The sequence below is a fragment of the Hemiscyllium ocellatum genome, chromosome 5, assembly GCF_020745735.1.
Source record: "Hemiscyllium ocellatum isolate sHemOce1 chromosome 5, sHemOce1.pat.X.cur, whole genome shotgun sequence".
Taxonomy (NCBI): Eukaryota; Metazoa; Chordata; class Chondrichthyes; order Orectolobiformes; family Hemiscylliidae; genus Hemiscyllium; species Hemiscyllium ocellatum.
This window is the reverse complement of record NC_083405.1, coordinates 87,002,551-87,549,531: the sequence shown is the minus strand read 5'-3', so window position 1 is coordinate 87,549,531 and position 546,981 is coordinate 87,002,551. Positions and strand designations below refer to the sequence as shown.

The 546,981-nt window shown below is 41.4% G+C and overlaps 6 protein-coding genes across 20 annotated transcripts; 3 read left to right on the top strand and 3 right to left on the bottom strand.

The window, feature by feature from the left end:
- Nucleotides 1-8,803: 8,803 nt before the first annotated feature.
- Nucleotides 8,804-126,085, bottom strand: rundc3b (RUN domain containing 3b). Of its 2 annotated transcripts, XM_060825551.1 has the most exons (11): nucleotides 125,324-126,085; nucleotides 92,438-92,553; nucleotides 54,923-55,056; nucleotides 45,871-45,956; nucleotides 45,404-45,493; nucleotides 39,029-39,109; nucleotides 36,903-37,071; nucleotides 27,911-28,068; nucleotides 18,498-18,644; nucleotides 16,186-16,304; nucleotides 8,804-10,528 (listed from the first exon to the last, which is right to left on the bottom strand). In XM_060825551.1, exons 1-11 carry the CDS (start codon nucleotides 125,416-125,418, stop codon nucleotides 10,383-10,385), a joined length of 1,341 nt encoding a protein of 446 aa, XP_060681534.1. In that variant the 5' UTR covers nucleotides 125,419-126,085; the 3' UTR covers nucleotides 8,804-10,382. The 2 variants fall into 2 exon arrangements, with proteins under 2 accessions (XP_060681534.1, XP_060681535.1); XM_060825552.1 differs by lacking the exon at nucleotides 18,498-18,644 and having other exon boundaries at nucleotides 125,324-126,084.
- Nucleotides 126,086-190,484: 64,399 nt separating this feature from the next.
- abcb4 (ATP-binding cassette, sub-family B (MDR/TAP), member 4) lies at nucleotides 190,485-314,071 on the top strand. 3 transcript variants are annotated; one of them, XM_060824959.1, is made up of 28 exons: nucleotides 190,485-190,566; nucleotides 194,975-195,071; nucleotides 195,977-196,028; nucleotides 206,867-207,017; nucleotides 218,459-218,519; nucleotides 221,226-221,417; nucleotides 236,182-236,353; nucleotides 243,821-243,945; nucleotides 247,643-247,814; nucleotides 250,437-250,550; nucleotides 253,258-253,368; nucleotides 256,018-256,143; nucleotides 262,433-262,636; nucleotides 263,269-263,439; nucleotides 270,842-270,922; nucleotides 271,205-271,360; nucleotides 273,105-273,251; nucleotides 285,513-285,617; nucleotides 286,572-286,649; nucleotides 291,576-291,659; nucleotides 292,812-293,015; nucleotides 297,800-297,900; nucleotides 298,380-298,520; nucleotides 300,662-300,818; nucleotides 301,697-301,894; nucleotides 305,072-305,278; nucleotides 308,749-308,895; nucleotides 313,762-314,071. In XM_060824959.1, the coding sequence occupies exons 2-28, from the start codon at nucleotides 194,983-194,985 to the stop codon at nucleotides 313,960-313,962; spliced, it is 3,747 nt and encodes a 1,248-aa protein (XP_060680942.1). In that variant the 5' UTR covers nucleotides 190,485-190,566; nucleotides 194,975-194,982; the 3' UTR covers nucleotides 313,963-314,071. The 3 variants fall into 3 exon arrangements, with proteins under 3 accessions (XP_060680942.1, XP_060680940.1, XP_060680943.1); XM_060824957.1 differs by having other exon boundaries at nucleotides 270,761-270,922; XM_060824960.1 differs by lacking the exons at nucleotides 190,485-190,566; nucleotides 194,975-195,071; nucleotides 195,977-196,028; ... (7 more) ...; nucleotides 253,258-253,368; nucleotides 256,018-256,143 and adding an exon at nucleotides 261,919-261,988 and having other exon boundaries at nucleotides 270,761-270,922.
- A 9,500-nt stretch (nucleotides 314,072-323,571) lies between these two features.
- crot (carnitine O-octanoyltransferase) lies at nucleotides 323,572-407,778 on the bottom strand. 5 transcript variants are annotated; one of them, XM_060824953.1, is made up of 17 exons: nucleotides 407,643-407,778; nucleotides 375,252-375,386; nucleotides 373,168-373,292; nucleotides 371,966-372,147; nucleotides 368,490-368,614; nucleotides 364,887-364,995; nucleotides 359,689-359,782; nucleotides 353,829-353,954; nucleotides 353,128-353,229; nucleotides 352,380-352,463; nucleotides 341,507-341,614; nucleotides 338,605-338,735; nucleotides 331,021-331,144; nucleotides 328,935-329,013; nucleotides 328,747-328,840; nucleotides 328,496-328,615; nucleotides 323,572-327,326 (listed from the first exon to the last, which is right to left on the bottom strand). In XM_060824953.1, the coding sequence occupies exons 2-17, from the start codon at nucleotides 375,364-375,366 to the stop codon at nucleotides 327,206-327,208; spliced, it is 1,839 nt and encodes a 612-aa protein (XP_060680936.1). In that variant the 5' UTR covers nucleotides 375,367-375,386; nucleotides 407,643-407,778; the 3' UTR covers nucleotides 323,572-327,205. The 5 variants fall into 5 exon arrangements, with proteins under 5 accessions (XP_060680936.1, XP_060680935.1, XP_060680937.1 ...); XM_060824952.1 differs by lacking the exon at nucleotides 407,643-407,778 and adding an exon at nucleotides 407,541-407,612; XM_060824954.1 differs by lacking the exon at nucleotides 407,643-407,778 and adding an exon at nucleotides 407,263-407,382.
- Nucleotides 407,779-408,624: 846 nt separating this feature from the next.
- On the top strand, nucleotides 408,625-436,686 carry olah (oleoyl-ACP hydrolase). 4 transcript variants are annotated; one of them, XM_060825547.1, is made up of 7 exons: nucleotides 408,625-408,834; nucleotides 411,233-411,364; nucleotides 412,194-412,332; nucleotides 421,992-422,091; nucleotides 425,774-425,946; nucleotides 427,373-427,455; nucleotides 435,093-436,685. In XM_060825547.1, exons 2-7 carry the CDS (start codon nucleotides 411,235-411,237, stop codon nucleotides 435,233-435,235), a joined length of 768 nt encoding a protein of 255 aa, XP_060681530.1. In that variant the 5' UTR covers nucleotides 408,625-408,834; nucleotides 411,233-411,234; the 3' UTR covers nucleotides 435,236-436,685. The 4 variants fall into 4 exon arrangements, with proteins under 4 accessions (XP_060681530.1, XP_060681529.1, XP_060681532.1 ...); XM_060825546.1 differs by having other exon boundaries at nucleotides 408,626-408,828; nucleotides 435,093-436,683; XM_060825549.1 differs by having other exon boundaries at nucleotides 408,627-408,828; nucleotides 425,777-425,946; nucleotides 435,093-436,661.
- A 16,146-nt stretch (nucleotides 436,687-452,832) lies between these two features.
- On the top strand, nucleotides 452,833-475,288 carry rpp38 (ribonuclease P/MRP 38 subunit). 5 transcript variants are annotated; one of them, XM_060824947.1, is made up of 3 exons: nucleotides 457,348-457,450; nucleotides 467,992-468,046; nucleotides 473,971-475,288. In XM_060824947.1, exons 2-3 carry the CDS (start codon nucleotides 468,044-468,046, stop codon nucleotides 474,937-474,939), a joined length of 972 nt encoding a protein of 323 aa, XP_060680930.1. In that variant the 5' UTR covers nucleotides 457,348-457,450; nucleotides 467,992-468,043; the 3' UTR covers nucleotides 474,940-475,288. The 5 variants fall into 5 exon arrangements, with proteins under 5 accessions (XP_060680929.1, XP_060680930.1, XP_060680933.1 ...); XM_060824949.1 differs by having other exon boundaries at nucleotides 457,433-457,454; XM_060824946.1 differs by lacking the exons at nucleotides 457,348-457,450; nucleotides 467,992-468,046 and adding an exon at nucleotides 452,833-452,897.
- A 15,478-nt stretch (nucleotides 475,289-490,766) lies between these two features.
- nmt2 (N-myristoyltransferase 2) lies at nucleotides 490,767-542,856 on the bottom strand. The gene is made up of 12 exons (XM_060824945.1): nucleotides 542,733-542,856; nucleotides 533,524-533,662; nucleotides 522,760-522,904; nucleotides 513,122-513,240; nucleotides 508,739-508,830; nucleotides 508,525-508,641; nucleotides 505,385-505,555; nucleotides 504,675-504,783; nucleotides 504,048-504,218; nucleotides 499,936-500,103; nucleotides 497,512-497,649; nucleotides 490,767-492,327 (listed from the first exon to the last, which is right to left on the bottom strand). Exons 1-12 carry the CDS (start codon nucleotides 542,840-542,842, stop codon nucleotides 492,307-492,309), a joined length of 1,500 nt encoding a protein of 499 aa, XP_060680928.1. The 5' UTR covers nucleotides 542,843-542,856; the 3' UTR covers nucleotides 490,767-492,306.
- Between the last annotated feature and the right edge of the window lie 4,125 nt (nucleotides 542,857-546,981).

Sequence of the window (546,981 nt, the reverse complement as noted above, 5' to 3'; positions counted from 1 at the left end):
AGTGGCAGGGGAAAGCTATAAGACAGACCTAAGGGGTAACGTTTTCACACAGAGGATGGCACGTGTATGAAATGAGTTGCCAGAGGAAGTGGTGGAGGCTGGTACAATTGCAATATTTAAGAGGCAGCTTTAATAGGAAGGGTTTGGAGGGATATGGGCTGGGTGCTGGCAGGTGAGACTAGATTAGGTTGGAATATCTGGTCAGCCTGGACGAGTTGAACTGAAGTGTCTATTTCCATGCTGTACATCTGAGTTATGCCGTTTAAGCTATAATCATTTTAACTCTGGCACAATTTCATTAGCTTTGGGCATCTAGAATCTACCAATACATTCCCTCCTGATTTTTTTACTAAAATATCCAGTACCTTGCTCTGTACTAAATGACTTTAATGTCCACGTCTCAGCAGTCAGTATGGCACATTGTTAAGTGCATGGAGTTAAGGTCATTAGCATTACAGATACAAACCTGCAATGAATTAAATTCACTCCATATCACAACATTATTTTTATTAGGACCTAGATTTAGCAAAGGCTATGGGCCCTGACAACATCCCCACTGTAGGAGTGAAGCCTGGGTGTTCTAGAATTAGCTGCACCTTAAATTAAGCTATTCCAGTGGAGCTCCAACACCAGCCTCTGCTGGATTACGTATGTATTACATTCGAGCAGCGAAGTGATGGAAGGTTTCACTGATAGTACTGGGATCCATCATGGCCATTCTGCTTCAAACATCCTTGCAACCTTAGTCCAAATATGTATAAAAGTTGAATTCTGAAAGGGATTGTTTCTAACATCAAGGAACGCTTGGGAAAACTGAAGTCATAGCACCAAGATAGACAGTTGCTGGCGGTCAGTCAATCATTTTAATCCTAGGACATCACTGAGGAACTTCTGCAGCAGTGTCTTAGGCTAAACCATATTCAGCTTCTTTATCAATTGCCATTCTGGTGTTGTAATAGCATTTGTAGAATATTGCAATACAAATTCCATTATCTTCAGTGATGTTTGCACAATGTTCACATTCACAATTCCTTACTAAAGTAGACCAGGTCTGCATATAGCAGTGAAGTGGGAGTTGACATGGGGCATACTGACACAGGACACACAGACACAAGATGGCTGCTGAGCCACAAGTTGGTCACTTAGCACACAAGATGGCCACTGAGCTATTACATAGAAAAATACAGCAAAGTACATACAGATACTGCCTGAGGCCAACAGGATACCAGCACAATAGGCACAGAACACAATTAGTTTAAGGCGGTTGGGGGAAGAGAATGCTCATTAGTAATGTATATTGTCTGCCAAAGTGTCTTGAGTCCAGCCACCACCTTCAATAGACATGTTAACTATCTAAGACTGCCTGTATACAAGTGTTCATAATTCAGATTTGCAGTAATGGAAAGTGACCTTTCTTCTCAGGAAGAACGATCACAACCAATTACTGCAGCAATGGACTTCTGTGTAGCTGCTGAAACTGACAAGGACTCTGTAACGTTTTCTATAAACAAACCATGCTGCACAAATACAGACTAAATATCTGGACCATTATACCATGAAATGTATAAAATATCGTGACATGTGCTCAGAGGGTGAGAGAAGGCTCACAGCCGACAGCCATGTTGGCGAATGTCTCTTCCCCACACCCCCAAAACCTCCAGTTTGTTTGTACAATAAACTCTGCCGTTGAATCCCGATTCTGACTCAGAGACTGGTGATTTTCCCCACAACAGCAACAGATAAGGAACATTAACAAGAGTGACACTTAGCAATCTCCTCTTGACGTTAAACGGCATTACTGTCAGTGAATTTCCCCATCCTGGGAGCTCCGTTTGGTTAGAAACATAACAAGATTAACCATATGAACGCAAAAGCAGGTCAAAAGCTGAGGATTTTTAAAAAGGTGAGAAATTCATTCTGTATTGAAGTCATAAGTCAGGAGTGTGACAGAACAGTCCCCACTTGCCTGGATTAGTGCAGTTCCAACAACCCTTAAAAAAAACTTGACACCATCCAGGGAAAAGCAGCTAGCTGGATTGGCATCCCATCCATCACGTTAAACATTTAGTCCCTCCACTACTGGTGCAAAGTGACAGCAGTCTATTTCTGTTAAAGAAAACATATCATCGGAACTTATCAGGCTCGTTTGATATAGCTTTGACAACTAAAACTTGGAAGAGGGCAATGGATGCACAGGAATATCATAATTTGAGAGTTCCCTTTCAACAGGCATATCCTCCTGAATTAAAATTTATCACCATTCTTTGACTGTTACTGGATAAAATCCTAGGACTCATGTACACAGCAGCAGTTCAAAAAACATGCCTCTTCATCAGGAGTTCAATTAAGGATGACCTTCCCAGCAATGCTCCGAGTCATAAACGTTTACAGCTTGGAAACAAGCCCTTCAGCCCAACATGTCCATGTGCCCAGTTTCCATAATTAATCCAACCCCATTTGTCTAGGTGTTTGGTCTATTTTCACCGAGCAGCGTCACCACATCCCCCACACCAAGCAACATCACCACGTCTAACTCCGCCCCTACATCGATCTCTGTCCCCGCCCCCTAACCCCGCCCCCACTCCCAGCTCCAGTCCCACACCAGGTCCTAGCTCCCAGCCCTGCCGTGTTTTCACCATCCCTCCAGACCTCCCCCTCTCTGAGGATGAAAGATCAGTCCTCAGCAGAGGCCTCACCTTCATTCCCCTACCCCCTCGAATCAATGAGTTCAACACGCGGCGAGATATTGAACAATTCTTCCGCCGCAACTACACTGGCACCACCCCCCACCTTTTCCTCCGCTACATCGATGACTGTATTGGCGTTGCCTCGTGCTCCCACGAGGAGGTTGAACAGTTCATCAACTTTACTAACACCTTCCATCCCGACCTCAAATTCACCTGGACTGTCTCAGACTCCTCCCTCCCCTTCCTACACCTTTCCATTTCTATCTCAGGCGACCGACTCAACACAGACATCTACTATAAACCGACTGACTCCCAGAGCTATCTGGACTACACCTCCTCCCACCCTGCCCCCTGTAAAAACTCCATCCTATATTCCCAATTCCTTCGTCTCCGCTGCATCTGCTCCCAGGAGGACCAGTTCCAACACCGCACAGCCCAGATGGCCTCCTTCTTCAAGGATCGCAGATTCCCCCCAAACGTGATCGACGATGCCCTCCACCGCATCTCCTCCACTTCCCGCTCCTCCGCCCTTGAGCCCCGCTCCTCCAACTGCCACCAAGACAGAACCCCACTGGTTCTCACCTACCACCCCACCAACCTCCGTATACAAAGTATCATCCGCCGTCATTTCCGCCACCTCCAAACGGACCCCACCACCAGGGATATATTTCCCTCCCCTATCAGCGTTCTGCAAAGACCACTCCCTTCGTGACTCCCTCGTCAGGTCCACACCCCCCACCAACCCAACCTCCACTCCCGGCACCTTCCCCTGCAACCGCAGGAAATGTAAAACTTGCACCCACACCTCCTCCCTCACTTCCCTCCAAGGCCCCAAGGGATCCTTCCATATCCGCCACAAGTTCACTTGTACCTCCACACACATCATCTATTGCATCTGCTGCACCCGATGTGGCCTCCTCTACATTGGGGAGACGGGCCGCTTACTTGCGGAACGCTTCAGAGAACACCTCAGGGACGCCCGGACCAACCAACCCAACCACCCCGTGGCTCAACACTTTAACTCTCCCTCCCATCCACCGAGGACATGCAGGTCCTTGGACTCCTCCACCGGCAAAACATAACAACACGACGGTTGGAGGAAGAACGTCTCATCTCCCGCCTGGGAACCCTCCAACCACAAGGGATGAACTCAGATTTCTCCAGTTTCCTCATTTCCCCTCCCCCCACCTTGTCTCAGTCAGTTCCCTCAACTCAGCACCGCCCTCCTAACCTGCAATCTTCTTCCTAACCTCTCCGCCCCCACCCCACTCCGGCCTATCACTCTCACCTTGACCTCCTTCCACCTATCACATCTCCATCGCCCCTCCCCCAAGTCCCTCCTCCCTACCTTTTATCTTAGCCTGCCTGGCACCCTCTCCTCATTCCTGATGAAGGGCTTATGCCCGAAATGTTGAATTTCCTATTCCTTGGATGCTGCCTAACCTGCTGTGCTTTAACCAGCAACACATTTTCAACTATTTTCTTCTATACCTATCCCATCCATCTATGTATCCAAATGTTTCTTAAATAACAAACTGTACTTACCTACACAACTACCTCTGGTAGCCAAAGCCAGACACTCACCATCCTGTGTGGAAAAGAAATTGTCCCTCTAGCTCCTTTTATATCTCTCTCCTCTCACCTTAAATCTGTGCCCTCAAGTTTCAGAGTCACCTACCACAGGAAAATGGCACTGACTATCTATCTTATTTATGCCTCTCATGGTTTGATAGAACTCTTTAAAAAGTCACCCCTTATTAGTCTACACACCGGGGGTGGGGGAGTCCTAGCCTATCCAACCTCTCCTTCTAACTCAAACCCTCTGGTCCAGCTAGCACCTATTATGGACCAGGCCAGAGCCCCCAAAAACATTTCAAGGAGGTAGCCCAGCCTCTAACTTTTCTTGCTGTTTTAAGCAAATGTAGACTGGATATTCTAGGAGGGATGCAGCTGGCCCAACCACTCCGTTTTAAACAAAACAGAAGAATTTATTCATACACAAACAAAAGAAAACAATTTAGAGTATCTTATCTGAAAGCTCAAATCTACTCTATCACAAGTTAATGAAGCTGTTCCAAATACCTTCAACATCCCCAAAAATACCCCCTTGGCAAAAAAAAGATAAAATGAAACACAGGTTCATACAGGAGAGATGTCAGAGAGATACAGGATCAGCATGGAGTTGTTTCTTTGGGTCCAGCAGCTTCTCTGGGTTCCCAGCGAAAACCTGAGCAGCAGCTACTACAAACAAAAACAAACCAACCAGAAAAGCTGAGCTGGGAGAACTGGTTACTCCCCATATTTTACAATTTTTTTTAAAAGAAACTTTAAAGCTTTTTGCCTGAGGCAATGTCTGTTAGCTATAATCAAATTGGCCCTAAAACCCTTACAAACCAGACACATCAGAACCCCTGCTTTATAACTCAAAAGGAAAACTAAGGATAAAATAACCTGGTCAAAGGAGCAACATCGTCACACACCCGAGTAAATTTTTTCTGCGGTCTTTGTAGTTCAATACCCCTTTCTATAGTAGGGCGACCAAAACTGCATGCAGTTCTCCAAAATGTGGCTTCACTAACATCTTGTGTAGCTCCTATACTGATTGTTCTGACTGGTGAAAGCAAGCATACCAAAAGCCTTCACCACCCTGTATACCCGTGACTCCTCTTTCAAAAGGAATTATGAATCTGTACCCGTAGATCACTTTGTTCTTTAACACTCCCCAGGACCCTACCATTGACTGTGCAAGTTCAGCTCTGGTTTGACTTACCAAAATGCAACACTTTGCATTTATCTAAATTAAACTCCCATCTATTGTTCCTCAACCCACTGGCCCAGCTGATGAAGATCTTGGTGTATTCCTAGATAACCACCTTCACTGTCCAACTTACCAGCAATCTTGGGGTCATCCACAAACTTACTTAAGCATACCTCCTAAATTCTCAACCAAATCATTTACATAAATGATGAATAATAGGAGACCTAGCACAGATCCCTGGAGCACACTGCTGGCCACAGGTTGCCAAGTTGAAAAATATCCCTCCACCACCATCCTGTTTTCTACATTCTAGCCAATCTGTATCCAATTGGACATCTCACCCTGGATCCCGTGAGATTTAACCTTACTCAACTATGAACCATGCAGTACCTTGTCAAAGGCAAGATTTTTTTTAAAAAAGGCTATTTTTCTAATCAACCTGTTCAGAGATGCTATTACATACCTCTGGAACAGGTAGACATGAACCAGGGCCTCCTGGTTCAGAAGAAGGGATAATACCACTCTGCTGCAGAATCCTCATACGCCACAAATAAATAGAAAAGACATACTAATTTCTGATTGGTAAATTAAGGACTGGGGTTTATCGTCTCCCAGGTCACCAACCAGCAGAATCCTAAAATAACTCCATTACCAGATCAAACACTACTGAACATCCCTGAGTTAAGGAAGTCCAACTTATGAACACTCATACTTACAAACACAATCCCACATTTGATTTCTAAAGATACATATTAATTTTTCCTGTACTTAGTACAGCTGTTTTCCATCACCTTGTATCATTCGGACTTGCAGAATGGAACCCATTTGCAATCCAGGGACTGCATTTATTGAATAATTGGTTTCTCAGTCCATCCTGTTGACACTGGCACAATTTCTATGTGGAGAAGCTTGGTCTGTAAAAAATGCTGAAAAAATGTAACAAAATAAATAGACGTATATACAAAATTGAATCATAATTTGGTTGGCAGTGCAGTCCATGTAATGCAGTTGAAATTATAATATTTATTTCTCACTAGAACTAAGTCCCCTTTTTAATATATACATCCTATATACATATAAGTGTCAGATGTACAGCATGGAAACAGACCCTTCCGTCCAACTCTTCCATGTCAGCCAGATATCCTAACCTAATCTTGTCCCATTTTCCAACATTTGGCGCATATCCCTTGAAACCCTTCTTATTCACATACCTATCCAGATGTCTTTTAAAATGTTATATTTATACCAGCCTCCCACCACTTCCTCTGGAAGCTCATTCCATACACGCACCACCCTCTGCGTGAAGAAGTTGCCCCTTAGGTCCCTTTTAAATATTTCCTCCCCTCATCCTAACCCTATGCCCTCTTGTTCTGGGCTCCTTCAACCCAGGGAAAAGACTTGTCTATTTCCCCCGATCCATTCCCCTCATGATTTTATAAACCTCTATAAAAGGTTACCCCTCAGCCATGTGCAAAATAACCTTTGCTGTCTAAGCAACCAGCTGAAAATTTGAAGTTTAAACATTCAGAATTATCTAAAATCGTAGCCATTTTCACTAAATTGCATCCACGGTATTATGAAAATGTGCTTGCTACTAGAGTAATGAATAAGTACGGCTATACCATGGCTAAATTTATCAGAATGCAGCAAAACAAAAGGCACACAGTTAAGGTCAAGAAACATCTTCCCCCTTCTTTCCCATGGTTTTACTACCCATCGGAAGGCAGTGAAGTTCTGCTTTATATTTACAAGTAAATCTGGATACCATGAGTACAATATTCACTACACAAATTGTGGGTTGTTTGATTTGATCTTTTTGTATGGATTAACATGGCTGACACTTCATGCTTTTCAACTAAAAAGAGCTGCACCACAAAACTTTAAAAGCCTAATAGCAAAATCGTTAGTCAATTGTGTTAACCTCCTCTTCGAGAGTACTTCAGGATCAAGGATGACTTACCTTGACTCTTAGAACATGGAACAGTACAGCACAGGAATAGGCTCTTTGGCCCATGATATTGTGATAAACATCACACTAAATTAAACTAATCCCTTCCGCCTCCCCTTGGTCCATTTCCCTCCATACTTTGCATATTTATGCACTTATCTAAAAGTTTCTTAAATGCCCCTATCATATCTGCTTCCACCACCACATTCCAGACTCCTAACATTCTAAAAACTTTCCTCTCACATCTCCTTTGAACTTCTCTTATCTTAAATGTATGCCCCCTTGTATTCAACATTTCAACCCTGGGAAAAACAATTCTGACAGTCAATCTACGCATCTCAATTTTATACATTTTTATCAAGTCTCCTCCCAGCCTCCTCCACTCCAGAGAAAATAACGCAAGTTTTTCAAGCCTCTCCTAATAGTGCAGACCTTCTAATCCAAGCTGCATTAGGAGGTAAACTCCTTCTGCACCCCTTCCAAAGCCACCATATCCTACCTGTAATGTGTCAACCAGAACTGAACACAATCTTAACCATGGCCTAACCAAAATCTTATAACCCACTGAACAAGCAGCTTTGAGATAGATGGGTGTTGAGACCAATTTGGATCTGCAGACTCTGCCGTATGCTGCTTGCAAGGTTAGAGATAAGTAAGTTGTTTAGAAAATTGTGTACTCTCTTTAAAACTTCATCTTTATATTTCTTTGAAACGTTTCTTGATGTTTGATGGCTTTGCAAATGAACCTTTGCCATTTTGGATGGGCCAGGTACGCCCAATAGTCTGCAGCTTTATTTGACCTCTTCAGAGATGCTTTGATTGTTGTTGGTGAATCTTAAAAATTAAAAAAAAAGCACCTTGCCCCCCTCAATCCTGTTTTCTGTACATGAATTTATATTAAATTACTAATTTATACTCTGGGTTTAACAGCTGTATGTTTGTGAGGATTCCGCAGTCTGAATGGTTGACGAGACAGGCTGTTGCTTGCCTTGTATATTGCAATTTGTCTGTAAAGAAATCACACAAAGTAATCTCTAATTACAGTACATTGGCACATTTTTAAAAATAACTTGAATTTGTATAGTGTTTTTCATGACTACTGGACATCTCAAAGCATTTGACAGAAAATAAGGTGAAATGTGATCAATGTTATAAAGTAGGAGAGTCTATGAACAGTCTGTTCACAATGCTTGCATCTGCCCAGAGTGTGTTGTTACTTTGCTGCCAACTGCAAAATCCAGCCTGTTCAGTCCATTGTTCAAAACTCAATGATATTAAAATCAGGGCAGATATTTAGGTTACAACTGTAACATGACCTGTCAAACTACAGAAGTTATTCATTTCATTTTATTATACATGCAGCTTAAGACACAAATTATCAAGACAAAATTTAAAGCATATGCAAGTAAAATTTGACTTTGCCCTTAATTAGATAAAATAAAGACCCTGTAAACACCCATTGGTACAGAAAGTAAACAGATTCATCATGCATTATGTACATTGTACCAACAACTCAATGTTAGTTCAATATAGAACAAAAAAGGTTTACAAATACAATGGGATTGTATTCAAAAGTAAACACTAAAAATCAGTGAGAGAGGATTATATTTCAACATTCTTTTAAATAAAAGACCCTGTATACTATGACCCATTGTGAATACTTATTCTTGCATATATACAATTCAAAGTAACAAGTGAGGGACTGCTGAGACTTTAGGCCAATTAGATTTAAACATCACACAAATCGACAGTTACAAACATACATGTAATGCAAGATCAAAGACTTCAATTTAAAATTGTAAAGTATTAGAAAATTTCCTACCTGTTAGTTACAATTAACAACTATTCAATAGTTTTCACAATCTATACTTTCAAGAATGTATCTGTATTTGTGGCAAGGTTCTATTTTTAACTCTTTAAATCACTTAACAAAATTTGCACCCATCATCTGTTAACGTATTCAAATTTGCTGTTGTTTGTTGCACGACACTGTCACAATATTTCTTAAGGACAGGAAAAAGGTCATAATTTTGTCAATACAATGACATTGGAATTGAACAATTACAATATTGGGTGCAGTACTTGAACCAGTGCATTAGGTTATAATGTTTGTTCCTGACTTTATGTTAATAGTACATATTCCCAAATAATGAACACAAAATGTCCTGGCAACTGCACTTAAACATCAAATGTGCTCATCATTTACACTCTCATGTAAGAGAGATACTTAAAAATTTCACATATTATTTCATAAATCCAACTTACACCTTCACACATCTAAGCCCGGTCAGAATGTTAAAGGCATCATCTTGGATCAAGTTAGTTAAAAACATTGCCAAAAAAAAGACTAGGGAATCACCTTCACTTGCAGATCTGTGGAAAATGGCTTTGATCCAAAGACACTCAATGTAAAGCTGGATGAAGACATTCCAAAAAAAGAATAAATACAACATCTAAATGAAATACATCTGGAAGTCTGCAATCTTAATTAGGACAAGGAACAGAGAATACTTACACTTTAAATTCTCTAGGAAAAGTAGCAGCTTTTCTTTTTAAGCAATGAAATGAATTACACATTTGACAACCTCTTTGCTCCATAAATTCACGAGTATCTCAGGTTTCTATAAAGTAACTCCAGCACAAACAACAAGAATTGTGTTTTCTTTCACAAGGAGGAGGATATCTTAGAGCAGACATTTTATGGGAAAGAAATTTCAACACAAGCTGGCATGGATTACATTTGCATATCTAGAATAAGTTCCAAAGCAAATGCCCAAGTAAAGCACTCTGCACAAATGGACAAAGCCTTCTGCAGATGCTAAAGATACCACTGAGTAGCAAGTGTCCTTTCAATTGGTTTTCTGGTTAAATAAAATCAGCTTGGACTTATCAAGTCAAGTTTCCATGCTTTTCAGGATTTGAATGTTTGGGAAGTCACTTAATTGCACAAGGTGCTGGCTTTGTCCTTGCTTTGCTGATAACATAATCCCTAAGATGGGGTGAGTCCTGGGCTTGTAATCTCAGCATTGGGACTTGCAAGGCATTCACTTGACTTGAGGCTTGTAAGAGACTTGTAACTTGTCATGGAAGTCAAGGATCCACACAAACCAAGTAATGAGGGAGTGTCCTCCTTCCCTAGAAATAAAACAAATGCCTTTACTTTTACAGTTTTCACTTTATTATAAAACTCAAGCACATAACTCTAGCTGTGGAGTGAAAATTTGTGGGAAAAATAAACCATCAGAGCTAGTCATTGTATTGCAAAATTATTAAAAAACATTGAAAAGGTTTGTTGGCATTAAATTCTGCACGCACACATCCCTTTTCTGCTGACCCATCCTCACTATCTCTAAGGTCATTTAAATTACAGCAGTTGTCTTCAAATCTGGGTCTAGCTTTTAAAACACAAGTTGCCCCTACTCCTCCCAAAAAAATCTAAAACTTCGTCCAGTATTATATCCTCCGCACTTTATTTAGCAGTCTAATACAAAAGTACAGAATTAGGAATACCAGAGATATGACATCTTACACAATGCTTTCTCTAATTTTTAAAAAATTATATTTTTGTTTTCCAAACATTGATTGGGACTGCGATTATGTTAAAGGCTTGGATGGGGAGTTATTTGTTAGATGTGTTCAAGAAAACTTTCTTTACCATATGTAAATATACCTACTAGAGGAGCAGCAAAACTTTACTTTCTCTTGGGAAATAAGGTAGGGCAAGTGGCTGAGGTGTTAGTAGGGGAACACTTTGGAACTAGTGCTCATAATTCTATTAGTTTTAATATATTTATGAAAAAGGATAAGCCTTCCATAAAACTGAAATTTCTTAATTAGACTAAGTCAAATTTTAATGGTATGGGACAAGAACTTTCAAAAGTTGATTTGACTAGACTGTTTGCAGGTAAGGGGACGACTGACAAGTAGGAGGCTTTCAAAGTGTGATAACAAGAATTCAGAGGCACTATGTCCCTATTGAGAGTGAAGGATAAGGCTTAACATAGAAAAATACAGCGCAGTACAGGCCCTTTGGCCCTCATTGTTGTGCCGATCCAAGCCCACCTAACCTACACTCGCCCACTATCCTCCATATGCCTATCCAATGCCTGTTTAAATGCCCATAAAGAGGGAGAGTCCACCACTGCTACTGGCTGGGCATTCCATGAACTCACGACTTGCTGAGTAAAGAGTCTACCCCTAACATCTGTCCTATACCTACCTCCCCTTAATTTAAAGCTATGCCCCCTCGTAATAGCTGACTCCATACATGAAAAAAGGTTCTCATGGTCAACCATATTCTTCACTCTTAATAGAGTAGGGAACAATGGCTGAATAAAGATATTGAGGTTCTAGTCAAGAATAGGAATCATATACAGATAGCCCTCGCTATCCAAAAGTAGAGTGTTCCCAGGAAACTTTTCACAAGCAAAAACGTAATAAAGCAAAGGTGTATGATTTATATGGGGAAAAAAGCATCACCATGTTTTGTAAAAGTAAAAATCCTCTTCGCATTCACGAATACATATAATGTAGGTTTTTCATTCAAAGCAAATTGCATAAAGCAAACATTCAAAAAACAGGGGATACCAGTATTAGATATAGACAACTTGGAGCAAATAAGTCTCTTAAAGTGTGTAGTAGCATTCTTAAGAGGGAAATCAGGGCAAGGATGCAATGAGATAGCCTTGGCAGATAAGGTTAAGTATAATCTACAAGTACGTTAAGAGCAAAAGAGCAACAATAGAGTATAGGGACCCTTAAATCAACAAGATCATATGTTGAACAACAGGAGATGGGAGATATATTTTTCATCAGGTTTTATTGTGGAGAAAGAAATGGAGGCTAGAAAAATCAGGAAATAAATATTGATGTTTTGAAAACAGTTCACATTAAAGAGCAAGTGCTGGATGTCGTGGAAGACAAAAAAGGTTGATAAATCTCTGGGACCTGATCAAACACATTCCAGGATGTTGTGGGAAGGAAGGAATTGCAGGGCCTCTAACAGAAATATCTGTATCAACTATAGCTATGGGGTGAGATGTTAGAGAATTGGAAGGTGGCTAATGTGCCTTTAAGAAAGGCCATAAGAAGCAGCCTGTAAATTATGCACTGATGCGCCTGACGTTGGTAGTAGGTAAGTGGTTGGAGGTGATTCTGAAGGATAGTAATTACATCATTTGAAGAGGTAAGCATTATTAGCAACAGTTAGTATGGCTTTGCGCAAGTGAAATTGTGTCTCACAGAACTTGGAGTTTTTTTTGAGCAAGTAACCAAAAAAATTGAGCGCGCAGAGTGGTAGACATTGTTTACATGGACTTTAGTAAAGCTTTTGATAAGGTTCCACATCGTAGACAAATAAAGAAAGTTATATCACGTGGGATTTAGGGTGAACTTGCCAATTGAATACTAAGTTGGCTCGATGGCAGAAGATGGAGGCTGGTGGTAGAGATGGCTTTTTGGACTGGAAGCCTGTGACCAGTGGTGTTTCAGAGATCAGTATTAGGTCCACTTTTGCTGGTTATTTATATAAATTATTTGGATGAGAATATTGGAGGTATGGATGTAAGCTTGCGGATGACAAAATTTGATGGTATAGTGGACAGTGGAGGTGGTTATCTTAAGACCTCTTGGTTTATTGGGTCAATGGGTTGAGCAGTAGATGGAGTTTATTTTGGATAAATGTGCAGTATTGGATTTGGTAAAAAAAAAGCAAGGGAAGGACTTACATAGTTAATGGTAGGGTCCTGGTAACGCTTTAGAACAGAGATACCTAGGGGTTCAGGTACCTACTTCTTTGAAATTTGTGTCACATGTAGACAGGGTGGCTAAGATGGTGTTTAGCACGCTTGCACTCATGGTTCAGATCTTTGCGTATCAGAGTTGACACAGTACAGGACATTTAGGCCTCTTCTGGAGTACTGTGTGCAGTTCTGGTTGTCCTGCTATAGGAAGGATGTCATTAAGTTGGAAATTACTTGGAAAAGATTGACCAGGATGTTACCAGGAATGGAGAGTTTGAGTTATAAAAAATAGGCAGGGACCTTTTTTCACTGGAGGTTGAGTGCTGACCTTATAGAAGTTCATAAAATCACAAGGGGCATAGATAAGATGAACAGCAAGAATCTTTTCCTTAGTTGGGGAAGTTCAAAACTAAGGCAGCATACTTTTAAGGTGAGAGGCAAGATTAAAAAAAAGAAAATAAGTTTGTATAAAAAAAAGGTCAATTTTTAAAAAGAGTGGTTCATATGTGGAACGAACTACTAGAGGAAACAGTGGATGCGGGTGCAGTTACAACATTTAGAAGACTTTTGGCGAAGAACATGAATAGGAAAAGTTTGGACAGATGTGGGCCAAACACAGGCAAGTTGTGTGGACTAGTTGGACTGAACGATCTCTTTCCATGCTGTATATGACTCTAAATTGCTTGGAATACTCAGGTCACTCAACTCTGCTTCTCTTTCCACAGATGCTAAGTTTCATTTCAATGTTTGAGCTAGGAAAAATTCAGTGATAGGACAGGTTTTAAGCAATGATAGAGGAAGGGAAAGGGTTGGTATGTCAGGATGAAGAATTTTCAGAATAGGTCAAATAAAAAAAAAGATGCAAGGCAAAAATGTAGAAATAAAAAGATGAGCCGAGAGAACTTGGGGGAATTTAGTTAGCTCAATTGGCTGGATGACTGGTTTGTGAAGCAGAGTCACGCCAACACTTGGGTTCAATTTCCGCACCATCTGAGATTGCCATAAGGACTCCTCAGCCTCACCCACACCCAAGGTATGGCAACCCTTAGGTCAAATCATCACCCATCAATCATCATTCTCCAATGAGAGCGCAGCCTCATGATCCGGAAAGGCAACAACGACTTTAGGAGATGCAATGACCTACTAGTATTAATCACGAGACAATTAATCCAGTGACCCAAAGGATTCTGGTTCAAATCCTGCCATGGAAGGTGGTGGAATTTGATTTCATTCATTAGGAGTCAAATGGGGAGCATGAAACCATTGTCAAAAGAAAACCCACCTGGTTCATCGATGTCCTTGAGAGAAGAAAACTGCCGCTGTTGTGTGGTCTGACTTACATGCAACTTTAGATTCACAGCAGTGTAGTTGACACTTTAATCGCCTTCTGGGCAATTAGAGATGGGGTAATAAGTGCTGGCCCACATCCCATAAGTGAGTTAAAGAAAAAGCGTACCTGGGAATAGCAGGGGCATTATCAATGCTCCAGTCAAAAACAAAAGGGGGCTGAGGTTGTGGTCTAAATTTGTTATACTCAAGAATTTGGAGTCCAAAAGACTGGAAAGTACCCAAGAGATATGGCGTTCTACAAGTTGACATTGAGCTTCATGGAATCAGTGTAGAAGACCAAGGACAGAATTGGTGCAAGGCAGAGAATTAAAACAGACAGCCACAGAGGCTCAGACCAAGATTTGAGGAGGTATTCTACAAAGTGCCCATCGAAGTTTAATCTCAGTGTGGAGGTGACTGCATCATGAGCAGTATATTACATTGAACGCAGAATCATAAATAGTTGTCTTACTTTCAAGAAATATGTGGGTCCCTGAATACTGGGAAAGGAGAAGGTAAAAATGAACTGCTCCATCTTCGATGCTTTCAGGGAAGTGCTCTGGGAGTGGGGAGGTGGAGTGGGGAGGTGGGGGGGAGAGGAGGAAGACGAGGAGAGATATTGGAAATGATCCAAGAGAAGATGATTGCAGATGTACTGGTTCCTGTCTAATCAAAAGTGTGATGCTAGAGATGTACAGCAGGTCAGGCAGCATTCCAAGGCGCAGGAGAATCAAATGTTGTTTTGGCCAAAAGCACTTCATCAGGAATGCCCGAAACAGCAATTCTCCTGCTCCTCGGATGCTGCTTGACCTGCTGTGCCTTTCCAGCATCACACATGCGACTTTGATCTCCAGCATCTGCAGTCCTCACTTTCACCTGGTCCCTTCAGAATATTGACCAGGAAAGGTGGGGGAAGTGCTTGATGGTGACATCATGCTGAAGGTGGCAAAACAAATCCTCATAATCAAAATGGTAGTCACCTTCTACCCCATCTCTCACACACAAAGAATTTACAACACGATTGCTACTATTTTCAGGGGTCAAACAGGTCTTCCCCAGCCCACTCCCTTTCAGGAAAGGTGAAGTGTATGTGCAAATATGTTGGGATTGTCAGATATTGGTCCGAATAAAAAAAAACGACCTGCCTTTCATGATGTCAGGATATGCCACAGCACATTGCAGGTTATTAGTACTAGTATTAGTGAAGTGTAGTCACTGCAGGAAACACAACAGACAGATTGCACCCAACGAGCTCCCCATAAATAGCAGCGAAGTGATAATGTTCAGATATCTGCTTTGTTTAAAAATTAGTATCTTCCAGCATGAATATTAGCTAATATATCCAACCCTTTTTTAAGGAGAGTGGGTATATAAAAATCAGAAACAAAACACAGCACCCCCCCCCCCCCTCTGCTTGACTGAAATATCAGCCTAGATTTGTCCTTCTGACTCAGTAGAAGTACAAACCCCAGTTAAAACTAGTTGAGCTGTAGGTATTTACAAACAGATAAGCTTCAGTTGTGTTTGGCTAACTGGGACAATAAATGCAATAACTTTGTACTATACACCCTAAATTCTGTATAGTTGACATCTTGTTTCCACTGAATACAAATAGATTTCAGTCCATAAAGTAAGCACTTGTAAGTATTTAATGCTGAGTTGATCCTGGGTCAGGAGGTCAATGCCACTTCCTACCCCCCCCTCCCCCACCTTAAATCTTACCTTCACTTTTTGAGTTTCCATGCCTTCCCACCCCCTCTTTTTGTGGATGTAACGGATCTAGTGAAGTTGAAGAAAGACTAATCTCTGCAGAGAGCTGCTCCAAACTTTGAAAACTGTGGCTGCAAAAACAATCACAACATCACTTTAGAAGCTTGCCAATAACATGTGAAACTAATCTTAATCCACCATGTCTTTAAGTCACAAGCATGCACATCGTATATTGTGTTGTGACATATAAGGGGTGGTGGTGTGGGGGGGGGGCATATTGTTAACTGCTCTCTATTACTTATGCCTAAATGATTATATACCTCAACGGGATGCGATACATTAAGTCCATGACCCGTTAGGCATTCTGAAGCAAAATGATCGGAGTATGCTGTATTATACTTAGCTCCCAATGCAAATTATCTGTTTATTTCTTGAGATTGCATACAAACATTGTTTCACCAATTCTTGTGTGAGGAGATTAGTAAATTTCTCGAACAGAACACTTATTTCCTAACATCCAACAAGATATTTCATTTGTAGATTTCAATACTACATAATTGATGACCGTGCAAGAATTTACTGAGCAACAGTAACACTTACTTTATAAGTAGACATTTCCTTCAAAACTGGTTACATTAGTTTGGACTTACTTTTAGCTGTTGGCTATACCTCAAATGCTGCGATACCACACTTTATACAATGATTAGAAAAATCGACTGAGACTTTTGTTATTGTAACTGACTAGTTGACTGAACAATGCGATGTAGAGGACAGTTTAATCATTGTGTAATCATGCTTATGCTCGAAACGTCGAATTCTCTATTCCTGAGATGCTGCCTAACCTGCTGTGCTTTGACCAGCAACACATTTGCAGCTGTGATCTCCAGCATCTGCAGACCTCATTTTTTAATCATTAAGATTGGAGAATTAACAGCTGTCAACAAATTCTGAAAAACAGGTTGTGACAGAAAGTTGGTTTTTGCAATTATTATACATTAACAACATGCAATGCAGAGTCAAAGAACTGTACAACACGGCAACAGACCCTTCGGTCCAACTCATCTAGGTCGACCAGATATCCCAACCTAATCTAGGCCCATTTGCCAACAATTGGCTTATATTCCTCTAAATCCTTCCTATTCATATACCAATCAGATGTCTGTTAGATGTTGCAATGGTACCAGCCGCCTCTACCACCTCTTGCAGCTCATTCCATACATGTACCACCATACACTGCATGAAAAAGTTAACCCTGGGTACCCCATTCACTTGAAACCTATGCCCTCTAGCTCTGGACTCCCCCACCCCAGGGTAAAGACTTTGTCCATTTAGTCTATCCATGCCCATGATTTCAAACTGCTACAACAGCCTCCTATGCTCCCTAAACCAACTCACCACATTTTCTAAAATTAAAATTTCCTCATTTTCACATACACTAAATACTTAGAATACACATGACAAAATATCAACTAAACATTTTGTCAACCGAAGAATACATACCTCATATCAAAAGGGCAATTTTAAAAAATAAAAAGAGTTAAATATATTACTGCCTGTTATCGTGTCGGGTGATGACGTATGAAAACAAACAAGCAACAAGAGTAGGCAACTTAACACCTTGACCCTACTCAGCCAGTCAATTCAATCATGGCTGATCTTATTTTAATCTCAATTCCCACATATCCCCAATAATCTTCCATTACCTTGGTTACCAATAACCTTTCTACCTCTTCTGTGAAGATTCTACATCCATTAACTTTTGGAGAAAGGGAATTCAAAAGATAAATCTTGTGGGGGACAAAATATGTTCCCATCTCTACTTTAAATGGGTGCTTCCTTAATTTTAAACAATGACTCCTAGTTTTAGTTTCTCCTACAAGTTGCAGTGATAGGTAAATCAGTATCTGATCTGAAAATTTTTGTTTACTCTTCCAAAGTGGAAGTGAAGAAATACACTTAAAATAGATTGGTATGAATTTTGTATGAAAACAAAAAAAAAGTGTCCAGTATGCAAGTCTTAAGTTGAATCATTTACAAAAAGGACAATTAAATGTCAAAAAAGCAAAATACTGCAAATGCTGAGAAACACAAAACAAAATGAAATTGCTAAAAATCCCCAGGTCAGGCAACAGTAGTGGAGACAGTAATATTAATATTACAAATCCAAATCTTTCAGACAGAAAAGAAAACATCCTTTTATGATCAAATAAAAACCTCAGGTGAACCAGAGCAAGACAGGATGATAAGACAAGTGATTTTGAAGTTAGAATAATCACAACCAGAACAAGTCAAACTTGGAGTGTTAAAATAAAATGTAAACATACTCATCCCATTGTCCACACTGTTTTCTATACAGAAGTGTATCCAAAGCAACAGCATCTGCGTCTAGTGCTCCTGGGGAGGGCCACTGATTAGTGAGGTGTGCAGTTAATTCTTGTCTTGATCTCAAATCATTATGTTTTAACACTGCCCTGAAAGTCAAGGTGTGGAATGAGATTGCAGCAAGAAAACAAACTTCTCAGATTAACCAAATTTACTCAGTAATAGCTAGCAGCTACTCCTACAACTATGAGAGATACTTGGTTCTGCTACTTTTCAATAGTAAATATTTATTTACCTTCCAAAGCGTGACTGTGATCTCACTGTTACAAGCCAATATGGAAAACACTAACATCTATAATTACCAGTCACGTTGCTACATTAACTCATTTCTAGTAATGCAATTGTTTTACTTCTAGATTTTAATAATTTTTGATTTATGGTTCAGATCTCTGACAACAGCTTTAAGAAATGAACATTTCAAACAATCGTAAGTTATTAAAGATAAACAGCAGCAAATACTACACTTACATTGTTGGAGGCTTTGAAGTATTTATAACTAAACTCCAGTAGCCCATGTAAATTCCACCAGTCACTGGTAGCCACCTCAACCCTAATAACATTGTAAAGAGAAAATAGGACTGCCTCCAGGGAAAAGAATGAACAGCTTTCTTGAACTATTTCGAACATATGAAATAGAAGTAGGAAATACTCTTTACTACTCCGAGTCTGCTCTACCATTCAATAAAATGGCAACTGATCAGTTTGTTTCAAATTCCACATTCCCAAAAACCCTCAATTCCCCTGCCTAAGGATCTATCCACCTCAGTTTTGAAAATGTTCAATGAACACTGCCTTACTACATTCTGTGACAGTGTCCTAAAGTCACGCAATCCTCAGTGAAAAAAGATTTGTGCCCTGAAACGATGGCCCTTAATTTCAAAATAGGGTTCCTAGTTGTCAACTCACACTCAAGAGGAAACAACCTTTCCACATCCACCTTATCAAGAATATTTAGGATCTTAAACACACAAGTCATCCCTCATTCTTCTAATCCTCAGGGAAAGCAAGCCTGGTCTGTCCAATCAATCCTCATAAGCTGGTTTCAGGTATTAACCTGGTAAACCGCTTCTGAATCATCTCCTACACACTGACATCTTTCCTTAAGTAATGTGCCCCAAGTTTCAGTATTCAGGAGGTGGACTCACCAACACCTTGTATAATTGATAAAGGAACAGAACTGGTACAAAAGCTCACCCCCAACCCAGGAAAAGACGGCATAATTTGTAAATGTTACGTATCACTATTTTTGTCACTTGATGAACCAGACTGCCTCTGCAGGTCAGTGATGCAGGTTTTACTTCCTGGCTTCCACCAACTCCCCTCCAACATGGAGAGAACCATGCCCAGAGTGACTTTGCACTTGGATGACTTATGTAAAATCTGTACAGCATTTTAAGGTATCGCATACAACTGGGCATCCTAGTACATTACAAAATTGATGCCGGGACCACAATTATTCATAATATACATAGATGATTTGGAGTTGGGGACCACGTGTATGGCGTCAAAATTTGCCAATGACACGAAGAGGAGTGGCAGAGCAGAGTGTGCAGAGGAACATAGATACAGCGAGTGAGTGGGCAAAAGTCTGGCAAATGGAATATAATGCGAGTAAATGTAGCAGGAGTAACAGCAAAATAGATGACTACTTGAATGGTAAAAAATTGCAGTATGCTAATTTGCAGAGGGACCTGGGTGCCTTTGTGCATGAATCGCGGAAGGTTGGTCTGCAGGTACAAGTAATTAGGAAGGCAAATAGAATTTTGTCCTTCCTAAATTACTTGCTAAATGGGTTGGGTTTAAGAACAGAGAGGTACTATCACAACTGTAAAAGGTGCTGGTGAAGCCACACCTGAAGTAGTGTGTGCAGATTTGGTCTCCTTACTTAAGGATGGAGTACTGGCACTGAAGGTGGGGATCTTATAGAAACAAAATTAGGAATGGAAAGTCGATAAAATAGAAACGGATAGGATGCTTCCATTTGTAAGTCAAACCAGAACAAAAAACGATATGACCTCAAGATTAGAGGAAGCAGGTTAAGAACTGAACTGAGAAGGAGCTTCTTCACCCAGAGGGTTGTTAATCTAAGAATTTCCTTGCCCAGGAAAGTAATTGACGCTACTTCAATAATTTTTAAAAGCTAAGGTAGATACTTTTTTGAAAAATTAAAGGAATTAAGAGATATGGTGAAAATGCAGGTAAGTGGAGCGAGTCCACGAAAAGACTAGCCATGATCTTACTGAGTGGTGGAGCAGGCTTGAAGGGCCACATGGCCTAGTCCTACTTCTTATGTTCTATGTTCCTACTTACAAAATACAAAACAGTGAAAGGAACTAGTAGACCAGAGAATTGGGATATTTTATAAAAAGAAAAGATTAAAAATCCAATAAAAAAAGGAGAAAATTACTTATGAAAATAAATTGGCTAAAATACACAAGCAAACAGCAAGCACTCCATGCGTATGTAAAAAGAGTGTACTTAAAATGAATGGAACTCTTCGAGAATGCAACTGGGGAGCTAATAAAGGGAACAGGGAAACGCAAAATAATTTAATTTGACTTGTTTTGTTTGTTTAGTTATCTGGAAAAACAATTACATATCTCTAACATCCATACTGCACTAACATAGCAGTGCCTGCCAAAACAAAGCTGAAAATGTGTTGCTGGAAAAGAGCAGGTCAGGCAGCATCCAAGGAACAGGAAATTCGAAGTTTCGGGCATAAGTCCTTCATCAGGAATCCTGATCCTGATGAAGGGCTTATGCCCGAAACGTCGAATTTCCTGTTCCTTGGATGCTGCCCGACCTGCTGCACTTTTCCAGCAACACATTTTCAGCTCTGATCTCCAGCATCTGCAGTCCTCACTTTCTCCTGCCAAAACAAAGTAAAACCTAAGCACTGACCAGTGAACCCAATCAAATAGAGAGCTGAAAGCCTTTAGTTCAAAGGTAACAGGCCTCCCTACAGTGATACTTCTGTACTCCACTCTTGCATATAGAGTGGGAATTGCAATGTATGTGTTTTCAATAAAGCAACTATTTCATTATTGGAAGTATGAGGGGCAATAGAATTTTACAAATAGGTGCATTAAAAGTTTGGAATTAAGCATGTTGCAGAAACAAAATCTGCTAAGACTGCAGCTACTACAAAGAAACGAAAGATGAACAGTTTTCAACCAAGTATACGACAGGAACTTTCAAAACTTGATTTGGAGAGGCTATTCATTGGTAGAGGGACATTTGGAAAGTGGAGGACTTTAAAAATGAGATATTGAGAATCCAGGGATAATATGTTAGGGTGAAGGGCAAAGCACCAGGCATAGGGAATGCTGGATGACGAGAGAAATTGAGGCTCTGTCAAGGGAAAAGGAGGCACATGGTAGATGTAGACAGCTGGGATCGAGTGAATCCCTAGAGGAGTATTATGGCAGTGGGAGTATACTGAAGACGGAAATCAGGACAGTATAAAAAGGGAGAGAGATAAGTTTGGTAAATAGGGTTAAGGAAAATCCAAAGAGATTCTACAAATACATCAAAGGAAAGAGTGTAGCTCTGAGGACAGCAGGCCCCCTTAAAGATCAACAAAGCTATCTACGTCTGGAACCACAGGAAATGGTGAGATATTAAATAGGCTTTTTGCATCACTATTTACTGTAGAGAAAGATAAGGAAGTTAACAAACTTGAAGAAATAAATAGTGATATCTTGAGAAGTGTCCATTTTCAGAACAGGTGGTGCTGGATGTCTTTAAACACAAAGGTGCATAAATCCCCAGGATCTGATCAGATGTATCCTAGAACTTCAACGGAAACAAGGGAAGGGATTGCTGGACTCCTGCTGAGATATTTGTATCATCGATAGGCACAGGCAAGGTGCCAGAAGACTGGAGGTTGGCTCATGTGGTGCCATTATTTAAGAAAGGCTGTAAGGAAAGAAAAGAGAATTATAGACCAGTGAGCCTGACGTCAGCAATGAGTAAAATGTTGGATTTGAGGGACAGATTTGGATGCATTTGTAAAGCAAAGACTGATTAGGGATAGTCAACATGGCTTTGTGTATAGGAAATCATGTCTCACGAACCTGAGTGTTTTGAAGAAGTGACAAAGAAGATTGGTAAAGGCACAGCAGTACAAGTTGTATAGACAAACCTCAGCAAGGCATTCGACAAGGTTCCTCAGAGATCTGGTTAGCAAGGTTAGACCACATGGAATCCAGAGTGAGTAAGACAATTGGACGTAAAATCAGCTTGAAGTTGGGAGACAGAGGGTAGTAGTATAGGGGTGATTTTTAAATTTGAAACAATGGTGTATTGGTCCATTGCTTTTGATCATTTATATCAATGATTTGGATGTGACCATAGGTGGTTTGGTTAGTAAGTTTGCTGATAACAAAATTGGTGTTGTAGTGGATAATGGAGGTGGTCATCTCAGAGTACAATGAGGCCTTGATCAGATGAGTCAAATGGGCCAAGGAGTGGCAGAAGGAGTTTAAATGTGTGCTGCTGCATATTGGTAAGGCAAATCAGGGCAGGACGTAAGCACTTCATATTGGAACTTGGAGCGTCAGTGAATAAAGGAACCTAAGGGTGCAGGTGCATAGTTCCTTGAAAATGAAGGTGGCAGGTAGACAGGGTGAAGGAGGCGTTTGGCAAACTTGCCTTCATTGGTCAGTACATGGTGTCTAGGAGTTGGGATACCATATTGTGGTGTTACAGGACATTGGTTAGGCCACTTTTAGAATACCACATTCAATCTGGTTTCCCTGTTTTGGAAAGGATATTGTCAAACTTGAAAGGGTACAGAAAAAAAACATCAGGATGTTGCCAGATTGGTGAGTTTGAGCTAATAGGGACAGGCCGAGGCATTTTCACCACCATTCCTCCTCCTCCCCCCGCCCCGCCCAGAGTGTGTAGGAGGTTGAAGGTTGACCTTACACAGATTTATAAAATTATGAGATGCATGGATAGCCAAGGTCTTTTTTTCCCCCAGGGTGGGAGAGTCCAAAAACTAGGAGGCATGGGTTTGAGGTGAGAGGGGAAAGATTTAAAAAGGGACCAGAGGGAAGAAATTTTCACATAGATGGTGGTGAGTGTATGGAACAAGCTACCAGAGAAAGTAGTGGAGGTGGACAAAATTGCAAAATTTAATGGCATCTGGAAGGGTACATGAATAGGAAGGGTTAGAGGGATATGACCCACCTATCAGCAAATGGGACTAAATCAATTTAGGATACTTAATCAGTGCAGATGAGTTGGACCAAAGAATCTGTGTCCATGACATATAGCTCTATGACTCTATAAAGGGATCAGTGACCTGGACAGACTGGAATCTAGTGATGTACCTGTGCAAAGACCCTGTAGGCACAGATTAAAATCAGTCACATCAAAAAACATCTTCTACAGCACTCATTCACAAATCACACTTGGACAGGATTTAAAAATCTAGGTTATTAAAAGATGTTACAGAATTTAAAAATAATTAGCCTCTGCAATGGATGTCGTACTGCAATTTCTAGTGTTGGTTTTCCATGAGTCAGTGCACAGAGTATGCTATTGTATTGTTAATTATGTGATTATGCAGTACACTCAGCCCAGTAGTTACCATGAAAAATGAAACTTGTGCCTCCTCCACATGCCCATAAGTTTCATTTCTATGCAGAAACCTAGCTGTCACATCACCATAGAAATGTGCATGATAAACAGCTCTACACACTTCATTTCAATCCTTTATTTCCACTATATATCAGTGTTATACTCATCTTCACAAAATTCAGCAATGGAAAAAAAAAATCAATTTTATAGCAGCAGAAAGTTAATATTTTTAATAAAGAGGCAGCTAGGTCACTTCAGAGAACTATAAATAAACTTATGTCTCTTGTTACCCAGGACTCCGATGTTGTGGCCATTACAGAGACATGGATAGAGCAGGGACAGGAATGGTTGTTGCAGGTTCCAGGATTCAGATGCTTCAGTAAGAACAGAGAAGATGGTAAAAGAAGGGGAGGTGTGGCATTATCGATCAGGGACAATACTACAGTTGTAGAAAGGACGTTTGGTAGTATGGGCTGAGGTTAGAAACAGAAAAGGAGAAGTCACCATTCTGGGAGTTTTCTATAGGCCTCCGAATAGTCCCAGAGATGTTGAGGAAAGGACAGCAAAGATGATTCTTGATAGGAGTGAGAGGGGCAGGGTAGTTGTCATGGGGGACTTAACTATCCAAACATTGACTGGGAACACTACAGTACGAGTACTATAGATGGATCAGTTTTTGTCCAGTGTGTGCAGCAGGGCTTCCTGACAGTATGTAGACAGGCCTACAAGGGGTGAAGCCACATTAGATTTAATACTGGGTAACGAGCAAGGTGAGGTGGAAGTAGGTGAGCACTTTGGAGACAGCGATCACAATTCTGTCAAGTTTACTTTAGTGATGGAAAGGGATAGGTGTGCTCCACCGAGCAGGAGTTACAGCTGGGGAAAGGGAAACTATGATGCAATTAGGAAAGATTTAGGAAGCTTAGATTGGGGGAGGAAACTGCAGGGGATGAGCACATTAAAAATGTGGAACTTATTCATGGAAAAGCTCCAGTGTGTCCCAGATAAGTACATACCTGTTAGACAGGGTGGACGTTATAGAACGCGTAAGCCGTGGTTTACTAAGAAAGTGGAATCCCTGGTCAAGGCGGCGGCGGCTTATGGTCGGGCAAAATGTGATAACTCAGATAGGGCGCTTGAGGGTTACAAGGAAGCCAGGAAAGACCTAAAAAGAGATCTCAGAAGAGCCAGGGGGAGACATGAGAAGTTGTTAGCGGATAGGATCAAAGTTAAGCCTAAGGCCTTCCATAGGTATGTCAGGAATAAAAGAATAACGAGAGTTAAATTAGGGCCAATCAAGGATAATAGTGGGAAATTGTGTGTGGAGTCAGAGGAGATGGGGGAACACTAAATAAATATTTTTCAAGTGTTCAACATAGAAAATGACAATATTGGCGAGAAGATACAGAGATACTTTCATCTAGACTAGAAGAAATTGACGTTCACAAGGAAGTGGTATTGGAATTATTACAGAATGTGAATATAGATAAGTCCCCTGGGCCAGATGTGATCTATCCTAAGATCCTCTGGGAAGCAAGGAAAGAGACTGTCGAGCCTATGGCATTGATTTTCAAATCATCATTGTCTGCAGGAATAGTACCCGAAGACTGGAGACTAGCAAATGTGGTTCCCCTGTTCAAAAGGGGTAGTAGAGACAAGGCTGGTAATTACAGACCAGTGAGTCTCACTTCAGTTGTTGGTAAAGTGTTGGAAAAGGTTAAAGGAGATCGCATTTATAACCATCTAGAAAAGAATAATCAGATCAGGGACAGTCAGCATGGTTTTGTGAAGGGTAGGTCGTGCCTAACGAATCTTATTGAGTTTTTTGACAAAGTGACCAAACAGGTAGAAGACAGTAAACCAGTTGATGTGGTGTATATGGATTTCAGCAAGGCATTTGATAAGGTTCCCCACAGTAGGCTATTATACAAAATGCGGAGGAATGGGATTGTGGGAGACACAGCAGTTTGGATAAGTAATTGCCTTACTGAAAGAAAGAGGGTTGTAGTTGATGGAATATGTTCATCTTGGTGTCCAGTTACTAACGGCATACCACAAGGGTCAGTGTTAGGTCCACTGCTGTTCGTCATTTTTATAAATGACTTGGATGAGGGCATAGAAGGGTGGGTTAGCAAATTTGCTGACGACACTAAGGTAGGTGGAGTTGTGGATAGTGATAAAGGATGTAGTAGGTTGCAGAGAGACATAGATAGGATGCAGAGTTGGGCTGAGAGGTGGCAAATAGAATTTAACGTGGACAGGTGTGAGGTGATACACTTTGGATGGAGTAATCAGAATGCAGAGTACTGGGCTAATTGTAGGATTCTGGGGAGTGCGGATGAGCAGAGGGATCTCGGTGTCCATGTACACAGATCCCTGAAAGTTGCCACCCAGATTGACAGGGTTGTTAAGAAGGCATACAATGTTTTGGCCTTTATTAATAGAGGGATTGAGTTCCGGAACCAGGAGGTTATGGTACAGCCACACTTGGAGTATTGTATACAGTTCTGGTCACCACATTATGAGGAGGATGTGGAAGCTTTGGAAAGGGTGCAGAGGAGAATGTTGCCTGGTATGGAGGAAATGTCTTACGAGGAAAGGCTGAGGGCCTTGAGGCTGTTCTCGCTAGAGAGAAGGAGGTTGAGAGGAGACTTAATAGAGACGTACAAGATAATCAGAGGGTTAGATAGGGTGGACAGGGAGAGCCTTTTTCCAAGTATGGAGAAGGCAAACACGAGCGGACACAGCTTTAAAGTGAGGGGAGATAGGTATAAGGCAGATGTCAGAGGTAGTTTCTTTACTCAGAGTAGTAAGGATATGGAATGCATTGCCTGCAATGGTAATCAATTCACCAAGTTTAAGTTCATTTATGTCTTCATTGGACAGGCATATGGATGTAAATGGAATAGTGTAGATGCATGGGCTTCAGATTAGTAAGACAGGACTGCGCAACATCGAGGGCCGAAGGGCCTGTACTGCGCTGTAATGTTCTATGTAACCCATCATTGGAATGATTTGTTTTTGCTGGCTAGGACAGCAGTCATTGCCCGTCCTTATTTGCCCAGTGGACAATTGAGAGCCAACCAGATTGCTGTGTCTGAAGTCACGTGTCGGCCAGACCAGGTAAGGACAGCAGTTTCCTTCCCTAAGGACATTACTGAAACAAATGGGTTTTTCTCTTGTGGTCATCATATTCTGGGTGGAGGACTTCAATATGTAATACCATGAATGGCTCAGCAGCATTAACACTGACCAAGTGAGCATTCAAAAGAGTGATATATGGAAATTTTTTTGAAAGGTTAACTTGAAAATCATCCATTTAAGATGTCCCATTTTGTCCAGAAAGAACCTATAGCTAATATTCTATCCAATTTTATGTTACAGGAAGTTGTTCTTTAGAATTAGTTGTTTCATTATCTGCAAGTCCATGCTTTGAATAATTCAATTGTAAGTATGCATTTAACCATTTTATAGTAAGGCTTTGCCTCCTTATATCATTTAATTAATAGCAATGTTCTGGATTTGTCTTTTTCTCTTTAAACTATCTTACACAGCTTTACAAATCCACCTTTGAAAAGCTGGTGTTGCAGGTATTGCAATTCTCTTCGGTCTATCTTCATTACTATAAACCCTGACACAAGGAATAAGCCTCTTGCCTCTTCTCCGCACTGTCTCAAGTGCCTCTGATAAATGTTATAATTAAAAAGAGGATATAAAGAGCCACCCAATTTTCTTGAATAGGAATTGTGCTGCTCAATTAGGTTCTTACAGCTGATCCTGCAGCTCCAGGATAATGAACTCCAGTTGTTCTTTCTCAAATTTGTGGTTCAGATCAGTCTCTTCCATCCTTTGTAGAACAAGTTTGTTTTGAGCAACTGACTCTGCAAGTTGAGCTTCTCGCAGGCGTACCAATTCTTCCAAGTAACCCTACAAATCAAATCGATAATGACAATTCAAAATGCAGTGCCCACACACATCACTAAGACAAATTCAGAAATTTCTTTTACTGAAAGTTTTGAAAGTAATGATCCATACTCAAACCAAAATTACATCTATTTATTACAGACTGCCATTTGAGTGGAATCATTCTCAACCCCCACAAAAGCTGGGACACTATTTAATACAGATGTTATACTTACATTCTCCAAACAGTGAGAAATGTGGAAAGCAATTTAAAAAGCAGTTAAACAGATAAAACATTAAAGGTGACTTTGGAAGTTGATCTCCTGAGTGCAAGTTTATTTCTTTCCTCACTAGTGAAATTGTCTTGCACTGAAAGCAAATAGTTCCAAGAACCCACTCTAATCAAGATCATGACTGAAATAGTGTGTTGATAACATTAGAAGCCACAAAAATACAATTTTCCAGTAGAAGATTCTGCTCCAATACTGGTATTTAATGGATTATTGTATAGCTGTGAAAAGGTTTACAAGCCATAGATCCTCAAATTAAAATAAATCTCAATAATTCTGTGCAATTTGATTATTATTATTATGTCACCATAGTTACATATAAGTGCATAAGTGCTGTAAACTTTGCAGATCCTAATGGAAGAAAAAAACATTTTGTGAAGCACTGTACTCTAAATACAAAAGTTACTGATTTACATTATTGGTGAGGAGGTATGTAATTGTAGAATGCAGACCTCAAATCTGGTCAAAATTAAGTTATTCTAATTTCAGTTATTCAACTGCCATTTGCAAATGACAATTATTAGCCATTGTTGAAAAAGCAATTCCTAAATTACTGTTAAATATTACAGTAAATCCTGTTTTTGTTCTGTGACTATAAAACAGTGGCTCTGTGGATCAACTATTTGATTAGATCAGCTTAAGGTACTAGAAATAGCCGATGAAGGGTATGAACGGATTGTTACACACAGCATGAAGTATCAAAGATATCAAGACCCTTCCCCTCAAACTCATTTATGATCTCAGCCCAAGTTATCTTAGCAAGTGAGCAGAGCTTAGATAACTAAAGGAGGAAAAACAAAGACAAAACAAAAAATTCAATCATGTGCTTCGCTCCGTGCAAAACACTGGTGTGATCTAGCAACTATCCATTTTGTTATTCAGAAACTAATTGCTTGGAACAAATAAAAAGAATGAAGAAGCTGAATGTACTGTCAGCTCTCCAATTTTAAGATCGACCAACAGAAATCAGCCTGCTAGGAGCTTCAAACTCAAGATATGGCAAACTTTGAAAGGTCAAAGCTGGGAACTGAAATGCCTCATCCAAGGGTCCAGTCAGGAACTGCATAGACCAGAGGATCAGAACCTGGAGGCTGAAGACAGTTAACAAAAAGCAGCAAAATGGAGGTGGTCCTTCAAGGATACATTGCACTTTATCAAGACAAGGTCCTACTTTCCTGTATCTATTTGTGATTAGACTTTATTTTGCTCTATAAATACTGCAGGCACATAATGTCAGTTCAAGAACGGGAGGCAATGGCCTTGTGGTATTATGACTGGATTGTTAATCCAGAGACCCTCATGGCTCTGGGGACCTGAATTTGAATCCCACCAAGGCAAATAGCAGAATTTAAATTCAATAAAAATCTGGAATCAAGAGCCTACTGATGAATCCATTTTGGATTATTGGGAAAAATGCATTTGGTTCACTAATGTCCTTTAGGGAAGGAAAATGCCAACCTCACCCGGTCTGGCCTACATGTCACTCCAGACCCACAGCAGTGTGGATGACTCTTCATTGCCTTTTGGGCAATTAGGAATGGACAATAAATGCTGGCCCAGTAAAACCCTCATCCTGCAAATGATATACCCATCCAAATGCCTTTTAAATGTTGCAATTGCACCAGCCTCCACCACTTCCTCTGGCAACTCATTCCATACACTTACCACCCTCAGAGAAAAAGTTGCCCCTTAGGTCTCTTTTATATCTTTCCCCTCTCACCCTAAATCCATGCCCTCTAGCTCTGGACTCCCCGTCCCCAGGGAAAAGACTTTGCCTATTTACCCTATCCATGCCCCTCATAAATTTTGTAAATCTTTAGCAACACACTCTCAACTCTGATCTCCAGCATCTGCAGGCTTCACCGTCTCCTAGGATATTGGTCAGGCCACTTTTGGAATACTGTGTTCAATTCTGTTCTCCTTGCTAAAGGAAAGATGTTGTGAAACTTGAAAGGATTCAGACAAGATTTACAAGGCTGTTGCTAGTGTTGGAAGATTTGAGGCAGAGGGAGGGGCTGAATAGACTGAGGCTATTGTCCATGAAACATCAGAGGCTGAAGGGTAAGTTTATAGAGATTCATAAAATCATGAGGGACATAGATATGGTGAATAGTAAAGGCGTTTTTCTCAGGGTTGGGGAGTCCAAAACTAGAGAGCATAGGTTTAAGGCGAGAAGATGATTTAAAAGGGACTTATGGGGCAACACTTTCACACAGGGGTGATGTGTGTATGGATTGAACTGCCAGAGAAGTAGTGGAGGCAGGTACAACTGCAACATTTAAAAAGGCATCTGGATTGGTACATGATTAAGAAGGGTCCAGTTGGGCCAAATCCTGGCAAATGGGAATAGATTAATTTAGGATACCTAGTTGGCATGAAGGTGTTGGACCTAAGGGTCTGTTTCCATGCTGTACATCTCTATGAGTCTAAGGTCATCCCTCAGCCTCCGACACTCCAGGGAAAACAGCCCCAGCCTGTTCAGCCTCTCCCTATAGCTCAAGTTCTCCAAGCCTGGCAACATCCTTGTAAATCTTTGCTGAATCCTTTCAAGTTTCACAACATATAGCCACAAGACTGGAGTTTTCATACATAGATATTTCAGCATGTGTAGAAGAGCATTCTATTTTTAACTTTGGTGGTGAGTAGGATCTGCAGGAGCAAGGAATTTGGTATTTGAGACAAAGGATTAGTAATGTAACTTAATTGCTTTTACAGCAATTGAGAACAACAGGGTGGGGATTCAATTAAAAACAAATCTCTAGAGTCCATGGTTTTATACTGTTCTTGCTGTATCTCAGCAATTTCAACCTGGTTTTGTTTTACGTGCAGCTTGAAAAACATAACCTGCAATACTTTAATCCTTCTTCCTTTTTAAAAACAAAATCTCAACTCTAACTTGTTTCAGTAACAGTGAAATATTTCCAAGTCAGGATGGTGAGTGGCTTAGAGAGGAACTTGGTGCTGGTGTTCCGGATATCCCTGCCCCTTCAGATGGAAGCGGCCATGAGTTTGGAACGTGCCATCTGAGATGCCTTGGTGAATTTCTTATTGATGGTACACAGTGCTGCTACTGAGTGTTGGTGGCGGAGGGACTGAACATCTGTCCATGTGGTGCTAATAAAATAGGTGGCTTGGTCTTGGATGGTGTCAACATTCCGGACTGTTGTTGGAGATGCACACATCCAGGCAAATGTGGAGTACATCATCATACTCCTGTAGTCACAGTATTCATTCGCTGGTCCAGTCCTAACTTCTGATCAAGAAAAGGCTGACATTGTAGATTCGATTTGTCTTGCTATTTTAAGTATAGGACATACATAGGCAATTTTCTTTATTGGTTGGTTACTACCAATGTTGTAGCTATACTGGAACAGCTTGGCTAGGATACAGTACATTCTGGAGCACAAGTACTGTTGCCAGAATATTGTCAGGGCCCAGATTTTTGCCCTATCTAGTACTCTTTGGCCATTTAGAACATAGAAAAAACAGAAAAATACAGCGCAGTACAGGCCCTTCGGCCCTTGATGTTGCGCCGACCGAAGCCTACCAAAGCTACACTAGCCCAATAACCTCCATTTGCTTGTCCAGTGCCCGCTTGAATGACCATAAAGAGGGAGAGTCCACCACTGCTACTGGCAGGGCATTCCAAGAACTCACAACCCGCTGAGTAAAGAATCTACCCCTAACATCTGTCCTATACCTACCACCCCTTAATTTAAAGTTGTGTCCCCTAGTAACAGCTGACTCCATTTGCGGAAAAAGGTTCTCACTGTCAACCCTATCTAAACCCCTAATCAACTTGTACACCTCTATCAAATCTCCCCTAAACCTTCTTTTCTCCAATGAGAAAAGCCCCAGGTGCCTCAGCCTTTCCTCATACAATCTTTCAACCATACCAGGCAACATCCTGGTAAACCTCCTCTGCACTCGTTCCAATGCCTCCACATCCTTCCTATAGTATGGCGACCAAAACTGCACACAATACTCCAGATGAGGCCGCACCAGAGTCTTATATAACTGCAACATCACCTCAGGACTCCGGAACTCAATTCCTCTACCAATAAAGCCCAGTACACCATATGCCTTCTTCACAGCACTATTTACCTGGGTGGCAACTTTCAGAGATCTGTGTACATGGACACCAAGATCCCTCTGCTCATCCACACTACCAAGTAGCCTACCATTAGCCCAGTAATCCATCATCTTCTTACTCCTACCAAAGTGAATGACTTCACACTTAGCTACATTGAACTCCATTTGCCACCTTTCTGCCCAGCTCTGCAACTTCTCTATATCCTGCTGTAACCTGCCACATCCTTCTTCACTGTCCACAACTCCACCGACTTTCGTGTCATCCGCAAACTTGCTCACCCAGCCTTCAAGCCCCTCCTCTAGGTCATTTATAAAAATGACAAACAGCAATGGTCCCAAAACAAATCCTTGTGGAACACCACTAGTAACTGCACTCCAAGATGAACCTATACCATCAACTACTACCCTCTGTCTCCTTCCAGCCAGCCAATTCCTAATCCAAACCTCTAATGCACCCTCAATGCCATACCTCCATAGTTTTTGCATTAGCCTGCCATAGGGTACCTTATCGAACGCCTTGCTAAAATCCATATACACATCTACTGCTTTGCCCTCGTCCACTTCCTTGGTCACCTTCTCAAAGAACTCAATAAGGTTTGTGAGGACGACCTGCCCTTCACAAAACCATGCTGACTATCCTTGATCACATTATTCCTATCCAGATGTTCATAAATCCTATCCCTTACAATTCTCTCTAAGACTTTGCCCACAATAGAAGTGAGACTCACTGGCCTATAGTTACTAGGGCTATCCCTACTTCCCTTCTTGAACAAGGGGACCACATTCGCTATCCTCCAGTCTTCTGGCACTATTCCCGTAGACAACGACGACATAAAAATCAAGGCCAATGGCTCCGCTATCTCCTCCCTAGCTTCCCAGAGGATTCTAGGATAAATGCCATCAGGCCCAGGGGACTTATCTATTTTCATCCTTTCCAGTATTCCCCAGACCTCTTCCCTACATACCTCAAGGCCATCCATTCTAATCACTTGTGACTCAATATTCACATCAACAACAGTGTCCTGTTCCTGAGTGAATACTGACGAAAAGTATTGATTTAGTGTCTCTCCAATCTCCTCCGCCTCCACGCACAACTTCCCACTACTATCATTGACTGGACCGATACCTACCCTAGTCATCCTTTTATTCCTGACATACCTATAGAAAGCCTTTGGGTTTTCCCTAATCCTACCAACTAAGGACTTTTCATGTCCCCTTCTCGCTGCTCTTAGCTCTCTCTTTAGATCCTTCCTGGCTACCTTATAACTCTCTATCGCCCCAACTGAACCTTCACGCCTCATCTTTACATAGGCCGCCCTCTTCCCTTTCACAAGGGATTCCAATACCTTATTAAACCACGGCTCCCTCACAAGACCCTTTACTCCCTGCCTGACTGGTACATGCTTATCAAGGACACCCATTAGCTGTTCCTTGAACAATCTCCACATATCATTTGTGTTCTTCCCTTGAAGCCTATTTTTCCAATCCACGCATCCTAAGTCATGCCTCACTGCATCATAATTTCCCTTCCCCAGCTATAACTCTTGCCCTGCAGTGCATACTTATCACTCTCCATCACTAGAGTAAAAGTCACCGAGTTGTGGTCACTGTCCCCGAAGTGCTCACCTACCTCCAAGTCTAACACCTGGCCTGGTTCATTACCTAGAACCAAATCCAGTATAGCCTCACCTCTTGTTGGCCTGTCTACATATTGTGTCAGGAAACCCTCCTGCACACATTGGACAAACACCGACCCATCTAACGAACTCGAGCTATAGCTTTCCCAGTCAATATCTGGGAAGTTAAAGTCCCCCATAACAACCACCCTGCTACTTTCACTCTTCTCCTGAATCATTCTCACAATACTTTCCTCTACTTCTCTCGGACTATTAGGAGGCCTGTAGAAAACTCCTAACAGGGTGACCTCACCTTTCCTATTTCTAACCTCAGCCCAAACTACCTCAGATGGCAAGTCTTCCTCCATCGTCCTTTCCACCGCTGTAATACTATCCTTGACAAGCAATGCCACACCTCCCCCTCTTTTACCCCCATCTCTGACCCTACTAAATCATTTAAACCCTGGAACCTGCAACAGCCATTCCTGTCCCTGTTCTATCCACGTCTCTAATGGTCACAACATTGAAGTCCCAGGTACCAACCCACGCTGATATTAAGTGGACTAAATAAAATTAGCTGAAGCCTGGTATCTGAAGGACTGGGAACCACTGAAACAGAAGTTAAGTTGCATCATCCAGTCAGCATTTCTGGCTACAGATGGTCATAAATGCTTCAGGCTTATGTTATGCAGTGAGGTGCTGAGCTCCCTGATTATTTAAGGTGGGATAATTGTGGAACATCCTCCTCTCGTGATTGGTTTAATTGTCCAGCACCACACTGGAAGTGGCAGGACTCTAGAGTTTCGATTTGACCTATTGGCTTTGGAACCACTAAACTTGATCTCAGTTCAACTTGTTTTGCTCATCGTTCATTTTAACCCTGAAATAGTTGAAGGCATTTACATCTGTAATTTAGAACACAGAAAAGTACAGCACAGAACAGGCCCTTTGGCCCACGATATTGTGCCGAGATTTAATCCTATTGTAAAATATAGTAACTTAGCCTACACACCCCTCAACTCGCTGCTATCCATGTACATGTCCAGCAGTGGCTTAAATGTCCCCAATGACTCTGCTTCCACCACCACAGCTGGTAACGCACTTCATGCATTCACAACTCTGAGTAAAGAACCTACCTCTGACATCTCCTTTATATCTTCCTCCTAATATCTTCAAACAATGACTTCTTGTACCAGTCAATCCTGCCCTAGGGAAAAGTCTCTCGCTATTGAATCTATCTATTCCTCTCATTATTTTGTACACCTCGATCAGGCTTCCTCTCTCTCTCTCCTTCTCTCAAGAGAGAAAAGTCCAAGCTTATTCAATCTTTCTTCATAAGGCAAGCCCTCCAGTCCAGGCAGCATCCTGTAAACCTTCTTTGCACCCTCTCCAAAGCCTCTATCTTTCCTATAGTAGGGCGACCAGAACTGGACACAATATTCCAAGGGTGGTCTCACCAGGGACTTGTAGAGCTGCAGCAAAACCTCGCGGCTCTTAATCTCGATCCCCCTGTTAATGAAAGCCAAAACACCATATGCTTTCTTAACAACCCTATCCATTTGGTGGCAACTTTGAGGGATCTATGTACTTGCACACCCAGATCACTCTGTTCCTCCACACTGCCAAGAATTCCGTCTTTAATCCTATGTTCAGCATTCAAGTTCGACCTTCCAAAATGCATCACTTCGCATTTATCTAGGTTGAACTCCATCTGCCATTTCTCAGCCCAACTCTGCACCCTGTCTATGTCGCGCTGCAGCCTGCAGTAGCTCTTGATACTATCGACAACACCTCCGATCTTTGTCTCCTCTGCAAATCTACTAACCCACCCCTCAACCTCCTCATCCAAGTCATTTAGAAAAACTACAAAGAGCAGAGGTCCAAAAACAGAGCCCTGTGGGACCCCACTCACCACTGTTCTCCGGGCAGCATACTTTCCATCTACAACCACTCTCTGCCTTCTGTCAGCCAGCCAATTCTGAATCCAGATAGTCAAATCTCCCTGTATCCCATACTTCCTGACTTTATGAATGAGCCTACCATGGGGAACCCTATCAAATGCCTTGCTGAAGTCCATATACACCACATTCACTGCTCGACTGTAATGAGCTTTTTTGACACCTCCTCAAAAGAACTCAATAAGATTAGTGAGACATGACCTTACCCTTCAAAAGGCCATGCTGACTGCCTTTAATCACACTATGCTTTGCCAAATAGTCATAAATCCTATCCCTCAGAACTTCCAAAACTTTGCGGACCACAGATGTAAGACTGACTGGTCTGTAATTGCCTGGATTTCCCTATTACCCTTCTTGAAAAGAGGAACAACATTCACCTCCTTCCAATCCTCCGGTTCAACTCCTGTGGTGAGTGAGGAAGCAAAGATCTTCGCCAGTGGCTTAGCAACTTCCTTTCGCCCTTCCCGGAGCAGCCTAGGATAAATCTGGTCTGGCCCTGGGGACTTATCAATCTTAATATTTTCCGAAGGTTCTAGCACATCAACTTCCTCAGATTATTTGTTTCAACTTTTCCTTTTTTGTTACTTCCTCACTCAGCCCACAAGCAAAGTTTTCAGCTTTCCAATGTCAACTCAGACGGAGGTTTGAATCTCATCATTAATCATTTTCTTTATTTAATTTATTTATATCCTGACCATATTCTATTTCACTGAAGCTATTACCCAAATGGAAGGTTACATGTTTGTACTGGGACTGCTGATTCTACCTTTGTGCCATAAGAAATGGAGAAAGCTCCAGCACCCTTAAGAAGGGAAACATTTACATCAGAAACAGATCAAATGGAGAATTAGGGCAGGTACACCTCATTAGTGAAAAGTCACCAGATCAACGATGAGAATTACCTTCTGCTCCAGCGCAAGCCTGAACTTCTGTTCCACTCGCTTGCATTTGTTGTACCAACTGTGTTGGTCAGAAATGAAAGGTGGACCGATGTTCTCAGGGGTGCTGCCTTCACTGCCGCTGCTTCCGAGAGTCCGCAACTCCTCCTCATCACTGCTGATACTCTCAGAGCTTTGCAACAGGACATTTCATGAATTAGATTGAGCTGAAACACCAGTAAACTAATTCTCCAATTACCAGCACAGAGACAGAAAATTATAAGCATTTAACCTCAAAGCATCTTGAAATGATTATTAATTTTATCCTGAATTGTCACTTGGGAAAATGTAGGCTAAAGAAAAGCAATTAAGATAACAGACTGTATTCAGCTAACTGCTTGCATTTTATTTACAAAGAGGGTTGATAGGGTGTTCATAGACTTTCAAAAGGCATTTGGTCAAATGGTATGCAACAGACCTTGGGCAAAAGTTAGTGCTCACAGTAAAACAGAGTGTACTAATTCTAAGAAGAAGAAATTGGACAAGGACAAGCCTAAAAAAGGTTTTTTATGAAGAGCAGGAAGCTTTATAGTTGGAATTCTCTTGAATTGAATGTTGTGCCTCCTGCTGCCCTTAATATGCATTAATTACCTACACTTTGATGTACAAAGCACAATTTCAAAATTATAGATGATATAAAACTGAGATATAGTGAACCATGAGGACAGCAAAGAACCTCAAAGATATTTAATGTTGAACGATTGGACAGGCAAGGAACAGGTGTAATTTAATGCAGAAAATGTGAAATGATTTATTAGTAGGAGACACAAAGTCCACACATATGCAGATTAAGTGAATTGACCAAGGGAAATATAGGGTTGGGGGTGGGTCTGGTGAGATGCTCTGCAGGGCAATGGTGTGAACTCGAAGGACCAAAATGACCTGCTTTCACACTGTAGTGACTCTATGATTCTATGAACACAGATAGACAGAACAAACTAAAAAGGTTTCAATTCTAAAGGGTTGGAGCAAATAGACAAATGTGTGCGCAGAGACATTAGGGAAGTGGCAGGACAGGACAGGACAGGACACAGCACAGAACATTAAACAGTAACTTTATCTATCAGGGTACAGAGAACAAGAGTCAGGAACTTAGATTAAACTTGCATAAAATACTGTTTCAGCCTCAACTGGTGCCCAACATTCAGTTCTGTGCATACACTTCAGAAAAGATATGAAAGTTTTAGAGAGAGTATAGTAAGGCTTTGAGGGAATGGCTGCAGGGGTGAGGAATTTCACATACATAAATAGATTGGAGACTTTGGGCCTATTCTCCTTGGGGGGAAAAAAAGAGAGAAGGTCGATAACAGGTCTGCTGTAATATGGCACAGATTCCAGTCCAGATCAGACAGACCTGTACCTTCAAAGCAGTTGTTTGACAACTGAGTGTGACGCTTTTGGTGAATAGCAAATTATTCAGATTCAAGGTTGATGCTAGAGGTTTTTTAAAACATTCATTCACAGGATGAGGGCATCACTGGCTATGTCAGTGTTTATTGCCCATCCCAAATTGCAGTGGGTCTGGAGTCACATGTAGGCTAGACCAGGTAAGGATGACAGTTTCCCCACCCTAAAAGACACTTGTGAAGCAGATGGGTTTGTTCCTAGCAATCAACAATGGATTCATGGCCATTATTAGACTTCTAATTGATGAGATGACTCAGAAGAGAAAGTTCAAGCAGAATATTTTGACTTCCATTGAAACAGCCTCAGTATCTGCAGACATCAAGCCAAGAACCAACAGATCAGATTTTACAAGATCCCCAGATTGGAGGCACTATAAAATGTAGAAGCAAACAGAGCACTCTGAATTCTGAATATTAATGCCTCAATTCAGTTATTTATTGCCCAAGTAATTAAGATAGTTTAGGTTCACAATTAACTCGTCTGCAAATGTAATCCAGAAAATATCAGTACACAATCTCAGGCAAATCATTATATATTTATGTCCATCAGTTGGGACACTAGTGTAATATGAATAAATGGAAGTTGAACATTTTAGGAAAAATCTTAGCTTTCAGATTTTAATTCTTATTACTTGATCTAATCACATTGAAGAAAAGAAAATACACAAATCAGAATAAATCTACCTTTGTGTGAACTTTAAATATGGAGTGTAGTCTATAACAGCAGGACAATTACCATCCAGACTCTCACCCTTTAAGCAGAAGCTAAAAGAAAAAGGTAGAGTTTATATATTACATCCAGGCCAGTTATTTAACAGATTGCACCTCAAAGATTTTTTTTGAAAGTTCCATTCCTATATTTTGTTCATTATGTAGTGCAACTTTAAGTGTTCACTTTTCCTTCGAAGTTGTAAATACACAAACACATTTTGGGAGTTGGGCATAACAACATGTGAAGTGAGGGGATTGAGATGTAGTAGGAATAAATAGGTAATTGCAGGCAGACACTTTAGGTGATGCTCAATCCCCAAGAGGAGACAGTCTCACAGTGAATGCCTCAGTAAAAAAGACCTTCACATAAATATGTGGATCAACAAAGCCTGCAGCAGATGAATGGAGTACATGCTTTAGTTTGGGGCAACTAAAACATCAACTTCAGTTGCTCAATATAAATCCTCCTGCAGCGATCTGACCCCCACTCTGAAGGCCAAAATTAATCAAATTAGCAAATTCTGACACACACATTGAAAGATCTTGGAGATAAGACTTATACGAGGGGACCATATTGATATGCAAATTATGAAGATAAAAAGTAACTAACTGATATAGTGACTTTTATACCTTAAAAATGCTCAATAGTAACTTTTGGCAATGAATTAATTTTGTGTAGAGTAGTGTAGTCACTCTAGCAATTTATCTGTAAATGGCATAGTGGTAGAAGAGAAAATTGAGGATGTTTCTGCTCAAGTCGGTACTATTTGCTTTGATGAGCAATCATAGTAAAACTGCCAGGAAAATACTATCAGGCTGGAGACCAGTTCAATCTGAAGTATAAACTTGGTTATTGCATTCTCCATTTTCTTCCTGCCAAAGACATTAAATGGATTAAAGATGGAAAAAGGAGAAATGGCAAGAAATTGGATAACAAAATACAGTAAAGAACAAATTTCATACATTGCCCAATATTGCAGGAAGAAAAATCGGAAGGGAAAAAAAACAGCTTGTGAGAATATCAGAGGGAATAGCTTAGAGCGAGAGATGATCGAATCAGAGAGAGAGAGACTGGTTCCAAGAGAAATAGATAACCACCTCTACTGGAAAGAGGAAGCTAAACCAACAGTGGCTGACACTCCAGCACAATACTAAAGTGGTGTCAAACTCAGAGGTGCCACTTTTCCATTTAAACATTAAAATAAGGTCTCACCTGTCCTCATGGGTGGACGTACAAGTTTCATTGCACTATACAAAGAGGAGCAAGGAGGTTTCTCTTGGTGTTCAAGCCAAAATCCCAACATTCACACAGCAAACATTCACTCCCTCACCACCACATGCAGCAGTATAGCCCCATTAGTGAACCAGGTGTTTCTTCCCAATAATTCCAACCATGCACAATTTAATGGTCATCATTACACCTTTTGTTTTTATATAGAAGATCTTATATTGATTTCAAATTCCACTACTTGCAATGGCAGGATTTTAATCTGGAACCCCTGAAACTTTCCTTGGTCTGCAGGTTAATGATCCAGCACTAATACTACTCTGCCACTAGCACCTCCGAGCATGGTGTCTACCTACACGATACTGTAGCAGTTCAAGGCAGCAGCTCACTACCACTTTCTCAAGCACACTGCTTCAGCAATTAAGGTGGCAAATAAAATTTTGGCCTTTATTCCCAGGGGGTAGAATTTTAAAAATAAGGAAGTCATGTTACAACTGATTCAGGGGATGGTGAGACTGTACCAGGAATATTATGCAGAGTTTTGGTCTCCAAATTTCAAAAATGAGATTGGCATTGAAGGCAATTCAAGGTGATTCAGTAGGTTGATTCCTAGGAGAAGAAGTTGTCTTATCAGGAACTATTGAACAGATCAAGCCTTTATTCATTAAGGTTTATGAGGGATGATTGAAACACACATAATTCTCGGGCCTTGACACAGGAATGGTTGAGAAGTTTCCATTAGTGAGGATCTCTTGAGCTAAGGAAGCAAAGATCCAGAATAAAGTGACATTCATTTAAAATTGAGATCCAAAATAATCTCTTCTCTCAGATAGTAGAACTCTTTACTTTAAAAGGGTTGTGGGATCTAAATAGCAAAGTATTCAAAGAGCAGCTAGATAGATTTTTGAAATAGAAGTGAAGGGCTATGAGAAGCTGGCATGAAAGAGGGGTTGAGACCTGAGTCAGATCAGCCATAATCCTTCAAAACATCAAAGCAGATGTGAGGCTAAATGGCTTAATTCTATTCCTATTGCCTACGTCCTTATTATCTTAAATGTACATTATAGCAGTTTCAAGGAGTCATATAAAGTTATAGAGATGCACAGCACAGAAACAGATCCTTAGGTCCAACTAGTCCATGCCAACCACATATCCTAACCTAATCTGGTCTCATTTGCCAGCATTTGGCCTATATCTCTCTAAAGGTAAAAACAATGACTGCAGATGCTGGAAACCAGATCCTGGATTAGTGGTGCTGGAAAAGCACAGCAGTTCAGACAGCATCCGACGAGCAGTAAAATCGACGTTTCGGGCTAATCCAGAATCTCTCTCTAAACCCTTCATATTCATATACCCATCCAGATGCCTTTTAAATGTTGTAATTTGTATCAGCCTCCACAACTTCCTCTGGAGCTCATTCCATACACATGCCACCCTCTGCATGAAAAAGTTGCCTCTTAGGTCTCTTATCTTTCCCCTCTCACCCTAAACCTATGCCTTCTAGTTCTGGACTCCCAACCCAGGGAAAGGACCTTGTCTATTTATCCTACCCATGTCCCTCATGATTTTATAAGCCTCTAAGGTTACCCCTCAACCTTCGATGATCCTGGGAAAACAGCCCCAGCCTGTTCAGCCTCTCCTTATAGCACAAACCCTCCAACCCTGACAACTTTCTTGTAAATCTTTTCTGAACCCTTTCAAGTTTCACAACATCTTTCCGATAGGAGGGAGACCAGAAACGCACGCAATATTCCAAAAGTGGTCTAACCAATGTCCCGTACACCCACAACATGACCCCCCAACTCCCATAGTCAATGCTCTGACCAATGAAGGAAAACATATTAAATGACTTCTTCACTATCCTATCTACCTGCGACTCCACTTTCAAGGAATTATGAACCTGCGCTCCAAGGTCTTTTTGTTCAGCAACACACCCCATGACCTTACATTAACTGTATAAGCCCTGCCCTGATTTGCCTTTCCAAAATGCAGCATCTTACATTTATCTAAATTAAACTCCATCTGCCACTCCTCAGCCCATCTGATCAAGATCTCGCTTTCCTTTGGGGTAACTTTCTTCACGGTCCACTACACCTCCAACTTTGGTATCATCTGCAAACTTACTAACTATACCTCTTATGTTCCCATCCAAGTCATTTATATAAATGAAATAGCAGACCCAGCACCAATCCTTATGCACACCACTGGTCCAAGGCCTCCAATCCGAAAAGCAACCCTCCACCATCACACTCTGATATACCTTCAAGCCAGGTCTGCATCCAAATGGCTAGTTCTCCCTGTATTCCATGAGATCTAACCTTGCTAACCAGTCTACCAGGAGGAACCTTACAAACGCCTTACTGAAGTCCATATAGAACACATTCACTGCTCTGTCCTCATCAATCCTCTGTTACTTCTTCAAAAACCTCAATCAAGTTAGTGAGATATGATTTCCCACACAAAGCCATGCAAACTATCCCTAATCAGTCCTTGCCTTTCTAAATACACGTACATCCCATCCCTCAGGATTTCCTCCAACAACTTGCCCACCACTGATATCAAGCGCACCAGTCTATAGCTCCCTGGCTTGTCCTTATCATCTTTCTTTAGCCAGCTTCCAGTCTTCCGGCACCTCATTGCGACTATCGATGATACAAATATCTCATCAAGGAGCCCAGCAAATCACTTCCCTAGCTTCCCACAGAAGTTTAAAAGGTATACCTGATCAGGTCCTGGGGATTTATCCATTTTTATGCATTTTAAGACATCCAGCACTACCTCCTCTGTAATATGGAGATTTTTCAAGATGTCACCATCTACTTCCCCACATTCTATATCTTTCATGTCCAAATCCACAGTAAATACGGATGCAAAATACTCGTTTAGTATCTCCCCCATCTCCTGCCATTCTGTACAAAGGCCGACTTGCTGATCTTTGATTGGCCCTATTCTCCCTAGCTACCCTTCTGTCCTTAAGATATTTTATGAAATCCCTTTGGATTCTCCTCAACCCGATTTGCCAAAGCTATCTTATGGCCCTTTTTTGCCTTCCTGATTTCCCTTTAAAGTGTACTCCTACTGCCTTTATACTCTTCAAAGGGTTCACTCGATTTCTGCTGCCTTTATCTGACAGATGCTTTCTTTTGGTTCTTACCAAAAGCTCAATTTCACTAGTTATCCAGCCTTCCCTATACCTACCAGCCTTTCCTTTCGCCCTCAAAGGAATATACTGTCTCTGGTGTTTCGTTATCTCATTATTGAAGGCTTTCCATTTTCTGGCCGTCCTCTTACCTGCAAACGTCTTCCCCCAGTCAGCTTTTGAAAATTCTTGCCTAATACCATCAAAGTTGGCCTTCCCCCAATTTAGAGCTTCAACTTTAGATCCCGTCCATCCTTTTCCACGGTTTTAAAATTAATAGAATTATGGTTGCTGGCCCCAAAGTGCTCTCCCAATGATTCCTCAGTCACCTGCCCTGCCTTATTTCCCAACAGTAGGTCAACCATAGGACTTGCTCCTGTGCCTGCTTCTTATTTTATGTTCTATGGCCAAAATTATTATTTATACAGGTTTAGTTCATTTCCCAATCAATTTGTAGTTATTACTGCAAAATTAGAGCAGTCTGAATGGCTCCAAACACTAATGAACAAATAAAGGCTAACTGCATCCCCAAATTGGAGCCAACTAGTAGAACCCATGTCTCTCCATCCAGTCGGTTTCCCCTAATCTGAATCAGGTCCTATATATATGGAGTCGTTATATATATGGAGTCAGGCATACCAGCAATCAAACTTTTGTTGCATGCAGCTAGATTAGATTCCCTGTGTGAACAGGCCCTTTGGCCCAACCAGTCCACACCGACCCTCCGAAGTGTAACTTCGGACTCATTCCGATCCGACTAATGCGCTTAACACTATGGGCAATTTTGAATGGCCAATTCACCTGACCTGCATATCTTTGGACTGTGGGAGGAAACTGCAGCACCCAGAGGAAACCCATGCAGACACAGGGAGAATGTGCAAACTCCACACAGAGGCTGGAATTGAACCTGGGACCCTGGTGTTGTGAGGCAGCAGTGCTAACCGCTGAGCTACTGCGCCGGCCCTATTTTTCATGATATGGAGGTGCCAGTGTTGGACTGGGGTGGAAAAAAGTCAGAAGTCACATCACGCCAGGCTATAGACCAAAAAGTATACTTGAAATCTCAAGTTTTTGGTGCATTGTTCCATTGTCGGGTGGATGAAGGAGCAGCATTCCAAAGGCTTGAGATTTTAAATAAATTTGTTGGTCTAAAACCTGGTGTCATGTACCCTCTGATTTAAAAATACCCTGCCATGAAAAAAGATGAAGTTATTTTGCATGGCTATGCATGCAAGATACTTAACCTGAAACAAAAAGTTTGTTTACGTACTACCTTCCAACTGCTGCATGGACATGCACATTTACAACTCAGCAGGTACATTGCTAATTATTGTATACCTTTGGGTACAGTCAGACATCACAATTGCCAAAGATCCTTTCAACTTTCACTGTTAATGTGTACAGTGCTAGCAGAAAATGGATTGACTTACTGGCTGCTTGCCAACATTAATGTTTAATCTGCATTTGAAGAACAGAAGATGAGCTAGGCGTGCACATTTTTCAACCAGAAATTAGTGATAGTTTTGGTTTATCTAACATGGAAATACACTGCTGTGTAAAAGCAAATATTCTTCTCCTTTTTTTTAGAAAAAAATTCATTCATGGCACACGGACATCGTTAGCCAGGCCAGTATTTATTGCTTTCCCCACGTGCTCAGAAACAGCATTGTTATTGGTCTGGAGTCACAGGTGGGTCAGATTAGGTAAGGATGGCAAATTTCCTTCCCTAAACAGCATTAGTGAACTAGATGATTTTTTTTCCCCCAAAAAATTAGCGATAGTTTTGTGGTCATTATTATTCCAAATTTTTATTAAATTCAATTTCCACTATCTGCCACATCAGGATTTAAACCCAGGTTCCTGGATTAAGACTCTAGTGATAATACCACTCGCCCACTGTCGCCCTTGATCCCTCATCTTTTACATATTACCTGAAAGTCTTGAATACAATAAAGTCAATGGAATAAACCAGGTTAGTTACCTGAAATCAATAGCATTGAGCCCAAGCAGCATGCCAGCCAGCATGTTTGCCTCTTCTCCAAGAACAATAGCTCCATCTTCATAATACCTCCTTCAAGAGAAATTTTAACAAAGGTTTTTCAGGCCAGCATTGCTTGTGGGGTACCAACAGTTTAAAGCACAATTTTAATGCTATATGTAAAAATCAGTTTTAAATGCTATATATCAACTTAAAATCAGCTGTGAAACATATAATGTTTTTCTAGCTAAACAATTCAGAGGACAAGCAAACATCTGCCTCTTATTAGAGTTTTCCGGTTCATGAAACAACATGGATAGTATATAATCATGTGTCATCAGGCTACAGACTGCTTTTTTTTTTAAATAAAAATGACAAACAAGAGGAATTATTTTATGTCAACCCAAGTTCAATTTTGTTAGTTTCTCATGCTATAAAGATGTCACATCACAGGGATAATTTGTAAAGACCTGGTCGTTTTGATGTCCCTCAGGGAAGTAGAGATATACTCAGACAGACGCTTCTCCATGAGCGCAACTCGGATCCACGCTCTACCCTGTCGAGTTACAAGAGACAGAACAGAAGCAGAGTAGAATTAAAAATGTATTGGGACAAACAGCTACATCACTTTTTGTTCATTGAACTGACAACTGTGTATGATCACAAGTCACCCAAAGCAGCCATCTGGGAACTAGTGTTTTACATACTATGTGGGATACAACTCCTACAACTCACCGACAGTAAAACATCAGAGCTTTAAGTAAATGCTGCACAACTCTAAGTAGTCGCTCTAATTAGACAGAAAGGGATTCCTTACATTAGTCTAACTGACCTCATGCAGATAGCTGATCAAACCGATACAGAAGATGACGGACAAAAGCTCGTTTGGACAAAACATTGTGTCAGCCAACAGCAAGGAATTTTAAAAATCAAAAGACAAAGTGTTTGCATTGACAACTCGTCAAAACAATTTGTTTTTATGCAGCATTAAAATACAGATTTTTAAGATTTAAACTTTGATTTTATTGTAGGAGAAAGTGAGGATTGCAGAGGCTGGAGATCAGAGTCAAAGAGTACAGCGCTGGAAAAGCACAGCAGATCAGGCAGCATCTGAGGAGGAGAGTCAACGTTTCAGGCATGAGCCGTTCATCAGGGATTTTATTGTCACAAGCACTCAAGAATAGAAGCACTGTGAAAAGTATCTAATGTTGCCATACACAGTGCTATCCCAAAGCAAAGCATAAAGCATCCCAACTTATTTTGCAAGTGCATTCTGAAACTAAATTGAATACCAGGCCACACTGGGAGGCATTAAGACAGGTGAGAGAAAGTTTGGTCAGAGAAAGGATTTTGAGCAGCAGCATAAACAAGAGAGAGGTTGCAAAGCAGAAAGGAAGAAGCTCTATAGCTACGATGAGCAATATGAAAATAAGCATGAACATTTTTAAAATCAGGATTTTTTAAATAACAGAAGCCCATGTGGACCAGTAAAGTATTGGGAGTGGGGGGCTGGTAAGAGATGAGATTTGATGCAATTAGGGGTATCAACAATTGGATTTTGGATGAAGTCTAGGTTGCAGGAGTACAGGCTGGCCTGGAGTACAGAGGACCTGTCAACAAGTAATAAAGGCATCAGTGAGAATTTTAGTAACAGACCAATTGAGGGAAATGGGTAAAAGTGGGGCCAGGAAGCAGAATTTGTTTCAATGTCTAGAACTATGCCTTTGCTTTTCTAGCATTTAACAGGAGGAGATTTTCATGCAGCACCGGATATTGGACAAGCAGCATGGCAGATCTGAAGGAGGGGAGGGACTCAGCAAAATGGTGCATGTATACTAAAACAGACCGTGTGTGTTTGTGAATGCTCTTGTTGAGGGGTAGCTCATGTAGGTGAAAATAAAAATCATGGGGGGGAACATTTCTGATGATGGATACTCAAGAGATAATGGTGAGTACAAGAGAATAGGCATAAGCCCTTCACTGGGAGTTTGGCGGGGGGGGGGGGGGGGGGGGGGGGGGGGGTGGGATGGGGGGGCTGGTTAGCTGGGTGAAGTAAGGTGAGGGTCATGATGATAAGTTGGAGCAGATAGGTGGAAGGAAGATGGACAGGAAGGACAATTCGAGAGGGCAATGCCAAGATGAAGGGTTGGATTTGGAATAAGCTGTTGTGGGGGGGGGGGGGGAGAGAAGGAGAGCACGGGTAGAAGACACACACACACACACACACACGCACACACACACACACACACACACACCTGTGGCCAACCACTTCAGCTCCCCCTCCGTCAAGGGCAAGCAAGTCCTGGGGCGCCACCACCAAATCCTAGCCATCTGACACCTGGGACTCTCCAACCACATGGAATCAATTCACCAGTTTCCTTACTTCTCCTTCCCCCACCTTCTACCTGATCCAACCCAGCACCACCTTCTTCAACTGCCCTACCTGTCCATCTTCCTTCCCACCTATCCACTATCTTATCACCAACCCATCACCCCATCTTCATGCACCTATCACATTCCCAGCTACCTTCCCACCAGCCCCCACTCCCTTCCCATTCATCTCTCAGCTCCCTTGGGCCACCTGCACATTGCTGAAGGGCTCACGGCCAAAATGTCAATCCTCCTGCTCCTCTGATGCTGCTTGATCTGCTGTGCTTTTCCAGCGCCACTTTTTTTTTGGATAAATCATTGCAGTTGAATTATGAATGAATAACTAAGAATCTAACTTACGAGCGAATGGAGTTAGACATGGAAGGATAACAGTAGAGAGACATTGGGGAGGATAGTGGTTAGCTGTGTCAAAGGCTACAAGCAAATCAAAAAAGAATATGAAGGAGCAATTTACTGTTATAAATTCACGAAAATGACCAACTTGTTGGGCTGAAACTATTGGTAAAGCAACAGTATTACAAATGGCATAGCAATGCAGATTCTAAAATGGCTAAATATTTGCATAATTACATCCTACAAATTCCAAATCCTTTGGAATAGAGTCAGGAATACAGGAACAGAAGTGGACAAAATCAGCTTGCTCTGTTATTTAATATGATCATCATTGATCAAACACTTCAATGCTTTACCAACACCAGTCTCTGTACCCATAATCAGAAATCTATTCATTTCTTTAAAATATGCTCAAAGACTGAGCTTCCACAGCCTTCTGGAGTAGAAAATTCAAAGATTCATAAATCCTTTAAAAAAAAAGTTCTCCGAGTGAGTTTTGAGAAGATTTGGAGCTCAGGTTGAGGTTCTGGATATAGGTTTGCTTGCTGAGCTGGAAGGACTGTGCAAGGACTGTAACAACACTACATTGGACAAACCAACAGAAAATTAGCCACCAGAATACTAGCTGCAAAACAACATGACTCTCATTCACTAGTATCCTTACATACAGATGAGGAAGGACACCGCTTCGACTGGGACAACACATTCATCCTAGAACGAGCCAGAGACACACATGAGAATTCCTAAAAGCATGCCATTCCAACTAGAACTCAAATCAACAAACACATCGAATTAGACCCCATCTACCACCCGCTTAAAAAAAATCAAGAAATGATGTCACTAACCCAAAGAAACCCAAACATACAAATAGAAAGCAGGAAGTATCAACAGTGCTTCACCTGGAGGTCCACTGAAAGGTGACGAAACGTCTGGAAATGTATCTTCCAACTCAGCGAGCAAACCTACATCCAGTTCTAACTCTGTCCTAAATGGCACCTTCCTTGATTGAAATCATGCTTTTGTTTCTAGACTCCCCATTCAGGAGTAACATCTTACTTGTACCCACTCGGTCTATCCCTTTATGTATTTTGCAGGTTATCAAAGAGATCATCTTTTGTTCTTTGAAACTCTGGAGGGTGTAAGCCCAGTTTGCCCAATCTCTCTTCATAAGGTAGTCCTGTCATCCCAGAAACAATTCTGTGGGGACCCATGAGTTTAAAAGTCGATCAAAGACAAGCAATTAAATCAGAAAGAAAGGGGGAGGTGATGGTATTATCATTAGACTAATTTAGAAACCAAGTTAAATTCTGGGGGCCTGCATTCAAATCCTATCATAGTAGACTGTGGAATTTGAATTAAATAAAAATCTGGAATCAATAGACAATAGGTGCAGGAGTAGGCCATTCTGCCCTACGAGCCTGCACCACCATTCAATATGATCATGGCTGATCATCCTCAATCAGTATCCTGTTCCTGCCTTATCCCCATAACCCTTGATTCCACTATTCTTGAGAGCTCTATCCAACTCTTTCTTAAAACGAATCCAGAGACTGGGCCTCTACAGCCTTTGGGGGCAGAGCATTCCACACACCCACCACTCTCTGGGTGAAGAGGTTTCCCCTCATCTCTGTCCTAAATGGCCTAGCCCTTATTTTTAAGCTGTGTCCTCTAGTTCGGGACTCACCCATCAGCGGAAATATGTTTCCTGCCTCCAGAGTGCCCAATCCTTTAATAATCTTATATGTCTCAATCAGATCCCCGCTCAGTCTTCTAAACTCAAGGGTAAACAAGCCCAGTCGCTCCAATCTTTCAACATAAGAGTCTAATGATGTCCATTAAACCATCGTTGATTGCCAGAAAAAAAAACACATCTGATTCACTAATGCCTTTTAAAGGAAGGGAATCTGCCATTCTTACATGGTTTGGCCTACATGTGCCTCCACACTCAACTAACTCTTACCTGCCCTCTGTGCAATTAGGGACAGCAATACTACTGGCCTAGCCAGCGATGCTCACATCCTATGAATGAGGAGAAAATTAAAAATCACCTTAGAAGAATCAGAGACCTATTTGCAAAGCATCCTGATGAATTATTTATTCCTTGGGATGGAGCAGCCACAACACAAAAGTCATTTTGGGCAATGGACCCTGGTTGAGAAGGGAATTATTCCAGCATTAATTTTATTAACTTACTATGACCACAGTTGAGTATCTGGTCACATTCCCAATTGCACACAGTCTCTCCCTCTCCATCATTGTTGAAGCTAAAGTCCTGCTTTTGTGTGTGACCCTCTACATGCTGCAGGTAGTGCTGGAAGAACCAAACAGATACTGACTCCAGAACAAAAGCTGACGCACACAATCCAGAAAGACTCAAGAGCCCAGTCAGAAACCATGTGAGGCATCAAACTACCAACCCGGTACCTAGGTGACATTTTTGGAATTCTTTAGAAAAAAAAGTTATCGTTCCACTTCACAGCTTATTTACAAAACGTTTGCTGCACAAGTGATTTAGAAAGAATGATTCAGAGCAGCTTCTTTCGAATGCATCCTGAGCACAACTTTTTGTTTTAAAAAAAAACTTTAAAACAAAATCTTGCACAACACAACTGTATTTTACAGTCACAGCACTCAAAACTGTTAAAACACCCACTGAATTAGCAAATACTTTTAAAAAATAAACCGGTCATAGTCAAATGAGCAGCGGGAAAGAAGAACCGTTCAATCCCTGCTCTAATTGGTGCAATATTACCACAACAGTATGATTCATTAGGGTGTGATTTGTCATCCAAAGGTGCTCAGAAACCCATGCTTTTGTAAAATGTGGTATCTGAATGTCACACAACCTGATTGTAATAGCTGCACAAGTTTGCTTTGTGACACAGTGCCATTCAAAACCACTTGGTTATTTAATAATTTGTTTCATACGGATGCATAAAAGAGTATTCTGACAAATCGAGGTTGAACAAATTAATATACATTTAGTGCAACACATTACAACTCATCCAGTTTGACAATGGAATTGTAATTGGCCCCGTATCTATTTTTCCCATTTCTCTCAAGATGAATGAAACTGTCACTTGCCCAGGTATAGACTTAAGACAAAAAATGTCAATCAGCAGGTTCTTAAAACATGGAGGTATCACAGCCAAGTCCAATGTTATCCTCACCTAAACCTAACCTTCAACCTCATACACTTCATGTGGAGACTGCCAAATAGCATCAGCAGCAGGTCATGCAGGCCAATTCAACCCTCTTATAATGGCTAATAATAACACAAACCTATCACCTTAAGGACTGATGTTCAGCTCAGTGGAAAAAAATCCAGTTAAAGATGAGGTGCTGACCAAGTATTTCAGTGCTCAAAACAGTAATGGAAATGGAATTTGAGAGTGTGAAAGCACAAGCCCTCTGACCATTATATGTTCATCTATTCAAGACAGACATTAACTTGGTTTCATCACAATCTTCTAAATGCTCACATTTAAAGCATCACTTCCAGTGTTCCCTAATTTCCTACTTTTTTTTCTGTCTTCTGCAACAACTTACATTACATAAATGGTGCTCTATAAAGACAGGACGTTCCAACATGCTCTCCCAGGAACATTATGAAACAAAACTTGACAGCCAGCCACATAAGGAAATATTAAACAAAAAGCAAATGAGGCTGTTTCTACAGAGGATATGTAAGGAGGGTATTCCAAAGCTTAAGGGCTAAGAATCTAAATAGACGGCAGTAAACCGTCAAAGGTTAGAATCAGAAATGCTCAAAAGACCAGAAAAGGGATGAAGGAATTCACAGACTTTGGATGGGGAAACGCCATGAGGCAATTTGAAAAGGGATTAAAAAAAGCAACCTTTTAAAATTCAGGCAACCAACAAGCTAATTAAATTGACATGCACAGGAAATCAGCGAGCAGGACTTGGAGTGTTCAATCATTGGCAACAGGGCTCTGAATAATTGCAGGTTTATACACAGTAGAGCATTCAAAGCTGCTTAGATTGCATTAGATTGGTATGGCTAGAGGTACAAGAGGCATGGACGATGATATCATCAGCAAGTCAATCTCAGACAACAACAGTGGTGCAAACTGACAGCCTTTAGTGATGTGGATGTGCAGTCAGAAGCTTATTGTGTGTTCAAAATACAAACAGCCACAAGAGGCCAGCTTGGCCTCAGACAGGGTCTATTAAAGATCAAGTGGGAGAGAGGAAAAGATGGGTATGTTTAGCAAACACTAAACTAATGTCATGGTTTCAGAATCTGAGGGGCTACATGTTGATGAGCAAAAGGATGCAGTTGAGAAATAAATCCATGGGTAGTGCTAAAGGTAAATGGTGTGGGAGTAGGGAAGGAAGCCATTGTTGTTGGTTTTCTGGTTTTCACCAGAATGATAGAAAACAGGCAAGCACAGTTTCACTCTGGTCAGTGAATGACTGGCAGAGTTTAGGGGAGAATTTTGAGACTAACTGCATTAAATTCCACACATAAAACAAAGTGATGAAAGAGGGATTGTTGCCCTTTGTCACAGTCAACCAGGGCATAATTTGCCATGTTAACAAAAGCTCAGTACATGGACCGGCATATGAATATGGAGGGACTTAAACAATAAATTGGGAAAACATTAGGCAGGGATTTGGCAATCTGAGTTCATTCAAATGATTATAGAACGAAAAGGTTTAAAAGGAGACATTTCAGATGGGACAGGAGTTTATAATAGATGGAGGGGTCAAGCTTTTTAAGCGCGAGGGACAATGGAGAAACTGGACTTGATAAAGAGGGGGAATAGAAACAGAAAAGAGGGAACTATGAGTAATGCCAGTTAATATGGTAGCTAAGGAAAAAAAACAGCACTTTTAGGAAGACAGTAAAGTTATATCTTGTCAATAAAAGAAGTTCAGACCATGCAGGAGGGGCGATAAGAGCTAAAATTATTAATTCAAAGTTCGCATAAAAGGGGGCAAGTAGAGAAGGTGGGTCTAGTGAGCAAAGCATACAAGAGCAAAGCAAAATGGAGAGCTGACCTGATCTCGTGGCACTTATTGCCAGAGGGGAAGAGGGAGACCAACAAGGAAAGACGGCTTAAGATGATCGGTATTGATGGAGAGAAGACAAGACTGCAAATACAAAATAACCTCTATCTAATATGATGAGAAATAATTCTGAGATTGTCTGTTAACACCATGACCACATTCTCACTATCAGGCTGCCTAATTAGTAATGGTAGATACAGTGCAACTTTCTCCAAAGGAATTTGGGATGCAAACCATTCACCACACCACCCCCCACCCCGAAACAAACAATATGTTCCTCACAGTAAATTGCCATTTTTAGTCATCATCTGTCTCATCCACAGAAAAATCACTCAGTGGAACCAAACCAGGTAAAATGTCTGTGTCCAACACAAACCAGAACTAAGCTTCATTTCTCATTACTAAGACTGCATCTTTTCACCTTCAAAACACGGACCACAGCCCCTATCCAATCTTTTCCAGATGAGGTGATGTATTTTCTCTTATGCCACCCCCCACTTTCTCTTTTATAAAGTTCAGCTAGCCCTTAATACAGCCAATTGTATGTTGTCAATCATTAAATTTCATTCACTCATCAAATGCCTCCCCCTCAAAAACCCATTGGTCCATTCTGTGTCCCCGACTACATTCATTTTCAAAGACCTCATTTCAACCCAGCCACCCAACACGAACAGGTTGTGTATGTTTAAGAATGCTGTCCTGCATGAATTAGAATCCAGACAGTGTGGAAACAGGCCCTTCAGCACAACAGGTCCATACCGACCCTCCAAAGAGTAACCCACCCAGATGCATTTCCCCTGACTAATACATCACACCTACACATCTCTGAACATGGTGAGCAATTTAGAATGGCCAATTCACCTAACCTGCAAATCTTTGGACTGTGGGAGAAAACTGGAGCACCTGGAGGAAACCCACACAGACACAGGGAGAATGTGCAAACACCAAAGACTGTAGCTTAAGGCTTGAATCAAACCGGGTCCCTGGCGCTGTGAGACAGCAGTGCTAACCACTGAGCCATCTTGCCACCCTGCATCACACTGTTGACGGGCTTGAATATATTATTTTAACTGATGTAATCTGGCAGCATGGTGACCATCTACCACAGGGATAAGGACCAACATGAAAATCACAGACCAAAGAATAGCACAGTTTCACAACACAACTTTAAATTTCAAAATTAGACCTGACCGACACCACATCAATGAGTGCTCTTGCCTGAAACATTGATTTTCCTGCCCCTTGGATGCTGCCTAGCTGCTGTGCTTTTCCAACACCACTCTAATCTGGACTCTAATCTCCAGCATCTGCCGTACCCACTTTCGACGACACCATATCAACGATGATGTCTTTGGATTCCCAAAGCTACTTAAGCTCTCCTTTCATTCCTACTTTCTCCAACCAATCTGTCATTTGCTTTGCATGACACAGATATCAAACATTAAAGTTCAGGTTGCTGACATTCATACCGCTAGTCTTCAAGATTCTGCATTGCTCTCAAACATCCTTTTTAAAAAATAGAAGTGTTAAGATTAGAAATCCATGGAAGACTCACTTATCTTAAAAAAACCTTATCTAGGTTAAAACAAAAGCCAAAACAGTCTTGTCCTCATTTTCACATCCTCATCCTTAGTGTTTACTTTTGGATCGGAACTAGCTGTGTAAACGCAATCAGGCAGTATAACAGGGTCTTGCACAATATAAAAACTGATATTGATACCCTTGTTTGCAGATGACATAACAAAAATACAACAGCTTTCTAACCTTTGCCCTTGATGAGCTCACATTTTCCATGTTTTCAATGCTGCTGATACAGTTATGGGGAACCTTGCTGCATGCCACACGGATGAAGTCCCAGAAGCTTCGAGGGCTTTCGTAACCAAACCAATTAATCTGACCTGTAACAGAAATAGGAGAACCAGACAAAGTAAAATGCAGTCTATATAATTAGCAACTTCACTTTCAAATAAAAACAAGAGCTTGAAAGATTCTTTAAGATAATAAAGTGAATAGTAAATTAATATCCTGTGCTGCCTTCCCTCAGTTCTGATGGAGGAGGATAATTTCCAACCTGCAAGAGTAACACTCTCTTCACTGATGCTGTTTGAACTGGGCGAGTATTTCCAGCACTTTGTTTTTATTTCAGATTCCAGCATCCGCAGTAGTTCACTTTAGTAGAACATACGGCCAACGGAGCCTACTCTGCCATTCAACGCAACCATGGCCGATTACACTCAAAGATAGATTTTTCTTGGAAATTCAGAACTGTGGGTCAGCACACTTCCATTAGTATGCTCAGCCTGCATTACATTTGCAAAGTATCATAGTGAGTTGACAGGCTGACATGAAGAATATAGTCGGCAGCTTGAACACACAAATAATAATGTACTTTTATTCCAAACATGCAGCACAACATAGCAAGAGAAACTGCACCAAACCCCAACATATCAAACTATCCCATAATGGCTCCCAAGAGCAATAAAAATATTAAAATGATCTTTGGCTTAAAAACAAAAAAGTTCTGTACACTTTACATACTATAAAATGCACTCATCATCCAATGGAGTGTCCCCCAATATGCAAACACAATCCAATTTTTACACTTAACACCTAGTACAGATGAGGCTGCCAATATTCACTTGCAGAGCTTAGAGAAAAATAATCACCCAAGAGTTGGGGAAAATAGGCAAGGATTAGTAAATCCAAGGAGATATATATAGAGTTAGTCAGACATGTGGAGGAGAAGGCAAGGGTTTAATAATGGTCTTTAAGCTCAGACATCTTCATAACACTCTTACTGAATAATACAATACATGGTATGCAGAGATAGGAGGGTCTAATTTTACTACTGGAATTTTGAAAGACTGGTAGCATTTATGAAACATTAAATTCTACTCACATAGCTCTCTGCACAGGTTGCTAACATTCATATGGCTAGACTTCAGGATTCTGCATTGCCCTCAAACATCTCTTTTTAAAAATAGCATTGCCTTGGACAGAGTTTATGCACAATGAGATGCAACTGTATGATATTACAAAGTTCTAAAGCCTATATGCAACTGTGGTGAAACTAAGTTTATCCTAAATTTAGAAACAAGAACTCAAACCAATATACATCAAACACATCAACGTACTGATAAATGTTAACAGAGCAGCATTCTCCAGTAGTTATTTTCTTCATGTTCTGCCAGCAGGGCTGCCAAGTGATATACAATACAATTAAATACAAGGCAGATTTCACCATAAATGTGCATACCCTGGCTATTTTATTCCACAGATATTACTGATTGAACAGGCAATAGAATATACAGGCAGGAGTACTCAATTCATCATCCACTTTGAATATACTGCACACAGGCAGATTTGGTGTGTCATGAAAATAATACACTTGTCGGTTTTCTTCAGATTTCATAACCCAATGAGGTTAAGTTGTTTTGGATACTAAAAACAATGTTTTACAGTATTTCCCTAAAGTTTTTTTTAAATGCAGGCAGACGGCTATCATTCTAGTTTAATAAACCAACTCCTGTAAGAAGAGCATTCTCTGAGAAGTGCAAAAGAACATCATAATACTGGCATTATAAAGGGCTGTTAGAGCACTCGAGAAAGAAGCAATTACTGAATGCTTGAGGAGTGCTTAGGACAATCCTCCGAAAATTAATGTTTGCTGTTATGCAAAAAGTGGAAATCTTCAATAAGCTTCAGAGCAGGAATCTTTTGTCAACATCTTAAGTGAAAATTTGGTGAAGAATTCAAGTGCTATAAAATGGTCCATGAAATGGTGAACTGTATTAAAAAGGATCATAAAATGAGTCATTGATCCTAACCATAGCTGGAAGAGAGTATAAAAACACAAACTGTAATTATGAGAACCCTGTTATAGTTGCTCAAAAGGAGCAGAACATTGAAGGAAATCGCAACACAAGCATTAAACCAGCAACACAGCAATCAGTCAGGAAAATGTTCTCCTTTAGTTAGGTTATGACAGTTGATTGCTCATTGTAGCAATATGATTGCTATTGCTTTAGTTCCAACTGACTGATTTCAGTCAGGGAAGGTCAAAATGAAAGGAGTTGAATGATGAAGCTACTGAAATAATGCAATGGGCTGCTGACATACAATTGCCTCAATCGTTTTTATAAAACTTGAGTTTTCTTTCAAAATCGTCATTAAAACCTTTGAGTGAAAATAAATTTGGTGTCTCTGATTACAGGGTGGGGAAGAACTTCAATCAAAATCTTATTCATGCTCATTCATTCACGGATATCATGATATCTTTTAGAGCACTACAAACGGAGCAGACAATGGTGCAGTTCCTGTGTATATCCTGGTTTATTCATCAGGGCTTACATAAAATGGCTCAGATGTTAATTTGCATTGCAGTAAAAGTAATAATATTGGGGAGAAATTTGGGAGAGAAAGTAGAAAGACTTGCAATACAAAAAAGGGAAAGAAAACTGTACAGTTAACCGTGTTAAATGAAGCAGAGCAACAGATTTTGGTCATGACTTAGGGAGACAGCACAAGCTGCTGAAAGCTCAATTCGCCTGCGACAGATTTGACTTATGCCCAAACAATAAATGAGATATTTTGACTGTGCGTCAATTAGATTAAAAAAGAATGTAACAATTGAAATTTCATAATACCAGCTTAGATTTAATTTCCTTTATGCTGAGAGTTTTTTTTAAATAAAAAAGATAATATCATTTTCTCAGACTACAACACAATGCTATTACAACTGAATCAAAGACAACATCAATACAGCCTAATGTTTGAGATGAGATTGGAGAGATCACTGGAATGTTCATTGCAAAAAGTTCCTTTTTTGATCATCTGAGTCGTCATATTGTGTCAGACTCCTTCAGTTTTGACTCCTTGAGCAGAAAAGGTCAAAAACCGTGATGAAAGGGAATATTAAAATACGTTTCCTTTGTGCGAACACAAAACTTGCTGAGATGAACAAAGGCATATTAGGTTTCAATTAAAACAAGACTGCCTAAGAAAATTAGTTTTAAAAAAAAGGGGGTGATATGGTCAGAAAAAAAAAATGCTTCTACATTCTTGTTTTATTTTGCTTTTCTTTACAAATTTACATTACTGTCCCTCACTGTGAAGTGAAATAGCCTTCAAAGAAAATTCAATAATAAATTATTCAAAAAATTATAATTCATGATACATACATTTTAATATACAGCAAATGTCTGTTCAAGGACATATGACAGGCTAGAAGAACGTTCACCCTGATTTTAATTCCAGTGACAGACTGGGAACATGAGGGAAACCTGGATGCAATTGAAATTTGTGCAACAGCAGCTTTTTCACTCAGTCACCTCACCATAACTTAATTGCAGGTTGTGATAAAAAGTGTATAATTCAGGAATTTGAATTTTATTCAAACATTTTTTTTAATTTAAAACGAGCTAGATGGCTTTCAGTTCTGTAAAAGTAATTTGTCTTCAGAAACAAGTGACCTAATCACATTTTGAAAAAAGCATTGACCTCGCAAATGCCTAGCCAGAAACTGCAGTTTATAATTGATTAAAGTGTTTATAAAGCTGGGTTTACAATGTTCAGTCCTGGTGCATGAGGTGATACAGAGGAGGGCCAAACATTATTGTTCCAGGAAAAGTCAAGGCCATAACGCCAGACCATGCCAGCTCAGACAGTGTGAGCCACCATGTCCGTGCAGTCTCAGCCACCTAGAGGAATGCCTGGTAGTGTAGGAACGTGATCACTGACCACCTCCACTCAGTCAGAGTGGAGTGCCATTGTTTTCTCTCTAATACCTCACACAGTCACTGCTATTGTACCCACCTCCCAAGACTTATGATCTACCACTCTTGCTACTGTATATATCTTCCTTCACTCAATCTCACCCACCCCAATACTCAACACCATCAACTCACTCACTTGAAGCAATTGAGCACTGACAGCTGAGCCTCCCATTTTCATTTCATTCAGTCCTTCTTTTTCTATTACAGGAGATAACAGTCCATATTGGATAGAAAGAGCCAAGAAGGGTGGGCTGCCTGACATTTTAATTGCTCACTCCTTACGAGGAGAGAATCCTGACAGTGACCACTCCAAGTGGCCGATTAACCATGTCCTGGTCCCTACACTGGTAACAGAGGCTATCCTTTATTTTGTTTTGGCCAGGACAACATGAATGAAGTGCCCCGCCCTGGACTTGACTGAGGGCTGCTCTGAACCATGACATGCTCCTTGGATTTGTGTCTAAGTCAAACAAAACAAAAGCACTGACAGCCCAATAGCTCCAGCTGGTGGTAGTGGGGTTAGGGGATAAAATACAAAAAAGGTTCAACATGAGCAAACACAGCAAACAAACAGCCCAGAGATGCTTCCTGGTCCAGTGTATGAACAGAGTGCTTGCCTTTGTGCAAAGTGTCCTTGCAACAGAATTGTAACCATCCTAGTTGGCACCAACGATATAGGTAGGAAGAAGGGTGAGGATGTCAGACAGGCTTACAGGGAGCTAGGTTGGAAGCTCAGAGTTAGAACAAACAGAGTTGTAGTCTCTGGTTTGTTACCCGTGCCACGTGATAGAGAGTCGAGGAATAGGGAGAGAGAGCAGTTAAATGCGTGGCTACAGGGATGGTGCAGGAGGGAGGGATTCCGGTTTCTGGACAACTGGGGTCCTTTCTGGGGAAGGTGGGACCTCTATAAAAAGGATGGTCTACACCTGAACCTGAGGGGCACCAGTGTCCTTGGGGGGAGGTTTGCTAGTGCTCTTAGGGAGGGTTTAAACTAACTCCGCGGGGGCATGGGAACCAGGACTGTAGCTTTAGGGTACAGGACCTTGAGTGTAGGGAGGTTAGGAATAATGCAGCGATCTCTGAGGAGGGTGCCTGTAACCAGAAAGGAGGATTGAAGTGTGTATACTTCAATGCCAGAAGTATAAGGAATAAGGTAGGTGAACTTGCAGCGTGGGTTGGTACCTGGGACTTCGATGTTGTGGCCATTACAGAGACGTGGGTAGAACAGGGACAAGAATGGCTGTTGCACGTTCCAGGGTTCAAATGTTTTAGTAAGATCAGACATGGGGGTAAAAAAGGGGGAGGCGTGGCATTACTTGTCAAAGACAGTATCACAGCAGTGGAATGGACGATGGAAGAGGACTTGCCATCTGAGGTAGTTTGGGCTGAGGTTAGAAATAGGAAAGGTGAGGTCACCCTGTTAGGTGTTTTCTACAGGCCTCCTAATAGTCCTAGAGAAGTAGAGGATAATATTGCGAGGATGATTCAGGAAAAGAGTGAAGGTAGCAGGGTGGTTGTTATGGGGGACTTTAACTTCCCAGATATTGACTGGGAGAGCTATAGCTCGAGTTCATTAGATGGGTCGGTGTTTGTACAATGTGTGCAGGAGGGTTTCCTGACACAATATGTCGACAGGCCAACAAGAGGGGAGGCTATATTGGATTTGGTTCTAGGTAATGAACCAGGCCAGGTGTTAGACTTGGAGGTAGGTGAGCACTTCGGGGACAGTGACCACAACTCGGTGACTTTTACTTTAGTGATGGAGAGGGATAATCGTGCGCCGCAGGGCAAGAGCTATAGCTGGGGGCAGGGAAATTATGATGCAGTGAGGCATGACTTAGGTTGTGTGGATTGGAAAAACAGGCTTCAAGAGAAGAACACTAATGAGATGTGGGGATTGTTCAAGGAGCAGCTACTGCGTGTCCTCGATAGGTATGTACCAGTCAGGCATGGTGTAAAGGGCCTTGTGAGGCAGCCGTGGTTTAGTAAGGAATTGGAGTCCCTTGTGAAAGGGAAGAAGGCGGCATATGTAAAGATGAGGCGTGAAGGTTCAGTAGGGGCGATTGAGAGTTATAAGGTAGCCAGGAAGGAGCTAAAGAGGGAGCTAAGAAAAGCGAGAAGGGGACATGAAAAGTCTTTAGCTGGTAGGATTAGGGAAAACCCAAAGGCTTTCTATAGGTATGTCAAGAATAAAAGGATGACTAGGGTAGGCATCGGTCCAGTCAAGGATAGTAGTGGGAAGTTGTGTGTGGAGGCGGAGGAGATTGGAGAGACATTAAATCAGTACTTTTCATCAGTATTCACTCAGGAACAGGACACTGTTGCTGATGTGAATATGGAATCACAAATAATTAGAATGGATGCCCTGGAAATATGCAGGGAAGAGGTTTTGGGAATATTGGAAAGGATGAATATAGATAAGTCTCCTGGGCCTGATGGCATTTACCCCAGGATCCTATGGGAAGCTAGGGAGGAGATAGCAGAGCCATTGGCCTGGATTTTTATGTCGTCATTGTCAACGGGAATAGTACCAGAGGACTGGAGGATAGCGAATGTGGTCCCATTGTTCAAGAAAGGGAGTAGGGATAGCCCTAGTAACTATAGGCCAGTGAGTCTGACTTCAGTGGTGGGCAAAGTCTTAGAGAGAATGGTAAGGGATAAGATTTATGAACATCTGGGTAGGAATAACGTGATCAGGGATAGCCAGCATGGTTTTGTGAAGGGCAGGTCGTGCCTCACAAACCTTATTGAGTTCTTTGAGAAGGTGACTAAGGAAGTGGATGAGGGTAAAGCAGTAGATGTTGTGTATATGGATTTTAGTAAGGCGTTCGATAAGGTTCCCCATGGTAGGCTAATGCTAAAACTTCAGAGGTATGGCATTGAGGATACATTAGAGGTTTGGATTAGGAATTGGCTGGCTGGAAGGAGACAGAGGGTAGTAGTTGATGGATTATGTTCATCTTGGAGCGCAGTTACTAGCGGTGTACCACAAGGATCTGTTTTGGGACCATTGCTTTTTGTTATCTTTATAAATGATCTAGAGGAAGGACTTGAAAGCTGGGTAAGCAAGTTTGCGGATGACACGAAAGTCGGTGGAGTTGTGGATAGTGAGGAAGGAAGTGGTAGGTTACAGCGGGATATAGATAAGTTGCAGAGCTGGGCGGAAATGTGGCAAATGGAATTCAATGTAGCTAAGTGCGAAGTCGTTCACTTTGGTAGGAATAACAAGATGATGGATTACTGGGCTAATGGTAGGCTACTTGGTAGTGTAGATGAGCAGAGGGATCTTGGTGTCTATGTACACAGATCTCTGAAAGTTGCCACCCAGGTAAATAGTGCTGTGAGGAAGGCATATGGTGTACTGGGCTTTATTGGCAGAGGAATTGAGTTCCGGAGTCCTGAGGTCATGTTGCAGTTGTATAAGACTCTGGTGAGGCCTCATCTGGAGTATTGTGTGCAGTTTTGGTCGCCATACTATAGGAAGGATGTGGAAGCTTTAGAACGAGTGCAGAGGAGGTTTACCAGGATGTTGCCTGGAATGGTAGGAAGATCGTATGAGGAAAGGCTGAGGCACTTGGGGCTGTTCTCATTGGAGAAGAGAAGGTTTAGGGGAGATCTGATAGAAGTGTATAAGATGATTAGGGGTTTAGATAGGGTAGATACTAAGAACCTTTTACCGCTAATGGAGTCAGGTGTTACTAGGGGACATAGCTTTAAATTAAGGGGTGGTAGGTATAGGACAGATGTTAGGGGTAGATACTTCACACAGCGGGTTGTGAGTTCATGGAATGCCCTGCCCGTATCAGTGGTGAACTCTCCTTCTTTATGTTCATTTAAGCAGGCATTGGATAGGCATTTGGAAGTTATTGGGCTAGTATAGGTTAGGTAGGACTCGGTCGGCGCAACATCGAGGGCCGAAGGGCCTGTACTGCGCTGTATCCTTCTATGTTCTATGTTCTATGTAGCTAGTGTGCCCAGAGATACAGCAGTGAAGTGCAGAAGTGTCCAGCAAGTGGATCACACATGTGCCACGCGTGTCCTGGGAGGCTGGCAGGTTTTTGATGCCATTGCCCACGGTTGAGGGCTGCACGTGGCTGGTGATGCAGCACACCTTGAGACACTGCCTTCAGACACCAGCAGTAGTTAGGGGAGCAGGCTACCATCTGGTGTCATCAGGTACCTGTTCACACTTCTGGGTCAGGAATTAGCAACGTCTAGTTTCCTCACAGCAGGTGGTAGGTTAGGAAGCTGTAGATAAATGAGCCAAGATTCAGTTTTAGTCAGGCCGATAGCAAGCAATAATACCTTGTTACTAGGCAGCAGCGAAGTGCTTATTCACAGTTTTATCTCAACAGCAGGAACCTAGTTGGAAAATGTAGCATATTGTTCCATATGTCGGGTTTGACTTTGACCTCATTAGACTTCTTACACAATTCACCTGTTGTTCAGGTTCCTACAAGACCCTCAAACTCTTCACTTGCTGGTATCTCAACCCCACTTCCTGAATCAGACTTGTGATAGTCAAAATCACAACACCAGGCTATAGACCAACTGGTTTATTTGGAAGCACTCTGTGCTCTGGAAGCTACTACTTCAAAGAAAAAAATCTGCTGGACTATAACTTGGTGTTGTGTGATTTTTAAACTTTGTCCACTCCAGTCCAACACCAGCCCCTCCACATCACCACAAACATAGTGGCATATTTAACCCAAAGTTCAGCTTTCAACCACAATGCACCATCATTAAGTCAGTTTATTTCCACCTGAATTCCATTACCTGATTCCAGCACTGCTGCTGTAACCCTTATCTAGGTCTTTCTTACCTGTAGACTTGACTATTCTGATACACACTCAGCCTGTCTCTCATGTTCTACTCTCTCTAAGCCAGAGGCAACTCAAAACTTTGCTTCCCACAACCTGAGTCTCACCGAATGGCTTGCACCTTCACAAGTGCTCACTGGCTGACACACTGGCTTCTAGCCATTAAACCGGTTTAAAATTTTTGGTTTTAAATCTCACCATCATAATCGCCCTTTTACATGTCTCTGTGACCTCCTCCAGCCCAACAACCCAGAGATACCTGCCCTCCTCTAGTTCCACAATAACCTCTATTTTAAATCGCTGCACCATGTGTGGTTTTGCCTTCACGAGTCAGGGCCACCAAGCTCTTAAAATTGCTTTTGTATTGTTGTTTAAAACTTAATTACCTCTTTCACAGATATCCCTTAAAACCTACTACTGTACTTTGTTCAAAGTCATTGTCTGCCTGCCCCAATATCTAATGTGGCTGAGTGTTTTATTATAATAACCTGTGATTACATTAAACACACCGCATAAATACATTTTGTTATTATCACTGATATTCATCCACATCAGTGGATGTTTGCTGCACAAACTAAAAGATGATTCCTGGATTCAGTGCAGAAAATACTTTAAATGATTTCAGCAGGGCAGTTGAAAACAACAGCATCCAAGGGTATCAAACGCACCATTACAAGATCCACCAATTCAATCCACATTCGGTACATAATTTCTTCATGTACCAACACAGAACAACCAGGTAGGGGCAGATAATTGAAGGTTATCCTTAATAATATTGCAGCTTATGAGCACAGCACAAGCAGAACAGGAGAGGTAGATTTTCAACATCCCCAACGGTTGGCAGATGGGATTTGGTATTTCTATTGGATGGTACAATTAAATAAAAGCTACCCACATCTCACTCGGTACTTTGATCCTGTTAAATCACCTTGAATGACACTTTAAAAAACAGGTTATACCTCGCAAAGTTTTTGTACCTATGTCTTTTATCTCTCTGTGCCTTCACTGGTGCGTCATGTATCAGTGGGGTTGCTGACAACAGGTCCCCAGAGAAGATCAATGGCTCAGAGAGTGTGCACAAACTCAGCTACTCATGTCTGTGAGAACAGTAAGAATAGTTGCATTTCCAACTGGCTTTCTCACACAAGAACGAACAGTTGGTGAAGAACTGGAGCAGGCAAGTTGTAGTCAGACGGTAATAAAGTCAGAGATGTACAGCACAGAAACAGATCCTTCAGTCCAACTTGTCCATGCCGACCAGATATCCGAACCCAATCTACTCCCACCTGCCAGCACCCGGCCCATATCCCTCTAAACCCTTCCTATTCATATACCCACCCAGATGCCTTTTAAAATGTTGCAATTGTACCAGCCTCCAATCACTTCCTCTGGCAGCTCATTCCATACACGTACCACCCTCTGCATGAAAAAGTTGCCTCTTAGGTCTCTTGCACATCTTTCTCCTCACCCTAAGCCTATGCCCTCTAGTTCTGGACTCCTCCAACCCAGGGAAGAGTCTCTGTCTATTTATCCTATCCATGCCCCTTATGATTTTATAAACCTCTAAAAGGTCACCCCTCAGCCTCCAACACTCCAGGGAATACAGCCCCAGCTTATTTGACCTCTCCCTATAGCTCAAATCCTCCAACCCTGGCAACATCCTTGTAAATCTTCTCTGAACCCTGTCAAGTTTCACAACATCCTTCCGATAGGGTACAACCTGATCTAAACTGTGCTTAAAATGGACAAAGATGAGCTGTTGAGCAGCAGCCAACAAAGGCCTTATTTACTGACTGGCCTTCAAAGTGTCCTTAGCACATTTACTGAAGAATGCAAGTCAAGCATGAGCAGAAAGGGAGATGATGTCAGAGCTCTGAAAATGATGCACTCTGTTTTGGCAGAGGGGCCAGTGCACTCAGCCAAAGTCTGTGAATATAATCTTTAATCACCAATCTGCAAGTGAGAAGACTCACTAAGTGTGAGCACATTTACTGAAGCAAGCTTTGGCCCCATAATTAACACTGTCTTGATTCACTGGCAAATTTCGGGAAGTTAAGAAAACATGGACTGAACATTGAAGTGAAAAATGTGTCTAAATCACTGAAATTTAATGTTATTTGTGTGCATGAAAACTCACATAATCGGGGTTAAATGTGAAGACAGCATATTAAAATGAGCTTCTGAACACAATGCCAATTTCACAAATTTGAGACACTTCCCTGCCCCCAAACCAAGTGGTCTTTGACACCAAAATACAATATTTTAATGTTTAAATGAGGAAACAACATGGTATGTTTGACAAGTTATTCTGAAGCAAAAACATGTAATTTAATCAATGTGGACTTCACCAGTTTCTTCATCTCCTCTCCCCCCACCTTACCCCAGTTCCAAACTTCCAGCTCAGCACAGTCCATGACCCGTCCTACCTGCCTATCTTCCTTTCCACCTACCCACTCCACCCTCCTCTGACCTATTACCTCATCCCCAACCCCCACTCACCTATTGTGCTCTTTGCTACTTTCTCCCCACACCCCCACCTCTCATTCATCTCTCCACTCTGCAGGCTTCCTGCCTCCATTTCTGATAAAGGGTTTTTGCCCGAAACGTCCATTTTCCTGCTTCTTGGATGCTGCCTGACTTGCTGTGCTTTTCCAGCACCACTCTAATCCAGACTCTGGTTTCCAGCATCTGCAGTCCTGGTTTTTACCCAATTTAATCAGTTTTCCTAGACTAATTTGCATGCATTTTCTATTAAGTCTTCAATTTGTATCTTTAATAAAGTTATTAGTTAGTTGATGACTGACTGCAATAGTGGTAGATAACAATTATATTCACACAAGCCTGGAAGCCACTTCTCAACTTTCCCTCATCACTTCCTGCTTCTGCATCTCACCATGTTTCAGCTAAAATGTTACTTCTCACCTGTTTGATAGCAGTAAAGAAATTCAGGCTGAGCTATTCTGCTAATGAGCACACTGCACAGACCTCATCTCCAGCATCACTTTATCCAGTTTGCAGGGTAGGCTTCTTTCCCCTCCAGTCACTCACTCACAGTGAGGATGCTATATGGTGGAGTTAACATCCTTGTATGTCACTACCATACCTGATCTGTCAGCTTATCTCATGCATCTTACATGCAAACCACATTGGCTGAGCATATGCTGACCCTTCATTCAGACCCAAGCTGATACCCATCACAAGAACTGACCAAAAAAACCTCTCAAATTTCCTTTTCCCCATAAAAAGGAAGCTTTCTATCACTGTACTTCTATGCTTCTGAATATGTTTCACGCAAACTCAATCTTTTCCATATATTCTTCAGTCTACTCATACTTCTTTGTTTGCTTAACCCTTTTATTTTGCTCTTTACCCACTTCAACCCCAGATATTTAATTTTGCATTCTCTCTACATTTCTCCAACTACCTTGCTTTTCTTCTCTCTGCCCATTGTACCGACCTTGCAAGTTATATTTAGACATTTGAGACAATGTTCACACAATTCTCCTCAACCTCAGTGGATAACATGGAACTAACACGCCCAACCAGTGGGAGCAAATCTTTTACTCCATCATACATCTCACTACTGCAAAAAGGCACCAGTCTGGATTATTTGCTCAAATTTCAAAGTAGAGATTAAATGCACAGCCTTCTGACTCATACAGTAAAACTAGAGTCAATGCCAGAAATGCTATTAACTCAAGTGTTTGTCCATGCCTATATTCTCCCATCTTTGCTACCATATTAAACATCTAAAGACAACTTCATACATAGTGAGTAAGATGGGGTTTGACAACCAGTTTCAATGATTTTAGACAGTTACATTATAGAATTCAGCACCTGGCCCATATCCCTCCAAACCCTTCCATTCATTTACCCATCCAGATGGCTATTAAATGTTGCACTTGTACTACCCTCCACCACTTCCTCTGGCAGCTCATTCCATACATGCACCACCCTCTGCATGAAAAAAATTGCACCTTAGGTCTCTTGAATATCTTGCCCCTCTCACGTTAAACCTATGCTGTCTAGTTCTGGACTCCCTGACCCCTGGGCTCTGGCCCGAAACGTCAAATTTCCTGTTCCTTGGATGCTGGCTGACCTGCTGTGCTTTAACCAGCAACACATTTTCAACTTTGTATCTTTACCCTATCCATGCCCATGATTTTATAAACCTCTATAAAAGGGTCACCCCTCAGTCTCCAACTCTCCAGGAAATATACCTCCAGCCTATTCAGTCTCTCCCCATCGCTCAAATCCTCCAACCCTGGCCACACCCTTGTAAATCTTTTCTGAACCCTTTCATGTTTTACAACATCTTTGTTGTGGAGAACAGGAATGCATGCAATATCCCAAAAGTGGCCTAATCAATGTCCTGCACAGCCACAACATGACCTCCCAACTCCTGTACTCAATACTCTGACCAAGGAAAGTGTACCGAACACCTTCTTCACTATCCTATCTACCTGCGACTCCACTTTCAAGGAGCTATGAGCCTGCACTCCAAGGTCTCTTTGTTCAGCAACACTCCCTAAGACCTTACCACTAAGTATATAAGTCCTGCTAAGATTTGCTTTCCTAAAATGCAGCACCTCACATTTATCAGAATTAAACTCCATCTGCCACTTTCTGGATCAGTTCAGGCAGCATCCAACGATCAGCGAAATCGACGTTTCGGGCAAAAGCCCTTCATCAGAAATAAAGGCAGTGGGCTGGAAGCATGGAGATATAAGCTAGGGGAAGGTGGGGGTCGGGAGAGGGTAGCATAGAGTACAATGGGTGAATGGGGGAGGAGATGAAGGTGATAGGTCAGGGAGGAGAGGGTGGAGTGGATAGGTGGAAAAGGAGCTAGGCAGGTCGGACAAGTCCAGACAAGTCATGGGGACAGTGCTGAGCTGGAAGTTTGAAACTAGGATGAGGTGGGGGAAGGGGAAATGAGGAAGCTGTTGAAGTGTCCTGGGGTTGAAGTGTTCCGAGGCGGAAGATGAGGCGTTCTTCCTCCAGGCGTCTGGTGGTGAGGGAGTAACGGTGAAGGCGGCCCAGGACCTCCATGTCCTTGGCAGAGTGGGAGGGGGAGTTGAAATGTTGGGCCACGGGGCGGTGTGGTTGATTGATGCGGGTGTCTCGGAGATGTTCCCTAAAGCACTCTGCTAGAAGGCGCCCAGTCTCCCCAATGTAGAGGAGACCGCATCGGGAGCGACGGATGCTACCCTCTCCCGACCCCCACCTTCCCCTAGCTTATATTTAGTGGATGTGCAGGTAAAACTTTGATGGATGTGGAAGACTCCTTTAGGGCCTTGGATAGAGGTGAGGGAGGTGGTGTGGGCACAGGTTTTACAGTTCCTGCGGTGGCAGGGGAAGGTGCCAGGAAGGCAGGGTGGGTCATAGGGGGGCGTGGACTTGACCAGGTAGTCACGGAGGGAACGGTCTTTGCGGAAGGCGGAAAGGGGTGGGGAGGGAAATATATCCCTGGTGGTGGGTCTTTTTGGAGGTGGCGGAAATGTCAGCGTATGATTTGGTTTTTGCGAAGGCTGGTAGGGTAGAAGGTGAGCACCAGGGGCGTTCTGTCCTTATTACGGTTGGAGGGGTGTGGTCTGAGGGCAGAGGTGCGGAATGTGGACAAGATGCATTGGAGGGCATCTTTAACCACGTGGGAAGGGAAACTGTGGTCTCTAAAGAAGGAGGCTATCTGCCACTTCTCAGCCCATTGGCCTACCTGATAAAGACACCGTTTTAACCTTAGTTGTTTTTATTTTAAATTCTCTCTAATCTCAAAAGTTGCTTACAATAATTAGCATATACGAGTCAGATTATTCTGACCCTCAAGAGGCAGAGACAGTTCCTTCTGCCAGAAAGATTCGCAGATTATTACATGAATTTAGCTTGGTTAGTTGAAAATTCAAATCCTCTATAAAGCAATGGGAAATGAATTTGTGCAATCCATCTCCAAGAGGAACTGTCTAGGTTCAAAGCTCTAGAGCAGAATCCAGCTGAGAGCTTGTCTGTATAGTCGGCCAGAATCCAGTCAGTCTCTAAGGATACATGCAAGTTTAAATGAATATATCAATTTCTAAAATCAGACATCTGCCCATTTAGTGGTATTAAGGTTCAATGGTCTTCAGAGGAAAAATAAATAAGAATCAATTTGATTGAATCAGTCCTTGCCAGTTAAAATTACATCTAAGAAAGAAAAAAAAACATAGCGTTCCTACAATGCAGATAATGGGCCGAATGGCCCCTAAGTTTGTATTGATCCTTGAAGAGCATGTAACGCAATTCCCATTCCCTGCCTCCATAACTCTATTTAACAAGGCTAATCCACCTTGTCTGCATGACCCAGGGCACTACAGGATAGTCAGCATTGCCCATCTACTCAACCTGCACATCTCTGGACTGTGGGAGGAAGTTACAGTACCCAGAGGGACCCCATGTAGACACAGGAAGAATGTTCAATCTCCACCCAAATTCAGTTATCAGAGGCTGGAATCAAACCTGAGCAGCAGTGCTAACCACTGGGCCATCCCAATTAGTACAGTGATCATCAATATCTTAGAAAATCCAGCCTTTAGAATGCTGAGGGGAGGGGTGGGGAAGGAAAGTTTGGTTTGCAATAGCGGTTGCTTTATCACCCTTGGCTTCAAGTTCTCTTCCTGAAACAGCCCAGCACAAACGCAAAAACACAGTTTGTCCTTTCTAACATGGTTATCCGGGCCCAAAACAACTTCAATGACCAAGATCATCAAGTCAGGCGAGAGCAGCTTCCAGCACACAAGGGCAACACACAGCCACTTATGATATAGGGGTGTTGGTGAGAGATGTTTAGCATCGAATTGACACTTGGGTGTTTGTGACAGAACAGAGTCTCTGACTATGTTCAAGAAAAACAACTTCTATTACAATTTATACCATATGCAGGAAGTTTAAGACAGACATCTCTGCAACTGTAACCTGTGTGGAAAGTTTCAATGTGATCTGGAATCACTGATGATGCGGTGCAACTATTAGCACACAGCTATTAATCCTATATAACTAGGGCGGCACAGTGGCTCAGTGGTTAGCACTGCCTATACTAGTTTTGGCAATTGTGGTTTAGTCACCAAGACAGACTGTGCAAAAGTGTGCGCTGCCAATGAACTTCTCCATTGTTGACCAGGTTTGATCAGACTGAATCCTGGGGCTTAAGGTAAGCATGTTATTCCCATTTTCTCTGTACTGATCATTAAGCTGAAGTTGTCACATACATTGCAGAACAAATCCACCTTATTTGGCATATCCAACTCTGAACTCTCCACTATTGCAGTCACTGGCAAACAGGAAAACGAAAAGTGTGTCCCTGGACTACTAATACTTGTATGGACAGGACATTGCTCATCTATGACTCTAGACATTATCTGACTTTGATGTCAAGTTCACAAAGTTGAAGATATCAGAAAGTATGATGGGAGAAAAGCATGGAGTGGAGCAAGTCAGAATTAGGAAGGCATTAGCATAGTGATGCTAATGCCATTAGGACCTCTAATTCTGAGCCCCAGACGACAGCTCCAAAAATGTGTTCAAATCCCACAAAGTCAGATGGTGAGATCGGAACTAAAAATCTGGAATTAAGACAAGCTACAGTGGCAGCCATGTAAACATTGTTAATTTTCAAAGCCCATTTGGTTCACTAACATCTTTCAGAAGAAGGACTCAACTGTTCACACCTGGTCTGGTGTGGCTCCAAACCCACAGCAATTTGATTGACTTGTCACCATCATGTGAAGCTGCTGAGGCAGCTTTAGCCTGTTCAAGGGCAATTAGGGATGAACAGAAAATGCCTGCCTAGACAGTGATGCCCACACCCCATTTAAAAGGGGAAAGGGAATGTAGCTCTCGTCAACTCAATTACTGACTGGAAATGGGTCAGAAGGTTCACCAACACCCAGGATGGTCATAATGTCTCAAGGCAGCTAAACTTTACAAATACCTTCCAAAGTCTTCAAAGCAAAATGTGTCAAAATATTAAACATCACATTTCTCCTAGACGTGTGCACTATAATCGCAAACACCAGCTCTGTTCTAAGATCACACAGTCCCTGGCAATAGATCCTGAAGAAGATCAAGATGTGGCACTGAGCAGCTCTGCCGGATTTTGGTGCTGGTTTTACAGGTGATAGAGAGGGGTTATATTCTTCTATGATTGTCAGGTTTGATCAATTTCGTTCCACTTCTACAGGTGGATAATGGAGATATTCGTATTCTTATGCGTTAGCTCCTCACCCTCACGTGAATTTAGTATTTAGTGAACCTCCAGCCTTGTAGACCTTAGTTGGGAATAGAGTCAGCCTTGGCACTTTGTCACCAGACAAGAGTTGGATTGTATTTGTCGTGTTGCTAATTAGAGTGGAAGGTTCATTAAGACAACTGATGGCAACCTGGTCATTTATGGAGGAGGGCTTACCACTGATCTGGTTAAAGAGCTCTGCCCATCATTTTTACAACCTGGTCATTTTCTCAGTCATTGGGTCAACACTACTCAGAAGAATGGTCAGCCACCAGCAAACATACTTCAGAGCATGGTCAAATCTCTCCTCATTTTGTAATCTGCTTTTGACTACAATCGCTTTATGGTTCAGCCAGAATGGGTTGCATCACTGAGCTTTCTTTGGACAATCCTGCAGATGTTTCTGGAGACATTGCATTTGGATAGTGCTGAGGTGGAAGTGGTAACATTTCTCACTTATCTTATTTTTTTGTTGAGCCAATGCCAGTGACTGAAGCCACAAACAGAAGGTATACAGACCAGAGGACCAGTTGTTCAATACCAAGACAAAGTAAGCATCAACAAGGATTCTACAGAAGGAAATCTATTTGGGTAAGACAAGAGCACCCTTCCTCCTTTTCCAAGGAAAACATTGGAGAGCACTTGAAGTTCACTTTTGAACAGGTAGGTTCCTATGCTTGCATTCTTTCTGGCTCCAATCTGATTGGACTTCCAGAAAGAAAATTCACAAGTTCAGCTTTCCTACAGCTCTTGCTGAAATGAACTTCAATACACTTATCTTGTTTTCAACAGGCACAGAAAGCAGCCAGGAAGCAGACACCTGGTAAGCAGGAGATCAAGACCAAGAACAACAGCAAAAGGAATCATGTGGCGTGGTGAAAGGTTAGCATGCTAGGCCTGGGGTATGCCCACTGTCTGCAGTAATGCTGACACTCCCTGATGCTATCCTTGGCCAAATATTGCTTCTATGGCAAGACCCTCACTCAACCAGTGTATGGAGTTCAACTCTTGTCATTATTTGGACCTAGGCTGTAATGAGGTCAGGAGCCATGAACAGATTATGCAGAGCAAATATAATGTGGCAATGTTGTTGATGACCCTTTACGTTGCTTTGCTGAAGAGGTGGAGGGGATGCTCGCATGTCAGTAGTCAGCCACATTAGAATGGCCCTGCTTCACTGCAGGCAACTTTCCAGGAAATGGAGGGGCAACTTTTTCCAGAGGATGGTTCATGTGTGGAATGAGCTACCAGAGGAAGTGCAAGTACAGTTATAACATTTAGAAGACATTTCGATAAGTACAAGAAGAAGAAAAGGTTTAGAGGGATAGAGGCCAAACACAATGATAGGATCAGTTTAGTTTGGGAACCTGGTTGGCATGGATGAGTTGGACTGAGAAGGGCTGAAAATGTGTTGCTGGTCAAAGCACAGCAGGCCAGGCAGCATCTCAGGAATAGAGAATTCGACGTTTCGAGCATAAGCCCTTCATCTCGAAACGTCGAATTCTCTATTCCTGAGATGCTGCCTGGCCTGCTGTGCTTTGACCAGCAACACATTTTCAGCTCTGATCTCCAGCATCTGCAGACCTCATTTTTTACTCTTGGACTGAGAAGGGTCTACTTCCATGCTGTATGACTAAGCCAAGTTCTCTCCAATTGCTAGGCAGTGTAGCTGATATACTGGATCACCTTGACTCAGGATGCAGCAAGTTGTAGAGCACAAATCTTCAGTACAACTACATGAATGTTGTCAGTGTGCATAGCCTTTGCAGTATCTATTGTCATGTACAGTTTCATGATCTCACATCGACTGAATCAAATTAGTTAAAGACTGGGAAATACTCAGCCCTGATGAAGGGGTAGTAGTAGCTGCAGCAGTAGCAACTGTAGCTAACTTGCCAACTTTAAGGGCAGTTAAATGACCATCGGATAGTCATATGGACAAAAATGGAATCGGTAGGTTAAACGGGCTTCAGATTGTCGACCTGTGAAACCAATCATCGAGGGCTGAAGGGCCTGTACTACACTGTAAATGTTCTATGGTCCTGATCCAAAAATGTCGACTTTCCTACTCCTCCAATGCTGCCTGACCTGCTGTGCCTTTCCTATGCCACATTTTAGCAACAGATGACGACCATCTTGTGATGCTCAGGGCCTCAGGAGGTAGGGATGGATTGGCACTTGGAATTTCTGGTTGAAACTGGACAAAAATGCTTTAACCCTGTCTTTTGCACTGCTGCACAGAGGACACTGCTGAGGACAGGGAGCCTCCTCCTGCCAGTTGCTCAATTTCCACCACCATTGGATACGGCAGGACTGATTGGATCAGTCAATTGTGAAATTGCTTAGGCCTATTGCACGCCACTCCCACGTTTGGCATGCAAGTTGGCTTGTACCATAGCTCCACCAGGGTGACCTCATAGGAGAGACATACCCTAGGTCTGATCCTGGCGTATTTCCTGCACTGAGCCAGATTTGATCACCCAGTTCAATGTTACTGAGAGTGAAGTACATGGTGGGCCATGAAGTTATAGTTTGGGGTTGAACACAATTCTGCTGCTGGTGCTTCAAGATGCTCAGTTTTGAGTAACCAGATCTGATCGAAGTCTGCCCCATTTCGCACTGAGTTAGGGCTCCGTCAACAGAATCTTTGAAAGTCGAGAGCAGCAAGTAAATAGGAACATAGTCAGCAATTTGCCACACATCTTCCTCCTTTGGAAATCGCTCACTTTCCCTTCACTGCCACTAAGTACAAACCCTCCCTCACTGCACTATGGAGGTCCCCAAAAAATAATTCCCTGCTGTGATTCAAGGCGGCAGCTCACCAGTCTCACCTCCTCCAGAGTAATAAATACTAGCCTCACCAGCAATGCCCACAAACAAGTAAACTGTGCCACACAACACAATCAAAAGCATCCTTCATGGGGAGATGGGACCTCATCTAAGGATAGAGCAGTGTTCACTGCTACCGTCATGGATCAGGATGTATCTGTGACAAGCAGATTACTGAAAATTCAGTCAAATAGAGTCTTGCCCTCACCTACCACAGACCCAGCAGATCATCAATACTCCGGAGGACTAAGCTGGCTTCGACCGTATTAATACTACGGAAGTCCCCCACCAGAATACATTCTGATATCCCTCCAAGTGGTCAAACAGTCCACATTCATCAACTGAAGGGGTCTGTAGGTGGTGACCAGGAGGTGCTTTTGTCCATCTTTCACCTAATGCCTCAAGACTTCATGTAGTCTGGAATCCATGTTGAGGACTCCAGGGCAACCCCTTCCTAACATAATCAGTCAGTCAGTCACACTACCTCTGCCAGTGGAGAAAGAGAGGTCGGCAGATGCTGGAAATCAGAGTTGAGAGTGTGTTACTGGAAAAACACAGTAAATCAGGCAGCATCTGGCTCGATTCTCCTGCTCCTTTGATGCTGCCTGATCTGCTGTGCTTTTCCAACAACACACTCTTGACTACCTCTGCCCATGGGTCAGGTCATACTCAGAGGTAATGATGTTGGTGTTTGTATAGTATGATTCCATGAGTATGACCATGATTTACATAACAGCCTGAGTCTACTGTACATTTCTTCCACCTTTAGCACTAGCTCCCTGGATATTATACAGGAAGACTTTGTACAGTTGCAAGGGCTGAGATTGCTTTGGTGTTTCTGGCTCCTAGGTTGATATTAGGAAATCCATCCAGTTTAATTCCTTATTACAAACCGTGTAGTTTGTATACTTGGCTGGTCTACGCGGCTAATACAACGGGCACTTAAGAATCAAACACATTATGTGTGACTTCAGATCCACAGCAGAGTCAAAACGTGTGGTGCTGGAAAAGCACAGCAGGTCAGGCAGCATCGGAGCAGACGGATCAACATTTTGGGCATAAGACTTGACCATTCCTGATCAAGGGCTTATGCCCAAAACATTGAATCTCCTGCTCCTTGGATCTGCCTGACCTGCTGTGCTTTTCCAGCACCACACTTAGTCTCTGGCTCTCCAATATCTGCAGTCCTCACTTTCTCTTGGAGTCATATGATGGCCAGATCAGCTAAGGATGGCAGATTCCCTTCCCTTAAAAAAAGGAAATTAGCAAACTCAATGGTTTTTCATAATAATTATCAATGGTTACATGTTTGCCATTTCTCCATCCTGGAATCTCAGGTTGAATTCAATTTAATAAAAAACATAGGTTCAGCACCAGCCATGTAGTTTGAACCCAGAATCTGAGAACAGTAGCTCAAGGCTCTGAATTACACGTTCGGTAACATAATTAACAATGTAGAGGTAATGATCCCAGCTGGTATTAGTACTGGACAAGTCAAATCCTAAAGAGCTGGCTTGATGAACCTCAACTTTATTTTTAACAAAAACAACTGGAGATCAACTACTAAGCACATGCACCAGTCATGTGTCAGTAAACTTTTACCCAAAAGGAAAAAAATTAAACAAACGAACATGATTAATTCTGCATTAGACAAAAATAGATTAGAAATATTTCATTAAATACATCAGAAAAGAATTTGAACTTCACTTTTTTTTTTAAAAAATGAAATTATATCTTTACAAACATCAATAGCCATTGAAGGTCTCCAACCAAGTCCATAGAATATCTTTTTACTCAGCCTGTCAGCTTCAACCGGTTTCCTTCCGGTAAATTTCTGCACGTGCATCAGCTGTATTTTCAGTGGTATCTTTCGGATAAAAGAAACTGCAAACCAAACTCACTATTACTTAAACTTCAAACCAAACAAAGAATCCCCAAACACAGTTCCAACATTCTGCCAGAATTTCCACTGGACGGTCCCCTGTATTCATGGATACATGGGTATTGACCACCCTTCCATTTGGGTTTTTTTTGCCATGTCTCAGTGCATTGCAGTGTGACCATAGTTGCCAAGCAACAGCATAATTTTTGCCTTTAGTTTCTAATACACTAAACCCCATCTCATCACTTCAAGGATGTTTAAACTTTATTAACAATGCACATATTCAAACAGTACTCCAAAACATCAAAACCTCAATCTCAAGAACAATATGTAAAAAAATTAGGATAAATTTACATTTCAATTTATCCATTGTTGCTAGCACACTTGAGAGTAGAGTTGAGTAGCTGTGATGGTTCAGTTGTTGCAGGCAGGATTAATAATAATGTAATATCAGCCAAACGGGAAACATTTGGCTTAGAACATATTTTTCCAATTACCTCTTGTTCGCAATAAACAAGCAGTATAATCTAAAATGTTCTAAGTCACACTTCCCAAAATCAGCACAGGAATTTACTTGAGGCTACACACTGCCAACATCATTTCACAAAGTTTCCATTTCTTAAACCAACTTCACCACCAAGGCATCTCTCGAATTTAGCCTTTGCTTGTAAGCAATCTTAAACAGGTTGGATTGTACTTACGGGGGTTTAGAAGCATGAGGAGCGAAAGAATTCTTAAAGGGCTTGACAGGGTAAATGCTGAGAGAACGTTTCCCCTCCTGGGAGTGTCTAGGACCAGATGGCATAGTGCCTTTTATTCCTATTCTAAGTTAAGAACTGTAATGAGGAGAAATTTCTTCTCTCAAGCGGTTGGAATTCTTTGCCAAAGGGAACTCTGGGAGCAGAGACCTTGTGTATATTCGAGATTAAGATGATTTCTTGACTGATCAAGAATCTAAGCATTATGGTGAAATGGCAGGATGCGAAGTTGGGCAGAGCAGTCATGGTCTACTGAATGGCATAGTAAGCTCGAGGGGTTAAGGCCCCTGTTCCTATTTCCACACACACACACACACACACACACACACACACACACACACACACACACACACACACAGTCTTATAAAAACAAAATACTGGAGAAACTAAAGAGGTCTAGCAGCATTTGTGAAGAGAGGAACATTACATCTGATAGAAGGGTTCTTGAAAACTCCGAAGAGTCATAGTGGACTTAAAACAAGAGCTCAGTTTCTCACTCTACTAATGCTGCCAGATCTGTTGAGTTTCTCCAGCATTTTCAGTTCTTTTGTCAGATTTCCAGAATCTGCATTATTTGGTTTTATTTTAGTCTCTTGAAATGCTCATTTTGGATTCACATAATGCAGCCACCCACCTATACCAATGCAAATCACAGGCACCAGGGGAGAATGGGAGGGGCTGTTAAACAATAAGGTGATGAGAGCATGTATGAGTGAGCAAGTGGGGAGGGAGAAAAAAGACACCGACAGAGACAGAGGCAAAGAAAATGAATGAACCATGCAATTAAAAAGGTCATAAGTTTCACCTATTCCAATCTGAATTATGTCCACCCAGTATGTTCTTGGGGCTTGGTGACAGAAGCTCAAAGAGGAGCATATCTCCACAAATAAAATAGCATTGACATTTTATCGTGTTGATAAATTGATATTGTGTTGAACTATGCAATGATATGGAAAGGTTCACTGCTCATCGAGCCGGAACTGCCTGAGTTGCTCAGCTCCACATTTCCCAGCTTGCACCCCACTGTTCACAGCTAGCTTCAAAAAGATGAGCTCTTTCAATTTAGCTAATACGTATATGACAATCAATCAGATCGTTGAGAGCCAATTCAAAGTTGGGGGCAGGGAAAAATCCTCCTATCTTGGCTGACAGGTTAGCAGTGGATACAGCCCATTTACCTTTCCTTGCATTTGAAAAGCAAAAGACAAAACAAGCATTGAGTTAATGGAATAAAAGACAGTGACAGTTTGGGGGGGGAAAAAAAAAGTAATTTTGCCTGAAGAACAAAAATCAGTGCTCTATAGGAGTGTGTGACAGGTTTTCATTATTGAAATGGAATTAATAATCGCTGATTGTTTCCTCCTACAGTGTGCTCATCCAGATTTAGTGGGTTTTAGCCCATTAATCTTCCTCAGGCATTATTACTGTGAATACTAAACATACAAAAGTCCTATTCTTTATTCTCAGATTTTACAAACAGTCGCAAAGCTGGCCCCATATTTGGATGAAGTGGCACTACCATTGCTCAGTAGCTAACAAAAACACATTTAGCACAGAACCTTGCTACCCCAGAACAACATTAACTTCCTCTCAAAGGGCATGGCTTCACCAGTACTCCCCATGACAATCTCTCCAACACCCCCATACATAATCCCACCCAGCACTATAGTCAATTTCCTCCCTTCATCCCATCCCAGTGCCAAACCTTGCACCAGCCCTAAATACTAGGGCCATGAAGTCAAGAAACAAAAAGTTCAAATACATTTTTATCCTGGTGCGCTGACCTTTAACTGATGAAGGAGCAAAGTCAGCCATGCACTTAGGAGGAAGCAATTCATTGACAAGGATGAACAGAAACCACTTCATATTTTGGGCAGCACAGTGGCTCAGTGGTTAGCACTGCTGCCTCTCAGGCAGGTTTGATTCCAGCCTTGAGCGACAGCGTGCGGAGTTTGCACATTCTTCCCGTGTCTGGGTGGGTTTCCTCCCACAATGCAAAGATGTGCAAGCTGGGTGAATTGGTCAGACTAAATTGCCCATATAGTGTTCAGGGATTTGTAGGTTAGGTGCATTAGCCAGGAGGAAATGTAGAGTAATAGGGTCAGGGAATGAGTATGGATGGGTTACTCTTCAGAGGATCGGTGTGGACTTGTTGGGCCAAAAGGCCTATTTCCACACACTAGCGATTCTATGATATCAGTCAACTGGGTATTTTAAAATCAAGAAAACCAATGGAGTAAGCAGGTTGGTGGCAGCAGCAGAGATGCAGAGAATATTAGATTAGATTACTTACAGTGTGGAAACAGGCCCTTCGGCCCAACAAGTCCACACCAACCCGCCGAAGCGCAATCCACCCATACCCCTACATATACCCCTTACCTAACACTACAGGCAATTTAGCTTGGCCAATTCACCTGACCCTCACATCTTTGGACTGTGGGAGGAAACCGGAGCACCCGGAGGAAACCCACGCAGACACGGGGAGAATGTGCAAACTCCACACAGTCAGTCGCCTGAGGCGGGAATTGAACCCAGGTCCCTGGCGCTGTGAGGCAGCAGTGCTAACCACTGTGCCACCTTGCCACCCTATCCACTTCTAACACAGCAAGTAAATTCAACCATTTCAACTTGCAGACAGGAAATTTAGCTGTCCACCCAACAGAAATTGGACAGCTGAGTAGCTAAAATCACCCAATATATAGTTACCAGTTCAGAGGTAAACTGATAACACCCAATTTTATATCACTCAGCTAAGCAAGTAACAACCACCACCACTTACAAAACCATAATAAAGCAAAATACTGTGGGTGCTGGAAAGCGGAAATAAAAGCAGAAAATGATGGAGAAGCTCAGCAGATCTGATAGCATCCATGATGAGAAAAACATTTCAAGTCTGATAGGACTGCTTCCACATTTATAAAGATTAGCTGGCTCCTTTCTTTTCCACACGCTTATCAAATTCTGGTGACAACATTTGCAGCAAATAAATGACAGGTAATCAGCCAAACAAATTCATTTTTAATGATGGTAATTCTGGATCTACATCTTTAAAGTTGCTGAGATGGAAAGCCCAAACGCATTTCTTACTAATTGAAGTCAGGAGGGAGGAAGAGTTCAAGGTGTGCGTCTTGGAAAACAAACAGTGAATTTCATAGCTGACCCTTGGAGAGCTTGTGTGGGACAGCTTACAGCACAGTAAGTACACAGTTTTTAAGTGTAACTTTACTGTAAGTCTACAGTAGTGAGTAGAGTGGGTTCTTTGTTGATTATATGTTTTATTGAGATCTGTCTCGATTAAGTTTTAATAATATAAACTATAAATACTAAGTTAGCCTGAAGAACTTTTTTAGAGCAAAAAGACAGTGCTGAATTCTGAGTCTGTAGATTGTGAAGGAGCAAAGATGGCCTTTAGTAGAATGATATGCTCTTCCTGTTGGATGGGAGTGTTTAGGGAGAGTTTCCATGTTACAGATTATGATGTTTGCAGGAAGTGTCTTTAGTTGCAAACCCCATCAGATCACATGGATGGGTTGGAGGGGCACTTAGAGGCATTAAGGAATTTACGAGACCTGGGGCTGTGATGGATGGCAGTTATAGGAAGGGAGAAAAGCTGCAGACACACAGTCAGGGAGATGGGTTAACTCCAGGAAAGGTAGAGGGGTAGGCAGGTAGTGCAGGAGTCTTCTGTGGCTATCCCCATTTCAAACAATAATGTTGTTTTGGAAACTGTAAGGGAACGTAGCATGAACAGCCAAGCTTCTGGTATCAGGACTGGCTCTAATGTAACGAGGGGCACATCGGGTTCCAAGCAAAATTGATTGTGATAGTGGACTCTAGTCACAGGTACAGACAGACACTTCAGCAACCAGAAGCGAAAAATCGGAGTGTGTGTTGCTTCCCTGATGCCAGGATCAAGGATGTCTCAGAGAGGGTGCAGAATGTTCTCAAGAGGAGAGGGACCAGAGGTGGTCATTGTACGCATTGTTGAAGGTAGTAATATTTGGATTACTCCTGGTGTTACGAGCTAGTGAGGGCAGGAATAGGAGGACAGAGCAGATGAGTGTGTGGCTGAAGAGCTAGTGCAGGGTTCCTTTACTTGGATCATTGGAATTTCTTCTGGGGTAGAAGTGACCTGTCCAAGGAAGACGGATTGCACCTAAATTGGAAGGGGATTGATACATTGGCAGGGAGGTTTGCTGGAGCTGTTCAGGAGGATTTAAACAAGTAAGGTTGGGGACCGGGGAGGGGTGGTGTGTGTGTGTGTGTGTGTGTGTGTGTGTGTGTGTGTGTGTGTGTGTGTGTGTGTGTTGGGGGGGGCAGCAAGAGGATAGTGAGGAAAGAGATCAATCCGAGACTGGTACAGTTGAGAAAAAAAAAACAGCAAGTCAAACAGTCAGGGCAGGCAGGGACAAAGCAGAGAATAAGATAGGACTGATTTAACTGCATTTACTTCAATGCAAGAGGCTGAACAGGGAAGGCAGATGAACTCAGGGCATGGTTAGGAACATGGGACGGGGATATCATAGCAATTACAGAAATGTGGCTCAGAGATGGATAGGACTGGCAGCTTAACGTTCCAGGATACAAATGCTATAGAAAGAAAGATGGAAAGGGATGCGAGAGAGAGGAGGGGGAATGGCGTTTTAATAAGGGGTGATATTACTGCTGTACTTAGGGAGGATATTCCTGGGAATACATCCAAGGACATTATTTTGGTTGAACAGAGAAATAAGAAAGGGATGACCCCTGGGATTGTATTATAGACCCCTGTGCCCCCCCCCAATAGTCAGAGGGAAATTGAGAAAAAGATTTCTAAGGAGATCTCAGTTATCTGTAAGAATAATAGGTTGGTTCTGATAGGGGATTTTAAATTTCCAAACATAGACTGGACTGCCATAGTGTTAAGGTTTTAGATGGAGAGGAATTTGTTAAATGTGTACAAGAAAATTTTCTGATTCAGTATGTGGATGTACCTACTAGAGAAGGTGCAAAACTTGACTTACTCTTGGGAAATAAGGCAGGGCAGTGACCATAATTCAAATTAATTTTAAAATTGTGATAGAAAAGGATTGACGGGACCTAAAAGTTGAAGTTCTAAATTGGAGGAAGGCTATGGTATTAGGCAAGAACTTTCAAAAGTTGATTGGGATTGGATGTTCACAGGTAAAGGGATGGCTTGAAAATGGGAAGCCTTCAAAAAGGAGATAACGAGAGTCCAGAGACAGTATATTCCTGGTTGGGTGAAAGGAAAGGCTGGTAGGTGCAGGGAGTACTGGACGAATAGAGAAATTATAGTTTTGGTTAAGACAAAAAAAGGAAGCATATGTCAGATATAGACAGGATAGATTGAATTAATTCTTAGAAGAGTGTAAAGGCAGGAGGAGTAGGAGAGAAATCAGGGGGGCAAAAAGGGGACATGAGATAGCTTTAGCAAATATGGTTAAGGAGAATCCAAAAGGGATTTTATACATTTATTAAGGACAAAAAAAAAGGGTAACTAGGGAGAGAATAGGGCCCCTCAAAACATCAGTAAGGCAGCTTATGTGTGGAACCGCAGGAGATGGGGGAAATACTAAATGAGTATTTTACAGTGTAGGACATGAAAGATGTAGAATGTGGGGAAATAGTTGGTGACATCTTGGAAAGTGTCCATATTACAGAGGAGGAAGTGCTGGATGTCTTGAAATTCATAAAGTGGATACATCCCCAGGACCTGTTCAGATGTACCTGGGAACTCTGTGGGAAGCTAGGGAAGAGATACTGGACGCCTTACTGAAATACTTGCATCATCAATAGTCACAGGTGAGGTGCCGGGAGACTGGAGGTTGGCTAATGTGGTGCCCCTATTTAAGAAAGGTGGTCAGGAAAAGTCAGGGAACTATAGACCGGTGAGCCTGACCTTGGTGGTGGGCAAGTTGTTGGAGGGAATCCTGAGGGACAGGATGTACATGTATTTGGAAAAGCAAGCACTGGGGCTTTGTATGTGGGAAATCCTGTCTCACAAACTTGGAGTTTTTTGAAGTAACAAAGAGCATTAATGAGGGCAGAGTGGTGGACATGATCTATATAAACTTCAGTAAGGAGTTAGACAAGGTTCCTTATGCGAGTCTGGTTAGCAAGGTTAGATCTCACGGAACATAGGGAGAACTAGCCATTTGGATACAGAACTGGGTCAAAAGGTAGAAGACAGGGTGGTGGTGAAGGGTTGCTTTTCAGACTGGAGACCCGTGACCATTGAAGTGCCACAAGGATCGGCGCTGGGTCCGATGTTTTTCATCATTTATATAAATGATTTGGATACGAACAAAAGAGGTATAGATAATGAGTTTGCAGATGGATATTAAAATTGAGGTATAGTGGACAGCTAAGAAAGTTACCTCAGAGTACAATGGGATCTTGATCAGATGGACCACTGGACTGAGCAGCAGCAGATGGAGTTTAATTTAGATACATGTGAGGTGCTGCATTTTGGAAAAGCTATTCTTAGCAGAACTTATACACTTAATGGCAAGGTCCTGGGGAGCATCGCTGAACAAAGAGATCTTGGAGTGCTGGTTCATAGCTCCTTGAAAATCATGTCACAAATAGATAGGATAGTGAATACGGTATTTGGTGTGCTTTCATTTATTAGTCAGAGTATGGAATACAGGAGTTGGGAGGTCATGTTGTGATTGTACAGGACTTTGTTTTGGCCACTGTTGGATATTGCATGACATTCTTTTTTCCTTCCTATCTGAAAGATGTTGTAAACTTGAAGGGGTCCAGGAAAGATTTACAAGGATGCTGCCAGGGTTGGAGGCTTTGAGCTATAGGGATAGGTTGGATAGGCTAGAGCTGTTTTCCCTGGAGGGTCAGAGGCTGAGGGATGACCTTATAGAGGTTTATAAAATCATGAGAGGCATGGATAGAATAAATAGACAAAGTATTTTCCCTGGGATGGGGGAAATCCAGAACATAAGGGCATAGGTTTAGGGCAAGAGGGAAAAGAGATAGAAAGGTACCTAAGGGGAAACACTTTCACAGAGGGGGGTATGTGTATGAAATGAGCTGCTAGAGGAAGAGGAGGAGGCTGGTACAATTACAACATTTAATAAAGGCATCTGGATGGGTATATGAATAGAAAGGGTTTAAGAGGGATACGAGCAGAGTGCTGGCAAATGGGACTAGATTAGGTTAGGATACTCTGGTCGGCATGGATGAATTAGACCAAAGGGTCTGTTTCTGTGCTGTACATCTCTATGACCGAACAGGCCCAAAAAATACACTTTGCTTATTTTAAGCAAAAGGGATTGATTGATTGTCACATGTACTGAGCTACAGTGAAAAGCTTTGCTTATAAACAGTGCAAGCAGATCATAGTAAGCAAGGATGTACAGATCAAAAAGACTTAGAAGCATACAGGTTACATTGCACAGGGTATGTGCTTGGCAAGATCAGCACTAGCAAAATCAGCATTATTTGAGACTAGATTTACTCCTCTGACCTTGTTGTGGATTAATGAGACCAGAAGGCTGTAAGAAATAGCTACAGGAATAGGCTACTTGGCCCCTCAATTCAATAGAATCAAGGCTGATTCAACACTCATTTCCTCTTTCTAGCGTTTTTGCCCATAACCCTTGATTCACCTACTGATCAAGAATCTCTCAGCTTTAAATATATATAAGGACTCTCAACCCTGAGAGAAGACATTTCTTTATTGGTCTCCCTTTGTTGAGACTGTGCTCTCTGGTCCTAGATTCTCCCATGGGGAGAAGCCTGCTCTCAGCATTTACCCAGTCAAGCTCCTTCAGAATCCTCTGTTTCAATGAGATCACCTCCCAATCTAAATTCTAGTGAGGAGAATCCAAACCTGTTTAACCTTTCCTCATTAAGGCAACCCCTCCAGACAAGGGGTCATCACATGAACCTTCTCTGAACTGCCTTCAAAGTAAAATATCTTTCCTTAACTTAGAGGACCAAACTTCAGTACCTTCACATCACCTGGATTAAGCAAGCTGATAAATTGCTATTACATGAAAAGAATAGGAGAAAACTGCCTTTGTGCATGATTATTGAAGATGAACAGCCTCAAGCTTATATTTTAAAATAAGACAAAGTACATTAGCCATGGAAATAAAATTCCATGTAAATTAGCCATGATTCACTCAATACTGTAACTTCAAGTCAGTTATAAAATTTGTTTGAAACTACACTGATATTTAGAGTAAGCTTCATTTTACTGGAAGCTCTATTTCATTAAACATAAATACTGGTCTTCCATCAACAAGTCTATTAGAGAGAAGTCAGAATTGCTGGTCAGCAAATCAACTGTTTCAAGGACAGCATTGCAATATAATTCATCCCAAATTCTTAGGATGTTTTAGGGACTTGCTAACTCGATGGAATAAATGCTGCCCAAAGTCTAGCCAGCCTGTGGAGGTGGGTTCATCTCTCCAACAGTTTTATGGCTCCTACATTTTAAAAAAAAAGCTTTAGGAAAATTTAGTTCAGTTTCTCCTCATTAAGAGAGTTCAATGTCACTAAAAACATTATCCCCTAATTTATCAATTGGTAATTATACCAGTCATAATATCACTGCTGTAACAAATTGAAAAATAAATCATACTGTGCAAAGATGTTTCCTGTGATTTCAATTAAGGCATATTGCAAGGGCATACCTTTGCCCTGTGACTTTGAATAAAAATAAAATATTCATGCTCAGGAAGTGGATGATGTTTGGAAAGGAAGCATTGGCAATTCAACCCAGATTACTAGATTTAATACAATATTACCCAGGAAAGCTTTGCAGATGATTCCCATTACATTGCTTTGATTGGTCTTTGCCTTTATTGGTCACTGCATTGAGTGTTGGAGTTCTGCGGTCATGTTGCAGCTGGACAAGACATTGGTTAGGTTACTTTTAGAATACAGTGTTCAATTCTGGTCTCCCTGCTATAGGAAGGATGTTGTGAAACTTGAAAGGGTTCAGAAAAGATTTACAAGGATGTTGCCAGGGTTGGAGGGTTTGAGCTGTAGCAAGAGGCTGTATAGGCTGGGGCTGTTTTCCCTGGAGCATTGGAGACTCAGGGGTGACCTTACCGAGGTTTATAAAATCATTAGGGGCCTGGATAGGGTGAATAGCCAGGATCTTTTACTTGGGGTGGGGGAGTACAAAACTGGACAGCATGAGTTTGAAGTGAGAGGAGAAAGATTTAAAAAAGGGATTGGAGGAGCGACATTTCACACAGAGGGTGGTGCGTGTCTGCAATGATCAGCCAGAGGAAGTGGTGGAGTCTAGTATAATTACAATACTTAGAAGGCCATCTGTATGGATATAATAATAGGAAGGATTTAGAGGATATATGAGCTAAATGCTGGCAAACGGAACTAGATTTATTTTTGCATATCTGGATGGCATGGATGCGTTGGACCAAAGGGTCTGTTTCCATGCTGTATGACTCAAATTTACTGCTGAACAAAGTAACTGTTGTTGGAAGTGCAAAACAAAAAACGTGAACTTTTGAATATTTGAATTCATATAATCCTCATGTCAATTTAATTTTTAAGAATCTGCATATTACAACAGGATCTGGACCAATGCGCCAATGGGCTGAGCAGTGGCAGATAGATTTAATTCAGATAAATGCAAGGTGCTGCATTTCGGGAAAGCAAATCTTAGCAGGACTTCTACACTTAATGGTAAGGCCCTAGGGAGTTGCTGAACAAAGAGACCTTGGAGTGTAGGTTATAGCTCCTTGAAAGTGGAGTTGCAGGTAGATAGGATAGTGAAGGAGGTGTTTGGTATGCTTTCCTTTACTGGTCAGAGTATTGAGTACAGGAGTTGGGAGGTCATGCTGCAGCTGTACAGGACATTGGTTAGGCCACTGTTGGAATATTGAGTGCAATTCTGGTTTCCTTCCTATCGGAAAGATGTTGTGAAACTTGAAAGGGCTCAAAGGATTTACAAGGATGTTGCCAGGGTTGGAGGATTTGAGCTATAGGGAGAGGCTGAACAGGCTGGGGCTGTTTTCCCTGGAGCGTTGGAGGCTGAGGGGGTGACCTTATAGAGGTTTACAAAATTATGAGGGGCATGGGTAGGATAAATAGACAAAGTCTTTTCCCTGGAGTCGGGGAGTCCAGAACTAGAGGGCATAGGTTTAGGGTGAGAAGGGAAAGATATAAAAGAGATCTAAGGGGCAACTTTTTCATGCAGAGGGTGGTACATGTATGGAATGAGGTGCCAGAGGATGTGGTGGAGACTGGTACAATTCCACCATTTAAAGAGGCAATTGGATGGGTATATGAATAGAAAGGGTTTGGAGGGATATGGGCCGGGTGCTGGCAGGTAGGACGAGATTGAGTTGGGATATCTGGTCGGCATGGGCAGGTTGGACCGAAGGGTCTGTTTCCATGCCGTACATCTCTATGACTCTGTGTGGTGAGCTAAGGGTCGTCACAAAAGAATAGCTCAGATAGAGGCTCAAATCTCACCACTGGAGCTGGTAAAATGTAAATTCAATTAAATCCATTTTTTAAAAATTTCAAATTGAACAGCCAGACTCAGTAGTGATCACAGAATCTCTCAAGTGAGGGAGCAGACCATTCGGCCCATTGGGTCCACACCAGCCCCTCCAAAGAGCCTCCTACCCAGACCCACTCCCCAACCTATCCCTTGAACCCTGTATATCCAATGGCTAATCCACTTAGCCTACACATCCCTGGTTGTGACGGATAATCCACCTGAATCTGTACATCTTTGTACTGTGGAAACCAGAGCAAACTAACGCACACACACGGAGTACATGCAAACTCCACTTAGACATAGTCGTCAGAGGATGGAATCTAACTCGGGTCCCTGGTACCGTGAGGCAGTAGTGCTGACCACTTAACCATTGTCCTGCAGGTTATAATGAAACCAGCACCTGTCATGAAAATCCACCTGGATTTCTTCAAGGGGTATACAGATAGGTGAGAATTAACTGGTCCTCTAGATTTTCTCCAAACCTCATGAAGTATCACAGAATCAGGTTAACTTTGGGCAATGAATGATTCCTAATGAATCAGTACCCCTTCCAATTGATTTTCAAAATGGAGAAATATAGAGGGGGTAAAAAGAACGAACAGAATGTACTCTGCATGGGGATGGGGCCTTCAATGTCTAACATAAAGAGTGGCTTATTAGTATCATTGCTGAACCAGCCCTGAAGGCTATATCTAGCAACTAAAGCTGGACCTCCAGCAGCAGTTGATAGAACAGATGAAGATAAAGCTTACTTAATCTGGGCCTCACCAAAATTGATCACCTCGATCAAGAAAGGATGTAAGGAGAAGCCTGAAAACTAAAGACCAGAGAGTCTGACATCGGTGGGAAGTTGGAGGTGATTCTGAAAGAAAAGGACTTAGTTGCATTTGGAGAAGCAAGGAATGATTAGGGATTGTCAACATGGACTTGTGCAAGGGAAATAGTGGCTCACTAATTTGATTGAGTTTTTTTGGATGAAGTATCCAAAAAGATTGAGGAGGGAAGCGAGGTAGTTGTTGTTTACATGGACTTTAATAAAGCTTTCGATAAATTTCTGCATTGTAAACGAATCAATAAAATCAAATCATATGGGACTCAGGGTGAGCTTGCCAATTGGATAGAAAATTGGCTTGTTGGTAGATGGAGGCTGGTGGCGGAAGGTAGTTTACCAGACAAGAGGCCTGTGACCAGTAATTTTCCAGAGAGATCAGTACTGGGTCCACTTTTGTCTATTATTTACATAAGTGATTTGGATAAGAATGTAGAAGGCATGGTTAAGTTTGTAGATGACACCAAAATTGGTGGCATACTGAACAAAGGAAGCGGCTAATATTATAAAGAGATGGGTACACAATCCTTTTTCTGAAACCCCCAAGGCCAGCTGGTGTTTGGAATGTTTTGAATTTTGGAATAAGTGACAGTTTAACGGTGAAATTAAAAAAATCTTACCAAACAGCAGACGCACCTGTGAGTACTATGAGCCCTGAGACAGAATTGACACCTGCCAATGCTGTGCCATGCCGCCATCTCACATCTGATGGACGGGAGTTGAGTGGATGTGGAGCTGGATTAACTGTTTACACACCAAACAACCCTGTTACAGAGAAAAAAACTTCACAAAAAACACTTCAGATTTCGGATAATGGATTGTGTACCTGTATTGGGTCAATGGGTCAAGGAGTGGCAGATGAAGTTTAATTTGGATAAATGCACTTTTGTAAAACAAACAAGGGCATTATATCATTAATGTAGGGCCCTGGTAATGCTGTAGAACAGAGAGACCGAGGGGTTCAGGTACCTAATTCTTTGCAATTTGCATCACAGGTAGAGAGTGGCAAAGGTGTTAAGACGCATTCCTTCATTGCTCAGACCATTGAGTATAGCAGTTGGGATGTTACATTGAGGTTGTATAGGGCATTGGTGAGGCCTTCTCTGGAGTACTGTGTGTAGTTCTGGTCACTCTGCCAAAGGAAGGATATTAAATTGGAGAGAATGTTCAGAAAAGATTTATCAGGGTGTTGCTGGGAATGAAGGGTTTCAATTATAAAAATAGGCTAGATACACTAGGACTTCTTTTATAGGAGTGCAGATAGTTGGGGGGCAGACCTCAAAATTAGAAGGGGCATACATAAGGCGAATAGCAAAGATCTTTTCCTTAAAAGGTGGGAATGTTCAAAATTACAGGACATATCTTTAAAGATGAGAGGAGAGAGATTTAAAAAGAGAACATAAAGGGACAACTTTTGTTTTGAACAGAATGTGATTAGTATATGAAACGAACTGCTAGAGGAAGCAGCGAATGCAGGTACAGTTACATTGGTTTAAAAATTGTTTGGATAAGTACACGAACAGGAAAGGTTTGGAGGCAAAATGGCCATATACAGGCAGGTGGGACTGGTTTAGTTTGGAAACAGGCTGAATGACTATAATATGGACTAGTTGGTCTTAAGGGTTGGTTTCTATGCTAGATGACCGAGTCTGCTGCTTTTACTGGCAACTTTGTCTTCTTTTTGGATCTAATGTATTCATATTATAAGCTATGGTTGAGCCATTTCTCCTATTATTTTTGCATTAAACAGGAATGGACCCTTCTGAAGAAGGGTAACTGGACGAGAAGCGTTAACTGATTTCTCTTCACAGATGCTGCCAGACCTGCTGAACTTTTATTTTTGTGCCAAGAATGGATACTTGTTGTAAGTCATGCACACCTTTACATATGAACCACTGCTTACCTACAATCAACCAGTTTAGTTATCTTGCTAAGTTATGCCACATACACTCAGTTCCCTATATTTAGATTAAACTCTTTCATTTTCCATCTTAAATGATGAATTCTATCATAATATGGTCACTCTTCCCCAAAGTACCACACAACAAGATTACTTACCCCTTTCTCGATGTACAGTACCCAGCCCTCTGGTCTGGTCCTCAGCGTATTGATGTATTTAAAAAAAAACTGAAATGCTTTTTCTCCATCTCAGTCTAAGATTTTTTTCTTACAATGGAGGTTGAGTAAGTTGAGCTTTTACTCATTAGAGTTTGGAAGAAATGAAAAGCAACCTTATTGCAACATAAACTCTATCAAACCGCCGAAGAATCTTATGTGGAGAGGTTGACTTGCTTTGTGGAACAGTCTAGGACAAGAGGGCAATTTCAGAGTAAGGGGTCGCCCAGAGAGGAAGGGGACAGAGAGGGGAAGTGAGGGGGGGGGGGGGGGGGGGGGGGGAGAAGGTGGAGATAAAGAGGAAGAAAGTTGGGAAGAGGAATTTCTTGTCTCAGTGAGTAGTCACTCAATTTCTTCCTGCAGAAATATGCAGAGTCATGGTCTTTAAAAGTACTTTCACGACTGAGATATAAATTTTAAATCAGTAAAAGGAATCAAGGAGTACAGGGAATAGGAAGGAAAGTTGTATTGAGGATTATCAGATCTGCCATGATCTCATTGTACAATGGAACAATCTCAATGGGCCAGTGGCATACTACTGCTCATTCGTCTTAAAGAGTTTTATTATTTGTGAAATATTTTCATCCTATAGGTGGACTATAGAATTAACCCACTCTCCCACCACACATGAAAACAACAGAATTTAAAATGAAAGGGGTTACTATCAGGCTGGTTTTGTTTTCCCCCAAAAATAAAATGTTGTATAAACAAGTCTGACTAACAAGGTAACAAACACAATGTACTTGCTAACAAAGAGGAACTGGACTTCATTTCTGATAGTTACAAGTTATTACTGCTGACTTGAGAATATCTTCATCCAGGTTCAGGTAACTGCTTTCATTTTGTTGAACCTTTTTCGTCAGGACAGGCACGTTATATTTGCTAATTGTTTCGACATTCCTTTTCCCACTTTGTGTTTTAATTTCTTCCAGAACTTGGGACTATGATAGGTACAGCTATGGCTCCTTTATCTATTCAGCTCCTAGTTTCTTCCTGCCAAAATCAGTAACCTCACAGGCATGAACAGTTACACTCCAGATTTTAGATGATTTACAGAAGTTTGGGTAATGTTTAAACCCAAATCAACAAAAAAAAATAAAATTTATTTTTTCAACATCCTACACCTTAATATGCAATTTAAATGTTCAAAATGCATTGTACAAACTGGGAATGGTACCACTCATTAGTCAGTGTAAGTGTTTGACATGCTATACTTCCTCCAAAACTTGCCATTTCTTGTATGCCAGCAGTAAAATGGATTTTATTTAAGTTCACTCAAATTTAAAAACCTTGAAAATGTCAGCAAGGTTACTAGTTAATGTTTTTTATACTCACAAAGTACAATTTCTGTTCAGTCTGAATTTTTACCTTATACAACTTGAAGATTGTATTAATGTACTTATCTCGACACAAAGTCCTGATCCCACTCTTGATGTTTACACAATAAACCACTGCAACCTATTTGGGCAATTCATATTTGTGCCCATACTGATGCACGGAGCAGATAAAGTTACCTTTGAGGCGGTGACTCAGGACTTGCTCCAGAATTGCTGCAAAGTTTGTAAATTCTGAACACGAGTCATCAATGGTCTCAAAACAGGAGCGATCAATTAGAGTCTTGACAGAAAACCTGCAAAATCAAAACAATACAGGTAAAATACAGATCAGGAGAAAATGAGGACTGCAGATCAGAGCTGAAAATGTGTTGCTGGAAAAGCGCAGCAGGAGAATCGACGTTTCGGGCATGAGCCCTTCTTCAGGAATGAGGAAAGTATGCCAAGCAGGTTAAGATAAAAGGTAGGGAGGAGGGACTTGGGGGAGGGGTGTTGGAAATGCGATAGGTGGAAGGAGGTTAAGGTGAGGGTTATTAAGGGGAGGGTGATAGATCGGAGTGAGGGTGGGGGCAGAGAGGTCAGGAAGTAGATTGCAGGTTAGGAAGGTAGTGCTGAGTTTGAGGGTTGGGACTGAGACAAGGTGGGGGAGGGGGGGTAAATGAGGAAACTGGAGAAATCTGAGTTCATCCCTTGGGGATGGCGAGTTCCTAGACAGGAGATGAGGCTCTTCCTCCAGCCGTCGTGTTGCTATGGTCTGGCGATGGAGGAATGCAAGGACCTGCATGTCCTTGGTGGAGTGGGAGGGGGAGTTGAATTGTTGAGCCACGAGGTGGTTGGGTTGGTTGGTCCAGGTATCCCAGGGGTGTTCTCTGAAAGGTTCTGCAAGTAGGCGGCCTGTCTCCCCAATATAGAGGGGGCCACATTGGATGCAGCGGATGCAGTAAATGACGTGTGTGGAGGTGCGGGTGAATTTGTGGCGGATGTGGAAACACGATGGCAGGAGGAACACGACGGCTGGAGGAAGAGCGCCTCATCTTCCACCTAGGAACCCTCCAACCACAAGGGATGAACTCCGATTTCTCCAGTTTCCTCATTTACCCTCCCCCCACCTTGTCTCAGTCCCAACCCTCGAACTCAGCACCACCTTCCTAACCTGCAATCTTCTTCCTGACATCTCCGCCCCCACCCCCACTCCGACCCATCACCCTCACCTTAACCTCTTTCCACCTATCACATTTCTAACGCCCCTCCCCCAAGTCCCTCCTCCTACCTTTTATCTTAGCCTGCTTGGCACACCCTCCTCATTCCTGAAGAAGGGCTCATGCCCGAAATGTCGATTCTCCTGCTCCTTGGATGCTGCCTGACCTGCTGTTGGGTTTGCCAGCAACACATTTTCAGCAAAATACACATCAGGTCAAGAGTTTGAATACTCGAAAGCAGTAACTGTTATATAGCAGTTAAATGGATACTCAGTTGACGGACAAATTGAGTGGAATTTGATTAATTTGAATGTGGAACTGGCGTTTGTCACAATTATCATCACCACTTACCTGGGTTCTAAATGAAGGTACAGGAAGTTTAAAAAGGTAAACTAATGTTTAGAGAGTCACAATTTCTGTCATTAAGTCATGCAGGAAGAAAACTGAAAAATGACAACAAGCAAAAACAGAGCCCAGAATTTTTTTTTCTCAGGAAAGAAAACATCCAACCACAATAGAAGATATCCCAACCTGCAAGCAAGTGAAGCTTTCTCATTGTTTAACTTGCAGGGTCAGAGTTTTTAATCCTGGATTCCATCAAAGGGAATCAGTCATAACATTTCTGTGAAAGATTAACAGAATTTAAAAGGACTAAAATAAGGATCTCCCACAACCTGTGGACTACACCAATGTGTTCTTGTTTGGGGGAAAAAAGAATAAGCATTTCCTTCGAAATGGTCATCGTTGTGGCCATTGCTTTAGAGAATGGCCGAATGTCCTCTTTCTATTTTTAATAGATGGAATTATTTATTCAATTCGTATATTGGAGGCCACATTCTGGTGATTCCTGTTGCACTACAACCACAAGACTGTCCACACTGAACAATTTATCCAGGAGGTTTTATTTTAGGCAAACAATCCAGCTCAAGAATCAAAACCAATTAAAAAAAAGGTACTGGTAAATTCCTAAATCACTCTAGGATCTTGCAATAGCTAATACTATGGAAAGGAAATTAGAGGTACCGGTGGTTATCAAGATAGGATGAATGGATGAGGACAGAAAAATAAGCAATAAGGTGTGAAAATTAGATAGTTTGAATAATATAACTGCTTTGGCAGAAAGACAACAGTTAAAGACACGACTAAAACAAGGTATAAAATACTGTAGATGCTGAAAGTCTGAAATTAAACTATGAATGTGTGAAATAGTCAGATCAGGCAACACCTGCGGAGATAGAAACTGCTAACATTTGACCTTTGTCAGAAATAGAAAAAAAAAGGTTGGGAATGTAACAAGATATAAGCAATTCTAGAAGCTTTTCTGAATGGAGTGCCGTTTTTCAAGTTCTCACTGAGGTTCAGCAAGGTAGTTCAAAGCCTGAAGGCAGTTAGATCGCCATGGGAGCAGGCAGAGGATTACAATGATCGATGATCAGCTCGCAAACTGAATGGAGCAAAGTCTGCTTTTAGTCTCCTCTAAAGGTAGTCATCTCAGAAACAAAATAATGCCCCATTCACATATTTAGCTTCCATAAAGGCAATTAGAAGTAATTTTTGGTAAATTGACCTTGCTCTTTTATTAAAATCACAAGACTGTCCAATTCCCATCGTGGAATGAGGAAACTTTCATAAGACTATAAAGAAATAGAAATAGAAGTCTGCTTAGCTATTCAATAGGGTTGGGGCTGACCGGATATACCTCACGTTTACTTTCCTACCATTTCCCTATAATCCTCGATTTCTCTACTGTTCAAGAATGTATGTTTCTCAGACTTAAATACATCCAAGGAATCTGCCTCCACATCTGTGGCAAGCAGTTCCAAAGACTCAACCATCAGAAGAAATTCCTCATCGCAATCCTAACTTGGCAACCCTTTCATCGGATGGCAGCATTACTGGCTGAGCCACAATTTGTTTCCCATTCCCAAGTTCCTGTGAACCTGGTGGTTTGCTGGGCCATTTTAGGGGGTAATTAAGGTTCAGGCATATTGCCAGCTGGAATCACATGTAGACCAGACTAGATAAGAGTCAATATTAGAATGGTGTTGGAAAAGCACAGCAGGTCAGACAGCATCCAAGGAGCAGGAACCCTTCTTCAAGGAATCCTGATGGAGGGTTTCTGCCTGAAACATCTATTTTCCTGCTCTTTGAATGCTGTCTGACCTGCTGTGCTTTTCCAGCACCACTCACGTCTTCACTTTTGCCCAGAGCAGATAAGGACAACTGCTTTCCTTCTCTAACAAAGGACTTCAAGATTATAGAACTGGAGCAGAATTCAGCCATTCAGTCCACCATTCAAAATAGTGGCTGATAGGTTTCTCAACCCCATTCTCCTGCCTTCTCCTCCCTTGATCCCCGAGCAAATCAAGAACCTGTGTCTCGATCTTGAATACACTCAATGCTGCAGAGGAACTTCGGAGGTCAAACCAATGAGGTCCACAGATTCACCATCGCCTGGCTGAATAAATTTCTCCTCATCTCAGTTCTAGAGGGTCATCCCTTCACACTGAGATTGTGCCCTCAGGCCCAAGTCTCTCCTACTAGTGGGAACATATTCTCCTTGGCCGCTCTATCCAGGCCTCTCAGTATTCTTTAAGTTTCAATCAGATCCCCTGCCCCCTCCCCTCATCCTACTAAATTCCATCAACTACAAAGCCAGAGTCCTCAATGACTCATGTGGCAGCCCTTCATTCCAGAGTCATTCCTGTACACCTCCTCTGGATCCCCTCCCATACCAGCACATCCTTCCCTTTGACATGGGGCCCAAAATTACTCTCACTGTTCCAAATGCAGTCCGACTGGAGCCTTATGCAGCATCAGCAACAGATCTGAAGACAAAAAATGCTGGAAATTGCAGTGGGCCAGGCAGCGTCCGTGCGGAGAGAACAAGCTAACATTGAGTCTGCACTACTCTTCAGCGCTCTGACAAAGTCATCTAAACTTGGAACGTTAGCTTGATCTCTCTCCACAGATGCTGTCTGACCCACCGATTTCCAGCATTTTTGTTTTCAGTGCAGGTTCCAACACCTGAAGTAATTTACTTCTATCAGCAATACGTCCCTGTTCTTGTATTCTAGCAGTCTTGAAATGAATGCTGAAAATGTGTTGCTGGTTAAAGCACAGCAGGTCAGGCAGCATCCAAGGTACAGGAAACTCGACGTTTCGGGCCAGAGCCCTTCATCATGAAGAAGGGCTCTGGCCCGAAACGTCGAGTTTCCTGTTCTTTGGATGCTGCCTGACCTGCTGTGCTTTAACCAGCAACACATTTTCAGCTCTGATCTCCAGAATCTGCAGACCTCACGTCTTGAAATGAATGCCAACATTGCAGTTCCTAACAGCAAACTAAACCAACATGCTAGCATTCAGAATTTTGAATTAAGACTGCCAAAGTCCCTTTGTGCTGCAGATTTCTCAAGTCTCACCCCATTCAGAAATGAGTCTACCTCATTATATTCCATTTACTATTTCTTTGCCTCGCTTAGTGAACCAGATTTTTTAAAAAAACAACAAATCAATGATTGCTGCCATTGTTAACATTTCTGAAATTGAATTTAATGAGTAAAACAAAAATGCATACAATAAGAAATGCTCAGAGTATGGCTACAAAATATAACAAAGGATGTGTCATATAATATTAGTGACTTCTATGGGCAAAAATTGATTCAGTACTTTGCACTCTATACTGATGCCATTCACTCTATAGGCACCACATCAAATCAGTGATTCCTTACTTTCACACTAACCTAATGCTTTTATTCCTGATGAAGGGCTTTTGCCCACAATGTCAATTTCGCTGCACCTTGGATGCTGCCTGAACTGCTATGCTCTTCCAGCACCACTACTCCAGAATCTGGTTTCCAGCATCTGCAGTCATTTTACCACACTTAACTAATGCAACAGCATGCTAGACCAACCCATATCAAATAAACTATTTGGCTAAACCTGTGGACTAAATACTGTAGAGACCTGAACAACATGGACTGCAGCAAGAAATGGTGTAGAATTGAGAAAAGCTTTGCTGGATCTCTTGTACAAAGTTCAAAATGTAACAACAACTAAGCTCAAATGTCAAGGAATCTTAGGTAGTGAGGAGTTGAATTTTAAAAAGGGATTTTATAATCCTAGCTGATATTTTCAGTAAAATCAGATCCCATACAGCATCCCACCTTGATAGATCACAATTTTAGTTGTTGGTTATTTTAACAAAATGGTCTCTTCCTAAAACAAAAATGCAGTGCTTCAAATTTTGCTTTAACAATAAAATGGAAGTTTAATACAAAAGAAATGATGACAAAACAGGATTATCCAATCAGTCTACCCACAATAAATGGGTATTGGTTTTGCTCAGTGGCTTAGACAGTTGATTTAAAATACAGTGATGCCAACATGGATACAGTGATGCCAACATGGGTTCAATTCCCACACCAGCTGCATTCACCATGAAGTACTCTCCTTCTCAAACTCTTCCCTCACCGGAGGCATGAGCAGCCTCAGCTTAAACCACCACCAGTTGCTTCTAATAAGACTATGGTTGAGAATGTTTATATGGTATAAGCAGACGGGGAAGGAGTTAAGTTCTGAGTTTTGTGAAACAAGAGGTTCAGCTGAGGATGACTCAGATCAGATAAGAACTTAGGTAACAATGGGGTGCTGGAGACAAGAGTAACCATGTTAACAAGGTGGAAAAGCATTCATTATGTAGAGCCATTTAACAATATTGGAAGCATTCAGTATGCAAGATCAGTTTAACTAGGTGAAAATATTCATTATGTGAAGCCAGTTAAGGTTAAGAACATTTATTGCATAACAGATGGCTTAATCTTAACTATTGACACTTGCTGATTGTAATGGTCACCCAATCAATATGTATGCTGCCTTATCTGGATGCTCCTCCCTGTAAAAGGACTACAGAGTTCATCAAGAAACTGGTGTTCCAGAGACAACCGAAAACTCATGTTTCAATGCACATGAGCGACTGTCCTCTCTCCCTCCAGGGCCCGGAATAAAAGATGAAGGAGGTAAACCTACATTGTCTGAGCATTTTGCTTCAGCTGAGGGGGAAAAAAAAACAGAGTAAAAAATGAGGTCTGCAGATGCTGGAGATCACAGCTGCAAATGTGTTGCTGGTCAAAGCACAGCAGGTTAGGCAGCATCTCAGGAATAGAGAATTCAACGTTTCGAGCATAAGCCCTTCATCAGGAATAAGAGAGAGAGAGCCAAGCAGGCTGAGATAAAAGGTAGGGAGGAGGGACTAGGGGGAGGGGCGATGGAGGTGGGATAGGTGGAAGGAGGTCAAGGTGGGGGTGATAGGCCGGAGTGGGGTGGGGGCGGAGAGGTAACGGGTCTGTTTGAGAACGTGGCTGAAGAGCTTCTGTGCAGAGGAGATGACCTGGGGAAAAAAACAGGATGACATGACTCTGGATTACTGGTGCTGGAAGAGCACAGCAGTTCAGGCAGCATCCGAGGAGCAGTAAAATCAACGTTTCTGGCAAAAGCCCTTCATCAGGGATCCCGATGAAGGGCTTTTGCCCAAAACGTCGATTTTACTGCTCCTTGGATGTTGCCTGAACTGCTGTGCTCTTCCAACACCACTAATCCAGAATCTGGTTTCCAGCATCTGCAGTCATTGTTTTTACCTAAGATGACATGACTACCACCTTTTACTCAACATCAATTCAAAAGACTTAAACACAAATATAATCCCATTGATCCCACAACTTTCCTTCATAAATTGAAAAGGAAATAAAACCGACTTTGTAGTATGCCCAAAACGTTTATGATATAGTTCTCAAAACATCACTCCTGGTACAGCACTCAAAACACAATTTATGTAATACTTATGCCAGTATCAGTACCCAATACCTCTGTAGGGTTAAGTCACTGGACTTCAACTTCTAGACTGAAACTGTGACAGTTTCTTCTTGGAGCTAGCACAGTTTAAATAATTTGAATGTACTCAGCTAAATAGCCATTTTCAGGTTTTTAAACCAGACACTTCCGAACTGGGACTTTTTACACCAAGGTAATCTAATTCACTAAATCTACAACTCCCTTCTCAGAATCACTGTTTGAAACAATCACGCTTCCCAAGATCTTCTCAGGAATAAAATACTCAACGTTAAATTTGAAACGAAAAATCAGTTATGAGCCTTCAGTTCTTTTTAAATTACAGATTCCAAAACTAACAAGCCTTTGAGGAAGGCCCCATTATTTACTAAGCTCAGTCACAAATAAAGAAACAAAAGTCCAAAAACACCATTCACTCCCTAGCCAGGCTTCAAAAAGTTTTTATTTTTAAAAATCACCATGGTTACAGACATACTCATGTCACACAGAAGAATCTACCAATTACTAACTCAAAAACCAGACTGAAATTCACCCCAAATATCATTAAAAGTTATACAAATAATAATTTCCTGCGGTATATACTGTGGGATTTGTTTGTAAACAACCCTATTAACTCCAAATCCTACTTCATTAATATTCAGCTTTTTATCCTATCAACTACCTTGGGTTGATTGGACACTGGCAATTCTCAACATGGAAGGCACCTACAGACGCCAGCTCAACACTTGCTCCACAAATGGCAATGTTAGATGCCAGGTATCAACATCTCAGGGCACACACTGTCACTGGCCATGTGCATCTGAAGTCCACAGACATAGTGGCTAGCACCAAATAATCCTCATGCCACATCTCTGTTCCATATATGGTATACTGCTAGACATCAAAATGCTGCACTTTGGGGAATCCCAGCAACTATCATTGTAGTGCTGCAGCAAGGACATTGTGTGGTCAGAGACATGCACCCAGTTCTTGGACAGGACCAGGCTGCAGCTCCTGGCTGTTTGCTTGCTGTCCTAGTACTCACTCATTTGAATGCTCACAGCATCCCCACCTTAGGTTACCCCTAAACTGGAGATGCCAGGCTCAAAGTACTACCATAATGCCATGCTGTTTAGTGCAGACATAATGCCAGGAAGACTGTTGTCATGTTTGTCAGCAGTGCGCGGTCTCACATGTGAGACAGTCAGGGGTCCCATACAGTAAGTCAAGAACAGCCTCTTGTACCTGTCCAGGCAATAGGACATCAGTTGCTCATAGTAGTCAGAGTTAGGAGCCTCTCAAAAGGACAAGGAGCTAAATTTCAGGCAGTCTACCACCCACCTTCACTCTTTCTCCCACAGTTCTTAAAAGGATAATGCTGACAAAGACTGATTAAGGTTCAAGAATCTGCAAGAATTTCACTTTCAATGGACAGCTGAGTGTTAATGGATTTATTTGACCAGAAAGAAGTCTTCCTCATACAGCTGCAAAGCAGACATAGGAAATGGCAAACAGAGTGACTAACTCATATCATTGTCACAAACCGTACATATGCTCGTATTGTCCGTGATCAGCATGGTTTGTACAAACTAGGCATATGGTTTCTTTCTTTCATGGCCATCTCACTGTGAGACACCATTGGGCACAACAAAGGACTCAGGACTATTTTCAGATTCGAGGAAGAGTATCATGGAGAAGCAATTAAGTATTTCCCACTGAAAAGACATCTTTTATTTTCATCAAGCATTCAGACTCTGGATTTTCCCCAATGGGTAACGTAGCTCAGAACTACATTTTCACATCAGCCAGCAAACAGCAAAACCACTTTCACAGAGTCAGTGATTCGGAGAGTTAAACAGCTGGTAATTAAAAATGGGAAAATCACATTTCAATACAAACAGCAAATTAAACAATTTTACACAAAATAGGCAGGATTGTAGCCAGAGGAAAAATGTCAAGAGGGTTTACCTTATAAAATAACAGGGATTTAGTACTGATTCCCATGAACCCACTTTATCATTTCAACCATCCTAAATCTGACAAATGAACAGGAATTAAGTGGGGCAGAAATTCACCCCTAAAGTCACCACTTAAGTCCTAGATGAGGGACACTGCAAAAGCTAATCTACTCAGAAGACCAGAAATAACCAACTTGCAGCTGCATTTTGAGCTATTAACACCAGCATCCAATAAAAAAAAGGGGGAAAAATGAGTCAGTCACTTATATGCAGGGATTGGAGGAGTAATTACACATGACCAGATAAAGATTTTATTTGGAAAAGCCATAATTTTAAGATTTTAAAACATCAGTTTTCAAAAGTTGGTTTTCAGCACTTAATAATGGTAATATACTGCATGTGCATAAAAGTAGGAAGAAAATATGCACAGTATTCATTGTTGTATTGGGGCTGCAGTGAGGTGATGGGTTGAAAAATGGCTGGCTGATATTTTTTACTCATTTTTTGGAAAGACATGCCCAGAATCCAAATCAATGTCAACCACTAGCACGCACAAAGATTGTTCAACAGAGCTTGTTTGTGCTCTCAACTGAACATTTCTATAGCCATACTGCCTGCAATGGATTCAATCAATTTGTCAACTAGGGGTCAAAGAATAAAAAGGTCTTCTTAGCATACATCAACCCCTCTGCTACCAGTTAGGATTGTCAGCAGTCTAAGATCTGCAGTCCTCACTTTCTCCTAGACATCTAGGAATGCCGAATCATCTGCAGAAAGTAAAGATGGATTCCTCAGAAAGACAGGAGGGACATCATAAACATGTGACTAAAATAGTTATAAAAGGTTTTTTTGATTAGACCAAGGCTGTGATGACAACTCACCCCATGGTGAATTCTTCAGAAACGTATGCAAGCAGAGTTAGCAATTGTACAAGCAACTACTATGGTTGGTCTGGTCTGAGCACCCACCTGAATATATTTCTCAAAATCAAACACTGGACATACGTTATTAGACTGAGCTTTTAACCTGTACTTAGAGGGGTTCTATGGCCAAGATTTTTCTATCCAGAGGTAGATAATGTTTGTTGAGTTGCTAAAAAGCATGTCATTTGTATCACGTATTATATGAGTCAACATATTTTGCTGTGACATTAATGTATTATTTGGCTAGTGAACCTTGCCTTTTAGAACTAGGTCAACACGGAGGAACATGTTTACTACATAATAGTGGCTGCATTCACCTCCCCCAGCCCCTCAACAACAAAAAAAGGAATTCAGTTTGAAGTACTCAAGCATATCCGAGATTTTGATAAAGTGCTATGCAGAAACTCAGGATAATTTAATCCCTTTCAAAGTGTGGTCCATGTTCTTTACTTTTAAGTTTCAGAATTAGACATGAAACATTTGTTGCTTCAAACTCATGCTTCACTATTCTTTTTACGACAATCTTGAACTGCTGGTCAACTGCTTTCAAACCTTTCTACAGAGGGACAGAAGAAATGCTTGTGCTCAAATAGCACCATCTCGTTGGAATTCTGACAGCATTAACCACAGAATCCCTACTGTGTAGAGGCAGGTTATTCAGCCCATTGAGTCCACACTGACATTCCAAAAGAGTACCCCATCCAGACCAAGCGCCCTAGCCTATCTCTGTAACCCTGCATTGCCCATGGCCAATCTACCCAACCTGCAGATCGCTGGAGTGTGGAAGGGAACCCATGCAGCCATGGGGAGAATGTGCAAACTTCCCAGTCACCAAGGGATGGAATCGAACACAGGTCCCTAGTGCTGAGAGGCAGCAGTGCTAACCATTGAGCCACCATGCTGCCCTAATAGTCCGGTATCATGTCCAGTTCTGGTTTCAACAACAATACAAGTGAAATGGGAAGGAAGGGTGCAGAAAAGGGATAGTAAAACAGCCAGTGGAGTAATTACAGATTCCAATATCATGCTGGCAATAAATTAGCCCTTCTAAAGAATATGTTCAGTTTCCAAAGAAGTTTTTAAAATTATTCATGCAGACAAATAATGGCTTCAAATTAGTGAGGTAATTAAGCAATATGCAAAAGCACCAGAGAGAAAATCACTCAAATTAGGAATTAATTTAATTTATCTGAAGGTAAGTGCACATCTGGATTTCTGCGAGTTGCTGACAGCAAAACAATCAGGATTACATTTACCTCATTTTCTTTTGAATTGAACCGATTGGTTCAAGTTCAAATGCCATTTTCAGCAGAATTTTCAATCAGAAACTCAATAAATCTACTTTTACGAAACATCCAACAATCCTGTATTGCATGTCAATTAGCTCACAACTGACTCTTTTGTGGGAGAAGCTCAATTCAGTCAAGTCATAGAATCAGATTCGAATATCAAAAAGTTATATCAAGAATGCTCCGAAAGAAAGCTAATAGATGCCAAAGTACTTGACAGCAATAAACACTAATGTGACTGAAAACATGTTACATTTGTTAATAGTAACAGCCATTTTTACACAAAAACTCACTTCACTTGCTTCTGGCCTCAAAGCGGACAATTGGTAACAATGTCTTTATATGGAGGTCCAACTGCAGTCAGTAACTCGCACTGTTTTCACCAATAACTGGTCCAACTAGCAAATCTTAATTTTCAAGATAAAGTTTCCACTTCTACCTTTAATAATTCAATTGTCACTATTTAAAAAGCCACCCCAATAAGTCAAATTTAAACCCAGCCCCAAATCATAACTATGAAGCTTAAAAGCTCATCATCCATGTCCAGTAGGAAGCCAAGCTTAATTTTTTTTTGTATACAGTATTTTTCAATTCACACTCCTTGCCAACTTTGCTACAAATGGGAGTCCATAATTACTGAGCCATCCAACACATTCTCAAATGACCACACTACTGGTATCATAGATGGAATGTTCTGCTAAAATAAGAAAAAAACAAAAAAGTAGTCAACTTGACTCATGCAATTGTGCATTTTGGCATCCAACCTTCAGTAAGGCAATTTTAATTCTTCCTTCTTATGGAAGACATACATGTAGGAATATTATAATTTTAAATACTGAAAAGTAAGCCAGATAATTATATATTTTAGTCTAAAAGCAATATTAGCCCATTTTGGCCGATCATCTCTGCTCTGCCGTTCAGTAATGGTTGATAGGGCGGTATGCAGCCTCACAGCACCAGGGACCCGAGTGACTGTCTGTGAGGAGTCTGCACATTTTCCCAGTGTCTGCATTGGTTTCCTCCAGGTGCTCTAGTTTCCTCCCACAATCCAAAGATGTGCAGGTCAGGTGAATTGGCCATGCTAAATTGCCCGTAGTGTTCGGTGCATTAGTTAGGGGTTAATGTAGGGTAGGGGAATGGGTCTGGGTGTGTTGCTCTTCGGAGGGTCTATGTGGACTGGTTGGGCCAAAGGGCCCGCTTCCATACTGTAGGGAATCTATTCCTATGTTACTTAATTCCATTTTTCGACATTTTTCCCCACAACCCTTAATCCCCCTACTAATCAAGAACATATCTCAATCTTAAATATACTTAAGGATTTAGCCTCCACAGCCTTCTGCAGCATCAAATTCCACACAATTCAACACCCTTTGGCTGAAGAAATTCCTCATGTCAATTCTAAAAGTGTCTTTGCACTCTGAGGCTGTGCCTTCAAGATCCTCATCTCTCCTAATAGTTGAAATATCTTCTCCACATACAGAATACAGAGGGGCTTGGATAGAATGTAAGTTTCAATCAGATCCATCTCCCACCCATCCTTCTAAATTCCATCGAATAAAGACTCAGAGTCCTCAACTGCTCCTCAAACAACAACTTCTTCATCCCAGGGATGATTCTTCTAAACCTCCTCTGGACCACCTTCAACAAGTATATCCTTCCTTAAAACACAAAGCCCAAACTGTTCACAATATTCCAAATGTGGTCTGACTAGAGCATTATACAGCCTCAGCAGTACATCTCTGCTCTTGTATTCTTGAAGTGAATGCTAACATTGCATTTGTCTTCCTAACTGTCAGTTGAACCTGCATGCCAACCTTAAGAGAATCGTGAATTAGGACTCCCAAGTCCTTGAATTCTGATCCCAGCATGATTCAGGTAGAGCCTATCCCATCAGAACAGCTCCCTCCTTCTTTAGTATGGATGTCAATGACCCACAATTCAAATTCATTTGTCTCAGGTCAATCTTTGAGCCATGCATTTGCTGATTTTATCTTGTCAAATCTCTCAATTTGCCCATGACTCAAATAGTAACCCAGAGATCGTTACCTTTTCAGTTCTGCTTTATAATTTAGCACCTAGCTGCTCATATTCCCTTAACAGGGTCTCATTCCAACAATATTATTGGTACATGGACCACAAGAATTGGATCTTTCCCTTCCCACTCTAAGTCCTTCTGCAGTCCAGCTGAGATATCCTGAACCCAGGCACCAGGCGGATAACAAGAGTCTTCAGGACTTTCAATCCTGAAAGTGTCTGTTCCCTTGACCACACTATCTCTGATTACAACTACATTTCCGTTTTCTTTCCACACTCCCTACACCTCCACACCCCCCCACAAATGACTCCCTGTATTATTGTGCTATGATCAGTTTTGCATCCCCCAAGAAAGCAAGAACCTCAATCCTGTTAGACAAGGTCAAGTGAGGCAACACCACCTCCTGGATCCTTTTACTTGCCTCTCTCATTGTCACACCCTCCTGTCCCCTGAATTGGTCAGGTGTCAGGGCCACATCACCTGACTAATGCACTTAACACTGTGGGCAATTTAGCATGGCCAATTCACCTGATTTGCACATCTTCGGACCGTGCGAGGAAACCAGAGCACCCAGAGGAGACCCACGCAGACATGGGGAGTACGTGCAAACTCCACGCACTCAGTCACCAGAGGCTGAAATTGAATCTGGATCGCTGGTGATGTGAGGCAGCAGTGCTAACCACCGTGCTGCCCTTGTTTACTTAGTTCTTAATTTTATTTCTTTTAATTTCCTACTGGTCTCTTACTTTGTAATCTGTAAATATTCACCTTATCTGAAAGGGACCAATAATTAGTCAAATTAGTAGCTGATTAACTATGCACATGAACTTGGTGGAAGATCCTTCTGTGTTGGATTTTTCTCATATCTAATGAAATCCAAGCTTCATAAGTCACTTGGCTTTGAACATTTTAAAATTGTAGACTTTGCTGAATCTCATCTTGATGGTAGTGGACGTTCAGTAACTGGTTCTTCAGTTTGAGAAAAGACCGTTTAAAATCAGTCACATACACAGTCAGACTGTTCTTCAGAGTCGTACCTATTCAGGAACCAGAATCAATGAATGTGGTCACAGTTGACCATTTGATATTGGAAATTTTTTTTTAATGTCTGAATGTCATGCATTTTCATAAATTCTGCAAAATACTCTACGGTCAGATGCACAGCACAAAAACAGACCCTTCGGTCCAAATCGCCCATGCCGACCAGCTATCCTAACCTAATTAGCCAGCATTTGGCCCATATCCTTCTAAATCCTTCGTATTTATACACCTATCCAGATATCTTTTAAGTGTTGCAATTTTATCAGCCTCCAACACGTTCCTTCACAGCTCATTCTTTCATATGCACCACCCTTTTGTGAAAAGGTTGCCCCTTACCTAAAAAGGTATGCCCTCTAGTTTTGGACTCCCCCACTCTAGGGAAAAGATCTTGTCTATTTATCCTATCCATGCCCCTCATGATTTTATAAACCTCCGAGGTCACCACTCTGCCTCCGACGCTCCAGGGAAAACAGCCCCAGCCTATTCCGCCTATCCCTACAGCTCAAAACCTCCAACCCTGGAAACATCCATGTTAATCTTTTCTGAACCCTTTCAAGTTTCATAACAGACCAGAATTGCACACAATATTCCAAAATTTTCCCAACCAATGTCCCATACAGCCGCAACATGACCTCCTAACTCTACTCAATACTTTGACCAATAAAACGGAAAGCATACTAAACTTCACCCTAGAAACAGTTCTTCAATAGTGAGGGGGAGGGAACTTGCTTCAGAACTTGGCAGGTGAGTTGGTTGGCCCAGATGACTTTTCCAGTGACTTGATTTATTGTTCTAAAACCTGGATATCAATTGTACGAAGTGAATCAGCTCTGATGTGGAGTGCCAGTGTTGGACTTGGTTGGACAAGGTCAAAGACCACATGACAGCAGGTTATAGTCCAACAGGTTTATTTGAAAACACAGGCTGTTGGAACCTCACTGGCACCTGGAGGAGGAGAAAGGCTCCAACAGCCTGGGTTTTCAAATAAACCTGTTGGAATATAACCTGGTGTCATGCAACTTTTGACCATGAATCAGAGTGAAAGATAGCAGCCTTCACAAAGCCCATTCTGCTAAGTGAAAAAAAATCACAATTTAAATGCCAACAACTAAGCATTTGTCAAGATCTCCCAGACTTCAGAGCAACAGCTCAAGTCACCATAAGAGGCTCATCATTTAGATGACAAAGGAATGCCATGATATAGTCATGCTCACCACATTAAATTAATCAGCAAAATCCATTTGAAAATAAATTAATGCTGATCGATCTTGACAAGCCAAACTCAATTCTTGTATTATTCAACTGCCTGCTAACATGCCTCACACTTAATTCAAGCTTAAAATAAATGTTCTCTCTCCTATTATAGTTTTTCTCAAGTAAATGTTCCACATTGGTCTGTGCAATAGAGGCATAGTAAATCTCCCGATGGCTCATTTTCAACTACAGCAAGTCGTACGTATTTACAACTATTTGCATAATCAATTTTTAAAAATGAAAAAGCATAGCACAACCAATTTCATAGATTACCTTCATTCAGAACTAATTATACACTGATCATATCATTTCCCAAAACTTAAATCACAAATTTTCAATTAAAAAAAGTTCTTCAGAGTCATTAAATCTTCTTCGTAGGAATTATATATCAGTTGCATCATCCAGACATATATTCATACAGCCAATTTTTTAAAAATCCAAAATTACTTTAAAAAGACATCCCAAAATGATATCAATGCTTTCAGTAAAATTGTTAGTTATAATTTATTAATTACAAACATAACTTACTCCACTGTTGTAAACCACTCATCTTATTTCCATTCTAATTACGTGGGATTTTTATCAACGTTCTGGGAATTACATTGTGATTCAGTTTGTTTATCCTCCAAAAAAAATAGCAAATCTGGCTTATAATTATTCCAACATTACAGTAATTACATGCATTCCAGATCACATTGAATGGTGCGACTAGATTATTAGTACATAGCTTTTTCAACAATCCTAGTGCTCAGTACAAATCTAAATGAATTAACACAGCTGTGTGATACTTACAGGTCATCTCAGCTGTTTTTACTCAATGGGTTCAAAGAAATTACTGAATCTGTTACTTGTATAGACTGGCCTCAGCTATAATAACTTACATTATGTACAAATTATATTTGCTTTAAAAGGGGAACTCCCAAAGAATATATTAATTCTGCACAAGAACATTACCCACAATTGCTGAACAAACAAACTGATACGTTATTTTCAGCAGATTTTTAAAGAATGCAGGAGTAATGGAAAATAAGTTAGGGAGGAGTTACTGGAGAATGGAACTCCAATAGCATACTATAATACAAAGTTATGGAAGATCAGAGTCTGAGGACCAAAAGGTTGGAGACCTGGAGTCGATAAAAATAAAAGTTGAGGGAAAAGCCATGGTGGGATTTGTAAAAGTGCGCAGGGATCTAAAGCATGACAAAACAAACTCCTTGCACCATGCTAACAGGTCTCATCCAGATGGTGTCAACAGGCCGCTCTCCAGACGAAATAATTCAATTTTAGGTCCCCTGCCTGGTTGGAAGTGACTTTTAGGCAAGGTCTCATGGGGGAAATGATAGCAGGAGTACATTCTTTTTAAAATGGAGCAGCTTTTCAATGGTCACCACTGCTAGGACTGTACCTCCAACCTACATCCAACCCTTGCTCCACTCATGGCAAAGAAAATCAATAGAGGGAACCAAGAAAAGGCACTATGCCCTTGATTAGCATTTCCAGTGGGTCTAATGTTGAAGCCAGTAACCACTTCAAGTACTATTTGGCTAATTTCATGTCAGATGCTTTTGAAATACTTCAGGGCCAAGCACCAAAATTGAATCTTGTTGCATTTGCTTTGCATCTATAAGCAGTAACAAGGATTAATTTCTACTTATTGGCTTCGAAGTACGTTGGATGTGGGTACATAATAAAAGCCACTTCAAACCAAACACGGTATGGAAATATAATTATACACAGAAACAGACAGAGGGAAGCAGCCATTCGGCCCTTTGAGCCCACCTTGCCATTCAATACGATCATGGTTTATTCAATAATTTAAACCCATGTTCTGCTTTATCTAACATCTAAACATTTATCTAATCTCTCTCTTTCTTGAACACAGCAGCTTTCGCTGGTAGTAAATTCCACAAACTGACCATCTTCTGGGTGAAGAAATCTTTCTTATCTCAATCCTAAATGCGGCCTACCCACAATCCTGAGTTTGTGATCCCTGGTTCTAGAATCCTCAATCATAGGAAACATCCTGCCTGCATCTGGTCAATGACATATGCTCCAAATAGATCCATTCTCACCTTTCTAAACTCAAGTAAATACAAACCCAGTTGAAATAATCTCTCCTCATATGACTATCCTGTCATTCCTGGAACCAGTTTAGTGAACCCGGCTGCAATCCTGCTGTGGTAAGTATACCTTTGCTTAGGTAGGGAGATCAAAAATACACAATACTCAAGGTGCAGTCTCACCAAGGGCCTGTACAACTGCAATAAGACATCCCTATTTCTGAACTCAAATCCTCTTGCAGTGATAGCCAATGTACCATTTGCCTTCCTAATTGCTTGCTACATATGCCAGTCTACTTTCACTGATTGTTGTACAAGGACTCCCAATCCAATTGTATGTCCCAACATATCACCATTCAAATAATAGATGTCCCTCTTAGTCTGTCATAATCAAATTAATCGTGAAGCACACACACTGCAAGCGAACATCTTAACATCCAAGCTAACTTAAGCTAACATCTGAAAGGTAAAGTCCTCATGATAAATTCAGTGCAGTGCTATACACAAAAAAGTGTCAGACGTCGCACTGAGGTGACGTTGCTGAGCGATAGGAAAGCACAGCCAATAGCGAGGAGACACAGGAACATACAAAGCTGTCAGCTGCTATTAAAATCAAAGCTACAGTTAAAACAAGTTTTAAAAAAGGCAACTTCTTTTCCCCTATCAGTTCCTGTTCAAATGATGAAGGACATGAAGCAAAACCAAAATGCTTTTCCATACACAAAAGCAGAATTGTGAAATAGGAACAGATTTGTCAAGGAAAAGTAAAAAATGTACAAATCACAACACTCTTTTAAAATTCATTGTTGGGAAGAGACTGTTTCAAAGTATGTTCTGATCTAAATCTCTGAAGAGCAGAAAAACACATGCTGGAAGCTTTGAAGGTACTCTGAACTCCAAACAAGCTTACATGCTTAATGATAGGGACCAAGGCAATAGAGAGTCCATTGATTAATACAAAACAGCACTAACAGCTTGCAGAACCTCGAAATTGGGCAATTAGAAAAAGTAGCTAATTAAAAAAGACAACTATTTTAAGCACAAGAAACCCTACCATGACAGTGCTAACAAAACAAAAAAAAGAATCTGACTCTTGAAGCAGGTTATAAATATGTTCAGAAGGTCAGAGCTTGTAGAAGCAACAGCAATAGCATGCACATGGGAGAACAGGTGAGTGTCCCTACAATATGAAGGGATTGGCCACTGGGTTGAAAAGCAGCCTGCATCTTTCAAGTACAACGTACAGAAAAGCAATAACAATCCACAGATGAGCCAACAGGAAGAAAAAAAAAACAAGGGTGACTGTCAAGTTGTAAATATTGTAGAGGTCATCACAAAGGAAAACATATCCAGAATGGAAAAAAGTGGTTTAACTGCATAGAGCTAAATTATTTTGTACACCGTATTTAGCTCGGAAGCAGATATTCAAGCCTATAAAGATGTCAGACAGTGATTCAGACAAAATCAAGTGTGGTTACTGGAGACATGTCAGACAAAGATTTCAATGATTCATAGGTTGGCAGAGTGTAAAGGAGGAAAGTGGTTTTTAAACTATTGCGATGAAGAATGTACAAAATTAATCTGAAGTGCCAGATGGACACTAGGTGCTTCCTGCAACGTTATGAACTTCACAGACCTGTGTGAAGTTAAATCAGATACCAATCCAAAAGTGAAAACCTTGAATACAAAGCTTAAGTTCTGGAACAATGCTCACAGAGACATCAAATAAATTTAAAGAGACCAATGTTATAGCAAATTCATAACATACAAGAACAGAATTAGGCCATTCAGTCCATTGAGTCTGCTCCACCATTCAATCATGGTTTATATGTTTCCCAGTCTCCTGCCTTCTCTTTGTCACCCTTAAATTACCTTACTAATCAAGAATCTCTGTCTTTAATACACTCAATGGCTTGACCTCCACAGCCTTCAGTGACAATGAATTTCACAGATTCATTAACCTGTGAAGAAACTCCTCATTTCAGTTCTAAAAGGGTCATCATTTCACTGAGGCTGTGCCATCATGTCTTAGTCTCTCCTACTAGCGGAGAGCTTGTCCATGTTCATTCTACTCAGGCTTCTCAGTATTCTAACTTTAAATCAGATTCTCCCTCCATTCTTCTAAACTCCACCAAGTACAGACCCAAAGTCCTCAATTACCCCTCATATGTCAAGCCCTCCATCCCCACAATCGTTCTTTTAAAATAGCCTCTGGAACCCCCTCCCTTAACACATCCTTGTTTCGATATGGGGCCCAAATCTACTCAATATTCCAAATTTGGTCTGACCAGAGTCTTATATAACCTCAGCTGTACATCTCTGCTCTAGCATTCTAGCCCTCTTGAAACTTAGGCTAACATTACATGCTTCAACTGCCACCTGAACCTGTACGTTAACCTTAAGAGAATCCTGAACTAGGACTCTGTGCTTTAGATTTCTGAATCCCTTCTCCATTTAGAAAATAGTCTACATCTGTATTCCTCCCACCATAATGGATAAACTTAAGATATTGCATCTGCCACTTCTTTGCCCACTTTACCAGCCTCTTGAGTCCTTCTGCAGCCTCCCTGCTTCCTCAACATTACTTGTCCCTCCACTTATCGGTGTGTCTGCTGTAACAATGTCCTCAGTCTCTTCGTCCAGATCGTTAACATATCACTTGAATGGTTGTAGTCCCAACACTAGCTACATCAGAACTGCAATAGTCATTAGCAGTCAGAATTTCAGGTATTAGACATGAAAGTGTAGCTATTTGGAAGAAAAAATAAGTTAAAATCTCAAAATTGATCATCTTTAATTCTCCAAAATGCGATTCAGTGTTTTGGAGGCCACACCAACTGACTCAAAAAAGAGAGAGAGTGCAAGACAGAGGGGGAAGGACTGTAGAAAAATAAAATTTTGATGCAAAAGTCATACAATGAAAAGACTGCCTTGCCAGACACAGCAAATGCAAGTTAGCAGAGTCAGCTGAAAAGATTTTCAAATCAAGTCAGACAGCACATTATCCCACGAGCAGACAATGGAGAAAAAGCCAACAACCCACATGTTCACAATCACAAGATACAGCCACTTTACCTTTTGTGTGCCATACATGGAAACAAAAAAAAAGGGGACTAGCTGGAATAACAAGCAGTTGCTAATGCACAGGAACAGAGTCATGTCTGCATGTAATGGTAACTTGGAGCTCAAAACGTATATAGTAAAATGAAAGATAATTGCAAGCATAAAGTGAATAAAAAGGGGGATGTTTGGATTGAAATTCAGCAGGAGACACATGCCCATCTGGAGTTAATTCAATACAGTATTATATTCATCACCAGTATTATGTTATCTACACAAAACACAGTGTGGGGCATTTCAATTTGCTTAAGTAGAGATGCCAATCTAAGAACCTCACTGCTTCATTGTGATTCCAAGTCAGTCTAATTTTTCATTTGAAAAAATTAAATACTTTTTGGAGTATAATACATTTCACAAAGAATATAATTATGATAAGGTTACTTCCAGCAGCTAAGATAGATCACCTGCGACTCAGCCTAAAATGAAGTGTACTCAAGGCAAAATTAATACAAGTTCATCGAATAAAATTAGTCCTATTACTACAATGTCAGACCAAAACACCATTTGTCCAAGACATTGAATCCTTCATTATTTTGGCACAGCTTGCTTTTAATAAGCTTTTCCTGAAGTGATTTTCTTTTTAAAGCAGCCAGAAATCATGACAAATATTATACCACTGATACTTCGATATAGAAAAAGGATGAGCTATTCAATACTTATTTATTGGGAGCACAAGAACTGCCATCTTGAAATAATAGGTCACCATATAAACTCAACATTACTTTAGCTGCAGGACATTTATGGCTTTTTGGAGTTGAGCCATATTCAAACTGAACAGTCACATTGCTGGCACTATTACTGGAGTTGATAAAGCTGAAATGTGGGATACCATTATGTTCAAAATGAAAACCATTCCTGAATTTGCATCTAACCTTTATAAATTATTAGTACTTTATTTTAAAACAAAGAAAAATTCTTAACTAGATTGCCACCATTTTAAAGCCTACAGTTTTCTTTGAAACTCAGACTCTCAAAGTTCTCCAAATTCAAAATATAGTTTGTTAACACTGCCTTGCATAACCTTGGTATACTTTCTCTCAGTGGAGATTGAACGCATCTGCTCCATTCCAGTAGGTCAAGCACCAACTGTACAACTTGCAGTCCCATTTCAGATAATATAAATGATTTAGATGTGTACATAGGAGGCATGGTTAATAAGTTTGCAGATGACACCAAAATTGGAGGTGTAGTGGACAGCGAAGAGGGTCACCTCTGATTACAAAAGGACCAGATGGGCCAATGGGCTGAGAAATGGCAGATGGAGTTTAATTCAGATAAATGCGAGATGCTGCATTTTGGGAAAGCAAATCTTAGCAGGACTTCTACACTAATTGGTAAGGTCCTAGGGAGTGTTACTGAACAAAAAGACCTTGGAATGCAGGTTCATAGATCCGTGAAAGTGGAGTCGCACGTAGATAGGATAGTGAAGAAGGCATTTGGTTTGCTTTCCGTTATTGGTCAGAGTATTCAGTACAGGAGTTGGGAAGTCATGTTGCGGCTGCACAGAACATTGGTTAAGTCACTGTTGGAATACTGCGTGCAATTCTGGTCTCCTTCCTATTGGAAAGATGTTGTGAAACTTGAAAGGGCTCAGAAAAGATTTACATGTTGTCAGGGTTGGAGGATCTGAGCTACAGGGACAGGCTGAATAGGCTGGGGCTGTTTTCTCTGGAGCGTCGGAGGCTGAGGGGTGACCTTCTAGAGGTTTACAAATTTATGAGGGGCATGGATAAGATAAATAGGCAAAGTCTTTTCCCTGGGGTCAGGGAGTCCAAAACTGGAGGGAAAAGATATATCAGAGACCTAAGGGGCAACTTTTTCACACAGAGGGTGGTACGTGTATGGAATGAGTTACCAGACGATGTGGTGAGGTTGGTACAATTACAGCATTTAAAAGGCATATGAATAAGAAGGGTTTGGAGGGATATGGGCCGGGTGCTGGCATGTGGGACTAGATAGGGTTGGGATATCTGGTCGGCATGGACGAGTTGGACCGAAGGGTCTGTTTCCATGCTGTACATCTCTATGACTCTATGCTAAACTAAGAAACCTTGGAGTGCACATTCATAGTTCCTTGAAATAAAGTGGAAGGTAGATAAGATAGTGAAGACAGCCTTTGGTATGCTGTCCTTTACTGGTCAGAGTATAGAGGATAGGAGTTGGGATATCATATTGCGGCTGTAGAGGACATTGGTTAGACCACTGCTGGAATATCGCATGCAATTCTGATTTCCTTCCTATTGGAAGGATACTGTGAAACTTGAAAGGGTTCAGAAAAGATTAACATGGATGTTGCCAGAGTTGAAGGATTTGAGCTATAGGGAGAGGCTGAATAGGCTGGGGCTGTTTTCCCTGGAGTGGAGGCAGAAGGGTGACCTTATAGAGGACTATAAAATCATGAGAGGTATGGATAGGATAAATAAACAAGGTCTTTTCCCTAGAGTGGAAGAGTTCAGCACTAGAGGGCATAGGTTTAGGGGGAAAGAGAGAGAAAAAAAAAGATAAAAAGGGACTTCACTTTCACACGAATGGTGGTGCGTGCATGGAATGAGCTGCCAGAGAAAATGGTGGAGGCTGGTGCAATTACAACATTTAAAAAGGCATGTGAATAGGAAGCATTTAGAGGGATATGGGCCAAGTGGAACTAGATTAGGCTAAGATATCTGGTTGGCATGGACAAGTTGGACTGAATGGTCTGTTCCCATGCTGTACATCTCGATGATTAAGTGAGATCGATTGTATTCCATAATTGAAAAGTGTCAGGTAAGTCATAAATATAGCGAAAAGCTAGTTTAAGTTGGAACAAGTGATCTTGAATGTGCAGTTTGCAAAATCATTCAGGAGAAAACAAATCATTTCTGAATAACAAAGGTTTGTTTGAAATTTGAATGAAAGAAGCTGGTTTACGAACCTTATTACATACTAATCTCAAAGACTGAGAATCCTATTGAGCATTTGACAGAAATGATACTTTTGTAAGGGAAACATTGCATTTCTAGTCGAGTCCAGTGAAAGAAATCATACCAGTAAAAAGTGAGGTCTGCAGATGCTGGAGATCAGAGCTGAAAATGTGTTGCTGGTCAAAGCACAGCAGGTCAGGCAGCATCCAAGGAACAGGAAATTCGACGTTTCGGGCCAGAGCCCTTCATCAGGAATCAGGCTCTGGCCCGAAACGTCGAATTTCCTGTTCCTTGGATGCTGCCTGACCTGCTGTGCTTTGACCAGCAACACATTTTCAGCAAAGAAATCATACCAACAATGTTAAATAAGGAGGTGTGTCAATCTACAATTAAAGGTTTTCTCTAGTGAAAGCACTTGCTCATTCAGAGAAAAAAGGCAACTTTTTAAAAATGGAGAATAAGTTTGCATAAGCTTACGATAAAGGGCTGCCAATTTATGCAATGTACCCATATCTGGGAGGATATTCATGCAGGAGAATTCCATTCCCACATTTTTAGCATTCAGATAATTTTCTAAATAATCTATTCCTGAATGTTATTACACACATCTGGAAGTAGGTGGGACTTGAACCCAGGCCTCCTAGGTCAGAGGTAGGGACACTCTCACTATCTCAATAATGCAATGATTATGTAAACAGAAGATGGCTTCAACCTCTGACCTGTCTGCCCAGCATGCCCCCAGTACACCACACATGCTTTTTTCAGCATTACAACCTTGCAGATTTCACCTTGGCCTCTGTCATTGTGCAATAAGAAAATATCCAACATTTCCCAGCTACTTTAATACAATCATTTGTAATAACCTGATAGGCATATATTGGGTTTATTCAAGTGCTACTAAGACTTCTATTTCAACTGTGCAAGTGTGCTTAGAGGGAGTCAAAAATCTCAGCCCAAGTTTCATGAATGGAGCATTAGTCCTTGATAGGATTGGACTTTATTGAGCTGATGGCATCTTTACATCCCAGGCTTATGAAAATTTAATATTAAGGAAGTTAATCTATTCAAACATCCACAGAATAAGGAGCTCTATTAAAGCCCCATGCAGAAAATGCATTTATAAAGATAAATGTAGCATGGCTTGTCAAATATCTTTTGAGTTTTGCCAAGCCAGTCTGCCTCTGTGCCACTTAGTCTTCAGGACTTGCTTTGATTCAACACAGACTCAAGCATAAAGTTATATAGTCACATAATAGACTAGGCAAGCAGAGAAAAACTGGTAGATTTCAACTTGAAGTAGTAGATGGTTAAGCTCAGATCAAGGCTGACAAATGTGACTAGTTTAAAGAGAAGCAAGGAGCTGTGCAGGAACAGAGGGATTTATTCAGATGTACAAAAATGTACATAAGCTCTAAAGGTCAATGGACAGATGAAAGAGAAGGAAGTTTTTTGTGAATTATACAGAGGCTTGGTCAGACTACATCAGTTTTGAATAATCGGCCCAAAACAAATAGACAGATTAGTCAAGGAGGTTGAGGAGGAATGTGAGGAATTTCTTTTTGCCCAGAAGGTGGTGGAACTCACTACATGTAAAAGGTTGTAGAGGCAGAAACCCTGAGAACATTTTTTATAGTATTTAGTTGGGCACTTCTATGATGCCAATGCATGTAAGCTATGGGCCAAGTGCTGGGAAAACTGATTAGATAAGTTTGGTGATGGTTTTTGACTGGTGTAGACTTGATGTGCTTAAAAGCCTTTTTTTAGGCTTGATGACTGGGATTCCAGTGTACAGTCAGAGGGATATCAGGTCATATAAAAGTATCTTACGCATCCTAGTGATTAAAAAGTAGCCATGATGTTACGGAACTAGACAACAAGGGCTAACTTTAACCCCAAATATGGTTGGGTTGGAGTCACAGGAAGTGGATTGTACCAATCTTAAACCTGACCTCAAACTATTAGAACTTAACAGGGACTGTCCCAGAGATGAACAGGTACCCAACCTGCTAACAGGCTTATTATGCCTTAAATATATAGAGATCAGAGGCCTTATACATTTTACACTTGAACTTTGACTTTTCCAGAGAGGCAAGGGCAGCTTCAATTAAAAGGCAAGTGTCTTGACTGCATTGGGTGTGAACCCAAAGGAGCAATGATGTTTTCTTAGTTCCCTGACATAGCAATCATACCCATCCCCAACACTACCAAATCTCCCATGTGCCAGGCCAGGGAACAGCACCCAAGGATCACGCATCCTGTGCCACTCCTCTGTCCAATCACTGCAGGGTTAGGGATCCATCAGTTCTCACTGTCTGAAAGGTTAACCAATGGGTTCCTTAACTGCTCCTGGGTGGCCAGTCTCCTACAGCATTCCTCGTTCAACAGCAAGCTGAGCCCCTCAATCAGACTGGCTTCCAAGCACAGATCTAGTTAGACAAACATGCCATGGAGAGAAGATTCTGGAGTAAAAAAAGTGAGGTCTGCAGATGCTGGAGATCACAGCTGAAAATGTGTTGCTGGTCAAAGCACAGCAGGTTAGGCAGCATTCAGGAATAGGGAATTCGGCGTTTCGAGCATAAGTCCTTCATCAGGAATGAGAGAGAGTAGCCAAGCAGGCTAAGATAAAAGGTAGGGAGGAGGGACCTGGGGGAGGGGCGATGGAGGTGGGATAGGTGAAAGGAGGTCAAGGTGAGGGTGATAGGCCGGAGTGGGGCGCCCCCACCCCACTCCGGCCTATCACCCTCACCTTGACCTCCTTCCACCTATCCCACCTCCATCGCCCCTCCCCCAGGTCCCTCCTCCCTACCTTTTATCTTAGCCTGCTTGGCTGCTCTCTCTCATTCCTGATGAAGGACTTATGCTCGAAACGTCGAATTCCCTATTCCTGAGATGCTGCCAAACCTGCTGTGCTTTAACCAGCAACACATTTTCAGAGAAGATTCTGGAGCCTGCAGGGAAACCCTGATAGCTCAGCTTCAACTCTGCAATCAAACTTGGCAAACCCTCTGCCTGAAAACCCTACTGACAACAGCACAGAATACAATCCCCCATTGCAATTTGAGAATGAGGAGCTGCCAGACCTCAACAAAGCAGTTCTTAACAAATAGGCTTCTGCTGCTAGTGTCCTCGGAAGGTCAAATGTTGGCCACTAAAGTGCCTTTTTTGATTCCACTGAGCCTATCCCACAGAACAAACAGGAAGTTTGCTGACACTTCTCCAGTCAATAGACAAGACATTCACTCAGTTTTCAGGCTTTACTAGGCTTCTCTCTTTTCTCTAAAGAGCCAGGGATGCTCAATCAGTTGAAATAGATAAAACTGTGATAGACAAAGGCCAAATGAATATGCATCAAAACATTCATAAATGGAGTCAAGATATAGGTCAGCCACAATTTAAATGAATAATAGAACAGGTTCAAGGGTCGAATGGCCTATTCCTTGGTGTCCTGTTTTTGTTTGATCTGTCAATGTGAAAAACAAAAAGAAACTATTCCAAAACTTAAGAGGAGAAAGATACCATAAGGGGAAACATGAGGGCAAAAGAATATTTTAATGCCACATTGCATTATTCATACCTCAAATATGGTGCAAAGTAAATATATCATATAGCAATTTCTCCTGCAAATACAATGTATTTTTCCTCATTAGCAGGGTACACAAGCAAACTATTTAGTGAACAGCAGCATATGTGCTTGATAGGACACAACTTGGGCTTCCTCACAGATTAGGTTTAGCCATTATGGCTACAGCTTGCTGGTTTCAAATTACATTTTAACAAGATGCACTGTATCAGGTACACATGACTCATGACTGTTATGTAATGTTTTTCAATGACAATTTATGTTCAAACTCTTCCTCACACTCACTTCTTTCTACATTTTTTTAAAAAAATCTTTCACAACCCAAGAACTCCATGTTCTTTCAGCTCTCATTCTTGTGCATGCCTAAGTCACCCACCTTGGTCCCAAGCGTACAATTGCGCCCCCCCACCACCACTCATCCTTTTCCATCTCTCTTCCGCAAAACCTCTGACATAAGCTTTTGGTCATCTGTCGAATAGGATCATTGACTGTTGTTATATTTTTATGCTCCTTTGAAGCATCCTTGAGACTTTTGATAATATTAAAAGGCATTATATAACTAAAACATGTAAAATATTGTTGTAGCTCTGGAGGTAACATACCTAAAGAACCAGAAAGACACCCAGGGTAAAGTCAAAGTCAATAAGTAATAAGTTCACCACTTCTACATAAAGACCTTCAAGGAGGTTCAAAAAAAGATTGCAATGCCATACAGTATTTGGTGCAGTTTCTCCCATTTTGCAAGCTTGTTAAAGCAAACTAAGGAGGTTCCATGAAGGTCACAGGAATGGAAAAACTGGAACCCAGCTAACAGCTCACAAGGTACATAACTGCAAAACCCAGTCCAACCACAACTATCCAATCAAAACAATACATCGTAACATGCACAAACTAGGTAATATGACATTCAACCATTTAGCAGCATAGTCATTTCAGTTATTCTCATGAGTAAGAGGTAAAAACAAGGGCTGCAGATGCTGGAAACCTGAGTCGAGATTAGAACAGTGCTGGAAAAGCACAGCAGGTCAGGCAGCATCCGAGGAGCAGGAAACTTGATTTTCCTGCTCCTCGGATGCTGCCTGACCTGCTATGCTTTTCCAGCACCACCCTAATCTAGACTCATGGATGATAAGAGCCTACATTACATAATGCCATAGATCACCAGGCTGCAATGAAGTGTGGAGAAGGGAAGAATAAGAATATTTAAGGCAATTTTAATCTATTTTTATACTTTTTAAATAAGTCACAAGAGGAAGATTAGGTAATATTTCCCACCATCGTATGATTAAGATTAGGACATATTACTTTTACTTCCCATTTCTTCTGTCTTAATTGCTGTCACACAAGCAACAGAAGTGAAAGCATTTTTACAGTTCAGAGTCAGAGATGTACAGCATGGAAACAGATCATTCAATCCAACCCCCCTAAGAATTTGTTACCTTCAATGTTAGAATTTCATTTAATTTTTTTTTGTCCAGGTTAAAACAAACAGGTGACAACACTAATAAACAGTGTGGCATTCTAGACACTGTCACCCACTGCTCTTCTTCACAATGTTATCACTTAACACGAGCAAAGGCAGGGTGTGTCATGGAAACAGTTAAGCATGAGGGATGACTTCTTTGCACATGTGCATGGTCCAAAGAAACATAGCAGAACACAATCAACTGGAGGCAAGTTATACAATCTTGGCAACCAACTCCACTGAGATTGACCAGTTCAGCTCAAGCCAAGCCACAAATCTGGGGCCTCCCTGGTCTATATAGATCAACAGATCTTCTGTTCATACACTTTATAAAACTTTATAATTGGAGATAATCCTATTGAAAATTGAACACATTATACAGCATCTTCGATGTAATAAAGCATCTTCAGACACTTCACAAGAGCAATATACAGAAAAAAGGAGACATACAGCTGATATTATGCAATATTTTAAGGTTACAAACTTAAATGTGTCTAAGGCATTGTATGAGGTCAATAGTCAATGTGATTTTGTAATGATAATGCAGAAAAACCTTTTGATATACTGTGTGTCAAATTTTGGCTCAATATCAAATTTTGTTTGATAATGTTCCAAATACATTCCTTGGGCCATCTTACGAGTGTCAGATGTACAGCACAGAAACAGACCTTTCAGTCCAATTTGTCCATACTGACCAGATATCCTAAATTAATCTAATCCCATTTGCCAGCATTTGGCCTGAATCCCTCTAAACCCTTCTTATTGATATACCCATCCAGATGTTTTTTCAAATGTTGTAATTGCACCAGCCTCCACTTCCTGTGGCAGCTCATTCCATACACATGCCACCCTGTGAAAAGGTTGTCCCTCAAGTCCCTTTTAAAGTCTTACCACTCTCACCCTAAACCTGCCCTCTGAACTACCCCACCCCTGGGAAGAGACCTTATCTATTTACCCTATCCATGCCGCTCAATTTTATAAACTTCTACAAGATCACCCCTCAGCCTCCAATGCTCCAGGGAGGATAGCCCCAGCCTATAGCTCAGATCCCCCAAATCTGGTAACATCCTTTCTGAACCCTTTTGAGTTTCACAATATCCTTCCTGAAGTGGCCTAACCAGTGCCCTGTACAGCTGCAACATGACCTCCCAACTTCTATAGTTTAGAAGAGAGTGGAGCTGGAAAAGCACAGCAGGTCAAGCAGCATCCAAAAGCAGGGGAAAAAAAAAATCGACATTTCAGGCAAAAGCCTTTCATCAGGAATAGAAGCAGGAAGCCTCCAGGGTGGAGAAATAAGTGGAGGGGGGAGGAGCACTGGGGAGAAGGTAGCAAAGAGTACAATAGGTGAATGGAGGTGATAGGTCAGAGGGGAGGGTGGAGCAGATAGGTGGGAATGGAGATTGGCAGGTAGGACAGGCCATGAGGATAGTGCTGAGCTGGAAGGTTGGAACAGCGGTAAGGTGAGGAGAGTGGAAATGAGAAAACTGGTCATTGGAAATGGAGTCCACATTGATGTCCTGGGGTTGAACTGTTCCGAGGCAGAAGATGAGGTGTTCTTCCTCTAGGCGTCGGATGGTGAGGGAGTGGCAGTGGAGGCGGCCCAGGACCTGCGTGTCCTCAGAGTGGGAGGGGGAGTTGAAATGTTGGGCCACAGGACGGTGGGGTTGATTGGTGCGGGTGTCCCGGAGATATTCCCTAAAGCGCTCTGCTAGGAGGCGTCCAGTCTCCCCAACGTAGGGAGCAACGGATACAACAAATGATATTGGTGGATGTGCAGGTAAAACTCCTATGCTCAATGCACTGACCAATAAAGTAAAGCATATCAAAAGCCTTCTTCACTATCCTATCCGTGATTCCACTTTCAAGGAGCTATGAACCTGCACTCCAAGGTCTCTTTGTTCAGCAACACTCCCCAGGAACTTTCCATCAAGCGTACAAGTCCTGCCTTTCCAAAATGGAACATGTTAAATGCACAATTTTTTTGTAGTCAAATGTAAAATGACAGTCAGTAGGCAGGTACAATCGACATATTATGGGTCGGGTTAGAGAGTTCCCTTCGATAAGAGCAGCGCAAGCTAATAAATTTTGCACATAAATTATTAAATTGAAAAGCACTGATGAGTTTACTGGCAGTGGTTATTAGATGAAAAAAAACTACTGCCGATTTGGTGATGGGAAAACTGTTCAGTTGTGCATAAGAGCATGGTCTGGATATAAACAAAAAGGGCTGGAGGGCTCGAGATACAATGGTTGTCTCCCTAGCTTTGAGCCAGGAGGCCTGCGTTCAAGACCCACTTCCTCAAGAGATGTGCTAACATCTCTGATCTGGTTGACTAGAAAAAATCTCAGTCAGGGATGGTGGAAGTTTAGACAGGAAATTTTAAATTCCAGATAACTACAGGAAAAGGAACTGATAGTGGCCTGAGTGAAAATGTGTAACGGCCCAGTGTTCCAGGGTCTCCAGACTTTTTCAAAACTTTTAGTAGGAGAATAGATTAGATTACTTACAGTGTGGAAACAGGCCTTTCGGCCCAACAAGTCCACACTGACCCGCCGAAGCGCAACCCACCCATACCCCTACATTTACCCCTTACCTAACACTACGGGCAATTTAGCATGGCCAATTCACCTGACCCGCACATCTTTGGACTGTGGGAGGAAACCAGAGCACCCGGAGGAAACCCACACAGACATAGGGAGAACGTGCAAACTCCACACAGTCAGTCGCCTGAGTCGGGAATTGAACCCGGGTCTCAGGCGCTGTGAGACAGCAGTGCTAACCACTGTGCCACCGTGCCGCCCACAAAGGGGAGAAAGGTCACCAGGGAATTTAAACACAGCCATGGGAAATTCAAATGGAGGTACTGGTAAACCAAAAGTTCACATGGACCAAGGTTGACGGAGTGGATCACATTAGATTCCCTACAGTATGGGAACAGGCCCTTTCAGCCGAACAGGTCCACACAGACCCTACAACAGTAACCCACCCAGACCCATTCCCCTACCCTATAATTACCCCTGACTAATACACTTAACACTATGGGCAATTTAGCATGGCCAATTCACCTGACCTGCACATCTTAGGATTTGGATGGACAAGATTTTGCTTTTGGATGAAATACTTTCTGAAGTCAAACAAAATATTTGAATCCGTAGTAGGATTTTCACTACCAGAGAAGCCCCCTACCCCAGTCCTTTACTTATGAAAGGAAGCGGTTTAAGTATCTGGTAAACCATTCCAATCGCACCATTTACTCACATTAAGCAATATCGATTAGTCACTGTGTGTGCACAGCAGGGAGGGGGAATACAACAGTGTGAATGTTTGTACACCTTGAATGAAACGGGACAGAAATATTTCTAACTTCTAGTTAATTGGGGGAGGGGGAATAAAGTATTCCTTAAAAGGAGAGCGCAAGGTGACAACAAAAACATCCAGCAAACCTACAGGGAGCTGTCCGAACTAGAAATGCAGGCGGGGAAAGAAGAGAGCCCTCCTATTCCCCAGTCGGTCACTTCCACCTCCTGGTGCTCAGTGTAACCCTCGGGTCAGCAGCAAAATGCACTTATACATTTCTATGGCTGGAAGCTGGTAGACAGGGAATAGAAATGGCCCTGCACCGTGTGGACAGTCATTGCAACAAATCAGGGGCTACACATTAATCTACCGCGCCTCAGCCTCGTTGATCCAATCTTAATATTTGAATCGGATTCGATCAGCCAATTGGAAAATTTAACAGCACTTGATTTTTCTTCCCCCTCTTCGCTCCGAGCCGTTCCCTAGCTGCCAGCAAGCGGACTCTTCGCCTGATCTAGTTGGTTTGCAGCGAGAACACACTGCAGCCAGTGCACACCACTGAGACAGGCACCTCCTCTACAGGACTCGACAAACTGGTTTGTCCCATTCGCCTCCTGATTACCCCGTCCTTCTCAAAGACACAGGCACCAGGATTGGTATTCACTGAAAGGGGCTGGGCTGTGGGATGGTCCCGGTCACAATAAAAACTTGGCAAGTGCCCTACACATATGGACATGTATTAAACTCAACAATATTGAGTTTTTTTTTAAAAAGAGTGGGAACAATCAGTGTGTCTGTGAAAGGTTCACTCCATGATTTGACAGTATCCGATGCACTGCTTATAGATCAGACTGGGACAACTGCATGAGGAAGTGCACACAATCCCAAAGTAATTCACCCAGCAAAATGATGCAAAATAGCCCTTGAAATCAAGAGCTTTATTTTATAACAATGCAGATAAGCGGCCAGCAAACCAATGTTAAGGGATAGAAATTGCAAGGAAGTAACGCGTATACACACACACTGTTAGCTTCACTGGGATTCTCTGAAGCCAAGCCCCACCGATCCCACCGGGAGGAATGACAGACAAAGGGCAGGAATGTTGCAGGCAGGTTTACCTGCAAACGGTGATGAGGTTTTTCCGTTCCACTGCAGCGTTCCTCGCCAAGCTCTTCTTTCGCGAGAAATTTAGTCCCAGGCTGATAGAAGCCATTCTCTCTCTTAGAAAAACAGATCCGAATCAGAACCAAAGTGAACTCTGGCAGGAGTTGAGGGGCGGTGTGGGATGCTGAATGATCGGCGGTGCACGGAGCTCCAGGAGCAGATTGTGGGAGCAGGCTGAATGCTCATCCGTGCAGCCGGCTTCAGCCACAACAGAGCCCAGATCCAGCCAAAATAAACCTGCAGCTGCTGCAGCAAAGAAACCCCACACAGCAGCAAACAGGGAAGCAAATGATTTGGAACCGCCAACGAGAATGAACTGTAGTCCAGAGGCACTTGTGCATCAGGATCAATGCATTATGCAACAGCTTTGTACAATAATATTTTCAGTAGACCTACAAGTGTTAGCTTTGCACATGCTTGGTATTCCGCACAGCTAATAACCCGGTTTCCCCTGCCTCCCTCCGGTATTTGGGAGCCCACTATTAGCTGTGTCCATTACTGCCTTTTCCCAGCACAAACAGTCCCACCGAGAAACTGGGAAACAAGCTGCTCTCCATCCAGTTTCCTTCTGTCACACACCACGGGACCGGAAGTTTACAGCTCGAATTGCCTTTAAAGGGACACACCGACAGTCTGACCTCACCCAGGCAAAGCCTAGGGATTGTTCCCCCACCCCTCCCCGCAGGATAGCAACATCGAAACACAAAACCGACTGGTGTTACACTCTATTGCTTCGCTGTGTACGACTTCAAAAGCGTCGTTGTGCTATAAAGGCATATATGCTGGAAATGCTGGAAATCAGAACCCGGAAATGATGGATATGTCCAGCTGCATTTTGCATGATCTGCAGAGAACAATAACCGAACCTGTTCAATACTGCTTTTTTTTTAGCTGTTTGTTGATAAATTCACTGTCGGCCTACATCTTGTGAAAAGGCTGCATCTCACGTCTTCTGACGTGAATTAATTGTCTGGTGGCAAACTGATTAGGTTGCACTTAACACTCAACACCTCGTAAATCGTGTCCTATCGGGACTCCATCTGCTCACTATGAGCATCTGCTCCGGCTTGTCTGGATTTCATATGAAAGTGATGATTGAGTGCTGAATGCTCTTAATGGTCTTTGTTTTGACTTGAATATTATTTCCTTACACCCTAAGTGTAAGGCAAGGAATGAGCCCGAAAGCATCCGTCCTCATTTTCACCTCGAAGTTAGATAATTAACCAAAGCAGAGTTCGAGAAAAGCTCAGATTTGTAGGGCTGAGCGAGTTTGTAGGAATGAACAAAACAAAACCAAAAAAATCAGACACGAAATCAGCTGACACTCAAGCATTTCTTAAGGGTTTGATCAGCTAACTCACAATTTTTCAATGAAAAAAAGAAAACGCACCACATTGTCATTCCTGGTCGTGAAACAGAAACTGCTGGAAATGCTCAGCAGATCTGGCAGCATCCGAGGAGAGAGATAGGATTTCTATCTAGTATGACTTTTCAGACAGGGATAACTGTGCTGCCAGACCTGCTGATCCAGCAGTTCAGATTCACCATAAGAAAAAAATACAGGCATAGATTGTTGGATCCCTTGAGCCTGCTCCACCATTCAATAGGATCATGGCTGATCCGACATTCCTCACGTACACTTTCTTGCCTTTTCCCTGTTAACCCTCAATTCCCCGACCTATAAATAATCTATCTATCTCAGCCTTAAATATACACAAGGACTCTGCGAGGGGCTCAAACCGTTGGAGAAGACATAGGACTCTCATCTCATTCTGAAATTGCACCCCTTTATTCAGAGACTGTGTTCCCTCATGAGGGGAAACATCCTCTCAGCATTTACACTGTCAAGCCCTTTAATAATCCTACATGTTTTAATGAGATCACCTCTCATTCTTGTAAACTCCCGTGAATCTCAACCTATTTAACTCTTACTCATAAGACAATCCCTCCATTCCAGGTATCATCCTTGTAAACCTTCTCTGAACTGCTTCAAATGAAATGATATCTTTGCTTAAGTAAGGGGACCAAAACTGCTCACAGTACTCCAGCTGTGGTCACACCAGCATTTTGTACATTTGCAGTAAGGTTTCCATACTCTTATACTTAGTCATGGAGTCATAGACATGGAAACAAACCCTTCAGTCCAACCCGTCCATGCCGACCAGATATCCCAACCCAATCTAGTCCCACTGGCAGCACTTGGCCGATATCCCTCCAAACCCTTCCAATTCATATACACATCCAAATGCCTCTTAAATGTTGCAATTGTACCAGCCTCCACCACATCGTATGGGAGCTCATTCCAAACACGTACTACCCTCTGCGTGAAAAAGTTGCCCCTTAGGTCTCTTTTATATCTTTCCCCTTTCGTCCTAAACCTATGCCCTCTAGTTCTGGACTCCCCGACCCTAGGGAAAAAGACTTTGTCTATTTATCCTATCCATGCCCCTCATAATTTGTAAACCTCTATAAGCTCACCCCTCAGCCTCCAATGCCCCAGTCTGTTCAGCCTCTCGCTGTAGCTCAGATTGTTGAACTCTGACAACATCCTTGTAGATCTTTTCTGAACCCTTTCAAGTTTCACAACATCTTTCCGATAGGAAGGAGACCAGAATTGCACGCAATATTCCAACAATGACCTAACCAATGTCCTGTACAGCCGCAACATGACCTCCCCACTCCTGTACTCAGTACACTGACCAATAAAGGAAAGCATACCAAATGCCGTCTTCACTATCCTATCTACCTGCGACTCCACTTTCAAGGAGCTATGAACCTGCACTCCAAGGTCTCTTTATTCAGCAACACTCCCTATGACCTTACCATTCATCTGCAAACTTACAACTGTACCTCTTAAGCTCACATCCAAATCATTTATGTAAACAACAAAAAGTAAAGGGCCCAGCACTGATCCTTGTGGTACTCCACTGGTCACAGGCCTCCAGTCTGAAAAACAACCCTCCACCACCACCCTCTGTCTTCTATCTTTGAGCCAGTTCTGTATCCAAATGGCTAGCTCTCCCTGTATTCCATGAGATCTAACCTTGCTAATCAGTCTCCCATGGGGAACCTTGTCGAATGCCTTACTGAAGTCCATTTAGATCACATCTACTGCTCTGCCCTCATCAATTTTCTTTGTTACTTCTTCAAAAAACTCAATCAAGTTTGTGAGACATGATTTCCCATGCACAAAGCCATGTTGACTATCCCGAATCAGTCCTTGCCTTTCCAAATACATGTACATCCTGTCCCTCAGGATTCCCTCCAACAACTTGCCCACCACTGAGGTCAGGCTCACCGGTCTATGGTTCCCTGGCTTGCCTTTACCACCCTTCTTAAACAGTGGCACCACGTTTGCCAACCTCCAGTCTTCGGGCACCTCACCTGTGACAATCGATGATACAAATATCTCAGCAAGAGGCCCAGCAATCACTTCTTTAGCTTCCCACTGAGTTCTCGGGTACACCTGATCAGGTCCTGGAGATTTATCCACTTTTAACCGTTTCAAGACATCCAGCAATTCCTTCTCTGTAATCTGCACATTTTACAAGATGTCACCATCTATTTCCCTACAGTCTATATCTTCCATATCCTTTTCCACAGTAAAAACCGATGCAAAATATTCATTTAGTATCTCCCCCATTTTCTGTGGCTCCACACAAAGGCCACCTTGCTGACCTTTGAGGGGCCCTATTCTCTCCCTAGTTACCCTTTTGTCCTTAATATATTTGTAAAAACTCTTTGGATTCTCCTTAATTCTATCTGCCGAAGCTATCTCATGTCCCCGTTTTGCCCTCCTGATTTCCCTATTAAGTAAACTCCTACTTTCTTTATACTCTTCTAAGGATTCACTGGATCTATCCTGTCTATACCTGACATATGCTTCCTTCTTTTTCTTAACCAAACCCTCAATTTCTTTAGCCATCCAGCACTCCCTATACCTACCAGCCTTCCCTTTCACCCTGACAGGAATATACTTTCTCTGGATTCTTGTTATCTCATTTCTGAAGGCTTCCCATTTTCCAGCTGTCCCTTTACCTGCAAACATCTGCTTCCGAGCGGCTTTTGAAAGTTCTTGCCTAATACCATCAAAATTGGCCTTTCTCCAATTTAGAACTTCAACTTTTCGATCTGGTCTATCCTTTTCCATCACTATTTTAAAATTAATAGAATTATGGTCACTGGCCCCAAAGTGCTCCCTCACTGACACCTCAGTCACCTGCCCTGCCTTATTTCCCAAGATTAGGTCAAGTTTTGCACCTTCTCTAGTAGGTACATCCACATACTGAATCAGAAAATTGTCTTGTACACATTTAAGAAATTCCTCTCCTTCTAAACCTTTAACACTATGGTAGTCCCAGTCAATGTTTGGAAAGTTAAAATCCCCGACCATAACTACCCTATTATTCTTACAGACAGCTGAGATCTCCTTACAAATTTGTTTCTCAATTTCCCTCTGACTATTGGGGGGTCTATAATACAATCCCAATAAGGTGATCATCCCTTTCTTATTTCTCAGTTCTACCCAAATAACTTCCCTGGATGTATTTCTGGGATATCCTCTCTCAGCACAGTTGTAATGCTATCCCTTATCAAAAATACCACTCCCCCTCCTCTCTTGCTTCCCTTTCTATCCTTCCTGTAGCATTTGTATCCTGGAACATTCAGTTGCCAGTCCTGCCCATCCCTGAGCCAGTTTCTGTAATTGCTATGATATTCCAGTCCCATGTTCCTAACCAAGCCCTGAGTTCACCTGCCTTCCCTGTTAGGCCCCTTGCATTGAAATAAATGCAGTTTAATTTGTTAGCCCTACCTTGTCCCTGCCTGCCCTGACTGTTTGACTCATCTCTGTTCTCAGCTGTGCCTGTCTCAGATCGATCTCTTTCCTCACTATTTTCCTGGGTCCCACCCCCCCACCTTACTAGTTTAAATCCTCCCAAACAGTTCTAGCAAATCTCCCTGTCAGTATATTAGTCCCCTTTCAATTTAGGTGCAATCCGTCCTTCTTGTACAGATCACTTCTACCCCAAAAGAGATTCCAATGATCCAAAAATGTGAATCCTTCTCCCATACACCAGCTCCTCAGCCATGCATTCATCTGCCCTATCCTCCTATTCCTGCCCTCACTAGCTCGTAGCACTGGGAGTAATCCAGATATTACTACCTTTGAGGACCTCCTTTTAAATTTCTGCCTAACTCTCTGTAATCTCCCTTCAGAAATTCAACCTTTTCCCTTCCTTCATTCCCTTTAAATAAGGGTCAACATTTCATTAGCTTCCCAGCTTGCCTGATGCACCTGGATGCTAGCTTTCTGTCCTTCATTTACAAGTACCTCTAAATTCCTTTGTGTTGTAGCTTTCTGCATCTATACTTTTAAGCATCTAGAATATTTCACTTTTATAATTTCTGGTGTTGTTTACTCCATCCATTCTCTCTGGAGCCCATGGGCGTTGACAGGGAGGGGTAAGGCCAGAAAGGGAAGATGCTAAATTTGAATGGAGGGGGTTGAGAAGGTTAGCAGAATGTGTGAATGAGCATCGGTAGGATAGAACCCAGGCTGTAGGGTTTTGGATGAGCTTAGGTTTATGATGGATGAAAGCTCAACTTGAAGTTAATGTTCATTGTTCAGTCCCCTCAATCTTATCCTTGATATTGAATTAAGAGCAGAACTGGAGAATTGAAGTATTTGCTTTTGGTGGTTTTTTTCGCATTATTCCCAAAATAGTATTTTTATTTATTCACAGGGCATGGGCATCAGCATCTGTTGTTCATCTGCATTGGCCCTTGAAAAGGAGATGGGCTGCCTCATAAATGACTGCAGTCCACGTGATGTAGGAACTTCCATAATGCTATTAGGAAGGAAGTTCCAAGATTTCCATCCAGTGACACTGAAGGAACAGTAATTTATTGTGAAGTCAGGATGGCGTATGACTTGGAGGCTAACCTATTGCTGTTGTACTCTCATATGGTAGTGGTTGGGGGTTTAGTAGGTGCTGTCTGAGGAATCTTGGTGAGGTGCTACAGTATGTCTTGGAATGGAACACACTGCTATTACTGGGTATCACTGATAAAACCAGTGCATACTGAAGGTGGTGTCAAGCAGGCTGCTCTGTCCTGGATGGGTCAAGCTTCTTGAGTGTTGTTGATGATGGAAGGAAAGTCATTCATGAAACAATTGAAGATGGTTGGACCTAAGACCTTACCTTCATGGAGGTCCTAGGATTGAAATGATTGACCTTCATGACTATAGCCACTTTCCTTCATTAGCTATGACTCCAGGTGGTTGAGTATTGCCCAAGATTTCCATTGACTCCAGTTTTGTTTGTGCTCCTTGATGTGAGGACAGTTACTCTCAACTCACCTCTGGAGTTCAGCTCTTTTCCTGACATTGAAGCTGTATAGTATATACAAAGACTTGATGTGTAATAAACAAAATTGTGTCTTGATATGAGTTTCAGAGTTTTATACTAAAAGGTACACTTTAGTATACTTCAAAGAAAATGTTAAAAATGGATAATCTGCGCCGTAATAGTAAGAAACAGATCACATAAATGTTGCCTTACACAAGAAACTATCATCAGGCATCAATAATTTGGAGAAGCTTTTGTCTGCAACTCCTTTTTCAATACAGCATAATCTTCTCCTAATCAATCAATAATGGTTGGATAGAACATCAAAGGGATTGAAAGAGCAAAGGAATTATCATCATCAGTCACAGTTTCTGTTAGTGAATGTACTTGTATTCATTATAGAAAAGAATTACTTAGCAATTGTTATCAACTTGACAATTTCCCAGAGAACAGCTGCTGGATGACTGCATGTTATGAGAGATTAGGCAAGGTGTAGGACGGACGAATAAGATTGAGAAATAAAGAAGCTAGAGGAAGAAGTGAGTGAAAAAAAGAGTAAGGCAGAGTATTAAAGTGGAAGGAACTAAAATAAGCTGATTTAAATTAAGAAGCCAGAGAAAATGAGAAGAGATAAAGCATGAAAACTGAGCTTTAAAGGTACACTATGAAATAAATATGTCTAAAAACTCACTATAGGAAATAAAGGGAGGCCTGGAAAAAACGCATGACAAGTCATTCAGACTCTATCATCTATTGTACAGATCAGGGTCACTCTCAAGGAAGGAAAATGCAGCCGATTTTTTTTAAACCACCATTTAGATAGGCTGTCAGATCAGATACAATTTATGTTTACTTATCCCATCAATTTAATTGAGAAGACATGTTTTCACTGTATCAGCATTTATCCCATCATCTATTATAGAAGCATAATTTTAAGATGCTGGTAAATGTATATAGAGCAGGAACAGGCCTATAAAAGCCACAAAAGAAAACCCTAAGGCCTTCTATAGCTTTGTCAGGAATAAAAGAATAATGAGAGTAAGATTAGGGCCAGTCAAGGACAGTAATGGGAAGTTGTATGTGGAGTCCAGGAGATAGGAGAGGCGTTAAATGAATATTTTTTTGTTAGTATTCATACTAGAAAATGACAATGTTGTCGAAGACAATACTGAGGTACAGGCTATTAGATTAGACGGGACTGAAGTCCATAAGGAGGAAATGTTAGCAACTCTGGAATGTGTGAAAATAGGTAAGTCCCCTGGGCTAGATGGGATTTACTTAGGATTCTCCTGAAAGCTGGGGAGGAGATTGCAGAGCCTTTGGCTTTGATCTTTATGTCATCATTATCTACAGGAATAGTGCCAGAAGACCAGATGATAGCAAATGTTATACCCTTTTCAAGAATGGGAGTAGAGACAACCCTGGTAATTATAAACCAGTGAGCCTTACTTCAGTATTGAAAAGGATTATAAGAGATAGGATTTGTAATCATCTAGAAAGGAATAATTTGATTAGGGATAGTCAACACGGTTTTGTGAAGGGTAGGTCAAGCCTCACAAACCTTATTGACTTATTTGAGAACGTGACCAAAAAGATCATGGCTATTCTATCATGGGCTTTAACTCCTCGTTAATGCCATCTCAATTCAATTGTTAACTCTCTGATATTTCAAAAATCTTCCTGGCTCCTCTTTAAATACTTGCAGTGATCGTGTCTCCACAATTCTCTGGGATAAAGAAATCCAAACATTCACTACCCTCTAGGAGAAGAAGTTCCTTCATATCCAAGTTTTAAATGAGTGTCCCTTATTATGTAACCATGGCCCCTTGTCTGAGAATTCCCCAGTAATAGAAACACCTTTTCAACATTTACCTTGTCAAGCCCCTTCAGAATCTGGTATGTTTCAACCAGATGTCCCCTTATTCTTCTAGACTCCAATGAAAAAAATCTAAACCTGTTTAGCTATTTATGATCAATAAGTCTGTTCATTATAGGAATCAGTCTAGATAATCTCTTTTGAATTGCTTCAATACCAGCACATCCTTTCTTATATACAGGGACTGTATTTAAAAATTGCATACAGTACTCCAGTGTGGCCTCACCAACACTGTGCACAGTTACAACAAGGCTTCCCTATTTTTAAAACTCCAAATGCCAATCAATAAAGGCCAGATCACAGCTCGATACAGCAACTGTTCTGCCCAGAACTGGAAGAAACTCCAGAAAGTTGTGTGCAGAGCCCAGACCATCACGAACACTTTTCACTGTAACCAGGTACATGTGAAAACAATAAATCAAATCAAATGAAATTTTCTTCTTAATCACTGCTATACCTACATGCTAATGTATTGTGTACATGAAACCCAAAACCACTCAGATTCTTTTGTGCTGTACTTTTTTGGAACCTTTCTCCATTTAAATAATATTCTACCTTTTGAATTCTCCTGCCAAGGTGCATGAACTCTCACTTTTCTATATTAAACTCCATCTGCCAAAGTTTTGCCCATTCACTCAAACTATCCCTTGCAGATTCCTTCTGATCTCATCACAACATGCCCTCCCAACTATTTTTGTACCATCAGCAAATCTGGGTACATTATATTTTGTCCACTGATCCAGAACATCAATAGAGACATTAAATAAGAGAGGCCCTAGACCCATTAATTCTGACTCTTGTTCCTCTGTATTGTGAGACCCTTGAATTTTTTGCTAATATATTAACTGCCAAACTGTAAGCTCCGAAACTATGTAATAACCTTTTATGTGGCACCTTATTGAATACCTTCTAAATCTAAAAACCCCAATCTACTGATTCTCCTTTATCAACTCTACTTATTATATTCTCAAAGATACTAACACATTTGACAAACATGATCTCCCTTTCCCAAATCCACATTCACTGTTTGATTGCATTAATCTTTCCTAAATGTCCTGCTCTTTCTTCATTAATAATGAAGATCAGCATTTTCCCGGCAAGATATTAGGCTAACTGATCTATAGTTTCCTGATTTCTGTCCCCCTTTCTTCTTATTTGCAGTTTACCAATACATTATAACACAGCAAATTCTGCAATATTTTGACCGATGCCTCTATTATAAATGCAACCACTTTGTTTAAGCACCTTCGTCTATCACTGGATGCAGGCCATCACATCCTGGTGATTTCTTAACCTTGAGTCCCATTAGTTTGCCAATTACTTAATCCCTCATGATACAGGCTGTTACAAAATCTTTAGTTTCTTGTTTATCTTTTTATCTTTGGGATGTTTATGGTGTCCTACACCATGAAGATTGATGCAAAATATTAGTTTAAATTATCAGCCATTTCCATGTTCCCAGTTATCAGTTCTAAAGTTGTATCCAAAGGTTCATTGGTACAGGAAAATAGGCAAGAATATATGAGGTGGGGTAGTTTTGTTAATGAAGAGAATGCAGTGGTGAGGTGTGATATAGATGCAATTGATCCTGACATGGGATCGCACAGTAATAGAAATTGCTGGCAAAACAGAGATTACCTGAACCATGGCAGCAGGTACAATGCAGTCTTTTGGGAATTTCTGTCTTTGCTGAGGAGAACAATATCTATTTCCCTAACTAAATTATCCCCTATTACCACTACATTTCTCTTTGCGTGTGCTACTTGAATGGCACTCTGAGTGATGATTTGGAGATGAGTGTTGGACTGGGGTAGACAAAGTTAAAAAATCACACAACACCAGCAATGTCAGTGCCTCACACCTGATGACCAGATTTTTACCCGCGATGGAGAGTGATCAGAGCTTCCATCTGCCCAGTTTCTGCCTCACTTTCTTGATACGCTCCCCCCAAGACTTCACGCACACCCTAGCCCCTTCAAACCAAATACCCAATACCTTCTGGTGGTCAGCCCTGACAGTGAAGGGGATGAAGGATTGGTCGGCCCAGTTCCCGAAGAGCGTGGCCTCGCTCTTGCCTCAGTTTACCTTGGCCCCCGAGGCCCGTTCGAACTGGTCACATCTGCACGAGTCTGTGCACGGACAGCGGATCCAAGCAGAAAACAGCGACATCATCCATGTACAGGGAGGCCATAACCTGCAAGCTCCACATGCCAGGAATAGTCACCCCTCTCAGACTCGCATCCTTCCTGATGGACTCGGCAAATGGCTCTATGCAGCACACAAATAAGGTAGGAGAGAGAGGGCAGCCCTGCCTGACTCCAGATCTGACTGGGAAGCTATCTGATTCTCACCCATTGATTGAGACTGCACTGACAATGTTGGTGTAGATCAGTCTGATCCAATTACAGATTCCCTCCCCAAAGCCCATTTTGGAGAGAACATCGCTCATATATGTATGTGATATTCTGTCAAAGGCTTTCTTCTGGTCCAGGCTGATCAGGCAGGTGTCCAATACTCTGTCCTGCACGTAGGCAACCGTATCCCTGAGGAATGTGAAACTCTCAGTGATCTTCCTGCACAGGTTTGGTCAGGGTGGATCACCGATCCCAAAGCAGACCTGACCTGGTTGTCGATGACCTTTGAGAAGATTTTGTAATCCGCATGCAATAGAGAGATTGGTTTCCAATATCTGATTTCCTCCCTCACCCCCTTCCACTTGTAGATGAGGGTGATGATGCCTTTCCTCATGGATTCACTCATGGTACCTGCCCAAAGCATACTGACATACACCTCCAGCAGGTCCTGGCCAATCAAGTCCCACAGAGCAGAATAGAGCTAAACTGGTAAGCCTTCCCTTCCGGGAGTTTTATTCTTTACAAAGGACTCAAGGGTCTTGGTCAGCTCGTCCAGAGATAGCGGCTGGTCCAGCCTCTCCCGTGTTCCGTCGTCTAAGACCTCCGTGATAGAGGACAGGAACAATTGGGAAGCCGTGCTGTCGGTTGGCTTCACGTCATACAGACTGGCATAGAAGGATTTGCTGATCCTCATGATGTCAGCCTGAGATGACGTTATTGAGCCATCTTCTTCCTTCAGGCTGCTGAGCACGGAGCTCTCTTTGTGCACCTTCTGGAAGAAGAAACGTGAGTACGTCTCGTCCTGCTCCACGGAGCGGACCCTGGACTGGAAGATTATCTTGGAGGCCTCCGAGGCAAAGAGCGAGGCTTGCTGGCCCTTCACCTCCTTGAGGTCCTCCGTGACATCGACTCCCATCGTCTGCAGCAGGAGCAGGTTCTGCATACTTTCCTGGAGCTGGGACAGTTTTCCCCACCTCTCTCTCGCCTCCTGAACACAATAGACAATAGGTGCAGGAGTAGGCCATTCTGCCCTTTGAGCCTGCACCACCATTCAATATGATCATGGCTGGTCATCCTAAATCAGTATCCTGTTCCTGCCTTAACTCTATAACCCTTGATTCCAACTGTCCTTGAGAGCTCTATCCAACTCTTTCTTAAATTAATCCAGAGACTGGGCCTCCACTGCCCTCTGGGCAGAGCATTCCACACAGCCACCACTCTCTGGGTGAAGAAGTTTCTCCTCATCTCTGTCCTAAATGGTCTACCCCGTATTTTTAAGCTGTGTCCTCTGGTTCGGCACTCACCCATCAGCGGAAACATGTTTCCTGCCTCCAGATTGTCCAATCCTTTAATAATCCTATATGTCTCAATCAGTTCCCCTCTCAGTCATCTAAACTCAAGGGTATGCACTCCCTCAATAGCCAGAATGTCTTTCCTCAAATTTCGAGACCAGAACTGTACACAATATTCCAGGTGTGGTCTCACCAGGGCCCTGTACAGCTGCAGAAGAACCTCTTTGCTTCTATACTCAATCCCTCTTGTTATGAAGGCCAGCATGCTATTAGCCTTCTTCACTACCTGCTGTACCTGCATGCTTACCTTCATTGACTGGTATACAAGAACACCCAGATCTCTCTGTACTGCCCCTTTACCTAAATTGATTCCATTTAGGTAGTAATCTGCCTTCATGTTCTTGCCACCAAAGTGGATAACCATACATTTATCCACACTAAACTGCATCTGCCATGCATCTGACCACTCACCTAATTTGTCCAGGTCACCCTGTGATCTCCTAACATCCTCATTACATTTCACCCTGCCACCCAGCTTAGTATCATCGGCAAATTTGCTAATGTTATTGCTGATACCATCTTCTATATCATTAACATAAATTGTAAAAAGCTGCGGTCCCAGTACTGATCCCTGCGGTACTCTACTGGTCACTGCCTGCCATTCCGAAATGGAGCCGTTTATCACTACTCTTTGTTTCCTGTCAGCCAACCAACTTTCAGTCCAAGTTAGTACTTTGCCCCCAATACCATGTGCCCTAATTTTGCTCACTAACCTCCTATGTGGGAGTTTATCAAATGCTTTCTGAAAGTCCAGGTATACTGCATCTACTGGATCTCCCTCATCCATCTTCAGAGTTACATCCTCAAAAAATTCCAGAAGATTAGTCAAGCATGATTTTCCCTTCATAAATCCATGCTGACTCTGACCAATCCTGTTACACCTCTGAGGATGAAGAACGTCTTGATCTCGTGGGCCTGCTCCTGGGCCTGGCCAAACTGGCCATAAACAGGTCCAGACAGCGGGCCGTGGAGGGGGTCGTAAGGGCCGACTGCCTGCCCCTCTTCCGCGATTACGTTAGGGCCCGGGTGTCCTTGGAGAAGGAGCACGCGGTGTCCACCAACACCCTGGAGTTGTTCAGGGAGAGGTGGGCGCCGCAGGGAGTGGAGTGCATTATTTCCCCCTCCAACGCTATTTTAATTTAGTCCTTGCCCTCCCCTTCACTGTTTGTTCACACAGCATTGTCCTTTGATGTGAAGGGCACTGCTTGTCACAGGCCACTCGGGTGTTTTTCCTACTTTTCCTGGTGGTGGAAATTGAATAAAGATTTGTACACCTTGTCTCTCACTGTGTCTCACAGCTGCACACACACACCATGGGTGCTGGGGTTAAAAATAATAAGCACTACCGCAGTTAGGTGGTAGTGTGGGGGTTAATAAAAAAAATAGAAAAAAAGAAAAAAAAAGAACGTCTTGATGTTCCCTTTTACTGTTTCCCACCAGTCCACTGGGGACTCAAAGAGGGGCTTCACGGTTCTCCAACCTGCGTATTCACTCTTGAGCTCCTCAATGTTCCCCGGGGTCAACAGCTTTGTGTTCAGCTCCCATGTTACTTTACCAGCCCGCTGCTCATGACAGTCGGCCAGCAGGAGGCAATGGTCAGAGAACAACACCAGCTTGATGTCGGTGGATCTGACCGAGAGCATTCAGGACACAAACAGTTAATCTATCCTTGAGCGGATAGACCCATCTGCCCATGAACAGGTCTATCTACGCTGCGTTCCGTCTGCAGGGGTGCTGAAGATGTCGTGCAGCTTGACATCTTTGACCGTTTCCATCAGGACTCTGGACATGGTGTCCAGTTTACTGTTTCCCCCCCGCCATCATAGAAACACATCGTGTAGCAGATTTGATGCCATGCACATTGATGCTGGCAATTCTTATCCCCATTTTAACAGTTTATGAGGTTACAAGTGTCCATTTTCTGCTGGTCTTGCCTCTCCGGGGTAGCTGTGTGCATGCCTGTGGTGACGACAAACTTCTGGACCCTCCCAGGGCTGAGGTAGCTGTCTGGCTCCACGCCTGGGCTGGTTCCCTGCTCTGGTGTCTTCGGGTCGGGCCCAGGGTCCACACAGGCCAGTTCTCTGTCTGACAGCGGGGCTGTCATAGGCCCGCTGCTCCCAGTTACCTGGAGTTGTGGTCCGGTGGGTACCTCTTGGTTCTCACTGGATGGGGGGGGTGATCTTTACCTGTCCCCTCAGAGCAATCGTCTTTTCCTGTTTGGGTGGTGCTGCCCTCTCCGTTTTCCCCCGCGGCGCTCTGTCTCTTCCTCTGGTGATGACCCTCCTTATGCCCGTCCTCACCATCCGAAGAGCTGCCTGTGTCCTCCTCGTGCAGGTGTTGTTTCCCCCTTTGCTGGGTGGTTTTGGGGGCCGGCCGAGGTTTCCTCTTCTTGCTTTTGAAGTAATTTATTCCTCTGCCTCCTTTGTTCCCTCCTCTTCCATTTCCTCCATATGTCTTGAAGGAGCTTGGATCGGCTGCTGCACCTCCCCGCTGTCTGCCGTCTGCTCCGTTCCAGCCTGCCCTTCCTTCTAGGTGCCTCCAGGCACCGTTCCCGTGCTGGTTTGTGGTACCTTGCTGGTCTTATGTGGTCCACAGCTCGTGTTGCCACCTCCGGCCATCTATGCGTAGGTGGCGGCCCCTCGTCTTGGGCAGGCCTTGTACATGTGGCCCGCCTCTCCACACAGATTACAGTTCTTGGCCTCTTTACATTCCTTGGTTGGCTGGCCTTCCTGCTTGCAGTTTCGACAGACCTTACAATCCGTTGCCATGTGGCCTGACCTCCCGCAGGTTCGGCACACTTTCAGCTGCCCTGCGTACGTCAGGTAACCTCTGCTTCCTCCGATTGCAAAGCTGGAGGGTGCGTGGAGGATGTTCCCACTGGCATCGACCCTCAGGGTTACCCTGACCTGCTGCTTGCTGGTCCAGATCCCAAAAGGATCGACCACATCAGTGCTTTCTCCCTCGACTTGGATGTATCTTCTCAGGAAGGTCAGGACATCCACTGCTGAGACATGGGGATTGAACATATGGATTGTAACAATCCAACTCCTCTGCGCAGGAAGCACACACAAGATGGAGACCGCCGACAAGATGAAGAACAGAGGCACCCCCCCTTCCTTCTCCTTGAAGACCTTCAGGAGCTGCTCGCAATTCTTCACACTCCTGAAGGTCACGTCAAAATAGCCTGACCCAGGGAAATCCTGCAGGCAGTACACGTCCACTTTTTTTTATTTCAAAAATATACTTTATTCATAAAATATGCATGGAATAATTTGATACACTGTACATTAGGTAATGCCATTCATATTTCCACATTTATATCCACAGCTCCGAATTATCATTATTACATACAGATCAGTGCATTTCTCACTCACATATTGAGCTAAGGCATCAGCAGAGCCCAAATGACTGCATGGGCCCCCTGCTTTTCTTTCGACAGGCAGATGTTAAACGGTGGTCTTTCCCCACCGCGCCTTGGCGGCAGCTGCCCCAAGCTTCAGCGCATCCCTCAACACGTAGTCCTGGACCTTGGAATGTGCCAGTCTGCAACACTCAGTCGGGGTCAACTCCTTCAGCTGGAAGATCAACAGGTTTCGGACCACCCAGAGAGCGTCCTTCACCGAGTTGATGATCCTCCAGGCGCAGTTGATGTTCGTCTCGGTGTGCGTCCCGGGGAACAGGCCGTAGAGCACGGAGTCCCGTGTCACGGCGCTGCTCGGGACGAACCTCGACAAATACCACTGCATTCCTCTCCAGACTTCCTCTGCATAGGCACATTCCAGAAGGAGGTGTGTGACAGTCTCGTCCCCCCTGCAGCCGCTTCGAGGGCAGCGTGCGGTGCGGCTGAGAGTCCGGGCGTGCATAAACGATCTCACAGGTAGAGCCCTTCTCACCACCAGCCAAGCCATGTCTTGGTACACGTCCACTGCTCCGAACCCACAGCACTCCAGCAAAATCATCTTGACAAACACTGTCCAATCAACTGATGTATGTTCCTCCACCTTCTTCACAGTCACCCTGACTGTATTGCAAATGCCCTGGCCTGGGGTGTGAGCGGCTGCTGAGGCCATGGCTCTGAGGTTGGCTGGTACCTGATTTGGCATTAGGCTGAAGCCAGCATAAAGATCCATCAAGAGCAGGTCAGCGCAACCAAACAATCCTCCAACGTCCAATCAAGATTCAGCGATGATCTCCACTAGTTCTGATGACTCAAAGCTCCACTCTTGATCCTGGTATCTCCCCTGCACACACCCAAACAGGCTCTTCCTCAGAGAACCACCTGATAAACTCCTCCCATTCTGTTTCACTGTGATGCTGACTCACTGCACACTCCTCCCAGTCTGATTCACTGCAATGCTGACTTACTGCACACTCCTCCCAGATAGCTTCACAATAATGAAGGTTCCTCCTTACCCATTAAATACTAACCACCTCATTAAATGAAATAAAAAGTCAGTAATAATTTAAAATTCAGGTAAAAATCGTCAGAAAACTGCAATTCTCAGCACAGGGAAACAGTACATCTGGGAATACATTTTCATTTGTAGCTCTGAAAAACAATGAAAACAAAGGCTTTCTGATTTCATACAAGATGAACAAAATATCAACGCCTGATCTCTGCTTCATTTTCACATAAAATACATTTCAAACAGTGGCTGACAACTGAGCATAGGAAACCCTCAATTGGTGAAGGAGAGTGTATATTTTAACTGTGAAACTGAAAGAAGAGTATACCTCTTAACTGCGCCCTGAAGTTTAGTTACATTAAATTCTGGAAAATGAAATGCCAACAAAATGCAAAAGTGGATGCCTATACAACAAACTATCAAGTCCACAATGCAATGATACTATTAGCACAGTACTTTGTCACTCTGTCACTTAGATTTGTCACTTTGCATCTGGATTTGTGTATTTTCTTTCTTTAAGATTTCGACATGATAATCAAAATGTAATTGCTGCATGAAACATCTTTCTTACCTAATCTTAACCTGAAGCTGTCACAATTTTGTACATGACTGTTCAAGATGATTGACAGATTAAAGTTTGGATACCAGTCATGCATACATGACTCATTTGTTAATTAAACAAAAATTGGTTGAATTAGAAGTTAACATTCTCAGGCTGTGTCATATTGTAGGTGATCTCAACATCTTTTAAAGTGTCTGTGTAAAAGTGCTGGGTAATGCATTTCTGCACAGAGAGGTGGGAGAGATTACAGAATTTAAAAAAAAAATTCTTTACAATTTAATATCAACAGAAAACAACTAGGTATGTCACTCAGTTCTGAGACATTTCTCAGAAGTTTAAACCAGCTAGTCTAGATGCGGCTACCTTCATAATGTGCCTTGAAACAGAGATTTGGGAATGTATACCACATGATTAGGTGAGATACATTCATCTGATATCTTGATATCAGCTTTGACAGAGGGTGAGTTAGACTTGAAATGTCAGCTCTTTTCTCTCCTTACAGATGCTGCCAGACTTGCTGGGATTTTCCAGCATTATCTCTTTTGGTTTCAGATTCCAGCATCTGCAGTAATTTGCTTTTATTTAGGAAGGAGAAAAGTAACCCAACTGCAAGACCACTGTACTGAACCAGGCTAATGAGAGTCACATCCTGCTGTTCTGCAAAAACAAATAAAAGATCCTTCACTTCCTCTGAGAAGCTGTCCTGTTCATTCTACCTGTGGAAGAAAATTCCAACTATTCAACCACAGGAACCATCTGCTACAAACAAGTGAGGAGGTGGTGAGATGGCTCCCCTCAGTTCACCCCTCTCAACTGCACACAATGAGGCTTTAGGTTTTCTTGTTCAAGGCTGTACCCCTCCTGTATTAGAAGTGGAATTAGCTATTTGTATTGTGAGCAATTGTTCTGTGTGGTTTTGATACAGTTGGCCCTCACATACACATATAAATTTAAAGGGGATTGTGTCCTGTACTTAGGAGGATAAACAATATAGATTTTGGCACCCTTTGGTTTTAACTTGAGGCTGAAATTGGTTGATTGGTTTCTGAGATGTACTCAGAAGTGTGAGAAACAGAACTCACACATAAATCAATCAGCCTGAGACAAAGCCTTGGAAACAAGAACAATTTATTACAGCCTTGCAAGAACCGGATGCTTCTGCGATCAAGCAGAAATGCACACGGAAACAGAGCATATTAGCTTTCTTATTCAGTTTACAAGTTGTGGAATCACGCCTCCCTTTTCCCATCCTATCATAAACCGAATACCTCACTTGTTAGTTATTTTCTTATCTGGCCATCCTGCTGTCCTTGTCTGCATTCTTTGTTCTTTGTTTGTTACAGCTTGTTCTTTTAACCAGTTTCTCTTATCATACTATAAGCTTTATTGTGAAATGCCCTTGCTGCTTCTTTTTGTGGTCAGCTACAACCCTTCATAGTTATTTCCTAACTTAAAACTGTTTTCTTTAAAAGACCCTCTATATTCATTAAAGCCTTCGTCTTAAGTATGCTACATGCTACAAGAATTCTGCGACCGTTTTTGTTCCCCTTCCCTTCCCCCACTACACCCTCTCACCTATCTGCAAAAGCAACATTTCTAATCACAGAAGTAGTAAATATTGCAGAAAGTTATTGATTCCCTGACGTTTCTTCTGTGGAAACTGGGTGCCAGTTTCTATGAGAGCATGAATTGGAAACAGCAGCTTCCCTTTCAGCAATCTGCCAAAAGATTCACCAGCTTCCTTGAAATACTGGTTTCAACCTTATTTGGAGAAGATTCATTTTTGACACTGTGGTTGTCGCAAACAGACCCAACATCTAGAAAGTCTTCCAGAGATAATGATAGGTTAAAATGGACTATTTTGTAGAGAGTTGCCTTTTGTACAACCCCTCCCCTGATAAGTGAAATGTTGTTCTCTCACCTCCAGTTTGAGGTGGTTTTGCTTTTTAAGCACCCTCAGCACAACTTGCAAAAATTCCATCCCCTTTCAGAATTTTGAAAAGTCATAGTTTCAAAAACGAGGATAAAGCCTTAAGACACATAAAGTTGCTGAACTCTGACTTAGACTTTTCGTCCCTTCACCTTTGAAAAAGAATCATTAAGCAAGTAACTGGTCTGAAATGATAACAGCCTGATCTTACGCTTTTCTTATTATTTTTGTCTATATGCACTTATAATCTTTGTACTATTATTTTAATCAAGAACTATTATTTTCCCTCAGTAAGCTTCTTTGCAATAATTATGTAATGAACTAACGTTGGTCTTGTTTACGATCAAACATTTGCTGCTGATTAATTTTAAATTAGAATCCTCAAATGTAAATGAGCTTTCCAGTTCATAGGCCACTCTCTGGACATGTATCAGGGTATGTGATGCAAGTGAAGCATAGTTCAGAAAATTTAAACTGCTAGCAAAGCAGACCAGCAAGAGTTCAGCAATCCTAAGACCTGAGGTGTATCAAATTTGAACAGCAGCCTGGCCTAATAGCACTGGAATTTTAGAACCAAAATACAAAGTAACTCACAAAAGTGTCAAATGTTTAAAGAAATTAATCAATTTGGAAAAGACTTGTAACAATAGCTGAGAGGCTAAACAATAACTATAAAAAATGTAACTGGAAAAATTTTCAAAAGTGCAAGACTCAAAGGTCAAGACCAAGTTTGTTTTTTGAACATCTCATAAAATGTAATGGGATGTTCAAAAATGTGAAAATAACTTCCTGTCAAATTATACCTGAGATAAGAAAACGACAGGTTTTCTGTCTTGATTGTTGCATCTAAATTACACTTATTTCTGGAGGGATAAAACTGAAAAATAGGCAAGATTTGCTATAGCTGAATTAACTCTTAGTCAGACTACCCTTTTGCCATGTTTCACAAAATAAGTTTATAGAGGCACCAGAGAGCCATGGAAACTAATGTTTGTAGCTAGTATCTTCATTTACATATTGCTCCTTGTAAAGATCAATAGCAATGGGCTTCACTGAGCGCACGCTGCAAGGTTAACCAATGACATTGCCGGGACATTAGGAATATGGTGCAATTGGAGTCAAAGCAAATTGGGAGCAGTACTTTAAAGATGTCAAGGACAGATAGTGGAGAACGATGGGTTGGTTATGTTAAATGTTAAAGTGAGGTCAAGAAAGAGTAAGTGGTGCAGTTACAGGACATGGGTTTTAATCAGTAACTTTGAAAAGGGTCAATACTTGTGGGAAATGTAAAAACTAGATCAAAATAAATTGATTATTAGCTATTCAAGCTGATGCAGTAAAGGATCACATGGCTAATCCTAACAAGTTAAGGGAAAGGCACATTAGAAAAGATTGAGTAATATGGGCCATTGAGTCATAGAGATGTATGCCTCTTAAATGTTGCAATTGTACCAGCCTCCACCACATCCTCTGGGAGGAGTCCAAGGACCTGCATGTCCTCGGTGGAGTGGGAGGGAGAGTTAAAGTGTTGAGCCACGGGGTGGTTGGGTTGGTTGGTCCGGGCGGCCCAGAGGTGTTCTCTGAAGCGTTCCGCAAGGAAGCGGCCTGTCTCACCAATATAGAGGAGGCCACATCGGGTGCAGCGGATGCAATAGATGATGTGTGTGGAGGTACAGGTGAACTTGTGGCGGATATGGAAGGATCCCTTGGGGCCTTGGAGGGAAGTGAGTGTGGAGGTGTGGGCGCAAGTTTTACATTTCCTGCGGTTGCAGGGGAAGGTGCCGGGGGTGGAGGTTGGGTTGGTGGGGGGTGTGGATCTGACGAGGGAGTCACGAAGGGAGTGGTCCTTGCAGAACGCTGATAGGGGAGGGGAGGGAAATATATCCTTGGTGGTGGGGTCCGTTTGGAGGTGGCGGAAATGACGGCGGATGATACGTTGTATGCGGAGGTTGGTGGGGTGGTAGGTGAGAACCAGGGGGGTTCTGTCTTGGTGGCGGTTGGAGGAGCGGGGCTCAAGGGCGGAGGAGCGGGAAGTGGAGGAGATGCGGTGGAGGGCATCGTTGATCACGTCTGGGGGGAATCTGCGGTCCTTGAAGAAGGAGGCCATCTGGGCTGTGCGGTGTTGGAACTGGTCCTCCTGGGAGCAGATGCGGCGGAGACGAAGGAATTGGGAATATGGGATGGCGTTTTTGCAGGGGGCAGGGTGGGAGGAGGTGTAGTCCAGGTAGCTGTGGGAGTCAGTCGGTTTATAATAGATGTCTGTGTTGAGTCGGTCGCCCGAGATAGAGATGGAAAGGTCTAGGAAGGGGAGGGAGGAGTCTGAGACAGTCCAGGTGAATTTCAGGTCGGGATGGAAGGTGTTAGTAAAGTTGATGAACTGTTCAACCTCCTCGTGGGAGCACGAGGCAGCAACTGTTCAACCTCAGCTACCACGATTGGAACAGCCTGACTTAGCTACATTACTTAAGCTTAATAACCAATGCAGTTATACATGATTTGAGATACTGCATTTGGGAGATATTTGGCAATAATGTGCAAGCTATGAGATAAGTGCTTTCATTTCTCTGCATCACTTGCAGTAACACCTGATGCAGTATTACATCCAAAACAAACGAACCAATGCACAAATCTCCTGGCAACTATCAAACACTTTATCATCATATTTATGTTTATACATGCTGTAGAAGCACAACGTTATAGTCACAAATTTTCTCTAAGTGATTGGATGTATTGTGAGCCAAAGGCATCCTGTTCAGTAAATCCTGCACAATGATCTCATAGATGAAGTCAATAAATAACATGCTAAAATTTGCAGACCTGTTTCAGTGATGCTGTGAATGCTACTGAACATTGAAAGCTGGTGCAATGTATACACTGTCTGCATGCTTTCAAAAGGAAGCAAAAGCACTTCTTGGTTGGGGCTGAGATTATATCTGGAAGGATGTGAGGGGAGATATTCCTGGCCTCGTGCCTCATTTGTTTGTTGGTGCCCAAGGGAGCAGCAACCATTATAAGATGGCAAATGAACCTGCTACACCAATTACCTCTGGTTTGATGCATGGCACAGCTGGGATACAAAATGTTAGTTGCGGTTCCCTAGTAACACTTCAGTGGACATCTTGCACTGCTCTTGTTAGACACATGCTGGATGCTCTCAGAGAAAGTTGTCCCCTCAATTTGATAAATTTTGTCATTTGCCTAAAGATTATCTGTGATGATATTGGGAGAATCTTTCCAGTCCTGCAGGATGTGTTTCAAGATAGGACTGGAACGAATTTTGGAGGCAGGCCCAACAGGTTCCTTCCAAAAGTGGGCCATCTCAGATATTGGCTACAGTGAACATTTTATTAACTGGTACTGATGGGAGCAGAAGTGTGCCAACTAATCAAATATTCCAGATAATCAAGAAGTCCACATAATCAATGTAAAATCACGAGCTAAGTAATAGATACATAATGCAGGGAGCATACACATCACTGTTAAACTTCATTTACAACATAAATCATTGAAATAATAACGTAACTCTGCTTTAAATAAAACTTAGCAGCAGAGAACCTTCTCACTCAGAACTTCAACTGACTGCTTGGACATCATAGTGAACACAGTATTCAGAATCAAAGAGATGTACAGCACAGAAACAGAACTTTCAACAATCCAATTCATCCATGCCAACCAAATATCCCAACCCAATCCAGTCCCACCTGCCAGCACCCAGTCCATATCCCTCTTAAGCTCATTCTATTCATATACTCTTCCAGATGCATTTTAAATCTTGCAATTGTACTAGCCTCCACTACTTCCTCTGGTAGCTCATTCCATACATGTATCACCCTCTGGCTGAAAACATTGTCCCTTAGGTCTCTTTTATATCTTTCCCCTTTCACCCAGAACCTCTAGTTCTGGACTCCCCAAACCCAGGGAAAAGACCTTGTCTGCTTGTTGTGGTTCTGTTCGCCAAGTTGGGAATTTGTGTTGCAGACATTTCATCCCCTGTCTAGGTGACATCCTCAGTGCTTGGGAGCCTCCTGTGAAGTGCTTCTGTGATGTTTCCTCCGGCATTTATAGTGGTTTGTACCTGCCGTTTCTGGTTGTCAGTTCCAGCTGTTGCTGCAGTGGCCGGTATATTGGGTCCAGGTCGATGTGTTTGTTGATAGAATCTGCTAGCCACGAAATGACATGAACAGCTATCCTTAGTAGCCACACACGCAGATGACAAGCAACATGCATTCGACTGGGACAACACTATTATTATAGGACAAGCCAAACAGAGAACAGCCAGGGAATTCCTAAAGGCATGGCACTCATCCACAGATTTTATCAACAAACACATCGACCTGGACCCAATATACCGGCCACCGCAGCGGACAGCTGGAACTGACAACTGGAAGCGACAGAGACAAACCACTATAAATGCTGGAGGAAACATCACAGAAGCGCTTCACAGGAGGCTCCCAAGCACTGAGGATGTCACCTGGACAGGGGACGAAACGTTTGCAATACAAACTCCCAGCTTGGCGAACAGAACCACAACAACGAGCACAAATCTTCTCAGAAACTTTGAACCTTGTCCATTTATCCTATCCATGCCCGTCATGATTTTATACACTTCTATAAAGTCACCTCTCAGCTTCCGACATGCAGAGAAAACAGCCCTAGCCTATTCAACCTCTCCCTATAGCTCAAATCCTCCAACTCTGACAACATCCTTGTAAATATTTTTTGAACCTTTTCAAGTTTCACAACATCTTTCCTATAGGAAGGAGACCAGAATTGCACGCAATATTCCAACAGTAGCCTAACCAATGTCCTGTACACAGCAACATGACCTCCCAACTCCTGTACTCAATACTCTGACCAATGAAGGAAAGAATACCAAACGTCTTCTTCACTATCCTATCTACCTGTGACTCTACTTTCAAGGAGCTATGAACCTGCATTCCAAGGTCTCTTTGTTCAGCAACACTCCCTAGGACTTTACCATTAAGTGTATAACTCCTGCTGAGATTTGCTTTCCCAAAATGCAGCACCTCACATTTACCTAAATTAAACTCCATCTGCCACTCCTCAGCCCATTAGTCCATCTGATCAAGATCCCATTGTAAACCAAGGTAACCTTCTTTGCTGTCCACTACACCTCCAATTTTGGTGTCGTCTGCAAACTTACTAACTATACCTCTTATGCTCACATCCAAATCATTTATGTAAATGACAAAAAGCTGTGGAAGCAGCATGGGTCCTTGTGGCACTCCACTGGTCACAGGCCTCCAGCCTGAAAAACTACCCTCCACCACTACCCTCTGTCTTCTACCTTTGAGCCAGTTCTGTATCCAAACTGCTAGTTCTCCCTGTATTCCATGAGATCTAAACTCGCTAACCAGTCTCCTATGGGGAATTTGTCAAATGCCTTCCTGAAGTCCATATAGATCACCTCCACTACTCTGTCCTCACCAATCCTCTTTGTTACTTCTTCAAAAGACTCAATCAAGTTTGTGAGACATGATTTCCCATGTACAAAGCCATGTTGACTATCCCTGATCAGTCCTTGCCTTTCCAAATACATGTACACTCTGTCCCTCAGGATTCCCTCCATCAACTTGCCCAACACTGACGTCAGGCTCATTGGTCTATAGTTTCCTGGCTTGTCCTTACCACCTTTTTTAAACAGTGGCACCACATTAGCCAACCTCCAGTCTTCCAGCACCTCACCTGTGACTATTAATGATACAAATATCTCAGTAAGAGGCCCAGCAATCACTTCCCTAGTTTTCCACAGAGTTCTCGGGTACAACTGATCAGGTTCTGGGGATTTATTCACCTTTATGCATTTCAAAACACCCAGCATTTCTTCCTCTGTATTATGGACATTTTCAAGATGTCACCATCTATTTCCTTTCATTTTATATCTTCCACATCCTTTTCCACAGTAAACACTTAAACAAAATATTCATTTAGTATCTCCCCCATCTCTTGTGGTTCCACACAAAGACCGCCTTTGAGGGGCCCTATTATCTCCCTAGTTACCCTTTTGTCCTGAATGCATTTGTAAAAACCCTTTGGATTCTCCTTAACTCTATTTGTTAAAGCTATCTCATGTCGCCTTTTTGCCCTCCTGATTTCCCTTTTAAGTATACTCCGACTGCCATTATATTCTTCTAAGGATTCACTTGATCTATCCTGTCTATACCTGACGTTTGCTTCCTTCTAGTTCTTAACCAACCCCTCAATTTCTTTAGTCATCCAGCATTCCCTATACCTACTAGCTTTTCCTTTCACCCTAACGGGAATATACTATCACTGGATTCTCATTATCTCATTTCTCAAGGCTTCCCATTTTCCAGCCGTCCCTTTACATCTGCCCCCAATCAGCTTGAAAGTTCTTGCCTGTTTAGCCTTCCTCCAATTTAGAACTTCAACTTTTAGATCTGGTCTGTCCTTTTCCATCACTATTTTTGAACTAACAATATTTTGGTCGCTGGCCCCAAAGTGCTCCCCCACTGATCCCTCAGTTACCTGCCCTGCCTTATTTCCCAAGAGTAGGTCAAGTTTTGCACCTTCTCTAGTAGGTACATCCACATACTGAATCAGAAAATTGTCTTGTACACATTTAACAAACTCCTCTCCATCTAAACCTTTAACACTATGGCAGTCTCAGCCTATGTTTGGAAAGTTAAAATCCCCTTCCATAACCACCTTATTATTCTTACAGATAGCTGAGATCTCCTTACAAATTTGTTTCTCAATTTCCCTCTGACTATTAGGGGGTCTATAATACAGTCCCAATAAGGTGATTATCTCCTTCTTTTTTCTCAGTTCCACCCAAAAAATTGATTCAAAAGTGATTCAACTGTTGATATTTTGTATGGCCATTTGTTTGAACAAAAAATATATTTACATTGAGGTAAATACATTTTGAAGAAAGCTATAATAATTGAATAGAACAATACAGCAAACTTTGCAGTATTTGAAGTGTATAATTTTTGCCAGTTTATCAAGAGTGTCAGTTTAGAAGATGCCAGTTAAAACAAAGTTTGCTGTACCTGTTGCTACTAGGTGAGTAAACTATTTGCATTGTTAACTGTCCAAATCTGAGCTGACTGGATATGCTGCCAGGCTCTTTCCAGCATTTTCAACTAACTGCGGGCCAGACCCTACAGGTGCCTGGAAACAACTTGCTACTGTCTACTGTGAGAGCCATGCACCTTCCAATTATCCTCCCCTCCTCTCTAGCTCATAGCTGTGTCTGTCAACTATCCAGAGGAGGAGACTGCCTGCAATTCTGGTGACCTTGCAGCAATTTGTTTTGTTAATATTCTGGCTCATATGAAGGTACCTCGAAATGGGGGTGGCCTCATTTATTTCCCCTCCGATTGACTGGAATTGCAGTCTCATGGACTCATCTGACATCCTTCACTGGATGCCAGGCTGTGAAGTGATTTCTTAATTGGTCACCTCTGAGGCGATCTCCCAGGTGGGTACCCTGATACAATAGGAGTAGGGACCCAGAAATGATCCCCATTCACTCTTAAATACCATGAGCAGACCATTTTGCCCTTGAAAGCTGACTGAATGAATTGTACTTATCAGTTGAATCTTTCAACTTCTAGTAATTCCCATCCCTTAGTTTCTGAGAAAGAAGAATTACCTCTTCATTTTCCAAGAAGTTGATTGTTGGTTGCCTCCTTGAACATTCATTATAGTAATCTTGTTTTGAAGATGGTATTAGACAAGAATTTCCAGGAATTTGATTCACAATGAACAAAGGAGACGTTTCTAAGTCAAGATAGTGTGTGACTTAAAGGGGAATTTGGAGGTTTCAGAGTGGCTTCGGTCCAAGACAGATGCCAATGTTGGATTCAAGGTCAGTGCCTAAAGCACTGAACACAAATATCAATTATGGGCAATTGCCACATATAAGTTAACATCCAACCGTTTCCTAAGAAATAGTTGGGCTTCTTTCCTAAAACGGAGATCAAGGTCTGCTGAAGGAAACAAATATGCAAGGAAATGCTTCCTGATACTTTTTAACTCGTTGTTCAGACCAATGTAAATTATATTGATTGAGATGTTTTATTTGATGATAATGGCAGAAGTACAACATGGTGAGTCCCCCACTCAGTTACCCCCCAAATGTAACCATTCACACTGTCCCATTCTTATTTACTTAAATGCTGCCCAGACATCAACACTGGTGATGGAGACTGGAGCTACTTTGTTGGTTCCTCAGAGCATTGATGCATTTATATAGCACCTTTAATATAGTAATACATTCCAATATATTTTACAGAAAAATGATCAGATAAAAAATGATATCAATTGTTGCCAAAGAAGGAAATATTAAGATAGGTGACTGAAAGTTTGATCATCTTGGTGGATTGTGTAGAGTTTTAAAGGGGAAGAGGGAGGCAGAAAGGCAAAGGTGTATATACAGGGAATGCCAGAGCTTTGGGTCTAGATTACAACAGTGACTATATTTCCAAAAGTAGTTAATTATCTGTATAATACTTTGAGAAATTTGGAGATCCTGAAAGGCATCATATCAATGCAAGCTCCTTTTTCTTTACAGACAGATGAAGACATAGCCATCAATGATAGATGAACGAATTGTGGGATACATGGGAAATCAAAATTGAAGGAACACAAAGTTCTCAAAGGGGTGTGTGGTGCAGTATGTTGTAGAAATTGGAGAGATTTAAATAATGTAGAATAAGGATTACACTCTTGTAATATGATGATCAGAGTGTCTGTCATCACTGTAAGTGAAGCAATATCTCATGATTTTGCTGTCCTTTGCACAGCCTTGTGATAAGATGTAGCCACAGTAGGATATGGTCCAATGAAGTGTGTGCTTTCTTTAGCTCAGCAGACTCCAAATAAATATTCTGTATTAGACAATAATATCAAGAAAATGTATGAAAATGAGGTGTGGTTGGGGATTGGGAGTCAATGTAGATCAGCAAACACAAGGTTGATTTGGACTTGGTGCAAGTCAAGAGACAATAGTGACAGTTTGCATGAGATTAAGTTTGTGATGGTGGAGGTTGGAAGGCCAGCTAAGAGAGCAATTGGGATAAGCCATGTTAGAGGTAGCAAATAGCAGCTCAGAAGCCGATGAGCTGAGGGAACCTCCACACATGTTCCATGGATAACACATCTGCAGAGTTCCAGAAGCAGCTTAGAGACCAGCCCTCTGGTCCTCTGGTACTAGGGTGACATTTTCTAATGGATAAGTCACAGTTAAATCAATCTCTCCTCCCTGGAGAGGTTTATAAAATCATGAGGGGCATGGATACAGTGAATAGACAAGGTCTTTTCCCTGGGTTGGGGTAGTCCAGAGGGCATAGGTTTAGGGTGAGAGGGGAATGATTTAAATGGGACTTAAAGGGCAACGTCTTTACACAGAGGGTGATGCCAGAGGAAGTGGTGGAGGTTGGTACAATTACAACATTTAAAAGACATGAGGATGGGGATATGAATAGGAAGGAATATAGGCCAAATGCTTGCAAATGGGACTAGATTAATTTAGGATACATGATTGGCCTGGACAAGTTGCAGCAAAGGGTCTTTTTCCGTGCTGTACATCTCTATGACTCTGAGACAGTCCTGCCCTCCTGGTATCAGCCAGTTGGATCTCCACTGCACTGCATCTGTCTTAGGTAGGGAGACTAAAATGCCACTCAATACTCCAGGTGTAGTCTCACCAAGGCCCTGTATAACTACAGAGTGACATCCCTACTTCTGAACTAAATCTTCTTGAATGAAAGCCATTAAACCGTTTGTGTTCATAATTGCTTATGAACAATTATGCTGTCTGTTTACTTTCATTTTCTGGTGTGCAAAGACACCAAAGTCCCTTTGCAAACCTTCATTTCCCAACATATTACTAATAAAATAAAACTCTTCTGTTTTTCACACTGAAGTGTATTTCACATTTCACCACATCGTATTGTGTCAGCAGACACTCAACTCGTCAATTCCTTGCTTCCTCATTCCCTGCAACTCATAATCCATCTGATTTTGTGTTGTCAGCAAATTTTGAAATATTGCACTTGGTTCCATCATCCACATTATTTATATTCATTGTGAAAAGCTGGGGCTCCAGCACTGATCTTTGCAATGCATCATTAGACACCACCTGCCACCCAGAAAAAGACCCAGTGAGAATCAGATCCTATTGTCACGTGTTCTCAGAAATGCATGAGTTCAGTGAAAAGCTCCTGGCACCACCTGAGGTACAAAGATAGCTGGGTTCAAAAAGTTCGATACAAAGTAGAAAAGTAAAGAAACAAAGTTAGTGGTTTAACATTACAGTCCTTTTTAGAACAAAGTAGAAAAATAAACAAACAAACTTAAAATTTCAACAGTTTTTCTTAAATGCTAAATCTTGCTGGTTTCGCACTCCCTACTCGATTTCCTCTGCTTTGGCCTACTCTCTGGGAGACCGCGAGCTGCCCACTCTCACTGCCCGTTCTCACTGCCACAGATGCCGGGGAGCTCCCCCACACCGTATTGGGCTCACTCTTCCCACATTGGGTTTAATTTCTGACTATCAAGGTTGTGATATAGGCCCCTAGCCTCGCTGTTGCCTCCACCACTAAGCTCTCTCCAGAAGGTAAGTAGAAAAAAAAACTTTAAAAAAAGAAAAACGTGAAAAGAAGGAATAGAAAAAAAAAGAAAAGCAATTGGAGAGGACCAGTCTGTTCTGCAGCCAACGTTTCTTACAATTTTCACTTTCTAGTCTGCCAATGACTTCTGACTCCATGCCAGTGTGTTACATCCAATCCCGTGCACTTGGATTTTATCACTTGCCTTTTTATCTGGGACGTTATTAAAAGACATCTGGATATAAGTACACAAACTCCACTGGTTCTCTTTTATTTATTAGACATCCTGAAGAAATGTCAGTAGTTTAGTTAACCATAATTTCCCTTTTAATTATGCAGATTCTGTCTAATCCAGTAAATGCCATTCCAAGTGTTCCATTATCAATTTTTTAATAATAAACTCAAGCGTTTCCCCCCTTTAACGACATTAGGCTGGCTGGTCTGTAATTCCCTGTTTTATTCTCTCTCTCTCCATTTTTAAATAGTGGGTTTACATTAACCACTTTCTAATCTGCGGAAACTGCTCAGAAGGCAGAAACCCAGTAGGTCTAGCAGTGTCTGCAGAGAGGGAAACAGAGTTATTGTTTCAAGTTCATTTCGACTCTTTGTCAGAACTTGACTGACTTGATTGATACCAAGTTGCAGTAGATGAGAGCTGGATGCTGCAGACTACCACAGAATATAAAATAGGTCACAATGTCAGCCTTTCATTTAAATCGTGGGGGTGAACTGCAGCCTCTCTTTGTTTTATTTGTGTTTGTTTTTGCTGACTGTAAATAAAAGCTCATCTTTGGAAGGTCTGAATGCTTGCCTGTGTGTGATACTCCCCTAACTGCACAGTGATAAGGTTCTGGTCTGCAGTGGGTATTGGGCACAGAGTAGTGGTCACTGCAACAGGATGGTAGAATGGGATGCAAGCAGGTAAATTGTGTTGCCTGATGCTTAGACATTGAATAGAGCAAGAAAGTGGAGTTGCATGTGCCAGGAAGTGCCAGCCATGTGCCATGAGCAATATGTGTCAGGGGCTGCTGAGCCATTTCATTGGCAGTGAAGGGCAACTCCTGTATACCAATGCTTGTCAGGGTATTAGGATGGAGTTTAAAGATGGCACGATTGCTAGAGATACTCTTCTATTCTGGGATATCTAGTGAGCGGCAAGTTCCTCCGGGCATGGTAAGATAATAGAATCAGACTATCATCTAATATAACATAGGGGTATGACAGGTAGTTAATGAGGAGAGTTCAGGATGATACAGCAAAAAATCTTACTGATAATCATGGAGGGGAACCCTCCTTGAAACTCAATGAAATTGACATGGCCAAAACACTGTGCGATTCAACTGTACTTTCCGAATTTAAAAGTTACCTGCATCAGGTTCATGACTGAAAATAACAGCACTCCAAGTTCAAAACACTCTTAAATACACATCTTCTAGTAGATAACTGACACTTTATGGAAAATCTGGCCTACCAATTGAAATTAATGACAGTCAACTCTATTGCTGTGGATCTGGGGTCATACATACCTCACCAGGCTTCCATCTCTCACAATAACTATTATAACTGAGACTACAGATCAATTTCATTAATTGAACTCAAATTTATGAGCTGTTCTGGTTGGATTTGAACACGTGACCTGAAGATTCTAGTCGAGCCTTCCAGAATTACAGACTCAGTGACATTGCCACTTTACCACTATTGCCCCCTTGTGGCTCATTCCTTGAATGGTTAGACTAGCAGCAAAAGCAACTCTGCAATGAGTATATTCTCATGGAAGCTAAATTATCCTTACTACTTCTTCTGTCCATAACAGAGGTGGTGCTTTTTAAGTTCTTCCCTTTTTAAATAGTGGTGTGGGACTGTACATCCCCAAACTCTGTGTGTGATGTCCAACTTAAAACGATCCACAGCAAATTGGGTTAACTCCAGGAAGGGTAAGAGAGGTAGGCAGGAGTCTTTTGTGGATATACCCATTTCGTACAGGCATGCTGTTTTGGAAAACATTAGGTGGTGATGGATTCTCAGGGGGACGTAACATGAACAGCCAAGAGAAAAAAGCAGAATGGTGTGTTGCTTCCCTGGTGCCAGGATCAAGGATGTCTCAGAGAGGGTGCAGAATGTTCTCATGGGGGAGAGGGACCAGCAAGAGGTCATTGTCCACATTGGAACCAACGACATTGGAAGGGAAAAGGTTAAGATTCTGAAGGGAGATTATAGAGAGTTAGGCAGGAATTTAAAAAGGAGGTCCTCAAAGGTAGTAATATCTGGATTATTCCCAGTGCTACGAGCTAGTGAGGGCAGGAATAGGAGGATAGAGCAGATGAATGCATGGCTGAGGAGCTGGTGTATGGGAGAAGGATTCACATTTTTGGATCATTGGAATCTCTTTTGGGGTAGAAGTGATCTGTACAAGAAGGACGGATTGCACCTAAATTGGAAGGGGACTAATATACTGGCAGGGAAATTTGCTAGAACTGCTTGGGAGGATTTAAACTGGGGGGGTGGGGGAGAGAGGTGGGGGGGAGAGAGGTGGGGGGGGAGAGAGGTGGGGGGGAGAGAGGTGGGGGGGACCCTGCGAGATAGTGAGGAAAGAGATCAATCTGAGACGGGTACAGCTGAGAACAGAAGTGAGTCAAACAGTCAGGGCAGGGACAAGGTAGGACTAATAAATTAAACTGCATTTATTTCAATGCAAGGGGCCTAACAGGGAAGGTAGATGAACTCAGGGCTTGGTTAGGAACATGGGACTGGAATATCATAGCAATTACAGAAACTGGCTCCGGGATGAGCAGGACTGGCAGCTTAATGTTTCAGGATACAAATGCTACAGGAAGGATAGAAGGGGAGGCAAGAGAGGAGGGGGGAGTGGCACTTTTGATAAGGGATAGCATTACAGCGGTGCTGAGGGAGGATACTCCTGGAAATACATCCAGGCAAGTTATTTGGGTGAAACTGAGAAATAAGAAAGGGATGATAACCTTATTGGGATTGTATTATAGACCCCCCCAATAGTCAGAGGGATATTGAGAAACAAATTTGTAAGGAGATCTCAGCCGTCTGTAAGAATAATAGGGTGGTTATGGTAGGGGATTTTAACTTTCCAAACATCGACTGGGACTGCCATAGTGTTAAAGGTTTAGATGGAGGGGAATTTGTTAAGTGTGTACAAGACAATTTTCTGATTCAGTGTGGATGTATCTACTAGCGAAGATGCAAAACTTGATCTACTTTGGGAAATAAGGCAGGGCAGGTGACTGAGGTATCAGTGAGAGAGCACTTTGGGGCTAGTGACCATAATTCTATTAGTTTTAAAATAGTGATGGAAAAGGACAGACCAGATCGAAAAGTTGAAGTTCTAAATTGGAGAAAGGCCAATTTTGATGGTATTAGGCAAGAACTTTCAAAAGCCGATCAGAGGCAGATGTTCGCAGTTAAAGGGACGGCTGGAAAATGGGAAGCCTTCAGAAATGAGATACCAAGAATCCAGAGAAAGTATATTCCTGTCCGGGTGAAAGGGAAGGCTGGTAGGTATAGGGAATGCTGGATGACTAAAGAAATTGAGGGTTTGGTTAAGAAAAAGAGGGAAGCATATGTCAGGTACAGACAGGATAGATTGAGTGAATCCTTAGAATAGTATAAAGAAAGTAGGAGTATATTTAAGAGGGATATCAGGAGGGCAAAACGGGGACATGAGATAGCTTTGGCAAATAGAATTAAGGAGAATCCAAAGAGTTTTTACAAATATATTAAAGACAAAGGGGTAACTAGGGAGAGAATAGGGCCCATCAAAGATCAGCAACATGGCCTTTTTGTAGAGCCACAGAAAATAGGGGAGATAATAAATTGATATTTTGCATCAGTATTTACTGTGCAATAGGATATGGAAGATATAGACTGTAGGGAAATAGGTGGTGACATCCTGCAAAATGTCCAGGTTACAGAGGAGGAAATGCTGGATGTCTTGAAACGGTTAAAGGTGGATAAATCCCCAGGACCTGATCAAGTGTACCCGAGAACTCTGGGAAGCTAGACAAGTGATTGCTGGTCTTCTTGCTGAGATATTTGTATCATTAATAGTCACAGGTGAGGTGATGGAAGACTGGAGGTTGGCAAACGTGGTGCCATTGTTTAAGAAGGGCAGTAAGGACAAGCCAGGGAACTATAGACCGGTGAGCCTGACCTCAGTGGTGGGCAAGATGTTGGAAGGAATCCTGAGGGACAAAATGTACATGTATTTGGAAAGGCAAGGACTGATCAGGGATAGTCAACATGGCTTTGTGCGTGGGAAATCATGTCTCACAAACTTAATTGATTTTTTTTGAAGAAGTAACAAAGACGATTGATGAGGGCAGAGCAGTAGATGTGATCTATATGGACTTCAGTAAGGCCTTCGACAAGGTTCCCCATGGGAGACTGATTAGCAAGGTTAGATCTCATGGAATACAGTAGAACAAGCCATTTGGATACAGAACTGGCTCAAAGATAGAAGACAGAGGGTGGTGGTGGAGGGTTGTGTTTCAGACTGGAGGCCTGTGACCAGTGGAGTGCCACAAGGATTGGGGCTTGGCCCTCTATTTTTTGTCATTTACATAAATGATTTGGATGCGAGCTTAAGAGGTATAGTTAGTAAGTTTGCAGACGACACCAAAATTGGAGGTGTAGTGGACAGCGAAGAAGATTACCTCAGATTACAACAGGATCTTGACCTGTTGGGCCAATGGGCCGAGAAGTGGAGGATGGAGTTTAATTCAGACAAATGCAAGGTGCTGCACATTGGGAAAACAAATCTTAGCAGGACTTACTATTAAGTGTATAAGGTCCTAGGGAGTGTTGCTGAACAAAGAGACCTTGGAGTGCAGATTCATAGCTCCTTGAAAGTGGAGTCGCCGTAGATAGGATAGTGAAGGAGGCATTTGGTATGCTTTCCTTTATTGGTCAGAGTATTGAGTACAGGGGTTGGGAGGTCATGTTGTGGCTGGACAGGACATTGGTTAGGCCACTGTTGGAATATTGCATGCAATTCTGATCTCCTTCCTACAGGAAGGATGTTGTGAAACTTAAAAGTGTTCAGAAAAGATTTACAAGGATGTTGCCATGGTTGGAAGATTTGAGCTATAAGGAGCGGCTGAATAGGCTGGGGCTGTTTTCCCAGGAGCGTCGGAGGCTGAGGGGTGACCTTATAGAGGTTTACAAAATTATGAGGGGCATGGATAGGATAAATAGGGAGTCCAGAACTAGAGGCCATAGGTTTAGGGTGAGAGGGGAAAGGGGAAAGATACAAAAGAGACCTAAGGGGCAACGTTTTCTTACAGAGGGTGGTACGTGTATGGAATGAGCTGCCAGAGGATGTGGTGGAGGCTGGTACAATTGCAACATTTAAGAGGCATTTGGATGGGTATATGAATAGGAAGGGTTTGAAGAGATATGGGCCGGGTGCTAGCAGGTGGGACTAGATTGGGTTGGGATATCTGGTTGGCATGGACAGGTTGGACCGAATGGTCTGCTTCCGTGCTGAATCTATGACTCTCAATTCTTTAGGGTTAAAACAAAGCAGCACTTTTTAAAACTTACTCACTGGATGTGGATTTCACCTGCAGGCTAGTATTTATTGCTCATCTGAAACCACCCCAGAGCACAGCTGAAACAACACCCTGGGGGGTGGGGGTAACATTGATCAGAAACTCAACTGGAATTATTAATTAGTGGGATATAGGTGTTGCTAGCTGGTCAGCATTTATTGTCCATTCCTATTTGCCTTTGAAGTGATAGTGCGCTGCCTTCTTGAACCTCTGCAGTCCACCTGCTGTGGGTTGACCCACAATGCCAATTAGGAGGGAATTCCAGGATTATGACCCAGTGACAGTGAAGCAATGGTGCTATATTCCCAAGTCGGGATGGGGAGCGGTGGTGAAGAAGCTTGAAGGTGGCTGTGTTCCCACATATCTGCTCCCCTTGTCCTTCTAGATGGAAGTAGTCATGGAATTGGAAGGTGCTGTCTGAGCACCTTTGGTGAACTTCTGCAAGTGCAGCTTGTAGATAGTACACATTGCTGCTACTGAGCTTCAGTGATGGAGGGAGTGGATGTGGTACGAATCAAGCGGGCTGCTTAGCCCTGAATGGAGTCAGGTTTCTTGAGTTTTTTTGGGCCTGCATTCATCTAGGCAAGTGGGGAGTATACCGTCAAACTCTTGACTTGTGCCTTGGAGATGGTGGATAGTCAAGAAGTGAGTTACTTGCAACAGTATTCCTTGCCTTTGACCTGCTCTTGTCACCACTATGTTTACGTGGTAAGTCCAGTTGAGTTTCTGGTCAATGCTCAGAAGACTGACCTCCAACAACCATGACCATCTTCCTATGTGTCAGGTATGGCTCCAACCACTGAAGAATTTGTCCTGATACTCATTGATTGCAGTTTTTCTCGGGCTTCTTGATACCACACTGAGTTGAATGCAGCCTTGATGTCAAGTCACTCTTACCTCACCTCTGGAATTCAGCTCTTTTGTCCATTTTTGAACCACGGCCGTCACGAGGTAAGGTGTTGAGTGGCCCAGGCTCGGAGCTGATGATTGAGATTAGACTGATGGGATGGTAATTGGCTGGGTTGGATTTGTCCTGCTTTTTTATGTACAGGACAGGGCAATTTTCCACATTGTTGGGTAGATGCCAGTGTTGAAACGGTACTGGAATAGCTAGGCTAGAGGAGCGGCAAGTTCTGGAGCACAAGTCTTCAGCACAGTTGCCGGAATGTTGTCAGGGCTAGAGCCTTTGCAGTATCTAGTGTCTCCAATTGTTTCTTGATGTCACATGATATTGCTTCAGCCTTATCTTTGTCTTTACCCACATGGAGTCATGTTATAGACCAGCACAGGTAAGGATGGCAGATTTCCTTCCCTAAAGGACATTAGTGAACCAGATGGAGGTTTCCTATGATTAGCAAGAGTTTCATGATCATCATTAGATTTTTAATCCCAGATTTTTATTGAATTCAAATTCCACCACCTGCCACGGTAGGATTTGAACTCAAGTTCCCAGAACATTACCTGGGTGTCTGTAATAAAAGCTAGTGATGATAATAATAATGATAATCAATAACATATTACTACATTCAAAAGCTCTAAGTGTATAACGGTTTGCAACTAGCATTCATACATGTGCTTTCAAGAAAGAGAGGACAAGAGAAATTCCACTTGTAAATTATTGTGTCAAATTTCTCAGAATTGGAGAAGAAGACTTTGAATTGTTTTTAGTATCAGAGATTGGGTAATTCCCATGTCACTAAATAAAAGTAGGTCTGCATTTTGGGAAGGCAAACCAGGGCAGGACTTATACAGTTAAATTCTAAGGTCCTGGGGAATGTTGCCAAACAAAGCAACCTTGGAGTACAGGTCCATAGCTCCTTGAAAGCGGAGTCCCACGTAGACAGGGTGATGAAGCAGACATTTGTCAGAACATTGAGTATAGGTGTTGGGATGACATATTGCAACTGTACAGGATATTGCTGAGTCCACTTTTAGAATACTGCATATAATTCTGGCCGCCCTGCTATAGGAAGAATGTTGTTAAATCTGAGAGAGGGTGCAGAAAAGATTTACAAGGATGTTCCCAGGGTTAGAGAGTTTGAGCTATAGGGAGGGGCAGAATAAGCTGGGGCATTTTTCCCTGGACCGTCAAAGGCTGGTGGGGGATCTTATAGAAGTTTATTAAAGCAGATGGGGCATCGATAAGATATATAACCATGGTCTTTTTCCTAGGATGGGGAAGCCAAAACTGGAGAGAAATAGTTTAAGATGAGAGGGGAAAGACTTAAGACCTGAGGGGTGCCTTTTTCACACAGAGGGTGGTGCTTGTATGGAATGAGCTGCCGGAGGCTGGTGCAATTGCAGCATTTAAAAGGCATCTGGATGGGTGTTTGAATAGAGAGGGTTTAGAGGGATATGGGCCAAATGCAGGAAAATGGGGCTAGGTCAGATTGGGATGTCTGGTCCAAAGGGTTTGGACTAAATTGGAATTGGACCAATCTAATCAAAGGTTTAGATTAGATTACTTATAGTGTGGAAACAGGCACTTCAGCCCAACAAGTCCACACCAACCCGCCAAAGCGCAACCCACCCAGACCCATTCCCCTACATTTATCCCTTCACCTAACACTACGGGTAATTTAACATGGTGTACCCATGCTAACCTATTCACCTAACCTGCACATTTTTGGACTGTTGGAGGAAACCGGAACACCCGGAGGAAACTCACGCAGATATGGGGAGAATGTACAAACTCCACACTGAGAGTCGCCTGAGACGGGAATTGAACCTGGGTCTCTGACGCTGTGAGGCAGCAGAGCTAACCACTGTGCCATCATGCTGCCCACTGTTTCTATGACTCTAAAGCACTAGGTCTGCTTGATTTCAGGAAGAGGCATGGGGACGCTGGTCCTGGAAGGACAATTCTTCTGCGGTTTACTCCGGGTTTGCCTTGTGGTTTACACATAGGGCAAACTCCCTTTCAAGTGGCTCAGTTTGTCCTGTGGTTTCTGAAGTGTGCCGGCTGGGATATCTCTGAGACCTGTTCAAGGAGATGTGCACCATTCCTCCTGGCCGGTAGTGGCCTCTTAATTTCAGCGAGAATCCACTGGACTCCAGGAATTCTGTTTACAAGCTTAGGGGAGACTTTATTCAATCTCATTTCTACTTTCATTTCTACCTATTCAGCTCTCCCTTCTTTATCAACCCACTCATTTTGGGAGTCAGCCCAAGCTCATGGGTGATTGGGATGAATTCTTGTCCATCAGCAGTGACTACAGCTTCTCCAGCTGGGAGGATTCCCTGTTCCTCATTCTCTTTTTGGGCAGGGAGCATGGTTAGGTTATTGCTACATTTTTCCAGCTACACATTTTCTGGAACTGTAGATTGAAAGAAGCAAAAATGGCCCTTAGTAGAGTGATACACTCTTCTTGTCAGATGTGGGAGTTTAGGGAGATCTTACGGGTTACTGAGGATTATATCTGCAATAAATGCTGTTGGTTGCGAAACCTATCAGATCGAATGGATCAGTTGGAGAGGCAGTTAGAGGCAATGAGGAATTTACAAGAGCAAGAGGATGTGATGGATGGCAGTTAAAGGAAAGAGGAAAGTCTCAGGTACTATCACAGAGATGGGTTAACTCCAGGAAAGGAAGAGAGGTAGGCAGCTAGTGCTGGAGTCGTCTGTGGCTATTCCCATTACAAACAAGTATGTTTTGGAAAATGTAGGGGGTGATGTACATTCAGGGGTATGTAGAATGAACAGCCAAGTTTCTGGTATTGAGACTGGCTCTATGTAATGAGAGGTACATTGAGTTTCAAGCAATCAATTGTGTCGGGGACTCTCTAGTCTGAGGTACAGACAGATGTTTCTGTGGCCAGCAGTGAAAAATCAGAATGTTGTGTTGCTTCTCTGGTGCTAGGATCAAGGATGCCTCAGAGAGGGTACAGAATGTTCTCACGGGAGAAAGGGACCAGCAGGAGGTCATTGTCCACATAGGAACCAACGACATATGAAGGGAAAAGGTTGAGATTCTGAACAGAGATTACAGAGAGTTAGGCAGAAATTTAAAAAGGAGGTCCTCGAGAGTAGTAATATCTGGATTACTCCCAGTGCTACGAGTAGTGAGGGCAGGAATAGGAGGATAGAGCAGATGAATGCATGGCTGAGATGCTGGTGTAGGGGAGAAGGATTCACATTTTTGGATCATTGGAAGCTGTTTTGGGATAGAAGTGACCTGTACAAGAAGGACGGATTGCACCTAAATTGGAAGGGGACTAATATACTGGCAGGGAAATTTGCTAGAGCTGCTCGGGAGGATTTAAACTAGTAAGATGGGGTGGGGTGGGGGGACCCAGGGAGATAGTGAGGAAAGATTTCAATCTGAGACTGGTATACTACAGAACAAAGGCAAGTCAAACAGTCAGGCAGGCAGGGACAAAGCAGAGAACAAAGTAGGACTAATAAATTAAACTGCATTTATTTCAGTGCAAGAGGCCTAACAGGGAAGGCAGGTCAACCCAGGGCATGGTTAGGAACATCGGACTAGGATAACATAACAATCACAGAAACTGGCTCAGGGATGCACGGGACTGACAGCTTAATGCTCCAGGGTACAAATGCTACAGGAAGGATAGAAAGGGAGGCAAGAGAGGACGAGGGGGAGTGGGTGTTTTTGATAAGGGATAGCATTACAGTTGTGCTGAGGGAGGATATTCCCAGAAATACATCCAGAGAAGAACTGAGAAATAAGAAAGGGATGATCACATTATTGGAATTGTATTATAGACCCCCCCAATAGTCAGAGGGAAATTGAGAAACAAACTTGTAAGGAGATCTCAGCTATCTGTAAGAATAATAGGGTGGTTATTGTAGGGGATTTTAATTTTTTAAACATAGACTGGGACTGCCATAGTGTTAAGGGTTTAGATGAGGAGGAATTTGTTAAGTGTATACAAGAAAATTTTCTGAATCAGTATGTGGATGTACCTATCAGAGAAAGTGCAAATCTTGACCTACTCTTGGGAAATGTTGGAGGATAGGTGACTGAGGTGTGAGTTGGAGAGCACTTTGGGGCCAGCGACCATAATTCTATTCATTTTAAAACAGGACAGACCAGATCTAAAAGTTGAAGTTCTAAATTGGAGGAAGGCCAATTTTGACAGTATTAGGCAAGAACTTTCAAAAGCTGATTGGGCGCAGATGTTTGCAGGTAAAAGGATGTCAGAAACGAGATAACGAGAATCCAAACATAGTATATTCCTGTTAGGGTGAAAAGAAAAGCTGGTAGATAAAGGGAATGCTGGATAATTAAAGAAATTGAGGGTTTGGTTAAGAAAAAGAAGGAAGCATAATCAGTTATAGGCAGGATAGATCGAGGGAATCCTTAGTAGAGTATAAAGGCAGTAGGAGTATACTTAAGAGGGAAATCAGGAGGGCAAAGAGGGGACATGAGATAGCCTTGGTAAATAGAGTTAAGGAGAAATCAAAGGGTTTTTAACAATACATTAAAGACAAAAGGGTAACTAGGGAGAGAATAGGGCTCCTCAAAAACCAGCAAGGAGGCCTTTGTGTGGAGCCACAGGAGATGAGGCAGATACTAAACGAGTATTTTGCATCAGTGTTTACTGTGGAAAAAGACTTGGAAGATATAGACTGTAGGGAAATAGATGGTGACATCTTGAAAAATGTCTATATTATAGAGGATGAAGTGCTGGATGTCTTGAAATGCATAAACGTGGATAAATCCCACGACCTGGTCAGGTTTATCCTAGAACTCTGTGGAAAGCTTGGGAATTGATTGCTGGGCCTCTTATTGAGATATTTGTATCATCGATAGTCACAGGTGAGGTGCCACAAGACTGGAGTTTAGCTAACATGGTGCTACTGTTTCAGAAAGGTGGTAAGTACAAGCCACTATAGACCAGTGAGTCTGATGTCTGTGGTGGGCAAGTTGTTGGAGGGAATCCTGAGGGACAGGATGTACATGTATTTGGAAAGGCAAGGACTGATTAGAGATAGTCGACATGGCTTTGTGCGTGGAGATCATGTCTCACAAACTTGATTGAGTTTTTTGAAGAAGTAACGAAGAGGATTGATGAGGGCAGAGCGGTGGACGTGATCTCATATGGACTTCAGTATGGCGTTTGACAAACTCCCCCCAGGAGACTGATTAGCAAGGTTAGATGTCATGGAATACAGAGAGAACTAGCCATTTGGATACAGAACTGGCTCAAAGGTAGAAGATGGAGGATGGTAGTGGAGGATTGTTTTTCAGACTGGAGGCCCGTGACCAGTGGAGTGCCGTAAGGATCGGTGCTGGGCCTTCTACTTTTTGTCATTTACATAAATGATATGTATGCGAGCATAAGAGGTACAGTTAGTAAGTTTGCATATGACACCAAAATTGGAGGTGTAGTGGACAGCGAGGAGGGTTACCTCAGATTACAATAGGATCTTGATCAGATGAACCAATGGGTTGGGAAGTGGCAGATGGAGTTTAATTCAGATAAATGTGAGCTGCTGTATTTTGGGAAAGCAAATCTTAGCAGGACTTATACACTTAATGGTAAGGTCCTAGGAAGAGTTGCTGAACAAAGAGACCTTGGAGTGCAAGTTCATAGCTCCTTGAAAGTGGAGTCGCAGATAGATAGGATAGTGAAGAAGGTGTTTGGTATGCTTTCCTGTATTGGTCAGGGTATTGAGTACAGGAGTTGGGGGGTCATGTTGTGGCTGTACAGGACATTGGTTGGGCCACTGTTGGAATATTGTGTGCAATTCTGGTCTCCTTCCTATCGGAAAAATGTTGTGAAACTTGAAAGGGTTCAGAAAAGATTTACAAGGATGTTGCCGGAGTTGGAGGATTTGAGCTATAGGGAGAGGCTGAACAGGGTGGGGCTGTTTTCCCTGGAGCGTTAGAAGCTGAGGGGTGACCTTATAGAGGTTTACAAAATCACGAGGGGCATGGATAAGATAAATAGACAAAGTCTTTTCCTGGGGTGGGGGAGTCCAAACTAGAGGGCATAGGTTTAGGGTGAGAGGGGAAAGATATAAAAGAGCCCGAAGAGTAACCTTTTCACACAGAGTTCTAGGATAAACCTGACCAGGTCGTGGGATTTATCCACGTTTATGCATTTCAAGACATCCAGCACTTCATCCTCTATAATATAGACATTTTTCAAGATGTCACCATCTATTTCCCTACAGTCTATATCTTCCATGTTTTTCCACAGTAAACACTGATGCAAAATACTCGTTTAGTATCTGCCTCATCTCCTGTGGCTCCACACAAAGGCCTCCTTGCTGGTTTTTGAGGAGCCCTATTCTCTCCCTAGTTACCCTTTTGTCTTTAATGTATTGAATAAGTTGCCAGAGTAAGTGGTGAAGGCTGGTACAATTGCAACATTTAAAAGGCATCTGGATGCGTATATGAATAGGAAGCATCTGGAGGGATATGGGCCGGGTGCAGGCAGGTGGGACTAGATTGGGTTGGGATATCTGGTCGGCATGGACAAGTTGGACTGAAGGGTCTGTTTCTGTGCTGTACATCTATATGACTCCGTGACATGCTCATGTACTTTGTCAGAAGTGCACCATCATGTTACAGAGTGGACACACCAGTCAAAATCAATTTGCCTTCACTTTTCTAGCTCTACTTGGCTCTGCATAGATTTTCTGTTGAGCATTCCTGAATTGTTGGTGATATGAATTGGTCCCTGAGCCATATGTACTAAGGATGGCAGCTTCTATCTGTTCACAATGATACTGTGGCTTTAAGAGGTATATTTTGTCCTGTTTTTTTTTAAGTAAGGTTCAGATAGGCGTTCTGAGCAGTATGCTCAAAGCCAATAAAGTAAACAGCATTGACGCCTTGTGGCTCTTTTTAAAGGTTGGAACAATAGAAGCAGCCTGCATGGGTGAGGTCAAGCTCCCACAGAACCAGGATTTTTATTTTAGCTTTCTGTAGTTGCTGGAGTCTTGAAGCTGGATGTGAAAACTCTCTTTCCTCTCAGTTACAACTAGAAGCTGGAGTTCTGTTCCTGCTGCTAGAATTGCCTGTGATAAGGGTGTATTTATGGGATATTACTATCGTGGAACAATTAATTATTATTAGTTAATATATCTATTATTTTGTTAAGCAATTCCATAGTTACAGTTAAGTCACTTATTTTCTTTTTGTTTCAGCTGCATTTTAATTGTAAATAGAAAAGTAAGGTGTGTTTTGCTTAACATAGTTTGACCAATTGAGTGAATGCAATACCTGACACTTCACTTTAACATAAGAATACATTAGGGTCCAGGTGATCTTCCTAATATATTTTGAAAGGGTTTAGTCTGGTCCATAACAATCCATGGACATTTCTGAGGCCAGCATGAAATAGACCTCCTGGGTTCTCCCTGTCAGGTGGCCTTGTAATGTAAGGATCCACATTGCCTGTGGCTGTGTGACTGCCCTCCTACTTCCTGCGAAGTACCGAATACGGATTCTATATCACCCTCTTCAAAATTAGAAACAAAGTGATTATTCTTTAGAACTTTGAATTTTTGTTCTGATATTGGGTGTTGTTTTTGTAATAACTTCCACCTGTCAAGTTTATGTCTGAGCTTATAACTCCAATTACAATTTTCAGAGAGCTTTCTCACTCTCTCTCCATCCGTTTCTTTCTCTCACTAAACTCTGACTGCATCCAGAGTTTTGCCAATTCTATGCTGGTTACATAGGGATGAATCAACTTTAAGAGTTAATTCCTCATCGACCTGATCCAAAATTGGATTACGTTCAAGCTGTTCAGCCTGCAATTTAATGAGATAAAAACGAGGACTGCAGATGCTGGAAACCAGAGTCTGGATTAGAGTGGTGCTGGAAAAGCACAGCAGGTCAGGCAGCATCCGAGGAGCAGGAAAGTCGACGGTTCAAGCAAAAGCCCTTCATCAGGAAGCCCTCCTGATGAAGGGCTTTTGCCCGAAACGTCGATTTTCCTGCTCCTTGGACGTTGCCTGACCTGCTGTGCTTTTCCAGCACCACTAATCCAGCCCCTGCAGTTTCATGATTCCATTCTGTTTTAACTTGCTGAGCAGTTTCTTGGTAATTCCTGAGTACTGCTCAGGTTGGCTAACATTTCAGTCGTTAAACTATCCCATATAAATGCCTTTGAATCAAAGTGCTATAACCTTAGAATAAGTGAATTTGCTGCAGTACTTTTATTTGTCTTAGAAGATCATTTCAGTTACTGAATTTTTGCCTCTTTTCTTCCAAGCAGTTTCTTGCACTCTGATTCAGCCTTTTGTTTTTAATTTGGATTCTGCTCAGATTCTTGTACACTCAGATCAAAATTTTGTCTGATTTACAATGTTAAACCCTGGGTGTGGGGCCCCAATTTCTGCACCAAACAAGAGAGAGATGTGGGTACTGTCTGCGGTATGTAGAACCTCAGAGTGTTTGCCGACACCGGATGCCACCTGAGCAGAATGAGTGCTCCACTCCCCTACAGCAGAGTGTTCTCCAACACAGCAGTAAGGGAAGTACAACTGGACCATGGAAGAGATCATTTTAAAGGGTGACCTGAGAACTCCATTTTAAGCACTTCCCACTTCCTAACCATCACCCTCCCCACCATCTCAGTCGATTCCCCACAGTCTGATCTTGCCCTGTTGGCTGAATCTGTCACTAGCAGTCTTTGGCTTGGGTCTTCATTTGCTAAATGTCTTGGAGAATATTGGCCAAGAGTATCTCAACAATGGAAGCGGTCCGAGCTGACTGTCCTCCCTTTGCTGAGGGTGGAGGGCCACACCCTCGGCTTTAGACTGGCAAATACAATGTTGCTAATGCTACTCTTGTCTAGAAGCTCTCCTCTTGGCCATTGTGACATCAATCAGCCCCTGCAGTACCCCTACCACTGGCTATCTAAAACCACACATCCTCAACCAGCACTTCTTCAAACAGCCTGACCCACCCTGCACCTTTGGCCTACTTGCCTCAGAACGCATTGTTTGAAATGAACAAGGTGCAATGAACAAATTATATTGGGCCTTGGCAGCTCAACAGACATTATATGAAGTTTAATGCCATGGAGTCCCGGGTGGGATACCTGTTGTCTATGCATCACTTTTATCTGGTTCTGAAAACGACTGAAAATTTCAGTTTTCAATGAAAAAGACGCCGCTGGGCTCACACAATCCAAATAGATCGCACTAGCACCACCCTGTGGTTAAAGACAAAGTGACACCACAATCCAGTCTTCATTCAAATGATCCAATCATCCTAATTTTATTAACACTTTACTTCCACTTTGTTACATTATTTAAATTATTGGATCATTTCATGGGTGAAAACATGATTTAATCATTGGATATAAGGTATACTATTGTAAAACATCATTTTTTTTTGCATTATTACTAAACACTGAATAATGAATTCTTCAAAAGAAACAATTAGAAGCATATACATTACCAGAAGTGAAATGGGTGTACCTGCACAGGTGCTCTGTCTACATTGACTTTTCCTACTCTGCATTACCCAATGGCTCCCCTCCATGCATTGGAATCAGGTTCAGCCTTGGAATTGACATCCAACAGGAAGAACTTTTCTTTAACGCCTTCATTGGACTGAATATTAGGCATCAGTGCTGAAGACAGCGGAGAAGATATGAACCCCAGGGTGGGGGGAGACGAGTAAATGACTCTTTGTCAATCACATCACACAATTAATTGTTTATTCTATGATATGGCCCGGTCAGTAGACTCTGATCAGCCCAGAAGTATGACTACTCCTACACCACCAAAAGAATCCAAATGCTTCCAGAGTTTGCATAGGGTTCACATACATTACTCATAGTCAGGCATGGAGCATGATTGCTTGGTAACAGCCAATCAAATAGCATAAAGGTTAACCAGATTAAACTGAGATTATCAGATCGGAGTCTTTCCTCTATGCAGAATTGGTACATCTTAGGCTATATACTAGCCTGGAAAGGCGAGATCTGTACAATTGTCCAAGGTAAATGCATTATAGCCATTCCTGATCACGTTGGCAATATTACTAAGATACAAGATGAGATCCAGGTGTTCCTTGATGGAATGACTGAAGGGACCAGTTGGGGAAACTGGGAATCAGGCTCTTGGTACAATTGGCTTATTAATTTAGCGATGTGTATCAGAATCATTCTCCTGTCTGTTTGTTGGTATTGCTATTGTTAAGTGATTAATTGCTAACCTTATGAGCTCCCTTAGTGATATAGACTCACCCCAGATCGCTCTTTTTGCGATCTGATGGCTCACCCGCATGTGTTGATGGTGATGATAAGTGTGACCAGGTATGCATTCTGTTTTTGCCTATCATGATTTCTTGTAAACAACCCGTTCTTAAGAATCGTATTTGTCTTGCCTTGTGGGATTAACCTATTACTGCTGTGTTTTATCAGATCTCCATCAGTCTGCGGTTTTTTGTTCAGTGCAACCTAATTTATCAATGCAGAAGCCATTTTGTGCAGCTCCTTCAGTCATTTTGTCCTACCTCCCAGATGCCCACATCCTCATTCTCCCAATTTAATCACATTGTGATCACTAAAAGGGAAGGCTAATCCAAATGTATGCCCTTCAAGGCACTCCACCCATCCACATCCTCTAGAGCGGCACCACTATCTTTGCCGCTCACCTGGTCACATTTATCATCGCCATCAACACATGCAAGTGAGCCATCAGATCGCAAAAAGAGCATCTTCTGGGGTGAGTCTATATCACTAAGGGAGCTCATAAGGTTAGCAATTTATCACTTAACAATAGCAATACCCAACAAACAGACAGAGGAGAATGATTCCAACTTACATAGCTAAATTAATAAGCCAGTTATACCTAGAGCCTGATCCCCAGTTTCCCCAACTGGTCCCTTCAGTCATTCCATCAAGGAACACCAGGGCCTCATCTTGTAGCTTAGTAATATTGCCAATGCCATCACGAATGGCCATAATGCATTTACCTTGGACAATTGTACAGATCTCGCCTTCCCGGGCTAGTATATAACCTAAGATGTACCAATTCTGCATAGAGGAAAGACTCAGATCTGATAATCCCAGCTTAATCTGTTCTGGAGCCTCCTTGGTCTAATTTCCTAGAATGGTCAGGCCGCAGGTGAGGTAATTGCAGTTCTTTTGACTTATTATCCCTGTCGATCCTCCCAAACTCAGTATTCCCCAGCCTATTGAGTGTCCTGTATTATTCCCCCAGTCCCTTGGGATCCTTCTAATTAGAGCAAAAGTCAGCTGAGACCAACCGCTGTGTCCTCTTCAGATGAAGGTTCCATCGACTTGTCCACTGGCCAGGACAAGTAATGCTTTGGGAACAAGGGCTCCGATAGCAACCTTATGGGGAATATCTTTGCCATCCAGAACAAGGAAATTAGTAGCTTTACCTTGGCTGAAGAAATAATAGTTTCGTTTCATGTATATGAGGGAGGGGTTTGTTAAAATAGATTACCGAAATGTTACAGCAGGGGTTCTGGTCAGGTCTACAGGAGTAAAGGACTGACATTTTGCAAGAGGTGTCATTTGAGCACCTTAAGAAATGTGCAAAGTAGCTGTTGAATGCTCAATGGTGGTCAATGGTCCTCAGCATTCTATTCCCATTAGGCTCTCCCTTAGCTCAATTGCATGTGGTCTTGGCAACAGTACCAGATTTTGAAAAGAGAAAAGACCCATAAATGCAGTAGGGAAGAGTTCTATTCCGGGTCCGTACATGGAGATGGGTATACCTGTAGTTACTTATGCTGCATAGGGCCTGTTGTCTCCCAGCCAGTGGAATGCAAGCTGTTTATACGCACGGGCAGGAGGTATAAGGCCCCATTGTCTTACATGATAATATCTTCTGCCTATTTGAGACTTTTGTGGAAAATGAACAATTGCATACCCATAGCCAGTTCCATTTAAAAAATGCTCATATAATCCTGCAGTTGAGTTAAAAGACGTTCGCAAACAGGTGGCAGGAGGACTACTACGGTATTGGAAAGTGATATTACTCTTCGGAGGATCGGCAGTAGAGCATCTGCTGAACAGATTGGGGATGGGGTAAGTAAGTCATCTACTGATAGAGAGGAGAAACATAATATTGGCTCTGGGGTGAAGAGTGTCCTGTGGCCCTATATAAATAAGTTGTTTGTGGACTGAGGAGTTTCCCCATCAGGCTTCTCTTTTCTCGAGTAGGTCCCTCCTGCAAAAAGGGATAGTGCTCCCGGCCTCCTGAAAACATTTACCATAGTAATGGGGTTGATAATTTCTATCCTCACTAGGCTTATGTCGGCAGGTAAAATCAAAAAGACAGGTTTGGTACGACATGGTAATTTCCATTGATTTTTACTGTCCAGATGGACCATACAGTCTTTCAGATGTAAAAGTCCATTGCAATAATCACTCTTTATCATGCCCCACATGTCAAAGGCGTCTGGTCCGGTGCACTGGATGACATCTCCTTGGCATAGGTGGTGAAAAGTCTTGGACTGTTCCAGATCACATTAATACTTAGTGACTTTCTCCATCAGAATGTCATATATGATCAAACAGGTCAGTAAGTAGGCGATCCCCCACACGTCTCTCCTTTTAGTTCAAGTATCTGTAATAAGAATAGCATTAAAACAGCAGCAAGATTCAACAACCCAAATGGACCAGATCCCCTCGGTTTCTTAAGATTCCATATTCTCTCCTGCTCTCCCCCCTTTTGATTGGTGTGGTCAATCAATTTACAATGGTGTTGGTGGACCCAAGCCGAGTGATCAGTGACTTTGACCGCCATAGGGGTGATAAGTAAAACCTGGAAGGGGCCATCCCAACGAGGTTGGAGATCCTTGCAAGTCCAATTCTTGATGAGCACAAAAGAACCAGGCTGAAAGGGAGGGAACATCGCCGTAGGCCGCGCACACCTGGGAGTGAAAAGCAGGCATAACTTTAGTTAGAGCAAGAACACAACTAATAATTTCTCCTGTCATGTGGTGGAAATGGACTGAGGAGGGATCCGAATCATTCCAAGGCATAGGGAGCAGGTGACCGGACAGAATCTCAGCTGGAGACAGTTGTGTCTTACCTGCAGGCATGGATCACATCTGGAATGAGGCCACAGAGAGCAGCATAATCCAGGAGAGGACAGTGTCAGCCATTACTTTGGCAAGTTTAGTCTTAAGAGTCTGGTTAAAACGTTTAACAAGGTCGGCAGCCTGAGGACAATAAGCACAATGCAGTTGCCAATGAATAGAAAGCTGGGAACAGAGTTCTTCAATAATATAACTCACCTTCCCTGAAGCAAAATCTTCATCACACCCTCAGCAGTAGTATTAGTAGTAGGGTAGGCTTCAATCCACCTAGAAAAGACATCAACAATAACCAAACGTATTCATTGGCATTTACGCAACTCAATGTAGCCCAGTTGGAGTATCTCAAAAAGGACTGCCAGATAAAGGGTTATCTTCCCCTGATCACAGGGAACACTCTTGCTGGGGTTATGCTTCTGACAGATCAAGCAACGGTTACTAACCCTCTGAGTCAACAAACTGCGGGCAGGGATGCCACCAGGTGGTCAGAAGTAAGTCACCAACCGCTCTGGCACCACAATCAGTTGCGCAAAGAACATATTCAATAACCTATAGAACAAGATCATCAGACACTTAAATTTGATCCGTGGGAGTTATCCAAAGTTGAGCGTCAGGGTCATACAAACAGCCCAACTTGGACCATAACAACTTTTCAGTGTCAGGGACATCCCCCTGAAAGTTTAATAATGTCTTGGATGGTTGGCATTAATTCATCCAAAGTTGACTGGTTCTTGTTGGAATTTGTAGGCTGCCTCATCATTCTGGACACAACATAAGATCCCTTTTAGATGCTGCTTTTGCTGCCGCTTCTGCCAAATGGTTGCCAATGTCAACGGAACCTTTGCCATTACTATGGGCAGTACATTTTAATAAATTTATCAGCTGTGGAATTTGCTCATGAGAACCTCTTGATCTGTCTTCGTTTTCCCTTTTTATTTTGTAACATTCTATTTTGCTCCTCCTCAATGTGAATTCCAGTTTGCATCCTTCCACAATTCTGCTATTGAATGTTCTTTTGTCATATGTTTACTCATTTGTTTTGTAATGTCACCAAATCTATTACTATTATCTTCACTTTACTCATCCATTGGGTTCACCCTGTGCTCCTTGAACCCCGTTCCAACTTTACAGACAATTCCCTAATGTGTCCCATGTCAACTGATGTGCAATTCTGTCTCCTCCCAAAACCTCCGAACTCATCCACTTTCTCTATACTGCAAGACTACTATTCCAAAATCCAGTGTTGAGTGACTCAGGATTTCTTCAAATCAAACTTTGGAAATTTTAAGCCATCATCCACTGCCAGGCTGCAGTTTTTATCTTGGTACTTGTTGGAGTTTGAACTGAAGTCCCAGCCTCACATCCTTTCGATCAGAGTTATTGCACCTCTGCTCTTTCTCAGTAACTTGTCACAGAAACTGCTATGCATTACACCTTTGTCACTTGCAGGGTTGACTGTTTTGATGCTTTCCCAGATATGGTGTCACCTCAGTAGTGAGTCCTAGTTAACTATCAACAGTATCCCCACTGAGCTACACTGTCTATTAACTTAAATGGAATGTGATGGGACCTTCCATGTAGATTCATTTCCTCCTTTTTGAATTACTGGTGTCCAATAATTAAGATCCACGTATTCAAAGTCTCCCTCGTTAATTTAAGGCCAACCATTGAACTGCACAGTTCTTTAGTACTGTCATTACATTTACATAGGAATCTCCCAGATTGTAATCTTTTCTCATGAGTGATTATTACAATGGACTTTTACATCTGAAAGACTGTATGGTCCATCTGGACAGTAAAAATCAGTGGAAATTACCATGTCGTACCAAACCTTCTTTTTGATTTTACCTGCAGACGTAAGCCTAGTGAGGATAGAAATTATCAACCCCGTTACTATGGTAAATGTTTTAAGGAGGCCGGGAGCACTATCTCTTTTTGCAGGAGGGACCTACTCGAGAAAAAAGAAGCCTGATGGGGAAACTCCTCAAACCACAAACAACTTATTTATACAGGGCCACAGGACACTCTTCACCCCAGAGCTTCAACCAGTTTGAGAACACCCCCTTTTGTCAATTTGATGCTCACTTTAGTAGCATTTTCATACCAAGAGGCTAGTAAAGAATTATCTTTAAATTCCTGACAATATTGATGCCAAAGTCCAATTAATTCTTTAAGTTTTGAGCCCATATCTTTTCTCCAAAGTTACTGTTGGGCTGACTTTACCATGTCTAAATTCTTTTCACCTCCCAATGGCCAGTGTTCATCACCCAATTTGTTTTTTGGGTCACCAGACAACTGTCTAAAACTATGTATATACTCCAGATATGTATCCCATAACACCTGCAAAGGACAATCTTTCCCAATGGTGAAAACTATATAATTTCCCATTATTTCTTATTTTCAAAACAACGTAAAATAGAAGAATATTTCAACATATACAACAACACAATACAAAACACTCTTTAAAGCAAATTTAAATCTTTAAAATACAATTTTCAAATCCAATTTAAATGTCTAAATCACAATTTCTTATTCAAGATAATTATTTTACATTTGGATCTCCAGAGAACAGGATACAAACACGAATAAACAAAAGTGCACTCAAACCAGACTACAATGAGTTAAACTTCCTACAGGCTGAAAGGAAACTACTCTCTCGCTCTCTCACACAGACACACACGTTTTCTAGCTTTTTCCTCTTTCACTATTTAATTCAGTACAAGTTTTTAGTGTTGTTTCATTAGCCTGCAATGCAGGAAAATATACAACTGGAATTTATTTTAACTCTATCCCCAAACACAAGATTTTCTTCCCAAAGTTACATTGATTCCCTTTTTCTTCAATTACATACACATATCCTGGGGACCTCCAACTATTACCTTATATTTCTATTAGTCCAAGGAACTCAGTCCCTGCAAAGTTTTCTCTCAGTAATCTGCCTTTAATGAACAAAATTCACAAATTTCTCAATCAATTCCTTTTTGACCAATTGATCACAGAGTCAGTGTCCCGTCAGCATTCCATTTCGGAATCTAAACCACCGACCGGTGTCCCATCGGACATCCGTTATGGAACCCGAACCACCTACTTTATATCGATATATCTTTAAACCAAACTTCTGTCGCACAGATCAAAATCTCTTTTTATCTTTTAAACAACCACAACTTTTTTTCTCTCCAAATGATACACGTCCAAAAGGGACAGTCATGTGTAAGGAGAGTCCCCAACTGCTTTTTAAAATCTTTTTACAACCAACTCTTACCAAGACCAATCCTTTCCGGGCTGGAATGTGAGGATGACCAGCGAGCGGTCAAGTCAGCCGCATCATGAATGAGAGGAAAACCACACCGAGAAAATACTCACCAAAAGAGAAAATGCTGGAAAATCTCAGCAGGCCTGGCAGCATCTGTAAGTTGACTGAAGGATACGAAACAGTCACTAATAGTTAATGATCATTTTGTTGAGTTTAGAAGGCTGAGAGGGGACCTGATTGAGACACATAAGATTATTAAACGATTGGACACTCTGGAGGCCGGAAGCGTGTTTCCGCTGATGGGTGAGCCCCGAACCAGAGGACACAGTTTAAAAATAAGGGGTAAGGTCATTTAGAACAGAGTTGAGGAGAAACTTCTTCACCCAGAGAGTGGTGGGTGTATGAAATGCTCTGCCCCAGAAGGCTGTGGAGGCCAAGTCTCTGGATACTTTCAAGAAAGAGTTGGATAGAGCTCTTAAGGATAGTGGAATCAAGGGATATGGGGATAAGGCAGGAACTGGATACTGATTGAGGATGATCAGCCATGATCATAATGAATGGTGGTGCTGGCTCGAAGGGCAGAATGACCTACTCCTGCACCTATTGTTTATTGTCTATTGTTGACTGGTTTGTTGCGGAGTGCCCCAGAAGTCAGTATTGGGACCCTTGCTTTCCATGATCATGACATAAATGACCTAGATCTTGGCGTAAACTTGGAAATAGGAAATTGTAAGGAGAACAATACAAAACTTTGGAAGGACGGGGATAAATAGGTGAATAGATGGCAGATGAAGTTAATTGTGGGGATTGTGAGGTGATGAACTTCAATCAAAAGAACATGGAAAGACTATATAAAACAAAAGGTACTTTTTGAAAGAGTATGCTGGTGCAGAGAGACCTGACTGTGGTTGTACATAAGTCATTAAGGGTGGCAGGCAGGACAGGTAGAGTGAGCTTTCAATGAAGCGTACGGTATTCTAGGCTCGAGAATGTGGTGCTATAAAAGCACAGCCAATTGGGCAGCATCTGAGGAGCGGCAGAATCGACTTATCGGGCATAAGCCCCTCATCCGGAATGAGGCTTGTGGGTCAGGGCTCAGAGGTAAATGGAAGGGGGGGTGGGGTTGGAGAGAGGTAGCTGGGAAAGTAATAGGTGGATGAAGGTGAGGGAGGGGGTGATAGGTCAGGGGGGCAATGATGGTCGGGTGCGGAGGACTGTCGAGTTGGAGGTTTCGGACTGGCATAATGTGGGGATGGGAAATGAGGAAGCTGTTGAAATCCACTTTTATCCCGTGTGGTTGCACGGTCCTAAGGCGGAATTTGAGGCGTTCCTCTTCCAGAGTGTAATGGTTTGGGTGGTGGAGGAGGCCCAGGACCTGCATGTCCTTGACAGAGTGGGAGAGGGAGTTGAGGTGTTCAGCCACGGGGCGGTAGGGTTGGTGGGTGTTGGTATCCCAGAAAGTTTCTCTGAAACAATCCGCAAGAAGGCGTCCTGTCTCCCCAATGCAGAGGAGACCACACCGGGTGAAACAGTTGTAGTAGATGACGTTTGGAGAGGTACAGGTAAATTTCTGACAGATGTGGAAGGATCCCTTGGGGCCTTGGACAGAGGCAAGGGGAGTGATGTGGGCACAAGTTTTGCACTTCCTGCGGTGGCAGGGAAAGGTGCCATGAGTAGGGTGTTGGCTGGTGGGGAGTGTGGACCTGACGAGGGAGTCACAGAGGGAATGGTCTATTCAGAATGCTCATAAGGGTGGAGAGGGAAATATATTTTTGGTCGTGGGGTCCATTTGGAGTTGGTGGAGGATGATGTTTTGTATGTGGAGGTTAGTGGGGTGGAAGGTGAAGACTGGGTGGTTCTGTCCTTGTTGCTTGGTGGGGTTCAAGGGCAGTGGTACGTAAAGTGGAGGAGACACACTGGAGGGCAGTGTCAACCATGTGGGAAGGGAAGTTGCAATCGTGGAAGAAGGAGGTCATCTGCAACTTTGAGGTGGAATTGGTCATCCTGGGAACAGATGTGGAGGAATTGGGAATTAGAGATGGCATTTTTACAGGAGGTAGGGTGACAAGAGGTGTATTTTAGGTAGCTATGGGAGTTGGTGGGCTTGTAGTATATGTCTGTTGTTAGTCGATCACCAGAGACAATGATGTAGAGGTCCGGAAAGGGGAGGGAGTTTGCCGAGATGGTCCAGGTGAATTTGAGGTCAGGGTGGAAGGTATTCGTGAAGTTGATGAACTGTTCAACCTCCTTGTGGGAGCACGCGGCTGTGCTGATACAGTCATCGATGTAGTGGAGGAGCAAGTGGGTGATAGTGCCGGTGTAACTGCAGAAGATCGACTGTTCTGCATATCTGACAAACAGGCAGGCATAGCTAGGTCCCATGTGGGTGCCCATAGCTACCTTATTGGTTTGGAGGAAGTGGGAGGATTGGAAGAAGTTGAGGGTGATGACCAGTTCAGCCAGGCGGATGAGGATATCGGTGGAAGGGTACTGGTTGGCACGGCATGAGAGGAAGCAACAGAGGGCTTGGAGACCTTCATCATGGCAGGTGGATGTGTACAGCGACTGGGTATCCATGGTGAAGATGAGGCATTGGAGGCCGGGGAGACGAAAACCTTGGAAGAGGTGAAGTGCATGGGTGGTGTCACAAACGTAGGTGGGGAGTTCCTGGACTAAGAGAGAGGACGGAGTTGACATGGGAAGAGATGAGTTTGGTGAGACAGGCACAGGCTGAGACAATGGATCAACCGGGGCAGTCAGGTTTGTGAATCTTAGGTAGGAGATAGAATTGGGCAGTGCGGGGTTCACCGTTCATCGAACCATATCCGCAACTGCAGAGATGATGAACGTCGCAGGACCCACTAGTGCTGCTGAATTCACCAGCACACATGATACATACCTTGAACATCACTTCCCCCATCATGGCAGCCAATTCCATCTCACTGGAAGGGTCTGTCGTTGACATCATTTCCGTTGCTAGTGACGTCACCAGCCACATACCTTAGATTAGATTAGTTTACTTACAGTGTGGAAACAGGCCCTTCAGCCCAACAAGTCCACATTGACCCGCCGAAGCGCAACCCACCCAGATCCATTCCGCCTTCACCTAACACTACAGGCAATTTAGCATGGCCAATTCACCTAACCTGCACATTTTTGGATTGTGGGAGGAACCCGGAGCACCCGTAGGAAACCCACTCAGCCACGTGGAGAATGTGCAAACTCCACACAGAGAGTCACCTGAGGTGGGAATTATGAGGCAGCAGTGCTAACCACTGTGCCACCGTGCCGCCCACAACCAATAGTAACATTTCCGTCACCACTCGTGACGTCACTTCCACCCCCATGAACATAGCCACAAACACTACTTTCACTGCCTTTATGAATGTCATTTCCTTTGGTGACATCATTCCTGACCTAATAACCATGCCCACTCAAGCAACTGTCTACGCCCCCACCTTGAACTCCAGCCCCACTCTAGGTCTCCCATCCACAACCTCCAACCTCATTGTGAATCCCACGCTGCCAGATTCCCAGCTACCTCCCCCAACTCCACCCCCTCATTTATCTCTCAGCCCTGACCCACAAGCCTCATTCCTGATGAAGGGCTAATGCCCGAAACATCGATTCTCCTGCTTCTCGGATGCTGCCTGACCTTCTGTGCTTTTCCAGCAACACATTTTCAGCTCTGATCTCCAGCATCTGCAGTCCTCACTTTCTCCTAGTACTCTAGGCTCCATAAATAGGGACATAGAATTTTGTCAATAGGGAAAACTACACCGGCAGCTCCACAACCAAAATGTTATAAAACCCACTACATGATTCATTATTGCATCTTGTTTCACTTTTACAGAGGTTGTGTTAGCTCAGCTGGCTGGATGGCTAATTTGTGATGTAGGACACTGACAATGGTGGATTGATTTCCCACGCCAGCCATCGTTCTCATGAAGGGTTCTCTTTCTCAATATCTCCCTTTGGCCTGAGGCACGGTGACCTTCAGGATAAACCACCACCAGTCATCTCTCGACATAGTGCTGCTCTCTCGATGTCTGGTAAGACAGTGGAAACTTCATCTAGTCAGGAAAGTAGGTTTGAGACCACAATCATATCGGTTAGAAACTGATCAACTGATTTGCCTATGCCTGCACCTAATCTGCATGCTCATATCTAGGTTAAGGTCTTGCTACAACTTGTGTGAAGAATATGCTGGGCCATGAGGTTACAGGTTGTGGTTGAGTTCAATTCTGCTGCTATTGGTGGCCTACAGTATGACAGTTTTGAGCTGCTAATTTTTTCTGAATCGGTCTCATTTACACATCATTGGTAAGACCTCACCAAAAATTGTCTCCTTTTAGTCTCCTTTTTAAACAAAGGTAATACTTACATTTTGCACAGAGTTAATTTTACTATTCAAATTAAATCTTGGATACATTATAAAAATGAACATTAAATGAACATTATAAATGAACAAAATAATACATTATAAAAATGAAATGAATATTCATTTATAAAAATGAAAGGATCATGAAACTTCACTTCTAGCTCAATGAGCATGGTGGCTCAGTGGTTAGCACTGCTGCCTTACAGCATCAGGGTTCCAGGCTCAATTCCAGCCTTGTGCGACTGTCTGTGTGGTGTTTGCACATTCTCCCAGTGTCTGCGTGGGTTTTCTCCGGGTGCTCCAGTTTCCTCCCACAGTCAAAAGATGTGCAGATGAATTGGCCGTAGTGTTAGCTGCATTAGCTAGAGGAAAATGGGTCTGGGTGGGTTGCTCTTCGGAGGGTTGGTGTGGACTTGGTTGGGCCAAACGGCCTGTTTCCATGCTTTGAAAAAAAAAATCAGTATGCTGCATGTCGATTTGCTTGATGAGCTAGAATGTTCATTTTCAGACGTTTCATCACCATACGTCCCACCAATGTCTGAAAGCAAACCTTCCAGCTCAGCAAGCAAACCTACATCCAGAACCTCAACACGAGCTATAAATCTTCTCAAAACTCGCTAATCAGTATGCTGCTGACGATGTAAGCATCAGGTCTGGCCAGCTGATCCCTCTACCCTCAATAAACAGAGGACTCAAGGCTCTTACCCTGCTGTCCACTATCCCTCATATCAAATTGAGTCATGCCACTAGATGAAAATTTGAACCCCAGGGAGGGGTGTCTCAGTTCAGTGATCGGTCAATAAACACACCTGTAAACGACTTTGTCAATCACACAAGCCATTTTATCCTACCTTTCAGATGCCTACATTGTTGACCCAGGTTCAATTCCCACCTCAGGTGACTGTGTTTGGAGTTTGCACATTCCCCCCGTGGCTGAGTGGGTTTCCTACGGGTGCTCCGGGTTCCTCCCACAATCCAAAGATGTGCAGGTTAGGTGAATTGGCCATGCTAAATTGTCTGTAGTGTTAGGTGAAGGGGTAAATGTAGGGGAATGGGTCTGGGTTGGCTGCACTTCGGCGGGTCAGTGTGGACTTGTTGAGCCGAAGGGCCTGTTTCCACACTAAGTAATCTAATCTAAGGTACGTGGCTGGTGATGTCACTAGCAACGGAAGTGATGTCAACGACAGAGCCTTCCAGTGAGATGGAATTGGCTGCCATGATGGCAACTGTGGGGGAAGTGATGTTCAAGGTAGGTATCATGTGTATGCTGGTGAATTCAGCAGCACTGGTGGGTCCTGCGACGTTAGTCATCTCTGTGGTTGGAGAGGTGGTTCGGTGAAGGGCGATCCATCCACAGCCTCCAATCTCATTGTCTGTCCATAGCCTCCAATCTCACTGCCCATTTCTATCTCCTTCCTAAGATTCACAAACCTGACTGCCCCGGTTGATCTGTTGTCTCAGCCTGTGCCTGTCCCACCAAACTCATCTCTTCCTGTGTCAACTCTGTCCTCCCCCTTAGTCCAGGAACTCCCCACCGACATTTGTGACACCGCCCATACATTTCACCTCCTCCAAGATTTTTGTGTCTCCCCGGCCTCCAAAGCCTCATCATCACCATGGACACCCAGTCGCTGTACACATCCACCTGCCACGATGAAGGTCTCCAAGCCCTCTGTTTCTTCCTCTCATGCCTTACCAACCAGTACCCTTCCACCGATATCCTCATCTGCCTGGCTGAACTGGTTTCACCCGGTGTGGTCTCCTCTGCATTGGGGAGACAGGACGCCTTCTTGCGGATTGTTTCAGAGAAAATCTCTGGGATACCTACATCCACCAACCCTACTGTCCCATGGCTGAACTCTTCAACTCCCTCTCCCACTCTGTCAAGGACATGCAGGTCCTGGGCCTCCTCCACCATCCAAACCATTACACTCTGGAAGAGGAACGCCTCAAATTCAGCCTTGAGTCCGTGCAACCACACGGGATAAAAGTGGATTTCAACAGCTTCCTCATTTCCCCTCCCCACATTATGCCAGTACCAAGTCTCCAACTTGGCCCTCCTCCACACCCATCCATCATTGCCCCCTCTAACCTATCACTGCCTCCCTCACCTTCATCCACCTATCACCTTCCCAGCTATCTCTCTCCAACCTCACCCCCCCTTCCATTTACCTCTGAGCCCCGACCCACAAGCCTCATTCCGGATGAGGGGCTTATGCCCGATTAGTCGATTCTACCGCTCCTCAGATGCTGCCCAATCGGCTGTGCTTTTATAGAGCACATTCGAGCCTAGAATACTGTACGCTTCGTTGAAAGCTCACTCTACCTGTCCTGCCTGCCACCCTTAATGACTTATGTACAACCACAGTCAGGTCTCTCTGCACCAGCATACTCTTTTGAAAAGTACCTTTTGTTTTATATACATGTTCTTTTGATTGAAGTTCATCACCTCACAATCCCCACAATTAACTTCATCTGCCATCTATTCACCTATTTATTCCCGTCCTTCCAAAGTTTTGTATTGTTCTCCTTACAATTTCCTATTTCCAAGTTTACGCCAAGATCTAGGTCATTTATGTCATGATCATGGAAAGCAAGGGTCCCAATACTGACTTCTGGGGTACTCTGCAACAAACCAGTCAACAATAGACAATAAACAATAGGTGCAGGAGTAGGCCATTCTGCCCTTCGAGCCAGCACCACCATTCATTATGATCATGGCAGAACATCCTCAATCAGTATCCAGTTCCTGCCTTATCCCCATAACCCTTGATTCCACTATCCTTAAGAGCTCTATCCAACTCTTTCTTGAAAGTATCCAGAGACTTGGCCTCCACAGCCTTCTGGGGCAGAGCATTTCATACACCCACCACTCTCTGGGTGAAGAAGTTTCTCCTCAACTCTGTTCTAAATGACATACCCCTTATTTTTTAAACTGTGTCCTCTGGTTCGGGACTCACCCATCAGCAGAAACACGCTTCCTGCCTCCAGAGTGTCCAATCGTTTAATAATCTTATGTGTCTCAATCAGGTCCCCTCTCAGCCTTCTAAACTCAACTAAATGATCATTAACTATTAGTGACTGTTTCGTATCCTTCAGTCAACTTTGTATTCATGTTACAACTATATCTTTCCTTCGATGACCTATAACCTTCCTAAGTCTATTGTGAGGTACAATATCGAACACCTTTTGGAAATCCATGTATATCATATCTTTGGTGTTGCCCACATCAACCCTCTGTTACATCTTCAAAACATTCAAACAAGCTAGTTGGACACAATTTTCCATTAACCAATCTATGCAGCCTCTTTAGGATGAATCCACATTTTCCATGTAACTATCATCTTTCCTAAATAAAATGTTTCTAGACATTTTGTCACCTCCCAAGGAAAACTGACTGGTCTATAATTACTGGACTGATCTTTCCTACCTTTTTTTGAATGAGGGTCTAATGTTGACAAGTTTTTTAAAATAAATTTTTATTGATAACCTTTTAAAATCTTTTACAAAGCATTTATATACAAAGAAAAATATAACACCATCCAAGCAGAAAAAAGGCAGTACATAATGCCATTGTTAATAAACGACCTACTATTCTACCAGAACAAACATATCTACTTTACTTAAACTAAATTACAAACATATTAAATAAATACGAACTTAAACTAAATTCAAATATCTCACTCATCACATCTCCATTGAGGCTCGCAAGTATTCTTTATCCCCCGTCTCCTCCTCCGCGGGCCCCACAGGCACCACACTGATATACCATGGCCCTGATTAATATTGCTGGTAAGTCAGCATCCATATAATTTAAACAGGGCTGCCACGTCTTGTAAACCTGTTGTTTGTGGTGCACCATATTTGTGAGGTGGTCTTGGGGGAGATGCTCCATCACCAGCCTACGCCACCCCATAAGACCTGGTGGTTTTTCTGACGTCCAGTTCTTCCTCGCACAGTGGGTAAGAATATTACACAATCTCTTCCTGTGTTTCCCCCAGAGAGGGCAAATTTGGCAACCCCTAAAGAAATACCGATCCACGTTAATTTCAATCCCTAGGATGACCTTTAGCTCTCTTACTATAACACCCCAGTATGCATGACCAGTATCAGTGTGTAAGAGTGCCTATACTAATTTTAAATTTGGGACACCCTGATGATACTCCTCTTGAAGTTAGCTAGCCTCTCTAGCGCCATATGAGCCCTCAGCAGGATCTTCAATTGCATGGCCTGTGCTCTGTTACATATTGAGACTTTCCTTACATTCCCCCAGATGTCTTCCCATACCTCCGATGAAATATCCTCTCCTAACTCTCGATTCCACATTCTACAGCGTCCTTCCATGTCCCCCAGGGTGCGTCCTTTCTGTAAGTGACATAAAGTACTGAGTAAAAGAACACCCATATGTTCACAAGTTTATTCAGTATATAAGAAGTGTAAACACAATCTTATTGATAAAATATCAAAATATCACAGGTAAAGAAAAAAAAGCTCAAATCTGACCATACCATGTTGAATTTTAGCCAAAAATACCTTTGATACAATGAAAATCAGTACAATGGTATCACAGCCTGTCTCCCAGCTGCTCTGTATACTGGCAGCGCTTTCTGTACCTGAAGGTCAGAACAGCGCTTTGTCTCGTAAGGGGGACCATGCATTCTTTTCAACTCATTATTATTCTACCCAGCTTCGCAATAATTATCTTTATTCATCTATACAAAGTTGCCATATTGGTAAAAGGAATATCAAACTTCACATTAAAAAAAAATATTTATGACAGAAGAATATATGCTGACACTGCTAAAACACTCACTCTGCATGTGCAAAATGTGCATGCACAGTACGCCTGCCAGTACTGCTGGTAATGCCACTCCATGCCAATTGCTCATATATACTGTGTTTAATTGAGTAATTGCTTTTTTTTAAAACCGTAAGGGTGTTTCATAAAATGTTTATGCACAGAACTTTCCACATGTACAACATAAGCCTTTCGGGAGTCAGGTCACAAAGTCTTATATACACACAGCAGAAACATCAACAGCTTGGGTCTCTCAAACTTGAAGTTTTTTGAGCAAGTAACCAAAGAGATTGATGAGGGCAGAATGGTAGACGTTGTTTACATGGTCTTTAGTAAAACCTTTGACAAGGTTCCGTTTGGTAGATTAATTAGTAAAGTTAGGTCACATGGGATTCAAGGTCAGCTTGGCAATTGGATACCAAATTGGCTTTACGTAAGAGACGGTGGTAGTGAAGGGTTGTTTTTTGGACTGTAGTACTGTGACCAGCGGTGTTCCTCAGTGATTGGCACTGGGCCCATTTTGTCATTTATATAAGTGATTTAGTTAAGAATGTAGGAGGTACAGTTAGAAAGTTTGCAGATGACACCAAAACTGGTGGTATAGTGAACACTGAAGAAAGTCATAAAAGAAAACAATGAGATCTAGATTAATTGGGTCAAAGGAGTAGTAGGATGAAGATAAATATGGATGAATGCAAAGTATTGCAATTTGGTAAGCAGGGTTAGAATTAATGGTAAGGCCTGAGTGGGGATGTTATAGAACAGAGAGACCTAGGGGTTCAGCTACATCTTTGAAATTCATGTCACAGCTAGACAAGATGGTTAAGAAGGTGTTTAGAATGCTTATGGCATTGCTCAGATCTTTGAGACTAGGGAGTTACAATGTCATGGTGAAGTTGTACAGGATGTTGGTGAGGCCTCTTCTGGAGTACCGTGGGTTCAGAAAAGATTACCAGAACGTTACCAGGAAATGGAAGGTTTGAGTTATAAAAATAGGCTGGGATCTTTTTCAACCTGGAGAGGAGGTGATCGTTGGGTGACCTTATAGAAGTTTAAAATCATATGGGGCATAGATAAGGTGAATAGCAAGGGTCTTCACCCTAGGATGTGCCCCTTCACCAAGGGGCATATTTTTAATGTGAGAGCAGAGAGTTTTAAAATAGCACACAAGGTGCATTTTTTTTAAACAGAGAGTATATGTGGAATGAACTGCCAGAGAAAGTGGTGGATGAAGTTCCAGTTACAACATTTAGATGACATTTGATAAGCATACGAATAGGAAAGGTTTGGTGAGATATTGGTCAAACACAGGCAAGTAGAACTAGTTTAGTTTGAGAACATGGTCAGTGTGGACTAGTTGGACCAAAGGGTCTGTTTCCATACTGTATGACTGACTTCTGTTTATTTATCTAACCAACCTATTTAGGCATATTATTACATAAAATCATCAGGGGCGTGGACAGGATGAATAGACAAGGTTTATTCCCCAGGGTGGGGGAGTCCAAAACTAGAGGGCATAGGTTTAAGATTTAAAAGGGATCTAAGGGCAACTTTTTCAAACAAAGGGTGCTGCATTATATGGATTGAGCTGCCAGAGGAAGTGCTAGAGGCTGATACAATTACAATATTGAAAAGGAAAGGCTTAAGAGGGATATGGGAGAATTGCTGGCAAACAGAATTAGATTTATTTAGAATAGCTGATTGGCACGGATGAGTTGGACGGGAAGGGCTGTTTCCATGCTGTACATCTCTATGACTCTATATGGGAAGAACATTAGATCATGTGCTATGTTATCAATAGATCAATGAGAAACAGATTAGATGTGACAACCTCCTACCAGCTTTTGATCAATATTTCATAAGATAGATAAGTTGGGCACTGGCATGAACACACTTCAATAGCAGATACCAACTCCCAGAATAACCTATCAATAGTATACACAGCTTGTTAGTGAAGCTATCTGAACAATATAGCTATGGAAATTTACATCACAAGCTCATTTGCAAAAGAATTGTCATTAGAATCGTGGATAAATCAGTCAAAACAGTTTTAGCTTTGGAACAAGCAGTGCAAATAACAGTGGAAATAGTAGAGACTATAGAGTTTAAGCATTGTACAGCAACACTTTGATGCAGTGCATGTGACAGAGAAAATGGTTAACAACATACCTTAATTCTAAATTGGAGGTGGTGATGGCTTAGTAATATTATTACTGGAATATTAATCCAGAAACCCAAACAACACTCTGTCAACTCAGGTTTGAACTCTGCCATGGCAGATGGCGGAATTTAAATTTAACAATCTGGAAATAAAAGGCTAATAATAATCACTAATCCATTGTCGATTGTTGGAAAAACCCATCGGGTACACTAATGTCATTTAAGGAAGGAAACTGCCATCCTTAGCTGGTCTGGTCTACATGTACCTCCAGACCAACAGGAATGTGGTTGACTACTAACTGCTCTCTGAGCAATTAGGCATCAGCAATAAATGTTGGCCTAGCCAGTGATATCCTCATCCCATGAATGATTTTGAAAATCCTATAACATTCTCGACTATCAACAAACCCTTTACCTGTCCACCTCATCTTCTCTCTCTCTAGACTCCCTTCCCACCCCCATCATCAACACAAATACCTCCCTTTCTTTGATGCTATCAATTCCAAAGAAGGATTTGAATCATCAATACTGCTTTCTCTCCATGGACACTGCCACACCTGCTGAGTTTCTCCAGCAATTTGTTTGATTCGTTTCCAATCTCCAGCATTTGCAGTTCCTTGTTTTGTATTATAGCATCCTTATTTACTGAACAACAAATCTAGCAGAAATAAATCAATGCATCTTAACTTTGCAATTTTCAATTGAAGATCTATCTGAACAGCTTTTTGGGGAGAGACAGAAAGAGCAATACATTTTTTACTCAAGCTTTGCAGTATCTGTGGAGAGTGAAGTTAATATTTCTTGGAAACAGACCTGTTGAGTATCTCCAGCACTTATTTGCTTCTAAATTTCAGATTTTCAGCAGCTGCAGTACTTTATGTTAAATCAACCTATTCGGAGGTGTTATTTTACACCTTTGGAACAGGTGAGCCTTGAAACCAGACCTGCAGAGTTTCCAGCCCTCGATTTCCCCTTTGTTTGGAAAGCCGCTTCCTCACAGATCACATGAATGTGTTCAATTAGCCATGGGTCCCCGGCCTGGCCGATAGCCAGAAGTATCCACTCCCCAAGAGAAATGTCCTTATGTTTTTTAACCTGTGACACTACTTACCTGAAATTGTTTGCGTCCTGCACTTCTCAATAGTGCAAGGTCCGATGTAAAATTCAGTGCCATATATGGTCGTAGACAGTTATCTATTAATAGGCAAACTGGTGGAATAAATGTTACAACAAACTAACAGCGTAGCTGCCAGACAGTCACAGGACTGGCTACACTAATACCAATAAGAGTCACTGGGGACGCTGTAACTCTGCCTCCAGGTTGAGCACAGAGAGGTGATTCGTGGAAGTGTTCTGTCAATCAGCACCATTCATCTGCAACAGGCAATATTGTAGGGATGTACCGCCAGTCATTCTTTGATTTTATCATCGCATAGTGGATCGGCAAAACCAATCAAAGTCCATTGTGTTTGAGGAACTCACCCATTTTGACTCTTGCAGTCATCGAGAACACTTTGGAGGGGATTTTCCTTAAACACCGTGGTAACGTTCCTCCACTCTGAGGCATCCCTCACCAGGAAAACGAGCGTAAGTTTCATTTCAATATTTCACAGGGTAAGCTAAAGAATATCATCTGTCTAATTGTTGTTGACTCATTATGCAGAAGTTGCTGCATTTAAACGCATTTTTAAAAAAAGAAATCGGGAAGTGTGGTTGGAAATTGCAGCCTATTGGAGAATTATTGGGAATGGTTAATTAGGAATCTGGTTGAGAACGGTTGTTGCTCGCACAATAGACTGTTTATTTTTAAACACGATCTTGCTCTGGTAGACATTGAGTAGGATTGAAACATATGCTGGCTGCGCCTATGGCTCTGCTCACCTGAAATTATTTCCGTCTGCTCCGGGAAACTGCTCCAATCTCTTGGAGTACATGGTGAAGTGGTGGGGGTGGGATGGAGCACACTCCGTTTGCTTGGAAGACTGCAGCTTCAGCAACATTCAAGTGCATAGTACACCATCATCCAGCCTCCTTCATCATCAGAACTTCCCAAAAAGCATCAAGACCATGCTTGGCTGGTGTGAGAGCCTTCAACCTCTGAGCAGCTACTGCTGCTGTCACTCAGCTCCTTCTGGGATGTGCCTTTGCAGAGGAAGAGAAATGCAGTGGTTTTTATTGAGGTCTGTCTCGAGCAGCTCCATGCCGCTGTTTCTCCATGGTCTGCTTCTTGGGACACACGCTGAGACTAGCATCAATTACACCAGGAGGACCAAGTTCAAAACCACACAACACCAGGTTATAGTCCAATAGGTTTATTTGGAAGCACTTGCTTTCGGAGTGCTGCTCCTTCATCAGGTGATTGTGGATGACCAGGAGGACCATCAACTTGGTGAATGATGCCCTTTGGTCTGCCTGAAACTTGTTGGTATTCTAAAACAAGGAGTTGACTCTGACCGAGTGTTGCAGACTGACACATTCCAATATCCAGGACAACTTGCTGAGCGACGTGCTAAAACTTGGGGCAGCGATCACCAAGGCACAGTGGGGACAGAACACAGTCAGAATATAGTCTTGTACATGTAAGAGATGCCTTTGAGCTCAGCTGATCTGACCGCGTCTGTGGAGAGAAATCAGAGTTAATGTGAAGTCTGAGGAAGGGTCACTGGACCCGAAACGTTAACTCTGATTTCTCTTCACAGAGGCTGCCAGACCTGCTGAGTCATAGAGTCATAGAGATGTACAGCATGGAAACAGACCCTTCGGTCCAACTCATCCATGCCAACCAGATATCCCAACCCAACCTAGTCCCATTTGCCAGCACTTGACCCGTATCCCTCTAAACCCTTCCTATTCATATATCCATCCAGATGTCTTTAAATTGTAATTGTACCAGACTCCACCACTTCCTATGGTAGCTCATTTCAGGTACAAACCACACTCTGAATGAAAAAGTTGCTCCTTAGTTCTGTTTTATATCTTTGCCCCTTACCCTAAACCTATGCCCTCAAGTTCTGAACTCCACTTCCCTCACCCCACCCCCACCATTACATTTATAAATCTTGATTTGATTTGCTTTCTCAAAATGCAGTACCTTGATTTGTACAAATTAAACTCCATCTGCCACTCCTCAGCCCATTGACCCATCTAATCAAGATCCTGTTGTCCTCTGAGATAACCTTCTTCGCTGTCCACTACACCTCCAATTTTAATGTCATAAGAAAACTTACTAACTGTACCTTCTACGTTCACACCCAAATCATTTATATAAATGACAAAAAGTAGTGGACCCAGCACCAATCATTGTGGCATACCACTGGTCATAGGCCTCCAGTCTAAAAAACAACCCTCTACCACCACCACCGTTTGTCTTCTACCTTTGAGCCAGTTCTGTAACCAAATGGCTAGTTTTCCCTGTATTCCAGGAGATCTAACCTTGCTAACCAGACTACCATGAGGAACCTTGTAAAAACGTGTTACTGAAGTCCATATAAATCACGTCTACCACTTTGCCATGAATCCTCTTTGTTATTTCTTCAAAAAACTCAATCAAGTTCGTGAGACGTGATTTCCCACGCATAAAGCCATGCTGACTATCCCTAATATGTCCTTGCCTTTCCAAATATATGTAAATCCTGTCTCTCAGGATTCCCTCCAACAATTTGCCCACCACCAATGTCAGGCTCACCAGACTAGAGTTACCTTGCTTTTCCTTACCACCTTTTTTAAATAATGGCAGCACGGTAGCTAGTCTTCTGGCACCTCAGCTGTGACTATCAATGATACAAATATCTCAGCAAGGGGCCCAGCAATCACTCCCCTAGCTTCCCACAGAGTTCTAGGTACACCTGATGAAGTCCTGGGGATTTATCTACTTTTATGCACTTCAAGACATCCAGTACCTCTTCCTCTGTGATATGGACATTTTTCAAGATGGAATAAGTGAGGACTGCAAATGCTCGAGATCAGAGTCGAGAGCGTGATGCTGGAAAAGCACAACAGGAAAGGCAGCATCTGAGAAGCAGGAGATCGACGTTCTGGGCAAAAGCTCTTCATCAGGAATTTTCCAAGATATCTGCTGAGCTTTTGCAGCAACTTCTGATTTTATTTCTGATTTCCAACATCCACAGTTCTTTTGGATTGTTTCTAAATGACTCCTTCATTTTGTTTGTTGGATAGAGTTAAACTTCAATATTCCTGATGAAGGGCTTACGCCCGAAACTTCGATTCTGCTGCTAGTCGGATGCTGCCTGACCTGCTGTGCTTTGCCAGCACCACACTCCCGACTCTGATATTTGCTTGTTTCTTCATATGCTGTTGTGTAGAACCAACCTGCTTTAGGGACTATGTAGATAAATACATTTTATAAATTAAAGTATATTTTTAAAATCATCCGTCCTGCTGGATCTGCACCCTGTCTGTCACCTTAAACAGTCACTCACTCCATCTCTGGGGCATCTGTGTTTACCTTCACAAGATACAAGGCCACAGCTTGCCAAGGCTTCACAATCTCTACCATTTAGTGGTTATTATGATCACCCCCCACGCAAAGGGGGATAATTACTTCTCAACATTTCACTAAATTGGCGGTGGAGTAGGGCTCCTGAGCTGGAGCTTGTCGCTCCGATTGTTTTTCTTTATTCTTGTCAAGCGTTTATTCTTTCTTTTCTTCGGGTTTTTCTCTACTTAACCTATTGGAGGCAGCTGCAGTGACAGCAGGGGCTGGGGGCCCAGAGCGGGGACTTTGGCGATTGGCCATGGTTGGCGTGTCTGGGCAGAACTCTTGTCAGTCAGCGCCATCTTGGAAGCGGCTGGGAACCCGGAGCGGCAGCAGAGCGAGACTCTGGTGGCCTGTGACAATTTGGCTAGTGAACTCAGATAATGGTTAGAGGCGAGACGGCAGCACAGAGGCGTGGGGATCAAGACATCAAGCCTAGCAGGGGTCAAGATCAAACCATGCATGGGAGAGAGATTGAGCCCTCGTGGGGCAATCCTAGCATGGAGCGACTGTAGGCCCATGGCTAAAGAAGGACTGTAATTTGTAGCTTTTAATTTTACTGCATATTTACTACTTTATACTGACAAGAACTGTAATGTTGAACGTTCAACTTAGTTTCCTACTCTACCTAATGTTGTCCACCTCGGTACCCTGTACCTAAGATGGTGATGTTATAAACCTTTCACTGTACTCCTGTATCCCCATACTTGAGTAAACATGACAAAAAACCTAATTCTCATTCTAAATCAATGTGCAACTAATTCTTTGTATGTTAAAACGCATTGTAAATGATATACAAATAAAAATGTGAGTTTTAGGCAGGGAGCCTCTCCCAAACTAATGGGCAAAACTGGACAATACAAGAGAACGTTTAGATATTGATTTTTTTTTGTATTGTAAGTTTGCATTTTAAATTTAGTTGTTGAATTCCTGCTTGTTCTGGTTATGTATGATGGATAGGCCAAACTTTGTGAGATGAGTACCTTTGATTTAAAAAAAAGGGCAGCACGGTGGCTCAGTGGTTAGTACTGCTGCCCCACAGCACCAGGGTCCCAGGTTCGATTCCAACTTCAGGTGATTGTCTGTGTGGAGTTTGCACGTTCTCCCTATGTCTGCGTGGGTTTCCTCTGGGTGCTCCAGTTTCCTCCCACAGTCCAAAGATGTGCAGGTCAGGTGAATTGACCATACTAAATTTCCTCGCAGTGTTAGGTACATTAGTCAGAAGGAAATGGGTCTGGGTGGGTTACTCGACGGAGGATTGGTGTGGACTGATTGGGCCTAAGGACCTGTTTCCACACTGTAGAGAATCTAAAAAAAAAGTTAAATCCATTGTGGCTAGAAAGTAGAGGTGCACTCCAGATTTGCTAAGAAACAAATGGATCTTATATATTGTTTTCCAAATCCGTCTTCCAGTATGCTTTTTAATTCTTTAATTGTACAGTAACATGTTTTAAGTTGTTTGAACCTCAAAGTCATGAGGAGGTTCCATTTCTACAACAGGTGAAGAGATGCCAAACCAATATCTAAAAGGAAGGACGGATGAGAATGACAAAAGGGAAGATGATGTTCCTACTGATGGAAAAGTTGAGAAAGACAGGTGAGAAACTCCACGTAAAAGATTAGGGCGATCTAATTCAAGCAATTATACTGTTATATCAATCGCATACAGTTATGAATTATGCATTTTTATTTAATAAAGTTATTGCATGACAAAGTATTCAATTAACCAAATCACTATTGCATTGAATTTCAATACAACATCTTTTCCATGAAAATTATATTTGAGTCAAGCTGGACTTTTGTAACTTCAACTTACTTAAGTAGTGGCATGATAAGAATGATAGGCATGAATTCTGGTCTATGATTTAGTGATTCCATATGATCAGAACTCTCAATGTTTTTTGGGGTAAAATGACCTCAGTTATTTGTCCAATGTAACTTGTACTTTTATAAAATACTTTAGACGGATCTTTTGAAATAAGAAGCCAGCTTTATACATTGTCTGAGGCTTTTGATTGACTCATAAAATGAAATCTTCGAGGAGAAAGTGAGGTCTGCAGATGCTGGAGATCAGAGCTGAAAATGTTTTGCTGGAAAAGCGCAGCAGGTCAGGCAGCATCCAAAGAGCAGGAGATTCGACGTTTCGGGCATAAGCCTTTCTGAAGAAGGGCTTATGCCCGAAACGTCGAATCTCCTGCTCTTTGGATGCTGCCTGACCTGCTGCGCTTTTCCAGCAACACATTTTCAGCTCATAAAATGAAATCTAATCTTATTTGTCATCAGTGTTGGAAATAATGGGAAAAAGTAAATAATTTAGAATAATTATGCCAATTTATAGTTCTGAATTAAAAAGTGCTTTGATTTTTGTATTAAGTTGGTCTTCCTTTAATGCAAAACACGTGGTTGCTGCTAATTGTATAACAATTATTCTAATATTTTTAGAAACAGAAAGCAGTAAAAGTTTTTCTCAAAATCTAATAATTGTAATTTGTTCATTTATAGTAAAACAAAAGAGAAGAAGAAAAAGCCTAAAATGGTCAGCCCACTGGCTTTGGTAAGAGACATTTCCATGATTTTCCAAACGCACTGTATTTTTAGGACCCGATGGAGTGCTAAATATTACTAAAAGGGCCAAAATGGAGTCTTCATGAAGTGTAAAACAGAATTGTACTTGAAAGAGTATTTACATGAAAATATTATCTCTTATGTGACCTTTTGAACAAGTATTATGTGGACAGTTACTTCAGATCAGATGGCTCTTCCATATTTGGGAAACCAAACACAAATTGGGTAATTTATTCAGTTATGATTCCTATTTTGTCAACAACCATGACTTTTGAACTTCCTGTGAACTGTTCCTTCAACCCTTACCTCTTTTTTTTCAATGTAATCATCGCTTTATTGTTTCTCTGTTATCAAAAGAAACTGCTATCAGGAACGTTCTATCTATATGAGATCATAGATGTGCTGTAAATCCCTGGGCACTGGGATTTGAAGAAGAATCATTTTTATAGGATGAAGTCATCCCTGCAAGCCCAACATTTATTGCTCATCAGAGAGAACAGTTAAGAGTCAACCACATGACTGTGGGTGTGGAGTCACATGTAGGCCAGACCAGGTAAAGGCAACAGTTTCCTTTCCTAAAGGACATTAGTGAACCAGATGAGTTTTTTTTTCCCCGGCAGTTAACAAACATGAGGCTCTTTAATTTCAGATTTTCATTGAATCAGATTCCACAGTCTGCTATAGTGGGATTCCAACCTGGGTCCTTGGATTAATAGCCCAGCGATAATACCACTAGACCACTGCCACCCCCAATTTTTTTATATGATGTACTTGGGCTGATGGCTGAAGAAACTAATCTGTTAGAGGCAGGTTCCACTGTAAGTGTGGTATTAAAAGTGAATGTCAGTTGCTACTGTAGTTTATTGTTACATGTCGCCAGGCTGCTGTAAACATTGATGGTAACTAATGGTCATGGTGACATTGCTGGCCTACAAGTGATGCTGCCATTTGTCTTGTTGACTAACATCTCCCGAATATGAAAATCGATGGGGGTTTGTTTGGCCTTTGTATTAGGCCTGTAAGCATGTTTGAAGTAAGAGCTGAGCAGCTACCTGTCGTCTGGCTCTGGTTACATGGCATTATAATATGTCCTTGGAAGTGCACCTTCATCTGCACCTTCCATCCCGCCAACATGCCCAAGCCAATGAAGCTGCCTCCCCGTGATGAGTGCTAGCATACTTGGGAGATCTGCCTTTGAGAAGACTGAGCAGCATTCATAGTTTTATCCTTCCTTGCAATGCCCCAAACATTGAAGATGAACATTCTTTTCTTGATAGCTGTAAGTTGTCTATGCTTCACAGCCATACAACAAGGTGCTGAGAACACAGGCCTTTTAAACCAAGGTGTTGGACCATGGTGCCTGACATAGTATGCACATTCTGGATCAGTGATGCTGGAAGAACACAGCAGTTTAGGCAGCATCCAACGAGCAGCGAAATTGATGTTTCGGGAAAAAGCCCTTCATCAGGAATAAAGGCAGTGAGCCTGAAAGCATGGAGAGATAATCTAGGGGAGGGTGGGGTGGGGAGAGAGTAGCATAGAGTACAATGGGTGAGTGGGGGAGGAGATGAAGGTGATAGGTCAGGGAGGAGAGAGTGGAGTGGATAGCTAGGCAGGTTGGACAAGTCCGGACAAGTCATGGGGACAGTGCTGAGCTGGAAGTTTGAAACTAGGATGAGGTGGGGGAAGGGGAAATGAGGAAGCTGTTGAAGTCCACATTGATACCCTGGGGTTGAAGTGTTCCGATAGTATGCACATTACCTCCTTCTTTAACAGCAGAAAAGACAGTACCAAAGAAAGTGAAGAAGCTAAAGGATATAGCTCTGTTTTACTCCATTCATCATCCTGAAATTGTCAGAAGTGGTGTCATCACAATGTACATTACAGTGTATTATCTTCATGAAAGGAATGGATGTGACCACAGGGCATTACTGGGCAGCCAATTTACTCCTTTATCCCCCTTTCTCACTGCAATCATCCCAGTGTTGTTTCTTCATTAACATGTGAAACTGCAATAAAAATTCTTCAGCTCTCTAGATTGAGCACAGATTTCAAAAACAGTTGTACTTAGCTCTCTGCCTAATTCAGGTTTCAGAGCCTCAGTGGTAAGTTACATTTGACTGTTTTTCAAAGTAATTCAGAGTAATCTGTATTGTTGTCTTTCAGTCACTGAAACATTTCTTTTCAATAGTTTCAGCTGTGCTTTATTTTGCTGTATACTTTGCCTTCACTCTTTTGTAATTTAAAAATATATATAATTATCCTCTTAGTAGATCCAACTACCAACTTTCCTAATTGAGTTTTAAGATTAATTAATTAAAAGTTTCCTTCACAGAATAAAGTCTCCACCTTATTTCCTGTAATTTGGACCACAGTCCTGTGTTTGACGTGGTAATATAGGATGCAGCATACATGCAGAATTTACAGCAAGTTTTAAAGTCCTTTGCAAACTAATACATCATCTATTTTGGCTTTTGAATTGTACTTTCATATATATATGAATACCTTGACATAAGTTGCATTATTCTATGGCATGGAATGATCTTTATACTTATTTGTTCAATAGTTTGCTTTCTATTGTTTTTGAATGTCATTCCCAAGAGGCTTCACTTCTTCTTTTGGTAAACATGAATAATAAAGTGTTAAGAGCCCCGAAGCATTTTATCCCTTGATGTAGCACTCAGGTGTAGCACTAATTGTACCACCAAAAAGTTTCTGTTTAAGCCAAATTCAAATGCTCAAGAATGTTTAAGTTTTTAAAATGTTTTGGAAATAGTATAATGTTGCAAAATCACCAAGTGTTATTTGCTTCAGTTCACATTGCAGTCAAACAAATTAGTCCACTGTTTTCATCTTTACCTATTCCCTTTCAACTTCACAAAATCCATTGGCTTTACTCATTTTTGTTATTAAATTTAATTGAAAACCACAGAACAATTTACTTACGTGAAAGCACTTAGAAGTGTCCAATATTTTCATATAAAACAACAATCACCTTTCAACAAGATAGTATTAAAGAGCTTCCCATTAAATCCTCAGATTCTCACTTACAAAAAGTGTATTGATGGGAAAAAAAATTCTAACCCTAGACATTTATGTATTACCACACATATCACATTGAAAGGCACTTGACTTGAATATTTATACAAGACCAAAATCAAGGACGGTACGACTGAATGAATTCATGGGATCACCACTGACTTTGGCAAACTCAGGCAGAGATTCTGTCATGCCTCTGGCAGTCAACGCTTGCTACCTCATAATCACAAGCTCATTGAAACCAATGTGGAATTCATACTGTCAATTTGGTTTGCCAGTAGCTGTCTTTTTCCAGGTGTTGGATATTGCAAGATATCAAGATAACATTCAAGATGCCTGTTTAGCATTTTGTCGTACACAGTGTAGAAGACAGTCCAATTAGGGACATGACCACCATGTCTAGACCAAGACAATTAGATGTTTGATAGCCTAAGTTCCTGTTAAACGGAGGATATGGTTTTTGACAATTTTTCTATCACTAATGACATTGTATTGGGGATACATAGAGGATTGAAAAACTGCCAATCTTGCACTATTATTCAAAAAAAAAGGAGGTAAACCAAAACAGCTAACTATAGGTCAGTTAGATTAATGTCTGTGGAGAGAAATCAGAGTCAAAGTTTCATGTCAAGTGACCTTTACTCAAATGCTGCCAGATGCGCTGAGATTTTCCAGCAATTTCAGTTTTTGTTTCTGATTCACAGCATCTTCAGTGCTTTCAGTTTTTATTTAGGTTAACATCTGTCATTGGGAAGATGTTTGAGTCCATTATAAAAAATGTATAACATCACAATACATTCAAGCAGCATCAGCATGGCTTCATGAAGGGGCAAATCATGCCTGACCAAATTTTTAGACTTCTATGAGGAGGTAACAAGCAAGGTAAATAAGGAGGAACCAGGGATCCATGTATTTAGATTTCCAAAGACATTTATGAAGGTACTACACATGAGGCTGCTTAATATGATAAGAGCCCATGGTATTGGGGTGGTATACTAATATGGATTGAGGATTGGCTAACCAACAGAAAACAGAGACTTGGGAAAATAGAGGTATTTTCAAGATTTCAACCTGTCAGTAGAGGAGTGCCATAGGGGTCAGTGCTGGGACCACAATTATGTGCTACTACCAAGTTTGCAGATGACTCAGAAATAAGCAGGAAGACAAGTAGTGAGAAAGATGCAAGGTATCTACAGAGTAATATAGAAAGATTAAGTGAGTTGGCAAAGACTTGACAGATAGAAAATGAGAAAACAGCAAGATTTTGCACTTTAGCAAGAACAGTAGAGGTGCAGAGTATTATTTAAATGGAGAAAGAATGAAGAAAGCTGCATAACAGAGATGTGAAGGTCTTAGATGAATCACAAAAAAACTCACATCCAAATTTGTCAGAAAATAGAGATGGCATATGGAATATTGGCCTATATTTCAAAGGGACTGTAGTATAACTTAGGGAGTCAAAGTGTGGTGCTGGAAAAGCACAACAGGTTAGGCAGCATCTGAGGAACAGGAGAGTCGTTATTTCGGGCATGAGTCTTTCATCAGGAATGTGGGAGTGGGGAGAGGGGGCTGAGAGATAAATGGGAGAGGGTGGCACTGGGGGAAAGGTAGCTTGGAAGGTGATAGGTAGATACAGGTGGGGGGTGATGATGATAGGTCGGACGGGAAGGTGGAGCGGATAATGAAGATGGATAGGTAGGACAGTTTAAGAGGGCTGTGCAGAGTTGGAGGATAGGAAATGGGATAAGGTGGGGGAGGGGAAATAAGGAAACTGGTGAACTCAACATTGATGCCATGTGGTTTGTGGGTCCCAAGGCAGAAGATGAGGCGTGCTTCCTCCTGGCATCAGGTAGCTAAGACTTCGCAGTGGAGGAGGCCCAGGACTTGGCAGAATGGGAGGTGGAGTTGAAGTGGTCAGCCATAGGGTGGTGGGATTGTTTGGTGTGTGTGTATATCCCTCAAGTCCCACCCCCACCCTCACATTCACATTTATCTCTTAGCCCCCTTACACTCCCCACCCACCCACATTCTGACTTGTACTCAGATTAGCAACTCTCCTGCTCCTCAGATGCTACCTTTTCCAGCACCACACATTTTGACTCTGATCTCCAGCACCTGCAGTCCTCACTTTCTCCGAAAACTTGGGGAGGCCTTGCTAAAACTGTGCAAGGCACCAGTCAGACTAAAGCTGCAACACCATGGACAGTTTTGTTTCTGTTATGTAAAGAAAGACATTTGGAGACAGTCCAGAGAAGGTTCATAGGTTGATCTCAGGCATGGAGAGACTTTCTTATGAGGAGAGGTTGAGTAGGTTGGTCTTGTACTCATTTGAGTTTGGAAGAATGAGAGGTGACCTTATTAAAATGTATAGAATTCTTTGCTGGCATGACAAGTGGAAAAGTTGTTTCCCGTTTTGGGAGAAACCAGAAAGCATAATCTCAGAGTAAGGGCTCATTCATTTAAGACAGATGAGGAGGAATTTCTTATATGAGAGGGTATTGAATCTGTGGAATTCTTCACAGCAGAGGTTTTCCCAGGCTGGGTTAGTAAGTATAGTCAAGGCTGAGACAGATATTTGATCAGTAGGAGGTATCAAAGATTATGGGGAAAAGGCAGCAGTGTGGAGTTGAGGGTTATCAGAACGGCCATGATCTTATTGAGTGCTGGAGTAGATATGATGGGATAAATTGAAATATTTCTTCTCCTGCATCATGTGGTCTCTGCTGTTTATGTCAGTGACCATTGGTGGTGTCAGTGGAATTGGTCAAGTTGCTGATTGTGATAAACATAGCATATCCATATGGAGGACTACAGCTAATTACAGTAATTTTTGTTAGCAGACTAAGCCCTCATTCCTGCCACAATCTCAGCTTGAATTTGCCAAAAGCAGAGGTGATCTTGCCAATCTGGAGTTGCATTGCATAGATTATGATATTTGTCAAAAGAATGGTCTGGATGAACATACTTTTATCATATCCTTGAGTAAAACATAATTTTTCATAGGCATGAGGAGTGACTTGATGATTGGACCACATTTTTAAGTTGACAATAAGGCTAAAACAGTCTGCCACCAAAGCAAAGTGCTTGAATTTGCATGAGTAATGGATCACCATATGGCAAGACAGAAAGTGAACTGGACAATCCTAAAATTACTGTATTTACAGGCTAATATTGCACTATTCCTATAGGGAGGTGCAATGGATTGGAAAACTACAGGTGACTGTTGTTACCTCTAACCATTCTATGCATTTTCAGATCAGCCATGGTCTAATTGAATCACAGAACACACTTGTTTGACTGAATGGCCTATCTCTGTTCCTACATCTATGCTACAACATCAGCCAGACTTTGTAGGATTGGTTACTTCTTGTAATGTGTGAAAATCAAACCAATTCTTAATCACTCTACATCATGCAAACTGTGACTTGCTATGATTTGCTGGTGGCACAGTGGTTAGCACTGCTGCCTCACAGCACCAGCAACCTGGGTTCAATTCTCCCCTCAGGCAACATGTGTCTGTGCGGGTTTCCTCCGGGTGCTCCGGTTTCCTCCCATAGTCCAAAAATGTGTGGGTTAGGTGAATTGGCTATGCTAAATTGCCTGTAGTATTAGGTGTAGGGGAATGGGTCTGGGTAGGTTGCTCTTCAGAGGGTCAGGTATGGACTTGTTGGCCCAAAGGGCCTGTTTCTACACTGTAAGTAATCTAATCTAAACATTGAGGCATCATATAGCACTGCTAATTAGTGACTGATGCAACTTCCATTGGGGAAATGAGCTATGTCTGCTGAAGCTTGATTATTTTGCCCTGGAAATATTTGTGTTCGTGAAATAGGATGGCAAAGCTCTTTGACATCCTAGCTTTCTGCAGTTATTTTCAGTTTCTTAAAATGCCAGTTTTGACAATTTGTTGGAATGCCTACTAGTGTATTTTTTTTAAAACCTGGAGTTAAAGAGATCACTGCTATCAGCACAATTGTTAATTAAAGTCCAAATGCCAGCAAAAGCACATGTTACCATGGCATCCAAAAAAGGGCTGCATCTGTGAGCCTTTTAAAGTCAGTTCTAATTGAATGTCTGCTGTCATGAATCATTTCATTGATGTCTCCTGGGTCATTACCAACATTTTAGCAAAATGGCACCGCATTTCCCCCTTTGCAGATATTTTTTGAATGGTGCTTGACATTTGCCCTCCAGCATCTGTTGATTATGCACCAAAACTTTCTATGACTGAATAATCTATAAAATCTGCAAGTGTGGTGACAAGAAAAAGTAAACAGTAACATGATACATCAGTTTTGGCTCTTTCTGAGCGAGACACATAGTGGAACCTTACCCTTAAGTAATTTACTGTGATGAATTGTATGATTTTTAGCAAGCTAACCTTCAGCATTGCTCCAACAATTGGGAGACCTTAAGTTTTGGAGGTGGGACAGGCAATTTTCATTAGATTGTCCCAGGAATAAGAATGTTGTCCTGTGATGGGAGGCTGAGTACATTTGGTCTGTATCCTTGAGGGTTTAAGATAGTGAGAAGTTATCTCACTGAAACACAGATGATTCTGAAGAGGCTTGACAGAGTAGAAGTTGAGAAGTTATTTCCCATGGTGGGGAATATATACCATGATGTGTACAGTATCAGGAGTTCAGGGCGATTTAAATAGGGTTGAGTCAATGAAAAATCTCTTATTTAAAAGGAATCTTTGGAATTCTGTAACCTAGAAGGTTATGATACTGCTTTATTAAATATAGCTAAGGCTGAGATAGATTCTTAGGCACTTAGTGAATCAAGGAATAAGTGAACGGTTGGGAAAGTGGATTTGAGGCTGAAGATCAGCCATGTGTCACAAATATGTGCTTCATGTCAAATAAAACATTGTGTTAAAAATCATCAGTTGGAAATCCAAATTAAATCTTATAAAAATTGAGATTAAAGGTGTCATAGAGTCATAGAGATGTTGCAGCATGGAAACAGACCCATCAGTCCAACCCGTCCCACCTGCCAGCACCCAGCCCATATCCGTCCAAACCCTTCCTATTCATATACCCATCCAAATGCCTCTTAAATGTTGCAATTCTATCAGCCTCCACCACATCCTCTGATAGCTCATTCCATACACGTACCACCCTCTGTGTGAAAATGTTGCCCCTTAGGTCTCTTTTATATCTTTCCCCTCTCACCCTAAACCTCTAGTTCTGGACTCCCCGACCCCAGGGAAAAGACTTTGTCTATTTATCCTGTCCATGCCCCTTCATAATTTTGTAAACCTCTATAAGGTCACCCCTCAGCCTCCGATGTCCCAGCCTGTTCAACCTCTCCCTATAGCTCAACTCCTCCAACTCTGGCAACATCTTTGTAAATCTTTTCTGAACCCTTTCAAGTTTCACAACATCTTTCCGATAGGAAGGAGACCACAATTGCACGCAATATTCCTACAGTGGCCTAACCAATGTCCTGTACAGCCACACATGGCCTCCCAACTCCTGTACTCATTACTCTGACCAAGAAAGGAGAGCTTACCAAACACCTTCATTATCCTATGTACCTGTGACTCCACTTTCAAGGAGCTATGAACCTGCACTCCAAGGTCTCTTTGTTCAACAACACTCCCTAGGACCTTACCATTAAGTGTATAAGTCCTGCTAAGATTTGCTTTCCCAAAATGCAGCACCTCGCATTTATCTGAATTAAGCTCCACCTGCCACTTCTCAGCCCATTGGCCCATCTGGTCCAGATCCTGTTTCAATCTGAGGTAATCCTCTTCGCTGTCCACTACACCTCCAATTTTGGTGTCATCTGCAAGCTTACTAACTGTACCTCTTATGCTCGCATCCAAATCATTTATGTAAATGACAAAAAGTAGAGGACCCAGCACTGATCCTTGTGGCACTCCACTGGTCACAGGCCTCCAGTCTGAAAAACAACCCTCCACCACCACCCTCTGTCTTCTACCTTTGAGCCAGTTCTGTATCCAAATGGCTAGTTCTCCCTGTATTTCATGAGATCTAACCTTGCTAATCAGTCTCCCATGGGGAACCATGTTGAATGCCTTACTGAAGTCCACATAGATCACATTTACTGCTCTGCCCTCATCAATCTTCTTTGTTATTTCTTCAAAAAACTCAATCAAGTTTGTGAGACATGATTTCCCACGCACAAAGCCATGTTGACTATCCCTAAATCGTCCTTGCCTTTCCAAATACGGTCCTGTGCTTATAGGAAAGATGGTTACCCAATATTCATCATTGTAAGTTCTACATTCTGTTCCATTGAGTTGGAGAAATCAAAGATCCATCAAAGACAATGATCAGAGGAAATGTAACTAAATCACTTGTCCTGGGTGCATTATCAAGCCATCAAGGCAGCTCACCACCTCTTTCTCCAGGGCAGTAAGCAGCAGCAATAAATATTGGCCAGACCAATGAAATCCTCATCTTATGAATGAATGAAAACAAAGAATACCAGAGGTATTCAATTAGTGCAAAAGTAAAAACCAACCGAATTAATTGGATACCCAAGAAGGGGTTACCTCAATATGAACTCTGTCATAGTTCACTGGGGCAACATGCTAGAAATCAAGTCCCGCTATTCCCAGAGTTTTTACAAATATGAAAGTTTGATTAAACTACGGAATTACTCAATTTTACCTAATTTCAGATTAAAGTTCAGATTAAAAATACGCGCACCAGATTTTTTATTAATAAGAAATTAAAAGCAGTTTGATTACAATAAATAGTTAACCAAAGGCACGTAAAAGAGATGACTGGCTAACTTATAACTGTGCAATGTAAACTTGCCCCGTTTAAAACATTCTTATACCCAGACAGACAAAGAGGTAAAAAAAGACGTATAAGAGGTGGGGAAGAAAAACAAACTGTCAGAAGCACTAGTCTGGATCACTGAAAAGGAGCTTTTTTTTCCGTTTTGTTTTAACTTATTCCAATTCTGAGCGAGGAGGAGAGCAACAGAGTATTGTGGGAGGCGGGCACAGTAGTAGAGATATAGTGAGTGACAGGTATCAGAGAGAAGATAGTGATACTTAGGCAGAGAGGAGAAAGGCATTGACCTTCTTCCTACAATACTGTGCATTCCTCGAGATGGCTGACACTACATTGACCTGGGTGGGAACGTCACAGAGTCAGCTGACTTGATCTGACTCTATGGCCTCTGGTCTGGGGGTCTAGTTTGTGCATTACCCCTTCAGCTGGACTTCCAAGTTCCTGCCTATCAAACAGGGCAATAATTTCTCCCTGGATGCCATGTCGACGCCAAATGTTAGGAACCATTGGACTGACAGTGCATTTGGACAGGCACTATGACCTTTCACAGATGCCACGGTTGAATGGGAAGGTAGTGGCCCTTTGGATATCTGGTGACTGGGAAGTTGTTTAAGGAATTAAGTGTTGTAAGATGGAGATAGTGTCAGAGCTGAGGAACAGTAAGTAGTTACTGAGGTGTGGTATGTAAGATACAAATCTTACTGGGCAAGAATCCCTCCAAAAAACATGATGCAATTGCACGAGCCAACAAAACACAAGATTCATCCCTACATTTCAGTAAAAAACTATAACATGGTTAGTAATCATTGAACATAGAACATTGAAAAGTATAGCACAGAACAGGCCCTTTGGCCCACAATGATTTAAACAAAAACACTCAAATAGTGAGAGGTGAAATTTGAGAAGCAGATTGCCCTAAACTTTGATAATGTACCTATTCAATTAGTAAAGCAACAATGTAAATATGCTACTGTAACTTTGCTTTGAAAAATAATAGCAACTTTTTTTTTAGTTTCGCTTTGCAAGTTGTGCAGACAAACTTCTAATGGTGCTTGGTAGTGTCGCTGCTATAATTCAGGGAGCCGGCATGCCACTCATGGTCATCGTATTTGGACAGATGACGGACAGCTTTGTCAACCATGAAATTGTACAAAACCTGTCAGGTAAATGTTCAACTTTACTAAGAGTGATTACTTTTCCTGTACACATGATGTAACTAGACAGCAACCTCTTTCTGTGCTCTACGTGGAAGAGAAAATGACTGAGGTTTTACTGTAGTCCTAACAATGTACTGCTGCTGATGAGAGGGGTACTGCTCGTCTCATTGAGATTTAATACGTTATAATTTAACCTCAGTGTATTCCTAGGACAAGTTTATTTCTCTAGATGTTACATTATTCTGTGCAACTGATAATTTATTTAAGATGTATTGGTGCAACTCCTTATTTTGATATGTATCAGAAGACATACTAACATTAACATTATTTCATTGTTTACAGGATTTAAAGTCACTTGTGTTTTATTTTGTGGTTCTTTATACAACATAAATTTGTCAAATAGTTTTAGCTTTTTTTTAGATGACTGCAGGATTTTTTTTCTAAGATTTCTAGTTACTGTTGTTTTTGATGGTGCTAAAAATGCACTGCCAAGTCTGGCATCACTTTTCAAGTTCTTAAATTTAGTACTCTATGGTTTTGACCAGCATGTATGCACAGTCCACCCAATGCATCAATGAAACACTCATCCCACTGAGTGAAGTCCTACAAAATCCTGCCATGTAACTCAAAGTGGGAACAGCAGCTTGCTGACTGCTTTACCCACTTGTTGTGCAACTTCTTCGGAACAATGTTCCTGCATGATCCATGATCACCATTCCTACTCAACACTTGGTCCACACAGATTGGCATTGGCAAACCAGTGACCTCAACACGTCATCGAGCTTACTTTTGGATCAACTGTCACCCTTCCACTTCAGCCTTTTAACACTTTACTTTGGAGCTTGTGGATATCTTGGATTGATATGCTGCAGCCAAGTCACAGGGACACCCACACAACTCATACATCTGCATAGGCTACATTCTGTGGGTCTTAGCTTGCTTGCAGTGCTCGCTTGCTTTGCCATTACATAGAGGTTGCCAGCCTCTGCATACTACACGTTGCTTTTTTAGTGTGCACTCACTGACTTTTCATTTTCCAATATTTACAAATTTAAGGAGAAAGAAGCCATCAGTGAGACAGCACACCAACATTGCATGGTGCTGCAGAGTGTTTTGTAGTGAAGCCTCTCAAGATATTCAGTAGGAATCCTGAGGAATCTCCTTTTGAACCTTCAGTTGTTGAGAAATATTTCAGTGTGTGTGTAGACTGCTAAGTCATAATCCTGATTTCTGAGCCTGCTCTATGGCTGGCCTTATTAGCTTGAAAGACTTGAGCATCATTCCCCAGGGCCTTTGGGCCTAGAGGGTGTGGTGGTCGTGATCATGGTGGTCATGATCATGTCTTTGGAGGCTCCTTTGTGACACATCCAGCATGGCATTGATAACATTGGTGGACTTCTCCATCCTTCAGTCCAGCAAACAAAGCGCCTTTGTCAAAACTGCCGGCTGCTTCTATGGCAGTCTGTGTACATTGATGAAGTCATTAATGATCAAGAAAAGGGATTTTCTTGTGTCTGGTCTCCAGCAATCCACTGAGTATCAGGGTCAACAGTGTAATGCTGGAGATGTACAGCAGGTCAGGCAGCATCTGAGGAGCAGGAGAAGCAATGACTCGGGCATAAGCCCCTCGTCTCGAATGAGGCCTGTGGACCTGAGAGCTGAGAGATAAAAGGAAGGAGGATGGGGTTGGGAGGAAGGTAGCTGAGAATGCAATAGGTAGATGAAGGTGGGGAGAAGGTGATAGGTCGGAGAGGAGGGTGGCGGGGATAGATGGAAAGGACAATGGATAGGTCAAGAGGATGGTGCTGAGTTGGAGGCTTGGGACTGGGATAAGGTGGGGGGGGGGAGGAGAAATGAGGAAGCTGGTGAAATCTATGTTAATCCTGCGTAGTTGCAAGCTACCAAGGCAGAAGATGAGGCATTCTTCCTTCTATTGGGTGATTAGGGTTTGGCAATGGAGAAGGCCGAGGACCTGCAGGTCCTTGGTGGAGTGGGAGGGGGAATTCAGGTGTTCAGCCACAGGGTGGTAGGGTTGGTTGGTATAGATGTCCCAGGGATGTTCTCCGAAACTATCCACAAATTGGCATCCTATCTCCTCAATGTATAGGAGACCGAAACGTCGATTCTCCTGCTCCTTGGATGCTGCCTGACCCGTTGTGCTTTTCCAGCAGCACACGCTCCACTCTGATCTCCAGCATCTGGAGTCCTCACTTTCTCCTAGTTGATTCCACTCTGAGTATCAGAGACGCAGGTATTTTATTTCCTCTCCCTGCTGCAGAGGCATACCAATGATGTGCTGACCAGATTGTGTACCAGAGTCTAATCTAGATAGAGGACCCAGCAAGGTGAAAGTCACTGAGTTGTTGGAGGATGCAGGTGAAAGTCTTACTGGCGCATACTCTGGGGATGTGGTTGGGGTTGGGGTTTCACTGACTTCCACCTCAGGTGAATTAACTGCATTATGACACAAAAGGTAGACTAGGAAAATATTGGTCAAGTTACAGAGAGTTGCTAACAGCCAGCAGAGTGCTTTTAAACTGTGGTGGAGCTGTCAGGGAACTATGTCCCATTGTTTCTGTATTCATAAACAGGTCTTTTCCATTCTACAAAATGGAAATTAAAGACGTTTGCCAGGCAGCAGCTTCCAAACCAGAAGTCAACACATCTACAAGCTGATTGGAGTGCGTGGACCATCTGAGTGGCCACACAGCTGAGAGTGAACTGTGACATTGTTCTCATCCACCAACATTGGCAACTCATTCCCCCGCTCCCAGAACTTAATTTGGGTTACATCAAGGAAGATAAATAACCTGTCATTTATCTTTCTAAATTATCAAGTTGCCTATAGGAGCATGTTAGGTACCATCTGCTTGTCCCAACAATATTAATAAGGTTCAGTATTTAAATATGTGTCTTAGACAACCCGATTAAAGTGAAAACATCATGCATTTCACGTTTAAAAACAGGTCTAAAACAACGAAGCTAAGTGTCATGAGTCTTTCTTTGTTCCTAGAATATGGGTATTATGGGAAGGCCAATGTTTGTTGCCCATCCTAATTGCCTTGGGGAATATGTTTATGAATTTCTTGAACCATTGTTATCCATAAGGTATAGCTACACCCACTATACTGTTGGAGATTGGGGGATTGATTGGGAGGTGGGAACTAGATTCATTTAGCTCAGTTGGCTAGACAGTTGACTTGCCAAGCAGTGGGGGTTCAATCCTCACACTGTTTGAGGTTGCCCTGAAGGACTCTCCTTCTGAACCTCTCCCCTTGTCAGAGGTGCGGTGGCCCTCAGGTTAAATTACCACGAGTTGTCTCTCTAATAGTAGAGCAGCCCTGAGGAAGTGGTGGATGTAGGTACAGTTACAATGTTTAAAAGACCTTTGGATGGATACATGAATAGGAAAGGTTTGAAGGGGTATGGGCAGGTGGGACTAGTTTAGTTTGGAATTATGTTTGGCATTGATTGGTTGGACTGAAGGATCGGTTTTTATGCTGCATGACTATGACTGTGACGACTTGACTTGATTGGGATAGAGATTTGGCCTAGCCATGACGGAAAAATTATAATATACTTCCAAATTGGGAATGACTTGCTGGTGGAGAAGGTCACTTGTCCCTACTGGCCTTGTACTTTATGTTGCCTGGGACTTAGTGAAGCACCTATCTGCATATGCATTACCTGTGCTGAACATTACAGTCATCAGTGCATTTCTGCAGATCTAACCTTCTGCTGTTGGGAATGTCATTGATGAATCAGCTAAAGATGACTGTAAGTTAATTACTGTCCTGAAGAACTGCTATGACAGCCTAGCATTAGGATGATTGACAGCTAGAGTTGAGAATCACCTTTTTTATGATAATAACCAACATCGTGTGCACACTGCAACCTTGTTAATTCCTTTCAATATTTTTACAATATCACATGCAGTAGAGAGGAAGGCAACAGTTGTATCAGGTGATTCAACTTAGATGTGACCATAACCAACATAGCTATCGTTACGTGACCTGTATTGTGTGCAGACGTGACAGGAAATAATGTGGTTTGATTTTTGAGTCAAGTTCTGCTCGTAAAATTACACAACACACTCACCAAATTAGGTGCTTTTGGCCTGTCTAACAAAAGTTAAACAGTAAAGGTTCCCCATTCACTCCCTAATCTGTACTATGTTCATTAATTTCAGACAGAATGAAGATAAAGGAACCAGAATAAACTCTAGCTATCTGGGTTAGAAAGAGGAAAATTATGAAACCTACTCCTCCAGCAACCAGTCAGCCACCACTTCTCCAATAAGAAGTTCCCAGCTCAGATCTCAGCTCAGCTTAAACATTTCAACCATGTTAAGTCAGAAATTCACAGAGTCAGCACTATTTCATAGCACTGAATTGCTGCTCTGTCATATCTCTAGAATGAGAAAAATGTGGCTAGGATGTGGGAGCTGTGAGAAAAGTATCTGGATTTATAGGGGTGACATCAGGGGATGAAGAATAATCAAATTTAATGAATCCTCTCTCCTATCTAAGGATACAACTGATGTTCATTCCAATGATTCCAGTGGAACTAAATTTAGCAGATTCGATAAAAAGTGCATCATTTGCTAGGCCAAATTACTGCTCAGTCATTAAAGGTGTCCATTTAGCCCAACACAAAGTGGGAAGGTGGGAACCCAATCGAGATTTTCAACATTACTGATGTACGTGAAACAGTAAAACAAAACTACATTTTTTTCACTAGTCAAGAAGAAGTGGTCATAAATTTAGAATTATTAAAGTAAGTAAGAGGGCAGTCAAGCAGCTTTACACCCAGCTTTATTGGAAAATGGGATGTTACAGCAGTTCTTGAAGCTGATTTAGTTATGATAATGAAAAGAAAATCTTAGACTTGAAATTTTCTTGGCGTTCTCCAGTCAGGTGATGTAACTTTGAGCGTGAGTCCAAACACCATTGAAATACCTCACTGAGGTTCCAGTGAGCTACCATCAAAGTTACTATGATAAATAGGAAAGTCCTGAGGAATATTGTGGAAGATGACTGTGAAATTGAATCTCAGCTGGGTGTCTGCATGCTTGGAAGATTCATTCATTCATGTGTCAACGAGACAGCATATTATGCAAGTATGAGAGAGAAGGACTGAGTCTGCTCATAGTTTCAAGACAGTTGACATTTTTTTGAGAATAAGGGTGCAACCTGATGTTATACAAGTTAGAGTAGGATGTCCTAATCCACTGATTTTATACCACATATACTTTCAGTGTTTGGTGTGAAGCAAAGTTGTCTTTGATAATGATACTGCCGTGTATAAATGCACCCAGAGATTGATCTCATTTAATTTTGAAGATCTTCAAAAATTGAACTTTTTCAAACACTGATATTAGTTCTGTGGCCTCGTTTTTAATCAAGTTAGTAATCTATAGAGATTAGTAGCAGGTTAATGAGTGAAACATAATTAAATTTAGGTCATCTGTTTCTGTCACAAATTAATGAGAAATGTTGGAAAACACTGGTGATCTTGGAGGTCAATCTGTATAGAAGCAGTGATTAGCTGGAAGGGGACATGTCATTGACAGTAACCTACATTCTGTCAGTGTAGTGTTGCAATATGCCCAGCTAGGACCCTTTTAAGGCTGCTATGTTCATGGCAGTACTTGCTGCCAAAGGGTAAAACAGCCTTGAGGTCAAGGACCTTAAATAATCGTTTGTCCCCTTGCTGTTTCTGGTCCCTGATGTATTGTATTTTTATAAATAGGTGTTCAGGTCAAAGACTGTGAACTTCTTTCTCCCCAGGTCAAATCGATCAATGCTTGACAAATAGAAACCATGCGGATGTATTTAAAAGCTGCAAGGGAGATGTTTAATTATCATAAATATAGTAAATGCTCTCAAAGTATCTCTTGATCTCAGAGCCAATTACCTTTTGCTTGCTACACTCTATGAAACTGACTTCAAGTCAGGTTTTTGGGCTTCTTCATAATATAACTAGCCTGAGCGTTGCCCCAAGGGCTGCTTAAGTCTTCAGAGGAAAAAGAAGAGTAAGAAGAAAGGTAATCACCCTTCACAGATTAATGATGACTGACATTTTAAAACTGTAGGAACAGGAGTGGGTCAGTTTGCCCTACAGGTCTGTACTTTTGTGTAGGCCGATCATGGCTGACCTGTGAACCAACTCCAAATAATTACAGACAAAAACAGAAATTGTTGGATTAGTTCAGCCAGTCTGGCGCCATCTGTGGAAAGAAATCAGAGTTAATATTTTGGATTGAGTGACCCTTTCTCAGAATTCCTTACCTTTGTCCCATACCCCTTAATATAATTCACTAACAAAAATCTATCTTGAGCATTGCTGATAAAAGACACATTTTGTTGTAGCTTCTATCCCACCTCCATCGCCCCTCCCCCTAGTCCCTCCTCCCTACCTTTTATCTCAGCCTGCTTGGCTCTCTCTCTCTTATTCCTGATGAAGGGCTTATGCTCGAAACGTCGAATTCTCTATTCCTGAGATGCTGCCTAACCTGCTGTGCTTTGACCAGCAACACATTTGCAGCTGTGATCTCCAGCATCTGCAGACCTCATTTTTTACTTGCACTCATTAAGGCAACTTACAAAATACCAATTTACACAGAAAAACCAACATTTACGCTGTATAAGGGGAAAGCACTGATTGGTTGGCAAGTTGACTCATGTTGATAGAAGCATGGCCAGTTAATGGTGATTGACAGTTAACTGCCAGGCTTTATTTAAATTTTAAACTAGGATTAGCAAGTTTTGAGAAGATTTGTAGCTCACATTTGAGGTTCTCAACGTAGCTTTGCTCGCTGTTCATGAAAATGAGCCTTCCAGCTCAGTGAGCAAGCCTACATTTAAACTAGAATTTTTGACACTGATTTCTCAGGACACCACCTTGACCAATGAACCAGCAAATGTGTTGATGGGCTGAATGCCCTATTCCTGCTTCTGTTTTCTATGTTTCTATGTTTAAGTCATCAGCTGCTCCATTCCTGTGTCATTTTGGCGAAACAGCTCTCTGAAACCCTAGTTGAACAGATTTGATCACGTATGAGCAGGTAATCCAGTGGATTAATTTAGAAAACCAGAAATGCTCTTGCAGAGGTAAGCGATCTCTTTCTGAGAAATGTTTGAGGGAGGTAGGTTGCTCATTGATTGAGATTTTAAAAAAACCCTTTTGAAGAGATTAGGCAGCTCTTTGGAAGAGGCCAGCTGTGTTTAGGATTGTTAAGAGTAAACTTTGTGTATGTTTTAAAAATGTATTATGGAATATCAAGCTGTCAAAGGGACCTGCCAGTACGTTTAAGTAAAAAAAGTCTCCTTTAAGAAAATCAATTGTTTTCTATGTAACTCTTTCTGTGAACATAAGCCTGCAGATGTCATCACCCGTTTTATTCTGGATTATTGAGTTCAAAAAAGATCCAATACTACCTTGCATTTCTGAATTTGATTAACAGTAGGTTTGAATGTTTTGATGTGGGACTATTAATTCACAGAGAAGTATTTTTATAAACCTTTATTAAGCTGAAGATTTTTTAAAAGACTTTTGTAGCCAACACCATTGCTAGATGAAACACTGAGTATGCATGTACAAAACTGGAGTGTTGATTTTAAACTCACATCTTGCAACAAAACTCCATGTATTGCAAATAAATATAAATGTGTGGAGTTTGCATGTTCTCCCCGTGTCTGCGTGGGTTTCGTCCGGGTGCTCCAGTTTCCTCCCACAGTCCAAAGATGTGCAGGTCAGGTGAATTGGCCATGCTAAATTGCCCGTAGTGTTAGGTAAGGGGTAAATGTAGGGGTATGGGTGGGTTACGCTTCGGCGGGTCGGTGTGGACTTGTTGGGCCGAAGGGCCTATTTCCACACTGTAAGTAATCTAATCTAATCTAATCTAATTCCATAAATAAGGTCACCGGGACCAAATCAGCTGCAGTATGTTTGGAAGGAACTCTTTTGAGTTGCCTTCAATGTGCTGACTGTGTTTGCAATTTTGTATGGACTAATTTTACTGCATTTTAATAGACCCTATAAATTTTATGGCCACCTCCATTCAGTGATTGTGATTCTTGTTCTGCTATTTTTAATTCTGCTGTAATCAGTCTGACTCATTGAAGTTAAATGAGTGAATCATTGACATTAAAGTCCATTAAACTTTTATTTAACATGTGTTACTTTTGGCTTCTAATTTCTTGAAAGTGCATCAGAAGTTTTAAATGTAGTAAGTGCATTTTAATGAACGAGCGTATTTCAGTGAAGTCTGCAATGCCTTTACTTTATTTAATTGATTTTATTTTAATCATCTGTACATGGGTCTAAAGTCTGCCCAAGGTAGGCACTGATTGGATACTAGGTAAGTTGGCATCATAGATGACAGAGACATCAGATCGTTTTCTCTTCCAATTACATCTTCTTGCAGTTCTTGTATAATTTGCTCCTTTCGGGGTGCAGACAAAGAATGCTGCTGCTTATGCAGTGAGCAAGTCAGTCTGCTGCAAGTGTTTTTTTGCAACATTATGGACATGCTGAACTGCATTGTCAGGGACAGGCCCTTCTCCAAGATGTTTTCCTTTTGTGTCTCCTCATTTTTCCATAATGGTTTCACAAGTTGCATTTCTTTCCTTGAGCTGGACATTGTTTTAGATTAGATTATTTACAGTGTGTGTAAAAGGAGCATTTCCACGATGTGGGCATACTATTTGAAGATCTCTGATGTTGTTGAGATTGCTGAAATTATTTTAGTGAGAATAAAAAAGGAGCTCATAAAACCCAACATTTTCCTTTATGTTGCTCTTATAAAGAAAAATATTTTGTGCACTGCTTTGGACCACCAATGTATTTTTGCTTTTCACCATTTAGTAAGTACACCTTGACCCTTTTCTGATTTATTATTTTCAGGGCTAAATTAGGTGGCCTCATATTTGCCTACATTCAATCTATTTGCCAGAATTTTATTCATTCCCTTACTCTACAGTATCCGTATCATCGTAATTTTGTGTTTCTGCTTAAAGTGTGAACACTCTTTGAATCATTCACAAATGTGTATATAAGCGTTCCTTCCCATCATTTAAGTTATTTAATAAATGCAATGAACAACTCCGATCCCAACACAGGACACAACATATCATATCCTGCCATTTGGAGCACCAGCCCTTTCTTCCTGTTCGCTGTCTCTATTTTAAAACAAATTTGTTCATGGAATTTGGGTATCATGGACTCAGCTTGCATTTACTGCCCATACTAGTTACACATTGCGCAGTTAGAAGTCAGCCATCTTATTGTGGGTCTGGAGCCACAGGTAGGCCAGACCAGGTAAGAATGGCAGATTTCCTTCCCTGAAGAACTTCAGTGAACCAGAAAGGTTTCTATGACAATTATCAAGGGTTGCATAATTGTCATTGAACTTGATTTTAATTCCAGATTTCCAAATTCAATTCCTAACCAGGTCAACAATTTGCTCTCAAATCCACAAGTCCATAAGACCATAAGACATAGGAGTGGAAGTAAGGCCATTCGGCCCATTGAATCCACTCCACCATTCAAGTCCCATTTAGTTCACATTATGAGAGACTGAGCAGACATTGAATCCCACACTCGTACCATCGTCAGTTTAATTGTCTTTTTCTCTGGATTATTCATGAATGATTTTTCTGATTATCTGAATTTGAATTTGTCTTGTTTGTTGTCATCTCAGAGTTCCATCAAATTTCAGTTTATAATTAGCCAAACTGTCACGACATCTTTTGATATTGCAGAGCTTGGGAAGAATCATTAATGCTTGTTGGTATCTTGATTAAATCAGATCAGGCAGACAATGCAAATCTTGGGTGGCCCTCCCAGACCTTCATTCATGCAACAATACAAAAAGTCTACCTTACAGTGACTACTCCAGCATTATGTCTGGCAGTGAGAGGTCATTTTGTCTATCTTTACTAAGGTGATGAATGAGCACAGCACAAACTAAATTCTCGGACTGTCTGAGTTACCCACATGACAGTTCTGTGTAGTTTCCCCTTTCTTCTGAAAATATTAGTTTGGTAGATTCACACTGGGCAAGACCCCTGGTGTCAAAGAAAAATGACAACATCCACAATGACTCATGAAGGCCTCAGTGACCTCAGGGCATAAAGAAGGATGAACTATTCAAAACAGACTATGAATAGCCTAAGAACATTTGGGAATACTGTTGTTTTTACATTCAGGTGGCCGATCTGAAAAGGCTGCACCTAGCAAACCAGAGTGCCAGATCTCATCTGTGTCCATGTGTGAGAGCACACAAGACAACAAAGACTAATGATGATTAGGCTGCTGTTGTACTTTATGTTCTAAGTTTTAGAAAGCATTCAGCTCCAGAAAAGCAAAAGACTCTAAAATTCCTTGCAAGTGACACCAATGAGAATGTCTATTAAATTGTGCCTGTATTGTTTGTGGCATCTTCCAAACAGCCATGAGAGGATAAAAAGCTGCTTTGGTGTTTGGGTGCGTTCCAGGCCTCCATCTTGGCAAAACGGAGAAACAAAATCAAGATTAACCTTTTGATGGAGGAGCTCCAAGGCTTCTGTGGTGGGGTTGGTAGCAGACTTGACATCCTCATGTTAACCCCTCCACCTAGCAGATATCGTGTTATTGGATTGGGTGGGTGGTGGGGAGCAAGTACTAGAGGAATGCCTGTGATTGCACAATTAATAAGTTGATGTTTGCTCATTGACTCCTCAAACCGTGGCAAGTGCAAAATATTAGACAGTGTGAACATGGTCATCATGGACTGTGGATTTTGGACTTGAAATTTCTTGTGATAATTGAGTTAGTTTAACAACTCTAAAAATTTATTTAACAAATTAACCAATAACTGCAAATGATCCCTTCAGTCAGAGCACCTTATAATTATTGATCCTGTTGACCGAACAGCTCCAGCTAGATTGTGATTTACCTCCTGTATTATGTTGATGATAACAGCTCTAGCGAGGTCATCTGACTATATTATCAGACTATAACTGACTTTATTCTGTACAATTTCACTTCTTCTTGTAACTTCTTGTCACAATTTGTTGCTAACCTTTTTCCACTGTAAAGATCACTGCTATAAAAGGAGACTACTGGAAGTTATGGCTATGATTAAATATAAACAGACAGTGTCACTCTTTCTTTCACTCCAAGTCCCTCTCATCTCTCCTCCCTGCTGTACTGTTGTCTTCTTGCATCATTAATGGTTTGATTAACTCTGGCTCAACCTAAAGTTGCTGCTCAATCTAACAATGTATGTGTTAAAATCCAAAGAAGATTAGCCAGTTATTTCAAAAATGGAAGCGCTGTTGCTTGCCTTATTGTTATCTCTCAGGGAATTGACTCCCTGGTTAACATTTGAGAAAACTGATTTGTATTTTGTTTCAAAGAATTGTATGCTTGATATTTAATGATTAATGTACTTATATTGACAGCTTTTGGAGGACAGAATGTGATTAGTAATGCTTCAGAGACATTAGAGGAACAGATGACAAGGTATGAAGCCTTAAAGCACACACAGTTGTAGTACTCGCTATGGTGATCTGTATGTAGCTGCTGGTAACTTGATCCAGCTTTTCTAGTAATTACTTAAAAACTAGGTGTAGGTTTGCTCTCTGAGCTGAAAGGTTCATTTCCAGACGTTTCGTCACCCGACTAGGTAACATCTTCAGTGAGCCTCCGGGCAAAGCACTGTTGATAATTCCTGCTTTCTATTTATATGTTTGGGTTTCTTTGGGTTGGTGACGTCATTTCCCATTCTTTTTCTCCGGGGGTGGTAGATGGGGTCTAACTCGATGTGTTTGTTGATAGACTTCCAGTTGGAATGCCATGCTTCTAGGAATTCTCGTGAGTATCTCTCTTTGGCTTGTCCTCGAATGGATGTGTTGTCCCAGTTGAAGTGTGTCCTTCCTTATCAGTATGTAAGGATACTAGTAAGAGAGGGTCATGTTGGTTTGTGGCTAGTTGATGTTCATGTATTCTGGTGGCTGATTTTGTGCCTGTTTGTCCAATGTAGTGTTTGTTACAGTTCTAGCACGGTATTTTGTAAATAACATTAGTTTTGCTTGTTGTCTGTATAAGGTCTTTCAAGTTCATTAGCGGCTGTTCTAGTGTGCGGGTGGGTTTGTGGGCTACCATGATGCCAAGGGGTCTGAGTAGTCTGGCAGTAGCCACTAGGATACATGAACATCAACTCGCTACAAACCGACATGACCCTCTCTCACTAGTATCCTCACATACAGATAAGGAAGGACACCACTTCGAATGGGACAACACGTCCATCCTAGGACAAGTCAAAGAGAGACACGCACAAGAATTCCTAGAAGCATGGCATTCCAACCAGAACTCTATCAACAAACATATCGAGTTAACCCCATCTAGTACCACCTGAGAAAAAAAACAGGAAATGAAATGACAGGATATGACATCACCAACCCAAAGAAACCCAAACATATATATAGAAAGCAGGAATTATCAACAGTCTTCGCCCGGAGGCCCACTGAGGATGTTACCTAGTAGGGTGACAAAACGTCTGGAAATGAATCTTCCAGCTCAGCGAGCAAACCTACATCCAGAACCTCAACCTAAGCTACAAATTTTTTCAAAGCTCACTTAAAAACTGAAAAGAATTGAAATAAAATATTTTGTTATGCACAGTTATGCACAAAAGTTAAGTGTGAACATATTATACAAACAATGTTGTATTTACGAGGAAAGTTTTCGGACTAATATTAAATTTAAAAGACTCTCACTTTAAAAGATTTTGGCATTGTTGGCTAGAGTAACGATCACAAATACAGAGTTTAAAAGGCAGGTATTCAGCTAAATGTAGTGTCTGGTTCTTTGGTGCAATGCATAGTACATTAGACTTCTAGTCACTGACAGCCAAGGTATGTAGACATCATGTAGGATTTATGTGATGCAGTGGTAATATTGTACCTCTAGGGCAGAAGATCATTATTCAAGTTCCACCTGCTCTGGAGGTGTGTTAAAACATATAGTTTGATGAAATGGTTGGATAATTCAAACCAAACCACCCAGAGAGGACTACCTCACCTCATAAATCTGTTAAAAGACATGTGACAAGGGGTATAACTTGCCTTTCATCATCCAATCCCTTATAAAAGGAGTGGTTAAATGAAATTGAATCCTTTTGCCCACTCTATGATTAACAAGTAGCAATTTATTTAACTAACTCCAACAGTGAACAAATTAACACAATTCCTTAGAAACTGAACACATACTCTCTAACTAGTACCTATGCCCTAATTGAATTAAATTCTAATGGTATGCTGCTTCAATAACACAAGTTCCACTTGTATAAATCCAAGTAATAAGAATAATAAATTAAAATTTAGTTGCTCAAAGTTCAAACAGAATGGAGCCTCCTGAAATTTCTGTATCTTCTGTGTCTTCTTCTGTCCAAAATGCCTTCTCAATAATTTTCTGATCTCAAGAATATTTGCTAGATGTGCCATATACCTTAATAGAAAGCTGCTGTCTTTTCTTTCTGAGAGCTGTAAAGTTCTTATCTCTTCAGATGGCAGTTGGCTCTCCCCTATCTGTCCAGTTTCCCCCAACTTTATACCTATGAAGACATACTAATTTCTTTACAATCTGATTGGTCAAGCTGATTGGTCAACACCATCAGATTTAAAATTAATTGGTCCTTGGTCTCCAAGTGTTTTTTTGGCTGAATTTAAACTGTTGTCTGATGTTTCAGTTCATGCACCTGCACTTTAACTCCTGCTCAAAATTCCATTTTAACTCTAAATCCTGAAAAGAACATCGTCTTTTAAAGTGATAATGCAATGCTTTACAATTTTACCATTTTTACCACGATAATAGCCTTAGCAAAAGATACAGGTCAAGGATTTTTACCATTGCTACCTGAGTAGTAACTTAGCCATTTCTCTGACCCTTTGAATAAGCTGCCCAATTTCCATTCATGAATTTATGGGCAAATTCTACAAAAAGGTGGTCAGTTATTCTGTGCCCATCAATATCCCACCCAGGCAACAAAGTTGAAAATTTCCAACAGGGGTGAGGTTGGTCATAATGATTGCAAAGTTATTGGTAATGCAAGTTAAAGAGGAATGAAATTACTAGCAATTACTCAACTATTTGAAGTGCTATTTATTGACTACATACTGAAAGCATGCTTCACTTTCAACAGAATTCTTATCTTTTCCTGACTTGCAGATTTTCCTATTACTACGTGGGCTTAGGGGCAGCTGTTCTGGTTGCTGCCTATATCCAAGTTTCCTTCTGGTCATTAACTGCAGCAAGACAGACACAAAAGATAAGAAAGACTTTTTTTCATTCATTGTTACGGCAGGAAATAGGATGGTTTGATGTAATTCAGATTGGCGAACTCAACACCCGGCTAACAGAGTAAGTGATCACAAATGCAGTCTTTAATACTCTGGTACCTAACTAAATATGTATGTGCTTTTATTTGACTCACTCTGCCATTAATGTACTCACAGAACTTTAGTTTCTCTTGTAGATTAATTTCAATTATTATTTTAATTAGTCAAATTTTTTGATTTACCATGATGCTTTAGTGCTGATGAGTGGAATTCTCTCCTTTTAAAGTAAAAAATAGGATTATACTACGGTCGCTTGTAAATGTAGCATTTTGATTCAGATTAAGGCCTTCCTGTTTTCGTCCAACATTACCTTTTGGTCAAAAGTCAAAAAGACACACTCCCCGCCCCCCCCCCCCCCGATCCATTTGTGTTAGATTTCTCATTGTGACTGAGGCTTATTTTGGGATACCAAATAAACAAGGACAGTTCTGGTCACCACACTACCAAAAGGAGGTGGATGCTTTGGAGAGGTTACAGAAAAGGTTTACCAGGATATCGCTTGGTCATGGGGGTTTTAACTATGAAGGTTGGATAGTCTGGGTTTGTTTTCACTGGATTGCAGGTGGTTGAGGGTGACCTGATAGAGGTTTTTAAAAATTGTGAATGGCATGGATAGAGTGGAAAGTATGAGGCTTTTTTCCCAGGATGGAGGGGTCATTTACTAGTGGACACAGGTTCAATGTGGAGAGGGGAGGATGTTTAAAAGAGATGTGCGGAGATCCAAGATGGCGGCGACTCAGCAAGTCTGAGTTTACAGTGCTCTTCCCAAAACCTGGGTAAAGTGAGTTACTCACCCCCACCACACTTACCAAACCACCCAAAAAAATTTTCTAACCTTAATTAGCTGCTTACTATTATATTTAAGCAGTTTAATATTAAGTGGATAATGAGTAAACCAAAGGGATCCCGCAGCTCTCAGAAAACAAAGACCCCTCCCCCACCCTCCTCTCCTCCTCCGGCTGCAGCTGATGTAAAAACAGGCCTTGAACAGATGATTGCCAGGCTGGAAACGACACTCGTCAATTTCATCGCAGAATCCAGACAGAGATGGAACTCATTCGAAGAAAAGTTACAGAAACACAGCCAGGCTCTCGAGGAATTACAGGGCCGAGTGAAGGGGGCGGAGCTAAAGGCCACGACCTCCGAGGCTGCAGCACAAACAGCTGCAGAACAGGTGAGAGCTCTGGAGCAGAGAGTCCGGGCCTTTGAAATCTACATGGATGACCTGGATAATAGAAATCGGAGAAAGAATATCCGTCTTCTGGGCCTCCCTGAACAAGAAGGGAAAGGACAGTTAGCAGTATTTCTGGAGCGATGGCTGCCCCAGCTTTTAAACCTGGGGGCTGAAACTGACCGGGTAAGGGTGGAGTGGGCCTACCGGGTCGCAGTACGCGGATCTGGCCCAAACCAGCGCCTACGCCCGGTCCTGTTCCGGCTGCAGAGTTATAGGGAGAGGCAGATACTCCTGGATGCCTCCAGAAATCTTGGAAAGGATCCTAAAGCCATGATCCATGAAGGATCCAAGATTATGTTATTTCAGGACTTCTCCCCGGCTTTGGCACGAAGGAGGAAGGCGTTTGATGAGGTGAAGAAATGTCTAAGGAACTTAAATATTCAATACACCTTACGCTACCCAGCGACGTTACGCTTTACCCACGAAGGATCCGAGTATAATTTTAGATCACCAGAAGAGGCTAAGGAACTTTTAGACTCGTTTAAATAAATCGTAAGAGACAATTTATGTTGGCTTGCCTCTTCCACACTCCATGGGGAGAAGTGGATACTTTACTCTACTTTACTTTTGCTTCTGGGAGCAGGGTTGTCTTCCCTTGCTATTTTATGTTATTATACTTAACTGTAATCTGTTGGAGTTGTAATTTTATAGTTATGTGTGTTTGTACGTGGCATTGATGCTATCAGATATACTCAGGTATGGGTGGGGAGGGGTGGGGGTGCGGCGCTCACTGTTAACTCTAGCTCGGTATTATATCTAAATCCTATTAAGGAGCGCCCGGGTCAAGGGTGGGACACTGTTTGGGAGAGGATATGGTGGACCTTTAGAAAGGAAGTAAGGCCCCCTGAGAACAAGGGGGAGGATCTCCATTCAAACATGTTTTTTTTTGTTCTTATTGTTTGGAAATAGTTTCCTTTTTATTATACTGTTATGAGTGTATTAGAGAACATTTTCTCTTGTTTGAAGGATGTAAGTGACTCAACTATACACTCTGGATAATTGTGGATTAGATTAGTAGTTAACTGAGTTTCATTGTTTTTCTTTCTCTTTAGTGTCATTCCTTTGAATTTTGATGATTATATATTTAAGATCTATTTTTATATTAATGTTTGTGCTTGAAAGTTCTGTTTATTTTTGTAAATCTGTCAAAATATTAAATTTCTAATAAAAATATCTTTTAAAAAAAAAGAGATGTGCGAGGCAAGTTTTTCACATGGGGTGGTGAGTGCATGGTACACCCTGCTAGAAGAGGTGGTGAAAGCAGACACAAAAGCAGCATTCAAGAAACACCTGGATGAATAGGAAGGGAATAGAGGGATACAGATCCTGTAAGTGAAGACAGATTTTTTAGTGTGGGAGGGCAAAATGTGTTGGCACAGGTTTTGAGGGCTGAAAGGCCTGTTCCTGCGCTGTCTTGTTCTTTGTTCTAACTGGATTGAGATAAAATTTTGGTTTTACCAGCTAGTATGTAAAAGAATCTTCATTCATTCTGCTAGACTGTATGAAGATTTTATTGGTTCATGTAATTCTGTAATTGTGACGCTTTTCTTAATTTCTTTCCTCTTTCTGGTCTCCCGCCTTGCCAAGTTAAATATTTTGATTTCTAATATTTTAAAATATTATTGAAAATGACCCTGTACTCCAGTTGCCTGCCATCTCAACACACCACAATGTTCCCTGCCAACATCTCTGCCTTGGGTTTGCCACAGTGCTCCACTGCCAGTCCCCACACACTAGGCCTTGTCATCACAGTCTGCAGTCACAAACAACCCATTGTCAGCCACTAATAGTCCCCATTAGCAACTATTCATTCTACCAGGCTGACCTTTACCCATTGTATTGTCTGCCCAACTGTTTCTCTCTCTCTGGGCTCCATCTCCACCTGTCGTTTACTCCTTCCACCTTTTCCCCACCCCATCCTCAGCATATATATGAACCTTTTCCTGACTACAATCAGTTCTGAAGAAAGGTAACTGAAACATTAACTCTGCTTTCTCTTCACAGATGAAGCCAGATCTGCTGAGTTTTTCCAGCAATTTCTGTGGTTTTTTTGTGTAAATATTTTGCATTTCTGCTGTACTATTGCTCTTTTTTTCTAAATAACTGTGTATTCCAGTCAGGTCTGTTTCCTATATCAGTACTGTTTCTCAGTTAAAAATGTTTGGGGAACATAAACATGAAAAGGTCAGTATGCACATCAAGCACATTTCCTCTACAGTTCAAGAATATTTGGTTTTGTTTGGGCTTCTTCTCAAATAAATTAAACTCTCAAGGAATTATGGTCAAGTTTCCCCACATTCTGAAATGTTTACCACATTTTTATAATTTAACCTTGTTCTGTTGTACCTGAAGATCTGCTTTAGCAGATTAATCTCAGCAGTATTCTTGTATACATTTGAGGGTCCTTAAGATTTGACTTTCTCAAACTATTAATTATTAGAAATTGGTCTTTGTTTTGATGGTGGGAAACTGTGCACCCATACTGAGCAAGCAGCATCCTTAAGGGTCTGTATAGATTTCTCTATTTTAGAATTTTTAATATGATGGTGAAATACCACTTCCTGCTTGAGTCCCATTAACATGTTAACATTGTGTCTCAAAGGCTATTTTATCAACCAGGTCTATATTTAAGTGGAAACTTCATTTTCATCATAAATATTTATCCAACATTTAAAGACAGTAAACAACTTTGCATCTTCTAACCTCAAGACACAGTTGAGGTTTGTTAACTTAAATGCGTCTCCTAGCTCTGCACTCAAATACAAAACATGCAAAAACAAACAGGAAAATACCAGCTGATCCAGCACACCTCTCCATTACAATCAAGTTTCAATTTGTGCACATCTTAAACCCCATTGCTCTTCACCACCCACACATCAGCCCTGAAATCACCTGAGACAGTCAAGAAAATGTAAACTAATAGGCTGGGACAGTTTTCTTTGATCCGAAGGTGATCAAATGACTTGGGGAGACTAAGATGATTGGGGGCATAGATGCAATACTTAAGTCCCTTCTAAGTGTAGGCATGCGTCAAGTAGGAACCATTTTGAACATGTCCATTGAATCTATGCTCACTGCAAGCAACTGGTTTCATAATCCTGATTCTCTATAAAAAGAAGTGACTCCTAATATCTAATCTAGTTCTATGCTTACATACTATTATTTATAAATGTATTGAATGATTATTTTGCTTCAGTATGCACCAAAACTATATTAGAATAAAAGACCAGAATTTGGGCAACATACTTCACATCTCCAGGAGAAGAAAATTAAATCTACTTGATTTTAATGCCTTTTAGTTTTATACATGCTAAAAGAGGTACTAGAGGCATTATGGTGTAAATGTAATAATTATTGATAATTGATTTAGTCTCAGAAGACTGGAGAAAAATAAATAAATAAACACAGCTAATAATATTCCTATACAAAGAAAAGGAGATAAAACAAGTTCAGGGAAGTACAAATGATAGAATCATATTCAAGGATGTAATAAAATCAAAACTCACAGCTAAAAATATAGTTAAGAACAGTCACATGGATTTGTGAGGAGAAGGTCATGGTTAAAGTTTACTGAATTCTTTGAAGAAGCAATAGAAAGAGTAGACCACAGTAATGTAGTAGACCAATAAGATACATCACAGCACACTCATGACAAGGATGGCCAGGGGAAATGTGACAGCATGGTTAGCTAGTTGACTTAAACGAGAAAATAAAGAGCAAGGGTAAAGTAACTGCTCAGACTGTAAGGAAGTGAAAAATATCATTCTACAGGGATCTATGCAGGGATTGGTGTAGTTCATAATTTATATGGACTAAAGAGGTGAACTTCATTGGTGAGGTGAAGGTGGCTGTTCTTGTCATCAAAGCAGCATTTGACCAAATATTGCATTAAGAACCACCTTTGCCATTTGTTCTATATGTCCCTTACTCTCTCGTCTGTCTCTAGCCAACTAATCAACCTTATTCTTCCACTACCCCCGATCCCTTTTGTAACAGAATAAAATCAATCATGTTTCCAGTTTCACCTAAGACCCAATCTCTGATAGCCCTTTGTGAGTGCATGGATAGTGGTTTGGAGCTTGGCCTCTGAGCATAAGTGAGCATTAACTTCTAATGGCAGCTCTGTGACAGAGGTTGAGGTGGTTTTTATTCTAGACTGTAGGTGATACAGGTTAAATAGTTTCTGAAATAACTCCACAGGGGCCGATACCCTGTCATCAAGTCCCCCTTTATTTACATGTGGAGGGTCCTTGACAATGATCCAGCTCCCTCAGAGCCAGCTCTGAGTGTCAGGATGTCTGACACTGCTGTTTCTTTTTTTTCTTTTTTTCTCTTTTTTTGTTTTTTCTACCAAGTCACCCTTTAATTACATGTGCACGGTACTTGACACTAATTCAGCTCCCTCAGAGCCAGCTCTCAGAGTGAAAAAAAGCTCTGGCACTTCTATTTGTTTTTTTTCTCTCTTTTTTTCCTTGTTTTATGTGTGTGCAGGTGTGAGACACAGCGAGAGACACAAGGTGCATGAATCTTTATTCAATTTCCACTACCAGGAAGATAGGAAAACATCCGAGTGGCCAGTGAGACACTGCTGTTTCTAACTGTCAGCCAAGGCTCCCTGATTGGACTAGATTAACAGCCCCAATCAGGGAACTCATATTCCAAGAGGTCCACTTGACTGGCCTTGTTACAATCACAACAGTTTCCTGCTTGTCCTGTAATGTAGCTCAACTTCAGCGGGAATCTTCATGGATGTGAGATGGAATGTTGCAGCGAAGATGAAGAAGGGTATTGGTGCAATGACATAGGTCTTTGGTGGAAGATGGTGAAGGATTTCTGTGAGTAGCCAGATTTGAGAAGAGTGCTTCATAATACCTCCTGGTTGATCCTCTCCTTGGCCTTTCTGAGGTCAGAAAATGGCATTTATATTTGTCTTGCTATGAGGATCATGTCCATTTTTATTGAGTGTAGCTCAGGTTGACCCACTTTTTGCAGGGAGCTAGCAAAAGTCCAAGCATTTTCAAACAATGTGCCCATTAAGATTGTGCCCAGTGGCTGGGGGTCAATATTAGTGGCTGCTGACGGTCTCCTGGAGGAATGGCCCTGAAGGATCACCATTAGTCAACTGATTTAGAAAAAGTGAAAACAAACTTACCAGGCCTTCCCTCTCACTGTCTCCAAACTCAGATGGTCAGCTCCCACACCTTGTCCAATGTGGGCCTTTTGATTGCTGAGTACTACAATACCTCCCACTGGCCCTTTAGCACTGAGGGCCTAGTTACTGTCCCTGATTGGGCTGTGAGAGTCAGCTCTTTGGCCATCAATTGACGATCGAATTGAAGATAGTGGTGGGCATGATTAAAGGACGAGGTCCCATCACCTTGATTTAAAAACTCAGTTCAAATGTATCCCACTGTGACATCTCATCAGAATGAGGAGAAATGCAGAACTAGAAAAGCAAGAGGTTGTTTCCTGCAGTTTTCTCATTTTCTTCACTTTATATTGAGATGGAAGCTATCCTGTCATTTACACACCCAAAGAGATTTTTTTTTTGTTTATCCTTTTGTGAAATTTGGATGTTTATTGTCAGCATTTAGTGCTCATCCTGGATTACCCCTGAACAGAGTGGCTTTTTAGGCCATTTCAGAGGGAAGTGAATTATGATTATGATGATTATGAATCTGGAGTCACATGGTCAAACCAGGTCAGCACATTTGTTCCCTAAATGATGTCAGGGAACCACATAAGTGGTTTGAACAACTCATCATTGTTTCAAGGTCACCATTACCTTCAACATTTGCAATTCCAGATTTATTAATTGAATTTAATTTTAGCTAGCTGCTGTGGTAAGATATGAATCCGGGGCCTCTGAGATTCACATTTAAGGATGTTAGCACTGTCCTTGTCTTTCTTTGTCTGTCTCATCACTTCTCCTTTTTGGCTTTACAAGATAAAACTTTTTATCATTTGATCCATCCTGCCCTCGCTGGGATTTTGCAGATTTTCCTTTGTTTTTCCAAGCTCAAACGTAAATCCAAAAATATCTCCTGGAACAGTTTCAGTCACCTAAAGAGGTCATTGAAAGGAATTTTCCAGGTTTCTGTCCCATGATTGGCCTAGATTTTTTAGCTCCTCTCTCCCAGGAGAAGGCTTTCAGGTGAAGTGAGTATTTGATGACTAGGTTAATGGTTGATGCTCAGATTTTGAATGAGTATCAGAGTTCAACTTAGATGTTACGTTCTGAGGATATCATCATCTTCCTCTGCCTTTGTGCGTATTTCTTTATACAAGAGTCCTCTCCCTGTCCCACAGATCCCTTCATCCACCTGCAAGACACTCTCTCCACCTGGATCCCTCCCTCTGGCCTATGACCTGGACTCGACCTGTTCATTAAGAAGTGTAAACTTGACTGTGGTCACCTTAATTTCTCTGCCCCTTCCCCACATACACACACACACTGCCACCCCCAACCAACAACCCATTTGAACCTATCTTCTTCTGAACTCAATGCACTCCATACTCTCTGATCCAGTCCTGACTTCGTCATCAAGCCTGTGAACAAGGGTGGTGCTATTGTTATCTGGGGGTTGCTGACCTCTATATTGTGGGGGCTGAGCACCAGCTCTTGGCCACCTCCTCCAGTTTCTCCCTGGATCATGCCAAAAAAATGTTCTGGGGAAGGGCCCCTGTAGCTGAAAGGTTGACTCGGCTTTATCTCCTCAGATGCTGCCAGATCTGCTGAGTTTCTCCAGCACTTTGATTTTATTTGACCTTTAGGCAAGTTTAATTTAAAGTAGGAATTTACTTTTAACCTAGCCAGAGAAACAATAGCCAACCTGCTGGACATACAGAACAGACAACAAGACGGGGAACCTATCAACAAAGACTGCATACTCAAACTACTGGACCTGTGCCTCACAACACACTTCACATTCAACAACCAAATATATGAACAAATCAATGGCACACCCATGGGCTCACCCATCTCTGGACTCATAGCAGAAGCGGTAATACAAAGATTAGAACAAACAGTCTTACCGCAAATTCAACCCAAACTCTGGGTCAAACATGTAGATGATACCTTTGTAATCATTAAAAACACAGAAATAGAGAACACACACTGGATCATCAACACCACACTCACAGGAATCCGATTCACTAGAGAGGAAGAAAAGGACAACCAACTCCCATTCCTAGACGTGATGGTACAGAGAACATCAAACGGAGAATTCACCACAAAGGTATACAGGAAAGCCACACACACAAACCAAGTCCTAAACTACGAAAGCAACCACCCCAAAATACCACACAAAAGAAGTTGCATCAAGACATTGTTCAAAAGGGCCACAACACACTGCAGTACACCAGAACTGCAAAAAGAAGAAGAAGAACACCTATATAATGTATTCACCAAAAACGGATACCTGCGCAATTTCATCAATAGATGCCTAAGGGAAAGACAACGGAATGAGGACATGCCACAACCCAAAGGACTAGCCACACTACCATACATCAAGAACATTTCTGAACTGACAGCCAGACTACTGTGACCACTAGGACTCATAACAGCACACAAACCAACAGCCACTCTCAGTCAACAACTCACCAGGATGAAGGACCCGATACCCAGCATGAGCAAAACCAATGTAGTGTACAAAATCCCATGCAAGGACTGCACAAAACACTACATAGGACAAACAGGAAGACAGCTAACGGTCCGCATCCATGAACACCAACTAGCCACGAAACGACATGACCAGCTATCCTTAGTAACCACACACTCAGATGACAAGCAACATGAGTTTGACTGGGACAACACTACTATTATAGGACAAGCCAAACAGAGAACAGCCAGGGAATTCCCAGAGGCATGGCACTCATCCACAGATTCTATCAACAAACACATTGATCTGGACCCAATATATTGGTCACTGCAGTGGACAGCTGGAACTGACGACCGGAAGCAGCAGATTCAAACCACTACAAATGCCGGAGGAAACATCACAGAAGCAATTTACAGGAGGCTTCCAAGCACTGAGGATGTCACCTATACAGGGGACGAAACGTCTACAACACAACTTCCCAGCTCGGCGAACAGAACCACCACATTTACTTTTAACAGTACTAGTGTTGACAAGTGGCACTCTGGATTAGAACAGAATTACCTAGCATTGCTGACATGTGACTCCATACTCACAGCGCTGAGGATAGCTCTTTGAAATGACTGTGAAATGGCTGAGTGAGCTACACATGTTCGAGACCTGCTTATTCCCAATGGCGATTCCCAAAATAATATGCAATCAGGTGCATCTTGCTTTTAATTCGGACTTCATTGTTTTTGCGAGGGATTCTGGCAGCAGTACTGGGCTGAATGTGAGCTGTTCTGGTGGGATGGACTTTACTTGAAACATGGAATATAAAACAAACTGGGGCTGTAGAGAAGGCTTTAAACTAATTAGAGGTTGCTTTAGGAGAGGGGAAATGAAGACTTACAAAGCAAATGGATATGACAGCATTACAGGACAGTTACAATGATAGCCAGAGTGGGACAGGAGTACACAAAAACAGATAAATTGCAGTAAGTAGGACCAAAAAAGGGGGAAAAGGGGGTAAAAGTGCAAAATTGATCTCTTATTTGAATGCTAATAGTATTTATAAGAAAAAAATTAATGGTACGATACTGGCTAACTGGTATGATCTTATAGTCTATACGGGTACATAGTTACAAGGAAATCACAGTTGGGAACTAAATATTCAGGGGTGTGTGTCTTTTCAAAAGAACCTGCAAGAAGGGAAGGGTAATGGTGTAGCATTGTTGGTATGGGATGGAAGAGCTGCTCCTTTTTTTGAGATATTTTAGGTGCTGGAGATGATTTCCTTGAATTCCAGGAGCAGCAATTACTGTTTATTATGCTGTTGCATTGTTTTGGAACTTTGGGAAAGAAAAGTCAAAACAACAGCAGTTTAAAAGGGAGAAGAGCAGACAAAGGAAGCACATGGTGAGGACAGTGCAGGAGAATGAGAGAGAGAGAGAGAACCTGCACAGTTACCGCCTTTGCTGTTTGAATTCGTGTATCGCTGGACACCGGAATGCATCTGGGAAAATCAACAAACAGTGAAATTCACAACTAATCTTGGAGGAACTGTTGGGTGAAGTTCACAGCACAGAATCAGATAAGTTAATTGTTGTTTTAAGTCAGTCCAAGAGAAAGGCTGCAGTAGTGAGTACAGTGGATTATTTCTTCATTATATGTTTTTGGAAATAGGTTTCTTGATTAAACTTAAAATATAAGCCATAGCTATTAATTTAACCTGGGCAGTGTTTGTCGAGGAATAAGACGGTGTTATTTTCTGGGTCTGTAGATTGTGAAGGAGCAAAAATGGCCTTTGAAGTGATATGTACATCTTGTCAGATGTGAGAGTTTAAAGAGAGTTTAAGGGTTACTGTGGATTATATCTGCCATAAATGCTGTTGGATGCAAATCTTATCAGATCAAGTGGATCGGTTGGAGAGACAAATAGAAGCGATGAAGAATTTGCAACAGCTACAGTATGTGATGGATGGCAGTTATAGGAAGGGGAGAAAGTCTCAGATACAGTCACATAGATGGGTTAATTCCAGGAAGGGTAAGAGAGGTAGGCAGCTAGAGCAGGAGTCTTTACAAAAACGTGGCTCAGGGTTGGGCAGGACTGGCAGCTGAATGTTCCAGGATACAAATGCTACAGGAAGGATAGAAAGGGAGGCAAAAGAGGAGGGGGAGTGGCATTTTTGATAAGGGATAGCATTACAGCTGTGCTGAGGGAGGATATTCCCGGAAATAAATCCAGGGAAGATATTTGGGTGAAACTGAAAAATAAGAAAGGGATGATCACCTTATTGGGATTGTATTATAGACCCCCCAATAGTCAGAGGGAAATTGAGCAACAAACTTGTAAGGAGATTTCAGCTATCTGTAAGAATAATAGGGTGGTTATGGTAGGGAATTTTAACTTTCCAAACATCAACTGGGGCTGCCATAGCGTGAAAGGTTTAGAAGGAGGGGAACTTCTTAAGTGTATACAAGACAGTTTTCTGATTCAGTATATGGATGTAGCTACTAGAGAAGATGCAAAACTTGATCTACTCTTAGAAAATAAGGCAGGGCAGGTGACTGAGGGGTCAGTGGGGGAGCACTTTGGGGCAGTGACCATAATTCTATTCGTTTTAAAATAATGATGGAAAAGGATAGACCAGATCTAAAAGTTGAAGTTCTAAATTGGATAAAGGTATTAGGCAAGAACTTTCAAAAGCCGATTGGAGACAGATGTTCGCAGGTAAAGGGACGGCTGGAAAATGGGAAGTCTTCAGAAATGAGATAACAAGAATCCAGAGAAAGTATATTCCTGTCAGGGTGAAAGGGAAGGCTGGTAACTATAGGGAATGCTGGATGACTAAAGAAATTGAGGGTTTGGTTAAGAAAAAGAAGGAACCATGTGTCAGGTACAGACAGGATAGAACGTGTGAATCCTTAGAAGAGTATAAAGAAAGTAGGAGTATACTTAAGAGGGAGATCTGGAAGGCAAAACGGGGACATGAGATAACTTTGGCAAATAGAATTAAGAAGAATCCAAAGGGGTTTTACAAATATATTAAGGACAAAAGGGTAACCAGGGAGAGAATAGGGCCCTATTCTCAAAGATCAGCAAGGCTTCCTTTGTGTGGACCCACAGAAAATGGGGGAGATACTAAATGAATATTTTGCATCTGTATTTACTATGGAAAAGGATATGGAAGATATAGACTATAGGGAAATAGATGGTGACATTTTGCAAAATATCCCGATTACAGAGGAGGAAGTGCTGGATGTTTTGAAACGGTTAAAGGTGGATAAATCCCCAGGACTGATTAGGTGTACCGGGAAGGCTGTGGGAAGCTAGACAAGTGATTGCTGGGCCTCTTGCTGAGATATTTGTATCATCGATAGTCACAGGTGAGGTGCCGGAAGACTGATAAATGATTTGGATGCGAGCATAAGAGGTCCAGTTAGTAAGCTTGCAGATGACACCAAAATTGGAGATGTAGTGGACAGTGAAGAGGGTTACCTCAGATTACAACAGGATCTTGACCACGTGGGCCAATGGTCTGAGAAGTGGCAGATGGAGTTTAATTCAGATAAATACGAGGTGCTGAATTTTGGGAAAGCAAATCTTAGCAGGACTTATACACTTAATGGTAAGGTCCTAGGGAGTTTTGCTGAACAAAGAGACCTTGGAGTGCAGGTTCATAGCTCCTTGAAATTGGAGTCGCAGATAGGCAGGATAGTGAAGAAGGCGTTTGGTATGCTTTCCCTTATTGGTCAGAGTATTGAGTACAGGAATTGGTCGGTCATGTTGCGGCTGTACAGGACATTGGTTAGGCCACTGTTGGAATATTGCGTGCAATTCTGGTCTCCTTCCTATTGGAAAGATGTTGTGAAACTTGAAAGGGTTCAGAAAAGATTTCCAAGGATGTTGCCAGCATTGGAGGGAGAGGCTGAACAGGCTGGGGCTGTTTTCCCTCGAATGTCGGAGGTTGAGGGGTAACCTTATAGAGGTTTACAAAATTATGCGGGGCATGGATAGGATAAATAGGCAAAGTCTTTTCCCTGGGGTTGGATGTCCAGAACTAGAGGGCATAGGTTTAGGGTGAGAGGGGAAAGATATAAAAGAGACCTAAGGGACAACATTTTCACGCAGAGGGCGGTATGTGTATGGAATGAGCTGCCAGAGGGTGTGGTGGAGGCTGGTAGAATTGCAACATTTAAAAGGCATTTGGATGGGTATATGAATAGGAAGGGTTTGGGGGGATATGAGCTGGGTGCTGGCAGGTGGGACTAGATTGGGTTGGGATATATGGTCGGCATGGACGGGTTGGACCGAAGGGTCTGCTTCCATGCTGTACATCTCTATGACTCTAAATGATCTTGAATTGGTAGATGTAGAATTTATAAATGTGGAATTAAGAAATAAAAAGGGAAAGTAGACATTAATAGGAGTAGTCTCTAGGCCCCCTAAAGTCGCTACACAATGGGACAGAGAATAAGTCAGGAAATAATTGAGGATGTATAATAAAGGCAGTACGTTAATCACGGGTGCCTTTTAATCTTCTTGTAGATTAGGATAGTCAGTTTGCCAGAGGATGCCATGAGGAAGAAACCATAGAATGCATTTGGGCCAAAACAATATGTTATGGATTCAGCCAGAGATTGATTAAACCTATATCATTAAACATCATCAGATCTTTAACTGGAAGAATAAAGGAACTGAATATTATTTGACCAAAGAAAGACTGCAGAAAACTACAGAACAGATGGATTTGGAATTCCTTGTCCATGAAGCACAAAAAGCTAGTATCCAAGTTCAGTGGGTAATTAAGAAGGTAAATGAAATTTTTGTCCATTCTTTCGAATGGAATGGAATATAAAAGGAGGAAGATTTTAGCAAAACTTTACAAGGCATAAGCCAGTGCACGACTGAATGCTGTGAACTGTTTTGGGTCCCTTATCTACTGACATTTTGAGTCCTGGGTCGGGAGGAACTGTTTTTGAAAGGTGGTTGAGTAGATTGGGCCTGTATTCTTTGGAATTTAGAAGAATGAGAGGCAAACTTATTGAGAAATACAAGATTCTTAGGGGGCTTGACAGGGTAGATGTGGAAAGGTTGTTTCTTTTAGTGGGAGAGTCTTTTGTGGAACAGAGGGCATCATCTCAGAATGAGGGATTGGATACATTTCAGACAGATGAGGAATGTCATCTCTGAGGATAGTGAATCCATTGAATACTTTACTGCAGAAGGTTGCTGAGGCTACATCTATTCAAGGCTGAGATACATTTTTAGTCAGTAGGGAAATGAGGGTTATAGGGAAAACACAGAAAGGGGGAATTGAGGATTATCAGATGAGCCATGACTTCATTAAATGGTGGCGCAAGCTTAATAGGCTGAATGGCTTTCTTCTGCTCCTATGGCTTATGAACTTATATTGTACCCAACATAAACTTCATTGTTTCATATGAAAACCTTTGTAAGTAACGTCTCTTAAATTAAAAGGAAGGCTTACGTTTATGTGGTACGTTTCAGAACTTCAGGATATTTCACATCACTTTGCAGCCAATTAAGTTCCTTTTGAAGTTTGACAAGAAACAAAACAACAATCCCAGCTTCTACAAACAGCAAATTGATTATGCCTGGATAATCTGTTTTTAAGTTGTTGGAAGATTTTTGTGGTACAGTGTCTGTGAACTAGGAGTCCCGAGTTCACAATCAACTGTTTCAGATGTGTGTAATTGCATCTCTTAACAGGTGGATTCGGGAAAATATCTCAATACGTTTGTGGGAAGAGGGAGTATGCCCATCATCCATTTTGAATAGGAAGCCTATGATTTTGATGATCTAAAGGCACCAGAACTGCATTCATGCCAAAAGTCAGACATGGGATAGGTTTAAAATGTTGTATAAAACGTTTGTATTGAACATGACTCACAGTGAACTGACATTTTAGCAGATGATGATCTTAAGTTACAATCTCTTTCTTTTGCAGTGATATTGCAAAGATAAGTGAAGGAATTGGTGATAAAATAGGCTTGCTGATACAATCACTAGCCTCCTTTATAGGGGGTTTTGTGGTTGGCTTTATCAAAGGATGGAAACTAGCACTGGTGATTCTGGCTGTGAGTCCGGTACTAGGAATTTGTGCAGCGATCTGGTCCAAGGTTAGTGTGTTTGACTGTGCATTTTTAATTAATCCATAAGTATAGTTACCTAAACCAATTTGAATGATATCTTACATTTCATCTGAGATATGAATATTATGCCCTAATATCTACCTCGCGTTTCCTCCTGCAGCTTTTGTCAGCTGCTGTAGGGTGAAAGGAAGCTCATTCCCTAGTTGATTATGCTTTGAACCAGTCAATAATAACTTTTCTTGTGGGTCAGAAACCTTATTATTGTCTTGATTAATGCAAAGATCCAATAATTATGACTACCATCTAATGGAACATCTGCTACTCCTGCAGGATCAGAAACTGCAGGCAATTATGTTGAATTTTGTTTTAACGTGGACAGCTAAACATGGTCTTAGTGATGAAGGTGCTTGCTGTTGCAGGCAAATTAGGCTTCCTTTTCAATCGTGGAATGTCTCCTGGAATAAGTAATGCATGTTTCATGGGTGCAATTCTAAATACATGCTGAAACCACTGGACCATAGATTATCATTGTTAAGATACACATCTAAATCTGTCAGACGCGATATCATACAGAAAAGGAGCAATAACTTTATAAATTACTGGAAAAAAAACATACAGAGCTTTCCTTACTATGTCATCTAATAAATCCTTGACAATGATGTTAGTTAAGATGGCTGTCTGAGCCTCACTCCTCTTTCCTTGCAGTGAATCTCCTGGCTATGTTAACTTGGCCATTCAACCTGATATGTAGATCCCACCTAAAATCTGTTGATTTACTGTATATTCCTATTGTTTTTATCCTCTTCATGTGGAATATGAGGTCTTAAGTTCTCTTGCATAATGAGGCCCTATTTGTAATCTGTTCCCCATGGTGAGGTTGGGGAATGTTACATAAAAATCATTGCCACTTTCTCTTGCAGTAATAATAATTGGAATTTAGTTCTGGCTATGGGGTCCTATTCACTGTTTGGAGAACCATGGGAACCCTGTGTAATCTTCTACCAAGAATCTTGATAAAATTATGAGGTAAAGCATCTACTTACCGACAATACTGTCAAGCCTCCTGTACGACCAAGTTCCAAGGTGGGGCAGAACCCTTGTCCATGAACTGTCAGTCGAACAGAAGTTGTGGGCTCAAGATTTCAGAAGAACAAGGGCAGGTCACAGAGAGAGGGTCACCAGTGAAGGAGAAAATTGGGTGTTGGATGCAATGCCCAGGGATGGCTTTCAGTAGTTCCTTGACCATGCACCAAGCACCAGTGAATTAAAGACCGCTTTATTTGGATGCCGGGCAATGTTCTGGAGATGGTGGAAACCTGAATGTGTTTCATGTAATCTTTGAGCCACCATTAAAATACACTGAGCTCAGGAATAATTAAAACTCTTTTATGGGCCATTTGTTGACATCCTGGCTAGTCAGCCTGTCTCCCTCAGCACATTTAATGCAGACAACTTTCAAGTTGCTTGGAGTCACAGACACTGCCTGATGAAGGGCTTATGCCCGAAACGTCGAATTTCCTGTTCCTTGGATGCTGCCTAACCTGCTGTGCTTTAACCAGCAACACATTTTCAGCTCGTCACAGACACTGCAGCAGACTCCACTAAATTCTGCCAATATCTTTGCTTTCCAATTAGCTCCTTGCTTTTACTTTTTAGGGTTCAAGAAGAATTAAGCAAGCAAAACCAGATTGTAACTCAAAACAATTTTTTTTTATTTGTTCATGGGATGCAGGCATTGTTGTATTGCCAACAATCTCCACTAGTAATAACTTGTATTATTATAAAATCTTCTACATTCAACATTTTATACCAAGTGAAGTATGCAATAAGTTGCAGTTTTTACTATGCAGTAAATGTTTTTGAAAAAGGGACTGAAACATGAATCAGAGCTGAAACCCAGATTATAATATAAAATCTTAATGTCTGTTTGCAACTACCATTGCAATTTCTCTGTTAAAGAAAAGAGGCACTTTCCAATCATTACCTTATGTTCTCCTTCACGAATGGATTTTAATGTGGAGTTCAGTGGCAGTCCAGGGTGAGCTTAATATGGAACTCGAGAGAAATGGGAAGAGAAGCTCTCATACTTGGTTATGGGTGAGATGTGTGGTTTGAAGCCAAGATTAGACAGAACTCAGTGCTTTGTCAAGTAAGCAAAATATGAATGAGACCAAACAGGAACCAGGAGAGAAGCTAGGGGAGGTTGCTGAAGACAATGTCAAACAGAATGATGTGTGCCGGTACTAAAATAAATCAACGAACTGCAGATGTCAGAAATGTGAGCTATAAACAGAAATTTCTGGGAAAACTCCACAGGTCTGACAGTAACAATGGAGAGAAAGCAAAGTTAACAATTCAGGTCCAGTAACCCTTAATGAGATTTAAGTAAACTTTTGTAAGTAAAGATATAGGACACAAGAAAAGCAGGTATGAAAATAAGTATATTTTATTTGAAATACTTGCCAAGTTTTAAAATGTTAGGCGACGTGTTGACTCTGAAGTTGCCTATTGTCATTGTGTGACATTTTCAGCAGGTTTACAAATATTTCTGTACTAGGTTGTTTTGTATTCACAGCTTTGTGGCCATGAGGTCAATGATTTCATATCCTACACATCCTGTCAGATCTTTGTTCATATTACATATACAAAGAGAGACAAATAAACATAAAACCGTGTTAAGTAAATTCTTTCTTGATGACCTTAAATGGTACTGTTGATAAGTTAAAATATCTTTGTCAAGGGCTTGGTTGAACTTTGAAACTGGTTGAGAGGGGAAATGCTTATGTCAATATAGTTATCTCACACTATGGTGAAGGTTCAAGTCACTATAAAATTTTCAAGCTGCGTAACTAACCCTATAATGCAAATATAATTCTAAAATATGACCATGATTTGGATAAATAAAGAGTGCGCAGGATAGTTCTAAGTTCCTGATATTTTCTTTATTTTCTAAAATGTTTGAACACAATATTTATATCCAGAAGCTGCGTTCTTAATAGATTGATTTATAGGTTGCCTTCTCACACTTCTTATTGTGACTGACAAGGAACAAATTGATTACACTGTCTATTCTATAATATTTTTAGGAATAAAGTAACAGATTGTTTTCAAAACCAATTAATTGAATGTATACAATCTGTTAAAATTTTGTCTGCTTCAGGACTGGATAAGAAAGAGGAGAAAAGTTGGGCCAGTACATTACATTATGTGGGAACTATCACAAACATATAGTAGCTAGACTGGACACTGATGAGAAAGCTGCACTTTCTAAAGATGTATTTCAACCACTCTTAGTTGTGTTCATAGAAATTAAATTACTGAGTAGATGAGGTTTAATAGAAGGAAACTGGTCTGTGTAAAGCACAGATGTTTTTTGTTTATTACTGATCTTTATAGGCTGGCAGAGAAATGCGCTTCTGAAAGATTGAACCCAGAATTAATTTGTGACTAGATCATGGTTGAAGTAGCAAATGAAGCCTTGAAAGACCGTTTTACAAGCTAAAGAGGAATTAAGAGGAGTGAAAGTGGCACAGATTGCTAGGAAATCTGAACAGGGTAAATGCTTGAGAGGAAATTTAAAGCAGTTTATACACCATGAAGTTTCCTTGATGCAGCACAAACAAGCCAAGCAATAAGGAAGACCTCCCAGTGGGGGACCACAATGCCACAACTGCCAAAAAATGGGCAATTATTAAGGAGTTTCTCATCAGCTAACTGCCATGTAAAAGGAAAAACTCTTTGAAGTATTGGCACAATCAAGATTTCGAAACACCACAAGACCACTATGAAACCTTTGTTGGGAGAAACCTATAAACTGAAAACAAATACTGGAGTGTCAGAATGGAGATAAATTGATGTTGCCCCACAGAATTTAAAATGAATACAAGTTAGTGTTTTTGTATTATCAGATTAACTAAATTATTTAAAGAAATAAAAATACAAGCTTCCTCTATGAATTAAGAGCCCTTAATGTAAACACCCAATTCACAGCAAGGTTCAGAAGTGAGGAAAGTGAAATTGTTGAACTTCATTGACATTCAAAATAAATATTCTCTCCCAAGCAAGAGAATTAAATTAATCTGTAAGGTTGATTGGATTGTCATAACTGACCAAATATGTGAATTTTGAAATGTGTTCCATAATTGTTCTAGGGTCTGGGGCAATTGAGTTGAATTACAGCATTGGCTGAGGAGAAAAGAGCAAAGTTTCACAACCGTTTATGGCTAGGGATGTACAGGAAATAGAGTGTAAACCAAGGCAACGAGTCTCTTCATCAGTCACTATGTCAACAGGGGAGGATGATATTCAGGTATGAATGTAATGTCAGAGTGAAATGGTTTGATAAGAATCATAGAATTCACACAATGTGGAAACAGGCCCTTCAACCCAACAAGTCCACACTGACCCTCCAAAGAGTAACCCACCCAGACCCATTCCCCTACTACTCTACGTTTTACCCCCGACTAATGCACCTAACCCACACATCTCTGAACACAATGAACAATTTAGCATAGCCAATTCACCTAACCTGTGCGTCTTTATTATGGGAGGAAACCAGAGCACCTGGAGGAAACCCACGCAGACACTAGTAGAATGTGCAAACTCCACACAGACAGTCATCTGAGGCGGGGATTGAACCTGAGTCCCTGGCACTGTGAGACAGCAGTGCTAATCACTGAGCCAGAGTGCTGCCCCAAACAGAATCTGTTTGGATTTAACTCAGTTGAATAAAGCAGTATCCTCTTCTATCTGGATGTAATTGGCAATTATCTCTGAATGATGTCTCCAGAAATTTAACAACATTAATTCCTCCCGCCCATCCATCCATCCACTATCCATCCACATTGCTCACCCATCCATCCATCCACCCATGTATCATATCACCTGCCCAATGATCCATCCATCTAACTGTATTGTCTGCCCATTCATTCATCTATCCATTTATCCATATTGCCCGCCATCCATCTATCTATATTGCCCATCCCTAATTGCCTGAGCGAAATGGTGGTGTTCTGTCTTCCTCAACCAATGCTGTCCTTGGAGTGAAGGAACACCCACAATGCTGTTAGGAAGGCTGTTTCAGAATTTTGACTAAATTACAGTGAAGGAATTGTGATATACTTCCATGTTAAGATAATATGTGGCTTCAAGGGAAATTTGCCAGTGGTAGTTATCCCATTCATCTATGTCCTTGTCCTTCTAGATGTAGAGGTTGAGAGTTTGGAAGGTACAAGCCAGAAAGGCCTCAGCGAGTTACGTTCCACACACAACGATAGTGTGCACTGTTGCCACTGATGGTGAAAGAGTGAATGTTGAAGATGATAGTTTTAGTCCCACTGAAGCCAGCTGCAATGTCCCAGTTAGTGTTGTGCTTCTTGACTGTTGTTGGAGCTGCGCATATGCAGGCAAGTGGAAAGCATTTCACCACACTCCTGTTTTGTGCCTTCTTGATTTTGGACAGGCTTTGGGGAGTCTAGAGGCAAGTTACTTGCTGCAGAATTCCTAGCTTCTGGTCTTCACTATAGGCACAGTATTTATGTGGCTGATCCAGTTTGATTTCTGGTCAAAAGCAGCTCCCAGATAATGGGGGATTCAGTGACGGTAATGCCATTGAATGTGTAGGGGTGATTAGATTTTCTTTTGTTGGAGGTAGTCTGACACTCAAGTGGCACAATTGTTACTTGCTACTTTTCAGCCCAAGCCTGGATATTGTCCAGGTCTTACTATATTTGAACACAGACTGCTTCAGTATCTGTGGAGTCATGAATGGAGCTAAACAGTGCGTAATCATCAAAGACCATCCTCAATTTTGATCTTATGATGGAGGGATGGTTGTTGATAAAGCAGCTTTAGGTGGTTGGATCTCGGACAAATTTTTTACACTTCTTAGTTTGCTGTGCCTTTAACAGATTACCATTTGTAATTGATCACTTGCCAGTAATATTTGAAAATTATTAAAAACGCATTAAAAGGTATTGATGGAATACTATATGACATGGGCAATATACTAATCAATGGATCCAAAAACATGACCAGAGAACTGAAACAGTCATGCGTGTCCTACTGAATGTAAGCCTAATACTGAGGGAGAAATGAAAAGTTGCAGGATTGGAGATATAGCTTGATGAGTACATTACCAAAACTACAGAAATTAAGCTAGAACAGCAGAAAACTAAAGGCATTAGAAAATGCCCCATCTCAGAATATCACAAAATTTAGAAGATTTTTTATGATGGTGAATCGGTGGACAAGATTTTGCCAAATGTAGCAGAGGTTAACAAGCCTTTGAGATGGCTTCTACACCAGGGTCAACAATAGCTTTTGACAAAATCAAGGCACTCCTCATCACTTCAAAACTTAAGGCACACGGTGATCCACGTCTGCCATCCATAGTGATAGGTGATCCATCTTTAATAGGATTGAGGCAATGCACTTTCAGTTGCACAAAGATAGAAATTGGAAATTAGTCTTTGTACCTCTAAATCAGTAAGAGGGACAGAACAATGCTGTGATTTAATTGACAAAGAACCTTTAGCAGTAATGTGGGCATTGGAAAAATGTTCAGGTTATGTGATAAAGTTACAGCTCAAGATGGAAGCAAACTAAAAGCCATTGATCACTCTTCTGAATACAAAGGAAGTAGCTCAGATATCACCCAGAATTCGAAGGTTCAGATTGAGTCACATGAGGTGTGACAGGCCTGAGAGTGCACAATTGAAAATGTACAGCGGATGTCCCAAATAATAGCAAATACAGTAGACCAAGCTGATTTTGATTTAATTGAAGAGATTGAAGTGTATACTTCAAGAGTGACTAAACACTTAGCAGCTATAGAATAAAAGCTGAGGAGATGTGAGAAACTTAAGAACAGGTGAAGAATGGATCACAATTGTGTTATGGACCAGACCAAATCCCCTCAAAATATTTTAAGAAGGTAGCCTAGATCCTAACCTTTTCTTATTTTGGAGGTAAATGGAAGGTGTTGTGTTCCAGATGCATTTTGAGCCATATAAAATACTGTGGTTTCAAGAGTAGATCATAGACTAGGAAATTTGCAGTGAAGAGCTCATTTTGCGAAGAGAGGAAGCCTGTCCACCATCTGTGGAGAGAAATCAGAGTTAGCATTTGGGGTTCTGTGACCCTTCCACAGAACTCTCACCTGATATGTATTTTAGTTCTGCACAATTTAGAGGCTTCTCCAATACATGAAGTTAGAGCCTTGAGCTAGGGATTTTGACAAGAGACACTAGATGGTTTGACCTTACAGGGGTTGAATCATACAGAATCCTGTTTGGTTTGAAAACTTCTCTCTTTGCTCTCCTGTACCTGCCTGTGGTTAAACAGCTGTCAAACTCGAATGTAACATTAATAGTCACTGTTGAGGTGAACTACAGTCAAACAAATAACATGTTCTTTTATTTTTATGATGTTTGCTATAATATTTATAGTTCCTCAAAGGATATGACTTAATTTTCCTTTCTTTGAATGATTTAGTTGTTGTCTTCGTTCACAAAACAAGAGCAAAGTGCATATGCAAAAGCTGGAGCTGTGGCTGAGGAGGCGTTGTCAGGTTTCAGGACTGTTGTAGCTTTTGGAGGACAAAAGAAAGAAGTTGCAAGGTTAGCCTTGTTGTTTACCTTCTTGAGAGATGACAGTACCCAATGACACTAAAGTTGTGATTTATAAGAGTTGTACACTTATGCCCCTGCTGTGTATCATAGCCACATGCAGGCATTTATTATATATACTGAAACCTCAGAACATGGAACAGTCTTTCCATTTTAGCTACCTTTATGGAAACTTTTCGCTGCTTTTTCCTTCTGTACACATGAATACATTTTAATGAGAGGCAACTGATAATCCATATTCCAAAACCTGAATGGAGAGTTTTACTTATCACAAAAAATTCCACTGTCAAAATGCTCCAATCGATCTGTTCAGTGATGGTATCTCTCACTTCTGAAACAAATGAGACTTGACCCTGGGCTCCTGTTCCCAAAGGTAGTGAAACTACCATCACATCACAAGTGCCCTAAGAGCCCCATTGAGTCTGTGTTTGTTTTCACCTGTTATAGAGTCATAGAGATGCACAGCATGGAAACAGACCCTTCGGTCCAACCTGTCCATGCCTGTCAGATATCCCAACCCAATCTAGTCCCACCTGCCTGCACCCGGCCCATATCCCTCCAAACTCTTCCTATTCAGATACCCATCCAAATGCCTCTTAAATGTTGCAATTGTACCAGCCTCCACCACATTCTCTGGCAGCTCATTTCATACATGTACCACCCCATGCATGAAAAAGTTGCCCCTTAGGTCTCTTTTATTTCTTTCCCCTCTCACCCTAAACCTATGCCCTCTAGTTCTGGACTCCTCAACCCCAGGGAAAAGACTTTGCCTATTTATCCTATCCATGCCCCTCATAATTTTGTAAATGTCTATAAGGTCACTCCTCAGCTTCCGACGCTCCAGGGAAAACAGCCCCAGCCTGTTCAGCCTCTCCCTGTAGCTCAGATCCTCGAACGCTGGCAACATCCTTGGAAATCTTTTCTGAACCCTTTCAAGTTTCACAACATCTTTTCGATGGGAAGGAGACCACAATTGCACGCAATATTCCAACAGTGGCCTAACCAATGTCCTGTACAGCCGCAACATGACCTCCCAACTCCTGTACTCAATACCCTGACCAATAAGGGAAAGCATACCAAACGCCTTCTTCACTATCCTATCTACCTCCAACACCACTTTTAAGGAGCTATGAACCTGCACTCCAAGGTCTCTTTGTTCAACAACACTCCCTAGGACCTTTCCATTAAGTGTATAACTCCTACTAAGTTTTGCTTTCCCAAAATGCAGCACCTCGCATTTATCTGAATTAAACTCCATCTGTCACTTCTCAGCCCATTGGCCCATCTGTTCAAAATCGTGTTGTAATCTGAGGTAACCCTCTTTGTTGTCCACTACACCTCCAATTTTGGTGTCATCTGCAAGCTTACTAACTGTACCTCTTATGCTCGCGTCCAAATCATTTATGTAAATGACAAAAATTAGAGGACCCAGCACCGCTCCTTGTGGCATTCCAATGGTCACAGGCCTCCAGTCTGAAAAACAGCCCTCCACCACCACCCTCTGTCTTCTACCTTTTGAGCCAGTTCTGTGTCCAAATGGCTAGTTCTCCCTGTATTCCATGAGATCCAACCTTGATAATCAGTCTCTCATGGGGAATCTTGTTGAATGCTTTACTGAAGTCCACATAGATCACATCTACTGCTCTGCCCTCATCAATTGTTATTTCTTCAAAAAACTCAATCAAGTTTGTGAGACATGATTTCCCACGCACAAAGCCACGTTGACTACCCCGAATCAGTCCTTGCCTTTCCAAATACATGTACATCCTGTCCCTCAGGATTCCCTCCAACAACTTGCCTACCACCGAGGTCAGGCTCACTGGTCTATAATTCCCTGGCTTGTCCTTACTACCTTTCTTAAACAGTGGTACCACGTTTGCCAACCTTCAATCTTCCAGCACCTCACCTGTGATTATCGATGATGCAAATTTCTTAGCAAGAGGCCCAGCAATCACTTCTCTAGCTTCCCACAGAGTTCTCAGGTAATCTGATCACATCCTGGGATTTATCCACCTTTAACCTAGGCTGCAGTGTTTTCCTGGATATAATTCAAAAATATATTGGTTGGAAATGACAGTCTAAATTTTATGTGTGAATTTAAAAGCACATTTGGTTGGCAGCAACAGAATAGGCTCTGAACAATTTGCATATGACTCTAAGGAATAGAAGTAGGCCATTTGGTCCCTCGAGCCTGCCTCGTCATTCAATAGGATCATGGCAGACTGACATTCATCAAGTCCACTTTCCCACATTTTCCCTTTAACCCTCTACTGATAAAGAATCTATTGATCTCTGTCCTAAATATACACAAGGACTGTGCCCACACAGATCTTTATTGCAAGAAGTTCCAAAGGCACTGAGAGAAGAAATTCCTCCCCATCTCAGTCAAAAAAAATTGGTGCCCTTTTATTTTGATATTGTGGCCTCGGGCCCCATGAGAGGAAACACCCTCTCAGCATTTACCATGTGAAGCCCCTTATGAATCCTATATGTTTCATTGAGATCACTCTTTTCATTCTTCTAAACCCCTATGAGAAGAGTCCCAACCTATTTAGCCTTCCAGGGATCAACCTAGTAAACGTTCTCTGGACTGCCTCCAATGAAATGATATCTTCCATAAGTAAAGAGAACAAAACGTTCATTGTACACCAGATGTGATCTCACCAGCACCTTGCACAATTGCAGCCTGACTTCCTTATGCTTATACTCCAAACGCCTTGAAATGAGGGCTGACATTCCATTTGCCTTCCTAATTCCCTGCTGTACCTGTGTGCTAGCTTTCTATGTTTCATGTACAAGTACCCCCAAGTCCCTTTGTTTTGCAGCTTTCTGCAGTTTCGTTTAAGCAATATTCTGTAGTTGTGTTCTCCCTTCAAAATGAGTAACTTCATGTTTTCCCACATTATGCTCCATTTGTCATGTGGCCATTGACAATGGACATTTATCACCCAGCTAAGTGATGTTTCAGTGAAGCAACAGCTAGCTGAGAATCAGCATTTGTTGGAACTTATCATCAAGCCATATTCCAAACATAGGCAAAATTTATTTTTAGCTTGCCATTCTTTGGGCTGAATTTTAACGCTGACATTTGGGTGGATCAGGGTGAGGTAAGGTGCTAAATTTTAAGAAGAAATCTCAAATCCAACCCAGTTCATGTTCAACATCCCCACTTCCGGGTTAAAGGTTATGGAATGAGGGGTGGACTCCTGGGATTTGGGGAGTTGACAATTAAAATGCGTTACTGCGGTTGATTTCATCCCATTTAACTCCCATCCATTCAAAGACACATGATATCAGGTATCAATCACCATCGCTCTCCAATCCCTTCCCAACCCGGAATAGGGATCAGATCCCACTCATCCCAATCCCTCATATTCCTGTAAGATCATTGTTGCAATTTAGCTTTTCTTTCCTGCCTCAGGTTCTCTGCTGCCTGACTGGAAACTAAATCTGTTCATCAGAATAACATGCAGAATAGTTTTTACCTTGGCTTTTGTGTTCTCTGTCTGAAACACTTCTCTGATATATCTTAGAATATAATTTTTCTAACTCAGATTCTCATTCCGACCAGAACAAAAGCAGGTAGTTGAAAAAAAATTCTCATTTACTCTGTTATAAAGATGACCCAGAGTGGTGTAATGGTTGGATTATTGTTCCCGTTACAAATTATATTCACTTTTTTATCAAGGTATGAGAAGAATTTGATTGAAGCTAAGAACGTTGGAATCAAAAAGTCAATTAGCAGCAATATTGCGGTGGGTTTCACCTTCTTAATGATCTATGCGTCGTATGCTCTGGCATTCTGGTATGGAAGTACTCTGATATTGGATGATAATTATACAATTGGAAAAGTGCTAACAGTAAGTGACATTTCACACTATGTTGAACACTAAGATAATGCTTATAAGGATTATGATTCTAAAAATTGTTTTTCTGTTCTCCTTATTCGAATTTTTATTTCTTTTTCCCATTTCAACCACATGGGGTAGAAATGAATGTAGAGCCAATTGAGGATCACTACTACTTTTATTGCTTTAAAGCATGTCCTAAACTGGAATCTCAAAGAATAACTTTAGTTGAATCTCAGGACTGCTCATGATGTTAGTCATGTCTCCACAGTCAAATCAAGTTAGAAAGGAGCAATTTTGTGCTGTGTGTTAGCAGTCCTCGGCTAAGTCAGAGGCAATGAGGTTCTAGTGGGCTGCAGGGTTGTGATGGGTAATCATGGTGCTTGTGAACTCAGTGATCATTCCTCCTCCTCCTGCCTCTTTATAAAATGTTCACAGCTTTCTTCACATTCGCACTTACAAGAGGCTATTGAAGGATTTTGAGCAGGACAGACCAGAGCCTCCCCTTCCATCGAGAAATAATTCTGAAGCAAGGTTTTGTCAGTTGACATTAAGCACCTAATTTACGTATTGATGTCTGACTGGAATGTTCATCGGTAAACATCCATCTGGCAAAGAAGAAACAGAAGTCAGTTGTTTGTGAATAGCTTTATTCACAAAACTCCATACAATAGGCTGCTTTTCCCTTCCATGGACGATACCCTTCCAAATGGAAACTGGACCCTTTATAAGAAAATGTACAAAAAAGCAGCAGGAATAGGCCATTTGACCAATTAAACCCATCCACTATTCAACATGATCATGACTAATCCTCTATCTTGACACCACATTTCTCTCTCCACTAACTCTTTCTAACGTAAGGCCTCTAGAAATCTATCTAATTCTTTCTTAAGTAAATTCTGTGACTTTCCTGCCGCAGCCTTTTATGGTAGAGAATTCCACCGGTTCATTGTACTCTGAGTGGATGATGAACTACATAGCCTTGGACAACGACTCTTTGTTTTATCTTCTTGGCTGTTCTCCCCTCTGAATTGCTTGTCAGGATCCTATCTCCATTCCAGTCTAGTTTAAATTTACTCCAACAGCATTAGAAAAACTCCCTTTGACGATATTGGTTGATGTTTGTCGGTGTTCTTGTTCAGATGTAAATGTCCAACATGTACAGGTGTCCCCTCTAACAGAAAAAAATCACAATGCCTCAGGATACTAAAGTCCTCCTCCTGCACCATCTCACCAGCCATGCTCTATCCTTCTATAACTGTACTCACTAATGCGTGATACTGGGAGTAATCCAGAGATTACAACTTTTGAAGTCTTGCTTTCCCATTTCCTATTTAATGCCCTAAGTTCTGCTTGCAGGATCTTCTTCCCTTGTCAGTGGTTCCAACATGGCATTTGAGAACGAATAGAGTATCTTGCAGTCACATCTATGATTGTGGAAATGCCTGTTTACTCCCCTCACTAACATATCTCTTATCATTATTCCTGCCCATTACCTCTTCCTCAGCACCTACCAAAATTAAGGAAAATCCAAAAATGTTTTATCAGAACTTCGAGAACAAAGGGTTTACAAAGGAAAGAAGGGCAGAAAATGTGGGCAAATTTTTAAATGAGCACTTTTGTCCTTCCAAGGCAGCAGGATAATGGAGTTAAAAAGGGGATAAGCATAATAAGCAGAATGGCTGCCTTCCTTGAACATGGATAAACTGCCAGGCCCAAATTTTATTTTATTATTCATTCATAGGATGAGGGTGTTGCTGACCAGGCCTGCAATTATTGCCAAGAGGGCAGCTAAAAGTCAGCCACATTCCTGTGGGCCTGGAGTCACATGTAAACGAGACCAGGAAAGAATGGCAGATTTCCTTCCCTAAACAGCATTAGTGAACCAGATCAGCAATGGATTCATGGTCACCATTGGACTCATAATTACAGATTTTTATTGAATTCAAATTCTACCATCAACCTTGGCAGGATTTGAACCTGGGACCCCTGAGCATTACCTGGGTTGCTGGATTAGCAGCCGAGTGACATTACCATGAGACCTTCACCTCGCCCTGAATTTAGTCTATTAAAGGAAGCCAGTGATGAAATACCTCACTAGAATAGAAAATATAGGCAATGCATTGGAGGATTGGAGGTCTGTGGACATTGCGTCATTATTCCAAAAAGATGTGAAGGATAGACCAAAAATGAAAGTCCTGACCCTAGAGGTAGGTAAGTTACTAATGTGCCACTCAGAGATTGCAGTGGGATGAGGCTTTATAATATAGTCCTCCTAGCACTGTAGTCTATACAAATTGAGAAATGGATATCACAAACACAATCATTGCTGCCAGTGAGGCAATAGGCTCAAAGTTTGATACCCCTGAGGCATGCCCTGCCCGGTGGGGCTTTGTAGGTGCCCAGAATATTTGGATGAGGCCTAAGGTCGATATTCATCCTTGTCCCAGGTTTCTTTCTTCAGGTGGGTGTTGCTAATCCAAAAGCAAGTCTAGATTAATTTCTACCCTAAGGTTTTTAGAGATTCAACAAATGAACTATGACAGTTAAAGAACAGACAATTAGCAATTCTAGCATTCTTTTGCCAGTATCCCCCCCCACTTTTAACACTTCAATTGTTTTTTAAATCTTTAGGTGTTCTTTTCGGTGCTGATTGGGGCATTTTCTATTGGCCAGACTTCACCAAATATTGAGGCACTTGGCAGTGCAAGGGGAGCAGCCTACATAGTCTTCAACATCATTGATCAGGTGACCATATATTCCATTGGAGTTGGGAATGGGAAAAACTTGTAAACAAAATCACATTCAAACATCAAAGTTGCTGCAGAATGTATTTTGTGAGACCGGGAATCCAGAGTGTGAAGATTTGTTTATGGCTTGGAGGTGCCGGTGTTGGACTAGGGTGGACAAAGTTTAAAAATCACATAACACCAGGTTATAGTCCCAACAGATTTATTTGGAAGCACTAACTTTCGGAGCGCTGCTCCTTCAGGTGGTTTTTATCTAGTATGTTTTAAGCCCCAAGATCCCTGGATGCATGAAACTACGCTAAGGTTAAAGTTGTCCTACCGGCCTCCATTTCACCTGTTAGATTCTCTTCCCACCCCGCACTTCATTTTAAGCTAGAGTTTTGTGAAAAGTAAGTGCTCAGTTTCTTCCAGGCAGCCTGTCCATGAAGGATGGTTGAAGTCCATAGAGCAACCAGTTGAGATCTTAATTATAGTGCTCTCTTCGACCAGTACTGTTCACAGTTACAATTTGGCTTCATGCCTGGATCACAGTGCGGCCGGTGTGTAATTTGGTGCTGCTAGTCTCTGTGCTGGTTTGCTGCTGCAAACCTGACCCTGAGCCGTTGTGACTGAGAATTACTCAGGGACAGATACAATGCCCACCACTAATTGACCGGCTGTCAATGAAGGCTTTGTTGTGCTCCTCACTGGCATTTACAGTCAGCAATGTAGGCCAGTCCCATTGGTCTGGTAAGGAGGAGAGGACTCTCAGGTAAGGAATGCACCCCCTTTTCTGGACTTCTGGAGAGAAAGCACAAGACTTCCTATCTTTTACAAGCCTGAAAATCAAATATACAAGAAAAAGGTGAGACAGAGATGAAAGGTTAGTTAATAATTATACAATTGCAATATTCAATTCCCCCTTATCTTAAAAAAGCTTAAGAAACCTTAGACTTTAAACTGAATTTTATGAGCTATTTAACTTTGTGATTCTCCTCAGAAACATTTCATTCGGATGTGTAGCAACAAACTGTGAATGTGAATCGGGTAATTTTCTGCTATCCTTGGAGATGGGTTGTAAAACAGGAAGGATGGCAAAATAATGCTGAAAATTCATTGTCATAGAAACCAACACCAGAGAAGAAAGCCATTCGGTCCATCAAATCTGCAGTGGTCAAAAATGAGCACTCAATTATTCTGACCCCATTTTCTAGCATTTGGCCCATAACCTTATACATCCTGGCATATGAATAAAGAACAAAGAGAGCAAAGAAAATTTACAGCAGGAACAGGCCCTTCGGCCCTCCAAGCCTGAGATGATCCAAATCTACTGTCTAAACCTGTCGACCAATTCCTAAGCATCTGTATCCCTCTGCTCCCCACTTACTCATGCATCTGTCCAGATGCATCTTAAATGAATCTAACATGCCTGCTTCTACCACCTCTGCTGGCAACACATTTCAGATACCCACTACCCTCTGTGAGAAGTACTTGCCGCGTGTATCCCCCTTAAACTTTTCACCTCTCATCTTGAAAGCATGACCTGTCATTATTGAATCCTTCGCCCTGGGAAAAAGCTTATCCCTATCCACTCTGTCTATACCCTTCATGATTTTGTAAACCTCAATCAGGTCCTCCCTCAATCTCCTTTTTTCTAATGAAAACAAACCTAACCTACTCAACCTCTCTTCATAGCTAGCACCTTCCATAGCAGGCAACATCCTTGTAAACCTTCTCTGCACTCTCTCCAAAGCATCCACATCCTTTTGGTAATGTGGCGACCAGAACTGTACACAGTATTCTAAATGCGGCCGAACCAATGTCTTGCACAATTTTACCATGACTTGCCAGCTGTTATACTCAATACCCTGTCTAATGAAGGCAAGCATACCAAATGCCTTCTTGACCATTCCATCCACCTGTGCAGCAGCCTTCTGAGTACAATGGACCTGCACTCCCAGATCTCTCTGCCCATCAACTTTTCCCAGGCTCTTGTGCATCACCTCACATTTATCTGGATTGAACTCCATCTGCCACTTTTCCACCCAACTCTCCAGTCTATCTATATTCTCCTGTATTCTTTGACAGTCTCTTATGCTTTCTGCTACTCCACCAATCTTCGTGTCATCTACAAACTTGCTGATCATACCAACAGTGCCCTCTTCTAGATCATTTATGTATATCACAAACAACAATGGCCCCTGACCCCTGTGGAACACCACTGGTCACCTTTCTCCATTTTGAGAAACTCCCTTCAACTACTACTCTCTGTTTCCTGTTGCTCAACCAATTCTTTATCCACCTAGCTAGAACACCATGTGACCTCTCTGTTAGTTTACCTTTTCAAACTCCTTACTAAAGTCCATGTATGTGACATCAACAGCCCTTTCTTCATCTATCAATTTGGTCACTTACTTGGTTTGGGGCTCAATTGGAAGGTTGGCCACCCACCCAGAAGGAATCTGTGCCGTTAAGAGCTACATTCTGTTTCTGCGGGCAGTTTGCCAAAATTGGGTGATGGGGAGACTGTCCAAAGAAAGCTGGTGACCTCACGGCAGGTTTTCATGGTAGAGCACCACCCTCCCAGCCAGCTGTGGTTTTTGGATTTTCGTTATGGCAATGTTTTCCATATTTGTACTGCATGCAACTTGACAAATACCTTTTTTTATCAAGAATAAATCTGAGATCTTACATAATTAATTTACTTTTTCTTCTTCATAATGCAGGAACCATCAATTGACAGTTTTTCAGAAAGTGGACATAAACCTGATCAAGTTAAAGGAGACGTTGAATTTATAAATGTACACTTCAAATACCCTTCCCGGTCTGATGTTCAGGTAGGACACATTCTAATGCCTTGGGAACAGAAATTGCAACACTTTGTTTTCTTTTATTAAGATAAAGAGTTCTTACTCAAATTAAACTATTAAAAGTAGACTTGCTGCTTTAATAAATGTCAAGGCTGATGTGACCATGTTTTATTTCTGTTCTGAAAATATTTGCTTAGCTAGACAGGACTGTGCGCATTCAGTACTAATACATCAATGATATTTCACATTTTTGTAATGTTCTGATGAAAGCCCTTTGCAGACGGACTGGGAATGAGAAGGTTTGCAAAGTGTCACGGGAAGGTTCTGTGGTTGGGGTGATGGTGAGAAAGGTGGGGGTGAATGTCTTCCTGACACCTTCTCACTGCCATGCCATTTTGGAAGTTCTGATAATTGCCAGGATCCATCTGAACTACATGGGAAGAGATTGTTTAAGAACAGCTTCCTGCTGATTGGTATCTTACACCAGCTCAGAAGATTAGCAAGCTTTGGGAATGGGTCGAGGGACATGGAGGCAGGCTCCAATATCAGTGGTTGCTCTGGGGACCAGCTCTCCAGGGCGCCACTCAATCAGCAGGGCAACCTTGCCTGGTCCCAGCTTTCCTCAATAATGTTTAGACCATTTCAAGGGTGTCTGATCATCAAAGTGCTTTTGACTGCAGCCTCAGCCTCAGCAATAGCCAATGTTAGTGGTGGCACAAATAGCTGGCAGTCCCTGAGTGAGGTCAGCATTCTTAATTGAGTAGGAGCCATTTAATGAACCACTGGAACCAAAGTGTGTCCCTTTGTTTTGCAATGAAAGAACAAAGAAAATTACACCATAGGGACAGGCCCTTTGGCCCTCCAAGCCTGTGCCAATACAGATCCTCTACCTAAACCTGCCACCTATTTTCTAGAGATCTGTATCTTAGAGTCCCAACCCAATCCAAATGAGAATAGATCCTATCCCTCAGTATCTTCTCCAGCAGCTTCCCTATCACTGACATCAGGCTTATCAGTCTACAATCAGCTGGATCATCCCTGTCACCCTTCTTAAACAAGGGGACAACATTAGCAATTCTCGAGTTTTCCGGGACCTCATCCATGTTCAAGGATGATGCAAAGATGTCTGTTAAGAGCCCAGCTGTTACCTCTCTCACTTCCCTAAGTAACCTGGGATAGATCCCAACTAGACCTGGGGACTTGTCCATCTTAATGCCTTTTGGAATACCCAACATTTCCTCACTCCTTATGCTGACTTGCCATAGAGTAATCAAACATCTATCCCTAACCTCAACATCCATCGTGTCCCTCGCCTCAGTGAATACCAATGCAAAGTACACATTAAGAATCTCATCCATTTTCTCTGACTCCACGCATAACTTTCCTTCTTTGTCCTTGAGTGGGCCAACCCTTTCTCTAATGACCCTCTTGCTCCTTATATATGAATAAAAGGCTTTGTGATTTTCCTCAACCCTGTTTGCTAAAGATATCTCATGACCCCTTTTAGCCCTCTTAATTCCTTGTTTCAGACTGGCCCAACATTCCTGATATTCTTCCAAAGCTATGTCTGTCTTCAGTCACCTAGACTTTACGAATGCTTCCTTTTTCCGCTTAGCTAGTCTTACAATTTCATCTGTTTTTAGATTAGAGTGGTGTTGCAACAGCACAGCCGGTCAGGCAGCATCCAAGGAGCAGGAAAATCGATGTTTCGGACAAAAGCCCTTCATCAGTTTCATCTGCCATCCATGGTTCCCTAATCTTGCCATTTCTATCTGTGGGCGGCACGGTGACACGGTGGTTAGCACTGCTGCCTCAGAATGCCAGAGACCCGGATTCAATTCCTGCCTCAGGCAACTGCCTGTGTGGAGTTTGCACATTCTCCCTGTGTCTGCGTGGGTTTCCTCTAGGTGCTCCGGTTTCCTCCCACTGTCCAAAGATGTGCAGGTCAGGTGAATTGGCCATGCTAAATTACCGTAGTGTGAGGTGAAGGGATAAATGTAGGGGAATGGGTCTGGGTGGGTGGCTCTTCGGAGTGTCGGTTTTGACTTGTTGGGTCAAAGGGCCTGTTTCCACATTGTAAGTCATCTAATCTATCCCTCATTTTCACAAGAATGTGTCTCTCCTGTACTCTAATCAATCTCTCTTTGAAAACCTCCCACATACAAATGTGGATTTACTGTCAAACAGCTGCTCCCAATCTACATTCTCCAGCTCCCACCGAATTTTAGTATCGCTGCCCTTCCCCCAATTTAACACTCTTCCTTTAGGACCACTCTCATCTTCGTCCATGGGTACTCTAAAACTTACAGAATCAGCTAGAGCTGAGTCATCCCTGCTTCCAGTGCCAGCAATAAGATGCCTGCCTCCTCAGCAAAATTTAGGCTATTAATTTATTTCTTTATTTTCTGATGCTGCCTGGGTTGTCGGATAGTTCCACTATTTCTGTTCATATTTCTGGTTAAATCACATGGGCATTTTGCTATCAACCTTAAGTTTGTGACCAATTGGTCTATGCTCATGTCGAGGGTAGATTGAATGAATACAAACTTCTCACAGTCCTGCCTAACTGAGCCAAAATTTTCAAAACAAAAATGAAAAATGGTTGAAAAGGCCTTGACACATATTAAAGCCTAATAGCGCAATGTTAACTTACCTTTCCTTTTTGTTTTGTGGTAGATATTAAAAGGTCTCAACTTGAAGTTGAAATGCGGGCAAACAGTCGCTCTGGTTGGCAGCAGTGGCTGTGGTAAAAGCACCACCATCCAACTTCTGCAGAGATTCTATGACCCTGAAGAAGGAATGGTAAAGCGTTTAACAACGTTTGTCGTGTTGTGAAAATAAAGTCACTAAACACCAAATGGGTTCAGCAGTTGGGAGCTCCAAATCCAACATTGAGTGGGATATGATCCCTACAGGGGTAGATTTTTAACACAGGGAATTTTCAACAGGAAAGCTGGTGGGTAACTTTTCCAACTGCACAAGAGAATGTGGACATGGCAATTTGAACTGCTGGGCAGGACAGAGCATGAGCCAGCATTCTTTTGTCTGGTGTTTGAAATAAGAACAGCAGCCATATGGTAAACCTATGTACAGAAAATAGTGTTCAGTTCCCGTGCAGATGTAAATTGCAGAAATAATGTATATGATGCATGTTATAGCCCAGTACCTGAATTTAGAACTTCTTGTCTGGAGGAAACAAAACACAACCCAAAACAGGAGAGTGAAGGTGAGGGCATGATTCAAAGCAAATGAACACAGAAGATAGTCGCAGGATCTTGAGATAAGAATGACAAAAATGATACATAAAGTATCTGTAGACATGAATTGGAAGATTAACATCAAAATTTGCTCATGACAGCAAATTGTAGGTAGAATAGGTTGGTATGGTGGCTCAGTGGTTAGCACTGCTACCTCACAGCGCCAGGGACCCTGGTTTGATTCCAGCCTTGGGTGATTGTCTGTGTGGAGTTTGCACATTTTTCTTTTTTCTGCTTGGACTTCTCCTGGTTCTTTGGTTTCCTTCCACAGTCCAAAATGTGCAGATTAGATGGATTGACCAGGCTAAATTACCCATAGTGCCCAGGAATGTGCAGGCTTGGTGAATTTACCATGGGAAATACAGCGTTACAGGGATTGGGGATGGGGGGAGGAGGGAGCGCAGTGGGTTCTGGATGAACGCTCTTTGGAGGATCAGTATGGACTCAATAGGTCAAATGGCTTGTTTCCACATTGTAGGAATTCTATGATTCTAATAAATTATGATAAGTATTGATAGGGACTACAGGAGGATATATTGGCAGGATAAGTTCTTGCAGCTCTTAGTAGCAAACATAAAGTAAACTTTGGAATCAAAATACAAAGTGTCCCTGGGTTGTGAAGTGTTCCATTCATCAATCTGACGTAAGTTGGAACACCATGCATAATAGAATGCAGTCGTTTGCAAGTATAGGAAATGTCCAAATGTCAGTACTTTGAAATTAAATGGATTGCATTCTTCAGTACTAGTGTTTGTAAGTTGGACATCCTTAAATTGGAAGCCCTTTATACTTGTTAAAGGGTAATATTCTAAAAGGAGTAAAGCCTTTGTTTGCAATCTCACAAGCTAATAAAGCTGCCATTACAAGCAACTAAAAAGCTACACAATTTATTGTACCTGCTTTTTATCTCCACAGTGTCCTCAGATATTTCCACCTTCTCCCTCACACGATTCCCTACCACCATGGTTGACAGGACCCTCAGTCATGTCCAACCCTTTCCCTGCATTTCTGCCTGCCCTTTTTCTATTCCTCCCCACAATCCAATAAGGTGTCCACCCTGTGGCCCAACATTTCAACTCCCTCTCCCACTCTGCCGAGGACATGGAGGTCCAGGGCCTCCTTCACCGCCATTCCCTCACCACCAGACGCCTGGAGGAAGAATGCCTCATCTTTTGCCTTGGAACACTTCAACCCCAGGGCATCAATGTGGACTTCAACAGTTTCCTTATTTCCCCTTCCCCCACCTCGCCCTAGTTCCAAACTTCCAGCTCAGCACTGTCCCCATGACTTGTCCGGACTTGTCCTACCTGCCTATCTTCTTTTCCACCTATCCACTCCACCCTCCTCCCTGACCTATCACCTTCATCCCCTCCCCCACTCATCCATTGTACTCTGTGCTACTTTCTCCCCACCCCCACCCTCCTCTAGCTTATCTCTCCACACTTCAGGCTCCCTGCCTTTATTCCTGATGAAGGGCTTTTGCCCGAAACGTCGATTTCGCTGCACTTTAGATGCTGCCTGAACTGCTGTGCTCTTCCAGCCCCACTAATCCAGAATTTACTTTCCAATCCACCACCGCCCACATCCAAAGTGTCAGAAGCTGCCATTTCTGCCAGTTCCAGTAAGTGGAACTACCAGACACCCATTCGCAGTTCTCTTCCCTTCCCCAACAAGCCTCTTTTCCTTGTCAGTATTTTAGATTAGATTACTTACAGTGTGGAAGTTCGGCCCAACAAGTCCACACCGACCCGCCGAAGCGCAACCCACCCATACCCCTTACCTAACACTATGGGCAATTTAGCATGGCCAATTCACCTAATCTGCACATCTTTAGACTGTGGGAGGAAACCGGAGCACCCGGGGGAAACCCACGCAGACACAGGGAGAACATGCAAATTCCACACAGTCAGTCGCCTGAGGCGGGAATTGAACCCAGGTCCCTGGCGCTGTGAGGCAGCAATGCTAACCACTGTGCCACCATGCCGTTTTGCTGAGACTGTTTCTTCCAGAGCACCCTGGTCCTCTCCCAACACCTCCCCACACCCCCACGGCACTTCCCATTCAGCCACAGGCAGTGTTACAGTTGTCTGTTTACTTCATCCCTCGAGTAAAAAATGAGGTCTGCAGATGCTGGAGATCACAGCTGCAAATGTGTTGCTGGTCAAAGCACAGCAGGTCAGGCAGCAACTCAGGAATAGAGAATTCGACATTTCGAGCATAAGCCCTTCATCAGGAATAAGAGAGAGAGAGCCAAGCAGGCTAAGATAAAAGGTAGGGAGGAGGGACTAGGGGGAGGGGCGATGGAGGTGGGATAGGTGGAAGGAGGTCAAGGTGAGGGTGATAGGCCGGAGTGGGGTGGGGGCGGAGAGGTCAGGAAGAGGATTGCAGGTTAGGAGGGCGGTGCTGAGTTGAGGGAACCGACTGAGACAAGGTGGGGGGAGGGGAAATGAGGAAGCTGGAGAAATCTGAATTCATACCTTGTGGTTGGAGGGTTCCCAGGCGGAAGATGAGGCGCTCCTCCTCCAGCCGTCGTGTAGTTGTGTTCTGCCGGTGGAGGAGTCCAAGGACCTGCATGTCCTCGGTGGAGTGGGAGGGGGAGTTAAAGTGTTGAGCCACGGGGTGATTGGGTTGGTTGGTTCGGGCGGCCCAGAGGTGTTCTCTGAAGCGTTCCGCAAGTAAGCGGCCTGTCTCACCAATATAGAGGAGGCCACATCGGGTGCAGCGGATGCAATAGATGATGTGTGTGGAGGTACAGGTGAACTTGTGGCGGATATGGAAGGATCCCTTGGGGCCTTGGAGGGAAGTGAGTGTGGAGGTGTGGGCGCAAGTTTTACATTTCCTGCGGTTGCAGGGGAAGGTGCCGGGGGTGGAGGTTGGGTTGGTGGGGGGTGTGGATCTGACAAGGGAGTCACGAAGGGAGTGGTCCTTGCGGAACGCTGATAGGGGAGGGGAGGGAAATATATCCTTGGTGGTGGGGTCCGTTTGGAGGTGGCGGAAATGGCGGCGGATGATACGTTGTATGCGCAGGTTGGTGGGGTGGTAGGTGAGAACCAGTGGGGTTCTGTCTTGGTGGCGGTTGGAGGAGCGGGGCTCAAGGGCGGAGGAGCGGGAAGTGGAGGAGATGCGGTGGAGGGCATCGTCGATCACGTCTGGGGGGAATCTGCGGTCCTTGAAGAAGGAGGCCATCTGGGCTGTGCGGTGTTGGAATTGGTCCTCCTGGGAGCAGATGCGGCGGAGACGAAGGAATTGGGAATATGGGATGGCGTTTTTACAGGGGGCAGGGTGGGAGGAGGTGTAGTCCAGGTAGCTGTGGGAGTCAGTCGGTTTATAATAGATGTCTGTGTTGAGTCGGTCGCCCGAGATAGAAATGGAAAGGTCTAGGAAGGGGAGGGAGGAGTCTGAGACAGTCCAGGTGAATTTGAGGTCGGGATGGAAGGTGTTAGTAAAGTTGATGAACTGTTCAACCTCCTCGTGGGAGCACGAGGCAGCGCCGATACAGTCATCGATGTAGCGGAGGAAAAGGTGGGGGGTGGTGCCAGTGTAGTTGCGGAAGATGGACTGTTCCACATATCCTACGAAGAGGCAGGCATAGCTGGGGCCCATGCGGGTGCCCATGGCAACTCCTTTAGTTTGGAGGAAGTGGGAGGATTGAAAAGAGAAGTTATTCAGGGTGAGGACCAGTTCAGTCAGTCGAAGGAGGGTGTCAGTGGAAGGGTACTGGTTGGTGCGGCGGGAAAGGAAGAAGCGGAGGGCTTTGAGTCCTTCGTGATGGGGGATGGAGGTGTACAGGGACTGGATGTCCATAGTGAAAATAAGGCGTTGGGGACCGGGGAAGCGAAAATCCTGGAGGAGGTGGAGGGCGTGGGTGGTGTCCCGAACGTAGGTGGGGAGTTCTTGGACTAAAGGGGACAGGACCATGTCGAGGTATTGGGAGATGAGTTCGGTGGGGCAGGAGCAGGCTGAGACAATGGGTCGGCCGGGGCAGGCAGGTTTGTGGATTTTGGGCAGGAGGTAGAAACGGGCGGTGCGGGGTTGTGGGACTACTTCATCCCTCCTCAATATCCAAGGGCCGAGCCACACCTTCCAGGTGAAGCAGCGATTTACCTGCACTTTACTCAACTTAGTCTGCTGTATTCCTTGCTCACAATGTGGTCTCCTCTACACTGGGGAGATGAAGCAAAGACTAGGCAACTGCTTTGCAGATCACCTACACTCTGAACACAAATATGACCTTGAGCTTCCAGTTCAACGCAGCACCATGTTCCTTGGCCAACATCTGTGTATCAGGCTTTCTGCAGTGCTCTAGTGAAGTTAGAAGAACAGCATCTCATTTTCTACCTGGGTACCCCGTAGCCTTCAGGTCTGAGTATCGATTTCAATAATTTTAGAACCTGGACACCTGGTTCTGTTTTCTTTACACTTCCCCTTCCTCCTCCCCTCCTCCCCTCACCCTCCAGGCTGCTTTTATCTCAGCCTTTGTCCCTTTGATAAGCTCTTTTTCTTCCCTGACATTCCTTTGTCTGCCTAATTTTCTTTCTCTCTCTCTGGGCTCTGTCTCCACTGATCCACTCTCTCTCTTCCCTGCCCATTGCCCATCCACATAAATACCACCTTATTTCTAGCTATTATCAATTCTGAAGAAGGGTCACTAGACCCAAAACATTAACTCTGAAATTTTTCCATAGTTAGTGCCAGACCTGCTGCGTTTCTTCAGCATTTTGTGTTTTCTGTTTCAGATCTTCAGTGTCTGTAGTTCTTAGATAATATAATGAACTACAATGTAGACTGGGTCAGATTGATTTTGGGTATATAAGGCACTGTTTGTTGCTGCCTAATACATAACCAGGGATTCTGATTATTTTTAGTTTTAATCGCTTCATGTATTTTGAGATGTTATGAGTCTTTTTTTTCTGCTCTCCTGTGAAGTTCACACAGTTTGCATGTTGTAAAGAGTGTGTCTTTTGATTTTTTTGGATTTTTGATTTTGGGACTAAAATAGTAAAAAAACTATTTAAAAGCCAAGGATCATGGAAAGGTTGCTGCATTTTTAAAAACAGGCTACTGACATTCATTGTAAATACTGTTTATACTCTTGCTTGTTCAAGCAGTGTGGAGGTTGGAGGTTATTCTAGACTGGATAGTGCCAAGGGGCATATGCAGAGAAAGATTTGGCTGATAACAAGTCACTGATTGGTCTGTGCAATGGTGACTAAGTTGTCACTGACAGACTTTTCTGCCTACCAACAACTATTTCATTGGCTCTCAGCTAGTTGAATAGCTTGTGAGAGTAAATGAGATAACCAAAGGTTGTCTGACATCCAGAAGGAGAGCATTATGTCCTTTGCAATTAAAAAAACCTCAAGCGAGTTTATTTTCCCTCACTCGTTACTGTAAGTTGTTGCTTTTAATCAGAAACTCCATTGAAATGCCTTCCTAGTTTTTTCCATCCATTCCTAACACCAATGTTTCTTCATGTCTGTCAGTATATTTTTGTAGGGGGATTTTAAAAGCAGAGTTAGAGTTTTAACTAGTGGAGTTATGTGTGCATTGTTCCCAATTGCTTACCTGCAGCTAGAATCTATTTGTAATAGTTGGTCTTTCTTTTAAGTACAGAAACCTGGCCTGTCTTTCTGACAATCTGGGTTAAATAGATGGATAAAATTGGGAATTTTCTGTACTTTGATTACAACCTTTCTCTTGGAAATAGCAGTGCTTGATTTCAGGTGCATTTGACGCAAATGAAGCCTGACATTATAGTAATAGCTTTCCCATGTAGTACTTTAAAATCTGTGACAACATAATTATTGATATAAATGTACAATTATTTTCAACAGATTATGCTTGATGGACAGGATATCCGAACTTTGAATGTTAGGCATCTTAGGGAAATGATTGGGGTGGTGAGCCAGGAACCTATACTCTTTGCAACCACGATAGCTGAAAACATTCGTTACGGTCGTCAAAATGTCAGTATGACTGAGATAGAAGAAGCTACCAAGGAAGCTAATGCATATGATTTTATTATGAAACTGCCAGATGTAAGTATTGACTCTCTTTGTTATTGATTTAATACATTTTACATTGTGAAAACCTGTTTTCTTTTGAATTTGATTTCTGTTCTTTTAAGCTCATCTCTTTCCCTCAGAATTCTTTCTAATAACTTCTGCATTAGTGAGATTAGACTGATTGACCTGAACTCACTTTTGGAGAAATGAGGACTGCAGATGCTGGAGATCAGAGTCGACGTTTTGGGCATATGCCCGTCGTCAGGAATGAGGCTTGTAGGCTGGGGCTGAGAGATAAAATTATGGTTGATCTGGTTGGGTTTTGAATTCCAAATTTGATCTACCCCACTTTCATCTTTTCTAACAACAACTTCCATCATGAAAATATTCAATGACCCAGTCACCACTGATTTCTAGGCCAGAGAATTCCAAAGCTGCACAACCCTCTGAGAGAAAAAAACATTCTTCTTATTTTCTGTCCAAACAGAGAGACCCGTCATTTTTAAACAGTGCCCTCTAGTTCTGGACTTACTCAAAAGAGAAAATCATCTTTGATAGTTTGAGACATCCAGTCATCATTAAATGAGGCTTATTTATTTGAACTTTCTCTTAATAAATAGACATCTATAATGTGTTGCTAACTCTGATTTTGACATCTTCTGTAGAAATTTGAAACGTTAGTTGGCGAAAGAGGCACACAGCTAAGCGGAGGCCAGAAGCAAAGAATTGCCATTGCCCGTGCTCTGGTACGTAATCCAAAGATTCTGCTGCTGGATGAAGCTACATCAGCTTTAGATGCTGAGAGTGAAGCTACTGTTCAAGCTGCTCTTGATAAGGTAATGATTGTTCTTTTTTTAATTTAGCCAATGATGATTTAATTATGTTACTGCAATTGAGAATTTTTTTTATAAATTAGAAGGATTGCCCCACTTTCAGAGTTTGCACTGAAATGCTCTTCGGGTACTGGTTCAAGAATGACAAGAATTGAGACTAACCGAATCCCTTTTTTGTCAAGGGAAAGTCACCATAGTCTCAGAAGGCTGCTCTCTCATTACAGAGGGACAACTAGTAGCTTTTTTTTATATAGATATTTTTATTGGGAATTTAACATTATGACAAATTTACAAAAATAAGCAGAATTTTCAAGCACAAACATTAATATAAAAATAGATCTTAAATATATAATCATCAAAATTCAACTAATCCACAATCATCCAGAGTGTATAGTTGAGTCGCTTACATCCTTCAAATAAGAGAAAATGTTCTCTAATACACTCATAACAGTATGATAAAAAGGAAGTTATTTCCAAACAATAAGAACAAAAAAAAATTAAACATGTTTGAATGGAGATCTTCCCCCTTGTTCTCAGGGGGCCTTACTACCTTTCCAACGTTCCACCATATCCTCTCCCAAACAGTGTCCCACCCTCAACCCGGGCGCTCCTTAATAGGATTTAGATATAATACCGAGCTAGAGTTAACAGTGAGCGCCGCACCCCCACCCCTCCCCACCCATACCTGAGTATATCTGCTAGCATCAATGCCACGTACAAACACACATAACTATAAAATTACAACTCCAACAGATTACAGTTAAGTATAATAACATAGCAAGGAAGACAACCCCGCTCCCAGAGGCAAAAGTAAAGTAGAATTAAGTATCCATTTCTCCCCACGGAGTGTGGGAGAGGCAAGCCAACATAAATTGTCTCTTACGATTTATTTAACCGAGTCTAAAAGTTTCTTGGCCTCTTCCGATGATCTAAAATTATACTCGGATCCTTCGTGGGTAAAGCATAACGTCGCTGGGTAGCGTAAGGTGTATTGAATATCTAAGTCCCTTAAACATTTCTTCACCTCATCAAACGCCTTCCTTCTTCGTGCCAAAGCCGGGGAGAAGTCCTGAAATAACATAATCTTGGATCCTTCATGAATCATAGCTTTAGGATCCTTTCCAAGCTTTCTGGAGGCATCCAGGAGTATCTGCCTCTCCCTATAACTCTGCAGCCGGAACAGGACCGGGCGTGGGCGCTGGTTTGGGCCAGATCCGCGTACTGCGACCCGGTAGGCCCACTCCACCCTTACCCGGTCAGTTTCAGCCCCCAGGTTTAAAAGCTGGGGCAGCCATCGCTCCAGAAATGCTGCTAACTGTCCTTTCCCTTCTTGTTCTTGAAGGCCCAGCAACCGAATATTCTTTCTCCGATTTCTGTTGTCAATATCATCCATGTAGATTTCAAAGGCCCTGATTCTCTGCTCGAGGGTTTGCACCTGTTCTGCAGCTGTTTGAGCTGCAGCCTCGGAGGTCGTGGCCTTTAGTTCCGCCCCCTCCACTCGGCCCTGCAATTCTCCGATAGAGTGATTCTGTTTCTGCAGCTTTTCTTCGAATGCATTCCATCTCTGTCGGGATTCTGCGATGAAATTGACGAGTGTCGTTTCCAGCCTGGCAATCATCTCTATAAGGCCTGTTTTTACATCAGCTGCAGCCGGAGGAGAGGAGGGTGGGGGAGGGGTCTTTGTTTTCTGAGAGCTGCGGGGTCCCTTTGATTTACTCATTATCCACTCAGTATTAGACTGTTTAAATATAATATTCAGCAGCTAATTAAGATTAAAGAAATTTTTTGGGTGGTTTGGCAAGTGTGGTGGGGGCAGGAAACCCACTTTTCCCAGGTTTTGGGAAGGGCTCTGTAGACTCAGACTTGCTGAGTTGCCGCCATCTTGGATCTCCCTACCAGTAGCTTTAACCTGAAGGTCACCACACTTTAGGTTGGGAAGGTGGATCCTTTACAATGACCTCTGCCAATGTGGGAATTGAACCCACATTTATTGATGTTACACTGCATTACAAGTCAGCATCCAGTGAATGGAGTTAACTGACCCCTTGATTCATTATTTGTAATAAAATAGATAGGGAGTTGTGTTTTCACTGAAAACAGCAGTCTGGAGTATTTCGACCAATGTTTCCACTATTTTGCAGTCACTTTATTTAAAAGCCTTGGATACAGACCATCTAGTCTTAGCTTGTGTTCAGTTTGTTAAGTACTTTGTCTCTCATGATGTAGGCCATTAACAGATCTGTCGCCCCATTAATACCTTGTTTATCTGATGTCTTTTGGGGTGTTTATAGTTTCCTCCACCATGAAGACTGAAGTAAATTATTAATTTAAATCATCTTGCATTTCCCTGTTTCCTGTTATCAATTTCCCAGTCACATCCTTCAAAGGTTACACACATGCTTTAGCTACATTCATTCTTCTTGTATCACTGTTTATTTGCTATATATTTTTATATTTCTTGCCAATTTATTTTCTCCCTTTTAGTTTAGTCAGCTTAAAAACTTCCCAATCCACTTTCTATCACTAGAGTCAGAGTGTCATTGAGATGTACAGCATGGAAACAGACCCTTCGGTCCAACACATACATGCCGACCAGATATCCTAACCCAATCTAGTCCCACCTGCCAGCACCTGGCCCATATCCCTCCAAAACCTTCCTATTCATATACCCATCCAAATGCCTCTTAAATGTTGCAATTGTACCAGCCTCCACCACTTCTTCTGGCAGCTCATTCCATACACGTACCACCCTCTGCGTGAAAAAGTTGCCCCTTAGGTCTCTTTATATCTTTCCCCTCTCACCCTAAACCTATGCCCTCGAGTTCTGAACTCCCCGATGCCAGGGAAAAGACTTTGTCTATTTACCCTATCCATGTCACTTATAATTTTGTAAACCTTTATAAAGTCACCCCTCAGCCTCCTACACTCCAGGAAAAACAGCCCCAGCCTGTTCAGCCTCTCCCTATAACTCAAATCCTGGCAACATCCTTGGAACTCTTTTCTGAACCCTTTTAAATTTCACAACATCTTTCCAATTGGAAGAAGACCAGAGTTGCACGCAGAATTCCAACAGTGGCCTAACCAATGTCCTGTACAGCCACAACATGACCTCCCAACTCCTGTACTCAATACTCTGACCAATAAATGAAAGCATACCAAACCCCTTCTTCACTATCCTATCTACCGGCGACTCCACTTTCAAGGAGCTATGAACCTGCACTCCAAGGTCTCTTTGTTCAGCAACACTCCCTAGGACCTTACCATTAAGTGTATAAGTCCTGCTAAGATTTGCTTTCCCAAAATGCAGCACCTCACATTTATCTGAATTAAATTCCATCTGCCACTTCTCAGTCCATTGGCCCATCTGGTCAATAACCCTCTTCACTGTCCACTACACCTCCAATTTTGGTGTCATCTGCAAACTTACTAACTGGACCTCTTATGCTCGCATCCAAATAATTCATGTAAGTGACAAAAAGTAGACGGCCCAGCACTGATCCTTATGGCACTCCACTGGTCACAGGCCTCCAGTCTGAAAAACAACCCTCTACTACCACCCTTTGTCTTCTACCCTTGAGCCAGTTCTGTATCCAAATGGCTAGTTCTCCCTGTATTCCGTGAGATCTAACCTTGCTAATCAGTCTCTCATGGGGAATCTTGTTGAAATCCACATAGATCACATCTGCTGCTCTGCCTTCATTAATCGTCTTTGTTACTTTTTCAAAAACTCAATCAAGTTTGTGAGACATGATTTCCCACGCACAAAGCCATGTTGACTGTCCCAAATATGTCCTTGCCTTTCCAAATACATGTACATCCTGTCCCTCAGGATTCCCTCCAACAACTTGCCCACCAACGAGGTCAGGATCACTGGTCTGTAGTTCCCTGGCTTGTCTTTACCGCCCTTCTTAAACAGTGGCACCAAGTTTGCCAACCTCCAATCTTCTGGCACCTCACCTATGACTATCGATGATACAAACATTTCCGCATGAGGCCCAGCAATCACTTCTCTAGCTTCCCACAGAGTTCGAGGGTACACCTGATCAGATCCTGGGGATTTATCCACCTTTGCCTGTTTAAAGACATCCAGCACTTCCTCCTCTGTAATATGCACATTTTGCAAGATGTCACCATCTATTTCCCTAAGGTCTATATTTTCCATATGCTTTTCCAAAGTAAATACTAATGCAAAATACTCCTTTAGTATCTCCCCCATTTTCTGTGGCTCCACACAAAGGCCGCCTTGCTGATCTTGAGGGGCCCTATTCTCTCCCTAGTTACCCTTTTGTCCTTAATGTATTTGTAAAAACCCTTTGGATTCTCCTTAATTCTATTTGCCAAAGCTATCTCATGTCCCCTTTTTGCCCCCCTGACTTCCCTCTTAAGTATAATTCTACTGCCTTTATATTCTTCTAAGAATTCACTCGATCTATCCTGTCTATACCTTATATATGCTTCCTTCTTTTTCTTAGCCAAACCCTCAATTTCTTTAGTCATTCAGCATTCCCTATACCTACCAGCCTTTCCTTTCACCTTGACAGGAATATACTTTCTCTGGATTCTCGTTATCTCATTTCTGAAAGTTTTCATTGCTTTGATAACCTTAAGAGGATGACTCAACACAAGAGTCTAAAGGACAGTTAGTGATTTCCAACGAGCTCTGGTCTTACAGCAACAGTCACATCCCATGAAAGAACTAAGAAGATACTATTTTGATGGACAGTGATTTGTATGTGGGCAAATATCAGATTGTATAACATAGGAGTAGAAATTAGCTATTTTTGTCTCCTCCCTTTTTGCATAATGGTGTTCCATTAACAGTTTTCTAATCCTTCTTCAGAATCTAAGAATTTTTGGAAGATTTCTACCAAGGCATCCGTTCTGTCTAGCTACTACCTTTATTACCATAGGACGCAGTCCATTAGGCTCAGCGAACCAATTGGTCTTTAGTCACACTGATGTCCCTAGGTGTTTGTCTGTAATGACAGTTTATTTTGGTTTGTTTTGTTTTGGTTCCTTTGCCACACAACCCACATTTTCAACCGTGATTATTTAGTATTTTTAGAATGTTAGTAACATCTTCTTACAATGACAAGTGATGCAAAATATTTATTCAGTTCCTTTGCCTTTTCCTGATTCCCATTAATATTTCTCAAGCCTCTTTCTCTAAGAGGCCTATGTCCAATTTGGCTTCTCTCATTTTGTCATATTTAAAAATGTTCTTCAGTCCATTTTATATTTCTTTCTAGTTCACCCTGAAAGATGTTTTTCTGTTTTTTTTTGGTTTTGATCATCATTTGATGGATTTTATCACCTTTTTTCAATATTCTGATTGTTATTAATCTTTGCTACACTGAATAGTTTGTTTTTCAATTTGGTTTATCCTTAACCTCTTTGGTTAGCATGTTTGGTTTATTGCCCTCGCAGAATCCCTCTTCCTCACTGGCATATATGTCTGTTTGAAATCACAAACTATTTTCTTAAATGTCAGCTATTGTTCACCAACTGTCTCTCCTGCTAAACCCCTTTCCAAGTTCACTCCAGTCAACTTAGCTATCATTACTTTGTTGTTACCCTCATTTAATTTTATTGTAATTGTTTCTGACCTGAGTTCCTCACTCTCAAAATGAATGCTAAATCCTCCCTCAATATGGTCATTGTAACATTGAGGATCTTTCACTGTGATATTATTTATTAAACTAACCAGATCCAAAATATTGTGAATCCTGGTTGGATCCACAGCACATTGTTCTGGGAAACTGTTCCAAATACACTTTCTGAATTATGTTTTGTGGCTACCTCTGCCAAATGTTTTCCTCGTCTACACGAAAATTAAATTCACCCATGATTCATGTACTGTACTTTTTATGCATCCTCGCTACCTGCTGATTTATTCTCAGCCCTATAGTATAGCTACAATTATGAGGCGTTTGGGAGGCCTACTCCCACCTTCCCCTCATTATTTCTTGCCTCCATCAACACCAATTCTACTTCTTCTGACCAAAATCTTGCTTTTGGACTTATTCCATTCCATATTCATAAAGCTATTTCTGTTGAATTTCCTTCCTGCTTGTCCTTCTGAAAAGTCAAGTATCCCAGAATATTTAGTTCCCAGCTTTAATCTCCTTGTCACTATGTTTTCCTAATGGCTATAAGATCATTGCCAATAACTTCTATTTGTGCCATTAATTCATTTATTATTCTGAATACTCCATGCATTCAAGGGACGAGATATTAATTTTGCCTTTTTACTATTTTCCCCCTTCTTGCTACTTTTTTTAATGTTTCCACCTCTGCTCCATCCTATCCCACTCTGGGTATCTTCACTTTAAATCTCCGCTGCAGTGCTGTTATCTCCTTTTTGCTTTTATGCCTATGTATTTCCACCAAGCTCTGTCCTGACCCTACCAATTAAGTTTAAATCCCCTCTCTACAGCATAAGTTACTTGATACCAGAACGTTGGTCACAGCACAATTCAAGTGAGTCCCATCCACTACTGGAACTCCTACTCCATCTTGTACACATTTGGATCTCACAAGTAACAAAGAAGTTGAGTTCAATCATTTTTGGTAGTGGTGATTGAGGGTGCAAACATAAACATGTATTTCAAAAGGAAAGGTTTACAGGGTTAAGGAAAACGAATGGGAGCATGAGACTAATTGGATACCAATTAAACGGAATCCCTATGGATAGGTGTTGGCTGATTTTATAATTCTGGGAATGCTGTGAGGGAATTTCAGTGTGACTGTACAGTCAGATCTCCTCTTGCTTTGGGGCTCAAACATACCATTTTCAGACCTAGAGGTGAGAGTGCTATTAACTGTGGTAAGGACTTGCAAAGATTTTTGGGTTGTTTTCCCTGAAGTCAGGAGATGCTCTGAATCCACTGTTTATGTTTTTATTTCTCTGAGTGCTCATTTTTCCCCATATTACCTGTGGTTGTATGAGCAGTGACTCAATAAAGGCATCATTATGCAAAACCCTTTATTCAACATCTTCACTACCAGAAAAACACCAATATGCCCAGTGAACTAGTAACAAGCAAAGGCTGATAAGCTTACATGAAGGGGGAGAGTAGGGATTACATCAAAATAGAGTTGGAGGGAGAAATAGGGCACTCAACCACCCTGCACCCCCCCAATCCCCACCCCCACCCACCCACCGGGCCCAGCTCTTCCTACAGACATGGAGAGCATTGGTGTGGAAAGAGTTTTAAGGAACACATACATATTTCTTTCTGTAAGGAAGCTACACAAGCACTGGGTTGGAAGGATGAATATTGATACTTATCACAATCTAAACATACTGTGTATTTTCTGAAAGGTACGCCAAGGCCGCACTACTATAGTTATTGCTCACCGTCTGTCAACAGTCCAAAATGCTGACCTCATTGCAGGATTACAGGATGGTGTCATTTCAGAGATGGGAACCCATGAAGAGCTGATGGCGGCAAAAGGAATTTATCATGCGTTGGTGACGACACAGGTACTCATGGAAGTCAGTTACCTCTTTAAATGCATGGACAACTTTAACTATTGATTTAGAGCACGTCTGATTATAGAAGGGGTTCTTGTGATAGTGTCCCTACGTCTGAACCAGGAGACCTGAATTCATTTACCACTTGCTGCAGAAGAGTAACAACATCTCTGAAAAGGTTGATTAACAATATTTATTAGATTGCAAAATTAAGTTTCACTAAGTGTGTGCACATACTTTGAATTTGCTTAAATAAAATGAAATATTCAATACGTAATTTATCTTTTTTAGACGTTTAAGGATGAAGATGATGAGACAGATGAATTGGCTAATGAAGCTGAACCTAAGACTGTTGCCACAAAATCACTGCGAAGGCGGTCAACACGTGCCAGCATGAAAAGGCCAGGAACAGCTACAGAAAACAAGGATGCTGATGTTGTTCCACAGGTATAAGTCTGTATAGTTTAGTTAAGAACCTGCTTAAGGTGGTGTATTAATATCCCATCATGGAATTGTATTACGTATGATGTTTCTAGTCAGCCTTTATGTGATTCATAAGTGTTTGTCTTGTATTGTCTTTCTATGCTACTGTAGTTGAAAAGTTAATAATTCAAAGCAGTGAGATAAATTAGTTAAATGTTTCCTTGTTAGTTCAGTTCAGGAGTATTTGGACTTCCTTGAAATTAATTTTGGGGGATGTTGGTGTCGTTGACTGGCCAGCATTTATTGCCCATCCCTAGTTGCACTTGAGAGGATGGTGATGAGCTGCCTTCTTGAACTGCTGCAGTTTACCTGCTGTAGGTAGACCCACAATACCCTTAGGAGGGAATTCCTGGGTTTCGATCCAGTGGCAGTGAAGGAAGTGTTTCCAAGTCAGGATGGTGAATGGCTTGGTGGGAAATTTGAAGGTGGTGGTGTTCCTATGTATCTGCGGCTCTTGTCTTTCTAGATGGAAGTGGCTGTGGAAGGTTTGGAAGATGCTGTCTGAGGATCTTGGGTGATCTGCAGGGCATCTTGTCGATAGCTAACTATAGAATATGATTTTCAAATGTTCAAATTAATGTAAAGCATTACTTATCTACAGAACGTTGAGATTTATTGGTATTAGGGTTGAGAACATTGAATTCTCAGTGGGACCTGGGTTCAAAATTGGTGTTTCATTGGCTTAACCACCTGAAGGGTCACAATGGTGGGTAGTGTGGGAAATGGAGATTTGTGATCCTGTTTCTGATTTAGCTTTACATTTCCAAAATGTCTGCCAAGAATGAACTTATTGTGATAATTCATGCAAGTTATTTCCATTGTATCCAATGTCAGTCTACAGTCTGAAAGCAGAATTCGTATGTACTGTTGCTGAAAACTGCAGAAGCTAAATACGGCAATATGCTGGAAATCTGAATTGAAAACAGGAAGTGTCAAAAACACTCAAAGTCTGACAGCATTTGTTTGGAGGAAAAAGAGTTAATAAGCAGAATGTTAACATGCAAGGGATGAGTATGTGGAATCAGCTTCTGGTGCAGGCTTCAGGGGTCCGATCATGAAAAGCAGCAGTGTATCAGAAATCTGGTATGATGCTGCTCAATTCCCCTTTAACCAGAGGTTGCTTGGAGGCATATGATAAATCCTGGAGTAAATGTCAGGTCTGTTATTTTCATATGTTAAGTGGCAATTAAAACAAAATTTAACTCAGCATCTTCGGTTTCCCAGCCAGTGAATGGTATTCCAGAGCCATCTGAAACTTGAAGGATTAACAAGTGCAAGCATATTGATTGATGGTTCTGTAAAGTTGACAGACTAAAAAAGCTTCAAAGACTGAAACAACACAACTGCTGCTGCCTTGCCTGGAAGGCTTTTGCTTGCGGGACCTATTTTGCTTTCAAATTAGTTTCCAAAAAATTGTCCTTTCCGCTACCTCAGGCTGTACTGTCAGATTGTACTACAATGTGAGAGCAACTTAGACATTTGAGGTAGAACAACACCTGCAACAGGAGCAAACAAATGCATCTGCCTCTGCTCAGTATTACCATCATTTTCTATTTTTATTAAATATCAATACATTCATTTAACTATTTTCAGGTTTAAAAATGAAAAGGTTTTTTTTTAAAGAATCTGAAATTCAATTATTTGCAGGTTACAGATTCGGAAATCGTATTCCATTTACAACTGTATATGAAATCATTGTATTTTTCAGGATGAAAATCTTCCCAACATGTCCTTTCTGCATATTCTTAAGATGAATAAGACCGAATGGCCGTACATACTTGTTGGAACATTCTGTTCTATTCTAAATGGTATCCTGCAGCCAGCATTTGCCTTGATATTTTCCGAAATTATTGCTGTAAGTTTAAAATATTCAAATATATTCTGGTTGCATTGTACAAGTGCAAGTAAGTTTTGTGGAAGACCTAATTGAAATTTTATAAACTCGAATAGGTCAGTAGGTAATGATTCAGAGACCAGGGATTTTTAAACAGCCTAGAGAAAGTAGAGGCTATAGGCTGAACTTCTCAATGTCAATTTTGGTGAATTTCATGCAGGGTTTCCCTTCTCTGTGGCAGGTTTTCTTATGCTATCTTCCCAAACTCACCCATTACCTATGCACCAAATGCTATAGCGCCACACTTGTCATATTCTCCGACTCTCAAGAGATGGAAGTACTCGCCATTGGAGCCCGAACCACACTTTAAAAGTTGGTGGTGCACGAGGTGTCCCAAGCCGGTCTTGCACTTTTCATGTCATTTCCCCGAGAGTTGTCAGACAAAGGAAAACTGGTGCCCCACTTTGTGGATAGGGACCTGTGATCCTCATGAACAGCCGTATCGAAGCGAGTTCTTCCCCTCCCCCAGCATCAGGTGAGGAGACCCTGACACCAGACCCAGCCAACCTGGGCTGAGGTTGCTATCTGGGTCAGTACAATCATAAACCAGTTTGAAATAAGAAAAGAAGTAGGTCATTTGGCCCATCAAACCTGCTCTGCTATTCACTGGGATCATGGATGATCTGACATTCCTCGTGTTCACTCTTCTGTAAGTCTTCATTCTCCTACTGATCACAAACCTATCTATCTCCACTTTATGTCGGACCAAGGGACTTATCTGCCTTTAGCACCCATTAGTTTGTCTAATACTACATCTCTAGTGTTGGTGACAGGACTTAATTCTTGCCCGGTATTCTTGCCCTGTAAGGACTGATGCAAATTACTCCTTGTGTTTAACTGTCTGCCATCTCCTTGTTGCCCAAAACCATCTCTCAAGCTTCATTTTCTAAGGGACCTGTGTTCACTTTGACCTCCCTCTTCCTTTTTATATATTAAAAGAAGTTCTTATTGTCAGTGTTTATATTCTTCGCTAGTTTATCTTCATAGTTTATTTTCTCTGTCTAAAATGTCTTTTAGTCTTCGTTGCTGGATTCTAAAATTATCTCAGCAACAGTTGAGTGAAATTTATCCCAGTTTTACTGACTATGACCATGTGATGAATAAATATGCTATTTTTTTCAACTTAATACTCTCTTTAACTTCCTTGATTAGCTATGGTTCGTTTATCTCTCTCTGTCAGAATCTTTCCTTCTCCCTTTTGCTGAGAGTCCTGAACCACTTCCTTGAATGTTGCTTGCTATCTCTCCTGTTAATCTATCTACTCAGTTCATTTAAACAAATTCTACTCTCATTTCATTGTAATTCCCTTTATTTGGGATAAACACAATCATTTCTGGGTGAAAATGGGTCCTGCAGATGATGGAGATTAGAGTCAAGATGAGAGTGGTGCTGAAAAAACACAGCAGGTCAGGCAGCATTCAAGGACCAGGAAAATCGACGTTTCAGGCAAAAGCCCTTCATCAGGAATGAGGCTGGGAGCCTCTGTGTGGACAGATAAATGGGTGGGGGAGAGGCTGGAGAGAAGATAGCTGAGAGTGCAATAGGTGGATGGAGGTGGGGGTAAAGGGTGATAGGTCGGAGAGGAGGGTAGAGCAGATAGACGGGAAGGAAGGTAGACGGGTGGAACAGGTCATGAGAATGGGGCTGAGCTGGAAGGTTGGAACTGGAGTAAGGTGGGGGAGGGGAAATTTGAAAACTGGTGAAGTCCACATTGATGTCATGGGTTTGGAGGGTCCCGATGTGGAACATTAGGCCTTCTTCCTACAGGCGACGGGTGGTGAGGGAGTAGCAAAGGAGGTGGCCGAGGACCTGCATGTCCTTGGCAGAGTGGGAGGGGGTGTTGAAATGTTCGGCCACAGGGCAGTGGAGTTGATTGGTTTCTGACCCATTTCTCAAACTTGAACTGTAAAATTCAATTGTGTCATGTTATGATCACTACTGCCAAGGGCACCTTTTACTCTGAGGTCATTTATTAAACACACCTCTTTGCCAGATTCGAAAAGTGTGGCACTGGAAAAGCACAGCAAGTCAGGCAGCATCTGAGGAGTAGGAGAATCGATGTTTCAGCATAAGCCCATCATCAGGAATGTCATTCCTGATGATGGGCTTATGCTGAAACATCGATTCCTGATGAAGGGCTTATGCCCAAAACATTGGTCCTTCTGCTCCTCAGATGCTGCCTGACCTTCTGTGCTTTTCTAGTGCCACATGTCTTGACTCTGATCTCCAGCATCAGCAGTCCTCACTTTCTCCTACTCATTGCCAGATCCAAGGTAGCCTGCTCCTGATTGGTTCCATGATACATTGCTCTTGGAAACTATCCATACTGCACTTTTGGATTATATTGTCAGAGTTACTCTTTCAAATGTGACTAACCCAATCAACATGAAGATTGAAGTCACCCATAATTATTTCCCTATTCTCTCCTATTATTTGTTGATTTGTCGTCTTTCCCACAGAGTCGCTCCAGTTTCTCCCTCTGTGCACTACTGCAACCCTTGCTGGTTTTTTTTAACCTCAAACCAAATGGATTGTACATCATTCAAGCCTAGATCATCTCTCACAACTGCATTCATTTCATCTCCTATTAACAGTGCTATCACACCACACACCACATTTTCCATCCCTCCTGTCTTTCCAAAAGGTCAAATATCTCTGAATATTAAGTATCAAGTTTTGATCTCCTTGTAGCCATGTTTCATTTACCTCGATTTGCACCATCAGTTTGTCTACCTTACTGTGAATGCATCACACATTAAGACATAACCCTATAAGTTTGTTCTATTATTGAGTTTCCCTGAACTTTTATGGTTCCTCGGTACAATATGACATTCACACATTCTGTCCCTTCCTTTGCAACCCCATCACAAACCAGCTTCCTTAGCTTTGACTTTATAATATTCAATACAGCTGAATTGTGGTCATAGAGTCAGAGAGTCATAGAGATGTACAGCATGAAAACAGACTCTTCGGTCCAACCCGTCCATGCCGACCAGATATCCCAACCCAATCTAGTCCCACCTGCCAGCACCCGGCACATATCCCTCCAAACCCTTCCTATTCATATACCCATCCAAATACTTGTTAAATGTTGCAATTGTACCACTTCCTCTGGCAGCTCATTCCATACACGTACCATCCTCTGTGTGAAAAAGTTGCCCCTTAGGTCTCTTTTATATCTTTCCCCTCTCACCCTAAACCTATGCCCTCTAGTTCTGAACTCTCCGATGCCAGGGGAGAAGACTTTGTCTATTTATCCTATTCATGCCCCTCATAATTTTGTAAACCTCTATAAGGTCACCCGTCAGCCTCCGATGCTCCAGGGAGAACAGCTCCAGCCTGTTCCGCCTCTCCCTATAGCTGAAATCCTCAAACCCTGGCAACATCCTTGTAAATCTTTTCTGAGCCCTTTCAAGTTTCAAAACATCTTTCCGATAGGAAGGAGACCAGAGTTGCACGCAGGATTCCAACAGTGGCCTAACCAATGTCCTGTACAGCCGCAACATGACCTCCCAACTCCTGTACTCAATACTCTGACCAATAAAGGAAAGCATACCAAACGCCTTCTTCACTATCCTATCTACCTGCGACTCCACTTCCAAGGAGCTATGAACCTGCACTCCAAGGTCTCTTTGTTCAGCAACATTCCCTTGGACCTTACCATTAAGTGTAGAAGTCCTGCTAAGATTTGCTTTCCCAAAATGCAGCACCTCACATTTACCTGAATTAAACTTCATCTGCCACTTCTCAGCCCATTGGACCATCTGGTTCAGATCCTGTTGTAATCTGAGGTAACCCTCTTCGCTGTCCACTACACCTCCAATTTTTGTGTCATCTGCAAACTTACTAACTGTACCTCTTATGCTCACATCCATATCATTTATGTAAATGACAATAAGTAGAGGGCCCAGCACCGATCCTTGTGGCACTCCACTGGTCACAGGCCTCCAGTCTGGAAAAACAACCCTCCACCACCACCCTCTGTCTTCTACCTTTGAGCCAGTTCTGTATCCAAATGGCTAGTTATCCCTGTATTCCATGAGATCTAACCTTGCTAATCAGTCTCCCATGCTTAACCTTTTTGAAGGCCTTACTGAAGTTCATATAGATCAAATCTACTGCTCTGCCCTCATCAATCATCTTTGTTACTTCTTCAAAAAACTCAATCAAGTTTGTGAGACAAGATTTCCCACACACAAAGCCATGTTGACTATCCCTAATAAGTCCTTGCCTTTCCAAATACATGTACATCCTGTCCCTTGGGATCCCCTCCAACAACTTGTCCACCACCGAGGTCAGGCTCACCGGTCTATAGTTCCCTCCCTTGTCCTTACCACCCTTCTTAAACAGTGGCACCACGTTAGCCAACCTGCAGTCTTCCGGCACCTCACCTGTGACTATTGATGATACAAATATCTCAGCAAGAGGCCCAGCAATCACTTCTCTAGCTTTGCACAGAGTTCTCAGGTACACCTGATCAGGTCCTGGGGATTTATCCACCTTTACCTGTTTCAAGACATTCAGCACTTCCTCCTCTGTAATCTGGACATTTTGCAAGATGTCACCATCTATTTCCCTACAGTCTATTGTCCATGTTCTTTTCCACAGTAAACACCGATGCAAAATACTCCTTTAGTATCTCACCCATTTTCTGTGGCTCCACACAAAGGCTGCCATGCTGATCTTTGAGGGGCTGTATTGTCTCCCTAGTTGCTCTCTTGTCCTTAATGTATTTCTAAAAACTCTTGGATTCTCCTTAATTCTATTTGCCAAAGCTATCTCATGTCCCCTTTTTGCCCTCCTGATTTTCCTCTTAAGTGTACTCCTACTTCCTTTATATTCTTCTAAGGATTCACTCAATCTGTCCTGTCTATACCTGACATACGCTTCCTTCTTGTTCTTAACCAAACCCTCAATTTCTTTAGTCATCCAGCATTCCCTATACCTAACAGCCTTCCCTTTCACCCTGACAGGAATGTACTTTCTCTGGGTTCTCGTTATCTAATTTCCCATTTTCCAGCTGTCCCTTTACCTGCGAACATCTGCCCCCAATCAAAAGTTCTTGCCTAATACCGTCAAAATTGGCCTTTCTCCAGTTTAGAACTTCAACTTTTAGATCTGGTCTATCCTTTTCCATCACTATTTTAAAATGAATAGAATTATGGTCGCTGGCCCCAAAGTGCTCCCCCACTGACACCTCAGTGTCACCTCAGTGAAATAAGGCCCTGCCTTATTTCCCTAGAGTAGGTCAAGTTTTGCACCTTCTCTAGTAGGTACATCCACTACTGTATCAGAAAATTGTCTTGTACACGCTTGACAAATTCCTCTCCATCTAGACCCTTAACACTATGGCAGTCCAAGTCTATGTTTGGAAAGTTAAAACCCCCTACCTTAACCATCCTGTTATTCTTACAGATAGCTGAGATCTCCTTACAAGTTTGTTTCTCAATTTCCCTCTGACTATTAGGGGGTCTATAATACAATCCCAAAAAAGGTGATCATCCCTTTCTTATATCTCAGTTCCACCCAAATAACTTTCCTGGATGTATTTCTGGGAATATCCTCCCTCAGCACAGCTGTAATGCTATCCCTTATCAAAAATGCCACTCCCCCTCCTCTCTTGCTTCCCTTTCTATCCTTCCTGTAGCATTTGTGTCCTGGAACATTCAGCTGCCAGTCCTGCCCATCCCTGAGCCAGTTTCTGTAATTGCTATGATATCCCAGTCTCATGTTCCTAACCAAGCCCTGAGTTCATCTGCCTTCCCAGTTAGGCCCCTTGCATTGAAATAAATGCAGTTGAATGTATTAGTCCTACCATGTCCCTGCCTGCCCTGACTGTTTGACTCACTTCTGTTCTCAACCTTTACCAGTCTCAGATTGATCTCTTTCCTCACTATCTCCCTGGGTCACCCCCCCCCCCACCCCACCTTACTAGTTTAAATCCTCCCGAGTAGCTCTAGCAAATTTCCCTGCCAGTATATTAGTCCCCTTCCAATTTAGGTGCAATTTGTCCTTCTCATACAGGTCACTTCTAACCCAAACGAGATTCTAAAAATGTGAATCCTTGTCCTATATACCGGATCCTCAGCCATGCATTCATCTGCTCTATCCTCCAATCCTGCTCTCACTAGCTCATAGCACCGGGAGTAATCCAGATATTACTACTCTCGAGGACCTCCTTTTTAAATTTCTGCCTAACTCTCTGTAATCTCCCTTCAGAATCTCAACCTTTTCCTTCATATGTCGTTGGTTCCAATGTGGACAATGACCTCCTGCTGGCCCCTCTCCCCCGTGAGAACATTCTGCACCCTCTCTGAGACATCCTTGATCCTGGCACCAGGGAAGCAACACAGCATTCTGATTTTTCACTGCTGGCCACAGAAACATCTGTCTGTACCTTGGACTAGAGAATCGCTTAACAAAATTGATCTCTTGGAACCCGACATACCCCTCTTTGCATTAGAGCCAGTCTCAATACCAGAAACTTGGCTGTTTGTGCTACATTCCCTGAGAATCCATTATCCCGTACATTTTCCAAAACAGCATACCTGTTTGAAATGGGTATATCCTCAAAAGACCCTGCACCAGCTGCCGACCTCTCTTACCTTTGCTGGAGTTAACCCATCTATGTGACTGTATCTGAGACTTCCCCCCTTTCTATAACTGCCATCCGTCACATACTATTGCTGTTGCAAATTCCTCATTGCTTCTTTCTGTCTCCTGCAGTGCAGGTGTCCCCTGCGGTCATCTCCCTCCAAAACAGGTATACCGTTTTGGATACTGTTGGGAGATATGATTCACCAGGGGAGGGAAGCAGTTGTCAAGATCATGGTCCCGTGGTGGGCACTGCGGATCAGAAGGGCAGGAAAAAGACTCGTAGGGCCATAATATTAGGGGATTCTATTGTGAGGGGAGTAGATAGGCGGTTCTTTGGCTGAAAACTGGACTCCCGGTGCTTGGGTCAGAGATGTCACCAATCGGCTGCAGAGCATTCTAAAAGGGGAGGGTGAACAGCCAGTTGTCTTGGTGCATATAGGCACCAACGATAGAAGTAGAAAGCAAGATGAGGTCCTTAAAGAAGAATTCAGGAAGCTAGAGAGAAGTTAAAGGGGAGGACCTCGGGATTACTACCAGTGCTATGAGCTAGCCAGCGCAGAATGAACACGTGGCTTGAGAGATGGTGTAGGAGGGAGGGGTTCAGATTTGTTGGACATTGGGACCAGTTCTGGGGAAGGTGGGACTATTACAAAAGGGACGGTCTACAAATGAACCAGACCGGACCAATGTCCTTGGGGGAGTTTTTGCTACTGCTGTTGGGGAGGTTTTAAACTAATGTGGCAGGGGACTGGGAACCAGAAGAGAAAACAAGTAGGCAGTGAGATGGAGACTGGAGACTGTAAGAATTATGAAGGTAACATTCATAAAGGGAAGAGTAGGCCGAGAGCAGGTAAGCACAAAAGAACTGGTGGCCTGAAATGCATCTACTTTACTGCAAGGGATGTAGTGTGTAAGGCTGATGAACTTAGGGCTTGGATTGGGGCCTGGGAGTATGACATTATTGCCATCACAGAGACTTGGTTGAAGGAAGGGCATGATGATTGGCAAATCAATGTTCCAGGATACAGACACTTCAGACAGGACAGGGAGGGAAGTAAAAGACGGAGTGGAGTTGCATTGCTGGTCAGGGACGCTATCATGATTGTGCTAAAGGAGGACACTATGGCAGTCTTGGGTAGTGAGGCATTATGGGTGGAGCTGAGAAATATGAAGGGTGCAGTTACATTGTTGGGGCTGTATTACAGACCTCCCAAAAGTGAGTGTGACGTAGAAGAACAAATAGGTAAACAGATTATGAATAGGTGTAGAGGCAATAGGGTAGTGGTGATGGGAGATTTTAATTTTCCCAACATTGACTGGGATACCCTTAGCGTCAGAGGTCTGGATGGAGTAGAATTTTGTATGAAGCATCCAGGAGAGTTTTCTGAAGCAGTATGTCAATAGCCCGACGAGGGAAGGGACCATATTGGACCTGGTAGTGGGGAACGAGCCAGGACAAGTGGTAGAAGTTGTGGTTTGGGATTTCTTTGGGAACAGTGACCACAATTCTATAAGTTTTAGAATACTCATAGATAAAAAAGAGAGTGGTCCTCGGGGTAGAGTACTAAACTGGGTCAAAGCCAACTATATCAAAATTAGGCAGGAGCTGGGAAATGTGAATTGGATACAGCTATTTGAAGGGAAGTCCACATTTGAGATGTTGGAGACTTTCAAGATATGTTAACCGTAGTGCAGGATAGGCATGTCCAGCTGAAGGCAAAGGATAGAAAGGGCAAGATTCGTGAACCACCGATGACAGCAGAAATTGTACGACTAGCCTAGATGAAAAGGGAAGCGTGTATGAGGTCTATGCAGCTAAGAACAGAACGGGCCCTGGAGGAATATCGGAAGAGTTGGACAAGTCTTAAACAAGGAATCAAGCGGGTGAAAAGGGGTCATGAAATAGCTTTAGCGAGCAGAATTAAGGAAAATCCCAAAGCATTTTTTTCTTATATAAAAGCAAGCGGGTCCACTAAAAGATAATGAAGGAAGGCTGTCTGCCGAACCTGAGAGAATGAGTGAGATTCTGGATTATTATTTTGCATCAGTGTTCACTGAGGAGAGGAACATGATGAATCTTGACAATAGAGATAGAAGCTTGATTAGTCTGGATCATGTTGGGATAAGTAGGGAAAATATGTTGGGTATGCTAGAGGTTATTAAGGTGGACAAATCTCAGGACCGGATGGGATCTATCCCAGGTTGCTGAGGAAGGCGAGAGAGGAATTAGCTGGGGCCCTGACAGATATCTTTGTGGCATCCTTAAATACAGGTGAGGTGCTGGAGGACTGGAGGGTAGCTTATGTTGTCCCCCTGTACAAAAAGGGTAGTAGGGATATTCTGGGTAACTACAAACCAGTGAGCCTGACATCAGTGGTGGGGAAGTTACTGGAGAAGGTACTGAGGGATAGGATCTATTTATATTTAGAAAAGAATGAGCTGATCAATGATAGGCAACATGGTTTTGTGCAGGGGAGATCATGCTTTATCAACTTAATAGAGTTCTTCGAGGAAGTGACCAAGTTATTAGATGAAGGAAGGGCTGTTGATGTCATATACATGGACTTTAGTAAGGCGTTTGATAAGTTTCCCCTTGGAGACTAATGGAAAAAGTGAAGTCACATGGTGTGCAGTTTGTGTTAGCTAGGTGAATAAAGAACTGGTTGAGCAACAGGAGACAGAGAGTAGTAGTTGAAGGGAGTTTCTCGATATGGAGAAAAGTAACCAGTGGTGTTCCACAGGGGTCAGTGTTAGGTCCACTGTTGTTTGTGATATACATAAATGATCTGGAAGAGGGCATTGGTGGTATGATCAGCAAGTTTGTAGATGACACGAAGATTGGTGGAGTAGCAGAAAGCATAAGGGACTGTCAGAGAATACAGGAGACCATAGGTAGACTGGAGAGTTGGGCGGAAAAGTGGCAGATCGCTTTCAATTCAGACAAATATGAGGTGATGCATTTAGGCAGGTCTAATTCTAGAGCGAATCATACAATGAATGGAAGAGCCTTGGGAAAAGTTGATGAGCAGAAAGATCTGGGAGTGCAGGTACATTGTACCCTGAAGGTTGCTGCACAGGTGGATAGAGTGGTCAAGAAGGCATTTGGTATGCTTGCCTTCATTGGACGGGTATTGAGTATAACAGCTAGCAAGTCATGGTAAAATTGTACAAGACATTGGTTTGGCCGCATTTAGAATATTGTATACAGTTTTGGTCGCCACATTACCAAAAGGATGTGGATGCTTTGGAGAGAGTGCAGAGAGGGTTTACGAGGATGTTCTGAAATAGAGTGGTGCTGGAAATGCACAGCAGTTCAGGCAGCATCCGAGGAGCAGGAAACTTGACATTTCGGGCATAAGCCCTTCATCAGGAATAAAGGCAGAATGCCTGAAGAGTGGAGAGATAAATGAGAGGAAGGTGGGGGTGGGGGTGGGGAGAAAGTAGCATAGAGTACAATAGGTGAGTGGAGGAGGGGGTGAAGGTGATAGGTCAAGGAGGAGGGGTGGAGCAGATAGGTGGAAAAGAAGATAGGCAGGTAGGACAAGTCATGGGGACAGTGCTGAGCTGGAAGTTTGGAACTGGGGTGAGGTGGGGGAAGGGGAAATGAGGAAACTGGTGAAGTCCACATTGATGCACTGGGGTTGAAGTGTTCCGAGGCAGAAGATGAGGCGTTCTTCCTCCAGGCGTCGGGTGGTGAGGGAACGGCGGTGAAGGAGGCCCAGGACCTCCATGTCCTTGGCAGAGTCGGGGGAGTTGAAATGTTGGGCCACGGGGTGGTGTGGTTGATTGGTGCGGGTCCACTCCACCCTCCTCTCTGACCTATCACCTCCATCCCCACCCCCATTCACCCATTGTACTCTTTGCTACCTTCCCCCACCCTCCTCCCTGACCTATCACCTTCATCCCCAGCCCCACTCACCTATTGTACTCTATGCTACTTTCTCCCCACCCCCACCCTCCTCTCATTTATCTCTCCACTCTTCAGGCACTCTGCCTGTATTCCTGATGAAGGGCTTTTGCCCGAAACGCCGATTTTCCTGCTCCTCGGATGCTGTCTGAACTGCTATGTTTTTCCAGCACCACTCTATTCCGGAATCTGGTTTCCAGCATCTGCAGTCATTGCTTTTACCTTTTACGAAGATGTTGCCTGGTATGGAAGGTGCTAGCTATGAAGGGAGGTTGAGTAGGTTAGGTTTATTTTCACTAGAAAAAAGGAGAATGATGGGGGACCTGATTGACGTTTACAAAATCATGAAGGGTATAGACAGGGTTGATAGAGACAAGCTTTTTCCCAGGGTGAAGGATTCAATAACGAGATGTCATGCTCTCAAGGTGAGAGGTGAAAAGTTTAAGGGGGATACACGTGTCAAGTACTTCACACAGAGGGTGGTAGGCATCTGGAATGCGTTGCCAGCAGAGGTGGTAGAGGCAGGCACGGTAGATTCATTTAATATGCGTCTGGACAGATGCATGAGTAGGTGGGGAGCAGAGGGATACAAATGCTTAGGAATTGGGCAACAGGTTTAGACAGTACATTTGAATGGGCTCAGGCTTGAAGGGCCGAAGGTTCTTTGTTCTTTGTTCCAACCGATCCATTCGATCTGATCAGATTTGCAACCAACAGCATTTATGGCAGATATAATCCGCAGTAATCCTTGAACTCTTTTTAAACTCCCACATCTGACAAGAAGTACATACATGGTGTTGACAGTTCAGAGACATGTGCAGCACTGCTGCAAGAACGTCAGTAATCTTCTCTGTTCTGAGAGGGTATGTGCCACAATCATCTCTGTGATACCTCATAATCACTCCATCTCTACTACTACAGACACCTCCCATCAAGGCTCAAGCTCTATCACTCCCACCATTTCATGTAACATCTCATCCACCCAAGGCCCCAAACCTCTAACCATCCATGGCCTCTGTGCCACTTACTCAGTCTGTATGCCTTACCACTTTTACTGATGGATATTGATGTTCCTCAAGCAGAACATGTCTGTGCCCTTGCCACCCTCAGTATTTTCTCCAAGTGGTGTCCATAATGGAGGAGTGCTGATTCATTAGTTGAGACATTGGGGTCGTGAAAATCATCTGTTGATTTTCTTGTCCACGTTTGACTTAATGTCATTGGATCCAGAGTCTGTGTTGAGGATTTTCGGGGCACCTTGTCACTGACTGTAATACTTGGTGCTGCCACCTCTCCTGGGTCTGTGGGACACAGCATACCCAGTGGTGTTGATGATTTAGTCATGCTCATGCAATTATAGTTTACGTACAATGTCAGGCTGTTGCTGAATTGATCCTTGGGATAACAGTCCCAAAAAGAAAGTATTCTTAGTCCAGTGAATGAGGGGACTTGCTACCTGGACAGACATTTAGCTGCATCAGCTTTTACAGAAACAAATCGGTTTGTACCTCAATTGAAGTCAGTGGACTTTGTTTCTACAAAGTGTGTAACCCATATTGGATTTGCATGCTGAAGAATTATCCTGTTATCTAAAACCAAAACACAACTTCATACAAAGTGAGAGTTGTTTATTTTCACAACAGTTGTGAATGTCTAAATTTACTGAATTTGTTGTTATGCAATAATCCCACTTACATTATTTACTTTACCTGCTGCAGGTTTTCGCTAATACAGACAAAAATCATATTCGCCATCAGAGTACACTTTTTTCGCTGTTATTCCTAGCACTTGGAGGTATCTCCTTCATCACATTCTTTCTACAGGTAGGGTTTAATGAAATCTGTGAATAAATAGAATACTGGATGGAACTGGATTATAGGATTCAAACTAAAGTGCAAATAGAATTCTACATTTCAGAAGCAAAATTCAAGTCTTATCCATTTGCTATCGAGAAAAAACACACACACAGGCAAGAAGCACCAAGTGAACCGCTGCTTTTGTTTTTGCTTGGGTTCCTGAAGCAGTAGGGTCCTGAAAATGGGCCCAATATGAGGAGTTGATGGCATAGTGATGTTATTGGCTTGTACTCGTCTATGTTTCTGCTTGCCAAGGTTCTGTTGTGCTTTGCTGTGTGAAAAACCTATATTGATTATTTTCAATCAAATTTATGATGGGCCTCTCACTCTGTGATTGAGCAAAGAAGGTAATCAAAGCAGACCTGAATAGCTTCATTCCTGATGTACTTCTAAATAAACCTGTTCGACACGAATCTGGTGTTGTGCGATTTTTAACTTTGTCCACCCCAATCCAAAACCGGCACCTCCACAACACTGCCCAGTAACACCTACTTAGTAAAGGTTTGGTGTTTACAGAGGGATTCAGGCCAGTTCTGGGTAATTTCTTGGAGTTTTGTTCAATTGAATTCAGGAATCAATTCAACATTTCCAGGCATGGTTAACATGTTTATGATAGGTTCCTTTCCTTACTACATTTATTGTTTGTAGTTCAAACTCACTCAGGACAATGCCTCTGCCTCTGTAAAAATAGCACAAGGAGAAAGCACAAGGCGTGTGTTCCTGAACTTTAACAAAGGGAAGTTCTATGTTATTCAATCCAAATTTCTAAAACGACAATACACAGTCCGCTAATTTTGTATGGAATGTTTATTCAATAAAACCTACGTTAACTCATATGCAAAAATGACTTGGATGGCTGTGTTATTCCTTTGAAATATAGTTCCATTTCTTCATACCACTTTTTATGCCCTTGTTTTTTAGGGTTTCACATTTGGCAAATCTGGAGAGATACTGACACTGAGACTCCGATACTTGGCCTTTAAGGCAATGATGCGACAGGTATGAATTGTACATTAATGTTGGGTTTCATTCCTTTGTTATTTTGCAATTGAAAGCCAGTATTTCATTCGGTGAATCATTGTTTCTACTTTGGACTCAGTAATCCCTGTCATTACTATACTTAGCCAAATCAGTCATAGTATGCTTGCAACTGTTTTGCAACAGAACTTCCCTCCCTTTTGAGGTCACACATAGAGATGATCACCGATAATTGCAGTATTCAGCACCATTCCCAATTCTCCAGATGCTGAAGCAGTCCATATCCAAATGCAGTGAGACTCAACAATATCCAGGTTGAGGCAGACAAGTGGCAAATAATATTTGCACCGGTGGTGCTAGGCAATGACTATCTCCAATAGGTGAGAACTTTACCATCTTCCCTTCACATTCAATGGTGTTATTATCAGTGAATCCCCATTATCAACTGCCTGGGGGCTACCATTGACCAGAAACTGAGCTGAACTAGCCATATATCTGCTCCCAGGAAGACCAGTTCCACCTTAAAACACACCAGATGGCCTCCTTCTTTAGAGACCACAATTTCCCTTCCCACGTGGTTAAAGATGCGCTCCAACGCATCTCGTCCACGTCCTGCACCTCCGCCCTCAGACCCCACCCCTCCAACCGTAACAAGGACAGAACGCCCCTGGTGCTCACCTTCCACCCTACAAACCTTCGCATAAACCAAATCATCTGCCGACATTTCCGCCACCTCCAAAAAGACCTCACCACCAGGGATATATTTCCCTCCCCATCCTTTTCCGTCTTCCGCAAAGACCGTTCCCTCTGTGACTACCTGGTCAGGTCCTACGACCCACCCTCCCATCCTGGCACCTTCCCCGCCCACCGCAGGAACTGTAAAACCTGTGCCCACACCTCCTCCCTCACCTCCTATCCAAGGCCCTAAAGGAGCCTTCCACATCCATCAAAGTTTTACCTGCACATCCACTAATATCATTTATTGTATCTTTTGCTCCCGATGCGGTCTCCTCTACATTGGGGAGACTGGGCGCCTCCTAGCAGAGCACTTTAGGGAACATCTCTGAGACACCCGCACCAATCAACCACACCGCCCCGTGGCCCAACATTTCAACTCCCCCTCCCACTTAGCCGAGGACATGGAGGTCCTGGGCCTCCTTCACCGCCGCTCCCTCACCACCAGACGCCTGGAGGAAGAACGCCTCATCTTCCGCCTCGGAACACTTCAACCCCAGGGCATCAATGTGGACTTCAACAGCTTCCTCATTTCCCCTTCCCCCACCTCACCCTAGTTTCAAACTTCCAGCTCAGCACTGTCCCCATGACTTATCCGGACTTGTCCAACCTGCCTAGCTCCTTTTCCACCTATCCACTCCACCTTCTCCTCCCTGACCTATCATGTTCATCCCCTCCCCCACTCACCCATTGTACTCTATGCTCCCCACCCCCACCCTCCTCTAGCTTATCTCTCCACCCTTCAGGCTCACTGCCTTTATTCCTGATGAAGGGCTTTTGCCCGAAATGTCAATTTCGCTGCTCATTGGATGTTGCCTGAACTGCTGTGCTCTTCCAACACCACTAATCCAGAATATAAAAATTGTGGCTACAACAGTAGTTTGGAGGCTAGGAATCTGGGAGTGAGGAACACTGACCCTTCCCAAAGCTTGTCCATTATCTGCAAGCCACAAGTCAGGAGTGTGGAATTATTGTTTGATAAATAACTGTAGGATTTACAAGGATGTTGCCAGGGTTGGAGGATTTGAGCTATAGAGAGAGGTTGAATAGGTTAGGTTTTCCCTGGAGCGTTGGAGGCTGAGGGTTGACCTTATAGAGGTTTATACAATCATGAGGGGCATGGATAGGATAAATAGACAAGGTCTTTTCTCTGGGTTGGGGGAGTTCCGAACTTGAGGGCATAAGCTTAGGGTGAGAGGGGAAAGATATAAAAGAGACCTAAGGGGCAACGTTTTCACGTAGAGTGTGGTATGTATATAGAATGAGCTGCCAGAAGAAGTGGTGAAGGCTGGTACAATTGCAACATTTAAAAGGCATCTGGATGGGTATATGAATAGGATTTGGAGGGATATGGGCCAGGTGCTGGCAGGTGGGACTAGATTGGGTTGGAATATCTGGTCGGCATGGACAAGTTGGACCGAAGGGTCTGTTTCCATGCTGTACATCTCTATGACTCTATAACTCTAATCAGATCAACCATGATTCCAGTGAATGTCAGAGCAGACTTGAGGGATTGACCTACTCTTGTTCCTATTTTCTTATAGTCTTTTAATCTACTGATAACAATTTGTCTTTTATAGCTTTGTTTTTACTTTGTATCTAATGTTCCTTCATTTACATTACGATTAAAAAAAAACCTTTCATACCTTAGCTCTAGAATGGGGCTCAGATTACCTGAACTAGTTCTTTGATATTTTGAAGCTGCTTCCAAAAGCCAGTTTTAAGGTAGTCCATAAGGTAAAGGAGCAGAATTCAGCCATTTGGCCTTCTCAGTAATTGAATCAAATTGAATATTGAGACTTAATTTGATAATTCAAAGAACTGAGATCAATTTTGCACTTTTTACAAGCTTAAGGTACTGCACTAGCTCATTAACCATTGCCCAGAAGAGCACATACCAAATGACATATTGTTAAATGAAATAAATCTTAAAAATAGAGATCTGTGCATAAAAGTAACACAATTTAGTATTCCAGAATTTTCTGAAAGTGTATGCTATGGTAACAATTATCTATATCCTATGGAGACATTTCAGAAAATAATGGCATTAAAAATTGCTAATGTAACTCAAAACCAATTTTTCCTATGAGCCAGTACTTTGGCCCAAACGATGAAAAGTTAATTGTCATGTCTCTGTGCCCACTGACACCAATGATAATTGTGAACATTTTGAATTAAATTTACATTTTGCTATTGAAACTTGTACTCCAAAAGAATGAAGCTGGACATTTGCTTTGTATAAATAGCGAACTATATTGCCTGCACTGAGGACTCATAAGAATTGAGGAATAGGGTCTTATTGAGAGTTAAAGGCTCAGAGATTTTACAAGTCGGGCATAAATTGCACCTTGTTCATGACTAAATGTCAAACAAGCAGCAAAAACAGTAGAGCATTTTATAGAGGGGTTAATGACTTAGAGCTGGGTGTTATCTACATACCTGTGGAAGCATTTTCTCTTTTTTTTATTCTTCCATGGGATGTAGATGCTGTTGAATTTGTTGTCCATCTATCATTTCCCTTGAGCTGAAGGAGACATGTCTTGGACTGATGCTGATGGGCGTACAGTGTAAAGGGTTTGGAGATGGGAAAGGTGGCAGTGCGATTCTCTGACAGAGTCCTGATGGCAAGGTTGATTCCCTTATCCTAAATGCCTCTGGCAAGATGATCTTCAGCATGAACATGAACATCCACTTCCATGAACCACACAAACTTTGCATCTTCTAGGTTCCCATCCAACCTGTCTGTATCAGCTTGCACCTCCCCACATCTCAATCCCCCTGCAATGCCTATTCCCACCCTCTCCAAAGCCCCAAGCATGTGGAGTGACCGTGTCAACTGCCATACACTATCCCCCTGCACCCTCTAAAAGCCAGGGTGCTCCTGACCATGGTGAAACACCATCCCACATTACCGCATTCTCCGCCAGTTGCCCCCTTCACAGTTGTTACCCCTTTTCTACCCAGATGCAGCCCCCAATGCTGGTGAACACATTTCCAAGTCTTCTTTCCATCCTTCCTTTCCCAAAACCCTTTTGCTTTAGTTTCTCTGGACAGATCTCATGGACTGACTGTGACCTTCTCCTTGTGTGACTGACCTGGACAGCCATGGATGAGAACAAGTCAGATCCCAAATGATGTCCAAACATCTTCCCAGATGCTTTGGGCCTACTCTCTGGGCTGGCCACTATGGAGTTTCATAGCTGACCATGACCTACTATTCGGCCTAACCCTCTGAGGCACAGACCCCTGACCGAAAACACCCTGACCAGATACCTGACTGGGGACTAATTGTGTTGGGAACCTCTCACTGACTACTTTCTGAGCTGAAACTGCCAGGTACCACTCTAGTTTCCATGTTGAGAACTCTCAAAGTCTGGCTTGTTTAATGTGCTTGGGAAGGTAAGAACCTGAATATTAATGAGTTGAGTTTTGCCACTAATAAGGTGTTCAATAAACTATAATACAATTGAATTGGCAACTTGCTGCTGCCTAGTGAAAATCCCACCTCACCACTCAGCAGCCATAAAAAAGTACAGTGAGGTGCTCCCAATGTTGAGGATAGGCCTTGCCAGACAGCTCATGTGATTCTGCCACAACGCCATAACCCACGCCATTCAGGCGCCTCTAAGATTCTGCCCAAAGACTCACCTAGCTCTTGCAAAAGAGCTCCAGAGTTGAGTGGGCATGGGAACAGGGGAGGTAGAGGGAGGTCTCAAAATAGTGTGATCAACAATTCTCAGGCATTTTGTTGTACCAACAATGCCATAAAATAGGTGTGAATTATTGAAATAGGTATGAATTTTCTAGGCTATCAGAAAAGGCTTGATGTCTTTCTCAAAGTAGACTGTGTTAGGAATCTGATTCAGCTCTAATTGCAAATAAAGGCGGTAATGCCTGGCAGAAGAATTTATAAAAATAGTTAATTGACATTTTTGTGAGGCACACTCATCCCAGTTTTGCTGAAGTGACTCTGGCAAACTTTCAGTTGGATTTCAGAAATCAGCAAAATTCAATATCCATCCAGAATTCACAAACTCCTTTTTCATTACACGTTTTAACAAACACTATTCCAAAATAATTGCATACTAATTTAGTCAAGTCAAAAGGACAGGTAATTGTATACCAATCTCATGGCATTTTCTCACACTAAGTGCATAATATAACATGTTAATCCATTTGTATTTGTGTGTGTGTGTATATATATATTCTTAGGATGTTAGCTGGTTTGATGATTCTAAGAACAGCACCGGAGCATTGACTACCAGACTCGCTACTGATGCATCTCAAGTTAAGGGGGTATGTATCCATAGTGCCATTAGGCTTTGACCATCCCTACCTATCACAGGAGTCAAAATTGCAATGAAATCTAATTGAATTATAGTAGATATAATGTCAGAATCATAGCCTAGTACAAAACAGAGGGAGGCCTTGTACCATCAAATCTGCACCACTTCTTTCAGAGGGCAATCCTGTTAGTTCCTTTCTATTACCCCATATTCCAAAAATGTCTTTTGACTTAATTCTTAAACCTAATGAGTATTGAATATTTCGGTAGTTTAAGAGAGAAAGGATTCTACGAGATCCTGTTTGTAATCAGAAAACATATTTGGAAATAACAAACTTTATTTTAACCAGCTCATTATGAACTGACACTCTTGAGAACCCAGCAAAACGTATGTACCTCAAATACCGGGCGTTTACCGTATTATCATGACCGTCACGATTGAGTGGTCAGTTGAGAGTCAGTGAGAAGCTTGTCCACCGGTACATTTTATTTAAGGCAAAGTTGCATTATTATTTAAGTGATTCATGCTGTAAATAAGATATAACAGCGATGTGAATACACCAGGATTATGTTTCTATTACTTAGTATGTATTTTGACATATTATATGGACTTCTTAATCAACCAGAACATCTGATCAACCAGTACACCCCTGGTCCCATGGTGGGTGCCAGTTAATCAAGCATTTGTTGTATCAAATATTGTATAGTTAGATTCTCAAATTAGATATGATCATTTAGAAAATAGTTAAATATTTATTTAAAATCTCTTAAATATTTGAAATATCTCATTTTGTAAGTCATACCTCCTTCACAAATGCTCCAGATTGATTCCAGGCTTATTGATGGCCTCATTATGGAAAAAGATTAATTTTTGAGACAATATTGTGAATGTAGTTTGTGCAGTTTCTCCCTAAGGTGTTTCATATACATGTTTTATACAATATAGCTGTAATTTTTAAAACTTATTTCAACTGAGCCAAAGCATTCTGTAAACAATACACTTCAAGCCTCTAATAAATTATAAAACTAATTCCCAAAATACTATAAAAACTTTATTAAATGTTGGGCAATTAACTTAAGTGCAAGTTTTGAAGAGAATATGTAGGTTATTTTCTAAAACTATTTTTAATAAACCATGTTTTCTCTTCATGTCTTTCCTGTAGGCTACGGGTGTCAGACTTGGTTTGATTTCACAGAATACAGCTAATCTAGGATGTTCAATTATTATTTCCTTCGTCTATGGCTGGCAGCTGACACTATTGATCTTGGCTATTGTGCCAATCTTGGCATTAGCAGGACTGGTACAAATGAGAATGCTCACGGGACATGCCAACAAAGACAAGTCGGAACTTGAGAAAGCAGGAAAGGTGAGTAATTTTCACGGGGGAAATGCATTACCTGTGGGCAAGTGACTTGCATGCCACCTTCCTGCCTGCCCTTACCCTCTGTTGCAATTATAACAACAGTGGGGTTGGTATCAGTTGGCATGCACCCCAATGAGCTAATTGAAGGCTTTAAAGGGCAAGTGATGCCAATCTCACCCGTAGCTGGAGAAACCCACACCATGCAGTTTGTGTGGTTGGTTTCGCTGTGCAGACTTAGGCAAGATGTACCTTCCTTAACTGACCCTTGGGGCCCATTGGAGTTCTTCCTCAAAGTATGGATTGCTTTCCCCACAAGGCATCTCAAACCCTGACTGAGATCTCCTGCGATCAATACATCAAGAACTCTTTAGCTGAGTGATGTATCCTTCTCTTGGCCAAGCTTTATGTGCTTCATAGAATTTACTGTTTCCTTGAAATAATTCAAGACTTTGACTCCTACAAAGAGAATGACTTTCTGGATGTAGGTTTGCTCGCTGAGCTGGAAGGTTCATTTCCAGACCTTTCACCACCCTACTAGGTAACATCTTCAGTGGGCCTCTGGGCAAAGCACTGCTGATGATTCCTGCTTTCTATTTATACATTTGGAAATCCAGACACCTGATATTTGCTATAACAGCAAGACTGGTAAATAATATGTTGTTTCCAGATTAAGTGTTCATCACAGGATGTAGTTGCAATCATTTTTACAACAGTGTGTGCGCACAGAAACACAGAAAGGGAAATATTAGCCACAAAGAAATGGTTTGAATTGGGTAGGAGGGAACAGATTTGAAGGGTTTAAAAAAAAAAGTCCTGACTGCCAAGACTCCCATTCCTGGTCATATACGAGGCAGGACCAAGTTTTGCTTGATGATCAACACATTCCCAGGGGACAGATTAGCATTTTTTAAAATTATAATAAGATAGTGTGAGTTATTTTGTGTTTAATCCTGCCTGATGGAGTTTTCTCAGCCTCGGGAAACATGCCAACTAAAAATCAGTCCAACTGAGCTCCCTCAGCCACTGTCCCAAGGTCTGTGGTGACCACTCTACAGTCTTGCATTCTCCCTGAGGTTGTATGTTATTGAAACGAGCATTTGAGAAAGGAGCAGAAGTAAAGATGGTGTGCAAAAAGTACGGTTTTAAATTAGGAAAAGACAGATTTTAACAAAATAAGGCAGTATCTGGCCAAAGTAGGCTGGGAACTGCTTCTGGGTAAATCTACAGCAGAACAGTAAAGGGCATTCAAAAAGGAATTGGTGAGAGCACAGACCCAATATGCTCTAATATAGGAGCAACAAGCCCAGAGAAACATGGATGTCCGGGAATATTCATGACTGGATAACAAGGAAAGGAGAGGTTTTTAACAGATACAGCAGGTGCAAATCAACAGTGGTTCTAGTGGAGTACAGAGAGTGTAGGAGGGATCTTGAGAAAGCCCAAATCATTATTATGCACTACAAACAGTATGGGCCTCAGCATCAGAACCCTGCAGGGAAAAAAACTTGCTTCTCGCCTCACAATTAGTAATGGATTCAACATGCCACTTTGATTTCGATGCCACGGACTCTCACCTTCTTGGCCAGACGGTCGTGAGAAACTTTATCAAAAGTCTCTGTAGACCAAATCAAATCATTTCCCTCCTCAGTGTTCTTGGTTATCTTCAAAAAAATGCTGATCAGTTTGTCAAACGTGATCTTCACTTAACATCCATGCTGATTATCCTTGATTAATCTGTGTCTGTCCAAATGCAGATCTACCTCTCTAATATCTTCCACACCACTGAGGTTAGACAGGCTGACCTATAATTTCCTGGTCCATTCCTTCCTCCCTTAAAGATGGGGCAATATTAACAGTTCTCCAGTCCACTGTCACCTCACCCACGGCCAGAGAGATATTGAAAACTACTGCCAGAACATCTAATACCTTCTCCCTTGCCACCTTCAATAGCCTGGATACATCTCAAACAGGCTGCAGACTCATTCACTTTTAACACTGCTAAATCTGCTAGTACCTCCACTCTCTCAATATTAGTTTATTTTAATATTTCACAGTCCTCCCCCTGATGTTTATAGCTGTGACATCTTTTGCATCTGTAAAGACCAACATAAAATTTTCATTGAGAATTGTACCCATGTTATCCATGCAGCATCCAAGGAACAGGAAATTCCTGACCTGCTGTGCTTTAACCAGCAACACATTTTCAGCTCTGATCTCCAGCATCTGCAGACCTCACTTTTTACCCCATGTTATCCATACACAGATTATTTCTATGGTCTCTAATAGGCCTTACTCTTTCCTTAATTATTCTCTTGATCATCATATATTTTTTTAAAATCTAGGTTTCCTTTATTCAAACTTTCTTATTTATTGTATTTGCTTTCCTAATTTCCTTTTGAAGGTCACCCCATCCCACACATTTTGTACTTCCGTAGAGGATCTGTATATTAAGCCCTTGTTATCTTTCATAAACTTCTCTATTTTTTTAATCGTAACCTTACAACCCTTGAAATCCAGGGGTCTCTACGTTTGGTCCTATACTTATCTTGACCGGAACACATTTGCCATGCTCTCTCACTATTTCCTCCTTGAACGGCTTCAATGTCTCAAACATTGTAAGTCACTGTTTCCAATCCATTTGAGCCAAATCATAGTGTAGTGAGATTACCCTCTTTTCAGATTAGAACTTTGATTTCCAGCCCATCCTTATCCTTTTCCAGAACAATGTTAAATATAACTGAGTTATAGTCACTATCTCCAAAATGCTCCCCTACTGTTACTGCTTCAACATGCATATGCTCATTTCTGAATATTAGGTTGTTCAGAACTAGACCCTCCATTGTTGGGCTTTTTATGTACCAACTAAATAAGTTCTTCTGGATGCTATTTAAGAATTCTGTTTTCTCCTTACTTTGCACACTTGAAGTATCCCAATTAATATTTGTGTAATTACAATTTATGATTACTGCCTTACCTATCTTATACTTCTCTGAAATTTTATCACATATTTGATGCTTTACCTCTTCCTAATGGTTTTGGCACATATTGCACATACTAACAGCATGCTTGCCCCTTTTGTGTTTTTTATTTATTCTCATGTGGCCTCATTTGATGATTCTTCTAAGATATCATTGCACTTCATGACAAAAAAATCGATTCCATTATCAAGGTATTATACCTTCTGCCCTCTTCAACACTCCTCTTTACTTTATTATTGCACCTTATATATTGCAATCCCTCATCCTCTTCTATCCTCTTCCTGAGGAAGGGCTTATGCCCGAAACGTCGAATTTCCTGTTCCTTGGATGCTGCCTGACCTGCTGCGCTTTTCCAGCAACACATTTTCAACTCTGATCTCCAGCATCTGCAGACCTCACTTTCTCCTCATCCTCTTCTACCCCTCTCTTTATTGCATCTAATATCCTCTACCCAGGAATGGTGAGCTGCTCATCTTTCAGCTAAGTCTCGGTCATTGCTATAATATCATACTCTTGTTTGCCTATCAGTACCCTCAACTCATCTATCTTATTCTTCAGGTCCCTTGCATTAAAATAGATTTGCTAAAATCACTTATTTCATATCTAGCCTATATTTTTCCTCCCTTCTTCATTCACTCACTTGCATTTTAACTTCTGACTCTATCTCAGCATTTTCCCCCCGAACTACCTGTAAGGATCCCACCTCCCTGCCTTTCTAGTTTAAATTCATTCCAGCAGCTTTAGCAAAATTCCACGTAAGAATGATCTCGCCTAACATTCAGGTGTCACCTGCCAAATTTGTTATAGGTTCCACCTCTCCCAGAAATGGTTCCAATGCCTCAGGAAATAGTGCAGGAAGAAGAGCTTTATCTCTCCAGCCATGTATTCAGCTACTATCCATCTATTCCTGTACTCACTCCAGTGTGGCATCAGGTGTAATCAGGAAATTATTACTTGTGTAGACCTGCTTTTCAATTTCCTGTCTTATTTTCTAAATAGTTCTTGGTTCGGGCATTAGGAAGGCAACATATCCTCGGTTCATGTCTAACAATTTGGTTCACTGATGACCTTTAGGGAAGGAAACTGCCATCCTTGCCTGGTCTGGACTATATGTAACTCCAGATGCTCAGCAATGTGTGGTTCAGTTTGAGTAATTAGGGATGGGTAATAAATGTTGTTGTAGTCAGCAATGTCCCCACAACCTCCCTGCCATGAATATTTTTTAAAAAGACACTTCCTGCAGACGAGGTATTGCAGATGGCCAGAAGTGACCAGGGTTTTCCATAATGTGAAACAACGCCTGAGCTCCCCAGACAGACCTTTATTAATTAGAATATGGACCATTTACTTTTATTTTATCCTTTCTTCTACTTAAGTATAGACTAGAAAAGTTGTATTCTCGTTTATGTCCCAAGTCCAATTCCTGTCCTGTCTTTGAGTGAAGTGAGATACTCAATCATCTCAATGTTGCTGACTGCCTGTCATTTTACCTGGTCCCCTTTACTTCCAAGCTGTACATGTTTACTGAACTATTATTAAAATCAAGCTATTTAAATTGAATAGTGCTACTTCGGAATACTTTATTCCAAAGTCTTCATGGGTGTTACTGCTTTTTTGTTCTGCCAGAAAACAATACTAGTATAATTAAGTAGTCAACCAGGTCAAGGATTAACACACACAGTTGATGGGAGAAGTTGAGTTTCAAGACTGGCATTTTGACACCCATGCATCAAGCATTCTCATTGTGTTGTAAACAGCTCTCTTAATTCTGCTCTGCTTAACACTGTTGTTTTCTCCATTTTTAAACAGATTGCTACAGAGGCAGTCGAAAACATTCGAACTGTTGTAGCTCTAACAAGAGAACGAAAGTTTGAAGAAATGTATGAAGAAAACATGAAAGTTCCTTCCAGGTAAAAACAGTCAGACTTCCTTAGTTAGCAGTGTCTTCTGGTTAATAGTAAAAAGGTCATGGTTGGGGCTGAAAAAAGCAAATTCGATTCATACTAGAAAGAATTCAGGTGTAATACTTTTCGAAAGCCTGACCTGAATTCTCTCAGGCTCATTTAAGGCTAAGACAGGTGAACTTTGGTCATTCAGGGAATAAAGGGATATGGAGGCCAGGAGTAAATTGGAGTTGATCAGCCTTGATTGTATTGAATGATGGAGCAGGCTTGAGGAACCTTGTGGTCATCTTCTGCTATTTCACATATGTTCCTAAAAAAAATTGCAGAGTTAAATTGTGACTGATGGGGCCTCAGTCAGAATGGCACTCTATCATCCCAGCTGTCTTCACCTCACTCTCATGGTTGTATTGGTTTAAAATTCTTTTCATAATCTCTTTGTGCTAGGCAGTAGAATTGTCATTAAACATGCTTCATATTTTCTAAAGGAATTCAAGAAAGAAGGCTCACATTTACGGAATCACCAGTGCAATTTCACAAGCAATTGTCTACTTTGCCTATGCAGCATGTTTTCGATTTGGAGCCTGGCTGGTGACAAATAATTACATGGCTTTCCGGGATGTTTTTCTGTAAGTGTAAATTATTGTTGCAATCACTCAGTGTGCAGAGAGACAATAGGAAGAAACTTACTGTACCTTGTGAGGTAGGGTCAAGGTGGTGGTAGGGAATGTTTAGATTGGAGGGGGACGGAGCCATGAATGACAGACTCCCAGTCTATGTCCTGACATCAGGGACTTAGACATTTCACCAGGCTGTTGGCACTTTGCGTGCAGGCTGCCTCTTCTCAGTAGCATGGGTTTTGTGGAGGAGGTGGAAGGAGTGCTTTTTCATTCAAAAAGGGATCTGTGCAAAGGGGAGGCATTTGCTTTTTGGGGGTGGGGGGGGGGTGGTCTCCTCCCTCACAGTATTATCTTTAAAATGTTTCTTTGCCAGTTGGTGTAGACTTGTGCCTTAGCAATGGCAGTCATTGCTGCTGGCACTGCTGAGCTGCTAGCTCTCTCATTGGGCCAGCAGCTGTACAGTCAGGTGACCATTCTGTACAGGTCAGTAACCCCGGTGGCAGCTTATTCATGAGCTATCGCTTGTAGGATCATTTCCAACTGCTGTTAAGATTTTGACCTTTGTCTTGGAAGATTTCATCCAATAATATGAAAATTGGAGCAAATCATTGCAAAGGTCAATGCTTTAAATGCATAAAACATCTTTAATATGACCAGCACAATCGTAAATCTGTGTGCCCTTGAACAGTGTGAAACAACTCAATGCTTCATTTGACTGCCTTCAGTTTCATCCCAGGCTGTTTCCTTGAGGCATGTTTGAATGATTCTCTGTGAATTAAAGCAAATAATGTCAGAAACGCTCATCAACTCAGTCTTCAGCTGTGCAGAGAAAAAAATGTTTCAGCTATTACTGAGATTCAGGTATAAATTGAGCCTATATAAAACTTTACCAAGACCACAGTTGGAGTGCAGTGTGCAAGTTGAAATTTCATTTTATAGGAATGGTGTTGAGTGGAAAAGGGTACTGCATAGTTTCAGAAGCTTGCTGTTTGAAATGATGGAAAGCAAACCAAAACACGTTTTTAAAAATTGACATTATTCTTATTGGAAAGTAAGGGGATTTGATAGGGATCTTTAATACATCACAGAATGGAACACGGTACATTGAAATAGACCGCTTGCTGTAATTGAGGGCTTGAGAGTGCGAGAACCAAGTTTCAAACTTAAAAGTAGATGATCTAGAACAGAGAGAGGGAGAAATGGTTTTGAGGCTGTGACATGCATTACCAGAGTTAATACTTGAAGCAGAGGTATAATCAAAATTTAAGAATAGCTTATATAGTTGGTCAGATGAAAGGATGTGTAAAGGGATATGAAAACAGGGTAAGAAAATGGGACTGCAACTATCCCTTACATGGAGGATAAAACTAATGTACACTGGTTGGACTGAATGGCTTTTTTTCCATCTTGTAATTTCAATCTAATATTCCATCAATGTGTCTCGTATTATCTCATTCTGTTTCTGTATTTTCCTCAAAATGTCTACCTATCACTGTTCTAAATATTTTTTCCTTATGTGTTTTTGTGCTTTTTCCTTCTCTATCTTCTATGAGTTTCTCTCCCTCTTGCTATTTGTTGTGGGGAGCACCACCAAGAAAAAAGACTTGGGTTCTCTGTTCAGGGCAAGATGTCCCCAAGTTACTGTCATGTTCTTCCTGGTGACTGCTGAAGATCACTGGTGAGGATGTGAAAAAAGACATCCTGAATGTTGCTTGCGGTTACTGTACACTGGTGTAATTAACAACTTTCTTGAAATAACTGCACAGAGGTCAGTATCCCATCACTTTACTTACACATGCATATTACACTGGCTGTGGCCTGAAGTGAGGAGCTTTTGAATCCCCTGTTTATATCAGTCAGCCAGGGCTCCCTGATTGGCCCAGGTTAACAATCCCAATCAAGGAATTTGTAGTCATCAAGATCTGCCTGGCTCTAATCACTCAATTTCTGCTTATAAATAAAATTATAACAAGTACCCCATTGTTGCCCCATCTATTAAATGCATTTTGTAAAAGTTATCTGATACATAATCCAAATATTGCGATGAAATGTTTATGTCGTGTATGAGAATTTGTAAGTACTTTTTAAAATGTTGACATTTTACTAAATTAAGACTGCATTTTGCTTAATTTAATTTGTTACCATTTCAGTGTATTCTCAGCAATTGTATTTGGAGCTATGGCTTTGGGACAGACCAGCTCATTTGCACCAGACTATGCAAAGGCCAAGATCTCAGCAGCCCACATCAGAATGCTGCTTGATCAAACACCATCTATAGACAGCTACAGTGAAAGTGGACATGTTCCTGTAAGTATTTCACTGTAAGAATTAGGAAATGTAAGTCTCTTAAAGTTCTTCAATTTTGGGTTATTCAGGAGCAACTTCCCACAAAACAAGCTGCACAAAACTATGCAGCAACAATTTTGTCTGTTTGGATTATGAGGGCAGAAATGTTTGTAAGATTCCAAGAATCTAAACAAATATATAACATTTAACAATGGATATGTTTACAAATGCACAATACTTTGGGTGCTGGAAACCTGGCAATTAAACAGAAACAGCTGGATACTTTTAATAGTTCACAGAGCAGTTTTAAAGAAATAGAAACAGTTTCAACATTACAGGTTGATGACCTAACATGCTTAAAACCTGTTAACATTATTAATGTTTTCATGTTCTGACAAAAGGTTAACAACTTGAAATATTAACTCAATTTCTCTCTCCACTGATATTGTCAGACCCGCAAAGTATTTCCAGCATTTTCAATTTATGTTATGGAAATGCGTAGAGACATGAAGGGAGGTTCATGCACTGCATGTGTAACCTGCTCCCATTATTTTTGTGAAGTTGACTTTCCTCTGATAACTTAACAGAGTTGAACATTCCTTTCATTGGGATCAATTCCATTTTATTGGATTTTGGCCAGTACCACTTGAACTCAAAAAGTTCATCACAGTTGAAACTGCAGGCTAAAAATAGGTTCTGACATTTCATCACAAAAATGTGAGCACAGACGTTCTGGTAAAATGTTTCTGTGATAGAATGTAAACTTCTGTCTTTCTGTATATTCTTGTTATCCAATAGTGTAAATAACCATCTCAGCATCTGAAAGAGAAGCCTTTACAAATGTAATTCAGGATTTGTGTGTATTGTGAAATGGTATTAATTGTTTTTTTTTGTAAAAGGCATCTTTTGAAGGAATAGTGAAGTTCGAGGATGTTGGCTTTAACTATCCTACTCGACCTGATGTGATGGTGTTGCAAAATTTGACACTTTCAGTTGGGAAGGGGCAAACCTTGGCTCTAGTGGGGAGCAGTGGCTGTGGGAAAAGTACCACTGTACAGCTGCTGGAGAGGTACTATGATCCACTACGTGGAAAAGTGGTAAGTGTTCAAGATCAATAGAATTATTTTCCATATGTTTCATGAATTGCAGGAAAGCTTGGATTATGGAAACTTTGGTCTGGATTTTTATTAAAATTTACACTTTTTGTTAATGGGCAGTTTTGGTACTCTGCACTGAGCAACATGACTCATGAACCAGACTACCACTTCAAATACAGTCCAAAGAGGTTTAATTGGAACTTTCCTTCCCAGAAGCCTGCCATTGTCACCAAACACATGCTCATAGATGTTGTGACACATGTCTGGAGTGTATGGAATTTGAACCCTGGCCTCCTGGCATAGAGCTAGGGACACTACCACTGACACAAGAGCCCTTCGCACCTGAATCTGTCCTATCATAGTTTACTGGACTTGGCTGGGTCCAATTTTACCACTGAACCTACAAACCACCTGATATGATCTCAGCTAATGTTAATGTTGAGCAAGTCAGACTTCTGAGTTGAAACTGCCTTTTCACCATGGATTTCAGTTCTGAACACACTGTAGGAATTGATCACTAATTTTAATACAAAGAATAAAACCAAGTGTAGCCCGGAGCAAGAACATGTGCATGGAGTCTTTTAACATGGGGAGGCTACTGTACTGCAACTACCATATGGCTCTGGCTGAACAAGAAATATTTGCATTTTTTTGGTCTATCATTGATGTGTTGGGAGGATTTGCAGCTTGTTAATTGACATATTTGACCATATTATAAATGTACCTTTCATGGCCATCAAATTCCAATGCAGGATTTAAACTGAAGCAACAAATGTCACCACAGTTTTGAACTAATGTGAAATTGAATCTCCGAGGTAGCATTTGATGACCTGTGAGTTCGTCAGGCATCACCTTGTCATTGCAGAGAGAAACTCACTGATGCTGACTTTAATGGGACATGCAGTTTTCATCTTAATGGAGCCAGATTACCAAAGAGAAAACAGCCACTTGGGTTTTATGACTAAGGAAGTTTTTCCAAGAGGTGATGGGAAACCCATATAATAGTCAAAATTGAATAGGAAAATTTCCTCAATTAGTGACCTTTCCGTCAGTGCTGATTTCATTTCAATGGAAATATTCAAATGAGGCCTGAGCAAGACAATTTACTGAATCTTCCTCCAGTTGTCTTAACTAGCCTCAAGAATTTCAGACACTAAGACAGTCCTCAGTGTCTCGACACATTGATCATCTCAGTGAGGTCATTAAATCCATTTTGTATTGTGTACAAGTGTTGGGATGGCAGAAATTATAGAAACTGCTTCAGGTTCTACCATCCTTAGTAACTCCTCTCAATCCCCAGAATTCTTACCATTCTAAACTCTATTTAAGTCAGTTGAACTTCTTTTGGGATTGCTGTGTTCTATGGCAAAGGTCCCTGTAATTTCTCAGACTCTCTTCGATCACTCTATTTAATGTTCCACTGAGCAGAAAATGGTATCACCTTTCCTAGTCCATGTCCAGGTGGAAAAACTGACATAGACATATGGGCATGAGGGAGTCCTGCCATGAAACTGACTCTTCAATCTAAAGAAAATCTTAAAGTTTATCAGTTCTGTTTGTTTGCCAGGTAACTTTACAAGTGAACTCTGTTTTAAACCCTTTGTGAAATGCGGACATCACTGGCCAGGCCAGCATTTATTGCCCATCTCCTGACAAAAGTGCTGACGCTCTTCTGGAACAGCTACTCACACAGTGGTGTAAGGGAGGGCAATCCAAGACTATGTCCTAGCAACACTTACTTCCAAATCAGAATGATGGGTAAGCTTGTGGAGAGCTTACCATTGTCTGTATCTGTTCTGAATGGATCACCTTTAGAATAGGGGCAGTACCACACTGTACAACCGAAGGTGTCCTCACTATGAAGACTGAACTTTGTTTCCTTAAAGGTTGCTCCTCCCAGTATTGTCATTTACCGATACATGTGGGATAGGTAGACTGACAAAAGGCAGATCAAGAAGTTTTTTTTTATCATGTTAACTTACCAATTAACACCCAGCTTAGTAAATATATCCTTCAGGATTCAGCCAGTTCAGTCAGAATTGGTGCTACCAAGCCACTCTTTATGATGGACATTTAAAGTCCCCATCCAGAGTGCATGCTGAACAGTGATTAAATCAATACATTTGAAGTTTTAATTTTAAAGCAGTTTCTGTCTTTTCATATTATTCAGAATACTCATCTTGGAAAGCACAGGGAAAGCATTAAAGTTTTAATGGTGATGCTTTCAAGTGGGGTAGTGATAGACGAAATTCTGATTGTTGCACTAAACATCTGAGACGTGTTTGAGAATTTATACTCATGTTTGTGAAAAACTGAGAGCAGATGCTTATTCATTTTAACACAACCAACTGTTTGAAGCTGTTAAACAATACAGCTCAGGAAGTCAGCAGGGGTGGGGAGTGTTTATATCTTACACAAAGAGAAAGTAGTGATGTTCTTCCTCATTTTCCTCTGGCATTTGAAAATATTTGTTCTCATGTAGAAAAACATGAATTTTCAAAATTGAGAACCTTGTAAGGTAGCAACATATTGCAGCACAAGAAGCACACATTTCTAAAACATCTGTATATGATCACAATTTTAAACGGTTTCTATTGCCAATTATTCCTTAAAATTCTTTTATTTGAGGAAATGTCGATAGATGTGCAGATTAATTACAGAATTGAGAAAACCATGGATTGTATTTTTATAGATAAATTCACTGAAGTGCAGTTACTGAAACTCACTGGACCCAATGTTGGTCGTTGAATACTCATAGATTTTGTACTAACAGCTCCCTCATCGTGAGCCGAATTGTTGGTTATTTTGTTCTGTTTTCTCCATGGGGATAATATGAAGATATTCATTTGCAACAAGTGAAAAATATGCAATAACATAACCATTTTATTTAAGTACGATCAGTCAGTATTTGTCACGGTATTATTCAACACCTGTACCTGGAGGAAAAGTCTGTTAATATTGTTGTTGAGTTTAGAGTTTCCTTGTTGCCATCATATGTATGTGATAGCCATTAATAATCACATTGCCATATGTACCCATGATCTTATTTTGCTCTGGAATTACTATTGATCCTTAGCTTGAATATCTTTCCATACGCCTGTGTTCAGTCTACAATGTACATCAACTTCAGCGTCACAACACAACACAGCACTGATTATTGAAATAATTCTTGTCCAGTTTTTAGATGGGCACAACATGAAGGATCTCAATATTCAATGGGCCCGGGCACAGATGGGTATTGTGTCCCAGGAACCTGTTTTGTTCGACTGCAGTATTGCTGACAACATTGCTTATGGAGACAACAGCAGAGTTGTCCCCCAGGAGGAGATAGAGGTTGCAGCCAAAGCAGCAAACATACATACGTTTATTGAAACTCTGCCTCAGGTAAATTTCTACATGATTGCATTTCATATCATCTTGCAGTAATGAAACATGAAAAGAACAGCCTGTTTACCTGAAGTGAGGGAGAGGGACACATGCTGACCTGAAGACCAGCTTCCTATTCTCGATGTTGGTAGTTCCCACCCTGAGATTAGGGAGCTAGCAAAAAAAAAGTATTTTTAAGTGAGATAAATGGTGTTAACCAGCTAAAGAATAATATGCATTCCTTACTTTATTCTTTTCCAGTTGTTTTGCACATCTCTAAGGCTGAGTCTGATCCAACTGGAAAAGAAAAATCACTAAATCAGCATCAATTTTAGGTTGGGAACCCAGAAGTAATTGTGGGAAGATTTTTAAAAATTCATTCACAAAATGAGGGTGTTGCTGGCTAGGCCAGCATTTAGTGCCCATCCCTAATTGCCCAGAGGCAACCCCATTCTGTCACATGTCAGCCAAACCAGGTAAGGATGGCAGTTTCCTGCCTTAAAGCATATTAGTATATTTCCCAACAATTAACAATGGATTCATAGTCATCATTAGACTCTTAATTCCAGATTTTTATTGAATTTAAATGCTGCCATCTGCCATAGTGGGAATTCAAACCCATGTCCCCAGAATATTTTGTGGGTCTGTGGCTTAACAGTCCAGTGGTTTACTAGGCCATCACCTCCCCAGTTAACAGTCTAGTGGTTTACTAGGGCATCACCTCCCCAGTTAACAGTCCAGTGGTTTACTAGGCCATCACTTCCCCAGTTAACAGTCTAGTGGTTTACTAGGCTATCACCTCTCCAGTTAACAATCTAGTGGTTTACTAGGCCATCACCTCCCCAGTAAGTTGTCATTTTCTCAAATGCAACCAATTGAGAAGCTGCCACTGGCAGCCCTGACCAATTCAGGACAGTGGCAGACCAGGGAACCAACACTGGAAGGATATGCAGTGGTGTCCAAACTGCAGCCTCATCAGGAGAGAATTGGACACTGCTGAGACAGGACTGAGACCACGAGAACAACTCAACATGAAAGTCTTTTCTGCAAAATAATGACAACTTTAAAAATTCATGCATTACTACAGTTGTTATGCCATCAATATAGAGGCAGAAACTCTCCAACTGATGGCTATGATCACTGTTATAAACATCACACCCCAGTGAGTCTATGCTGAGGTGATTGAGAGAAGATTTTGATGTTCCTAAGCAGCCTGGTTTATTGCCAGGAAGCCACTGTAGTTTGCCTCTAATGAGGTGGTGAGAGGGGGAAAATTATCCACCCTCAGAAAGATCCGAGTAACACTGAAATGTTTCCCCAAACCCCAAATTGATATGTATAATTGGGTGTTCCCCACTATCAGGTAGACCTGTCATGTTGACCCTATCTCTAGAAGATTGCTGTTTAGGTGGGAATATGTCATGCTGTTTTGCAACTTTACCATCCAATCCCGTCTCCCAACGTATCTTTATGGGACTGGGAAAATGCAGCCCCATGAGTGGACAGTTCAGGAACTTTATTTCTTTCTTCTATTACATTGTATTACACCTGCTACCTTAGGGGGTTAGTTAGCTCAGTTGGCTGGCTGGCTGTTTGGTGATGCAGTATGATGCCAACAGCATGGATTCATTCTGACACTAGTTGAGATTCCATGAAGGATTCTCAGTGTCAGCCTCCCTTCGCGCCTGAGGCATGATAGCCCTTGGGTTAAACCACCACCAGTCATCTCTCTCTCATGAAAGAGAGGACGATGGTGACTTTACCTTCTCCTGCTACAAGAAGCTTGGTGTTGTGAGTCAGGTCATCTCTCTCTGCAGTGCCACAGCATTTAGCAGATGAGGATATTCTGAACAAGTATCACTTCATGTGTGCAAATATGAAGTAATTAAAAGTTTTGTACATCAGAACTATTTGTGGGCAGCACGGTGGCACAGTGGTTAGTACTACTGCCTCACAGCGCCAGAGACCCGGGTTCAATCCCTGCCTCAGGCAACTGACTGTGTGGAGTTTGCACATTCTCCTTGTGTCTGCGTGGGTTTCCTCCGGGTGCTCCAGTTTCCTCCCACAGTCCAAAAATGTGCAGATTAGGTGAATTGGCCATGCTAAAGTGCCTGTAGTGTTAGGTGAAGGGGTAAATGTAGGGGAATGGGTCTGGGTGGTTTGCGCTTCGGCGGGTCGGTGTGGACTTGCTGGGCCGAAGGTCCTGTCTCCACACTGTAACTAATCTAATCTAATCCATTCAACTAATGTCAAAAAATAGTAGATTGCAATTAATCATGGCCTAGCTTATTTATAATGACTTGGATGAGAGTGAATGTAGGAGAAAGTGAGGACTTCAGATGCTAGAGACCAGAGTTGAAAAATGTGGTGCTGAAGAAGCCCTTCCTGAAGAAGGGCTTATGCCCGAAACGTCGATTCTTCTGCTCCTCAGATGCTGCCTGGTCTGCTGTGTTTTACCAGCACCACATTTTTCAACTGAGAGTGAATGTACTATTGACATAAAAGTAAGTAGGAAGGCAAGAAATGAAGCTGATAGAATCCGCAGAGAGATATAGACAGGTTAACCGAGTGGGCAAAAAACTTGGCAGATGGATATATATGTGGGAAAAATGTAAGGTTTTGCACTGGCAGGAAGAGTAGATGAGCTGAATGTTATATAAATGGAGAAAGACTTCAGAAAGCTAGAGAACAGAGGGATTTGGGAGTAGCTATGCGTAAGTGACAAAAAGCACCCAAGTGCAACAGGTAATGGGGAGACAAATAAAATCTTGGTCTTTATTTCAAAGGAAAATTAAAAACAGGCAAGTCTTGCTAAAACTGTACAAGGCACAAGGTAGGCCATACCTGGAAATACTGTGAGTAGTTTTGATCCCCTTATCGAAGGAAGTATATACTGGCATTGGAAGCAGGTCAGGGAAGGTACGCAAGATTGATCATGGGTATGAAGGAATTGTATTGTGAGGACAGGTTTTGTAGGTTAGGTTTGTACTCATTGAAGTTTTGAAGAATGAGAAGTATTGAAACATATAAAATTCTTTATAGGATTCTTGTGGGGAAGGGGGAGAGATGCGGGGAATGAACAGGTGGATGCTGAGAGTCTAGGAGCAGAGAGTGTAATATCAGATTAAGTGGTCTCCTGGTCAGGATAGAGATGAGGAGGAATTCTTCTGAGGATGAATCTGTGGAACTGCAGAGGAGTTTTGAGGCTGGGTCATTGAGTATATTCAAACTGAGATGAACAGATTTTTAATGGCTAAGGGAATCAAAGGTTGTGGGGAAAACATGGGAAAGTGAGTTCAGGATTATCAGATCAGTAATGATCTCATTGAATGGCTGAGCAGACTTGATGGGCTGAATGGCCTACTTCTGTTTCTGCATCTTATGATAGTGCAAGTAAAACAAAAATAATCTGTACAAGCATCATACATTGGTAGTACTTTCTAAAATTGCTGGTCACTAATTGTAGTTATTCTATTCAACTTATTTAGAAATACAATACGTGTGTTGGAGACAAGGGTGCCCAGCTCTCTGGAGGTCAGAAACAGCGTGTTGCCATTGCTCGAGCCTTAGTCCGAAACCCCAAGATCCTCCTCTTGGATGAAGCTACTTCAGCACTGGATACAGAAAGTGAAATGGTGAGGCTTCACTTGTTGGTCATGTGCAAAGTGTTTGAAAACAATTTGATTATAAGAGTAAGATGCACAAGAGGAAGTAAATAGTGGGAATAAAGTGTGGTACCTGAATATGTCCATATCCCTCACTGTGTTTGTAAAACATCCAAAGGTGTCAGAAGTACTCTGATGAACATTACTCCCAGATTTGTTTCAACAGAAGAAAATGATTGGTTTTGTGTAAAATTACATTAGCAAAGTTGCCTATGAAAAAATGACTGGCTATAGAATAAGGGATAACACTGGGTTGATTTAATAATGAACAGTACAGAGGAATAGTCCTACCACTCAAAGGTTTCAGGATTATTGCCAGTTTCTTGTCACAAATATTATCCGTGTTTATTTTTACTCAGAAGTTTACTGAGCAACCCAGTTGATATTATTAATATATTTCATGCAGATTCCTTGATTACAGCAAACAAAAATGATTGTTCATAGCAAAAAAAACTGGGTGTGCAGGGAATAAACCTCACTTCTCAATGGATGGTTTTAAATTGTGGGTCATAGAAACACAGAAGGTAGAAGAAGGAGTAGCTTATTGAGCCTGATCTGCTATTAAAGTTGATAATGAGTGATTCTTCATCCCAATATCATTGTCCTCCTCCCTCCATATCTCCTTCTGACTCCTTTAGATATCCGTCCCTCCGTTCCTCCTCTTCCCTTTCCTTCTTTCCTCCATTATATTCGGTGACTTCACCTGTCTTGATATAGAATGTCACAGGTCTAAGTTAAGACAGTTCTACTCATCACAGTCAAAAATGGCTGACCCCATATCCTGAGACTGTGACCACTTGTTTATCAGCTCCACGCACGAGAATCATCATGCCTGCATCCAGACTGTCTAGTCCTGTCTCATTTCAGCGAGATCCCCTCTCATTCTTTTCCATTCCACTGAATACAAGTCCAGGAAACCATGATCTCCTGTTGGCAGCTTTGCCCAAACTGTATATCTTCTGTGCCAATATCTTTTCTTACTATTTCACTGATGTCATCTTTCACTACCAATGTCACCCGATCTCTTTTTTTCTCTTTTTGCCTGTCGTACCTAAAGACTGAATATTCTTGAATGTTGAGTTTCTAACTTTGTTAACCCTGAGCCATGTTTTTGTGATTATCATATCATGCCCGTTTACACTATTTGTGTCATTGATTCATCTCCCTTATTGCGAATGTTCCATTAGAATTGACATTTTGACATTTTACACTCATGATTTGTTCCACAACACTAGTTGCTGCTAGCCCTTGTTTCCCCTACCTTCCACTTATACTTTTCTATCTTCCATTTCTCCTTTATTTTCTCATTCTTGTTCCCCTTTCTGGTTCTTATCCCTCTGCCTAAAGCCACATCACTGACAAATGCCCCTGTCGGGATATTGGTCCCAGTCCTACTGCATGCGACCCATGTAGTTTGTACAGATCCCAACTTTCTCAGAATCGGTCTTAATGCCGTAAGAATCCAAAACCTTCCCTCCTTCTGGACATTGGAAATTTGTCATCAAGTCTAAGAGCTGTGGATGATTAAAAGAATAAAGTCCTGAAAGGAATAGCATCAACTGTGGGAGGTGTTGGGTAAACAAGGAGATGGGGAGATATGTAGCAGAGTTCAGAATTAGGAAAGTTACTGCTTTCCAGATTCTTAAAAGGATCAATGCTTTTCTAATTCTATTCTTACAGTGGTCACATCAAACTTTAAAATGTATGGGTGTTAGTCTGCATCTGTTCTAGAAATTATTCAGGCAGGTTTATTTATTGAACAAAGAATAATTAATTTATTACAAATAAAACTGAAGTAAACATGCAAACATTATTGACACAAAATGCTTAGGTTATAGGAAGGTGGATATGATTTTTACTCTAACATCCCAAAATTAACATGAGAGAAATATGGGTAACAGACAAACTATGAGTGAACACACTACAGAACACATTAAACAGCAATTGAAATCGAGAGAGATTCCATGGATTTATCCACATTCCCTCTCCGCTCCGCCAGCACAGAAGTTGGTGGCATTGTGGGTCACCAAATTTCATGAAAAGTTCAAAAAAGCTTACAGTTCTCCCACGTTTGTTGGCTTATCCTTGAAATTCCCTCAAGAGCTGCTTCAGCATGGACTGTCTCACCAATAAGGACAACACTCCCTGGATGCTGGAAGCTATACTCTGTCACATACTTACAAACACCAGCTTTTTCATAAACAGCTAGGTTCACCAAGCTGGTACTGCCCTGGATTGTTTCCTGAGTTCTAATCTTGCTCAGTTGCCAAAGTAAATGCTGTTTTTGTGTACCACCTTCAGCCTTGCTGAAAATTGCACTGAAGTGTTAATGGCATAAAGCTTCATCTGAGCTGCCGCAGCTCCCAGCATTTCTCTGAAGCTCTAACTCTGACACTTCATTACATCTAACTCCTAGGCTTCTGTCTGTGTTGTGACTCTGAAGGGCATTTGACCTTTCACTGATTTCCAATTGTACTATTAATTATGAATCTACTGATTCCCAGAACTTCTGAGTTCTGACAGGTCAGTGCTGTTGGCTCTAAATTGCCGCCTCAAAAGAACAGTTTGAAAGTTCTTTTCTGCATGGAGCCTACCTCTCTATATATCTGTCACTTTCTCCAATTGACTGTGAAATCGATGACTTCATAGAATCACAGAATCCCTACAGTGTGGATTGTTTGTCAAGTCACACCCACCCTCCAAATAGCATCCCACCCAGACCTACACCCCCACCCTGTCACTATAACCCTGCATTTCCCATGGCTAAGCCATTGAGCCTGAACATCCCTAAACAATATCGGCAAATTCCCATGGCCAGTCCACCTAACCTGCACATCTTTCGACTGTGGGAGGAAATCACCCACCCAGAGGAAACCCACACAGACGTGGGAAGAATGTGCAATTTCCACACAGACAGTGGCTCGAGGCTGGTATCACATTCCCAGTGCTGTGAGGCAGCAGTGCTAACAACTGAGCCATCGTGTCACTCCTTCTGAAATATTTTACTTATCTATTTTAAAACTTTGCAAAAACCTCGTTCCTAGGTAGTATTCATTATAGCAAATATTTTAGAACTGTCAAATATCGCAACTTCTTATATGTGCCTATTTCCTGAATGTTTCAATGTTCACTTAGTGCTCGCTCCTACAGTTGGAAAGACATATGGAATTTTTCATGTTTGGTATCTCGAGACTTGTAGCCTGCTTTTAATTATGTTGCCAACTGAATCATGTAGTTGAACATCTGTCAGCTTTAAGCAGTGTTCTATCAGCCATGGCTCACTATCTGCCAATATTGTGACACTTGTTCCTGGGTCCAATTTGAAATTCATGAGATTTCTGTTAATTAAAATGTCCGCTCGCCAAAATGTTTAGTCTGAGTGACGGATTTGGAGTTCTTCTTCGAAATATTCTTCAGTATTGAGAGTTGCCACTAGGTTGTTTCGAGTTTATGGTCCTCAGCAATCAGCAGTATCTGCTTCCTTTGAAATCTTCTGGGTTTCCCAGTCTGTTTGGCTCATTGGGACTGGTGCTACTAAATTAGACTTTCATACCCCAAGCTGACCACTGTGTTGTGGGAGGTGCCATCTGTCTAGTGTGCATAGGGTAGTCACCTTCTAATCTAATCAGAATAATCTTGTGGAAGAATCAAGATGTAAATTATTGCAGAAATTACATGTGATTAGCATAGCTCTACAATATTATAAAGACTACAGGGGGACCACAGTCTACGGTCTGTCTCCCATGAATTCTCACTTCACTCTCTCACCAAGTCCTCACAACATCAGCAGAATGGATGGTGGTTATTGCACTCAATCAAGTATTAACCCTTTTCAGATCTTTATTCAGTAGGGTTTATTATTGTTATTTGCCATATTAAAAAAAACCTCATTTTAATCTTCAACCCTTTGGATGGACCTCTGGAATTTTATTGTTTCAGATTAATTGAGAGTTATGAAGTATTCCTTTAAATATTCACCACCAGTCATCTAATATACTATATTTTAATCCAATTCCCCTTCTATCTTCAACAGTTCTTCTTTAATTCTCATGGCTATATTTAAGTTCACTAGGAAGAAAGGTTCCAGAGGGTAAGGTCAAGTTGGCTGATGCTTGATGTCTGAATGGAAAGCTGGAGGAAGCAGAAGAAACTGGTCTGAGTAAGCTAGCCATAGCCCGACAGGACAATAGGATTGCTCTCTCATTAGAAAGAGCCACCTAGTGGTGAATTCAACCTGAGGGTCACCACACCCAAGTGTGGTTGAAAGGCGGGACCTTCTGAGCTGAGCTGGAAGTAAATCTGTGTTGTTGTCATCACTCTGCATCGTAAAATAGCAGTGCAGATAACTGAGCTAACAGAGTCTAATAGAATCAGTAGATGGAAAGATTTCGAATTAGAGTTGGAGGTGGTTGTATAAGTGGTTCAAGATCACAGTGAGGCTTCTAAACAGCGATAAGGTTTTATTTAATTCTGCTTGATAAGCAGTTAATGTGGTTTAATGAAGAAAGAGGTGATGGGGAAGAAGAATTTACTGCAGATTATGATACAAGAAGTAGGTTTTTGGAATTGAGATTTGGATGAAGTGAACACGAGCCAGTGAAAAAAACTATTGGGCAAAATTCTTTCCCTGCTTCAGATGGTTCCAGTTTTTCATTATGTTGTAGAATATAGTTATTTTTCTCAAAGTGGCTTATATGCATTCCACATCAGTCATAGATTTAAAACTGCAAAACCATCAATTTCTATGAGCATTATTTTAAAAAATCTGTCATCAAAATTATCTAGCAAACTTGACCTGTCATGGATTTCATTTTGTCATTTTATCCATTTGAATAGATCGTCCAAGAGGCGCTGGATAAAGCAAGAGAAGGACGTACCTGCATTGTTATAGCTCATCGCCTGTCTACCATCCAGAATGCTAATAAAATAGCAGTGTTTAGCAATGGCCAGATTGCAGAGGAAGGAACACATCATCAGCTTCTTGCTAACCAGGCTCTATACTACAGTCTAGTGACAGCACAAATGGGAAAAAACTGAGTGACTTAAGGAAAGAAAAAGAAAATTAAATTACTGCAATGCAGTCATTGAAAAATTGTAAATTAGTACTTCAGTTGTACTTTCTGTTAAATACCAATGAAAAAGTAAACCCATGGAACAACACTTTTCTTTTAATTTCTGAAGTTCCCTTAACATAAAAAAAATGGCCAAAGATGATTTAAGCTAACTTTATCTTCACCTTGACAATACAAATTATTATCGCAATTTACATTTATACTAAAGTGTTAGAGTGAAATCAGCCACCTGAATGTTAATCAAATCTCAAACAAAAGCAAAGTAGTGCAGAGACAAGATATCTGAAGTAAAAACAGAAAATTCTGGAGGACCTCAGCTGGGGTGAGAGAAACAGAATTGATGTTTTGAGTCCAATATAACTCTTCTTGGAACACCAAGTCTCTGCATTTCTGATTTTTTTGTTAAACCCGTTTTGTAATCTGTTTAGAAAATGTTAGATATGTAAGGTTAAAATCAAGTGTGCTCCCAGATTTCCTGGACTAATATTAATGCATATTAATTCAGCACCACTGGCATTATCAATTTGCGCCTTGAACTAGAAGCCAGTGCTGACTTAACCCATATCTATTTGTTTGGTGTTGCTAATGCCCAAGAAACCCTTGCCACTGTCACTGCAGCAGCAGGTTTTGTCAGCCGCTGTCACTTTATTGTTCCTATTCTTTGATGCAAGCACCTTGCTGCTATGTTGCTGGCAGTGACCTTAAAAGCACCACAACTGCTTGGATGGTGAGTGTAGCCCCAGCAGTTGGAGTGGTATAAGTCCATGCTTAACACAAAGCTTTGCATAGCTACACCCACTGAGATATATAACAGTCTTCAGCAGGAGCTAGTCAGTGGTGTTTGTGTGTTATTCTGAAGTCCTCTTCAGTCTCTTTTTAAAGTTAGCAATGACATACCTTAAGCCTTGACCTGTATCTCCTTAGAAGACACCAGCGTGTTGGAACCTTCACAATTTAAAATGAGCAGTTTGATTTCAACACAGAAATGCAGAGAGTTATTGCACATCGATGCAGATTCAAGATTATGGATACTTTGGACAGCAAGTTAAATTGGTCAGCATGGAAGAAATCCTTCCCGAGACAGATTTGCTTCAGGTCAGCACAGCAAATGACATGCCAAATATGTTCACGCACTGCTTTAGTCTGTGGGACCGTGAGCAGACCATGTTATTAACAGACAAATAAATAAAGAAAATGCTGATGCCTTTGATGTCTTAAAAACGTGACAACTATTTTACTTAGAGAATCAGTTAAGGAACAAGCAAAATTCAATAAAATAACAATTTCTGGGAGAACCTTTATCGATGATCTTTCTACTTTATCTGAAGCTCATGAATGTGGAGCATGACAACCAGAACTAATCAGAGACAGAATTGTCATTTTGAAGTTTTGATTAGTGTCTTCTACCTCTTTTACAGTTTAATGAATATCTCACACTTGAAAATGCTAATCAGATTGTGTTCGAAGCTGAGATTTCAAAAAGACAAATTCTGTGGAATAGAAGGACAATTTTACTCCAGAAGTAAAACCTTTTGATGATTTTGAACATCATAAGATACAAATACTCCAAGCAGTCACAAGACAAATCAACACAAATGGTCTTTAATTTTTTTGATGCTGTTGGGAGGCATAGACCAAGGAATAGAGCAAAGAAAAACTCACAAAAGCAATGTCCAGCTCTATCTCAAGAATGTCATCATTGCAAAAAAGTGAGACAATCTCAAAAACCTCAAAAATGTGCAAAGACCAGAAACAGAAACAATGCTGGTGCCATAAGTCAATGCATTATTGCAAACACTATTAGAAAAGTTGGACTCCCTAGATATATATCCATTAGAACATGTATCAGTAGATAGTGACACACCACCTTTAGAAGAAATACTATAGCTATTGTGATGGGAAGTAGTTGACCCATCTGAACCAGATATGAGAGAGCTCAGCTACAGTAATGGACATTCAACACAATTCAAGCTTGATGTAGCAGTGGAGGAAGATCTGAAAGTAAACTTTAAACAAGGGAAGAGCTTAATGTATTCAGATGTTTCTTTCAGTTCAAAGGACAAGTTTCAGAATTGAAGGTAGTTAATTAAAACAGTATAGCACAAGTACAGGTTCTTCAGACCACAATATCTGTGGCAATCACAATGCCATTTTAAACTACTCCCACCTGCCTGCACCTGGTCCATATCCCTCTATTCCCTGCCTGCTCATGTATTTGTCTAAATGCCTCTTTGTATACGTATTTGTTTCTACCCCCTCCTCTGGCAGCAGGTTCCAGGCACCCACTACCTTCTCTTTCAATAACCTTGCCTCACACATCTCCTTTAAGCTTTTTCCCTTTCACCTCCTACCTACACCTCCAATTTTTGACATTTCCACCCTGGGAACATGACTCAGACTATATCCGGAACATCCCAAAAGTGCAAAATTGCTATAAAGTAGATTGCAGGGAGGTAGTCTTCTGTTTTAGACTGAGCAATGTGTTTTTCTCACAGAAACAGTTAATTTGGAAAAACATGACTCATCAGTATGTATCTGCCAGCAGCTTGGAACCAGGAAGATAAGAAGCCATTAGGAACCAGGGATGTTACTGTTTTGGAATCACTATCCAGGATTCTAAATGGAATCCATAAACAGAAAGAAAAATTCAAATTCATGAAGAGTTAAAATTATCAGGTCTGCTTGGTAAAGCTAGTGGAAGAGATTAATAGTGGACTCCTTGCAGAGAGGGAGAACTCTAGGAAGCTAATTGCAAGGCTTGAAAACTGAGATGAGTCAAAGTGAATTCCTGAGAGTTGTGATACACTTTGGGTCAGTCCCAGGAGAAGTTAGGGAACCCTCTGGATCTAGAAAATTATAGCTCTTGGGTGTAATTAAAATCAGAGCAGGAAATGGTTCATTCAAATGTTCAGGTTTAAAGAATAAAAGATTGTAAAACATATTGTTGTTAGTAGAACCTACTTAAACTCTTGTGCTGCAATTTTTTTTTCACCTGAAATCATCTATTAAAAATTGGAAGATCAAGATTCTTTGAAAGAAATTGTCTCAGTGAAACTCAAAACAATTAAATGGGACAAATATTCAAAGCAAACTCAACAACCATTAGCATTCACGTAGCACCTTTAATGCAATTGAAATATCCCTTTCACAGAGGTGTCTTAAAGCCAAATGTGTCACCAAGCCAAATAGAAATATACTGAGGTGGATGATCAAAGTTTGGGAGAAGATTTGTAGCTCGGGTGCTCGTTGTTGTGGTTCTGTTCGCTGAGCTGGGAATTTGTGTTGCAAATGTTTCATCCCTTGTCTAGATGACATCCTCAGTGCTTAGGAGCCTCCTGTGAAGCGCTTCACAGGAGGCCCCCAAGCACTGAGGATGTCACCTAGACAGGGGACGAAACGTTTGCAACACAAATTCCCAGCTCGGCGAACAGAACCACAACAACGAGGTGGATGATGCTTAGTGAAAGAGGAAGGATGCAAGGTTGTATTAAAGGAGGATTAAAGTCTGCGCAGCTGAAGGCGTGTTCACACAGATGAGCAATTAAAATAGAGGATGCTCAAGAGGCCAGATTGAGAGAAATGCACATATCTCAGATGCTCGGGGGACTGAGCAGATTACAAAGGTAGGGAGGAGCTAGGCCTTGCTTGAAAACAAGGATGAGAATGTTAAGACCGAGCATTGCTTAACTGGGAAACTGTATGTTCAGCAAGCAAGTAAAGATGAGTTAGTGGGATTTGTAGCAATTTAGGGGATGGGCAGCAGAGTTTTGGATAACCTCAAGTCAAAAAGGGTAGGTGCGATGAGTCAGCCAGGGATACATAGGAATAGTCTTGCCCGGATGTAACAAAGGCATTGAGAGTTTCAGCAGTAGATATCTACCTTTATCTGATATCTACCGTTAACTACCGCTCCTGTTAATGGCCTGTGGACATGTGCTGTTCGGTAATTCCCAGTGTCCTACTATTCATCATGCTTTCCCTGTCCTTATTTGTCCTGGGTGGTGGCAAACCTTTGAGTGTAGTTGACCTATCCAGTTAAATGGAGAATGTTCCATCACACTCCTCACCTGCACCTTGTAGTGGACAGATTTTGGAGAGTCAGGAGGTGATTTGGTCACTGCAGAATTCCTAACTGTTACCTGTTCTTGTAGCCATAGTGTTTATATGGCTGGACTAGTTCATTTTCTGCTCAATGGTAACTCCAGAATGTTGGTAATGGGAGTTTCAATCATGGTGATGCAATCAGACATTTAGAGATTAGATACAATTTTTTTGGCACTCATCATTGCCTGGTCCTTGCGTGATGCAAATGATACCCCCACATATCAGTTAAATCCTAGATGTTGTCCAAGTCTTACTCCCTATGGACACAACTGTTTCAGTTTCTGAGAGATCCTTGATGATGCTGAACATTTTGCAATTATCTAGAACATCCCACTTTGACGTTATGGTGGAGGGATGCTGCTGAAGCAGCTGAAAATGGTTGGGCCTTGGGTAATACCCTGAGGAACTCATGCATAGAAGCCATCAGAATTTCTGACAAGTATCACTCTAACCAGTGAAGAGTTTTCTCTTGATTCCCAAGAGAATTTTTGCTAGGGGTCCTTACTGCTACTGAAGCAGCAAACTTGAGTCATGTAATTTGTTTTAAATCAACTAGATATCACTTAGGTTTGAGTTCAACAAATCTGATAATGCAGGCTATTGTTGAAGATTTAGTGTGCTGCCTCACAGTACCAGGGTCCCAGGTTCAATTCCAGCCTCAGACGACCGTGTGGAGTTTGCACATTCTCCCTGTGTCTGCGTGGGTTTCCTGTGGGTGCACTGGTTTCCTCCCACAGTCCAAAGATGTGCAGATTAGGTGAATTGGCCATGCTAAATTGCCCATAGTGCTGGGTGCACTGGTCAGAGCGGAGGTGGGTCTGTGTGGGTTACTCTTCGGAGGGTCGGTGTGTACTGGTTGGGCTGAATGGCCTGTTTCCATATTGTAGGGAATCTAATGGCGAATTAACTAAACAAAGCAATGATTGTGACCCTTGAATCTTTATGCAAAGACTTTAAAATCAAAGAAGAAATAATTATGGCAATCCAAAGTATATCACTTGGTACTGTCTCAATAGCAGACTAAAAGGCAGTAGCAGATAATGTGCAGTCACAGGTATGACACTGAGACTTAGTGAGTACTGATCTGCATATCAGTTTCATTTTAGACGTGCAGTTTTTTTGGACCCACATCTTAGACCTAATCAGTGCATATTTTGTGGTGTATTAGTATTTTTTTCTTGTGTGTAGTAATGAATAAACTCATCCTTCTTGTTAACTCAACAAATACCTGGCTTAAATGGATCCTTTTTTAAAGCATAGGTTCAATTGGTTTGGGAGAACAACATCCACAGGGAATGTGTCCATTTTATATTAACCTTGTTGCAACCAAGGAGGTGGGTGAATAAAATAGGGAAGCTAGCTCATCCCTTCTCTTCCGGGAGCTTAACAGTGTGGGGTATCCCATCTGGAGCTGTAAGGAATTGGTGAACCTTATCTAGGGTCTGGTAGTAACAGTCTGGAAAATTTTCATAGAGTCCCTATAGTGTGGAAGCAGGCCATTTGGTCCATCAAGCCCACATCACTCCAAAGTCCCTGGTACTGTGAGCCACCATGTTATGCTTCAAACATTTGCTGATGTAACAAAGTAAGAACATTTGGCTTACTGCACCCTATACGCTACCACTATCCCAGTCTACATTTAGGTAGTTAAAGTTTCCTATTATAGCTACTCTATAATGTTAAAATTTCTCTAATTACCCTGCAGATTTGAACGTCTACATCATTCCCATAGATGGCATGTTACAGACAACATTGGGCAATGTTTTGGTACCCTTTTTATTCCATAGTTCTTGTCAAATTGATTCTATCATCGATCCCTCTGGGACATCCTCTTTTTCCAGCACCGTGAAGCTCGTCTTAACCAATACTGCCACTCTTCCTCCTTCCCTTCCTTTCCTATCTTTCCTGAAGATCTTGTGTTCAAAACAAATTAAAATAGCCAGTCCTGCACGGCCTTGAGTCACCTCATTTCATCACCACATCTTATTTTCAAATGGTAATCTGTGTCTGTAAATCCCCAATCTTATTTATTATTTTCTATGCATGCACACACCTTGTATAGTAACCTTAATATAAACTTCCTCATCTCCCTTTTTTCCAATTTCACCTATTGACCTGTTATTCTCCGTCCTAGTACTATCTGTCCCTCAATATTTTGGGCACCTTGGTATTCTTCTCTAATATCCTTTGCTGGTTCCCATACCCCTGCCATGATAGCTTAGAACCCTTCAAACCACAATAACAAAGTGTCACTGAAGGAACTCAGTACCTAATCTCTGTTACTTTTAGCTAAACAGATACTATTCCACCCCACCCCCAGTCCCCAGAACTAGCCCCAATTTCCCAGAAATCTAAAGCCCTCCCTGTTGCACCTTCTTTCCAGCCACACATTCATGTGCCTCATCCTGCTATTTCTGTACTCCCTATCATATGGCCCGGGCAGTAATCCAGAAATTACTACATCTAAAGTTTGTTAATATTTATAAAGATCCCTAAATTCTGGATGAAGGGCCACATTATCCTTCCTCTCTAAGTAATTCTTACTAATGTAGACCACAACCTCTTACTGTTTAGCCTCCCCCCAGAAGAATATCCTGCGATCACTCTGTGATGTCCTTGACTATGGCACCAGGGAAACAACAATACCATCCTAGATGTTATGTCAACACCTTGCAGAAATGTAAATGATCATTCGCCAAAAAACACAACCATGTTCAATTCAGTATTCAAAAGGTCATTGGATGATCATTTTTACTGGAAATAGTATGCAAGGTTATGTGGAAAAGGCAGGAGATTGGCACTATATATGAGTGCAACCAAGGTGCCTTCTATGCAATAACAATTCTGTGATTCTATATGACTTTAACAGTAAAGGGCTTTCCCCCAATCTGATTTACTCCAGTTGTCCTAGGGTTGCTTGATGACACACACAGTCAAATGCTACCTTGATGTCAAGGGCAGTCACTCTAAAGTCACCTCTAGAGTTCAGATCTTTTTCCATAATTAAATCAAGTCTGTAATAACATCAGGATCTGATTGGCCCTGACAGAACCCAAACTGTGAGCATATTATTCATTTTCCAATACCACTTGATGGCACTGTTGAAGATGGCTTATATCAATGTGCTGATGATTAAGCCAAGTTAGAGTTCACCTGCTTTCATCACAAAGGACATACGGGCAGTTTTTCACATTATATGTAGATCAATGTTATAGTTATACTGGAACAGGTTAGCTAGGCATGCAGCAAGCTCTAGACAACAAGTCTTCAGTATTCTTGCCAGAATGTGATAAGGGCCTGTGGCCTGAACAGGTCCAATTTTCTTTGGGCATTTGTTGATATCACATGAAATGAGTCAAATTGATTGAAGAAGGTATTCCTGATGCTGGGACAGACACGAACAGTTAGCACTTTTGACTGAAGTAGCTAGGTAATGCCTCAGCCTCATCTTTTGCACTGCGCGCTGAGCTCCCCCTTTCTTGAAGGTGGTAATGTTTAAGGAAACTTCACCTTACTTGTTTAAATGTCAAGCAATATGCTGGACTAGCTATGGCAGGAGTGCAGACATTAGATGTGATTCATTAATTGTGGGATGACTTGGCCCTGTCTATTGCATTCTCCTTCCACCATCTGACATACACATAGTATTATGGTGTAGCATTATCAGGTTGACACCCTGTTTAATGTACATCGTGTTGATCCTGGCTTGCCTTCTTGCACTGTTCATTGAAATAGGATAGGTCTCTCTGCATGATGGTGATGGTAGAGTGGGAAATACTGGGTCATGTGATTGCAGACTGCAATTGAATACAATTTTGCTGCTGATGGCCTAATGGATTCCCAATTACAAACAGCCATGTTTGAAGTCTGTCCCATACAACACTTCTGTTAGTCCACACACATGGAAAGAATCCTTAATATAATGATAGAACTTAGAAATCTATGTGGTGGCCACTTTTACCAACATTGCAATGGATTGAAGCATGTATGACAGATTAATGAGGACAAAGTCAAGAATATATTTTCTTGTTCCCTCACCACCTGCCACAGACCCAATCTAGCAGCCCTGAACATGGCCAGCTTGACCTGTAATCATGTTACTAAGCCATTCTTAGTGATAGATATTGAAGTTCTCCACCCAGAGTACATTCTGTGACCTTGCCACTCAGCGATGTTTAACATGGATGTGGTGATACAGACAATCCACCATGGTCAGTCGTCAGAAAAACTTTTCTGATTTGCTGATGACCTTTAAGGATGGAAACTGCTTTTACCATGGCCTACGTTTGACTCCAGACCCACAACAGGTGGGAGAGGACACGCCCAGGGATGGTGATATCTGGAATACCACCCACAATGTACTATTCTGTGAGTATGACTATGTCAGGCTGTTGCTTGATTAGATAGCTGACCTATTTGTGTGACAATCCTCATCGATTGGTGGAGAAAGCTTTGCAGAATCAACAGAGCTGTTTTCTTTGTAGTTTCCAATAGCTGGACTAATGCCAGGTGGTGTAATTTGTAATGGTGTGTTGTAACTGAATGGCTTGCTTATATCTTTCGAGCAGGCAATGAAGAGTGAACCACATTTTTGTATTATTGACTGGACATACCTGGGCATTTTTCCACAAGCATAGGTACGTCCCAGTGCTGCAGTTGAAAGTACAGTTACTTCTGCAGCTTTCAACATTAACAGCCATGATGCTGTCATGACCGAAAGCCAGTCTGGTATATTTTGGTATCACAGAGTGAATTGAATTCATTGAAGGCTAGATGTTGCAATACTGGAAACTTCTGGAGGTAGACATGGAGCATTCAAATGGGACTTTGCCTCGAGGGTGGTTGCAAACATTCAGCTTTGTTCCTAACGTACATGTGCTAGATCCCCCATCACATAATATGGGCAATTGAGGAGCCCCCTTCCCAATAGTTAGTTAATTATCTTCTATGACAGGACAGTAAGATTGTGGCTCAGTGCTAAATGAATAATTTGAGGTTATCAAGAAATAGACAGAAAATGCCAGGTAAGCAAAATGAAAAGTGATGAGATATAGTAATCAGAAAAGGCAAAGTAAGGTACTTATGTTGATGCACATAAGGCTTCACATATAGCAATGTGATGATTAGCAGATAATTTTTCTTACATGATTCTGGTTGAGAGATAAGTATCAACCCTACAGAAAAGCCCCAAAAAAGAGATGTCTACAAACTGTTGAAATTGAGGTCATGAGGGAGAACAGAGCCTTGATTTTATGTCTCATTTGAAGACTGCACCTCTAACAATATAACACTCCTTTGAAATCACACTGGGGTTCAATGCACACTGGAGATTTTATCCTCATAACCTGGAGTGGGATTTCTTCTTACTCAAACACACTCGAGTCTTAAGTGCCAAAATAACAATAACCAGCGAATAACTACAAATGATCAACTGAGGCTTTTATTTTGTTTTTGATTTGATCCATATGGATGTGTGAAAAATTACCGTGGAAACTTAGCAGCCAAAAACACTGCCACAATGTAGTAGGTTATTATAGCAAACAATTTTTAAATTGAAGGTTAACTGTAAATCAATCTATACTTATAATCAGCTAGCTAATCTGATCTTGTATATCTTTCAAATCAAGCTACTAAACCAAACTGTAATGTATATGTTATACAAAAAAAAATCACGTTGCCAGAAAATGTGTTACAAATTCTTTACATCACTGTCTTTGTAGTAGAATTTTAAAAAATTGTTATTGGGATACAAATATTCCTGGTAAGGCAAACTTTATTGTTCATCCCCAAATGCCCTCAGGAAGATAGAGTTCTGAAACTGTTCAGTCCTTGTGGTGTATACATCCACATGTACTGTTAGGGATAACGTTTTAGGATTTTGACTCAGTGAAGTGAAAGAATATAGTTCTAAGTCAGATGGTGTGAGACTTTGAGAGGGACATGAAAATGAATTTTCTATGAAGACTGTTGCTCTTAGTAGTGAAGCCAACGGCGCCTCTAATTTTGTTACCACTAATCACCATTCATTGACTTATCCGATCGATTACTTGCCACAAGTTTAACTCAACATATGCTTTCTTACCAAAGCATTCCTATGGTGTCTATTTATTCCATAATTGCAATGTTTTACAAACATCACTGGGATTGGGTGTTTACAAAACATTGTAGGTAACAGTCATGCACACAACTCCAACCATTTCTATGGGCGATCTATCTGTATTTCCTGAAACAAGCAATACTTTCATACTAATCAGCATGACCTCCATAAGAATTTTTTTTTAAAAATATCAGTGAAATTAAAGAGCAATTTATTTTTCATGAGCAATGATTATTTTCACAATAAGTGCTGTGATGTTTCTCCCAAAGGAATCCTTTCAATACAGAAGCATTCTAGGGCAAACAGAATGCATGGATTTATGTTCAGTAAGTCATAAAAAGGGTTCAAAATTGTGGTCTTATTTTAAAAAAATATATAGTAAGGTCAGTATTTTGGTGAGAATTACCATCAGTAGGAGAATACAAATAGGTGGAGAGCAGAGCACTCTTTATGACTGTCCAGAGAACTTCAGCTGCTCTGTTGTCTATGACGTGGTTAATAAAAGGGCACTTTGGAGAGTATTTAAAAAATTGTGCAAGGAGAGCCGATTATATAAGGAAGACTTGAAAAAATGGATTTAAATCTGTTTTGGAATCTCAAGACTCAGGAAGAAAACATTTAGTTCCCTTGTTACATGCTAGAATAGTGAAAGACAGGAAGCTCAAGGGTGTTTCAGGGGGACATTTGCACCAAGTCTACAAAAGATGGCAACTCTTATGCATCAAGCTACTTCTTAACACAAAGAGAACTCATGAATTGGCATGATGGGTGAAAATGGCTAAGTTATTGAAATTAGGAGGAAGAAAGCAAAACCCCAAACAAAAACCATAAAGTTAAAAATTGATGACCATAAGATAAAGGAGCAGAATTAGGCCGTTTGGCCCATCGAATCTCCTCTACCATTCAATCACAGCTGATCCATTTCTTGACCCCTTTCTCCTGTCTTCTGTCCATAACTCTTGATCTTTTTATTAATCAAGGATCCAACTATTCAATCTTAAATAAATTACTTAGCCTCGTTGACCTACTAGGGCTGAGTTCCATAGGTTCACCACATTCTGGCTGAAGACATTCCCCCTCATCTCAATTCTAAAGAGATGTCCCTTCACCTTGAGGTTGTGCCCTCAGCTCCTAATCTCTCTCACTAGTGGAAACATCTTCTCCATATCCACTATATCCAGGCCTCTCAGAAATTTACAGAATACTATGAGATGACACACACACACACACACACACACACACACACCTTTCTAAATACCATCAAAAACAGACCTAGAATCCGCAATCGCTTCTCATATGAGAAGTCCTTCACCCCAGGGGTTTATTCTTGTAAATGTCCTCTGGACCCCCTCCAATGCCAACACATCTTCCATAAATTACAGGGCCCAAAACCGCTCACAATATTCCAGAATCAATGAGACAAATATAGAAATTAGCATAAATGAATAAAGGAATGAAAGAGGAAAGTCAAATCAAATGAACAAAGCATTAACTGGTGGTAAAATCAAAGAGAAAAGGAATGGTTCAAATTTCCAAATGCAAGCTAGAAAGATACTGACCCCAGGGAACTAGATGACTTTACTTAGAGATACCTCAGATGCTCTGTTGTTGCATAAGTGGTAGAGAAAGAACAGCGTGCAAAGTATGCAGAAAATTATGCAAGGGGAGCCAAGGAAAGACTAAAGAGCTCTTGTTGTGAAGGAGTAGTGTCTATACTGAACCAGGAGGTCTTGGTTCAAGTCACACAGTCTAGGGGGATGTGGAACAACACCTCTGAACAGGTTGATTAAAAATATAGGAAAATATTGAAAAAGATAACATAGCAAATTTAGGAGCAAGACTTTAGGGTTGAAGATTTTTCGTTCTGTTGCTACATGACAGAATAATGAAGGATAGGAAGATTAGGGAGCTGAATACATTGCTCAAGAGTGCATTTCAATTATTAACATTAGAGGCAACAAGGTCATCTTCAGTATTTACAACTCTCAGTAACTGCAAAACTTTTTTTAGAAAGAATCTTTCTACTCCCAAGGGACAATATGTGTAAGTGAGGTAGGAGATAGAAAGTAAGTTAAAACATGGATAAACTTCAAAAATAAAATGTCAAATGGAAATAACTTGGGCAAGTTAAGCAACATTCAACAAATAATTCACCAAAAACACAATTAGCACTTGTATTAAAAGAATCTTTCAGAGAGGCTGCAAGTTTGTATAAATCAATTTTGTTCGCCTGACAAAAAACATTCTGTGATTCATATGCATTATGAAGTTATTTGGCTAATTCTGGCTTGTAACATCTTTTTACCTCGTACCAAAAGGCTACTAATAACCATGTAGATTTTAATCTGTTGCAAATTATTAACTGTCTTTTTCAAATTGGCATCAACTACTTTGGTCAGCTTTACTTCTTGTCAGTGCTTTATCTTGGTAAAATATCCAGTATATAACAGAGAATTAAGTAAAGGATGCTCAAATTGTACAACCCCCAAAACAACAATTCATTGATTGGTCCAACATTGATGTTCTCACTTTACACATTAAATATATTAAATAAATCCTAAAATCATATTTACAGATTTTAAAGATTACTTTCAAAACTCTAAACAATCAAGAGTCTGATTCCTACTTTCAGAAATAGGCTACATACATTGTTTCTGTGAAACAGACAGACTAGTTCTGTCAAAAATTAATTAAAATTAATAAGTGCGGCTTTTTCTCCTTTTCCACACAAAAAGTTAATTCTAAAACCAAGAAGTGAAAATTGTAATTATTCTATCTTTTCTTTGTGTTACTTATCTGTATCTTTTGCATTGTATTGTGCATAGTTTCAAAAATGTTGCATTGATATTGCGAAGTAGTAATTTGAGAAAAAAGCATTATTATTTCAAGTAAATTTTGTAGCACAGACCTCGGGTAATCATGTGTTATTTACAACTATACTAATGCAAATACGTAAAGATTTAGTAGTTTACAATTGTTAGCAACGTGCTTTCCTTTTCAACAGTGCTTAAAGTTGGGCCATTGTTGTCAACTTGATCATTTCATAGAAGGACTGAACTAGTCCTTTGTACAGTTCTTCTGCATCAGTCTCGGGACACGACTTCCAAGCAGAACAAGCAACTACAATCCTGTTGGGATAGAAAAAAAATTGCACTTTTAGCCATAGATAATACTGGTCCCGTTTTGATTCTGGTCAATGATAAATTGTCTCTTGTTCAAGCTGATCATTACCTCATACAAAAGCTATTTGCTATTTATCAACCCTGAATGTTGACCAGATTTTATGGATTATGGACATAATTCAGAATCTCAGGAGTGAGAAATGGTGCTAAACATTGTGCACTTATCTGGAAATATCCTTCCATCAGACTGGAATGTGTAGCAAGTCAACATCACTATGAAGCAGAGTGGGAGATAAACCTGGAGGCAAATAGCTCCTTCAATTTGTTTCTTCCTGTCAGTGCTAAAATGTGGAGTCACAGGAAAACAGGTAGGTGATTGGGAATTATTTCTGCTATATCTTTCATTTGGTCAATTGTTTTAAATCAGGCATGTTGTTACAGCTGAAGAGAACAAATATTAACCTCTAAAATATTTAAAATCAAAACTAATTAACTGAATAGAGTTGACTGGGTAGGTGATACTTTGCAGCTATTGTATGTGGTAACTAGCGGACAGTGCAATCTACAGTGATCACACTGAAATTGGCTGCACAAGAAAATTCAATTCAGAGTTAATAAGCTGGAGTCCGACCTATGCCCTTTGTGACATATTAGGGAGGGGGACAGTTACCTGGAAACTTTCAGGAGACAAATCCTTTAGATAAACTATATCAAATTTGGTACATGGTCAGGGACAGAAGGATGTGACTGTGAGTGAAACAGTTATGAAGATCCAGAATTTAGCTTTGGAGGTGACTCAGCAATGCCTTTATCCAATAGGTCTGAGGTTCTTGCTCCCAGCATGGGTGAGGGCACAGTCTACAGGGAAGTTGAAAAAACTGTTCAGGTCCTAAAGGACGCAGCTGTTAGACTGGGTCTGGCACAGGTGAGAAGGGAAGCAAACTTAAATGGAGAATGATGCAGAATTTTAAGATGTAGTCAGATCTAGTTGCTTTAGTTTATGAGCTACTAAACATTAGTAAGCAATGACAGTAAGTTAACAAGGCTAATGGAATGCTATCCTTTATTCGGAGAGGAACTAGCTGGAGTAGTGTGTGCAGTTTTGGTTTCCTCATTTACGAAAGATGAAATTGCATGGAAGCAATTCACAAAAGGTTTGTTAGCTGGATCATCACCTGTCATCCCGGATACGGTAGAAAAATCCATAGCCATTGTGGACCATAGGAAGGACAGCACCTAGGACGGTAGTATATCCAACAAGGCTAGTTGAAAGAACAAAGTTTCCGCCACCACCACTATTAAAACAAAAGAAGTGGAAAAAGTTAATTAGTAGCATATTGTTAAGAAAACACAGTGAGTTAACCTATACCTTACCTGGAACAGATCATATTATTTTACTGTAGTTTGTAGAAAGGGGAATAATTACCTTTTAGTAAAGGCAGCATCTAAGTAGAGCTCTGGCACAGGAAGACCTTCTTCTTTAGCTATAAGCATCAGACCCAGGAGATGTCGGTCAAAGCCTAAAGTATAAATGTAATTAGATCTGATCATTGATTGTACATAATTAATTTAGAATTTCAGTAAATATCAAACCAACAAAACTAAGCTACTCACCTCTACCATTTTGACAGTCAGTCATCAGTTTGTGATGTCTTGCAAAAGATTTCATCATCAGCTGTTGACGGTTCACATTCTAGCATACAGAATGAAGTAATTGAAACACTAAAGCTACTCAACATGGAGAGTCAGAAAAATAATTTGGAAACATTTTTGTGGTTGAAGAACTCATAGACCTATTCCTACTATAGCACAATTCAGATGGATTACTTCAACATAATTTTAGTTCCACTGGCTACACATTTTCCTTTTTAAAAATGCATAACTGTCAAAGTAAACTTACAAATTATTCATATTTCAGATTCAAACCTTTTTAAAATACTATTCATATTACATGAACCTTAAGTTTCAGCTTGAAATATTTTTAAATCAGCGAAATGAAGAAACAAATTATATCTTTGTTAAAGGCCTGGATGAGCTTAAGAAGCAATGATGCCACAAAGGTATATTTTCATCTGTCCCTTCATTCATTTGTTAGAAAAATGTCATTATGAATATAAAATAATAACAGCTGCTTTATAATTGGTGACTCTTTAATGTTTGCACCAATGAATGGATTAAAATGTACGCCAAACGTTTAAAGCCCTTAAAGACTATAATATCTATTATCTGAGCACATTAAAAGAATAAGCAGCATATTTGACTTTAACAAATGACATTCAAATGTGTACAGGATTGTACTTGTCTAATTAACCAATAATTATTTCTTTTATTGAAAATAACTTATGAAAAATAGCCTCAAATACCAGATGGGGCACAAAGGCCTTAAACTAGTAATTAAAAATCATATAAATCAGTTTTTTAGAAGCTGATATCCCAATAAACACAGATAAGAATCTGTTATTTCAGATCAAAAGATATAAAATATGATTTATTTGTTCAAATTTCCAAGAAAACATACAGCTGCTGTTAGAAAGCACAGGTATGATTCAAACAACGAAAAAAGAGAGATAGCCCTGAGAAACAAAACAAATTTGTACAGCTGAATCAAGTCTTATTGGAAGAAGAGTGACAAGGCAACTATTACTATAATGTGTATTAGAAGAAAATGGCAGTGAAGTCAAATTAATTTAATAGTTATAACAGGCACTGTGTGCTGAACAGCTCCTCTCTGTTGCATCACTATGAACTATGCAAGCATACTAGTTCACTGTTATTGTTATTACACAATTGGAGGACTGACATCCAATATCAATGAGCCCAAAGCGAGGTTTAAGATATAAACCAAACATGTTCCTGGCAGACTTTTGGAATCTATTCTGGACCAATGTAATAAACATGTCAATTATTCATTTTGAAAGTTAAATTAAATAAGTCCCTTAAAAGAACCTGAGAATTATAAAGAAAAGGACTGAAAAAGACAATTAAAGATTCCAAGGAGTAATTGTACCATTGGAACATTAAATACATTATATACAAGATCTACTAATAATGTGAATTGTTAACTGAGCTAACATATTGATATTCTGCCCATTTATCCTTTGTGGTCAGTGACAAAATTAGCAATTTTATTGCGATTTCATTTTATTAGCCAGTTTCCTCAAAAGACCAAGTGGGTTCAGCAGAATGTAATCAAACAGCTCCAGGACACCTACATTCCTGCTGGTGGCAGATTGACTTGTTACCCATCCCTTCAATCAGAGTACAGACATCATATTTAGAGTTTGAGCAATCAGTAATCTGGGTACAAGTTCTCCTGGTTTTCTAAATTGAAATGACAGTCATATTTTCACTCAAATTCCTTTGTAGAATCATAAAACAAGTCTGTACAAAGCAAAGTGAATATAAACTTTGTACTGCATATCTAATGTTAACTCTATTTGTACAGATTATCAAACAGTTGAACATTTTTCTGCTAACCCAATCTACCGCCAATAATATTCCCTAAAGAGTAAGATGTGAAACAAGTAACAAAGGATAGAATAATTTCTGATTTTTATTTGGTAAATTATCAGCTTAAGGGACAAGGAGCAGATTAAAATTGAATGGGTGATAGAAAGATCCACCGTAAATCAGCACTGAGCGAGAGGAATAAAATATAAAAATAAGGATAAAAATATAATGCAACTAATTGAACACTTACAGAAACTGCTGGATCCAACATTGCTCTACACCATTCTACTGCCTCAACAGTACATGGTCTCATTGTCTCTGTTCGGCCATGATAAAACCGTCGAGTCATTGCAGTCTCATAACAGCTGCCAGGTCTATGAGGAAATGATTTAGAAGGTGGGTTATTTTGCTCAGTCATCACACAATTACAAACATCTCAGGTGGAATTAGATCAGCTCATACTTCTTGATTAAAAAGGAGAATTCTGGTCTGCTGTGATATTTTTCAAACTAGTTTCTTCCAGATTTCTTGACTAAAGACTCAGTCATGCAGTTAAATTTAAAAATGTAAATATCTGACTGCAAATTCTGCATTACCTAAAGGTGAAAACTTTTACTTTAAAGTTCATAGCCAATCTCTTTAGTTGCAAACTAAAATAACATACACAATCTCACTTCGAGTTCAATTTATGACAAAATCATAGATTTATTAAGGTGCAGAAGGAGGCCTTTTAGCCCAAGGTGTCTGCATCTGCTCTCCTAATGAGCATTATGACCTAGTGCTATTCTTCCACCCTTTCCCTGTAGAACTGGACTCTATTTCCATTTAAATTCCTTGGCAGAAGCTCCAACAAAAACACACTTCAAGCAGTGCATTCAGGCTCAAATGATTAATATTGCAAAAACACAGAATTGAAGTTCCAGAGTACAGGAGGTCGAGGATAGTAAGGTCAGGGTTAGGTTTACAAGGTCGCGAGTGGGCACTGGCAATCAGAATGTTGGTTTGAAATATGTGTACTTCAATGCCAGGAGCATCAGGAATAAGGTGGGTGAACTTGCAGCATGAGTTTGTACATGGGATTTCAATGTTGTGGCCATTTCAGAGACATGGCTAGAGGAAGGACAGGAATGGTTGTTGCAGATTCCAGGATTTAGATGTTTCATTAAGAATAGAGAAAATGGTAAGGGGGATTATGGTTGGCATTATTAATCAAGGGTAGTATTACAGCAGCTGAGATAATGTTTGAGGACTCATCTACTGAGGTTGTTTGGGCTGAGGTTAGAAACAGGTAAGGAGAGGTCACCCTGTAAGGAGTTTTCCGTAGGTCTCTGAATTGTTTTAGGGATGTAGAGGAAAGGATAACAAAGATATTTCTCGATAGGAGCGGGAATAACAGGGTAGTTGTTATGAGGGACTTTAACTTCACCAGTATTGACTGGGAATTCTATAGTTCAAGTAGTTTAGATGGGGTCAGTTTTTGTTCAATGTGTGCAGGAGGGTTTTCTGACAGTATGTAGACAGGCCAACAAGGGACAATGCCATATTGGATATGGTACTGGGGAATGAACCCGGCCAGGTGTTAGATTTGGAGGGAGGTGAACCTTTTGGCGATAGTGACCACAATTCAGTTTACAATAGTTTTGGGCAGGGATAGGTAAATTCTGCAGGGAAAGAGGTATAACTGGGGGAAAGGCCATTATGATGTGATTAGACAAGATTAAGGATGCATAAGATGGGGAAGGAAACTGCAAGGGATTGAAATATACTTGAAATATACTAAAGAAGTTGAAGCTCTTGCCAAGAAGGCGGCGGCAGCTCATGTGAGGATGAGGTGTGAAGGCTCAGTTAGGGGGTTGAGAGTTATACATTAGTCAAAAAAAATCTAAAGAGAGGGCTGAGAAGAGTAAGTAGGGGACATGAGAAGTTGTTGGCAGAGAGGATCAAGGGAAACCCTAAGGCTTTCTACAGGTATATCAGGAATAAAAGAATGACTAGAATAAGATTAGGGCCAAAGATAGTAGTGGAAAGCTGTGTGTGGAATCTGAGGACATGGGGAAACGCATAATTAATACTTTTGATGAGTATTCACATTGGAAAAGGGCAATGTTAGTGAGAATACGGAAATACAGGCTACTAGATTAGATGAGATTACGGTTGTCAAAGAGGAGGTTTTAGCCGTTTTGGAGGACCTGAAAATAAAGACGACCCTGGGCTGGATGGGATTTATTCTAAGATTCTCTGGGAAGCTGGGAAGGAGATTGCAGAGCCTTTGGCTTCGACCTTTATGTCATCATTGTCGACAGGAGTAGTGCCAGAAGACTGGAGGATAGCAAATGTTGTTCCCTTGTTTACGAAGGGGAGAGGAGCCAACCCTGGTAATTATAGGCCAGCGAGCCTTACTACGGTGTTGGAAAAGGTTATGAGAGAGAGAATTTATAATCATCTGGAAAGGAATAATTTGATTAGGGACAGTCAACAGTTTTGTGAAGGGTAGGTGGGCTGCAATAGCCTTATTGAGTTCTTTGAGAATTTGACAAAACAGGTGGATGAAGTTAAAGCAGTTGATGTGGTGTATATGGACTTCAGTAAGGCATTTAATAAGCTAAGCTATTGCATAAAATACGGAGTTTCAGGATTGAAGGTGAATTAGCAGCTTGGAGCAGAAATTGGCTAGCTCAAAGAAGACAGAGGGTGGTGGTTAACGGAAAATGTTCACCCTGGAGCTCGGTTACTAGTGGTATGCCACAAGCATCTGTTTTGGGCCACTGCTGTTTGTCATTCTTATAACTGATCTGGATTTAGGCATAGAAGAATGGGCTAGTAAATTTGCGGATGACACTAAGGTAGGCAGAGTTGTGGACAGTGCTAAAGGACGTTGTGAGTTACAGAGGGACATGGATAAGATGCAGAGCTGGGCTGAGATGTGGAAAATTGAGTCTAATGTGGAAAAGTGTTAGGTAGTTCACTTTGGAAGAAATAAGAGGAATGCAGAGTACGTGGCTAATGGTAAAATTCTTGGCAGTGTAGATGAACAGAGAGATCTCAGTATCCAGGTGCATTAATCCCTTAAAGTTGTCACCCAGGTTGATAGGGTTATTAGCTTATGGTGTGTTGACATTTATTGGATGGGGGATTGAGTTTTGGAGCCACGAAGTCATGCTTCAGCTGTACAAGACACTGGTAAGGCCGCACCTGAAGTATTGCGTACAGTTCTGGTCACTGCATTATAGGAAGGATGTGGAAGCTTTGGAAAGGGTTCAGAGGAGATTTACTCGGACGTTGCCTGGTGTGGAAGGACGGTCTTATGAGAAAATGCTGGAGAGAAGAAGGTTGAGAGGTGACTTAAATCGAGAAGAATAAGATAATCAGAGGATTAGATATGGTGGATAGTGAGAGCCTTTCTCCTCGAACGGTGAAGGCTAACATGAGGGGGCATAACTTTAAATTGAGGGGTGATAGATTTAGGACAGATATCAGGGGCAGTTTCTTTACTCAGTAGTAGGGGATGTGGAATGGCCTGCCTGCAATAGTAGTAGACTCGCTGACATTAATGGCATTGAACATACATATGGATAGTAATGGAATGGTGTAGGTTAGAAGGTTATCAGATTAATTTCACAGGTTGGCACAACATTGAGGGCCGAAGGGCCTGCACTGAGCTGTCACGTTCTATTTTCTAAGCATTACTCTCAATTTCCTATCACTCTCAATTTTGTATCATGTTACTTCTGTCTCATTTATTTCATAAGATCTATTTTTTCTTAAAGAGTCTTTTATGTTACACTATCAAATCCCTTTTGGAAGTCTATGTAACACCACATAACAGCGCTGCCCTCATTAACTCTCTCCACCTTACCTCTTAAGTAAACTCCAATAAGTTAGTTAAACACAACTTTTCCTTTAGAAATCCATGCTGGACTTCCTCATTAACCCAAACTGACTGACTATCAATTCTATCCCAAATTCCTATTTCAGTAATACAGATAGCAAGAAATTAATTAGAAAGAGAAGAAAGATGTGAGGTAATCAGAAATTTCTTCAGGTTGTTTTATAACCTCAATGCTTTTTTGAGACAGAGGGTGAAATCTTCCCAGCTCCTGAATAACTTGGGCCATGGTGAGAAAGTTGGGGAAGTCAAGTTAGATGACCAGCCAGGGGATTCTCGACAAAAAACGCAAAATATCCAAATATGGCAATCAACTGTTGAATGGGAAGAGGAGATTCTTACACATGAGTGATGAGGGGCCTATTTGCACAAAATAGCATGGAAATTTCATTATTGGTTAATCCTATCTCAAAAATATACAATTCCCCATTCTCCCATCTGTCACAAAGAAACTAATTGATTTCAATTTCCAACACAAAAGTCAGAGTGATTATCTGGCAATTCCAGCTCCCATTTGCTCCTCTGGACCTCCATTTGGAGGAAGAGCACCAACACCTCAGGGCACACTCCGTGGGAGGTGATCACGCACACTCCCCCAACCATGCATATTGATACCTGACACATACTAGACTCACCAGATCACATGGTACATCCCTGATCCATGTGCAAGTAGTTTTATGCTTCAGTGCTGCACTTCATATCGCACTGGTCTAGACTACTGATCTAGCTGGACAGCAGAAAAGGCTGTAGAGCCAAAAACCCAGCCCCTGCTCCTATTTATTATTTTTCTCAACTCTGTCAGATATGTTAACCAACATGAATGTTGCTGGCACAGCTTGTGACACTAAACATTATCTCTACTTGCCACTGACAGTGTTCTCTTCTGAAGATAACTTATAACAGACAAAGCAAGCAAACGTATAGATAGGCCTTATGAGAACGGATTTAAGTTTTGATTTTGGATTGAGTTATCAATAGCAATTCTGGATATTAGCCTGACCAGAAATAGTCTGTAAAAAATCTTCCCCAATGTAACATGCCTGACAAATAGATACAGTTTTTCCACTGGTTATTGACGCTCAACAGTGACAGAGCATGAGGTCAGTCAAAGTTTTGAAAAATATACCAATGAAACATTTAAAGGCTGCCACAAATCCATTAAATATTGGCCTGGACATTGGCTGAACTTCCCTGACTTCTTTAATGTTTTACATCCACCTGGTGGGGCATTGATTAAAGCATCATTTTAAGTATCCCAGGTATCTGACAGCACAGCTCTCCCATAGCACTCCACATTTGCATCAGTTTTGATCACATGTTGAAGTCTCTGGAGTAGGGAAATAGCAACCTTTGGACTCAAAAAATTAGAATGCTAACCCGGAGTCAGAAATGTATGAACAAAATTTTTTAAAAAGTAGAATTTACAAAGCTGCATTCAAACCACTGCCAAACAGAGCAACCTAGAGGTGCAGGTACATAGTTCCTTGAAAGTGACACCACAGATAGACAGTGGTGAAGGCGACATATGGCATGTTTGCCCACATCAGTCAGAGTATTAAGTACAGGAGTTGCGATGTCAAGTTGCAGTTATAAAAGATATTGGTAAGGCCAGATTTGGAGTATTGCACACAATTCTGGTAGCCCTCCAATAGGAAGAATGTTATTAAATTGGAAACTGTACAAAAAAAAACTTACAAAGATGTTGCCAAGACTGCAAGATTTGAATTCTAAGGAGATAGACTGTGGGGAAGTAGATGGTGACATCTTGCAAAATGTCCAGATTACAGAGGAAGAAGTGATGGATGGCTTGAAAGGGTTAAAGGTGGATAAATCCCCAGGACCTGATCAGGTGTACCCGAGAACTCTGTGGGAAGCTAGAGAAGTGATTGCTGGGCCTCTTGCTGAGATATTTGTATCATCAGTGGTCACAGGTGAGGTGCCAGAAGACTGGAGATTGGCTAACGTAGTGCCACTGTTTAAGAAGGGTGGTAAGGACAAACCAGAGAACTACAGACCGGTGAGCCTGACCTCGGTGATCGGCAAGTTGTTGGAGGGAATCCCGAGGGACAGGATGTACATGTATTTGGAAAGGCAAGGACTGATTTAGGGATAGTCAGCATGGCTTTGTGCGTGGGAAATCATGTCTCACAAACTTGAATGAGTTTTTTGATGAACTAACAAAGATGATTGATGAGAGCAGAGCAGTAGATGTGATCTATATGGATTTCAGTAAGGTGTTCGACAAGGTTTCCCATGGGAGAATGATTAGCAAGATTAGATCTCATGGAATACAGGGAGAACTAGCCATTTGGATACAGAACTGGCTCAAAGGTAGAAGACAGAGGGTGGTGATGCAGGGTTGTTTCTCAGTCTGGAGGCCGGTGACCAGTGGAGTGCCACAGGATCAGTGCTGGGTCCTCTAATTTTTGTCATTTACATAAATGATTTGGATGCAAGCATAAGAGAGACAGTTAGTAAGTTTGCAGATGACACCAAAATTGGAGGTGTAGTGGACAGTGAAGAGGGCTACCTCAGATTACAACAGGATCTGGACCAGATGGGCCAATGGGCTGAGAAATGGCAGATGAAGTTTAATTTAGATAAATGCGAAGTGCTGCATTTTGGGAAAGCAAATCTTAGCAGGACTTATACACTTAATGGTAAGGTCCTAGGGAATGTTGCTGAACAAAGAGACCTTGGAGTGCAGGTTCATAGCTCCTTGAAAGTGGAGTCACAGGTAGATAGAATAGTGAAGGTAGTATTTGGTATGCTTTCCTTTACTGGTCAGAGTATTGAGTACAGGAGTTGTGAGGTCATGTTGCGGCTGTACAGGACATTGGTTAGGCCACTGTTGGAATATTGCGTGCAATTCTGGTCTCCTTCCTATTGGAACGATGTTGTGAAACTTGAAAGGGTTCAGAAAAGATTTACAAGGATGTTGCCAGGGTTGGAGGATTTGAGCTACAGGGAGAGGCTGAACAGGCTGGGGCTATTTTCCCTGGAGCGTCGGAGGCTGAGGGGTGACTTTATATAGGTTTACAAAATTATGAGGGATGGATAGGATAAATAGGCAAAGTCTTTACCCTGGGGTCAGGGAGTCCAGAACTCGAGGACATAGGTTTAGGGTGAGAGGGGAAAGATATAAAAGAGACCTAAGGGGCAACTTTTTCACACAGAGGGTGGTACGTGTATGGAATGAGCTGCCAGAGGATGTGGTGGAGGCTAGTACAATTGCAACATTTAAGAGGCATTTGGATGGGTATATGAATAGGAAGGGTTTGATGGGATAAGGGCCGGGTGCTGGCAGGTGGGACTAGATTGGGTTGGGATATCTGGTCGGCATGGACAGGTTGGACCGAAGGATCTGTTTCTGAGCTGTACGTCTCTATGACTCTATGAGAGACTGGATAAGCTGGTACTTTTTTTCCCTGGAGTTTAGGAGGCTGAGGGGTGACCTTACAGGGGTTTATAAAGTCATGAGGTGCATAGATAAGGTGAATAGACAAGGTCTTTTCCCCCGGTAGGGGAGTCCAAAGCTAGAAGGCATAGGTTTAAGATGAGAGGGGAAAGATTTAAAAGGGACTGAGAGGCAGCTTTTTCACCTAGAGAACAGTGTGTTATATGGAATGAGCTGCCAAAGGAAGTGGTAAAGGTGAGTACAGTAACAAAATTTAGGAGATATTTGCACTGATACATGGATAGGAAAGGTTTAAGGGAAACGGGCCAACGTAAGCAAACGGGATCAGTTCAGTTTAGGAAACCTGGTAGCATGGACGTGTTGGCCAGAGGGTCTGTTACTGTGCTGTATGACTCTATAACTCTATCGAATAGTAATTATTTTTATGTGACAGTTATTTTCTCAGTCAGCAACACAACACAATGCCTTGGAATACAATTGTGATTATGGAACAAATGTGGTAACTACTGCATCCAGAGTAAGATGCTTACCGGCCATGGAATTTGTAATAGGCTAACTGAAGTGCAAGTTGTACAAATATATCTGGGTGAAGCTTCTTCATTTTAATCAGAGATTTTCCAAATGCAGTGAAGGCATAACTGACAATTTGGACATCCGATGCCTGTAAAATTAAGTGAGTTAATGCAATCACAGTAAAATTAATCTGCAACATTGTTATGCAATTGTCCATTGGTACATTTTAAAATATAGTGTAAATAGATCTATGCTTCTATTCCAAACTAAATTACTGTATTTCATAAATAAAATTTGTTTTCCACTCCTAGTGCTTCAATTCAATAAGCTAGCATAACAACTGGATCAAATATTTCATTTTTGCTTTCAATGTCTGTGTTCTTCAATTAAGGGAAGTTTGCACAAGAGAAGTCTTATGAATTTGGATATTCAACTTTAGTAAATGCAATTATTCCCCAGGTGACCTGCTATTCCATTCCAATAATCAATCTCAGTTCCAATTTTAAAAATTCATGTTACACTGAGGTGATGTGATAGCTGCTTTCGTTTAATGAACCAGTTATTCTCTGGTCTCTTGATTAAGATTAACAGTTAGTGTTGAAATGTTAAGGTCAAAGCATCATTTTACAGAGATGACCTTGTTCACTTTCAGCTAGTTTAGCCCCAGATCAAGGGGTCAAAGAATAAAATCATGAGTATTTTCAATGTTAACTGTTCCTTTAACTTCATGTTGGTCAGAAATGAATACTCAAATGTGTAATCAGAGTTAATGTTTCAGGTCGAGTGACTCTTCCTCAGTTTTAACCTAATCCTAAACGTCAACTTTGATTTCTGTCCACAGATGCTGCCAGACTGACTGAGCTTTTCCAGCAACTTCCATTATTGTTTGATTTCCAGAATTCACAGTTCTTTTGGTTTTTATTCAAATGTGGAATGATCAGTTAAAATACAATAGAGATTTAAAATACAATAAAAGTCGGTATCCATTGGAGTTTCAGAGGCTGTTTGCTAACCACGTGCATCATGCCCTATGGAGACACTGCATGTGCCAGTGAATAAGATCTATTGAAAAGTGTTTGCATACATGAGTAGACTTTAGTTGCATTTGTGAATATATAGTTTTAACTATTTGCATCTTTAAAGCTCAGGCGGGGGGGGGGGGGGGGGGGGGGGGGGGGGGGGGGGGGGGGGGGGGGGGGGGGGGGGGGGGCGAGAGAGAGAGCGGGGGAGAGCGAGAGAGAGAGAGAGAGAGAGAGAGCGAGCGAGCGAGCTTGCGTGAGAGATCAGGCTGAGATCGTGGGTGCGAGATTGTGCTGGGATTTTGAGTCAGGAGGCTTAAAAGACCATACTGAGGTATGCTGGAGCTGGAGTGGGATGGGGGAAGATATGGAGGAGGTGGAAATAGATCAGGCTGAGAGGGGGAAGAATAGTTCAGGAAGGAGGGGGTGAAGAGATCAAGTTGTAGGTTGGGGGTTGGAATGTGGCTGGGGAGATCAGGATGTGGGAGAAGAAAGTGGTCACAGGATGATTGCAGGAGACCTGTTTGGCCCGTCCCTTCAGTGTGATCTCAATTATCCTCCCCACCATTTCGACCTTTCCCCTCTCTCTCGTTCCATTCACCTTCAACTCTCTTTCCCCCGACCCCTTTCCATTCCTTCCCCTCCCCTCCAGCACTGATCATTCCTGTTTCAACCCTTGCTGTTTACAGTGCAGTGTGGAGTTACATGCATGATGCAATGATATATAGACTTGAACTTTGTGGTTCTGAATGGGTATATGCAATGTCATCTCAGAAGTTCCACTGTCATCAAACATTGCTTTGAAGAATGAAGAGGAGGGATCTCATAGAAATCTATAATATTGTAACATAACTAGACAGAGAAATCACAGGAACAATGTTCCTGATGACTAGGAGCTCAGAATCAGGAGTCACAGTTAAGGATGTGGGGTAGGCCAAATAGGCCTAAGAGGAGGGGAAATTTGTTCACCCAGAGTGTGGTAGCCTGTGGAATTCTTTGCCACGGGAAGTAATTGAGGCCAACAAGTTGAATTCTTTCAAGGAGTTAGATTATATAGTTCTTAGGACTAAAAAGATTAAAGGGTATGGGGAGAAGAGGGAACACGTTGCTGACTTGGATGACCAGCAATGATCATATTGAATAGTGGAACAGGTTCAAAGGGTCTTTGGTCTACTCCTGCAGTTATTTTCTATACTTCTATCAATATCAGCAATGTCTCAGTAACTCAAACCAAACTGTAAATCAAGAACATGGGTACTTCTGTCCAATTTGGCTGGAATACGATCAGAAATAATGAGCAATACAGTCTTAATATAATAGTCTAAAGAATTCTATTTTCCTTCATTCTTTCAATGGGCCGCGAGTGTCGAGATCAGCGTTTGTTGCTTCAAAACTTTCCCCACTGTAGTGTCAACATGCAAATTATTTGGCACCTCACAACAGATTAAGACTTAATCAGAATGTTGGTCAATGAGGGATGTTTTAAGGAATGACATAAAAGGAGATAGATAGATATGGGTAGGTTTAAGGTAGGAGTTCCAGAGTGTAGAACCTACCTAATTAAAAAACACACAGATGCTCAACGGAGAGACAGAATTTGGGAATACTTAAGACATAGCTATAGAGTTGAAGGAACTATAATGGTCTCCAGGGAGAGAGGAGATTACAGTGAAAAGGAAGGACAGCAAGGCCAAGATGTGAGTATAATAGAAATGATAAAAACAGTCTTCTGGATCCTAGCCTGGCTACTTCTTCTATGGCTCATAACATTCATCAATCAGGAAGACATCAGGTTTTATCAGATTACATTGCATTATTAGCCTATATGTTTCATGGGAAAGTAGTTATGTCATTATTGGGATTCAGGACTATTTGGCTCATTTACAGAAATAATTCTTACCTGCTTGTAATACTGTTGCTTAGCTTGATCTATGTCATTGAGAACCTTCTGATCCAATACAAAAACCAGCTCCTCTGGCCATGCAAAGTCACGAACTGCAGTTGATCCCTTGACAGTAAAGTTGAATAAGTCCTCTTAGTGACTATCTACAATATACATTTTTTCTTAGTTTATATGCATATATAAACTGCTTAAGACCTTTAACAGAACACAAGTATCATTATGCTATAAACTAATGAGGATTTGATTCTTTAGAATAGCAAAAATTAGCCTGCGCCATGAACTTATCTTTTCTAAAAATTCTTGTACACAGAATGTGCAAGGGAAGGTCAGCACATTTTGCTCATTCTAAATTTTCATTGAGCTGATTGGCTCCCTAGGTTATTTCAGAAGGCATCCGAGAGTCAACCATATTGTTGTGGGTCTGGAGCCACATATAGGTCAGACCAAGTAAGGATGGTAGATTTCCTTCCATAAAGGACATTAATGAACCCCAGATGGTTTTTTTTAAAATCACAATTGACAATGTTTACATGGCCTCCATTAGACTAGCTTTTAATTGCAGGTTTTAGAAAATTCAAATTTCACCAGCTGTCACAGTGGAATTTGATCTCACGTGTACCCAGGAACCCTGACCTGGGCTCTCTGGATTACGAGTGCATTGAAGTTACCAATACACTACTGTCTTCCCCAAGAGCAGTGATCAAGCATGTAGGTCACTAACTAACGAAGAGGGTTGTTTTACAGACAACAGTACTGTGACCAGCAGTGTTCCACAGGAATCAGTGCTGGGTCTATGCTGTTTGTCATTTATATAAATATTCTGGGTGAGAATATAGGTGGCGTAGACAGAAAGTTTACAGATGATTCTAAAAGACTACAACGGAATCTTGATCATCTGGGCCACTGGGCCGAGGAGTGGCAGATGGAGTTTAATTTAGATAAATGCAAGGTGTTACACTTTAGGAAGACAAATCAGGATGGGACTTACACAATTAACAGTAGGGCCCTAGGGAGTGTTGTCGAACAGAGAGACTCAGGGTTCAGATACATAGTTCCTTGAAAGTGGCATGACAGATAGACGGACAGTGGACATTTGGCATGCTTGCCTTCATTGCTCAGACCATTGAGTATAAAAGTTGAGACATCATGTTGTGGCTGTACAGGACTTTAGTGAGATCACTTTTAGAGCACGCGAACAATTCTGGAAGAGTGATCAGAAATTGTTAAATTGGAAAGGGTGCAGAAAGATTTTCAAGGATGTTATCTGGATTGGAGGGGTTGAGTTGTAAAGAGAGGCTGGATAGGCCGGGACTTTATTCCCTGGAGCACAGGAGATTGAGGATTGACCTTATAGATGTTTTTAAAATCATGAAGAGCATAAATAAGGTGAATTGCAAAATCTTTTCTCCCTAGCGTAAGAGAGTTCAAAACTAGGATTAAAGTAAGAGGGGAAAGCTTTAAAAGGGACTGGAGGGGCAACTTTTTCACACTGGGTCTGTTGCATTTATGGAATGAACTACCAGAGAAAGTAGTAGATGCAGGTTACAACATTTAAAGATACTTGCATACTTACATGAAAAGTAAAGGTTTAAAGGGATATGGGCCAAAAGCAGCAAAATGGGACTGGATTAGTTTGGGAAACCTGGTCAGCATAGATGAGTTGGATCGAAGGTTCTGTTTCTGTGCTGGATGACTCTACCAATCTATGACTCAAAGATATTGTTCTACAAATTGCGATAATAACAGATAACATCTAACATGGTCTTATAATATTCACCACTAGTTATTCATGAAAGTTTTTTTAACATTGATAATCTAAATGTTAATTTATTTTGTACAAGTTTCGTAAGGATATTCAGTACTCTACCACTAACATCAGTGACACTAATTCTTACAGTTTGAGAACAGGGGAGGGAAGGGAATAGGTACTTAAAAACGGCAGAAAACAAGTCAATGGAATTGTAAATTTATGCTAAATAAAAATGGGGAAGAGTGAAAAATAATCTCTTAAGAACCAGTGACAGCACTAGGAAGTAGAGCTTCCAAATAATTTTCAGAAAATGCCAAATCATTTATATAGGAAGCCTGACTCTTTGACAAACAGGGGTTCAACCCAAGAAACAAACAGATTTGATAGGTGAAAAGAAGTTCTTGAGTTAACAGCTGACGCTGGAAAAGAAAACCAATCATTTGCACTGTTTCTATATGCACATTCAGCCAATGATTTCCAAGACTGAAAACCCACTGTATGAAAACAATGGTGACAATAGGTGATTCCAGTTAAAATAATGCCAACAACGTGTTTACATAAAATTACAGAAATGTACTTACTTCCTAGTAGTTCAGGACAAGAAAGAAAGTGAGTTAAATAGCTAGATCTCAGATTTTCTTTTACGTTTTATTTGCTTGAACTGACAAGATGAGGACCTCAAGACAGACAATCAGAGGCTTATCTAGTTTCACCGGAGCTGATTGTGAATAGTTTCTGATTTCTCACCTCCAGTTAAAAGTAAATAAGATGAAAGGAGATTTAAGGCATGGGAGGACAATTTGGCAGCATGAAATGCCCATCCTGTGCCATGTGTGAAATTGTAAATACTTTACATTGACATGTGTTGGTAGTATTTCAAACTGCAAATCACCAGATCCAGGTTTTGAAACTCAAGTGGCATCTGCAATCCCTATAGTGCATTCACAAAGCTGAGAACTACATGGATAGCACAATTAACAAACTGATGATAATAGATTAAGATCAGGAATATAGCACATTTACAGCATTAACTCTTACCTGCTCAAAATACCCACGACATTAGCTAGAAAGCTCAGGCAGATGGTGCAAGAGTCGCAAAACTGTCCCACTCACTAACCAGCTTTCTATTTTATCTTCTGGTGAGGGGATGGTTCATTAGAAGAGTGTAACAAAAACTGAGCTTGTGGTACTGTAATTGTGGGGATGGGGTGAAGGAAGAAGAGTGGAAGGATAATAATGGAAGGGATATAATAGTTAGGGGAATTGATAGGCATTTCTATAGTGGTAGACATGACATTCAGATGTTATGTTGCTTCTCTGATGCCAGGGTCAAGGGTGTCACATGGCAGCTCGAGGACATTGTTTTGAGGGAGAGTGAACAACCAAAGATCATGGTTCATGACAGTACCAACTGCATAGATAAAAAGCAGGGTGAAGTCTTGAAAATAAAATTTAGGGAACTTGGAACAAGACTGAAAATGAGAACCTCAAAGGCATTAACCTTGAGAGTTTTTTTCCTGTACCATCTGCTAGTGATTAGAGAAACAGGAAAATTGGCTGAACAAATATAAAGCTAGAAAAATGTTGCAAGAGGGAGGGTCTTTTCTTGGTACTCAGACTGGTTCTGGTGAGACATGTACAAGGAGGATGGATTACACCTTAACAGTACAGGGACTAATATGTTCATGGAGAAGGATAAAACCACCATGTCACAGAGATGTGAACCCTCGACAGAATTCCAATTGAACAGAAACAAAGCATGTCATGGGAAGTAGTAAACTGAAAAGAAAAAGTAGGGAACTGCAGAAACAAATCATGGTCAAATGACAATAGTATTACCAAGGCACACAACTAAAACCACTCTATCTGAATGAAATGTGGTATTTGCAGCAAGATAGGCAAATTTAATTGCTTTTAGAATCATGACTACAGATGGACTAAGACTGAGAGCTGAATGATAAAGGATATTTGTCATTTAGTAGGCAAAAAGGAAAACAGGAGGTGAAGTAGTGTTGATATTATGGGATAGCATCTCTGGTTATAAGAAAACAGTGGAATCTGATTGGATAGAGCTAAAAAACAGCAAGGGACAGTAAATAATAGCAAAATGGTTTACGATAGTAATGTAAGGCACATCTAAATGTGGAAATTAGAGATACATGTAGTAAGGGAAATGCAGTAATCATGAGTGACTTTGAGGTTCACATAGTCAAAGCAAATCCAGTGAATCCACTCCATTAAAGCAAAAAATACCCAATAGGAAAAGCAAGAGTAGTACTGCTAAAAACTCAAAGAAGAGATAGTACTAGATCAAAGGAAGAGACTTATAAAGTTGCCAAAGATGTTATAAACCTGGGACTGGGAGAATTTTACAATTCAACAAAGGAGAGCTAAAAAATTAATCAAGATATAGGAAACAGTATATTAATGTCAAATAGCAAACAACATAACAATGGATTGTAAAATCTTGTACAGATATGTAAAAAGGAAAAGATTAACAAAGACAAATATGTGTTGAATACTGGCAGTGACACAAGAATGTATAATAGGAGATAGTGAAATGGGAGAGAAGCTAATTAAATACAATGTTAAGACATGGGGCAGAAGTAAATCATTTGGTCCTCTAAGTCCATTCTGCCATGAGATCATGGCTGACCTGATAATTCTCAACTCCGTATTCCTGTCTTACCCCATAACACTTGATTCCCTTATTAATCAGAAAATTCTCAGCTTTGCATTCACTTAATGTGCAGCCCTGTGCAGTAAAGAATTCCACAAGTTCACTACCCACTGAGAAAAAAACAATCCTCAACTCTTTATTTCAAAAAGCGACTCTTCACCCTGAAATTATGCCCCATGGTTCTAGACTTTCGCACATGGTGAAACCACTTCTCAGCATGTACCCTGCCAAGCCCCCAGAATCTTATATATTTCATCCCAATATATATCTTTGTATATTTCATTCCCAACTGCAAATAGTTCAAGCCCAACCTACTCAACCTGTCCACAAAAGAAAAATCACTCCATAGCTGGGATCAACTTGATGAACCCTCTCTGAACTGCCTCCAATGACAATTTATTTTAATCTTGATCAGTTTCCTTAATAGGGGAACAAAAACTGTTCACAGTATTCCAGTTGTGGTCTGATTAGTGCCTTATATAGTTTCATCAAGACCTATTTTTATAATTCATCCTCTTTGAAACCAAGGCCGATATTCCATTTGCCTTCACTGTTAATCATTGAACCTGGACACCAGCTTTTTGCAAACAATGGGCCCGGGCTCTCAAAACTCTCAGTGCTGCAGCTTTCTGCAGTCCTCCCCTATTTAAAAAACATTCAACTCTTCTACTCTATTTTAAAGTACTTTATAATGTGCCGTGTGTCTGAGGGAAGCCACTAGAAATTCCTTGAAATAAATCAGATTCAAGAGTCAATCAAGCATGTGGAACAAAGAGATTAGAAAAAAAAGGAATAATAGGACTGAAAGGATGTGTATGTTGGATATTCAGAAAAGTCTGATTGGACTGTGTCAATGTGAATTTAAGGGGAAATCATGTTTAGTAAATCTGATAGCATTTTTTCAGGATGTTTCTCATGGAGTTGATCATGAAGAGGTAGAGAATTTGAATTTTCAGAAGGCTTAGAACATAAGAACTAGGAGCAGGAGTAGGCCATCTGGCCCTTTGACCCTGCTCTGCTATTCAATAAGAATATGGCTGATCTTTTTGTGAACTCAGATCTACTTACCACGCTCTCACCATAGCCCTTAATTCATTTATTGTTCAAAAAAAAACCTTAATTATAAAAACATTGACTGAAGTAGCACAAACGGCTTCATTGGGCAGGGAATTCTATAGATTAACAACCCTCTGGGTAAAGTTACTTTTCAATTCAGTTCTAAATCTGCTCCATCTAATCTTGAGGCTATGCCCTCTTGTCCTAGTTTCCCCTGTCAGTGGAAACATCCATTCTACTTTTATCTTATCTATTCTCTTCATAATTTTATATGTTCCTACAAGATTCCCCCCTCATTCTTCTGAATTCCAATGAACATAATCCCGGTCTACTCAGTCTCTCCTCTTCAGCCAACCCCCTCAACTCTGGAAATAACCTAGTGAACCTCCTCTGCACCCCCAGTGCCAGTACATCCTTTCTCAAGTAAGGAGACCAAAACTGCACACAGTACTCCAGGGGTGTCCTCGCCAGCACCTTGTACAACTGCAACATAACCTTTTAACTGTTTTTAAACTCAATCCCTTTAGCAACGAAGAACAAAATTCCATTTGCCTTCCTAATTACTTGCTGTACCTGGAGACTAACCTTCTGTGATTCATGCACAAAGACACCCAGGTCTCTCTGCATAGCAGCATGCTACAACTTTTTACCATTCAAGTTATAATCCTTTTTACTATTACTCCTATCAAAATGCATGACTTCACATTTATTAACATTGTATTCCATCTGCTAGTCCTTTACCCACTCATTCAATGTATCTATATTATGTGAGGCCTTTGATGAAGCCCCACACACAGGACATTAGTAAACAAAACTGAAGTTCATGGAATTGGATTAATATGCTAGCATCGCATTGAAGACTGGTTAACAGACAGAAAGCAGAGACCAGGAATAAATAGGTCATTCTCAGGTCAGCAGACTGACCAGCAAGGGACCGCAAATATCAGTGCTTAGATCCCAACTTTTGACAATCCATATCAATAACGGAGTTGTGAATGAAAATTGTAATAATTCCAAATTTGTAGATGAACTAAAATTTGGTGGGAATGTGAGTGGTGAGGACGATGCAAAGAAACTTCAAGAGGATTTAGACAGGCTGGGTACTTGGGCAAGAGTATGGCAGATGGAATACACTATGATCAGGTGTGAGATCATCCATTTTGGTCGGAGGAATGAAGATATAGAATATTGCTATAGAATATGGTGAGATTCTGGGATATATTAATGTTGAAGTGGATCTAGGTGCTCTTGTTCAAAAGTCACAGAGATCTAGCAATGAGGTACAGCCAGCAATTTGGAAGGCAAATGGTATGTTAAGCTTTATCTCAAGAGGATTGAAGTACAAGAACAAAGACATCTTGCTACAATCATTCAGAATACTGTGTAGATCAGGGGATGTTCTGTGCAGTTCTTAACCACTTGCTTAAGGAAGTGTTATCTTTCCATAGAGAGAGTATAGCAAAGATTCCCCAGTCTGATTCCTGGAAGAGTGAACTGTCCTTTGAAGAGAGATTGAGGAGACTGGGCCTGTGTTTTCTGAAGCATAGAATAAATTTCACATTCATGTCCTAAACAGATAGGCAGAGGGAATGCAGAAAGAATATCTGCCTTGGCTGTGGGTTTAGAACCAGGACAAGCCATTAGGCAATGAGATTAGGAGAAATTTCTTTACTCAGAGGGTGGTCATGGTTTCAAACAGCACAGAAACAGACCCTTTGGCCCAACCCGTTCATATCAACCAAGTTTCCTCAACAGAACAGGTCACATCTGCTTGCATTTGATCTATATCCCACTAAATCTTTCCTATCTATGTCCGTGTCACAATGTCTTTTAAAGATTGTAATTGTACTCGCCCTACCACTTCTTCTGGCAGTCTGTTCCATATATGCACCACCCTCTGTGTGAAAGACTTATCCCTCAGGTCCCTTTTAAATCGTTCCCCTCTCATCTTAAATCTATGCCCTCTAGTTTTGGACTCCCCTAGTTTGAGGAAAAAAACATTTGCTATTTATATTTCTATGCCCCTCATGAATTTATAAACCTCTGTAGGCTTAGACTCCTCCACTTCAGGGAAAAAAGTCCCAATAGAATGTAGGGACATCTTGAAAAATGTCCATATTACAGAGGAGGTGGTGCTGGATGTCTTGAAATGCATAAAAGTGGATAAATCCTCAAGACCTGATCAGGTGTATCCTACAACTCTGTGGGAAGCTCAGGAAGTGATTGCTGGGCCTCTTACTGAGATATTATATCATCGATAGTCACAGATAGGCGCCGGAAGACTGTAGGTTGGCTAACGTGGTGCCACTGTTTAAGAAAGGTGGTAAGGACAAGCCATGGAACTATAGACCAGTGAGCCAGTTGGTAGTGGGCAAGTTGTTGGAGGGAATCCTGAGGGACAGAATGTACATGTATTTGAAAAGGCAAGGATTTATTAGGGATAGTCAACATGGCTTTGTGTGTGGGAAATCATGTCTCACAAACTTGATTGAGTTTTTTTGAAGAAGTAACAAAGAGGATTGATGAGGGCAGAGTGGTAGATGTGATCTATTATGGACTTCAGTTAGGCATTCAGCAAGGGTTCCCATGGGAGACTGCTGAGCAAGGTTAGATCTCATGAATACAGGGAGAACATATCATTTGGATACAGAACTGGCTCAAAGATAGAAGACAGAGGATAGTGGTGAAGGGTTGTTTTTCAGACTGGAAGCCTGTGACTACTGGAGTGCCACAGAATTGGTGCTGGGTCCACTACTTTTCATCATTTATATAAATGATTTGGATAGGAATACAAGAGGTATAGTTAGTAAGTTTGCAGATTACACCAAAATTGGAAGTATAGTGGACACTGAAGAAAGTTACCTCAGATTACAACGGGATCTTGATCAGATGGGCCAATGGGCTGAGAAGTGGCAGATGAATTTAGATAAATGTGAGGTGCTGCACTTTGGGAAAGCAAATCTTTGCAGGACTTATACATTTAATGGTAAGGTCCTAGGGAGTGTTGCTGAACAAACAGACTTTGGAATGCAGGTTCATAGCTCCTTGGAAGTGGAGCCACAGGTAGATAGGATAGTGAAGAAGGCATTTGGCATGCTTTCCTTTATTGGTCAGAGTATTGAGTACAGGAGTTGGAAGGTCATATTGTGTCTGTACAGAACATTGTTAGATTATTGCGTGCAATTTTGGTCTCCTTCCTATCAGAAAGATGCTGTCAAACTTGAAAGAGTTCAGAAAAGATTTACAAAGATGTGGCCAGGGTTTGAGGATTTGAGCTATTGGGAGAGGTTGAATAAGCTAGGGCTGTTTTCCCTGGAGCGTCGGAGGCTGAGGGGTGACCTTATGGAGGTTTACGAAATCATGAGGGGCATGGATAGGATAAATAGACAAAGTCTTTTCCCTGGGGTGGGGGAGGAGTCCAGAACTAGAGGGCATGGGTTTAGGGTGAGAGGGTAAAGATATAAAAGAGACCGAAGGGGCAACCTTTTCACACAGAGGGTGGTACGTGTATGGGATGAGCTGCTAGAGGAAGTGGGAGGGTTTGGATGAATAGGGAGGGTTTGGAGGGATACGGGCCAGGTGCTGGCAAGTGGGACTAGATTGGGTTTGGATATCTGGTGGGCATGGATGAGTTGGACTGAAGGATCTGTTTCCGTGCTGTATGTCTCTGTGACTCCATGACTCTCCTTAAAACTCAAACCCTCTAGTCTCAGTAACATCCTTGTAAATCTTTTTTGCATCCTTTCCAATTTATTATATCCTTCCCATAACACGGTGACCAGAATTGTATGCAGTATTCTAACTGTAGCCTCATCAATATCTTGTCTAGCCGCAACATAACGTCCCAACTCCTGCACTTAATGCTCTGACCGATGAAAGCAAGTTTGCCAAACATCATCTTTACTACTCTGTCTACCTGTGACACCACTTTCAAGGAACTATGTACCTGTACCTCTAAGTCTCTCTATTCGACGAGAGTATCCACAGCCCTGTTCAAGTCCTGCCCTGGTTTGTCTTACCATGCAACATTTCATATTTGTTGAAATTACTCTCCATCTGCCATTCCTCATTCACTGGCCCAGTTGATCAAGATCATATTGTCCTCTTGGATAAGCCTTCTTTACTGTCCACTATTCCAATTTTAGTGACATCCACAAATTTACTCGTTGTGCCTCTTATATAAATGATTTGGATGAGAATATAGATGATGAACAACAGTGAACCCAGCGCCAATCCTCGCAGCACACTGCTGATCACAGGCATCCAGCCCAAAAAAGCAACAGTCTACTACCACCCTCTGTCTCCTATCAAGCCAATTGTATATCCAATCGGTTAGCGCTCCCTGGATTCCACGTAACCTAACCTTACTAATGCGTCTACCATCCAGAACTATGTCGAAGGCCTTGCTAAAGTCCACCCCTCTGCCCTCACCTAACTTCTCGGTCACTTTTTCAAAAAAAAATTCAGTCAAGTGAGACATGATTTCACATGCATAAAGCCATGCTGACATTCCTAATCAATCCTTGCCTTTGCAAATGCATGTAGACACTGTCTCAGAATCACCTCCAATCTACCCACCACTGATATCAGACTCAATTGTCTGTAGTTCCCTTGCTTTTCTTGTAGCCTTTCTTAAATAATGGCACATTAGCCACCCTCCAGTCTTCCAGCATCTCAACTGTAGCTGTAGAAATTCAACTGTTTAATAAGCTCAAGACAGAAATTGACAGATTTCAATTTTATAGTGACATTAAGGGATATGGAACTAGCACAGGAACCAGGTAGACAATCAGCCACAATCTAGAACGGCGTAGCAGGCTCAAAAGGTTGAATGGCCCACTTCTGCTCCTATATCCTTAAGTGTAACCCACTTAAGGCACTGTTAGGGCAATAGGATTTAAACATGGCGAGCATCAAAATGACAGAATAGTGCATTGTAACATACCCATGCTGCATCTCTCAGTAGTGGTTTCCTAAATGAATGAAGCATTGAAGAAAATCTTTACAGCAGAAGTTTTAACATCTTAATTTTGGTTACAAGAAACAGGAAACAGCGTCATTAAAAGTTTGAGTGATGGGGTATAAAAAAATTGAACATAAAAGTCCAATTGCTGACAGACAAGTGAAAACAGAAAAGCTGAACTTACTTCAGGCAGCATTTCTGGACAGACAGACAGACAGACAGAGAGAGAGAGAGAGAGACAGAGAAGAGGGAGGGGGAGAGAGAGGGGGAGGGGGGGAGAGAGAGAGAGAGCGAGAGAGAGAGAGAGAGAGAGCGAGAGAGAGAGAGAGAGAGAGAGAGAGAGCGAGCGAGAGAGCGAGAGAGCGAGAGAGCGAGAGAGCGAGTGAGATGATGAAAGACGCTTTTTGTTCTCTTTACATACCTTCCATTTGCCTTCCACGGACTTGATAGTCTGATCAATGTAATAGCACATGGAAACCATTACCATGGCATCATAAGGAGAATGCTGTAACAAAACAGAACCAAATAATCCACCTTTTAGGCTACATGACATCACTAAAGTGTTTCTGTTTTAAATACTACTGGAAAATAGTATTTTCCCCACGGTAGGTGTGGCTGAAGGTATAAGTTTCAGGTGTGGAGTAAGTGATTTAGAGGAGATCCAAGATAAACATTTTTCACCCAGCGGTTGGTAGAAATGTGGAATATGCTCCCCGAGATGGTGATGGAGGCGGGTACTCTTGAAATATTTAAGAAGCATCGGGACAAGCTCTTAAAAAAGCCAAGGCAGTGGGGGCTATGGACCCAGTGAAGATAAATGGGATTAGTGTAACTTGATGTTTGTTAATTGGCATGGTGGACCAAAGGGCTTGTTCCTATTCTGTGTGACTCAATGACAATAGTCCTTATCTCTAAGTGTGTAGCGATAAGAATCAAAAGGTGTTATCTTTCAGCCATAATGCTAAATAAACCAAGCATTAACCGTCTTTAATGTGTGCCTAAGACCTTATTGAAATAGATTAAATAATTTTTCTACGGTTCTGGTTACCTTTACCTGCTCAATAAACAAAAAATTAACTAGGTTTCATTTTAAGGTGCAGTTTAAGACAGCTCTCAATACAACGATTCCTGCATTAGTGTACAATTTTCTTCAATTTAAATTCACTTACATCACAATTTGAACCAAAAGTTCCATTGGCGAAACTGAGGCAATTGTATGACTTGTCACCCCATCGTATAATTGGGTTTCCAGTTAGTGCTGATAAACATATCTGAAAGTAGTAAACAAAATGCAATTCAGACTGCTTCTTCATGCATACACAATATATCCAAATATTACTCATGCCAAGTTAATGTAAAGCATTCATTTTCAACAGAAGTTTAAGGGGTATACTGAATTCACAGGGAAATGACAAGTAATCTGAGGCAACAAAAACAGAAGCACTGTAAAACAAGACAGTGTTGTGTCATCTAAGGAGCTATTAGGGCAATTAATGAAAAAGCTAGGTCAAAAAGATTTGTCTTAAGGACCAGCTTTAAGGAAAAATGTAAGGTGGGAGATGGCCAAGTTTAAAGTAGAAATTCTAGAACGAGGAACTCAGGCTGCTGAAGGCATGGTCACTGATGAGAAAGCAATTAAAATCAGGGATTCAAGTGATCAGAATTAGAAGTGTGCACATATCTTGGAGGGGAGAGGGGCTGGAGATTACAGAGATGAAAAATGATGAAAATCCAAGATTCTTCTGGTCATCCATGATTTCTATTTCTATACCTGTTACACACACAGATTCCAAATAGTTCAGCCTGTTTTCATTTGGAAGCTCCATATAAAACTACAAGCATCACATCTATAGATAGTTTATCTACTCACTTGAGAATAGTCTTCAGGTGATGCAGGGGGACTGGTATCATCCAGTGAGAGTATGAACAAGGAACTCTGAATGTATTCCAATATAGTCAGATTCTTCTGATCCAAGCTAATTAGATATTCCCGTACCTGCATCAAAATGTTAAAAAGAAAATTATCCTGGCAGAGATTGGTGTTTGAAAAATCCCCAACTCAAAATTGTCTGTCAAAAACAAATCATAATGTTTTCTTTGTTTTTATTATTTCTGCCATTGTACAAACCAAGTACACTCAAAGCAAACCACTCAATAGAGAGTCAAGTCTCATTTGGGTTTTGCTAACATATTGGTCGGAGTGCAATGTTTTGAATTTTAAAACACATAATTAAGTAATTACAGAGTGAAGGAAAATATATTTCTCTGTTCTGTCATGCATCTAAACCAAAGAATAAATTTTAGAGATATTTCACAGATGGTCAACACCAACTTGCCATATAAAAGATAATACTGAAAAGCTGCATGTCCAATACCCTTCGCATCACTAGACCCTGGTAACTGAACAGAGATTTTATTAATATATTTAGCTACGAGATAAATTTTAGCCTCGAATGATTGCTCAATTTTACAACAGAATAATACGTCACTAGATTGCACATTATTCTAAAACATGCAAAAAAAACATTCTTGCATGGGATGTCACTGGCAAGACCAACGTTTGTTGCTCACCCCTGAACTGAATGGCATGCTGGACTATTTCAAAGTTCTGTTAAGAGCCAACCACATGGAGTCTCATGATGGCCAAAGCAGATAAGTACAGGTGATTTCCTTCCCTAAAGGACATTATTAAACCAGATTTTGTTTACCAAATGACAATTGACAATGGTTCCGTTGCTGCCATGAGATTAGTACTTAATTCCAGATGTTATTGAATTTAAATTTCACTGTCTGCCATAGTGTAAAATGAATATAATGAAGTCTGAATCACTGGACTCCTATCCCAAAGACATTATTTTATGCCACCACCATCTCCTCTTAAACAAATGTGCATACTGAAAAAAAAACTGAGTAGAAGCAGTGACACACTCTAAATGTGCAGTGGCTCTACAATTAACATTCCATCCCAGAAAATTAAAACAAATCAATCCTGACTCTTGTGCCACTCAAAGAACAAAGAAAAATTACAACACAGGAATAGGCCCTTTGGCCCTCCAAGCCTACACCGATCCAGATCCTCTACCTAAACTGTCACCCATCTTCTAAGGATTAGTATCCCTCTGCTCCCTGCCCTTTCATGTATCTGTCAGATACATCTTAAATGACACTATTGTGCCTGCCTCTACCACCTCCGCTGGCAATGCATATTCAAATTTTCCACGTAATGAGCAGATAAATGCACACTTTGGATTATAGGAAGAAAGAACTCACTGTGGAAGAAATCTGAGGTAACAACTCAAAACTGCTCTGAAATTTGTCACCTATTGGCAATTTCATGTAGGAAGGAAAGAAATGAGTCTCCTCAGAGGCTGAAGTTATGGCACATTTCTAGGGTACAGTCATATGAGCTTTGTGCTGCCACTGGAATGCTTCATATTGACTGTCTATTACGAGCACCTTGATAAAAGCACATCTATTCTTTTAAGTTCATTACTCTTCACTTGAAACGATGTATCTTAGAGGTCAATTGCAAGAGGAAAGAGTCCAGTAAATGGCAAGATCCTTACAAGCATTGATACACAGACAGATACAGGGGTACAAGTCCACAGTTCCTCGACAGTGGCAAGACAAGTGGACAGGATGGTAAATGATGGGGTACAGCATGCTTGCCTTCATTGTTTGGGGCATAAAGTATCAGAGTTGGCAAGTCATGCTGTAACTGTATAAAGCTTTAGTTAGGCCACATTTGGAGTGTGTAGTTCTGGTCGCCACACTAAAGAAAGAATATGGCAGTTTTGAAGAAGTAGTAAAGCAAGCTTCCTAGGGTTCTGCCTGGAATGAAACATAAAAGCTAAAAAGAGAAGTTGTACAAATTGGATTGTTTTCACTAAAACAGAGACTAGGGACAACCTGATAGAAGTATATAAAATTAGGAAAGATATGGATTTGGTGGTTAGTTAAGAGTCTCTTTCCCCAGGTTGAAATATCAAATAGTGGACATAGATTTAAGCTGAAGTTTAAAAGGAGATGTACAAGTAAAATCTTTGTTTTACACAGATGGTTGGCACGTGGAACATGTTGCTGGGGAATTGGTAGCAGATACAAAAGCAACTTTCTGGGACATTTAAACAGACACATGAACAGGCTGGGAATAGAGGGAAATGGACTACGTGCAGGTGGATGGGATTAGTTTAGAATAACATCATGCTTGGCCGAAGGGCTTGTTCCTGTGCTGTATGGATCAATGTCCTATTGGAGACGACAGCTTTTGAAACAATACAGCAGTCAACCAGCTCAAATGGAGGCAAGCACTGAATTAGGTTGAGCATGTTTTAAGGTCCACATGCTAAACTTGTAACACATGCTAAATTCGGAACACAGGCATATCCAGAGCAAGGCAAGAGATGGGAAGCTGAAGATTTCTCCATACAGCAACATTGACAATATAAATTGCCAGTTTTTCAGTCATCTGTGCTGTTCCTACACTTTTATCTTTAGTAACAAAAGAATACACATAATACAATTAAATCATCTACAACTTAGTCATAGAGATGTACAGCATGGAAACAGACCCTTCAGTCCAACCTGTCCATGCCGACCAGATATCCCAACCCAATCTAGTCCCACCTGCCAGAACCCAGCCCATATCCCTCCAAACTCTTGCTACTCATGTACCCATCCAAATGCCTCTTAAATGTTGCAATTATACCAGGCTCCATCACTTCCTCTGGCAGCTCATTCCATACACGTACCATTCTCTGTGTGAAAACGTTGCTCCTTAGGTCTCTTTTATATCTTTCCCCTCTCACCCTAAACCTATGCCCTTTAGTTCTGCACTCCCCGATCCCAGGGAAAAGACTTTGCCTATTTATCCTATCCATGCGCCTCAATTTTGTAAACCTCTCTAAGGTTACCCCTCAGCTTCCGATGCTCCAGGGGAAACAGCCCCAGCCTGTTCAGCCTCTCCCTATAGCTCAAATCCTCCAACCCTGGCAACATGCTTGTAAATCTTTTCTGAACCCTTTCAAGTTTCACAACATCTTTCCGATAGGAAGGAGACCAGAACTGCACGCAATATTCCAACAGTGGCCTAACCAATACCCTGTACAGTCGCAACATGACCTCCAACTCCTGTACTCAATACTCTGACCAATAAAGGAAAGCATACCAAATACCTTCTTCACTATTCTATCTACCTGTGACTCCACTTTCAAGGAGCTATGAACCTGCACCCCAAGGTCTCGTTGTTCAGCAACACTCCCTAAGACCTTGCCATTAAGTATAAAAGTCCTGCTAAGATTTGCTTTTCCAAAATGCAGCACCTTGCACTTATCTAAATTAAACTCCACCTGCCACTTCTCAGTCCATTGGCCCATCTGGTCAAGATCCTGTTGTAAATGGAGGTAACCCTCTTCGCTGTCCACTACACCTCCAATTTTGGTGTCATCTGCAAATTTACTGCTGTACCTCTTATGCTTGCATCCAAATCATTTATGTAAATGACAAAACGTGGAGGACCCAGCACCGATCCTTGTGGCACTTCACTGGTCATAGGCCTCCAGTCAGAAAAACTACCCCCCACTACCACCTTTGAGCCAGTTCTGTGTCCAAATGGCTAGTTCTCCCTGTATTCCATGAGATCTAACCTTGCTAATCAGTCTCTCATGGGGAATCTTGTTGAACGCTTTACTGAAGTCCATATAGATCACATCTACTGCTCTGCCCTCATCAATCGTCTTTGTTACTTCTCAAAACACTCAAATCAAGTTTGTGAGACATGATTTCCCACGCACAAAGCCTTGCTGACTATCCCGAATCAGTCCTTGCCTTTCCAAATACATGTACATCCTGTCCCGCAGGATTCCCTCCAATACTGAGGTCAGGCTCACTGGTCTATGGTTCCCTGGCTTGTCCTTACTACCCTTCTTAAACAGTGGCACCACGTTAGCCAACCTCCAGTCTTCTGGCACCTCACCTGTGACTATCGATGATACAAATATCTCAGCAAGAGGCCCAGCAACCATTTCTCTAGCTTCCCACAGAATTCTAGGGTACACCTGATCGGGTCTTGGGGATTTATCCACTTTTATGCGTTTCAAGACATCCAGCACTTCCTCCTTTGTAATATGAACATTTTACAAGATGTCACCATATATTTCCTACAGTCTCTGTCTTCCATATCCTTTTTCACAGTAAATACTGATGCAAAATACTCATTTAGTATCTCCCCTATTTTCTGCGGCTCTACACAAAGGCTGCCTTGCTGATCTTTGAGGGGCCCTATTCTCTCCCTAGTTACCCTTTTGTCCTTAATGTATTTGTAAACACTCTTTGGATTCTCCTTAATTCTATTTTCTGAAGCTATGTCCCCCTTTTGCTCCCCTGATTTCCCTCTTAAGTGTACTCCTACTTTCTTTGTATTCTTCTAAGGATTCGCTCGATCTATCCTGTCTATACCTTACATATGCTTCCTTCATTTTCTTAACCAAACTCTCAATTTCTTTAGTCATCCAGCATTCCCTATACCTTCCAGCCTTTCCTTTCATCCTAACAGGAATATACTTTCTCTGGATTCTCGTTATCTCATTTCGCATTTTCCAGCCATCCCTTTATCTGCGAACATCTGCCCCCAATCAGCTTTTGAAAGTTCTTGCCTAATACTGTCAGAATTGGCCTCTCTCTAATTTAGAATTTCAACTTTTAGATCTGATCTATCCTTTTCCATCATTATTTTAAATCTAATAGAATTATGGTCGCTGGCCCCAAAATGCTCCCCATTGACACCTCAGTCACCTGCCCTGCTGTATTTCCCAAGAGCAGATCAAGTTTTGTCCCTTCAATAGTAGGTACATCCACATACTGAATCAGAAAAATGTCTTGTACACACTGAACAAACTCCTCCCATCTAAATTCTTAATACTACGGCAGTCCCAGTCTATGCTTGGAATGTTAAAATCCCCTATCATAACTACCCTATTATTCTTACAGATAGCTGAGATCTCCTTACAAGTTTGTTTTTCAATTTCCCACTGACTATTAGGGGGGTCTATAATACAATCCCAATAAGGTGATCATCCCTTTCTTATTTCTCAGTTCCACCCAAATAACTTCCCTGGATATATTTCCGGGAATATCCTCCCTCAGCACGGCTGTAATGTTATCCCTTATCAAAAATGCCACGCCCCATCTCTCTTGCCCCCCCTTTCCATCCTTCCTGTCGCATTTGTATCCTGGAACATTAAGCTGCCGGTCCTACCCATCCCTGAGCCATGTTTTGTAATTGCTGTGATATCCCAGTCCCATGTTCATAATCATGCCCTGAATTCATCTGCCTTCCCTGTTAGGCCCCTTGCATTGAAATAAATGCAGTTTAATTTATTAGTCCTTCCTTGTCCCTGCCTGCCCTGACTGTTTGACTCGCTTCTGTTCTCAACTGTACCCATCTCAGATTGATCTCTTTCCTCATTGACCCCTGGGCCCACCCTCCCAACTTACTAGTTTAAATCCTCCCGAGCAGCTTGAGCAAATTTCCCTGCAGTATATTAGTCCTCTTTCAATTTAGGTGCAATCTGTCCTTCTTTAACAGGTAATTTCTACTCCAAAAGAGATTCCAATGATCCAAAAATATGAATCCTTCTCCCATACACCAGCTCGTCAGCTATGCACTTGGCCACATTTGAACAACAAGGAGGCTACCAATGCCAACAATAACTGAAATTACCTCAACCTACCTTTGCCCAATGTGTTCTTTCTTCAGAAGTTAACACTGACACACCTGGTCCTTCAGGTTCATTGTCACATCTTTTCCTGATGTAAGTCAGTTGTCTACATTGGAAAGATAAGGATAAGCAGGAGTTGCTAATAGTTAATAAGTTACAATCCAGCTACCACAAAGAATTTCAAATGAAGATTCATGCGGTTTAATTAAGTATTTTAATGGTTTAATTTGACACACTGAGAATTGTGAAATTAGTTGTAAATTAGCTTAACGCAATATCAAAATCATGAGCAATTTTCATATCACAGGTATGACTTTAGTTCCTCTGCTAACTCTGTAGGATCTTCTTGCAGCGGTGCAGACAAAATAAGTGCAGGAGACAGATCTACCTATAATAGGAAAGTGAAAAGGGATAAAGAAAAGAGGACTCGTTCCCAATAAAATACTTTCAATAATATCCTAGTAGTCAGCTAATCGAAGGAAAGATAGTGATGTTGGCAGGTCATATATATGTGCAGAATTGAAGGTGGAGATGGTAAGGGGTGGAACTACCTGTTAAATAGAGGATTAAAAATAAAAACTTATCTCAGGGAATATTCTTCAATTCCTTTTATTTATTGTATCAGTTAAGTAATATGGAAGTTGAAAACATTCCAATAGGTCGCTTCCAATAGCCTTGATAGGATATTACGATTCCCTACAATGTGGAAACAGGCCCTTCGGCCCAACAAGTCCACACCGACCCTCCAAAGAGTAACCCTCCCAGACCCATTTCCTTAATGCACCTAACACTACTGGCAATTTAACATGGCCAATTCACCTGACCTGCACATCTTTGGACTGTGGGAGGAAAACGGAGCACCCGGAGGAAACCCACGCAGACACGGGGAGAACATGCAAACTCCACACAGACAGTTGTCCGAGGCTGGAATCGAACCTGGGACCCTGGTCTGTGAGGCAGCAGTGCTAACCACTGAGCCACCGTGCCACCCCTGTAAAGGTATGTAAAGGTACAATATTCTGATGGAAGCAAATAACTAAGAAGCAGCAAACTTGGGTGAAAAAGATCCTGCAATTAAAGGAGCGTGAGGGAGACAGAATCAGTGATTGCAGGATCAGCCCCTCACAGATTTTGCTTTGTTCAACACAGGGAAGATCTTTCTTTAATTGTGTTTTTCATTTTTGAGTGAATCCTTCAAGCATTCTGAACGCTGGTCAAGACATGACATACTTGCATATTTTGGAAATACATATTTATATTTACGAACAATGTGGAAAAACTAAAGATATGGAATTGTATGGATGCTGTCTGGATTGAAAAGGGTTTTTAACATGTGGTTCTTGGGAATGAGGTCAACAGTTTAATGCTTTGATCGACCTGCTGTGTGCAGAAAGTCAAATCGTTGGAGAAAAGGGCAAGCTGGTTTTAAGGAGGAAAGAGATGGCCCTTGATTGTTGAAAAAACTGGCTTGGGAAAATAGGTTATGGGGCCGCTGTGCAAGAGTTCCTCATCAACCGCTTTCCAGACTTGAGTTCTATTTTCACAGACATAACTCATTGTAAAGGAAGTAAATCAAGCAAGTCTCTCTCTCTCTCTCTGGAAACATGGTAAAGTCTCCAAACATAAACATTTTTGACTCCTTTATTAAGGGTAAACAAGTAATACAAAAAAAGACACGAGGAGATGATTTAAATACAGGAAATGAATTCAAGCCATTATAGGCCAGTTGGCCTGACCTCAGTTACTGATAAGATTTGAGTTTAGTATTAAGGATGGGATTGCAAGATACTTAAACGTTCGTGGTAAAATAGAGCTGAGTCAGTACAGCTTTGTTAGGGGAAGGTCATGCTTGAAAAAGCTGTCTGAATTCTTTGAGAAGGTAATGAGCAAATTGGACAAAGGAGAGCCAATGGATGTAATCTATTTGGATTTCCAGAAGGTCTTTAATAAGTTGCCACATAGGACTCTGCTAAATAAGATAAGAGCCCCTGGTGTTAGAAGCAAGGTACTGGCATGGATAGAGGATTGGCTGACTGGCCCAAAGCAGTGAGGATAAAGGGGTCTCTTTCAAGGTAGTAGCCAGTGACGAGTTGAGTTCTGTAGGGGTCAGTGTTGGGACCACAACCATTCACATTATATATTACGATCTGGATGAAGGAACTGAGAGTAATTTTGCTAAGTTTGCAGATAATGTATGTTCAGGAGGCAGGGAGACTGCAGGAGGTCTTGCACAAGCTAAGAGAAGGCAATCAAGTGGCAGATGGAATACAATGTGGAAGGATGTGATGGTATGCACTTTGGATGGAAGAAGAGGTATAGATTACTTTCTAAACAGGGAAAGACTGTAGAAGTCTGAAGCACAAAGGGAATGAGTCCTAGTTCAGGATGCTCTTAAGGTTAACATACAGATTCAGTTGGCAGTTAGGAAGGCAAATGCAACTTTAGCATTCATTTCAAGAAAGCTATAACAGCAGGGATGTACTGATGAAGCTGTATAAGGCTCTGGTCAGACCGCATTTGGAATCTGTGTCTAAGGATAGATTGGGTAGCATTGGAGGGGGTCCACAGGAGATTCATAAGAATGATTGTGAAGATGAATAACTCATCATATGAGAAGCAGTTGAGGACTCCGGCTCAGTACTTGACGGAATTTAGATGGATGAGGGAGGATCCGATTGAAACTTACAGAATACTGACAGGCCTAGACAGAGTGGTCATAGAGAAGGTGTTGTCTCAGAGTGAAGGGACAACCCTTTAGAAATGAGATGAGAATGAATTTCTTCAGCCACAAGGTCATGAATCTGTGGTATTCATTCCTACAGAAGGCTGTAGAGGCCAAATCAAGACAGATAGGTTCTTGATTGGTAAGGTAATCAAAGGTTACATGACAGTGGCAAGAAAATGGAGTTGAGAAACATCGACTAATGGAGCAGACCCAAAGGGCTGAATGGTCTAATTCTGCTCCCATATCTTATAGTCTTACATAAACTAGGATATTAAGGAAAGTAGCTGCAGAACAGTGGGCACACTAGCAGTCATCATTCATGTATCCATTGATTCTGGAAACATCCTGCAGGATTGAAAATATGCCAATGTCACCTTTATTCAAAAGGGGAGGGAGACAAAAAAAAATTAACTTTAGGCCTGTTAGATTAATTGACAAACTTATTAGAATTCTTTGAGGCAGTAACAAGCAGGATAGATAAAGGGAAAGTAGAAGATGAGATGTATTAGGATTTCCAAAAGGCACTTGAGAAGGTACTGTGCATAAGACTACTTGATAAATTTACAGTCTTTGGTGAAATGGGCAGCATATTAGCATGGGTAGAGGATTGCCTGATTAATAAAGAGAGTTGACATTGGGGGTGGGCATTTTCAGATGATAAAGATAAATTACTGGAGTACAGCAAACAGTGCTAGAGATAAATTTCCTTTTTATCTTGGAGTACCCTTGCAGCTCATTTTCACCCACTGTGGAGACCCACTGCACTGAATTTCATCTCTAATTGCCTTCCTTGTTCCTTTGACCTTTCTTAACGTCCAGCTTGTTTGAGAAGGTGGGAAGCTGAACATTAATGCGGTGAGTTGAACTATTATCAAGACAATTAATAAATTATAATCCACCTTAATTCACTACCCAACACTGCTTAGTGAGAAACATGTCACACCACTCAGCAAAAGCATAAAGAGAGGTAAGCAAAATGCTCCTGACATCAAGATAGGCTTTGTTGGACTTCTTTCGTGATTTTGTACAAATCTCATCAGAGCATGTGCTGCACACTACCTTGTAAGATTCTGTTAATTATCTTTGCAGAATCTGTGTCTTTTTTGTTGTGTGTTTATTTAGGAAAAGTGATGTGATTCTAACTCGATACTAGCTCAAATGTTAACCAGTGTTGCACTTGATTTTATGATTAAGTTGTGTGTTATAATAAGCGGATTATTCAGAGTTCTGAAACCAGGTGAAAATCTCTTTTATTCATCAACAACAATACAAAAAGGGAAACAATTGGCCATTTTGGGGACTGAAATCAAACATTTATACATATGGTGCAACTGGATGAATGGTGGGATTTGTTTATCAGTGCATTCCTCCTGTCATTGTCATAATGCCTGCAGAATTCCTAGCCTATGACCTGCTCTTATACTTACAATATTTATGTGGTCAGTTCAGTTAGTTTCGAATTGGAGAGTCATTGGATTTGAAATATTAACTCTGCTTTCTCTCCACAAATGTGCCATACCTGCTGAGAAACCCTTTCTGAGAAGCAATTTCTTTTGTTTCAGATTTCCAGAATCTGGTGCTGTTAGTTTTATTCTCTCAATGCATTTTCCAGCCAAGTACTGTTGAAGTGTAGTTACTGTTGGAGTGTCGGAAACACAGCAGCCAATTTGTGCAGAGCCTCAAAAATAATGGCTTTATTCAGATTCTAGTTAAGGGATAAATCTCCGGCTCGTCTTCAGTATAACACTAGAGGTTCAGTTAAATGCACTTGAAATGGTAAGGGAGAACCTCCGTTTCTATCCAGTGTATCCTTTCTGCCTTAGAATGGAAGGACCAGCGAGAAAGCAATGGAAGAATGCTTGACCTAGGACCACATTCACAAGCTTAGTTCTCCTGCAACAAGTCCTGACAGGATTGGCCTTCAACAACCAGAACCATCTTCCATTGTGCTAGGTAGGATTCCAATTCCACTCACGTCCCATTAAATCCTTGATTTAACTGCCTTGATGTCGAGGGTAGGTCACTTGCAGCTCACTTCTGGAATTCACTGTTACTGTCACAATCTTTCAATCTGATTAATTAAGGAGATTGACAGCTTTGCCACTTGTTCACTCGCATTTCAGAAGTCCAGTTTTCCTTGCTGTCTCATTATCAACCCATACTAGCAAGTCACCACCCAAGCAATTTTGAAAATCTAAACATGTAATACAAGTCTATCAGCAGTAACTTTTAAAATAGTTAGAATAGTAATTTTTTTAAAACTCAAAATTCTGCAGAAGCTTGAGCATTTTCACATCTTCAAGTTACGTTGTAAATGGAAGCCTGTGTTTTGGTTTTTCATTGCCTTTCTTCTGGGCATTAATCTTGTCCACATGCAAATGTACTGTTTAACACATGCTTTAAACTTCCGTATCATATTCAAAATTTTGTAACGTTTACAACATTTTCATTATTTATAATGTAATAAGAAAAAGCAGATAAAAACCTGAAAAGTTCTGGTGGTGTTAAGATGTGATGGTCATACTCAGTATCAAAGATAAATACTCGCCCACGACACAGAACCACTAAATGGGAGGGGCATGGTCCTTCAGCTTCTATAAAGATTAAATGGAGCATTTTAATCATCATTCTTTTATCAATGTTAAGAATCACCAAAAATACTGCTTTCATAAAAGCAACATGCCACGACTAGAATCTGAAACTTACACAAACAATTTAGCAGTAAGTCAACATATCATATGCTGCATATGCACAGTTTCCTCATTTTTGCTGTCGGAAACTATTTCCTGCATTAAAAATAGAATCATTGAAGTTTGGCATACAAAAAGGATCAATTGGCCCTTCCCAGATCTCACAACAATATAGCAACTTAATCTTGATACAAGCCTTTTATCCACCCCTTACTGAGAGGGTCCTTTTCTACTATTTACCTAAGTCGCTATAATAAGTGCTCCGGACCAAGCTAGACCCCCTCAAAACATTTCAAGAAAGTAGCCCACACCCTAACTTTGCTGGTTGTTTTAAGCAGGTGTAACTTGGATATTCCAGGAGGGATGCAGCTGGCCAATCTAGTTTTGAACAAAACAGATTTACAAGATTATCAAATGAAACACAAACAAAAGAGAACAGAATACAGAATGACTTAACCTATTTGAAAACCAAAAAGATTATAGCAATTTAATGAAGCTGTTCCCACTACTTGCAATAATTCCCATAAACACCCCTTGGCACAAAAGGTAAAATCAATAACAGGGTCTTAAAGAAGAGAAGTCAGAGAGAGGGAGAGTCAGCATGGACCTGCTTCTTTGGGTCCTGCATCTTCAAAACTGCATGATTGCCTTTAGTGAATAGCTAGACTGCTAAAACCAAATCAAACCAGAGAAAAGCTGAGCTGGGAGAATTGACCACTCCCTTTTCATTGTACAAGTGTTTTTTTTAAAACTCGAAAGACTTTTTCTTGAGGCAATATCCTGGGCCAGTATAATCAAACTGTCCCTAAAACCCATTAAAATGCAGACTTTTCAGAACCCGTGACTTTTATGACCTCTCTGGAAAAAACCCAAGGACAACATAACCTTGTTAAAGGAGCAGCATCATCACACAAGCAACTGAAATTGTAGATGCACTGGTAGTAATCTTCCAAGAACCCTTAAGACTGTGGAAAAATCCCAGATGGCTAGAAAACAAAGTAATTCCCATATTCAAAAAGGGCCAATTAGCTAAACATCAGTCATTGGGAAAAGTTTAAGCGTGTATTATAAAAGTATGTTATAACAAAGCATCAAGAACCAGACAAAAACAGGCACAGTCCCCTTTATATCATGAAGGGGAATTCATGCTGGCACATTTATTAGAATTGTTTCAGGAGATAACAAACAGAATAGATAAGGGATAAATCAGTAGGATGGAACATGTGAATTTCAAAAAAAACTACTTAAGGTAAATGCCACACTATTAGGGGAAGTATATTAGCATGGACAGATGATTGGCTAATTAGTAGATCATAGACAGTTAGGATCAAGAAGGCATTTACAGGATGGAAACCTATCACTAGTGATGGAATGCTGCAGTCCTAATTATTTGCAGTATATATTAGTGACGTGGATGAGGAAAGAGAGAGTGCTATTATTAAATTTGCAGATGCTGCAAAGAAAAAAAGCATAAGTGGTGCAAATGACACAAGGAGTCAACAGAAATATGATAGGGTAAGAAGTTGGGGGATGGAATATAATGTGGGAAAATGTATGAAGTTATGCACTTTGGCAAGAAAAAGATAACATTCAAATTCGGCAGGTAATAGGGAAGGCAAATGGAGCCAACAATCTTTCTGTATAATATAAAGTGAATGGAGTTTATAGGCATCAGATGGCAGGTCCAGGGATGTTTAACTAGTTGATCCTGGATATGTAGGTTTTTTTTTAATGAGGGGAGGCTCATTGGAGTTTAGAAGAGTAAGAGACCTTACTAACCATATAAAAATGAGAGGGGATGTTACTCAGAACATTTGACAGTCTAGATACTAAGAAGTTGTTTCATCTGTGAGAGAGATAAAGACCAGAGGGTACAACATCAGTGTAAGGGATTGCCCATTTCAGGCAGAAATAAGGAGGAATGTTTTTCTCCAAGAGGTCAGTGAATCTGTGGAACTCAACTAGAGGGCTGTAGACTACAGGTTGTGAAGTACATAAAAACACAAATAAACAGATATTTAATCAGGGAACCAAGTTATGTGAAAAAGATCAGAGATTGGAGTACAGGATTATCAGAACTGCCACGATCTCACTGAACAGCAGAGCTCACTCGATGGGCTGGATAGCCTACTTCTGCTCCTACATTGTATGGTTCTAAGGATTCTGCTTCCAGGAGACCTTCAATGTCTTAACAATATTTTGTTATTAAAAGGATATCTTCAGTGAATTAGATGTAATGCACTATGGAAGTACTTCTATTTCAATTTAAATGAAGTTTTATTAAATCTGGTCTCCACCAGTATCAACCTTCCAGTTCAATCTTCCATAGCCTTTCCAATTTCTTCCTTTTGAAAAACTGTGTCAGGCTGATCATTCAACTGAGTTTTCCAACTCACTATGGAAGCTTTTAAACTGCTTTGAATAATTCTTTAGATAGTTCTTCTACAAAATCCTGCAATTGACAAAGACTTGTTTTGGATCACGGCTGATAGATTTGGTCAAGATTGCTGCCTGTTTCCACCGAAGTAATGTTGACATGGTAGGCTGTGTCCATGCTCAACATCTCTACTACTGCAGATGAGTTTTGGGAGGATTTAGAAGCTTGAAATAGTCAGTAATAAAGACTCACGTAAGTTTGTGTCACTCTAAAAGAATTGTTCAGAGGTTATGTAAAATCTTGTTTCATTTTGATATAAAATAAGTGTATTGCTTGTCCTTAGTATGGTTTTATTAATAATGATTTGCAAGGCTATTTTCATAAAGTTTACAAGAACAAACATAAATAGTCCGAGCAGGAGTAGGCAACTCAGCACCTCAAGTCTGCTCCACCATTTGATGTGATTGTGGCTGATCTTACCTCACCTTCAACTCCACATTCCTGCCCACTCCTCATAACCCTTCAACCCATTACTAATTAAAAATTTGTCTATTCCTCAAATTTATTCAATTTCCCAGCATCAATCCACAGATTCACAACCCTATAAGACATGGAATTTTTCCACATATCTATTTTAAATTTGTTACCTTTTATCTAAAACGAGAAACTCTCATTCTAGATTGCCACACAAAGAGGAATATCCACACTATGTTTCCTGTATCCATCTCCTTTAACATCTTATATCTCTCAATTAGATGAGTTCATAATCAATCCATCATAATAGACATGCTATTAGGAATTGTACATATCTTTGGAACAGAGTTCATTAATGTCATAAAACTGTAACTTTTGCTCGACATTTAAAATTGTGGTATCTATTGTTTTTAATTTGTCTTATAACAGTATGCTCACAGTGCCACCTACAGGCAACATTTTCAACATCTGAAGACCATTTCTATGTAGAACAGAAATAATCTAATCCTAGCCTGCTACTGTAATGATGGCGTCAACAAATAATTACCTGTCTTAAAGCAGCTGACAAGGGAATCTCTGGTTACTCCAGGTATTTTGCAGGTACAGTATAACATCCGAAACTGGTCCATGTCTAATGGCACACTACCAGCTTTGTGTACAGCCAAACGTTGTCTACGAGAGAAAAATAAACAAAATGATAAATAACTTTCGCACCAACGTAAACAACTGCATTGACAAAATGACTAGCACTAAACAGTTCACAAAGAACCCTTACATCAGGTCACCAGCATAGCTTCTACTACCCAAATCAAAATTACTTGTGCCATTTTACAAAAGCCAGTTCATACTTTCCTCATTTATAAATTTTATGCTGTAAACATACAATGGCTCCCATAATACTTTGCCCAAGGATAGACATCTAACAAAACAGAGATGAGTAGATGAGCTCAAGATTCTGAAGGAGGCAGTCAAAGACAGACGAAGATTGACTGGAACTATTTTGAAATGTTACTTGGCTGACTAAAGAAAAAGGAGTGACTTGTCTGACGAGTCTGGTAATGTAATTAAGGTTTTTCTTGTCTTTAAATTTTAAGATAGCATATAAATTGATAGTATAGTCAGTAAAATATATACTACGTAACTTAAGTAAATGAAAGTGAATAATGTAAAAGTTAAAACCCATTAATAATTGCACCTTAGGTGCTGTTTCGAGGCTGCAGCCTAATAAACAGAAAGATGGTTGTGGTTGTTGGAGGTCAGTCAGCTCTGCTCCACGATACCTCTGCAGGAGTTCCTCAGAGAACTTATGCCCAACCATCTTCAGCTGCGTTATCAATGACCTTCCCTCCACCATAAGGTCAGAAGTGAGAATGTTCAGCACCATTCGCGACTCCTCAGACACTGAAGCAGTCCGGGTCTAAATGCAACAAGATCTGGACAATATCTGGGCTTGGACTGACAAGTGGCAAATAAAATTCGCGCCACACAAATATCAGGCTATGACCATCACTAATAAGAGACAATCTAACCACTGCCCTGAGGTGTTCAATGGTGTTATTATCAATGAATCCCCCACTCTCAACATCCTGAGTTACCAATGATCAGAAACCCAACTGGACTCACCATATAAGTTCAGCAGCTACAACAACAGGAGAGGGGCTAGGAATATGCAGCAAACAATTCACCTCCTGACTCGCCATAACCTGTCCACCATCTACAATGCACAAGCTAGGAGTGTGCTGGAATACACTCACCTGCCTGGATGAGTGCAGCTCCAACAACACTCAAGAAACTTAACACCAACTAGGACAAAGCAGCCCACTTGATTGGCTCTGCATCCACAAGCATCCACTTCCTTCATCCCCAACGCTGAGTAGCAGCAGTGTGTGCTATTTACAAGACGCACTGCAAACATTCATCAAAGATCCTCAGAAAGCACCTTCCAAACCCACATCCAATTCCATCCAGAAGGACAAAAGCAATGCATACATGGGAACATGACCACGTTCAAATTCCCCTCCAAGCCACACACCATCCTGACTTGTTAATATATTGCCGTTCCTTCACTGTCACTAGGTCAAAATTCTGGAATTCCCTCCCTAAGGGCATTGTGAGTCAAACCACAGCAGGAGTTCAAGAAGGCAGATCACCACCTCCTTCTTAAAGGCAAGTAGAGATGGGCAATAAATGCCAGCAACACCCATATCCCACAAAATGAATTTTAAAAAGATCTGATAGCAATTACAGAGACATGACTATAAGATAACAAGGATCCATTCCTGAATGTTGTGGGCTATATGACATTGAAAAAAATTTAAAAGCTAAGTAAAAAAGGAGAGATAACACTGTTAATCAACGATGGCATTTGTGCAGTGATCAGAGATTATCTTTGCTCAGGAGAACAGAAATGTAGAATTGGTTTGGTGAGATGAGGAATAACAGGCCAAAGTAGTCACTAGTAGGAGTAATCTACAGGCCCATTAACAAAAACCACAATGTGGCACAAACCACACAAAACAAAACTCTTTGGGCTTGTGATAATGGGACTTTAATAATCATGGATGATTTTTAATTTATATTTATACTAGAAAACTCAGATTGGCAGTAATAGCCTGGATGAGGAGTTCATGGACTGCTTTCAAGATACTTTTATGAACACTGCTCTTTGGAACTACCCAAAACATTTCGCTGCATTTATCATGTAAAAAAGTACACGTGACAATAAATTTCCATTCTATTCCATTCGACGTTTTAAACCTAAATAGTGGTAACAGTGGTTGGCCATGCAAGTTGAGCTACCTAAAGTTCCTATTGCAGAGGAACCTCTATTATCCGGCATTCGATTATCTGAATTTCGGATTATCTGGCAAGGTCCTGATGCTTGGCTAAACTGTGATAGCGGGCATTCAATTAGCCCAACAAAATACTCTTTGCCTGTGTCCTTTGGAAAATCTAGGTTCCTCTATACTATGTGAGGGACTGGATGAATACAAGCATACTAGTAGATATTTTAGGGAATACTTCAGAATAGATATATTTCTACCATATTGAAGAAAATCTAAAAAGGGAGATCCACCAAGTGCATTTACTTGAGGATAAGAAAGGTACCAAACTTGAGGAAAAGGCTTATCTATGAGTGCTGAATAAATGTTGTTCAGAACATAAAGAATGGCAGAGAATGACTGAAACGTTAATGACGATGAGACTAGAGTCTAACAGGAAGCTAGGCAGAATGTAAAAACAGGTAAATGTTTCTTTGGTATTTCAAAAGAAAGAAAATGTTACAGGAGTCTTGGAAAAAAGAGGAGGAGAAATTTTCTTCCCTCAGAGGACTGTATAATTTTGGAACTCTCCACCTCAAAATATGTCTAGACACAGAGGAGTAGGCTCTTGCTAAACTGGGGAACTCAAAGTTAAATTGGGGCAGATGGGAATGTGAAATTCTAAACACAAACAGGCCAGTCATGATTCTAGTCGATGATAGAGTAAGCTAAAATGCTAAATGGTTTACTTTGGGTCCTAATCATATGTTTGTGAAATATACAAATCCATTAATTAACGATTGACTGTTTTTGAAATAATATATTTTTAACAAATCCAATGTTAAGTTCTATAAACATTTAAAGTGCACTAAAGCAGTAAAAGGAGGAAGTTGATAAACACTTGTGAAATGTAAAAAAAGTACTGCATATGCACGTTAGAGATGCAAAGTACATACTGTTAGCTTTGGAATGATGGAACAATTCAGGTATAAAAGACAAAACTGACCTCAAATCAGGAATACCAAAATCCAAAAGATGTCATTTAGATCCAAATTTTACAAGCACATATCAGTACAATTCCACTGATTAAGCAGCCAGTGGCACTGGAAAATGTTGTTAAATACTCGTTAAGTTACCTCATATGCTCCAAAATTGCATTTACATTTCCTATGTAATCAGAAACAAGATTGTAATTTATTTTCCTCTAAATTTTAGGAAAATATATGCATTACATCTTTCAATGGCATAGAAATCATCTCACTTTCGAAGTAGTTTCCAAAACTGCACCATGTAGAAGACAGCAATAGCAGTTCGTTCAAGCTGAGTGCCTTCTTTTGGTGGCCAATAATGTTCTAAGTAGGGTGCAGGACCTCCAAAGTTTACATTCAACATTGATGGCATGCGGACATCCAGGTAGGCACTGAGAAGCCACCAATCCTCAAGCTGATCAAAAGACATAAAGAAAATTATGCCGATTGTTCTAAAATCTAACATAAAAAACAATACATTCTCACAAGAAAATATTGCCAATTACAACAAAATAATCTAATACTGTACATTCATCTGAAGGAATGTTGCAGCATTTTATCCAGAAGACACACAATTAACTTGTAAATTCATTGAATTCCTGCATACAAATGTAACAGTATAAGATATTCCAATGCTTCTCAAAGCTTTAAAGAACCATTTTCTATATAATAAGTGTACATTTTTTGTTTCTGGGCATACAAAGAAAGCACAGGTCATCTATGTGAGGCCCCATACATATGGATGACAAAGTTCTCAGGTTTAGGCTGATTACTACAAAACACCACTTGCCTCCACACAGTAGAAGGTAATATGACAGCAGCACAGAGCCCCCTTGTTGTGAAACCACTAGGTAGAATTATTTTCAATATTTGTGATCAATTGTAATATTAGGACAGACCTCCATCATCTCAGGTAAAAGTACTATCTTTAGGCAATGCTAGCCTTGGCATGCAAAGAAAGGGAATTTTAAAACAAAAATGAAGGCTCTCGGAACAAACACATGAATAGGAATATGATGGGAAACAGCAATGCCGCAGAACAAAGAGGTAGATTTTTAATCCTCCATATGAATGAATTCATAATCACAACAAGATTATTGAGGAGTGGAGTCAAAAGGAGACAGTCATTCATTACTCAGGCTGATTTCAAATGCTTCCTAACAATCTTTCTGAAAAAGCGCAAGATAACCCTGGACTATCAGTCATCTTTTAGGGTGTAGATAATTCACAATACTAAACCGAGAAAACAAAAGACAAAATATACCTTCTAAAATGCAGAAATATACATTAAAATATGCAATCTTCCAAAAATATAAGGAAAGCAACTACATTCAAATTAAAAAATCTGCAGACAGGAAAAAAGTAAATTTGATGAAACCAACCAACTACACTACTTAATTATATTAATACCAACAGCATCTGAACTCCTGCTTACCCAGTTTCTCCTAACTTTGGCCCTCTCCAGAAGTTTTTGATGCAGCTGCTTACCAATCCCTTCTCCAAATCTTTTAACAATTTCTGTACTTCTTTGAAGTTCTTCTTCATTCAAAAATGGCTTCACTAAAACAATTTTTAAAAAATTCAACTTTATAATGACAACTAAATAATATTGACAAACCTACACAGACTCTAACAGGTTTTCACTAATTTCATGACATAAAATGTAACTTGAAAAACATTGAGACGTCGCTACTGTAAACTTAGAAGCTGAAATATGAAGATTTCCAGGGATAAAAGTCTTTTTTTGAAATAATCAAACACTTTCTATATGGCAGCTGTGGCACAATGTAATGAAATATATCTAGAAGAAATAGAATTGAGAGGATGAAACATCTACAAAAGATGAATATCAGGCTCAAAGTTCAAACAATATCTAGTTGAGCACTGATGAACATCAAAAGGATCAAATTTTACAGCTGCAACATACCCGTTCTAATAAAATAAAGTGAAAAGCAAAATGGAATCCCCCCTAAAATTTCTGTACAACAGCCTGTGGTAATAACCCATTTCACCTAACAGCCACTGTCTATAAAATTGAACAAAGCATGAAAAAATTCAAGAATGTAAAACAGTCAACATCTCCCATGTGCCAAAAACTTAAGATATTATTTCAGTTTGGAGAAGTTATTCAATTTTAAAGTCAGGTAAAATGTTGTAATGTGCAGTCATGACAGCATTCTGAAAATATTTGTTTCTGGCTTTCTTTTCCTGTTATGGACAAACAATGATTGAGGGGGTAAGAAGAAATTGCTGATGTGTTGACATTAATGTCAAAACTTTAATTTTACTTCCTGACTTAAGGAAACATTTCTTTAAAACCTGTTTAAAAGTGGAGTTAAATTAGTGCCAGTTGTCAGGCTTTTCTACTCTCTCTTCACTGTTACAAGAATCAGCAGAAGGGATGTGGGTCTCGCAAGAGATTTCAGCCTCTTTAAGTACGGAAATGTAACTGCAGTGGGAGATATCCAGCTCAAAACTAACCAATCGTTTTTGATTAGGATGAAGTCCAATAATCAGTCTTATCAAAGTCCACTTTTATTACTGTAAGCAAAAACAGAGATTTATAAAATCATTAAGGGCATGGATAGCATAATACACAACGTCTTGGAGTCGTCCAGAACTAGACGGCATAGGTTTAGGGTGCGAGGGGAAAGATATAAAAGAGACCCAAGGGGCAACTTTTTCATGCAGAGGGTGGTCCAAGTATGGAATGAGCTGCCAGAGGAAGTGGTGGAGACTGGTACAATCGTAACATTTAAAAGGCATCTGGATGGGTATATGAATAAGAAGGGTTTGGAGAGATATGGGTCAGGTGCTAGCAGGTGGGACTAGATTGGTTTGGGATAACTGGTCAACATGGACGAGTTGGACCGAAGGGTCTGTTTTTGTGCTGTACATCTCTATGACTCTATATCAAGAGGGGCTGGTGAATGTTGTTAAATCGCCTGTGAACATTCATTATCCATACTTGTAAGGGAAGAATGGTGACATCCACAAATCAAATGGCATCTGTTGAACAGATGCCAGCTCGAGTCACTATCACTATGACAAAAGATACAGAAAACAGAGGGCAGGGGAAAATTAAATCCCCACACTTGGGAACAAAAATTAAAACTGTCAGTGCAAACTATGAAGGATAAAATAAATTGATAAAAATATTTTTTTCTAACTAACATTAAAATTCAACTGAATTCTTGCATAACTATTAGTCCTGCAGAAGAGCTTATGCTCAAAACGTTGACTTTCCTCCTCCTCAGATGCTGCCTAACTGGCTGTGCTTTTCCAGCACCACACTCTTCGACTCTGATCACCGTTCTCTGCAGTCCTCACCTTCACCTATTTAGTCCTGCATGCCAAGTATCCCATTTAGTTACTGCCAGACATCTGATAAGTTTAATTAGCCCAATCTACAAAACATTTCTCCATTAAAACTTTTTTTTTGACTACAAAAGAGACTCAACTGCAATTTAGACATTACAAAGAGTTTTCTGACAGTCTACAATGATGATGATACAGTACCTGCATCTAAATACTTCATCAAGGATTCCTCAAGAGAGGGAACAGGTAATGGAGGTAATGAGTCCTGGTATTGAAATGTACGCTCTTCATTTGATTCAAACATCTGATTTTCCATTTTAAAAACTGAGATATCACCTTATGTCAGATAAAAACAAAAGAAAACATGGAGTTAGGAAAATATATTCAATTTATAAAGACCTTTTTCATAAATGAAGTCTAATATACATTGATATTGTACCTCATGATTAACTATTTGCCCTATATGACAATTGCCTGTACAGCTTTGACTCTTCTGACCTGTCCAAAAATAAGGAGTCAGGTGGGGAGGAAAGAGTGCACAAAGGCATGATGAAGGTGGTTTCAAAGGTAGAAATTAGATATAATACATTATTATTAAAACATAATTTTTGACCTTCTCTGATTCTCTCCAAAACATCAGTTGCTGGTCCATTATAGGAAGCAGAGAACAAGCAGTAATCCTCAGTCAGAGGAATAATGTGTTCATACTAATTCTTACAGCTAGGGAAAAAAAATTCGTAAAAAAAGTCAAAGCCAAAGATGAAATTTTAAATTAGAAGAACTCATTGGCATGTATAAATTCAGCAGTGTTAGGGTTGTAGTGGAAAATGAATCCCTTGTTTAGAGAGGACCAGAGTTGCATGGCTGTAGATTATGTTTGACTTTGAGGAGGACATTGAAGAACGCATTCCATCAGATCAACATTCAAAGCAAAGCTATACAAATTGAAGAAGCAACCTTGAACATACACTAGTGCTGTTCACATTGTTTTATTACACAGACTTACAGCGTGGCTACATGCAATCCCTACAATACCCGCCTCTGTGGAGAAGGACAACCTCCAATAATAGTTCAGGGGCTTGGCAATGGTTAGTCAGACCCTGAGGTGAGTCAGTGTCAGAATGCTCTCCATGCAAGGGTGATAACCAGTGTCTGTCAGCTCTTAAATCTTAAATAGGGCTGGAAGGCAAGTGTTAAGGGGAGATGAAAATGGCTGGTACAGTTGATGGCTTTGGGGCAGATAGAGATGCGGTCTCGTTTCCTCCCTCAATCGAAGCAAAATGCTCAGAAACACAGAGTCATTTTACCTACTTCATCTTTACTTTGGGCCCTGGAGAGAGAGATAACAATCACCCATGTGCACACAGACATGCGATCTCGGTCTTCTCTCTCGAACAGCAGTTTCTTAATGAATTATATAGTCATTTTACAAGAAAAAGCATCCAGATAAGGCAATATACAGATTGATTTGGTGACTGTTGGAACCAGTGAGTGTCAATAGTAGAGATTAAGCCATCTCTGTAACACAATGTATGTTCTCAACCTTAATTGGCTTTAATAATTAATACTTTCCACCTTGTTAAACTGACCTTACATACTGAATGCTTCCAATATTGTTAAATGGCTCTCCATAATGAATGCTTTTCCATCTTGTTCACCCACTACCCTTGCCTCCAGCACCCAATTGTTAACTGTAGGTTCTTAGCTGATCTGAGTCATGCTCAGCTGAACCCCTTGTTTCACAAAACTCAGAACATAACTCTTTCTCGAACTGCTTATACCCTATAAACATTTTCAGAGAGGTACTCCAGCCAAGTGACTAGGAAAGTGCAGAGATAATGCTAGACTAATGGCAGTAGGAGTGTTTGCGAGTGAAAGAGGATGTCACAGGCATTAGTGACAGTAGTAGAGCATGAGCCTTAGGGGATGGGTATGTAGCAAAAAACTGAGAAAAATCAGAGGAAAGATGGTGACACTTACAGGGTCAAGTTGAGAAGATCATGGACCTTCTACCTCATGTGCTGGGCATTCCTGCAGAAGGCTGAGACTGCTTTAACCTAGGTGGCAAGGTCAGACAAGACTGGCTTGGTCTGGTGCCGTGGCCTCTGCTTCTGGTCGTGGGGTTAACAGGAAGTCCCATCTCTGCACCAACTCATCCTGTAGGGCCTCCAGGTTCCTACCTGCAAAGCAGGTATAATTTTACCTGCAAAGCAGGTAAATAGTCTGCTAACAAAGCAATGTATCAATTTCCCCCAATCTGCTATTCTAAGCCAGATTTGAGAAACAGAGTGGCGCTGTTTCAGACTGACAGCACCTGGTGGTGCACAGAGGGTTTTTAAAAGATGGGATAGGTGCAAGGGTTGCTGGTGAATTCTGGGATATATGGTAAGATTGGACTGAAATTGGTTATGAGGGATACTATAGGAGTGGATAGATAGTTAATGAGATGCATTTAGTAAAATTCAGCGAGAAAACCTACTTGGCCTCATGATGAAAATCCCTCCAAAAAAACTTGGTGCAACTCACATTTAGCCAAAAAAGGAAAAAGATTCAGCACATTATTTCTGTTGACAATACAGTCGGTAGTTAGAAGGCACATCTTTCATACAATTTACTAAAGAACCTGACAATGGAAGGTCTGAAGATTCAGCAAAGGTTTGAAATTTAATTCTGTTAGTGGACAAGGGGTTGGAACATTCAGACGTAAATTAGAATGGGTAACAAATAGGAAACAGATTTGGGATAAAAATGTGCAATTTCCAGGTTCAAACCATTGTTGGGACTTCAATTATTCATGATCTATATTAATAGTAGCAGTATCTATAAGATGCACTACAGAAATTCACAACATACAACCTACAACACTTCTATCTGGGAGGACAAGAGCAGCAGATATATGACAATACCACCTACTGCAAGTTTCCTCCAAGCCACTCCCCATCCTGCCTTGAAAACATACCACCATTTCTTCATTGTCAAAGGACCTGGGTTCGATCCCACCCTTAAGTGACTGTCTATGTGGAGTTTGCATATTCTTCCCAATGTCTGTGTGGGTTGTATTTTTTGAGTATTTTGAAAGATCTTGAATTGGACGGCTTACAGATGATGTTGGAATGGGTTGTTAATAAATTATTCTGGAAAGCTCCGGCCAATTTAAAACAAAATGATTGATGTGTAAAAACCTCTTAATCTGTATCTCTAAAATGTTTCATTCCATTTCAGCCAATGTTGCCGTTTTCATTATTTTTCCCGATTTGAGCACCACACTACATTAAATATAACTCAAATATCAGTAGGTCTGTCTGTTGAGGCAGTTAAGCAGCTAATTTTTTAATAAATATTTTTATTGAAAACCTTTTAAAATCTTTTACAAAACATTTATGTACGAAGAAAAACACCATCAAAACAGAAACAAGGTAGTACAAAAAAAGGCCATAACACAGTACCATTGCTAATAAATGACTTACTATTCTACCAGAACAAACATATCTACTTTACTTTAACTACAAACATATTAAATAAATTCTAACTTAAACTAAATTCAAATAACTTAAATTAAATAATATCTCACAACTTTATTCTATCTCACTCATCACATCTCCATTGAGGCTCGCATCCCTGGGAGCATCACCTACAGTACACGTATTCTTTATCCCCCTGTCTCCTCCTCGGGGGGCCTCACAGGCACCACACGGTTATACCATGGCCCTAATTAATATTGCTGGTAAGTCAGCATCAATATAATTTAAAGAGGGCCGCCACATCTTGTAAACCTGTTGTTTTGTGGTGCACCATATTTGTGAGGTAGTCTCGGGAGAGATGCTCCCTCACCAGCCTCCGCCATCCCATAAGACCTGGTGGTTTTTCTGACAACCAGTTCACCTAAATGTTCTTCCTCGCACAGTGGGTAAGAATATTATACAATCTCTTCCTGTGTTCCCCCAGAGAGAAATTTGGCAACCCCTAAAGAAATACCGATCCATGTTAATTTCAATCCCTAGGATGACCTTTAGCTCTCTTACTATAACACTCCAGTATGCATGACCAGTATCAGTGTGTAAGAGTGCCTATACTAATTTTAAATTTGGAACACCCTGATGATAATCCTCTTGAAGTTAGCTAGCCTCTCTGGCGCCATATAAGCCTTGAGCAGGATCTTCAATTGCATGGCCTGCGCTCTGTTACATACTGAGACTTTCCTTACATTCCCAGATGTCTTTGCATACCTCAGATGAAATATCCTCTCCTAACTCTTGATTTCACATTCTACAGAGTCCTTCCATGTCCCCCAGAGCGCGATATTTCTATAAATGATATGAAGTACTGAGTGAAAGAGCTCCCGTATACCGGAGTATTCTTTTCTCCACGTCCGATTTGTAACACTGAACCAGGAGCGTGGTCTTCCTCTTTATGTAGTCCTTTATCTGGTAATATCAGAAAAGGTGCCTATTAGACAATCTATATTTATGACTTAACTGACTAAATGACATCAGGACCCCTACCTCAAATAAGTCTCTCAGACAGGAGATTCCCTTATTCTCCCCTGCCTTAAAGCTGGAGTCCATTGTCCCAGGTTTAAATCCTTGGGCTCCCACCAACGGAGTAAATGGTGAGGTCTTAGATCAATTGTCTTAGTCTTGCCTCATTATCCTCCAGGCTTTCAACGTATTTAAAATAATTGGACTTTTACACTGCTGGATCATGGATTTCATCTTGTCCATGAATAATAAATTAATTAAAGGACATCTCGACTGCGAGGCTTTAATATCAAGCCATAACGATTCCGAATTTTCCCTTACCCATTCACAAATCTATGTTAACAGAGCACTTATTTGATATTTCTTCAAATCCGGAAGATCCACCCCTCCCTCAGCCTGCAAAAGCTGCAATTTAGTGAGGTTGATTGGAGGACACCTGTGGCACCAAATAAAGGACCCTTACCAACCACTGAGCCTCTGTAACAACAATGGAAGCATTCTCATGGGGTACAGCAGCCAGGGAAGAACATTCATTTTAATCAGTGGTATTCAGCCCAACCATGATAACAGTAACCCCTCCCAACGCTGCAAATCCTGCTTTATCCTCTCTAGTAGGTGTATATAGTTAACTTTATACAGCTGGTGGAAGGAAGCAGTGATAAAAATTCCCAAATACAAAAAACCTTTTGGTGACCATCTAAATGGGAATTGCATTCCATCCTTCAGATTAGGCACCTCCACTAATCCCCCTACAGGCATAGCTTCCGACTTTGTAAAATTAATCATGTAACCTGAGAAAACACCACATGAATTAATTGTTTTGTTCAGTCAAGAAACAAACTTCTCCGGATTGGCCAAAACTAAAAGGATGTCGTCAGCATATAGGGTGATCATATGCTCCCCCATTTCCACCTTTGGTGCTACTATTTCAGGATCCCTCCTAATAATTTCAGCTAACAGTTCAATCGTCAAAGTAAATAATAGCAGTGATAAAGGACACCACTGTCGACTACCTCTTCCAATATTAAAGTTATTTGGCTTAATACGATTTGTAATGACTGCCGCCTTAGGATCATTATATAGTACTGCTACTCATTGGGCAAAAGATCCCCCCAAACCAGTCTACGACCTCAAATAGATACGGCCATTCTATCCGATCAAACATCTTTTCTGCATCTAGGGAGACCACCAAACCTGAAATCAATCTTTGCTGGCATAGTTGTACTGTGTTCAGTACTCTCCTAATATTGTTGGAGGAGCTACAGCCCTGAACAAAATCTACCTGGTCTTCTTTTATAATATAGAGCAGGACTTTCTCCAACGCCAGAGCCAGCACCTTGGATAGAATTTTGAAATCTACATTCAACAGTGAAATTGGTCAATGTGAAGTATATTCTTTGGGGTCCTTCCTCTTTAAAATGAGGAAGATAGTTGCCTCCCTAAGAGAAGGCGGCAGACAATCCTGGATATAAGAATAGTTGTACATCCTCAGAAGTGGCTCCACTAACATGTTTATGAATTCCTTATAGATGAGGATGGTATGGTGGCTGAGTGGTTAGCACTGCTGCCTGACAGCACCAGGGTCCCGGGTTCAATTCCATCCTTGGGCGACTGTCTGTGTGGAGTTTGCACACTCTCCCAGTGTCTGCATGGGTTTCCTCCGGGTGCTCCGGTTTCCTCCCCACAGTCCAAAGATGTGCAGGTCAGTTGAATTGGCCATGCTAGTCAGAGGGAAGATAGATGCATTAGTCAGAGGGAAGATAGGTCTGGCTGGGTTAATCTTTGAAGGATCGATGTGGACCTGTTGGGCTGAAGGGCCTGTTTCCACACTGTAGGTAATCTAATCTTAAAAAATGCAGTTGGGAATCTATCTGACCCCAGTGCCTTGCCACCCTGGAGATGTCTTATTATTTCCTGTACCATTACAGGCACATTCAAAACGGAAGTGTGCTCCGTACTTATATTGGGGAGGCCCAGATTTTCAAAAAAAGGACTGCATTCCCATTGTACTGTGTTCGCCCACCTCCGACCAATATAGCTTAGCAAAGTATTCCCTAAACCTAGCATTGATCTTTTTCAATTCACGGGTAATCATACCAGCCTTCTCCCTGACAAATGTAATAGACTGGGAAGCTCCTAGTCAAATAAGCTGGATATCTACCAGGCTTATGTCCAAATTCAAAGAGTTTTTGTTTGGCAAAGGAAACCTCTTTTTTAGCCACTTGTATTTGCATTGAGTCAAAAGCAGCCTGGAGAGCTGTGACCCACTGAAGCTTGAGCAATGATGGCCTATTATAATGTTTTCTCAGCTACCTTCAGCCGGGCCTCCAGCATCTGTTGCTGTTCCTCCCTCTGCCTCTTTCTAGTCATCGAATATGAAACGATCAGATCTCGTAAATTTGCCTTAGTGGCCTCCCAAAGAATTGCCAGATTACTAGCTGTACCTGAATTGATATCCCAAGAGGCCCTGAACTCTTTTTTAATAAATTCAACAAATTTGCTATCCCCCAACAAAAATGGATCCATGCACCAGTAATGTGCATCCATTCCACTACGCTTGGTTTTAACATTTAAACACACTGGCACATGATCTGAAACAGTTATATTCCCAAGTTTGCATGTCAATGTTCTGTCCAAATCATCAGTTGGCATAAAAAAATGTCAATTCATGTATGGCACTTGGGCGGGTTGGAATAGAACGTGAAGTCTCTTCCATTTGGGTGGAGACACCTTCCCACATCCACTAGTCACAACTCATCACACAGGTCCGCCAACTGTTTAGACTGCACTGGCATACCTGCCAGGTCTTTTGACACCCTATTTCTGGATCTATTAGGCAATTGAAATCCCCTCCTATAATCACACGGCGAACCTCAAGATTAATTAATTTAACCATTGCATCAATTAGAAATTTAAGACGGTGCACGAGGGGACAATATACATTCAAAATGCCGTACTCTTCTCCATGTATTCGGGCTTTAAGAATGATAAACCGTCCATGGTCATCCTTAATCTGCTCTGTTACCTGGAAAGGAAGTTTCCTTCTTATCATTATAGTCCCCCCTCTACTCTTAGAGTCATAGAATCATTGAGATGTACAGCATGGAAACAGACCCTCCGGTCCAACCCATCCATGCTGACCAGCTATCCCAACCCAATCTAGTTCCACCTGCTAGCACCCGGCCCATATCCCTCCAAACCCTTCCTATTCATATACCCATCCAAATGCCTCTTAAATGTTGCAATTGTACCAGCCTCCACCACATCCTCTGGCAGCTCATTCCACATATGTACCATCCTCTGCGTGAAAACGTTGCCCCTTAGGTCTCTTTTATATCTTTCCCCCCTCACCCTAAACCTATGCCCTCCAGTTCTGGATTCCTCGACCCCAGGGAAAAGACTTTGCCTATTTATCCTATCCATGCCCCTCATAATTTCGTAAACCTCCATAAGGTCACCTCTCAGCCTCCGACGCTCCAGGGAAAAGAGCCCCAGCCTGTTCAGCCTCTCCATGTAGCTCAGATCCTCCAACCCTGGCAACATCCTTAGAAATCTTTTCTGAACCCTTTCAAGTTTCACAACATCTTTCCGATAGGAAGGAGACCAGAATTGCACACAATATTCTAACAGTGGTCTAACCAATGTCCTGTACAGCCGCAACATGACCTCCCAACTCCTGTACTCAATACTCTGACCAATAAAGGAAAGCATACCAAATGCCTTCTTCACTATCCTCTCTACCTGCGACTCTACTTTCAAAGAGCTATGAACCTGCACTCCAAGGTCTCTTTGTTCAACAACACTCCCTAGGACATCACCATTAAGAGTAGAAGTCCTGCTAAGATTTGCTTTCCCAAAATGCAGCACCTCACATTTATCTAAATTAAACTCCATCTGCCACTTCTCAGCCCATTGACCCATCTGGTCCAGATCCTGTTGTAATTTGAGTTAACCCTCTTCACTGTCCACTACACCTCCAATTTTGGTGTCATCTGCAAACTTACTAACTGTACCCCTTATGGTCGCATCCAAATCATTTATGTAAATGACAAAAGGTAGAGGGCCCAGCACCGATCCTTGTGGCACTCCACTGGTCACAGGCCTACAGTCTGAAAAACAACCCTCTACCACCACCCTCTGTCTTCTACCTTTGAGCCAGTTCTGTATCCAAATGGCTAGTTCTCCCTGTATTCCATGAGATGTAATCGTGCTAATCAGTCTCTCTTGGGGAACATTGTCGAACGCCTTACTGAAGTCCATATAGATCACATTTACTGCCCTGCCCTCATCAATCCTCTTTGTTACTTCTTCAAAAAATACAATCAAGTTTGTGAGACATGATTTCCAACGCACAAAGCCAAGTGGACTATCCAGAATCAGTCCTTGCCTTTCCAAATACATATACATCCTGTCCCTCAGGATTCCCTCCAACAACTTGCCCACCACTGAGGTCAGGCTCACTGGTCTATAGTTCCCTGGTTTGTCTTTACCACACTTCTTAAACAGTGGCACCACGTTAGCCAACCTCCAGTCTTCCGGCACCTCACCTGTGACTATCGATGATACCTCTCTAGCTTCCCAGAGTTCTTGGGTACACCTGATCAGGTCCTGGGGATTTATTCACTTTTAACCGTTTCAAAACATCCGCCACTTCCTCCTCTGTAATCTGGACATTTTGCAAGATGTCACCAACTATTTCCCTACAGTCTATATCTTCCATATCCTTTTCCACAGTAAATAATGATGCAAAATATTCATTTAGTATCTCCCCTATTTTCTGTGGCTCCACACAAAGGCCACCTCGCTGATCTTTGAGGGGCCCTATTCTCTCCCTAGTTACCCTTTTGTCCTTAATATATTTGTAAATCCCTTTTGGATTCTCCTTAATTCCATTTGCCAAAGCTATCTCATGTCCCCGTTTTGCCCTCCTGATTTCCCTATTAAGTATACTCCTACTTTCTTTATACTCTTCTAAGGATTCACTCGATCTATCCTGTCTATACCTGACACATGCTTCCTTCCTTTTCTTAACCAAACCCTCAATTTCTTTGGTTATCCAGCATTCCCTATACCTACCAGCCTTCCCTTTCACCCTGACAAGAATATACTTTCTCTGGATTCTTGTTATCTCATTTCTGAAGGCTTCCCATTTTCCAGCCATCCCTTTACCTGCGAACATCTGCCTCCAATCAGCTTTCGAAAGTTCTTGTCTAATACCATCAAAACTGGCCTTTCTCCAAATTAGAACTTCAACTTTTAGATCTAGTCTATCCTTTTCCATCAATATTTTAAAATGAATAGAATTATGGTCGCTGGCCCCAAAGTGCTCCCCCACTGACCTCTCAGTCACCTGCCCTGCATTATTTCCCAAGAGTAGGTCAGGTTTTGCACCTTCTTTAGTAGGTAAATCCACATACTGAATCAGAAAATTGTCTTGTACACACTTAAGAAATTCCTCTCCATCTAAACTTTTAACACTATGGCAGTCCCAGTCGATGTTTGGAAAGTTAAAATCCCCTACCATAACCACCCTATTATTCTGACAGATAGCTGAGATCTCCTTACAAATTTTTTTCTCAATTTCCCTCTGACTATAGGGGGGTCTATAATACAATCCCAAAAATATCTTCCCTGGAGGTATTTCCCGGAATATCCTCCCTCAGCACAGCTGTAATGCTATCCTTTATCAAAAATGCCACTCCCCCTCCTCTCTTGCTTCCCTTTCTATCCTTCCTGTAGCATTTGTATCCTGGAACATTCAGCTGCCAGTCCTGCCCATCCCTGAGCCATGTTTCCCTAATTGCTATGATATCCCAGTCCCATGTTCCTAACCATGGCCTGAGTTCATCTTCCTTCCCTGTTAGGCTCCTTGCATTGAAATAAATGCAGTTTAATTTATTAGTCCTACCTTGTCCCTGCCCTGACTGTTTGACTCACTTCTGTTCTCAGCTGTACCCGTCTCAGATCGATCTCCTTCCTCACTATCTCCCCAGGTCCCACTCCCCCACCTTACTAGTTTAAATCCTCCCAAGCAGTTCTAGCAAATTTCCCTGCCAGTATATTAGTCCCCTTCCAATTTAGCTGCAATCCGTCCTTCTTGTTCAGCTCACTTCTACCCCAAAAGAGATTCCAATGATCCAAAAATGTGAATCCTTCTCCCATACACCAGCTCCTCAGCCGTGCATCATCTGCTCTATCCTCCTATTCCTGCCCTCACTAGCTCGTAGCACTGGAAGTACTCCAGATATTACTACCCTTGAGGACCTCCTTTTTAAATTTCTGCCTAACTCTCTCTAATCTCCCTTCAGAGTCTCAACCTTTTCCCTTCCAATGTCGTTGGTTCCAATGGGGACAATGACCTCCTGCTGGTCCCTCTCCCATATGAGAACATTCTGCACCCTCTCTGAGACATCCTTGATCCTGGCACCAGGGAAACAACACACCATTCTGCCTTTTCCCTGCTGGCCACCGAAACGTCTGTCTGTACCTCAGACTACAGAATCCCCTAACACAATTGATCTCTTGGAAGCCAACGTACCCCTCGTTGCATTACAGTCAGTCTCAATACCAGAAACTTGGCTGTTCGTGCTACGTTCCCCTGAGAATCCATCACCCCCTACATTTTCCAAAACAGCATACCTGTTTGAAATGGGTATATCCTGCCCTAGGTGCTGACCTTTCTCACTCTTCCTGGAGTTAAGCCATCTATGTTACTGTACATGAGACTTTCCCCCCTTCCTATAACTGCCACCCATCACATATTGTTGCTGTTGCAAATTCCTCATCACTTCTATCTGCCTCTCCAACCGATCCACTCGATCTGATAAAATTCGCATCCAACAGCATTTATGGCAGATATAATCCGCAGTAACCCTTCAACTCTCTTTAAACTCCCACATCTGACAAGAAGTACATTTCACTTCAAAGGCCATTTTTGCTCCTTCACAATCTACAGACCCAGAAAATAACACCATCTTATTCCTCTACAAACACTGCCCCAGGTTAAAATGTAAGCCATAGCTATTAATTTATGTTTAACCAACAGACTTATCTCCAAAAACATAAAATCAAGAAAGAATCCACTGTACTCACTACTGCAGCCTTTTTCTTAAAACAACAATTAACTTATCCGATTTTGTGCTATGAACTTCACCCAACAGTTCCCCCAAGATTAGTTGAGAATTTCACTGTTTGTTAATTTTTCCAGGTGCACTCAGGTGTCCAGCGATACACGGATTCAAACAGCAAAGGTGGTAACTGTGTAGGTTCTCTCTCTCTCGCTCTCTCCTGCACGGTCCTCACCATGTGCTTCCTTTGTCTGCTCTTCTCCCTTTTAAAACTGCTGTTGTTTTGACTTTTTTTCCCCAAAAGTTCCAAAACAATGCAACAGCATAGAAAACACAAATTGCTGCTCTTGGAATTCAAGGAAATCACTTCCAACACCTAAAATACCTCAAAAAAAAAAGGAGCAGCGAGTTGAAGGATGAGAAAAATATCCTGTCTAACCTCCCAGCTTCAGTTTCAGATGTTCCTTATCAGTTAGATGCATCTCCTACAGGAGAATATCCACCCTTTCCTTCCTGAGGCTTGATAAGACCTTTCTTTTAATGGGGGAATGGTTCCCTTTTATATTCCAGGTGCACTACCTGAACAAACCACTAGCCACTAGGGGAGCCCGTAGTTTCCCAGGAGGAGGGAAATTATCTGAGGTATGATGAGTTATAAAGATATTGACTCTATGAGATCGAAAAAGTATTCCTATAAAACTAACTACATCTAAAAAAAAATTACATTTAACTGAAACAGACACCCAAACAACCCCCAATTTGCTCGGGATCTTCCCCCTTGCCCATAGGAGGCACCCCTCCCATCTTAACTCCCTCTAGCTGAGGCCATGCCCTAGTCCCAGGCAAGTCACAAATAAGGAAAACCTGTTGTTATTTACATTCTGAAAGTTAGCAATGGATACCCATCACTTCTTAACCACTCGTCTTAACCATTGATATAGCCACCCCAATACAAAATCAAGAGAACAGCAGTTAATAAAGAAATAGATAATACCGAACTGACCGATATATAAAATAATTCCAATTTTACAACAAAACTTACATACAAAACCAATAACTACAAAATAGGGGAGGCAAGATGGAAGTAAAAAGGGCGGTAATGTAAAAAAAAACCGCCCTAAACCATTGTCCGCAATGATCCCCCTCCCATCCCACCCTGGTTCAGATCTTTCATTTCAAAAACTTCAGAAAGTCTTTCACCTTTTCTACAGAGTTCAAGTTATATACTGTCCTCCCATGGGTGAAACGCAACACAGCCAGGTACCTCAAGGAGTACTGAATGTTTAGGTCCCTTAATTCTTTCTTAACATCATCAAATGTCCTTCTTTTCTTAATCAGGGCTCCAGAAAAGTCCTGAAAAAAACATTACCTTTGAGCCTTTATACATTAAAGCTTGTGAATTCCTTCCCAGTCTTCTTACTGTTTCCACTATTAACTGTTTATCTCTAAAATACTGGAGCTGCACCTGGACCTGCGGGGGCACGGGTCTGACCTGGACCTGTGCATTGCGATCCGGTGGGCACGATCCATGCTTACTAGCCCTGACTTAGATTCCAACTCCAGGAACTTTGGGAGCCATCCCTGCAGAAAGCTGACAAGGTCCTTGCCTTCCTCGCGTTCCGGGAGACCCACGATCCATAAGTTTTTCCTGTTATTTTTGTTTTCCAGGTCATCGACTTGATCCTGAAGGATCCGAACCTAGTCTTCCAGCATTCGAATTCTTCCGGCTACGGTCTCCGATGCCGCAGTCCTCTCCTCCACTATCCCCAATCTTTGTTCCAGCAGCTAGATTTCCTGCTCATGCTTTTTTTAGCATGGCAGACAGTGGCTCAACCGCTGCTTGAATCCACTCTCCGTGTTTGGCAAACTCCAAGAATAAATGCTGCTGTCCTGCTGGATCCAAATGGGCCAGTCCAGGAGACTGAACATTGGCTGCAGGCACCCCTGATGGAGTAGGAGAGTCTACCGTGCTCCTTTAGGCCCCTTTCCTTTACTGGACTCATCCTGGCTTTAAAAGCTGTTGCAGATGATTTCAGCAGCTCCAAATAGTCAGTAAGTTTAAATTAATACCTCTTTCCCCTGGGGGTTGTTGGTAAGGTGGGGTAAAGGTCCACCTTGCCCGGGGCTATGGCACGGAGCCCAGCACAGCAGACCACTCAGACTGCCGCCATCTTGGATCTCTCCAAGCAGCTAATTTTTAACAAATCAAATACAACTGTTACGTAAAGAACTAGACTTTGAAATGTCAGAAGCAAATTGCCAACTTAAATTCACAAATATTACAATGAAATAATTTAGCCTAATTTTATTCAGTACATATTCACAAAGGATGACTAGTATCAAGCAAACACAATGGTCCAGTCATTTTGAAACACAAGAATGTATAAATCACTAATGAACACCAGGTAAAGGTGATGTGATAAATATAAATAATTATATTGTCCACAAATCGTTAAAAAGCATTTGGTCCAAAGCTTATGTTTAGTAACCTACGTTTTACTTTATGCCATATTTTAATGTCATTAAGTCAGTAAAATGATACTTTTCTTGCTATAGGACCTTAAAAGGTTTATTTAAGACATATAGCTCAAAGTTTAGACTCAAATCCTAGAAAGCAACAATCAGTTTATACAAAAAAAAGGTTTTATTCCAACTTCAAGTGTTGACACTAGTTCTCTGCATCACACTATCTAGATTGGGGGGTGGGGGCGGGGGGGGGGAGAGGGAGGGAGGGTGGAATTATTGTATCTTAAAATTCATAAGTATAAACAACTAGATAAGAAGTGATTCTGAACATCAGCATACATGAAAAAGATAGGGTATTTGGGACATTTACAGTTGGACAAAGATGGCTTAGAAGATGATCTCTGCAGGAACAGAAACTAGAGAAAGGTGTTTGCTATCAATACCAGTTGAAAAGAGAACACCATTTTCTCCCGCACAGGATGTTGAAATGTCCAAACAGTGTTGTGGGTGTATCAAAACCTAATGGCCTATGGTAGTTCAGGGAAGTTGCTCAGCATCATCCTTTCAAGAGCAATTTGGAATGGGCAGTAAATGCTGGCCTTGCCAATAATGTTTATTTCCAATGAATTACAAAAAAAATCTACCAGAGAAATGGAAAATGCAATAAGATTAATGATTGCGATGACCAAATTATTCACCAGCATCGTTAACGAAGGGTAAAGTGGGATACAGAGCCACAATTGTTCGAACTGGTTCACTGAATGTGAATAGACCTTTCTATTCCTTACAGTATTAATTTTCTCACTGGTTAGAATATCAATGCTATTAAGATGATTACTTTGAGTGTTTGCCAGTGCATTTCTCCCAGGGCTTTTTTTCCTTCCCCAGAGTTTGCATGACTACTGATCAGGAAAGAGTGATTACACAGTTTAACAGATAGGTTGGACATAAAATGAACATTTTTAATTCAATATACTTATATGCAAAGTTTATCCTTCCTACACAATCTAACAGAAAAAAAAGAAGCCTGCACACAATATCCTATGACTTAATACTGTGATCTCCCATTCTTTCAAAATTTCTTATTGTCTTTCAGCTCTGTGCTGAAGCTTACAAAGACACAAACAGAGAAAATCTCACCAAATTAATGAGGATCAAGGCTCAGTGGAAAATAACTCCAATACATTCATTACCTTATTAAATTTCTGTTTGCTGTCCGACAGCTAAGTATTCACATATGCCAACACAAGATTCAGAAAGGCAAAAATCAGTAGAAATGTCTGAAACCCTTTGGGATAACCAAATAAAAACTGCCCCCAGTGAACCTTTCCTTCATCAAAACAAATCAGAGGTATAAACTCAGAGATATCTGCACAGCTTTTCAACTTTGCATTACAATAGTAATCAGTTATCGTAAAAGGGGATAATTATGCACTATATCTCAGCAGAATAAAATACATAGAAGGATTTGAAAAGCACACGTTTCTGTAAAATGCATATGATTTCAATCAGATTATTGAAATAAAATCCAACAGTTGTAGATATTCAGTACGACAGAGCACCAATGTGATACTACAAAACTTGTAAAATAATATCATTCCTCTCACCTGCTAGTTAAATATGAATTCTATTCAGCATTTACAATGAAATGTGCAAGCACAAACTTATGTAACTGTAAATGAAGATTTTCAATTTGTTTATGCATGGGATATGGACATTGCAAGCTAGGCCAACATTTATTACCCCTCCCCAATTGCCCTTCAGGTGATGAGTGAGTGAATTGTGATTGAGTTCGTAGTCATAATGATGTGAGGTTTGGAGGGAAACCTGCAGGTGATGGTATTCACATATATCTGTGGTCATTGTCCTCCTAGGTGGCTGAAATCATCTCTACCTACCTCGACACTGTCCTATCCCCCTCGTCCAGGAACTCCCCACATACGTTCGAGACACCACCCATGCCCTCCAACTGCGCCAAAACTTCTGTTTCCCCCGCCCCCAACGCCTCTTCACCATGGATATCCAATCCCTCTACACCTCCATCCGCCATGACCAGGGCCTCCAAGCCCTCCGTTTCTTCTTCTCCCGACATCCCCAACAGTACCCTTCCACCGACACTCTGATTTCTGGCTGAACTGGTCCTCACCCTCAACAATTTCTCCTTCGAATTCTATCACTTCCTCCAGCCCAAAGGGGTAGCCATGGGCACCCGTATGGGCCCCAGCTATGCCTGTCTCTTTGTTGGCTACATAGAACAGTCCATCTTCCATAGTTACACCGGCACCACTCCCCACCTCTTCCTCCGCTACATTGATGACTGCATTGGCGCGACCTCATGTTCCCGTGAGGAGGTTGAACAGTTCATTAACTCCACCAACACATTCCACCCTGACCTTAAATTTACCTGGACCATCTCTGACACCTCCCTCACCTTCCTAGACCTCTCCATCTCCATTAATGACGACCGACTTGACACCGACATTTTTTACAAACCCACCGACTCTCAGTTACTGGATTACACCTCTTCCCACTCTACCTCCTGCAAAAATGCCATCCTGCATTCCCAATTCCTCCGCCTCTGCCGTATTTGCTCCCAGGAGGACCAGTTCCACCACAGAACACACCAGATGACCTCCTTCTTTAGAGACTGCAATTTCCCTTCCCACATGGTTAATGATGCTCTCCAACGCATCTCGTCCACATCCTGCCCCTTTGTCCTCAGATTCCACTCCTACAACCATAATAAGGTCAGAACCCCCCTGGTGCTCACATTCCACCCTATCAACCTTTGCATAAACCAAATCATCCACCGACATTTCCGCCACCATCAAACGGACCCCACCATCAGGAATATATTTCCCTCGCCTCCCCTTTCCGCAAAGACTGTTCCCTCCGTGACTTCCTGGTTAGGTCCACGCCCCCCAAAAACCCACCTTCCTGTCCTGGCACCTTCCCCTGCCACCGCAGGAATTGCAAAACCTGCGCCCACACCTCCTCCCTCACCTCCATACAAGGCCCCAAAGGAGCCTTCCACATCCATCAAAGTTTTACCTGCACATCCACCAATGTCATTTATTGTATCTGTTGCTCCCGATGCGGTCTCCTTTACACTGGGGAGACTGGACGCCTCCTAGCAGAGCGCTTTAGGGAACATCTCCGGAACACCTGCAGCAATCAACCACACCGCCCTGTGGCCCAACATTTCAGCTCCCCCTCCCATTCTGCCGAGGACATGGAGGTCCTGGGCCTCCTTCACCGCCACTCCCTCACCACCCGACGCCTGGAGGAAGAATGCCTCATCTTCCCCCTCAGAACACTTCAACCCCAGGGGATCAATGTGGACTTCAATAGCTTCCTCATTTCCTCTTCCCCCACCTCACCCAAGCTCCAAACTTCCAGCTAGCACTGTCCCCATGACTTGTCCCACCTGCCTATCTCCCTTCCCACCTACCCACTTCACCCTCCTTTCTGACCTATCACCTCCATCCCCACCCCCATTCACCTATTGTACTCTTTGCTACTTTCTCCCCACCCCCACCCTCCTCTCATTTATCTCTCCACCCTGCAGGCATTATGCCTCTATTCCTGATGAAGGGCTTTTGCCCGAAACGTCGATTTACCTGTTCCTCGGATGCTGCCTAACCTGCTGTGCATTTCAAGCACCACTCTAATCTAGAATCTGGTTTCCAGCATCTGCAGCCCTTGTTTTTACCTAGGTGGTAGAGGTCAGGGGTTTGGAAGATGCTGTCTATGCAGCCTGGTTGAGTTCTTGCTTTGCTTCTTGTTGATGGTACATGCTGCTGTGACTGTGCAATGGAGAAGGAGGGAACAAATAATGAATGTTGTTGATGGGGTGCCAATCAAGCTTCTTGAGCATTACTGAAGTTGCACTCATCCAGGCAAATGGACAGAATCCCATTATAATTTTAACTTATGCCTTGTATATGGTGAACAGGTTTTCGAAAGACAAGGAAGTGAATGACTCATGATAGAATTCCCAGCCTCTGACCTGCTCTTGTAGCCATATATTTATGCTGGTCAAAGACTTGTTTCGGATCAATGCTAACTACCAGGACATTGAGATTAGGAGGAGTCAGCAACGTGAATGCCACGGGATGCTCATAGAATTTTTTCTTGTTGGAAATAGCCATTGCCTGGCACTCATGTGGCATGGCAAAAGTGAGGACTGCAGATGCTGGAAACCAGAGTTTAGATCAGAGTGGTGCTGGAAAAGCACAGCAGGTCAGGCAGCATCCGAGGAGCAGGAAAATCGACATTCCAGACAAAAACCCTTCATCGGGAATAGGGCTATTCCTGATGAAGGGCTTTTGCCCGAAATGTCAATTTTCCTGCTCCTCGGATGCTGCCTGACCTGCTGTGCTTTTCTAGCACCACTCTGATCTAAACTCATGTGGCATGTACTACTTATCAAACCAAGCCTAAGTTCTCATGTCTTGCTGCTTGTATCCATTCCTGTAGTCTGGAATGAAACTGAAAATTGTACAATCAATGAACATCCCCAGTTCTGACCTTATAATGAAAGGAAGGTTATTGATGAGGAGCTGAAGATGGAACTCTAGTTATGTACTGGAGCAGAGATGATCGACTTCCAACAACCACAAATAATTCCCTTTGCACTTGGTATGGCTTCAACAGCACAGAGCTTTTCCCTTTATTTCTATTAGATTAGATTACTTACAGTGTCGGCCCAACAAGTCTACACCGACCTGCCGAAGCGCAACCCACCCAAACCCTTAACATAACAGTACGGGCAATTTAACATGGCCAATTCACCTGACCTGCACATCTTTGGACTGTGGGAGGAAACTGGAGCACCCGGAGGAAACCCATGCAGACACGGGGAGATCGTGCAAACTCCACACAGTCAGTCGCCTGAATTGAACCCGGGTCTCTGGCGCTGTAAGACAGCAGTGCTAACCACTGTGCCACCGTGCAGCCAACTATTGACTCTAGTTTTGCAAGAGTGCCTTGATGCCACATCTAGTGAAATGGTACTTTGCATAAATACTCAAGAGAGAGGAAGTAAAGGTGACTGTGCTTGACATCAATGCACTAAACAAAGGTGCCCTTTCCGCACAAGTAAAAGGAGCTACCAAAGGCATTTTTCGTGAGGTGAAAATGTGAAAGCTGGGGTGTGATAACCAAGTTATTTAGTTACATTATTCGACTTTCCATCACCACAAATGATTCCTATCTTGTGGAGTATCTGTAGTATTATCTGCTATTATTTCAGATTTTCAGCATCCGTAGTAGGTTGCTTTAGTTCTATTAAATACTATTAACAATTCTAAGGTAGGGTGAAAACATTGCACACACTTATTGGCCTGTAAATCTTACTGGTTTAGTTACATTGGAATTTTTTTAAATGCCTGATTATATAAATAATTCCCAGCTTTATGGCTTATTTGATAAAGTCTCACTTGAAAATTTATTAAGTTGGAAATTTCTGCAGATGTCAAAAGCATTACAGAAAAAAATACCAATACAGATAGTCACATATTAGACACTCCCCCCACTCTTTTTGGCAAAATGCATGCTTAAGCCTATACTCTGAATAAGTTTATTCAATTCATAAATGTTTAGGGTTATACTTATATGAGGAGTTGACCTCAATTTCTCAGCTCAAGATGCAAGTTTTAAATTATACTTGCCTTAGAACACACACTTGCATGTGTGTTCAAGCACATGATATGTTGCTAAGTACACATGCTGAAGTTCCAGACATGCCCACAAAGAGTAGACTGTGCATGGCAATTGTTGAATGGAAACCAGCAGTTTAGGTTTTATAATCAGCATCTAGATACTTTTAAAATCAACCTGTCCAGAGATTTATTATACACCTCTGCAGCACATGGGACTTGAACTTGGGCCTCCTGGTTCAGAGGTAGTGACACGACCACTGCAAGGTGACAGCCCCTATACTCAGCGTCTTAGTCAACAGACTTTGAAGGTTCAAAGGCAGACTAATGTACTGTGATCCACAGTATCCTCATTTCCTTCCTGCACAATCACAATAATAAAATTCATGAACTAATGGTTCAGCACATTCTCAATCTCCTTTCTAGTCACATCTTCCTGTTCGGTCTCATGTTCACTCTGACTAAAATTTTACAAAACATTAAATTTTGATGAACAAGAACAGAAAGCCTCTGAACAAGCAACCCGCTGACTAGGAAATAAACTGGCGTAAGTGCAAATACAATGTTATCACATGACAAACTAGGCCATGCAAATGATCAAATGGATCATATGAAAAGACTTAGGTATCCATTGTACCAAGTACTAAAGACAAGGAAAAAAAAACAGTTCAATTTCAGGGATAAGACACATCTCACCAGCAGCTCTAGCAGTGGAATCAAACAGTTCAAGGTCAATAAAGGCTTTTTAACTTAGAACTCTGTAAAAAAAACTATTTTGAAAATAAACACAACAAATATCCTGGAGTATAAACACATGTATGTCTAGGTCAGAAATACTACTCCTTAAAAGGACTGTCAAAAGGGATAGGCATTCTAATAGGAATTCTACATTTTGAACCAGATGTGCAGGAGAATCCTGACTTTCTCTAAATATAACTTTCTCTTAACCTCCTAGTTCTTTCATTTCTCTTATATACTGCACCATTCACACTCCTCCTAACAGTAACTAAATGTTAGTGTATCAAACTAGCATAGGGGTCAAGGCTTACTGATCCATCAGCCTGTTTTCACATCGCTAATGTCTTTAGCATGCTATCCCTAGCCCACCTAGAATTATGCAGTGTTCAGCAATTGGCTAAAAGTCAGATTAAAACAGACAAAATCTAAAAGGGTAAAAACTGAAAGTGTCCTCTCTGAGCTTGTTGGGCAAACAAAACTCAGTCACGTTGCATCTCTGGTGCACATTGGGAAGTCTGAGAGTTGGTGAAAGGACAGGACTAAGCAAGCATATCACAATTGGCTTATGAGGTTTTATAACTCCCTGACCTTGTGCTGGGGCTGGGGGGTGGGAGGAAGAGAGCGAGAGAGAGTGCGAGAGAAAGAAGAGGGGCATTTGTCTCGTAGTGATAATATTCCTATCACTTAAACAGGCTGCTTAGGTTTAAGTCCCACCTGCTCCCGAGGTATGTAATACCATCTTCTATAACTGTCTGATAGGGTAGCAATCTGAATCCCAGTCATAAAAAAGAAATTAAACACCCTGCCTTGGAGTGCTCCAGCCCAGAACAGTAACAAGTGTTTGGTGAAAGGGCAATTCAGTGAGAAAGGCAGACGGGTACTCTTTGTTTTCTATTTTCAGCTTCACGGAGATCAGGCATTGAAAAATTGCATGAGAGAGATAAGCTTTGAAAATATTCAGGAAAGACATTCTGGAGAGAACATAAAATCAAGTGGGACTGGGAGCCAGTGTGAGGTAAAGGGTGGCCTTGGAAAGCAGACCATGCGAATAATTCAACTAGTCTCTTAGGGAAAAAAAAATTGTTCTTTCCATTAAAGCATAATGAATAAGTGCTACCATATACAGAGGAATCTTGATTATCCAGCAAGATCGCAAGGTCCCGATGTTTGGCTAAACTGTGTCATCCGGTATTCGATTAACCGAACAAAATACTCCCCACCCTTGTCCTTAGGATATTCAAGGATCCTCTGTATTTGCTATTTACTAAACTACCAGAAGCAAATTGAAATGGAGTCATTTAAGTCACAGTGAGGCAGCCTTACCAGGTGGAATACTGCTCTATATCATGTGATTAATCAGGGACACTTCTGGTGCCCACAATGACATTCATGTCGGAGGTATCTCCTGCTACTACAAGAAATCTGTGTTTCAGATTTGGAGTGGCAGCTGGTGTCACCACGGAGTATCTGCAAGGTTGAGATCTTCATAAATTGGATCATGGTGGTCATACTACAGGAAAAGAGTGGACAGCCAGGAATGTGATTGCCAGAGTAAAAATAGTAGGCAGATAATGTAGGGGTCTTTTTGGGGTTGGGGTTGGGTAGGGTGGAAAACAAATCCTGCCTGGCGATTGTTGCAGAGTCTCCATTCATCCGTTGCTGTAGCATCTGCATGGTCTCACCAAATGTATCATACCTTGGCTCATATTTTTATGCGGTGTATGAGGCAGACAACATTGGCCAAGTCACATGAGTCTGTACAGTGTACCTGGTGGGTGGTGTTCTCACACGTGATGATAGTATTTGTGTCGATGATCTGACATTTCTTGTAGCGGTTACCATGGTAGAGTTGTGTGGTGTTGTGGTTGCTGTTATCTTGAAGGCTGGCTAGTTAGCTACAAACAATGGTCAATTTGAGGTTAGGTGGTTGCTTGAAGGTGAGTAGTGGAGGTGTAGGGAATGATTTTAGCAAGATGCTCGTCATCATTGCTGGATACTGAAAGCTGTGAAGAACATTGAACCGTTTCTCCGCTCCAGGGAAGCACTTAGATTAGACTTACAGTGTGGAAACAGGCCCTTCGGCCCAACAAGTCCACACCGACCCGCCGAAGCGCAACCCACCCATACCCCTACATTTACCCCTTACCTAACACTACGGGCAATTTAGCATGGCCAATTCACCTGACCCGCACATCTTTGGACTGTGGGAGGAAACCGGAGCACCCGGAGGAAACCCACGCAGACACGGGGAGAATGTGCAAACTCCACACAGTCAGTCGCCTGAGGTGGGAATTGAACCCAGGTCTCTGGCGCTGTGAGGCAGCAGTGCTAACCACTGTGCCACCGTGCTGCCAAACTGTACAAGGAAAGATCCTGACAGTTGTATCCCACGTCCGTCTTCTGAGGAGGTCATTGCAGTTTGTCGCTGTGGCATTGGAATTGTCGATGAGTGAAGCAACACACCCTATTCTTATGAAGTCATGTTTCAGCGTATGTAGACATCCACTGCGTTTCTCCTTATCTGAGCAGATCCTGTATATATGCAGTGATTGTTCATAGGGAATGGCTTCTTTAACGTGTTTAGCATAGATGCTGGAGAAGTGAAGCATCGTGAGGTTATTCTTGAGCTTGCAATAGAGTGAAGTACTGAAGCGAACATCATTGATGGAGATGCCAGGTCCAAGAATGAAACCAATTCTGAAGAGTAGTCCATGGTAAGTCTGATGGTAGGATGGAATCCATTGAGATCAGCGTGTAGTTGTTTCAGTGATTCTTCGCTGCGAGTTTGAAGGAAGAAGGTGTCGTCAATGTATCTGGTGTATAGCGTTGGTTGGAGATCCTGTGCAGCGAAGTCTTGGTTGGACATCTGCATGAAAATGTTGGTGTATTGGGACACAGTTTTGGTCCCCATGGCTATTTGCATGTCTGAATGAAGAGCTGGTTGTTGAAGATGAAAACATTGTGGTCAAGGATGAAGTGGATAAGTTGTGGAATAGTGTTTGGAGATTGGCAGCTGTTGGGGTTGAGTTCAGAGGCTGTTGCAGCCATCCCACCATTGTGGGGGATGCCGGTGTAAAGTACCAAAACATCCATTTTGATGAGGGATGTTTCAGGTTCAACTGATCCATGGCTGCTGAGTTTCTGTAAGAAGTCCATAGTGTTATGATAGAAGTTGGTGGTTCCTTGTACGATGAGTTTCAGGATACCCTTGACACAGCCAGAGAGATTCTTACACAAGGTCCTTAGCCTGATATGATGGGACATCCAGGTGTGTTGGTTTTTGGGAGGTAACAGAAGTCTCCTATACAGGGAATGCATGGGATGAGAACACAGAATTCTCTGAAGGTCTTGTTCAGTCTGTTGAGTTGACAGGTGTGTTCTTTAGTGAGACTGGTGGATAATTGTCTGCAATGTTCGTAGTTGTTCAGTTGTCAGAACTCTTCTTTCCGATGGTCCATTCTATTCTGTATGACGATGGCTCCTCCTTTATCTGCTGGTTAAATGACAATGTTGCGGTTGGTTTTGAGAGTATGGATGGCATTGTGTTGTGCTTGAGTAACATTCTGGGATATCTTGTAAGTGATGAATCTAGCATTACCAAATCTCCTAATGCTTTGAGCGTACAGTCAAGCCTAGGGCAGCGGCCTTCCAAAGAGGTCTATTATCGACTTATTCTTCTTCGGTTGCTGCACTACGGATCTGTCAACTGTTCCATTTCATTGCTGTCTAATTGAGCTCACTGCTGATATCTTGGGGTTTGTGGAAGAATTCCTGGAGCCTCATTCACCTGATGAGTTCCTCAGAGTCTGCCAAAAGACTAATAGGATCCATTTTAGTAATGGGACAGAAATGGAGCACTCAGCTTAGTACTTTGATTTTGTCTGATTGAAGGGTGTGGTCAGACAAGTTAACAATGGATTTCCCGGTGGTGGTCCTGCTTTCAACCGTGGTACGGAGGACGGCTTCTTTGCTGATGGTGGTCATGTTGAGTTTCTCAAGTTTACTGTTTTAGTGTGCATGTAGATGGTGTAGTTCTGTCGCCTTATCTGCTTCGCAGTACCTCGTAGTTTGGCAGTGTCTCATGTCTGAGGCGCAAGCTGAGAATATGGACTCTGTCTTGGTTTCAAGGTTGCGACATCTGCTGTCAAGATGGTGTACATGTTGAGAAGCATGTGAGAGGTGCAATAGCTGAGTCTCTCAGTGTAGTCTGTATTGAATATTGACTTGAGTGGGTTTGTGATTCTGTCGTCCTTTCGGGATCTTGTCTGCTTTCTTGCATCTCTATAGAAAATTGATGTCAGTGTCGACATGTGTGATCTTCTTAGAGATCCTCTCCACTTTGAGCCAGCAGTTTGAGGTGTCGATGATAGCCATGATGTGGAGATGTGGGTGTTGGACTGGGATGGACAAAATCAGAACTCACATGACACCAGGTTATAGTCCCAGCTTTTGGAGCACTACTCCTTTGTCAGATGGATAGGAGAGAGATGTCCAGGCACAGAATATATATAGGTGGAGAGACAATAACAAGATAATTCTATGAAATCAAAGTATCAACAGTACAAATAATGTAAGTAGAGTGTCAATAGGCTGAATAACAAGGCTTTGCAGATAATCAAGTGTCAACAGACTAATACAAACGGTGTGAATAATGAATGAAGGAATGACCTATGAACAGATTATTGATAATTATCTCTCTGCCTTAATTAATCAAAAGTAAGATGGTAATAGAGTCCACAGAGTTGCATGACAAGGATCGAACTAAAGTAATCAAAAACTGTACGAATTAATTAAGGCAGAGAGATAATCACAAATAATCAAGGTAATGGTGTCAAAACTGGGCAGTTAGGATGACTTCACAAACACAGACAATATGGTGGGGTTACATTAGTGTGATATAAACCCAAGATCACAGTTGATGCCATCCTTGTGGATGTGGAACTTGGCTATCAGTTTCTAATTGGCGATTTTGCATTGTCATGTATCTCAAAGGTCACCCTGCAGAGCGCTTATCTGAAGATCAGATGTTGAATATCCTTGACTGCTGAAGTGTTCCCTGACTGGGAGGGAACACTCCTGCCTGGCAATTATTGTGTGGTGTCTGTTCATCCATTGTTGAAGTGCTCCCATGGTTTTGCCGATGTACTATGCCCAGGGGCATCCTTGCCTGCAGCTTATGAGGTAGACAACATTGATCAAATATCATGAATACGTAGTGTACCCTGTGGTTAGTGTTCTCATGTTGACGATCTGACATATCTTGCAGAGGTTGCCATGGCAGGGTTGTGTGTCTGTCTTCTGAAGAGATCGTTGTGGCATGTCGGAACTGTCAATTCTTGAGTTGAGCATTGTATCCCATTCTTCTGAGGGTGGCTGTCAGCATCCGTAGATATCCATTGCATTCCTCCTCATCTGAGCAGATCCTGTATATACGCAGGGCTTGTCTTTAGGGGATGGCTTCTTTAATGTGTTCAGGGTGGAAGCTGGAGAAGTGATGCATCATCTCAACACTACAGACTTCTTACAGAAACTCAGCACGCAAGAAAATCCACAACAATCTCCTCAGATGATAGATAGAGATTTTGATCGACAGAGACCCTTAGTCATCCAATACTTCCCAGGAGCGGAGAAGCTATGCCACCTTCCTTAAACCTTCAGCATGGCAACAATGCCAATGAACATCTCGCCAAGGCTATCCTCACACTCCCAAACAAATAACCTCAAACAGACCATCATTCTTAGCAAAACAGCCAGCCTTAAGGACAGCAACCCTGACAACATACAGCATTCAAGGAGCAGCGAAATCGACGTTTCAGGTAAAAGCCCTTCATCAGGCATCAGCCCATCCTGATGAAGGGCTTTTGCCCGAAACGTCGATTTCACTGCTCCTTGGATGCTGCCTGAACTGCTGTGCTCTTCCAGCACCACTAATCCAGACCCTGACAACATATGCCTACCACAGCAACCTCTGCAAGACATCAGATCATTACCATGGATACGATCACCACACATGGAAACCAGATTAATCATTGTTTTTACCTCGTTGTTTTTAACCCTACTGCGAATCCTCTTGCAAGGATGCCTGCCTTGAAGAAGTTTTTCTCCTCTCTCTACAAGAATCTCAGGGAGTCCCTCTCCCACTGCAACTCCCAGGTCATTTCCTCTGCCCTGAAGCTCTTCATCCCCTCCCCCACTCACCAATTGTACTCTATGCTACTTTCTCCCACCTCCACCCTCCTCTAGCTTATCTCTCCACGCTTCAGGCTCTCTGCCTTTATTCCTGATGAAGGACTTTTGCCCGAAACGTCGATTTCACTGCTCCTTGGGTGCTGCCTGAACTGCTGGGCTCTTTCAGCACCACTGATCCAGACCCTGACAACATTCACCTACCACAGCAACCTCTGCAAGACATCAGATCATTAACATGGATACTATCATCACACATGGGAACACCGCCTACCAGGTACACTGTACATACTCAAGTGACTTGGCCAACGTTGTCTATCTCATACACTGCAGGAAAGGATGGTCCGAGGGATACAGCATTGGTGAGTTCATGCAGACACGATGACAACAGATGAATGGACACCAAGGAACAATCGCCAGGCAGGAGTGTTCCCTCCCGGTCGAGGAACACTTCAGTATCAAGGACAATCAGCATCCCATCTTTGGATAAGCATTCTCCAAGGCAGCCTTCGAGATACGTTACAATGCAGAATTGCCGAGCAGAAACAGATAGCCAAGTTTTGTATTCATTAAGATGGCCTCAACTGTGATTTTGGGTTCATGTTGCGCTACGTGTAACCCCACCATACTGTTCGGTGTTTGTAAAGTCATTCTAACTGTCCTGTTTTGACGCCATTATCTTAATTATTTTGATTATTTCTCTGCCTTAAGTAATAAGTTGGTACAGTTTTTGATACTTTTTACTTTTGTTAGACCTCGTCATGTGACTCTGATAACTACTCATGTTTTTCAGCCATTTAGTCTGTCTCTAATACCATGTTACTTTTGATTATTTGTACTTACTCTGTCTAAATTAATCTGTTCATGGGTCATCCCTTCACTTGTTATTCAACTGTAAACACTTTATTCACACTGTTTGTATCAATCTGTTGACACTCTTGATTATCTGCAAAGATTTTGTTATTCAGCCTGACAATCTGCTCACACTATTTGTACTGTTGACACTCTATTATCTGAATTATCTTGCCATTGTCTCTTTGCCTATATATTCTGTGCCTAAACACCTCTCTCCAATTCACCTGACGATTGGGAGCGCTCCAAAAGCTTGAGATTTCAAATAAACCTGTTGGGCTATATCCTTGCCTCATGTTGTGTCATCCACCCCAGTTCAACACTCTTTCTATTATGTGGAGATGACAAAGTGTTGGAGGGAGAGTGCCAGACACTTGAGGCATTATGATTCATTATGGAGAAGATGGAACCTGTAATAGCTGGATGGGTTATATCCCTGCAGGACAAGGACATTGCGTTAACCGATGCGCCAGCAAAGCCTATCAGGGACGGTTTAAACCAGAAAAGAATAGGGATGGGAATCTGAGCAGGGACACAAGAGTGAGGGAAACAAAGATGGAAGTAGAAATCAAAAGCAGAAGGCAAAGGAAGCAAGGGCAAGGGATTAAATATTTTACACACACAAACGCACACAGAATTTGGATAAAGGAATCAAATATTTCCACATTTGCTGATGAGAAGGAGGTAGGATTGAATGATAAAGAATAAATACATAGGCTTCAGGGCCATTTAGACAAGTTCAGCAGGCAAATTCACAGCAGAGCAGTGTAAATTGATAAAAGTCCACTTGAGTAGGAAAAATAAAAAATCACATTATAAATTTAAATAATGATAGATTGGGAAATTGTGATGTACAGAGGGACCAGGGTGCCACTGTACACCAGTCACTGAAACCATGTAGGTGGAACAACAGTTGAGAGAGCTAGTGGTATGTTCGGCCTTCATCTCAAGAGTTTGAATACAAGAGCAGGACAGTGTTGCTTGGGTTGACTGGGCCTGTATTCACTGGAGTTTAGAGAAAAGTGGGGGGGGTTTCAGTGAAACGTACAAAATACTGACAGGAAAAGAAATTGGTGGAAAAATTCAGCAGGTTAGTTCTGATAAAGGGTCACTGGACCTGAAATGCTAACTCTGTTCTTCTCTCCACAGGTGCTGCCAGACTTGCTGTGTTTCTCTAGCACTTTGTCATTGTTTCAGGTCTTCGACTGAATACATTTTTTTTCAGCACAGACTCAACAATCTCTAGATCTGTATCTCGGAACAGGGTTTTAAACTGGGTATTCATCGTCATGGCTTCCCTTTGCAACCTTTCCATAAGGTATCTACCCCTCCATGGTTGGAAAACTAAGGTTGAAAAACTCCATGGGCATACATCTCTCTGTCATTACTTTATTTCCACCTCAGTGAAACCCTTATCCACATTCACTATTAGACTCAAATTTCTCTAATATCCCATTACCAGGTTCCTAAATTGTACTCACCACAAACATCAATTGGTGCAAGACTGTCACTAATACTGTCATACCATTTAAAGTTTGCCTTGCCTTCTGACATTCAATCCCAAGTTATTTAGCATGATATGTACCTCTCTTCTCATAAAAACCTCTTTGAATATATCTTTTCACCCTTACATCTGTTCAATAACCCTACCACCTGGACAAATGATGCAAAGTGCCTTTCACTTTTTGTTAAACATTAAGATGTGCTGTAAAAATGTAAGCTGCTGTCAGATTAAGTTAGTAAAGGGATCACAACCAGAGAATTATAGACTATTCTTAAAGCATAGCCTAGTAGGACATGTATTTGCCACAGAACGCTCTATCAAAACACCATCAAGCAGATAGGAGATCAAAAGAGAGGCAATACCAAAATTTCATTCAGCAACTGATATGCTAGTACCCAGAAAGAATGAATCAGAAAGCATGCAAAGATGACTTGTTGAAGTTATGTCAAAAAATTGATTATAATACTGTATTCAATGGCCTTTAGGAGAGAGTATTGTGCCATTTAGTTGCAACGGAAGCACAACAGAATCAAATATGTTATGGTTCTGTCTGCCCAGCTGGGAATTTGTGTTGCAGACGTTTCGTCCCCTGTCCAGGTGACATCCTCAGTGCTTGGGAGCCTCCTGTGAAGCGCTTCTGTGATCTTTCCTCTGGCATTTAAGACCATAAGACATAGGAAGTAAGGCCATTCGGCCCATTGAGTCCACTCCGCATTCAATCGTGGCTGATGGGCATTTCAACTCCACTTACCTGCATTCTCCCCATAGCCCTGAATTCCTCATGACATCAAGAATCTATCAATCTCTGCCTTGAAGACATTTAGCGTCCTGGCCTCCACTGAACTCTGCAGCAATGAATCCCACAGGCCCACCACTCTCTGGCTGAAGAAATGTCTCCGCATTTCTGTTCTGAACTGACCCCCTCTAATTTTAAGGCTGTGTCCACGGGTCCTAATCTCCTCGCCTAACGGAAAAATTTCCTAGCGTCCACCCTTTCCAAGCCATGTATTATCTTGTAAGTTTCTATTAAGTCTCCCTTTAATCTTCTAAACTCCAATGAATACAATCCCAGGATCCTCAGCCGTTCCTCGTATGTTAGACCAACCATTCCAGGGATCATCCGTGTGAATCTCAGCTGGACACGTTCCAGTACCAGTATGTCCTTCCTGAGGTGTGGGGACCAAAACTGGACACAGTACTCCAAATGGGGCCTAACCAGAGTTTTATAAAGTCTCAGTAGCACAACGGTGCTTTTATATTCCAACCCTCTTGAGATAAGTGACAACATTGCATTCGCTTTTTTAATCACGGACTCAACCTGCATGTTTACCTTTAGAGAATCCTCGACTAGCACTCCCAGATCCCTTTGTACTTTGGCTTTACGAATTTCCTCACCGTTTAGAAAGTAGTCTATGCTTTTATTCTTTTTTCCAAAGTACAAGACCTCGCATTTGCTCACGTTGAATTCCATCAGCCATTTCCTGGATCACTCTCCCAAACTGTCTAGATCCTTCTGCAGCCTCCCCACTTCCTCAGTACTACCTGCCTGTCCACCTAACTTCGTATCATCGGCAAACTTCGCTAGAATGCCCCCAGTCCCTTCACCCAGATCATTAATATATAATGTGAACAGCTGCGGCCCCAACACTGAACCCTGCGGGACACCGCTTGTCACCGGCTGCCATTCTGAAAAAGAACCTTTTATCCCAACTCTCTGCCTTCTGTCAGACAATTAATCCTCAATCCATACCAGTCGCTCACCTCGAACACCATGGGCCCTCACCTTGCTCAGCAGCCTCCCGTGTGACACCTTATCAAAAGGCCTTTTGGAAGTCTAGATAGACCACATCCACTGGGTTTCCCTGGTCTACTTGTCACCTCTTCAAAGAATTCCAACAGGTTTGTCAGGCACGACTTCCCCTTATTAAATCCATGTTGACTTGTTCTAATCAGACTCTGCTCTTCCAGGAATTTAGAAACCTCATCCTTAATGATGGATTCTAGAATTTTACCAACAACCGAAGTTAGGCTAATTGGCCTATAATTTTCCATCTTTTGTCTTGGTTTGTAGTGGTTTGAATCTGCCGCTTCCGGTTGTCAGTTCTAGCTGTCCGCTACAGTGGCCGGTATATTGAGTCCAGGTCGATGTGCTTGTTGATTGAATCTGTGGATGAGTGCCATGCCTCTAGGAATTCCCTGGCTGTTCTCTGTTTGGCTTGTCCTATAATAGTAGTGTTGACCCAGTCAAACTCATGTTGCTTGTCATCTGCGTGTGTGGCTACTAAGGATAGCTGGTCATGTTGTTTCGTGGCTAGTTGGTGTTCATGGATGCGGATCATTAGCTGTCTTCCTGTTTGTCCGATGTCATGTTTTGTGCAGTCCTTGCATGGGATTTTGTATACTACGTTGGTTTTGCTCATGCTGGATATCAGGTCCTTTGTCCTGGTGATTTGTTGTCTGAGTTTGACTGGAACAACACTACTATTATAGGACAAGCCAAACAGAGAACAGCCATGGAATTCCTAGAGGCATGGCACTCATCCACAGATTCTATCAACACATTGACCTGGACCCAATATACCGACCACTGCAGCGGTCAGCTGGAACTGACAACCGGAAGCGGCCGATTTAAATCACTACAAATGCCAGAGGAAACATCACAGAAGCGCTTCACAGGAAGCTCCCAAGCACTGAAGATGTCACCTAGACAGGGGACGAAACGTCTGCAACACAAATTCCCAGCTCGGTGGACAGAACCACAACAACAAGCACCCGAGCTATAAATCTTCGCACAAACTTAGAATCAAATATATTTGAACTATGTTCTCTATTTGTTTATCCCAGTCCATTAAGTTGCCATTAATACTGTAAAATAACTGAAGTTATACAAGGTTACCAATATTGGTAGTAAACTTTACTTTCAACAATATTGCAGACCAGGTTCAAAAATGAAGAACAAATTCTCTCAATTGTGGGGTAACCTTTCAACTCCAGGTATCCCCAAAGTATTTCCACCAGCGATGCACTTTTGAGGTGTGATTGCTTGTAACTGTAGGAAACTCAGCAGAACTGTCCAACAATAACAATTAGACTAATGTGGGATGGAGAATAAATATTGGTCAGGTCATTGGGCAAACTGCCCTGACGTTTTAAACAAACAAAAAAAATGATCAGGGGGATAGCGTATCACAGCGTGAAGAGAGACTCTACGGCCCAGCGTGTCCGTGCCGGGGTTATCGAGCAGTAAACACTGATGTTTACCTCCGGGGGCGGACAGGGCTCTCGTTAATAGATCGCAAGGAGAGGCAGCAACTGTGAAGAGTGCAGCAGTCCCTCGGTAACGCACTGACTGTGTGCTCAGTGGGGTTTAAACCCCGAACTATCAGGCTGCAGCCAACAACACCATCCTCACAGGCACCTGTTCGCGTCCAAAGAAAAATTGTTTAATATTTGTACAACCACAAATGTGATCGGAGTGTGAATAACAGAGGAATATACCGCCGGGGATTTTAAATGTAGACAGATTTTAATGCACTTACAGCGAGTATATTTTACACAGAGCCCGACAACCCATAACTCATCGACCTGAACTGCAGCAAACATTCGTATTTTAAACCCATATTCTTCAGTTAGTCACTTACCCTGTCTTCCTGGTTTAATTTGATTTATTTTTGTTACTCAGCAAATTCCCCAGACTCAGTGATATGTTGAACTCTACCAACCAGAGGACGCGATTGTTCCAAACTCCCTGGACCGACTCCTCCTCCCTCAGCCCCAACGACTAAACATCCTCGCGCGACACTTCCGTTACGTACTGTCGCGCGACGTCCCTATCTCCCTCGCCTCACTTCCAACTCGCCCCCATCTCCCCCGCCTCACTTCAGCCCCGCCCTTCAACCCGCCCCCCCATCTATCTATCTCACTTCCTCCCCGCCCTTCAACCCGCCCCCCATCTATCTACCTCACATCCGCCCCGCCCTTCAACCCGCCCCCATCATCAACCAAAGGACCTAACTTTTTCTGTCCGTGAAGCCTCACTTCCGCCCCTCACAGTAATCAACCGTTTCCGTACGTTGTCGCCCCACTTCCGCCCCTCACAACCACCCGACACCCTTCTCCTTCTCCCTGCGCGTCACGCCCGTCCCGCAAACGGTGGTCCTGGAAGCGACCAGCAATGCACCCGCCTGATCTGCGGCAATTCCGAGTTTTGTCTGTCCGCAAAAAGATGATGTTTAAACCATATTTTTAAAAGTTGTCTCTCTCAATCTCCTCTTCTGTTTGCACCTTGAGTTTTTATTCTCCGTCAAGGACATTGGAGTCGATATGAACGCAGGGATTTTGTTCTATAAATTAAAAATAACAAGCTCAGCTCCAAATGTTTAAATAATTGGCGACACTGTCGGTAAAATAAACCTGACATTACACACTGACTCCCTGTGGACATTTCCGGGGGCGGGATTGGATCTTATCCAGTTGTGGGTGTGAATTATTTTCCCCAAAAATAAAATAATCCCCTCGTGTATTTTTAAGTATTTTGTAGTTGAGTAAATTTTTTCGTGATTTCCGTCTGATTTGGGATAACTTTGTATCATTAGAAATGGGGAGAGGGGGGTAGGTGGAAACATTGCTTTCTGTCTGGGGTTAGGAGAGCCAGATTTTGGCTTCTTCCTCCTCCTCCTCCTCTCCCCCCGGGGACTCGCTCTGTTCTGCCCGCCCTGCACAGGCTCAGCTTGGGCAACCCTGCAACCTCTGCTCGTTCCAGCACTCAACAAGGCTGACCCCGTCCGGCTATTTCCAGGGCTTTGTTCGGATGAGATTTGTGTTTGTGTAAATGTACTTCCTCTATCAAGGGCTGTTCGGCTGCGGGGTGGGGCAGTGTCTGCATTACTGTGTTACCAATACTAGAGTAAAAAATGAGGTCTGCAGATGCTGGAGATCACAGCTGCAAATGTGTTGCTGGTCAAAGCACAGCAGGCCAGGCAGCATCTCAGGAATAGAGAATTCGACGTTTCGAGCATAAGCCCTTCCTGATGAAGGGCTTATGCTCGAAACGTCGAATTCTCTATTCCTGAGATGCTGCCTGGCCTGCTGTGCTTTGACCAGCAACACATTTGCAGTTACCAATACTAGAGGCTACCATCAACCCGCACAGCAAATGTACATTAGTTACACCGAGTGAAATGTTTCCACCGTGCGCTCAGGTTGGCATCACTGCCAGAAAAGTTTTTATCAGTAAACGTGGGAAGCAGTCTGAACCAAAATGTAGACATGACACAGGGTGCTGCTGTGTTGGTAAACGAGGAATGCTGGAGATCAGGTAGCTTCTGCAGGGATGGAATGGAAAGACAACATTTCAGGTGGAGGACTGTCATTAGCCCTCTCGTCACTCGTGAGCGCAGTCTGATGCTATGTGTCTTGTATCTTGACTAAAAGGCGTTTAAGGCACTATACCGCATATGGGCTTGTTGGCAAAATTGAAACATTGGGTTTGAGGGATCCTTTGACTGTATATGTACAAAATTTAGTCAAGGTTTAAAAATAACAGAAACATCCAAAGTTTTAAAATTCTGAACGTAAATAAGTGGTGAGCGGCACTTTTGTAGATTAAAGAGAAATGTACAGTTGCATTTCTCAGAAGTTAGCCTTGGAAGGTTTTCATTTTCATTATGTAATAATAACCTGGGATGTGTAGAAAGTCCTCTCTCAGGTCGGTGTCATTCTTTGATTCTGTGAAAGGTGTTTAAACAGTGCAGACCTTCATGGGAAAGAAGTGAGGAAGGAAGAGGTATCTGTGTTCCTGAGAACCGTGATGATGACTTGACCCAGAACCTTAACTAATTTCCCTCCACAGATGCTGACAGACCTGCTGAGCTTTTTCTAGCAATTTCTGTTTTTGTTTCTGGATTAACAATCTAGAGATAATGCCATTAGGCCATCGCCTCCCAGACTTTCTCACTAGTTAAATGCCTTCTGGACAGCCAGACTCTCCACATTAATATTTTGCTTCCAAATGTTTTGAACAAGCTAGATGTTTAGAGTTCTTATCTTGGAACTTAAAGTGGGATACCTGGTGGTTCCAGTTCACTGTTTACTCCAAAAGACTTCCAGGCACCAACGCTTCAGGTCATGCTTCATGGGCAGTGGCCAACTCATCCACAATCCATTGATATGCACCATCTTTAATGGTGCATCTCTAATCCATTACAGTACACTCCTGAGTTTCAATGCTGTACCACAGGCTGTGCCAGCAACTATTATTGTAAAACAGTTGCAAAGACCTTCTGCATTCGGGGTCACACACCCAATTCATGGACTAGACCAGGCTGTATATCCAGCCTTTTTTGTTTACTGTTGGGTTGCTAGCTCATTCTGGCTCTACCTGGGCGCTCACAGCATCCCTTATCTTTTTATACTTTACTTCCCTGCTCACGATACCAGGCCTACACTACTACCATATTCCCACGCCATTTAAGTGCAGGCCCAAAGCCAGCAAGTTTATTTGCAAGTTTTAGTTAACTCAAAGGAGATAGCCTTTGAACAGAACGGCCTTTCATTGTCAGTCAAGGACAGCCTCTGATACCAGTCAAGAGGCATAAACATGGTCAGTCAGAGTCAGGATTTTCTCCTAAGAGGTCAAGAGCTGAATGTTAGGCAGCTCACCACCTTTATTGGCTCCTCTTGCCCTACTGGGCTGGGAAAGAAGCATACATTAAAAGAGATGTAAGTGGGTGGTGTCCAGCATGAGTAGGCAGAAAAGAGGGCACACTGGGTTAGTGTTGTCAGAGGTGACAGCGAATGGGGGAAGATGTTGCAAGCATTTATGAGGGGAGTATGGTGAAAAATCTCACTAGATGTAGCCCTCAAATCCAACTCATGTTACAATTAGCTAATAAAGGTAAGCTTCTACCAATTGTCATGAAGCTCTCCCTCTCTCTCTCACACACTCCCTCCCTCTCACACATGCTCCCTCCCTGCATCTCCCTGCCTCTCTCTCTCATACCCTCCGTGGCTCTCCACCCCCTCCCTCTGCCAATTGAATGTGGAGATTCTATCTAATATTTCTCAACTTTCTGATGCTAAGTTAATAGTTTATAATAAGATCCAAACTCAGATACCCAAGCAAAAAAGTACACAGTTTCAGTACCGCAGCTGAAAGATCTAAAATTGAAGCATCATGATTGCCATTCATCAGTGTCCACAATTTTTAATTAAATATTTGATTCTGTTACAGAAATGGATAAAATAGTTAACTGTCTGTATCGAAGACCTGAAGCTCTTTTCAGACTCATCTGCTTTCCCTGGGCTGGAGGTGGATCTATTCATTATGCTCAGTGGGGAAAACACTTTACCAGTTTGATAGAAGGTAACAGCTATGAATATTGAGATCTGTATTTTCTGTTAAATATACAAAGCAAATATGACTGTGGACTGTCCCTCAGTTCAGAACTCTGTCTACACTGAATCACAAGTTTCATATAACTGAATAGACAGATTATCAAAAACATTCTGACATTCCCCTGGGTAACACCACTGTTACAACAACTGTTAGTTCACTGGACTTCCAATAAATCAACAGCGAATTCTGCTCTAGAAAAGTCAAAATGCAGTCCTTAAGGAAAGTGAAACTGTCTATCTATAACAGAAAGAGTTTCAAACTTAAAGCTGTCTTGAGCTTCATGTCTATTGATTAAACTCTGTTCCCTATCAGAATGGAAAGATAACTGATCTGTTTGCATACTTGCATCATGATGAAAGTTTGAGAAGGTTCTATGGCCAAGTTAGTAGAGAACTGGGCCTGGATTTTCTTTTACTCTACCACCCCTAGTCAGGTGATAAATGGATAGGAACATTGGTGGTGAAGGTTACAATTGTGTTCCTGTCTGACCTTTGTTGTCCTCATTCATACAGTCATCCAGAAAGCCCAGCAGTCTTGTCACTACTTTGCTAAATAATGGGAGGAGTCGGATTGGCAGCCTGTCTCACTTTCCCTTGCTGCCCCTGTCTAACCCATAAGAGGAAATGACAGTAATTCCTGAGATTTAAGGAAATGCCTAATGGTATGACTTTTGTATGGAAGGACAGTGTGAAATGTCTGAAGAGATTTCATTCTGACTGCTATTCCAGTAACAAAGCACCTATTTTCGGAAATTTGCAGATGCAGTGACACCAATAATCAAGTTCTTTAATTTCAGTTTACTCTATACGCCTTCCTGGAAGAGAAACCCGTTCTAAGGAGCCTATTACACAAAGCATTGAGCAGCTTATTGAAGAAATTTCCAGCGTCTTGCTGCCCTGCCTTAAGGAGAAGCCTTTTGCATTTTTTGGTCACAGGTATGGAAACTAATGAATCCAGTCTGAATTTCTCATGGGTGACAAAGATCCAGGCAACTCAGCAAAGGAGAGGTCCTGTTCATATTGTTAAGGTGGTTCACCATAAACATTGTTTACATTTTAAAGCTGATTCTCATGAAAATGTTAATGTTAAAACGCTAGTGTTTGTCTGTAAAACTTCACTTCATCAATGTCAGCCACAGCATAGATACATTAGTTGATTTATTTCAAAGGATTATTTATACAAAATTACTAGTTTAACAAATGTTTTGCAAACAACAAATGTCAGCCTCCCACCTTTCCCTTTCTAACCACATCACCCTTATATGGAGAAAATGGACAGTAAATAAGTATTTTTATTTAGAAGTTTGGGAAGTGAACAGGAGGAATTGAAGAAAGGGAGAGGAAATAGAAGTTTGTTGAGGGGGTGGAGGGGAGGAGGGAAAAGTAACTTAACAGGAGTTATTCTTATACATTAACACTTCACTTGTACCTAAGCTTGCCTCCTTTATTACATTACATTACTTACATTACATTACATGCAATTATATGCAATTTCCTATTCTCCCAAGTGGCAGAGAGAAAGTACACAGTGACCAGTTCCAGACATGAAAGTCAGTGGGGATACCTGCCCACTACAGCTTGCTACATGCTCTGCTAGGCCTCCAGCTTGACCGGCAGTGCCCAGAATTGCAGATGTACTTCATGGGCAGCTCCTGAAATATTTCATGAAAACATGCAGTGTCCAACTGTAATAGGAAACAATCTTTGTCATTTCTCTGAATCAGAAGTAATTACAAGTGACCTTAAAAGTGTCACCTGCACAATTCACATTCATCACCCCAAGATCTTCTTGGGCTGCACAAAAATATAGAGCTAATTTCCTCTCATCTTGAACTGTAAATATTTGCCACATTGCTCTGATATTGCAACATTTCCTTTCTTGGGAATTGAGGCAGGAGGAGTGGAAGGTCTCACCACACTTATCCACGTGAAATGACTTGTGCTGAATGCAAAAGAATAATGTCCACTTGGTCAAACAATCATGGGCAATTATTCCATGGCCCTCCTTGTTGGAGTCCTCTCTGTCCCACTTTATCAAGGACAATACTAAACTGTCATTTGTCTGACTGAGAACCTTTTCTAATGCTGATTATACCACGCAAAGCAGCATTGGTGCTGTTACCAATGGATCGTCCACAGCACGATCATCATCACTACGGTAACAACGCAACAAAGACAAGGAGAAAATGAGAAGAAATAAATAGATCAGCATAAACCTCCAGTGACTCCTTATGAAGTCGCAGCTGTAGGACACCTTGAGATGCAGAGCAGTTACAGAAAGTCCAGATTCTATTGTTCTCAATGCCATTTCTTTCAGATGAGCAAAGAGCATTGCTGCTGATAACTAAGCATGGCCTGGGACAGCGTCATATAGCAGGGTCATCTGCTGAAGTGGGACTCTGACTTGAAGAGGTATATAGCCTTCTTACCCTGATGAAGAGCTTTTGCCTGAAATGTTGATTCTCCTGCTCCTCGGATGTGCTTGACCTGCTGTGCTTTCCCAGCACTTAACTCTCGACAACCATGCTATCCTAATAGCTGTCAAGGTGACGTCTGCACTAAACATTTATGCAACAGGCTGCTGCCAAAGATTCACTGGTGATTTGTACAGGATCTAGTAATGTTCAAACCACAAACGTATTCAGACTGTCACCAATGCGGTTCCTCCCAGATCATACCACTTCATCATATTCTCCCACAATGAGGGCAGTGCTGCAGCCCAGGCAATAGACTTTACCATGACAGAGCAGCACAAAATTCCAACGACTGCCTGTAGCCAATGCAACAGAACATGGATGACAGTAACTGGAGAGTTTAGGAAAATATTTGCTTAATGTAGTCTGCACAAGTTCTATCAATAGTAGCCCTGTGGACCCAAGATAACAGAACTGAGATGGAATATGCAGTTTATGCATAAGACATAAATAAGAACGTTTCACACTACATTTAGTAAGTGACTCTCTTTAATTATTGAATCAATCGGTTACCTTAATAATAGGTTTTAGTTAAGATCCTTCAAATAATCATACGCATGGATTCTGAAGTAAATATAGATTCATCTATATACAAAAAAAATCACAAAACATTAGAGGAAAAATTCAAAGAAAAATTGAGAACAAATCATCTCAGACAGTAAAAGCAGCCCCATATCATTACAGTGAGAACTGAATCATAGGTACAGAAACTAGCATGTATTAGAATGTAGGTTGATTGAACACGCTGTAAGACATCCAAGGATAAAAACAGGGGTGTCTAGTAAATATAGTGAAAAAGAAACTGCTTATAGTTCATAAGCTAAAGAATTCGAGCATTAGCTGTTTGGTTGACACTTCACAGATCAGGGATCAAACTCTGAACTTGCTTGACTTTTACAGGCCTATTCCTCTGTATAACTGTGTCTAAAAATTGACTAAAAGTATGTCTAAATTGATTTAGTTGCATGATAAAGGGGATAAAAAAGGCATGAGTGGTATATTTAGGAAATACATTCAAAGTGGATGAAACAAATTCACCTCTCTTTTTATCAGGTATAGGTCAGAGAATTGTGCCATCCCTAACATATATATGAGTGTTGGATTTGGTTTTCCCTAACTATTGTTTTGTAAGTCTGTTTTACAAGAATTTGGATTCATTATTTGCTGATGAGCACCAATTGTTTCACTTTCATTGCAAGTTGCTTGTAGATGAAAATTAAACCAATAAAAAAAATGAGTACGATTAATGATATGGATTAGAATAATTTGGTACGTTGTGCGGTGGATCAAATAATTTGTTAATAAAGGAACATATAAATCACTTTGCAGTTGATTGAATATTGACGTGATTCAGAAAAAGAAGGAAGCATATGTCAGATATAGACAGGATGGAACGAGTGAATCCTCAGAAGAGTGTAAAGACAGTAGGAGTGTACCTTAGAGAGAAATCAGGAGGTCAAAAAGGGGACATGAGATAGCTTTGTCAAATAGAGTTAAGGAGAATCCAAAGGGATTTTACAAATACATGAAGGACAAAAGAGTAACTAGGGAGAGAATAGGGCCTTTCAAAGATCAGCAAGCCGGCCTTTTGTGGAGCCGCAGGAGATGGGGCAGATACGAAACATGTATTTTGCATCAGTATTTACTGTGGAAAAGGACAGGGAAGGTATAGAATGTTGGGAAAAAGATGGTGACATCTTGAAAAATGTCCATATTGCAGAGGAGGAAGTGCTGGATGTCTTGAAACACATAAAAATGGATAAATCCCCAGGTCATAAATGCTGTTCAATGCAAATCTTATCAGATTAAGTGGATCGGTTGGAGAGGCAAATAGAAGAGATGAGGAATTTGCAACAGCTACAGTATGTGATGGATGGTAGTTATAGAAAGGGGGGAAAGTCTCAGATACAGTCACATAGATGGGTTTACTCCAGGAAGGGTAAGAGAGGTAGGCAACTTTCTCATTCGCAGGTAAAGGGATGGCTGGAAAATGGGAAGCCTTCAGAAGTGAGATAACAAGAATCCAGAGAAAGTATATTCCTGTCAGGGTGAAATGGAAGGCTGGTAGGTATAGGGAATGTGGATGACCAAAGAAATTGAGGTTTTGTTAAGAAAAAGAAGGAAGCATATGTCAGGTACAATCAGGATAGATCGAGTGAATCCTTAGAAGAGTATAAAGAAAGAAAGAGGGAAATCAGGAGGGCAAAACAGGGACATGAGATAGCTTTGGCAAATAGAATTAAGGAGAATCCAAAAGGGTTTTACAAATATATTAAGGACAAAAGAGTAACTAGGGAGAGAATAGGGCCCCTCAAGGATCAACAAAGCGGCCTTTGTGTGGAGCCACAGAAAATGGGGGAGATGCAAAATATTCATTTAGTATCAGTATTTACTGTAGAAAAGGATATGGAAGATATAGACCGTAGGGAAATAGATGATGACATCTTGCAAAATGTCCAGATTACAGAGGAGGAAGTGCTGGATGTCTTGAAACGGTTAAAGATGGATAAATCCCCAGGACTTGATCAGGTGTACCCGAGAACTCTGTGCAAAGCTAGAGAAGTGATTGCTGGGCCTCTTGCTGAGATATTTGTATCATTGATAGTCACAGGTGAGGTACTGGAAGACTGGAGGTTGGCTAATGTGGTGCCACTGTTTAAGAAGGGTGGTAAGGACAAGCCAGGGAACTATAGACCAGTGAGCCTGACCTCGGTGGTGGGCAAGTTGTTGGAGGGAATCCTGAGGGACGTAATGTACATGTATTTGGAAAGGCAAGGACTGATTCGGGATAGTCAGCATGGTTTTGTGCGTGGGAAATCATGTCTCACAAACTTGTTTGAGTTTTTTGATGAAGTAACAAAGGAGATTGATCAGGGCAGCGCAGTAGATATGATCTATATGGACTTCAGTAAGGCGTTCGACAAGGTTTCCCATGGGAGATTGATTAGCAAGGTTAGATCTCATGGAATACAGGAAGAACTAGCCATTTGGATAAGAACTGGCTCAAAGGTAGAAGACAGAGGGTGGTGGTGGAGGGTTGTTTTTCAGACTGGAGGCCTGTGACCAGTGGAGTGCCACAAGGATCGGTGCTGGGTCCTTTACTTTTTGTCATTTACATGAATAATTTGGATGCGAGCATAAGGGGTACAGTTAGTAAGTTTGCAGATGACACCAAAATTGGAGGTGTAGTGGACAGCGTTACTCAGATTACAGCGTTACTCAGTGTTACCTCAGATTACAACAGGATCTGGACCAGATGGCCAATGGGCTGAGAAGTGGCAGACGGAGTTTAATTCAGATAAATGCGAGGTGCTGCATTTTCGGAAAGCAAATCTTAGCAGGACTTACCATTAAGTGTATAAGGTCCTAGGGAGTGTTGCTGAACAAAGAGACCTTGGAGTGCAGGTTCATAGCTCCTTGAAAGTGGAGTTGCCGTAGATAGGATAGTGAAGAAGGCATTTGGTATGCTTTCCTTTATTGGTCAGAGTATTGAGTACAGGAGTTGGGAGGTCATGTTGCGGCTGTACAGGACATTGGTTAGGCCATTGCTGGAATATTGCATGCAGTTCTGGTCTCCTTCCTATTGGAAAGATGTCGTGAAACTTGAAAGGGTTCAGAAAAGATTTCCAAGGATGTTGCCAGGGTTGGAGGATCTGAGCTACAGGGAGAGGCCGAACAGGCTGGGGCTCTTTTCCCTGGAGCGTCGGAGGCTGAGGGATGACCTTTTGGAGGTTTACAAAATTATGAGGGGCATGGATAGGATAAATAGGCAAAGTCTTTTCCCTGGGGTCGGGGAGTCCAGAACTAGAGCGCATAGGTTTAGGGTGAGAAGGGAAAGATATAAAAGAGACCTAAGGGGCAACGTTTTCATGCAGAGGGTGGTACGTGTATGGAATGAAGTGCCAGAGGATGTGGTGGAGGCTGGTACAATTGCAACATTTCAGAGGCATTTGGAAAGGTATATGAATAGGAAGGGTTTGTAGGGATATGGGCTGTGTGCTGGCAGGTGGGACTAGATTGTGTTGGGATAACTGGTCGGCATGGATGGGTTAGACTGAAGGGTCTGTTTCCATGCTGTACATCTCTATGACTCTATGACTCTATATGTCCTTAATGAGGCTGAGTATAGATACAATGCTATCCATTTTGGCCATCAAGGCCATTGTGGATTAGGTTGAGCACATCAGGAAGAGGTTGCAATGCTGGATCAGCCCGGAGGGCTTTGCAATGCAAGTGCATCACATAGTTCTAGCGTGCTATGCTTTACACAACTCGCGCAGATAAAGAGTGGATGCAATGACTGCTGAGAATCTGCAGGTCTTCTGTGGAGGAAGATGAAAACATGGTGCAGGAGAAACAAAGAGCAAACTTGTTAGTTTTTTTGAGGATGTAACAAGTAGGACAGATAACAGAAAAGCAGTAGATTTAATACACTTGAATTTTCAATAAATGTGTGATAAAGTACCAAATATAGGGCTACTAAATTAGAGCCCATATGTTGAGGTAGGATATTAGCATGGATAGAGGATTGGTTAACTAATAGAAGACAGTGTGAGATAAAGGGGGACATATTCAGGATAGCAGCCTGTAACTGGTGGAGAGCCACAGGAATCAGTGCTGCGGCTGCAATTATTTACACTCATGACTTCAATGAGCAAAGTGAACGTACTATTGCCAAGTTTGTGGCTGATGTAAAATAGATGGGAACGCAAGTAATGAGGATGACATGAGGAATCCATATTAGGTAGTTTAAATGAGTGAGTAAACGTTTGACAGATGGAATATAATTTGGGGAAATGTGAAGTACTGCACTTTGGCAGGAAGAATAAAGGAGCTGAATACTACTTAAATGGGAAGAGGACTGCTGAAAGCTGTAGCACTGAGGGATTTACGACTTCTCATGCGTGAATCTCGAAAACATTAGCATCCAAGTTCAGCAATAATTGTAGTTTTACTGTGGAAATTCTCAAATTATGAAGTAGCAAGATGTACACTTTTTAAATTATTTTAATATGAGACAAAGCTAAGAGCTAATGTAATATGTTAAAACCCAATTCTACATTTGACCTTGGAAATCTGATGGTGCTGAGATAGGAGCAGCAGTGTCCAGGTATAATATTGTGCAAGGTGAATTTTGTTAGGTTTCTTTTGTTAGACTTCCTGGTATAAATTGGACTTGCTGGATGTGACAGGAGTAGGGAGTGCACTTTCATCCACTTCTATTCTAAGGAAAAAACCAAATGAACTAAAGGTGATGGGAATGGTCTGTTCTGAAGAAGGGTCACTGGACCCAAAATGTTAACTCTGATTTCTCTCCACAGTTGCTGCCGGATCTGCTGAGCTTCTCCAACAATTCTGTTCTATTTTATTTAGTTGACTCGCATCACCCCCAGTCTTGAATATTAGATGTTGCATAAAGCAAGTATGTCGTAACAAGTTATGGCATCACTAGCCGAGGCAACACGAATTAGACAGTGCTTTAGCACAAGGATGCTCTCTTCAAGTCCAAGGTTCTGATTCTCACTAGTTTAGTAGACACTACTTCAGCCCTGGGTGGGGTTGCATTCAGTTTGGGCACCATATATTTGGAAAGACATGAAGGCATTGGAGAGTGTGTAGAGTTTACAAGAATTCCCAGATGAGAAGCTTCAGCTATGAAGATAGTTTGGAGAGGTCGGGGCTGTGTTTTTCCTCAGAATGGATTTGATAGAAATCTATAAAACCATGATTTATCTAGATGGGGTAGTTAGGGGAAAACTGTTCCCACTTATAAAAGGATTAAGAACAAGAGGAGCCAGATTGAAAGTTTGCAAAAAACGCCCTGTGATGTTAAACCTTTTCATGCAGTGAGTCTGAAATGCAGTGTGTAGGAGTGTGGTGAACACTTTTTCAATTTTGGCATTCAGAAGAACATTAAATTGTACATTATTTGGAAAAGGCTGGAGAACGTCACTAAGTTAGCATGCTCATTCGGACAGCAAGTGCTGGCACAGTGGTTAAAACAGCCACCTTCTGCACCACAGCATTCTGTCCTTCCATGAAAAGGAAGAATTGCAGGTTTATGGGGTTTGGCACAAAGTGAATTGCTCATACAGACAGCTGGCATAGACATGATGGGCCAAATATAATCCCCTGCCCTAAAATGATTCTTTGATTTACTCAATAGCTAAACTTCTTGCTTCCCTGTAAAAACTGTAAAGGAAACAATTGAAGAAGCAGAAGATGAGAATGTAGAGTGGATGGAACATACACTGTCACCAACAGGAAGCACTGCTTGGGACGAGGAGGAACAGAAATAGGAGCCACCTTTGCTAGTTACTTTCAGGAAATCAAATTTTTCACCATGGTTCATGTATTTAGTATAAAGCAGGCTTTACAGATTTAAAAGTTTGGCATGCAGGATGGCTGAGACAAAGTGTAGCCAGTGTTGCTGAAGGTGTTTTGAATCCCTGTAGTGTTTATGTGGAAGATTATTGCAATGGCAAAAGGAGTCAGTTAGTAGCGCGAGATTCTATTATTTACTTTGATATAAACAATAGTGATATTTTCTGGCTTAACCTCTTAATTTTGCTCTCATTGTTTATTAATGGATGTTCTCTTCCACCACCACCAATCATATCATTATGGCATGAATATTGATAACATGATAATGTGAGGTCATGCTGGGTCTCTAATCTAAAGTAGCTTATCTGTCCAGGCACCTGAAGCATGACATCTGGTTAGAGTGGAATTCCATATACTGCAAGAAAGGCACATGATTGTGTTGAGACTAAGGTGAATGTGAATGCATTCTGGATTTGAGGCATGCATTCAGTGTGAAGTGACAGCACCCTCTCATTCTTCTTGTTTCCAGGGAGATTTATGAATCTATTTGCTCTTATGAAAACTTGTTAATAAGCTGTTTGACACATTTATGCCCTGTGGATTGACTGTCTTGCTGGTATCCCTTGTGTTTTTGGAATGAGTTTGATGTGTAAAAATTCAAGTCGTAAGTGAAAGTGGTAACCTTGACCAACATTGGCTCTTTCTCAGGGAAAAAAAAAATTTGCCTTTGCAGCCTAAGAATCTGTGAGTTCTCTGATGTACATGTACATAGTAGACTGCCTGATGTAGATCATCTCAAGATGTCTTAGATGAATTCAGTAATATGCAAGTTCATGCTGTTGTAACCTTCACTTCCTAAATACGGAGATATGACAATGTTAGGTGCCGCTAAGTTCTAAAGTAGAGGGCAGGACTGTGAAAACCTGGTTCATCATGTGGAATTGTTGAAGGTAAGTTATCTCATTGTGTACAGGAGCATGTGGAAAAATCTATTAATGTGGAGTCGAGACAGATATGGCCAAACCTCTTCAGAGGTACTTAAATTTGTTAGCCCCACATTAACTCCCTTCTCATTTTGTAGTACATTCCAAACTGAGCAAAATCATGCCCATCCTTACTACTTTGTGTGATGAATTTCAAAACCATCAATAACAAAACTGAAGAAAATCAATGGCAAGGGAAAAGACAGCAGGATTTGTGGAACGTGCTTGGTTAAAATACAGCAAGAGGGAAATGACACACAAAAAGGGAGGCGGCGGTTTCTGAAAATTATTTTTGTACCACCCAGTTATTAGACCACCCAGTTCCTATATTGCAGTAGAAACTGGATTTTACATGCAGGGCATGTCTTGGCTAGAGTCTGCCCAATGACGCCAACTTTGCAAGAAACATTTAATGATGAAATTTCAATACTGAACTCAGATCTCTCCAAAGCTGTCTGTTGGAAATTGTTCACCCAGCAAACTAATCACATGCCGTTGAACACATATATCCTGTGTCAACTGCCTTTGAGGTTCCTCCTCATTTATAGGATTTTGCAAAATCACAATTTGTCCTGATTTTGCCTTGTGCTTGATTGGCAAATGCAAATTTCTGTCACACTGGCAGTAGTCAAGAATGTTTATTTAAGGTGTGTAAAAATGATTCTGCTATTAAATGAATTATCTCAGTAAAGGTTTTAGTTTAATTCATAATGGACAACAACAACACTGATACTGATTTCACAGAAAATCAGTGCAAGATCAATGAGACAAAATCAAGGTGAAAAATTACTTTACCACTTGTTTTTCTCTACAGTTTTGGAGCATACCTCAGTTTTGCTACAGCAGCGCTGATACAGAAAAATCATGGTTTAGAACCTGTACACCTTTTTGTATCTGGTGCTTCAGCACCACATGTAAGTAAAACGTTTTATTTTATGAAATTATTTTTAATCAAATAATTTGCACTAGAAGACATGAATTATGATACCTTTTTCTTTGAAAATGGAATTTCCAACCTTATTTCTCAGTTTGGCTGAACTGAACATAAATATAGACTTCCTTGAGTTCCATAGCCATTTAATGTAAAACATGTCCTGGTATGGTCAGAGATATATTTTTGCTAGTAGTTTGCATACAATGAAGTCCTGACCTAGGATATACCATAATGAGGAGGCAGTGGTTAAACTGCTCCATTCAGGTCAGCTTGGAGGAAATCTCATTGTGAATGTAATACAATAGAAAGTTTTCTGAAGTAATTAAGAATGGAAAAACCATGTAGACTTGATTACTTGGAGATTGATCGTGCAATTTTCTATGACTGTTCAGCTCCTTTGCACTGTCAAGTAAAGGCACTTAATGCATTGTGATAAACATAATATAATTCTGTAGCACCTACACTTTTCACTGCTCATAGAATTCCAAAATGTAGTCAGAGGCCATTTGGTCCATTGAGTCTGCATCAACCCTCTGAACATCATCCCATTGACACCCACACTCTCCATCCTATCCACTTACCTTTGCATTTGCTACCCAAAGGTGAAATCAGACTCGGGTTCCTGGTGCTGTGAGGCAGCAGTGCTATCCACTGTGCCCCGATGCTGGTCTTCCTTTGGTCGGCACACTTAGGGATCATGTTTTGAAAGATTTCCACAAGGAAGGTGATACTTTGATCTACCTCTACCCTTAACTGTTGTGACTTTGAATTTCTGTGCAGTTGCTTGTGTTTGGAGAAAGCTAGTTTAAAGCAACTTTTTTCTGCATAGTTCATCCTTACCAAGGAATAATTCTATGTACTACTTTGAAAGGGACACAAGTTAGTTCTGTATAATTTCAGTTGGTAATGAGGAGTGTGATGAGATGGAGGCATGCACCTACATTTGGGAGGTAAAGTAAATTAATATATTTTCCTTTCCTGCCATTGATATTGACAGAAGCTTTAATATTTTGCACTGTCCAAAAATATATGAATGCATAAGCTATTCCCAAAAGAGGAGGATTCTTGAAGTTTACTCAGACCTGAAACCATGGACTAGGTTTTGTGTTCCACAGCCTAGTGTGTTTTTGACAAGTTATCACATGAAATAGAGTGATTTGCTCAATCACCTCACCCCCATTAATATGGAAGGTAAGCTTGTGCTGAAATTGACAGCCAGCTCGCCATATGCAATTTGGATCAATAGGGCTGGTTAAAACTCTCGTACTATAATGTGATTGTTATGTGGATCATTTTAAAAGAACAGGAAAAAAGGAGGAAAATTCAAGCTAATTAGGAAGCTCATCTCTACCTACCTTGACAATGTCCTATTCCCCCTAGTCCAGGAACTCCCCCATATACATTCGAGACACTACCCACGCTCTCCACCTCCTCCAAGTCTTCTGTTTCCCTGGCCCAAAAAGGCTTATCTTCACCACGGATATCCAATCCCTTTACACCTCCATCCGCCATGACCAGGGCCTCCAAGGCCTCCGTTTTTTTCCTCTCCGATATCCCCAACAGTACCCTTCCACCGACACTCTCATTCATTTGGCCGAATTGATCCTCACCCTTAACAATTTCTCCTTTGAATCCTCCCACTTCCTCCAGCCCAAAGCAGTAGCCATGGGCACCCATATGGGCCCCAGCTATGCCTGTCTCTTTGTTGGCTACGTAGAACAGTCCATCTTCCGTAGTTACACCAGCACCACTCCCCACCTCTTCCTCCGCTACATTGATGACTGCCTTGGTGCCACCTTAACTTCACCAACACATTCCACCCTGACCTTAAATTTACCTGGACCATCTCTGACACCTCCCTCCCCTTCCCGGATCTCTTCAAATCCATTAATGACATTTTTTTACAAACCCACCGACTCCCACAGCTACCTGGATTACACCTCTTCCCACCCTACCTCTTGCAAAAATGCCATCCCGTATTCCCAATTCCACCGCCTCCACCATATCTGCTCCCAGGAGGACCAGTTCCACCACAGAACACACCAGATGGCCTCCTTCTTTAGAGACCGCAATTTCCCTTCCCACGTTGTTAAAGATGCCCTCCAATGCATTTCGTCCACATCCCGCACCTCCACCCTCAGACCCCACCCCTCCAACCGTAACAAGGACAGAACGCCCCAGGTGCTCACCTTCCACCCTACCAACCTTCGCATAAACCAAGTCATCCGCCGACATTTCCGCCACCTCCAAAAAGACCCCACCACCAGGGATATATTTCACTCCCCACCCCTTTCCGCCTTCCACAAAGACCATTCCCTCCATGACTACCTGGTCAGGTCCACGCCCTCCAACAACCACCCTCCTGTCCTGGCACCTTCCCCTGCCTCTGCCGGAATTGTAAAACTTACGCCCACACCTCCTCCCTCACCTCCATCCAAGGCCCTAAAGGAGCCTTCCACATCCATCAAAGGTTTACCTGCACATCCACTAATATCATTTATTGTATCCGTTGCTCCCGATGCGGTCTCCTCTACATTGGGGAGACTGGACGCCACCTAGCAAAGCGCTTTAGGGAACATCACTGGGACACCCGCACCAATCAACCAGACCGCCCCGTGGCCCAACATTTCAGCTCCCCCTCCCACTCTACTGAGGACATGGAGGTCCTGGGCCTCCTTCACCGCCGCTCCCTCACCACCAGACGCCTGGAGGAAGAACGCCTCATCTTCCGCCTTAGAACACTTCAATCCCAGGGCATCAATGTGGACTTCAACAGTTTCCTCATTTCCCCTTCCCCCACCTCACCCTAGTTCCAAACCTCCAGTTCAGCACTGTCCCCATGATTTGCCCTACCTGCCTATCTTCTTTTCCACCTATCCACTTCACCCTCCTTCCTGACCTATCATCTTCATTCCCTCCCCCACTCACCTATTGTACTCTATGCTACTTTCTCCCCACCCCCACCCTCCTTTAGCTTATTTCTCCACGCTTCAGGCTCTCTGCCTTTATTCCTGATGAAGGGCTTTTGCCCGATTTTACCGCTTCTCGGATGCTGCCTGAACTGCTGTGCTCTTCCAGCACCACTAATCCAGAATCACTATGCTTAAGGTCAACTCAAAAGCACCAGCATATACATCAACCAAAAGGGCAGTGAACAGAGTACTTTATCAGTCCCCTAGATCTTTCACTTTATATGTAGGATGTTGGTTCTGAAGTTAAATGTGCTTTGCTCCTTGGCCATGTTCATTTATTGTGCAATGTGTAGTGACCAAATGAATCAGTAACTTAATACATATCCTTCATTTCCCACTTCTTTGGACTTCAGCCTGATTGGATGAAAGTTCCCTTATGATAGCTGTGAGAGACTTGAATTAAGTACATTTGTTCAGTTATAACCAGGTACTTAGAGAATACAAAGGTAACATGACCCTGATGTCGCAGTAATTGATATTTATGTGAGATATTAACAAAAACATTGAAATATAGAGTTGAGGTTAAGATACATTATTACAGCAGCTAGTGCTGCCCCTGATTGAAAATGTTTATAGCTCGGATGCTGACACTGATACTTCTATAACTATAAAAATACAAAGTACAGAATTTTTTTTATAACCTGCGTGGTTGAAGTGGCACTAAATGATTCTTTCATCTTTATCTACAAGCAGTCTCCAGCTCGTTATCCCATTCATAAGAAGTCAGATCTCCCGGACGATGAATTTCTGAAATGGATGACGTCTATTGGTGGTACCCCATCTGAAATTCTTGCCAATAAAGCCATTCTGCAAATGTTTGTCCCCGTGTTAAAAGCAGATCTTAGGCTTGTGGAATCAATTAGGTAAATCTACATTATTTCAGTAGAATTAATATTATAAAATAAGACTACAATGTGTGATTTATTTTCTACCTTTTTACTTTTTCCCATTCAAACTGAAGTACACAATTTTTTATGGCATTAATTTGTTATACAATAATAACTGAGTAGTTTATATTGTGAATGTGAAAAGATCCAATTGGATTAAATCCCTCTCACCTTCAGTTGTCACTTTGCAGTAGCACAAATGCAAACATTCATCATAGAATCCCTACAGTTTGGTAGCAGGCCAATTCAGCCCATCAAGTCCACACCGGCCCTCTAAAAAGCAGCTTACCCAAACCCACTCCCCCCCACCATTTCCCTGTAACCCCACATTTCCTAAGGCTAATGCACCTAGCCTGTACACCCCAGGACACAATGGCCAATTTAGCATGACAATCCACCTAACCTACACATCTTTAGATTATGGAGGAAGCCAGAGTTCCCGGAGGAAGCCTATGCAGATACAGGGAGAATGTGCAAACTCCACACAGACAGTTGCCTGAGAGTGGAATTGAACCTGGGTCCCTGGTGCTGTGAGGCAGCAGCGCCAATGTACCACTGTTTCACCTGTAACGGCACATTCTTTAAGACAAGGTTAAACAAATAAACATTAGTAAAGAAATCCCTAATCACAGATTGCAGAATGAGAGCAAATAAAAGTTGCGGAGCAATTTCTAGACTTTTGCTGGCATAAACCCCACTCCCAAGGTTCACTCCCTCTCCAGAACCGTAGCAGTTCAGAAACCTTTGGATGGGAACTACTTAGAATTACTACATGAGGGTGAGGAGAAGGAAACCTGCCCTTCCTTTTCAGAATCCAGACATCATTCCTGGGCTCCACATTTGTTAGTTTTTAGCTGTATACTTTGCTTACCTTTCACTCCACTGAAGCTGTGGTAAGATTTTATGTTGCCAGGAGTGCAGGAAGACAATGTGCCACTGATGAGATTCAATAATGAAATTCTAAAACGCAGCATTTATCCTCAAATGTTGAGTTGCTTACAAAATAGTTGCTTTAAAAATTATGCAAATGTTTTACTGAAGTAAAAGGAACATGGAATATGAGAGATATGGAAAGGCCATTTTGTTCCTTCAGGGATCACTAAGTTTGTCGAATCCGAATTATGTAAAGACTATCCGGAAAACAACTGAGCAGCCAATACCAGGCTGCTGCCATATCTGTGAAGAACTGAAGAGAGGATGGAAGAGATTTACTTTTTTAAAAATGTTGTCACTGATGATATCTTTTTCTTACACAAGATATCGATTTCATCTGATAGCATTTTTGTGAAACTTGTTAGAATGTTTTACGGTGATAAAGGCACTATAAAAGACACAATATACATGTTTAACATGAAGTTAATGACTTTTGAATGATTTTTGAAGTGATTTTGCTCTGCCATAGATATGAAAAACCCCAAGACAAGCTCTTCACGTGTTCCATCAGTAGCTTCGATGGGAAAGATGATGTACCACATGACCTTGAAGGTAAAACTGATTTCAACAATTTTCGATTATATGGCTTGAAACAACAATTGCACAAAAGTAATTTTGATTTGTTCATGCATCCATCAAGAGGGTGGACATATTGGTTGATCAGATGTCCACCTCTGAGGAGTAGTAGATGAGTTCAATTTAGATAAATGTGAGGTGCTGCATTTTGGAAAGGCAAATTAGGGCAGGATTTATACACTTAATGGTAAGGCCCTGGGGAGTGTTGCTGAACAACGAGACTTTAGAGTGTAGGTTTGTAGTTCCTTGAAAATAGAGTCTCAGGTAGATAAGGCGTGAAGAAGGCATTTTGTATGCTTTCCTTTATTGATTAAAGCACTGAGATTTGGATTGGGAGGTCATGTTGCAGCTGTACAGGGCATTGGTTAGGTCACTTTTGGAATTTTGTGTACAATTCCAGTCTGTCTCCAATAGGAAGGATGTTGTGAAACTTGAAAGGGTTCAGAAAAGATTTATAGGGATGATGCCAGGATTGGAAGGTTTGAGCTATAGGGAGAAGCTGAATAGAATAGGGCTGTTTTCTCTGGACCATTGGAGGCTGAGAGGTGACCTTAAGAGGTTTATAAAATCATAAGGGGCATGGATAGGATAAATAGACAAGTCTTTTCCCTGGGTTGGGGTGAAAGGGGAAAAATTTAAAGGAGACCTAAGGGGCAACTTTTTCAAGCGAAGGGTGGTTCATCTATGGAATGAGCTTCTAGAGGACATGGAGGAGGCTGGTACAATTACAACATTGAAAGAGTATCTCTATGGGTACATGAATAGGAAGAGTTTAGAGGGATATGGGTCAAGATTAATTTAGGATATCTGCTCAGCATGGACGAGTTGGACCGAAGGGTCAGTTTCCGATCTGTACATTTCTGACTCTACAGGGGGTGTGTGTGTGTGTGTGTGTGTGTGTGTGTAGCTAGTACTGTAGATGCAGCATGCTGTGTGCAAACAGGACATCATTGTAAAGGGAGGCAACTCAACATATAAGAATAAGAGATATTGCATTGGAGGACATGGGTTACTGTAGCAGGAGGAAAGCAGTTAACAAAGGTCACAACTACCCTGGCTTCAAGGGGGACAGTGCTGCATAGTGGTTGATATGTCTACGCAGTAGGGCCAGGTCTCACAGAGTCATGTTGTGAAATGAAGAGGTAACTGAGAGGTATGTGAGAATGTGCGGGAATGTAGTACTGATGGGGTTAACCAGTTATCCTTTGATTGCTACGCTGACCCAGCAGCTCAATGTCAAATGTGATCTGGAATGTCTATGCACTTATGGCAAATCATAAAGATATGATAGAATATGGCTGGGACCACATCTGGAATGGGGAGACCTGTGAGATTTTTTTCCATTTGAGGACAGGGGCTCTTTTTGTGAACAATATGAGGCCCATCAAAAGGCATTTGCATTAAAAAATGCAGGTTGAAAATATCCATAATCATAGAATTCCACATGTGAACTGATGCAGTAATCAACTATAGGGAAGAGAAATCCCGGTGACAAGCAATCTCGACGATGTTGCTAGTCCTCGCAAACTGATCACTGACACTGCTGTGAGGCAGAACTAATCACAAGTGATGTTAAGTCTCACCTGTGAGCCACAGTTCACAAAGATAAACCAAAATCTCATGGACTGTACAAGAAGAAGGAGCTGGTTTTCTCTCACCTTGAACTGGTACGTGTTTGATAATGTGTTCTTCTATGCATTGCTGACTTTTGTGGGTGATTGAGTGGTGGGAGGGGGCAAGATTTCTATATCCCTATTGTACTTGCAATAGCCTGTGTTTGTGTGGAATGGCTTGCAGGGCATACATAGGAATCAGGTCCACTGAGGCAAAGGACCAAACAGAGGCACTTCACAGCCCTCCTTGTTTTAATCTACTATGTCCCACTGAATTGAGGAGGATGATAAATTCTCATTTGTGTGTGATGCAAATGCTGTCTGCACATATTACAAAGGGATGATTCTAGCTGCCATGCAGCAAAGACATCAGGAAATTGAGAAGGAATAGCCTCCACTAGCAATCAAATATGTTCCACATGAAGTTGCAGCCAAAGGTCTTCTCAGAATGCACAGGAGGTATATCAGATCCAAAGACCTTTGTCCTCTATGCCATTTCCTCCAGATGAGCAAGACACAATGTTAGTGCAGTCTGAGGATGTCTGGGGATACTGTCACAGAATTATGCCGACTCCTAGAGTAGTATTTGTGACCTGAAGGGGTGGATGGCATCCTATTCTAGTAGAGGTCAAAGTGACAGCTGTATTGAACTTTCAGGCAGCATGCTGTTTCCAATGATCCATTGATGACCTGTTCTGGGTTAGATTAGATTACTAGATTAGATTACTTACAGTGTGGAAACAGGCCCTTCGGCCCAACAAGTCCACACCGACCCGCCGAAGCGCAACCCACCCATACCCCTACATTTACCCCTTACCTAACACTATGGGCAATTTAGCATGGCCAATTCACCTGACCCGCACATCTTTGTGACTGTGGGAGGAAACCGGAGCACCCGGAGGAAACCCACGCAGACACGGGGAGAACGTGCAAACTCCACACAGTCAGTCGCCTGAGTCGGGAATTGAACCCGGGTCTCAGGTGCTGTGAGGCAGCAGTGCTAACCACTGTGCCACCGTGCCGCCCACCACTGTGCCACCGTGCCGCCCACCACTGTGCCACCGTGCCGCCCACTCTTACTGCACTCTTAACCTGCAAGTGTTTCAAGGGTGTTACTGATGCAATTAAAAAAAAACTGCAGGTGCTGAAATGTGAAACACAAAGAAAAGATGAGGCGGACTCTGAAAATCTAGGAGTGTGCAGCAATCTTCCAAGGAAGAAGTTGAGGACATTATGCAGAAGATGAAAGAGAAAGTGCTGAAGAAACTCAGCTGGCTGTATTTGTGGAGAGAAAAACAGAGTTAACATTCGAGTCCAGTAACCCTTTATCAGAACTGAAAATAGCTAGGAGCATTTATAGTATTTACAGTGAAGTATGAGCTCTGCTGATATACATCCTGAAAAGTGTTTCTTTTCTTTGGTTCCAACTCCATGCACGGAGGGGCAGTTCCAGACTGGCAGTACTTCACCACGCATGGATTGGCTTTAAACATTTTTCCAGAAATCCAGGAGGTCCCACCATTGTTGAAGGGATGATAGCACATCATGCATGGTGCATAGCAAATAAGGCAAACGTGTCAAATAGTATGAGATAAACATGCAAGAGTTCTTGGAGAGAAATCCACCATGGAACTTGCCAAAATTGACACCTCACTGATTTCTGATAAAATGCAGCCCATAATTTTTGATATCTTGTGCAGAAATTGATCCTGGTTTTTCAGGGCCACAGTGTAATCCTGGCGATATTAGCAATGTGATTTCATTGTTCATGTATACGTACCAATGAGAATGAATGCTTGTAAATAAATGAATACATTTTAGGTAACTGATAGTAATTAAATGCATATAGTTTGCATTATTATAAATGTTTGAAACTTAAATGAATTATAAATCAGAATGGTGTGTTGCCTCCCTGGTGCCAGGATCAAGGATATCTCTGAGAGAGTGTAGAATATTCTCAAAGAGGAGTGGGATCAGCAGGAGGACGTTCTACACATTGGAACCAACGACATAGGAAGGGAAAAGGATGAGATTCTGAAGGGAGAATATAGCAAGTTAGGCAGGAACTTAAAAGGGACGTCTTGAGGGTAGTAGTATCTGGATTACTCCCGGTTCCAAGAACTAGTGATCGTAGGCATAGGGGGATAGAGCAGATGAATACGTGGCTGAGGAGCTGATGCAGAGGAAAAGCATTCACATTTTTGGCTCATTGGAATCTCTTCTGGGGTAAAAGTGACCTGCACAAGAAAGATGGATTGCAGCAGAATTTGAAGGGGGCTAATATACTGGCAGGGAGATTTGCTAAAGCTGCTTGGGAAGATTTAAACTAGTAAGGTGGCGGGGGTGTGGGTGCGGTTTTGGGGGGTGGTAGTGAGGTGTTGAGTTGATAAGGGATAACATTAAGGCTGTACTTAGGGATGATATTCCTGAGAATACGTCCAGGAAGTTATTTGTGTGGAACTAAGAAATAAGAAAGGGACGATCTCCTTATTGGGATTGTACTGTAGACACCCCTACCCCACCCCCTCCCCAAAAGTCAGCAGGAATGTAAGAAACAAATTTGTCAGGAGAGCTCAATTATCTGTAAGAATAATAGGGTGGTAATGGTAGGAGATTTTAACTTTCCAAACATGGGCTCGGACTGCCATAGTGTTAAGGGTTTAGATGGAGAGGAATTTGTTAAGTGTGTACAAGATAATCTTCTGATTCACTATGTGGATGGTCCTACTAGAGAAGATACAAAACTTGAACTACTCTTGGGAAATAAGGCAGGGCAGATGCCTGAGGTGTCCGTGGGGGAGCACTTTGGTCCAGCGACCATAATTCTATTAGATTTAAAATAGTGATGGAAAAGGATAGACCAGATCTAAAAATTAAACCTGTCAATTGGAGGAAGGCTAATTTTGATTGGGGATGGATGTTCGCAGTTAAAGGGATGGCTAGAAAATGGGAAGCCTTCAAAAATAAGATAACGAGAGTCCAGAGTATGTTCTTGTTAGGATGAAACGCAAGACTGGTAGGTTTAGCGAATGTTAGGTGACTAGAGAAATTGAAGTTTTGGTTAAGATAAAGAAGGAAGCATATATGTCAGGTATGGACAGTAGAAATCGAGTGATTCCCTAGACAAGTATAAAGGCAGTAGTGATATACTTAAGAAGGAAATCAGGAGGGCAAAAAGTGGACATGAGATAGCCATGGCAAGTAGGGTTAAGGAGAATCCAAAGGGATTTTAGAAATACATTAAGGACAAAAGGGTAACCAGGGAAAGAATAGTACCCCTCAAAGATCAGCAAGGCAGCCTATGTGTGGAGCCGCAGGAGATGGAACAGATACTAAAGGAGTATTTTGCATCAGTGCTTACTGTGGAGAAGGACATGGAAATACAGAATGTGGGGAAATAGATGGTGACATCTTGAAAAATGTCCATATTACAGAGGAGGAGGTGCTGAATGTCTTAAAATGCATTAAAATGGATAAATCCCCAAGACCTAATCAGGTGTACCCTTGAACTCTGTGGGAAGGTAGGGAGGTGATTGCTGGGCCCCTTGCTGAGATATTTGGATCACCAATAGTTACAGGTGATGTGCCGGAAGACTGGAGGTTGGATAATGTGGCTAACAAAGGAACCTTGGAGTGCAGGTTCATTGTTCCTTGAAAGTGGAGTCTCAGGTAGATAGGATAGTGAAGAAGACATTCAGTATGCTTATTGTTATAGATCAGAGCATTGAGTATATAAAGGTCATGTTGCAACTGTACAGGACATTGGTTATGCCACTTTTGGAAAGGTGGTAAGGAAAATCCAGAGAACTATTAACGGGTGATCTTAACATTGGTGGTGGGCAAGTCGTTGGAGGGAATCCTGAGGTTCAGAATTTGCATGGATTTGGAAAGGCAAGGACTGATTAGGGATAGTCAATATGGCCTTGTGTGTGGGAAATCATGTCTCACAAACTTGATTGAGTTTTTAAAAAAAGTAACAAAGAGGATTGATGAGGGCAGAGCGGTGGATGTGATCTCTATGGACTTCAGTAAGGTATTCAACAAGGTTCGTCATGGTAGACTAATTAGCAAGGTTAGATCATATGGAATACAGGGAGAATTAGCCATTTGGAAACAGAACTGGCTGGAAAGCGGAAGACAGAGGGTGGTGCTTTTCAGACCCCGTGGTGTGCCACAAGGACCAGTGCTGGTTCATTACTTTTCATCATTTATATAAATGATTTGCATGTACATAGGAGGTATAGTTAGTAAGTTTGCAGCTGACAACAAACTTGGAAGTGTAGTCGACAGCGAAGAAGGTTACCTCAGAGTACAACAGGATCTTGATCAGTTGGGCTGATGGGCCGAGGAGTGGCAGATGATTTTAATTTAGATAAATGTGAGGTGCTGCATTTTGGAAAGACAAAGCAGGGCAGCACTATACACTTAATGGTAAGGTCCTAGGGAGTGTTGCTGAACAAAGAGACCTTGGAGTGCAGGTTCATAGTTCCTTGAAAGTCGAAGTCACAGGTAGATAGGATAGTGAAGAAGGCATTGATATGCTTTCTTTTATTGGTCAGAGTATTGTGTATGGGAGTTGGACAGTTATGTTGCAGCTGTACAGGACATTGGTTAGGCCACTTTTGGAATATTGTGTGCAATTCTGGTCTCCTGCCTGTAGGAAGAATGTTGTGAAACTTAAAAGGGTTCAGAAAAGATTTACAAAGATGTTGCCAGGGTTGGAAGGTTTGAGCTATAAGGAGAGGCTGAATAGCTAGGGCTATTTTCCCTGGAGTGTCGAAGGCTGAGGGGTAACCTTATAGTGGTTTGCAAAAGGGGCATGGATAGGGTAAATAGACAAAGTCTTTTCCCTGAGTTGGAGGAGGGCATTGGTTTAGGGTGAGAAGGGAAAGATTTAAAAGGGACCTAAGGGGCAACTTTTCATGCAAAGGGTGGTGCATGTATGGAATGAGCTGCCAGAGGAATTGGTGGAGGCAGCTCATTTAAAATGCATCTGGACTGGTATAAGAATAGGAAGGGTTTAGAGGGATATGGACCAAGTGCTGGCAAATGGGACAAGATTAATTTAGGATGGATGAATTGGACCAAAGGATCTGTTTGGGTGCTGTACATCTCTATTTAAGGCATGAGTATTTACTCTGAACTGTGTAGAAAGCAGTGGTGTTGTGTATTCCCAGAGGGGAATTTCACAATTAGGTGTTTCTGGTTTCCCAGATTAACTTGACAGCAGGACATCTCTTAAAGTTTTTCGGGGATACCCTGTGCAATTAACCAGGCCTGATTATAGGTTGTCGCCTGTCAGGTTGGGGCAAGACTGGGAGAGTGAGGAAGAGACACCTGAGAAAGTGGTTGAAAGAGGTCAGATTTGGGCACGTTACTCGTTGGACAAGGTGATAATGTGGAGGTCAGAGAGATTGTGGAAATCAGGGATGGGGTGAGACTGTGGGGTTAGTTGAGCACATGGTCCATAAATAGATTTGCTTATTATAGTTGAAAGAAACACTACTTCCTCCTCCCTCCTGGGCCATTAGCAACATTGGAAATGCATTCACCTTTACAGATGTGGCCATTCTTGCCCCTTTTTACCTGCTAGATTTCCCTAAGCCCCGAAAGTCTGGTTCAAATCGATTAACATCCAATTTGTTGAAATTGGAGGATGTGACTTCCTTTGGAAGGTTTCAGTGACCCCTCTAAGAACAGATTGGTTTGTAACTGCACTTCCTCTGTTTAAAATTGGAAGTGAACAAGTTTGTGTCCTATTTGAAGTTTAAATCTCCTCCACTGCCTCAAATCCAGTTTTACTTCTGGAAAGAACCACATAGTGTAGGACTTGTGTAGATCAGAGTGAATAGAGTGGCATTATCTTTATCCTGAAGAAACTTCAGGAAGCCATTTGAGTTTTAATTTAAAAATTAACAATTAAATTATATTTTATATTTTGTTAATTAAATTCTGTTGTTGGAGAGAGGTTTAAAATTGTATTTTGTTTTAATCTTGCAGCCTGGAGTGATTTAACAAGTGGCGAATTTACCATCCATAAGCTTCCTGGAGCTCATTTTTACCTCAAAGAACCAGATAATGAGAAGTTTTTAATAGCTTATATTACAAAGCATTTAGAGACTGCTGAAGTACACTACCTTTAAAGACCAGAAACCTTTATGAATTGAATAAGTTCTAAATACTCACCCTACATGATATGGAGACCTCAATTTAGGAAGTTACTGGTATAATCACGATGTGGCCTACAACTGTTCAACTTGTAACTCTTAACACAGAGGGTTCATCTATATTAAAGGTTCTGTTTCTTTATTTTACAAAGAAAATGAAATGCATGAACAGTACAGAAAATAGAGACAGATTTTTAAATTATTAATATTGTTGTTATTGTTGAGAATCAACTTGTTTTGGCATGACACACCTCTGGGAAAGGTGAGAATCCAGATCACCTAGCCCAGAGATAGGGACATTAACATTGTATCACTAGATTCTTATTAATATGACTCTGACTACATGATTTTTCAAATTAGTCCCTCAGCTCTTTGAGCTTTTATTCAGTATGTTTTATGGCTAATCATATACACGTAGTACAACATTGTAAAAGGATTCCATTTCAAAAGTTATGAATTTCTGTAATGTTGTACCAAACTTAGACAATTTATTATGCCATTTTGTACATTTGTGATGTATTTTTATTTCATTTAAACACTTTGAACTTGCACCTTGTGTAAGCACAATTTGAAGATCTCATATTATCACAAAAAAATCCTCTTTATTTTAACACATGGATCTATCGGGTGACGATCCAGGCAGAATTCTTAGAGTAGTTTGAGATTCACATTCTGCTTCAAGTTGGAACTCCCTCCCATTGAGCTATACAATCGTTCCACCCTCTAGGAATTTTGAGACCAACATGCTTATTTATCCATAAATGTTTTTTTCATTTCCTGTAAAATCCATTAAAATAATTTTTGTGGTGTTTTCTCCATACATGAAAATGAAAGACATACACATACATTTTATAATGGTTTTGTTTTATGCTTGTACCATAGAAGGTTCAATGTTTCAATCATGTCTGTCAAAAATAGAGGAAAGAGACCTTATTCAAAATGGAGTGAGATGTTTTCCATGTTTATGTCAGCTTTATTCTTAGCAAGACAAGTTTCAGAGTTTTATCATGACATTTGTGGAAGAGCTGTATATTTTAGTAGCTGTTAAGGTATATGTTACAGTTACAATTATGAATTCACAAACTATAATTCTTCTAGGCAGTATTAAAAATCATTCTCTGGTTGTTGATGAGGTTCTCACTTATTCTTCCATCCCTAGATATCTTGAAGTATTTTGCTAAGCCATTTCAGAGGGCAATTAAGAGACAACCACTTTGGAATCAGTTATATTAATGATTTAAAGATCTGGTGTGCTGCTGGGATCTATCTGTACTTAAACTGTCATCTAAAGACTGGCATGTAAGTTGAAAGAAAACAGGAGAAAAATAAATTACTTTTAAAATACTGCATGAAGGCATAAATATTAAGATACAAAAGCACTATGAAAAACTGTTATTAATTCCATTACAATCTAGGTACACTATAAATGATTGAACTATTTGGAAAAGATTGATATTACTAATAAGAGCATTGTCCCACCAATGTGGCAAGATTTGGTTTGCATTTCTGTTTTGGAGAGTTGACATTAAAGGGTTCGCTTTTATTTAAGCATGCTGCATGCTGTGTCTGGATATTATAACCAACTCAGCAGTTAGAAAACAATCTGTATCTCCCAGCTGAAAGATTCTTAGGTGGCTCAAGGAAACTGTGATTGGATATATCACACAGCAGAGTGATTAATGAATATTGCTACTTATGTGTGAGTACGATGTGAAGATTCACTACAGAGCCTATCTGTCTGAGTATACCCAACAAAAATCTTAGTCTGTGATCACACCACTTGAAGTGGCCATTATCAATTACCTGTTTGAACAAAGCTGTGGTGTTGGAAGATCTCAATCTTCTCAGATAATTAATACATCTGAGATCTACAGCCTTCCTGTATACTGCAGTTCAGAGAAAATCATGTGAATCACCCAGGATCATGTCTTCTCATTGCTACTAGACAATGCATTGTTGACTTCCCTTTTCAGATGGAAATTGTTCAATTGCCATAGATTCTTTCCCTCCAAAGCCTTGCCCCTATTCAATGAAATTATTTTGAGTTTCAATGATGCAGAAGAGTTGGATAGACATGGGGATCAAGGCAACATTCAAGTTCACTGGATGTGAGAAAAACACAATTTCAGTATTAATCCAAGATTTAAATGTATGAAGATGAGGTAAATCTGAGTGTTTCAAAAATCACGACTGACTAATATCGGCATGTTCCTTCAACTCATGCCCAATGTCTTCTACCTGCTTTACTGTGTTTGGAAATTCTTTGGACACTGAAGCAGTACTTCAAAATAACTGTTGTCCTTCCCTGAAAGACAACAATACAAACATAAATGATGAATACAATGGAGACACTTAGAGCTCTATAAAATGCAATTAATTTATGAAATACTTAAATAACACACACTTCAAATTACATGAGATCTCTCAATCAATATTTTTCACTACCCTGATTTTGTTACTGAACCCAAATGCTATTACCCAGGGGAGTTGGCAGCTGGCTAGGCTGAAACTTGGCTCGAAGTCTTCACCATGGCTCCTGACGTACAGTACCTTGCAATGTGAATCTTCAGAGTTCTGCTGAACAATCAGAGGTTTTCTGGGCTGCTTTATACACAGTTTCTGTGCCAAGTATATGCCTTATTTGGAATTATCTGTGCATATGGCCAATCCTGAACGTTACATAAAATCTATGCCTCATTTAGTGGAGACAGAAGCTACTGATTTCCTACAGTTTTAACACTTTGCAGATCTGAATGATTCAGTGTAATTTCATTCACGTGACAGCCAATTGTAAAGCCTCTTATCGCGCCAGTTCCTGTTATCTTCAGTCTTATCCAACATAACAGGCAACTGAGACTTTAAGGATGAGATTTTTTCCTTGAAATTGAATCACCGAGTTTTGTCTCTTCATTGCCACATGTCTGCTATTTTCAGTGGGACTGAGTCTCCTCTGTGTACTTTGGACCTTTGTGTAGAAATCAGCATCCAGGTTCAAATTCCTGGAATGGACAGTGCTGGTTTGAGACCCCATTCATTCAACTTCGTTTTTATGGCTTGGATTAAGAGAAATTTCATCATTTATACTTCCTTCTGCATTCCCAAATGCACCTTCATGACCAAATTATTATATTCTCCAGCGTGGTTTATGTACATTGTTTCTGTTAAGACAATCGATATTAATAACTCCAGTTAATTTATGATTGAGTATTTCAGCACAATATAGTTTTCAGAAATTGTAATTTTTCAGACCTTATAAAGTGTACTGTACCACTTGGATTATTGTATTACTGTGCAAGTTTCAGGAAGGAACAATACCAATAAGATAGCTAGACATCACAATATGTAATACACCAGTATAAAATGTCTTCATCTTCCTCTCTGTAGAAATAGTTGGTCAGTCAGTGACACAGTTCTTAAGTTATATATATAAAATGTAATAGTAAGATAAGCATGGAACTATATTCAGTCAGAGATGTCATATTAGTGTACATTTAAATTTATTTAATATTGTCACACATGCCTAATACAGTAAAAAAGAGTTTTTTGTTGAGTTATTCGCAAAGTGTCACCATACTTCGGCATCACCTGAGATTTCAGTTTGTATTGTATAATATTGCTGCAATAGCTTTGGTATTTTTGTTTCAGAGGTTTATCTTTTCCTTTCCGTGTTCTTCTCAGTTGGCTTCTCCTCCTCCTTGTTCCTCTTGTACTGCTCCCCCAGTTGCTGCAGCTTGACATTGTCTAGGGTCTTGGTAACGATCTCCTCTTGCGGCTACCACTGCTGCTCCAGTGACCACTGCATCCAAGCTAGAGCTGACCATGGGCCTGGTGCTGCACAGGGCCCAATCTCTTGCAGGAGGACATCATCAAAAGGGGGAGAAACAGCAAAGGGCAGGAGGAAGCAGAGTTACTGAGGACAGGGAGGTTCCATAATCACCCATTCCAGGCTGCCAGACCCAAACACGAAGTCTACATTCCTGAAAATCCCCAATAATCTTTTATTTTCTTGGTAATCAGCAATTTCCCTATCTCTGCCTCAAAATTATTTAAAGATTTTGAAGACAGTCAACACTCTGAGACTCCTAGAAAATCTCCTTTAAAGGAATAATAAGGGTAATTTTATCAGCTTAGCCTTAATGCACAGGAGGATGAAGCTGATGAGGAATTAGCTGTCTCACCAGCAATACAGTAAGAGATTAATGCACCAGCATTAGTTCGAGACACATTCCATTAAGTATCACACCTCGTCACTTCTTTTTCAACTGCAGATTAAGTTGTGTCTAACATTCTTATTGTGCCAGTATTTTTGCCTAGTGTGATTGTTTTCTAGAAATAAATCCATGTGTACATTGAACTGAACTGTATGATCAGATAGCATCATGACAGACATTATCTGGAGACTAAGAACTAAATCTTCCAAGCTCCTGAACAATGGCAATCAGTTGGAAAATTATCGAAAGATCAGAAAAATGAGATTCTCAACATCGAGAATAAAATCCAATTTTCCACTTAAAGTTTGAACAATGAGTTGTGAATCTCCAGTGAGCAGTGAGAGACCCGTTTATCATTAATGTGCAAATACAATCATTATCACCTGATTAATAGCTGCAGTTTACCATTCTTCCACATGCCAGAGAGAAACGAGACGGCAACAGTTCCAACATCAAGGTCGAAGCAGGTACCTTGTAGCTCGAGCTTGCCTCTTGTTGCTCTGGGTCTCCATCTTGGCCAGCAGTCCCTGACTTAGTGTCCACTCCACAGGCAGTAACCACTGCACTGCCCTATCCCTCCCTGCAAACTGAAGTCAGCACTGGACACATCCCAGACTCACTACATCATCATGTCACACCTTTGACCCACTTAGATTGTAGTTCTCCAATGCTGCACCTCAGAGCACACCAGCACCCTCCATTGTCATGCTGCTGCCAGACCACTTTGTGTGCAAGGACAGCAACCCATCTCAGACCCTTCACTTGACCTGTTAGCGCTCACTCATTTTGCAGTTACTTGGATGCTTACAGCATGTCTGCCTTGCCTTGTCTTTTTACACTTTCCTGCCTCATTAAGAACTGCAGCAATATTGTGCTTCAGTCTTGAATTGGCTGTTACTGATGTAATCTGTGCCAGATCACCGTGCTTCATCTCATTTTGTGAGTCTGAGCACCAGGGGCTATGGTGAGGTTTGTGGCAGAATTGGGCAAGAGGTCAGCTGAGAATCTTGTAGCACTTTTTATGCTTTTGACAAGCAGCAGAGCGGATATTGCACTAGGCATCGTGAGTTGTTAAGGGGAATTATAACTTGCTACACATCCTGTTAAAGGCCCAACTTGCCTCATTAATATTCAGCTTCCAGCCTTACCAAACGTGCTGAGCAAGCTACTCATCGAGGAATCTCAACACAGAAGTCAGAATGGCCAACTGACCATTTCAGCTCGCTTGCTCCAAAGATTTCCATTTGGATACTGTGTACCTCTAACATCCCAGGGCACCCTCTAATGAGCATCTCATATCCATGGATAATGCCAAGTCATCATGTGCCAGTCTGTAAAAACCATCATGGCACATCTCTGATCGAGTTAGAGTGCTTCTGCTCTTCAATGCTGCAACTCGGGCTGCACCAGTAACTAACACTGTAAAGCTGTGGCAAGGACATTGTGTCCTCAGAGACTCAGTTCATAGACTATATCTCCATCTGTTTATTTCCTATCATAGCACCACTCATTCTGACCTTAGCTGGATGCTCTAGAAATGCAAACCTCACATTACCTTCGTTCTTTGCAATTTGTCTTCTCCACAAGAGATCACATTTCAATTTAGCCGTGCCATTTAGTGCAGATATGAAGCCAAGAAGCTTGTTGTGGGTGTCAGCAAGCCTCAGTAAAGACAAAGGTGCTAATCCTTTCTCAGGGGCTTGCATCAATAGGCCAAAGACAAGCTCCAAGATTAATCTAATGGTGTGGACATGGCTAGTCAGCCACTCAATGCATTCATTTCCGACAGAGATGGGACCTGTGCAAGGGAACTGATACTGAACAGGACCAACATCTTTGTGGATAGGTTTTCTAGTTTGGTTGGTGGATGTTTGAACTGATTGGCTGGGGGTTGCAATGTGGGTTGTGGGTGAGGCACAGACAAGTATAGAAGAAAAACCAAGTCAGTCTAGAAAGCAATAGAAATATAGTCAATTTAAGCCACAAAGAAGTTTGGCAAGACTAGTTAGTGTTTATTTTAAGGTAAGGAGTCTTGGCAAGTAAGGCAGATGATGTTGGTTAACACATGGGGATACATGGTTGTGGGAGGGACAGAATTGACAGCTTAATATATTTGGATACAAAGCCTTTAGGTGAGATAGGGGTAAGTCGTAAAAAAAAGAGCTCATGTCACAATATTGATCAAGGAGTCAATTACTGCAACAAGGAGGGATAATATCTTAAAATTGGGGTAGAGCTTAAAAACAAAAAGAGGGCAGTCCCTTTACTGAGGGTATGCTGTAAATCCGCTAGCAGTCAAAGGAAGACAGAAAGACAGCTATGCAGGCAAAGCTCAGAGAAGTGCAAAATTAATAGGGTAATCATAGTAGGGATTTCAGCTTCCCTAATATTAACTAGAATGGACAAAGTGAGAAAGAAGGATGTAATTCTTGAAATGTGTCCAGGAGGATTTTTTAACAAGCACATAGAAAATCCAACAAGATGGAGCACAGTACTTGACCTAATTTTAGAGAATGAATCCAAGCAAGTGATAAGTATTGTCAGTGGGGAAGCATTTAGATGATAATGAACATAATTCAGTAAGGTTGAAAGTAATTACGGATAAAGACAAAGATGGATGGGAAATAAAGGTTCAGAATCGAGGGGAAGGCCAATTTTGATAAGATAACACAGGCTTCAGCCAAAGTGTACTGGGAGCAGTTACTTATAGGAAACTCCACATCAGAGTATTGGGAGATATTCCAAATGACATTAGTGAGAGTGCAGGGTGGGACCAACAAGTGCAAAGAACCCTGGACATCAATGGATGTGCAGGATTGGATAATTTAAAAAAAAGAACAATTTCCTGTTGTAATTCATAGCTGGCCGTTGAAGGAATTCCAGAAACAGCTGACTTGTTTCGGTTCCCAGGTTTGGATTGAGAAGTTTATACCTGCTGTGTGAGAATGTGAACCCCATCCACACTTACTGAAGGGGACTGACTCCATGCAAAACTGAGCTGAGAGGTTAAATTTCTCATTCCTCCTTGCTAAACCCCCACCCCCACAATGGAACCAGCAAGGATAGGAGAGCTGTGTGCAGATGGGCTGCTCACACCCTTGCGTGCATCAGTGAAAACTGCCAGAAACAGGATCATGGGCAGGATCAAAGAGTCAGGTTCCACCCATCATTTTTAAGGGGCTCGCAAATGGTTCCAACACAACAAAATTTTGAGTCTTGTTCATGAAAGAGGATCTAAATCAGTAAAGTGGTGATTGGCAGCAAAGTTACTCACCTGAGATCTACCTGTAAGAGAGAGCTGCTTCTAACAGTAAGAAAGTAGGAAATGCGGCAATTTAATTAAATGTTGCAAAGTTAATTAAATGTTGTGGGGAAATAGGAGAAGTTATATATTCTCACTGTCATCAATGTAGGGGACTAACTGTCACAGCGAAAGTAAAATGACTGAGCTGAGAAATGGTGTGAAAAAACAACTGCTCCATATCCCCCTCTGGTGGAAGAAATAGCAAAATTGATTACAAAACATTGCATATACAACAATAAATGAACCAAGTAAAGCTGTGACTATATTTTACCTTGCATCTGTGAATACCAGACATTTTGCACCAAAGTAAGTGTCAACTTGGTTTAATTCAAATCATATTTTTCTCTGAGCTCAGTTGACAGTTCAAGTACTTCAAGAGGTGACTTCAGTGAAGTGTCAGAGAATTGTATATTGATGGAGGTGATAAAAATTGAACAGTTTCCCTTAGTTATTTTTAAGTAATTCTCAGTATGTCTTGAGTAAGGCCAGCATTTATTAAGCATCTCAATTTGTCCTGGAGAAGCCTGTTGTGATATTTCTACTTGAACCGCTGCAGTCCATATGATACTCCAAAAGTAGAGTATGATATAACCCATAGAACACAGAAAGAGGTGACTCTGCTTATACTGCCTGTGTTGGCTCTTTGAACATACTGTGCCCATAGTCCGCCTACACTGCCCTTTCCACATAGCTCAGTGACATGCTTATGCTTCAAGTATTCACCCTTTCTTTGATCTGTCAGCCACCCTCTCCTTCTTTCACTCTCTAATCTATATATTGTAGCTGAACCATGGATATTAATTTACCACTCCTCCCTTTCTTTGACACTCTTCTCCATTATTGCCATTGCATCATAATTGCACATGGTAATTTGTGACAACAGCAGACGAAACCCATTCACCACACTCTGTGCACTCCCTAAGTACCCTAATCTGTCTCATTTCCTTCTTCTGTCTGATCTCTCTACTTTCTGAACTACGTTTCTGTCTAATGGTTTTTGTCTATAAGTCATCTGTGCTCTTTATTTTTTCTATCAGATGATTCAGCCTAGTGGAAAGATGATAGGGCTGTGCACTAATGAGAGAGACACAGCTATTGGTGAGGGTCACTACAGCTCAGGTGAGGAGCAAGATTGAGACAGCTGGACCTTCATGGTGACCTCAGCTGGTGCAGGAATTGAACGCACACGTTGGTGTCACTGTACATCACATGCCAGCCAGCCATTCAGCTAACTGAGGAGAAAGTGAGGTCTGCAGATGCTAGAGATCAGAGCTGAAAATGTGTTGCTGAAAAAGCGCAGCAGGTCAGGCAGCATCCAGGGAACAGGAGATTCGATGTTTCGGGCATAAACCCTTCTTCTAGGAGGAAGAAGGGCTTATGCCCGAAACGTCGAATCTCCTGTTCCCTGGATGCTGCCTGACCTGCTGCGCTTTTTCAGTAACACATTTTCAGTTCAGCTAACAGCCCCATACTGCCCTGCCATTAGTCAAAAGCCTCCTGCATAGCACAAGATAACCTAATCTCCACAAGGATGTTCATTCCAGCTTGGTTGAGGTCCGAATTGTCCAAGCATAGATGTTGAGAAAATGTTTTCTACTGTGGGGAATTTGTAATTAACAGACATAATTTGAAAATAAGTGATTTGTCATTTAAGAAAATAATAAACATTCTAAGAGATGGGCTTGAATGGTTAACAAAAAAATGTCAAAGATGGTATCAACTTAAAGGCATATCATTGTGTATAGATAGGTGGCAGATTAGAAGATCGGACAGAATATCAAAAAAAAGCTAAGATTAATTACTAAAAGATTAATAGGGGGGGGGAATAGAATATGAGTGAAAGTTGGCAAAATATAAAAACAATTAGGAAAAGTTTATTCAGATGTTTAAAAGCAAAGAGTTAACAAACAAAATGTTGGTCCTATAAAAAATGAGTCTGGGGAATTAGTAACAGATGGCAGATGATTTGAACAGATATTTTGCTTCAGTCTTCACTAGAGAGAATACAAGTATCATTGCAGAAACAGCTGGAAATCAGGAATTGAAATGGATGGAGGAACTTGATTACAATTGCCAGAGAATAGTACTGAATAAGTTGTTGGAATTGCAAGTTGACAAATCCCCAAGTCCAGATGGATTTCCTCCTAGAGTATTAAAAGAAGTATCTAGTGAGATAGTGGACACAATGGTTTTAATTTTCCAAAATTCACTTGATTAGGAGCAGATTACTTTAGACTGGAAAATGGCAAATGTAACTCTTTTATAGAGTCAGAAGTCCGACAGCACAGAAGCAGGCTCTTTGGCCCAAACTGGCCTATGCTGTCCAACATGTCCATTCACGGGAACCCCATTTCCCTGCACTTGGTCCATATCCTTCAAAGCCTTTCCTATCCATGTATTTGTTCAAATGCCTTTTAAATGTTGTTAATGGAGATGCCTCAACCACTTCCACTGGCAGCCCATTCCATATGTGTACCATACTCTGTGTAAAAACGTTGCCCCTCAGGTTCCCTTTTATTTTTTCCCCTCTAACTTTAATCTTTTATTCAAAAAGAGAGTCAGAAAGCAGGAAACCACAGACAAGTTAGCTTATCATCTGTTGCAGGGAAAATGTCAGAATTGTTTATTAAAGACATTATAACAGAGCATTTGTATAAATTCAAGATAATCGGATAGATTCATGTTTTTGTCAAAGGGAAATTATGTTTAACTAAATTATTGGCATTCTTTGAAGAAATACATGTTTGCTATAACGCATGTTTCATCAACACAAATTCGCTTAAATTTGATTGATGAATTGGGGACACTGTTTCTAAAGCGCAAACTTTTAAAATGTGAGTTAGCTGTAATATGATTCCATCACCAACATTTTAAGCACTGCTTCTAAAGCGCAATGTTTCTTTAATAGGGTTTGCACAAGAACGCTACCATCATGGGTTCAAAGAACTGACTTTAAATTGTGCTGCAGATAAAAGAGAGGAGGGAATGTTTTATACTTACATTTCCAGATGGCTTATAGAACATAGAACATAGAACAATACAGTGTAGAATAGGCCCTTCGGTCCTCGATGTTGAACTATTCTTAGCTCGTCCCCCTACACTATCCCAAAATCATCCATGTGCTTATCTAAGGATTGTTTAAATCTCCCTAATGTGGCTGAGTTGATTACATTAGCAGGTAGGACATTCCATTCCCTTACCACTCTCTGCATAAAGAACCTGCCTCTGACATCTGTCTTAGATCTATCACCCGTCAATTTGTAGTTATGAGAAGGTGTTACATCAGTGTTTATTATGGAAATAGACATTCATATTGTGTAGGAGGTAACATATTGGCAATGGGCAGAAGATTGGCTGGCTAACAGGAAGCAGGTGTTAGGAATAAATGGGTCTTTTTCAGGCTGCCAGGATGCCCTCAGCTCTTTATAATTTATATAACTCGTTTGGATGAAGAGACCAAAAGTACAGCAGCTACATTTACTGATTACACAAGGATAAAGAAGAAATATGAGTTGTGAAAATGACGTAAAGAGTCTGAAGAGGAATAGAGATATATTGAGTGAGTGGGCAAAGATCTGGCAAATTGAGTATAATGCAGGAAAGTGAAATTGTCCATTTTGACCGAAAGAAGAATAAAGTCTCCTAGAACTACAAGAGCTTTTTCTAGCTCTACAAGAAAGTACTTTTCCCTTATCAATGAAGTCAAGCAAGCAGATTCCTACACTTAACAAGGCTGGTGGCAGCAAATTACTACTTGGTAGACTTGAATTAACTGCCGATACAGCATAGCCAGTTAGAGAATGAGAAATAGAGAGCATGTTGTTTTCTGGGTATACAGCTTGCCATGTCGCTTCCCTATGATGTGATAAAGGATATCACAAAATAGATATTTGCTAAACAACTTGTCCAGAGATGTTATGACATACCTCTGGAATGAGTGGGACATGAATCACAGTCTCCTACCTCCTTTGCACCACTAAAGCCCACTGGCAGTTAGTTACAGATTTTGTTATTGTGATAGACATTGTTACAGAGACTGTGAGGTGTCCTGAGATGTTTAATCCTACTCCTCTGAGATCCTGAATTGATCTCTCTATGGGTCCATATGGCATTATCATAGTGAACAACGCTTATGGAATTCCTTACTATTAACACTTTAAATCCACATATAATATCAGTTACCAAGCTTTCTTTCTCATTATTAATATTCTAAATCTGTATATGTAATGTATTAATCACAAACCCAATCTCTTCCACTTCTCTAAGAATGCATATATAGGTGGTTTGCAGTTTTTGTTACTTGCCGAGAACACATTCTCTTTGGACTTGAAAATCTGTAAATCTCTGGGTTGAAGACTGTTGACGTTGATAAATTTTACAACAGCATGAGATCTTTAGATCTCCTCCATTTTGAAGTTTCCCAGGGGGTTGGGCTTTAGGTTTCTTGCAGTCCCTTTGCACAGCTCCTTTGGCAATACTGATCTCTGCCAGTTTTAAATTTCTAGGATGACCGTTACTTCCCCGTTCAGACCTGCGTCACTGACCTAAATGTAACAATCGTTTGACATAATGAATTAGCTCTAAATGAATAGAGCTAATTCAATTATAGCATGTGGCCTTTCAATTCCCATGCTGTAACCATGCCAGAGGTACCTGGCCACCATGACAATGAGACTTTATCTGTCCTGTAAATATTTGCCTGACTATTCACTTGCTCAGCCTGCTTGCTTGCTTTCAGTAAGAAGTTGGGAAGGCAAATGGTCTGTTGGCCTTCGTTGCAGGGAGAGTTGAGTACATGAGCATGGATGCCTTGCTGCAGCGATACAAGCCCTTGGTGAAACCAGTCTTGGTGTATTATGTGCATATTTGATCTTCTTGCCTAAGAAAATATATACTTACCACAGATTTCACAGAGTTCTGTGAAAATTCAAAAGTTTGAGACCATGCATTGTATAAAGTGTTGGACTATGAGCTAAAGGTTTCTGTGATGGACAGTGTTAAAGGAGAGCAGATCCCAACTGTAATGAAGATGTGAGTGTACTCTATCTTTAAGACAGTTAAAAGCAACATAACTACCCGATAGAACCGAGTGTTCTGAAAATAAATATAATGTAACATTTGGTTGAACAACTCGTTAGCTGGTTGCCTGGAAATGACAAAACGAGTTTGAATTAGGCCAATCAATTTAGTTTATACCCCCCAAAAAATACTAAACTCCAATCCAGTTTGAATTTAGTATACTGACAATCTTAAAAGCCAATGATACAATCAGATGGTGTGAGGGTATAAGTCCGGGGAAAATTGAACAGTTAAGAGGAGAAACTGCCAAGCCAATGACATCTGCATACTGCCCAGAAAATAGCTCTCTTAAAAGGTACGATTATCGATCAGTAACCTGTGAAACAGACTCCCCAAAAAAGAAGAAAAGAAGACAGGAATACTGAGAAAACTGAAAGCTGCCTGATTTTGAGATAAGAAGTGTTGTTTTGTAAATCTTAATTGGGAGTTTTATCAGACTAGTATTATAGAAGGGAAGGTAACAGATAGGTTAGAGGAAGGATTGTAATTAGTAATATTCTCTGTATTACTTTAAGAAATAAAGTTGTTAATTTTTACTTTAAATAGTTGTTGACCTATCAAATTTTCACAGATTACTGCACGGGGTAATTTTTTTTCTGTGTTGCTGGTTTTTAAATTAAGCAGGAAAGATTACCCCATGTCTTAACAAAATTGAACTGCTGAAGTGTTGATGAGTTGGGAATTTGTGCAGGGTCTGGTTCTGAAAGTGGGAATTTGGTTTGATTTTCATTTTCTTTTTAATTGTCAAATTAAGATTATATGCTCCATTTTTTCCTTTACACATTGAATGCATTTTGTATTTGGAACTATGAAACTTTAACACATTAAGATAAACAGAAGTTTTTTTAAAAAATAAGTTAGTTTCAATATTCATCAATGTGTTCCTGATTTTAAGGATTGTAACTAGATTTGCTAGCTTGGAGGTTTGAATAGAGTTCTCAATAAAAGAGATCCTTTTCCATTTAAAAAATCCTTAATTTCTCAAATTTGTAAATATATTGTAAAGCAATTTAAATTTAACATTACATAAACTACAATACAATTGAATTACTTGTCACAATACTTTATTCATTGTTTCAAACCCTTGGATATACTATTGGCAGGACCACTTTAGACTCTAGGGTCTCCTAGTAAAACTTTGCAGCTTTTAATCCAAACTTTTGTGAAGTCCTTAGTAATGTAGTCCTGGAACATGGAGAACGCCATTCTGCAGTATTTGACTTTCAGTTGCTCTTTGCACTGGAGCACGAATTGGTTGTGGGCAAAACAAAGAGCATCTTTCATTGAGTGAACAGTATTTAGAGAAATGTCATCATACTTTGGTGTAGTGCTTGGTTTGCCATGATCATGTGGCCTCTGCCTCTGCACTAAATGTTTTGGTGTGCAGCCTTTGGAGGTCATTGAAAACACACCACTTGAAACATGGTGTCAGAGTGGCAGAGCTGAAAACTTATGGGTTTCTAGAGCTGTAAAGAACAAGCTACTGAAAGAAACAACAAGAAAGAAGTACAGAAAACAGTCCTTGCTAATGTGGGGATGAAATCAGATGTAAAACAGAATTGAAAGATTTTCCAATTTAGTGACAGCCAGCATTGCAGCCATCCCATAAGTGAATCAGTAAAAGTGGCAACTCTACGAAGTAGTATTATTAAAAAAAAACCTAAATAACCTAACAGTTGCGTCGCTTCTATCACTTGGGGCAATACAACTGGTAGCTGAGGCAAGTTTACTACCAGTTGTATTGCAGCCCAGATCTCACTGGGGAACGGAAAAAGCCAGACAAAAAAAAAATCTGCAAACCTTGAAGCATTTGCAACCCCATACCAATTCGACTTATGAACCATATTCATTCAACAAAGTTGAAGGGGACGGGAAGACTTTGATGGGACATAGGCATCATTGATGATGCTGGTACTTATTACCCATTCCTAATTACTCTGAACAAGGTGGTAGTGAGCTATCTTCTTCAACTGTTGTAGTTTGTGGAGCTTAGTGGCACCCACAGTGAAGTTAGGAAGAAATATTCCAGAACTTTGACCCAGCAACAGCAAAGGAGTCATGATACAGTTCCATGTCAAGATGGTGTGTTACTTTGAAGAGGAGAACTTGTAGGTGGTGGTGTTCCCAATGCATCTGCTCTCATTGTCCTTTTAGATAGTAGAAGTTGTGGGTTTGGAAGTTGCTGACAGAGACGCCTTGAGGTTGAGTTACTGCAGTGCATCTTGTAGATCGTACATACTGCTATCACTGTGCATCCCTGGTGAAGGGGGTTAATGTTAAAAGTGGTGGATGAAGTATGTAAAGACGCTGACCTTTTGAAAAAGGGGCAACATGGATTTGTGTGTGCTGTTGGTAAATAACACAGGTATACAGTCAGTTTTGCTAGAACGTGGTAGTTCTGTTCGCGCGCAATCCCGTGTTATAAGAAAATCATGTAAAAGCAGCACCATTTAAACTAATGGGGCCAGAATTGTACTATAACTAATACACACTGTAAAAGTTTTTACTTTGAAAACAATGTCCCCAATTCATCAATCATGTTATAGCGAATTTGCATTAATGAAACGTGCATTATAGCAGAAGGGCCTATACTGCACGTAAGACGTGGAAACAGCAGAGATTTCCTGCAGGTAACAAGTTATCGCTGGTAGTGTTAAAAGGAAATTTCAAAACCCAGGTTGATTAATTTAGCAAGCAACTAGAGGTTGCACTACCTGGCAGAATCAGAAAAGCAGAGATAATTAAGGTACTAGCAAATCATTTGCACTTACAGGAAATACAAAGGAGGGCACTAAAATGTCAGAAATAGGTGAAATTCAATTACAGCTAAAGCAGCCTGAGCTAAGGTGGAAGAAAAAGATAAAGAAAGGGAAGGAAAAAAAACAGAAAAAGAACAGAGAAAGACAAAACAAAAACACAATGAATGATAAAGGGAAATGGAATTGAGAAGAATGGAAATAAGAAAATGAGAATTAGAAGTGCAAAGAGAAGATAAAGTGCAGGATCATGACTTTAAACTTAAGATGCTACAGTTAAAACAAAAGTTGTTGGATACAGATGCAAGTACAGATGCAGGTCCTGGTGGTGACAATCTGAATCAAAATTTGAAGGACAATAAGGAAATATTTCAGTTTGAGCAGCCCTACCAAAATTTGAGGAAAAAGATGTGGAAGCATATCATTTCAGAAAATGATTAGGCAAATCAATTGGGCAGAAGAGGTTTGGACATTAGCTGTCAACCTACTGTGCATGAACAAAGCACAGGAAATAAATGCTTCACTGTCAGAGGAGGTTTAAGAACATAAGACATAGGAGCAGAAATAGGCCATTCAACTCATTGAGGCTGCTGCACCATTCAACAAAATCAGAGCTCATCACAATCCTCAACACCACTTTCCTGCCTTTTCTCCATAACCCTTGATTCTGTTACAGATTCAAATCATCTCTCAGTATTGAATATAACTAATGACAGCCTCAACAGACCTCTCTGGTAAAGAATTCCACAGATTCACAATCCTCTAAGAGAAGAAATCCCTGCTTGTCTCTGTTTTAAATGTGCAAGCCTTTATTCTGAGATTATACCCTCTCGTCCTGAACGCTCCTGCAAGGGGAAAGAATCTTTCTATATCTGCCCTGTAATACTCTCTAGGAAGTTTGTATGTTTCAATAAGTTAACCTTACATGCACCTTTATTCTAACAAAAACTGGGCCAATCTACTCAATCTTTCCTCATAAAATAGTCCATCCATTTCTAGTATCAGCCGAATGAACCTTCTCAGAAATGTCTCCATTGCCAGAACATCTTTCTGAAAGTAAGGTGCCCAAAACTATTCAATGTATTTCAACTGTGCCCTTTTATAGTTTTAGCAAATCTCCCCACTATATACTTTATTCCCTTTGAAATAGGCGCAAACATTAAATTTACCTTCCCTAAGGTAATTTACCTTACCTTGGGGCGACACGGTGGCACAGTGGTTAGCACTGCTGCCTCACAGTGCCTGTAGACCTGGGTTCAATTCCCGACTCAGGCAACTGACTGTGTGGAGTTTGCACGTTCTCCCCGTGTCTGCGTGGGTTTCCTCCGGGTGCTCCGGTTTCCTCCCACAGTCACAAAGATGTGCGGGTCAGGTGAATTGGCCAAGCTAAATTGCCCGTAGTGTTAGGTAAGAGGTAAATGTAGGGGTATGGGTGGGTTGCGCTTCGGCGGGTCGGTGTGGACTTGTTGGGCTGAAGGGCCTGTTTCCACACTGTAAGTCTAATCTAATCTAAAGTCCATTGAACTTGGATGCTAGCTTTTAGGAATTCAAGGCCACCCAGGTCTTTCTCAAACAAAAACAGAAAGTTCTGACGAAGGGTGACCTGTCTTATTACACATCACCAGATCCAAAGAAGCCCTGGTCCTTGGTTGGAACCACGATATATTGTTGTCAGAAACTGTCCCGGATATATTCTTCAAATTCTTTCACATCGTTTCCTCTGCCAATCTGAATATCACAGTCTATATGAAGATTAAAGTCACCTATGATTAATCTACTACCTTTGTTACATGTCCTCATTATCTCCTGAATTGTTTTCTGTCCCACTGTATAAATACAGTTAGGGGCCTGTAGACTACTGCTACCATTGTTTTCTTTGCCTTTTTTATTTCTTCTCTCCACCCACATGGATCTTACGTCTTTCAATTGTACTTATTCCATCCCATCCAACAATGCAACCCCTACCATCCTTTCCATTCTGCCTGTCTTTTGAAAAGTCACATACCATGAATATTTAGTTCCTAGCTTTGATTTACTTGTTACCATGTATCTGTAAAGGCTGTAAGATTATACCCATTAACTAGTGTGTGCTATTAATTCAGTAATAGGCAGCACATAGTCAGTGAAGGGGAGAGAGGGAAAGGGAGAGAAAGAAAACTGACAAGCACTGAATCTGTGCATTTACTGTCTTTGCAGTTTGAATTCATGTATCTCTGGACATTGGAGTGCATCGAGGAAAACTGAACAAACAGCAAAATTCACAACTGATCTTACAGGAACCTATGTGGGTGAGGTCACAGCACAGAAACAGATAAGTGCATAGTTTTAAGGTGGCCTTGCTGTAAATCTACAATAGTGAGTAGATTGGGTTCTTTCTAGGTTATACGTTTTATTGAGACCTGTCGCTTGATTAAATCTTAAAACTATGAGCCAGAAGTATTAAGTTAGCCTGGAGCAGTGTGTTTTAAGGGAGTAAGATGGTGTTATTTTCTGGGTTTGTGGATTGTGAAGGAGCAAAAATGGCCTTCAGTAGAGTGATATGCTCTTCTTGTCAGATGTGGGAGTTTAGGGAGAGTTTTCCTGTTACTGATGAATATGTCGACAGGAAATGTATGTGGTTGCGAATCCTATCAGATCAAATGGATAGTTGGAGTGACAGTTAGAGGCAATGAGGAATTTACAAGAGTAAGGGGGTGTGATGGATGGTAGTTATAGGGAGGGAGAAAAGCTGCAGATAGTGTCAGATAGATGGGTTAACTCCAGGAAAGATAGGAGAGGTAGGCAGATAGTGCAGGAATCTTCTGTGGTTATAACTGTTTCAAACAAGCATGCTTTTTTGGAAAATGTGATGGACTCTCAGGGAAATGTAGCTCAAACAGCCAAGTCTCTGGCATCAAGACTGGCACAAATATAATGGGGGGTACGTTGAGTTCCAAGTGACTGATTGTGATAGACGACTCTCTAGTCAGAGGCACAGACAGGTGTTTCTGTGGCCAGCAGCAAAAAATCAGAATGGTGTGTTGCCTCCCTGGTGCTAGGATCAAGGATGTCTCAGAGAGGGTGCAGAAGGTTCTCAAAGGGGAGAGGGAACAGCGAGAGGTCATTGTACACATTGCAACCAATGACATAGGAGGAGAATAAGATGAGATTCTGAAGGGAGAATATTGAAAGTTAGGCATGAATCTAAAAAGGAGGTCCTCAAAGGCAGTAATGTCTGGATTACTCCTGGTGCTATGAGCTAGTGAGGGTAGGAATAGGAGGATAGAGCAGATAAATGCATGGCTGAGGAGCTGGTGCATGCAAGAACGATTCACATTTGAATCATTGGAATCTCTTCTGGTGTAGAAGTGACATGTACAAGAAGGATGGATTGCACCTGAATTGGAAGGGGACTAATACACTGGCAGGGAGATTTGTTAGAGCTGTTCGGGAGGAATTAAACTAGTAAGGTGGTGGGGGAAGGCGGTCTCAGGGAAATACTGAGGAAAAAGACCAGCCTGAGACTGGTACACTTGAGAACAGAAGCGAGTCAAACAGTCAGGGCAAGGAGGGACAAAGCAAAGAACAAGGTAGGACTGATAAATTAAACTTCATTTACTTCAATTCAAGAAGCCTAACAAGGAAGGCAGATGAACTCAGGGCATGGTTAGGAACATGGGACTGGGATATCATAGCAATTACAGAAACATAGCTCAGGAATGGACAGGACTGGCAGCTTAATGTTCCAGGATACAAATGCTACAGGAAGGATAGAAAGGGAGGCAAGAGAAGAGGGGGATTGATGTTTTGGATAAGGGATAGTATTACTGCTGTACATAGAAAGGATAGTCCCAGAAATACTTCCAGAGAAGTTATTTGGATTGAACTGAGAAATAAGAAAGGGATGATCACCTTATTGGGATTGTATTATAGGCCCACTAATAGTCAGAGGGAAATTGAGGAACGAATTTGTAAGGAGATTTCTGTTATCTGTAAGAATAATAGGGTGGTTATAGTGGGGGATTTTAACTTTCCAAACAAAGACTGGAACTGCCATAGTGTTAAGGGTTTAGGTGGGGAGGAATTTTTTAAGTGTTTACAAGAAAATTTTCTGATTCAGTATGTGGATGTAACTACTAGAGAAGGTGCAAAACTTGACCTACCCTTGGGAAATAAGGCAGGGCAAGTGACTGAGGTGTCAATGGGGGAGCACTTTGGGGTCAGCGCTCATAATTTTATTAGTTTTAAAATAGTGATGGAAAAGGATAGACTGGATCTAAAAATTGAAGTTCTAAATTGGGGGAAGGCCCATTTTGACAGTATTAGAAAAGAACTTTCAAAAGCTGATTGGGGCAAAGTTTGCAGGTAAAGGGACGGCTGGAAAATGGGAAGCCTTCAGAAATGAGATAACGAGAATCCAGAGAAAGTATATTCCTGTTAGGGTGAAAGGAAAGGCTGGTAGGTGTTGGGAACACTGGATGACAAGTGAAATTGAGGATTTGGTTAAGAAAAGTAAAAAAGTATATGTCAGGTTTAGACAGCAGAGATCAAGTGAATCCTTAGAAGAATATAAAAGCAGTAGGAGATGGAAAACAGGAGGGCAAAAAGGGGATGAGATAGCTTTGGCAAATAGGGTTAAGGAAAATCCAAAGGGCTTTTACAAATACATTAAGGACAAAAGGGTAACTAGGGAGATAATAGGGCCCCTCAAAGATCAGCAAGGCAGTCTAAGCGTAGAACCGCAGGAGATGGGGGAGTAACTAAATGAGTATTTTGCATCAGTGTTTACTGTGGAGAAGGACTTGGGTGATGTAGAATGTCAGGAAATAGATGGTGACATCTTGAAAAATGTCCATACTACAGAGGAGGAGGTATTGGACCTGATCAAGTGTACCCTAGAACTCTATGGGAAACTAGGGAAGTGAATGCTGGGTCCCTTGCAGAAATATGTGTATCATTGAAAAGTCACAGGTGAGGTGCCAGAAGACTGGAGGCTGGCTAATGTGATACCACTATTTAAGAAAAGTGGTATAGACAAGCCAGGGAAACATAATTCAGTGAGCCTGACATTAGTGGTAGGCAAGTTGTTGGAGGGAATCCTGAGGGACGGGATTTACATGTATTTGGAAAGGCAAGGACTGATTCGGGATAGTAAACATGGCTTTGTCATGTTTCACAAACTTGATTGAGTTTTTTTGAAGAAGTAACAAAGAGGATTAATGAGGGCAGAGCAGTGGACGTGATCTATGTGGATTTCAGTAAGGCATTTGACAAGGTTCCACATGGGAGATTGATTAGCAAGGTTAGATCTTATGGAATACAGGGAGAACTAGCCATTTGGATACAGAACTGGCTCAAAGGTAGAAGACAGAGGGTGGTGGTGGAGGGTTGTTTTTCAGACTGGAGGCTTGTGACCAGTGGAGTGCCACAAGAATTGATGCTGGGTCCACTACTTTTTGTCATTTATATAAATGATTTGGACATGAACATAGGAAGTACAGGTAGTAAGTTTGCAGATGACACCACAGGTATAGGGGACAGTGAAGGTATAGTGGACGGTGAAGAAGGCTACCTCAGATTACAACAGGATCTTGATCAGATGGACCAATGGGCCGAGGAGTGGCAGATGGAGTTTAATTTAGATAAACGTGAGGTGCTGCATTTTGGAAAAGCAAATCGAAGCAGAAGCTTTACACTTAATGATAAGGTCCAAGTGAGTGTTGCTGAACAAAGAAACCTTGGAGTGCAGGTTTATAGCTCCTTGAACGTGAAGTCGCAGGTTGATAGGATAGTGAAGATGGCATTTGGTCAGAATATTGAGTATATGAGTTGGGAGGTCATGTTGCAGCTGTACAGGACATTGGTTAGGCCACTGTTGGAATATTGCATGCAATTCTGGTCTTGTTCCTATCGGAAAGATGTTGTGAAACTTGAAAGGGCTCAGAAAAGATTTACAAGGATGTTGCCAGGGTTGGAGGATTTGAACTATAGCGAGAGGTTGAATAGGCTGGGGCTGTATTCCCTGCAGCGTCGGAGGCTGAGAGGTGACCTTATAGAGGTTTATAAAACCATGAGGGGCGTGGATGTGAAATAAACAAAGTCTTTTCCCTGGGGTGGGGGAGTCCAGGACGAGAGGGCATAGGATTAGGGTGAGAGGGGAAATATTTAAAAGAGACCTAAGGGGCAATGTTTTCACACAGAGGGTGGTGCATGCATGGAATGAGCTGCCAGAGGAAGTGGTGGAGGCTGGTACAATTGCAGCATTTAAAAGGCATCTGGATGGGTATATGAATAGGAAGGGTTTGGAGGGATATGGGACAAGTGCTGGCCAATGGAATAGATTGGGTTGGGATATCTGGTTGGCCTGGATGAGTTGGACCAAAGCATCTGTTTCCGTGCTGTACATCTCCATGACTCTACTATGAGCATTTAAATAAAGAGCCATTAATTTTGCCCTTTTTGCCACAGTTCCTCATTTTGATCCTATTTTCTGCTATTTTTCCCTGTTCGCGTAAGTCTGGCCCTCCAGTCCCACACCTGCTATCATTAACCAAATAACTGCTCTGTAATTCTGCCATATCCTTTTTCTTTGTAAGCAATTAGTTCCCTCTCTCAACCCCATATCCATTCATTGTTCCCTCTCCTTGGAATGTGCCACTTGGTCCAGCCCTGTGCAATAACATCGCTGAACCGCCTGGTTAGAAAATATCCACAATCCCAACGTGAGTAGTTGAGCGCACTGTGTGGGAGTACGTCTGCCCGCCTCCTGTAGCACGGCTGTGGGAGGTTGGAGTTGTCCTGCACTAGGGGGATCTTCCGCTGGCTGGAATCCGCCAACCCGTGAGGCAGCAACGAAATATCTGTGCGTGAGTAATGCTGTGCTTTAGTTAAAGAAAAAGATAATATTGCAGCTTGCACGAATGAAATCTGGAGCGATGGCCGTGCTATATTTCCCAATAATAATGAGTGCATGCTCAATGTGGCGCTAGCGATACCCGTTCACTGTTTAATCGATTCCGATCACTTCCAGCACACATTGCATGACCACATCCCAGCCCGTGGCAACGTGGGATGTGTGCTCGTTGCTTTGGAAACACTTTGCATCTTTACAATCAGCACTGCGTTGCTTTCTGTGTCTTGGGGAGAGGCGGCCGCAGGTTGAAGCATGGGCTCCGTCTCACCCTCTCTTCCCCTCCTGACACTCATTACTGCCAGAGCCAGGACTTTGGGCCTCCACACTCACTGCTCTACTTGTCCCTGAAGCCAGTGTCTGTTCAGAAAGGGATAGCAGGGTGAAGGGAGAGAGATCAAGTAAAAACGTGCATGGACCTTACGAATTAAAGAAAAAAAAAGCCAAAAGCATTCGACAATGTAAAATAAATATTTCTGTTTAAATCATACAGTCATACAGCATGGAAACAGGCCCTTAGGTCCATGCTAAACATAATCCCAAACTAAACTAGTCCTATCTACCTGCTCCTGGTCCATATCAACTCCAAACTTTTCCTATTCATGCACTTATTCAAATATCTTTTAAGTGTGTAACTGTACCCACACACACCACTTCCTCAGGAAGTTCATGTCCCACTCGAACTACCCTATGTGTAAAAAACATTGCGCCTCAAGTCTTTTTAAAATCTTTCTCCTCTCACCTCAAAAAATGTGCCCAGTCGTCTTGAAATTCTCTGTCCTAGGGAAAAGACAACCAACATTAACTCTATCTATACTCATTATTTTATAAACCTCTCTGAGGTAGCCTCTCAACCTCAGTCTTTCTTTATAGCTCACCTTTCACACCTGGGAACATCCAAGCAAATCTCTAGTAGTACCCTTCATGATACCTTGAAGATCTAAAGTGCTTGACTCCTGTACGAGAAGGACATTTTGTTTTGAACTGTTGCTGCTGTTGGAAGCCCAATTTAATGGTGTCCAATTTGTGCACGTCATTCTCCCATAAACTGCAGTCTGATAGTAAGCAAATAATTTGTTGTAGTGATGTTGTTTGTGGAGTAAGGATTGGCCGAGACAGCAGGGATAACCTATCTACTCCTAAATATAAACTGTACCAGAAGGTCATTTATATCTACCACAGAAAGCACATATGGTTAATATCTTGTCTGAAAGATGGCACCTCTGGCAGTTAATTTAAATTGTCCCAAATGAACTGGAAGCAGCTACTTGAAAAGAGAACTGTGCCAGGGCAGTGGGAGGTATTTAAAGAGGACACTGTATATAGATAGTAAGTACAAAGAGTGGGACCTCCAGGACTAGGAAATCCTGAATGTCCAGGAGCATAAAGGTTAGGAATTTTTTTTAAAAAGTCTTTTACAGAGTCATAGAGATCTGCAGCATGGAAACAGGCCCTTCAGCCCATGCTGCCCAGTTTTCACAATTAAGCTGGTCCCATTTTTCTGTGCTTTGGCAGCTACTGATGACTCAATATGGCATAGCCCCTAGAGGAACGGAGGGAATTCTAAAAAGGAAATTGGGAAAGCAAAGAGAGTGCATGAGAAAGTATTAGCAAGTAACATAAGAAAAAAAGTAACCAATGTGTTTTCTAATTATATAAAGAGCAAGAGAATAAGTTGGCAAAGAATCAGGCCCATTTAGGACCATAGAGAGAGTGTGTGCGCGCGGAAGTGGAAGACATGGGCACAGTCCTCAAAGAATAATTTGCACTGGTTTACACAGTAGAAAAGGTGTTGGAGGTATAAGCATCACGATTATGGGCTGTGGAATATTAGAAAAAAAAGAGAGAAAAGGATTAATAAAGGGTATGTAAGTTAGCTCACTGAGCTTGAAGGTTTGTTTTCAGATGTTTCGTCACCATGACTAGGCAACATCATCACTGAGAGTCTTTGGTGAAGCACTGGTGTTATGTCTCTATTTATAGGTCTTGGTTTCTTCAGGTGAGTGATGTCATTTCTGGTTCTTTTTTTCAAAGGAAGGTAGATAGGATCTAAATCGATGTGTTTATTGATGGAGATCTGGTTAGAGTGCCATGCCTCTAAGAATTCTTGTGCGTGCCTTTGTTTCGCCTGTCCTAGGATTTGTGTGTTGTCCCAAAGTGGTGTCCTTCTTTGTCTGTATGTATAGAAACTAGTGACAGTGGGTTGTGTCTTTTGGTGGCTAATTGGTGTTAATGTATCCTGGTGGCAAATTTCCTGCTAGTTTGTCCGATGTAGTGATTTTTACAGTTCTTGAATGGTTTCTTGCAATTGATATTAGTTTTGCTGGTGGTATGTAATGGATCCTTTAGGTTCATTAGTCATTGTTTAATTGTGTTGGTTGGTTTGTGGGCTACCATGATGCCAAGGGGTCTGAGTAGTCTGGTTTGCATGTGGAATGAACTCCCTGAGGAAGTGATAGATGTGGATACAATTACAATCTGCAAAATACATTTGGATAGATATATGAATAGGAAAGGTTTGGAGGGGTATGCGCAAGGAGCAGGCGGATGGCAGTAGTTTATTTTGGGATAATGTTCGATATGGGCTGGTTGGACTGAAGGGTCTGTTTCTGTTTTGTATGACTCTATTTGATCTAAAATTGGCTGAGAGGCAGATAGCAGAGGATAATGGTAGAGGGATGTTTCCTGACTGGAAGCATCTTTCTGTTGTGGATCCACAAGGCATGGTGCTAATCCTAACCATTGTTGTTTGTAATATTAATTAATGATTTGTGCTTAAATGTAGGGGATATCATCAAGAGGTTTGTGGGGTAATATAAAAACTGATTAGGGTGATAAATAGTGTAGAGGATAGTCATAGGTTTCAGGAAGATCTCAATAGACTGGACAGGTTGGGCACAGCATTGGCACAACAGATGGATAAGCTGGTTAAGAAAACATAGGATATGTGTCTTTCTTCACTTAGGTATAGAAGATGAGCATTAATTTATATTGGAACATGTTTTTTGGTCTTAGAAGAGCCAGGAGGAGACATGACAAGCTGTTGGCGGATAGGATCAGGGTAAACCCAAAGGTTTTCTATAAGTATTTAAGGAATAAAAGAATGATGAGAGTAAGATTAGGGCCAATCAAGGATAGTAGTGGGAAGTTGTGTGTGGAGTCAGAGGAGATAGGGGAAGCACTAAATGAATATTTTTTGACAGTATTCACTCTAGAAAACGACAATGTTGTCAAGGAGAGTACTGAGACACAGGCTACTAGACTAGGTGTGATTGAGGTTAACAAGGAAGAGGTAATAGAAATCCTGCAGTGTGTGAAAATAGATAAGTCCCCTGGGCCAGATGGAATTTATCCTAGGGTCCTCTGGGAAGCCAGAGAGGAGATTGCCGAGCCTTTGACATTGATCTTTAAATTGTCATTGTCTACAGGAATAGTGCCAGAAGACTGGAGGATAGCAAATCTGGTTCCCCTGTTCAAGAAGGGGAGTAGAGACAACCCTGGTAATTATAGACCAGTGAGCCTTACTTCAGTTGTTGGTAAAGTATTGGAAAAGGTTATAAGAGATAGGATTTATAATCATCTAGAAAAGAATACTTTGATTAGGGATAGTCAACACGGTTTTGTGAAGGTTAGGTCGTGCCTCACAAACCTTATCGAGTTCTTTGAGAAGGTGACCACACAGTTAGATGAGAGTAAACTGGTTGATGTGGTGTATATGGATTTCAGCAAGGCGTTCGATAAGGTTCCCCACAGTAGGCTATTGTACAAAATGCGGAGAAATGGGATTGTGGGAGATATAGCAGTTTGGATCAGTAATTGGCTTACTGAAAGAAGAGAGAGGGTGACGGTTGATGGGAAATGTTCATCCTGGAGTCCAGTTACTAGTGGTGTACCACAAGGTGGAAGGTCCACTGCTGTTCATCGTTTTATAAATGACCTGGATGAGGGCATAGAAGGGTGGGTTAGTAAATTTGCAGATGAAACTAAGGTCGGTGGAGTTGTGGATAGTGATGAAGGATGTTGTAGGATCCACAGAGACATAGATAAGCTGCAAAGCTGGGCTGAGAGGTGGCAAATGGAGTTTAATGTGGACAAGTGTGAGGTGATTCACTTTGGTCGGAGGATGCAAAGTACTGGCTAATGGTAAGATTCTTGGTAGTGTAGATGAGCAGAGAGATCTCAGAGTCCAGGTACACAGATCCTTGAAAGTTGCCACCCAGGTTGACAGGGTTGTTAAGAAGACAACAGTGTTTTAGCTTTTATTAATAGAGGAATCGAGTTCCGGAACCATGAGGTTATGTTACAGCTGTAAAAAACTCTGGTGCAGCTGCACTTGGAGTATTGTGTACAGTTCTGGTCACCACATTATAAGAAGGATGTGGAAACTTTGGAAAGGGTGCATAGGAGATTTACTAGGATGTTGCCTGGTATGGAGGGAAGGTCTTACGAGGAAAGGCTGAGGGACTTGAGGCTGTTTTCATTGGAGAGAAGAAGGTTGAGAGGAGACTTAATAAAGACATATAAGATAATCAGAGGGTTAGACAGGGTGGACAGGGAGAGCCTTTTTCCAAGTATGGTGACGGCGAGCACAAGGGGGCATAGCTTTAAATTGAGGGGTGATAGATATAGGACAGATGTCAGGGTAGTTTCTTTACTCAGAGAGTAGTAAGGGTATGGAATGCTTTGCCAGCAACAGTAGTAGATTCGCCAACTTTAAGTGCATTTAAGTCGTCATTGAACAAACATATGGATGTACATGGACTGGTGTAGGTTAGATGGGCTTCAGATTGGGATGACTGGTCGGCACAACATCGAGGGCCAAAGGGCCTGTACTGCGCTGTAATGTTCTATGTTCCATGTTCTATAGATTGTGATAGAGCCCACTGTAGAATTTGAGGATGTGTATCGTGGCAGACTTGATTAGGGAGCTTACCCTGGGACCACTGATTATAATATGACACAATTCACCCTGCAGTTTGAGAGGGAGAAGCTGGAATCAGATGTACAGGTCGGTCGGCTACAAGGCGCGTTTTGTCAGCACAAACTGGTTATAATGCGATTGCTGAATTGTGGGCATTGTTTGGATAGCGCAAACTTTCTACTGCACCGGGTATACTGATTTTCTATGAGTGATTTTCTACAGTGCAAGGTTGCAGAGCAGCACCACTGTTACTTTGTAGCAGAACGACCTGTAATGTGATTACAATCGAGTAAAGGTAACTACAAAAACATGAGGGAGGGGTTGGTCACAGCTGATTGGACAGTGCGCCTAGTAGGGAAAGTGTTGGAGCAGCAATAGTGGGTGTTTCTGAGGGTACTCCAGGAGGCACGGCTGAAATTCATCCCAAGGAAGAACAAACATACTATCGGGAAGATGAGGCAACCATGCTGACAAGGGAAGTCAGGGACAGTATAAAAGCAAAAGATAAAACATACATTGTAGTGAAGATTAGTGGGAAGCCAGAGGATTCGGAAACTTTTAAAAAACCAGCAGAGGGGGAACAAACAGTAAGGGGTAGAAGATGAAATATGAGGAAAAGCTAGCTAGTAATATAAAAGAAGATTGCAAGATTTTTTTTAAGTTTCTAAGATGTAATAGCAAGGCAAGAATGGACATTGGACCACTTGAAAATGAGACTGGAGAAGAAGTAATGGGGAACAAAGAAATGGCAGAGGAATTGAATAGGTATTGTGCATGTTTTCACAGTAGAAGACACAGACAGCACACCAGAACTTCAAGAGTTGAGGGTAGAATTGAATGTAATGACCATCACTAAGGAGAAGATGCTGGGGAAGCTGAAAGGTCTGGACTTAGATAAAACATCTGGACCAGATGAACTACAACCCAGAGTTTTGAAGAAGATGGCTGTGGAGACTGTAGAGGCAGTAGTGGGTATTCTTTCAGGAATCACTGACATCAGGGAGGATTCCGGAAGACTGGGAAATGATTAATGTAATACCCCTGTTTAAGAAGAGAGGGAGGCAGAAGTCAATAAACTGTAGACTGGTTAGAGTCCATGATAAAGGATGAGATTAAGGAGTATTTAGAAGTGAAATGTAAAATAAGGTTGAGTTAGCATGGCTTTGCCAAGGGGAGTTCATGGCTGACAAATCTGTTAGAACTCTTTGTAGAGATAATGAGCAAATTAGACAAAGGAGAGGCAGTGGACATGATCTATTTGGATTTCCAGAAAACCTTTGACAAGAGGCTTTACAGGAGGTTGCTAAATAAGATAAGAGCCCATGGTGTTTCAGGGTAAGGTACTGGCAAGGATAGGGGAATAGTTATTTGGCAGAAGGCAGAGAGTGGAGATAAAGTGGTCCAATGTCCATTCTTGCCTTGCTATTACATCTTAGAAACTTAAAAAAATCTTGCAATCTTCTTTATATTACTAGCTAGCTTTCCCTCAGGATGGCAGCTGGTGGCTAGTGAAATTCCTTTGGGTTTGCTATTGGGACCACAACTATTCACGTTATTCATTAATGATCTGGACAAAAACTGAATTGTCGCAAAGTTTTGCAGATGATACAAAGGTAAGTAGAGGGACAGGAAATGCTAAGGAAGCAATAGACCGCAGAGGAACTTGACTGGCTCAGAGAATGGGCAAAGAAGTAGTAGATGAAATACAATGTGGATAAGTATGAGGTTGTGCACTTTGGTAGGAAGATTGGAGGTGTAGACTATTTTCTGTATGGAGAAAGACTTTTGGAAATCAGAAGCATGAAGGGACTTGAAAGTACTAGGTCAGGTTCTGTAAGTTTAATACGCAGATTCATTTGGCAATTAGGAAGGCAAATGCAATGTTAGAATTCTGTTCAAGAGGGCTAGAATACAAAAGCAGAGATTTATTGCTGAGGCTGCGTATGGCTCTAGTTACTTAGCATTTCAAATATAGTTAGCAGTTTTGTGCCCTGTGTCTTAGAAAGCATGTGCTGATGTTGGAGGGGTCCAGAGGCAATTCACAAAACTGATCCTGGAATGAAGAGCTTGTCATATGAGGAGCGATTGAGGACTCTAGGTCTCTAAGAAGGATGAGGGGGTATCTGATTGAAATTTACAGATTACTGAGAGGCCTGTATAGTGTGGATGTGGATAAGATGTTTCCAGTAGTAGGAGACACTAGGACCTGAGGGTACAGCCACAAAGTGAAGGGAGAACCATTTAGACCTGAGATGAGGAATTTCTTCAGTCATAGGATGATTAATCTATGGAACTCATGGCCCAGTGGGTTGTGGAGGCCGAATCATAGAGGCATACAGCACAGAAACAGACCCTTCAGTCCAACTTGTCCATATCAACCAGGTATCCTAAACTGACACTCAATCTCTAGCTTATACTCATTCACGAATTCTCGTTGAAAGTTTCACAACGCTCACTCTCTAGTTCATACTGAATATCTAGCTCACACTTATTATCTTGTTTACACTTGTAACTAATTCATACTCAGTCTCTCACTCATAATGAATGATTTAGTTATGCTCTGTTCCCCACTCTCACTCTGTGAAAGAGTTACCCACATCATCCCACTAACCCAGCCCTAACTCCCAGTCCTCAAACTTCGTCACTTTAAACATTTATTTAGCTTTCATTTGAAACCTCCCATGGAATCCGCCTCCACTACCCTCCCAGGCAGCGCATTCCAAATCCTAACAACTCTCTGAGTAAAGAAGTTTCTCTTCCTCTCAAGCCTAGCTCTCTTGCTGACAATCCAAAAATTGTGATTCCAGTTACTGACATACCATGTAGTGGAAATGGAATAGCCTCCTTTACTCTGTCAAAATTGTTCATGATTTTTGAATACGTCAATAAAGCCACTGAGTGTTTTTAAGATAGGTTCTTGATTGTTAAGTAAAAAATGAGGTCTGCAGATGCTGGAGATCACAGCTGCAAATGTGTTGCTGGTTAAAGCACAGCAGGCCAGGCAGCATCTCAGGAATAGAGAATTCGACGTTTCGAGCATAAGCCCTTCATCAGGAATAAGAGAGAGAGCCAAGCAGGCTAAGATAAAAGGTAGGGAGGAGGGACTAGGGGGAGGGGCGATGGAGGTGGGATAGGTGGAAGGAGGTCAAGGTGAGGGTGATAGGCCGGAGTGGGGTGGGGGCGGAGAGGTCAGGAAGAGGATTGTAGGTTAGGAGGGCGGTGCTGAGTTGAGGGAACTGACTGAGACAAGGTGGGGGGAGGGGAAATGAGGAAACTGGAGAAATCTGAATTCATACCTTGTGGTTGGAGGGTTCCCAGGCGGAAGATGAGGCGCTCCTCCTCCAGCCGTCGTGTTGTTGTGTTCTGCCGGTGGAGGAGTCCAAGGACCTGCATGTCCTCGGTGGAGTGGGAGGGAGAGTTAAAGTGTTGAGCCACGGGGTGATTGGGTTGGTTGGTTCGGGCGGCCCGGAGGTGTTCTCTGAAGCGTTCCGCAAGTAAGCGGCCTGTCTCACCAATATAGAGGAGGCCACATCGGGTGCAGCGGATGCAATAGATGATGTGTGTGGAGGTACAGGTGAACTTGTGGCGGATATGGAAGGATCCCTTGGGGCCTTGGAGGGAAGTGAGTGTGGAGGTGTGGGCGCAAGTTTTACATTTCCTGCGGTTGCAGGGGAAGGTGCCGGGGGTGGAGGTTGGGTTGGTGGGGGGTGTGGATCTGACGAGGGAGTCACGAAGGGAGTGGTCCTTGCAGAATGCTGATAGGGGAGGGGAGGGAAATATATCCTTGGTGGTGGGGTCCGTTTGGAGGTGGCGGAAATGGCGGCGGATGATATGTTGTATGCGGAGGTTGGTGGGGTGGTAGGTGAGAACCAGTGGGGTTCTGTCTTGGTGGCGGTTGGAGGAGCGGGGCTCAAGGGCGAAGGAGCGGGAAGTGGAGGAGATGCGGTGGAGGGCATCGTCGATCACGTCTGGGGGGAATCTGCGGTCCTTGAAGAAGGAGGCCATCTGGGCTGTGCGGTGTTGGAATTGGTCCTCCTGGGAGCAGATGCGGCGGAGACGAAGGAATTGGGAATATGGGATGGCGTTTTTACAGGGGGCAGGGTGGGAGGAGGTGTAGTCCAGGTAGCTGTGGGAGTCAGTCGGTTTATAATAGATGTCTGTGTTGAGTCGGTCGCCCGAGATAGAAATGGAAAGGTCTAGGAAGGGGAGGGAGGAGTCTGAGACAGTCCAGGTGAATTTCAGGTCGGGATGGAAGGTGTTAGTAAAGTTGATGAACTGTTCAACCTCCTCGTGGGAGCACGAGGCAGCGCCGATACAGTCATCGATGTAGCGGAGGAAAAGGTGGGGGGTGGTGCCAGTGTAGTTGCGGAAGATGGACTGTTCCACATATCCTACGAAGAGGCAGGCATAGCTGGGGCCCATGCGGGTGCCCATGGCAACTCCTTTAGTTTGGAGGAAGTGGGAGGATTGAAAAGAGAAGTTATTCAGGGTGAGGACCAGTTCAGTCAGTCGAAAGGGTTTATATCTGATCTAATCTCTACCTGATCTAATGGTGGAGCAGAGTCAATGGACTGAATGGCCTAATTCTGCTCCTGTATCTTTAAGATCTTTTGGAAATATATTTAATGCTGGTTAGGTCTTAGCAAATTTTGAGAGGATTTGTAGCTCAGGGGGAGGTTCTGGATGTAGGCTTGCTCGCTGAGTTGAACGCTCATTTTCAAACGTTTCATCACCCTATTAGGTAATATTTTCAGTGGGCCTCCAGGTGAAGCAGTGCTGCTGCTTCCTGCTTTCCATTTACATGTTTGGGCTTCTGTGGGTTGGTGATGCCATTTCCTGTGGTGATGCCATTTCCTGTGGTGATGTCATTTTCTGTTTTTTTTGTCAGGGGGTGGTAGATGGTATTTAACTCGATGGGTTTATTGATAGAATTCCGGTTGGAATGCCATGCTTCTAGGAATTCTCTTGCATGTCTCTGTTTGGCTTACCCTAGGATGGATGTGTTGTCCCAGTTGAAGTGGTGTCCTTCCTTATCTGTATGTAAGGATGTTGGTGAGACAGGGTCATGTCGTTTTGTGGCTAGTTGATGTTCATGTATCCTGGTGGTTAGTTTTATGCCTATTTGTCCAAACTAGTGCTTGTTACAGTTTTTGCAAGGTATTTTGGAAATGACATTAGTTTTGCTTGTTGTCTGTATAGGGTCTTTCAAGATCAATAGCTGCTGTTTAGTGTGTTCGTGGATTTGTGAGCTACCATGATGCCAAGGGGTCTGAGTAGTCTGGCAGTCATTTCCGAGATGTCTTTGACGTAGGGGAGAATGGCTAGGGTTTCTGGATGTGTTTTGTCTGCTTGTTTGAGTTTGTTGCTGAGAAATCGGCAGACTGTGTTCATTGGGTACCCGTTCTTTTTGAATACAGGGTATAGGTGATTTTCCTCTGCTCTGCGTAGTTCCTCTGTGCTGCAGTGTGTGTTGGCTCATTAAAATAATGTTCTGATGCAGTTTCATTTGTGGATATTGGGATGGTTGCTTCTATAATTCAATATTTGGTCTGTCTGTCTTGTTTTCCTGTAGACGCTGGTTTGAAGTTCCCCATTGGCTGTTCGTTCTACTGTGACATCTAGGAATGGCAAGTTGTTATTGTTTTCCTCCTCATTAGTGAATTTTATGCCAGTAAGGGTTTTATTGATGGTCTTGAAGATTTCCTCTAATTTGTTTCGTTTAGTGATGACAAAGGTATCATCCACGTAGCGAACCCAAAGTTTGGGTTGGGTGATTAGCAAAGCTGTTTGTTCAAGTCTCTGCATTACTGCCTCTGCTCAGATCCCTGATATCGGAGATCCCATGGGTGTTCCATTGGTTTGTCTGTAGGTTTGTTGTTGAAGGTGAAATGTGTGGTAATACATAGGTCCACTAGCTTAACGATACTGTCCTTGCTGATGAAGTTGGTAGTGTTTGGTGTATGTGTCTTTGGGTCTTCTAATAGTGTAGTCAGTGTTTCCTTGGCTAGGTTAATGCTGATTGATGTAAACAGGGCTGTTACGGCGGCACGGTGGCACAGTGGTTAGCACTGCTGCCTCACAGCTCCGGAGACCCGGGTTCAATTCCCGACTCAGGCGACTGACTGTGTGGAGTTTGCACATTCTCCCCGTGTCTGCGTGGGTTTCCTCCAGGTGCTCCGGTTTCCTCCCACAGTCCAAAGATGTGCGGGCCAGGTGAATTGGCTATTCCAAATTGCCCATAGTGTTAGGTAAAGGGGTAAGCGTAGGGGTATGAGTGGGTTGCGCTTCGGCGGGTCGGTGTGGACTTGTTGGGCCGAAGGGCCTGTTTCCACACTGTAAGTAATCTAATCTAATCAAAGGAGACCATTATTTCATCCTCTTCTACCTTAGTGTTGTTGTGGTTCTGTTCGCCGAGCTGGGAGTTTTTGTTGCGAACATTTCGTCCCCTTTCTAAGTGACATCCTCAGTGCTTGGGAACCTCCTGTGAAGCGCTTCTGTCATGTTTCCTTCAGCATTTATAGTGGTGTGTCTCTGCCGCTTCCAGTTGTCAGTTGCTGTCCGCTACAGTGGCCGGTATATTGGGTCCAGGTCGATGTGTTTGTTGATAGAATCAGTGGATGAGCGCCATGCCTCTAGGAATTCCCTGGCTGTTCTCTGTTTGGCTTGCGCTATAATAGTAGTGTTGTCCCAGTCGAATTTATGTTGTTTGTCGTCTGTGTGTGTGGCTACTAAGGATAGCTGGTCGTGTCGTTTCGTGGCTAGTTGGTGGTCGTGGATGCGGGTTGTTCGCTGTCTTCCTGTTTGTCCTATGTAGTGTTTTGTGCAGTCCTTGCATGGGATTTTGTAAACCACGTTGGTTTTGCTCATGCTGGGTATCGGGTCCTTTGTCCTGGTGAGTTGTTGTCTGAGAGTGGCTGTTGGTTTGTGTGCTGTTATGAGTCCTAGTGGTCACAGCAGTCTGGCTGTCAGTTCGGAAATGCTCCTGATATATGGTAGTGTGGTTAGTCCTTTGGGTTGTGGCATGTTCTCGTTCCGTTGTCTTTTCCTTAGGCATCAGTTGATGAAATTGCGTGGGTATCCGTTTTTGGTGAATACCTTGTATAGGTGTTCTTCTTTTTGAAGTTCTGGTGTACTCTAGTGTGCTGTGGCCCTTTTGAATAATGTCCTAATGCAACTTCGTTTGTGTGTGTTGGGGTGGTTGCTTTCATAGTTCAGGACTTGGTCTGTGTGTGTGGCTTTCCTGTATACCTTTGTGCTGAATTCTCCGTTTGGTGTTCTCTGTAGCATCACGTCAAGGAATGGGAGCTGGTTGTCCTTTTCTTCCTCTCTCATGAATCGGATTCCTGTGAGTGTGGTGTTGATGATCCGGTGTGTGTTCTCTATTTCTGTGTTTTTAATGATTACAAAGGTGTCGTCCACATATCTGACCCAGAGTTTGGGTTGTATTTGCGGTAAGACTGTTTGTTCTAACCTTTGCATTATTGCTTCTGCTATGAGTCCAGAGATCGGTGAGCCCATGGGTGTTCCGTTGATTTGTTCGTATATTTGGTTGTTGAATGTGAAGTGTGTTGTGAGGCACAGGTCCAGTAGTTTAAGTATGCTGTCTTTGTTAATAGGTTCAACGTCCTGTTGTCTGTTCTACCATAGTGTCTTTGGTCTTCAGGAATTCTTGGATGGAGTGGATGGAATGATGTGAGTCTTCTACTAGGTGTTTTAGTCTTTGGTGTAGCACCTTGGCCCATCTGTAAGTTGGTGTTCCAGGTAGCGAGACTATGGGTCTGAGGGGGGCTCCTGATTTGTGAATTTTGGATAATCCGTAGAAGCGTGGTGTGTTGGATCCGTCTGTTTTCATTTTTGGGAAGTCGGTCTTATTTATTTCTCCAGATTTCTGAAGTTTTTTGAGTAGTGCTGTGATTCGGTTCTCTAGTTGTGGGGTTGGATCTATCACCAATAGTTGGTAAATGTTGGTATCTGCAAGTAGTGCATTCGCTTTTTCAATGTAGTCTCTTCGCTTTAGAATGACAGTCAAGCGTCCTTGTCTGCAGGTAGAATAACAATGTTTTTATCTTTTTTAGTCTTTCCAGTGCTTTCCTTTCTTGCGTATTGAGTGTGTTTCCTTTCTTTTTTCTGCTTATTGTTGGTGCAACTACCTGTCCGATAATTTGCTGGGTTTCTTCTATGTGTTGGTTGTCTTTTAGTGCTGTTTCTAATGCTGCTAAGAAATATTTCTTGTTCATATCCTGGAAGTTGTGATTTAATCCTCTTACTAAGATGGCTTTCTCATATCTGTTAAGGGTTGGTCAGATAAGTTTTTTTAATCCATGCTTCTGTGTTGTCAGTGTTGTTACTTTTATGTAAGTTTGTCTAGTTTTTTTCTGCAGGTCAAGTTTTTTTCATTTTCTGTGTTTGTCGCTTTCTAATATCTATGGTCTGCTGTTCTGTGTCTGTCTATTCATGGTCTGTTGCATGAGTGAATAAAGATTTTTGGTGCAAAATTTCCTGGTTGTATTTATGGAGACTGTTGTGGTTCGGTCTCAACTCGAGTAGTGTTTTCAGTTTTGGTCACCATGTTGTAGGAGGGATGTGATTGCATTAGAGAGGGAGCAGAGGAGATTACACTGCCTGGAAATGGAGGGTCTGAGCTAGGAGAAAAGATTGGATTTCCTGATGAAGGGCTTGTGCCTGAAACGTCGAATTTCCTGTTCCTTGGATGCTGCCTGACCTGCTGCGCTTTAACCAGCAACACATTTTCAGAAATTGTTATTGATTTCCTTAGAGCAACAACATTTGAGAGAGGACTTAATGGAAGTGTACAAGATTATGCGGGGCATGACAGAGTGCTTAGGAAGGAAGTCTTTGCCCTTAGTGGAGGGGCATAGATATAAGGTTAAGAGGAGAGTTGAAGAGAATTCTTTTCACTGAGGGTGGTGAGAGTCTCGATCTTACTGCCAGAAAGGGCGATTAAGTCAGGAACTCTCGTAACCCTTAAACATTATTTGGAGGTTTGTTTATTGACTCATTCAGTCAGCTGGGCAGCTTGTTTGTGATGCAGAGTGACACCAACAGCATAGGTTCATAGGGAGAGATTACCATGAAGGTTCCTCCTTCTCGACCTCTCCCTTTGCCTGAGGCATGGTGACCCTCAGGTAAAGCACCAATCATTGCCTCTTTCTAAAGCGAGAGCAGCCCTGTAGTCCTCTAGAATTACGGAGATTATTTAGATATTCACTTGCTTTGCCATAAACTTCAGGGTTATGTGCCAATTCTGTACAGTGGAATGGTGTAGTTAGATATTTATTGATTATCTTAACACTAGTGTGTTCTATGGCGTAAACCCAATGTATGGCCTTGTTCTGTGCTCGAAACATAAGTCTATGAGAATCAATGTGGTTTTATTCATGGGAAATTGTGAGTTGGCAGACTCAGTGGATCTCTTTGAGAATGTAACTAGAAGCTGGAAAAAGTGGAGCCAGTAGATGTAATGTATTTAGATTTCCAATGAGATGCCAGAGATGACTGGCCAACTGGCAGGAAACCAAGAATCAAAATACATAGATCATTTTCAGATTGGCAAACTGCAAAAATTAGAGTATTACAAGGATCACTGCTGGAGTGTCAACTATTTGCAACCTGTATGAATAATTTAGTTTGAGGAGTCATCTGTACTCCAGCCAAAATTGAAGATGATGGATAGATGGGTAGGAAAGCATGTTTTGAGGAATAAACAGATAATCTGCAAAGTCATATAAACAGATTAAATGACTGAGCATGAATTAAGCAGATGCAGTACACTGTGGGGAAAATGCATGGTTGTCCACTTTAACAGGAAGTGTGGAAAAGCAGAATATTACTTAATTGGAGACAGACTGCAGAATGCTGTGCTACTGGGGGATATGAGTGTCCTTGTACATGAATTACAATAAGCAGCTTACAACAACTAATTTGGAAGATACATGAAATGTCAGTCTTTCTTTTGTAAGAGGGTTTGGAGTATTAGAGAAGTGTGGCTATACTTGTACAACACATCGGTGAAACTGCCCTGAGACTGTTGTGGACAACAGCCTTCTTACTTAAGCAAGAGGTTTGCATTGAAAACAGTTCAGCCAAGGTCACACGGCTGTGGACAAAACACACACTAACCACTCTCGACCTGTTAATTTTACTTCTGTTCAATAGAAAGTAGAACCAATTATGAAGTCAAATGGTTATTTAGAATAATGGCTAAATTCTGCTTGACCCTGGCAGTGATGACCCAATTGGATTTTAGTAAGCCATATAACAAGCTTTGGGGTCAATTAACTCAGTTGGCTGAATGGCTTGGTTACAATGGGGGTGGGGTGTCACTTCTTACAAGGGCTGAGGTTACCAATATAGTTCCGCCTTCTCAATCTTGATCCTTGCCTGAGGTATGGTCACTCTCCGATTAACTCATCACTAGACATCTCTCTGTAATAAGACAGCATCCCTATGGTCCTCTGGGATTATGGTAATGTTATCTTTACCAATACTATGTGATTATTTTAACTTCCAAAATGCTTTTAACAAACTTTATTGTAAAAGTCAATTAATTAAACTCAAAGCAATGATGATTTAGGGGAAATCACAAGAACATATAAGAAATGTATTAATAAAGCAGTCATATCTGGACAGTTGGTGGTGGAAGTACTGAGTGAAATGCCTAAGCTTACAGTTTCTATTTCAGAGACTTGATGCAAATTGATATCATCTGCAAATATGATTAATCTTGGAAAGACAGTGAAATTGGAAAGAGCAGCTGAGAAATAACTGAAAAAGATATACAAGTTGGCAGAAGAATGCCAGATGAAGTTTCATGTGGTTGTGTAAAGTGCAACACGTACGAAAGAGTAAATAATGAACTCTGTTCAGTTCTAGTGCTGAATACATCGAATCAGTGTATAGCAGCAATTAACATACCTCATCGGATGTTGAACTGCACAATGAAGCAATAGAATGCATTTTGATCTTCAATAATGCTGGGTGCTGGTTGTCATAAATTCTGTAGTTCCTGAATAGCAAACGAATTAAAAGAGAAAGTCAGATGACAGTATAGAGAAGAGCTAAGGGATTGATGCCGACCAACAGGAACAAATTGAGGAGATGATGGAGAATCTTACTCTGTTCACTGAAGAGGTATTCATGGATACTTACTTGACTACTTATTTATTTGACTATAGGAAAGGCTTATATTAAACTAACTGTAGATTTAAAAATTGGTAACACAGGTTTAATCAAAGAAAGGGCTAACTTAGGGCAGACATTGGGAAATCATACTGCTTGATCAGAGAGAATATAATCAATCACAAAAACTTGAATCTTTTTCAAGAAAATTTTAACAGCGGTTGTGATAGGGGTGTTTTGTTTGCTGCCACAGCTGCAATGATTGCTGGCTTAGTGTTGGAGAGCAATGCTGGTAGATCTTGCAGGCTAAAAGCTTGAGGGTTGCTTAAACTGTGATTCCAGTTTGGTTTGGTCAATGATTATAGTCTTTTAGTTGACCTGTTTTGCTAAGGTGCTTGTGTGTCTTTTACAGGTTGGCAAGAGTTTTGAACATTGTTCCCTACTTGTGGTAAATGAAAACATGGAAAGTCCAGCCCAAGTTGCAAAAGGAAAAGGGGTACGGAAAGCAAAGCTTCCATCTGTTAAGACTTCATTCAACAATCCGTACAGTATAGAATGGATACCCTTGGAAAAGAATATCATGACATTTATCCTGGAAAATCTAACAAAAGCATTTCAAGAGACTGGCTTGTGCAAAGTTGAACCTATTGTAAAGCCCAGGAAACCAAAACCTTCCATGACATCAAGAAGTCAAGCAGAGAGAAATATGGAAGGGAATATTGGAGAAAGTGAAGATCAACAGGAGACTGAAGAGGTCAAAGAATTGAAGGAAGAGCATGTGATGATCAGCATTCAAGAACCTAAACAAGGATGGACTAATGTGGAGCTTAGGAAACAGTTGGCAATTGGGATCAACGAAGTCACTCGGGCTTTGGAGAGAGATATGTTGTGTTTGGTTCTGGTGTGTAAATCAGTGAAACCCCCTTTGATGACTCATCATCTCATCCAATTGAGCGTGAGCCGGCAGGTCCCTGCATGCCAAGTTCCCCACCTGAGTGAAACAGTGGCACCAGTGCTTGGTCTGAAATCTGTACTTGCATTGGGATTTAAAAAGAATTCAGAAGCTTTTACTGAGACGGTTAATGCTATTACTCCACAAGTACCTCCTTTAAATGTTTCATGGATACAGCAAAGTAAGGTAGTTGTAAATGCTGAAGAACTGGACACAAATGTGGAAGATTGCACTGGTGAAATTCCAAAGCTTGAAGTAACGGAGACTGCGCTTCCCCAAAGTCAAAAGCGTAAATTCAGTGAAGTGTCATCAAATGATACTCCAACGAGCAAAGCAATAGGGGTGACATTGCTGCCTCTGAAAGTAAAGAAGATAGTTCCAAATCCAAATAAAATTCGAAAGCCAAAAAAGAATAAGAAAAATAAGTAAACATCAGATTGTGGAAACTTAAATGTATACAACTCATTGGTTGGTTAGTGTCTGTTGACTGAAAAGATCAATCGAAGGTGTCAATTCTTCATCAGAACTGTTGTAAATTTCAGATTATAAAGGGATGGAATAAAGACTGACTTGTCAAAGTTGTTAAATATTTAATGTACCAGCTTGTTAAAACAAGATGATTTAAAATTGTGTTACTCTTTTATTTTAAGTCCTACATGGGATCTGAGCGTGCCTGATAAGGTTAACATTTGTGACCCATTCCTAGCTGTCCTTGAGAGGTGGTGTTGAGTTGTCTTCTTAAACTGCTGCAAAATTATTATATACAGTTGTATCCACAGTGCTATTAGGAAGGAAATTGATAGGTTTTGAACCAAGAATCCTAGCCATTTGATGGATTGGTTTCATAATTGTATAGTTGCTGGGCAATACAGAACTTGAGTATTGCTGAAAAAAAAAGAGACATTGCTCAATACTTTTATTCTGATGGTCATCAGGGTAGAACTATAATAATAACCAATCCCAAAGTGAACAAGATTTTACAGTTTACTTAATATTAAGAGATTCGTGCATTGCTGGCTCGACCATCATTTGTTGGGAATCCTTGTCCATGAAGCACAAAAGCCAGAATTCAAGTTCAGTGTAATATGGAATCATAGAGTCATAGAGATGTACAGCATGGAAACAGACCCTTCGGTCCAACCTGTCCATGCCGACCAGATGTTGGGTTTTATTTCAAACGAAATGCAATATAAAGTTGAGAGTCTCTTAAAACTATATGGAAGAAACCAGGTGGACACAGCTGGAATACTGTTGATGGGTTTGCCCCTCATCTAAGTAAGTAAATACTGGCATTTGGAGGCTGTCCAGAAAATGTTTACTTGGTTGTCACAGGGTTTTTTAGAGGGACTTTCAGGAGAAGTTGAATAGATTGGGTCTAAACTCAATGGAATTTAGAAGAATAAGAAGTGACCTTATTGAAACATGCAAGATCGTTAGATGACTTTACAGGGCAGATGTGAAGAGGTTGGTTCCCATTGTGGGATGGTGTACGATCAGAGAGCATAATCTGAGAATAAAGGATTGCACGTTTTCGATAGAGATGAAGAGGAATTTCTTCTCTTGAAGGTTGTGAACCTGTGAAATTCTTTACCACTGGGATCTGTTAAGGCCAGGTCATCAAGTATATTCAAGACTGTGATAGATTTGTAGTCAGCCAAGGAATCAAAGATTATGGAAAAAAGGCAGAAGTTGAAAATTAACAGATCAGTAATAATATTATTGATATTATCAAATCTTATTGGGCTGAATGGTCTACTATGGCCTTATGATTGTAGAGATATTGCCATGGAGAAAGCTAACTGTTCCCTGGTGCTATCAAAAGATTTATTTAAAGTTGGTAGTTCAAGGTGTTCAATAGGGAATGCACAAGGAATGACTGTCCCTTCAAGCATTTGTTCATTGAAAAGGCATAATGTGTGAACATGTTCTCTCTGTTTGCAAAATAAAGCCCTGTATGTAGCTTTTACATGTAAATGAGTCTTATTGCGAACCAGACTGAAATTTAAAATGGTTGTTTGTGCTTAGAATTACACTATCAGGTTGTTGAGCGAGTGTTTTCCAATAGTTGAATCACCAGCTGTATGACTGACCTACTGGTGATGACCTTGTTCTGAGATTTGTAACTTTGACCATGATGGCAGCACCCTGTTTGTGGAGGACATCACTTGTGCTGCTAATGCATTATTCACTTTTAAAATCTCTAGTTTTACCTGTTCTTCAAATCTTTTTGAAATACCTAATTGCTGGTAGAAGGGCGCTGTACAATAGTGGGTTTAGGCCCATTCATGAGTTTGTGATCAAGAAAGCCATTATCTCATCACAGGGAGTGGAGTGTCTTATTTCCCCCTCCAACTCTATTTTGATTTAATCCCTGCCCTCCCCTTCACTTTTTGATCACACAGCATTACCCTTTGACAGTGACACTGCTTGTCACTGGTCAGTGTGGTGTTTCCTTCCTTCTAGGTGTGGTATATAAATAAAGATATACACACCTATTGTTCTTCACTGTGTCCGACACCTGCACACATGTGACATGGTGCTGGGGAAAAAAATAAGCACACAAAAACACATATAATCGAGTGGAGTCAACATGGCTTCAAGAAAGGAAAGTCATATCTGATAAATGTTTTAGAATTCTTTGAGGAATTGACAATTGGAGGTATAATGGACAGTGTGAAGATCTCAACCCCTCCCGGGAAGGGTCTCTTGGTTCCACGATTGGTCAAATAAACAACAGGAGTATGGACTGCTTCAGCAAGATTTCACAGTTTAATTAGTAATGGCCGGGCACTGGTTTGTCCAACAACACAGAGATTAAAAGCTTCTATGTTCCTTGGAGAAATTGTGCAATTCACTTGGAACAAAGACAATTTTTATATGTTTCTTAAGAAATAGTACAGCCTTAATTACAGAGTAAATCCAATAAAATGTAATAAAATGACATAATGGACAGCGGATTAACCCAATGATATTCCTGGGAACCAGTGTTATTTTCCACACATTATCTCTTTGCACCAGCATTTCAAGGTTAGCTAGGATGGTTAGTAATGTCCTATGTAGCTTAGTTAATTCCATACTGTGAAGGATCCATTCTGATTTATCTTTGATTCAGTTAGCTCAGCAAGGCAAGAATGCGGGTTATAGCAGGGTGAGAAGCCATTGTTTCAACATAGTGTTAATTTGCAGCCTGAAGCCATTTTATTATGTTACTTTATGTTTCATGCATTAAGAAGCCATTTTGTAGTTAGTAAAAGCATGTATTCAATGGTTGCTCCTGACAACAGCCTAAATCCAGATTTTAGATCCTTAAGCGAAAAAGGTTAATTCCGATTACAATGGCCCATCTGGTCAAGATACCAATGGGCTGAGGAGTGGCAGATGGAGTTTAATTTAGATACATAAGAGGTGCTGCATTTTGGGAAAGCAAATCTTAGCAGGATTTATACACTTACTGGTAAGGTCCTAGGGAGTGTTGCTGAACAAAGAGACCTTGGAATGCAGGTTCATAGCTCCTTGAAAGTTGAGTCACAGGTAGCTAGGATAGTGAAGAAGGCGTTTGGTTTGCTTTCCTTTATTGGTCAGAGTATTGAGAACAGGAGCTGGGAGGTCATGTTGCGGCTATAGAAGACATTGGTTAGGCCACTTTTGGAATATTGCATGCAATTCTGGTCTTCCTATCAAAAGGATGTTGTGAAACTTGAAAGGGTTCAGAAAAGATTTCCAAGGATGTTGCCAGGGTTGGAAGATTTGAGCTATAGGGAGAGGTTGAACAGGCTAGGGCTGTTTTCCATGGAGGGTTGGAGGGTGACATTTTAGAGGTTTGTGAAATCATGAGGGGCACAGATAGGATAAATAGACAAAGTCTTTTCTCTGGGGTGGGGGAGTTCAGAACTAGAGGGCATAGGTTTAAGGTGAGAGGGGAAAGATATAAAAGAGACCTAAGAGGCAACGTTTTCAAACAGAGGGTGGTACATGCATGGAATGAGCTGCCAGAGGAAGTGGTGGAGGCTGGTATGATTGCAACATTTAAACAGCATCTGGATGGGTATATGAATAGGAAGGGTTTGGAGGGATGTGGGTCGGGTGCTGACAGGTGGGACTAGATTGGGTTGGGATATCTGGTCAGTATTTTGGCTTTTTTTTTTGCAAGGTTTTGCTGGAATGCAACAACGGTGTTATCAGAGAACTTCCTGTACTGCATGTAAGGCATTTAATTGCCCATGGAAGTAGAGGTAGTATATTAGTGGTAGTACACTCCATTTTGAACAGATTGGCGAGGAGAGAAACTAGGGCTGCCAGCTAAGTCAGTTTTTCCTACTTAAAAAGGGACTTAACTCAAACTTTGTGCCTCCATTTTGAACAGAGTGGTGCGGAGAGAAGCGAGGGCTGCCGGAAAGTTTTTAAGTATATGAGATGTAAACCCGAGACCATACACCGTATGGCCTCCCTATCACCCACCTCCTCTAACCTTACTAAAAGTCTGTAAACTCGGTAATTTCTTAGGTTTTCTAATTTTTCTTCTTCTCTTCCTTGTTTAGTTTTGTGTGGGCTTTCAGATGAGAGGGGTATGGCAGATGTTAGGGCAGTTACATGTTCCTGCTGCAGAATAAGGCAGGTGAGAGACACGGCACATGTCTCTGCCGATCACATTTGCGGGAAGTGCACCCAACTCCAGCTCCTCGAAAACCAAGTTAGGGAACTGGAGCTGGAGCTGGATGAACTGCGGATCATCCAGGAGGCTGGGGGGGGAGGGGACATTGAGAGGATGTATAGGGAGGTGGTCGGTCGCTCCTCAGACACAGGATAAGGACAGCTGGGTGAGGAAAGTGAATGGACAGTCAGGGCAGGGATCCCCTGTGGTTGTTCCCCTCAGCAATAAGTATACTGTTTTGGATACTGCTGGTGGGAATGGCCTGCCAGGGAATAGCCATAGTTGTGAGGTCTCTGTCACTGAGCCTGGCACTGTGGTTCAGAAGGGACAGTGGGAATAGAAAAGTGCTAGTGGTAGGGGACTCACTAGTTAGACGGATTGACAGGAGATTTTGTGGTCAGGAACGGGACTCCCAGAAGGTGTGTTATCTCTCTGGTGCCAGGATTTGGGATGTCGCTGATTGGGTTTACAGGATTCTGAAGGGGGGGGGGGGCGGGTGGTAGGTGAGCAGCCAGAGATTGTTTATATATTGGCACCAATGACATAACCAGGAAAGGGATTGAGAATCTGAAAAGTGACTATAGAGAGTTAGGTTGGAATCTGAAGAGTAGGACGAGTAGAGTAGTGATCTCAGGTTTGCTACCGGTGCCACGAGACAGGTGAGGAACAGTCAGCGATTGCAGCTTAACACGTGGCTGTGAGGCTGGTGCAGGAGGGAGGGCTTCAGTTACCTTGACCATTGGGATGCCTTCTGGGGAAGGTGGGACCTGTACATGAAGGACAGGTCGCACCTGAACTGGAGGGGTACAAATGTCGGGTGGGAGATTTGCTCGTTTGGTTTGAGAGGGTTTAAACTAGTTTGGCAGGGGGTGGGAATCAGAGACTACATATCTGAGAGAGGGGTAGTTAGATATGAGAAAGTGATAAGACGTAGTGAATCAATCGAGAATGTTATTCATGTGATGGAACAAAGGAATCAGTTAATGTATGTCTGCTTTAACACTAGGAGTGTCAGAAATAAGAGTGATGCACTTAGCCCCAAGTACTGATTCATGCTGTATGATGTTGTGGCCATAACGGAGCCATGGGTTTCACAGGGGCAGGAATGGTTGTTAGCTGTTCCGGGGTTTAAAACGTTTAAAAAGAGCAGGGAAGGTGGAAAAAGAGGAGGAGGTGTAGCATTGCTAATCAGGGAGTGCATCAAAGTTACAGGAATGAAGGTTGTTGAGGAAGGTTTTTCTACTGAGTCAGTGTGGGTTGAAGTTAGGAACAGCAAGGGAACAGTCATCTCATTGGGGGTTTTCTACACACCCCCTAATAGCAGTAGGGAGATTGAAGATCTCATAGGCCGGCAAATTTTGGAACAATGCAGATGTAGCAGGATTGTTGTTGTGGGTGACTTCAACTTTCCCAATATCGACTGGAACCTCCTTCATGCAGATGGTTTGGATGGAGCCGTTTTTGTCAGGTGTATTCAGGAGGGTTTCCTTACTCAGTATGTAGACAGACCGATGAGGGGAGGGGCCATTTTGGATTTGGTGCTCAGCAAAGAAGCTGGACAGATGTCAGATCTCACAGTGGGAGAGCACTTTGGTGAAAGTGACCACTACTGCCTCACATTTACCATAGTCTTGGAGAGGGAAGGGAGCAGTTACCAAGGGAAGATATTTAATTGTGGAATACAAAATTATGATGTTATCAGACAGGAATTGGGAAGTACAGATTGGGAGCAATTGTTCCACAGAAAGGGCACAACAGACGTGGAGACTTTTTAAGGAGCAGTTGTGAGTGAAGCATGAATTTGTTCCTCTGAGACAGGCAAGAAGGGGTAAGATTAATGAGCCTTGGATGACAAGAACAGAGGCGCTTCTCGTCAAAAGAAAGAAGGCAGTTTCCTTAAGGTGGAGGAATCAAGGATCTAGCACAGCTTTAGAGGATTACAGGCTTGCTAGAAAGGAGCTCAGAAATAGACTGAGGAGAGCCAGGAGGGGGCACAAAAAAGGCTTGCCAGGAAGGCTAAGGGAGAACCCAAAGGCATTTATACATATGTGAGGAATAAGAGAATGATCAGGGAGAAGGTAGGGTCAGTCAGGGATAGCGTAGAGAACTTGTGTGTGGAGTCTGAGCAGATAGGGGGAGCTCTAAATGAGTTTTGTGCTTTGGTTTTCACGAAGGAAAGGGACCTTGTTGTGAATGAGAACTTTGAGGAGCTGGGAAACAGGCTTGACCAGATCAAGGATTGATGAAGTTGATGTGCTGGAAATTTTGGCAAACATTAAGATTGATAAGTCTCCAGATTTATTTTAGGCTGCTCTAGGAAGTGAGAAAGGAGGTTGCTAAGGTGTTGGTGAAGATCTTTGCTTCCTCACTCTCCACAGGAGTTGTACCGGAGGATTACAGGGAGGCAAATGTTCCTCTTTGCAAGAAGGGGAATATGGAAATCCCTGGCAATTACAGACCAGTCAGTCTTACGTTTGTGGTCAGCAAGGTTTTGGAAAGAATTCTGAGGAATAGGATTTATGGGTATTTGGAAAAACATAGCACGATTAAAGACAATCAGCATGGCTTTGTGAGAGGCAGGTCATGCCTCACAAAACTTATTGAGCTCTTTGAGGAGGTGATGCGACAGGTCGAAGGTTGAACAGTGGATGTGGTGTATATGGATTTCAGCAAGGCATTTGATAAGGTTCCCCATGGTAGGCTCCTTCATAAAGTCAGGAGGTATGGGGTACAGGGAGATTTGGCTGTCTGGATTTAGAATTGGTTGGCTGACATAAGGCAAAGAGTGATGGAAAGGATTCTGCCTCGAAGTCAGTGATGAGTGGGGTCCCGCAGGGCTCTGTTCCTGGGCCTCTGCACTTTGTAGTTTTTATAAATGACTTTGATGAGGAGGTTGAGAGGTGGGTTAGTAAATTTGCTGATGACACAAAGGTTGGAGGTAATATCAAGGACTATTGCAGGCTGCAGTGCGACATAGACAGGACGCAGAGCTGGGCTGAGAAATGGCAGATGGAGTTCAACCTGGATAAATGTGAAGTGATGCACTTTGGAAGTTCGAACTTGAATGCTGAATATAGGATTAAAGACAGGATTCTTGGCAGTATGGAGGAATGGAGGGATCTTGGTGTTCAAGTGCATTGATCCCTCAAAGTTGCCACCCAAGTTGTTAAGAAAGCATATGGTGTTTTGGCTTTCATTAAAAGGAGTATTGAGTTTAAGAGCTGCGAGGTTTTGCGACAGCTCTACAAGTCCCTGGTGAGACCACACTTGGAATATTGTGTCCAGTTCTGGTCACCCTGTTATAGAAAAGATACAGAGGCTTTGGAGAGGGTGCAAAGAAGTTTTACCAGGATGCTGCCTGGACTGGAGGGCTTGTCTTAAGAAGAGGTTAACTAAGCTTGGACTATTCTCTCTGGAGAGGAGGAGGAAGAGAGGTGACCTGATCAAGGTATACAAGGTAATGAGAGGCATAGATAGTGTCAATAGCCAGAGACATTTCCCCAGGGCTGGATTGCCTGGCACGAGGGGTCATAGTTTTAAGATATTAGGAGGAAGGTATAGAGATGTCAGAGGTATGCTCTTTAAGCAGAAATTGTGAATGTGTGGAACGCGTTGCCAGCTGTGGTGGTGGAAACAGAGGCATTAGGGACATTTAAGTGACTGCTGGACATGCACATGGACAGCAATGAGTTGAGGGGTGCATAGGTTAGGTTAGGTTATTTTATTTTAAATTAGGAATAATCCTCAGCACAACATCATGGGCTGAAAGGCCTGTTCTATGCTGTACGTTTCTATGTTCTGTTAGCATGGATAGATGATTGGCTAACTATATAAAAGGAAGATTTGAGATAAAGGGTACACTTTCAGAATGACAAAGTAACTAGTGGTGTGCCATCGGGATCAGTGTAGGGTACAATTATTTACAGTATCAATGACATGGATGAGGGCAGTGAATTAACTATCACCAAGTTTGACAAAACTAGATGGGAAGGATCATGACATGAGTGTGTACAGAGATATATACAGAAGTTGTGTGGACATAAATTGGCAGATGAAATATAATATGGGAAAATGTGAGGCTTTGTAAGTGGAGGAATGACTAAAGAGAGAAACTATAAAAAGCTGATTCTCTATATTCAATCTAGAGATAGAGGGCCTGAGTAGAGTAGCTTCTGAGGGGATTGATTGAAACCCTGAACCACTTTAAATTGGGCTCATTTGAGAGTGAAAACAGCTGTTTCTAATGCCTCGTACTTCTCTAATGCAGTAGAGTTACAATGTGCATTGTATTCTGGGAGAGGTTTTAGATGCTATATCTAAACACTGATGTGCCACAAGGCTACCTATTCACTGAGTGGGTAGTGGGTATGTCACCATGCTCACTGCATTATACTGGTGTGTTCATGCTGTTTTTAATGCTATCTCCTCTGTATTTGAGCCATGTTAAGATATATGTATGATTTGAGTGCCTTAAAATGATGAAATTAAGGTGGAGCAATACAAACAAAAATTCCAGAATTTAGCACTAAATTAACTGAAGGTGTGGTCAGATCCCTGGCTTCTGACTGAGTTTACTTACATAAGTTATGATAGTGCTCTCATCTAACTTACGGAAAATAATTTTTCAATAAGTTTTATAGAACATAGAAAAGTACAGCACAGAACAGGCCCTTTGGCCCACAATGTTGTGCCGAGATTTAATCCTAACGCAAAATATAATAACTTAACCTACGCACCCCTCAACTCACTGCTATCCATGTGCATGTCCAGCAGATGCTTAAATATCCCCAATGACTCTGCTTCACCACCACCGCTGGCAACGCATTCCATGTATTCACAACTCTCTGAGTAAAGAACCTACCTCTGATGCCTCCTTTATCCCTTCCTCCCAATATTTTCAAACTATGACTTCTCATACCAGTCCTGCCCTGGGGAAAAAATCTCTGGCCATTGATTCTATGTATTCCTCTCATTATTTTGTACACCTCAATCAGGTCTCCACCCTTTCTCCTCTTCTCCGGAGAGAAAAGTTAGAGCTTATTCAACATTTATTCATAAGGCAAGCCCTCCAGTCCAGGCAGCATCCTGGTAAACCTTCTTTGCCCCCTCTCCAAACCCTCTATATCTTTCCTATAGTAAGGTGACCAGAACTGGACACAATATCCCAAGTGTGGTCTCACCAGGGACTCGTAGAGCTGCAGCAAAACCTCGCGGCTCAAACTCGATCCCCCTGTTAATGAAAGCCAAAACAGCATTTGCTTTCTGAACAACCCTATCCACTTGGGTGGCAACTTTGAGGATCTATGTACTTGCACACCCAGATCCCTCTGTTCCTCCACACTGCCAAGAATCCTGTCTTTAATCTTGAATGGTGAATTTAAGTTCAACCTTCCAAAATACATCACTTCATATTTATCCAGGTTGAACTCCATCTGCCATTGCTCAGCTCAGCTCTGCATCCAGTCTATGTCGCACTGCAGCCTGCAGTGGCCCTCGATACTATCTACAACACCTCCAATCTTTGTGTCATCTGCAAATTTACTAACCCATCCCCCAACTCATCCAAGTCATTTATAAAAACTACAAAGAGCAGAGGCCCAAAAACAGAGCCCTGCAGGACCCCACTTAACACTGTCCACCAGGCAGAATACTTTCCATCTACAACCACTCTCTGCCTTCTGTCAGCCAGCCAATTCTGAATCCAGAGAGCCGAATCTCCCTGTATCCCATACTTCCTGACTTTATGAATGCGCCTTTCAAATGCCTTGCCGAAATCCATATACACCACATTTACTGCTTGACTGTTGTCAACTTGCCTTGACACCACCTCAAAGAACTCAATAAGATTTGTGAGGCATGTTCTGCTCCTCACAAAGCCATGCTGACTGCCTTTAATTACACTATGCTTTGCCAAATAGTCATAAATCCTATCCCTCAGAATTGTTTTCAAAACTTTGCTGACCACAGATGTAAGATTGACTGGTTTGTAATTGCCAGGAATTTCCCTATTACCTTCTTGAAAAGAGGAACAATATTTGCCTCCTTCCAATCCTTCGGTACAACTCTTGTGTAGAGTGAGGAGGCAAATATCCTCACCAGCGACTTAGCAACCTCCTTTCTCGCTTCCTGGAGCAGCCTAGGATAAATCTGGTCTGGCCTGGAGACTTATTAATCTTAATGTTTTCCAAAATTTCCAGCACATCGACTTCATCAATCTTGATCTGGTCAAGACTGTATCACAGCTCCTCTAAGTTTTTATTTACAACAAGTTCCCTTTCCTTGGTGAAAACAGAAGCAAAAGACTCATTTAGGGCTTTCCCTATCTGCTCAGACACCACGTACAAGTTCCCTCCGCTATCCCTGATCGGCCCTGCCTTCTCCCTGATCATTCTCTTATTCCTCACGTACGAGTAAAATGCCTTTGGGTTCTCCCCAATCCTTCTTGCCAAGTTTTTTCGTGCCCCCTCCTGGTTCCCTTCTGTTCAATTCTGAGGCTTCTTTCTAGCAAGCCTCTAAAGCTGTGCTAGATCCTTGCTTCCTCCACCTTACGTAAGCTGCCTTCTTCCTTTTGACGAGAAGTTTCTCTGTTCTGGTCATCCAAGGTTCCTTAATCTTACCCCTTCTTACCTCAGAGGAACAAATTTGTGCATCACTCGCAACAACTGCTCCTTAAATAGTCTCCACATGTCTGCTGTGCCCTTTCTGTGGAACAATTGCTCCCAGTCTGTACTTCCCAACTCCTGTCTGATAGCATAATTTCCTTTTCCCCAATTAAATACCTTCCCTCAGTAACTGCTCCTTTCACCCTCCAAGGCTATGCTAAATGTGAGGCAGTTGTGATCACTGTCACCAAAGTGTTTTCCCACCGCGTGATTTGACATCTGTCCTGGCTTGTTGCAGAGCACCAAATCCAAAATGGCCCCGCCCCTCGTTGGTCTCTCTATATACTGAATAAGGAAACTCTCCTGAACACACCTGACAAAAACGGCTCCATCCAAACCATCTGCACTAAGAAGATTCCAGTTGATATTGGGAAAGTTGAAATAACCCGTAACAACAACCCTGCTACTTTTGTATTTTTCCAGAATCTGCCCAACTCTGAGATCTTCAATCTCTCTACTGCTATTAGGTGGTCTGTAGAAACCCCCAATGCAGTTGCTGTTCCCTTCCACCCATACTGACTCAGTAGACAAACCTTTCTCAACAACCTTCATTTCTGCAGCTATGATGCACTCTCTAATTAGCAATGCTACATCCCATCCTCTTTTTCCACCCTCCCTGTTCTTTCTAAATGTTCTAAACCCTGGAACATCAAGCAACCATTCCTGCCCCTGTGAAACCCAGGTCTCTGTTATGGCCACAACATCGTCGACCCAAGTACTGATCCATGCTCTAAGTTCGTCACTCTTATATTGGACACTCCTTGCATTAAAGCAAACACACTTTAACTGATCCCTTTGTTTCGTCACGTGAGAAACCTTCCTGATAGGATATATTGAATCTATCACTGTCCTGTCTGCAATGGATCCCCTCTCAGACATGTGGCTCTGATTCCCACCCCCCTGCCAAACTAGTTTAACCCACACGAATCACACTAGCAAATTTCCCACCCAGGACATTCGTGCTCCTTCAGTTCAGGTGCAACCCATCCTTCATGTACAGGTCCCATCTTCCCTAGAAGGTATCCCAACAGTCTAGGTGTCTGAAGCCCTCCCTCCTGCACCAGCCTCGCAGCCATATGTTAGGCTGCATTCGCTGACTGTTCCTCATCTCACTATCTTGTGGCACCAGAGAAATTGAGAGGATCTGAGATCACTACTTGTCCTGCTCTTCAGCTTCCAACCTAACTCTCTGAAGTCACTTTTCAGATCCTCAACCCCTTTCCTGGCTATTCCATTGGTGTCAATATGTACCATGATTTCTGGCGGCTCACCCTCCCCCTTCAGAATCTTGTAAACCCGATCAGCAACATCCTAGACCCTGGCACCAGGGAGGCAACATACCTTTCGGGAGTCCTGTTCCTGACCACAATCTCCTGTCAATCCGTCCATTGAGTCCCCTACCACTAGCGCTTTTCTATTTTCCCCCCTTCCCTTCTGAGCCAGTGCCAGAGACCTGACAACTATGGCTTTCCCCTAATAGGCGATCCCCACCAGCAATATCCAAAGTAGTATACTTATTGCTGAGGGGAACAGCCACAGGGGATCCCTGCTCTGACCGTTGGTTCCCTTTCCTCCCCCTGACAGTAACCCAGCCGTCCTTACCTTGTGACTGGGGAGTGACCACATCCCTGTACATTCTCTCAATTTCCCCCTCAGCCTCCCGGATGATCCGTAGTTCATTCAGCTCCAGCTCTCTAACTCAGTTTTTGAGGAGCTGGAGTTGGGTGCACTTCCCGCAGGTGTAGTCGGCAGAGACATGTGAAGTGTCTCTCACCTGCCACATTCTGGAGGGACATGCAACTGCCCTAACATCTATATCCCTCTATTCTGATAGCCCGCACAGAACTAAACAAGGGAAGAAAAGAAAACAGAAATCTGAAAACTTACCTAGTTTACAGACTCTTGTAAGGTTAGAGGTGGGGGGTGGGAGGGAGGCCCTACGGTGTAGGGTTTCAGGTTTAGAACTCACCCACTTAATAACTTCCCAGAATTCCTTCGCACCTCTCAGCAAATGGAGGCCCAGATGCCCGAGTTAAGTCTTTTGAATGGTTAGACTCACCTTCCCAGAATTCCTTCGCTCCTCCCTCGCACCTCTTGACAAAAATAAAATGGAACAATAAAATAGAAACTTCATTGAAACATGCAAAGTTGCTGGTTGATGTCCATGATTCTTCTCAATTTCTAATCTCAATGTCACAAATTAGCTGGGAAAAAAAGACCAGTTCTGATTTTTGGTTTTTCTGGTTGGAAACACATTAAACAGTTTAAAAACACTCAAGCCACACTCCAGTTAATACAGATCATAGTCAAAGATGGTTTCAGAATTACATCACCTTACCTTCAACATTCTAATTCTTGTCTGGAAAAGCTAAACCAAGAACAAAAGAGTGGGGACTATTTCTTACACCATTAGCAAATTATCTAATCATCTGGGTATACAACTGTTTGAGGTGATGCATTAGTCATAATCACTTGAACAATGATACTCTGGCTATAAATATGTTCAGACATAGTCTCATTACGTATTGCAATATCAGGCCTCTGCTATCCATGACTTTATTTAGATCATTGATCAGTTTGAAAGAGACCATGTGACAAGTGATCCAGCCTTGTGTGTGTTTACTAAAGTATTTGTTCTAGAATGGGACAACAGCAGAGTTGCAGAAGGAACAAAGCAATGAATGGTTTCTCTCCCTCTTCAGACAACTTAAATTTCAAACACTGGCTCTGATTTTAACTAACTGCTTTAATGCTTTTCTTTAAAAAAAAGGTGAAAGGGGGTACTGCAGAGGCTGGAGATCAGAGTCAAGATTAGAGTGGTGCTGGAAAAGCACAGCAGGTCAGGCAGCATCCATGGAGCAGGAAAATTAACACTTCGGGACAAAGCCCTTCATTCTTGGTAAAGGGCTTTGTCATGAAACATCGATTTTCCTGCTCCTCTTTTTTAAAAACGTATTCAATCCAACAGCTGCTACCTTCAGTGAAACAGAACCTGTCCAGCTACACCATCAAGTCATCTTGATGCCAATAGCAACAGGACTGAGATCAGCCAGAAGCTAGCCAAGTCACAAGCTTTTGAGTAAAACACCCCTTTACTGTTGCATTGTTTCTGAATTGGTTAATTTATTGTCCCACTTTTATCAGATTCTGCAAATACGAACATTGACTCAGAAATAGAAACGTTGGAGGTTTTTTTAAAAAAAGGTTCTTTACTTAAATAAAACTGAGGGAGATTGTGGAAAATCTGTTTCGAATTCGACTGTCTGCAGGAGGTTGTCACCATTCTCTGCTTCATGATATGAATCCTGAGATTCTCACCAATGGATCCATCAGACACAATAGATATGCAAACTGGGTCAAGCAGTGCTGCATGAATGCTCTTTCCAAATCTTCCTTGCTGCAACGGTCTCTCTCCATGAAGTTCCTGGCCAGAGTGGAGCTAACCTACATGAAGGATGGGAAACCGTTCAAGCATTGACATTTCCAGGCCAGACGCTAGCCTGTGTGCACACTCAGAGACCTAGCTACAAACCATCAACAACACATTGAGCAAGGCATTTTAGAAAATGAGCTTCAGATTAAATATCCAGAAGTAAAAGGTACTCCACCAGACTATTCCTGTCACACACACAGCCTACCCCATCATCAAAATCCACAGCAAGATTCTAGGCCTAGACAACATGAATCATTTCCCTTACCTCAGTAGTTTTCTTTCACTGTGAGCAGATGTTGACAATGAAATCCAATATTAACCCAAATGTGCCAGTGCAGCCTTTAGATGCCTCAGGAATCATGCTCAAAGTCCAAGACCTCAAACCTGCTCATGGTCTACAAAGCAGCATAGTCCCCACTCTCCTATATACATGTGAAACATAGACCTTGTACAGCAGACACCTCAAAACCGTGCAGAACAATCACTACCTCCACCCTGGTACACTTCTAAACTACTGGCAAACAGGTGTACCAGTGAGATAGTCCTCTCTCAGACCAATATCTCCAGTTTCAAGATCCACATAACCAGTTGTGATGAGCAGCCCACATTATCTGCATGCCCAACACAAGTGTGATACTCCGAGCTCTGCAATGGCTAAGGATTAACTAGCAATGCTGATGAAATTCTACACCTGAAAGCCTTCCTAATCAAATACAAAATCCGCATTGAAACATTGCCATCACTTGGCCTAGAATGCACAAAAATGGTGAAGCGCCAGTGAAGGCAGCAACCACTGTGTGGAGCACATGGAAGCCAAGTGTGAGCAGTGGAAAGAGCATGTAGAATCCAGAGAGTTTCACCCCTCTTTGCCTCAAACAACACCTGGGGCAGAGTTTGAGGCTCCAGTATCAGATTATTCAACCACCGCAGAACCCAACATTTCACTCTGGGTGGAAGCAAGTCATCTTTGAACCTGAAAGACCACCAAAGATGTTGAGAGAGAGAAAGAAAGTTGGAATTTTTCTTCACAATTTTACTTAGATTAAGTTAAATACAGTAAAACTTGCCTTTTTTACAACAATGAAATCTGACTGATTGTGTCTTCTATATGATCACAACATGTAAACAGCTACACATTCACTGAATTGGCAAGTATATCTTTTCCAAAAAAAAACTTGTTGGGATCAAATGAGGAGAGGGACAAGCAGGGATGATTGCAACAAGTGACTCAAATTGCTTAAAGTTAGCTCACCCAGAGAACTATCTGTTCTCCAGTAAAACAAGTTATTAAAGTTGAGACCTAGAAAAAAAAGTGAAAAATCCATCCATTTGAAAAAAAAACACATGCTGTCAAAATTAGGCTTTTCTGATAGTTGAAAACATTAGTCATTCTATCTAAAACATGTATATTCTGAGAGAAAATAAAAGTGTCATCAAAACTGATTAATTGAAGGAATGAAAGCATGCACAAGTAATAGCAAAGTTGTAATGACTTTTATTAATTCAGACATCAAACAGTCATGCTGGTGACCTCAAACATTACTAAAATCAGAAAAGTACATTCTTTCTCTGGCAACATTTAAACCATTCCAGAACTGATTTAGGAATAGGTCATTTTTAGCACATATTGGGGGCCTTTTCAGTGAAGCATGCATAGCAATAATAGTAAACTGTACACAACCTGTCATTTGACCAGGCGAAGTTTTAAGCTCAACAGCTAAACATGCTTTAACAAACAAGCCCCATATCCTTCTTCTCAACATAACTTGTGCAAAACACAACATGGAACAAAGCTTTCAGCTTTCATTAAAAAAAAACTTCCCTTTGATTTAGTTTCATTGTCAGGTATTCACATGTGCATTTACGCTTAAAAAAACATATCTGACTCCATTATCAAGGTATCTGGAGAAAATGAAATAGCCAATGTTCATATGTAGAGAATAAAAAAGAGATTTGGCAAGAGAAAATTTCTCATCCATCATGATTGTTTTAATATTTTAAGTCTACATGTATCTGCGACATTGCTTTGACATGCAGCCTTCAGCTACTCTTAACTGCTACCAACTCTGTTAACTTCAGTTGTGGTTTGCCCAGATCTGAAATTTAGTCACAAAACCAGGCGCCCATCTCAAATGTCAGCAGCTCCAAGACATCAATCCCTGATCTATGAACTGTAAAGTGAGCACTTTCACCACTTCTATCGGGCCACGCCAGGTGGCATTTTAAAAAAAAAGCTTAGAAACTAACAGTGACAAAGCTTCGCCCCCAACTTTACACAAAAACATGGGGAATGTAGCCTCTTTCACAAATAAGCCATGAACACTACCAATGAGCAGCCAGACTGCATTGTTGACATTGCAGATGCATATGGAATAGACTGGGACATTTTCCAATGTACTTGCATTGCTGGAAATTCTGAATTTGCACTATCGAGTTATTGCAAAAATTCCCACTTTCTATTACAAACATGACAAATGGATAAAAATTAGCTTGCACTATAGGCCTTTCAATATTCCTATAGTGAACACTTAAAAAAACACCGTTCAATAAATATAAATCTGTCTGGCAGTACAAGACCACCCAGTGGATATAACAATAACAATTTTCTTCACAATTACTACTGCACTTTATTTGTACAAAAGACGGAGTTGTCATTCTGCAGAAGAAGCCTTCAGTTCCTCATTACCTCATGTAGCAGCAACATGTTCTTCATGAATGTCTAAATGTAGATTAGCCTCTTGAAATTAACAAAAGTGCATTCAAAATCATTTTAGGCATTAATGAAAAATCTTATTTAGGTTGCAAATAATTAAAAAGTAACATTCATAGTGGTTCCAATTCCCAAGAAACACCATAGAATAATGCAACACTTTACTGCACAACAAATCAAATCCTAAATAAAGAATTAATTGTCTCCATTCTGTTGCAAGCAAAACATGGTCGCAACTATAGCTCCTTTTACAGGAGCTGGTAGAATACTGTCACTGAACAAAGGCATGATATTGGATCCTGGGCTTCAATGAAGAGACTTCTACAGCAGTAGTGGTGTTCTACTGTAGAACTAGACCAACCTGCAAGAAACAAAATTCAAAACATTCAGTAAAGCAGGGGGAAGATATATAAGCTTTGGAAAAGGCTGTAGAAATTTGAGTTCAACAGTTCAAAAATTTGATCATTAAACATGAATATCATTGAAACTTGAGTTTTACTTGACAAAAGGTAGCTTTGTTTTAAAAGGTCAAGAAAGTAGAACCAGTCGTATGCTTTAAAATTTATGAATAAAGTGGCAAATGTTTAGAGTAATTTTAAACAAAGAACTGAGGATGCTGGAGATCTGAAACAAAAACAGAAATTGCTGGAGAAACTCAGCAGATCTTGCAGCATCTGTGGGAAGAAAGCAGAGTTAATATTTCCAGTCCAGTGACTGAGACTACAGACAGGAGGAGGAAGACCTGGAAAAAATGGTGCACTGAGAAAAACCTAGTTCTCAATGCCAGAAAAAGCAAGGAACTCATTATTGACTTTTGGCAGGATGTTATTCATGTCCCCCAACACATTAATAGCGCAGAAGTGGAACGAGTGGAGAGTGTCAAGCTCCTGAAAATGGTCATCCACAACAAGTTTTCTTGGACCTTTCATGTGAACGCACTGGTTACAAAGGCCCAACAACGTCTCTCCAAGGAAATCTGGCATGACAGCAAATATCCTTGCCAACCTTTATAGGTGCGCCATCAAGACCATACTGTCTTGATGTATCACTACCTGGTATGGCAACTGTACCATTCAAGATCAGAGACAGTTACAGACGGTGAACTTGGCCCAGATAATCACAAAGGCTAACCTCCCATGTATAGAATCCATCTACCAAGCCCGCTGACAAGAAAAGGCTGCCAGCATTCTCAAAGTTCCTTCCCATCTGACAATGTTTTTCTACAACCTCTACCATCAGGAAGAAGGTACAGAAGCCTGAACACATGCACCAGCTGGTTTGGTAACAGTTTCTACCCTACTGTTATTAGAATGCTGAATGGACTCACAGACTCTTAACATTCACTTGTTCCTGTGTCTTTGTTTTTGCCGCTGTTTACCTATTATTTACTTATCTATGCTACTTAGTGTTAGGATCTGCCTGAAATGCTCACTAGTCAAAGCTTTTCATCGCACCTCGGTACACGTGACAATAAATTCAATCCAATTCAATCAGAACTTCTGATCAAAATTCAAATTCAATGAATACATTTGGAAATAAAAGCTAGTCTCATGAATAATGACCATGAAACTATAGATTCGGATAAAATCTCATCTCATTCACTAATGGCTTTTGGGGAAGCTTATCAGCTATCCTTACAAGGTCTGAAATTACACAAATTACTTCAGACGCACAGCCCTGGGCTGACTGGTTAACTGCCTTTTCCAATGGTCTACTGGAATACACTCAGACCAGGCTAATTATAGAAGGACAACAAATATCAGGCTTGCCAGAAATGTGCATATCACATTTAAAAAATAAAAATCTGAGTACTTTCTTGGTTTCTTTATGTCCATCACACAGCATACATTCCCACTGAAATTCTTATCAGCCGTACATGTGAACATATTAATACTCTAGTTCCTTATTCAAATCATTAATATAGCTTGTAAATAGTTCAGGCCCAATGTTCCTTGTAGCACCTCAACAGTTATAACCTGTTAATCTGAAAATAACCTGTTACTCCTAGTCTGTTTACTGTTGGTTAACTAATCCTAAATCAATGTGAGTTATATTACCCTCAATCCTAATCGCCTTAATTTCACCTAATAACCACTAGTATAATTTTTGAAAATTCAAATAGATTATATCTATGGATCCTGTGATGCACCCTTACAGCCACCTCCTCAAACAAAATCTAGATTTATCAAATCTGACGCTCCTCAATACTGTGTTGACTTTGCCCAAAGATATAAACTATTAAGTACCTTGTTATCATGACCCAATAATATTTTCTAGCATGTTTCTTACTGCTGATGTCAGGCCACATGACCTATAGTTCACTTTTTGATCCCTGCCTACCTTCTCAAATAATGGCATTGAGTTTACTACCACCCAATTTCCACAAATTGTTTTAGAATTTACAGAATTTGGCAAGATTGAAAACAAGGCAAATACTACTTCTGTAGCTATCCCTTTTAAATTTCTAGGGTACAGGACATCATGTCCAAGGTACTTGTTGGCTGAGTTCCATTAATTTCTCCAGTCCAATTTCTCTATTAATATACTATCCTAAGTTCCTACTTTGAATGGATCCTTAGTTTTCATGACCGCTACATCACTTTTTTCAAACTTCAGGACAAATCCAAAATATTTGTTTAATATCTGACACTTCCATATTCCTCATTCCAATTACTGTCTCTGCCTTTAAGACTGTAGCTCAGGTTGAGGTTCTGGATGCAGGTTTGTTTGCTGAACTGGAAGGTTCATTTTCAGATATTTTGTGGCCATACTAGGTAACATCTTCAGTGAGCCTCTGGATGAAGCACTGGTGGTGTAGCCCGCTTTCTATTTATATGTTTGTGTTTCCTAGTGTTGGCAATGTCATTTCCTGTGGTGACATCATTTTCTGTTCTTTTCTTCAGGGGATGGTAAATGAAATCCAAGTCAATGTGTTTGTAGATAGAGTTCTGATTAGAATGCCATGCTTCTAGGAATTCTCATGCGTGTCTCTGTTTGGCTTGTCCTAGGATGGCTGTGTTGTCCCAGTCGAAGTGGTGTCCTTCTTCATCTGTATATAAGGATACTAGTGAGAGAGGGTCATGTCTTTTTGTGGCTAGTTGATGTTCACATATCCTGGTGGTTAGTTTTCTCCCTGTTCATCCAATGTAGTGTTTTTTACAGTTCTTGCGAGGTTTTTTTTAAACTTCCATGATGTTTACTTTCATTAATCTCTAGGTAGCTAATGTAAAATGGAGAGAGAAGTTTGTACATGTTTTACAAGTTGAACCTCATTTTTGTCAGTCAGCTTTTGTTTACTTTTTCAATCAACTGAATCCTCAGGTTCACTAATATGTTTGGAAATATTACAAGTCTCTTCCTTTCATCTAATATTCTTTTAATGTCTCATTAGCCATGGCTGGATCATCCCTTGATTGGTGGTTTAATCCTCAAAGAAGTGCATAATTCTTCTAAAACTTACCATCACCCATCTGCCATCATATTTTAAAAATCTAGTTTCACAATCTACCTTAACTATCTCATCCCTCAGATCTTCATAGATTGCTTTGATTAGATTTAAGATTTGAATACGGTATTTAATTAGATCACTGCCAAACTCAATATAAAATTTTGTTATGTTATTATTTCTTCTTCCCAGTGAGTTGCCAGTGAAAGGTTATTAAGTAAATGATTTTGAGATTTTTTAATGAATTTTGTCCCCAACATTACTGTCACAAATTCAGTTTGCCCAGCCTATGTAAGATTAAAGAAACTCATCCCAACACCCAAATTTTATTATCCTTAAAACTTGTAATGTAATATCCTGATTTACGATCTACCCTACACTGCAAGGGCTGAAAGAAATAGCTTGAAATATAATCAAGCAGCTAACCTGCTCAATAACATTCAGTATGTGTTCCACCTGGACCCCTAAACTGCTGACCTCATGACAACCTTAATTCAAACATGGACAAAAGAGCTGAATTCCAGAGCTGGTGGGGAGATTGACTTTGACATCAAGGCTGCCTTTGGCCATGTGGTATCAAGGCAGCCTAGCAAAATTTGAGTTAATAGGATTCTAGGTTTTGTGTGTGTCTGTGTGGGAGGGGGAGACACAGGGACAGTCTTTTTACTTGTTGGAGTCCTAACGGGCATAAAAGGAAGGTAGGTGGGGTTACTGGAGGTCAGTCATCTCAGCTCCAGGACTCCTTGCTCTAGGAAGAGATTGTTTTGGTTGTCCCTCTCCTGTTTTAATCAAAATCTTGCTGACAGTATTTATCAGCAGTCATTTTTAAAACATACATCCATCTCATGGTCGTGGTGAGATGAACTTTTCCTAGCTGCCAGTAGTGTTTCTCATGCAACCAGCAGATTCAGCTAATTGGCATCTCCCATTCCCTATGTGCACCAAATACTAGGGAGGTTACTCTAATACTCAGGAACATACTTAAAAAGTCCATAAACCTATTCGAGCTGTTGAACAGTCAAAGAACGTGGAATGTGAATGTGTTTCAGAAGAGATTAACTGAGGAAATTTCAATATACTAAATTTGAAAAAAAATCAATGTGTGCTTTTTAAAATAATGAAGCAATCAATGGGCATGTTATTTCAGCATGGCTTCTGCATTTTGGACATGGTGGTGACTTGGTAAATTAGTATGAAAACTTGAGTAGAGAGTCAGGGTTATTAAGGGCCATAGGAATGACTAGGCCCATGGCTTGGTATGGCGTTCAAGGGAAGTGGATTCAGAGCATTGGGTGGCATAGGTTAGCATGGATGGAGCATGGGAAGTGTACACCTGGGATAGATAGTGTATGAGGGGTGAATGCTGGCTTTGGTTGCATGAATTTTTCTAACAATCTTAACCACACAATGCTGTGTCTAGTTCCCATCGACAGTCAGAAGCTTCCACTCTCCTTCCAGGTTTATCCAGCCCAGCTCCTGGGGAACTCCATCAGCCTGGAATGAACATCCAACCTCCCAGGTTACCTTGGTTAATTATGCAGAATTAGGAAATTCCTATCGCTGCACTCTGAACCTGGGTCTGAAGTCCAATGCTGGCAATAAAACACTTAACCATCTAAGTATTTGGATGACTGAAATTGGCTGCCCTAGTGCACTTGCAAACTGACAGCGCAATCAGAAAAATTCTCCTTCTGATAAAGTGAATGATTGCTAACATTTGGAAGGGGAGATCATGGGAGACTAGAAAACGAGAAGACCAGGCAAATAGTGTGGGGTCCATGGCTTCAAATCCTACCACAGAATTTAAATTCAATCAATAAAAAAAAGCTGAAACATGAAAACTAGTCTCAATAATGGTGCCATTAAACAATCTTTGGATGCTGTAAAACCCATCTCGTTCAGTAACTACCTTCAGGGAAAGAAATGTGCTATCTATATGCGGTTTGGCCTACATGTGTTTTCAGACAGATAGTAACATGGTTGACTCTTAATTGCCTTGCAAGCAATACCTATATCCCATGAAAGAAACAAAGAAACGGTCGTGCAGGTTCAAGAACAAGTAGCCTCAGTGTTTCTAATTTAGATATAAACGTTTCTCACCTTTTCAGGTTCCATGTCTGGGCACCTCCAATTGTACAAATAGTACTGTAAGTTACCATCACCTATGCCAAATTTTAATTTTTCTAGGAATGTCTTGTTTTCCATCAGATCAAGTGCATTCAACACATCAAATCCTTTCTGTAAAGAGAAAATGGAATATTTATCAGGAAAAAAAGTGGGGCCGATAGCACCAGAAAAACCATCAAAAATTATTTCCTTGGTAAAGAATTTTCTTGCATGGTGCCTGAATAACTTCACTTGCCAAACAAGAACAGCACAACTTTTAAAATATATTGATAAATAACTATATAACAGAGGACAATGAGAGCTGCTAATAGTCCAGAAATAGTCGCGTGCAGGAAGAAAGCAGAGAACAAAATACAGAACGGGAGATCAGAATAAAATCATGACAATAATACTGCTTTCTTTTATTGGTCAGAGTATTGAGTACGGGAGGTGGGAGTACATGTTGTGGCTGTACAGGACATTAGTTCGGCCACTTTTGGAATATTGTGAGCAATCTGGTCTTCCTATCTGAAGGATGTTGTGAAACATGAAAGGGTTCAGAAAAGATTTACAAGGATATTGCTAGGGTTGGGGAATTTGAGCTACAGGGAGAGCTTGAATAGGCTGGGCTGTTTTTCATGGACTGTGGAAGGCTGAGGGGTGACCTTATAGAAGTTTATAAAATCATGAGGGGCATGGATAGGGTAAATAGGCAAAGTCTTTTCCCTGGGGTGGGGGAGTCCAGAACTAGAGGGCATAGGATTAGGGTGAGAGGGGAAAGATTCAAAAGAGACTTAAGGGGCAACCTTTTCAGGCAGAGGGTGGTATTTGTATGGAATGGGTTGCCAGAGGAAGTGGTGTAGGCTAGTACAATTGCAACATTTAAAAGGCATCTGGATGGGTACGTGAATAGGAAGGGTTTAAGAGGGATATGGGCCAGGTTCTGGCAGGTGGGACTAGGGATTTCTGGTTGGCATGGACGAGTTGGACCGAAGGGTCTGTTTCTGTGCAGTACATCTCTATGACTCTATGAACTCAAGTTTCAACTTGAGCTTGAAAATATCTTATTCTTGAATCGGTAAGAGATTAATCTTCCATCTCCTGCTTCCTTAACAGGCCTTTCTCATTCTGTATTACTAACATCATTCTAAGGAAACAGCCAGTCATTATGATTACTGAAGTTAAATACTTTCCTGGACTGTAAAGATTAAATTAAAATCTTTCAAGCATAAAATTATACCCTTGTACTGAAAATGCTGACTCTTACGAGGCAGCAGTCCTAGTGTGCCAAGCATGCATTTGCTACACACTCAAAGTTCACTTAAACAGCTATTCTTTTGTGTATTTATCTAGACAAGCTACTAATTAAAGGATAGGATAGGATGACAGCTTAATCATGCATCATCTGTTAAAATTCACATCATTCTTCATCAGCCTCAAGCTCGTCTGAATTGATGAGCAGATTCAGGGGTTTCTAAATTTTATGACTGTCACCTGACTATTGAACCAGCAGTTATCTATTTTTTAGAAACTACTCTGAATTAGATTAGATTAGATTATTTACAGTGTGGAAACAGGCCCTTCGGCCCAACAAGTCCACACTGACCTGCCGAAGCACAACCCACCCAGACCCCCTCCCCTACATTTTCTCCTTCACCTAACACTACGGGCAATTTAGCATGGCCAATTCACCAAACCTGCACATTTTTGAACTGTGGGAGGAAATTGAACTGTGCGGGAATTGAACCAGTGTCTCTGGCACTGTGAGGCAGCAGTGCTAACCACTGTGCCACCATGCCGCTTCTTCTCTAATCATTGATACCAACTTCCGTAACACTAATGTATTGAGTGAGCAGATGTTTACAGCAATTAAGTATGAATGTATAGGTATCTTCAAACCATAGCAGTCAGAATTTGTGTTATCTTGAGGATGTCTAAAATGGAAACCCAAAGAAAGTCAATGTGTTTCAACTTTAAGATGCACTTGCATTCCACATTCTACTTTCCCCATTAGTCTTCAAATACTTAATTATCAAATTTTAACTCTGCTCCTTCATGTATTAAGCTACATTAAAAAATGTTTCCCAAATACTACAGTTAGAAGTTTTAGCCATGTATGAGTCAGCAGGGGATACATCAAAATGCAGCTGTCAAATAGAAACCATGTTTAATTACAGCTAATTCAAACATATATTTCACCTCATGTTATTTATTCCAGAAACAAACACTATTGATTACATCACTTCAATTTACTAGAACATTCTTGAAAACAACCCACATAAACAATTCATGCTAAACCTAACAATTGCGTTCAAAACATCTTTGTAACTTAGTTAATCATGAATGATTTTATGATGCTTTAGCTATTATGTGTACACTGTTTACACTTCAAGAGATGATATAACAGAAAAAAATTACCGATTTTGCAATTATTAGTGCATCATTCATAAGATCAATTAATGGGGTTTCGGTGTGAACGTTATAAAAGGAATAGGCAGCCTTAAGATTCTTGTGGACGGGATGATGCATAACTGTGGAAGGTAAAGTGTAGAAGCTCACAAAGTCTGTCAGCTCGCCATTAGCACCCTGAAAGAAAATAAATAGTTGTTTAAGAAGGCCAATTGTCAAAATGTTAAAAATCAAAGTAGTTTGAACCAAATGTAGGCTCTAACATACAAACTATGGTGTATTCTAATTCAAAACTCATTCTACAATTAAGTAATTTGTTTAATTTCACTTCAACTATACTGTATTATTTGGAAGGCATATACAAGTCTTAGTTCAGCCCTTGTTCCAGTGAAACTCAATTTAGTAAGTTCAGTGTCTCTTTACAAATTAGTGTGCATAAGGCATGAAATCATTGTGAACATTTCTTGGAACCTCTTCTAAAGCATCTCAATCTTTATTAAGGTAGGGACACCCCATATTCCAGAATTAGCCTCACCATTGAGTATACGATGTCAGAACAACTCGTTTGAATTTAGTCCCAATGACCTCCTGCACCTGCCTTATTTGACTGGACACTGTCAATCGCATAACAGATAGCTGTAAAACTAATTAATCCAACCCTTTCAAATTCAGGCATCCAAAAACCATACTACCTCTTCGTAGTACAGTACCTAATGCCTCCAGGATTTTCATCACTGCTATTTTATTTAGTAGTTGCTTCCATACAATGAACACTTTGCATGAACGATTTCCTGACGTCACCCACAAGTAATCTTTCACTAATCTTAACATCATGAACAAGAGTTAACAAGTATAAAAAAGAGAAGCACATAAATGCAGACAAAAGATCAAATACCCAGCCTTACCAACATTGTTAAGATCTATTACCTACATTTCTAAAAACATATTCTACATTCACTTTTTAAAAGACTGAAAATATTCATATCTAAAACTTAATTGAACAATAGTGTGAAGCAATTTGTAGAAGGGTAGATAACAGGTTATCTGCAGACCTCACTTTTTACTCGACTGATTAAAGATTAAGCCAGCTTCACTTCTATGGGAGTACCATTAGCATAGAAATGTAAAGCAGCATGGGAACCGGGCATGAACATATAATGCTGCCACATAGACAGGCAATTTGATGAAGAAATCTGTTAAGAAACTAAGATATTTAAAGAAACATGACCATTTGCTCATGTTTCCTGGACAATGAATCACTTTGATTCTCAATTCCTAATTAGCTATTAGCAGGGAGAGGGAAGGAAACTTGCTCAATAAGCTTAAACGCCTTTATGGTGCTTGAAAGGTAATGCTAATAGACAACACAGCTGGTCAGTTACTTGCTGGACAGCATGCAGAGATTTGAAATATGGAAAATAGTATTAACATTTAAACATTAACTTCCAAAATTTTCATGATACTGGATTCTACATTCTCAGGCTGTAATCAGCTACACATGCTACGGTGTTTTTTTTTAAAAGCTAACTTCACTTTTAAAAATAAACTTTTTAATTTTCCCTTAAACTTCTCTATTCTGTCACCAGAATCGGTTGGGATAAAGTGAGAAAGATAGAGCGTCTGAATTGTAATTGATAGCAATAGGCGAGGAGTGTTTTCCAATAATCTATTCTTTACATAATTAATTCATGAACTGAATAAAATAATGGAGTGTTTACTTTTTGAAGTTTGCAAATATCAAGTTATGAGCGACACTAAGGAGGAAAGACGGGGCAGAAAGTTACACAGGACTAGACAGATAGTTATTTTAATCCATCCTTTTCGATACAGCAATAGGGTACTTGAACCAGGAGGTAGGGACACCATCACCATGCCAAGAGACACTAGGACTAGACAGGTGAAGTCAGTGGGCAAACAGAGTTCAAATGTTTGCAAAGTAATTTGGGAGAGCAAATACACAAATCATGAAAAGTCAGCAAACAGGTACAAAGGTACTCAGGGTTAATGGAATTATCTCAATGAGTGTGGAATATAAAAAGGAATAAGTCATTTTGCAGTTGTGTAGAACCTCTGTCAGATTTCATTTGACAGGAAAGATGAACTGATCTTGTTGAAAGTGTGCAATGTACATTCAAAAGAATAGGTTCTAAGGGTTAAATTATGCAGCAGGTTCTGACTGCCAACCTCCGAATTGTCATAAAAGCAAATTATTGCAGATGCTGGAAAATCTCAGCAGGTCTAGCAGCATCTGTAAGGAGAGAAAAGAGCTGACGCTTCGAGTCTAACTGACCCTTTGTCAAAGCTACAATGGGTCAGTTAGACTCAAAATGTCAGCTCTTTTCTCTCCTTACAGATGCTGCCAGACGTGCTGAGATTTTCCAGCATTTTCTCTTTTGGCTCCTAATTGTCATATTGCAAACAGGAGGCATTTTTCATTTCAGTAGTGCATTTCATCCACTGAAGTGAGGGATCAATCAGGTCCCCAACTGCACCAGGCAACTAGCTCAGTTATCTTGCCCACCTCCTGATAATTTGTCACTAGCTGACAAAGATTATCCAAATATCTTGAATTCGTTTCTTAGTCACACTACTGTAGTGTTCAAGATGAAGCAATATGATTGACTCTTAATTGCTCTCTGAAATGGTGTAGCAAGTCACTCAGTTGTGTCAACTTTTACAAACTCTAAAGAAAGAAATGGACCCAGACAGACCCTGGCATTGACAGGAAATAATAATGCAAATCACAGTTCCACTGAATCTGCCAAATCCTTTTTACCAACATCTGAGTGAAAACACAAAAATTAGGACAGCTGTTCCAAAGACTAGTCAAACAACAGTCACATTCTCAGAATCATAACTTCCAAACAAAAACCAAAAAATTTAAAAGACCCAGTACAACCCATGGACAAAACCAACCTCATCTATAAAATTCCATGCAAGGACTGCCACAAACATTACGTAGGACAAACAGGAAGAAAGTTAGCCACCAGGATACATGAACACCAGCTAGCCACAAAAAGACACGACCCCCTCTCCCTCATAGCCCTACACACAGATGTAAAAAAACACCATTTTGACTAGGACAACACATCTATCCTGGGACAGGCTAAGCAAAGACATGCCAGAGAATTCCTAGAGGCCTGGCATTCCAACCACAACGCCATAGATCTAGATGCCAACTATCAACCCCTCAGAAAACGAACAGAAAATGACATCACCACAAATCCCAGGAACCCCATCCAGGAGAAAGATATAAAAAGAAAGCAGGAGACAACAGCTTCGTTTCACTTGGAGGTCGCCACTGATGATGTTACCTAGTCAGGTAATGAAACGTTTGGATATCAAACCTACAGCTCAGCGAGCAAACCCTATTCCAGATACTATCACCACAATCCTGTACAACAGGCAGGGCTTAATTATGAGTGCATTCCTCCCATCACTGTGTAAAACTAGTAGGATGGTGAAAAACAGCAAATTCTCGAACAAGAATATTCTACATTTTGTATCAAATGTTTTTAAAATATGTTGCCATGAGTGTATTCCTTTGTTAAAAGGTGTTCAGCAACATAGCTTCCTTTTCTGCCAGTATCCTCAGCATGAATTCAAGCAGTGCCTAAATTTTTGTAACAAATCAAACTCTGAATAAATTCTTTTATGAATCTATAATAATCTATACCGGTGAAGCACAATAGGACAAGATATTCTTTATTATAAGTATATAACATACAAGTTTTTAAAACAAAGTACCCAATTCAACAAAAAAATTCTGATTCACTTTTAGAAACTTTTTCTTAAAAGAAACCCTGAAAAACAAAAAAAAACTGTCAATACTGGAAATCTGAAACAAAAACAGAAATTTGCAAACACTCAGTAGGTTTGGCAATAGCTATGGAGAGAAAACAGAGTTAATGCTTTAGGTCCAATTATCTTTCCTTACCCCTTAAAGAAAATGATTGATCCTTGGATTAAATTTCATATAAGGCTTTTGATCGACATGACTATTTTTCTTGGTTGGTTTAGCTGACTGTCAAGGAATGGAGGAGTAAATGAAAAGTTTATCCTATTTTGTTTTCAAAACAGAACGTCACTACACATGCAGACAAACAATACAATTGCATTACCTCTACCACATAAGTATCAATAATGTTTTCACGGGGCAACAACCAGTGGACTACTTCTTCCTCATTCATCACTGGAGCAAGCTCAAATTGCTTCAGGTAATTGAAGAGCAGCTCTTGTACTCTTTTCATGTCCTTTTGCTCCATTGGCCTCAAACCTGTTGTCTTGGGAGTCTAGCAGAAAAGAAATAATAGAATTGTCATTGTGATACACAGATTTTGGTATTGCTACTTCTACCCAAAATGCTGCATGGCTTCCCTTCATACCATGAAACTTATTTAAACCCAAAGCTGTAGCAAAATGAGCATAGCCATCAAATGACAACTAGCATACTGTTAATATTTAGTTTCAAAACTAACTTTCCAACAACTACGCCACTGCATATGCTTTATAAGGTAATTAGTTCAGTGACAAGGAATTATTCTACACAATAGTTTGACAAAACAAATACTGCAGTATAAAATACAATTTAAATGACAAGTTACCAAGTATTGCAGATCTGAAATTGGTCTAATTTTCCTCTCACTGAAATAAATACCTTAGAAAGGGGCATTAAGTACTAAATTAGAAAAGGGTTTCATTATTTCCACAGTATCTATTTTAGGAAGGATGTGGTTTGTGGTGCTTACATCTGGTAACCTGTACAGCTTCATTGTTCTCTGTAAAGTCATGTTTCTGCTGAGATGAGAGAACTTCACTTCTACCAGCTTTCTAGGGTTTAGAGATCGATGCCAATACCTTTGAATATAACAGCAGTATTAAACATAAATAATATTCATTAGTAGCTTAGCATCAATGCAATGGATCACAAACTTCCAAGAACATTAACGGCAAACTAAATACAGCCTGGAAGAATTATAGGATCAGTTTTTCTAATTAAGTTTAAAACCTGATCACATCCTGAGTGGAGAGAGCAGTAAATCAAAGAATCATCAAAGAATTCCTTTAACATGGAAGCAGGCCATTCCACCCATCAAGTCCACACTGACCATCCAAACAGCATCTGATCCAGCCTCACTATATCCCTCTCTCTCACACCAATTAACATCTGTACTTAAAAACAAATTGGTCTATTCACATCTTGTCTGTTTGTGGGACTAATGGTAAGGAATGGATGAATTTGTCTACATAGCGACTGCTACATTTTAGAAAGTTATTCACTTCTAATTGCTTTGACGTTAAATCCAGTATTACTAAAATACTGAAAATAAAATCAATGACTTGTATACAGACAAAAAAGTTTAACAACAATCATTGTATTAGCTCTAATAAATATGCTGATGTATCACTTATTATTAATTTATGAAGTGTAATTTTTTCAACAAGAATAGCATACTACCTGCATGTCGCTACAGGTTTTGGAAGAACCACTCCTGCTGTGTACACTGCTTGAAAGATCCCTTCCAAATTCACTCTTCGTGTAATTTCACGGATTAAAACTGGAGCAACACGTTTTGACCGCAGCTTCTTGTGCACACAAAGAAAATTAATTTCAACCATCTTCTTCTCGCTGACAGAAATAATTAGAAAACACTAAATTACGCATCTAACATAAAAATAAAGTAATAGGAAACAGACCCATAAATATTCTTAGTGCCTTCATCACTGTTATGATTAATATTTGAATAAAAGTTTCAGCATACAATATTCATTTTTATTTCACCATGCTTGACTATATTCCTCAGGGGAAATACTCAGTGTGGTACCATAATATATAATAAAATGGATACAGCAGCATAGGAGGCTATTCAGTCCATCATACCTGTGCTAGTTTACTGAAAGACCAACTGAGTTAGTCCCATTCTCCTGCCTTTTCCCCATATGACAGTAAATGTTTTCTCTTCAGACAATTACCCAGTTCTCTTTTGAAAGACATGATTAAATCTATTTTCACTACATTCAGACAATGCAACACAGATCTTCAACTGCACATTGAGGAACAAAAATTTTCTTCACGACATCATTGGTTTTTTTCAAACCAATCTCCCTAGATTAGTGTCCTATGTTCTCAATTCTCCAGCCAATGGAAACAGTTTCTTTCTACCTATTCTCTCCACACTGCATGATTCCAAACACTTCTATCAAATAGTCCATCAAGCTTCTCTTTTCCAATGAGAATAACCCCAGTTAATCCTAATCTATCCATGCAACTAAAGTTTCTCTTCCCTTGAACCACTCTTATGAATCTTGTTTGTACACTCTTGAATGTCTTAATGTCATTCATAAAGTATAGTGCTTAAAACTTGACTTAGTACTCCAGCCGAAACTGAGTCAATGCTTTATACAGGTTTATCTTAACTTTTTTGCTTTCTCTCCTATGCCCCCATTTATAATCCCCATTATCCTGGACAGTTTGTGAACCACTCAACCTGCCATGTCACCTTCAACAATGTGAACCTGCATATCCTGAAGACCCTCTGCTCCTGCACCCTGAGAACTTTACCCTTTGTTATATATTGCCTCTTCATGTTCTTCCAATCAAAGTGCAGTCACTCCAATCACTCCACATTTCTCTGCATTAAGTTTTTTCTTGCCACTCAGCCAATTTCATGTCAATGTTGCTCCTGTTCCTCTTACACCACAAAATTCAAAATTTTCTCACAAGTCAGTTATGTGGTACTTCACTAAATATCTTTATGACATCCATGTATTCCAGACAACCATATTACCCCATCCATCCTCTATTACTTTATTAAAAATTAATTAGTTTAATATGATTTGATCTTAATAAGTCTATGCTGGCTTTCCTTATTTAATTCTGAATTCGTCCATTTGACTGTTAATTTTGTCCTGATATATCATTTCTAAAACATTCCTCAGTAGCAGATGACTTATCGTTACACTGTTTTCACTGTGCCCTCGCTGGTTGAACTGGGAAAGATGGGTAAAATAGACAGTGCTGGAGGGTGCTGGGTAGCATGAAAGGGTGGAGGATTGACATGGGACTAGGTGGGAGGGGAGGTAGCATGGGAAGGGCAGATGCAAGGGAAGCATGAAATTGGGAAGACAGGGATGATATGAAAGATGATGGATATAGCAACAGAGGGATTAGATGGGAGCAGTTTTATTGTACTGTCATAATAAGGATACCTCACTTCAAAATGATTTGCAGGTGTCGACTAGTAAAAATAGGACTAATGAATGCACGGAATTAAAACATTCACTTCATGCTTTTTTCCAGGAAAATGGAAATCACTGCACATCTCAACATAAATACCAACTAGACAACTGTACTGCCAATGAAAACTAATTCATAGGTATTGCAAAGCTTAGCATTGTAATCAAAAAACAATTATTCTTTCCACTGAATTAAAATGACCTACATGACTTATAACTTATTTAAAATGCATTCATGTGTTGCATACTGGCAATTGTAAGATAATAACGTTGTTGCTAGTAGCAACAATATGGTTACAGTTGCCATGTTAGCCAAACTGCAAAATGTGACCTAATGTAATAAAGCTGTTCAACATTAACAAGCAATTTTAAAATTGTTATTCATACACATTTTTTTAAAAACCCAGCCTACTACATGAAGATTGAAATGAAGTTTGGCAAGGTGATTATTTTATGTGTGACCCCAAGTCCAGGTATGCTCAAGTGATGTTGGTATTTAATTGCATTTAGAAACAATATTGTAAGAAAATGTAGTTCATTTATTAATGAAGGACTTTTGTCAGCTGGGTGAATGCTGTCACAAACTGACAATGCCCTGAATTTGGTACAAAGCTGCACTGAAGCATTAGGAATACAGTAATTAAAATCATAATACTAAGATTACAAGAAATAGGAACACGAACAGGCCAATCATAGCATCAAACCTGCTCCACACTCAATAAGATTGCAGCCTTACCACCACTTTCTTGCCTTTACTGAATAGCTCTCATCAATTGAAAATCTACTAACTCAGACCTGAACATATTCCATGGCCTCAGCTCCACTGCTCTCAAAGGAAGAGAATTCTAAAGAATGGTAACGCTCTAAAAGATGAAATCCCTCCACCTCTGAGAATCAGCATCTTTAAATTGTGCCCCTAGTTTTAGATTCCCTAACCAGGGCAACGATTCTCTCTTATGCCCCTCAGAATCTTATATTTCAAATAAAATCATCTCTAATTGTATAAAATGCAAATGAATTTAGGCCCAACCTCTCTGCATAAGATTATCCCTTTATCCCATGGATCAGCCCAATGAATCTTGTCTGAACTGCTTCCAAAGCAAATATACATCTGTCCTTAAGAAAGACCAGATGGGATCCCACAAATACCCTGTACAGCATAGCAAGACATCCTTACTTTTGTAATCCATCCTTTTTGCAATTAAAGTCAAATTTCCAATGCCAAACAGAGCTTGACAGCAAGCTAATTGCAGCAGATTGACGTGAGCAGCACTATCAGAGCTCACACATGTGAAAACAGACATGATAATCAGTGAAACAATTTGAAGACATTTGAAACAAATAAAATAAAGGAGAACCTACGTTTCATAAATACGAATATTGGCAGGAATTGCACTAATGAATCCTACTAATTTTCTATTTGAAGATACACGAACTCCACAGTGCCACTGTGGTAACCAGCCTGGAGGACGAAGTGCCCTGAAAGAACATGCAACTTTTAGATTAACAATCCCAATCAATATCAAATTAAAATAAAATTTCCAAAAGGCATCAGTAACTAGAATTGTGTACTCACCACTGCAAAAACTGAGGAGAGTAATCAAATCTAAACATATTGTCATCATCCTCCACATAATTTTCATTTAGCAATGTATATAATTCTTTCAGCTGAAAGCAAGAACATTCCAGTAAAGCTCAGTTCCAAAAAAAATTATTTATGCTTCATGTCAGTAACCAGGTGTTCAATTTTAGATTAGATTAGATTACACTACAGATTCTGTGAAACATTTTAACACCCAATAACTCTAACACTGGTCAGAAATTGTACGGCAAGTTCAGATTTTATTTAAAACATGAAATGAAATAATATTTCCTAGAATAAAAATCAAAATGTAGACTTGGTGTGACCTTATAATAAGTCAATTGCAGTTACTGTACAAACGAGAGAAATGGGCACCTAATCGGCTTTTAATAGCAGATTACTGATATCTCAAACTGACATTTTAAAATTGGCAATCCAGCCATCGATCTATTGCTCTAAGCTAACCTGTATACCTGCAAGTTTATTTCCTTAAAGTAGCCATCCAATTTTCTTTCTGAAATCATTGATTGCCTCTGCTTACGACAGCAAGTCCCTAGTCATTATCAGTATCACTTAATTTTGTTAGCAGTACGATCGCAGTCAAACACCAGAACCACCACATCTTAAATTTTGTTGGAACCCAGTAAAGTATTTTGAAGGGAGTTACTGTTGTAATATCGGGAAATGCAGCAGTGCAATTGGTTTATAATAAATTCCACAAACAGTAATGAGTTTAATGATCAAATCAACTTCATTAGTTGTAGCAGATGAAGGACAAAATTGGACAGTTCCAATCTTATTCAGGACGGCCACAATATATAGGCTATGAAGTTTCTTGAAATAATTTTACGAACAACTTTTAGGTACTACTATATACAATTCTAAACGTATGCTGCAAATTGGATCCAACTTCACCTATATAGAGTTATAGAGATGTACAGCACGAAAACAGACCCTTTGGTTCAACTCTCCCATGCCAGATATCCCAACCCAATCTAGTACCACCTGCCAGCACCCAGCCCATATCCCTCTAAACCGTTCCTATTCATATACCCATCCAGATGCCTTTTAAATGTTGCAATTGTACTAGTCTCCACCACTTCCTCTGGCAGATCATTCTATACACGTACCAGCCTCTGCATGAAACAGTTGTCCCTTAGGTCTCTTTTCCATCTTTCCCCCCTCACCCTAAACCTATGCACTCTAGTTCTGGACTCCCCATCCCATGGAAAAGACTTTGTCTGTTTATCCTTTCCATGCCCCTCATGATTTAATAAACCTCTATAAGGTCACCCCTCAGCCTCCAATGCTCTAGGGAAAACAGCCCTAGCCTAATCAACCTCTCCCTGTAGCTCAAATTCTCCAACCCTGGCAACATCCTTGTAAATCTTTTCTGAACCCTTTCAAGTTTCACAACATCCTTCCAATAGGAAGGAGACCAAAACCACATGCAATATTTCAACAGTCCTGTACATTCAACCAATGTCCTGTACAGCCGCAACATGACCTCCCAACTCCTGTACTCAATACTCTGACTTATAAAGGAAAGCATATAAAATGCCTTCTTCGCTATCCTTTCTACCTGCGACTCCACTTTCAAGGAGCTATGAACCTGCACTCCGAGGTCTTTTTGTTCAGCAACACTCCTGATGTTGTTACCATTAACTGTATAAGTGCTGCTAAGATTTGCTTTCCTAAAATTCAGCACCTCACATTTATCTAAATTTTTTTTTAAAGATATTTTTATTAGAAATTTAATATTTTGACAGATTTACAAAAATAAACAGAACTTTCAAGCACAAACATTAATATAAAAATAGATCTTAAATATATAATCATCAAAATTCAAAGGAATGATACTAAAGAAGAAAGAAAAACAATGAAACTCAGTTAACTACTAATCTAATCCACAATTATCCAGAGTGTATAGTTGAGTCACTTACATCCTTCAAACAAGAGAAAATGTTCTCTAATACACTCATAACAGTATAATAAAAAGGAAACTATTTCCAAACAATAAGAACAAAAAAAAAACATGTTTGAATGGAGATCCTCCCCCTTATTCTCAGGGGGCCTTACTTCCTTTCTAAAGGTCCACCATATCCTCTCCCAAACAGTGTCCCACCCTTGACCCGGGCGCTCCTTAATAGGATTTAGATATAATACCGAGCTAGAGTTAACAGTGAGCGCCCCACCCCCACCCCTCCCCACCCATACCTGAGTATATCTGATAGCATCAATGCCACGTACAAACACACATAACTATAAAATTACAACTCCAACAATTTACAGTTAAGTATAATAACATAAAATAGCAAGGGAAGACAACCCTGCTCCCAGAAGCAAAAGTAAAGTAAAGTATCCACTTCTCCCCACGGAGTGTGGAAGAGGCAAGCCAACATAAATTGTCTCTTACGATTTATTTAAACGAGTCTAAAAGTTCCTTAGCCTCTTCTGGTGATCTAAAATTATACTCGGATCCTTCGTGGTTAAAGCATAACGTCGCTGGGTAGCGTAAGGTGTATTGAATATTTAAGTTCCTTAGACATTTCTTCACCTCATCAAACGCCTTCCTCCTTCGTGCCAAAGCCGGGGAGAAGTCCTGAAATAACATAATCTTGGATCCTTCATGAATCATAGCTTTAGGATCCTTTCCAAGATTTCTGGTGGCATCCAGGAGTATCTGCCTCTCCCTATAACTCTGCAGCCGGAACAGGACCGGGCGTGGGCGCTGGTTTGGGCCAGATCCGCGTACTGCGACCCGGTAGGCCCACTCCACCCTTACCCGGTCAGTTTCAGCCCCCAGGTTTAAAAGCTGGGGCAGCCATCGCTCCAGAAATACTGCTAATTGTCCTTTCCCTTCTTGTTCAGGGAGGCCCAGAAGACGGATATTCTTTCTCCGATTTCTATTATCCAGGTCATCCATGTAGATTTCAAAGGCCCGGACTCTCTGCTCCAGAGCTCGCACCTGTTCTGCAGCTGTTTGTGCTGCAGCCTCGGAGGTCGTGGCCTTTAGCTCCGCCCCTTCACTCGGCCCTGTAATTCCTCGAGAGCCTGGCTGTGTTTCTGTAACTTTTCTTCGAATGCATTCCATCTCTGTCTGGATTCTGCGATGAAATTGACGAGTGTCGTTTCCAGCCTGGCAATCATCTCTTCAAGGCCTGTTTTTACATCAGCTGCAGCCGGAGGAGGAGAGGAGGGTGGGGGAGGGGTCTTTGTTTTCTGAGAGCTGCGGGATCCCTTTGGTTTACTCATTATCCACTTAATATTAAACTGCTTAAATATAATAGTAAGCAGCTAATTAAGGTTAGAAAATTTTTTTGGGTGGTTTGGTAAGTGTGGTGGGGGTGAGTAACTCACTTTACCCAGGTTTTGGGAAGAGCACTGTAAACTCAGACTTGCTGAGTCGCCGCCATCTTGGATCTCCACATTTATCTAAATTAAACACCATCTGCCAGTTCTCAGCCCATTGGCCCATCTGATCAAGATCCTGTTGTAATCTGAGATAACCTTCTTCACTGTCCACTACACCTCTAATTATGGTGTCATCAGCAAACTTACTAACTATACCTCTTATGCTCACATCCAAATCATTTATTTAAATGATGAAAAGTAGTGGACCTAGCACCGATTCTTGTGGCACTCCAATGGTCACAGCCCTCCATTCTGGAAAAACAACCCTCCACCGCCATCCTCTGTTTTTTTTTACCTTTGAGCCAGTTCTGTATCCAAATGACTAGTTCTCCTTGTATTCCATGAGATCTATAACCTTGCCAACCAGTCTCCCCTGGGTAACCTTGTTGAACGCATTACTGAAGTGCATATACATCACATCCACCAATTTAACAAGGGTTGGATTTTAATTTCCTATATCAATTACCCCCAAGACAGCTTCAATTTAGTGGAGGGCTCTCATTTTCTGGCATGTAAGTTGAATTTCTCAAAATCATGAGCAGGAAACTTGGGGTTCTTGTGGTGTAGTGGTAGTGCCCCTACATCTGAGCCAGGAAGCCTGGATTCAAGTACCAACAGCTCTTGAGGAATGTCATTACATCTTTGTACAGGTTGTTGAAGAAATATCTGAACAAGGTTTTTCCAGGCAGAAAGAAAGGACTTTCCTCTTAACAAACTGGAATGGATTCAGATTGTGTTCAATACTTCCTCCAAGACTAGCTCACTACAATTCCAAGCCCCACTCCCCTCCCAGCTAATGTAATTTCCCACATTGCCCTGTTTCCTCAGCTGGGAACAAGGAAAGGGGAGGATAATGTACAAATAATATGGAAACTGAACTTTTGTTAAAAAGTTATATTTATAAGAAAAATAGAACAAACTAGCAGTTATTTTGTACAAATGTAAAATATTTGAATTACAAACCTCTTCAGAACTGCCCATATCCAGAGTATCCCACATGAAGCCCTGAGGCAATGAATATGGCTCTTGACGGATATTCTCTTTATCTGGTTCAATAGAACCATGAGTTGTCACAACCTCATCTGCAGGGACCAAAACAGAGAACTCTCTTTTATAAATTCACTGCAGACATAAAGTACCAGTAATGCAATGTAGATGCTAACATAGTTCAATCATGTTTAGATAGAGGAGACAGACTAGGTCAACAATTTTTCTGACTAGTTGTAAAATCATAAAATTAAATTGAAATGTTACTTGGTACAAATATCCCAATCAATTAGCTTTGAAACTTATTCTCCTTTAAATATAAACAATGCAAACTTGTGGGATCTGCAAAATTTCCCAAACTGTTTATGCTTTTTTATTTCCAATTGAAAAACTGAGACACTCAAGTGCCATTTTCTCCTTGCGCCACCTTCCATCTTGCTCCGTACTAAAACTGGCACCCTAAATCAAACAAGTAAATCACATTAGTAACTGTGTCAGTCTACAATGCTGCAACCACGGGAGTTATTCCATTAACCTAAGCAGTCAATGTGCAGACACAATTTTATTGGAAGTCCAGAAGAATGAGAAGTCAATTCTGCCACTGTTTTCCTCGTACACACACAATTTCATGAAATTAAGTAATTTAAATTTAGAATCTCATGGAGTTACACAGTCATAGACATAGCCCACCATAACTATGCTGACCAACAAACACAAAACTACAATTCCATTTACTTGCTCTTGGTCCATAGCCCACTAAGCCCTGGTATTTTAAGTGCTCACCCAGATGCTTCTCAAAATGTTCCGAGAGCACCTGCCTCCACCTTCTCAGGTAGCATGTTCCATATAGTTGCACTCTCTGAATGAAGGTTTTTCTTTCCCTCAGATCTCCCCTAAACCACTTGATCCTCACCTTAAGCTTATGCCCTCTGGTCTTAGACACACTTGCCATGGGTAAGAGATTCTCACAATCTACTCTGAGATACACAAAATTGTGAGCGGCACAGACAAATCAGATCCGTCCTCAGCCTCCACTTCTCCAAAGAAACCAAATTCAACCTATTTAGTCTGTCATCATAACTGAGGCTTTCCATCCCAGAGCACATCCTGTGAATTGTCTTTGCAACTTCTCCAGTGCAATCACGTCCTTATGATAGTGTAGTGACCAGATGTGCACAATATTCCATCTGTTGCATGACCAATGTTTTATAAAGTTGTACCAAGACTTCCTTACTCCTATATTCTATGCTGCAGCTCAGGGAGGTAAGCATCCCATATGCCTTCTTCACCACCCTGCCTACCTAGGCCGACAGCTTCAGGGTTCTATGTACTTGCACACCAATGTCCTTTGTTTCTCTCTTGGTACGTTTATCTTTCACTTATTAGACATCCCAAGGTGATGATCTCGCACTTATCACAATTGAATTTCCTCTGCCCAATTTATTAGCTGATCAATATCACACTGTAGCCTGAGACCATGTTGCTCACTATCAACGCCACCATAAATTTGTGTGTCATCTGCACACTTACTAATTATACCTTCTATGTTTACGTCCAAGTCGTTGCCTTGAATCACATGGACCATATGGACCATCCTACCTTTTGGTCCATCCTTCCACGTAGGACCTTATCAAAAGAAGTTTACTACTATTCGTCTACTATTTATAAATCTTGCAGAATTATAAGTAGCTATTTATATTTGCAATACTACATTGCTCATGAAGCTGTGGGGAACTGAACATAGAAATTGACACATAAATTCACCAAGTATTTAGACAAATATATCTTACTTTACTGAACTGCATGCATTAATATTAAATCATAATAAAATAACTTCAATATTGTCATACTTTAAAATGTAAGGATCAAATAAACAATGTAAAAATGCTGATAAACCATTCCCTGAAAGCCAAAACATACAAAATTCTAGTGAATAAAGAAGACCAAGTATTAAGCTGCATTAACAGTAGCACTGCACTATATTCAATTCTAAGTGAGTTAGAATAGTGACAAGTTTTATTTTTGCTGTTTTACCTACTCTTAAAAAATATTAACGAAATGTACGTGTTGCTGGTGAGCTACCTTCTTAAACTGCTACAGTTCATGGCAGGGTTTATGGTGGCAAGGTATATTCACAATGCCGTCAGGGAGGGAGTTCCACGATTTTGACCCAGTGACAGTGAACAAAGAGTGAGACAGTTCCAAGTCAGTTAGTAAAAGTGGCTTGGAGGGTACCTGAGGGGTAGTGCGGCCTCCATGCAACTGTTGCCTTTGTCAATCGATGTGGCCAAGGTTTCTGGTTTAGAAGGCACTGCCAAAGGTGTTTGATTAGTTGGTGCAGTCCACCTTGCAGATAGTGTACAATGCTGCTCCTGTGGTATCTGTGGTGAAGGCAGTAGATATTGAAAGTTTTGGATAGGGTGTCAATCAAGTGGGTTGCTTTGTCCTGGGTGATGTCCTTTATTTTGAATGCTGTGGGAGCTGCACCCATCCAGGCAAGTGGATAACATTCTGTGAACTCCTGTTTTGAGTCTCTAAGATATTGGACAGGCATAGGGAAGATAGAAAGTGACTTATTTGCTGAAGAATTCCTACCTTCCAACTTGCTCTTGACAGCACAGTGTTTAGATGTCTGGTCTAGTTCAGTTTCTGATCAATTCTAACATCCAAGATTTTGATGGTGAGGGATTTACTGATGGAAATGCCTTTGAATGTCAATTGGGGATGGTTAGATTCTCTCTTTTTGGAGATGGTCATGTCTGGTACTTGCTTTACATGAATCTTACTTGCCACTTCTGAGCACAAGCCTGAATTTTATTCAGGTTTTTACAGCACATGAACACAATGCTTCGGAATCTGAGCTGTTGTGAATGATGCTGAACACTGTGTTAACATTAGTGACCATTCTACCTCCTGACCTTGTCGGTGGGAAGTTCTTTGATGAAGCTGAAAATAACTGAGCCTAGGAACTCATGCAGTGAAGTCCTGGGATTGAGACGAATGATCTCCAATAACCATGACCATCTTCTTTGTGCTTGGTATAACTCCACAATGAGTGGAGACATTTCTCTCCAATTCTCACTGACTCCAGTTTTGCAAGGATCCTTGGTGCCATACTCAACTGCAGTCACTTTTACCTCACCTCTTGAGAGTTCAACTGTTTGCCTATGTTTGGATCAAGATTAGTGAGTTTTAAGAAGATCTGTAGGTCAGGTTGAGGTTCTGTATGGAGGTTTGCTCGCTGTGCTGGAGGGTTCATTTTCAGATGTTTCGTCACCATATTAGATAACCTCTTCATTGAGCCTCAGGATGACGCACTGATGATTCCTGCTTTCTATTTATGTGTTTGGATTTATTTGGGTTGGTGATGCCATTTCCTACGGTGAAATCATTTCCTGTTCTTTTTCTCAGGGGGTGGTAAATGGGATCCAACTCAATGCGTTTGTTAATAGAGTTCTGGTTGGAATGCCATGCTTCTAGGGATTCTTGTCTCTTACATCCAGATAAGGAAGGACACCACTTCGAGTGGGACAACACATCCATCCTAGGACAAGCCGAACAGCGACACAGATGAGAATTCCTGGAAGCATGGTATTCCAATCGGAACTTTATCAACAAATCCCATTTCTGAGAAAAAGAACAGGAAATTACATTACCAACCCAAAGAAACCCAAACATATAAATAAAAAGCAGGAATCATCAGCAGTGATTCGTCTGGAAGCTCACTGAAGATGTCACCTAGTATGGTGATGAAACGTCTGAAAATGAACGTTCTTGGATCAAGACTATAATAAGTTCAGGAATAAATAGGCACTCAATGAACCAAATAAAGCAGCAATTACTAAACAAGTTCTCCTTCCTATCAGTGGAAATAAATTGATGGGGTGGTAACTGGTAACTGGATTTGTCCTGCTCATCTGTGTCATGGCATACTTGAACAAATTTCCATATTGCCAAGTAATGCTGATGCTGCAGCTATACTGGAACACTGTCAAGGCTACGAGTCTTTGCAGTATCCAATGCCTTCAGCAGCTTCCCAATCTCACAGGGAGTGACTAAAGGCATCCTAGGGACCTCAGGTAAAGGTTATGGTGAATCATTCATTTGTCAATTCTGGTTGAAGATCATTGCAAATGCCTCATTCTTGTCTAGTGCATCATGGTGCTTGGGTTCCCCTTTTGCTGAGGATAATGATACCAGTGCAATCTCCTTCTCCTGTTAGTCATTTGACTTCTGTTATGCCTCAGTGAGGTTATATGCTGAAATCACGTCCCACTATTCAGGGAGTCGTCACGAAAGTTAACAATCAGAAAAAGTACGTAGAATCCCTAAATTTATGTTTTTTGTTTTGAATTCAAATACAGAGCCTTAAGCTTTGTGCTTTTGTTGTTTTTGTAACATCTAGTTATCTGATTTGCTCTTGGATCTATATTCTCTGTCCATTCCTGTCATTGTCGGTTTGTCATTTCCCACATTGATTCCTTTCCCTGTGGCCTTCCCCTCAACTTCTCAAATTTGGGCTCTTGCTCCCATGAATTAGCCTGCTCTACTTCTCTAATTATGTTGTTCACAAGAATACCAGTCCCAACTGTCCTTCAACTCCATCATACTATAGCTTTTGACATACAACCTGTACTACCGTTCTTAGTGAGTTTTTAATTATTTATTTAGCTATCAGTTAATTATGTTGCATTTTATGTATTTATCAACTGTAATGCCAACATATCTCCCATGTTAAAAACTTGATAACAGGCTTAAACTAATAAACAATGTTCACTTCTAATGAAACAAGCATCTGATTTTTGATTTGAGCTTCCTGCCTGTGATAAGGTTATGATTAGGCTGCACATCCTCCCTTTCCAATACCAGCCAATAAAAATAGAGACTGTGTGATGCGTTTTTTTTTGACTCAACAAGAACTAACGATAAGTAACTTTTTTAGAATCCTTCTCTGTAATGTTGACTGCAGGACAATCTTCCCATATCTGAGCTGTGATGTTTGAATTTTTGGAATTCCCTTCCTCACAAGGCAGTGAATGTAAAATCTTTAATTTTTTTTAAGCAGTGGTAGATACACTTGATTCTCAAAGAGATAAAAGATTATTGATGGTATGCAGGAATGTCGAGTGGAGGTTAAAATCAGATCAGCCATTGAATGGTCGAGCAGGCTCGACTGGCAGAGTTGAATATCCTGTTGGTTTGTTCATATGTAAGTCCCCCTTCCACATACACACCCACACAAAATATCCTTATGAATGGAGGGAAGGAACAGGAAGGCAATTCAGTGGTTTCTGTTTACAAGGTCACTGAGATGATTCTTGCACTGGTCAGAATGCTGCTTTGCAATCTTCCCTTCCTTGAAGCTTTCACTGGTTTGCAGGCAACATAGGGGACTATTTCATATTTACAAAATGTAATTATAAGAGAAGCTATTAATTAAAATAACTTTTACTGCAGCGAACAGAGGGAACTAGTGGAGGTCTGATGGCTTCTCTCTATATTATTCATAGTTTCAAGCTGTTCAATTAGCTGAAAACCAATCACACAGTTGTTGGCAGAAGGCCTGAAATCATTGCTATTGGTGACTAGTCTGTAGATGAATCAGCTTTCTGTTGCCACACAAAGCTTCATTTTTATACAACCGTTTGGCTTCAGCTCAACAACAGACAACACTTCAATTTAAATGATCCTTGCAATGAGTCTCAGGCTATTTGCTTTCAAAACATGCAGCAATCTACCATTAATCCTTGGTTTTTAAAACGGTTCTTTTCTTACTTCAGTCCACAATTAAAAATATAGAAAAACAAAGACAAGATCTTTATGCCATCCACCATATTAATGGTTGGCAGGACATTTTTATTCACTCATGGGATGTGGGGATTGATGGCTAGCCAGTATTTATTGCTTGTCCCCAGTTGTCCTTGAGAGTGTGGTGGTGAGCTACCTTCTTAAACCGCTACAGTCCATGTGATAAAGGCAAGTGGGAAGTGTTCCATCACACTCTTGCCTTGTGCCTTGTAGATGGTGGACAGACTTGGGAGAGTCAGGTTGTAAGTTGCTCACCACAGTATTCTTAACCTCTGACCTAATCTTGCAGCCACTGTATTTAATATCACAAGTCCAGTTGAGTTTCTGGCCAATGGTAACCCCCAAGATGTTGATAGTGGAGGTTTCAGCAAATATAACACCCGTCAAGGACAGTAGTCAAACTGTCTCTTATTGGAGATGACCTGGCATTTGTGTGGCGAGAATGTTATTTGCCACTTGTCAGCCAAGCAGCTTTGATTTGATCTTCTGGTTTTGAGAACACTAAGCTTACTTATCACATGCTGCTTCTGTTATTTGGTTTGTAAGTGGCTCCATGCTGTAGCATTTTTAGATCCAGTGTTCCTCCTGGCATGTCCTCCAGCATTCTTCATTCAGCCATACTGTTCTCTGGCTTGACAGCAATAATAGAGAAGATTTGCCAGGTCATGCAGCATTCAACTGCTTCATTCAATTCTGTTACTATTGACTGCTCAAAGCACCCCATGGATGTCTGGTGATCAGTTGCTAAACCGTTTAAAATCTATCCTATTTAGCAGCTTTTTTAAAAATGTATTTGTGACATGATGCCATGAGGCTTCATGGGATCCAGAGACAATGAGGAGGATTTTAGAGTAGATTAGATTAGATTACCTACAACGTGGAAACAGGTCCTTCGGCCCAACAAGTCCACACCGACCCTCCGAAGAGCAAACAACCCAGACCCATTCCCCTACATTTACCCCTTCACCTAACACTATGGGCAATTTAGCATGGCCAATTCACCTAATCTGCACATTTTTGGACTGTGGAAGGAAACCGGAGCACCCGGAGGGCACCCACATAGATACGGGGAGAATGTGCAAACTCCACACAGACGGTCGCCTGAGGCGGGAATTGAACCTGGGTCTCTGGCGCTGTGAGGCAGCAGTGCTAATCACTGTGCCACCATGCCACCTGGGGGCTGCTCCCCCCACCAAATATAAGCCTTTATTCTGCCACCTTTGGTAAATTTATCCTAGTGGTAGGACATATGAGGATTATAGTGGCAGTGTTTGGGATACTCACTGCACAAGCTATCTTTGTAAAAATAACTATGTTACGTTGTTGCTTAACTTGTCCGTGGGACACTCCCCCACTGTTATCATAAGCTCCCAGATGTTACCTAAGAGGGTTTTGCATGATTGACATGATTGGAGTTGCCATGGACAATGCTGCGTATCCAACATAGTAAGATTTCCTCAGTGGTTGGATACAACTGAGTGGCTTGCTGGGCCATTTCAGAGAACATTCAAGAGTCAAATATATTGCTAAAAGTCTGGAATCACACACAGGCCCCAGGAGATAAGGATGGCATACATCCTTCCCTAAAGGTCATCAGAAACAGTGAGTTCCTTATACAGCTATAGTTATAGAATCTTCATTAGATTTCAATAATTTCAGTTTGCACGGTTGACATTAGAACATAGAACATAGAGAAGTACAGCATGGAACAGGCCCTTTGGCCCACAATGTTATGCCGAGGTTTAATCCTGATGTAAAATAAAATAACTCAAAATAGCTTAACCTATGCACCCCTCAACTCACTGCTATCCATGTGCATGTCTAGCAGTCGCTTAAATGTCCCTAATGGCTCTGCTTTCACCACCACCGCTGGCAACGCATTCCATGCATTCACAACTCTCTGTGTAAAGAACCTACCTCTGACATCCCCTTTACACCTTTCTCCTAATATCTTAAAACTATGACCCCTCGTACCAGTCCATCCTGCCCTGGGGAAAAGTCTCTGGCTATTGACTCTATCCATTCCTCTCATTATCTTGTTTACCTCAACTGTTGTACATGTTATGGAGGTGCCGATGATGGACTAGGGTGGGTAAGGTCAGAAGTCACATGACACCAGGTTATAGTCCAACAGGTTTATTTGCATTCACAAGCTATCAAAGTGCTGCTCCTTTGTCAGGTGAAATTTCACTTTACCTGATGAAGGAGCAGCTCTCTGAAAGCTTGTGATTTCAAATAAACCTGTTGGACTCTAAGCTAGTGTCATGTGATTTCTAATATCGTTGTAGATAGTGCATGAGGATATGCAGAAATTACAATGTAAATTAAACAGAGTGATTCCTGGAATGAAGAATACAATTACAGTTATGAGGAGAATCTTGAAATACTGGTGCTATTTCTACTGATGCACAGAAGACTAAGTGTATGAATTGTTTTAATATATTGAACAGAGAAGGAGAAATTGTGATGAAGGCAATCAATTTAGAATTGTCAATATGAAAATGAGAAAAGCTTAAGGAAAAGTTATGTTGCTTAAACAGGCCATTGGATGCTTTGCCATAGGACATGACTGAGGCAGTATCCATTGTAAGAAAATAAGTATTTAAAAGGAAAATATATGATATGGGAATAGTACTGGGCTCTCTTTGTACTAAAATTTCTGGAGAAACAATAGCACACAGACTAAACAAGTTAAAAATCACAACACCAGGTTATAGTCCAACAGGTTTAATTGAAAGCACACTAGTTTTCGGAATGCTGCTCCTTCATCAGGTGGTTGTGGGGGACACTACCACCTGATGAAGGGGCAACATGCCGAAAGCTAGTGTGCTTTCAATTAAACCTATTGGACTATAACCTGGTGTTGTGTGATTTTTAACTTTGTACACTCCAGTCCAACACTGGCATCGCCAAATCAAGACTAAACAAGTTGGCATAGTTGCTTTCCTACCTTGCAAACATCAATGGTCGTATAACAAATTTGAGATTTGATTGAAAGATTGAATGTAGTGATCAGAACTGAAACATTAGTTGAAAATAAAACGTTGTTTATCAAATTGACATCAGAGAATTTTCTTTTGCTATTATTGGACTTGGAATCTATTGCTATTCAGTTAATGTTCAATGATTTTGTTTTGTTTCCCTAAATTAGGAGCTTTTCCCCTCATTAAACTATTTTAATATAAAAATATAAAAAATTACATAAAAACCTGTTTCTACATCTTAAAAAAGATTATAGTGACAAGCAATATTTGACCAATGTCATTTTTTTTCAAATGATTGTTATTTTGATGCCATTCTTTTCTAAAATCATTGTCAATATCTGAGCATTTTCACCAACACGAACATTTACTGCCCAAATCTAATTGAAGATGGAAATAATGGAGTAGCTTGCCATGTCAATTTAGAGTTAGTTAAGAGTCAACCACATCAATGAGAGATTGAAATTACACATAGGCCAAAAGAGGAAAGTTTTCTTCTCTAAGATACTTTAGCAAACCAACTAGTCTCTTACAAGAATCCAACTTTGCTTCACTTTTACTGGAGCTAGTTAATTTTAAAATCAACTTTTTAAAACCTGAGTTCAGATTCTCAAATAGTCATGATGGATTTTGAATTTTTCTCTGAATTATGTATCAAGGAACCTCATGTCATTAACAACTTGCCTTCAGCAACAAAATACAGGAGTCACTTAGGAATCCTTCCTTTACTACAAGGGCTCCTATGCTGAAGTAATATCCCTCACAACAACTGAAGACTTCTATATGTACATGTACTGTGGTCAGTCAGAATATTGTTAAACGTACTAAGTTTGGGTACCGGTTGGGTGTCCCAGAAGTGGTATCTGTGTTGACTGGCCTCCTCCAGACTCTTGCCAGGGCCTTGGCATGCTGTAAGCAATTCCATTGCTCTTTGAATGTCCTGAAGCTTTTGCATTGGAACGGAGGGATTCTAATGAGAAAGAACATCAGTTTTAAAAAAAACAGATGTTTTTTAAAAAAGAAGTCCAGCATTTTGGACATTTTCCTACATTAATGGCACTATAGAACTATGGCAACACCATGGTAACTTGTTATCTAAACAAACATTCACTCTACTAATTTTGTCTTTGTTAACGCAATTGTGCATACATTTCATGCTATCTGCAAACTTACAAATACTTACACTAATGTCATAATTTAAATCATTGGTGAAAATAAACAGCAATGGAGTCAACATAGACGAGTACAGAATCCACTTTGACCAGACCTCATTCAGATCCACCTTCATAATGGGAAATTACTTAATGGCCCAAATAATCTAGGAGGTTAAACTTTTAATTTCTACCTGCAATAGATGCTCCTACTCAAAACAGAAATATAATTCTACAATTAACCTTGGCAACACTGGACAGCAGGGGAAGGAGACATTCTCCTGTTCTGTTTGAACTAAAAGTTTTCTCTATTCCCATTCTTCACTAAAGTGTACTTCAGAGGCAGGGTGATGTAATGGTCAAGTTTTAACGATGTAACCTCCCTCTGCCAACCCTGGTAGAAATTACATGGAGAAAATCTGTAAAACTGAGAACTTTTCTTACAGCGTGCTCATCTATGTATATTTCAGCAGCCGTGGTAAGAGAGAATACTGGGGATGCTAGTAGCTTTATATTTTAAAACTTCAGAATTAACTTGCTTACATGAAGCTACTACAATACCAAAACCAGAAATAGGGTCCTATAGAAATGATATAGTGCTGAAAAACATTTTATGGTTTCAACAGAAAATCACCAGTGCATAAATCCAAGTCTATAACTGACTGAACAATGTGCCTAAAATATTCCTATCTGTGTTGCTAATGCACAAACTTGTCACATAATTTGGAGCAAATGCCAATGTTAATGTTTCTTCACCTTAAACATACACTTTCTCCATCATTAGTCTGTCATAGTTGCCATATGTTTTAGGAGATGTGCTGCAGCAACCACCAAGATTTCTCCAAAGGTAGCTTTCAAACATGCAAGCTCTATCACCAAGAAGAAAAAAGGATTTGAGGTGCATGGTAACATCATCAACAAGTTCCTCTTCGAGCTGTATTCCATTCTGAGTTTTACGTGGAGCTACCAGGATTGGACTGGGGTGGACAAAGTTAAAAATCACTCAACATCAGATTACAGTCCAACAGGTTTATGTGGAAGTACAAGCTTTTGGTGCATTGCTCCTTCATCAGGTAACTAGTGAGGTACCCTTCATAAGACACAGAATTTACAGCAAAAGATCAAAATGTCATACAACTGATGTGATGTATCGAACACACCTGGAATGCTGTTAAGTCTTTAATCACTTAGAATGGGTTGCAGGTTTTGATTCATTAATATTTTAATCCCAGAGCTTCTTTCAAGTCACATTCCTTAGGTAACTTAAGATTTTATAAAAATGGTGATATCTCAGCCCAGACAGTGCATTAAAGCTGTGAGGTTAGAGTCTGTGTGTATTCCAACCTTGAGTCAGACTGGTTCTATTTATAAAGTAGGAATTTATAAAATGTCACCTGGATTGACTGCCTGCGGACTGTGTGCTTTTTGAACAAAATACAATGAATCTCCAAATACAAATCTGCAAATGCATAATTTACACCATAGACATGCGTGTGTGTGCATGCTTGTGAGGCAGAGGGAGAGTCAGAGAGTATGTGAGTGTGTGTGTGTGTGTAGCATGAGAGTGTGTACATGCACATGTGATGGAGTATTCTTGTGAGAGAGGAGAGAATGCATGCGAGTGCATGTGTGTGGCATGAGAGTACATGCATGCGCGTGCGACAGAGTATATGCCTGTGACAGGGTGTGTGCTTGAGTGTGGGAGTGTGTGTCTCAGAGAGAGAGTCTGCATGAGTGTGGGTGTGACCGTGTGTAGGAGTGCATGTGTATGTGTACTTATGTGTGTGTGCATAGTACAGTGGGGTCACCTGCAGTGTGACATGAACCCAAGATTCTGGGTGAGGCCGTCCTCATGGGTACCGAATTTGGCTATCAGCCTCTACTCAGCAACTCTGCGTTGTTGCCTATCCCAAAGTCCACCTTGGAGGATGGTCAGCCAAAGGTCCAAAGCCAAATGTCCTTGACCACTGAATTGGTCCTTGACTGGAGGGAACATCCCTCTCTGGTGATAGTTGTGTGGTGTCCATTCATCCATTGTTGGAGCATCTGCTTGGTCTTGCCAAGGTACCATGCCTCAGGGCATCCTTGCCTGCAGCGTATGACATAGACAACTTTGGCTGGTTCTGACATGCCACAGTGAGATACTGTAATGACCTCCTTAGGAAGCAGACAAGGGATAAGACCAATAGGGTACCCTTCATTGTCCTGTACTTCCGAGGAGCGGAGAAACTTCTCCATCTTCTTCACAGCTTCAACACATTATTGATAAGGAAGAGCATCTCGCCAAGATCTTTCCAACACCTCTACTTCTCGCCTTTAAAACAACTGTCAAATCTTAAACTGACCACTGCTTGCAGCAAACTGCCCAGCCTTCAGGACATCAACCATAACACGATACAACCACTGCAAGATGTGTCAGTGTCGACAATGGATACAACCATTACAAGTGTGGACACCACCTACCATGTGCGTCGCAGGTACTCATGTGACTCAGGCAATGTTGTTCGCAGCCAAGTTCAGTACCCATGAGGACGGCCTCAACTGGGATCTTGGGTTCATGTCACACTACAGGTGATTCCACTATAATATATTCTCACAAACTCCTATACACAATCACACTCACGTGGACCCACTCTCATACACATGCACTCTCAGACATACATGCATACACACACCCCCGCCACTGGCATATACTCCTCACCTACGTGCACACATTCTATCAAGCATGCACACACTCACACATTCTCTCCCTCTCATGCACACACGCAGGCACACATACACGTTTTTGCGATTTTTGAGAAGATTTGTAGCTCAGGTTTTAAGTTTGCTCATTAAGCTGAAAACAAACTTGCCAGCTTAGCGAACAAACTTACAACACAAACATATAAGTCTATGAGGTGAATGTGCATTTGCAGATACATTCTATTTTGTTCAGCAAGCACACAATCTGTAAACAGTCAGTTCATGTGACATTTTATAATTCTTAATTTGGAAATAGAAGCAGTCTGACTCAAGGTTGGAATACAGACAGACTCTAAACTCACTGTGTGAGTTGAGATTCACCGTTTTTATAAAACCTTAAGTTATCTCGGATATGTGACTTGAAAGAACTTCTGGGATTTACATTTTATTGAATCAAAACCTGCAACCCTTTCTAAGTGGTTAAAGACTAAACAGCATTCTAGGTGTGTTTAGTACATCGCATCAGTTGTAACACATTTTGATTTTTTTACTATAAATTCTGTGTCCTATGATTCTGCCCAGCTGGCTATCTGACGAAGGAGCAGTGCTCCAAAAGCTTTACTTCCATAAGTTGGACTATAACCTGGTGCTGTGTGATTTTTAATTCTGACTATTGCCATTGTTTCACTGTCATCAGACTGAAATCTTGGATGTCTCTGTCTAATTTGTGGGCGGCACGGTGGCACAGCGGTTAGCACTGCTGCCTCACAGCGCTTGGGACCTGGGTTCAATTCCCGACTCAGGCGACAGACTGTGTGGAGTTTGCACGTTCTCCCCATGTCTGCGTGGGTTTCCTCCGGGTGCTCCGGTTTCCTCCCACAGTCACAAAGATGTGCGGGTTAGGTGAATTGGCCATTCTAAATTGCCCGTAGTGTTAGGTAAGGGGTATATGTAGGGGTAGGGGTGGGTTGCGCTTCGGCGGGTCGGTGTGGACTTGTTGGGCCGAAGGGCCTGTTTCCACACTGTAAGTAATCTAATCTAATCTACTAGCAGTGTGGTGTACCTATAGTACAGACCACAGTGGTTCAAGGTGGCAGAAATGGGTAATATACGCTGGCCTTACCATCAACACCTACATCCCATAAACAAATAAAAAAGAAAATCAGCTTTACTTTAACAATGATTTATTTTCTTCATCTACTGAAGAAAGTCATAGAGATGTACAGCACTGAAACAGATCCTTCCATCCAACTTGTCCATGCCGACCAGGTATCCTAACTAATACCAGTTCCATTTGCCAGCACTTGGCCCATATCCCTCCGAACCCTTCCTATTCATATACCCATCCAGATGCCTTTTAAATGTTGTAATAGTACCAGCCTCCACCATTCCCTCTGGCAGCTCATTCCATACACACACCACCCACTGCGTGAAAAAGTTTACCTTTAGGTCCCTTTTATATCTTTCTCCTCTCACCCTTAACCCTCTAGTTCTGGACTCCCTCACCCCAGGGAAATTACTTTGTTTATTTATCCTACTGATGCCCCTCATGATTTTTTAAACCTCCATTAGGTCACCCCTCAGCCTTTGATGCTCCAGGGAAAACAGCCCTGACTATTCAGCCTCTCCCTATAGCTCAAATCTTCCAATCCTGGCAACATTCTTGTAAATCTTTTCTGGGCCCTTTCAACTTTCACAACATCTTTCGATAGGATGGAGACCAGAACTGCACGTAATATTCCAACAGTGGCTTAACCAACGTCCTGTACAGCCGTAAGATGACCTCCCAACTCCTATGCTCACTGCTCTGATCAATAAAGGAAAGCATACTAAACGCCTTCTTCATTATCCTTTCTACCTGCGATTCTACTTTCAAGGAGCTATGAACCTGCACTCCAAGGTCTCTTTGTTCTGCAAAACTACCTAGGACCTTATCATTAAGTGTATAAGTCCTGCTCTGATTTGTTTTTCCAAATTGCAGCACCTTGCATTTTTTTAAATTAAGCTACATCTGCCACTTCTCAGCCTATCGGCCCATCTAACAAAGGATTCTGACATGCTGAAATGACGCAACTGTGTGAAAAATTACAGAGATTCTACTTTGTAAAGGGCACCAAAATGAGTAAATTCTTTATCAAACGTGGCTGAAGATAACATTTAGTCTACATTAGGTTTGGAATATTTGCCTGCTTGATACTTAATAACATTCCCACTCTAAAGTCAGTTGTAGTACCAACTGTCGCAGTAAATGTTTTAAATATTCTTCTGGTACCCTCTTATAATTACTATACATTTTGCAAGATACAAATAAAACAGTTGAGTATTATAAAGGAAAAAAATAAATAATAAAGCTCAAATGATTAAGAGGCTAATAATACCAAACAACAAGTGACAAATCCACTCTGAGGGATCAACGGGCAGAACTTCAGCACACCTTTGGTGAAGTGCAGGTTCTATCCACTCCAAAGGCCTATATTTGAGTCTGGTAAATTTTCCAGGGTGCAGTTCATATAAATAATATCACCAGTGTCCTGGTGAAATTCCAGTTTGTTGAACAATCTGCTTCATAGTGGCAGAAAAATCAATGCAACAGGCCACATCACACCAGAATCAAAATGTAGTTTTTAACACAGAAAACAGGAGCAAGAGTAGGACTAGGTTATTTATCACTTTTCCATTCAGCATGATGATTGCTGACTTTCTAGCTCAATGTCATGCTCATCACCACTTTTAGCCTTTAGAAATCAAACAGCAATACAGCTTCCAAAGCCTACTGCGGTATAGAATTCCACAGGTTCAGGACCTTCTGACTGAAGAAAATTCTCCGGAACTCAGTCCAAAATTGTCTACCTTATTTCCTGGGAACATGGTCTCAAATCCTTAACCAAATCATTTCTGCATCAAGTCTGTCCACTACAATTTTTTTTTTAACGTGGTTCAATTATATACCCTTTCATTATTCTAAACTCCAGCGGATATAGATCCAAACTCACATCATATGACTAATTTACCATTCTAGATATCAGTTTGTGAAAGTTCATTGTATTCCCTCTTTGGCAAGTACACCTTTTCTTCAGTAAACAGATCAAACTTGCATTTAATATTCTGAGCATGGGCTTTCAAGGCACTATACAAATGCACCAAGATTTCTTTGGTCCCCTACTAAAGCATCTTGGAATGAAAGCAAAAGAACCATTTCCTAATAACTTGCTGCACCTGACATGCTCGTTTTAAGTCGCCACTGTACAAGGACACCCAGGTCCCTGTGTACATCATATTTACCCAATCTCCCAGCACAGGAGAGATGGTGGAATAATGGTACTGTCACTAGACAAGCAATCCAGAACTTCAGGTTAATATTGTGGACATGAGCACAAATCCTGCCACGGCAAACAGTGAAATCAGAAATCAATAAAAATCTGAAATAAATGGCTAGTCTAATGGTGACTATGTGATCACTGTCAATTGTCATATATCATCAATGTCCTTTCAGGAAGGAAATCTGCCATCTTTACCTGGTCTGGCGTATATGCAACTCCAGATTTACAACGTGGTTGACTCTTAAATGCCCTCTAGACAATTAAGGATTCTGTTTCTCCTACCAAAGTGGACATCACCACAATTATCAATATAATTTTCTCACTCACTCAACTTGTCTAAATTGATGTAAAAACATCTTTACATCTTCCCCAAAACTCACAACTGAACCAACTTTTCTGTGGTCAACAAACTTGGTAGGTTTGTATTTGATTCCATTGTCCAAAATATTGATATACATTGAGAGAAGGGAACCCGAGTGCTGATCCATCAGCTACCTTCCACACTAAAAATGGCCCATTTATTCCAATTCTCAACTCCTGTCTGTTAACCAATTCTTAATCATGCCAGTATATTACCACCAATCCCATCTACTTTAATTATGTACACTAACTTCTTAGGCAGAACTTTATCAAAAACTTTCTAAAATTCAAATATACCACAAACACTTTTCATCTATTCTGCTAATTGCATCCTGAAAAGCACACCAATAAGATTTGCCAAACCTGATTTCACTATCGTAAATCCTTGCTGTCTTTGTGTAATACCAGTGACATTTTCTATGATATTCTACTATCACAACCTCTGTTATACAGAGTTCAGCAATTTTCCTACTGCTGATGTAAATGAATCTATAAATTTCTGCTTTCCTCCCATCTTTATTTTTTAAATGGAGGGGTTACACTTGCCACCTCCAATCTGCGAGGACTATTCCAAAATCTACAGAATTTTGGAAGATTACAACTAATGCATTCACTATTTCTTTGACAACCTCCTTTGGCACACTAGGTTGTAAATTTTTTGGATCTGGGAATTTATCAGCTTTCAGTCCCTTTAATTTCTGCACTTACTTTATTAATACTAGTCTCCTTCAATTCCTCCTTCCCAACAGAGCCTTGCTTCTCTAGCATCTGTGAAGTTACCAGGGTTCTAATCTGTGAAGCCAGAATGAAAGTGGTTTAATTACTGTGCCATTTCCTTGTTTTTCATTATCAATTTTCCTGTTTCAGATTGTCAGGGACCTTCATTTCTATTCATTTTTCTTTCTTTTTATACACTTTCAGAAACTTTTACAGGTTGCTTTTACATTCCTTGCAAGTTTACTCACACACTGTATTTTTCTACTCTCAATCTTTGCTCAATCCTAAACTGCTCCCAGTCTTCAGGATTGCTACAATAAAACAAAGAACTGTGGATGAAACAAAAACAGAAATCGCTGGAGAAAATTCAACAGGTCTGACAACATCTGTGGAGAGATCGCAGAGTTAACGTTTCAAGTCCAGGGACCCCTCTCTTGTTGTTTTTCCTCAGGATTCCTACTTTTTCCAACAACTCCAAATCATGCCTGTTTCAACATAATACTATTGTCAATTTATTTTATTAGCCATGGTTGGGCAACTTTTCCTGTTGTGTTCTTTCTCTTGAAAAGAATGTCTAATGGTTACAATGCACACTTTTGTTAAATAACTATTAATTAATGCCTATCCTCTGTCATGCCTTTTAATTAAGTTACACAATCTATCCCAGTCAGCGTAATCCTTTGTGCCTTGGTACTTTTTTTTAAGACCTAAGAATTCTAGTTTCAGATTTGATGACTTTACTTTCTGTCACAATGACGAGTTCTATTGTGTTATGGTCAATTATTCCTCAAGAACCTATCACAACAAGATTATTAATTAACCTTTTATCAGTACACAAAACCAAATCAAGGATGACCTGTTCCTCTGGTTGGTTGGTTGGTTCCTCAAAATTCTGATGTTAAAAAAAACCTTGTACACAGTCCAGGCATTCAAAATACAGTGAAAAGTTTTTGAGCCATACTGTGACGCCCAAATTAATAACAGAAGTCACGAATAGCAAGTAACAAGAAAGCATTCACCACAGTTCGATAAACAGCTCCTGAATTTGAGGTATGCTGGAAAATCAGGTCGAAATCACCACTCAGGGCCAGGCTGAGACCTCCATGCTGGGCCACTGGAAGATACAGAAGCACCTCCAAAACATGGATGAGACCTCATGCTGGGACTAGACTTTCATACTGGGCTGCTGGAATATCCATAAGCCACCAAAGACCTCCACGTTGGGACAGGCCAAGACCGCCCATCCCTGACAAGACCGCCACACCAGGAGACCACCTAACAGGCTTAAACTGCCATTCTGGGCTGTTGGAAGCCACATTGTTGCTGGGCCTGGACCGGAGAAGATGCCTTCCGCTGAAGTTGTTAAAAGATGGGAAGGTCCATAATAAATGGAAGCATCTTTTAAAAATCATAGAAAGAGGGAAAAAGAAAGCAGAGAGACAAGCTCCAGACTCCTGGGCTGAGGTACTCACAGGTTGCATTACTTCTCCATTGCACTACTACACATGATACAAGATATGATAGGAGAATGAAACTGGCAAACCGGACTAGCCCAGAAAATATTGAATAAAAATAGACTGTACATCGTTAAAGCCTGGAAGTAGGCTTCTGGGATTCACTGCTTTGGCTCTTACATCTGGAAGGAGCCGATCAATAAATAAAGTGATTTTTGAGACCTATAAACCATACACAGCATTAATCAAAAAAGGAGGAAGAAGAAACTGAATGACAACTAAGAATAAAGGCTGCTGATTGTGACGAATATTGACACATCTTTCAAAACGTTTCTATTCTTCCAGCAGTTATTTGTACAGCTTTAAAATGACCTACAAATGGGGGGGGCATTGATGGGCTGAATAGCCAAGGTCTTTTTCTTTGGGTGGGGCAGTCCAAAACTAGAGGGCATAGGTTTAAGGTGGGGGGGGAAAGATTTAAAAAGGATTTGAGGGCTAACTTTTTCATGGAGAGGATGGTGCATGAATGGGACGAGCTGTAAGAGGAAGTAGAACGGACTGGTACAATTACAACATTTAAAGGGCAACCGAATGGGTATATGAATAGGAAGGGGTTAGATGGATATGTTCCAAATGCTGGCAAATGGGACTAAGTCAGATTGGGATATCTGGTTGGCGCAGATGAGTTGGACCGAAGGGTCTGTTTTGGTGCTGTATGACTCCAAAAGTCACCTATTCAGAGTTTAGCATTGCACATTGTTTAAAAAAAAGAGTAACAACATAAACTTCTCAGTTCAGAAAATTTGCTATAATTAGTCCATCTCATTTTACATTTTCCTGCAATGATTGCAGTAAAGTTGCTACAGTCCCAGAGGAACATGTTGCTGCTCTCTCAATGCCGAGAGATGACTGGTGGTGGTTTAACCTGAAGGTCACCATGCCTCAGTAAGGGGGTGAAATTGAGAAGGCAGGAACTTGGTGGTGACCTTAGGTCAGAACATGATTTAGGTACAGTACAGCTCAAAAACTATTTCTCAACAGACTTCTCATCAGCAAAGTGAAAATTTCAATAAGGAAAATATTTCTTGAAAATAGATTTTTAATCAGACTGGGGAAAAAAAAAGTGTCTTGCTGAAAGAAAAGGTACAAAAAAAGTTTTGAAATCATTTCACAAACCATCATATTCCAAGTTCAGCAGGGGTAAAATTAAAAAAACCTGCTCAAATCTAAATTTAGAAAGAACCATTTAGACACATGGTCACAGTCATTTCAGTGCGCACATGGTGTGGTTCAAGAGTGAAAATGGGAATATATACAACTTAAACAAAAACATCTGTAAACATAACTACTTCAACAATTGAAGAAAAATGATCACTTGGGGCTTAAAGAGCTTGCTACAAAGTTATGCCTGCAAAATGTAACAACTAATTTAAAGATGCTTCATTTGTTTCAGAAGAAATGATCAAATTCTACATCTAATAGTACTCTGACAGATGATGACTGAGCATCAGTCCAAAAAGTTGTATAATATTATTGTTGGGTATATAAAGGTACTGACAAAATTGAATGAAATCGGAATAAATGCTCAAGGTAGCCCTGGCAGCAAATTCAACCGAGAAATATCAGGTCAATACCAAACCGTGCTGTCAAAGAAGCCTGTTATTAATGTGTACAGCTTCTACACTAGCAGTCATCTCAGGAGCAAACTAGCAAATAAATTATCTCACGTTTTAAGCATTGGTCCATTTACATGGAAACGAAGAATATGAGCAAGAATTTGAAGTTTAGCAAATTGTGCTCACATTAAGCATAGTTAAAGGCACATTTACTAAAGAAATCAAGCATATTTTTCTTTTCTGAATACATTTTAAAGAAGTTAGTAAGACATTAAAAATATGACTTCACTTTTGAAGCGGGCTGTTGAACTTTGATTTCCTGTGAATCGGAGGCAGAATCTGACTTGGTGCTCGCAGAACTAGGCTTCTCTTTCTTCTTTTTCTGCTTTTTCTTCTTCTTTCTGGCTCCAGTTTCCCCTCCAGGACTTCTGTCAGCAAATTTAGATAAAATAAGGAGAAAATTACCATTTACAACAACCAGCCCCTTCATCGTAAAGAACTTAAATATTACTGAAAAGAGAGGCATATTACTAGAACATTTTGTCTTACAATCATCACAGCAAACGTAAGATTGCTGAATTTAAAATGATCACAACAATTTATAACATAGTGAAAAGAGTGAAAACAAGCTGATAAATCAACCTTGGTTAATGAAGGCATTGCTAAGGAGAAAGCTGCAGGAAATGATAAGCTCCCAAGCTTCTGGGAATTCAAAAAGGCACAAAGCTTAAATATGGTCCTCTTGTTTGTAAAGGGACCCCTACACATGAATGCATATCACTTCTTGCAAGCATAAATGAGTCACATTACAAGTTTGATTATCTTAAATTAGTTGTTCATACAGTTATTAGTGCATTTAGGACTGTGCAGCAAGTGTTACCCAATTGCAAAATTATGGCTTACAGGTAGCACATTGCTTTATGTTTTGGAAAAGTAAGCTATTTGAGCATGGTCTGAGTGAGCTAATAAAATAAAGATTTTGTGGGAAGATCACTAAAATCATTAGCATAATGTTTCCACACTACTATAACAGAAAACTGGTACTCATAGTAAGGCATCTGACATAAATATAGTAATAGTTTGCTCTGATGAACTCAAATCATAGGCAACCTCAGCATAGAAAGAGTCCATTTGACTTCTGAAAAGCTAAGTACAGTTGATCAAGAGACTTCTTTATCCACACTGCACATTACTCTTTCAGAAAATTCCAATAAATCGGCAAAATACGATTTCAATTTCACAAAACCACGCTGGCACATTCTGATTATCTTTATTAGTTCCACATGTCCAGTTATAACCTCCATTATGATTGATTCTAACACCTTTCCCACAACAGGTGACAAGCTAACTGGTCTGTAATTTCCTGTTTTCTGTCTCCCTCTTTTCTTGAATGGATGGGTTATATTTTGCTATTTTTTACTTTAATGGGTATGCCCCACTGGTTGTGACATGAAGGTTCACCGAGCAAGGACTGGAAAGAATTCTCATGCTTGCCAATGAATTTCAACTACAGAGTTCTCACTAATCATCTCATTTTGATTTTTACTATTTTGCAAAATAAATTTATTTGCAGCAAGATAACAGCAATTTTTAACATCCTTAAAAAGTTTGATTAATGGTTTAAATTATAATAAAATTAATGCAAATGTAAAATTATACTGCTTAAAAAATTCCCTGAGGTTTTGTTTTTATTCGCAGTGGTATCAGGGTTTATTGACAAAATGTTGGTGGCCCATACAATAGAAACATACAAAATAGATGCAGGAGCAGGCCATTCAGCCCTCTGACCTACTCCACTATTCTCATATCCTTACATTCTGATCCCTGGTTCTGGACTCCCCAGTCTTTGGGAATATCCTTCTTGTCTTGTCCCATTGGAATTTATTCGATCTCTACAAGCCACCATCCTCTCATTCTTCTGAACTCCAGTGAATATAGTCCTAACTTATCCAGTCTCTCTTCATACATCAGTCCTGTCATCCCAGAAATCAGTCAGATAAATCTTTGTTGCACTTCCTTCAAAGCTGGAACATCCTTCTTCAGACAAGGGAGATCAAAACTACATAAAAATGGATGGGTTATATTTTGCTATTTTTTACTTTAATGGGCATGTCCCACTGGTTGCAACATGAAGGTTCATCGAGGAGGGACTGGCTTCAATTCCCACTTCAGGCAACTGTCCGTGCGGAGTTTGCACATTCTCCCCGTGTCTGCATGGGTTTCCTCCGGGTGCTCCGATTTCCTCCCACAGTCCAAAAAAAAATGTGCAGGTTAGGTGGATTGGCCATGTTAAATCGCCAATAATGTTAGGTAAAGGGGTCTGGGTGGGTTGTTCTTTGGAGGGTTGGTGTGGACTTGTTGGGCTGAAGGGCCTGTTTCCACACTGTAAGTAATATAATCGAATCCTTTGTGACTCCTCAGACACTCAAATAGTCCATGTTCAAATACAAAAAGATACGGACAGTATCCAAATTTGGGGTGAAAAGTGGCAAGTAACATTCACAATACCAAGTAATGCCAGGCAATGACCATCTCCAATCAGACACAGTCTAACCACCGCACCTTGAAATTCAATGATGTGACCATCACTGAATGCCCATAAACACCATCCTAGGGGTTACCACTCAAAACTGAACATCATACAAGGGTACAAGGGTAGGTCAGAGGCTTAAAGAACAAAAGAAAATACAGCACACACCAAGTCAGGCCCTTCTGCCCTCCAGGCCTGCACCGACACAGTTTGCCCCTTCATACTAAAACTGTCTTCACTTACAGGATCCTTATCCCTTTATTCCCTTCCTCGGCTTGTATTTGTCCAAGTGTTCCTTGAATGCTACAAGTGTGTCTGCTTCCACCAACTCTTCTGGCAGCATGTTCCAGGCAGTGTGTGTGTGAAAAACTTGCCTTGCACATTCCTTTCTTTTGAATAAATATATTTATTAGCAAATTTTTTAACTTTACAACTTTACATATAAAATTATTGAAAGATACAATCAATAACAAATATCAGTACAATAAAAAGAAAAAAAAAACAAATTACAATACAACAGTCTAACTACTAACCTACCATATAATACAAAACAAACCCGAACACTGTGCAAAGCAACACTAATAAATAAGCAAATAACTAATTGATCAAAAAAAAGCAAAAACAAACAAAAAAAAATGCAGAACTGCTATACTCTGTGCAAAGCTCCCAAACAGAGGAACGGGTGGCCTCGCACATTTCTTTTAACATTCCCCCTCGCACCCTAAACCTGTGTTCCCTAGTAATTGGCCCCTCCACCGGAGGAAAAAGCCTCATACATCCCATTCCATCCACAATCATTTAAACTTCTATCAGGGCACAGCTCAGCCTCCTGCATTCTAATGAAAATAGACCCAGTCTATTCAACCTTTCTTCATAGCTAAAATCCCTCATACAAGGCAATATCCCGGCAAACTTCTTCTGTACCCTGTCCAAAGCATCCACGTCCTTTTCGTAATATAGTGACCAGAACTGTACACAATATCCCAAGTGTGGCCTAAAAGATGCAACATAACTTGCCCATCCTTACACTCAGTGTCCTTTCCAATGAAGGCAAGCATGCCACAGGCCTTATCTACTGCTGCCACCTTCAGTGATCTGTGGACCTGCACACCCAGATCCCTCTGCAGATCAATACTCTTAAAGATTCTGCCATTCACTGTATAATTTCTATCTACAATTGACCTTCCAAAATGCATCACATCCTATTTGTCCAGATTAAACTCCATCTACCATTTTTCATCCATGCCTCCAACTGATCTAAATCCTATTGTATCTTCTGACAATCCTCCTCACTATTCACAACTCCACCCACCTTTGTATAGTCTGCAAACTTCTGAATTAGACTGGCCATATTTTCCTCCAAATCACTTATGTAGACCATGAGCAGCAGAGGTCCTGAACATCACTAATCACAACCCTCCATTCTGAAAATTATCCTTCCACTGTTACCACTTGTCTCCAATGACTAAGCCAGTTCTGTATCCACGATTAGTGGTGCTGGAAGAGCACAGCAGTTCAGGCAGCATCCAAAGTGCAGCGAAATCGAAATTTCGGGCAAAAGCCCTTTCCTGATGAAGGGCTTTTGCCCGAAACGTCGATTTCACTGCATTTTGGATGCTGCCTGAACTGCTGTGCTCTTCCAGCACCACTAATCCAGAATCTGGTTTTCAGCATCTGCAGTCATTGTTTTTACCTAAGTTCTGTATCCAGTTCACCCCTGATACCATGTAACTTCCCTTTTTGTACCAGTCTATAGTGAGTAACTCACCTCCTGACTCCCCAAAGTCTGTCCACCACTTACAAGGCACAAATCAGGAATGTGAAAGAATAATCCCCAATTGCCTGGTAGGCATAGCTCCAACAACACTCAACAGTGACATGATCCAGGCTGAAGTAACCCGCTTGACTGGCACTACATTCACAAATGTCTACTCTCTCAACTACTGATGTTCAGTAGCAGCAGTGTGTACTATTAACAAGATGCAGTGCAGAAATTTGCCAAAGATCCTTAGTAGCATCTCCCAAACCCACAACCACTTCCATTTAGAAGGAGGCAGATAGAGAGGAACAATACCACCTGCAGGTTCCCCTTCAATCCACTGACTTGGAAATATATTGCCATTCCTTCAGTGTCACTGGGTCAAAGTCCTGGAATCTCCAACCTCACAGCACTGTGGGCCTATCTACAGCACAGGGTCTTCAGTGGTTCAAGAAGGCAGCTCAGCACCACCTTCTCAAGGGTAACGATGATGGGCAATAAATGGTGGCCCAGCCAGAAATGCCCGATTTCCAATAATGAATAATGTTCAAAAAATACTCCAGGTGGTAAGGGGAGGAGGCCAGAAAATGGAGTTGAGTTTGAGATGAGGTCAGCCATTGAATAGCGAAGCAGGGTCAAAGGGCACTTGCCTACTCCTGCTCCTGGTTCTTATCTGCGATTTCACCAAGGCCGTATAGAGCAAGACATCCCTGCTCCTGTACTTCAGTCCACTCATCATGAAGACCAACATACCAATTGCTTTCTGCAAAGTTTACTTCATCTGCAGATATTTTTAATAAACCTGTTCAGACCAACATACCCTGGAACAGATGGGACTTGAACCTGGGCCTTATGACTCAAAGACTGGTTTGTACCACTGCACCACAAAAGCTCAACTTCTTACTTTCAGTGACTAGTGTGCAAGAACACCCAGACTGTGTTGCAATCCCTCTTTCCCAAACTATCACCATACAGATAATAATCTTTTGTTAATAAAGTGGATATCTTCACATTTATCCACACTGTACATTATCTACCATACATTTGCCCACTCAGTGAACTTGTCTAAATCACACTGAAACATCTCTACATCCTCCTCACAGCTCACCTCCCACCCAGTTTTGTGTCATCTGCAAATTTATAGACATTACATTTAGTTCTCTCATCCACTGATTAATATATATTATGAATAGCTGGGGTCTGAGCATTGGTCCTTGTGTTATCCCACTAGTCAGTACCTGCCACTTGGAAAATTACTTCTGTCTGCTGACCAGTGTCCTATCCATGTCAGAACCCTATCCCCAAACCCATATGCCTTAATATAACATACTAGACTCTCATATGGGACAGTATCAAAAGCTTTTGAAAGTCCAAGTAAACCACATCCACCTGCTTCCCCTTATCAACCATACTAGTTATATCCTTAAAAAATTCCATTGGATTTGTCAAGCATGATTTTGCTTTTATGATTGACCCATCTGACTCTGTCCAATCTTGTGACTGATTTCCAAGTGTTCTGTTGTAAAATCTTCTATAATGAAATCAAGCATTTCCCTCAATACCAATGTCAGGCTAACTTGCCTGTAACTCTGTTTCACTCTTGTTTTAAAATTGTGGATTTACTATAGCTACACGCCAATCCATAGGAACTGTTCCAGAGCCTCTAGAATTTTGGAAGATGACCATCAATCCATCCACTATTTCTAGGGCCACTTTCTTAAACACTTTGGGACGTAGGTTATCAGGCCCTGGGGAATTTATCAGCCTTTAATACCATCAATTTTCTCAACTGCATTTCCCTACAATACTGATTTCAATTAGATCCACACTTTCACTTGATCTTGAGTTCCCTCATACTTTGGAATGTTATTTGCATCCTCTTTTGTAAAAGCAGGTCAAATTTTGTTCCCCATTATAACTACCCCTATTTCTGACTAACTGATGAACTGTTGAGCGAACGAACATTCACATATTTAATTTTTCTTTTCGTTTTTTTACTTTTCTCTCTTTCCTTTTTACAATATTCCTTTTTATAACCTTCACAAACCTTGCAATGTTATTGCGTACCATTATTTATCATTACCATCATTCTGAGAAGGTGGATTTTAAAATAGAGACAAACTGTTTTAGCAGTTCTGTAAGGTTTGTTTAACAAGTCAGAAAGTCATTTTGGAACAGTAACCTAAATAAGTCATTGATCAGAAGGCATGTAACTTCAGTTCACAGCTTACCAGACTCTAGCTGTTTTATTGGATTAAATGTTTATAATTTTGTACTTAGAACAGGCAGAATAAGCACATAATGGCAATTTGTTTAGTTTGACTTCAGAACAGCAAGTTCCAAGTTACATCAGAAGAATCTAGACTTTAGATTGGAAGATGGAATAGTTTCTCCTAGCAGGGGAAATTAATTTTTTTTTAGTTCTGATCAGAGGAACTAGTCACTTCAGTAGAACGGTTTCCAAGCAGAGAGATCTTTAATGGAAGTATTCAAGCTGTTAAAACGGAGAAAATTTAGGCCCTCAGAATTATGAAACGATAATACGTGAAAACTCACAAAACAAGTGTAAAATTGTCCACAGGGTCCATTAAAAGAAATTGGAAGGGATCATTCAAGCAGAAACTTGAGTTTGGTAGGTGTTATAATTAGCTGAAAATGTGTTGCTGGAAAAGCGCAGCAGGTCAGGCAGCATCCAAGGAGCAGGAGAATTGATGTTTCGGGCATGAGCCCTTCTTCAGCCATTCCTGAAAAAGGGCTCATGCCCGAAACGTCAATTCTCCTGCTCCTTGGATGCTGCCTGACCTGCTGCGCTTTTCCAGCAACACATTTTCAGCTTTGATCTCCAGCATCTGCAGTCCTCACTTTCTCCTAGATGTTATAATTACTCTGGAGTCAGTATCTGTAATAGGTAGTGTTGGGAAACAATTATTTTGCCACCTGTGTTCAGAGCCTTTTAAACTCTCTTCTATATTGTTTGATTTACTTCTGTCTCTTTTGTGTAATAAATTTAGGTTCTGCTATTAAACAACGTCTGCAGCCTTGTATGCATATGTGATCAAGCACAATGTTAACTAACTATAGATCTATCAGGCCAAGCTTCATTCTGGGATCTGATTTGTTCTGTAGGGCCATAGATAGGATCATAACACACTCTAATCCCTTACAATAAAGCCAACATTCTATTTACCCTCCTAATTACTTGAAGTAGCTGCACTCTGTGATCCATATAAAAGGGCACCCAGATCCCAATGTACCACAGCATTTCGCAGTCTCAACTCAAAACAATAATCTGTTTCATTGTTCCTGCCAAAGTAGCAAACGTCACATATTTTTTCTTTTTCGATAATATACTCATTTAGCTACATTATGCACTTAGCTTATCTTCTAATCCTTGCAGGCTCTTTGTGTCCTTCTCACACCTTGCTTTTCTACCTTAACTTTATATCAACAACAAATTTGGTAACACCAGTCTTGGTCTCTTTATTCAAGTCAATGGTTTTGGTTAGGCAATATTTTGTCCATGTTAATTTTATTCTTAGCACCATGAGTTCTTATTTGTTTGGTAACTATTTGAGAGATACCTTATTGAATGCCTTTTCAAAATCAAAATATACATTACTGGTTCCCTTTTCTCTGCCTTACATGTTATATCCTCAAGGAACTCCAAAGAAATCTGTCAAACAAAATTTCTCTTCCATGAAACTGTGTTCACTCTGCCTCTTATTCCTGATGAAGGGCTTATGCTCGAAACGTCGAATTCTCTATTCCTGAGATGCTGCCTGGCCTGCTGTGCTTTGACCAGCAACACATTTGCAGCTTAATTTTCTAAATGCTACTGTTACTTTAATAATGGATTTCAGCATTTTCCCAGATAGATGCTAGATTAACTGGCATTAGGTTTTATGATTTCTATCTCATTCCTTTCTTACAAAGGAGTGTTACATTTGCTTTAAAATTACAGTAAGTGTTTATGGAATCAACTTCCACAACATTTAAGGTATAGTATTCTACATCTCAACCATACACTGAGTAAAGAACTTCTTCTGATGTGAGATGGTGGTGCAGTACTAACATCACTGGACTAGTAATTCTGAAACCTTTGGATCAAATCCCTCTGCAGCAATGGTGGAATTTGAATTCAATGGAATAAAAAGCTGATCTCAACTGTTCAATGAATGGCCTTGCAAGTCACTCAGTTCAAGACTAATTAGGGATGGATATCTAATCCTATGAAAAGAATAAATGAAAAAAAGTCTTCTGCCAATGTTTTTAAATCTATGATCTCAAGTTACTGACACCTGCCAGGGGAATAGTTTATTTCTACCTCCCCTATTATAATACGGCACCTTGGCAGGCAACTTTTCACCTTGGATGTTCCAAGGAAAACAGCCCTAACATCTCCAATCTCTTCTCATGACTGAAGTCTCTTGACTTCCGTGATGCCTTAGTAATCTTCTATACTCTGGGATGTTTACATATTTCCTGAAATTGATGCCCCCCGAAATTGTCACTGAAAATTCCACTGAAGGCTAAACAGAAACTTGTGAAGTTTGCAAACGTTCTCCTTGCTTTAATGTTCAATGACTACTTATAATTTTAAAAAGTATGAATTTACAAACTTGGCTGTAGTAGTGTTCAATTGATTGCTGGAAAAACTCAGCAGGTTTTGAAGAAGGATCACTGGACCCCGAAACTTTAACCTGCTTTCTCCCCACAGACGTTGCCAGACCTGCTGCGTTTTTCCAGCAATTTCATTTTTTTGTTGAAGACTGCAAACAATAGACTGGAGGCAGGGGCAGGTTACTGAGGAGGAGGGTGGAATTGGTAACATGCTGGCTGGAAAGACTTTACTGATTTCTTGACCTTGCACGCTTTCAGATAAGGCGTTGGGGGGTGGGTAGATGCCCAGACCTCAGGCCAGCCAGTTACCTCCTCCTCCTCCCTCCCACAATTACCTGCCAAACCCACATGGCGCAGCAGATTCAAGCTGCCAACCTGCACGGTCCAGGGGCGAGATCCTCTCGCTTTATTTACGAGCCCGATGTATATACGGTGCAGGGACTCAATGTCCTCACGGTTTACCTGATAATTGTAGACAGCGCACAAATCCCCGAGCCCCAGGCAAGGCCAGGCCGAGCCCTGGGCCCCGACTCCCCCAGACACACATCCCCGGGCAACCACAGGGAGACTCTCCCCCGCCGACCACTACCTGTGCGTTTGCTCATTTTCCTCCTCGTTGTCTCCGTCGATGCCGCAGGTGTCGTGATCGTCCAGCTCCAGGCTCTGCTGACTTGCCGCCGACTCACTGTCCTCCGCCATCGTCCAACCGCCGGCCCGCCGTAAACAGCGCCCCCGACAGGCAGGCACAACTACTCCCTCTGAACCCCCCCCGAAACAGCGCCCCCGACAGGCAGGCACAACTACTCCCTCTGAACCCCCCCCCGAAACAGCGCCCCCGACAGGCAGGCACAACTACTGCCGCCGAACCCCTCCGAAACAGCGCCCCCGACAGGCAGGCACAACTACTGCCTCTGAACCCGCCGTAAACAGCGCCCCCGACAGGCAGGCACAACTACTCCCTCTGAACCCCCCGAAACAGCGCCCCCGACAGGCAGGCACAGCTACTGCCGCTGAACCACCCCGAAACAGCGCCCCCGACAGGCAGGCACAACTACTCCCTCTGAACCCCCCGAAACAGCGCCCCCGACAGGCAGGCACAGCTACTGCCGCCGAACCCCTCCGAAACAGCGCCCCCGACAGGCTGGAACACCTACTGCCTTTGAACCGCTCCGAAACAGCGCCCCCGACAGGCAGGCACAGCTACTGCCCCATAACCCGAGAAACAATCCAGACCCACAAACAGCGTGCAGTATCCCTCAAACCATCCAGGCCCATAAAGAGCATGCAGCATCCCACAAACAATCCAGACCCACAAACAGCGTGCAGTATCCCACAAACACAGAGACCTGGGTTCAATTCCCACCTCAGGCTGTGTGGAGTTTGCACATCCTCCCCGTGAATGTGTGGGTTTCCTCCGGGTGCTCCGGTTTCCTCCCACAGTCACAAAGATATGCGGGTCAGGTGAATTGGCTAGGCTAAGTTGCCCGAAGTGTTAGTTGAAGGGGTAAATGTAGGGGAATGGGACTGGGTGGGTTGTGCTTTGGCGGGTCGGTGTAAGTAATCTAATCTTAAAAAAAATTTTGAAAACAGTTGGCTGATGTAGATTTGACAGACATCATTCACATAAATGGCTGTACAACTTAACTTAAGTGATGTACTCGTGCCACGGTCATGGCAGATGATGCCCCATAGTAGTGGAAATTAGAGTTCTACCATGTGATTCAAACCTTTGTGCAAACATAGCTACCCAGCCTAGATTAAAGGGGTGTTGCATATCATTCAGACATTCAAACATTGCATGTATGAGGAAAAAGAATGCATCAGCAAAATACAGCCAATTGTTCCTGTTGAGTAAGAAGACATGCTTTGCCATCAATTTGTTGTGCAGAGTGCAGGTACTCTCACACACTGATGAAAAGCATCTTTGAACATCAGTAATTGTTTACTGGTCAGGGAAAACTGAAGACTCCAAAGAAAATCACATTAAAAGCTAATGTCAAACACAGAGTAAAATCTCTCAACCACAAATAGAAAAAGTTAAGATGCATCTGGGGGACATGTTTAATGTGGGTGTTATAGAAATCTACAGCATGGAAACAGAACCTTCGGTCCAACTCGTCCATGCCGATCAGATAGTTTAACCTAATCTAGCACTTAGCCCATATCCCTCTAAACCCTTCCTATTCATTTACCCCTCCAAATGCCTTTTGAATCTTGTAACTGTATCAGCCTCCATCACTTCCACTGGCAGCTCATTCCATACACGTACCACCCTCAGCATGAAAAAGTTGCCCCTGAGGTCCTTTTTATATCTTTCCCTTCTCACCCTAAACCTATGCCCTCTAGGTCCCCCACCCCAGGGAAAAGACTTTGTCTATTTATCCTATCCATGCCTCTCATGATTTTATAAACCTCTGTAAGGTCACCCCTCAGCATCCAACGCTCCAGGGAAAACAACCCCAGCCTGTTCAGCCTCTCCCTATAGCTCAAATTCTCCAACCCTGGCAACATCCTTGTAAATCTTTTTGAGGCTTTTCAAGTTTCACAACATCTTTCTGATAGGAAGGAGACCAGAATTGCACTCAATATTCCAGATGCGGCCTAACCATTGTCCTGTACATCCACAGCATGACCTCCCAACTCCTGTACTCAATGCTCTGACCAAAAAAGGAAAGCATACCAAACACCTTCTTCACTATCCTATCTATCTGCGACTCCACTTTCAAGGAGCTATGAACCTGTACTCCAAGGTCTCTTTGTTCAGCAACACTCCCTAGGACCTTACTAACAAGCGTATAAGTCCTGCCCTGATTTGCCTTTCCAAAATGCAGCACCTTGCATTTATCGAAATTAAACTCCATCTGCCACTCCTCAGCCCATTGGCCCATCTGACCAAGACACTGTTATACTCTGAGGTAACCTTCTTTGCTGTCGACTACACTTCCAATCTTGGAGTCATCTGCAAAATAACTAACTGTACCTCTTATACTCACATCCAAATCATTTATGTAATGACAAAAAAAAGAGGACCCACCACCGATCCTTGTGGCACTCCACTGGTCACAGGCCTCCAGTTTGAAAAACAACCCTCCACCACGACCCTCTTGTCTTCTACCTTTGAGCCAGTTCTGTATCCAAATGGCTAGTTCTCCCTGTATTCCATGAGATCTAACCTTGCTAACCAGTCTCCCATGGGGAACCTTGTTGAACACCTTACTGAAGTCCATATATATCATGTCCATCACTCTGCCCTCATCGATCCTCTTTGTTATTCTTTAAAAAACTCAATCAGTTTGTGAGATGTGATTTCCCACACACAAAGCCATGCTGAATATCCCTAACTAGTATTTGCCTTTCCAAATACATATAAATCCTGTCCCTTCGGATTCCCTCCAACAAGTTGCCCACCACTGATGTCAGGCTCACCAGTCTATAGTTCCTTACCAGCTTTCTTAAATAGTGGTGCCACGTTAGCCAACCTCCAGTACTCCAGCACCTCATCTGTGACTATCAATGATACAAATATCTAAGCAAGAGACCCAGCAATCACTTCTCTAGCTTCCCACAGAGTTCTAGGGTATACCTGGTCAGGTCCTGGGGATTTATCCACTTCTATACGTATAAAACCCATCTGCAAAATGAGCAAAAAATCCCTCAGTTCCTTTATCCAGACCATTAATATAGAATGTAGATAGTTATGGTCCCAACAGACGTCTGCTAGTCACCGCCTGCCATCCTGAAAAAGACCCTGACCTCCCCTTGAAGAAGCTGTGATGTCTCAACCTTATTTTATCCTGCAGTTCCACGTACTTGCAATTTCATCCTCCATAATATTAAATATCACACAACACCACGCTACCATCCAACAGGTCTATCTGGAAATACCAGTCCCCGGAGCACCACTCCCCCACAGGCAGCCACAGAGCACAAGACAGGAGGACATAGAATCCATAGCAAATGTCCACAGCGTGAAGCAACCGAAATTATATACTGAAAAAGACTTGGATTGTCGGCCAAGTCTCCCATCCCCCAGAATGACCCTTTTGGTTTCAGTTTCTTCATATCTGAAACCAACATGGTCATTCCAAAAACGGAGAGACTCAGGAAACAATCCAGGTCCTGCCCCTCCCCCCCTCCTCCCACAAGAAAAATTTCAGCTACTTCACACTGCAAACATCTGCAACAAACCCTATGTCCCACAATCCTACACTCCACCACCACATGATGAAGGAGAGCCAGTGCCTCCAAACAAACCCTATTGGACCACAACCTGGTGTTGTGTGATTTTTAACTTTGTCCACATCAGTCCAACACCGGTACCCCCAAATCATCCTTAATAATGGTTTCTACAAACTAATCAATGACAGACGTCCGGCTGACCGGCTTATAATTTCCTGTCTTCTGTCTCCCTCCCTTCTTAAACAGGAGCATCACATTACTTATTTTCCAGTCCTCTGGGATCCTTCCTCTCATGTGTAAACTGCAGCAGTGACATGTTTGATGGGTCTGTCCTGCTGGTGGGACAGAACATATAAAGAAATACTGGTGAAGAAGCCTGAGACAATAAGGTTCGATTCTGTGGACCTGACTATTTCAGACTGTTATATATCTGATTTGGGACAGTTTTCCCACTTTTGCCATTAGACCTCAGTTGTATTGTGGAAAGCACCCATACAAAACCATGAGTTTTGTTGATTTGGAGGTGCCGGTGTTGGACTGGGGTGGACAAAGTTAAAAATCACACAACACCAGGTTATAGTCCAACAGGTTTAATTGGAAGCACACTAGCTTTCAGAGTGACGCTACGAAAGCTAGTGTGCTTCCAATTAAACCTGTTG

What these genes read in the sequence shown, in the direction of transcription:
- abcb4 (XM_060824957.1), top strand. Translation starts at nt 194,983, where the DNA reads ATGCCAAACCAATATCTAAAAGGAAGGACGGATGAGAATGACAAAAGG. An exon ending in AACATGAAAGTTCCTTCCAG is followed by an intron (nt 297,901 to 298,379) that starts GTAAAAACAGTC and finishes TATTTTCTAAAG; the next exon opens with GAATTCAAGAAAGAAGGCTC. An exon ending in ATCCACTACGTGGAAAAGTG is followed by an intron (nt 301,895 to 305,071) that starts GTAAGTGTTCAA and finishes ATTCTTGTCCAG; the next exon opens with TTTTTAGATGGGCACAACAT.
- nmt2 (XM_060824945.1), bottom strand. Translation starts at nt 542,842, where the DNA reads ATGGCGGAGGACAGTGAGTCGGCGGCAAGTCAGCAGAGCCTGGAGCTG. An exon ending in AGCTGTACAGGTTACCAGAT is followed by an intron (nt 504,219 to 504,674) that starts GTAAGCACCACA and finishes CTTTTCTGCTAG; the next exon opens with ACTCCCAAGACAACAGGTTT. An exon ending in CACTAATAATTGCAAAATCG is followed by an intron (nt 497,650 to 499,935) that starts GTAATTTTTTTC and finishes TTCTCTTTACAG; the next exon opens with AAAGGATTTGATGTGTTGAA.
- olah (XM_060825548.1), top strand. Translation starts at nt 411,235, where the DNA reads ATGGATAAAATAGTTAACTGTCTGTATCGAAGACCTGAAGCTCTTTTC. An exon ending in TTTGCATTTTTTGGTCACAG is followed by an intron (nt 412,333 to 421,991) that starts GTATGGAAACTA and finishes TTTTCTCTACAG; the next exon opens with TTTTGGAGCATACCTCAGTT. An exon ending in CTGGTGCTTCAGCACCACAT is followed by an intron (nt 422,092 to 425,773) that starts GTAAGTAAAACG and finishes TTTATCTACAAG; the next exon opens with CAGTCTCCAGCTCGTTATCC.
- rundc3b (XM_060825551.1), bottom strand. Translation starts at nt 125,418, where the DNA reads ATGGCTTCTATCAGCCTGGGACTAAATTTCTCGCGAAAGAAGAGCTTG. An exon ending in CCTGAGTCACCGCCTCAAAG is followed by an intron (nt 55,057 to 92,437) that starts GTAACTTTATCT and finishes TTTCTGTTACAG; the next exon opens with GTCAGATTAATTGGTTTGGT. An exon ending in CTCAATGCTATTGATTTCAG is followed by an intron (nt 39,110 to 45,403) that starts GTAACTAACCTG and finishes TTTTTCTTTTAG; the next exon opens with CTTCTGCTTAAAGGGTGAGA.
- crot (XM_060824952.1), bottom strand. Translation starts at nt 407,604, where the DNA reads ATGTTTGCTGCAGTTCAGGTCGATGAGTTATGGGTTGTCGGGCTCTGT. An exon ending in CCAAAGTTAGGAGAAACTGG is followed by an intron (nt 372,148 to 373,167) that starts GTAAGCAGGAGT and finishes TCTTTTGATCAG; the next exon opens with CTTGAGGATTGGTGGCTTCT. An exon ending in CCGTGGAAGGCAAATGGAAG is followed by an intron (nt 341,615 to 352,379) that starts GTATGTAAAGAG and finishes TTTACTGTCAAG; the next exon opens with GGATCAACTGCAGTTCGTGA.